Genomic DNA, 489,956 nt, shown 5'->3' with positions numbered 1-489,956 from the left:
TTTTGGCCACTGGCAGCCAGGTACAGTGTTTCTATAAGCATAGACTGGTTTGCCCCTGCACTTGTACCCATTGGCCCTGGCACTAAATTTTATCTGCTTCTGTGGTTTCTATGCCTTTCTGAAACCAAATTTTTTAGTAAACACTGAGTTGTAAACAATAGAGGTAGAATTTATAGTTTGTTTTGAAACATGCTAAAAAAAGCTAGTTCAGAGGTGCTCTAAAGGAAAAATATCTAGTATGTAAACATGATTAAAAAAATCTGAAGTAGCTTCAGAGTAATTCTTCAAGACTTAGAATAGTTCAGCTGGAAGGGACCTACAACCATCATCTAGTCTAACTGCAAACTCAGCTGTTGAAGACTGCTGTAGCATAACTTCTATTTCTCTTCTGAAATAATCTTTACATAGTTCACAACTGCAAAGATGATTTTTAAAATGTCCCTTAAAGTACTGGCAGGGATTTAAAAACTTAAGTTTTCCATTAAATGACACACCTGCACTAGGAAAGCTGACAGCTACATTCAGGAGAAAAGGATTTGATTTCAGTGGGATGGTTTCACTACTCATTCACCTACTTTGCTCCTGGAACAGCTTCTGTTAATACAGCAATCCGATTACAGGAAGACATCATTAGTGTTCTCTCCCCTTTCTCAATCTAATTTAAAAAAAAAAAGATGGTTTCAGATTATTCAATTCTAAAAGTAAAAATTCTGCATTCTTTAAATAAATACTTTTCAGTAAACTGCTATTAGCATGGATTTAGCTTAGAGCAATCCAAGGTACTCACCAGCCCTTCCAAGGTCTGTAACAGCTCAAAGATAAACAAAATGTACTCAAATAACCATCATTTCTACTACCTCACTGCCTTTCTTCCTTGTCACTGTTTTTGCTAACTGATGGTTTCTAAACCCCAGCAGCAATGGGACAAATCAAACTGCAGCTGCCAGAGCTCAGAGCTGACGTTGGGTGACACCACAATTTGCTCCCTATTCAACTCCCCAGCACCAGCCAGCATGGGGACATGGGCACCTTCCTGCGTTGGACACAGTAAGCATTAAGTCCCACGGCCACCCTGCTGCAGCCAAGATGAAAAACATCCCAAGATTAGAAGGGATTAAACTTCTACGCAAGTCCTTCACCTAAGTGGCTTAGAAAATCTGCAAGTCAGTGATTTATTACAGAATAATAATAATAAAAGTAAGGAAGGAGGAACTATCCCATTGCAGCTGAGCACTAGTGCCGTGTCCCTGCCCAGCTGGCACCTCATGCTCAGTCACGCTGCCCAGCCCATTTCTGCTCCACACCAAGTCCTTTAACTAAACTAACACTAAACCTGAGGCATTCACATTTCAATTTCAGCCCTCCCAATAAACATGTGAGAGAAATAACAGCACCAACAGAACTAACATTCACAGCATTTTAATAGCTGCAAGAGCCCTCAAACACTTTTCCCACATGCTTTCCTTGAAAAAGCCACAGGGCTACTTCCCAGGCAAGGCAAGCTCAGCTTTCAGGTCAGCCCCTCCACTTCTATTTCCTATTGCACACTCAAGATATTTGACAGGGATCTGACAATGCCAAAGCCCTCCTGACTCCTCATAACCTGCTAGACATCCACACCGCACAGGCTAACCGGGGCAGGAATGCCACATGGAAGAGAAGGCTGACAGAGGTCAGGAGACACAGCCATCTTCTTCCTCTGTACAGGTTACACGCAGCTGGCCCTGTCCTAGAGCCCTCCCCAGCAGAGAAGGACAACTGAAAGCAAGCTGCTCAACAGCAGGGTCACGCTTGACTAAAGCCCTAGGTTAGCTGGGGAGGTTAACAAGGTTAACAACCCGTGAGTGGCACATGACATGGAGGATGGAGTGAAGCTGAACAGGTGCACATTTAGGATTATCAGAAATCTGTTCCTACAATGCAAATAAAAAAAAGCCAGAAACACTATAAAGGATTTTTTAAAGTAGCAAATCAGCTGCACAAGAACAAAAAAAAAAAAGAGATGGGAGCAACAAAAGAAACATTTTCCAAATGTTAAGCTAGTTGTCAAGCAGCTGTCAGCCACCCCTCACTCCCTGAAGTCCTTTGATGTAGGCATGATACACCAGCTGTGACTGCTACTAATGTTCCCATGTGTGGCACCACACATCTACCCCCTTTCCAGCAGCAAAGTGCTGGGGAAGGTGCAAGCTGGGTGCGATCTGCTTCCTGCACCTGCCCTTCCTAAGACAGACTGCAAAGCACAGCGTTAAATAAGAGCCATTAAGAAGATGCCCAAAAGCACTGGAGGGATCTAAAGCAGAGCCCAAGTAAGGCCGATCCCCAGGCACACTGCCCTCAGGGCTGTGAAACAGCAAGTGCTAAAAAGAGCAAAACATGCCCAAGAACCTAAGGATGCCCTTGAGAACAAAAGGGTCTTTGGACAGTTCCCTTCTTCAACCCCAGTCTATGTGCACAAGAACTCAAGGCTTTTGCTTCTACAATACAGCAGCTCAGCCTTTGCTTTAACAAGTGTTTCAGAAGCACCTGAGGCAGAAGACAACTGGAGTCTCACACTACAGCTGCTGTTACAGCCCTGTCCTGCATCACCTCCAAGCTTTTGTTCTGGCAGAAGAGGAGGGAGGCTCCCCACTACCAACCTCCCCCTCTCCCTCCCTCACTCGAGAAGGAGCAGATCAGCAGCAAGACCACTCACCCTTTTCCACAAGGGCTTCAATTTCTTCAGCAAAGATCCCCGGGAGAGGTGTGCTGGGAGGTGAAGCCAGGAGCTCTGCAGAGCCGCGTGGGGCCACACCAGCCCAGGAGGTACCACCAGCACACCCCCACTGCGCCAGCGCAGGCAGCCCGCCCGCTGTGCCCGGGGGTGGGCACCCACAGCCACCCGGCCCGTGGGGCCTCCCTTGCCCCGATGGAGGGGCCAGACAGCTGCCACAGGTGGCAATACAGGGTGACAGTAACATTCTTTGCTTTCAAGAACTGAAAAAACAAGTTTCAAAGCCACTTGACACTGGCAGTAGTTTCCTAAAGATCACTGAATGAGGAGGACTGGGGCAGAGAAGTCCCATGGTCCCAGTTCCTCCTTCCTTTGCCCATGCACACACGCACACTCTCACACTACTCTAGCAGTGTTAGTTACTCACTAGCTTTTCAAGGAACAGCTGTGGCACTAAGCAACTGCTCCAGAAGGTTTGTGCTTCCTTTTGCTTTCCCACAGCAGGTAAGGAAGTGAGGGAAGGACAGAAAGCCTTTCTGCACGTGTCATCCCAGAGCTGAGAACAGGAACAGCAGAGAACTGCTTGCTTTCTTCCAAGATCCACAGGCTTTTCCCTCTTTCCTACACTGACATGTAAAAAAATTTAAAAGGGTTACAGCTACCTGCCATCCAAGTCCTGTTCTCACAAAATACCTAACTTCAGCATACAAGACCAAAAAAACAAGGTTAGAGAAGAATGCCTTTAAACAAAGGGGTAGGATATTGCTACTGTAGGAAAAACTACAGGAACCAAAGTGCTGGTTCAGAATTTTGCACTCTCCTCAAAGTTTTTGATCTGAACACAGTACTTAATAGTTTATCTATGAAACATGTCCTGTTGGTTTTTTTCCCGAGAAAAATACTTAAGAGTAAGAGCAAATTTCTTGCAAGTCCTAAGCCTTCCGTCCAAAGGGGTAGGAAAGGGAGACAAGAGAAATGACCACCAAAAAAATAATCTCAAATCCACTATTTGCAAAGGCTTATTTTGAGGTTTGGAGTCAAACATTTTGCTCCAACAAGCCATCACTACCAGCAAGAAAGCAACATTTAGTTTGTTGTTACCTTGCCAGTGCTGTGTTGCCGCAGAAACAGACACAGAGCTTCTCCTTGGAAGGCAGCCACCGTTTCAAGACTCAAACAGTAAGACATCCTACCCCAAGTCTGTTGGCTTTATTCTACTTGTTGATGCACCAGAGTCTGTAATGAGCTTCTCTGGGGATGACACGGCAATACTGATGTAAGTGGAAATACACAAAAGTACTCCAGTAATAACTTTGCAAATGTCTGAAAACATAGCAGCAGCAGACTTCAGAGAGCCACTAAAGACTGCAGATGTGCTCTAGATTACCCTATCCATTTTTAAATCCACTCCCTTAACACATCTTCTCAGCCTCATAGCAAAGGTGGATTGAGCTCTAAGCTAGAGGAGACAGATTTGTGTTGAAGACCATAGAAACTGAGTTTACTCTTAAGTTAGATGCCCTACAAAAATCATACTGAGTCAGACATCTCACCCAGTGACTGACTTAAGCTTGGCAAAAACATCCTTTTGGAAGATCTGCACTCAACCACCACTTTCAATACAGTTTACGATTAAAAAAGGTTCCATTAATTGCGTTTAAATCTGCTGTACTAATTCACATGACCAGAGCCTGCCAGAGCCTTCGGTTTACATAGTCCCATACCTCATAAATACAGAGTTCCCAAGAGCTTTCTGAGAGCAGAAGGCAATAGTTGAGTTGTAAATACCTTGTTCAGAAGCACCTGCTTGGTAACATATACTTAGATTTCCTTTTACTTTAACCTCAAATTTGTTTAAAAAGAAGCCACTCTGACTTATATTTCTCTTATCACACTGAGCATAAGTGGCTATACTAAGGTTTAGAAAGAACATTTTAGCATTTAGTTAAGAACCTAGGTCCTATAACAGACACTTTTAAAAGATGAGGGCATTGAAGAGGAAAGAGTATCCCCAAGAAATGCACCTTTGGATGCACTTCCTTCTCTGCCTTGAAAGAGGATCCTTGCTCTCTGCACACCCTCTGCATTCTTCTCTCTAAAGAGGAATTCCAGCAGTACTGGAGACACTCCAGGCAGCCCCAGGAAACTGCTGCATCCCAAAGGCGGAAGCTTTAGGTTTAAAGCTACATCATGCAGTAAGATTTCAACATTACCTAAAACAGAGAAAGCACTTAATTTATACAATGTTAAGTGCTGCATCCTCACCAGTACATTAAATTATTCATTTGGTATGTGACAGCATATTACTTGAAGTTTTTGTCTTTTTCATAAGAAGTTGTTCTCAAAGGGAACAGGGAAAGATTGTTCTATGACAAGTGGATTTAGCTTGTCAGATAAAAACAAAAGACAAAACCCCACAAAACCCAAAATACAGACCACATCACTCCCCCTCCCCAAACCCCACGTCACGTTTATACACAAAGTCACTAGTACTTATTACTAGACAGAAGGGTTTGCACTAATGCCATCAGGACAGGTATGAGGAGTCACAAAAAGGCAGCCCAGCTGTGAAGGGTTAACATCACAGGTTTTCATAGGAAAGTCCTGCTAGGCAAGGATAAGGCCTTATGCCAGGCTGTGACATTAAGACAACTCTCATGAAAGGTAAGAGATTCTGTCCTGAGCTCACACATGCTCTAGAAAGGTTTTCCTGAGCATGGAACAAAACTGTATTTAGCCATCCCTTCAGCCCCCTTCACATCCTGAACACACGTGCAGGCATGTATGCAGGCAGGCAGCGGCTTCCATTCCAGCCCCAGTCTTTGCTATGTGTCTGCAATATAGACAAACGGAGGGACAAGGGCTAGATCATGGTTTCTTTTTATTTTAAGATGTCACTATTAACACACATTAGTCAAGCTCTCCTAAGTAATCCCCTAGACACCTAGGGAATCTAAAATCCTCTAAGATTTTATTAGCTCAAGAGACCACCATTAAAAATTTTTAGTGTTTATGTAATAAAAGCCTAACAAGCTTTCACTCTGCCAGACTAATGTGCGCTTTAGTGACAATATCCATTTACAAATCAATAATACATCATAGATCATCCCCAGCTTTACCTCTGCAAAGTGCTAAATGGAGTCGATGAACCGTCTATTTACAATTTCAAATCCTAATATATTTACAATAGAAACCAAAAGTATTTAAAACCATTAAATATAGTGTTTAACTCTGCTATATTAGTTTACATGAACACAGCTTACCTCTGGCATCATATTTCCAATGCTAATATTTCTGCCAGTAATTTAAGATTTTTTAAAAAAATTGCTATTCCTGGAGGGAAAAAAATAAAAGCTTAAAAATCAACCCAAAACCTCCAGGCATTTCAGAGCCCTGAGGAATCACCCACCCTAGACAGTCTTCAGGTAGAAGTACTGCAGTGTTCAAGAGAGACTTCCAAACTCCAGGCAAGCCTTTAAAACCTAATGCATATGTAAAACATTAAGAGTCAGTAATCCCTTGAACAGGTTTACTGGAGTCACTGCTACCATTCGGTTTGTACTAATCCGTAGTCAAGAAGGAAACAGCTGCTTTGCTGTTTCTCCCTCCCTTACATTCCCTCCACCCACAGAAAGTGTTTTGTGCACCATCATCCAGAACAGCTAAGTTGGCATTGTCTTCTCTTCTTTGCTGAAAGGCTGAACGGAGCCTGGCTTCACCCATGACAGGCCGGAGACGTGCATGCTTTTGCAGTGTTGATCTTCTGGCTTCTTCTAGGTAGAAGAAAGTTGCAGTCAGAATTATTAGATAGTCCAAACCCTCTTAAGTCCCCATCCACTCTACCTTTGGCAAATCCAAGCATAAAAGGGGCCAGCATAGTTTCCTCTCCTCGAAGAACAGTAAAATGGCTATTGGTTTAATTTCTGGGAATGTGTCTAGGATCTGTAGAACCAACCTGACATTACAGGAGAGTTTTAACAACTTGGTTCATGTACTGCTACCCTGTCACGCCATGAAGATTACAAGAGACTCTTGGAATAGTACCTTTGCTTGGCACTACTGGCCAGCACTACCACATTGCTATTTGCCAGATCTCTTGGTTCTACAGACAGAAGCATCAATCCAAACCAGGACATTTCTGTCGTTAACCTGATGCTGTAACTGCAACACAGGACCTCGTGGTGTTGGGCATACAGTGGAGGAGCACTCCGCTCCACTGAAGGCTGCTGAACGTAAATTAACATGGCAAAAGTACCAACCTGTCCCTTCGCTAAACCATGGAGTTTCTTAGACTTTCCAGGGATGGTCCTTTCCTTCCCTTCCCTGAGCATTTATCACAGATAAATTCTTGAACAGTAACTATTTCTACCCAATGCAATGCAACAAGCATTTGAGACTATTGCAATTTAGAAGAAAAAGCTTCAAGTTGAGGGAGAAAGATGCAACTTTAAGCATCTGTAGATTTAAAGTAGTTTAAGAAGATTAGTATATTAGATACCTGCTCTAGCAGGTCAAAGAAAATGAATAGCTTCGAGGGGGTTTTTATGCATACCAGGAACTAGTCCTGCCTCCACACTGCTATAGGCTCATCAGATCACCTGCATGCCAACTACATCAGACCTGGAATGACACATCAGGTTCTAGAATGTGCTAATTACGTGAGTAGACTTCAAGTCTTTTGCCTGACAAAGTAAATTAAGTAGGCAAGCAAACTGAACCTGCACCACTTCTGTCCCTCCCCATATTTTATGTAAAAGGCAACGCTGCGTGACATCATTGCAGTAACACATCAGACAACAGCGAACAAGAGGGATTAGTTAAGGTTGATCCTGGCAGAGTAGCACCTGCCTCTCACATGCTGCACACAGAACATCATCTAGCAAATGCCATGTGCTCAGATGGGAACAGGGATGTCACAGCCTTTCCTGGGCTACAGTTCTAGAATGGCCTAGTGTTTCCCAAGACATAGGAACTACACAGGTAATAAACAAGGATCCAGGGTTGCAAAAGAAGGGAAAGACAGGATACAGGGTTAAGAATTTCCTTTTACAGGGAAAAGAATGTTCTCGGGTACACTGATATTTTGAAACAAGTCTCCTGAGGCACGGAAGCTGCATCACTCCTGCTATCAGCAAACCACTCGAGCAACTAAAGTACCACACATGCAATAGTTACTGAAGATGTTAGGTTTTGCTTAAAAAGAAATTAACATGCATCTCCCCTCCACCCCAAAAAAAAAAGTCACCATTTGCTACCAGTCTCAGACAAAAGTCACATCCCTTCCATTTCAGGCACCTCAACCCATTCTTTCTCTTTAGATCTTTAATTTAAAGGATAAGAAAAGAGGAGGTAGAGCATGAAGGTGAAGGGGCAGGGGGTAAAGAGTCAAAAGTATTTCTTAATTTTTTATAACAACATCAAGAATTCAGAATCTGATCAAAATATTTTCCTGTGTGCTCTAAGGCTGGAGAAAGGCCACCTTACCTCAGGCCCTGATGTGACTCTGGCAGTTGGGAACATCACTACACTGAGCTTACAGGCAGCAATATATTGTATTAAGATCAGTGTAAAAATCTCATTCATGCAAGAACATGAGTTAAAGCTGGCAGCAAGGAAGACTGAAGTTTGGACTGAAACTTTTCTTTTTTAATTGGGAAAAAAGCAGCAAACCACACCACAGCTCTAGCGCAAGGAGCCCAAGTCAGTTACTGAAACCTTCAGAGTGCATTTCCTTGCCAGTCCAGGAAAGATAAGCACCATTTCAGAATCCCCAGGCACTACAATTGGACTGACTTGTCATGCCACTGAGTGCAGACACAAATTCAGTCAGCTCTTGTCAAATGCAAAGAAATAATGAAAAAAAGCCCACAAAAAAAAAAAGATCAAGCCAACCCCTCTCCCCTCCAAAACAAAAGGTGTTGCTCAGGTGAAAGCTGTACATGGCAACACATTCTTGCTGTAACAGTACCAGTGCTTTGAGAGAAGTAACTCTAAGCACCCTTTGATTAGCTGACATCTTATTAGAAATGGTAGTGTTAAAAATGTGAGCAAAGTACTCTGCTTGCTGCTTCAAAAAGTTTGGAATGAGAAGAATGCCCTGCAGCTTTGACTTGGTAAGGAACAATCTCCCAACAGAAAAAAAAACCAAAGAAGTTGGGGACTGTCAGGTTATACAGAAGTGGTAATGGCCAGAGGCAGGACAAGCTAACAGGCAGTCAGCAAATATCTTCTTTCCTCGCCCTTCCATCCCCAAACAAAAAAACCTGCCTGGTGTGCCAACAGTTGTACTAACAAAGCTTTCTAGCTGGCTAAATGATTAATTGCTTAACACACTGAAGTTAGAACAGTGACATAAGTGCTTAGTTAGGAGACCGAATCAGTTTTGGCATGCCTGCTGATCCAAAGGAGGGTGAATAAGGTCTGTCTGGTACACTTTCAAAGACAGGGAACCTTTCTCCCTTTATCAGGCAATAAACCTTTACTACAGTGAGATTCTGGACTTTACACATACCTTCTGAGTCAACATCTTCTCTCTAGCTTCATCATGTATAGCTGGATTCCACGGAGAAAAACTACAGGGAAGGTAGAGTTATCTCTTACTTTGCATTTTTGCAAACTACAGCATAGACAGAGCAGAAAGCAGCAATTTTCCTTGGTTTAGTTTGGGGAATTTCAAGTAAATCACAAGTCTGGAGTTTTCAGTGTTAAAACATATAATTAAGAACTATATTCACACTGTCATGCATCTTTTCAACAAGAAATATTTAGGGTTTTTTTTTTGCAATGAGAACTGGCAATTCAGCAGGTGGCTACATGAAACACTACTCGTATTCACTACAGAGCTGACTGCTCCATCCCCCATGCAGCCAAGCTTGAGTATTTTAGAAGTATGACAAAAGCGACAGTCATGCAAACTGAGTTCAGGAAAGCCCCAAAGCAATGTTTACTTCATGGATATTTCTACTTGGAGGGAGGTGGGTTGTTTGGGGGGTTTTATTGATTTTTTTTAAGTCTTGGTTGCTTAGTGAAAAACACAGTAAACACAAGTGTCTGGTTACATTTAAGATTCACTCAACAGTAAACAGAAGGAAATGAGAGTAGGAATATTCAAACTATTGCTATAAAGGTAAGAAAATAAAGAGGTCAGTCAACTTGGCAGAAAAAGGCTTCAAATCAACAGCTACACCAAAATCTTTCTCAAAACATTTGGATACAGCAAACTTGCTCATGGTACTTACATGATTGCATAGGGATCCTCTATTTTGGGCTGATCAAATAAATGACTGCTGCACAGTTTGACACTGTCCACCACCTTACTTTTGAACAGCTGAATATCTTTTTCATACCTGCAAGAGAAAAGTAAGTAATATTAAGTAATTGCAAGGAGGCAGAGATTTGCTCTAGAAGCACAGACTTGGCAAAGCCTCAACTTTAGTTCCTAGTACAATCACCTCTGGAGGTAGAGACCATGAACTGAAACAATTTTACAAACTTCTTGCTTCTGCAAGTCTGTGCAAAAATCTCTTAAGAGACCATGTCTATACACACGGAAGATACTTACAGCACTGCAGCCTCAGGGTTCAGAGGACTAGTTGTATCAATCTTGTAGAAAACTCTGCGAGCATACATTAATACTTGCCATATGTGATTATGATTTCGCCTAAAAGAACAACACACAATGAGAAAGGAACAAACTTCTTTCAAATTATACATCAGTATGTTATCACTAACCTCCATTTTGCAAATGCTCTTTTCACATCCAGTTCACCAGATAAAGGATCTACTAGCGGATGGAAGACAGGCAGATCAAAAACCAAACGCTGCATTAGAAAAAAGAAATTCATTATGACAACTTCAATCCTAATATTAAAACCACCAGGTGAAGGTCAGTCAGATGTTGTTTCCACATACTAATTAATTGTTACTGTATTAAAAGCAAGCAACTTGAATGGATGCATACCAACGGATGCATAAAACTGTAACCCAGCACACCCATGCTACATGCAGGGTCTTGTCCCCTCTCACACACTTATCACCAAATCAGGAAACTAATCCAGCTAACTGCACAGGCACGAGTGCCAACACAGGCAAGAATATCAGATAAGATCAGATTGAAGGTGTTTTTCTGGTTTAGCTATTTGTGACTGAAAGCTTTTTACATACTTGAGCTACAATCAACACCTTCTTTTATCCTACACACTTTAAAGTAAACTCTGCAGTGACACCATGGTGTCTTCAGTTCTGTACAACTAGTTTCCTCCGGTGTTTGTGCATTTTTCCAAAAGAAAACTTAGTTTCAGTGGGAAGGTTTTAAAAGCCCTACGCTAGCAAAAGAACAATGGCTGCATGGGAGATACTGAAGTCTAATCTTTGAAAGAAACTGTTTCCTACTAGTTCTGTCCTTTTATAGGCAATAGCTTTACACAAAACTTGATACCCAGCAGACAGCTTCCTGACACAGCAACTTGTTCTCAGCTACAGCAGTTATATACACTTGTCCCCCAATCTTCCTCTAAAAGAAATCTACCCAAAGAGGGCCAGCTGCTCTGCTCTGGAGAGTCAGATTGCCACAAGATTACTTTTTTTTCATTGATGTAGTTACTTGGATACTTTTTCCTGAAGAGAAAAACAGATGAAACATAACACCGTATTATCTCCTCTTCCCTTTGTTTCACCAACATTCTCCTTACATTCTTTTAGTTCTTTGTTTCAATGTAATTTTAGGAGAGACAAGAAAACCCGCAGTACTACAGCAAGCACAGTACAAGCACCTGGATTTTATGTTCCAGTATATCACTATTCAGAACTCGGATACTTCTTTAAGTGTTTCAATGTTAACTACCTTGCTGAGGAAGTAGCAGATCAAGAGTTGAGGTAAAAACCTGTTCATTACTTAATACTCTAATGCATCTAACCTCAGGAATTTCACTCTACGTTAGCCTCAGTAATCAGAGTAACAGGATTCCTCCACAGATGTTAGGAAATATGTACAAGACACTGCAAATGAGGCCAGCCAGCTGAACAAAACTAGTTCAAGAAAATGAAAAGCTAATTGGTACATTATCTTTAACAGAAAGTCATACTTAAAACACCAGAACACAAGGAAAACCAAAGACACACACAACCACTTACCGGGCAGTCTCCATCTGGGTAATTATCAGGAATATAGACAGTAAATTTAAACACACCATCCTGGTAGAGCCCATGTCTTATGAATATTACACCAAACCACACTGCAAGTGAGAAAGTTTGCTTGAGTGAAAGAATTTTAAAATAAATATATATAAAAAACTTTGAAAGTTAAGTTTAAACTTACTTAATGCTGATCGGTAAGATGGCTGCACGTAGACACCTGGCAATTTCTGCTTTACAACCAAGGTACTGCAATAAGAATCAGTATTTAGAATAGCTCCACAACTACACTAAGTCTACAGCAAGCTGACAACAGTAAACCCAGAATGTCCTACCAATATCTCCGCAGGGGACTTCTGCAAATTTACACTCAATTCCCAAGTGCAGATTGCTCACAGGAGGAAGTGGCAGAGAACTAGTGAAAGCATATTCTTTCACTCTTGCTTTTCCTACCCCTCCACTTAGAGAGTTACTAATAGGAAACATTATTTCTCCTGAGAAAACTGTAAGTAGAGAAGTAGAAATTTGTCCCCCAGTAGATGCATTTAACGCATGTCAGTACTGCAATTTCTACTTTTCTACCAAATTCCCAGTTTCAAAGTACAGAAGAAAAAAGTAATTTTGAACACAGATTTGCAGTCAATTGTAGTTAATTCTGAAGTGTGACCAAACTTTTAACCTCATTATTAAAACAAGTAGTTTTTCAGTTCTAGATGAGACTATGCTACAGGTCAAAAATTACACTGGTAACTGAAAAAAGTAACAGCAAATAAAAAAGGACAGTCGAGGAGCAGGGCATGTTAGATCTGGAGCAAGTGATTCCAGACATCTCATCAACAGCATGGATGAAGTCATTTTCCTAAAAACTTGCACTTATTTGCTATTTCACCTCTTGCAATGATAACGCAGTAACAATCTTCAGTCATGAATGATCAGTGCATTATGAAAAGAGTTTCAACCACTCTGTTCGCCTTTTAGGAAAGTCCATTTGATAATCAACAGTACTACTGAGGCAAAATGCATGAAATGTTTTTCAAACCAAAGAGCACAAAAAGCTGCTAGTGAGTTTAACCAGCTGTAGTTGTATGATATGCAGATTCTCCTGGACACTATAAATGATAAACCAAATTATTCATTTCATCAATTTTCCAGTTACTTGACATATAGGTCCATTAAACCGAACTCCACATGCTTGCACAAATAAACAATAATCTTAAAGCAAAATATTAACAGTTTTCTGCTTACAATTTCCACAATATCCATTATTATTTCCCTAATAATGAATTTGTTAAACTGGAGGAGTTTACATTATGATATAAATGTATTTCTGCATAATGCAGAAATCTTTCTTCGATTAAGAAGTTAGGGTCAGTTCCCTAAAAAAATTATTAATGTTCTGAGAGTTTTCACTTTCAATGTAATGGTTAAATGCAAGAACTGAGACTTAGTGTTGCATAATGACTCCAGGGATTTCATTCCAAAAGGCACTACATACTTGAGAATCCAGTATGTCTATTACAGAGGAAGTCCCCTCAGCTTTGTGGCACAAAACAGTTTATGTAACTTTATATAACTAGGAAGGTTTGCAGACAAATAAGATATTTGTATGCTCCTGCAGCAGTCTACAAATCACTAGACTGGATCAAATGCAACTGATTCAAAGAAAGGTATTTAAAAAATCATCACACTAACTCCTCCCTCATAAGTTTCCTGTTAAATATCACTGACAGACAGGAAAGAATACAGTCTTCCTAATACCCATTTAGTGAGCCGTACCAGGCAACATTCAAGTGCTCTGTGTAACAACTGAAGGAAGCTCCCACATCCTAACTCCATTAAACATTACTATACATTCATAACCATATTCCCACTAGATATCTGCTTGCTTCTCTTTTAATACTTTTCTAAAAAATTTGGTATTTCTGACCAAAAAGCTATTAGGATAACTGGTCAGGATGCCTAAACCCAAGATGTGTTTACTTCAAGACTGAGAAACTGCATCTAAACACACCCCTTAAAAATCTCATCTCATTCTCCTCTCCCCTTCTACCTCAAGAGATTTAAACTGCTGTTCCAGAAAAAGAATTTAGTGGAACTTCAGTTTTACTGCCTTCTTCAAGGACTGTGGCAGAGACACTGCAAGAACTAGATCCCTGCATGTTCTTCTCCCATTGAAGCATAAGCACAGTGACCTGATAAAGACAAAAAAGTGAAAACCTACAATTCTGCAAGAAGAGAATACTCCAAGTAAAAAGGCCCATAAGAAGCATGTGTTCCATTTGTTGACTGGGATGCCGCAGCAGGTGAAGCAGGCTTAGTTATTGGCACAGCATTCTTTGGAATAGAAGGCAACTGTTTCTTTGTAGAGGCTCGTAGAGGACTGGTTCGCAGCTCTCCACTCAACGTTTTCTCTTCAGTGTCAGGTCTCTGTTAGATTAAAAGAGAAACACAAGATTACAGGCCATATTTCATAAACATTTAACATATGAATATATTTTAGGACAGGTTTAAGCCTGATCTTACAAGTTTGGCCAATGAAACATATCTTGGGTTTCAGTGTTCTTTTGCTTGGGGGTGGTGGGGTGGAGGTTGTGTCTCTTTGGGGTTTGTTTTAAATATGCTTTTATTCAGTCAAACCTGGCCTACAAGCACAGAAGTAATCAATGCTGGACAGGAAATCTGCAGATTAGGACAAATGCTTAAGAAGGCTTACATTTATTTAGAAAATGGAACCAGATAGTCTATAACATCAGCTTAGAAGTCAATCTATTTCTAGCACACAGTGCATCAAGATAAATCATTTCTAATGACAAGCATTCCCATATTCTAGACTTCAGAGAACCTTTAAAAGTAGTATAGTAAGCCCGAGATGCAAGAAGAACTTTCTACGGAAAAATTCATGTATTTCACATCCTGCCTGTGCTTAACACAGCAACATCCCACTTGGAACTGATTGTACAGCCCATTCCCACTGTGAAAGAATCACACTGACAGCAAGTTTAAATGGCTCTGCCATAGCAATCTTTTTATGCTTATGCTGTCTTTTATCAAAAAAGACAAAACCTTTTCTACTTAATTGGTTACTCCTACACTCCTAGTGAACACACTACGTACAGACCTCAGACTCATTCTACAGATCGCCAAGACAAACCTACAGGCTATAGACTTGTGATTAGACTAGCTGTGGTGACTAAAGCGCTTGAGATTTGGACTAGTAACAACAGCTATGTTACAAGCATCAAAGTTATATAATAGGTCCTAGCACTAAATTCCTGAGAAGTGACTAACCCTAGAACTATCATGCTTTTATCACTGCTACAATCTAAAGCAGCAATAGCATTATGGAGGCACAGTTTTGTCAACACTCACTGCACATGCAGTGCCTGGCTAATGTCTATATAAGACAGTAAACAAATGTCCTAAGAAACGAGTGTTTCAACCATTTGAACAAGTCTGTTTCATCTTTCCTACAATGCTTCAGGTAAGAAAAGTCAACAAGCTCTGGAGTAGACTTCATGCACAGGCACACTGCAGTTAATGAAGCTCAAAGCTAGCTTACACTTCTATTGCAGATGATCACAAACCTCAGGATAAAACACAGACTTCAACTGTATTTGTAGATTGCCCGATGGTCTTTTCCAGAACTACTACCACCCCTCAATGCATGCTGACACCTTATGGCATTCATTCATTAAGTACCTTGCGCACAGAACTCGTAGACATGCTCCAGAAAGGGTTCATAACGTGTATTCCAAACAAAGGACTGCAACTTCTTGGTGTCTTCAGAGTATCCTCAGGCCCCTCTGGTTTATACCCTAAAAATACACAGAATGAATATGCATTCTAAACAGGGCTCAATATATAAATAGGATTCAGATGTAATTCTGCAGCCAGCTTTATACTTCTATAACTTCAAAACAAAACTTCTTGTAGTTGAGTGAAAATAGTTAAAGTTGCCCAAGCTCTATTACATATTAGACTCCAGGACAGTAATATAGTTGTCTATGAAATATTTTTTACGCATGAATCCCTGCCTTATTTCTGCTAAAAACACATTCTAGATTCTACATTCCATGGTTTATCATGCCAACTGGAAAAAAAAGACCGTCTGTTGACTCAGCACAGTCAAGAAAGATCCTCTACACATGCAAATATTAAGAAGTTATCACTTCACCATTTCAGTCCAGCACCAGGCAGTACTTCAACAGCTAACTCTTGTAGCATGGTTAAGAGCTGTCCCTCACACACACTGATGACTTTGGATGTTTCTGAAGCGCTCCAGTTTGAAAAAATCTCTGCTATTCCTACTGAAAGAGATGATCCTCCCATTGAGTTTGCATCACGTCTGTGTCATTTTGTTTTCAACTGCATTGGAACATCACCAGGAACAGACAAAGCCACAGAACCCAGAAGTTCTTCGGTAGCTTATTTGCATTATGAGCACTAAGGCTTAATGCTCTGTAGATCAGCAGCTCAGCAACGAGGACCTCAGCAGTATTTGGAGTTTCAGTGTATCATCCATCTACTGCATATGTCCTTGGTTTTCTTTCTTTTTTTTAAGTTTTCCTATTATTTGTGCAAGAATTCTAATCTACAGCACCTCTTGTCTGGCACCACCTATTTCCTCCTCTTTTTCCTCCAGTTCTCCTAGTTTCCCTTCCTCTTCCCTCCCCTCCCCCCCTATTTCTGGCTCCACTAAGTAAGGTTTTGAGGCAATTCACTTTACTCAATTTCTTTAACAGGAAGTTGTATAACACCGACCAAGGCAATTCACAGGATGTGAGAGAAATAGAGAGAATGGCACAGGCTTCTACTGTGGTCAACGCTTTTTCTACAGTAAGCAAGGTACCACCTGTTCACCCATTGCTTTGATTATAGTTTATAGAGAAAATGGTAACATTATGATCAAAAGTCTTCCTAAAAGAAAAATTAATTTTAATCTTTTTTCTTTAACAAGAGCCAATTTATCCAAAGGAAGTCTAGCAATGGTAAATTTTAAAATAAACATTGATACCAAGTCACAGATATCCTTCTATAATATATAGCAGCCAAGTATTTGAAAAATGCAAGCACCATTCAGAAAAGTGATGATAACTGATTTCCCCACCCCAAAATCATCTCAAACATTCACATTCCAGTACACATGGTTCCTGCAGATATTATTTCTCTTCAGCAGCCAGAGTCTCACATCATTCTGAGCCACTGAAAACAGAAAGTCAAAGCATAACTACTGTGCTGGGGCATGCCCTGCAATAGCAGGGAGAAGATATTTTCACTTTCCCCCCCATGTCCTGTCTGAAAAGCAGAGCCACACCAGAGGGCAATGCCACAGGCCTTCTCTCCTCCATGAAACACCAGCCAGACTAAGACAGCAGGACACACTTTGGGTGTACCTTGTACCTAGGAAGGTACAAGACATCTCCTCAGGAAACTCCAGTGTAAGCAGAGGGTGGAGGAACTGACACCAAAGGGAGCACCTGAGTGCTACAGCTTTGACAAGAGAAAAAAGTGCTGGCACCTGAGGTGCAGGCTGGAAAACAATTAGCTGGAATCTGGAGGGATTATTGGGTTTGGGATTTTTTTTTTTCTTTCTTTGTTTTGGGCTGGTGTTTTTTTAAGACAAGGTAATATAAATTGCATTACTCCAGAGACAGGAGATACAGGAGTTAAGGAGGACAAAGAATGATGTACGTATATAAAAAATAGCCTGACCTACTACCAGCGAAACAGGGAACTGATCTAGAAGCTTGACAACTGGTGCTAGACAGACTTCAGTCACTGACTCCACCTTTCCAAAAGCCGCTGTGCATCTCAGTACACTTTCAGCTTTGTTAAAAAGCTTTTCATTATATAGAGATGACTACTTACAGGCTATTAAGAGCATTTTATATCTTCAAATAAAACATTATTTTAACTCTAGTTAAACTACAGAGTAACTTCCAGAGAGTCTCCCACACCAGTCTCATCTTTTATCCAGTTGCTTGCCAGTAATAAGTCATACATGGTGTTGTCCTAAACTTACTGTTAAACTGTCTCCAGTCTCATTCACCTGTTAAAATATCATTTATGATTGAGAACTAATAACCTCATAGTACCAGTTTCCTAGAGGAGGGTCATTTAAAAAGCCTTTTCAAGGCATTCAAGTTTGCTTATTTCTAATCACACCCACTCCTTCTAGCTAAGCCACACGGGTAGAGAACGTTGTCAGTACAAAAAAATTGATCTGCAACTGCTTATGCTCTCTAATGCCTTCACCTCACAGTTTACCACCCCACATTAATCACAAGAATAATTTTTAAAAATATTGAAAAAATAAGTAACAGCACATTTAAGTTAGACTATTTATCCTACTTGTTACTATGTCAGAGGTCTGCAGCAGACAAGGAGAGCCAACTCCCAGTACCATTAAGTGGAATGTCTAGGCAGTTTGGTCATCCAGTCTTACATGGTGCTACAGTGTCTATGACAAGATACCTGCCATTACAGTATCTTATGGTGCAACTACTGAAATCATGGACTTCCCAAAAACCCAATACACTCTCATTTTTATGAAAAAAAAACATTCAAAATCATCACTCACTCTCACACTGTCATCGTTCACAGTGCCTCATCTAAGAACAGGCTTAATAGCATGTTGCTCACTAATATGTTCTACTAATTTCTACTACTTCACGAATAGGAAGTAACAGCAACCCTCCTAAGTGGTCCTCCTCACATGGGCTTTTTATAGGTATTTATTTCACTACCGTTTTTCTTCTAGTACAACAGCAATTAAAAAACCCCACACAACACAAATCTGTGAAGAAACACTATTCCAAATGCTGCTTCTTGGAAAGGCCGCCTAGCTTCTGTGCAGCCTGGGCATACCAAGGTTCTGTCACAAGCGGACTACGAAAGCCACCTGCTGCCAGGCACAGCCTCATGCTGACGTTCACCAGCACCAAGGCACACAGTGCACGAGAGCAGTCAGAGAGAGGGTAAACTCAGGCAGTACTCCATCAGCACTCTAAAATACTTCAAAACCCAAAGTTATCACTAAGGAAAAACTAAATGTTAAGTGCTTTGTTTTTCACCTTTGCTTGCTCCACACTAGGTATTTTCATTAAAGATTACTTCTATTACTTACACCTACTGTCATACCACGTGTCGTATTTTTCCCCTGTCATCAGCAAACTCATTAGATTAGATACAACACTAAACCAATTTGACAAAAACTTCCATCTGCCTGGAATACAGCACTTTTCTAAAAACTGTCTGGAAACATAAATGATTCCTCTAGAAGAAAACAAATAACATATAGACAAACATACAATACAGATTTTTGTATATACGTTTTTACACATTTTATTTCATACCCCAAAGCGAACAGAACCACTCCTACACTTGAAAATAAGGAGCAGACTGGGCAGAGCACTAGAGAACAATACATGTTTGCCCAGCAACTGTAACCGTCAGTCTACACCAAATCTCATTTCTCCTCAGCACACCCACTCCTGGTCTTCTCAGGACCCAAGGGCTTCACTAGCCCACCCCTTAACCTACTGGCCAGCCCGGCAGCCGCTGGCTGGGTGCAGGCAGCGAACAGGAACGCTGACCAGCCAAGCCTGTTTACCAACCCTTCCTCCACGGGTGGGTTACACCTTGCACATCGACACCTGCTGCGGTGACTTCACTCCTCTAACACACTCCTGAAGGAGTCTACGCCATCGAAAGCAGCTCATATACAACAGCTAACAGCTAAAAGAGACAAGGGGGTGACCCGGCAGCACTGGCAGGAGAGTTGGGTTTCCGGAGGGGGCTGTCACCTGCAGGACGGGTGGGTCACAGGACGGAAAAAACCCAGTTCTGCCAAATGCCGGGAGCTGAGCGGCGCGAAGCCTCTCCTGTCAGTCCCCGGCGGCATTTCGCGGCCAGGCCAGGGCTGCGCCTGCCACCGCGGAGCGACGCCGTTCGCAGGGCCGTGGAGGGAGGCCCGCCGGGCTCCAGCCCCGCCGGCGGCCGCCCCGAGCGCCGGTGCCCACCCCCGTCGCCGCTCCCCGGAGGAAGGGGGCCGCGCGGGCCTCAGGCGGCGGGCGACCGGTCCCCCGGCAGGGACGGGGCTGTCCGGGCCGGCAGACGCGCTGCGCGGCGGTGGCAGCTACACACGGGAGAACGGGCGGACGCCGCCCGAGCCCCTCCTGGCGATAGGCGACGGCTCCGCGGGGCGCAGACAGGCGACCCGCGGCCGGAGCTGTCCGCCGCCCTCCCGTACCGGCGGGGACCGTCTCCCTGCGAGCGGCGCCACGCTCGGGAAGGCCCGGCCCGGCTGCCACACTCAAGCGCGCACGCTCACCCGCGCCAAGGGTCCCGCCGCTCCGCTGCACGCGCGGCCCAGGCCCCGCCAGCCGCCGCCACTCCCCCCTTACCCCCGCCGCTGCCCCATTTAAAGCCCGCCCCTCGGCATCGCACATCCGGGCCCGGCCTTCCTCTCGGCCAATCGCCGCACGGCTCTTCCGGGAAGGACCCGCGGGGCGGGGCGACGGGGACAAAGCCAGCCAATCGCAGCCGCGGTCCTCTCCGGGGCGCACCGAGGCCGGCCCCTCTCCTGTCACGGCGCGGGGCGGGCGGCGGCTGAGGATTCCGTCGTGGGGACGGGGACGGGGACTGGCCCGGCGGCCTGTCCGTCCTGGGGCGGGCGGACCAATGGGGCGGTGATGACGCACTTGTCACACTCTCAGCAGGAAGAAAGCGCTGGGGCTGGACCTTAGAGAAACGAACCCTCTCATTGGCCGGCGGCGGGAGCGGGGCGGCGTGCCATTGGCCGGCGGGCCGGGGCGGGCGCGGCCGTCCGCCGGCGGCAGGCGGGGCGGGGCGGGGCCGCGGCCCGGCGGGTCCGGAGGGCGCCGGCGCTGCTGCAGAGCCGCCGCCGAGCCCGCGGAGGGACGGGGCGCAGCCGCACCGGCAGGGCGCGGGCCGCGGCGTCTGTCCGCCTGCGTGCCTCTGTCCGGGCAGCACCTGGCAGCACCGGGGGCGAGGTGGCCGCGCTGTGCGGCGCCGCCGGGGAGGGGGGACTGCGGGACCGCCGCACGTGTGGCCTGAAAGGGACTTGAAAAAAGGCAGAGAAGGGCGTAACGCTGGGTGCGGGGGCAGCGGCTGCCTCCCGGGCCGGAGCGGGTACGGGCAGCTGCGGCTCGGGGCAGGGCGGGTGTGCGCTCGGGGCTGCGGGGCCCCACGCCCGGCCACGGCGCACCCGGCGGTGCGTGTGCGAGCCGAGAGCGCGAGCGGTGACTTCACCCCTCAGGCTTCTGCCGCTTTCTAGCAGCTTCTGAATATCGGCATTTTGCAGAACACGGTTTAGCTGGATTTTTTTCCTTACGGAAGTTAATAATACCAGCTTACAATACTATCGCTAAGCAGGTGTACGCACGCACACACAGGGTGTTAGTTTATAGTTAACTATACCTATACGTGTATATATACACAAAAGTTACCTCTAAAACCACTGAAGGAGAAAAATAAGAACAAAACTTCATTTGTAATTGGTCTTTTCTGAGCCATGTAGAGCAATTACCAAAATGCTATACTAAACTGGAATTTGTCAGCGTTTAGAAGATGACAACAAAATCCATGCTATCTCACGTATGAAAATTACAGACAAAATTAAAAATCAGTGAATACAGGGTGGATTTTCTTTGTTCCTAAGCTGAGCAAAACTACCATGCTATGATTATATTTTGTCTCAATGATTGTAACCTTCTCCTATCTTCTGTTCTCAAAATGCCACCTTAAAGTCTTCAGTCAGTTAATAATGTCATTATTCTGGCCTAACCACTGTCTCTAAAACCCTTCTGCAAACCCTTGTGTAATTTCCTGTTCCTTAGTGTTTCAAATGAAAGCTCTTTGCCCACACCCCTGAAATGCCGCACAACTTCATTTAGGTTCATATCCTAAATTATCTGCCTCCCACCGCTACATGCAGTAGCAGTCACCCATTACCTCCTTTTCTTTCCTGGTCTCTTGCCTGCTATACATATTTTATTTTTTCTGCTCTAAATCTTTTCCCACCGTCTCTCCTTTGAAGGTTACGTTTCTAGACATCTTTTTTACACGGTTACCTTCATCAGTGGTCTTCTCTGACCTAATCATTCCTTAAAGTGTCTTGCCCTTATCAGGTCCCGATCTTGCTAAAGAGTGCAAAACGCTCGTTAAATGCTCATTTACACTTTATGTAGATGTCATAGATCTTATACTGCAAAATTCCGTGTCTTGAACATTTTAGTGTTGAGTGTACATGTTCAGGATGTTGCAAAACTATATCACAACCCTAATGTGCATAATATTTTAACTTCGAGACCAAGGACTGAGAGGAATACTTTATTGAGCCATTGAACACAACACTGTTAATCTTCCAAACTCCACTATACTCCAAAATTTCCTATTTTACCAACTACAGAAAGAACAAAACAAGACAAGAAATAAACTATTTTTTGTCTAATACATTTTCTTAGTGCTCTTTTTCTGAACCACTAATAAGGAAAACCTTTCTTCTTCTGTTTTTACTAGAACCATCTGTAATTAATGTCCAGATCTTCAACACCATTTGTGTGAACCCAGAAACAGTATCTGTTTGCAATCTGGATGCAAGGTCATCACTTTAAATAGTGTCTCTGTGCTCAAATGATGCTAAAAGTTTTCCTAAAATATCAAAGCACTCTGGTTTAGGTCCCCAGGTTTTGTTGCACTGTTCTGTCCTGTGTATGATCAAGTGAGGAAATCTGAACACATGGCTTTCAATAAAATACGACAGTAAATCTTTCAGCGTGTGCATAAACCTCACTTAGCAGTACTGACTGTACAACTGCAGTGTAATAAAATTTATTCCCTCTTCTGAAACCCAAAGCCATATAGATGTCCTCAGGTGAGCTTTAGGTATCAGGAAAGTTAAACAAATACATAGTTTATCCACTGGTAAATCAGTAACACCGGAATAACTGAACTTAAATATAATGACTTCGAAGAGGAATGCTGAGAGTTGTCCTGCAAGCTGAGCTAAAATACAGAAGCCTCAAAAAATTACGTGGTAGTCTAGATTCCCTTCTTGGTCATACCAGATCTGAATGAATTCTACTTAAAAAAACCTTTGTATTTTGACCGGTAGAGGAGAATAATCCGGCCTAGAATGTTTTTTGTGTCTTGCTTACCTTACGAAGGTTTCTTTCCCTATGGCTTGGTACCTGTAGAAAATATTAGGAGCTTAATACAAGTTTAAACAACCTTTAGATACATTTTTCCCTACCTTTTGCTACTTTGTATCAGTTTCACCCCAAAGTAAGGAATTTCTTTTAAAACAATGTTTTTCGGCTAGCACAGGAAAAAAGTGCTGGCCAAGATTTTCCCCAGTAGGTATGCGCACACCGCAAAACCTTATCTGCTCGTAACCCGAACCGAAACTTGCCAAGACCCACCTGCATCTCCGTGGCAGAGGGCCGTGTGGCTCAAGGCGTGTTCGATGTTGAGCCTGCAAAGAGGCCGCCCAGCTCGGCCGGGCTCAGCTCGGCCGGGCTCAGCCCGGGCCCCCCCCGCCGGGCGGGCGCAGGCCGCGGCTCGGCCCCGCCGCCGCACCGGAAGTCAAGGCCGGCGCTGCCGGCGGCGTCAGGGGGCGCCCAGCGCCGACAGGGGGCGCCCCGCAGCTGCCGCAGCCGCTCGCTGCCCGCCAGCGGGCAGGGGGTCGGCCTGCGCCGCGGGGCGGCGGGCGGGACGGGCAGGGCTGCTGCCGCGCCGCGGGGCGGCGGGCGGGACGGGCGGCGCGGTGCTGCCGGCTGCCGACCCGGGCCTGTGCTCATGGCCCACTGAACCCCCCTGGGTCTGCAGGAGACCGAGAGCTGGATTTTGAAAAGTAACCTGCAGAACGACACCAAACATGACCTACCTGGTAACTACCCATGTTAACGTGACTTTTCCCTCTAAAAATGCGAAGGTGAACGGCGGTATTTTCTCTTTTTCAAAGCTAATAAGCAGAATTACAAACATGGTTAAAAACCTGAACTCTGCTCCTGAACATCTTTTTTTGTACTTTCAAGCACAATTCCTCTGTGTACCAGAAGAACATCCTACCAACACTTTATAGAACAATCTAAGTAAAAATAAAAGCTGTCAAGTAGTCAGTTTTGATTTTTTTTCCCCTTACCTCTGTGAGATGGTGTATTTTCTGATGCAGGGAGTATTTGAAATTTCTCCATGCTGGTCTCTATTTGTATGATTACTGAATGGCGAATGTGGATTTGCTGATAACAGGACATACCCTTCCAGTAAACCAAGAGAAATGATCAGACCCCTAAAATATGCTGATAAACATACAAGAATTTTTTTAAACGGTTGTTTTCATTTTAAATACATCCGTGACTCAGTGAATGAGGGAGGTTATTTTACAGGGCACAACGGCAGAAGTTGTCCATGAGGAGGAATACCTCATGTCGCAGTTCTCATCATTCTGAAGGACAGTAGCGCAAACAACTGCTGGGTAAATAAATGGGAATGGATGTTTTCTGGTAAGGCTGGAAACACTGAATGTCTCTGGCCCTTCTGGCTAGGTAATGCCGGCTCTGTGCCGAAGGGTGTTTGATTTGGGAAGGCCTCCCCGAAACGCTAGCTCCCGTACAGGCCTTCACAGCCTGACAGAAAAGGCTGCCCAGACTCGGTTCCCATAACACAAGCTGGAGTATGGGTCTCTTCAGCTGCTTTGGCACACTGCTCCAGGTGGGTTTGAAAGGAAGTGCCATTTTTCTCAGTTTCACCCAGATGTACCTTAGCACAAGACAATCCTGTTAACAAAGCGTAAGAAAGAAAAGATCAAAATCAGTAAAGCTGAATTAGTTGTTCAGAGGTTTTTTAGGAACAGGATTAGAAACAAATCGAATACAAACCCCCATTCTAGCTTACACTTAACAGTATGTTATTTCTCTAGTTTCTTAAACCAAGTATAAGCTGGAAACTCTTATAGTACTGTCAGTTAAAGATATATTTATTTTTCCTAATGTTTTTATTACAATGGAGTTTCTAGAATGGATGTAGCTATAGACACACCAACATAAAAATGCTTCCCTGAGGAAGATATAAGACAAAGCAGCACTAACTGCATCATCAAAAATTGTTATTTAGTTCTTGGAGTAGAATTGCAGGATCTAGTGTTGGTATCTGCTCAGTCAGCAGCAAGCTCACTATTATAACAGAGGGGCAGAAATATTATTCCCCATAGCAAGCCTCTTACCTACCTAGACTCCATATAAAAAAGAATGCATATGTATATAATATTGAGACACTTTTATGTTTGCATGGCTGTCAATGTATTTAACAACATGGGCTGTATTAATGGTTCCTGGATAGCAGAAGCTATCATAGATTAATTAAAGATCATGTCATAACCTTTAAACAACAGTTTCTTCAATGCCTCACACTGTAGAAAAAGTACATTAAACATTTAAATATGAATGTTTTAGATTCCTTGATTTATGAGCTAGAAGCCTTAGTTACTGTGAGTCCAACTGTGCAGAATTCAGAACCATGAAACTTCTAAAACTGACTTGCAATGCTTTTATTATTCCTTTTTTATTTGCTTACCTAGTAGCTCTTATTCGAATGTAGTTGAATGAGAATTGTAGTTCTAAGATGAATTTTGATTCTGCACAGTATGATTTTGGAAGTAATTCCCCATTTTGATGAGAGGAAGGACTATTTTATCAATATATTCTAAAAAAATGTGTAGACTTGAATCTGACTAGAGGCTTATAGTGTCAAAAAAAATCCCATTAAAGAAGACCTAGATCCCAATTGCACTGTTTCTCTACTTACAGGAATATCCCAGAAAAGATAAGTGGTTGAAAGGCACTAAATTTGTTTGTCAAATGTTCCGAAAATATGTTCTGTGATATGAAAATCATATGAAACCTCTGCCTTGTAAATGCTAACACATAAAATTAATCTAAAAACTACAAATCCGTACAATTTATTCATATATAGACATTTTCAGGAAAAGAGCCTGTATTTAATTCCTACCTACATACGTGCACTGATAAATTAAAATTCCTCATTTTGTATTTTTATAGCAATTCATTGATGATTTTTCACTTAGTGCTGTAATTACTGTTTCCTTATGAATAAGGTTTTATTTTTTTCCCCAATACCTTCCTTTCATGTAAAACATACTTTCAAACAAATATGTGTGTAATCTCACATTCTCAAGAATAACTAAGATTACAGAGTAATTAGATTAAAGAATCTTTTTGAAACATCAGTTTTTCAGAGAATAGTTATTAAAGCGCATCTGTATGAGACAACTTTGGCAAATCAGTGAACACAGTCCGTGTAAACAACCTTTGATCAGCAGTTTCCACAATATCATTATGAACTCCAGTTTTTGCTGTAATGGTATGATATGATGAGTGAAAGGCAGACCAAAATCAGTTCATAACTGTGATTTTCCATCTGAAAATTAATTCGTTGACTGAAAAATACCTACATAATTTCAGAGATGATAAGACATAATAAAGTAGGACTTTTTTTTCTCCACTCACACCTTAAGGTAGATTTCTACGCAAAAGTCACTTTCCTCCTTTCATCTTCTTATTACTTTCCTGGTAAAGTGACATATTAAGCAGGTATGTAAGTGGTTGGTAATTTTAAAAAGCTGCATATTTAAAAAACTTAGTGTACGACTGATCAAAGAACTGAATGTGGAGTAAAGACTGGAGAGAGAGGATGATTATGCAAAGGAAGCTATCACATTCAATGGGAAACAGCTATGAAAAGCTACCAAAGATTGTGTCTGCCTAACTCAACTAATACAGTTCCAAATAGAGATGATTTAGGGCTCTTTAGTCCAGAACACATCAGTAAGAATTATCAAGATCTGATACTTAGAGAGATAATGCAGAATGTCCTCTCTATGTGAGAAAGAATATCACATCAGACCGGTTAAATCTCACAGCTCAAATATGAGACTTCAGAAGTTTACACCCTCTAACTCTCTTCCACTAAAAACCCTAAACACATCTCATCCTTATGTAACAGCACTGGACTCCTTGCTCCAAAGACAGAAAGAAAAAGCAGGATATGAACATGCCATCTAGTAAACACCCATGCAGAAAGAAACGTGTTTAAATAAATGGCATGCCACTTAGCAGCTCCTTATATCCCATGCTTCCAGTCCATGCCATAGCATGCTGTCTGTCTTCTTCAGGGCTCGTCCAAAACCCCTCAGTGAGCCAATCTCGATTACTAGCTGCCCCGTCATGCTGTCTAATGTGAGGCTGGTGACCTCCATAGTGCAGTAAATGAAAAGTTTGTGAAAAAGATTGTTTCTCTTCCCTCCATCCCTCCAAATAGAAACTATAGCCAATGCTACCTACTCAGAGCTTCTACGTTTGCAAACATAAGGACTGAATGATAAGTCAGAAACGCCCCTCTAGCCCTCCAATTTTTGGGGGGCTCTATATTCTGCATATATATTTCTGATTGAAACTAAACAGAAATACTATAGACAGTATATAAAGAAAACAGTTACCACATTTAGTTCTTTCTAAAGCTAGACAACACAAAGAGAAGTAAAAGACTAACAGCCTGGCATCTTCCCACTGCCTGTGCATCCTGGCATTTGGGGTTGAAGCAGATGTGGCACAGCCATTCTTCACTGGAAACAGGTGTGTAGGAAGCTCCATGTCTCAGATTCGTTCTCAAATTTTTAACCAACACAAGCTGAGCTGATGGGTGGTGTGGGAAGACAGAGTAACATTACGGTTCCACTGCAAATGGATCCTTTGCAGTGAGCAAGAGAGAGGCAAGGAGAACACTGACTCGGGTGACTGACTGTCTTGGAAATGCAGCTGGATTCAGGATCTGGCTATCTTCAATTACAGCTGAAGAGGCCCAGAAAAATGAACATTGGTAGATGGAAAATCAAATATCTGCTTAGTAGGAAGCAATTTAAAGTCAAAGAAGGTTATTGTTAGCTTCTACTGCATCATGACCAAGATATAAAAACTTTAGTCTGCCTTCCAATTCTGACTATTCACAAACAAATTGACTAGTCACAAAATTCCTGTTAACGTCAACAAAATTCCAGTTGAGATACTTCATCTGTGAATAAGAATTTATGTTGGCAAAAAAATCTTCAGTAGAACATCTCTGTCCACATCTGTTTCAAGTGTTTTATTTTTTAGCTGAATTTTGGTAACATTTCTATGTCACCAGCAACCTTTTCTTTGTAAGTTAGTGCAAGTTTGTACCTCCCATTCAGTTCTTTCTGTTTCCTCAAGGTATGGTGATTCTCATTCAGTCCTATCTTCTATGCATTTGACAGTCACCAAAACCACAAGATGCTGGGAAGTTTCTTTTTTCTTCTTTTTTAAGGGACACAAGTAGTGTAGACATTAGAATATGACATTAGAATAGACATTTCAAAATGTGCTTGGCTGTTTGTGGTTTCCCTTTATTACATGGCATTTCATTCTCAAAAGCAAGAGTGTGAACTGAGATTAGATTTAAACTAAGTATTTCCAAACATCATGAGAATTCCTCTATCAAATAAAACTTTCACCTTAATTATTCTTAATAATTTCCACTTTGCAAATATAAGGTCCCTTAATGCCTTTGGAAAATGAAGATTATACTAACTATACAAAGATAATCACGTCTCATTTTGCAGAATTTTAAACACCTTCTTTCAGATCTTAAATCTAATGTTAATTAATAGCAGGGTATAATATTAGATTTCTCTCTCTTATGAAAATCCTGGATAGAATGTTCCCAGATGCAGTATTTTCTGTGTTATTTTATATATTAGTTCCAATTTATAGCAGAGCATATTGCTGAAAAATGTTAAGTAACTTATTCAATAGCCAAGCAAAGAGCTACTGTCACAATTGAATTACTTTTCATTATTTCAGTACAGACTGTGTAATAAAATAAATTAATTTTTCTTTTCAGTACCTCTGAAAATCCTGCTCACCAAAGTTTTGAACACAGGCAGGTGCTTTCAGTGTTTGGGCTGGAGGGAAATTCCCATTCTGTGTGTATGTGTATGCACAAGTCTCTGCTAATCCAAACACACCAATACCTTATTTAAGTAATTATGGCAGCTGCACTCCAAGCTAAGCACTGTGGTTTTAAATAAACTCACATTTTTATTTTTTGTAATACACAAGTCAATATCCTATCAACTTCTAAAAACAATCTGTCTGAAACTAAGATGACTCTACAAAAAATATAGGCAACAATTTCTTTTTAAGACTGTTTCTGCTTTCCATTGTAAACTGCATAAACATGCTTTTAAAAAGGAACATACAATGGATTGTATACAAAAAGGAAAAGTGAGGCAACATTAAAATAACAGTAACACAACAGCTGTACTTCTATATGAGAAAACTGTTAAGCATACAATAGTTAACGTTTCTTCCAAACACTCATTACATTTCATAAAGCCAAATCAGCCACCATGACAAAATAAGCATATGTAGAATTAAGATCTTTTTAATATTAGAGATTAAAAAGGATCAACTATTACCGTAAGAACAAGAAAATGAAACTCTCCTTCCTTCCTCTCCAAGTGTTTATGTGATTAATCCGAGTGAAGATTTTATTTCAAACAATCTTTAGGGCTTTGTGTTGAAGTTTTCTGTGTCTGGCCTCTTTAGAAATCTGGTTCAGAATTTATCTACCATTTAATTAGCAGAAAATATTTTGAATTGCTCCTACGGACTAAAATGGCATGGAATCATCAGGCCTAAAATTAGTTAAGTAGATCTGTATTTTTTAAAAACACCCCACCCCACTCCCGCAACCACACCAAACCGACAAAAAAAAACAAAAAACAAAAAACCAAGTGATCAGGCAAAATAAAGTTCTTCACAACTTGTAATGCAGATTAGGATTTTAATCTCACTATAAAACTATTCATTACCAAACTATGACAATAAATAGTACTATATCTTTACATTCTTTATATAAAGGGCTTTTATAAGTCATATGGCAATTCTGCATCTTTGAATTACAGAAAAGATGAGGTGGGAAGGGTCCTCTGGAGATTGTCTGGCCCAGCCCTCCTGCTCAGAGCAGGGTCAGCTGGAGCAGATTGCTCAGGACCACATCCAGCTGGGTTCTGAATATCTCCAAAGATGGAGAGACATCACAACCTTTCTGAGCAACCTGATCCACAGCTCGATACCCTCATAAGATCTCTGGTTTCATAATCTGTCTGCATAGGCTACTGTGGTGTAGTAGCAACAGTCTGTAATGAACAGCTATTTGGGTCCGTACGCAAAGCTAAATTATGGAAGAGAACAGAATGAGGAACTGTATTGTAAAGAAAAAAATGCCATGTAAGCTCTAACAGCCATGCAGACTGGTGAAAAGATCTTTAGTAGTCTAAAAACCTCTCATCTCTCTTTCCTACTCACTAGATCTCCATCTATGGGTGTTTAACTACCTGAAGGAAATGTATATGCTTTTATCAATTTCCTTTGATGATCATTTTGTTATTCAAAAGGATGATGAGAGTTCTGAGTTAGAATAAATCTGCACTGCTATGTGTAATGTGGAAGAGGAGTATCCAAGATCATTCATGAAGCAGAAGCAGCCTAGGCAAGTAACGTTGTGGCATCTAGCTAGAGGGTGCTTCTGATACCTCCCCCCCCACATTTCATGTTGGGGGGAAATACAGCATGTAGCCCAGCTGCACTCCATTGTACAGACTGTCAGATTTAGAATGCTTTATATCAGCACCTGTCTTAGTACAAGAGATCCCAGTACTGGGTTGATAACAGACCTAATACATTTTTCCCTAGGAAATAAAAGTTACAAACATACTTGGATAATACAAATGTTTGATCCATTCCACAGTGGTAAATAATGACCAAGATACATAGTCACAGGGTGGTCACAACTGCTTCATAGGTATGCTCATTCAAACAAAAATGCAAACTAAATACTAAATGATACAGCAAAGAAAAAAAGAAATGCAGTCCTTTCTTGTATTTAAAAAGAAATTACAGAACTAAAAAAGCTCAATATTAGCTGCCCATTACAACTGCTATGCCTCCTTGCACCCCAAAATAAAGATTAACGTTAGACCAAACACTGCTCAGATATCTGATGTCGATACTTGTGATGAAAACAAAGAGCCATGTACACATAAAAAGCTGGTGAAATGCCATGTTAAGGGATATGTTAATTTTGCTAAAAACTACTGAGAAAGAACTCAATTACAAGACGAAAGAAAACAGAGAGAAAATGCTGGAAGATAAATATCTTTTTCATCTAGTGCAAAAGGCCATAACAAGAACCAATTTCATTCAGTAAACATTTTAATAGGGATTAACCACTTTAACTACTGAAAGAAGTTATTTTGTATCTCTTGATTTCTTCAAAGTGGGGTTGAAAGTCTCACCCATATAAATTTGTTTTGGCTGGGTTCAATATCATATTGACTGGATGAAACATAACGGCCTACCACAAAGGCTCCAAGTGACTTAGTCCTTTTTTGGACTTCCGAGAGTTAATGGGCTCTTCTATTTAAACGTGGTCTTTCTGAATTCAGGCAGCTAGAGAAACTATCCCCAAGTTAAAATTATGAGTAATCACTCTCTATATCTGAATACTACTAGATGGAGTTTATACCAATGGGAAAGATGTCCTCCAGTTCAACTGCCTTAAAATATTAGTACTTCCTCTGACCTACCAGCAGAGTCCCAGTTAAGCTCAATGCAGGACTTTGAATAAAAAGAGGGAAAGTGAACATAGATGTATTCTCTCATAGGCAATTTTAGTCTGGTTTTTAATTTTCTTTAAAATAAACCATTAAGTACTCGCTGTTTGGAATACATTTAAAAATACAAATGTTTTAGTCTCCTAATGAGTATGGACTGAGATGGAATCACCCCCAAAATGTGGGATGATGACTGCTATCACATGGCAGTGACTGCTATATTAACTGTGCAGTGAAGGAGCCAAGGTTTGTGTTGCATGGATAGATTCCTCATTTTTACTTCCACCATCCATCATAGTAGAATCTACTGGAAAATGGAGTGCAAATCATTCACGAATTTACAACAGTAAGTTGAGCTAGTTCTGTGCTATATCATTTCCGCAAGTGAATGCCTTTGTTCTGTGCCCTAAGGGCTGCTCATATGCATAAATAGCCCCCTTTTTTTTCTGTTTCTGAATCACAGTGTCCAGCCAATACAAAAAAGATTATGGAGTATGAAAACTGCACATATCTCCACCACAGAACAATAACAAGATCTATACTTTGATTTCATGGGAAATAAAAATTGTAGCTATACTTCCTGTCAGCCCATTCCTTTGAACATGTTCTCTTCATAATTTGGATTTTGAATCAAGTTTAAATGGCAGTTAAAAATTGTATGTGGCAGTACACAATGAAATTTAGCTTGACAGCTTGGACATCAAAACTAAAAATAAATGACTTCACATCCAAATAATAAGTAATAACAATGTTAGCCTGCATAAGAATAGCAGGACTGGATTCAAATACAATATTAATTTTAGGGATATGAGTGACTAGGGAGAGACAGAGGCAAAGAAACAAATCCTTCATATAGCAATAGTCTCTTCTTATCCCCCAGGCAACTGGCTGCCTTTCACCTCAGCGGCAGAGCAATTATGTGGCATAATGACTGCAGTGCAAATAAGCAGAGAGATTTTATTAAACCAAATGAGCAAATCATCTGCGTATTATTGCGATTTGATTGACAGTGACAAGTGTCGAGCAGACACGGATGTGAATATGATAAAGAAGCTTGCAGGAAAGCTCTTGATAATGTTACTCTTGATAAAGTTGCTCGGCAAACCTCTCTAAGTAAATAAAGGGGAAAGAATATGATGCATATTAATTCGCATAGTTTGCAACCTGCCACAGGACTAGAGGAAAAGTTGCAATAGGTTCAGCACATGGCATTTCATATGAATTCTAAAATTGCATTTATGAGTCTCATAGACTTTACAATAATATATTAATATTAAAAGTAAAGGTCATTCCACATAACAGTTAAGCTGCCTGAGCTTCAACCTTTATATCAATAACAGGCTTGGGCTGGGGGCACGAGGAGGAGGAGGAGGAAAACAAGCGCAATGATCTCAGTGCTGTACAGTGTTATTCTGAAAGATTGCTGCCTTTTGCTGGGATGTCCATTGACACATTTGGACCTTCAGTGGACAATTACGTTTCTGACAGGCCTGCCATCTGAATGATTAAATCGATACCTTTCATATGGGAATGTGATTAATTGGCGTGGGCCTTCAGGCCTCTCTATAAGCCACTCTTACATTAATGACTCCCTTATGACATCATAGCTGCACAGATTCTGAAGTTTCACATCGTTGCAGTCAGCATGGAACTTAGCATAATTACTGTTGGCACATGGAATGAATTAACCGAGGTGACTGGGAAGATTTGACAGCAACAGCCATGGAAGAAAAGCAGCAGGGGTAAAATCACCTGTGCTGTAATGGCACTACCATCATGAATAAATTTGGGCTTACAAGTTGAAACTGTTTCAGTGGATAAACCATGTGATAAACAGTTCGTTTCCCTCCACCTCCTTTTTTTTTTTTTTTTTGTTGTTTTAAATTTGAATGTGAACAAGCAACAGCATTATGCCACACTTCAGTTACCATTCTTTTGCCATCAAGTGCCATCAAGTTGAAGATTTTCACTCTTTGAAAAGGAATTATATCTGAGAGGAAATGTTCTTGTCATATGAAGTACACTGTAAAATGTGGAAAGCATTTCTGATTTATGTTGTAATACTGATTTGAATATCTATTCGGACATTTTTCAAAGAGATGAGCTTTGCAAGGTTCTGCATACTCTGAGCTGATTCCTACAAATTTTGTGCTTAACTGTGCAAACTGGCTAACTATTCAAGTAAACTTCAGCAGAGGCATTCCAGAGATGACATGCTCACAGTAACTGAGGCTTGATAAAAAATACTTAATCCCGCTGTAATTTACATGAAAGATATCACAGATACATTTTCCACAGTGTGAGATTCCCAAACGCAAATGAGCACTCCAAGGGTATGAACTACGAAAAAAGAACACAATAGAATATTTAGTACAAAATCCATTTGTTATAACATGTGTTATAATTGGCTGAATAATTCATTCATTATAATAAAAACTGTACTTACACAAATATTTTAACATTTAAAAGCATGAGATGACAGTAATTTCACAAAAAGGATCTAGAGTAATTCAGTGAAATATCTTACTCTGCTAACCTGATCCGGTTGTTGGAAATTAATTAGTAATTTGTTGTTTATATGAAAATCTGAATGAAATTTCATACAGTTGCAGGTTTTTCACTGTCTTGGAGTAAAATGTAGCAAAAATATAGGCAAAACTATCTACACACCAGGGCAAAAATGTCAGCATAAGAATTTCCTATGCTTTTTGCATTGCTGTTTGTGTGTTTGGGGTTTTGTTAATACTTTGAATATAATTTTTAACTCTTTTTTTTTTTTTTTTTTTTTTTTTTCAAACAGGATTAAGAAATAGTACATCCTAGATGATTTTAGAGTACTTAATGTTCTTCAATGTTTGTTCAAGTTGATGCACTCTTGTCATTAAATATAGAAGTAAATACTCTTGTTACTAGATTTTGAGCATCTTCAAAACCTAATTACTGATATGCAGCATTTTTTACCACAGAGCAGTTAAACAAGTATCTAAATAAATCAATTGAAGTCCAAGCCATCTTATTCCCCAAAAAATTAATTTTCCTCTAGGAGAATGTCTGAAATTTTACAATTAAATTAATTTTTAGATTTTAAGATTTAAATATGAAGTAAACTATTTGATATTTAAACCAATTATTAACTACTTAAAACAGTTGTATGAGTTTTCTTAAAGTGCTTGTGAGCCTTCTGGTGTAAATTATAATCACATCATTACTGTCACTTCAAAAATAGTGTATGTTATGATCTAAAAGGCAAAATTTCTTTTAAGAGACAATTTAGAACTTATAGCCCTTAGAAACAAAAATATTAATCACATACTCAACTGACACAGTGAAGTTTTCTGAGAGTACAGAGACTAGATTTGAGAAAATATTGCTAATCTCTGTTCATTTTACTGAGATGCTGTTAATGGCATGCCAAAAAAATTACTTAAACTTATTACAGGAAATTAAAGAAGTATGGACATATATTAAAGCATCATACTAATACGTTCTCCTGTTAACGTCACTAATATGGAGAGATTTTAAGCTGGAGTACTAAACAGTTTCAAGACTTTGCCAATCGCTGTAAAAAAAAATTTAAAAGATTTTTTATTTTTGTGTTAAAATTATTGTCACTTCTGTCACTCTTAAAATAGAAATCAAAATAAATAATTCCTCTTCTTAAAAGAATCAAATGTATTAAGAGCGTTGAAGCACTACCTTCTACTTTTAGTGTATGGCTAGAACTTCCCATGTCCCTCCTTAACCTTCAGGCTCCTTTAACAATGTCAATGAAGTGGCAGGTGTGCATATCTTCAATTCAAGTTTTAAGTAATGTAGACCCACAAAGCTATTATTTTTCTGAAAATTTAAAATAGAAAAAAAATCCCGAAGTTTTTACAGTTGAGGAAATAGGACTGAGAAGATGAAGGAATGCTATGTAAGTCTTACTTCTCTGTAAAATTATGATGATCCACGTAAAAAAAAGAACAATGTCTGTGCTTATAGTGGAAATCTGAAAATTTTGCAGAAGACAACATGAATCTGTTCACTGTAAGGAAAAAATTCAATTTTATTTAAAAAACCCCCCATATTCTGTGCAGAATGAGTATGGATATGTGAGTGGGTAAGTTGAGCAAAAGCGGACATTAACCTGGTCATGATTGTCAGGCAGACTGAAAGGTTGACTCACTTTGTAAACCTACGTTTCAGGGTATGCAAATATTAGTTAGCCCTTTGGGGATACAATCTTCATTCCTTGCTTTTGTGGAATCAAAATTGATTCTAATGTGTAGTAAGGCTGGCCCTCCTGAAAGGAAAAAAAAGAAAAAAAAATTCAGTCAAACAAACGGAAGGCAGATTATAGACCCTAATCTGAGAGACACAGGTTCTTGTGATGAAGCGTGCAGCAAGCAGCATTTACTGACCCTACATTTTTGGTATCATTAAAATCTTATCTATGTTACTATTTTAACAGAATATTTATGAAGAATAAAAAATGGCTAGTTGTCCAGTACTAAAAAGAAATATTCCCAGAGCTAAAATATGAAAAGCATTTTACGTTTATTTTCTAAAAATTTTATTTCTTAATTATTTTCAGAGATCCTTTGAGGGAGATAACCAGATGTTATGATAAACACTATCATAATGTTTCTCTGAAATAATTCTTCAAAACAGAATTGCAACCTAACCAAAGTGTAAACAATCATGCCAAGCCTAATTAATTTTTTATTAGATGTCAAACAGCAAGCATCTTCAGATGCTCCATTTTTTTTCTGAAAAATTAAATGGATTTGCTTAAGAAGTATTAACAATTAGGGATTTACCTTAAGAAAACACTGACATCAATGTTAATTTTCACATTCAGTATTCCCACTTCTATTCAGTGACATATTTAAGCACGTATTGAAGAGTAAGCATATGTGAAGTGTTATTTCAAACTTCTGCTGATCTAGGAAATCTGGAGAATATGATCTCTTGAAAGCTAAACCAAAATGTGTTATGGGCTATATGTTTGTATAAATTAATTTATGGCTATAGAGACAAAAAGCGTGTATCACTGCACATCTCGGTAAACATGCAGCAAAAACCAACCACAACTTGCCAGTGCATCTAGCCCTAGATTCTTCAGCTTTTAATTACGCAAAAGCTTTCATTGTTCTGGAGTTCTTAGAAAGCTTATTGAGAATCTGCAGCAATCAATGCACTCTTATTGGCCTTTGTTATTGCTGTTAATATAACTGAGTACGATAGATAGGAGTCTTAGCACACTTCTTGATTCTCGTGTTATCTTTCAAAACCAGAAGATGATAATTAGATGTGAACTCAAGTCAGCAAGTTTACTCTTAAAGCCAAAAATATGAAAGATAACTGTTAAGAGTGTTTTGGTATACCATGCAATTTATACTGATATTAGATATTTAACTTGGGACCAACAATACCTCTTCTTCCACCCTAGAGATATCACTGCATCAGATATAACTTATTTTCTTACAAGCCCAGTTTTGTTGGTTCTTAAATACAGGTATCAAATGCCTGTTCAGCTAAATAGGTTGCATCCAGAATAACTTATTTTTAGTCAAAATATCTCGAAAAAAGTGTAGTGAGAAAAGATGTACTCAATTGTTGTTAGAGAAAACTACATGTTGAAATGGCCCTGGCCACTAAATCCTGGCCTGGATTTAGTTTCTTTGGTATTATCAAAGCAGTGCAGTATATAACATAGTTTTAACACTAGACAGAAGAACTTAAACCACCGTTATGTAGTTAAGATAGTTAGATACCAAAGTCATTTTCGAATGGGCTTCTTTCTTACCATGCAGGCTGAGGCTGTTCAACTCACAATTTGAGGACCAACCTTGGTCACAGGAAGATGGAAATATAAATACATTTCAAGTCATTTTTTTATCATACATTATATATGACAGTCCATCACATTACTATAGTCATTGAAAGAAGTATTATATCTATAATAAGTGCCAGAAAAATTTGCCATGTAAAAAAATAACATAGAAGCATTCAAACCAAATGGTTCCACTGCACTACAGAAAAAATGACACACTGCAGATAGAGGAGGCACTGATATGAATCCCTCTTTGGGGAGTATCACCGCATTTGTTAAACTAGGCAACATTTTAGAGTTAAGGAAAAAAAAATCAGTTAATTTACATGTTAGGCACATACTGTTCATCTGTTCTGTGAACTGTAGTTCTGTCTCAGCACCAGATAGTCCAGTAATATCTCTAATGATGAGAAGTCATGATTAGTTTGTATTTTACACAAAAAAATGAAAATCTGAAAGCAAAGTGCTAGGCCAGGGGTTCCCTGCTAGCTCAGAGGGTAAAATGATGCCTCCTTATGGGTATCCCATTCATAACTCATCTCACGTGACCTGTTAGCTTATGAACTCTGACAAGATGACTGCCCGAGGTAAGGTGGTATGGCTGGAGGCCATAACAAAATGTGTGAGCAGTACAGGCAATCCAGCTAGGCTACAAAATGCTCAATCATGTCCTTAAGAAAGAGCACCTTTCCGAAACAGTTAATAAGGCGGTCACAGACAGTTTGTAAACTTAATCAAATTGGAATGAATCCTGAAAAACACAGAACAGTTTGTAAAAACTAAAGGCATAAAACAGATCATCAGATTTTGTCTCAACCCTTTCACCCTTTCCAATTAAAAGCACCTTTAATGTAGGAATCATCATTTAAAAAAAAAAAAAAAAGTGAACCATACAAAAACACATCATTTATTTTGGTACATTCTGTGATACTGACACTCATGAACTTTAATAGAGATAAGAGGGTTTATTTTGGAAAATAAAATACAATGTTATTACACAGAACTTTTGAGAAAGTAGGAAAGCTAAGAACTCATTCTGCACAAAATAAAAACCGCAGCTATCTCTTTTTAAAATTAAGTTTTAAACATCTGGGGAAATGCTAGAGAAACAAAGGGATGAATATGTGTCTCAAAGTGGCATAAAAAAGTACATAGAGTCATAGAATTGATATTCATTATTAATATACTACCTTTAACAAAAAAGGGGGAATATTCTGAGATTGGAGAAAGCAAAATAGGTAAAACGACTGCATCCAGATCTCAGCACTACCCTTGTATCCAACTGAGACACAGGTAGGGTCCGTGCTACATCTCGCAGTCCCAGTAATACCCTCGCCCCACCCAATGCACTCCTTCCCAAATTGTCCAGAGCGCGGGATGATGCTCAGGCAAGTTAATTTTATTTAGATAATTTAATGTCAACATGTTAAGCTTGTGTTCTATACCAAAACCCTTAGCTATTACCAGTAATATCTCAAAAGAACTGAAGTAGGTGGTTGACAATAACAGTAAAACAGAATTTTTTTTCTTCCTTTAATTCAAGTACTCAGAGGGAGAAAAACATGCCTCTGAACCAATGAACATGCAATTCTACTAAACCCAGCATATGCTTAGCCAGTGGACGCATTTCTGTTGCTCAGGGTGGCACCAGAAGTTACATGTTATATTTTTCATTCTCTCCCGTGGCAATTTCTTGGTTATTTACCTCCTCAATAATAATGTTTAGCTGAGTAAAATAATGCTTTAGGCTTTAAGTCTTAAAGGTTCTTCCCCCTTTGCCCCCCTCAGTAGGATGACTGATTTCAGCCCTTTAGAAAAATAAGCTTACTTATAAGACATTAGTGGCATTATTGCCTCCTTTAATATTCGTGACAGTCTCCAGCAAATGTATCACAAGTTGGCATTTATTAGTGCTAGGCACAAGTAAGGGGCATGTTATTTGATTTGAATAACAGCTTGGAGCTACAGTTTGAGTCCAGAAATATATTAGTCAGAAACAATCTCATTTAATAACACAGAAACTAATAAAAGAAAAGTATTCCAACTGATTCAAAATTGAATTTATGAATATTGCTTAGCAGGATTAATGATCAAAAACTGAACCTGTTTGTCATGTTATAACAGACTTTTCGATTTAAATGCAAAACTAGAAGTCAATGAGTCCAATGGATTGTATATTGCTTTGAAGAAAACCAGTTCATTTTACACATAAGCTTTGAAATTGGCAATAAACTTTAATTACAGGGTCAGATAATCAAATTATAATCAAATAGCCTCACATAAAATCTATGTTTGAAATTAATGAGATACAATTCTACTAGTCTGTAATATTGTACCTCTGAAACTTACTAAAAGACATTTCATTTTCATTTAAAAGTCACCTTAAGGACTTTTCCCTCAATTTCTTCTGCATAGCTCAATTTTATTTGGAAATGTCTCATTTTTAGACCACACAGTTCTAAAGATTCTTGCATATGGAAAAATAATTTGTTATTCCACAGATATTTTTTTATTGATAATAAGAATTTTAATAACGCAATATTAGAAATCTTTCAAGTAGATGCATATTTATGCATTTTTAGAGTAAGCCACAGTTCAGATAATAAAGCTGTATAGTTGTTCAAATGGACATACTTATTACAATTTTCATTTAAGATGAAATTTTTGATGACTGATCTTAACTTGCAAGTGCAAACATATATGCTAAGGTACACTACTGCTTAATCTATTTCTTTTCTGGGGTATACAACCATGATCGTTTCCCCCTACATGTCTTACCTTATTTCGAAGAAATATGTTTAGAACAAAAGATAGAAAGAAGCCCGCTCTGGCTTTCTGAAAGATTTGCTGTGTGGCTTCAGGCAAGTCACACCGTATTTTATAGCAAGGCTTTCTCAAGTAAAATGGCAGTTACAGCTTGGTACAACTTCAGTACAACTTAATTTGGTTTATTATGGGACCTTATTAATCGTACTTTGATTATCAAAATGAAGATGCATCACTGTTGGATAGATAATGTCAGACTTCATTAAACATAAAACCCATAAAAATATAGAAAAAGTCAAATACTTATAAAGCTATCATACTACTCAATGGCAATATAAGTGCTTGATAGCACACAACATAATTTTTAAAGGCCTATGTCAAAATTAACAAATCTTATTCCAGAAGTACGAATGTAAAATTTTACTACTAAGCAAAATATGTGTACTTTTCTAAATCAAGTGATTCCAAGTTTTAAAATAACAATTGACAAAAAAACCCCAAAACTTAACACAACTAACCATCTACTTAGATGGACTACAACAAGGAAAATTAGATCTATTGCACAAGAAAATCACTACTCAGTAAACTTGGGTATGAACTTATAAGAGAGTAGTTACTTACCACACCTCAGTTAGGCCCCAGTAGGGCACTCTGGTCTCCCTAAACTAGAAAATCCATGGAGGGAGTGGCTCCTCCAGATCTCAGGGGAACGAGGTCTGGACCCGGGTCCCTATGCAAATACCTGTACTCCAGAGCAAACACAGTATCCTGAGTGGCATAAACCACATGTTTGTAAGGGACTCCTCCGGACAGGCACCTTGCTGAACGATGCACTCGGCAGCTGCAGCCCCACACCCGCACCCTCTCTCGTCATCCGCGGCCCATGCCCGCCAGCTCTCCTGTATCAGGGGAGGGCAGATGACCTCCTGTGTCTCACACACCGAGTTTAAAGCAGAAAGACAGCACTGCTGCGATGCAATCATATGAGCTGCAAAGGAAGCTGACTGACAGATCTATAGGTGTGGGGTAGCTTAAGTGCCTTTCGGTAAGTAACAAATTACTTCCATTTACCAAGAACTATTCTACTGCTTCTTAGTGTAGAGCAGCATCTATTCACAGGTCCGTGCCCTAAAACTCTCTTAATACTGACATTTTTTTTGGTGAGAACACAAACGAACCTTTAGAAAGTTAAGGGAATATTAATTCTTGTCGGTTCTTCCAATGTAAGAAGCAGCAAAATCCTATCATTCAAATCACAACAGAGATTTTTAAGAAGTAATTGTCACTAGTATAATTGCTCAAAATTGTTAATATCCGTGATTATTATGGGTCATAATGTGAAATATTAAGTACTGAGATGGAGTAGCAGCCTTTGTCATTCATAGTTCAGCCTCTTTGTCTCAGCTCATGCTTGAGAACATGCATCATATTTGGAATAGTTTTAAAAACTCTTCAGCAGTGGGAATTCTTTTTGTGAAATTAATCTACAACTTTACACATCTCACCTTGTCTTTCATTAGTGTGATCTACATTCTGTCAGTCTCATCACTTCATGGCAACATAAATAAACATAATCTTTGATGTTTACACAATTCAAGTTTTAGCTCCTTTCTAGTCTACCACATACAGCTATCATTTAGGCAAGTTATGCTGGCTAATACATTCAAACCAACCAAACAACAACCACAAAAAAAAAAAAAAAACAGAATACGTATTGTAACAGCAGAACTTTCTTCTGTTTGCTGATAAGCAAGGTTGAAAATATTCACATTTTACATGGTATCTCTGCTTGCCATGGATACAAATGTCTTACGGTTTCAGTCATAATAAACCTGTGGTTTGTCCCCTTTATTTTCTGTATATCTATTTAACCAGAAAAGATAAATTACAATTAAATTCTGTCTGTAATATATTTGACTGGAAAAGAGTGATAAGCACATATGCATGCTAAAATTATGCTTCCACTATGGTATCAATATAAATTCAAAGTTAAAATATCAAGCCCAAACATGCAACTGCTTTAATTCTGATTGAAGTCTGTACATCAAAACGCTTTCCACCACCCATCCACCCCTTAATGTTTTAAAGCTATATATGCTCCCCCATGTCTATCAGTTTCTGAATGTTTTATTTCCTTGCACAGGACAAAAGCCAGTAAGGACAAATATAACTTACCTAGTAAGCATCTAGAAAGCTGCAAAAAAACAACTTTAATTGATCTAGGTGTGATAGCAGTTTAAGGCAAGGGGTCATGAGAGTAGATGAAAGAGGAGACAAAGTCGAGGACTGACCTTGCTCATAAGACTTTTATGAATCCGTTTGTACAGCAGCAGTTTGCTGGGTGCTTTGCAGAGTGGAAAGTCCAGTCAAACACCTTACGTGTCGAGGCCTTAAGCATTCTCTTCAGATGGATGCTTTGCACTCTGATGGTGACAAGGTAGGTTGATTTGATTCATGTTGGTTAACGTGTGGATTTTCATGGTGATTAAAACCAACAAGATACCCCAAGGAATAGAAGTTTTCCTACTTTTTCAACTCCAACCTCTCAATTTTCAGTGAACATTAAAATCAACTAATTTGGTGACATAGTTTAGCATTAAAATCAGAGATGCCACAAGCAGAATATTAACAGTTTGGGGCATGTAGAATTTTCACAGAAATAAAGCTGAAGGAGAAAGGAGTTGTGAAGATCTCACCTGTATCATAGCAATCAGGTGAAACTGCAGCTCTATGCAGTGATTGTCCCGCAGTTTAAGAACAGCCTGGAGGTTACAGGTAACTCACTGTTTGCCAGTGGAAGCATACTGACATATTCATTTTGTACAAAATTTCTTTAGCTTTAAAGTTTTGAGGGTTTTTTTCCACCCCTTCTGACTTTTACAGAAAAACATATGTTTTGGATAGGAATCCAAATTCTTTCTCTATGAGCACAACACCAACCTGTTACTATTGGACATACTATTACCCCTTTTTTTACCTAAGTTTTAAAAAAGCAAACAAGCAAAAAACCCCACCAAAACTACTCCAACAGCCGAAAGCTTACTAACCTTCATTGTTTCCATTTGAAAAGAAACAGATGCTGATATCAGGTGTTTTTTTCCTTTAATCCTGTGTATCTATAAAGAATGCACAACATTTTTGAACAGATGGAAATTGTTTCTTTGCTTCTTGCTTCAAAGTCTTTGTTAGTCAGCACATCATACAGTCATTATATTGAGGCAATTTTACTGAAATCCTTGTTATCACATCGTCTATTCCTTATGAACAACTCTGAATAAAGTCTTGGGACACAATGTATTCCATTCGTTACTTCTTATATATGTATTATATTGGCTTTCTCAAAGGAGTTCAGCTTTTCTTTCTCTTAGGATTGTAAAATCATGCTTGGATACATTATAAAAAGTACAGCTAAGTGTCTTTACTTGCTTGAGTGTTTTCATTTTTTTCAGAAATAAACATGATTTTTATCTATAGGTTTTGTACATCATCCATATTTTATTTTTTTTTTTCCTTTTTAGGAACTTCATCCATGAGAACAGCATTTTTAAAATTTCACTATCAAACACAGTGTATTTACAAAGGTTGTGCTTAACCTATTGGTGTAAGCTCTCCCCATTTCTTCTCTCTGACAAGAAATGATTCAGTCCAAAAGGTGGTCCATTAAGGTTTGGTTAAATTCTTGATCTGAAACACTTTACAAACAACTTGTCTATTCTCTACACACTCGAGAGCTTGACAAACTCAGTAAAACAATTTAAAGACTTTAACCTCAGGCCACGTGCAGCCAGCTTCTCCTTGGTTTCTTACAGGCCATTTTGTGAAAATGTCCAGAGTTGCTAAACTGTGAGAACCTCACAATGTGCAAAATGCCAAGGTTCCTGCAGTGCAGTGGTTTAAAAATCATTATGTTGTCTCCATTTTCTCAAAAAATAAAGTAAAAACTGATATTACTGGTACCCATCACTGTAGAGGCCCAGCCTAATCAAAATGAGCCCACAGTTAGAGGGGCCAGATGCTGCTCATCTTTCCATGTCCTGTGATCTGACATATCAGTCACATTTATCTGTGCACACTAGTGCCCCAACCTTGCCATCCTCAACTGTCTTTCATCTCCTATGGAATACTTCATTTTTCACATTGTGAATAACAAGCTTTCACGGTGAGAGCTCAAAAAGATACTTTCTCAATAAGCAGTTTAAGCTTAAACTTAATTTAAGCTTAAAGTTTAAGCACAAATTTCAAGATTCTACTTTCAGTTTCAGCAATTCATAGGTCTAGAATAGTCTTTTTTTGTTGTTGTTTTTTTCTTTTTTTTACCAAGTTCACACATTGAGATGGAGATACTCGCAACTAGCAGTCGAATGCCATATGAATGCAACAGCAGCATTGCCATGATTGTGTTCAAGTCTGAGGCACAGTGTGGTAGATCTGTATCTGCTTGGCAAGTTTCCCTCAGAATACCTGAATCTATAGAATCATTGAATGAGATGCATGGTCTATCCTGCTCATAAATTTCCAACTAAGAAAATAGTCTTTAGCCATAGTCATGAGTTACTTTTGCAATAATTTGTGTTTGGAAAATTCCTACCCCCACACGTCCTCCCCCTGACCTCCCACCCTGGTAATAAGCTAGCAATATCTCAAACCCTTTGTGTTCCTGTGTCAACACTATCCCCAAACTGTAAGTGTTAGCAGCTGTGCACAATATGAAAGGGGTTTTGAAACACAGGGAGACTAAAACAGGAGCAATCACAAGAGCCTCTTTGACTCTCAAAATGCTAAATCACACACTGCTGATCACTGAAATGGTTTCCTTTCTGTACCCAACTTATGTAGTGGTTTGGCTGTTCTGGCCAACCTACAAATGAACTTTTTGTAATAGGAGGCCTAAAAACTCTGAACATATGTGAGCATCCAAAGAGTTGGCAAGTTTTGAACAGCCTTAGCTTTCTTTTCATTGTAACAATTTCTCCTCACTGATTGCATACTCAAAATAATTTACTTGTTTTAAAAACTACTTACATTTCTTTGGATCGAATTTTAAATTCATACTGTAAGGTTACTCTATTTATAAATGTATTGGCTCCTGCTCATCAAAACTTTGTATGCATCAAAATACATTTTAGGTAGTCTGGAAAAAAAAAAGAGTGCAACAGTGTTCTGTAAGCCTGTAAAACATGGTTATACAACAACACAAGACAAAAACCCCATCACTTTAAATGACCACAGACCCTGACCTTCTCTGTAAGTAAGCTCGCTCTTGTCTTCCCCAGTTTCTCCTATGTGTTGATATCTATTTTACAATCCACTCTAGGAGAACAGCAGAAACCTGCCACAGTGTTAATGGTATTATCTACTCATTATATAAAAAAAGCCACAAACCAAACCAAAACTCAACACACAAACCCTTCAAAATTATTTTACTGAACTTCCTATAGTTTGCCAAATGCATAGTACTGCAAGCTGTTTCTTTAGTTGAACCATGAGCACTTTTTATGCTTCTTTAAGAACTGTAAAGAAAATTCCTTTCCCTCTACTGGCAAATGGTGAGATAATGACACTAACAATTGTTTCTCCTGTATTTTAGAACTTGCATTAGCTCAGTCTTGTTGATTTGGAGTACTATTCCCAAATTTAACCAGATAGTTTCTTTAATAATTTTGCTGTTCCTCATTTAAGCGAGGAGCACTACAATGAAACTTGTCTAGAGAGACATTTTTTTGTGTCCACATTCAACTTTTCTTTACAATATTTTCCTATAGCACCATCTGCTAGAGCTGCTTGTTCTCATTTTGCAACTCATGTTTCTTTCCTTAATATTTCTTACTTCTCACAAACATTCAGGAAACAGACACACATCCATTCCAGTTTCAGATCCACAAGAACATTGGTATATAATAGTTCTGACATGGAGTTTACCAGAGGGTACCATCCCTGGCTCACAGTAATCATGTGTGCAATCTCTTACTGTACACGTACCCTCCAGTAAATAGGAAGGTAGTGTACCTCACTGCTCTGGAGGTACTGGAAGTAAGCAACTTAAATATACCCTTGGTAGACAGCTGTTGCTAAGACTTTTCCAACTCCGTGGGGGATTGCTGAAAAGGGATGCAGAGAAAGCATTCACTTTGTGTGAGTTTTATTTTAGAAGAAAATTGAGAACTGGAATTTTTTGTGTGCTGTTTATTAAAAAGTTATTAATGATTTTAAAACCCCCTAAATAGTTTTTTGTTTATCCATTATTTCAATCACTCAGTCTTCCATTTCTAAAGAGAAAGTTCAGTCTTCAACATTAGTTACTAGGCAGTTGTCACATTCTTTAATAACATTCTTTTTAGATTCTTACAAGTTTTTAACATGCTTGCTCATGCTCAAGCAAATGCCCACTATTCCATGAGTTTCTTAGCTACTATTACGCAGTCAGTAGCTAAACTCTCATTAGTACTGATTAGCAGTTTATATACAAAACCTGCAAGACTGATATTTGTACCTCTAAGCTTTGTCCTATCAACTTCATGCGTCTAGTCACTTAAGCGTGAGACTTTGAGTAAACCATGTCAGTGCTTTGTATTGTCCTATGTTTAGCCCTCCTTTTAATTGCCGGTTTTGATATTTAACTATTTACCCTAATTTACTACCTATTTCTACTTGGTTTGTAAGTGAAAGACAAAATTTGGGTATTTTTTGTTTGCTTGTTTTTACTTATATAAGGTAAATTATTTAATAGATTAGCATACAGGCAGTAGTAAAGAAAGAAACATACTTGCACTTACATATTGCTCAGCTTCCATGTTCCTCACAAGTGGTTGTTTTCTCTTCTGGATGACTGTTTCAAAGAAATGGGAGACCTAAGTCAAATGCCAGTTCAGATGTGGATGGCAAGAAGAACCAAATAAAAGAGCACTGTTTCAGTTATTTAGCTATGTTAAGTACTATAACTCTTTCTAAACATTATCTTAAATTGAGGGTGAGGATTACATCCAATCTATTTTAACTCAAGGTGGCTTAAAATCAAGAGGATACAAGAAGATACAAGACGACCATTAATACATTTAGATTGAAAGTACTGGAATGGTGCTTATCATCTGAGGAACAATGTTCTCTCAAACTGAAACAGTGAGGGCACAAAAATCCTAACAGCTTTAAAAATGGAACTTAATAATTGTGCCAGTGAAATTATATGGTAAAATTATCTGTGCGGGCTAAACTTCTGATAATAAAACTACTTGAAATTTAAGCCAGCCCTAACAGAATACTGGCATATAAAGAAATAGTCAGTATAACCTTATTTGCTGCTATACGGGAAATAATTAGAGATCAGACACTCACTGTGGCTGCAAATCAGCTTGAAGTATGCTGACCTGAATAAAAGGAGAGAGTTTATTATGTTAAACATGGTGAATGGGTGAAGCCTCAGAAGCAGAGATAGCTACCATCAATGGTAAGATTTTCCTCCTCATGACTGCAGATGGAGCCCTAACATAAGTAAATACCCTCTTGGCAGTACACGTTCAGGATTTTATAGAATATATTTAGAGGCTTTTCAGCATTTTTACATTATTGAGGTTTTAATTTTCAAGACAAACAATGTGAGAAGCCCACTGTTTTCCTCAATATGCCAAACTGATTCAGTTCTCCTCAAAAATTCATAAAGAAATAAAAACAGTTGTTCAACTTTTATTCTGTCCTGCAATTATCACCTCATCTAACCTTCTCTAACAATTTCTCTGCTTAAGGGCACCTCTAGGGCTGTCAGTCCAGCTGAATTGATTTAGAAAATGAAATCCAAACCTAAGTATTTGTATTCATCCCCTACACCCATTATTCCTTTCATAATCTTATGCTACTGTACTAAAAGGCAAGGCAACAGCACATTTTGTGGATTTTACTGTATTACATATAAAACATAATGCTGAAATATGGATTGTAGGAATCTTAGTGAGGAAGGAGGGACCTTAGCACCATCTGACTGAAAGATGTTAGATAAAAGAGGAGCTATTTATAGGAGTAAAATATGTCTACAGTTATCACTGTGGCTAACAATACAGGGTTCATGAGGATAATTAATCCTTTCCTTCCTACAACTCACTTATTCAAAAACCAAAGTATTTCTTGAGTCCTTACAGCAAAACAAACCCAAACCTCCACAAAACAAATAAGCAGAAATAGCAAAACAATACATTCTTTCATACTTCTCAAGACATTTTGTCTGTTTCAAACTCTTAAGAAACAAGTGGCATCACTAACGTTCTGGAAGTCAAAATATATGTATGCAGGGATTATTGGTATTGCATTGGTGTTTGAAGTCAGGGTCTGAACACGAAGAGCTGTAACAACCAGAAACACTTTTAGAAAACTACTAATATGTACAGTTGCTGTTGTTATTATTTTACAAAGTTAATGAAAACCCTACTTTTATATCACGGTTGGCAAATCTCTTTGGTTCTAAAAGCTGCATATGAAAGAGTTGCCAAAGGTCACTCTCAAGAGAGCCAGAGAGGTAAAAGGGAAGGAACAGCACAGTTTACAGGTAGAAAGTAGAAACAGGGACCCTGTACTGCACTGTGGGATGGGATTGGGTCACTTCAGTCCCTCTTGAAGTCCACAGTTTAAGGTAATTACAGGCCCATGTATTGCCTTCTGTATTCACATGACATAGCTTCTTGACCAACACTCAAATACATACGAACCACAAGTGATTTAAAAGACAGCAATTAATCACAAATATATTTATATGCCTTAATTTAGATGAAAAGAACAGATACGTGAGTCTATTTTGAGACCAAGGTTAACTTCTGGTAAACATCTGTGAAACTCAGTTTTACAAGCACTAATTGTCAAAAAATACTATTTTTTAGTACATGTTCATGAACATCAGTTTCTGATTGTACAGTAAAGTTGTACAGTTATCAGTTCATGTTGCATTACTTAATGATGGGACGGGTATCTCAGTTTGAACTAGCCATTGCTTCCAGGTTCAAAACATTTACACTGAATATAGACACAGAAGTTGAATATAAACTAGAATTCAAACTACTGCTTAGTTGGGTCAATTACACACCCTATGCGTTTCATATGAATTGTATATTTAATATCAGTAATTGCCATGAAGATGATTTTCAGATTGAAAATTATTTGCTGATTCAATTAACATGTTATGTTAATAATAAAAGCACTTGGGAATATCTAGGTTTATTGCATAGTAATGGATTCTCAGAAGAGAAATATGATATAAGCTATTTATTACAAATTGTTTCTTTCAGTTGGACTTGGACTATAAATGTACTTAAGGTTAAGAATATACTATACTGATTTGCAGCTTGGTTTTGCTCATTTTGGAATCAATTCTTTTGTAGTCATTTGTAAAATACAAAATTGTCTATGTAGAGATGCATTTTTTTAAACCAATGAGCTCACAGTTATCTGCTCATCACTCAGAACATTTCCCTAAATGACTGATAATAACCCTCTTCAGCTACTTTAATTTCTTTGTTCAGTCGTAAGACAGAGATATCTGATAATTTTACTTTTTTTTTTTTTTTTTAACTCAAGGAAAAGCAGTCTATACAGATGAATGACATTAAATTCAGTCTATCCAGATGCTGAAATGTTCTCCAAGTAATATTGTGTGAAATATCATAGATGTCTGTATGTTCTAGTTAAATAAAATGTTTCAGATTCTACCTAATTAAATTAAAATTAAGTTGCTTTTAAAAGCTAACCTGTCCAAAAGAATTCTTATGTGAGCTATTTATCATTTGAATCTGTAATCACTTATACAGTACTAATAGATGTAGATACTGTATAACATCAAGAAATCTATTTATCTCTTTTTATAAAGAAACAAGCAGAGAGAAAATGAAGAAAACAGGTCAGTTCTGTCCTACAGTGACAGAATCAATATATTTAAACCAGCACAACATGGTTCAGAGAACTCCCCTTAGAGCTCCAGTGTTTGAAAGCACTCATCTGAGCTTCTACCTCTTGACTTGGATCACATATGAAAAGTGAAGAAACTGCATTTAACTGCAGCATCTTTGGGTACCTGTTGAGCCACAGACTGATTCATATATCTGCAGCTGCTAAACCCTGGAGCAAATATGTTACATAATTAGGTGTAACAAGATAATCTCACATTTCAATAAATTCATTAGCCAAATAAAAGAATCCTTTAACTAAAACAGTTATAGCAATTCATTTTATTAAGATCAACACGTTACATTATTTATTTATTTCATAACTCTGCTAAGGCCTTTTTAATATATGACAGTAGAATTTGTTTTCTGGTGTTCTGGCTTACATTAGATAACCATTTTTGGATTTTATGCAAGACATATGGAAAAATTCATCACTGATTTACTGCACATTTCCACACACAGTCAAAGTAATATCTAATCAGTATTGAAGAAGCAAAGCCCTGCTTGGCAGTGAATACATAAGCAAATTTCCAAACACATGGATGTGTGCTGTTTTGTGCAAGAAAGCCTCTGATAGTCAAAATACAAACCAAGACGCTGCAGCATTTACTGAGAGAAGATAATGGAAAATTTAAATTAGGATTTATTTTCACTTCAGAAACTACTGCAACTGAAACAATTGCAATAAAATAAAATAAAAATATTGCAATATCTATCTCCAACACTTTGTATAATAGGTTTTGAGTTATATAATTTATCTATATGATGACACCTTGGGAACTTTTTGTTATTTTTAATAACTCAAGAAGATGGCAGGTTTGAATGTTAGTCATAAAGATGAATCTTTGGTTATCTATTAAATGTTTTTAATTCCATTCATTCTCTTTGGTGACAACTTGCAGTTATCCATACTACTGCTTTCAAGAATAAAAGGTGAATACCTTAGTATTGTTTTCAACTTTTTGTCCTAAACTGCTTTTTTGTGAATTTCGGTTAGGCCAACAAGGCTAGTTTTAGTATCGCCACAGTGGGTGGAATGATCTTCACCCCATTCCTCTTTTACAATGTGTTTTGTGAGACGTCCATTTTTTTCAGAGCCTGTTAGGAACATTATACTGCAGAAGTTAGTATCTTCTGAAAGTAACATTTAATTATATTCACATTACAGCCAAAGCTAATAATTAGAAGATGTCATTTCAGTTAATCAGATATTCATTCTCTGTTTAATGACTCGTGCATTTTTTTTTCCTTGGTAAAAAAAAAAAAGACGAAACAATACAGTGACCGCTAATCCTGATTTGGGAAGTATTTAACTGCAGGGCATGGTTCACAGATGTTTTTGCATCCTCAATAGCTTTACGGGCAACATAGTTAACTTTGATGATATGAAAATGTCAAGAAGAATTATCAGGGAGAAAAAACTCAGACAGTTTTCTGAGGTTAAATGGCAATAAGGAGCCATCTTTCTTCAAGAAGTAGAAGCAAGTATAACCCTTTTTTTGATGAGCAGATGGTCCCCTTGAACAAAAGGAGAAGGAGTCCACTGGAATAGAGTATTTGAAAAGCAAAATCATGCCTCTTGCTAGATATTTTCTGTCATGTGTACATAGTAGTTAAGCCATTTTTTAGCAAGATTAGCTGTCAGATTAACACATTATCCATGTGAGTCACTGTTAGTCTAAACCAAGGATGTGCCTGAAGAATGATGTGCACCCACATGAAGGAAGGTTTACAGAGGCTGACTTACAACACCACTGTGGAATGCAAACGCTGCTTTTCTTTTTTTCTTTTTTTTTTTGTTAATGCTGACCAGAGCTCTACAAACAGGCATTTTCAATTGCTGCATCATGCTGAGTTGATACAAGCCTTGATGTGGATTTGAACATCCATATGCAGGCCTTGCATCTGCCACACACATCCACGTATTAACTCCAGGGCATATATGCCTTTATTGTTCTGGACAATATATATTAAGGCATTAAAGAATATACTTACACAAAATGCTCTTTAAAAACAGTGCTTTTATCCATTCAAGAGCATTTGACTTATTCTTGAAAGCCAAGTTTAAGTAAATTAAATTTCATAATAGAACAATAGGATATTATCTGTGAACAGCATGTTTTCTTATCAACCAAGGGAACACAGATGGAAGTTTTCACAAGCAGCTGATAGGTGTCAATATCCCATTTAAAAAACACACCCTGAGAATATCTTATATCTCTCAGATACTGGGTAAAGAAATATAATAGAAATAATTTAAACTCAATTCAGTGATGGCCCATGTGGGATAACTTGCTTCTGAAGACACCATTTTATAAAAGATTGCACTATAACATGTGACTGCAGCTCAGAGTTAAAGACCTTTTCCCCACCAGGATTTTGTTTCACACCATTATTTTACTCTCCACTCTTCAGCAGGCCAACAAAGCCTCTTTTCTGCACAGCCTGTATCTGTATCTGTTTATAATCTTCCAGAGTTAATAACCAAGCTAAATGAAGGCAAAGCCCACTCTGAAACAAGCTTTGTTCCAATACATGGAGATTTGGCAAGAAAAGGAAGCCTGCCTATGGAAGCTTCTTAGAAGACAAGTCCCAGCCAAACATTCCAAGTGGTGTCTGAAGGATCTGAGGCTTTTGTGCATAGTCAATGTTTGCTATCTATAGGAGCAGCTACAAGTAAAGAAATAAGCTTTCATTTTCTTGCCTTTGGCTCTCTGTATTTAGTCATGAACTATCTAAACAGTCCTGGTTTATCTTGCAGGCACATGGGCCAGCTGGTCTCTATGGGCAACCCCACATATGCAACAGAGCATAGATCAGAATATGAATGTTATATGTTTATAATCTAAGGACACTCAACTGCCATTTGAGTATAGTTCACAGCTACTTGTAATTACAAAATCTGTGAAAGCCAGCAGATTTAACTCTAAAACCACCACCACAAAAAAAACCAACCCAAGACATTTTATGAACAACGGTATTAAGAAATTGAATTTACTCAGAAATGAGCAAGCAACAGATTTTAGACCAAAGAAATTAGACACATGATGATTTCATGCAGTCCTTGTGTCAAAACAAGCTTGTTTATCTACCAATTCAGGTCACAAAAGGTTCTAAAATTAATTTTTTTAAAAAATGAGGCAAATAGCATCTTAAATAGCAATTTGGAGAAGACAAGAGTATTTTTAAGTGACACATCTAGTCTTGCTTTTAAAGCCAAGGTCACCATATGAATGCAACATAACATATTCTTTGTCAAAGTAATACAATTTCTGATTGTGTGAGGGTTAGATTCAAGTCCTAAGTCTCTTCAATGTCATTTAAAAACATTATAGGAGAAAGCAAGGGAAATTTCAAACAAGTATTATTCCATTGATCCACATCCAGTGCACTGTAAGAAGGAAGGAGTGAGGTACCTGTCAGAGGCTGAGTACTTACAATCTTACTAATAATGGGTCATTCAGCATATTCAGCTATTTAATACAGATGTCCCACCTATTTCACATTCTCTCCAACTCTAAGTAACAACATCCCAGAGTTAATAAATTAAAAAGTAATAACAGAGGCAGCAAACAGGGACACAATTTGTGTTTGAAGATTTCCTGAATTCTCCAGGATACTAGAATTAAAATGTTAAAATCAAGCTGAGATCGAGCATTGCCCTGTAACTTATAATGTTCAAACTGACTGGTAGTTTCTGCAGCAAGCATTTATCTCCACAGAGAGAAACAATAACTACTAATTCTTTTCATTCTTTGTTCTAAAAATGAATTATTGACATAAATACTATCCCAGTACAAATGCTGATGTTATTTCATGTTGATAAATGAAAGTTGTTCCTGCCCCTTTATTTTATCTCCAAAGAACCAGTTTAGAGGTGGGGAATCATCTGATTTAATGTAGATGATAATGAAATAGTAGAACAACAGATGAGTAATGAAAACCGACAGGTTTTGTATGTATGTGAGGTAAGAGATTTTTTTTCCAGGGACTAGTAGAAACGTTGTTTGAATTGTTTCCCCTTATTTCATTTTACATTTCAAAACAACATTCTTTTCTAAGTAGACAACAGGAACCAAGGCAAGAAATTGCATTAAATAAATCTCTAAAAATCTTTCTAACAGGCTTCAGGGTATGCTGTAATTTTTCTTTCAAATATTTCCACGTAAAATCAGATGTTAACTCTCTGAGTGAACCCATGTGCAAACTCTTTATTCATCAGATTAATGGCTGTGGAGCAACAGGCAACTGAACACATTTCCACTCACATAAGGTATTCATGACTTTCCAGAAAACTTCACATTATTGCAACTACTTTTCAGTCAAATATGTTGCATCTAGTGAAGAAGGAAATAAATTGCAACAAGGTTTAATGAGAAACTACAGTAAATGTATTGACACAAGTAGGAATTTGTTTCTTTAAACAGGACCTTGCTATTAATTTGACAGATGGATTTTTGCCTTGCTATACACTTGAAAACAAAACAAAAATCAGGCTTTCCTGGGATACTTCAGATTGCCCAGTGAAATACCTCTCCTGGTTGTTCCTTTTATGCTGATCCAAGGCACAATCAATAGAAGAATTCAGTCAGTTTAGGAATATGTTAAAAGTGATAATCTATAGGGTGAAAATATAGAGGAATATACAAAAAGTCAATATTCTATATCACATTTGCATTTTTACTTCATATTATTACATGCTTTTAAGTTTATACAACATATTGTTTCAAATATACACAGCTATATACACGACTAATGGTAGGGTTTCACTTCTGGTCACTTTGATCAGCAGAAACATAGATATGGACAAGATAAAACATGCTGGTAATGATGCTTGTAACACAACTAGAGCAATGAACTCAGTTACATTTGATGCAAAGGTGACAATATAAAAGTGAAATTAAGGAGTGACTTGACATATATGATAAAATCCAAACTACAATAGAAAATGTCAAAAAGCAAAACACTGGAACTTCGGAAAAATGCCCTCTTCAAATATCTGGTCAACCTTTCTTTAAGCTTCTAGGATTAAAATCCTTCTATTTTTTTTCTTCTATTTCTGAGAAAGACATCTGTAATATTGCCAGATGCTTGCTTTTTAGGATAATCATTCTATATCCTTTCAGAAATACTGAATCAGATCTGTTACTTGGTCTGACCCTGTTTGAGAATGCTTACAAATAATTATGTTGTTCTTTTTGTTTTTAATTTAATGCAGATAAATTTACAGTGTATGTTTGGGTTACAGTGAAACCTTGTTAAACTGAACATTTTGGGACCACATCACAGTTCAGATGAGAGGAAGTTCAAACTTGTGCAACACAGTGGTTGCTTGTTCAAGTATGTATTTTCACATATACTAATGACTTCAAAGCATATGTACTAAACCCTAAATTCTTGAAATGATAATAGTGGCTGGAAGAACAGAGATAGTGGCAAGTCAGCAAGCCACAGAGTGAGAATTTGATTACTGGGTTACAGAATAGTTAAGCTCCACTGTGACCCCAAACTTAAAACTGTGTACAGTTCACAACCTCTGGCATGCAAGGAATTAAAGAAAAAAGAACCTGAGCAATTAGAATACATGACCTGCATTATGCTTTGGCTTTCATAATGTCAGTTCTTGATGACTTTTTTGTTCTTTTTCAGTTTAAAAAGCATCTGCCATATTGTTGTGTCCTGATCCAATGTCGGGGGAGGTTTCGATACAATCCCAAGAGTGAGATTAAGATACAAATGAGGTCAAATGCTGTACACCCAAAATAGTTTTTTACTATTAAAAAAGTGAAGAGGGGTAGCACTAGGACAGAATAGAAACCCAGCGGCATCCTGTTGGTCCTCAGTCCTCAGTTCTTCAGTGGTGGGTGCACACGGATCTGGCTTCGATGGTGGATGCACCAAGAGCAAGATTTTCTGCTGCCTTTTTAAGTTCATTGTACCAGCTGATCAGCATATCTGCTCACCTTTAGTTTTTTTCTCTGGTCCAACAGGTTTTGTTGCATCCAGCTTCAAGGGCAGGAACGTTTGCCTCTTATCAATTCATTAGCAATGCACGCATGGGGTCTGGCCTACACACTAGAGCCACAAACGGCTCTGGGATGGGGCCAGCTCAGTCCATGTCTGCCCCTTTGAGGCTTATGTAAAGAGTCTGGACAATGCAACTGCCAAGAAGTAGGGGGTGCATCTGCATCCTTCAGCACACTCCCGCTCCTCTGGGCAGCATCCCCCAGACCAATTCACTGGCCGCAGCAGCTTCTCTTGGAGGTTTGCACAGACACAAGCAAGCTTTGAGACAGCCATAGGACATTTCAGTCTCTCACATGCTGTCCCAAGCAGGACTATGCTGAGTGCAGTATACTGTTGAAGAGTTCTTCTGAGCAACAGATGAGAAAGCCTAACAACCAAGAGACTAACATATAAGGCTTAGTTTCATGTTCCAATATAAATGACTTAAAATTTGCATTGTGGAGTCAGAGAAAAGGTCCATCTAGCTGATTATACTGATTGCTGCAACATCTGAGTGCTTAAGTAGTAACAACAGGGAAAGATTCTATAACACATCTTCTTAACATTCTCCCACCCTCTACCTATTTTAATTTCTGAGCCACAAGTGGTGCCTAAATATTTAGTAAGCCTCCATGGATTTCTGTTCCTTAACTTGTCCTGTTGTCCCCCATAGGCATGCAAGGCATAACATTTAGAGCAACATCCAAGGAGAAGCTGCCACTCCTGGTTGGTATCTCCCCAGCAGTGCCAATGAATCCTCAAAAAGAGAAACAAGTCTTCTACAGAAATTAAGTAGTACAGACAGGAGCAACAGGTACTAGGACTGAGAGGAAAAGAATGTGTGTTGCCTTCAAAAATACACCACTATCCCTTGCAATCTCCGTCCCTGTACAATTGTGTTGCCGCTTTGCCAATGACACATCCTCAACTCCCACCAACTGCCTCCAAGCACTTTTTTTCCCATTGTAAAATGCTTTATGGATTCCTTGTTGGAAACTGCAAATGAAAGATTGGATTTGAAAAAACCTGTTATTTCATTTAAAAAATCCAACAAATATGGTATCTAAAATTTAATAATAACAACAATGTAATAAATCTTAGTAATATCAATGTGATATCAGTTGTCATCTGCTACAGTGTTATGTCTGGCATTTATTACCGAATCATTTAAGATCCTTACATGTAAATTGTTCTGACAGACATAATTTGAAAGCATAAACATTGGCAATTGCTTTGTTACCACTGTAGCTGTTTTCAAGTACTGTTTTTGCAGTATAAATAAGAATACATACTCACATTGTGACTAGGACAATACTTTACAAGCTTCCCAGAGTTTTGGCATTTGTAATTAATTTCTCCTCAATCTTTAATTTATTTATGCATGTAATCATTTTGAACTGCTAACTTGCATTGCTGACAAACCCTCAGAAAGCATCCATAGGTAGTTAAGCTGAACTATTATTACTATTTGATAAACAAAATGTTAATTTGCAGTATTCTGAAAAGGTGTGTTATAAAAAACTTTAAAAATTGCATATTTGTTTCTTTCTTAATGTCCTTAATGATTTGAACAAATCAAAAAGTTACTCAAATTAACTGTGTGTGATTGGTATATCATAGAAGGATAGTCTATGATTACTGCATAATTGAAATAAGAGGTCAGAAAGGGGTAGTCTGCAGCAACTAACTAGACACTGAAAATTAATATTTTAAACCAAATAACTTTAAAGGTTTGTAAACACCAGCATGAATACAGATTCCCATAAAATTACATTTTTATTAAACTCCAAGTCTTTTATATATATATGGAATGAAACACTGATCAATATCTCAGTAACATTTTTTTAGACTTTTATTTCCTTGTGTCTGTTATCGTTTTCCCCTCCTAAACCTGCTTTTCACCTTTTATCTAACATTGCATGCCTTTAATGGTAGAGTCACAATGTGTAGAAACCCATTAAATTTTCACTGCAATTTAGTATTTAATCTATTCAGTGCTACCTGTTGGCTTTCACTGGTGCACTGTTTGAGCTCATTTTCTTCCTGTAACATCTGATCTTCTATGTGCCACATGTCCATATGAAATTCTAAAATTTAGAATTAAAATATGTTCTTTAAAGAATCAGTAGACAAAATAATCTGAAATTTTGTGAATTACTATTCTGTATGCAAATGTCACATCAGACAGTAGGGGGCAACTTTCACCCACAAGTTGTTCGTTATTCATTTTGCTATATAATATAATGACATGAATCGGTACTTTTAGTACTTACCTAAGTTTATTGTGTGGTCTATATCAATTTTGTGAAATGGAAGGTTTCATTTTTAAACTCTCATTTTGTTCTCCAGGCAGTGTGCTGAGGAAATACCTGGTTTATATACTAGAAAAATGCTTCAAGGTAAAATAACAAACTATAATCTCAAAGCTGTTGAGAAATGAAGGAGAAGAACAATTATATTCCTCTAGTTTGCTGTCATAGGATTTGTGAGAAACCAATCTCAAAAAGATTATTTTGCCACACTTACATTTTGATAAATAATTCTTCCTTGAATAAGCAATGTACAAAAGCAGTTTAATTTAACACCCTAAAAATCAGAGCAGGGACTAATATAAAAGTTGATAGAAATATCAAAATATTAATTAATTATATTAACATGCATCACTAGTATATGTGTAACAATAAATCCATATTTAAGAACAACTTGGTGATCTATATTGTGTGTCGATTTTTCTATCACTTGAAAAAAGAAAGTTTTGCCATGAATTTCCCCTGACAGCAAATGTTAAAACCAGGCATGCCATCAAAGGAAAAAACCCATCAGACATAAAGTAGTATTTTTTCCAAGTGTGCTTAAATACATTACACAACTATGATATGTAGATTGAAAGATTATATAATTAATATGAAACTAACCGATTTCCCTTTAAAATTTATATTTAATTTTTTAAATTATCAGATTGCTGAAAGCAAAGAAGTAGGGTAGCACTGAAAGTATTTTCACACAAAACCTAGTCAAGTAGAACAATAATACTTGTAATAAACCCACAAAACAAGGACTAGTATTGCTATAGTCTTTCCAGAATGAAGTGGTTAGGCCTAGGGTGACTTTAGCAAATTTGGGTGGAAACATGATTTCAAGTGAAGGATGTTAAATACTGGGAACCAAATCATACAACACTTCATGCTCCATTTAAGCTTCAAACTTGAGAGTAAAATATACTGGATGTCAAACTGCAGCAACAGAGTGAGAAACTGACTGCAGACCTTTCTTCTAAAGTGTCCTGAGATCCTTCAATAATTCAGATAGGTAACAAATGCAACACCCTTTGTTAGGGGGACAGAATAAGTTATTATGAATGTCTCGTCTGGCTTTAAACCCAAAGAAAATGCACTATGTATTTGTTTTTCTCAGTGATGTAGCCAACAATTATTTCTCTAAACATAACCCCACCTTAAAATATAAATCTCCCATTTCAGTTAGTGCACTTCAACTGTATTTTACTTAATAGACAGAGCATAACATAAACAAGGATTACAAGATGTGAAAAACATCCACTCTCCAGCAATGTTCATTTTCATTCCTGAAATGAACTTGAAATTTTCATGTTAATACTCAAAGCATGGGTGTAACTGGTATCAATAGTACTACTTTACAAGCAAAATTAATCATAAAAAGCCTAGTAAAAAAAGGCAGATCAGACATTTTACCACATGATATTACTTGAGATTACCTCATGATCCCATAGTTTGTGCTGTTTTGGAAATTACTGGGGGGGGGGAGGTGTTTGTCATTTGGCTGCTTTTTTGGTCTTTTAACCTATGACTGAAAAGCATCATGCTGTTTTATTATGGTGTTTTGACAAGACTGAACTCCAGGTGAAACCTAACAGTTGATTTCTCTCTGTGATGATTTTCTCTCCGAGTGCCCTTTCATGAGTTGTGTGCCAAGACTCCCAGTTCATTTGCCTCCTCACTTGCATCCAGGGCTTGGTTTCATATGGACAGGAGATGTGGTTCCTCAGGCTGAGGAGGGTCATCCCGGAGGGATAGCCAATGGACTCTGAAGTTCAGTTGTGTCCTTTCGCTTCCCTTGGTACAAAATAACCTATACATGACAGACTTGTTTCTGTTAAAACCCTGGTAAGTGTGCCCCAAGGGCAAAAAAGCCACAGAGGTTTATGGAAATCTTTTTCCTACTGTGAAACCTTCAAGAAAATAGGCTTAGTACTAAAACAGGCAAATGAACAAAGACAAAACCAGAGTCACACCATTGCCTGCCTGCGAACAGCTGTGGTCCTCCCTCTCTGCCTCTGAAACCAGCCCTGGTTACACATGCTGAGAAGCAGTATGAAAGCTCACTTTGTACAGGACACCAACTTTACAACGTTTACTTCTCTATTTTCTTTTTAACTTCCTTATCATATTTTTTCTCCTTCCCTTTTTCCCAGGACATCTCCCATGTGTCTTTTTCTACCTCAGACCCACCTTTTCCCTTCATGTCCTCACTGACACACAGCAATCTCAAGGAGCCCATATTCCTTAGGCATTCAAAAATCACCACATCCTTTGCAGCCACTTAACTTACTCTAGGTAGGCATAACTCTTAAATCTCATAGGTCCTACCTCCACTTTCTTTTTTGCCATCTGCTAGCGTAGCAGCCAGGTTGCTGCCTGGTGCCGGTGAGGGCAGGGCAGAGCCGGGCAGCAGGCAGCAGTGGGGCAGCACCCGGCACCCCTCTGCTCAGAAAAGCTCCAGTTACGGGTTTTTTCCCCAAACAGCCTAAGCAGAAGCCAGAAAAGTTATGAAAGATTGCCAGTCCTTTCTACTTTCTCCAAGATGATGGGCACTGTAATGTAGAATTAGCTTAAATACAACAGAATGGTCACAAGTAGCTGTTTCTTTTCTCATTAATTGTAAAGCCTCATTTTCTCACATGGTAAGCATAAAGATAGAGGAGAAGCTTCTGGAAAACAGCTAATTAATTTAATCTCTTATTTGAATAAAAGCCTCTATTTCACCAATATCCCAAATGCTTTTATTTGGCATCTTTTCAAAGATTCTGTTGGGAGAAAAGAAAACTTTTGGGAAAATGGTGGGTTGGACAGGGTAACCTCCAGAGGTCCTCTCTAGCCTCAACCTTTCTGTCGTGCTGTGATTTTTGAGGCAGTAATCTCTTGTTACAAAGATATTTGAAGTCTGTTGAGAGTGCAACAGGAAAGAAATTCTGACAGACAATATCCACACTTACAACATGGAAATATCCCAATCTGTTGCCCTTTAAACTAATTCTATACCCCAAGAGCATCATCTCTTTGCTCTACATCTTTCTCTGTTCTGTATTTTTTCTGTCATCATTGCAACTTGCCAAATGTTCAATCAACCAAGTGCAAGAATTAAGGTCATAGGCCTGATAGAACGTGGACTTCCCACTTGCTGAAGTGCAAGTCAAACACAAAAAGTATTTTGATTTATAGCATCTAGGGAGTTCTTGTCAATTTTTCCCAAAGCCTTTCTATATGTTGATTTTAAAAACCAAACTCACCTTTAGTAGCAAACTCTTCCTTCCACTTATCTGCTGTAGGGGAGACTGTCCCCCAGAGAATGATGAAAATGGAGAAACGGCATGTCTCACACCCTACAGACTTCTTAACAGTCAACTTCTGTGCTCTCCCTACACAGGCCAACTCAAAAAGAAAAGATACTAAAGAAAAATTTAACAAAGCTACAGTAATCAGTGATTTCCACAACATATATATTTTTGTAAGATCCATTAATAGCTGTACAGGGGCTATGTCACAGGCCCCTATCCTATTTGTCTGATGTTGTGGATGGAAATGCAATCCCTCATTAGTCTCACAAACTTCTGTGAAAAGCTCTTACTAAAGACTTTGAGCAGACAACTGTAAATTCCATTCTAAAATAAATTACAGGTTACACTAGCTTGTTTGACTTAAATACAGATAGGCTATAAAAGCCCCCCACATATAATTTCTTGCTCAGGTTATATTTACTGTATGCTGATACACAACTGATACAGCTTTATAAATAGTTCCATTTTTGTGTATATCATCTAAGATATAAATTATACCATTGACATTACCAACCTATTGGAAAGTTTCCAAATGGGTCTGGTTTTGGTATACTACAATAAATGCTTATTACAGAGGAAAGAAGATTAAAGAATGTTTTCAAAATGTAAAAAGATTTTCTGTATGTTCTCGTCTTAAGTTTGCTGTGTTTTATTTACTATTCATGTACTGTGTGTCTGGAGTCAGATGCTGATTGTTCTTTCCTCCCTTTCATTTCTCTTGAGTTAGTTGCTCTATATATGGTAAAGCATCTTTGGTTTTTCATTAGCATTGAAGTCAAAAGCTATCAGCTACTGTAGCTATTTATAAGTAGGTAATAAGAATAATCACTGGTGGCATGATAGTTCTTCAAGCAAAAGAAACTTCACTTTACTGATTTTTTTTGCAGTAGAAAGAACACATTTTTCCAATGTTTTTTCAAGGAAAGTTCAGTTCTTGCAGCTTTAATTCATAAGGAAGTAATTTTGCATTCAACAAGAATGACAGTTTGTCTAAATAAAAAATAGATAATTTTCAAAATCCACAAAAATGTTAAACAAATCATTGTTAAATCATGTATAAGACCTGTCTTGCACTGTTGCAACTACTGATGTTGGACTACTGAAGTAAGATATACTTTGATACAGAGAACGGGTGTGGACAGAGGCTCCACGTTTATATCCCTGTTTCCCACAGTTCAGGGAACACCATTTCTTTGTAAATCTAAAATGTCTTAAGAGTTCATGAATGAAGGCCATGAAGGGTATAATTTCAATGTAAGCCTGGTCTTGTTTATCTGTTTGTTTTCTTACTCTTAAAATAATCTAAACCTAATATAACAAAACTAGGAATAATCCACAGTAAATTGGTTACTGCTGAAATCTACGGAAAATTATCTGAGCAAACCACATTGTTAACAATAACATAGCTATTTTTTGTCAATTGCTTCACAAAACTGGATGGAAATTTGATGGCATACTGCAAGGCAATAGGCATGAAAGTCAAAACTAAAATTTATTTGTATTTCTGTGCAAAATGTTACGTGGCTGAAACAAATGACAAACAAGGTCATGCTTATGCCATCCATAAAATAAAAAAATAAATAAATTAGGTGATTAGATGGCGTATTAAGTGCAAAAGCTGTTTTCATGTGCTCAGATTTAGATTTGGCTTCAGTTTATACTGAAGTAATGTGTAGAAATACATCTCCTTTTTTCACCACGAGGACAGTCAGACATTCAAACAGGTTGCTCAGGGAAGTTATGCAGTCTCCATCCTTGGAGTTTTTCAACAACAGATTGGATACAGCCCTGAGTAACATGGTCTAACACTATAGATATTCCTGCAGAAGGCTGGACTTGAGACCACCTGAGGTCCCTTCTAATCTGAATGATCCTATCCTGATATAGTATTGTGGCAGTACTACTATTAAGAACCTATAAGCATTTCTGTTTGAAGGTTCATAATCGCTTATTTTCTTACACAAAATATCCTATACTAGTATCTGATCATTTACAAGCTTTCATTTGAAATGACTTTGCTAGAACTGAGTTAGATGATCCCATGAAGTGTTGCGAGCTTTAAGTATGATTCAGCAAGGAGCTTCGAAATAAGAAAATACATCTAAAGCCGACAGATGCATGATTTAGAAAGAGCTTGGTGCTTATGAATTAAGACCTAAGTCTCTGTGTTATATGTGACTTTCAAGGTCGTGTCGTGTGAGTGCTAAGATTATACTATGATAAGAGACAAAACATAGATCAAATTCTTCCCCTGAGAAATTATTCAAATGAAATTAACTTCTTCAAAAGTTACCTTACCCATTTTAAAAGATGCAAAGAGAATAAAAATTTGTCAGCAATACCAAAAAAGGAGCTAACAAAAAGCACAGAGCAGTACACCTGTAGTATACTGTGCCTAAAGCAAATTTTTATCACATACATACAAAGGCATCAACTTGAATTTATATTCTGTAATTAATTTCATACAGGCAACATAATGCATTCAATTCAGTATTGGTTGAAGGATTGGGATCTAGTCCAACTATTGAGACCTATATCATAAACAGTAATGTTAAGAAAGTCTTATCAAAAATATTGTCTTGTGGAGTATCTCAAAAACCTGATGGATAAATCATTATTATAAACTGCAATAAGACCTGTCTATCTAACTGCAACACAAAATATTTCTCTGGCTCTGAAACATGCAGTAAAGTTTGTTGTATAATTTTAAGTCTGTATTTGAATTTATTTCTCAATTCTAATACAAAACAAGAAAACCAAGTTTAACAGATAATATTTAGTCTTAATATCTTTGGTGACTTCTTGAGTTATGATAATGTCTTACTACTCCTTGAAATAATAAAAAGCATTTAAAAATAATATTACTATTAAATACTCATCTTCAGTTGTAGTTCTGAGAGGCAAGTTAAAATTTTTTGTCCTATCTACTCATAAGCATATAATGAGATAAGCTGTGACTTACTCTAGAGCAAAACTGATTGAGTTCACACAGATGTTTCCTTGGTTCGTGATGTATTTGCTCTTATAACTTACATCCTCAGGTTAAGGTTATAACAAGTTTAAAGTAACAAAAAAAGAAAAGGTTTTTTGAGCTAAACTCAAGTTTCCATCTTGATAAATATACCTGGGACACCTGGAGAGCAGCAGCTATTATTTCACATAAGATGATATCACAGCAAAGCAAAAAGCTGTAATAATTAATGGGAAAAGATGTAAAATAACAAAACTGATCATCTGACCCCACCCAATTAATCTTATGCAGGACCACTGTTGTATCCAAGTCACACCATAGAAAAAAATCTCTATTCCACAAAAAATAATTTTAATTAAGTAAAATTTTAAAGTATGGTAGTACCCAACATTAAAGGCTTCTTTTCAAAATGCAAGGAGGATTATGTTTACTAACATATTGCACACAAAAAAGGTGTCTTAGAGTAAATTTAAGTTTTCTTCAAGTTATTCATAGCTCAAATCTGGACTAAATAGCACTAGATTACATTTTCCACTTTCCCTGCACAGTGCAGCATTTAGACTTAAGATTTAAGAGCATGTTGGAAATACAGACTACTTAATGCAAGAACAAAACTTTCTGGTAAGTTCGTATGTTTATGTTGCATAAGATAATACAATCCGTCTGTTGGAAAAATCCTCACTGAATATTATATCTGTCTTAGTAACAAACATGAATAGAAATCAAGATATTTTTTTTTTTAAAATCCCAAACTGAGTAATAGTGAGCCTTACAAAGAAATATGTTTAGGAACCTGAGGCAAATTATACATGTTAATGTTGGAGTCACTGAGAACAGTTAACAGAATGTAACCAAATGTCAACTGGAATATTTTGTAGTAACTTACCGAAGAGGTCTGCGTTTAATGAATATGTGAACGCTTGGTTTCTAAGTTTTCAACTTCAGATGGCGAAGATTAAGTGCTAAGGGTGTTACTGTAAACGTTTAAGTGAGATGAACATCACTGATTTTCTAATTTTACCACATGGTTTATTTCAGAAGAAAACAAGCACCAGTTACATAGTTCTCCTGCAAGTCAGTAAACAGTCACACATGAAAACTCTATACAATTTGCTTCTTTGTTTATGTGCAAGATATTTAGTTTGGTTTGCAAAGTATTAGAAGAATAATAAGAACCTCCTGACAGAATACCGCAACTAAATTTCTAAAAAGCCACTCAGTTAATCTCAGTGTTGAATCTAGCTGTTTCAAATTATTGTAATGTATAATAACAGTCTTATTGACAATATAGATGCACAGAGCCAAAAAAAGCTAGAAATAGTGGCCAAAATGATGAACTAAGCGCCAGCCCAAATGACAACAAACATATGGCCATTAACTGAAGAATGGAGGGGTTTAGGAATGCAGCTGTCTGTGGTCTCCTAAAAGTTCCAGAGGAATGAAATACTGTGAGGATTGGCAAAGTCTGGATGAGAAGTACTACTGAAGATGGTAGGTCCTAAAATGGAGTCAACCATCAGTTCATGTTGGAATTCAGAGATTTCTGTGGTCAGAATATATTCATTCCATTGGCCTCATAATGTACATCGACAAATTAATATTGTGTGGATGTCATTTCAAAGCCTACTGAAGACGAAGAGCCATTATTGAAGCCATTAGAGCACAGATGGTTCAAACTATATGCAGATATTCATACTTGCATTTCTGTATTATAGCTGGGGTTTTTTTCTGTTGAACTGTAATGAATTGTCTCATAATCTATTCCATCTTCTTGCCATTAGCAGGCTTTGAATGTTCACAAATAGGAGCAAAGAACTCATTTTCCAGAGCTTTAATCACACAAAGAGGGAATGCCTAATTCTCTAAATGAAATGGTCTGTGATCACTGAAGCAGAGATTTAATATATCACGGCAAATTAGGTAGATTTTAATAAATTACTTATCTCTCTGAATACTTTACATATGCTTATGAAGAAACATAGCCTGTTTGCAAACAGTGCAAATCCACAGCCTATAAAATCCTTTGAAGAAAATGACAAATAAAAAAGTAAATTAAAAAATGAAATGTATTATATCCTTGTTCTCAAGAGACAATCCTTTTGCAGCATTGATTCACAGCTCCATTAAAAATATCAATTAAATCCTTCACTGAGATTGGTTAAAAGCTGGAAAATTAACTTTCCAAGCTAGACACTGGTTATTCAGATACAACAATTAGTTGTATATGTTTGATGTAAGTTCTAGAAGTGACAAAAACCAAATGAAAACACAGTTGCCTGTCCCTACAGCTCAAACTAGTTGAAGCAAAATCTGATAATGTATGGTTTCTTTTTTGTGTTTTGACAGATGTTGGCTGAAAGTAAATCTTTTACTGTACAGAAAAGTGATTGTGCTTGCCCTCCCCCTACTTCAAATCATGATAATCATAAACAGCTGATTATAATGTTAGTAGAAGGGTAAAAGTTATTTAAAAAAAGGTTGCAGTAATTTAATAAGTCCTGCAACTAGCCTCATTTTTTATATTTAATTGATAGGAACTGCATGCATCAAAGAAAACACATACTGAGATTTAATGTGCATAAAATGGATATTAGCATTTTAAAGAGGCAGATTAACACATTAATCCAAGTAATTTTCATATATTGCTTTTAATAAAATCTTCACAGTATAAAATTCTTAATGAGGCTAATCACAGGCATTCCATTTAGTGGGGTGATTAGGGATAACATAAAAGTATTTTTAATCAGTTTTCTAAGGCTTATGGGTTTTTTTATTAAAAATTAAAATTTTGACTTGCATTTTTATTACTGTTTTATGTAGGAAAAAATCTTGAAAATGCAAATAAAGCACATCATTCAATCATGTAGGTATTAATTATTTACAAGACGTTGTCCATTGTGGAGAGATTCTTAGCCTTAGGGGGGAAATATAAAAACAAACAGACTGAAAAGTATACAAAACTTTACAACTACAAATCAAGCATCCTTTTCATATAAATTATACATTAAATATACTGTAAGAATTACAAAGATCCCATCTTTGAAGCACTATCAAGCATGTATTTACAGTGGGAGAAGGAACTTCTGTAGGCAAACTTCCCTTTCATGCCTCCTAGTCATCTCTGCATTCCTCATAGACTGAACGCAGTGCGTGGAGGGCTTCCACTGTTACTTTGAGCTTTCCAATTACTGCACTATCATCTTGTGAATCAAAAACTAGAAAGGAAACATCAGAAAACAGCATTAGCAATTTCATTTAAGATTTTGCTTTTGTTCTGGTAATTTTCCTTAGCATTTGGACAGATTAAAAGGCACCTAAGCATATGCTTAAAAAAAAAAAAAAAAAAGAAAAAAGAAATCTTCCAGTTCAGGCACTCAGCCTACTGGAAACTGAACACTCTAAGAACTAGAATGTACATCAAGAGAAGTATTACTGTTGGAATTAACTTTGGAATAAAGAAAATGATCTGTATGATAATTGCCTATATAAATTATTTTTCACAATAGGTAAATCTAAATGTTCCAAACTCTATGAAAAAACATGTATGCATAATTATAAATAGTTTTAAATAAAAAAATATACCAATTAATGCATTTCTTACACTGTGTGTATGACTGGTTCAAATCAGCTCAGACAGTTTTTAGTATTTAAATAGTGAATTGTTTTTTCCAGTTGGTGCAATGCAAAATTATTTTAATTCCAGGCTTCTATGTCTTGTAAAATAGTGAAGTGTAGACAAAGATGGTACTTCCCCTAGACTAAACTATTTAACAACCTTCATATCTGCCTATGTGGTTTTAAACTAGTACTTAAGATTTCTATTTTACAGAAATTAGCTAACATGATTTAAAATTGCACTCTTTTACAATATCTAAGTAAACCCAGAGGGCCACAATCTCTGCTGCCGTGATTAAAAACATGCAGCTAACAGTCAAAAATGAGGCTCTTTCCCAGCCCTGCACAAAAAGCAACGAGGCTGCCTAGCATGACTCTAGAAGGAATTAGAATAAAACCAAATAATCTTGACAGCACATCTTATCAAAGCAAATTATACATCAGATAAATGGCAAGGTTATGTATTTACTACATACACTAGGATAAGTATGCTGGGACATGCAATGATACTGCCTGCTACAACTTCTAGGCTGCTGGGACAGCTCAGAAGAGGTTTGGACAAGGAAAAACATGGGATAAACCTTCCATCACTTTGTCAATAGAGCTACTGTAGGACAGATTGGATGCTATTCTTAAGAGATCCAAACCATTTTGTATATCCTTGGACAAATCACTCCGTGAACTGTCAACTTAAACAGCAGACTTCAGGGGACATTATTCTTTTTACGTGTAAGAACTGCAGGATAACTAATTAATGATATCAGAAGATAGCATTAATTCTATTTTCTCAGTTTTAATACTATCATATTATCTCAGAGACATTTGGTTATATGTCTTGTCTATACATTTTTCATCCAGCCTCTTGCTTAGCCATTCACTTAAATGCTTCAAATTTCACACAGGCCACTGTCACACCATCAGCAATGAGTGGAACAAGATATGAAAAAGACATATGCTTGCAGTCCTCAAAAAGAATGAAGGAATTTTATGGTATCTAACTTATGTTATCTAACTTGTTAAATTTATGGTATCTAACTTAAGAATTCATGTGGTAGCATCCTATGAATTTCCACATGTCTAGGTTTATTATTTTTCCCTCAAACTAATATCCACCTCAGAGAATGTGTACAATGTTGTTTAGGAATTCTATTTATTGTGCCATTACATTTAACTGAAGTCTATGTCTAGATCTTAAGAACAGATCCTTTTACTATTTCTTCATCCAAGAAAACATACCAATACATTCTACTTTAGCCATGATCTGACATGCATTAACATAAAATTAATTTCAATTCTCTGAAAGGTCTAAATTTTCAGAAAATATGGTTATGGATGCAATAAAAAAAAATCTAAATGGTACAGCATCTGCAGGGAAAGGGAAAAGTGTGAGCAGGAATAAAAGTACATGTATCTATTACCATCACTTTCACAGATATAACGTACATAAAGCAAAAATTAGTTCAAATGTCTTATGATTACGGGAAGAAATGCTCCTCACAATATTCAAGTAGTTGCCATTGCATAATAATGGTTACCTTTTGACAGAACAACTAGTAACAAGAACCAGTCATTCCTATCATGATAATTATCTCAGATGACAATTAGGAGTTTTAAGAGTTCTGTGAAAAATGACTTTCAAGGGTACAAAACTATATCACTAATCAATCTTATCAAATGGGAATTATGACAATGGGAATTATGGCCATAAAATCCAGAACAAAAACAATTTTCCAGTGAGAGACTATGAAATACCTTTTTGGAGGAGATGTGCTTTCCTACAACTACTTGGAGAAAAACTATTGGTGGAGAAAAGATAAAGTGGTTCAGCCACAGTAAGAAGTGCATCAAATCTGTATATTATTTTTCCAGGGTATGGAAATTTGATTCCTCTTAGAATTTTCCTTATCATGTTCCTGCAACTTTGATGCATACTTTGAGTATTTTAGCTACAGCATGGATGCAAATTATGCATGATAATGGAAATGGATAAGAAAGCCTATTTCTTTTCCTTACTGCTCAGCTCCCCATCACTCAAGGTATGGTAATTAGAAACAGCAGTAGAAGTACCAAAGTCACATTAGCTTGGCATTCTGCTAGGGCTAACTAGAAGTCTTGCTATTGCAAAGAGGACCTTATGAACACGGGTGCACCGCATCTAGTAATCAAGATGGTTCACTTAACCATTATAGAAGAGTCACTGTTTATAACAGATATACTCTGAGCTTCTTCACTGAGCTTTACCACAATGGGGAAAGAAGATGGAGAGGAACAGGTAAAGAGGAAAATGCACCACTGATAACCATGTCCCTGCTACCTTGGGGAACAGGAAAGTCTAAGCAAGGAAATATATTCCTTCACTGTCTATGAAAGGACAGAGTAGCCTTCTGGAGTCTTCTTATCAGCATTATAAAAAAATGCTATAATAAGATTTCACACCTCCTACTCACCTCACCTTGCTTTAATGACTCACAGTGAAGTCTGTTACAGAAGGATGCTTACTCTAAACTGATACCTAACCAAAGCCACCAGTATTTCATATTGTCTCAGATAAAGGTTTCACACAGAGGACACAAGCTTCAGGTACTCTGGGGGTTATAACATAACCTCAAATAAGATATGGACATCAGCAGTACACAATTACTGACATAAATTTTAATAACAAAATATATATTTATAGTCTTACTAGTGTGAAGTATGTTGTACAAAATAGAGAATTATAGTAAGTGAACATGTCCTGAAAGTTCTTGGGTTTTATATACTAATACTATGAGCTGGGAATGCTGTTTTGTTGTGGTTTTTTTCTTTTTTTTTCTTTTTTTTTTAACAGATTTTAAGTAATAACCATAGTGCACAGTTTTTGCAGACTTTTGCAAAAAAAATGTGGAAGCCATTAGGTAATATTTAATAATTTCTTATTGAAACAACATCAAACAATTACTTGCACAATAAAGCTTGAAGAGAAAAGCAAAACCTCAACAAGTAATTTCTAGGTTACAAAAGATTTACAAGAAAGTAATCTCTAAAATTTACCATCAATATCTTGCTCAATAATATCTCTTTGCTTCTGGAATATCTCTCTCAAACTGACATAAGCGAAACCAATATCTTCACATTCAAGATCCCGTTCATCTTCTGGGGGATCACTGACGACTGTAAATTGTAGGCTAAGCAGAAAAAAAAAAACGAAGAAAGAAAAGGAAGAAAAAAAGAAAAAGATGTTACCTTCAAAAAGAGTTGAAAATTAACTCAAAAACCAGAAAAAAAGGCAAAACGCACACTTTAATTTATCACTTAAGGATAAGCCAGAACTCTTTATCAATTATATTCAACATTTTCCATGACAAGAATAGTCTGACACTCTCTCTTTTAAATCTGCCCTCCTTCTTTAGCGTTATTTAGCAGTATTAGAAGGACAAAGAGGTTGTAACCACAGATCTGCAGGCTTATAGAATTGTTTCATTTTTCTCCCCCCTCCCCAGCACCCTGTTCACATGGCAGTGACAGGCAGAGTATTCTAAGTATATTGAAGACTTTTTCACCTTTGAGACTTGTAAGTTTGTCTAGCTCAGCTGCTGAATCAACTATTCAAATCACTTATTTTCTTTATATTTATGCCCCAGAGGTAAAGATCAAGATTGTATCTATGTACTTTGAGCCCTTTATAAGAAAAACTCATTTATCTAAAAATATAGGTAGGAGGTTTTTTGGTAGGTTTTTTAGTTTGTGTTGCTTGTTTCTTTTTAAATTTTTAAAAAATTTTTACTGTGTTGATCATACCATGCAAATTATTTGATGTAAAGAAAGAAAAACAATTCATAAGCAATAATGGAAGGTTTAGATTAAATGCAATTATGTTTTGTTGGTTAAAACCTTTTAATATCGTAAGCTTGTTAAAAAGTTCAACCCCTTTAATTCAGTCAGGCCACATAAGATGAACCTGTACAATTATTCCAGCTTTGATGAGGGGATACTTATGCGGGAAAACTTTTCAGTTGTCTCCAGTTATGGTGCCTTATTTGCATAGTAGGCTTGGAACATATTAATTGGATTCCTGTTGGATTAAACTAAACTGAATATGTGCTCCAGGAGTACCTACCCCTAATCCATTCCACTACAACAGACATTCAATTAATAGGATCAACTTGTATTCTGAAGTCTCAAAATCATCCTGAAAATCTAAGTACTGTGCATATCAGGCCATCAGCAACAACTGCTTTGTGCCAGAGATTCTGTGGTCTGCACCACTTGATAATTTAGATCTAGCCTTAGTAAATTTTAAGCCATACATTTTCTTGGCTTTATACTGAGTGGTGTCAGAGACATGAGATAAATAATTGAGAAAGATAAACCATATCAAACATTTTCCTGATATCAGAAATACTAGCCATTTTCAGTGAAGCAAGTATTTCCAAACAGCAAGTGTAAAATATTTAGCTGAAAGTTATTGAGAATTTTCAAACCTCATTTAGATACGTGGAGAGCATATTCTAGCCAAGAACACATCCCACAAAAGTAACAGGAACCTAAAGGCAGTTCTCTCAAAATAGTATCTTTCTAATGTTGTCTGGTGTATTCATTAAAGTTGGACCTTACACAGCAATTTGTCCTGCACTTGTTCCCTCTAACCAATACATCTCATATTTTATCTTCATTATTCTGTTCCTGTTTTACACACAAAAATTAACCGTGAGTACAGCTTGAATACAAAGGCCTTTGAATATCTACCGTGCTGTCTAAACGCAGCCTGTTTGTCCATCCCAAACATCTAAGTCCAACAACTATACAAAATATTTGCATTTCTTCCGTGAACTTAAATTACACTCATTGCATCCAAGTATGGATTTTCTTTTAAACACATAATTCTAGTATTGTGGTGGAGCTGACTTGAGTTAGTGGCTTGTGTTGGGGCCAAAAATACTGAAACTGGCAAAATGACAGGAATTCAGAGCAAACTACTTTTTTGGTATGTTTTGGCAATGTTATTTAAACTGTGAATGCTTGTGAGCTTTACAGCCTAAAAATGTTACAGTAAGCATAATTCCAAATGAGTAACAATCAAGTTGCATACAATCAAGTAAAGGATATCTTAAACAAAACATGAACAAATCTTCCTAAAAGACTAAATGTAACAACAACTGCAATATTCTTTAATAGTAGTTCATTTTTGTGCTTGCTCTTATAGAAAATATACGTATAAATATTTGTTTGTCACTAAAAGCAGACACTTACTGAAAATACGTGTCTTCAAAAAAAGTTTCTGGAGGCAAAAAAGGAAAAATATCACAGCTATTTGCAACAGCAGGTGGATTGATTGAGTATAATGGATCTAATTTAAGATTTTAGCACAGACCTAAGCAGCAACAAAACTGCCAAAACTCAATTAAAAAAAGAGAAATACTTAGGTGTGTAAGATAAATATTAAATGGAATAAAAACAAATTAAAAGTTGCAAGAATAACTGATAAAATTGTTGGGTATTGGGAACAGATCTGTTTTGTTATGATTCAGTGTCAATGTTAAATCAAGTGGAGAAACCAATTAATCTGGTGGATTAATTTTTATCACTTAAGGATGCCAACTACTAAAATTTTCACTAAAGCATAAACTAAAAGTAGGCCTGGTAAAATTTGGAACAGTACCTTATAGCCAAAGTGGAGCCATTCATTCTGGTCCACTTTCTGGTTCAGATCATATGCAAGTATTTTACATAAATAGAGCAAGCTTCAACAAAACAGATCAAAAGAACTGCACCTCTGTAGTTCCAATATGCCTAAAAGATTGTAATACTGGATTAAATCTTTTCTGCTAATCAGGAAGCAGGAGATTTGGACTCTGGATCCCATGGGAAAACTCCAACTAGTAGACTGCAAGAATAGTACCACAATCACTTTGACTTTTGTATTTTTAAAAATTACAAATGCTTTAAGTTTAGAAAATATTTAAATACAATAAGCAGTATGCTTTAACTTGTTTTCTTCATTTACCAAAAAACTGCAAGTTTTCACATTGAACTGGCTAAAAAGAGACAGTTCACATTGCTTTGGAACATACTGCACATGAACAGACTCCTCAGTCGGCTTCAGCATTGAATGCACAAATGTGCAGCTAAGTGTCCCATCTTACCTTAACACTGCCACGCTTATCTAAGAGATTTTGGTGGAAGTTGGAATATCAAATTCATACTAGGATTTCTTACATAAAGCTATGTAGAGTGTTCCTCTCTCATATTTGTCTCTAAGATCCTAGACTTTGTCTCTAGCTCATCCACATATTTCTTTTATGTAACATGAGGTATCAGTACTCCCTTCCCTGCAGGAATCCCACGCCTGCTGACAGAATAAGAAGAAATCTTGACATCCTTTTAGAAATACTGTGTAGGAAGATATTTGCTAGCCACTGCAAGAAAGACTAGAGAACTAGATGAAACTTCTCTGCTAATAAAGGGCCAAAAGAAAAGTAGAAAAATAACTGCCTTAAGCTTAAAAAGTGCTTTACAATGAAGCAGAAAAAGTGGACAAATATTTATTATTGTTGTTATGATAACACTTAAAGGTGTTACCACCAGCAGGGAATTTAGAGTGCCTGGACAAAAGCTGTGATGTAGGCAATTCTTTATTCCAGAGATCAGTCATTTTTAGTCAGCAAGGAGAAAACCTTGTGTGTTAATATAGATATTAATGTAAAGCTAACACTGTACACATGCTCTGTACTCCTATAACATGGATGCATAGATTTTGTTACTTTGGAGAACAATGACTTCATATAGTCATTTTTTTGGAGTAACAATCATTTTCTCCTAGAAATGATACACCTGTCAGGATCATCCTGGAAACCTCTCGCATAAAGCTGTTCACTCTTGTTATCACAGCGGGGTGACTGTTAGAAGAATGGATTCCTCCATTCTTCACATATGTCTCTGTTGACACTTGTCAGAAGAGCATATACTCTACTGCCAGGTCTGCAAGCATTGCAAGTACAATCTGGCATAAGGAATCAGGGAAGTTTCTCTATATAAGACCCGAATTTCTACGCTCTTTAAAATGCTGAAAGGCAACAGGGGACTACAAACAGAATGAAGAATAAAAAATAACTATGACACAGTTACAGTAGGTTAAATGGACTGCCAGAAATGCCTCCTGCTAATAAGTGATTTAAAGACTTGAACATTTAAGGAAATAACTATGGGTTCAGATGATAAAATAAAATAAAAATGTTGTATCTTTTTTTGCAAAGTTTTAGAAATGTTAGTAAGTACGGCTTCCTAACATAAATAATGAATTGTAATTTGAATCCCTATTAAACAGAAGAAACAAAACAAAAAGACTACCCATGTCACACAGGACAGGTATAAGAAAAAACAAGTGTTCTGACAAAATTTCCATATTAATGATAGAGACACTGTCTGTCTGAAACCATAAAGACAAAGATGCTGGTAAAAAGAGAACCATCTTTAGATTTTTTATAATTTATTTCACAGCATATTTTCTTGAATAGTGAATATTCTTGCATTTTCTGTCACTAGAGCTATTTATTCAAATGTGGAACCAAAATCAATATTTGTAATAAACACAATGATTTCATATCAAGAAATGAAATTGAAAGAAAAATCAACTTTGTTTTGAAATTTCTTTTAATGAACAGTAAACCCCACTCCCAACAAATTTTAGATTGGGTATTAGGAAAAATTTCTTCACTGGAAGGACTGTCAAGGACTGGAACAGGCTGCCCAGGGAAGTAGTTGAGTCACCACCCTGGAGGTATTTAAAAAATGTGTAGATGTGGCATTTAGGAATATGGTTTAGTGGTGGACTTGGCAGTGTTAGGTTAATGGTTGAACTAAATGATCCTAAAGGTCTTTTCCAACTTGAACGATTCTATGATTCTATGACATAAACATAATTTCCCATATAAATGCCCCATCAATCTATGGGGGGTTTTTTATTTGTAAGTATAAACTAAGAGAGTACAAATCTGTGAAATGCATTATTTTCAGGGCCAAGTTGCCTCCTGTTTCAACTTTGGATTAGGCTATAGTTGCAGCTTTGGCTTAGCAGTAATTTTATGTATTATACTAATATATCTTTTAACACCTGAGAATATTTGTCTTTTACAAGTGACATTCATTAAAGTGACTTTCCATTTGGAAGACAAAACCAGCATGTGATGTATCTATTTATTTATGTTTTAATATAGACCCATCATTTTGAGTATCATTTCTAACAACATTTTTTGTAACAGGGAGAAAGTGCACCTGAAAACTTAATACACCACTTAATATACATAACACATAATCTATGCTTCTGTAATCTGGCACAGCACAAACACCAACAGTGTCAGGGTAAACCATGTGCAGTCAATTTTCAATGATATTTATATCCTTGATAATTTGGTTTCCTGAGCTTTAAAGGATTAGTTTAGTTCAGTTCCTGTTTCAGCTGAAAAAGCTCTGATATTAGTTTGTAAGGCTTGTGATAGAAAACATGTGTTGAAGATATAACTAGGCCAGGTTTAAAATGCATAGAGTTGAAAACATTTGGTGTATAGGCAGAATCTTTCCATAAATTTTGTTTCTTGGTGGTCCTCTTGCTAGGATAAAGTGGGGAACAGGACTACTAATGAACTTCCTGCCTTGCTCTTTAGTCAATGCAGAATTGAAATTTCACCACAGACCAAACTAGACACACCGATAAATGCAGGAAACAACCTGCCCCCTAACAGAGGACGGTACCATGATGGCACACGTAACATGAATACTTCTGTGGTGGGAAAAAGTTCATTGCTGTTATTTATTTTACCTTATTTTTACCTTAGGTTTGTTAAATATTTAGTATGGATATCTAAATACTCAGAGCCCACAGACTGGCTATTTTCCTTTGCTGAATTATCTGTCAAAGAATATTTTGTCCTCGGTGTCGTTAAATTCTTAGTAAAACATGTTACCTACTTTCCTAATCTATATATGGTAAAAAAAACGTCCTCTGCTTGCTTATTAAGTGAAGAATTTTTTAAAAAAAAAATCTCTGAACCTAACAATGTTCTGGTATGATATTTCCATCCCAGCAAGTCATCATTTCATGGTGTTCCATGTTCCATTCTCCTTTCCAGTAAAACCTGCTTCCTGGCCAAGACATGAAAATCAGCTTTAGAAGGGAAATGGAATGAAGAGAGATCATTCACTCTCTTACTGCAGAGTGAATCTGTGATTTGTGAATAAATAAGTAAAAGATTTACAAGTAACTCCTACACTTCAAATACAATCAGCAGGTATTCTATTCTTCTGCAAATTAAATGCATCTTTAAATTAATAATTGTTACATTTTAATGAAGATTGACCTTCAAGAGGAAACAATCAAAGGATGTCATTGATTCTCTCAAAGTAATGTGCATGCTATCTCAATCAAAAATTTGAATAAGAAAAAAATTATTATTACGAGCTTGGACAAGACTAATTTATACTTTCTCTCATATGAATTCATATAATAGCTGCCTGCTACATCTATGTGTGTGTATATATATATGGTTTCGGAAATTCTAGGGTGAGGGAACACTTTCTGAAGCTCTTACATCTCTTTTAGTACTCTGAATTCAGAAAGCAACAGATGTATTACTCTACCATCAGGCAGATATGTGCCTTTCAAATTCATTATTGATAGAATGTTGATGACAGAATCTCTCTTTTTCAAAACAGTTGTTGAAAAAAACCCAAAACCCATCACTAAAACAATATTAAGAGATGTTGCAATATTCCATGCTGCACAAACCTACTCAGGGAAGAAACGTAAATCAATTGCCACATCAGAATGTAGGTATCATTTCTAGATGCCACAAAATTTTCTCTAGTTATTTAAGTATTAACTTCTCAGGGATACCTCCTCAATAAAATCAAACAAGTCAAACCCTAAACATTATTTATGAAGATGTTTAATAGAGTTTTTCATCACTAATAAGTACCTGTCAGTATGTAGATCTGGCTTTAGAAGCATAGACTTGAGATACTCTCTTCTTGCGCCATTATTTGCCTTATCCACATGTATCACTGCAAAGCAAATTGTAATTAATATAATTAGTTATCAAGTGTTTTTCATCTTTTAGAAGAAAGAGCATGAGGAAAAGAACAAAGAAAAACAAACATATTTTTCCCTTGTCTTTCCTATGGAAAAGTAACAATGTTAGAATCAAATTTGAAAGGTCATGTGATCTAATGGCATGTCACTGGCAGGTTTATATGCACACTGTCAAAAAAGATACAAGCAGCATCTAAGCATGCCACATAGCTGTCATTTTCTGTTAATGGCAATAGCAGTCATGATTTTAAAAGCCAGTGGTCTTTATTGCTTTGTATTTGAAGTGATTTACTGCATTTTCTTCCACTGAGGAAGCTAGTGATAATGATAACGTATGGCAGAGTGCTTGTCCTTTTTGACAGCCTCAGTAATTTAATCCTCCTTTCCTGCCACAATATTTCAGTTAGAGAAACATCTAGACCAATGGACTGGACAAAATCCACAGCCTGGGGAGTGTGAGTGCTCTGAAAGCCTTTTATTGTTTTAATTTAAAATACAAACAAAAGGACCAGCTTTTAATTTTCGTACCATTAATATGACCTACAATGAAAAATAGCCTTGGTTTAGAAAAAAGAATAAAAGAATGAGAAACAGGATTTTAGGATATTCGTTAAGAAGTTTTGGGGCACCTTATATTAAGAAAGTAGCTGCTTTCTTGCAAATGGTATCAAACTATAAGTATCAGTAAAGTACTGTGAAAGATTATGAAAATTCAGGATGTGAAAATTGATAAACAGTGTTAAAAGGAATTATTTTTTTTCCCAAGTGAAAAATGCAGCTGCAAAAAAATTTTTATAGGACAGAACTAGAATGAATATAACCCTCAGAGAAAAAAACACAGCTCTTAGGAACATTTTTCGTTTGTTTTTGAGGGCAGGAGGAGGAGCTAGAACTTTGTCTGTCTTTAAATTCCAACATCTTTAATATTCACTCTCCTCTAGTTAACTCTGTCACTGTACTCTCACATCACATTAAGGTTTCCTTTTCCTATGTGCTGACAGAAATATTTAATGTATTTCACACTGCCTTCTACTATCCATAACAAACTTATTTGTATAAACAGAAATTACCAATTCTACAAAGGAGCACAGAGTATTGGAATACAGGAGTATGAAAGAGATAAGCAGGCTCAAATTAATTCCTGACAGAGGGATTTATTAAGGAATATATATGCCTACAGAAGTCTTTCTCAGAAGCACACCTTCCAGAGGTAATCTTTCTCCAATTTTTTCCAAAGCTGTTCCTCAGCTCTTACCTGGCCAGCAGAGTCACTATTAGAAATCAGCTACTTTTAGCAAACAGCCAGTACAATTGGTATATGAATCATTCAAAGGAATCTGCACTTTAATGCCTTTTTCACCACTAACAGAACTAAGAGCATTGTGTTCTGTCTTGGAATCCTTAGCTTCCACCGACAATAGTCTTACTTTCTTAGACAGGTTAAAAGAAGATGTTACTGACATCTGCTATTCTCTTGGGCATGTGGATGACTTTCCACATGTGCTACTCTCATGGCCAAGTGCTCCCGAGGCCACCACAGGAAGTGATGGGGAGGCAGCAGGGAGACAGATGGACAGCCAAAGAACTTCAAAGGAGCTGCCACATCAACAGATTCTTCTCTTTCCCATAAGCATCCCAAATGGAATTTCCTAAGTTTACTAATTCTGTATTTAAACAATTTTAAGTGGAAATTATTTACCAACCTCGAGTTCGAATTAATTTCACTAAATGGAAAATTCATCACAAGAAGTCCATTCAGGTCTGAGGAAAATGATTAACCATAGTGAAAAAGTATTTTTAGATCTTGATGAACAACATGCTTTCATATCACCCCTTAGCACTGCCTGAACTTAGAATTATAACATTGCTCCAAGGCACAGAACATCTCGTATTTCCATCCAATTAATTGAAAAACAATTCAAATTAACTTGTGACAGCTTACATCTAAAATGATAATTTTAAAGTTTTTCCTAAAACCTGAAGATTACAGTGACCCTGGGACCTTGTTAAAAATCACTGCAATTCCAAACATTAACATAACTGGGTCTGTTATAGCTTTTTTTTTTTTCAGAGTTCACTTTCTAACAAAATGAAATTACTGTGATAAAGCAGAGTTGCATCACAGTGATGAGCTTTAATGGAGAAAAGAAATAAACACAAGGAAGTATAACAATGTTTTCTGATGCAAGGCCTTAACATTTTCATTAGTTATACTGAGGAATCTACCTTTTAGAATATGGATCTTCAGAAGAATCTTTAAATAAAAAATAAACCCCACCATCTTTTTCCCACCTTCCCTTTCTTTGGTCTACTTACACTTGTACTTCAAGTTGTTCAAATAACCACCAGTTCACTCAAGAGAGAAAGTTTTCTGATTAAATGTTGTATAAAATATTGGCAAAATTTTGTAAACCTTTCTCTACTGCTGCTGTTTGTTCTCTAAAACCACTGTATACAGTGATAAGGACATATTTCAGACCATCTACCAATCCTTTTAGTAATTTTCTTGCCATCTCAGCATTTTCATAGTTAAGTCCTCATATTTAATAAAATATAAATGCTTTTTGTTAACATTTATGAACTAACCTGAGTTTTGTAATTTAAATAATTGTGGCCCTGACAAGAAAAATATTTATTTTACTGAAATTAAGAGTTAAGTATCAATCGATGCATTTATATATGAGGGAAACTGGGCTTTATTTGCTTGGAGAAATATATTTCCCTATATTTTTCTGACAGTGCCATTACATTCACTTAAAAGTATATATTGTGACATGACTGGAAATAAATAATTTCTGGCACACAATTTTAAACTGCATGTCCTGGTATGGTATGGTTTCCAGATGAAACCAGTACACTGCATTAAAAAGTTCAAATATGAATTCATTGCTTACTATGATCTGTAACATGCCCTGACATCAAAACCAAACCATACCAAAACAAACCCCATCAAAAAATCAAAATCCTTCCTTTCTACCAAATTATCCTGACAGACTCATGGTATAAGGACAAATTTGAAAGTTCCATTCTTCTTTGAATTTATGGTTTTGTACTGTTTGGAAGCATTCTTGGATATTCTCTTTCTATCACCAATGAACACAACAGCCCCTCTCCTCAGTCAGAATGGCCATCAGTAGATGTAAACAACGTCACGGCAAATCAAGAGTTACGCAGTATAACCCTAGAGGGTATAAACCTCCCATTCAAGTTTCTTTTCCAAGAAGAACTTGCAGGAAATAAAATGGTCTTCTAACCATTCCTAGTCAAAAAGTCATAGACAAAATAAACAATTAATGTCAAGTTAAATGCTCTAACCACTTGTGAAAAGGGAAATACATTTTTGTATGTCCAGATCAATGGAGTTCTACTATATTGTTTTCCAACATGATTCCATCAATCTTCTGGAATCTCTTACACGTCAAGCAATGACAGTGAAGGATGTGCAAAGGTATGGAAAAACTTCAAATGTTTTTTAAGCAACAAAGCTCATGGACCCTTCTGTATCAATTAAGAGGTTTTTAACAGTCAAACTGTTCCAGTCATAAAAAATGTAAAATGTTTTATTTATAAGAATTAATTTTTATTTTTAGATTACTTATGGACTTACCCTGATGTTCTCCACGCAAAAATCTAGAGTACTATTAGTTTCCTTCTAAGCTCAAAGTAAATTTCTTTCTACCCATGCAAATCTCATTTTTATTAAAGAAAATATTCAATTTACCTCAAATATTCAACATATTCAAGTCTAATTAGACATGACTAAGAGATACAGTAAAGCTATAGTAAACACACATGCAGATTTCATTACTATTAACTTACTGGCTTTCCAACTGACATTATCAAAAACCAGATTCATTAGGCTTTTTTCCCTCTATATGCAAAGCTCATCTTGAGTAGTAATTAGATGACCAATTATCTAAGCAAAACGCTGCAAATAACAACCATATTAGTATTATGCTGCAGAATACAGTCCGGAAGCAATTTAGACCAAAACTATCTTTTGATTTTGATTAATTAGGATATTTTAAACAGTTCTATATTTGATACTGAAGCAGCAAATAGAATAATCAAAGCCATGAAGCCAGGTTTTGACTAGCAGAAATAATATGATGCAGCAATACCACACTGGAAAGCCTTATGGATTACAGTCTCTACAAATCATGATACTATTTTCAAATATCACAGCTTGAAATATAGTTAAGTTTCATAACTGTCTTAAGAGTCTGAAATTTCATTCTGTATTTGTCACAGCTTTGCTGCATTTTGCTAGTTTAACTTTGCAGAGTCAATACTTAAAAAACTAATATGCTTAGACCATATCCAATATACACAGGAATCAGAATATTGTGTAAGAATTTTTATACCTTCTGAATGCTTCTTATGTTCAAAGCAGTAAGAATTCAAGAAGGAAGATAAATGAGAAGTGTTAAATAGCTTTTATTGGCTTGCGGTGTTATTTCAATGAGGTTTAAAAAAAATTTACTTCATTTTTGATTGCCTATCTAGAACATCTGGAAAAGTGTTTACAGCAGCTAGCAAGATGAATACTGTTCAGCTCATAAAAAGAGTTCTTACTTATCTGATACCACATTTAGTATATGCCAGAAATCTCATTTGTTTGAATGAAAGAGTTTGAAGTACTACTAATTTTTGTGGTGGGTTGTGTTTTTTTATTGTTTTGTTGGGTTTTTTTTCCCCTAAAGCCTTACAAAGATTACTGACTTCCTCAGAGTCACAGAAGTTAACACATTGTGCCCTGTCCTGTCCTCTATATTCTCTCTCAAATGGGCAGTACCACTATAGCGATGGTTGATGTGACATCTATGAGGGATTTCAGTCTTCAACTATGGGGTAATCCAATAGTTTATTAGGAGGATGTGAGTAAATTCTTTGGCAAATCTAAAATCAGGTTTCTAGATGGTAGCAATTTTAAAGATCTGACTGCGACACCACTTTTGCAAAGCCACTATTACAAAATTATTTTTAAAAGAATGCTTAATTTGAATGCCTGGATTAATGGTGTGTCGCAAATAACAAACTGATTCACCTGCTCCACAATACTCTCAGCTAAAAATGCAATACTTAAAGTCCAAGACAACATAAAGCACTCAGACTGAATCTTAAATGAAATAAGACTTTAATGGGAAAAAAAAGTTAATGAATAACTGAAATACTATGGAATAGCTGGGAAAGTAACAAGAGAATTATCAATTATTACAATAGATCTGTGTATGCTATTAGTGTACATAACATTGTGTACTGACATCAAGTATTTTCAAATGTTCATTTATTAGAGAAGAGCATATGGAACATGCAGGATTAAGTATTATGAAGTAAATAGCAATGTATTAGTATTAAATATGGCTGAATAATTTCCTATTTCAAAAAGTTCTTATTCAAGAAACACTGAGTATTCCCAAGTGATGATTGAGTACAATTACTTATCTTCTCTTTTTAACTGTATTTTAGTTGTACATGGTTACATGGAATATTTTTCTCTTCCTGTATCATCATGTACTGACAGAAAAATCAGTTCATCGTGTTCTTTTTAAAGGAATACATAAATTTTAGTTACGTATAGCCTAATTTTAAAATCTATGTGCTAGCAACATATTTAAATATATTATAATGTTACTATTTCATGCACAAGCCTACTTCAATAATTAATTTCCTACTTGATAATTGCATCTGTACCTCATTTCTTAAAAACCACCTCTAATATCTCCCCCAAACTTGGGAAATAGACAATCAGTGCACAGATAAATGCAACCATAATATGTAGAGGAAGAAGGCTTTATTAGCAGATATTTTCATAAGAGAGAATTTAATAGAAGAAACAAGCCTGATCAGGAATAGATCATACTTACCATTGCTATAGTTATAGTGAATCCTCTGACCACTTGTTGGTTTTGGAAGTGACAGTGGGGTCTCCTCTGTAAGAAAATTGTATAATCTCCATTCTACAAACAGCTGCTCTATTGTTTCATCTGATGCAATTCGTGACTCAGTAAGACCAAGTGATATAATTTCAATACGGATTTTTTCAGTTGCCTATTTAAATACAAAGCAAACACATAATACAAATTATTTTGTGTTTCTTGAAGTGTTTCACAAAACAAACATACATGTAAATCATTGGCTATTTTGTATGATTAACACTGATTGATTGATTTTGACATAGACACAATGAGATTCTAAAGCCCCAGGGTCTCTAGGTGAGAAGACTGATGCAACAGATACTGATTTACATTCAGTGTTAAAAATATTTTTGCAATAGTCGTACTCTGCTGGAGAAGATTAGGTTAAGGTTATCTTCATGTACAAATCATATCTGAACCTCAAATTTCAGTTGCCATTATTTTTAGCTACACAGCAAAGTGATTTGTATCTTGACCCTATAGCTGCTTGAAATAGTCTCAGTAATATTAGGTACCAAAGCTTTCCAAATGAAAGAGAATTGTTACTCAGTGCCTACTGCAGACTATACTACAAGTAGTTCAGTAAAAATCCATCAAGTCACAAAGTAGTTAGGCATGTAAAACAATGTATTTATATGGAATTCAACTTTGTATACTGAACTTTTCTAGTGAAATAAAATATACATTTAAAAGTTAAAATTAACAATCTGATAATAAAAGTAATATCCCAATTGCTCTTCACCAGAGCCTATTATTATCTCTAACTAAAAGTACATTTTTCTGTTGCTGTATGAAATTGTTTCATATTGCTTGGCAGAGTCTGTATTACTTGTGTACAGATAAATTTTAATAAGGTTTATGTATTTAAGTAGGAATGTCAGACTCCACAGAAAAAATCACAAATATTTCCCTAGGTAACTCTAGGGAAATAGGTAATTCAAAGAAAGAAAAGCCACTATGGTTTCAAAATTGGACGACATAGGTGAGTATTCAAAGAGCAAACAGAACACGCTGGAGTTCAGCAATGTAAAAAAAAATTTTACTTCTTTCCTTTCTTTTCAAGTTCATAACTTTTTAAAAAATATTTCACCTATATGAAATATTTCGACAATTTTTGATTGTAAACTTAAATCACTAAGTAATAAATGATACTAATAAGATTAGCTTTCTAGATTCAGTGTTAGAACTACAAGTCAATATTCTAATTTATTATGGAGATAGCTTATATTTTTTCCAAGCAAATTATATAATTAATCAAACTGAAAAGCAGGTGTATCCTATTGTAAAAATATCCATTATATAGAACAATTTCCCTTGCTGTCAAGCCCTTTCAATATTTGATGAAGTAATTTTACCCCCTCCTTTCAAAAGACATTTTCTTTTATTATGTATCCTAAGACACTTTAACTAAAAACCCAAATCTGAATATTTCAATAAGGTTGTTTTATTATTCAGTAGATTCATGGAAATTTTACTAGGATGACAGAGAAAATTCCACACCATTCTGTCTCCACTAATACAGGTACATGGCTTCAGCTGGCAATATTACTGGGATTAGCATAGAATGATGAAATATTTAAAGGAAATTTTTTTTTCTAAAATCTAATAAATCAAATGACTGCCAAATGTCATTAAAGTGATGGTCTTTGACTTGAATATGCTTTTCATATTCAAATTTGAAAAGAAAGAGATGAAAGCCTGGAAAGGTTACTCAGTTTCAACTAATAACCTCAAGCACTCTACATTCACATGCATAAAAAATGAAATTGGCTCTATTGTCTAATTTTACTTCAGAAACAACTCTTTTCTTCTTGCATTGAACAGATGTATTAGCATCTGTATTCAAAGTGATACGCTGAGTGGTTTTGTTCACCCCAAAGTATTTAGCAGCTATGTCAGACTAGTTTGTACACAGACAGTAGTTTATGAATCAGGTCCAAATACAATATCCTGTATTATAAAGTATTCCTTTTACATATCTTAAAATTTGTTTGACATATTTAACAGTTGTAATTGCATACTGTAGGCAAAGACTATTATAGTTTTTCAAGGACAGCAGGGTAAATCCAGGTCTTCTGCTTTCTATCTTACAAGGAAGCAAATAACTGATTCATACAATTAGAAAATCTCAAGAAAAAAAAAAACAACTTTAGAACTTAACAATCAAGAATATTTTAAGGCCTGGTTTTATTAATATTAAACAAGAGTACAGTATATACAAAGGAGAACAAAAGCTGATTAAAAAAAAGATATTTACAAATAAAAAATACAGAACTACTTAAGAACAGCATAGTTAGCATGTCATATTTCACTACCAGTACAAAACTGCTTGTATTATGTAGCCATGCTGAAAATATATGTAGCATCCAATATATGATAGGAATTAATTTTTAAACAGCCATTTATATTTCTATGATGCAGAGTGAAGTATGTTATTAAATATTTTCCTAAGTTGTTGGTTTTTTTAAGCCTTGGTCTCATTTATTAGACGTTATTCAAATGTAAAATGGATAGTTTGCCATGATCAATTACTTCCCCCAAATCATTCTACTTTGATGGCAATAAAATTAGTCTTTAAAATTAGTAGTTAAACCAAAATATAATATGAAATTTCCTCTAACAGAGAGGCTGGAAACAAGTATTTAAATAAAGAATAATAAAAGCTTTTAAAAATTGTCTCTGAGAAACCAGTTCAGTGTTTTTACTGCAAGTGAGGAAAAAAAAACATGGGCAAGATACTCAGTCTATGTCAATATCCTTTCTTTACAATTTGATATTGACTCTTTGTAATGAACACTACCCAGAGATTTGGAAGAATCACTGAACTCCTTTAACAAGCTTTAGAATTAGGTTAAGCAGTAAATGCATTGGACATTACATCAGAATTTGAAGTCTCAAAATAACTTTTCTCATCTTTCTGATTTCTGAGATTAAAAAGCCCTTTTTTTAATTCCATAAAATTATTGACTTCCATCTTCAAGAATCTGTAATTCTATATTTCAATTTCCTTTTTGGTGACAATAAAATTCTAAGATATGAAGGTGAATAATGAAATTTCAATTGACTCAAAAGGTCCACAATAGCATCCCACCGAATTAAGTGTTTTACAAAAAAAAAATATTTGTGCTTTCTGCACAGAACAGCAGCATTGAAAATGCCTTGCTTATAGGAACAATGTAAACAATATTCCTATTTTTTACATCCACAGTTTTACTAATATATTGCCCTTGAAAAACTCAAAATAAATGAAATTTTTTAACCTTAAAATCAACTTGGATCCTATCTTTACCAATGCTCAAACATATTTATGCTTTACTCTTTAATATTTTAAGGATTTATTTCCACAGTCTACTTACTTGTTCCCTTCTATTTCTAGCAGAGAGCCCATCAGATAAACTATATTGTTCAATAATCACAATTATACATTTGCTATCAATATGTTGATCACTATCAATATTACTTGACTGACAAATATATTGATTGAATGAGAAATTATCTTCTTCCTCTATTAAGTGCCAAATTCCTGTGATCATCTTATTAACGTTGCAAGAGAACTGCAAAGGAATGCTACTGTAGGAATCTCAACCTAATGTAACTATTCAGACACAGACATCACTCATTAAGTAATAATGATTAACAGGTCAACATCTTACATATACACATAAATATACATATTAAAAATAAATTATAGTCTTTAACTGTATGCAGTGACTCTTCATGTAATAAACAACATCTTTTATTTGTAGATTTTCCCCACAATGGTGTAGATGTGAGAACAGAGGGATACGGAAATGCTCCCTGTTCCTTCTCCAAACGGATAGGACTTACAAAAGTGCATGCAGAGAGATCTCTCCTTGTTCAATAGCTCTTTTGGAATCGGATTTACTGTGAAGGAGGTGAGGGCACATATAATCTTCCCCCAGCATCGTTGTTTTTGCCATGTCGTAGGAGGAGAATGCAATGACACAAGGTTAGCACCATAAAAAGGTTCAATGCAATCTCTTCAGCTCTGAACAAAACACACTGAACAAAAAACTTGTTCGGGTGAGCGGTGGGGGTTTTTTGGTAGCTACAGCAGTGGCCTCCTGTAAAAAGCTTCTCAAAGCTCCCCCAGCTCCAAGCCGGACCCACCTTTGCACCAAGGTTGGGCCAATTAGCTGCACCTCTGCAATAACGTATTTAAGAAGGGGAACCTGGGAGGAGTGGTAGGAGCTGTGAGGAGGAGTTGCAAGGAGAACTTCCGTGTGAACACCAAGGTTAGGGGAAGAACGGAGGAGAAGGGGGAGGTGGGCCAGAGCAGAGACTCCCCTGTATCCCGTGGTGAGACGGCAGGGCCGTCCCCCACCCATGGGGGCTACGGTGGAGCAGATACCGATTTGTGGCCCGTGGAGAACCCCACACCGACCCCAGTGGCTCGTCTGAAGGAGGCCAGGACCGCATGGGAAGAAGGCCCCGCTGTTGTAGTTCGGCACTGGGAGGATTGCAACTCGCAGGGGTGACCCACACACCTGTGGGGTGACTCATGTCGGAGTTGGTGTGTGGAGGGCTGACTCCTGTGAGAGGGGGACTGTGCTGGAACGGGGCAGGGGTGCCAGAAGTTCCTCCCCACCGCAAGGTAAAAGAAGTGGCAGGACTGACCACAGCCCCCATTCCCTGCCCCTGCGCTGCTGGGAGAAAGGAGATAGAGAAATGGGGAGCAAAGCTGGGCCCGGGAAGAAGGGAGGGGTGGGGGAAGGTGTTTTCAGGATGTGGTGATGCTGCTTATGGTCCTACTGTCTGTTATATGTTGTTGTTGTTAATGTCTGTATTAAATTTATGTTCCTTTTTTCTTCCCTTAACGAGTCTATCTTTTGCCTGTGACTTAAAGTATGAGATCATCCCTTCTTGTCCCTACCTCAAGTTTCCGGGTCTTTTGCTTCCCTCTTTCTCAGCACTGGGGGGAAGCATGGAGTGAGCAGCACCTTTGCTTATTTTCCCATTCACAGTGCTGGGAGGGGGAAGGGGGGAGTAAGCAGTTGCATGGTGCTCAGTTGCCCTCTGAGCTCAAACCATGACAGTGACAATGAGTATGTCCTTGGTTGGTGCCATTTTATCTACTGCAAAGTCCAAAATCACCATTTTCAGAGCATGAATTAATCTTTAATAACTTCAAAAGGCATGAACTACTTGCTGTAGACTGAGACAATTCAATGAATAGATATTGCCTCTACTATGCAAATCTGCAACATATCCATCAATGCAATGATTTTTTTTTTTTAGAGAAGACACTTTCTGACTCAGTATAAAACACCAAGCATTTTAGAAAATACTGAATCTTGAGGGATGCGAACCTTTCTCACCATGAGACGCAGCTATACATCTGTAGAGTCACATTTGCCCTTTGCTTATAATACAACTTTTAATCACTTGAATAATATAATTTCTTCCCTTCAAATGGCTTGCTTTCCCCAAGCTTTCTGAAGAATAAACATAAAGTTTAGTGTTTCTCCTGAAGTTGAACTGTTTTTAAAGATTTGGTTTTGCAAGTTGCCTGCGGCACTGCCTCAACTAAGAGCTTTTAAAGATAAACTGTTTCTAGGGATGGATAGATACGAAAAAGCAGATATATCTGGAGCTATTTGACTGGTGAGATACAAACTTCCTCAACTCTGACTTATTTTTTCCCCAAGAAGTGGGGAAGCCTACATAAGCAATATTGTTATAGTCCTGAACTAAGCTACACCCCTCTCTACTGCAGACTGTCTCAAAGAGGAGTATTAATTTCTTTTTAGGGTTTAAGACTCACCATTGATTATACCACTAGATAAAATAAAAAACAAATACCAACCTCATCAAATCTCAAAGCCAGTTAGCTACATCCGTAGCAACTAGTCACATAAGTAAATCAAATGCTCTGTACACTTTAAATTGCCTTTCAACATAAGTATGACCCTTAAATAAATAAGCATAAAAAATAATTTATTGATAAAAAGGTCTTACGCTGAACATTTTTAGTATGCTAATACACATCAATATTTAAGATACAGAAATAAGAGTAAATAAGTGCTGTATTACGTAAAAAACCAGAAAGACAAATATAATACGATTTCTGCTTTTGTATATATCTATGCATGTATTTTTCTATCTGTAGATCATAAGACTTCTTGTTTGATTTACAAAAATAAAATTTTAAAAAACTGTATTTGAAAGTTAATCCATTTAGAAAAAAACAAACCCTTTACTATGGGAAGATAGCATAAGTATCAGTATGGCATTTTCATTTGTTAAGAGTGCATCTGTAGCAAAAAAAAATAAAAATCAAATTACACAGTTGAAATACACCTGTTCTTTCTATTTAGAACTTTAGTATTTAATATTTGATACTGTGTTCTCCCCCCATTTTTATATTTTTGTTTGAGGATAATATAGACAGGCAAAAATGAATGGAATTTGATTCTTTCTCATATTACCCACAGTGTGAAAAAAATTATGCTTGATGACATATATTGCAGCTATTCAAAGCTCAAATTTAGTTTCAAATCCCATCCTTTGCTTTTTAGACCTCCAGTTAGAAAAATACTCCTTTCTACTTGTTAAGTCACCATAAGTTACTTCCATGTAAATGAGATCTGATAAATATATCAGAGTAAGCAACTGAGGAGCATTCATATTCATAACCAAAAATATATTACCAGGTAGGTTAAAAATGGCTCCTGTTGATACTTTTTCCTATGGGTTTATGCACTCAGCCTTAAATCTGACTTTCTGCTTTAAAACTCATTAGTCAGAATATTAAATTGTTACCTAAAAAGTAATGGGTTACTTAATGACTTAAGATTCTGTTGTTTTGAATAATTTTAAAAGCTGTTTTAACAAAAGGTCTTTGACTTTTTTTGGCATTATTTTCTCCTCTTCTTTCAGTTCTTCTATCAAGAAGAATGACTTGTAGTACACGCTTTTAATTATTACTTCAAATTATATTTGACAAGTGCTAGAAGTTGTAAATCCATCATTTCAGTGTACTGCCTATTCAAACTGCTGCCATCTCAAACTTTATCAGTGGCAAAAGACAACTTAAGTCTTTCCCGGATTCTTCAAATTTTCACTCTTTTGCTTCAGTTTCTGTCTAGTAGTGACCACAATAGTAAACAACCACCTCAAAGATGAAGAATGGCAAATGCTTCTTTCCAATCTTAGATCCATCAGTAATCTTTGAAAATACTGACTCTAAAAGCTTTAATAAGTTACTTTTATCTTACTCCGATAAGATGGTTCTGTTTCATGAATCTCGTTGCATTAAATATGCTGGGGCAGCACTTCCCCAATTTCTTATAGAAGAAAACCATAAAGGAGCTAAGGTTAGAGTCAGGCAAGACTAAGAGAATTCAAAGGATTAGTACTTCTGGCACAACTCAATCAGGCCAACTCAGCAACTCGGCAACACAGGATAATACTAAAACCCTAAAATTTTAGTTTCCTAAATTCAGATTAGATATTCACAGAACAAGCCAGTAAGAAAAGCACTGAGCACTCTGAAATCTCCCTGAAGTACACCAAAGGTACTCAAGCCATGCAGAAAACAGATGCAAAGAGAAACTGTCAGCCAGAATTTAACATTGCAATACAACGTCCAAATGATTTTCTCATTTTTCAATGAATGCGAATATGTCATAGGAGGAAGAGCACTATTTAAGTAATTCCAAGTACAAAAAAGACATAATAAAAGGAAAAGTATTTATTGCTTTGCTATACATAAGCTTTATGCTTTACATCTTCCCACCTATACATAAACATGATTCACTGACCAGCAGAATCACAGGGAATTGGTATTGCTTTTTAACGGTGTTTTAAGAGAGACTTTCATGTCAAAATTAATTAGACTCTGAGATCTTAATTTACAGGAACTGATAATGACAGTTTCTAATAAACTGCTATTAGCATTTATAATATACTATACTATAATATAATAATATTATATTATAATGCACTCACAGCATCTGCAACAAAAAGAAAGGGGTAAACACACGTATAGAAAAGAACAGGACCACCATAAAATAAATCGGTTTTGCCAGTGCCAGTAATTGCCTTATGGGCACATTTTAAGACAACTTGGAGGCTGACAGCAGTAAATTTTATTGTGATAATTGAACGCTATATTATGTGCTATAAGGATAAAGTGTAGACATGAGGGTGAAAGGGAGGAGGGGATGGAAAAGATTTTTTTAAATATATTTTTTTTAAATATAAAGACCATGCCAAAGAAAATGCAAATTCCCAGTTTTGATGTCTATTTTGAGGATCTGAAACAAGGCTTTTAATCAATGTATTATACATCAAATTGATAATGTTAAGTTCTGATTATTCAAATGTATGAAATATTCATAGAGAACTGTCCAAACTTTTACATTTCTCAGACTTCTTTTTCTCTATTAATTATCATGCCTGGAAGCTTTTTAGTAAAAGCAGCAGCCATCAGCCTGACTGAACCTGACAAGCTAGCAAGGCCCAATTACACTGGCACTCTGTGGCACTTTGATGTACTGGAAACGAAAAGAGATAGGGGCAAATTGTATAGCACATTATGTTAATGACTTGATTTAATCCAGCCACTAAACTTTATGTAGCCTGTTAAAAAAGATGCTAACACTAATTACGCCACTTTGGAAAGGAAAGAAGGGGACAAGCATTTCATACCGACAAAGTGAAGCTCATAAATGTTGTAAATGAAATGAAACAAAATGAAGTAATCTATGATTAATTATACATCATAGACAAGAAGAAAAGAGAAAGAAGCAAGTGGTACAGCTAAGTACTGGAAAAATCTGTTAGATACCCTTTATGATCAACATATCTAAGAAATAACCATGAACTGTCTAATTTGCAACATGCAAAAAAGAAACAGTATGATCTTAAATGGCTTAAACAGTTTGGCATACAACTCAGATTTATAGGATAATTAGCATAACGATCTCTAAAAATCACAAGTCTTATTTACAGTGTTTGACTACCAGCAGGATATTTATCTCAAAAGATAAAAGGCAGTGATTTTTAATCTTAAAAAAAATACAAATTCACAGTTTTCACATGATGTATTCTATAATTAACCCAAGATTTCAAACATACCGTTGCTTATTTTTAAAATCCAAGTTGTATCAAACAAGTTACCTTAATACTTTACAGCTTTTGTTATCTACCCTTCTTGAACATGCACTTTGTTACCAGAGGAACAGATCAATAGATAGAGGTAGAAATTAATGAACCTGAAATGAATCTACACTTAATATCCTCTCAGACATGTTCTTAAATAATTTTGATAAAATAAAACACAGGATGACTAGAAGAGTATAGATCAACTGTATTATAGTTTGACTTCCTGGTGATGAGTAGCAGTCATTTTAGTCCTCAAAATTACAGGCAAAACAATTTTTTAACATTTACATATAAGCAATGCAGTTCTGTCTTTAAAAGAACCTTCTGTATCTTTCTGCAGCATATATATGTGAGAGTATTCCTAAATCCCTTCTACAATTTTTTTTAAAAAAGAGAAATATTTCTTATATGAATCATTGCTTCTTATTGCTAGTTATTTGTAAAATGCCACACAGCCTTGAAAAAAAGGATTAAAAAAAAAAAATCATCAAACTACTTCTAGCTTATCACATTGCAGAACATTAAAAAAAGTTAAGACTGAAAGGATATAAAGGTACATCTCTGGTCCTTTAAAAGAAGGCTGACAGACCAAAGAACTACTGTTAGAAGTATTATGATCAACTTTAAGTGCTAATTTTATATTTTTTAAGGTTGTTCAGTCAATGTTAGACCTAAAAGTGTGAAATGTTCTTATTTTTTTAGAGAACTACTGTTCAAATCAAAGTTTCCAAATTTGCACTATGCAGTGGTATTTTATGTCTATGACTTTATGCTCATTAATTGCTGGTTTTAAGAATGAGCCAAGAGAATATCATTACCATACACATCCACAAATAACAACAGAAAAAGAAGTACACTGAAGTGATTTGGTACTGTATATGTACAAACTTTCTCGAAAACTGATGCTCAGTTCTAAAACTGGTTGGAAGTCAGGAACAGAAAAAGATATCTATGTGGATGAACTAGAACAATAATGCAAGGTTTGCATGTTATTAACTTACGTCAAGCTTACATAATTGTTATTTCAACAACATTCAATCAAATCAACAGACTGGGATGAAACACAGTGGGTAGCTAAGCACTATAGGTTTACTACAGGCCTTGCAAGTGAAATTATCCTCCTCTTCCTCAGAAAGCATTGGAAGAAGCAGAAAAGCACATTTTCCCCCATAAAGGCAACAGGTAGGACTGAACAATATGCCTAAGTTCATTAGACATTCACATTACAATAGTTATGTTTGATTAGGAAGATTTTCTGCAGGTCTAGAATTTGAATTCAGATTGGAACTAATTAGAAATGTCTACTTCTGAGTGTGTATGACATTAAGAGAAAAAAGTTATAACCAATTTCCCCATTAGAAAAACACCTATAAATCACATGCACAATATAGTCAGGTAACTTTTTTTTTTTTTCTTCTGTGGAACGGTGTTTATTTGAGCTGGAAACAGGAAAACATACATTCGTTGAAAATGCCTTAGAATCTGACCTTAGATATAGCAAAGCTACTCTTAGAGGACATTAGGCTTAAAATATTTTTCTTACAACTTACCAAATAATTGCCATACTCTGCCTCACCTTAATATTCCTGGATACTGGACTTGAAACAATACAGTCATCGCTGTCAGTTATTGATTCAATGGCATCATCTTTTTTTCTATCATCTTGATCTGAAAAAAAAAAATAATCCATGTAATTAAACCCCCCTGTATTTGTAGTCCATCTGAGACTTGCTGAGAAACCTGATAGCAATATATTTGCTTTTCTAATAAATAAAGTATAAGTGCCAGGTAAATCTCTTTCTTGCAGAAGATTAACACTGGCAAATCAATGACCTTTCAAGTAATCTAAACTGTATTTTTTTCTGATTTTCTAAAAAAAAAAAGTAATATTTCCTAGATGAAAGTTGATGTGGAATGATATAAGCCCTCCCCTGTGATGAACTGAAGTATGAATAACAGTGAGCTTTATATAAGAATACGGCCTGAATTTGTGGATTTCCTCTGACTACATTTAACACCATGCATATGTAAAGAAGATTTTCTTTTAAAGTAGTTCTGTATGCCAGTGCATTATTTTCTAAAGATTTCAGGTATTTTTTCTCTGAAGCAAATTACTTATAAACACAACAAGAGCTTCAACATCACGTTTTTCCAATTTTTTTAATGAATTCTTATGCAGAAGCTGCAAACAACTGCACATAAAATTTTAGCATCCTGCCTGTGCTTTTGCTTTAAACTTGGTATTGTGGACTTGGTTTATTTCAATGATAAACAGTTTAAACTTGGGGGTGGAATAGGATGACCTGGCTTCTATAATCTTTAAATAAATCTGCCTCTAACAACTTTATGTCACAGATGTGATAAGACATACTACCCTCTCACTGTCTGAAAGGATTTCCGATATCAGCATTGGCTGTTATCCGCAGACAAAAGGAGCATATTCATTAAAATAGTCTTTAGAACAGCATAGTTCTAAGGGAGAATATAAAGACATTTAAAATAGAAGCCAGGTTTCCTTTAATATTTTATGAATCTAGGTCAGATACCAGATTTTTGCATGCAATTACAATACAGTTTCCATTTGGGAAGAAAATAACACCACCATATCCACCACCCAGCTTCAGCTCTTAAGTACACCAGAATATGATTTCTGTCATGAAGCTTCTCATAATGAGGCAGCTCCCACTGCTCGTAAGAAATGCTTAAGAAAATGGAAAGAGACAGAGATTTATTAAGAAAATACAGTTACTTATTCAGAAAAATGAATACCTTCTGGTTCCAATTCTTCAGTTATTTCTGTCTCATCTCCAGAGGTAACTGAGCTTTGGTCGGCCAACTGCCCCTCTGACAGATGTGAGAGGTCTTCTTTTTCCTGTTGAATTTCTTTAGCCATCTCCTTCACCTTATCATCTGCTAGCCTTTCTTGTTTAACCTCATGCACCACACGCTATATATAAACAGATAAACTTGCAGTCTTTATAACACTCCTTGAACAGTCAAAGTTACTAAAATTCAAAACTTGAAGAGTTATGACTCACATTCATTATACGCAGCCTTTAAACAATTACATTGCTCATGCAGTGCAGGAAACAATGAGAAGCTGTCAAGTGCAGTAACAAATAATTGATACTGTAGAAAAGACAATTTCCTAACAATGTATATTTGTGAAAACATAACTATTATAATCATTTGGTACCTGTCAACATATATACAGCCTGTTAGATTTCCAGATTCATTTATATTTCAGCTCTTTCAGTTCTTCAAGACTCAGTTTAAAAAAAGCAAAACCAACAAACCACCACCACCTTACTCGGTTAGCAGTTTTATAACTTGAATTATACAATATTTTCTGCTTCAAAACCAAACTGATATAATATAAAAAAGCATCAGCTTTGCTACAAAATACAAACAATTTATCTAAGGTAAAATATCTTCAGTGCATAACTTTGAAGCAATATTAATCCCTCCTTTCTCTTTTGAGTACAATTATACAGAATAATACCTCATCAATGGATATAACATTACAGACATGGCATCTTCCATGGAAATCTGCTGGAGACCTATGCATTATTTATTATCCAACAATTCTTCCCTAGGACTGCATTTTCCACAGAGACACTGGTGCCTCACCTCCTACCCTCAGAATCTGTAAGATTCTTCAGGTCCAGTTTTGGAAAACCCAGGTGTTCTGTGGACAGCTGAAAGTTATTTCTATTCTAACACATTTGGAGCCACACAAAGCAAAGCAATATTAACAAATACTTAAGGGCCTTATTCTATAAATAAAGTTTATGCTTGAAGTTTTCAAGTCGTAGCAAACTGACTTTATGTCTATTATACTTCTCCTTGGCATAGATGATTTGTCATAACCACTGTGTTTTAGACAGTGTTTGGCTTGTTCTTTTTCATTTCTACAGTGACAGAGTTTGTATTTTGTTGATAAAATTTTCAGAGAGAATACTTTTTGATTATTCTACGTGACTAATCCCACCGGCTGTGGTGAAAAGGAGACAACTTCAAAAGATCATCTGGGGCTCTGATTGAAAGTAAAAAAGTGAAAGGAACATAAAAGCCAATGATTAAATGTTGTGTTACACCACTAGAAACTGTAGCTTGCCAATCTGCCACAACTTAATTTCACAACCAACTGGACCATTACAAATGACAATATTTAATACTTTTCTTCTCCTTGGAATGCTACATATTTAGAAATGTTCCAAAGCTACCCGATTTCTTCTTTTTTTCCCCCCTGCTCTATAATGGCAATTTTTAGAGGGAAGACAAAATAAACTTCATCCAAATATAGAAGGAAATAATTAGAGATATTCCTCCCTTTCTAGTGGCCAAAAAAAGACTGTCATCACAAGGAATCACTTTTTTCATATTTCCAAGAAGTTTTTGAGATCTTACTTTACCTGTCTTTTGATTTTTGATGCATGGCTCTGAAGAAATAACATACACATGGAATTCAAATGCAATATATTATATAAACCCACAAAACCTGATTAATTTCGTACCTTTGAAACACTTGGAGCTCTTGAAGCTTTCATCTGTGCAGGTTCCATGTCATTTTCAACAACAGAGTCCTAAGTTATGGGTAAAATAAGGGGAAGACTTTAACATATAGTAGACACTTAACACACAAAAGTAGATATAAATTTACTGGTGGAGAAGCATTTGGACATAACATTTGGAAATTACATTTTCCTTTGCTTCCCTGAATTAGCATTACTGCTTCTGTTCTCTGCTACAGCTTCTACCTATGAGGCTGGACAATTCCTACAAATGGTTTAGGCAAATGAAACCATTCATCCCACTTCTTAGAGTCCTCTTTTCTGAAAATAACTATTTGCTTTGGCATGTGTCACATCAATATCCAAGAACTATATTCTCTGCTATTCAGAAAACAAGCAGGAAAATGAAACAGACTGTTCCTGTGCAGTTTTAATCTGATCAACTTCTAATTGTCTTGCATGGACACTCTCTTGCCATTTCACCACAAGACTTAGACATCAGAGAAGCCCCAGGTATTTCATTATTTAGTTTTAACAGTACTTTTATCTTGAACCAGACCATGAGACTTGGATTTTTAAAACATCTAGGGGGGCTTCTCACCCAGTAATGAAGATTTCTGATGGAGACCAAGTAGCTTTCTCCTTTAGAATACCCTAGTTTGTGAAAAACTGTCAAACTTTGAGGAGTTACTGTTTGGACAGCTGAAGATATGTTGTGTGTGTCTAAGTATATGGCTAACATTTCAATTTTCCATATCTAAACTCTCAAAAGATTTGGTTTCACTAACATATGATTTTCTTTTTTAAAGTTAATAAATACAAGACATTGACTTCTTATTTCCAGTCTATACCGTATGGCTCAAAACAAAGTTCGAGTCATGGTAAACTAAATAGCAGAACCACCTGTGAATTGAAAACTGTTGTCAACATTTAAAAAAATAAATCCAATCAAGGCATTTACAAATGGAAAAAAATTATCACAGCTAGTTTTTATTAGTTAATAAATTAGTTGAAATAATAAATTAATTCTCATAACCTTTTCTATTAGCTGTTAAAGAATCTATCTGAACTTAATGGATTTAATTAAAAGAGTTCTCTGAAGGGAGATTATTTAAGATCAAATGAAAGTTTACACCATACAGGAGATATATTTGAGATCCATGCAGGCTCCCCTAGAGTCTGGAAGGATGTACACATTATGGTGGATCCCAAGTTCAGAATTGTAATTGTTTTCACAGTGTTTGTAATCTCAATTGATAGAGATGTGACTCTGAACTTGTCAACCTGTGTAGCACAACACTCAGTATCTGTTTGGATCAAGCTGGTTTCTGTAGAGTCATTATATGTCTGTGCAAGTGGTACACTGTACAAAGACACTTTAATTAATAACTCATTTAGCTGAGAAACACACTGAAGAGACAGTTAGTCCTGCAGAGACACTGGTACTGTTAGAATCTGCCCTAAATTTATGAAAGTTGAAGCTTGTAAAGCAACTCCAAGGGAGTCACACAAATATCCGTATTGTATCCCCCACCTATTTGCAGTGTTGTGCTATCATTGCCTGGGACATCCCAGTCTTGTGCTGCTAAAATAACTGAGTGTTCTCAATCAGTAGTTCTACAAATTGTCCATACTGAGACATAAGTAGCCTTTCTTGCTTCAACATGCATGAGCAAAACACTTAAAACTTACTGCCATCTTTATTGTTCTAAGATCCAGGAAAGATACTTTCTTGTCTGCCTGAGCAGCACGCTGCCTTGGTTTGGGGGTTGGTTTCTGTAATAAAACAAGTATAGTTAAAGACCATTTATTGCCATATTCTAACCATCTTAGTTTACAGTCAATTTTTCTCAAAGCCAAACCTAACTGCACTAAATTCAGTTCTAAACGGGAAAGATGATGTAGATGTTGTTTGAATAAACAACCCCCCCAGACAGAGATACCTTTCAGAAGTCAGCCAAAACCAGGTATAAAACTCTACAGAACAGCTATGGAATGCAATGTGAGTTTCAGGTGAGAAATAATTGTGGGACTGAAGTCAGTGCTCTCATATATGTGGCAGAATGATGATTTATTATTGTTTATGGAGTGGTTGATTTCTTTTCTTGTTCTGTAGGCTTACCGTATCTTTGACACCTTTCCTCATGCCATTCCCTTTGGAGAACTTTAACACAGAAACAGATGACTGGTAATAGTTGCAAAATTAACAAAATGGTCCAGAAAAATTTCTGTCGTGATGTTATAATACAAAAGACAAAAAATAATAAAGAAAAAGTGGTTCATTACTGTACATGATTTCTCTTTTGATGAATTTATTCTCCATTTCCACTGATTTTTATACACACAAAAAATTCCCTATGCTACTTTTAATTTACGAGTAATTTTTAAGAAGCTATTGGGTATCCTAGCACCATGGTCCGGGCACCAGAATAACAAATAGTGTAGTGCAGACACCTACGTATCTATACATATGGCTTGCGCCTGGCCACTTGAGAATTCTTTTGTCCCAAAGCTACTCCAACTGACTGAGTTCTGTCTGATTTTCTAAGAGACCACTGAAACAATATCTGATTTCATAACTGTCATAAATTTCAGCTGTAGCCCTGAAGTTGCGCAAGCTTCTGACTACATTTTGTGCAGGACATATACATTTGAAAGACAAGTAATAAGCACTAAATTTACAGGTAAAACATTTAATGCTTGTTATTTCTCCTCCCTTTACCTCCTGTCCTTTTAATAACTGGTTATCTACCATTATAATAGACTTAAAAGTTTTGGACACAAGAATGATTTCACTTCCCAAAGGAAGTTGAAGATGGTAGTTATATGAAGTGTTTGTACTACGCATTATGTTACAGCAAGGACAAATCCCGGTTATCAGGGAATAACTAAATGACCTACTGTAATAGGTCTTTTACATCTCTTAACTTCTGTGAGTTTGTTAAATTACTTACTGTCACTGATGAAGTAAAAGGAGACAGGGCTGGAGGCTGCGTTTTTTCCTCTGCTAATAATTTAGTTGCCACTGATTCCTCATTTTGAATGTAATTCATTAAGTCTGCTGCCACTGTTGATCCACTTAGTGGTATGTAGACAAACTTCCATTTTAATTCAACTGTGATGGTACCAGTAGCACATCTTTCAGAATCTGTTAGTTCAAAAGTACCTGAAAGCATAATGCAAATCTTGTCTAAATTATCTTATTCTATACATATTCAAGAAAATGCAATGCAAAACTGAATGGGATTCAGGAATTAAGCAATTCAATAGTTCTTCATTTTAGAAGCTAAACTGTGTCAAAATATTGTGTTCTGTAGGTCCAAATATAACACTGTGGGCATTCAAAAATACAGGATTTCGAATGGACTGGACTACTGTGTTCGTTCAAGATGTTCTGTAGGTTTTTCAGATGATTCAATACCAGATAACTAATTCTTACTGACATCTTTCAAAAGATCTAACTAAAACATTTCCATCTTTTACTAATATTAACTTTTGTTGAAGACAATATAAGGGTATTAAAAATGTGTGAGTTGCTAAAACTTTACTGAAGAAGAAACACCCTAAATTCACTTGCAAATTTTCTCCTATTGTCCATTTATATGGGATAATTATAGAATAATTTTTTAACATTTTCATGAATGTCTTCTAGTTGATGATGAAATAATGATTAAGCAGCTTTTATATTATAAACACCATAGTAAATTTGTAACTGATACCAACTTGCAGGCAGCAGTTGATACACTGAAGGCAGGGCTGCTATTCCCACAGTAGGAAAATGGGCTGACTGAAACCTCTTGAAGTTCAGTGAAAGCAAATGCAAGGTCCTGCACTGGCCCAGGAATAGCCCAGCCCCAACCAGCAGTACCAGCTGGGGGTTGACTGGCCACAAGCAGCCTTGCAGGAAAAGTGCTGGTCCTGTTTGACAAAAATAATATAAGCCAGCCAAGCTGTGTCTTTGCAGCAAAGAATGCCAACTGCACCCTGGCTTGTATTAGCAAGAATGAAGTCAAGCAGGTTCAGGGAAAGTTTCATATTTTCTCTATTCAAATACCATCAAATGGCATCTGGAATACTGTGTCCAGCTCTGGCTTCTCCAGCACAAGACAGACATTGACATTCTGGAGCAGGTACAATGGAGAGGTACAAAGAGCTTCAGGGCATAGGAGCACATGACAATAGAAGAGGCTGAAAGAAGTGATTTGTTCAAGCTTCAGAAGAGGAGGCTCAGAGGTGATCTTAGTGCCATTGAATAGGAGGATGCAGAAGAGACAGAACCACAGGTACACAACAGGACAACCAACAGACACAAGTTGGAACACGGGAAATCCCACCTCTGTAATGAAAAAGTTTTTATTATGAGGATGATACACACTGGAACAGGTTTACCAGACAGGTACTAGATATTTGTCCTTTGAGATATTAAAAATTTAACTTGGCAAAGTCCTGAACAACTTGCTCTAACTGGGTGAGAAGGCTGAACTAGATCATACCAGGAGTTCCAGTCAGCAATGATTCTAAGATTCCAAGTTTAGCTCTTGATCTGCTTTTTTCCCCCAAAGAGGCTGATTTCTCATGTCAATTTTCTAATTTAAGTGTATATTAGCCAAAACCAGAAAAGGAAACTAATGTAAAAAAACATGAAGCCATGCAAAGAAAGAAACTAGGTTTTAAATTAGCATATCAGTCCTGAAAAAAAGTAGCAGCAACACCAAAAGAAAAGGAGGTGGAAGAAAGTATGTATATGCCAGAAAACATTTTTTTATCATTAGAACATAAAAAAGGACCAGTAAAAGAAGATACCAAATATTTCCAGGTTACTGTTGAACCAGAGAGAAACACTTGTTTTTTTTCAAGAGCTATTTCAAGACATCTACTATTTTTGTTCCACAGGTACCTTGTCAGTTATGAAAGCAGTACATTTTGAAAGCCAGGTTGCAGCCACTCCTTCCCACCTGATGTTAAGACTAACAGGGACTTTCTACGTAATAATGATAGATATTCATAATATAGCAGTATGAGAAATAACTGGTAAATTTAGTAGGCTACTCAAAGCAAAAAGCAGTGGTAACAGACAGATGCAAACAGATTACTAAAATGCTAACAAAAGAAGAAAACATCAGTAATTGATTAGCAATTAAATTTAGTCAGTGCTGGAGTGACACATCATTTCAATCATAATTATTTATCAAATCATAATTATTCCATACCTGGGCCAGTATAGAGAACTAAAAAGAACTTAAAAGACTTTTCATCCTTGATATGACCATGATACATTAACATTTGGACACGAGGTTCCTCTATTTTTTTTTTACTTGTGGATTTTAAAGAAAAGATTTACCTCTTTCTCTTAAATCTCAGAAAATGTCATGAGGTGAAGAAATTCTACTACTACAATCCACCCCGTTAAGGTACAGGCATGCTGTTCAGATTCAGTGGAGTGACGGATAATCGCAAAAACATCACTTTAAAATTTGAGTTAAAATACAACAATGCTGGAACATTCTGTTAGTACTGTCCTAGTAAACAAAGAGATATTTGAAACTTTTTCTCTCCCTTACTCTTTTCTTTCTCTAATGTTTGAAGTTTGATGTTTATATTAAAAAATCATTCATCGGTTTCAAAACTCTGACACAGACTTTTCACTAGCTATGACTTAAGTAACACTGAGATGCAGAATTTCTTTCTAGGGTTTCATTGGGGTTTAAAATTCTGTCAGACAAGAACAGTAGATGAACGATATGGGTTTCTAGAATCATAGAATTGTTTAGGTAGGAAAAACCTTTAAGATCGATTCCAACCGTTAACCCAGCACTACCACGGCCCTGAGCACCACATCTACACATCTTTTAAATACCTCTAGGGATAGTGGCTCAACCACTTCCCTGGGCAGCCTGTTCCAGTGCTTGACGACCCTTTTGGTGAAGAAGTTTTTCCTAATATCCAATCTAAACCTGCTCTGGTGCAACCCATGGCCGTTTCCTCTCATCCTATCACTTGTTACTTGGGAGAAGAGATGGACACATGCATCCCTACAACCTCCTTTCAGGTAGCTGTAGGGAGCAGTAAGGTCTCCCCTAAGCCTCCTTTTTCTCCAGACTAAACAAAAATAGAGAAAACTCCAGTTGTCTCAGTGGCTCCTCACAGGACTTGTTCTCCAGACCATTCACCAGCTTTGTTGCCCTTCTTTGGACACGCTCCAGCACCTCAATGTCTTTCTTGTAGCGCTGGGCAGGTTTCCAGACACTCTTCCCCAAGTCTGCAGTGTTGCAGGGGGTTGTTGTGACCCAAGTGCAGGACCCAGCACTGAGCCTGGTTTAACCTCATATAGTTGGCTTTGGCCCATCCATTCAGCCTGCCCAGATCCCCATGAAAAGCCCTTCTCTAGCTTGATTCTTGAAGAGATTTAAAGAGATATAAAACAGGAACTTTAGTTTAAAGAGGTCTAATTCTTACCTGAGATAGATCGGTCATGTGCTAAAGAAATAAGAGGCACACTGGCTTTCCCTACATAAGCACTTTCTTCCGTTTCACCATCATCAAATACATAAAAGGTTAAAGATTCTGATTTTAGGTATCGGTCTAAATCTGCATTCATTGGCACTTGGAAACACATATGGTCATCTATTTGTGGGTTGTTGCTGCTAGGAATGATGGGAGTATCATGGTCTGCAAAATCAAAGAACTTGTAGACAACATAAGGATTTGGCTGAAGATGTTTTTTTCGAGATTGTAGATTGTTACAACATTTTATTGTAATGTGGAGTTCATTTATATTGCCATCTGTTGAAGTGCTGACATGGGCAGTTCTGAGTATCTGCTGCTTTAAATGAAAAAGAAGTTAAATTAAAAACATTAGAATTCTTATTTTGGTGAACTCTAAGAACTACATAAATAGAACAAATAACTGATTATTTCAATGACACTCCAACTACTATTTAATTTATATATCTAAATATTATTTACTCTATAAATTCAACGACATCTCTCTGGGGTTGTTGGTATAATGAAATAAGAGGTTAATCCTTTCAGGTCTGTGATTGTCTGCTTTATTCTTGTAAAGTTTTATGATATACTTGTCATTTGATTATCTACAAAGCAGTGAAGATTACAGTTTTAAGAGTGATTCATATCTAGTGCCACTTTAAAATTAAGGATTCTGATAGCTATCCTGTGTCAAGAAATTTTTATAACTGTAGTCCCTTTTACGTATGTACTTTTCAATGATTAAAATTGCACTGCAGATTCCTGGGTTTTTCTTCCTCCAAAACTTTACTTACATAAACAATTTACAAAAATTAGAAATCAGCATGTCAAGAGTAGTAATAAATGTTTGAAGTAAACTGAAAAACTCAATGATAGCACAAGTTTTTTTAATTACCTATCAGCATGGCTTGTACATACTGTGGAACTCACAGCTGACAAATTGGGAAACTCATTTTAATAAAAGTTAAAGAATAATAAGAAAACAAATAACATGACTATTTTAAATGAGTAATCCCCACCTATACTGATCTCAAAAGGTTCTATTTTTTTACTGTAATATGTCACAGCTATTTACAATAATTGTACATAATTATCTTGCTTGTGGAAGCCATAGTTCTGTCTTCTGGTATATGGGGAAACATGTATCAATTTGATTTTGTGTGATACAATCTTAAACATTTTGAATAAATAAGCCACACTGAAATAGTTAATGAGAAAACCAAAAATGACAGTTTAAGTCCTTAATATGCAACCTTCTGACTACTATTTCTGGCTACATACAGAACTGGGAAAAGAAAAATTTATAGCAGTTTATGTATGATTCATGTTTCTGTGATTTCTGCTACTATACAGGACAGAAAATTTTATATGTATGTTTAACTAGTGAAAACTTAAATTTTGGAATGCACAACTGAAGCTACTCTTGCAGTTGCAGATTGACAGAACCCTTAACATAATGTAACCATCTGCTATAGCTAACTGACTTTTAGTTTCTGCCATGAAACGTTTCCGAAAACTGCAGCGTTTCAAACAGCTCTGCAGAAGCTGTTCCTCATTTCTGCCATTTTCACTATTTTATTCTCTCCTATATATTCAGTATATTTCAGTTGCCATGTTTGAATTTGCAGTTTTACAGTAATTACAGCAAAATTCTGTCTCCCACATGATTGACCTTTCAATTGGGTTTGGATTGGTAACACAGCTAGTAATAACATAATCAAAAATATAGAAAACTAAACAACAGATTTTGGCATTTAGCAATGGCCAAATTCTGTGAGTTAATCAAAGGTATTTTTAACTCTTTTAAAAATAATATTTGAAGCAAATGTTACAATGTTATTAAACATGAAGTTATTCTGAAAATGCCTACATTGACCTTTAATAGAATTCATACACTAAACATACTTCTTGGATTACATCATCAAATCCACTGAGATTCTAGTATAATATAACTTTACATTATGGAATAATATAAAACATTAAAGTTACTTCAGACTTACAGCAATTTAAACAGCTGTAGATAAAAAAAATTGCCCATTGGAAACCAAAGTGTTTTAATTTATACATTTCAACCTGATTGGTTTTATTTCTTAAATAATTGTTAGAGATGTCTCAAAGTCCCTTCTTCTTCTATCTATGACCCGTATTTAAATGTGATTACACAGTGCATTATAGTATCAAAATTGTCTTAATTATCCAGGAAAAAAAAGAGCCAAACAAAAAACAATGGAAATGTGAAATAATCTCAATCTCGTAATACTCAAAGATAAAGAATTTTGAGACCATTCTGAATAACATCTTCACCTGTTATACTGATCTGACACCCAGCTGGTTTAACATTGTACTAGAATGAAACATTAACAAAGTAAGAAAATGAAATATAATAATTTTAAATATTCTAGTAGCAATTTCAGTAAAAATAAATAACTGAAGTTTAAGACTTTGTCTCTTCAGGAAAGCTATAATTCAACCGTTTTTTAATCTTGTTATATGAAAAACATGTCATTCAACTGCTAAAGATACTTTCCAGTTCAAGAACCTTTAACTTTGTTAACCTTGAACAAAGCAAAACTTGAAATAAACTATCTGAACTGAACAAGTAATTTTGACCAGCTTATTCTAACAAAACAATGAAGTACAAACCCAAACATACCTGGAATGGTTGTTCCTGTTCCCTGAAATTGGATGTTATGTATCCCCGAGCCTTTGACCTCTCTTTGTAGAGTCTAATAGCCTGATCCATAGGAACTCGCAACCTGATCCAGTATTCTACGGTACCATAATTTTGAATGTTTTCTTTGATTCCTAAGGAACAAATATATACAGAATTGTATTAATTTTCTTTTCAACATAAAAGTACTTAAATCAAAAGCCAAGAAATGCCACAAATTAAAAATTAGTTATCTTGCGACTATGCATTATGACAGTGATTGTGACACAAGACGCACAGTTCATGTTAGAAACAGAAACAACTACTCCTCTGGCTCTACAAGTATGATCCAAAACGTGACCATTTTTTCATATTGTAAGCTGTGATACTGTCTATGTGTCTATACAGTCACGTCAAGTTCATTATTCTAATCTCTTTAAGGCAAATAAAATTTAGGACAGTTTGGTATGTCAAAAGTTGGAAATGTCCCATGAAGTGGTATGCAGTTTAAATTACTGTCAAGAATACCACTTAATAATGGCTTATCAAACCAGATTTTTGACAACACTGGGCAGTTAGAGGTCTCTGAATATACTGATCTGACAAAATGCTTCTAAAAAAAAAAAAGTAAGCAGCACAAATTAAGTACTTCTTTAAAAAGGCTCATACACTAGTATAAGAAATATGAAATGTAATCACCAGCACTTGCATCTTTTTGATGCCTTACAACTGTTATATGAAGACCTCTAACTTAGCAGTTTAAATTAGAAACACTATAACCAATTCTTTATTTATTTATTGATAACCAATGAGGGATATATTGATGACATTTGGGCTAGATATAAAGCACTGATGTTTGATCGCCTTATAATGAAGAAATGTTTTTGGTTTTAATGGATATTCTGCCAAACAAAGAAACTGCATATGCAAAAGTAAAATAATTGAATTTCATTTAAATCTATTACAAGACTTCACTGAAATTACAGTATGTTTCACAGCTGAAGTAGAGCCCCTTGTATCACTAACAGTCTCAGAGAATGAAACTTGCATTGAACAACTAAAACCCAGTTAACAATATATAAAATAATAAAGCAAAATGAAAAAGAATATCAGTAATTTAAAAATATCTTCTCTATAGTATTCACAGAAAAATTCTAACATCTGAATAGCACTACAGGGCAATCAAGTAACCACTGTAGTTTTCTCCGTGTTGTTTTTGTATAATTCTGTTGAATAAGGTGATACTACCTTTTATTAAAATTATTTACGTGTGTAGTAGTATCACTTCATAAGTAACCTTTATACAAGACAAAGAATCACTTGCTATTTTCAGACAAGATTTTGTAATGCCATTTCTAGAATGTTACATACTTTTAATGTCACATGCTTCATTTCAGGATCACTATATTAACACCATCTTTGCCCTCAGCCACTATGGGCAAAATTGCACCTGTCAGACCTTTCCCGTAACTATTGTTGGAATCACCAGAACGTGCTGCACACCCAACAAGAAATATCATGTTGTATACACCCTTTTTTACATTTTAAAATAGCAATAAACAAACCTGTGGCCAAATATACATTACTTAATTGTCACAATACTGCATCAAACAGAATACTTTTTGATATGTTAATTACCAACTAAATTCGCTGTGCTGTAGATTTTCCCATTGTTTTCCAAGATTTCATGAAACTTCAGTTCACAGGCAGCAACTGTTTCATAATCTGTGCCGTATGCATGATGGACCTCAAGTGTGATACTGTTTCGCTCTATATAGTGCAAGAAGCAGTCATCAGCCTGCACAAGATACTGAGAAGTGAAGTCATATGATGGGGTACGCCCATAAACTACTGGGGTTGTCTGAAGTTCGAAGTCATAGAATGCATAAGTACAAAAAGTTGCAAGTTCATGGTCATCAAAAGCCTGCATAGCTCCAGAAGAGAAGATCACTTTGCTGATATGAATTTCAAAAAGGTTCTGTCCTCTTTCTAAATGTAAAGTTTCATCAAATTCATCTACTGGATCACCTGGCAATATTTCTGGTCTGGATTTATATGGTTTTGTACCGTAGGCAATATCTCTTAGTTGGGCTGCAACAAATAAAATAAAATAGTTACAATACAACTGTCCTGTTTAAAAATAAAATATAATTAATGACAGACTAGAAAGGAAAAAAGCATAACTCAATTACATTAACAACGTTACTTTCTTAAAGGCATAACCAAAAAAGAAATCACACATTTAAAATCACACATCTACTGCTCTCTGAGCATAGTGACAACAATCAAGAATACCTCCACAAAGGAGCTGCTTCAGTATACGTAAAAGACAGGCACAGGTCCCTACCAATTAAAAACACATTACAAGGGAGTTAACAAGTAAAAATTCAGAAGTCTTATGCAATGATCAAAGTAAGTATCACCATGTAAATGTATTAGAGACTTAAGATACACATTTTTGTAGGGTTGAACTAAATTTGCCAGGGAAAAAAAAGAATACATCGAACTTTTAACCCCTGTAATATCTTGAGTGGACAGAACTATCAGCAAAGACCTTTAACGTGCTGTCCAGCCTCACGGGGGGTAAATGGTGAACAAATCAAAATACATGCTTACAGAATTAGGACATAAAGCATCATGCAGCCCTTTAGAACAGGGGATGCAACTTGGAGACAAACATGAAAACTGTTATGACATTTGGGTTCGTAAGGTATCCTACTTCAGGCTTCCTACGCACCTTTCATGTGCTGAAACCATTAAAATAGCATTTTAAATTAATCATATTGAAATGAAATATTATACCATGATTTGATATTTTTAGCAACACATAAAGTGATTATGTAATGCTAGGACAGCAAAATAAAAGGTTGACCATAAATGTATGATTTCTTAAAAAACAGACGATATACCAAAGTCTGGTAGTTTTATTCTTATTCAGCAATAGCTGCAGCATAAACTGCTTTGTTGAATTTTGTTTGATTAAATAACCTTAATCATTTAAGTCAATGAAACAGCACACAGATAATTTTCCATGAAAGAACTGACCTTCCTACTAGTTTCAGCAATGGAGAAGTGTTTCAACTAAAGAACAAATTTACAGCAATAATTTGCAAGAGATATTAAAAAAAAATAAAGAATATACTTTAAAGATACCTTCTAATTTTCTGATGCGTGCAGCTCTAATATCAAGAAGGTGGACATACTGTTCTAGTTTTAACTCATAGTCTTTCTGTAGACTTTCCATCTTCTGTGTTACTGCTTCTACTTCGGTCTGAAAAAAAATTTGCATGTAAAAAGGACTTTTGAGGCTGGTCTGCACTGATGCTGCACGTGCTTTTGGCTACAAATTAAAATACAGTTAGATTTGAGGAAAGAGCATTTAGAGTACACAAAAATAGCAGCAATATTTAATTCAGCAATACAGCAATCAGTTTGAACTTCAGCTAAGTCTGAAAAGATTAAGAAAAACAGACTAGCTATTCTTTCGGGAGAATGGTTCTAATAGGTTTTTTAAAGATTTTGTTATTTTAAACTTAGAATAATTGAATGAAAAGTCAAAATATGATCTGCAAAATCCAGCACAAGAGCATAAAAGCGATGTTGTGGAAAAGGAAGCTTATTTGATAAGTACACTTAGTATTTTTCCTGTGACCACCGGATAAGCACGCAGAGATACTCCCAAGAAGGCATGGTTTGAGGGTTCTGATCAGGGTGAGTTAAAAAACTAAAGTTATAGTCATTTGGACCTCATGCTTTTTAAACAATATTTTCAACAACAGCATATTTTAGGCTAGGTTACCTATAAACAGAATGGCTTTGTTGCTGAATTTGCCAGTCTTTTAATTATGACCAGTTCTAGTGCTACAAATGCTTAAATGTTATTATCAGGTTATTTTTCACTGTGAGTAGAGTTTAGTACCTGGTAATCTTTGTTAATTTTGTGCTGCACAATTAACATATTCCTTGTCTTTTCAAGTTCCTGCACTGTTTCCGCATGTGTTAACTGCAGCTCTCGCATGGAGCGTTCTAAATCTTTATGGATATCATCATCTACTTTTTCCAAAAACACAAGGTCCCCATTCTCCTGCTGCTTTTGAGCCTGGAAAAAAATTGAAAAATCACTTGAAAAAACTTTTGCAAAGTCTTTGGATGTATTTGTGCATGGTTAAATGTAACACTGGGATATATTTTTGGAACAACAATAAGACAGCAAGCATAACTTTGCAAATTCTGAGCATGCGGTAACACAAAAAAAAAGAATGAGGTAGACCAGTAAGTGTCAGGGTTGTATTCAGTAATGTAATCTCGTGATTATCAGGAACCAATTAAAATGTATGAGAAATTCAGAAGCAATCACTCCTGTCTGTCCAAAAAAAATACAAAGCTCCTAATATATTTGCCTCTTATATAATTAATAATCCTGCTTTAGTGAATGTACAAAACCTAAATTGTTATTCTCAAGGTCTATGTTGCTTGTTATTAATACTAAGGTTTTAATTTTCATCTAGGTGGCTTGGTTTGGGTTTTTTGTCATTTTTCTTTATCATTACAGAATTAAGATTTGAATTTGGGTAGCAAAAAAAGATCCTGTTTACAGTAAACATTTCCTCAAGAAAATAAAACATCACTGGAACAGTGGAAACTTAATGCAAACTTGTTTTTTTTCAGTGATTTCTTCCCCCCACTTCATTTTCAATTTCACTGTAAACAATAAAACTACAGCTTATGTGCAAGAGAAAAAAATAGAATATTTAAGTTGATAAGCATTGCTGTACTGCATTTTAGAACTTCTAAGCTTATAGTATGCTCCCTTAAATTAGAGAATTCATAAATAAATTTTTTTTGAAATAAACATTACAGGAAGATGATGTGATAAGTCATTTAACTGAGAAAAAGTAATTTTTTTTTTTTAAAAATGTGAATCTGATTTAATTCACTTCTGATGTATTATCTACATAAATCTAGATTTTATCCTGGCTATTTTTTCATCTTCCTTTCTGCTTCATTGTAACTGAAAAATGACAAAAGCACTCAAAGCTTGAAGCATTAACTACTAAAAGATGCACATATAATTCAGCCCTTGAAAATCCCAGGCAATGTGTAGAAAACATGTAACGGTCAACCAAGTGTTTAAAAAAATATATGGAATCATAGAACTGTTTGGGTTGGAAGGGACCTTAAAGATCATCTAGTTCCAGACCCCCATATGCTCATTCTATGTAAGTTACCTTTAGAGGCAAGAAGCCTTCACAGAATTCTGCTGTATCAATATTACTTCACAGAAACAGAAATACTTAATGAAAAGGTGTTATCAGATGTGAATGAATATTGAAGAAATATATTCAGAACAACAAGATGCATTCTCAATAGACATGACATTTTGCTTGATATCACGAATAAACACGAATTACTTTACTTTCAAGAAGTATTAGCACTATGCATAAAACATGGAATAGGGTTTCTAAACAGAAATAGTTCACCTTCATCAAAAACTTAATGTGATTTTTCAGTTCATCTAGTTGTTGCTTATGTTCCAGGCAGCATAACTGCAGGTCTTTGTTCTCTTGCATCAGCTTTTCCTTTTGGTCTTAACACAGAAAAAGAACAAAATATTCTACTTAATTCAACATAATTATAAAAATTATAAACTTGTTTTTTCAAGTTCTTATGCATGAAAATTTAAAAATGTAGATATTAATTTATTTTGTATAGAGAAGTCTTTAGTATTAAAAAACAGAGAAGGATAGAAAACTACTCCTCTTTGATCTGGTATAGGTGTACAGATTAAAAAAAGCAAACCACTGCTATCATTAACAGGGAACCTACAGCTCTGTGTATTGACACTTTGTGTATTTCTAAATAGGAAGATATGCCCAACTCAGTACAGCTTTCTGTTTTGAGGGGAGGGAGGGAAGTGCGGAACAGACAGGACATAAAATTTGTTGTCCACCTGAATGGCTGAACACCATTCAACTTATCAGTAGAAGGTTACACAGATTTTACACAAACACCCACTAATACATAGCTACCTCCACAAGGATATCTCAATAAGATGTGAGAAAAATCTTTAGGATTAGGCAAAATAATTTAGTTATAACAACATCCCTTCCTTCACACTGAAAAGTTCTAAAAGCAAGCTTTTCTCAAAATCACTGAGGTCTCTAAGGAACAAAAGTACTCCCTCCTCCCCTGGACAAACTTCTTATTCTGTTGATAATGTATTTTCTCCTTCCATTTTTTTCTTGTTTTATTTCTGAAGGTCCCAAAGTTATATTCTTACACCGTGTACTTAAATACTATGAATGCATATTTTAGGTCAGAATGATACACATGTTAACTGTCAACCTGACGTGCAAGCATTAGCCTTTGTAATTCCCATCTGCACTCGTGGGAGCTGATCGGTAAAACATTACATACTTAGTTGAGAATATATTCTTACTGCTTTCAACAAAATAGTCCACAATATCTTTATAATGCTGGAATCTTTTCTGTTGACCCTCAGGGCATGATGCACAACTTAGCTATTTTTACAGCATGGCTTTTCAGTTTAGAGGCTTGAACTCAGCAGGAAACAGGTGGCTGAGATGCTAGTCTCAAGGGTTTTGAAATATTTCAAAAATTGACATCAGGTTAGTTTTAATTTTGTAGAGTTTATATATTAAATGACATCTCCACTAAAAATGAATCATGTGCAATGCCATTGCTCCTATACACAGTAGCCTGACTCATACACGTGTTGGGACTCCACAAGAGTCACTTTCAATTCAAACACATAATCACCAGTAAGGTTTTAATTCTCTGCAGTTATGAGGAAAATGTAACACATTTATGCAACTGAGAAGAAAATATAATTAGAAACACTAACTGCTAAAAATGAGAAAGCAAATAAGAGAACAATTAAAATAAATCTTGTGAATGGGCAGAGAAGGCAGGCCTCCATAAAAGATGGTGAAACACTTATCAGCAATTGAGTCTTCCAGACTCTGCCACTTAATATAGCCAGAAGACCTATATCTGTTGAAAAGGCTCCCACAGAGAAAAAGGGCCCCTCATGTTGTTTCTTTTCCCTACAATATAAACCAAGATTTGAATCGGCACTTTTTCCAGATATAAGGAGACAATATATCCCTCCTCAAGTACTTCCATCTCATTGTCATGCATTTTCTGACAAAAGCCACAAGCCCAGTCCTTTCTTTTTCTAATGTGTACCGCAGTGAAATTTTGGTACTAATTTTTAATATTCATTCACACTTGCTGCTTAGTAAGTTAACAAGAAAACTGTAAATGCTATATAGCAAGGAAGCAGCTTTTGTTCAAACGGAGACAATTTCAATAGCTTCTTGAAGCGAAATGGGCCAATCTGTCAATAGCACAGCTCAGTTTAACTTAGCATTGTCCATGTTGTCTCTCCAGATTCTCAACAGGCTGTTTCTATGATCCCAACCAATAAGAAAAATTCAAGACATGCACGGAAAGAGGCAGGAGGAAAGGGAATACCTCTGCAATAGCTTTTAGGGAACAGAAGTGACAGGAGGGTCCTGCCACTCAGTTTTCCCATATCCATATCCAAATACACTGTTTTTCATCAGGAGCCACTCAAACTCTCTATTGCTTGTTTCCACTTACAATACTATCAGCACTAATTGGAGCACACTTGGATTGGGGTTGGTGCTGCATGCTGGATGCTGTTTAGCTTGCTTCCCCTAATTTAACCCAAAACCTGCAACTGAAGGGGAAGAAGAAGGGGGAGAGAAGAGGCGATTCTCACACCATTGGCGACCACATCCCCCAAGAACACATAATCACAATATCAGGGTTTTCAGTAGTAAGGCTATGACAGTAACAGCACAAGAAAGAGAAAAACACTGCCCTGGAGGCTTTGGAAAACACTGCCACAGCAGTGTGAAAGGCTACAGAGCCACAAGTGGAAGTAGACTACGGAGTTGTAGATAGCCCTCTGTGTTGATAAGGGCCTTAAAAAACACTTAAGGGACCATGCAATGATGTTTTTCTCAGCTGTAATCAAAATATTGTGCCAATACTGTACAACATATTTTGCCGATATAAGCAATCCCATTCAAAATCAGAATTTGAAGAAACTTGCACTGGTGACTTCCACATTACATACATGTACATATTGACAAATGTGAAAACAATTAGAATCTTAATCAGAAAAATCCTCCACATTTGTTCACCTCCTACAAAAATTTACAGAAGGAGTTCTTATAGACCAACCAGTATCAAACAGGGGAGAAGAAAACCGTCACTGTCTTTCCCTGTAAATAGAAAGTACACGCTTCCAAGACAACTGACACCTATTTTGCTTACTATCCCATAATCTACCATCATGTAGAAGATCTATCCTCCCCCTCTTCCTTTCCAAACCATCTATTTGTCTAGGTCCCATTTCGGGCAACAGAACTGTCTTCTTTGTTAGCCCAAGGAATAAAACTGGAACTGTATTTATGCTGATTTTTTGGGGTAGCATTATGGACAGAAGAACAATATTTAGGGAGTGAAATGTATATTAATTTACTTGTATATTTAACAGGTCAGCTTTTCCTGACACAAAATAAATATTTGTCCATTAAGACAACTACAAAAACCCTGCAGTTAGTAAATAGCGTACTCTGTGTAAAACAGTACTAAAACCATGAACAACAAATGCAGCAAAGGCATGAGATTACATTAATGAAAAACAAAAATGATTTTGACATAAATATTACCAGGTAAAAACATACACTGTATGAATTTTTGAGATAAGTGACACCAATCCATGCTATATTAATTGCTTCAATTTAAGATTTTGTATTAGCTTATCTCAACCTTTTGAGACTTGCTTGAAACAACACCGTCAGGAAGATACAATGCACATGAACCAAACAGCTACTGCAATTTATGGCTGAGAATCTGGGAGATACTGAAAAGATGAGAAACAGAAGAATAAATGACTAAGGGAAATGGGGCAAGGGGAAGGGTGATAAAGCATCTGCAAATACCATGTTCTATAAAAAAAGGGCAAATGTACTCACAATGTGAAATAAATTAATCTGTTTTCCATCTAAATGTATTTAAGTATTACAAAACACATTTTGAAGTTATGGACAGAAGAATACTACTAAAAAGTTCATATCCAAATTATATAATCACTTTAAAAGAGAAATACTGAAGGAGGACATGGAAAAATGTAAGATTATGTTAATCTGTAGCATTAAAAATTTTCAAGACTTCATTTATTTTAACATTTATTAGTCCTGGGAAAGAAGTTCTGAAAAAACATTCATATGACAAACTAGAAAGGGTAAATGAGACACTATTTCTACAGTAGTTCCAGGCAGTAGGTTAAAACAAACAGTCCTTTAGTTCTCCTGCTGAACTTAAAAAATGGATGTGCAGCAAAGGCAGATAAAGTAAGTGACTGAAGAAAATCATACTACCAAAGTTTTGTCAAAGACAAGAGGCTGTAATGAAATCCTAGATACACAGTCCTTCGGTATTGTAACATAGGGTTTTGCAACATCTACTCAAGCTGCAGCAAGTTCAATTCAATAAAAACTGAAAGCATAGTAATCTGGTGATCCAGTGTAAGACTACAAGCAGCTATTAAGTACCAATATAGGGAAGGGGTGGTAAAGACTTGCCACTTAAACATAATGTCCATAGATAGGATAGAAGATGGAAGGTGTTGCCTGATTTTCCACATTCAACTTAACGAAATAATAGTACAATCTATAACATTTTCATGCTCTTAATACCACTTCACATTTTGCACTGCATAATCAAACTGTCATTAACAACTGCCTGTAACTGTCAATATGTCATAACTTCAACTGTAGCTCAAGGCACCTTATTTATTTTAATATCACTTAAGGCTAATTTTGTAAACACTTGCCATGGCCAAATAAAATGTTTAAATATTTAATCTTGTATTTGAAGTCAGTAGAGCTACTCAGAATCTTAATGGTAAGCACATGCCGAACTTGAGCCGTAATCATAAGAATTCACAACAAGTTGGCTCACTTCATTCCATTAGATTGTTTACAGAAAAATCTTTCAAAAATACACATTTGAAGAATCAACTCTAAAAAACTTTAGCTTCCTGACTGCCTGTGCTCTTGTTTTGTATACTTCATGTTGACACAGCAAATCGCACAGTATTGAGGTTAAAAAAAAGAGAAGACTGCAAAGTCTTAAAAGATTCACTGAGAATTTGTCCAGTATGAGAACTATGAAATAATTTGTTCAGTAGATTAGAAGAAAACTGTATTATTGTAAATGTGCATAGCTGTAAATTAGTGCATACTGAAAATATTAAAAAATTCTAAATTCACAAAGGACAATTAAGGACAATTAATCATCTTCAAGGGCCTATACAGGCTTCATGTAACTTTGTACAGTAAATAAAATTAGAATAGTGTTTTATAATTTGAGAGGGACTGTCAGATGGTCCTCTTTTCCATAAGAATTTTCAGTGTAGAGGACAGAAGTACAGAATAATAAGTAAATAGTAACACAACAGAAATGCAGCCAGAGTTATCTGATCCTCATTCAGCACATAACCTGTATTAGGTTTTGTACTTAATAACTAGTCATAACTTAAGCATATTGCTCAAATGTACACTTAAAAGGCAGCTCTGAAATCACCAGAAACTACACTTTTCTGGGCAATATACCTGAACTCCAACACAGGAGAATCTTGCATCATGAGAAAACTGTAGTTATTACAGAAATATACCTCTTTCTACTTTGATCTTGTCAAGGATTTCATTTTTGTATGCTAAATCAGATTCGATGGCAGCCTCTAGTTTAGAAATTTGCAGTTTCAGTTGCTGTTCCTTTAATTTCCATTGCTGTTCATGGGTCATACTGAAGACACTGCAATAAAACATGTGGCATGTGAAAAACTTTTAGAAATCAGCTTCAACAGAGGATAATAAAGAAAAAAGCTTTTAGTGGCACAGAGACCACTGTCATCATGTCTTAGGAATTAAGTAAACATATGCTGGTCTGCTGCTGTTGAAACCAAGGCGCCTTTCTCAGGCTGCGGTTAAAAAACATGAAAGAGTTTGTGGGATGAGCAAAGGAACTGGCCTTAATTTAGAGCTCCAAAGTCAGAAAAGTTGGCAGCATGCAACATTTGTGGGACTAGAAAAGGAATTCAGATGCATATCCCAGAGTAATCCACAACTCCAAACCTCAGCAACTGACAACTGACAAAACCATTCTTTCCGCATACAAAACCTCTTAATGTAGAGAACTGGGATCACCCACCTGATTTCTTTTAAATTTGTGAAACATACAGAGACTAAACTCAGTTGTCTGTTCAAAGAAATGTTGACCACAAAGTGACAGCAGTTTTCTCATACTGTAAAACAACAATTCTGATACTGATTAAGAAGCACATATAAAGTAATATTTCTCCTACTTTAAATAAAAAACAGTGGTGAGCACAGAAATTAGAATAACTATTTTGCCTGTAACACATCGTTTACTTGTAAACTACCAATCTACGTGCAATAAGAATTGCGTGGACACCACAAAAAAAAGTGTAACTCAAATTGAAACAAAAGTAAGTACGTTATATAATTAACAGTATAATTCCCAGTAGGTAAAAAGATAAAAAAATGCAATGTGCTTTTATGTAATTTAGACAGTGAGTACTATGGTCTTCATGTTATCATTATTCAATACTTGCATTCTTCTTGACTGGAAAAATGTCCTTTATCTTAACCAATCATAAACCAGTTTATTCACTTTTATATTCTGTGAAATATCAGAAAACGCAGGGTTTTTTTAAAAAAAGAGTCAGTTCCTCAACTCTTCATCTTGGTGAAGCTCACCAGTTAAAAAAAAGTTTCTACTTTACATATATAAATGTATAATAAAAAGATCTTCTGACAGCTATCTATTTATCAATCTATTTCTCCCAGAAATCTATATAAACAAAAGCCGTAACCAAAAAATACAAAATCTATATAAACAAAAGCCGTAACCAAAAAATACAAAGAAGAAATAAATATCACAGAAGGGACAGCCCATATAGCTTTGCAGACTGTACATGCCAACTGAAAGAGAACTGCCTGTTTTGATGGCTATGACTACATAAAGTGGTCCTGAGCACATTTAACTGCATTTATATTCAATACATTTGGAGAATGACCTTAAAATTAAAGAAAAAAATACTATAGCATCAATTGTAGACTCTAAAGTATATGGTGAGAGTTTATATTCTTGATTTGTGATCTTCATAAAAACAGTTCTCTCTCTGTATTTTATCTTTTTCTCATACTACATCTATCTCACCTATTTACACAATTCTCTAGGCATATACCATCTTTTAGTGTGATAGAGGATCTTCTACAGCATGCATGAACTTAAGCAGTGCTTCTAAGTCCTACAGTAATAGACACTTCACTCTGCTGTAATGCTGAAGATCATACGCAGCAAATATAAGGCACCAAATCCACAATCATTTCTGTAATACTGCATATGTACAGAAGGGACACAGCGTGTTCTACAACTGCTTAGACTTACCACTCCTCAAAGTCTGATTGGCTCCCATAAGGAAAGAATAAATCTTAGCAAGAAAAGATATCAAATAACCTTAGTTTTCAAACTTGTGAATATGTTTTCAAGTTTTAATGACTATGATACGTAGTTATCTTTAGGTACAATTACTTCATATGAAGATGTAGCTACACATTATTTCAGTTTTTCAAAAGACTATGCTGGCAGAAAAATCATCAACACATACTATGATGGTAATTCAGAATTTAGATGTTTCAAATGAAGAACATTTTAGAAGACAGGTTTTATCCAAGCCTACATAATGCTAATGTTTTTGTCAGTTTGAATTGAGTCCACTTCTGTCGCTTTCTTCTTTAGAATTTTAAGATTACTTTTACTTGAATTCATGTGGAATTTCTTTCACATTTACTGTATTTCACTGGAGTTGGAGCCATCTGGGTAACTATAAATGGTCAACCACATCTGGCACCATTTCCTTTGGAGAGAGTTTAAGCATTGCTAGATTTGCATTACAAGGTCATATGAAAACAATTCCTTCAAACCTTTTATTCAAATGAAATGTTTTCTTGGATACTGACTAAATAATAAGAGTCAACTGACAAATTCATACTTGTTCTTCATAAACTTTTCAGATCCAGTTCTGCAGTCTTGGCTTTGGCAAAATGCCCATCAACTTCAAATGGATTTCCAAAAAAATAACATTAGCATGTTATTTTGGGTTTATACTTCTGTTCCTCCATTAAAAACAGAAATAAATATTTCTTAATTACCTGGCACCTGTGGAAACTGGCTTATCCACTGCTACCAACAGGTAAGCTGTACTAACTGAAGTTGCATTGTTCAAAAGGCCAACAGGAAAAGCTGGTCATGAAACAGTAGTTATAATGAAATGATCCATTTATCTTTCTAATTTCTTGTTACCTAAATACTAACAAGGAATGATGAAACATGAATCAAAGTCTGAACGGGAGTACACGAAAAGACAGGTCATTTTAGGTAAAAGAAAAGCTGTAGATGACTGTGTTATGGGAGAACCATATGTAAATTTATCTAGTTAAACATCTTTTTAAGTTATCCCACTATGATTTAAATAGAATATAAAATTTCAAGCCAAGATTGTAAGCTGATTTGTTAGTAAAAGTTCTTTTACTAACTCCATAATGATAGTGGAGAAAAAAACCATAACAATCAGAAATATTTATAACAAGATCAGACTTTGGAGGAATCTACAACAGTGAACTTAAGCAACAGACGACCGACCAACTGCCTCTATACAAATAAATAATGTGATTATACAACTGTTACATCTCCTACGTAAAAGTGCTTTAAGCTATCGGTACTCACAGTTTTACTAATATAATTTTTAATTTCACTGTAGAAAGTACAAAAAGTATAATATTGTAAGAATACTAAACGTTTGATATCACTTGCATTGTGTTTAGTCATTGGTATTTTTTTGACAGACGCCACACTGACAAACTGAACAAACTTTAAGAGGAGAAATGATTTTGATATGAGGACAGAATTCGAGCATTTTACCAACTTTCTGAGGCAACTGTTAGCTTTAGGACATTTGTCTTCTTTTCTTACCTTCTTCAGTGTAAAAAAACCACATGGTTTCACAATAAATGAAAAGTTCATTTGAGGGTAATTTTTTCCTTTAATATGCTTGTGGCAATTGCTTATAATTACTTCTTTTCTGTACCAGAGCATTTCTGAATCATATCTGGCAATGTATTTTCATTTGCATTGTAAGCACTGCTGATACAATTTATACAACTATATATGTATAGGAACCTTAGTAATAACTCACATGAACCTATACAAAGCTTCAAGCAGAACTAGTACAAGTGAAATGGTAGCCATTACCAAAACAAACAAAACACCACTCAAAACTAAATATTGGAGAGGATGTCCAATATCAGACTTTATGTATATCCACTGAGAAGTGCTGGAAGAACTGACACCCTTTTTCCCCAAAACAAAATAAAATAAAATAAACCCAAAGGAATATATGTCTACCTAGATGTGTATTTCTTTCAATAGTAACCCTGAAAAAAAGTTATTAGAAATTCAAATAAGAACTTTTTGTGTTGAAGTTCAAAGTAATGGGACTTCTACTTATTTTTTAATAAGATTTTTTAAAAAGAAGTAATCTACTATTTCAAGAGTATCAGTACAAGTATGGAAGTTGCTCCATTTCAACAGAACAGATGGAATACAGACAGAACACCACAAAAGTTTCTATATATGCTTACTGATAAGACAAACTGTAGCATGAGTATAATTACATGTGTACACAAACACATAATATGCATATGAAGACCTATTAAACTGGACAAGAATCAAGTTTTTTATATAGAGAAACTACAACTTACCTGTTATATAGCTTATCATAGTTTTCCCTCAAGAGTTCCTTCTCTTTTTCTAGATCATTTATTCTTTCTTGTAACTAAAATGAAAAAGAAACTTTCAAGGAATGCACAACACAAAAGGAATGACAATGAATGTGTATAGACAGTTAATAATCTGTAGGCACTGGCAAGCTTTTATTTGTTCTTTTTATACAAGTCTCTTAGAAACTTCAAATTAACACTTTTTTTTTTCCCACATGAATTTATATTTGGCCCAGACAGTCCTTTTCATGATGTTTATATGAAGCTGAGGATTAGCTGTCCCAGTTGAATAGCAGTATCTAATCACATTGTCATGCAAAAATATAAAAAAAAAAGCTTTAAAAATTTTTATTTCCATGTTGAGAGTATTAGTACTGGCTAGTTAATGGCTCCTGTACAGTAAAGATTTTTTTTATTAACCATATAGAAAGAACAAGACCTTGCTTTCAAAATACTCACTAAACCAGGATATGGTTTTAAAGATATGAGATGCTTTGACCCAGAGATATACCCTACATGCATTAAGAATAGTTTAAAGGTTTGGAGGAAATATCTATGAGGTAAACTTGGTTCATGTAAAATCCATTCAAAATGGGTAACCAGGTGGTGAAACTAAATTTAAGTTGCTACAAAATTTAAGAAAAAACAAGTAAGGTTGCAGACTCTTACTCCTCATATGTTCAAGAGAATGAGGAATAAACCACTGGATTTTTAGCCCTGTATCTGGGTGACTGTTAATGATGACACTAGCCTCTGAGAGCCACTAGACATAGAAGCGACTGATCTGAACTGCTGAGTAAGATGCAATACTACACTGTAGTGTAATTAAATCAGCTTGAAATAATACTAAAAACCTAGCAATATGTGATCAATAAATCAGGTATGATTTTTTCTGGTTAACAATCCACTTTTTTAGTATCAGATTTGACATGAAATCCTGTGCTTTAACCTCAAATATTGTCCAAACACTGGTGCAGTGATTATGTGGCATGGGGACCAGGTGTGGTTCATGACTTTATGAAATGCAAGCAGCAGCCCTAGGTTTTTCTTTTTAATGGAATGAAAGTATATATATTACCAGGTCCATCTTCTAAATGTGTTTGAAAGGTCTATTCACACTTCCACAATTAAAAGGTATCCCATCATTAACTTTTCCCTTATCTATGTGTATTATCTGAGGCATATTCTAGCTCTCTTGAACATAATCTCACCTCCTCTGTCCTTCGGTTTGAAATAGTTACTGATTGCAATTCTTTTTCAAGATGAAGGCACTTTAATCGCTCCTCTCCAAGCTGTAGATTCAGTTCATCACTTTTTGCTATTAAAGCATCATGGCTGGTCTTCAAGTTCTTTTGGTTCTACGGAAAGGAAGGAAGGAAAATCCAGGAAAAAAAAAAAGAAAAATCATACAGTAGAATGTTACAACACTGCATATTCAACCAGTAGTGTCTCATGGCAGTATTTATTATATATTCTCAATGTGGTCAACAGGAGACACTCTTGAACTAAGTAACTGAAAGCAACTTTCATTACACATGGCCAGGAGAAGGTGGCATTCTTGTTGCTCTCATGAACATTAAACCCTCAGTTCAGTCATGATGAAAACGACCAAGAAATACATCTGTTAAGCAATTAAAAGATTTTGCTGTGGTTACAGTGGTTAGACATGCTGACCAAAAAACACTGCAGTAGCAAGCAAAAATGAATGCTGACCACAGTTATGTTAATCACAGAGCTTGCCACAGCTCTGTTAACCCTTAATTGTATATATGTAATTGTTTCATAATCCTAATGCACTCAGTTCTATTTCCCTGCTAGAAGCAATTTAACATGGGACCTATGATTTCTTTTACATTTTAATTTACTTCAGTGGATTATATTAAGGCACATTTAACCAATTTTAATATTAAATGGAGGATGCTGATAGAACCTCTATTTCCAGAATATTAGTTAATATTATACTGACTACATTCCACAATGCTTTAATAAGGCCTCATTCATTAAGAATTTCAATGTAAATCACATTCAAAGTATGACTTGAAACAAAACAGTCCAAAAACCAATCTCCTATTTAATAAAATGATTAAATGAAAATTCATGTCAAACACATGTGTGAGTATAGATAATGTTTAATGATAGTAGACAGAAAAAAGTTAGCTTCATTTTTTTCATATAATATTCGTACAAAGTAGATAAATGAAGAAGCTGAATGTGAATCCTGTAGAAATTGTTTAGGTTCACATGAAATCTATATGTCCTAGAAACAAAAACCCCACAGAAAACCCAATCACCAACCTGATTTTCAGCCATTCATCTCTCATTTCTCAGTATGAAAAACATCATGGAGAATAAATAATATTAGCAGTCAGTCTTATTTCAGAGGCATAATGAAGTATATTATTAATCAATTTGTAACAGTCTTTCTTCAGTGCTCCTGCTCCTCTTGCTCTGTCCTATTTCTGTGCACTGTATTTCAATAACTTTAAAAAATGACAACTTAAAAAAAAAACCCTTTTACACTCTTTCTCTCCAAATTTCTTTCCTTTCTCCTCAAAATCAGAATCCTTACAGTCTCTGACCTTTCCAACTATCTAAGTGAATTCATCTTCCCCTCTCTCAGCTTCAATTTTTTCCTCAAGTTCTCTTCCGTTTCCATATTGTGTCACTTCAAACCATGATATATGAAGAAAAAAATCCCAAAACATCACCTTGGCAAAGCTACCTTTCATAGACCATTTTACCTTCATCTCTTTCCTTTATTTCCAAAACAGTTGAAAAAAAATTCAACAATCACATTGATTCTACTGAACAATCTCATTAAAGCACTAGAAATATCCTCCTGAAAGATCTTGCTTCAACTTCATTCTAATCCTTCAGTGTCTCTGCTACTCTCCTCACAATTTTGGATTAACTATTCTCATTAACTTTAAGGGAACCATGACTTCACCCTCATTTTTATTTTTTTCCAAAATGCATTCCTTAGCTGGATATTCTTCCATATCTGAGTGTTCTGTCAGAACTTTTTTTCCATTATGCCCAAACTGTTTTCTATCCCGCTCTCCCTGGGGCATCCCAAGACTTGGGTTATGCCAACAACTGGGATGATGATTTTAGTTTAATTTTTCTAGTCTGGAATTTTATTTCTTTGGGAAACATGCCTTGATATTGTTGTCAGTTAGAAATAACTCATTTAAAAAACTGGATATATACCTCCCAGAAATATTACACAAATGAACACAGACTGCTCTCAATTATCGTTGTGAAATTGTTATACCAATTGTTTAAGAGAAGTAGCTCTCTATAGTATTTAACATTTTAGTAGCACTAGTTAGCATATTTCATATTACAAATTATGAAATCCTGAATGTTCAGTCTGTAACTAAAGCAAATATATATACCAAGGAGATCAAATATATAATCAAAACAGTTTCAGGGTCTTTTGTTCTTCTAAGCAGATTGCACAGTTCCTTCATTCAACTGGCTACATTAAAACTCTTTATCAACAAAGATGTTTTGTAAATGTTTGGTAGCAAGCTCATCTTCAGTATCACTAGATGGAGCAGGATTATAGGCTCTCATCATTCTGTGGCTTCACATTTTGGGCTGACTCAAGTTCAACGATGAACATGGAAGAATTATATGGGTTTCAATTGGTAGAAGCTGAAAGTAAATGATAACGAACTAAATAGGCATAAAAATCTTCAAGATAACCATAAAAAAAACCCACCCTAAAATGTGATCTGTTGATAAGTACTTTATGTGCCATCTACACTAGAAATTTTGGACTTTACAGTTATTCATATTTAGTAGACACGTTTCAAACGTTCAAATGATTGGAAATGGGAAAACCATTGTATCCATTATCGTCTATAAAAAAAGACAAAAACCACACTCATCCTTTTCAAAAATGCAGCTTTCACTGTGAATATTAGAAACAATGTCTTCAAATACCAGTCTGAATCCTAGGCATGTGTTTCTATTCAGCTGCTGCCAAGAAAGAGGCATAAGTACTTGACGTTTGCTGTAAATTACCAAGAAGTCGCATATGATTTAAAATGGAACAGTTTACTTATCGCTTTCTATTTAAGAACACAAAAAGCCATGTGAAACCTGTCTCTCCTGGAATTTATATTCTATGTAGCTTACCCTGTGAAAAGTTAGATTTGAGCTACTAAGAGAAAAGCTGCTTTGGCAGAGAAGATAGAGGCATTACACCAAACGGGTGGGGAGGGAAGCAAAGCAAAGAAAATGTAAAAGCAGAAAAAAATGGGAAACAAAGGATCTGAACTCTAATGGCACAAGTGTTATTTAGCATGCTAAAATAACAGGAAGCAGGCAGCAGTAAGTTTACAAGGATATCTAGTGCTTCTACCTGATAAGGCTAGGATACTTTACAAAGCCCCATTACATATAGAATTCCTACTCAAAGGAACACTCCCACTTCTGAGTTATTATCATACTACCGCTATCTGTATGCACATGCAGTTCTCCAAATACATATGGGAAGGATCAAAAAAAATGATGTATAACTAAAACCTACATGGAGTCTACCATGCAGTTGCATTCTCTGGTATTATTTTCATAAAACTGCTCTTTTTATAAATAAAATATATCTCTTGCAATAGCACTCAAACTATTTCCATGAACTTATGAATACAAGTTAAGTCCTAATGTCAGAACTCTAAACAGCCAAACCTCCCGAACATTATCAAAGACTGATAAAAGCAAGGGAGGTCTGGTACGCCTTCTTTGGTAAATCAGTACATTTAAGTCAAAGCCCTCTCTTTAAATGATCAGAAATCTCTTTCAACAGCCAGACAATCCAGTTCATTCTCCACAGTCTGCCTGGGATGGTTTTGCACATAAAATCTTTAAGACCTGCTAGACCTTTCTGAAAGAAAAATAATTTTAAGACTAAAAAGCCCTGCATATTTGGAGTGGCTTGGGTGCAATGTATGATGTGGTTCATTTTCATGTACTCAGCATTGACTCAGAATCAAAAACAGTGCATATTTATTTTCCATTTACACATGCTTATGCAAGAAGAGTAAAGGAATGTTACTAACCAAATTGCAATTACCTCTTGAAGCTGGAGAAATTTTCTTTCCATTGCTGAAAGAGCATTGCTTTTCTCAACCAGCTGTTTAAAGACCTTGATCATTTCCACATTGTCCCGAATGTTTAGCCTTCAAAATTGCATTAAAAAGAAATGCATCATGAGCTTAAAGATATTAAATGAATTACCTTATTATTTTTGTTTTGAAAAGTTGAAATCCTTTGCAAATCAGCTTTCTACAACATATTTTGGAGAAGATTTAGTATGTAATACCCAAATTAATTTCTTCTTCTATAATCCACATTATAGAATTTAGGTAAATAAACTTCTACCACATGATGACAAAGCAGCACCAGTCAATACATACACATCTGTTTATTGTATTAAACTGTATATGACAGGAAGAGAAATCAGTCCTATACTTAAAGTGATTATTTTCCATTCACTGCTTTTCCAATCTCCAAAGCATTTGTATGCCAGTAGACTACCATTTTACAAAGTTCAATTTCAGAGTTTGAACCTATCAAAAACAGCTAAGAAAAAGTGACTTTGCAATTTATACTATAACATCTTAAGGCTGGCATTCAAAAAAGCTGCAGGTATGTCTTAACTGCATAAAAATCACTTAATATTCACATAGATAGATGCTCTATGTTGTTACAATTCTAAGATTAATTTGAGAATGTACTGTTTAAGAGAAAGGATGTCTAAAATAATTCAAAATTTAAATAAATATTTTTTAGATGTTTTCCCTTACTTCAAACAGTAAAATTAAATACCATTATTTTCACAGCTTCTTCAAGTATGGGAAGAGAAACTAATTCTGATTTGTATTAATATAAAGTATGATAAAATCAGAATAAATCTTTAGCATTTGAAAAAATAATTTCTCTTCCAATATTTATCTATTTTAGACATATTGGACGAATTGTCACAATGCCATGCTGGAGCAAGAAAATGGACTACAAAGCTTACACATCTGTAAACCAGCTGAGTACATGAAATACTTTCCTTTTATTCTGTAAAATATCAAATCCTATTGTGTTTTGGCATTGCCCAGTTAATTGTCCTTACACAGAAGATAAACACACTCACAAAGCTGAGATCTTCCCCAAGAAACAGCCCTAACGCAATGTTAAAACTATCATATGTCTTAAACATGTTATCTACATAAATTAAAGTTGTGGTGACTATAGACAGCAGCACTGTCTCATGCCAGCTATTTAAAACCTAATGTAGTGGCACGTTTTTATTAATCTTGTTCCACACATCAAACAAAAGGCTCTGATGCCTTCAAAGGCTTTTTCTTGCCCCCCCCCCCCCTTTTTTTTTTTAAGCAGGGGGCTTTTTTTTTTCTTTTTAAGTAGAAAAAAGAGCAGATGATAGTGAAATTTATGATGTACAGATGTAAGCCCCATGGCTCCTGACAATCAACATTAACTATTTTTTCAACAGTGAAAGAAACAGCATTTGATTTAAACAGGTTTGGGGTACTGATACTATAAAGTAAATTATTCAAATTTGGAAGTGAAAAATTACTTTTTATTGGGATCATTTCAATTCTTACAAGAGTATATTTACCTCACAAAGTTTGTAACTACAGAAAGCATGTGCCATTAATTTCTCATTAGTACATTACATCAATCACAATCTCAGCTCTCATTACAGGCTAGAGCAACAAAATTTTTTGTCTACAGTAGTTCCACAATATTTTGTTTATTTAGTTACATAAAATATTTCTAAGAAATGTCCAGGGCATCTAGGCACATGACAAAGAGCTTGCTGTTGAAGAACAAAATCATTTCAGATTTTGTGGCCAAGGCAAGGTTAATCAAGGAAGATTCTGTTGAGAAAATTAATTTTCTATAAATGAAGTCACAAACCAGTAGAACAGAATAGAGACTGATTATCTACACAGCTTTCTCCCTCCCAGGTATTTGTATTCTTCTCCCAGAACATCTGCCCAGGTATTATAATGTAACTTAAAAATATGGGTTATATACAGATTTGATATAAAGGTCAATGCTAGCTTTCACTTAAATAGATAATATTTTGCTCAAAGAATAACAAAATAACATATAAGAATAAACCTGTACTAAGACAGCTCATTCTCTATTTTCTCTACTGCCCAAAAAGCCAAAAATTCTGCCACAGAACCTGAAGACATCGAGGTAGACCTGGAGCAAAAATTAGAAAAAGGGAGTAATAGCCCTTTTGAGCAATAGCCTGAATTAATGGCATACTGATTTAGCTCTAGCATGCCTTCTACCACAAGTGCAGAAATAAGGAACGTGAACTCTATCCTTTCACTCTAAACCTCATCTTAAAGCTGGATTAAAAAGTCTGAAACTGGAAATGAAGTTAGGAGAAAGTGACTTTAAAAAGCTAAGAATTATGTTTGGGGTTAATGTCTGAAGTACACCAAAGAGACAATCTTTTTTCCAGACCTCTTATCATTTGGATTAAAAGCATATAGAGTGGGGTCCCAATAACAGGCTGGGGACCAGCTGTGTGGGAACGGGGGACTGATAGCAAACTACACCAGAAGGAAATGATTAAAGAAAGGATCTTGACCTGCACTGTACAAATTTATGCCAGTAAATCCCAGATGGCTAAGCTAATAAAATTGAGGTCTAATTAAACCACATCCCTTGCATCTTGTCTTTGCTTCCATATGAGCAGGACATGGATACAATACTGAGACTACTCTTAGACAGTCCAGACTATTGTATCAGCTGGACTAGTGACTCACAAACTTTCCCCATTCACATTCAGAGCAAGAAAAACAATCAAGTAAAAAAGTACCACCACCATACTTCTGAGGACCACTTACCTTCTCTGTCTGGAAAGTAAACAAAAGGTTTATAGGGTAACAGTTCTCAGTCATAAATGCATCAATGCCCAAGATATATACACGGACTCCCAAGTAGAGAAGTAAAGACTAGAACATCAATATGCACTACTCTTCTCACTTTACAATGCTTAGAAACTAACAGGATTATATGCTGATACACATTATGTTCTTTCCTTTGCCTTTTATTTCTTATAGGAAGTCAGATATAAAGGGGGTAAAAATCACAAATTATTACCTTCTAGTAACACCTTTATGTTGTAATTGATAGCATATTTGCAATAAGCAAAACATTAACATGGCATCAATAGTTCTAGCATATTAGTTATTGAATTATTTAAACACAAATATAAAACTCTACATTTCTTTGCTGGCTAAAGAGCTATCTACAAATGAAAAAAAGTCATACACTCTAGGGAAACTGGTAAAATATGAAAAATCACATAAGGAAACGCAAATATAAGGGTGGTTTTTATATTAGACATGATTTAGCAAATTCATATACATGCTGTGTAGTCTCCCAAAAACCCTTTAGATAATGCATTGTGACTAACATATTCCACATTTCAATCTCAGTCTGCAATGCTATAATACACACATAGAAGTCATGAGTGTGTCAGACATGATAAATCCACACATTTGATAAGTTTAATTTCAAAGTTGTGTTGTAGCAAAAAATGCCCAAGGAATTAAAAACTGTCAAATTTAAGTTTTTTCATTAAACACAAACCCATAAAAAAAAAAAAAAAGCACAAATGTGCACATACCAAATACCTGTTTCACAAATGCATTTTGGGGTGGCTTTAAAAACGCTTATGGAAAGTAGCATGAGCAATTAAGTTATCTGAAACTAGCTTCTTGCAAAATGTGATTGTATAGACTTGTTTTAACTTGTGCACTGTGTAGTGCACATTGATAGACATCAAAATATGAGGTTATTATGGTTCTGGCCATCTTTAAAAACAGTCAAGGTAAATTCAGTTAAATTTTGTACTTTAGAAAATGTGTTTAGTCTAATAACCCACTGGCCAAGTTTTTCCCTTAAATCAGATTTAAGTCAGAGTTATATATTCCTGACACAATCCCCAAACAATCACTAATGAAATATTGAAAAAAAAATGACTGCAGCCTGTTACAATAATCATCTCAAGGAATACACTGCATATGAACAGAACTTTGCTATATAGCTCTTGTGTTGTTACAAAGAAACTGTAGTGAAGCTGCAAAGGCAGTTTTAAAATATTATTGGATTTCTTGTGGGTATAGACTCAAGATAAGTAGTATCTCCCTCTCTTACCACTGATGGATCAATGTTTATTAATTATGGCTGCTTCACTACTTGGAAATTACAGTTATTTCAATCACAATAATTTCTTAATTGTGTAATACAATAAAGAACGTTTTCCTACAGGTTGAAAGTAACCTAATTTTGTTAACACCAGGCTGAAGTCAAACAGCACTAAAACATGGTGGAAGCACATTTATTATGTCTTTTGAGGCACCATCCAGTTCCTAAAGAATTTCAACAGATTTAACTGTCTTTGGGTAGTATATGTAACTCGATGACAGCCAAGTATATTCCCGTAAAACAGAAGAAAAAGCTGTCAATTGTGCCATAAGACATTAAGCTACAAAGATAAAATAAAATTACTTTATCAGTCATCCAAATTTCTAGTTTTTCCTCCAAGATTCCAGTTTCTTCTCTGATGATGCAAAGATTAAAAATAAGAATTACACAGAACCTATAAATCTATTTGTGTAATAAAACAACAAATACAGACTGTTCTAGATAGCAGTTACAAGAATTCCAAGAAAGCAAGCTAATGAAAATCTCCTAAAGAGAATATGTATGGGTACCTATAGTTATTGTTAAACCTGGAGAGATTAGTATCCATTCAGCATAAAAGAAAAATAACTTGAAAAACATAGGGATTAACAGCCTTCCATAAAAGTATTCTAGTGGCAAAATTATAGAATACACACTATTCTAGATACGCCCTAGTGGACATTTTGCAATTTCTTAGTGTCTTCAGCCAAACACAGTAACTCTTAAATACTTAGCATAACTTTTATTGTGTTTCAATTAAAAATTAGACTATAAAGGATATATTTCCAGAACTTTAAACATAAATTTGCAGATTAGGTCAAGTATCATGGACTATATACAAGTAATTTGATAAACATAAATAAACAAGGGTCTGCACTACTTTTATAGCCTGACTTTATTTAAGGATTTTTTTAGTTGAATTTGGAATGTATCTTCACTTTAAAACTCTTTAGAAGTTTCACGGAAATATGGTAGCTGACATAAAATTTAGATGTATGTTCAGTTTTTGCCTGCCATACTTAAAGAACAGTGTTTATCTATAGAAAAAACAAGCAAAGAAGTTCTTTGAGATTTGTATCAGATTAATTTCAAATAATGAAAAAAAATCTTTTAAATAATTTCTCAGTCTATGCCTACAGTGAATTCAGAAAATATTTATGATAACAACTTCTTGAACCTATTTAAACTATAGAAAGGAAATTCTGAATAGGGGAGACTTATGAATTTGTAAATAATTTAATAGCAAACATTATGATGTATTATTTATGTAGTGCCACTGATGCACAAAAGAATGCTCACACATAATAACGGGGTCCCTCCCTTGAAAGGCGGTTACATATTTCTCATCCAAATAGAACCTTCACTGAAATCAAATGAAAAAGGAATGCAGGATCACGCCACATTAGATCCTTAATACAATTAAAAGTAACAAGCTGAAATTGAAACAGACAAGCAAAGTTATGTAATTTTGCATATATTTTTACAAAACTGAAGGAAGAAAGAGATTAAACTACTAGTGGCTTTATTGTGAAACACATTCTGCAATTAAGTTTGTTTAACTTTGTTTCACTCTACATCTATACCCTATATCTTCAGAAATTTGTTCAGCTACCCTTACAGAGCTATTATTTTTCTACTGTTTGTAGACTCCAAATTGTCAACGAGTATTAATGAACATTAAATTATCCGATATGAACCTATATCTAAAATTTTCTAATAATTATATTGAAGAAACAATAGATGATAAAAATTTAAGGAGTTCAACTTCAGTGGAATCTGAATCAGCTGGAAATGAATTCTCTAAAATGGTAATTATTAACTACTTTGTTTAGTCACAAAAAACCATCATAACCTATTATCATAACAATCTTCTTGCTTAGAATTATTCATGGCTATTTGGTAAAACATTTTATAACTCAGTTTCACCAAAAGGAAATAAAATGAATTACAAGCACCTATTTCTTAACAGAATATTTTTCACAGCTACATATAACCATTGTGGCATAGCTCTTCTAATGCTTCCACCATGAAGATTCCATTTTTCACAATACCTTTGGCTTGTTGTTTCTTGCTTTTTCAGCTGTAGTGTGGATTCTTCAATTTCCTTTCCTTTCCTCCTTAGCTGACTCAAAAGTGTCTCTCTGGCACATTCTAGTTCCTCAATGTGTTCCCTTTGGGACTCAATTACAGTCTCCCTGCAAGACAGCAAAAATTTTAAAAGTGTACAGCAGAATTTCTATTTCTTAGTGACATGCATCACAACAGAGGTTTAAGAGTTCAACCTACTACGAAAATAATTAAAGGTCACCACATGAAAAGATGGAATAGTACAATAAATAGATAAACAATTCAAACACATTATCAAACACAACACAAACTCTTAAAATAAATGTTTATATGGACTGAATAGTGTTTAGCAAACCTAGTTGAAAACATCATCCACAGTTTCTCACATTCTATAGTAAAAGTATCCTCCTCCTAATCCATTAGGACCAAGTGTTTTCTGAAAATGAAAACACCGTTACTAGCTATCAAAAGCATATGCGATCTTCAACGGATGAAGCAGTGGAAGTAATTTTTAAGCTTTTATTCTGACATAGATAATTTTACACACACACACACACACACACACACACAAAAAATCAGATGATGTGTCTTTAACAGTGGAATTTATCCAGTAAATGCAATAAAAAAAAAAGGCAGAAAACTACAGAGATCGGAGTCCAAATATTTTTAGTAGGCCACAACTTTGTGATTTTGATTTTTTTGACAAGTTAATCTCAGGTATCTTTTCCAATAACATTTTTTCTAATAAGAATAAGCAACAAGTAATCTACAAATGTTTCTCCACTCTAAAGCTTTTGATGCATCAGCTGTAGTTTTTCATTATTTCATAGACTTATCACACCTTGAGTTTTTTGGTCATGCATTTACTTTTGTGTCTGAGTGCACCATTCTGAGAAACTGTGGTTATTTTTTCCACCTTTATGAGAACAGAAATCCATGAAAAAAATGCTGGTTGAATATTTTCTGCATTATAACACAATGTTTTTGGTCAGTCTTAGGAGAAAAGCTATTGCAAACACCAAGATTCATGGCAGTCTTAATAAATAGTTCTTATTTTCAAAAGTGATAGGCATAGGAAATAGCCTTTTCTAGGCCCATCACTATAATTGCCTTTGGTTTTTTTTCATTAACAACATTCTGTAATCATGCAATTTTTTTGTTTTTTAGATTTTAACTGTTCAGCAAGGGTTAAATTCAGAGAGGATGTAGCAAGAGTGCAATTTAAACACTGTTAAATAATTTAAATTTATTTTTAAAAAGAATTTATAAGAATATGTCTGCAAAATTATTTCCTACGATGTCACTAAATCTTTGTGTTTACAGAATTTCAAGGACAAAATACATAATTGCACATTAACTCATGTATTTGTATACTTAGCTTGTCCATTTATTGAAAATTTAGCATTTATGGATATTGTAATAAATCTGATTTAGTAAATGATTACGCAAAGAAACACACATACTGAAAGTAGCTTTTAGAAAACCAGATGTCTAAAAAGTGTAAGAGGTTCTAACGTACTTTGAAAAAGAAAAATGGCCTAATCAGACCTCAGTATCTTTAAATTGGATGTTAACTACCTTTTCTCGTCCCTATATAACTTCTCTGTTCCTATGCAGTCTCTATATTAAGGATGTTATCAGGAGTTTCCTGAGATTCAATCTTAGCTAAAATGTGCAACTGGACTACAAACCAACTTTCAAAAGGCAGATGTGAATCAAAACCGTTTTACATTACTATCTCATACTGTGCTTTTTGCAACTTACCTGTGAAATCTGGCCACCTCTAGAAATGAAGCTTAAATGCGTCAGCGTAACGCATTCAATACAGTCATCACTTGCGTGGGTTATCACACACATTTTAGGAGTCATGCAATAACTCCTAAACTGCAATAACAAAATTAAGGTAATAATTTTGCCTCTAAGGTTCTTTCTGCTTTCGTTGGTTTTGTCAAGTAATAAGCTAAGCAGCACTGTATTCCAGCAAAAAGAGAGGCTCACCATTGAAGATCAATTTAAACTTTTAGCCAAATTCTTATGTACCTTCATTTTGCATTCTAAATCCCCGATTCTATGTTTTCCTTATAAAACACTTCTGCATTACCAGTGTTACTGTTTTCAGATTCAAAGACTTGACTTTAATTTCTGAAGTGAAAACTTCTGAAAAAAGTATTTCCTTCAAGAAACCCACAAGTTTTAACAATTATAATGCCAAAAATTAAGAAATATGAAAATCATACAAATTTCTTATTTCAGCCTTTGAATCCTCGAGCAGACTCTGTTCATATACTGGGAGCACAAAGTTAGGTGATCTCACTTCTGAATCCTGCAATCTCACTCCTGAAAAAAAGAAAAGATAAATTTTTGTCATGCCGCATGAAAAAGCATTTAACAAAACAACGATCTCTAAGCAGTACAAACACTTACAACTCCTATTAGATGCCATAAAAAGTATTTTTACACCGAATTCACATGGAAAGAGAAAATAAGAGTATCTACAACACAGCTGCTGTAAATTTTGAACTACAGGTAATACAGCATGCACTGTTAAAGTGAAGTGTTAAAAACATGTCTTGAAATGTTTTTCTTAGAAGATTTTACTTTTAAAGACAGAGAACAGAGATGGTGTCTTCAAAGAAGAATAATATCAATATCATTAAACAGGAACAAGGACTTGTAATCACTTTTTCTCTGACGGCACTTTCTTTACAAAGTCACGAGTGCCATTCACCTAGACAGAACCATTTTTAGCAGCAGAGCAAATTATTTCCTTCTGTTCTTTAGAAGCATACTAAGTCCCTGGTGAAGAAGAAAAGTGAGAAATTACTTAAGGAGCAAAAGCAGTGGTTTCTCCAAATCTCTTTGTCCTACTTCTCTTTCTTCAGCAAGAAGAAATTAAAGGAGTTCAGAGGTGGGACCAAACTATGCATTAAATTTCAAATACAGCATTAAGGCTGCCATCCCTCAGTCTCCAAAATTGAGTCATTTAGGTTCAAGGTACAATGATACCAGCAGGTTCACAAAATGATTGAAAAAAAATGTACCTACTTTGCATTTGTGCTGAGTTAACTTGATTTATATTTTTCTTTTTAAATTTTGATCTTTTAAGTATTATTTTAAGGTATTGGTAATTTTGCTATATACATATGTGTATATATATGCCTAGAGTATATATTTTAAATTTATTTTTATTCAAAACATGATTTATCCTTGATGGTTGTACTAAAAGAAAGCAATAAGAGAAACCAGTGAATATTCAGTGAATAGTCACACCTGACCACATCTTTTGGACTGACTTGCTACAGTATTTGTAAATCAGCCAAACACAAAGCAGATACAGTATGGTGCATTTATCACTTGTGCATTCTTCTTGTCTTGTCACATGCTGGAGACAGCTAAGGTCTCCGGAATTTTTCCAGTCATTTTATTTTTGGATAATTGTTCTGAATATTTTCTGATATGCGCTAAAAATGTTTTAACATTCAGCCTCATGGTTTCATAGAGCAATCTAGGAGTCCAGCAGTCTTTAAGGATAGGAGGCACATACCTGACACTAGACTGCTAGGTTTATCATCATTAATAAAAAGGCAGGATGAGAAAACACGCAAGAGAAAAACATGAAACATCCTACGCTAACGAATACGATAAAAAATGTTCTCTGACCTTCTGGAAGACAACACTATCATGTTCAAGTTCTGAGTAGTGGTTACTAGATTTTTAATAATAGTCTTCATCTTAGAAAAGTGTGTTTAAGAAACTGCATATTCATAGCACTCAAATTATGAGAACCCCTTCTAGTTTGGACAAGGTCTTACAACCGAAATAGGCACACTAGAACTTCTGTGAATTTTCTGAATGTGATTATCTGAACTGGATGTCCTGCAGACAATTTTTCTTTTTTTTCTTCCTCATGTTCTCTTCAGTTTAAAAACCACTGCCTCAATCAACATGGCCCCAGTCCTTGCTCTGCACAGGACATCTTTGATCTGGATCTATTCTTATATCGAGAGAAGGCCTCACAGCATGCCATATCAACATTTGATCTTTAATTCTTGAACCAAGTTGGCCCTTTTCTCTCTGCTAGTATAGGGCCTGAATAAATTTATTATATTTCTACCCAATTCTTGCAGTGTTAAAACAAACAAACAAAAATCTGACTTTGGAATAAAACTGTCTAATTCATGATATAAAGTGTGAAAATGTAGGTATATTTAAAATGTCAAAACTTGCACTATATCCAAATTTAAAAAAGTAAATTGGTAAATTGCTTTTTATTGCCTGTCTAAAAACATGAGAATTGTTTCTGTTTTCATATGCCTGAATAGACCATGTAACCAAAAGAAAGACCAGTGGGAGGGTAAGATGGAAAAAACCCACAATATAACTGGCCATCAGCCTGATCCATAGCTTGTAGAAGTTGAGACAATTCTACTGACTTAGTTTTGAATCAGGGCCATAGTTGTCTTTTTTTTTTTTTTTTTCTTAAAAAACACATTATCTGTCCAGTGAATAAGTTAACTGAGTACAACTACTTCTACAAATGTTCATATGAAAATAACAAGGTTTGAAAGTGTAATTTCCAAACGTAGCTACCATAAATAAAGAACTAAGAGTGAGACTGCCTTAAACAGTAAGTCTTGACAGTAAAAAGCATCATTAAAGATGGCTGTATTGTGGCATTTTCTTCAGAAAGTCCACACATGTAATAGATTTTTCAAGTATTCAGTGTTGTGCACACATGTATCAAGAGACTAGAACAAACCTTGAAATTAAAAAAGGAAAAACATGTGCAAACAAACTACAGATGTAAAACTTTGTTATAACATGATAACGCTAAACTTTTTCATATACTTCTTTTATAAGCCTTTAACATGGTAGGGAAGTTATACAAAGAAAGTCTCATTATTTTAACTATTAGAAAACTTGCTTGGTAACTACTTTATTTTCAAATCTGTACTTTTGTTTTAACCCTACCGTTGTAGATTCTCAAAATAAGGACTTCAAAGTAAAACATGTTGCTGTGACTGGTACAAATAAATATAGGAAAAAGGGGGAAGAACAATCTTTCTGCCTACAGGTACTATTGCCCACTGATGAACAGAAAAGTCTATGTACTTCCTACAGTGAAGTAATAATTAGCCATACCTATACAAACCGCTGGTATTAATAAATGTGAATTATACCTTTCTTTGCGTGCTCTGGCATGCCAGCAGCCTCACTCACTTTGAGGCCAGTGTTAATACGAGATTGAACATAGCTGTATGGGCAAGGCCTGTGGCCTTGAATCTGGAGCTGCTGTTTAGTTGAAATGAGTTTACTGCGAAGGCTTTCATTTTGTTTCTCAAGCTCACGAACTCTTTCTTGCAAATGCTCAATCATTTCTTCCAGCTCCACAGCCTGACCCAGCCGCTTGGGGCCGCCACCAACCTGGTCAGACCGTTTTTTATCATTAACAAGCCGTATTAACTTGGTGGCCATTCTGGAGAAAATAATAAAAAAAGATGAAAAAGAATGTGAAAAGTCAGCATAAAAAGCATTCTGTTGAAAGGAACATAATCACTGTGAAGACTTCAGCATAGAACCTGAATAATAAATTTCAGGTTTTGATATAACTATTACTGCCTGTGAAGAACTCTTTGAAGATAATTGAAACCACTGTGCAGCAATCTGCTTTATAGCACTGACAAATAACAGTTTCCTAAGGCTTATCATTTAAGGTTAGTAAAGGGAGGACACATATTTACTCCATATGCTGCTTAAATGTAATTTTTAACGCATGACCTTATATAGGAACCTCTGCATGCTGTTAAGTAAAGTTACAGATTTGGGATGCGGTGGGGCAAACTATAAAAGCTACAATTCCACAAAACATTCAACTATTGAAAGAATGCTAATAATATGCAACATTCCAATGATATAGCATTTCTAGTATTTTAGGATTTAAATATATATTTCAGTTCTAAAGTGGCTAAAATATATAGGTGGAGATATTTAAGAAGGCACTCCAGAAAAAGAGACTTAATAGTTCTCATTACCATACTCAATTTTATACTTGGTAAATGTTACCAACATGCTTCAGAGAAGGAACGGTTAGCTGAAGAATATAATTAGATGCAGAGGATATGGTTTTAATCTATCTTTAAAAGGACACAAATTTTGCTTTTGGCATCTCAAGAGTTGTACCTTTGATTTCCTTTAGTTTTGATAAACATTGGTAAGCTGGAACAAAAGGCAGAGAGGGCACATGGGGGTGATGTAATATGCAAGAACAGAAAACATACCCAGCAGCAAATGGAAAAAACTTGGCATATAAAGAAAGAAAAGGTGGCTTTGATGAGAAAGACAAGTTCAAGACTTTACAAAAGTGGTGGCACATCTTCAAGACCTGTATCTAGTTTACAGGAAACCTATTTTTGCAGGCCTAGAATGAAAACTTAAAAAAGGACACACTTCATTTGTTTAAAGGGGCTTGTTTTATTTTTGTATACTTGTGGACAGAAGCTTCTACTTAACAGAACAAAAGTGAAATAAAAAAAATCCATAATAACTTTAGGATGTCACAGAATGTTACTTGCCTGTAAGCAGGTTTTTTGTTTATTTGGGATTTTTCAATGTACTTCAACTGCAAATTCATTCCAAACTTTTAGTTATAAGGGCTTTGGCATGAGGGATGGTGGGAAAAAAATCAGCTTAAGAAGTTAAGATTTTTCTCTGGCAATCTAAACAAACATTGTATTTTATATTTTTTGTGCCTTAAAATACTATATCAGGTATTCCAATTTGGACATTCTGTGTAATTTTACTGAAGTGAATGTGAGCACATGTGATAAATCGTCTGACAGAAACACAGGAAATGCCATTTGGAATAAGCAAACAATTCATTTGTTCCACCAGCTTGTATTTGACAGCAGCCTGACAGAAAAAATGGAAGTTATGTCATGCTGGTCAATTTGATCCTGACTCACTGAGTACTGAGTCAAAAGGAAAGAACGTTTTGGACTTTAGAGAAGTATGAAATAGTCCCACTTGAGACATTATCTTCAGATGCCCTTTCATGAATCGGTTAGCTTCTCAACCAGAATCTAGCTTAGATGCAGCAAAATTTTATTAGCTTAAGTACAGCACAATGTGAACACAGAGTCACAGTGCTTCTGGATTCATTAGTCCTCCTGGAATATGGTAATACCATGATCAGTCCAGCACAGCACTAATAGTAATAATAATAATAATAATAATTAATAAAAAGCCTAAAGTTGTTTGCTTATGTTTGGGTACACTGGGAACTGTGCGCCCCATGCTACTTGGGGTGCCTTCAATAAAGTTATCTGAATAAAGGAGAGATGATCATAAAGATATTTCAGGGTTAACTAGATGATAAAAGGCTAGATGTTAGTTAACTCCATGGAGGACAGAGAAGGACAAAAAAGGGGCAGAATCTCTTTGTATAGGCCATTTTGATTCTAGGATGAAATCCCTGATGAATAATTAGGCTTCTATAGCCTCTTCATCAGTTCCCAGAATACCTGTTATATCTGTGTTCAGACAGCACAGCTATGAACCCAAGGTGCCAACTCAAAGTGGTGGATAGTGGTGAACCTCTCTACATGGAGACCTAATACTGCCAACCACAAAAAATGTCACTCACCCCACAGAGACAACCAGAAATCAGTACAAAAATGAATTCCAATGAGTGATTTTTGCTACTGCTTTAACAAGCACTCTAAGAGAAATCAGCATGATTTTTAAGCTGCCGATAATGCTTCAAAGGGCAAAAATGTTATTGTGACCTAAAATAAAAACATTAAAACACATACCTTTTAATTTTCTCCTCTTGCTTATTTGCATGCTGTTTGAGTAAGATGTTCTCATCTCGTAAACGAAGAAGTCTGTCTTCCAGTTCCTCTCGACTGATTCGTGACACACCTTGTCGAGCTTTTAAATTCTGTGCAGTTGATGATTCTACCCAAACCAAGACAACTTTAAATTACCTTCAATACATTCAACAACATGTAATACAAAGTCTAACTAATTTTGAAATACTGAAAAAAAAGAAGAGAAAGTTTTCAAGTAATTTAATGTTTTACACTTGTATGAGTCTGTTGATTAATTTTTTCAGATTTATTGTCATATAATCGCTTCCATTTTCCTCTCTCTTAGAGATAAAAAAGTAATTCAGGTGATACAGCAAAATGATTACCTTCTAAACAACACAAAGGAAATAGTTTAGCAAGTAACAAGGTACTGTCAAACATACTACTTAAAAAAATAAGATTATCATTAACACGGAGATGCTTTCTAATCTTTCAAAGTTAACAAACCCTCCTGAAGTTTGAAAAGATTAACTCATTCTGGAAATTCACTCTGCTACAAGACTAAGCCCAGTAGTTCCATTCTAACAGCAGCTGAGTAACATATCAGAATTGCATAGTACTTTTGGTTCTCATTTTGTTAAATGGGTCTGGCCTTGTCCTTAATTCAGCAAAAAACCCCCTTTTCTTCTGGAAGGATGAACTTTATAGCTCAATGAGATTTCCAGTTTTTAGCATCTCACAGCAACTGCCCTCCTATAAAAAGCACCATGAACACAGAATGGGTCATAGTATCTTTCAGAATTTAACCCAGATTTTCAATGGTATTTGAACTTAATTTTGTGAGTGGGAATGTCAGAAACATTTTTGAAAGAAACTAAAGAAGCCACTGATCAAAGTCTGTAACTGTAATAAATAGCAGCTGGTACAAACCTTGTAATCCTCCAATTCCAGCTAGAGTTAGACCTACATCTCTCACAGGCAGGTCCCCCACACTTTCATCAGCTGGAACAGACATGGTTTATCTACGGATAACAAAATTCAAATGAAAGTCTCCTCCATCTGTAACTTAAACTGTGAGACTAGAATGAACTGCAATACATCATATAAAATGAAGGAACAAGTAATGACAGATTCACTGAAATAACAGTCTTGTACATTACTGTAAATGCTCCAATCTCAATTGTATCACTCAGAGGACAATCTAAGCTTTCAAGTTTAATGTCATGCCAGTTTTAATCCATGCACAAAATATGGCTGCTTTGTTATACAATAGCTCCAGTTGTATTTAATGTATGCAGAATTAGCTTTTTTAAGTTCTAGCACTGTTGTCTTCAGCAACCTTTGGGCTAAGGCCATATTTCTAAGTGCATGTAGGAAAGAGACCTGTTGGGGGGGGTGTTTGCCTCTTTAATTGTTTGTTTGTTCATTTTAAGATAGGTCAAAGCTTAAGGCATCAACTGTTAGATGAGTAATGCCATCTTCCACATTTTGAATGGGACTCTTTGAAACAGAGGTGCTGGGGGTTATGAAGTCATTTCAGTGTTGCCTACCATTCTCTTAGTCTTCTTTCAATCACTGTCATAAGAGAAATTACTTTCTAAGATAGAGACTCTCTTATGAGCGATTCTCATAAATCCGAACACACTTCTTTCTTGAGGCAACAGAAAGCTTAGCTACATGACAAAGTGAGATTAAGAAAGTATTAATGTGAGAAAGTGCATTATTTGTTTCAGTGTAATATATGAAGATACTCATTAACTACTGTTTCTTTCTTCTCTTAGAGAGCAGAAAATTAGATGTTGTCCATAGAGTCAAATAAGGCTGAAATAGCATGAAGAGAGAGACATGAAGCCCTTCGGACAGTTGTCTTTGTGATATTCTTTAGGTGATATAAAACTTTAGTGAATACAGAAACATCTAGGAACGCAATTGAAAATTGACAGTGATGTTCACTGAAGACCTGCATCAGAGGACAGAAGGGACAATATAATCCACTGACATTCCATGAAGCATCTGTTAATTCTATCATAACCAAAACTGCTGCTAAAGATATGCCTTTCTTCTACCAATAAAGTCTTCTGTCATAAACAAGTCTCCTTATGGCTTTGTCCAAAGGAATGAAAAGGATTAATGGAACTCTGGTTTGCTATAAGTCAATCTTGTTTTCAATCTTTGTTTTTTTCATCACTAAAATTTAGGATAAAGTATTATTTCCAGTTTTCACTGTTTAAAACAACCTGAACACATCTTTCTTTTGTGTGGAACAAATGTTTTCTCGTCATGACTGTTGAAATGCCTGAACTGATCTACACTTGTAGATTAGCAATAAGGCTGCAGTTTCAATGCTGTCAGTCACAGAAGTGGAGAATAATACTTTGTGATGTTGAGGTCCATGGCACGCACCTGTTTAACCAATGGCACAATTCGAACGACAGATACATATCAACTGGCATCCAGTGTTCTTAGTTCTTTTCGTGTTATTCACACAAATCCCTCAAAACGTTTTTGTAATTTGTTGAATCAGCGTTATCTGCAGTCACTGACTTCACTCAGGTCTAGGTTCATTGTTGGGGTCATTATTACAGATCACTGTATCAATATCACTACAGCAACTGAGATTGAAGTGAAACAGAAACCTTTACTTCTAGATGATCAATCCAAATTTGGTTCATAATGGTAGCAAGAATAATGTGGTTGTCTTAGTCTTCACAAATCAGAAAATCACAGGATTTTCTGGTAAATTTCAGAGAGGCATGACTTCACAACGTTTGTAATCTATCAAATCAAGCTTCAAAAACCTCTATCACAATAATAGGCACAGGCAAACATCACTGCTTTTCAGTATTTGCTACTTGCTAAAGAAATTTTGCTATGGATATCTACCTGTTATTTTCAGTGTGAAAGAAATCCATTCATTTAAAAACCAAAACAACACATGCTTGCCCCTCAAAAAAACCCTTGTCCGTAGTAATCCATTACTGGCTGCAGCAAAAATACAGAAAAATTTAAGTTGTAAGCAAACAAACATAGCAGGGCTGTACGTGAAAGCCAGTTTTTACTGGCAACATGACATTACTTGAAGACGTGACAAAAAGCTGCTAAAAAGCTAAAGTCCCAAAAACTTCGGTGAAATCTTCAGAAGTAAAAGGAAGAATTAGTTGTTTAATCTTCATTACAAAGTGATGAAATTAAGTATTCAGCTTTCTTTTCTGTCCTGGGCCACAGGAAAATTTTTTTTAAAAAAAGTAACTGTTTATGAATGGTTTTAGGTAGAAATAGTATAAACCTGTCTCCTGGTTTTAGGGAGGAAAACATAATTACTGCTTTAGGATTTGGCTTGGCAATTTATTTGCTTCATTAGTAACAGAAGAACTAGTGTGTCTTTAATAACCACTAACAACCATCATTTATGCTTCTGGGAGACAGGACACTTCAAACAGCAAAATCACGTGTTACATATGTTACAGTGCCTTTCTGATTATTACCTCTGTGTCAATCACGAACACTGAAACAAAATTACTTTCCTTGCAGCCAACAGTGGCAGCACTATTTCTGAAGGCATATGAGATTTCTCCACAGAGTTTGTATTACTTCTTTGGAAAGCATTTCTAAAGCAATTAAATATGACAAAATTGTACAGCAACACTGCTGCAAAAGTGATTGTATTTAAAAGTCCAACATTTCCTAAAATAAAGCATCATAAAGCAAATGAGATATATATTTGTATTTGTGTCTGGACAGATCCACACGCCATGCTGAACTTCGACAACTTAAACATGGTTTTATTTCCAAGAAATGTTACCCTACAGTCACCTCAGCACTTCTTGTTCCTAAAAATAAGAAAAAAATCCTTCACATACAAAGAAAGTAACATTTTCCATATCTCTGGGATTAACCTATAAGAATTTCAAGTTTGGTATAAGCAAGAATTTTAGATATAGCTACTGATGGTAAACAAATGGTAACTTATATACTGCACTACTTACAAAACTGGTGCTGTTACCACCTGAATCTGACAAATTACTACAAAAAGCTGCATACAAGTTTGCAGTGCTATGCAAGACCACACAGTAATGAGCATGAATACTAAGTTAATTATCAAAGCTGATGCTTTAGGTCCAAATTTTTATATAACTCTCAGAAGCATACTGTTCTCCCATCATCATTCAAATGTAGAAAAACTGAGGAAGGATTACTTAAATTTCCAAGAGTTCTCAGCCAGTGAGGCTACAGTGAGTTTCTAGTGTCATAACTTAAAAAGTTATGACAGTTGTTCCAACATGGGATTAGAATTTCATGAGTTTGGCCATGGCCAAAGATGATGCTTTGCTTACAAAATCCTACCCCACTTCTCTGGTGGAGGGAAGAAGAAAGAAAGAAAGGAAGAAAGAAAAAATAAAAAGAATAAGGAAAAAAAAAACGGAGGAGACAGACCACCCATCTATTTTAGCCTATCACAAAGTACTTCCAGCCTACGTTCTTCCTCTATTGATCCTTTAAAGATAAACGTTTTCAGTCTGTTGGGTTTGTCATCTGAAATAATCTCATTTTCTACTTGGTAGGAGTACACACACATATCATCTCTCAAACATCATCTGTTGCAGTGTCCTGACTTTCAGGAGGTGGAAAGGAAAAAACCAGAGAAGATATGGAAGATATTAGGAAACCAGATCACAACATCCTGCTGCAGTCTGAGGGAAGAAACATCTCTCAGACCTGTAACACAGAAAAATCAAAAGAACCATGTCTTGGCCTCAACACTATTTTACAAGCCCTTTCTAAATTTTGCTTCAGCTCCGTCGGTTCTGACAATAAGTGACAGGGCTGAGGGGGCAGGGCGGGGCGGTGCGTTCGCCTCACGCAGGAACGCCCTGCGCACCCCGGGCTTTCCCGCCCTCGGGCGCGGGACCCCCCCCGCTGGAGTCCAGCAGCCTCTCTACATACCACAGGCCACAGCTGAGGAGAGCTATGGGGGCACTTCTAAAAAAGTGGTGAGGCACTCTGCCTTTTTCCCCGGGCACTAAACTGCGAGCGAGGGAGCCTCACGGGCCGGGAACAACCTCTTCAGGAGCGCAGCCGAGGGCCGGGAGAGACCGACCCGCCAGCCCCGCTCCTCAGCGACGCCGGCTCCGCGGGCTGGGACACGGCACCGCAGCGCCCTGAGTAGCTCCAGCACCGCTGTCCCCCCCGCGCCGTGCCCCAGAGGAGGAGACGCTTCCCCCGTACTCACAGCTCCCTGCCAGCCCTATGTCTTCTCTCAGCGCTCCGTTAGCAACTGCTCCCGTTGCCAACCGGGCCCTTCCGCTTCCGGGTCGCGGCGCGCCGCGGCCTGCCGGGAGCCGTAGTTCCGCCAGGGAACTGTCCCGGCGCGGGACACCGCCCGGTGCCGCCGCGGCCCCGGTGCCGCCGCGCCCCGCCTCCTGCCGCGGGGCCCGCCGGGGGCTGTAGTCGCCCGGGAAGCGGCGTGCCAGGCCGGTGCCGGCGGGAGCCGCTCGGAGCAGCGGGGGGCGGACGGCTGGCTGAGGCGGCACCATGAAGAGGAGAGCGGGGGAGCGGGAGAAAGAACTGAAGGTACCTCCCCTTTGCTTCCCGCTCCCCTTCGGCCCCGAGGAGCGCGCCCGCGCTCAGCCCGCCTTCCCGCCGCTGCTGCGCGGCTCGTGGGGCTGCGAGGGGCAGAGCGAGCCCGCCCGGGCTCCGGCGGCTCCGGGGCCGGAGCGGGAGCCCCGTGCAGGGACTGCGAGCCCGCCCTCAAGTTTGTTGTGAGAGGGAGGCGGCCCCAGCGCCGCGCTCCCTGCCGCGGTCGAGCGGCCGGGGGTGGCGGGCGCTGCCCTCCTGCGCCGCCGGGCAGCACCCGCGTAGTCCCCGGGTCTCCGCAGCAGCTGCGAGAGGCCGGCGGCAGCGCAGCCGGGGCCCGGGGCCCCGCAGGGGCGGGCCCTGCCCTGCCCTGCCCTGCCCTGCCCGCCCGACTCCGCCGCCGCGCCAGTCACGCGTGCCCGGCGTGGGAAGCCGTCCCCTCCGCCTGGGGGGCCGCGGCCGGCAGTAGGGGCGGCGGGTCGGGGCACCGGGGCGGGGGAGCCTCGGCGGGGCCCAGGTCGGTCTGTCCGCCCGCCTGGGGCCAGGCCGGTTTAGCAGTGATGCTCTAGTTAACTTGGAAACCTTAGATTCCCCTCTCCCTGTGAAGGGGGGAACCTAGTATGGCTTTAGCAGTAACTAGGAATCAAGATTTTTACCATCTGGGCAAGATACTTTATTTTAAAAGAGTTCTACGGTGTTATAGGAGAAAAATTATGCAAGTTACATATATTTGGTTTGGTCAAACCATTATCAGATGATGGATTATGTAACTGTGCTTTTTCTTCAAATTTAAAAGTAGTCTACACCCAGCCTAACCTAAATAAACGTTTTTAAGTCTCTTACAGCACCCTAGCTTTATAGTCTTTTTTCTTGATGATGTGGTTAGATGCGATGCTGTTACATGCTTACATTGAAGATGTAGCTACGTTGTATAAGCAAACAGCATTGCTGAATGTTTTGCTATTTCAGGTGCCTTTTGAAGGGCTTGTTTCTACCATGTTGTGCGATATTTGCCTGCAACTCTTGATGGCTGTTGTACCTCTGCTGATTTTGTTTACAAAGTAGTAGTACAGAGAAGCTATAAGTTACTTGTTTGAAAGCAAAATGCTGATTTTAGTGATGTTAATGAAAAGAAGGCTTTATATAATTTTTCCACTATAAATTTAGATAAAGGTTTCTAAATTGATAATCTGGTTCACCTGTCTTTGCATACAGTACATACTGGTTTTGATATTACTATTAATTTGCTCTTGAATTAAAAGTTATTTCACTATAGGGGCAGGGAAAAAGTCTGACTTAAATTTGCAATTAAATATTTTAATAGAAAAATAACTTTAAAGCCTGTTCACAGTAGTGAGATCCTTAACAACTCTTTAAGGACAACCTGGTCATTTTGTAAGTAGTCATTCTGCTATCCCTCATTGCTGAAGAACAGTAACTTCTGGTTTGATTGTGTTTTGCTCTTTCTATATATGTGAAACACATGCAGACGTAAAGTGTCCCATCAAACAAATGTAATTACATTGCAGAAGAAAAACCCTACCCATACCTTCTTTAGCCTGTGCATTTATGCTATACATCCAAGGGCTTTTGTCTTTGCAATGTATCTCAAACATATTTGGGAATCATTTGCATTAGGACAATAATTGCCATTGATAAGATAATCGTTCAAGGATATGTGTGAGGGAGTAAGATGGAACTGTGAACTACCATTGTAGGAGGACAAGGCGCTTGAAGAGCTATCAGAGAAGCAGTGTATAAGAAAAACTCAGGGAAGCTAGCTAGAGTGAAAGAGTACTGCCTTAGACACATCTAGATGCTGTAGGTGCACAAACAGAGAAGGATGAAAATTAGGAAGAGATCCTTATAGACAATTTAAAGGTGTGAATAGTTATAGAATGCCTTAGGGGGATGTTCTAAGTTGGGTACTACTTGAGAGAAGCTTTGGATATATTGAAACAAAAAGAGCCTGTAGAACATCTTAGAATAAAGGATGCCAAAGGAGAAGGCAGCAAGGGGAAGAGAACATCTTAGAATAAAAGATGCCAAAGGAGAAGGCAACAAGGGGAAGTTGAGGGGTTATACAAGAAGAAATGTATGCTTTCTTTTCATGAGAGCATCCTCATACTGGTATTTTATACAACTTAATTAACAATGTAATGATTGGGCTTCTGACGCTGTGCCAGTTCAGTCCCTAGGTTTAACCATTGTGTGCTAACGTTACTCACCTAAGAAATGCTGAAGGCAAAGGAAGTGTGTATTTATTGTAGTAGTTCTGCCAAGACTTCCATTTAGGTCCTGATCAAAATATTTCATAGCAAACCAAATATTAGTGAGGTTAACCCGACCTCTTCTGGAGAGTAAGATTTATGAGGCCTATTAATGAGAGGGAAGTGGTTGGATAGAGAAGCTGGTTTGGATTATGTATCTCCTGGCAATGTCTCCGTTCTGGAGAATTAAATCCTGAATAAAAGTTCTTGTTTTGCTATAATTGTGTACAGTTAAATGCTATCTATCAGAAGCCCAGTGATTGACTTTTGCGTTGTAATTACGCAGTATGTTTCTTATATGTGATAAGCAGTTCTCTCTGTCTCAAATTTTCATGTGTATAGCAAGTTTTGATTTATAGAAGAACATTCCTGTTCCAAGTACATATGGTAGAAATTCTTTAGGATGCAGTGCTGTCATACAGCAATTTCCACTTTGCAGATCACTCAATTGGATTGAGTAAGATTGAGTGTGTATCAGAAATGAAATTGTTTATGCTAGTATTTAGTGTTCCAAGCCCAAGAGCAGGAGGATGCAAATTCATTCCTGCGAAGAGGGTCTGAAAAAAGTTGGGAAACAATAGCCAGAAGTTAATTACATAGCTGTTTTAAACACCATGCTGGGGATGCTAGTGTGCTGTGGAATATTTCTCTGAGTTTTAAGTTGACAGCAAAACATGATTATGCCGAAGTTCCTAAAGACATCTTTGGAGATACTGCATGCCATCAGCTTCTCTGGTCTTCCCTATAGCAAGTACTACTTCTGTGCGTAAAACCTGAGCTGTTAGATTTTGCTCATTAGCTGGAAAAGAGTTGTAATGAAACAGCCTATTGGGGTGTGTTTTGTTTGTTTGTGCTTAACTTATAATTTAGTTTTAATTAGCAGAGTTTATAGTAATTTTGATTCTTTTTTTCTTGATGCTGTTGGTCAGAGTTTCAATCAGCTTGCAGTAAACTTTTTTTTTCTGGATGAAGGAAAGATACCACATAAAGTAAAACCAAATATAGACCTCTTATTTAGTGGTCTCTTAGACTATCTTCTCCTTTTAAACTTGGGAAGAAAGCTGTTTTGCTTTTTGGATGTTTATTATCTTGATTAATATTCACAGACTAGTTAAAAAAGTTAATCTTTAATGTAAGCCTTTTCTCAAGACTGATTTAGTCTTTTTTTTTTTTTTTTTAAAGTAAGTTTCAGTGTGACATATACCAAATTCTAGTAAGTACCTTTATTTGCTTCCTCTTGCCACTCTTTGCATATTAACACCTTGTGTCATTACGGTGTGAAAGATAAGATCCTCAACTAGTCTGGAGTATTTATTTTCTTTTACTTTAAAAGGATTACATTGATGGGTCTTTGGAATAGACCACTAAGCCCAGTTCACAATTACCTTATGTAGCTGTTTATGCTAATTCACATTACTGTGAAACCAGAACTGACTACGGAGAATGTATTCCACAGACATTACTGTTATGTTTGTACAGCTCCCAGCACAGCTGGGACCCCAATCCAATAAAGTTATTGCTATACAAATAATAAATGCATCAATATGCACATATCTGAATATTCACAAGGGCTTTTACAAAGATATTCATGCACAATTTCACATTTGTGAGACATGTTAGACAAAGTGGCAAGGAAATATAAAGCTTTAAATAACACAAAGCTTTGCATGTATTCTGTTTATAAGGAGGAAAAGGGAATACACAGTGTTTTGGCTAAGATTTCAATGAAAGTCTTATTTCTTGCATCTCCCTCATTTTTGCTGGCTGGAAAATAATATATATTTACGAGATAAAGTAGGTTGTTTCAATATATTAATACTCAGGGGAAAATAGGCACGTATTCTCAGAGCACTTAAGAGCAGAGAATGATTTTAGAATTAATACTGAAAAATGTTACCCATACCATGCAATGAAGTATATAAACTTTAACATTGTCTTACCATAGTTCGTTCAAATATTATGTTAGTCTCTTGTTTTTGTTATTGTTCTGCCTTGATGTAAAAACATACAAAATTTTCTATTTGAAAGATTAAATATATTCTTTTAGAAGTTGTATTTAGAAAAATTAATGAAACATCTTAGATGCAGTTAAATAAGCTTCTTGTCATGTCATATTTCTGCTTAGGTAAATGGTGTGCAGGTTTTAGCAGAATCAGCAGCCAATATGCCAGTAGCAATTTTTGTGGTAATCACATTATTGGCCCTTCCCATTATTAATGAGACAATAATTAAGAAATAGTGTTGATAGTCACATAACACATGATTTGTATATTGGAAATGGTCAGGTAGAAGCCTTGCATATGCAGAATAAAATACAAGAAAGAATGAGTGGCAAATGTTCCTTGCTTTTAAATTCATCACATTCCTGCTGCTTAAATTGCCTCAGCTGCTAATGCTGGAACCATTACAGTAATGGACTCAGCAAATGAAGGAGAACCAAGACATACACATTTTATTACTGGAGGGGTAATTTTCTCTTCATCTGTAATAGCAGCAGTGCCTGAGTATTGATCAGACCATCAAGATACTAATCCTCTATAAAATTACTTGTTATAACTGAAAATGTGTTAATCCAAATCATTCTGTGTCCTGACTTTTTACTTACTACTGAATACAGACTATTAGATGGTTTATTTTTTGTGATTTAAAGCCTTTATATTGATAACAGTAGGAGCTTCCTTTGCAAGAGCATGTGCTTAATCTTAGCTATGGCCCAGGGTTGTCTTTTTGTTTTAACTAGAACATCACCCATTTAATTAAGAAGTGCGTGTCTATCTTGCTGCTCTGAATTATATTGCTACTTTAGGCCCTGCAGATTTATTAAACATGTTGTTTTACATTCAGTCTCTTGTTTCTGCTGTAAATAAGAACAGATCTATGCTTCACATACTCGAATCTTCTAAGATCGTGGAGCTAAGGATGTGAGGAGCATGGATACTGGAAACGCTAATTCACGTTTTGTTGATTGTGACCCGTAAAGCTATTGTATATGAGAGTAATCTAAGAGAAGGCAAATGCCAGGGGTCTAAAGGTCTTCAGTTTACTTTGATCCTAGTGATTCACTACATCTGGTATGGGAGTTGTGCATATTCCATATCTGAATATGCACTCTTGGGAAGGCTTCTCCTTTTCCTCCCCTGCCCCACCATCTCATCTATTTTTTCATAGTCTTGTATGTTAAGATTATAAACTCATGTCTGTCCCTTGTATAGCCTCTAGCCAACTAAAAGTTTGGCTTGGTTGCATGCCACAAGTATAATAGCTGTTACGGGTACACAGTACCTTGTAGGACATGGCTGCATGAAATGGTTCCATTAACCCTGACCTTTGATTAGACTTATTAATATGGGATGCTACCACCTGACAGCCATTGATATCTTGCCAGTTTATGGGGGCAAGAAGTGTCCTAGAAGTGGGACAAGATGCAGAACTGGTTGCTTATTTTAAAGAATCTGGAAGTGTTCTATGTATTTTAGGATATTTCTGTTGATGTTGTTGTGTCAATTAGATTTTTGCTCTGGCAAAACAAACAGCATGTTTATTTACCTAATTACTCCCCTACTTTTTTTTCTCATAATTTAACTGATTCCACTTGTATCATTTAGAGACACTTTACATTTCCTAAAAAGTACTGGAGTACCAATACCTTTACAGGGATTTTAATTCCTTGTCTGCCTCAGAACACTAATTTTTTTCTCCCTTCTAATAAACAGTATGAACAGAGCGTATGTTGCTTAATTCAAATTTCCCTATTGAAAGCCCCTTTACTATAATTTTCAAGACATCAGACTAGAAATGCGTACAGGAAAGCATCTTGTGTGATGATGTGATTTGGAGTTCACTTATTCAGAAAGCTACACTGCCAAATGTAAGATGAACTTTGAAGTTTTCTGTTGCTTGGTAAAGTTGCAACCAGGCTGTTATTAAACATGAATATGTTCTCAAATAGCAACACCGAGACAAAGAAAACAATTTACAAATTCAGTGTTCAATGTGCAGTGACTAAATATGTGATGATAGTTGTTTACATTCTTTTTCAAATATTTCTGTAACTTGTGCCATTCAGGAAAATTAAATTTACCCCAAAAAACCCAAGGGAAAGTATGTTGTGGAAATCCTTCCTGTTTTCTGTAGAAAATAAAATATCATAAGTATTGAATTTCCGATTTTGAATTAACATCTTGCTGAAGAGAAGTCTTTTGGAAGTTGTTAGAAGGTGATTCAATTTCAGAAAGCCAGGTAGTCTCAAGGTAGGTCATTCAGACCCTGGTATCTTCTGATTCTGAACTTAGTTTATAATCTTAGAAGTTTTAGATGGAAATTGGCACTTTTGAAATGAAGCTATAGTGAAATGCCCCTGCTGGAGGTGCAGTACTGGACATACTTTCACTTTTTAAATCGATTTGGAAAATATTTAATGAATAATTATAATACTTTTCCCTTTTACAGCATGTAGGATTCAGTTTCATCTGACCCAGGTTGGTAAAAAATAGACAGGCCGAAGAGTGATTGCCTAAATCTTGTTTCAGTTCCCACTGCAACTGGTTATCAAACTTATGCAGCCTTCAGCTGAAACAGGATTGGACTCTCATGCTTTTAATAATTTATCCATTTCTTAACTTATTTAATTAACCTTTAATGACCAAGAACATCCAAAATATCAGATGATTGTCTTCCCTTCAGTTGAGACTAAAAAGCACTATAGTGTATTACTGTATTCTGTTAGGTTCACTAGTAAAGTGCAAAACATGGTTATGAATATTTGTTAACATTTAAAGTATGGGACAGATTAAACATATCTTTGAAGCCTTCTGGATATAAAATGGTAGTGCTGTAATTTCAAAACACTTTCTTTTAGTTATTGGAGTATTACTATGAGAGAAAACTCTCCCTTATTTAGCTCAACAGTTTTTTGCCTTTATACGCATGCTACACCACTTTCTAAAAGAATTGCATCTTTATCTCCTAGAACTTGTTCAGTTTCATTTTGTCCTTTTATCTGCTGCTTATCCCACCATTTTTATTTAAGACTGTAAAGTTACTTTAGTGTAACTGCTATTGTCACCTTTGCCCTCAGCTAGTCAAATAGTTTACCTTGAGGGAAGCATTTATCTCCCACTTTCATTATTATTATTTTCGTAGCTGTAAAGATATATATTTTATGTCTCCAGAAGGCTGTAACAGTGAAACGAGGTATTGATCTGCTGTATTTGGCAATTTCTTTCCACCTTGCCATCGATATCATGTCAGCCTCTGTCTGTACTGTGGTTGACCTCACAAATAGCTCTTTATGTTCCCATTGGATTCAAATGATATACTATGCTCAAAAGTAAATCAATGAATGATTATAAAGTTTTTAGTATTATTTCATAACCCCCAGGCAACTGATACTTCATGTGGTGAATACTTGAAAAGGTACCTGATTAAAATATGTTGCTGATTCTGTTCTAAGGTTTAAAATTGTATTGAGATCAAACATCCCAGAATACTAAATTCAAGGTCTGATTGGCTATTTCTGTACAGATACTAAAATTACCGAGATTTCTACCTGTAATTCACTGGAGAGACTCCAGTCTATGATGGTAAAGTTACCTTTACTTAAAGCAAAACCTCACACTTCTGCTGCATGCTGTGTCCTCTGTTTTGAGTGCAAAAATTTCATGGGCTGGATCTTGCCAGTGAAAGATCATAAATGTTACACTGTATATGCTTCTAGGGGAAAAAATGGAGGTGAAGATCAGATAAGGTTTTAATCTCCAAAAAGTGAGCAGTAGGATTAAGCCACTGTGGCACTGGAAAGCATTGTTATTACTGCTAGTAGAATCATATATCTTACGTATACTTCTAACAGTTTAACTGGTGAAATTAATGTTCAAATACACATTTAATAGATTTAAAAAAAACCCCAAACAACTCTGAATGGAAATAGGTAGGATTTTCACAAGCATTTAAAGGAATTTAGAAGCCCAATCCTGTTGATGTTGAATGTGTGCTCAAGTTGGGCAAGAAGCCTTTAAAAATCTGTTGTCTCAAAGCAGTAGACCTCTTGAAATGTACATCTATATTTGGAAAGGACTGACTGAAGATTGCATACAGAAAAATAGATTTATGCAAATTAATTAAACAGCAGCTTGTATATCTGGAAACGGTTTGGTTGTATTCTGATTTTCTTCTACATTTACTTCTAATGTAAATGATGTCATTGCAGCAAGTAATGATGCTCTTGTGCTTAAGGAAAATATTACATTGGTATCTAAATCATGTGATGGCAAACAATTGCAGATGGTAAAATATTGAACAGTGTGCTGTGGGGCACATGGGTTATGTACCTAATCACAGATTGAAAACAAGACAAATCATTTAATCCGAAGAAACTATGTAGGATAAAGTTATTTGGGGCCTTCATCATAAACAGTGCATATAAATAACAGTGAAATGACCATCCTTTTGCTTTGGAAAGCTTATTTAGAGTCAGAGTTTAGATAGAAATGTCTAATAAACCTTTTTAAAGAAAATGAACATTTGTCAAATGTAACACTTTTGCAAGACATTTACACAGAAGACTTGTGGAAAGGTGTTCCAATGAGATAGAGTATTTCAGTTATGTATTCTGAGACTATGCAAGTGACATATTTTAGTATGCAATATAAGACCACTGGAAATTATACCAAAGCTCTGATCAGTTTGAAACTGGTTTTGTAAACCTGGAGTTCTTCTGAAATGTTGAATAAAATTTTTTTAGGTACTGCAGCTATTATGAAATTAAAAAAAATCCACTTCTGTCTTCTATCCAGGCAGGAGCCAAAAGTTAATTTTTACTAAAGTTGTTATTTCAGATTTTGTATTTGATGAATATAATGGAACTGACTTGGTATGATGTAAGATCAAAAGGCAGTTCCATTCCCTGCTTTCCAGCCATTCCCTTGTCAATCCTTTAGAATAAGATGGGTTGAATCAGTTGTGTGGCTCCTTGCATCTTTGGTAATGGGGAAGAGAAACTATTTTGGTTTGGTTTCGTTTGGATTTTTTCCTGTGATGACTACTTTGGTGGGCATGGATGTTTGGTACTCTGTTTTTTGCCTCTGGCATGCAAAATGTAAGGGGTACTGTATTGGTGGGTTTGTTTCTTTTTGAAGTTCACGAAGATGATGGTAGTTGAAATTTTCAAGAGGAAAAGTATGGGAACAAATGTTAGTTTGAATAGACTTCTCCCATTCCTTAAAACAGAAGCTATTAAGCTTTGCATTGTCAAGTTTGGAAGCCTGCTGCTATGCGCTGTCCTGCATTTCTCCAACTTCTGTCACTGATATCTGAAAAAGTAGTCCTGTGATACAGTCATATGGACACTATCAATCTTGGTTCAGTGGCAAGTGTTTATGGAAAGCATTTATACATAGACAAAAATGAGATAAAAGCAGATTGTGAGTATTGCCAATGTTTTGATTTTCTAGCCTTATATTTCACTTCAAAAGACTTCAAAAGTCTTTTACTTGCATTGGTGAAAGCTTGTATTGCTGGGTGAGTGGTGCCTACCTCTTTAACCAATTTTGCTTTAATGTGTCATGGGGAATTTCTGCATATTTGGGAATAGAGCTATTTTGTATTGTGTGTTATATCTATCTGTATGATACCCTGCACACTCCTTAGATAACAGTTACTAACAGGTAATGAGCAGGAGACCTAACACGCAGTTTGGTTCTCCCGCTTTGTTTTATCTTTCCTGTGGCCAGTATTGCCTTCTCCCAATGTTTAAAAAAACCTTTGTTGTTCTGCGTTTCTTTGCATTATTAGTATTCCTATTAAGTTACTGCATGAATTTTTCTCCAGTATTGTTGCCAATAAGACTTTAAACTTGTATGAAATTTCCTGACACCAGGAACTGATACTCTGGAAAACTTCTCATAATCACTTGACTGTTGCAAGTTGTGGTGCTTGTTAATAGTGTCTAACAGAGTTCTTGGTGGTGTTCTAAACTCTTACAATAGACTGTAGATATTGGTCAGCCTTCCCTGAACCATTTTTAAAATGTCTTACATTATTGAAGTATTTGTATCATACAGTGTACTTACCTATGGTTCCTCTGTGTTTTCTCATCTCATATTATTTCATAGGTTTATCCTCACAAAACATCTCTGTAGTAGGACGGTATTTTTCCCTCTTATACAAATGGAAATTCAAGTGCAGAGGAACTTTTAACTTTCTCATTATGACAAGTAAATTGATAGCGTATGAAAGACATCAGATGCACTGCTTACATTCCTTGTGGCTGAGTGGTGGGTGTGCCGCAAGTCCAGTTCATCCAGAGAGGGGCTGACTGCCTGAAATTGTGTGTGTGTGTGCGCGCACTGTGCGGCTCATGGTGAATGAGTCAGGAAGTGCAGTATGTGTGCAGCAGCATTATGCGCTTCAGCAGTGAAGAGTGAAGTCAGGACACCCAGAATTTAATATCTGGAAATCTCAGACAAATACAGAAGTGCTTCTGAATTGATTTGGACCTTATTATAAGACAGAAAGAGGGAGCAACTGGGGAAAATACATGTGTGTTCAAGCAAATCTTCTAACAATTAAAGCATGCTTTTTTTTCTTCTCCCACCCTCACAAGTGTAAAAGACGTTGGTGAGCTTTCCCCAAATTTGTAACTTCTGCTATTGTAATCTCTTGCCTATGTAGAAAAGCCTTGAAATTTCTCATTCAGTCCAAAATAAATTGGATTATGACTTTATGCTTCTGGCTTCCTGAAAGCCATTCACTGTGATCAGGACAGTAGGTTGGTCGTTATCTATGATTTGAAAAGTGTTGATAAGATGACTTGTGCAATAGAACATATGAATATAGTTCATGCCTTGGAGAGTTTGTGCTGTGTGTGTATCTCTGTGTACGTGACAGACAAGGGGTTTTATGCTTCATGATCCAAATGTATTCCTCATAAATAATGACAATTCATTTTCTCTTCAGTTTGCAAAGCATAGTTTGTGAATAGGGTCTTTAATGTGTCGGTATCATGACAGAAATTGGTACAAAGCAGTAATGTCAGAAGCGGGATGATACCAGTGACCCAGCAAAAAGAAACAAGCGCTTTGCATGTCGATCTGTTTTGTTAAAGGGCAATATTTGGCCCTGTAAGTGCAGGAGAGATGGACTGTTCATGAAAAGGGCATAAAGAGCTAACCCATATGATCCTTTGTCAGCCTGATTAAATTTAGTGTCAAGCATTCATTCATGTGAAAGATGAGCGGCATCACTGTTTATCTAATAAAATAAAAGTATTTCTATTTTTCCTGAAGTCTTTTATATGTTAATAGAGGCAAACGTGAATATGATCACATAATTTAAATGTGTAAGTAAAAAATATACATCTTTACTGGCAATGGGTTAAAAGTAAGATGTATATGTTTTATGCAAAATAATGCAATTTCATTGTTAATCATGCTGTTCAAGCCATAACTCCACACAAAACAGTGCTTTTAAACAAATAGAAAATACTGTTATTGTACCATTTATAACAGAAATGCTTAGGATATTTAGAGACTGATGCAAAGTATTTATTTTTGCATGCTTTAATGTATGCTGCTATTGCAATATTAATATTAAAATGCAGACTTAAAATTCCAGGTGATTGTATTAGCCCTAATTGTAAGGTGTTAGGCTCTGCTTTTTAATGCTGGAAGAAACACCAGTATGTAGAAAAAGGGTACAACAGATGTAATTCTGGAAATAAATGCATGTCGTTACAGGAAAATAGAAGAATTTCTCATGAAATAATTGAACTTCTCTTAAATATTAAAAGAAAGAGAAGGGAGAAAGTTTAGATGTTTTTTTCCCTCACCCCTCCTACCCCACCAAATCTGGATTGCTTCAAACAACTGCTGGGAGTTCTGTCTAATGTTATACTTTGCATGCATTTGTGATCTGAAATAAAAAAAAAGTCAAATTTGAGAGAGACAGTTTGAATGGCATGCTGTCAGTTTGGCTCTTCATGAATTGGCAGTGGTCTCATTTAGGACCTTCAAATATGTGTCTGCCTGGACAGAATGAGAACATTTTGCATGTTCTTCAGAAGACAACCACTCCTTGCTGCCTCACAGTATTCACTGGTGCATGACAGTTGCCCTTCATTGCTGTCTTCTTCGAACTTAACCTTTGACCATCCACTTAGTTGCTGCGCAACGGTTGGAGCAGGCCAAGATGTTCATGAATGACGGGCATCGGCCTGCAACGTGCTTGTCATTATTTGACTGTCAAAAGTAGCCTGCCATTGGGCTCCATCAAGGTTTGAAACCTATGTGCAGCAGTCCATATTACTTAACTTCCAAGACTGTCAACAGAATGATCAAATGTGCATAAAAAATGTGTGTTGAATACATCTTTGATCATAATATAGGGAGATATTTTTCGTGTGTGCTAAATGTATTCATATGACTTTCAGAGGGCCAAGAGGTTGAATCTGCTGCCATGGTAAAAAGTGAACTGTTGTCTCCTGTGGTCTAAGTTTCAAATAGCACAATTTAGATTTGAACAGCTCTGCCAGTTAAACTCTCAGCTTGTCTTGCATATCCTATCAGCTTTTCAGCCAGCAGTGTAAGCAGCGAGATACTAGACCAGTGGTGCCTGAGGTTAGCTGTCAAACTGGAATGTTTTTTTGGATCTTGCTGTAATGTAATATTATAGGAAGAGGTCAGGCTGTGTGATTTGTAAAGCAGTTGTGTGAACTTAAAATGACTGAAATGTTGTTTATTTCAGGTACTGTTTTTTTTTCTCTTGAAAGAGTTGAAGAGAAGATAGAATTTATCATAAAAAAGTAAGAAACCTAAGGCTATGTAGAATGGTCATTTTCTCTCAAGTACAGATACAGTGCATAAAAGAGCACCAAAATTCAGTATGAAGAGTCAGTAAGGCTGAAATTCACTAAGCAACAGATACTTGACATTGAAAATATTTAACAGGCAGACGTATCTTCTGATAATGAATGCTGAAGATATCTGAGGCTGAACCTCATATTTCATTTAAAGATTGTACCCCTGGGTTAATTAGGAACATAAGTTTGCTGTGTAGGTAAATCACTTATGCAAACTATCATATATTACTGAATACTTTGAATTGCTTCACGCTTGTGATCCTGCTTTAGTGTAATATTCGTTACTCACTTGGGCAAAAGTCTTCTGTAACTGCAATTTATTTCCTCGAATTTCAAACATGTCTGTTTTCTTCTCTCAAAATATCCCAGGTCCTTTGCAATTGAAATGGTATATCAAAATTATGTCACAAAATACAAATATCAGCTTAAAGAAACGGAGATTCACTAGAGCTTGTTCATAATGACTTCTATCAAGCATAAACACAGCATTATCCTGCTAACTGGCTATAAAACTAGATTTTTCCTTCATATTTCAAAACATCTTCATGCTAATTTAGTAAAAACAATAAAATAATAGAAAGTGGTTAGTGGTTAGATTGCTTAGAAACAAAAAGTGTGTTATTTTCATAATATTTCTGCCCTCTGTATTTTCTGAATCAGGTTTTATTTTTTTTTTCCTGCTTGCAATGTCATTTGCAAGAGACCTCAGTTCAGATGCACTGATCTAAAAAATTAGATTGTGTCATGGAGATCTCTTAGTCTTTGGTGTTCTTGCTCTTAATCTTAAATGCTGTTGTTGCTTAATGATAGTCTAACTCTGACTTCAGTCTTTGTTAATGCATTAATACGTGCCTGGTCTGAAATGGAGTATGAAATGCATGCATACAGATGGGTGTGCATATAGGTATATATGCATGCCATAAAAGTGCAAAATTCTTTCATAAATAAAATGGTCTGCTATTAGATGGTAAAATCATGTTCTAAACACTTCATTCTGGTCAAAAAGTTGCTGTTACTAAGTTTTGATTTATGTTTTTCTTTTATTGACTAATGTATACCAATGCAAGATGTTTTGGTGAAGGACGACTGAATTTTGAAAGTGGTTATATGCAAACTTACAACCATTTAAGGTGTTTTAAGTATACAAATAAATAATGACCACTTTAATAATGAGCCATTGTGTTTGTTGATATTTTCTCTGAACTCAGAACTACTCTTTTGGCCTCTATGTTTTAAAACAATGTTAATGTTGTCAAAATGAATAGAAAAATTGACCAGACTCTTTTCACAAAATGAATGTTATTTTCCATTGCAGAAAGACATTGCTGTTTCTCTTACTGTACAAATAAAGGTTTAATTTCTAGTGGGAGTTAATAATACCATTTGTAGTTGTGTTCCTGAGGAAAAAAAGTTTAGAATCTTCAAGCACAAATCTATTATTTCACTTAAAGTGTGGAGTACCTGTTCTTCCTCTAACCAGAGGCTGCTTTTTTGCCCATTTTGAAGTAACATTTTACATTATGTGCAGAGGAAACGGGGCACCATTGTGGTGTTTGTTGCAAGTGTGTTCCTATCTTTATATTTTTCCAAACAAAAAAAGGCCTTTTGTGAATCCTGTCCCATCTGTGTAATAACTAAGCAGTTTCTGTTGATGTTCTTGCTCTTGCTCTGAAGATCTTTTAAACTTATCACTATTTTAAAAGGATGTGAAGAAACCAGTTTATTAACATAAAATGCAACAAAAAGTTCTCATGTACAGATAGTTATATATTAATAAGTAGCAGGTAGTGTCTTTTCCCACTGTCTTAAAAGATATAAGAAGCATTGCCATAAAAGTGGTTTCCAACTTTCTTTAGACTTTAGAATCCAGTGTCTGAAAGTAAAAAATCCAATGAATAAAGACAACAGGAGTGAAGTCTCATTATTTTGTTTTGTTTCTGTATTAAGTGTATCCTGACTGAAAGCAAAACGTTTTAATCAAGCAAAGAAACTTCTGAAGTTGTTTTAGGATGGCAGGAGGTGTACATGTACTTTTTATTTCAACTTTCAGAAGTGTTTGAAAACTGCACACGTGTACTTGAGAGGTTAAACATCCATGATCCTCTGTGGTGTTATAGGAGAAAAATAAATCCTATTACCCAAAATAAGAGAGGTGGATACCTTAAGGGAAGGGCTTTGTTGTCACCTATACTCTCTGCAGTACAAATATCAGCTTGTCACAAAGGTTGAGACCTTTGTAGTGCATTCTTTCAGGGTACAAATCTGTCTCTCTTCTGGCTTTAATGCAATAGCTGTGAAATATCTGTATTAGGTAAAATAGAGGTTAAGGCACCTTAAGGGCACTGAATTCTTATCTCTTTTTACTAGCAGTGGTGTCAACATGTACTAAAATGTGATGACCTACTTTCCTTTTTGATAAAAAGGAAAATGACCTGTCTACTGCGGATGGTGATAGAGTTGCCTGGGGCAGATTATATTGTCACCTTCTATAGTATTGGTGTGTAGAAAAATAAAAAAGGCCAGGATATTTCTGTTTACCATAGAAGTATTTGACATTTCTAGCTACTGATAAAATATACTCAGGGGTAGAAAGAAGAAACTGGTTTATGCTGCTAAACAAGGCTGTGAAGAAATGCAGAGATGCTTTATTGTGTGAGCCCTTGGTATCACAGAACATGTGATATGTATCGAGAGATTCCTTCTGACCACTTCAGACACTCAAGGTTCAAGTTCTGTATTTAACCCTGCTTTCTACTTGTCTGTGGCCTTTCGGTACACAAAAAGCTGACATCTCTGGAGTCATGTCTTGAAATTTTGATGTACCTGTGTACTGTTCAACTTGGAGAGTTTAATCATGCATTTGGGTAATACAAGCAACAATATTCCTTATATTCTGGAAATAATTGGTGTTCTATTCAAGACACCTTCTCTGTAGCATTCCAAAGCATTTATAGTTTTGTAACAACTAATTTAGCCGTCACTATCGTTAGTCATTTACTGAAACTGTGAGTGATGAATTATATAAATAACTTTGAGAGTTGATTTAAGCTGTAGAGCTGGAACATCTCAAACTATGTTAAATATATTTTATGCTATTGGTAATATTCCTATGGCATTCTGTACATTAAATGAGGCTCTTCATGCTAATCAAACTGTACTTAAGCATGAAGGAAAGATTTCTGTTCGTTCTTTATTAATATTTAAGAATAGGGAGTGTTTCAGCATTTGTTCACACTTTGCAAAATGTTGATGAAATGCGGAACATGCTTCTTGTAAGAGTTCCTGGCATAATAATTTTGTCTTTTGTTTGAAAGCTCAAAGATTTCCTTCTGAGATATGATGAAATAGGCCCCTAAGTTAGATTTGTTTACAGCATCCTCTTAGAAGATGAGTGCAGTATTTATACCAGTGCTTTACTGGGAGCTTTATTGGCCTTATGCCTGATTCAGACACGTTTATCTTTTATTCCTTATCAGTTAAAAAAGCCTGACAATGAATTAGTAGTTTGTTGAAGTAATGAAAATGTGCAAAGCTATCTTTATATAGTGTAACTTTTGAAAATTGAAAAATAAATGATGAATTTAAAATCTGGCTCCTCCAATGGGCTGACTTGATGCTTGCTGACTAGGTTCAAGGAAAAAAAAAAATATTACAGGAATGAGACTCCAGGGGATCAGAAATTGACTTCCTATTACCAAACTGATACCATTTTTTTTTCTCTTTTACACTAAAGTCTATGGCCAAAATGTGCATTTTCTTGATGAGTGAAGGGAAGCTACGATATCCATAAGAGAATGTGAAAAAGTTTCTTTAAAAAGCATGGAAGCCTTTTAAAGAAAGCATGAACTTTGGTCTAGTTTCTGCTCTTTGCAAATGGAACTACTTGTATCCTAAATCTGTAAGTATTCATAAAGAGGGAGAAATCTGTTGGTATTGTGTTGAATTACAGTAGAATAAGATGAATCTAGAAAGTCAACATGAACTCATTTAAATCAGGTCAATGAAGTGTGTCTTGTTAAACCCTGAAAATTCTGGTATTATGTTCTTCTGAAGCTTAAACAATTTAGTTGTTGTTTTTCCTAATTGTTTAGAAATTTTTTTTAAAGCATGGAAGAGAGGAGATAGCTGTCAGACCACCCTGAAAAAGGACTTTAAGCAGACGATTCTTTTCAAATTGTTGAGGACAATTTTACCTCAAAAGTCTGCAGTTGGTGCTATGCCATGGTATCAAGTGCTATAAAGTTGACTTCCTCTTGAAAGAATTTTGAGCTGATGAATTAAATAAAGTTTATTTTAAACAATTTGAAGTATAGCAATATCTGTGGAAATACCAGTTTAATCCTTATGTCTTTTAGTATGGTTATCAACTGATACATGCATTAAAAAGTGAAAGAACAGTTAAGAATTTGGATTTATCAAATGTTGTAGAATGTTTCTAATGATATCCTAGAAAGGTAGTAGCTAGATATAAAGTAAAAGTTTATTGCTTTACAGAGATTTTGTCTTTCAATTTTTGTGTATAGAATTCAGTATTACATTGGCTCATACTTGGCTGGCCCTCATTTTGCATGAGTTTATCATTTAAAGTGTTTAGAAGTATGCATTAACAAGCCCACTTATTTATCATTCTTTTTCTTTGTTTTGTATCATATGGTTTTTATTTTTTTTAATACTCTTATTCCAAGTAATTTAAGTCAATAAATGGAGATAATCCAGTTCTTAAGAAAAATAAATTAGAGAATGAAGTCAGTAGTGGAGGCAGGCAATGAGCAATGAAGGAACAAAATAAGAACTTGGCAAATAAGGACTTGCTGGAAGGTGGTAAAATATTAAGGCAATGCGATATTTTGGGGAGAAGATTAAATAAGAAGAGAAGCGACACAAAATTGAGTGATGGGGAATCAATAAAACATGAATTAAAAAGCCAGACAACTAGTGGATTCCACTGTAATATCCTAGCATTTATTTGATTGGAATATAATCAGTGACTGTTACATAAACTATACATAAATGAATTTACAGGTGTATTTTGCTGTTTAAAATACTTCCTGTCATTTCCTGAAAAGCAGCTATTACTGTAAGGACATGTGAAGGGCCGAGACTATCCAGCTCTCATACTAAATGACTGGAGAGAGTAGGCCATGCCAGAGTAGGAGGAACCAGTCTTTGCGAAACCTGATCAGGAGGGAGAACACTTTTGCTCCTTGTTTCTCTCAAGCGCTATTGTAGCTGAATTTTGGACAAAGAAGGTTGTGGTTATGCTATTTTTTATATTCAGATGAGGCTATTTGGCAAGGTAAGTGCGCCAAATTTTTTAAAGGGAAGTAATTTTTTTCACTCGGGCATCTGGTAATTCTTGTTTTATGAAAAGCAGTGGGTAAAAGTAACTAATTGACACTGGAAAAAAAAATGGAAGTTTTTTTCAGGCATGGAATGTTAACATAGCTGCAAATAAAAAAACACCAAAGTCCAGAAAAATAGCTGGGGGGAACATGCGGCCTGTTCGTGCAATAGTAGCTGCTGGGACTTGGCCCTTGAGTCCTTTAGAGAGGTACCTGGCTGAAAAAGTCTGAACTCTTCTCTCAGAGGACAGAATGTTTAGGAACTCTTCACTTATTTCAGAAAATCTGCTTTGCCTGTGGAATCTTCTCTGGTCTTGTGGCCCTGAGCCTAATCTTCTCTCCTTTCTAATTTAGTTTTGGAATTCTTTGCATAAGAATTCCAAATTTCATCTGCATGTGCAAAATGGCAGAAATTTGCATGCATAATAAAATCTCAGTGACTTCTTGACAGTGCCAGTGGCGTGATTAATTCCCATGCATAATATATTCAGTCATCTTGTGCATATGCAGTGACAATATAAGCAAAGGGGAATGAAGGATCCCCATGGATGATGTCTGGGAGAAAGCTCTTGTCTTGCTGTCAAATATGTTTGCCTCTCCCGATGTCCCCACAGATCTCTTTCTCCTTGGGCTCTATGCCAATTGCAGCATCTTCCCCATCTGGTCACTATTGGGAAGCTGGACCACACCTCAACCTCTTTTATCTCTAGCTGGCAAGTTAGTGTGACTTTTGGTAAAGAGACAAAAAATGCAAGATGGATGGCATTTTCCTGAGAAGCCTTTGTATAATAATCCCTAGTGTTTGCCACATCGAGTTTTTTCCTGTTAATAAATTAACACTGTTTATAGAAAATCATGCCTGGTGTTTTGACTGCAGTAATTTTGTATCAGATGACTTAGTGCCTCATATCCCTAATATTAGGGCTTTTATTATGATCACTCTTAGAAATGAGCCATACTTTTCATGGCTAACCTTATAGTGTACTCGGTTGTGTTTGTAGTGTGCCATGTAGTTTTTTGTGCTTCTCCAGGTCATTTCTAGGCATTATTGCATGTATAGTAGTAACAGTGTTAAGATATTGGAGGTAATTAAATGATTTTTAACTAAGACCACCAAAGTTCTCAAACTAGAAAATTACCTCAATCCCTTTTCTGACATGAGCAGTGGCTCTTGCAGGCTCTAAACTGGGATCACGTGGTGCCTGTAAATGTTAACAAGAAGCCTTAGAGAACTTCTACCGACAAGCCAATATAGCTTTATGACATTATGCTGGCAAAACTGTGTATGTCACATTTGTAGCTACATATGTGGAAAGGTATAGTACATTTTGCTAACTGTAGTTTTTAGGCAGGTATAGTGATGTGATGTCATGCTGCACGTATTTCTGTATCATAGTAAACAAAATATTTATTGTATCTATCTCATTAAATTAATAAGTCACGTAGGTTTTACAGCTGTGTTTTAGACAGTAACTGGATAAAGTATAATCTGAATTCTGGCTGGTTACCAATGTTTATCAGTGATGAAAAATTACAGATTAGTCTGTGTTCCTATAATCAGAACATTTACACAATGGATATATTGTTACAGTTGTCGTTTTAGTTCTGATTATTACTCAGTATGTCTATTGCAATTTTCTCATTTACAGCTGTTATTGAGCTCCATATGTAATAGATGGAATTACTTTGTCCACCATTTATTTTATGAATAGCCTACAGAAACATTAGTGTTAATAATATTATCCACTTAATGTACACAACAGTTTATAATATGGATAGATGAATAATGTGTTGCACTATTTAAATTTTATTGGAATGAGATAAATAGTTCTAGTGCATTTTTGTTGGTAAATGCAGTGTTAAAGTCATCTGGTGGATTTAAAGAAAGTCAGTTCTAAGCAAAGTGATTGCAACTGCTCTGCTGTCTAATATATGAATAAACTTAAAACTGTTTTGTTTTTTGTTTTTTTTGAAGTAAGAGAAAAATTTCCTGTATAAAAGAAAGAAGTGAGAGTATCAGCTGTTCAAGTTCTTTTTTAAAGGGGTGTATTCTGCTAATTAAAGGAACTAGGTGGCAAAACTTCAGCAATTTGGTTTCTTTGCCCCATGGCAAGGCAATGTACATGAGATGCATTTCTTATATTAAACATTGCTAAACTAAATTTACCACTTTGGTAAACATGACATACAGCTTCACTTAAATAGGAAAAATATCAGCCTGTATAGGAAGGAAAGTAAGACCTTGTCCAATGCACAGTCCCTTTTCAATTTAAGAATTTTGACAGTTTCTTACTTTTATCTAATTTTTCATACATATTGGACGAGCTTGCGCAGCAGTGCAGATTCTTTTTCGCAGTTCTTATGTTAACTCTAATTGTTTGCTTTTTTCCCCTACTGCTAATTCACGATATTAGGATTGTGTACTTCTTGATGAGAGACTGCACTGCTCCTCTAAAGCAACAGTTTAAGATTTCCATAGGGAAATATAGCAGACTGTAAAATTCTGTTTTATGCTTGGATTGTCTAGTTGCCATTATTACTAGAGGAAGATGCTAAATAAGCAGCTTTGGGACTCCTCCTGTTTACATGTAGGATTTGTCCATTTGCTTCCAGCCTTTGATTTGCCTTTTGTTTTGTTTTCTAAGAGTGAGAAACTTGAGTGTTATTGAAGCACAAGTTACTTCTGCTTCTGATGAATCTGTTGCATCAGAAGGTGGGAGTTAATCAAATTTTGGCTAAGTGGAAATGACTTTTAGGCAGTCAGCTTCCTAGCTCTTTTGTTCTTTACCTGCTCTTTCAGCTTAGATCAACATAGGAAGGATTAGTTTTGTAAGCCTAAAAATTTTTTTTTTTTTCTTTTCCAGTTTTTGGTAATTCTGATTGTATTAAGGAGAAACTCCTTAGTGTGTTTTGTCTGATTAAGTAGGGCTTATTTAGTTAACTTTAATATACTTTTATAATATACTTGTTTTGAGAATGGCATTGTATTATAAGCAGTAAGGATACATTCATGAAAATGCATTGGAATATTAATTCAGTACGTAGAGGGACCATAATTAATAACCATAATTGAGGTTTTCTTCAGTTTTATTTTTCAGGATAGATAGGCACTTAAACAGAAAATCTCCAATTAATGTTATGCAGAGGTGATTTTTGAATAGAGGTGCTGTTTGAGTCAGAGAAAATGAAGTTCAGGTTTCTGATGGTGGTATTTAAGTATGTAATGTAAGAATAGCAGTTCTGATATTTTCCTTGCTGTGTTAAGGCAAGTTTGATAGATAGAAGTAATATGTATTAGACCAGCTTGTAAGGTTATAAGTTAGACAAGTCTGAAGAAGGGCTTGTGTGTCTAATCTGATTTTGCCTACTGATTCCGGGAGATCTTGTAAAAGACATACCTACAGCTACTACTTTGGCTCCAACTGTCATAGCTACCGTAGCACAATGTACTTTGGGTTAGTTCCCTGCAACATGTACTTTATAACAGACAAGTTGTGCTATGCAGACCAGTTAATCTTTGTCACTGAAGTTACACAATTCATCTATTGTTTAAATCTTGTTGCAGATGAAATATTTGCAATGGTTATGATTTAATAGCAATTCAAGGTTTATTAATGGTCTGATGTGGATTAAAAGGTTGTATTTTGGCAGCACTTAATGATTGACCAATTTAAAGATTAACAAGGTGTTTTGGTAGAATGCTGTAGTTAAAACAACTTCATTACAGATTTGAGAAAGACAAGATTCACACTAACTTACTACAAGGTACCCTAAATCAAAGTATATATATGTATGTATAAACACAAAACATACACACAGAGACAGAAATATTTGGATCCAGTGAAGTATCTAGACACCACACTCGTGAAGGCAAATGTGTGTATTCAAACACATAGGTCTATAGAGAGGTGGATGGAAGAGGCTAGCCTACAGTTAAAATTCCCTCCTTCTCGAGTTTAGAGCAAATACAATGCATTACTGGGTGATCATTGAGCGTCAAGAAGTCTTGACTTCACCCTGGCCTTTAGTTGGCTTTGTCAGCAGATGATATTTAAAGCTTAAGAAGTCTGAGCCTGAGAGTCATCTCGGCTCAGGGGGGATGCTGGACACAGCCTGCTGCAATCCGTGAGAGCCCCAGGCGTCTCATTTAGGATCGCTATTTGTAGGGTCGGAGGTAATTGACTTTTGTCGGTACTTTTCCATTTCAGCCCAACTTGGATGATGGAATATTCTTGTACTTTCCACCAGTTGTGCAGGCCCAGAACTGGCTAAATGTTGAAGTTCTGGTATCATCCCCTTGGGTCACAACCCAAGGACAGATGTACTGGGCTGTCAGGAGGTGATTGATTGTCATTCCTGTTCCCAAGCAGTAAGGGAGGGGACAGGAGCCAGGTGCACTCAGGGGGTGCCCTAACACTGGTCCACTGCATTTCCCTATCCATCATGGGTTGATATGTGGCCCAGGATGAGAAATTGCACCAAGCTCTGAGCAGCCCAAGAGAAGGAAGGAGTTGCATGACTGCAGCTCCACAGGTCTCAAAACTCTGAGAGATGCTTGGCATATTCAGTCTTGAAATTTTAATGAATTTTTTAATATTTTTAACTATGTGATAAGTGGTTTAACTGACTGTGTACAGGAAACTGTTCATACACTTATGTTTATCTAGTGGATTCTTCTACTAAATAAAATACCTCCCCAGTCTTCCTGCCATAGAAGGTATGTCTTCCTAGTTGTGTATTTTCAAATTTCTTAACATTACCAATACTTTGTCATTTAAACTGTCAATTCTGAGCTACATTGTAGTGCAGAGATTCATAATGAGCAGTGATCTACTAGAATTTTAGGACCACCAGAAGACTGCAGAGAGATGTCTAGTATTTTGCCTGTAGTCCCCCAAAATACCTGATGTTTCAGTGAAAAGTAAAATGTGTGCACTGTATACACATGCTTTGCTTCCAGCCAGTTGTACAATATTGTCATTTTTTTTCTTAAGAGAACATGTTACCTGTTATTTGTATTTGGGGCCGTCTATAATTCTATGGCGAAGCAAATTTAATTTAGTTCTGGCTTTTATGTGACTGTTTCCTCAAAAATGTAGAGCTTTTTAGAAGTTATGTAACGTATAACCGTATAACAAATGAAGAATAGCACCAAACTGGTATTTTAGCAGAATAATTTTGGAATCTTCAATGTTTTCTCTGGTTACTCTAGCAGTTCTTTTCACAGTTGTTTGGCTTTTTTTTTTTTTTTTTTTTTGCTTACTACAGAAAAATTACATCAAATGCAGGATAACAGAACACTGTCAAACTAAGAAGGTTTTATATGGACAGCATTAGACAGGAGCAGAAAGATCCAGTGCACTAATAGGCACGCTCACATGAGCTACCTAGTCCATTGACAGTTTTTTCCTTTGTTCTCCCCCTCGACCCACTTTCTGCCAGTGATTTGTGACATATTTTGTAAGAGATCAAATAAGCCTTTGACACCTGATTGCAATGTAGTGCTTGTTTACAGTTGCATTTTTGAAGGACCTCTAGACAAGATGGAAGGTTTAACTTAAAGTAATTAAATTTGCATCTGCTCTGTGACAGGAATTTTCTTATGTATGCATCCTGTTGAGCAACTTTTACCGTAATTGGCCATGAAATACTAAAAGAAAGATGCAGGTAGACAAAATTATTGTTGCCTACTACTAAAATCTGTCATTGTATTTCATAAGGACTGGCTTGTACCTGGGTTTGTGCCTAGTTCTTTGAAATATAGGAATGCCCACTTTTATTTGGAAGGGGGAAGGGAGAGATTTCCAAAGCATTGGACCTTTCCCTGGGCCCTTTCACATTGCTTGAATGAGGCCAGATGTCTAAAATGCCTGTAGTTACATTAATCTCTTTCAGAATTATTTGTGTATTCCTGAACATTAGTTACTATTTGTTTTGTAGTTATCTGCCCTTTTTTTGGCATGTCTACCTTTGTCCTTGGGCAGATTCCTGAGCTGTTTGATAATTGTATAGCTAGGCACTGAACCTATTTCTTTCATCATCTTGATTGTCTTGATCATTAAAGGTAGATCTGATGTGGGGTGATGCAGCTGTGCTGAAGTCTCTGGCATTGTGCTCTCTTCAGTTGGATCCGAATGTAACCAGATATTATTACTGCTTCTTACATCTGCACATGTCATTATTTTACAACAGACCGCTTTTGTTTATTTGCTACTTTAGGGACAAAATTAATATTTGATTGATTTTTTTTTTTTTTAAGTCTTGAAACAATCTTGGAGAAGGATAGAGGACTGGAAAAATACGCCTTAGGAAAACTGATCAATTTATTCATAGTCAAGACAAAGTTAGGAATTTGGCACTGAAAATAGATTAAAAGGTTCTTCTGACCTCAGGTGTCTTCTAACTGCATATCCTAGTGGTTAGTACTTTATAATAATAGTAGCAATGAAACCCCTCCAAAAAAACCAAAAAAGCTGTAGTAAATCTTGGCTATCACTACAAAAATACAATGGAAAGTGTTTTTTTGTTTTGGGGAGTTATTTTGTTGGAGTTTCTTTTCCTCTTGCTCCAGCCATCTGTTACCAGTTCATTAAATGTTTAGTTGTCTTTTCAGAGATTTCAGTAGAAGATTTGTAATGGGCTTTGATAAGAATTGGCTATAACACTTAAGTGTGTAATTGGCTTACTAGTTGACCAGTAGATTAAAAAAAAAAGAAGCAGTGAAGTTTCAGTTAGTGTCCCACAGTATTCTTCATTTTATAGTAGCTCTTAGAGGCCCTAAGAGAGATATGAATCTCTGTTGTTCCACATACTATGCATGTGGTCTCTCCCAGTTATGTGTAAAATGTTGGTGTGATTAAATGTGACAGAATATTTGTTCACATTGCACAACCCAAAATTTCTGTGGTTTTTTTTTTCCCCTCCTTGTTATCACTTAGCTATTTAGTTCAGATGTGTAAGCACTAGGTTGCAATTAGTTGACAGAACTCTCAGGCAGTATTTAAATTCACTTTATTCTAGAACCATCTCCACATGAGTTATACTCAGTAGAATATATTTTTTTTAAACAAGCATTTTATTTGGCAAAATACTGGTTTTTTTTGTATCCAGCTCATCACAAATTTCCTAGTAACCTGGTTGTTGTCAGCAAGCTTTTCTTAACATGTCATTTTGAAGTAACTGTCTCCAGACAGTATTTAAAACTTTCATTGAGTTATAAAGTTTAATTTTTTTACTGAGCTGCTGTCTAGTAATGTGTGATTCTCAGGATCCTCATGTCCCCTACCGACACAAGAATCTTTTCTTCTTTTAATTTGATAAATGTCAGTGTTAATCCTTATATGTCAGAAGGCAACTAAGACTCACTAAGTAGACTGAAGTAAGGTTCTTTTCCTCCTGTATTGTTTTAAATGTGGACTCTGATTTGAAAGATAAATTAAACTGAACTTGATGAATAGCATTTTCTATTCACATTTTAAAGCTTAAGGAACTATTTTATAGTTGCTTTGAATTTACTGTGATTAATTCTTATCCATTCTTTGTGGTATATTATGACCAAATGCAGCTGATATGACGTAGCATAATGTACAACTGATATTGTTGAGATTCCTCCTGTCAGTGAGATTTGAAGTAACATGCCATGATGTTCACTTAATACCATCTGAAGTGGTTTTATGAGGACCAAGAATTATTTATGTCTTGCATGACCTGTCCTTATTGCTACTTTTGAGTACAACATAGGTTAGAAGAAGTAATTATTTTCAGCCTGCTGACTACAAGCGAGATTAATAGCTTTTGAAAGGGCTGTAATGAAAGGCTGACCCAACTGGCTTTTGTATTATACCTTGTTTATCCTACTCTCATCTCTATCACCTTTGGGCTACAACAAAATGTAATTTATGTTAGCAGTGCTTCATAGAAGGTGAAAGGTCATATTTTTAATGAGGGTAGCCCTGATTGGGATTCAGGTTTTAAAATGTTGTGTGGTAGAGTACAGTCAACAAAGTCCATGTAAACAAAGTGATTGTAGAAATGGGCAAGGAAACCTATTATTTGGCAGGTGATAAGACGCTTTCTTTTACTAGGCATTAGTAAAGTTCAATTAGCGAAGTTAAATAACCAGAAAAAGGGATTTAACAAAACACCAGCATTATGATGGTCAAGTCTAATAAACCTTTATAGTTTTGGTGGAGCATTGGGTTCTCTGTACTGAAGAAAGTATTTTGCAGATAATCAGTTTCCTCTTTCTTATTTTGATGCCATTTCCTAAATTATAACTTTTTCTCTCTCTCTTGTCTTTGACTTGAGCAGGGCAGAAATGAAATGACTGTGTGCGCTTGTTCCAGGGAGAAATATGCTGTATAGTGCAACTGAGCTTGTCCGTATGTGGAAAGGTTAACCATAATACTCATCCAGTTTTGAGCTTTCCCTTTGGAAGGAAAAGCTGCAGTATGTCTAAGTACAGTTTGTGAGATTGAGCAATGGTGTCTGTTAGTGGTGTATTCACTTTAGTAAAACTGTACTTTTGAGAGTGGTATGCTTTAGTGACAGACAGTGCTGCTGGATTTATTTGTTGAATGATGTTAGTATTAGAATTCACTATGTTACTTATATTTTTCACAGAACATGCTGCCTCATCGCAGAAGCCAAAATGTTTTGAAGCAGGTTATAACTTCAAAAGAATTCTATTTAGAAGAAGTTTAGCAGCTGCGGGGGGAAGTTTTAGGGTGTAAGAGAGGAAGATAAAGATTTCAAGTCTGAGTAGTCAAGAACTGATTTAAAAGAAGTTCTTGGATTTGAGTTTTCACCATTCAAATGCATACATACCCTGTGTGACTGCTGCTTCCCCTGTCTTGTCTTTCATTTGTCTACATTTTTTTGCAAGTGACAAATTGTTTCAGTTATGTTCCAGAAGGGAATGGGAAATACTTCAGAGATTTTGAATTTCATTACTGTTTGTGGCAACAACTTCTAACCTAAAAGTTTGCATAGAGAATGGTAGAGTGAGCCCCCTGTATTTACAGCCAAATTGCCGTTCATGGAGATACAACTTATCAAAATCTGAGCTTTTATATGTTGCTTTTTACCATGTAAAAGGTTCTGTGTTAGAATAGAGGATAATTGTTAGCTTTCCTGTGACAGCATGGTAGCTGATGGTAAGTGTAGACTGTGTAACAGTAACCACTCTGTGCAAAACCCTAAGGCACATAGGGTTCACTTTGTGTGGGATTTCATGACAAAGGTTTGAGAGGGCAGCAGTTTAGATTATGTAAAACTGCAAGATTTTGGAGGGGGTTTGTGCTGATGTCAGATGCTTTTTTCTCGTTTTTTCACTATTTTCTGTTTATGATGCTGCAACATAATTAAATATTGGACTGTGCCCCTATATGACATGAACTTTTTATTCCGTGGTGGTATGTGAAGCAATATATTGAGACCCTGTTCTAGCAGTTAGGAACACTGGGTTTCTTCTCCCCAGCGCTCCCCCACTCCTGCAGTTGTACTTGACTGCCTTTTTACCCAAAGTCATCCTTGCTATGTTGTCCTTCTCCACTGCCATTCCATGCTGCTGTCTCCCTTCTTCCCTACCACAGCACTCCCCTGTGTCTTTGGGCTCCTGCTGTCTGTTGGCAAGGAATAGAATCACACGTTACTTTAAAGCAACATAATGTTGGGATGCCCCTTCTTTTCTTCAATGTCAGTAGGTCTTGAACTATTAATGCAAATCTTCAAAATGTTTCTTTTAAATTTACACTTGTTTTACATTATTTTATAATTAAGTTTTAGTGTTTAAAGAGAAGAAAGGAATGGAAGTTTTTCAAGTGATTAAATATTAATTTTATTCACATTTAACCCTAATTTACATTAAGGATGTTAACTGAAAGGCAGATCGTTTGAATTCAACGTTTTCATTTCCTTCTAGCCTCATTGATGAATACCTGGATCTTGTAATTTCTTCTTAAAGGGTGATAGTCCACTGGGATAGAAGGAATAATTGTGCTGTCTTCCACTTTCTGGGATGGTCTGTTTGTGATGCTTACTGTTTCCTTAAAAAACAAAACCAAACCCAAACAATTCTTTTGTTTAAACTAAAAACTGGTATTTGAAAGAAAAACTTATTTCAGACCACTAGAGAGACTAGCCTATTTCTCATATAGCTAATTATTTTTCTTTTATTTCAACAACGTTTTCCTTAAAAGTTATTACAGTATTATATTTCAAGTATCTTCTTGTTAAAAGCTTCTCTTTTGTTGTTTTGAATGAGACTTTTATAAGCTCTCCCTACTTAGGTGCTTCTGTTTAAATCTTAAAAGATTGAACAAACCAGCCTTAAGCACCTTGAAAACCCAGTCACTCCTGCATTATCCTCATTTGACATTTTGTAGGCAGGTGAAATTAAACCTATAGATTATGAAATATTACTCTTCATTTTATATATTTATATATGCAGATTTCTCTGTTATGTACAAACTGAAAGATTGCTTTGAAGAGACCTGATTCAGTGCATATACTTGCACAAGTAAAATCCTAGTTTTACGTACTCTACAGTTAGGCATTTTTGCAAATGATACAGACCTTTGTGAAGAATTTAATAAATTATTGAACTTTGAAAAATCTTTGAGAAGTAGGGCCTGTATGAGACTGAGCAGTAGACATGAATAAATGTTATCCTCTAGTGTATCTAGCAGACAGTAATAGATGCTTGAACAGACAATATGAGCACTGAGTGAATGATGGTAATAACATTAAATATTTACATATAGCAAAAGCATCTTGACAGCAGAAAAGAGACTGTCTATACAGTAAGGTGCATAAAACCCAGTGTAATATAATATTCCTTTCTATAGGACAACTTTCTGTTAATAACTAGCAGCATTTCTCTGTAAGACACATTATAAAAGTAGTTGTTTGGGCCTCACAACTACTGTATTTCAGTGTACCTATTTTATATGACATTTAAAAATCTGTGAATCTTTACTGTCACACAAGACTTCATCGGTATGATCTCCTGCTGTTGATATCACTCCATACCTACTACAATCTAAAAATTATTACTAAGTTCAGGAATGAGAATTAATAATTGTATAATAATAAAATGTTTAATATGAACCAAAAGTACATTTTGAGCTGTATGTTACTAGAAGCTCAGAATTGCTCTGCTTTACCTTAGTTTTACATTGTTTTTTCTAACATAGGACCTGTCTTGAGAATTGTGTCCAGATGGAAGTTGTACTGTGGCTATACTCAAAAGAATTCTTGAAAGCAAGAAGCAAGATCCTTCTCCCTCCTGCCCTTTCCACTGCTGAGCAGTTTCATGGAAGTAAATCCATTTTATTCATGTCCAGAGTCCTTGAAGTGCATGACACTTGTTTATGTGCCCTTGTTTTGTTTTTTTGGGGGAACCAGCAAATTATGATTGTAGAGCAGTTGATATTGCTTGCACTGCACTTTTAAAAATGGGTCATGCTTTCCTTTCCACATAATTTAAAAATGAAATTACTGTGTCAGAAGCATAGGATAACCATTTAATTTTTATACTGAAGAGGAGATGAATTTTATTAGAGGTTCTTTTAATTTTTCATGCATTCTAAATAGTGTTCAGTTAAAGGAAAGAAATAAAACAAAGGTGATAGTAAATTGAGGGTTTTTTTTAAATACTCTGTGAAGTTCATATTACTATGGTGAACTTGTTTGCATTTAATGATCTGTCTTGTCATTTAATTAAAACAAATTCATATTGAAAATGAAGTGAAATGGAGTACTATCAAGCCACTTTTTCATATATTCATTTTCTTATAATGGCAAAAGAGACCATATACTACAATTCTAGAATTTGTTGCTTTAAGTCATCAGTGAGGTTGGGTTTTTTTGTTTTAGCATTTTGTGGCAAAGATAATTCCTTGGAAGTGGGTAACTGGAAACTTGATTTACTTGTTTGCTTCAAATTCTTCCCCTGCCTACTGCTTTTGTTGGAAAGATGCTTAGCAATTCATCTGAGAGATGGCTTCAGCATGGGTAACCATTCAATGTTTGTAAGTAATCAGCATCTTGGAGAATATGAAGGATTATGAATGTGGAATATCCAAGGCATATGAGCAGTTAAGCATTGGCCAGTCAAGTGTTTCTTGAGGTATAAGCGCGAATATGTTTTTCCAGCTTTTAAGGAAAGAATCTTAATCCTGTGAAGGAAGGGGTTGGTGTACTACTGCGAGGGGGAGAAATATTATCTTCCTGATATGTAAATGGTATGTTTTACAAAAGGAATGTGACAGAAATTTAATGTGACATGTTCTTCTCTTGGATGAGTTTTACTTTGAGGTAAAAAGTTTTGCAGGTGATAGCTGTTCTGAGAAGCATTCCTCTGTGGCTGTAAAATTGATGTGGCCTACAGAGCTAGAATGCTGATAACTTGATGCCAGTGGATGTGAGGAGAGATGTTTTGAATGGGAACTGAAATGAGTCCAACTGGGCTCATTCCATTGTCTAAAATTTACCCCATATTCCTTGTTTGCTTCTTGGATGTCCAGAATTGGAAATTATGCAGCATTTAACTTCAAGATTGCATCTGGAATCTAGTAAAGTAGCATACCCCTGGCTTTTAGAGGGCTACGTATCTTGGGATTCTTAAGAAAAGATACCTATTTTGGAGAAGAAGTTCTGCATGTATTTCTCAAGGTGACTAGTAGTTTAGGATCTTTTTGGATGAAAACTTCTAACATGCTGACCAGGATTTATTCTAGTTTAAATCCTCTTTCTTTCTAACACAACTGCTGTTAGAAAAAAAATGAAGTATTCTTTTAAAAGCAATAAAATATAACAGATTCTTAAAAGCTTGGACAACAATAATATAATTCTGTGATCATCAGGCTTTGAACTTTTTTTTATTGCTATGGTAAACAGGGAGTTACAGTTGCTTTTTTACTGTTAATACTGCCTTCTTTCTCTTGTGGACTTTACGGTTCCTTAACTATTAAACCATTGTTCATTGCTTTGTATCAGTGCATCTTTCCTCCAATCTCCCCATTTAAGCTTTCCAAGATGTGATAGCAGTGAAAGTACTCTAGGAAGTTCAAGTACTTCCTTTGAAACTGGAAGAGTAATTTGAGAAGCCACGACTAGAATTCTATATGACACTTAAGGAACAAGATTATTTTCCTTTTTTATTTGCTGTTTAAAGTAGGGACAAAACTGATTCTTGTGGCAGCAGTTAAGGTCCTAAGGCAGGGTACAGATGAAAACATCTAAAGTATATTTGCAGTAGAGGCTTCTAAACTTAGTTGCAGTGTGGTGCCCACTCACTGAGTGAAGCTTTTCCCAGTTGGATTTTGAAGGGCTTTTTTACATCATAACTGTTTGCCTAATACGGGAGAAGGATTAATCCACAAGGTTGTGTTGTCTTAATCTAACCACCAAGGTGAGAATTTTAACTTGAGAATCTTCTTTCATTGCACATAATTTCTGTGTTTTTTTGATGCTGATACATACATTAGGAAGATTCTTTGTTCATCATATAATCTTCAAGGTCCAGACTCTGTAATAGTCAGGATCTGAGCACAAGCAAAACCCTGCTAAAATCTTATATTTTGATTTCGCTGAGTTTGGGTTAGGGAAATTACATTAGACAAACTCTTTCTGCAAGTGTAATTCTGTTGCAGCCTGCGTAATATTTTCATGAGCTATGTTTCAAAAGCCATTAGTTCTCCTCTTCATTCTTCCCCCTCACACTTCTCCTTGCTGCTTCAGAATTTGGAGAAATATTTTTAAAGCAATCTCTTAAGCATCTTTCTTTAAATTTTGTGGTAGAAGTTATATGTCAGTCCTGTAAAAATCTTGTGAAATAAAAATGCAGAGACTAATGTTGGGGATTGTATTTGCAAATTTGTTCTGCAGTCTCTGCTTTTAACTTGATCTAAGCTTGTAATTTTTTTTTTCTTGCATTGGTAGACAGTTGTGCTGATATTCAGTACACACATTAATTTATATTCAGCATAAAATATATTTCAGCCTCTTCACAGCTTTTCTTAGTCTAGGTTGCACTGCAAAGTTTAGTTAGTTTGCATCAACCTAAACGTTCAACTGCAGTACTAATGGGCAGAAGTGCAACAGGATAACAGATGTGAAACGGCTGTAATTGTTTCACAACTCCATTGTAGTGATAATAAATACAGTGGCAGAAGTATACAAAGGGTCAGAATGCAAACAAGGAGTGAATGTGCAAAGTTTACCGTCTCTAAAACACTTCCTTAAGCTGTGAGAGCACTCCAGATAAAAATAACAACAAAAGCAATAACAATAAATAAAGTCCAGTCAAACAGGGGAAAGAAATAATTTTAGAAATTATTAAGTCGATGGAATATTTTCCTAAAATTAATTTCATAAAATATCCAAGCTATCTAAACCTGCCTGTGCACAGTATAGGCTTTAAAATATACCAGGTTTTGTCCTTTCCTGCAAGGCTTTTCTCCTTTTTTGACTGTAAGAGCAGACTGTAATAAAAACGTATGTAACGCTTTATCAGCTATTTAAGGAAGCGTATGTTTCAGTTATAAAGAAAGGGGAGGAGTTCGTCTCATTATGACCTCTCTTTGTCTGTCTTTTCTTGGCAAAGAGTGAAGCTTCTCTTCAGTACTGTGCGGACTCCACACTTGAGCTGAATTAGCTTTTGAACTTTTCATGTACTATAAATCTTAAGAGACAATAAAGTTAAAGTGCACGTCACTAGGTGGCACTGAAACATCGTTGTATGCCAAGTACAGTCTTGAGCTCTTCATCTGCGCTACTAGAGCTGCCTGGATTTGTAAGTGTCAGGGAAATTGTTTTATTGTTAAAGGGCATAGTGTAATATATTCATCTCCATCCAAGGCAGCCATTTAATGCCCTGAAACATGCCCTCTCACAGCTCTGGCCTGTTGACTATGCTTATTTGGTGTAATAATTAGCAGAATTTCTCACTAACAGTGGTACTTACTAACACCTCACATTTCCCTCTGTTTTTGTACGTGATGGATTGTGCATTCTATGAATAAAGTTAAGCGGGTCACAGCGTAAGCCCTGTACAACACATCTATTTTCTGCACAATAGTTTTGAATGGATATATATTAACTCCTTTTTAATCCCTGTGCTGTTTAATGCAAACAAATTTGAGTCTTTTTGTAATAGACTATTGAAAACTTGTAGGCACAGGACAGTTAACTTGTCAACTTAAAGAACAAAAGAAATTGAACGAGGAGCTATAGAAATTAAAGTTCGCTGTCTTTTCACAATGGCATGCTTTAGAAGCCCGTAGTAATGCTTTATGAAGATTGGTACAGATTGCTGTACTTTGTTCCAGAGGAACAATTCTTGTATGCATGTTAAAGGTGATCTTTCTCCTGTCCTGATGTTCAAACAGTTGCTCTGCCTAGTATGAAAATACAGGTGGGAAGCCTGAGTTAAACATCTCTTGCTTTTTTTTGCATTTTAGTAGCTGGAAATGAGTATGTTGAAAATTGTCCTGGTAGAAATTAAAAAAAAAAAAGTCCTTGAATAAATGCTGTGGGTAGGGATCCCTGTCATGGTTCTTTCCAAATGCAGTGACAAGGACAGATAGAGTTAAGAGTTACCAAAATTATTAGGATAGTATTTTTAACTTAAACTCCGATGTAAAAATCTAATTAAATTCCTATGTAATGAATTAATTCAAATACCAGTGGTTTTGAGGCATTTGTCATATAGAAGCTCAGCTCTGCATGGACACCATCAAACCTTTTCACTTCATGTTTAGATGGGAACTGCAGCATACATAGTGTTAAGTGTTGGTCATAAGCTCTTGCAGTTGTCTGATATTATTTAATTTTAAAATCTTCCCTTCTAATAATTTTATTTTTAAATTCTACGTTGTTCATTCTTTTTTCACCCAGCCCTTCTTGAGTTCTAGCTACCACTGAAGCAACTCCATTGTAGAAGGGGAAGTACTACAACATGTTAAGACAGCAAATAAGAACAAAGGTGGCTTTGACAGCTTTCTCTTAATGTCAGTTCCTTGCCCTCAGCCTCCCTTATTAATGCATCTGAGCTGCTGTCACTCAGATGGCTTTAACACAGACATGCATACTATGTATCAAAAAGGGCGGCCTAGATTTTTGAATTTTGAATTGTGAGAGTACCTCAACACTGTATCAAATTATAAAATAGTTAACTCCAGCCCATGTAGATATTCTGAAGGAAATGAAATTTATTTATTCTTGTCTTCAAGATACTGTCTAAGGAAGCAAGAGAGTTTAGAATTTTAAGGTGTCTGCAATATTTTCATTTGAACAGAGACTTGCCTGCATGCCTTTAATTTTATGATAGTTCAAAACATTCCTTCTCTTTGTCAAATTGTATTTCCATGTTAGGATTTTTTTTTTGGTGTGCATATCTTTTTATAAAGGGTTTTTACCTCTCCTGATCACCACTCTTCCTTCCCTTGTACTAATTTACTTGTGGGCTTTTTGATGATATACTTGTATAACGCATATAAATATTTACTTAAAAATGCAGTCAGAGACTATTTGGTGCTTTTTCTTTATTGGGTCATTTCATGGATTCATGGATTCTGAATGTTACCACACAGCTGATTAAACGTGTCTGCATTTTCCTATCAGCCTGGTACAGCTTTAGTATCTGTTATAGATCACTGTGGCTGCCTCTCTTCTTCCTTTGTTTAAACAGTGAATCCAAACCATTCTAGAATGCATTAGTACTCTTTGTAAGAATTGCTTGTTTATTAAATTTTGCATTAAGACTGTGCAGTAGTATAATTCTAGGTTATTTTTTAAGCAGAAGGGAGCAAATAGGACCAAGGAGAGCTGTGTTGAAATCTGGAGTGGTCTTCTCTTTGCCAGCCTCTTTTTCACCTTCGGAAGTCCAGCCTGTATTTGAGAATAGCATGGAGAAGGGAAGAGATGATTTTCAAAAAGACTTGTCACTACTGTACTACTTCATTCACAAAGTACAGACAGTGATAGCAGCAGAGTTATCTAGACTCTTAGACCAGTTGGGAATGTAAGTGTATGAGAAGAAAGGACAGGCAAAAGTTTCCCTGAACAAATGTACACAGAAAAATTAAGAAATAAGTTTTGTGCATGTCCATTTTAGTTGAGTAGTGCTACTCTGCAAAATTAGACTGATCATTGCAAGTGAGGAAAAAATTTAGCAAGAAATCAGGTCTGTATATGCAAGTAATAAAAATGAAAACTGGAAATTAGGTATTAGCCTTTGCAAGAGTTAGGATTGCTTTATTAAAACAGCATTATTTGAAAAAGTAACTATTCTTAAGTTTGCTCAACAAATGTATTCTTAAGCAAAATGTTGATTTGCATTATGTAATTTGCTTTGGTTTGCCACAAAGGAAATAGCTTAACAGATCTACTCCTTTCATAGCAGATTAGTGTTCTCTTGTATTTTACCTCTTAGTACACTCTAAGCTTATTCCTTAAATTATGCAGTCAGTTTAATAATAAAATATGAATGAAATAAAATTTTGTAGTCCTCTCTTTAGCTGTGATTCTTTAACCTTATGATAGAACTGTAAATGTTTCAGGTACTATGAAACAGGGATCCCGACAAACTCTTGTTAAGTTTATATGAGTTGTGAGGCAGAAGAGAATTTCTAACACCAGCTTTAGGACTTCAGTAAAATAGATTCTTACACAAGTAGACCACTGATTCACTGACCACTAGTGACTGGTGAAGGATGAATCAAAACCAAACTGAGGAATAAGATGCATCAAACTTTCAGTCAGTGAGGCTTTACCGCCACCAGATTATTTGGTTAGGCTGTATGTGCAGAAATTCTTAAGGAAATATGGATGATTCATTGTAGTCTACTGGTCTAAACAGTTTGGGAACCACTGAACTAAAATGTATCATTTAGTAAAACATTCAAACTTGACATAAAAAAGAATTCCCATGAGGGAGAATTCATCTCACACAGTGGTGCTCTCCAATGGTTAATTATACTTTCTTTTAAATTGTGCTCCCCATTTCTGGTCTGAACTTGCCCGACCTTCTTTCAGACCCTGAAATTTGCTAATGGTTGTCTGCCAACATAATGTTAGCTTTCTGTTCCCCATGTGGCTTATTCCAGAGGCTGTGAACAAAACAAAGCCTTAAAACTAAACAAAATTAATTAAGTTTGAAGTTTTTACTACATTTGCATTGTTCACTATGAGTTTTTTTTTCTTTAAATAGTTTTTGTTACAAAAAAATCCTCTTTCTACTTTCAGCAAATCCCATGTAGCAACATTGTCCTTGAATTTATATGCCAAAATTCAACAGTGTTTCATTAATAGTTGTCTTATTATGAAGTTGAGGCAACAACTGCAGTTTATAGGTTTTCTGAGGGCTGTTATTTGACCAGTGCTGTAGTTTATGCAAAATTAGGAAACTGCGTTATAAATACAAACCAATGTCTGTGCATTTATTACACAGGTTACTCTTATAAATGTATAAAATGTTACAAATTGCCTTTTTTGCCACTGAATACTCTTGTAAAAATATGAATACATATGTTTAATTTTATGTACATAATGTGATCTGTAATTTCTATGTCTTTGAAAATAATTTGTAAAAAATGATGCATTAACATTGTACTCCTGTGTAGCTTCAACAAGATCATCTCAATGGTTGTGCTGTTTTGGAACTATGTTGACAATTTGACGCCGAATTTGTTTGTAACCATGTTAAACAATCAGCGATGATCGCCTTTAAATTGTTTTGGGGAGAGGAGGGGGAATTGCAGAAATCTGCTACTCAGAGGCTCCTCTAGGGTGAGAAATGTTTGAAGGAAAATCTGTGTTTATCATGTCCTTGAAAAGGACAAATTACACAGACTGAAGAGCAGAGGCAGGAAGCATGGTGCTGCTTCTTCAGCTGAACCCCAGGGAAGCCTAGCATACCCCTTGCTTCTGTGTGTTCTGTCTGCAGTGATTTTCTAGTTGTGGCATGTACTCCCAAGAATTATCCTGTAAATACCTCCTTTAAAATACATCAGCTCTGTATCTGGTGAAACGTGACTAACACAAAAGTGTTCCTGGAATACATTTCCTTTTATCTTTTAAGGCTTTCAACCATCTTCCTGTCTTTTCATTCCAGAGTGAAGGATACAGTTAAATAATCAAATATATGATGTCTTGGAAGGCTGTAAATGTCTTAAAATTTCACCAAACTTATAAGTGCTTTTATACTTTCAAGGTGCTTATTGTGCTAACAAAACCTCTGGAAAATAATTTAGTTCTGTAAGCAATATCAAGAGCCAACAATTCTGTAATGGCCTACGAAGATGTTCGAATACTGTGTAATGGGCATGACAGTTACAGTATGTGAAATTTAATGCTCTAGCTCCTTATTGATCGTCCTTGTAGCTGACTGTGTGGACGAGCACTTGCACTTAGCACCTGCTCTTTCTACATTAATGCTATCTACTGCAGTGTTATCAAGAGGACTTTGAAACCACATTTGATGGTAAAAAGTATTTAAGGAATTTTTTTTTTCCTCAAGTATCCATTTTCTTTTCACTTTACTTTTGATTGCTGTTTCTTCTGGATGATGTTTTAACATTTCTTTTAAGTTCTTTTGCCCCCTTCTTTTAAGTATCCTTATTACACTTCGGACACTTCTACCATTACCTATCAAAATACATATAGACCACATATCCTGGAAGGCTCATTATTTTCTGGAAATGATGAAAAGCTGCAAGAAAATTAATTGCATCTTTGATCTTGCTGGTGGCTGTGAAAAACTGTATTAGTGGGACCTGCATGCGTGTGTGTTTGAAAATTTGTCTGTCTACATCTACTGAAGTTACAAGCCTGTCACAAAGGTTCTGAGTCTGCATTTCAAGCTGCGTCAGCCCTTGGTTTTCAGTCAGGAGATCCATGGTTCATTCTCTGGTTGTTGGTCAGTGTGTTTGCTCTTACTTTGCTACAGTAATTAGATATTACATCCCAGTGTAGGTTATACTATTCCACGTTGCAGATATGCAGTGCTTCCCAAAGTGTTGTGGTGATTCTTAATGTTTCTTGCTGTTTCCTTGGGCCATTCAAGGAGAAACAGCACCATGTCAGTATGTCATGGTTTAACGCCAGCTGGCAGCAAAGCACCACACAGCTGCTCGCTCACTCCCCTCACACGGGAAGGGAATTGGAAAAGTGAGAAAACTCACAGGTTGAGGTAAAGGCAGTTCAATAGCTAAAGCAAAATCCCTGTGTGCAAGAAGACCAAACAAGGAATTCACTTGCCACTTCCCAGGGGCAGGCAGGTGCTTAGCCATCCCCGGGAGAGCAGGGCTCTGTCACACATAGCAGTTACTTAGGAAAACAAATGCCATGACTCCGAATGTTCCCCCTTCCTCTTTCTTCCCCCAGCTTTATATGCTGAGCGTGATGCCATATGGTCTGGGATATCCCTGGGTCAGCTGGGGTCACCTGTTCCAGCTGTGTCCCCTCCTGAATTCTTGTGCACCCCCAGCCTCCTCGCTGGTGGAGTGGGGTGAGAGGCAGAAAAGGCCTTGGCTCTGTGTAAGCCCTGCCCAGCAATAATGAAAACATCCCTGTTATCAACACTGTTTTCAGCACAGATCCAAAACATAGCCCTGTGCTAGCTACTGTGAAGAAAATGATCTCTATCCCAGCCAAAACTGGTACGTGGTGTGTTTCCCATTCATAAACACAGCATGCAGCTCCTAAGGCTACACAGCTCTAGCATCCTATGGTTCTGGTGACAGACTTCGATAGAAGTTATGCAACATCAATAACTTCTTAGTGTCATTAGAACATGAGAGGTCTCCAGACAGCAATGCCAAATGTATCCATGTTTCAACATTAACCCCTTTTTTTTAATCCATGGTTTTATTTTACCTGGTTTTTATTTTTATTGAATCTTTTCTCTGTTAAAGGTTTGGTGTTTAGCATTTCACAACTGGTCAGAAGTCCTTTTCTTGGGACTTATTGTATAGGCGTATTTTTGGTACATCAAGCAGAATCAATTATTGGTGACAGTCACTAAGGTTTCTGTCCACTGATTCTTTGGAGGTGAGCTGGTTAACAACTGACAGTTTCTTTGCAACTATTGGCTATTTCTCAGTTGAAACTATGCAAAGTATGGCATGCAGAAATGGCCCAGTGTACTTATCTGTTCCTTGTGATTCACAAGCACGTTGATCTAAAAGTATCCACTGTTTTAAACGTTTCCTTAGGTACATGTGTTCTTGTGTCCATATGTATAAGAAGAAAACTGAACTGGACCTAACTGAAACTTGATTATTGTTTTCAAACAAAATTTGAATGGTCACTCTTCTCACCTAACACAGCTGATCCGTTTATCAACTGGTACCTGCTGGAAGAGGTACATAAGAAATGGATGATGGTGTCAAGATGCTTGAACTGGTGGTAGAAGTTTATTGACAGGTATCCTGAGGAGGCTTGGGATATTTTGTCAGCAAAAAGTGGCCGTGTTAGAACAATTTATCATTTCAAATTTTTATTATGACTACTTAAAGTGCTAATCCATGTGTGACAAATTACTCAGCTGAGTAAGAAAATTGCCAGTTCTGTTCCATTAACAGCCACTAGCCAAAGGAACAATGTTCCTGTAGGTTAAAACAACAATTAAGGGGCCCTTAACACATCAAGTTGGGGAGAGAGGGGATACTGGTAGCAAAGTGTTTTTCACACATTGCTAAGTTGCTTCAATGCATAAATTAACTCTTAGTTCAGTTACATCAGTCAAGTATGTTGTGCATAGGCATGACTGCTCTGTGTGTGTGTGTGTGAACCAAAAGCTGAGCCTGTTGATTTATGAGAAAGGGTAAGAGGTTGAAATTAGTAAGCAAAGCCAAGCACCACCTTTGCAGGAAGGAATATCAAACAGTCTTTCAGACAGCTGCTCAGTTACGAATACTGGTATTACACCTGAAGTCTTTGCATTACAGTAGATTGTTCATTATGCAATTTTTTTTCATGACCAAATTGCTCAAACTCCATCCTACTACTTCTGGAAAAGGAGTGGTTTGTACAGTGGGAGAGCAAGATGCACAATGGTTCCATTAAATAACCAGCATACTTTACTGTGGTATAGTTAGAAAATGGATTTATGGGCTATTAAATATTGTTAGTCATAGATAATTTTAATATGAGTTTTAATAGAATAATAATAATAATAATAATAATGATGCAAGGTTTTGTCCTTAATAGGAGAATGTTTTTGGCATATAGTATTGGGGGAGGGAGCTGTAGTATGCAGAGTGTGGTACAGTATGGTCAGATGCCTGCCAGTAGTTTTGACAGCCTGGATTATAGAAAGAATGTACCACAGACAGGGCTTTTGGTAAGTCGAGTGTAATGAAAGGTAACCTGGAAAAATAACTTTTTCATGTGAGTAAATGGTGCTGTAAAATTGGCCAGCCCCTTAAGATCTTTTAATGAGCAGAGTTTACAGAAATAATTTGAAAAAAAAAAATTCTGAAATCTAATATTTGTGATAATGGAGATATAAAAGCTGTAATAGTGCATTTAGAATGTATTTTTTATTACTCTACGTTCATTTCTGACATAACTGGTCTTAGTGAGCCACTTGAATGATCTTGGTTGCTGTTAAGTTTTAATAGCTAACACTTGGAAAGCCTTGTAGTTTAAACAAATGTCAACTTCAAAATCACATTCCTTCCTTAAGAAACTATCCCAAATTTGGTGTGTCTTTCTTTTTTTCTTTTTTTTTTTTTAAAAAAAAAGTGAAAGAATGTTAGGAGGCAAGGTTATGGAAGTTCCTCTAAAGTGGTGGCTTTTTTTTAGATGGGATCTTAGGATTGTGTCACAAAATTTTTACTATATAAAGTATTTCATCTTCCTCCTTTATAAAGCTGTTGAGCTCACTTCAGAGCACTAGCTCTTTTCTTCATGCATGACTTGAAAGAAATCCATGTTTTATTATAGTTGATTAAAAAAAAGGATGAAAGAGAAACATGGGCCTTAATGTACATTCTTATATGGGGAAAAAGCTAATAGAAAGGAGGGATTTTTGGAAAACCAGAGGTTTGAATCTGGACTTATGATTTAGATCTTTCTTTCATGACAATATGCATTCTCAGAGTGCCTTGGTAAACCTGATAACCTTTTGGAAAACAAAAGACTATTGGGAAAAGCAGTGTTGGATGTGGAGATGATAGGTTCTTATGCTATGAATAAAGGCGGGTTTTTTAGGAGCTGCCCCAGAAATGTCTGCAAACCCTTTGGGTTGCATTGAAAATAAAAAAGCTTGAGTGTTTTACTAGTTCTGGTCCCAAGTCAGGTAGTCTCAAAAATGTAAAAACTGCAGTGGACAGTTAGCAAAACTTTTTGGGATTAAAAAATTGGCCAATGTTTTAAGAACTTCTAATGAAAGGAATTAAGGCAGAAGGGCTTTTGTAGGCTGTGGGTTGAGATGGTGTTTCAAAGCTGCTAGGCCTGCCTTTTGCATTCTCACCTCTTAACATTATATTGTTCCCTACTTTAGCCTCAGTAAGGTTATTTGTCAGATCTAGACATGAGATAGATAAAATTCAGCCTAAATGAAATGTTCAGTTTTCTTTTACCTCTCCTTGATGTAAGATTGTTGAGGGTGGTGGGAAGTAAAAAGGAGCATTTTTAATCTTTCTTGATTTAAAAAAAAAATAAAAAATAAAAAAAAATTGACCTGATGAAATTAAGGCAACATTAGGTGGGACTTCATGTCACTGTAACTTGAGTCAGGTAGTGAATCAGAAAATTCAGTTCTTTTGCAGAGAAGAGTGTATATGAGTACACAGAATTGTTTTGCTGGTTGTGCAAGCACCAGCTTGCACCAGCTTGCCTGAAAGGTAGATTGGAGCATCCAGCCAATTCTCAGCCATCTGCAGACTATTAGGTTGTTCCCTAGTGTGATGTGTATATGAAATATTTCTAAATAATAAATATATAAGAATGGTTAAAAAGTAGAGAAATGCAACAGAGAGATATTCAGGTTTTGTTTGAATTGTCTTCTTTCATGTATCTTTTCCATAGCATGATTCATCTTTTGCTTCATTTTGCATAATGCTGATTTTAAGGTCAAAGTATGTAATCAATGACTGGAAAAAAGGTTGCCTGCATCCCCAAGAGATTGAGAATGTGCCTGTTAGAAGTTTCAAAATAACATCTTTTCTGAAAAAACATCTTTTTTAGGGAATAATGAGATGGGCTTTTCCAAAATAGTGAGTAACAGTCATGGGTTTTGACAGTCTACTAGTTTGAATAAAGTACATCTTTTAACTGCTCATCAGAGTGAGTTCTTATATAACTAAAACCTACCATCCTTAAATATTTCATAGGCACTGTTGTATCTGTCCATGTCTTGGAATTGTGTGACTGTCTTTTCACACCTGTATAGGATGCTGCTCCCCGTCCAGAGAGATTACTTGATGTAGTGAAGCTGACATTTTCCCTGAATTCAGGAGAAATGCAGGGCAGCAATCAGGGTTATTTTTTTGGAGGTGAATACTGCTTGCATTTCCTTATGTCTCCCTTGTGTTAACAAATGCAATTTCTTTAATAAATTCTTCAGTGAAGTATCGGGGGAAAAACCCCAGACTTTTGCTTGTTAATGTTTTCAGTGTTTTTATGTGTTAGAAATTATTGTGACATTGAATTTCAATAGTATTTCAACGTGATTTCAATAAAATTAGTTGTTATAATTGTTTCACCCAATACAATGATCTACAAATTGGAAAATAACTATTGTCTTCTGACTCGTTTGATGATGATGCTAAGTGGGAATTATATGTTTGAAACACTAAGGCCTTCACAAGCCTTTATAGCCTAGATATTGAACTTTTGTCGTACAATCAAGAGAAAAATTAAACCTTTTGAGAATGATAATGACACCCTGCATGGAAATATATCAGCTAGAAAAATTTTTACACTGTCATGCTTCATGGCCAGATAATGTCATGAAGTCCCATCTTTCCCATATGCCTCTTATTTTGAAAATAATAAACCGTGTGTGTAACATAACTGCATTTTGCTTGTGAGTTAGTGTATTAGCTGTGTTTCTATTACTTCTCCTGATCTGTAACATACTTCTTTTGCATTACTTCTATTGCCATGAAGAAACTTAGGGGGGAAAAAATTACATATAGTGATTGAGAGATTCTAATTATTACTGCTGCACTTACTGAATTTTACAACCAAACATCTCATTAATAAACCCGTTCATTACTAATAAATGAGCAGAGATTGGTAATGTCTGCAGGAAGTTCATCACACACTCTAAAACTGGGCATTAGTGCTTCTGGTAGTCATTCCAGTTATCAGTTGGACATAATAGATCCATTAACACTCACAGCAGCCTACACAATAAGATATTTGCAGAGATTTTCTCCTTTCTGAAGGCCCAAGTACAACACTTAACAAGGTTTCTTGAACAGTGCACAGTGCATTATTGTGTTACAGGGATGGTGCACATAGGATTGTCTTTCATCTATTGCCATCACTAATATAGATATAAAAATTGCATTGTTTTTAAAGTGCAAGAAACATAATACTGGTACCCGAATGAACTGTTGTGCTGTTAATAAATTTTAAAATGTAAAAAACAGATTTAGAAAAACGCTTTTTAAGATGCCTGATACCTTTACATAAAGGCAATTGTTTTTATTTAGAGGTTTATGTGTTGGAAGAACCTATAAGCAATGCTTATGTAACAGTTCTTAGACTTACACATCAGCCAGCTGGTATAGCCAGATCTTCAGGTTTTGTCTTTTTTTTTTTTTTAACTTTTTGGAGGTATTTGTGAGTAGCTTGATGTTTTTGACATCTGTGTGACAGCTTCTTGCATAAGAGATGAGCAATGTGTTATACCACCCAGCTGTGTGTATTAGTCTGTACATCAAGCTGAAGAGCGGCACTTAGCCAGATCTGACAATCAAATGTGAACTAGTACTACCTATACACAAGAGTGCATTTTAATGTTGTGTGCTTTTTGCCAAGAGGCTGGTACTTGACAAAGAAATTGTCAGGATCTCTCTTCTTCCCACCTCTTTTTTTTTTTTTTTCCCCACAGATGTGGGAAATGTCCATGTTGAAATACATGATTTTTTTCCTGCAGTTTAATATGATTTATCTTACAGATATCAAAGCCAATCTAATGTTTTCCGTGATTTCATGTAATAAAATTGTAGCAAGCTTTTTGTGATGGAGAAGTGTTATTGTTGTAGAATATGCAGCCAATTAGTGTGTCATTTTCTGCCAATTTAATTTGAAGTTACATTATGCTTGGTTTCACCAATGACTTCATGTCAACATACCAACAACCTGTCCCCAAAGAACACTAGGGATCTAGAGAAATTACATTGCTGGTTCAGAAATTTCAGTGCTGCTCTTCTCAGTCGAGTCAGTGATCAGCAGATCGTGAGTGTGGAGATGAGTAAGTGAGAGCTACCTGCTCTTATTTTAGTTTGACTGATCTGTTAGCTCTAAATCTTAAAATCTCATGATGTTAAGCCTCTGTCATCTTCCTTGATGCTTAAATTTGAATAAATTAGATTCACTGTCACAGAAGAGAATATACAGTAACACTCATCATAGTTCAGCTTTCCTTATTTATGTGTTTGCTATAAGCCAGGAGTTAGTTATTACATGCAGTATTTCTTCCTTCCTTTTTTAAATAGGTTTGCCAGAATAGGGAAGATCTGGTTTGTGCAACCCAAAAAGATTATGAAAAGGAGATTTTACAAGAAAAAAAAGAGAAATGTTTCTTTTAACAATGAATTCTCTTGTCTATGGATTAATCAATTTGCAGTGATATCTAGGTGATGAAATATGTAGTTGTTCCCGTATAACTTGGTTTTATCAAAGTGTTAGTGATACCCGTTTTTAACTTACTCTGCATTTTCCTTTGTTACACCCTTATCGTTCCTTTAAAAACTGTATTCCATTTCCATCTGGTCTTGCTCTTGCAACATAAAAGTATTGAGCTAGCTACAACTTCAATTATTTCTTGTAATAGTGTTTATGTAGTTGAAAATACTGCAGTAAAAATGAGAATTTCAATCCTGATATCTGAAATACTTAAGCATTATTGCAGATTTAGTTTTATGATCTTTGAGTTGCATTTTTATTAGTAAGTATTTGTTAACGATCAAAGTTTGTGAAGGAACCATCCTTGCAAGCTCAAAGGAAGAAGAAATAAAGGAAACAGTGTTTTACTTTTCTAGGCCAATACTTCTTTCACTGTTACAATTTTCACATTGTTGTTGATTTATACTTCTACCGTGTTGAGTTAGTGTTGCATTAGACTGTGGGCAGATAAATGTGAATGGACTTATCATGGATTGAATGTTTGAGTCCAAAAATCTGATGGCAAGTTTCAAATATCTCGTGCACTTTCCAAATCCTTAGCTGCACAATTTCTTGTATAATGCATACAAAAATCTTATTTTTGTTAATAAAAACCTGGAAAATGCAGTTCAGGGAAAATCAGGCATATATCTTAGCAGGTTTTGTTGACTAAACATTGGTGTAGAGGTACTCAGTCTAAAACAGAAGTAAAAAGGGAGTTAAGAGAACAAGAGGACAGAGAAAACCTGCTCTTTGCAGTCAGCTGGTTCTTAGTGCACTCCCAACATCAATCCAGATTTGTGGCTGGATGCTGGGGTAGCAGGTCTTGAGGATGACATTTTAAATATTGCCAAGTTGTAGGGGCTCTGGTGTGCAGCAGATAATGTTTTCTTTTTCCTTCGTATACCCATTTCAGGAAACATTGTAGGGTATGCCCAACATTGAGGCTCGTTGTTTTAATGAAGTGTATTAATGAGTCATTTAATGGAATATGAGCTTTGTACCCATTGGATCCACAAGTTGAAGTAGAAAATAAAATGAAAAAGAAATAAATTAGTATCTAGGTATAAAGTAGGCATCGTTCTGAAGAACATTAAACCAAGGTGGATCTTCATCAGTGTAATAGAGACTGATTATCTAAAAAAGAATTTAGGAGGAAGAATACTCACGTGCTCTGAAACTACCTAACCTGAATTACTGCTTTGTAAGTGGAAAAGCTCCACTGATTTTTTGCATAGAATTTTCCTTATTCAATTTTCCAGAACTGAAGGTAGCAGAATAAATAATTGAACATGTTTGTGTCTTTTTAATACAACTAATTTTATACTTGGCTGTTTATATCTGCTTTTTAGTCTAAATTTCTTTTTCAATTTTACCCTTCCAAAACAGAAAAAAAAGCTTCTTGAAGAACTTGGAGAGAATAGACTTCCATACATGACACCAGCCGATGCTGATTTCCATCATTTGGTAATGTATTTCTTTTACTGTACTTCTTTCAAACTAAAATGGCTGCTTGCACTGAACAACAAATAAATCTTTCTTGAAAGAGACACTCTGAAATCTGATACGAAAAAGGTATCTTGATGGCTGGTAATGCACTTCCAGGTGGTGCGAAATAAGACCTCTAAAATTGGGATATTCAAGAATGAAAACTTTGTGAACTTAATTTATTTTTAGGATTTTGCCCTGAGTATCAGTACCTAAGTACCAGTTAACATGTGTAACAATGTATCATGGTTTCTTATGCTTGATTAAAATAAAATACATGTCTCCATTCTTTTAAGGTTTTTTTTGTTTGCTTTTTGTCTGAGTTGTGAAGAGACCTATTCTTTGTAGGTCAGGTCTGACAAAACAGGGAAAATGTTAACATAGAAATTTGACATTTTTTGGCTTAATTCTACTTTCAAACAATAAGTAACCCTTAAGACTGCTTACAAAATGAACTGTGGAAACTGGAATGTATGCCTCAAATGAAACCAAATAAGAGTTAAAATAAGTCCAGTAGCCACATGAGTAGTAAACCAAATGAATGTATGGAAGAGCATCATGAAATTAATAGAATATTCTGCATCTATCTTGGATCTTTCTAGGTCAGCTACAAAACATATGGCAAGAATTGTAGGTTCAATTAAATTAAATTGGAACACGGTAAAAAGAAAAACATAAGAAAGAATCTTATAGTTTGAACAGCTACAGCAACCGTGCTTATATTACAGACATGTCACCTTTCTTGTTTTGATATATGGCTCAAAGATGTATATGGTAGCATAAAAATAGGTCTGACTTCTTGTGCAAGAATTAATTTCTCTTGTAGAATTCCAAGGCCAAGAAAAATTTAGCACATATCACACTATCAAAAAGGAAAGATGCATTTATGGGTCATGTAGTGGACTGTGACTCAGAAGCATGAAGTCAAACTCCAGCTTTTCCACAGGATTACAATTGTGATATTGAGCAATCTGTATACTTTCCTCACCTTTCTTGTTCGTTTGTGTTGTAGGATGCTTAGGGAAAGTATAGTTTTCTCCTTATTCTTAGTGCTGAACATAGTAGAAGTAAGCTTTTGACTGGGATCTTTAACATCTGTAGGGATAATAATATTAAAACATTATAGCTTGTTAACCATAAAAGCACTTCTGTGGGTAAGGGCAAGGAAAAGTTTAGAAGAGCTGGAAAAATGTAGGAGAACTTAACAGAATGATTTTTATTTTCTTTTCTTAAAAAACCCTCAAAACCAAAATACAGACACATGCTTTTCAGTCTTAAACTAATGTTCAAGAAAAAGCTCTTCCTCCTTCTGAGACGCAGGCAGCTTACTGTTTCATCTTTCCTAGTCCTACTACATCCCCTCCTGTTTGTTTTCTTACCTGTTGCTGCTAAGAGCTGCTGTATCCAGCATCTTTTTTGTCTTCCTATCTTTGTAAACCCACAGTCTTGTGGAGCTGACATGAAAAGAGATGAAGCCAAGTGGCATCTCATTTGCTCAGTATCAATAACCCATAATTATAGAGGATAATGGGAACAAGACAAGCAGTGAACTCAGACCTGTTCAAGCCTTAATAGGGTTTAGATACATTCTTTCTGCATCATATAGAATTATACTTTTTGTGTAGTGTTTGTGTGCATGCTAGGTATTTTTAAATATATGTGATAATCATAAACATTGCAAGCACTTTTGAAATTCTTATGGTGGTTATGACATGTTACTTTAATCACAGCTGGAGATATTACAAGTTCCATGATGCTTAAATGTACTACGGATGGAGGGGAAAGAAGGGTGAGAGCTTGAAGACAACAAATTGGCAAAATAAAAAATCATATACAGTTTAGTTTTATAGTCTGTCTTTCCTGGAGAGACATGCCTTGCTTCCTTAAGGATCCACCCCTTATAAAACAGTATTCTCTGAACATGTTGGAAGGGGGTGTTGGATTACATGAGATGCAAGTAAAAAACCTACAGTATTCTGTCAGGTATGGTAACGTGCACTCTGAACAAAACTAAGAAATTCCAAAACAAGTAAGACTTCACTGACATCCTCTTTCAATGCATCTTGCCTGATGGGACATTTTAGAAATTAATCCCAAAACAGAAGCTGAAACAATGTAATTTTAAAAGCCAGTTATGAACAAGAAAAAGTCTGGTTAACAAGGCAATTCACAACTATCTGTAGTACGAACTATCATTTTATGACATAAGTGGCAGTTTGTTTATCAAGGGTTCTTACTGCTGATCTCTAACATTATTTTATCACTTGGGTCATCCTGTAGGGTGATTCTCTGTGTTGAGTACCACCATTAGAAGTGAAAGCATGTGTATACTTAAAATCATGTGTGTAACATTCATGTGAAGAATTGAGCATCAGATGGCTTTTTCTTTCATCCTGTAGTTGCCAGTAATGTACCTACTTCTTTCCGAGCAAACAGTGCATTGACCTTTAATACTTGCTGTCAGAGTTACAACACAGAGTACATGATTACTCCCCCTTTCCCATCCCCCCCAAAACAACTAGGTGTCCAGTGTGAACCCAGCTTTCACCCTGTGTTCTGATCTCTTAATGCTTTCCTTATGTAGGACATAGCACAAAGACTCGTCGGAGATTTAAAGACAACCAAACTGTTTTCATGTGATGTGTCGAAAATGTGTTTCCACTTCCGGATTTATTCTGAGATATCAGTGTATTGTTTTGGGTTTTTTTTTAAAGTAGAATCCTAAGTATACTGTGTAAAACTTAATGATAAAATAGTTCTTAAGCATGTAATTTTAAAACACAACCCAAAGGTAACAGGCCTCTGACTTGGCTGGCAAAAAAATGTGGAAGACATTACCTCTGCAGTTCAGGAGTGGAATACAATGTTGTTACCTTTGTAAAATCTGTGCGCTTCCTTTCTAGTGCATGTTTTCAGGCATTTAGTTGTTTTACATCGTATTGTTATTTCCCTCCTTCAGGTTGTAATAATTGTTTGGAATTTCTTGTGTGTGATACATGTCAGAAATTCAGTATATTAAAAGGTTTAAAAATATTTAGTAATAATGGTTTTTCAAATATTCCATAATAGCATATGTAACGTGGTAATTGGTTAATCTGACCTGAGTATGTCCAATATACAGAATTAGTTAAAAAAATACTGGGATACTGCCATAGAACTGTTAGTGCTCTTTCTTTTACATATATCACTTGCATAATGAAACTAATCGTGCAGTCATAATCTTTATACGTCACAATTTATAATGCTCTGTCATTATTAACTATGATTGTGAAAGAATACTTACGATTCCCATCAACCTATACCACACAACTGACTGTAGCCTATAGCTGTAAATCCTTAAAATTTGCAGTTACTCATTTCAGTAGTTATTCTTTATAAGGATTTTTTTCACCGTGCTGTTCAAAAGCTACAGATACAAAGCCGTGATTGAAACAAAAGGGACAGTTCAGGACCTCTAAAGGAATCATTTCAGGCTTCTGGCAAGCTCAGGCAAATTGCGTTTATCAAGTTCATATTCAGTTCTTTTAATGAAAGCCGGGATCCAGTGTTCTGTCATGGGGATTGTAGAGGGATATTCAAACTGATCTGGGATCATATTCAAGCTTTGGTATTTAAAGTTAAGCATGTAAATACTTTTACCATAAATTATTATTATCTGTAGGTACTGTTACGTGGCCTTTTTTTCCCTCTCTCTAGGAAGCTAGGTTTTGGAAATCATAAGGATGTGTAAAGAAAGGGAGTTAGCGTCACAGTAAAAACTCACAAGAAATGGTGGCAGGGTTTATAGATAAACTAAGATTTATTATGTATAATCATAAAATTAGGATAGAGTTCCCCTTTTTAGTAGGAACAAATGATGCTATAAAGCCACATCTTCAGTGTTGTAGGATAACAATGCGTAATGATGCAAAAGTCTTAACCGTTTCCATGCAGTAGAAAATGCGTACTGACTTACTGCCTAGTTTGTGGTTTTTAAAGAAACCTTTTCTGGATTTTAAAATTAATTTCCTGAAAGGCAGGTTTAAATCTGACTTGGAAGTATATAGTGCTAGTAAAGTGGTTTTGAGTTGTACCAGAAGGAGCCTGCAGATGGATTGTTGGTCAGTGTGATGCTTTTGTGTTGGTGGCTTTTATTTGCTTTTTTTTTTTTCCTCACAACACGATCAGTATCTACCTTTCCACAGACTGGTGACTTAACTGCTTCACAAAAGGAAATAGGTATAGTGAGTCGTTTAGAGCTTCACACATGCTAATTGATACCTGATAGACTCACATTACAGCCTTTTCTTACTAAGGGCATTAGTTAGCATCTGGGTTTTTTTTCATTTATTAATTAATTTTAATGAATTACATAGGAATTTAGTCTATCTAAGAATTTATCCTCTAGCCTTTGTCCAGTTTGCCAAACAGTCTCAGCAGTAGTTAAAGCAGATTTACAGGCAACTAATAAAAGGTGTGATTATGTGATACTCACTTCCTTAGTGAGTATCCAAGCCTTCCTGGAGGGGGAAGCAGTATTTTGTATACAAAGCAAGATACTGCTGATTAACAGTGTTATAACTTGCTGGGAGTTGTTGCCTCCACACACTGCTGGATTCAGAACTCCAGCTGGTACCAGAGCTGGTGTGGTCAGAAGAGGATATGAGGAAAAAGATATTACAGGTGGGGAGATGGGGAGGAAAATAAGGTTGGAAATTTTCTTTTATCTAAAAGGGGAACTTTCCGATAAAATAGATGAGTTAATTGGCATGTATTGAGGAATGTGAAAATAGAAAGGAGCAGTATGTCAAGGACTTTTTTGTAGATAGAGGTGCAGTACAGCAGAATGTTGGCCTTTTTTTTAAAATTTATATTTTCATTTTGTTATTTTTTCCTGAAAAATGATTGTTATATAAAACTATTTCAGTTTATGGTGTAGCCCCCTAGAATTCTATACATCACTTTGGGACCAAATGGTCTTTGCAACCATTGGAAAAAGACGAGGCGCTTTCTTACTGCTTGATATTCTATTGTTTGTACACTTAAAGGTAGCATTATCTACAGATTCATCAGGGGAGTTTATACATTCTGTTGATTTCTGCCAGAATCCTCAGATCTATTTATTTATAGATTTGCCCTGTTGATATTCTCTGGTTACAGGCCACTAGTATGTATCCACAGTTAGTGCAATATACTGAAATATGAAAATAAAGTAACGAATACTGGCATCTATTTCTTCACTGTATTCTAGACTCATGCTTGATAACTTGTCAGTTTAGCCTTGTCTGTTTTTGAATATATTAAATACTTTGGTTTCTGTAAAAAAAAATAATTCTTTTGCTGTTTTTGTTGTTTGGTTGTCTTTTTTTCTCCTTCAGTGGAAGACGAAATATTCCAAGCTGATTTTCAGAAAATCTGATACAGTGCCTGAAGAGCTCCATCAAATGGTACAAGAAGGCTTTCTGACCTTGCAAAAACATGATTGTTTCTTTCAAGATCTTGTAAGGATCAAAGGAAAAGATTTTGTTACCCCAGTGTCTCGCATATTAATTGGAAATCCAGGATGCACTTACAAGTACTTGAACACAAGATTATTTACAGTTCCTTGGCCTATTGAAGGTTATGATATAAAATATTGCAGTCCTCAAATACATGATGCTTGTAAAGCATTAATCAGACTGAATGACTACTTGCATATTGAAGCAGCCAAGGCATTACAAGGACAAAATTTGTTGGAGACCAAAGAAAGTAAAGATACTACTGTAATAGATAGGGAGCAAAATTTTGCTACTTCTCTTATGGAGAAGGGGTCAGTTTCAAAGGATCAAAGCAGTTGTTGTGTTCCAGAGGATGACTATGTAAGTCTAAAGAACAGAACATCTTATAATGTGACTTTATTAAATTATATGGATCCACAACAAATGCTGTACTTGAAACAAGAACCTTATTTTGGAATGGGGAACATGGCAGTGAGCTGGCACCATGACGAGAATCTGGTTGAAAGGTCAACGGTTGCTGTGTACAGTTATAGCTGTGAAGGTGAGTAATGGGAGGTAGGAGTTGACTAATGATATAAATATATTAAATCCCTGAAGCTCTTTTATGTTGCCTTGTGTGTACGTACATAAGCACACCTGCATGCTAGTCTAGATTTGTTACGTGCTTCTGAATATATTGTGCTATTTTCTGTATTTAAGACCTATCTTTTTTTCTACTAAAACCTGTACAAAATACACCTGTGTTCACTGCAGTGGGTTTATCAGTTGTTCTCCAAGTAGATTTAAAAATTGGTATGATTAAAATCTTGACTAAGAGCCCAGAAATCAAAATCTGTCAAATACCTCTTTCAGGTTAACTCATGTGCATATTTTCTATTCTGTAAAATGCTTCGTTGTAGTTGAGATCACTGCCTTTATTGTATCATTCATCATATACAAACTCACTGCTGCTTTATGCTGATTTTACTACTCTTCTTTCTTTGGAAAGATCATTTTAGGTTGGTTTTGTATAAAAGTATTACTGTATTTACTTGGAAGTATATACATTTTGTCTAGGAGTGCTGTAGTGCTAATGCATGTTTTATGGAGGACTTGCCAACATTTCTGTAGTTGAGAAGGGTGGAAATTTTCCATTAAAAGACTTGTTGTCTGACAGGCTTTGCAGCTCTTAGTTATTTAAAAAACATTTAAATGCAGTATTAAGGGGAGAAAAATGTAGTTGAGGAGTCGTTAAATATTTCATTTTTAGTTTCAATTGCCTTTCTCATTTTTATCTTTATTTAAGAACAGATATGAGGATTTTATTTTTTTTTTCTAACAGTGTTTAAACAAAGCCTTGGATTATTTTTTAATGGCTTCCAGTTTTGCAAACATAAGATTAGAATTTAGGCACTTGAGTTGAATTTGCAAATACTCTGTTATGTTTCATAATTCACAACTGGTTTTTGGTCCTTTCAAAAATCCTTTGATGTTTGCTTCAAAACATGGGAAGAATTCACGTTGACTTCGGTAGGTTTTGGCTAAAGACCATGATGTAAAAATAATAGCTTATACTTTCATGTGCATTCTCTTGTTAGTTTTGTTATTAGTTTTGAAAAAATAGGTCACTTTGTTTCTTAAAAGTTCAGCTGAAATCATATTTACAGTTTCCTGGACATAAAACATCAACTGGTTTAGCAAACTGAATAGAAGAGATTCCCTGACCCGTAGAAGTGTCATTTTATTCATGAACTTTTTTCTGTCCTGTTTGCCAAAGACATTGGTATTTTATGTCCAGTAATTATTTTTTTCAGTAGTACTGCAGATAAATATTTTTTTCATTAGCATTTTAAGTTAAAGAAACATAAACATGAACTTGAAGTAGTAATACTGTGTGTGAGGATTTATTGTAATATGCTTTAACACTTTTTACTTTAACATGAAACTTCTTGTGGAGGGGAAAAAATGAGTCCCTTTAAGTTCAGAGAGCTGTAAATTAACAAAAAAGAAAGCTGCTATGTTTATTCAGATTTGTCACTTGATTTTGTTTCTTCAAGTTCAGCAAGTTAGATAGGTAACATTTATGCTGTTTTAAAACCACTGCGAATTCTATGGAAGATTTGATTGACAAGGGTAGGAAGAAAGATTTGATCTATTTAGACAAAAAATTATTTTGATATCTGTATGTACTTAATGTTTTTGCCACATACAAGATTTTTTCATGAATACACTTAAAAGTTCATATTTTTTTCCTGAAGGTTTTAAAGATAGACGTGAAAACTTTACAAAGCTAAGAACTTTCCAGTGAATGATCATTCTATCATTCACATTTACAAAAAAACCACCCAAAATTACTACTTCAAATTTTTGAATTTTTGCAGTGATTTTGAACTTTTGCAAAGTTTTTGGTCAAATTGAAATTTGATTATATATTTGGGGGATTTCTTGGCAGGAGGTGGTGATACTAAAACCTCACTGTAGCTGGAGATAATGTAGAAGATGGGTTTTTTGGAAGAAAATGATTTATGAAGTCAGATCTGAATCTGAACAAGATTGAATTCCACTTGATAGCTCTTGAGCATGGCTTAAGTTGATTTCATGAACTTCAGAGGGAGTTTAAGGTGCCTGGCATGGCTCCTGAGCATCACAAGGAACTGCCCGTAGTACACCTTTATGTAAAACCAGTTCACTCGCATCTGTCTGTGTTCAGGTTGTGGTTGTCACTGTAGATCCCTAAATGAAGCTGTGTTTATAATTGGCCAACTTACTAATAATTTGGAGGAAATGGAACCTGATTATAGTTTGTGAATATGGCATTGTAATTTAAGTGACAGTAAATACCTGTGTGTGTTGAAGTTTTCTACCCAGCACATCCAAGAGGAATAATTCACCTACTTGATTTTAGAAAACTAGATAGATTGTCTTTTGCACTTCTGATTTCCTGTTTATAGCTTTCAAATGCTGGTGTTTACAAATGTATCAGTGCTTATAGTTTTATTCATTCCAGTTCCATATCACTTTAATGTGTTGGTGGTTTCCACAGTTCACAAAGACTGTCAGTATTTTTTTACTGTATCTCTTACCAAGCTCTTCGTAACTGTGAAGCAAGAAGAGGTTCCACATCTTTTTAAAGACTATTTTTAAGTCTTTGTAGAAGCATATCTTGAGTCCTCTTCCCTTTTTTCATAAAGATATTTGCTTTTTACACCAGTATCTTTTATTACTTACTCCATGAATTCATTTAGTTCGTTTAGTAATGTGTTAGCATTGAATTCTCACTGTAGTGTATAACAACTATTACAGAATCGTTATAGAATACATAACAAAAAGAGTAGAGGTGCTCAGAATTTTTTTTATGGAACAATTTTTCCTTAGAATATGTCAATTAGATGGATTAATAATTTTCTGGGAGAAAACACTGATTCTGTGGGAAGTTCAAACATAAATTATTCATAATCATAAATGTTGATTTTTGTTAAACTAGCTTTTCTGCTAGGTCTTGCATGTGTTTTTTGTCAGCTCTCTATTCCTCAGATTCTTACTGATCTCTGTAGTACTCCACACACTGAGGATCTGTGGCAGCTCCGTGGCGTGGCGAAGCTAGGGCTTCCAGAGCTTCATGGCTAATACCAACCTGTCCTGCCACAAATCCAGGTTTTCAGATTCTGAATAGCAAGAGCCATAGGAGTCAAGCAATCTTACTGCATGCTGGCAGCTGTTTGTTAGACTGTTTAGACATGCATAACTCAGGTTACATGGTTTTCTTTTAAATTTAATTTGCATTTCTATATCATTATTTGTTTGGTACATACTTATTTGATTAAATAGTATTAAACCAGATACTACTGTAATTGAAACAACTTTATTTTCTTGTTCACTTGTTTGGTGTTTGATGCCATAATGAAAATTTAATGTTTGAAACTTTTGATCAGTATTAATTGGAGTAGAAGCAGTTTTTAATATGCCAGAAAAGAAATTTGAGAGCCAACATAAAGATATTGGAACAAGCCAATATTCTAATTAGTATCACTGTTAATTTTCTTGTTTCCAGTGTCAAACTGTTTCAAAGCAATTTCAAATAAGGTACATTTCTATCAACAAAATTAGACATTTTGCTTAATGTTTATGTGAATAATATTTGCTTTTATTTACATTAAAATGAAATGTATTACATTATACTAGATTAAAAGTATGTTATCAAGTGATAAGAATAGGCCATCGCAAAAATTTGGGAAATTTCCTTTTAATGTGTATACTGCGTTAAAGTGCATGAGTGGCAGTCATGTTGCATATGGAGAACTGAATACATTACAGAATGTGTGTTCAATTATGCTGTCAGTAACACTATTTGGAATTAATTTATTTTTCAGAATTTACCATGGAATAGGAATTCCAAATTTTGACCAATTTAGGATTTTTAATAACACAGTAGCTTACAAACATCATATCACATTGAGAGCATTAAGGTAAAAACTTGTTCAGGATTTTAATATTGTAAACTAATAGCCCTTTTTTATTTCCTTCTCTATTTATAAAGTAAATTGCAATCCAAATATTGGTGGTATAAGGGCATTTTCAAAAATTGGCTTTCCCTCCGGTCTTTGCAAGTTTTACTGCTTAGCAGAGAACTAGTTGGTTCTAAAGATGTTCTTTGAAGTAGAGACTTGTTTCGGTTACCAATTTAGAGATGGAAAATAATGTAGTCACTGAAAGTGTCCATGTTTCTTTTACCTGGGTTTCCCACAAACAATGTTTGAGGTTAGTTTTCTCTGGAATTCTATACAGTATCTTGTCTGTCCTCTTGCTTAAGACCTACTTGCTGTATAAATCTCTTTACGGAACAACTGGCTTAGTTCACTGACAAGGTAATGTTGAAAGGCTTAACAAATTTACAGTTAGTTGCATTAATGACTGATCTTGAAGGAGCTTTTATGCTTATTTCTTTTGTAAAATGCTGTTTGTATTTTTTCACAGTGTGATGTTAGATGCATTATCCTAGCATTAACTCTAAAGACAGCTATTTAATTTTTACAGCAATTGCGAATAAAAATAATTGAGATTCACTACAGATGTATGTTTCCTCACTAGGTTAAAAAAAAAATATCCTGAAACTACAAAAGTTGTTCAGCACTGAAGTCAGTGTAGATCTGTAGTTGACCAATAATCCTTTTTATATACTGCTTAATGGATAGAAGTCATGAAGTAGATGTTTGTACAGGATTAGAACAATTATATTAAATGGGTTTTAATGTCAATAGTGTAGTAGAAATATTGCTTGTTGAAGGACTAGAAATGGTAATGTAGAAAAATCTATATTGCTTTTTAAGAAATGAATATGTGAGCAAAATGGTCACATCTGTAACTTGTAGGTTCTGACAAGTTGGAATTATATTCTGAGAGAATCACAAATTTGCAATGATCTGATTATTCTTATAATAATAGGTTTGAATCCTTGTTTTCTAAAAAGAAATCATCGTTTGAATTAACTGCTGTTGTGGAGTTTTTTTAACCACGCTCTGACTGATTTGATAAAGTGTCCTTCAAGCATGAAGAGATGGCAGAATATTCTTTGTTCTTATTTTAGTGCTTTTGTTCTTGATGTATTTGGACACAGTGTTCCAAATATGAATTGATAAGAACAGCGTTGGCAAATCTGGTTTTTGTTTCTGTGAATGTCAGTTGCAAGCAAAAGCTAAAATGTTGGTACAGTTTAATTAACCTCTTATGCTATGGCTTCTCAGTAATAAGATAGAAGAAAAAACTCTGGGTGGGTACTCATTCTTTCCCACCAGCTCCTGAAAAGCAAAGTATGCTCTGCTTTTTTCACTTCTTGCATATAACACATATCAATTGCTATAGAAGACAGTAATAATGTATATATTTCATTAATCACTGAACAAGTGCCCAAATTCTTTTAAATTCGGGAATAAATCAATCAAACTATAATTATTTTTTTTTTTCTGTATCTGTCTAGCGATGGTCCTTTGGATTTAATGACAAACTAGATGTTTACGATCCTTCTTGTTTTTAGCAATGTGTTGGCAGTGATTCTGTTTAAGAAATCATGTTTGATTTAAGATTACATTTAGGATGTAGTTTGGCATTACAATTTGACTTGAATAGAGAACATTTAGGTTTCAGAGTGTCGGAAAACTCTCAAACTCTCCCTGAAGATTTTTGGTGCCAAATAGCAAAGAAATCTTTCAAGGCTTCTTTTGCTTTCTGTGCTGAGGAACAATGACCAAACTAGATCCAGGAAAACAAGTTTCTTGTTGTTCTGAACCTCACCATGACCCAGACCTGATAAGATCAGGTCTTAGACCTGCAACATCTCTGAAATTCAAGCCGACTAGTTAGAAGCATAATGTTGTGGCCAATTTTCTGCAGCTACATTCTCGCTTTCATGGTTTTACCTTAATTACAGGTTTGATGAGGTATTGTTGTTATGTTGTGGTAAGCTTGTTACCTGGTTGCATCATTTCAGCAGGGATGCAAGCGTAAAGGTTTCTTGCAGGCCAAATTCTATAAATCTTTAATGAACAGAATTCAAATTTGCAGATAAATTTTATTATATTTCCCTTAAATACTGCTACATTTGACCATTTCTATATAGTCTACTCCAAAATAAATACATGTTCTTAAGGTGCTGCATGTGTGGAAGATCCACGTGATTTACTTGTGAATACCTATGGTTTAGATGCATCCAAGTGTTTTTACTTTGGGAACTGTAATTACATCAATGAATATAGAGCATTCAGTCATACTTGAGGTGTGACATAAAGAATTTAAGAACAACTTCTTTTTAAAAGTTTGTCAGTGCTACCAAGAGCACGAATGTGAAGGTGTCTTTTTTTTTTTTTCTCTTGCTCTCACTGTCAGAATAGCTTGCATTTAAAAGCTAGTAGCAGCTTGCTTCCATTTGTTACCGAAATAACATGGTAGGAGCAATCAGTTTCAATTGCTGCTGATAATTATAAGGTGCGATAACTGTGAATATAGAGAAAAGGAGACTGTGAGCTACATTTGAACTCTGTACTTAAGCAATAAAAAATTTATCAAACTGCAAAAAATAAGTCATTTTAACGAGCACATTCCAAAGGTGCTGGATTTATGAGGAGACCCCAGGAAACTTTGATTGAAATTGCTGTCTCTGATTGTAGTTCTATATTTTATTGGTGCCATATTGTGAACAGTGCTGCTGCCAGAGTGAATGGGAAAGCAGCATAACAGAGAGAGTTAACCCAGAAAGGTTACCTCTCTTTATAATATCCATGATGTATTGCATTAAAAATGCCTTGAAAGCCACCCTATTTGCAGTTTTCAGAAAACATTTTTTCTTAAATTAAATTACGATTTATCTGAACAGGGCAGAAAATGTGAAAGCCCCTTGAAGACTTTAGTATTGATTTTTTCTAAGCATTTGCTAGCTCTTGTTTTCTCATTTCTGTGCTCCTCGATAGAAAGGCCTAGAGCTCCTGAGCCAAAGCTTCAGCTGAATGAGAACTGCAACAGCGAAGGGAGGGAATACGGGAACCGAATTTACAGTAGGAGTTCTAATGAAGAACTTTAGATTGGCTTTTTAAACGCTTTTGCCTGTCTGCTTCCTGAATTTAAGCAATATTTAGTTGATGTAGGAAACGAAGACAATTTATTAATTACTAAAGGGTGTTCCCAACTAAAGAAACACTGCAGTAACCATGCAAGATAAATGACTTGAATATTTTGAAAGTGTGAGTTCAAGGTCACTTCTTATGTATACTTGTTGTAATAAGAGTTATAAATCTTTAGTATTTTTATTCTAGAATTAAATGAAGACAAAAGTAAAAAAAATATTATATGAAAACCCATTTGAAATGGACAGTGAAATGGACACACACAGTTACTAATTTATAAGCAATAATTAGACATGCTACATAGTTGATGATTTCTAACTGTTCATTGCCATTCTGTGCCAACTGCTTATTAAAACTTCATCCTCCCTCTGTCAAAATGCTCTGTTACTTTAGCCATAAAACTGTTATACCGTAGCTCCCAAATACCTTGTTACAAATGCTGACTGTATCTTTCAGTTTGTACTGCAGTGAACTAAGCTTATGAAAATAGTTCTGAGGGATTAAGCTCTAAATACTATTTCTATGCAGTGGATTATTTTTTCCCCAAGCTCAACACATTCATGTTGCTTAATGATAAGAAAAATGTTGTGACAAATGCATTGAAGCTTCGTTGATTCTTGCACATGTTATCTAGGCATGTTTGACTAATAATTTTGAGAAAAGAATGACAGATATGATTTCAAGATTCACTCAACTTTGTTGGTCTAGATTGTGTTTTGTGCCCATTATTTCACCTTACTTTGCCTCAGTTTATGATTTGGTGAAATTGCAAGTATGTAAGCAAGTGAAATTGTTCATAAAATGTTTTGGCCGTTTATGAGTTGAAATTCTTTTAGAAGGTATCTATTTTTATGTCAGTGTTGCTGCATTATTTTGTTTTTTCTTCTATGCTTATACTTTTATCAATGTAAAAAAAAAAAAAAAAGGTCAAGATTAACTAAAACTCCTATTTCATGTACTTGAGAATTTCAGAAAAACTTGAGTCCATTACAAACTTTGCTTTGATTTTGACTATTAAGATTGTACCAATGTGGGATATCATTAAGTCTGTAGTATTCGACTGGATATTGTATTTTATGGTTCTCACCTTGTCTGTCATCTTTGTGGTGTTTTTTTTTCTCTCTCTCTCTCTCTCTTTAAAGGTTCAGCCATGGAAGAAAGTAATGAACAAAAACTGAGAGGAAGAGACCCAGCTGTTTGGCATGTAGGCTTGAAGGTAGCATGGGACATAGAGACACCTGGATTAGCAATGCCACTTCACCAAGGAGACTTCTACTTGATGCTTGGTAATTTTTCAGGGGCTAAGAAGGTGAACTTTCTGTTGAACACAGAGAAAATGACACTTATTTTAATATAAATTATCATATCTTCCTTTCAGTTAGGACTTTCCTCATTTAGAAAGATATGACATCTGACTAGTGTAAAATAAATTCCTCCTACCCTGCCCATTTCCAGTGTATTTTGGGGAACTTTTTTTCCCTAATGTTTCTTTCATTTCACAGCTAAGAAAGGAAGTATTCTTTTTGAGCCTTTTCTGTCTGTTGTGCAGTCAGAATTGCTAGTGCAAGTCAGGCTTCAGGCCATAAGCAGAATTTCCTCAGATCTTGTGAAAAGTTGAGCTGTATACGTCCCATCCTTGTATTTGTAGATGCTGATTCCTTTTTTTGTTCTACTATTTGTACCGAGTAACTGTGAGCATCTGCATCTGCTATGTTCAACAACAAAAAAATTCCTGTTTTTGAATTTGGCTTATAGAGTGGACACATATTATGTAAATTGTGACTGTAACAGTCTTAAAGTTTTCTGGTACCATGGTTCTTGAAGTTTCAAACATTATGCCAATTTATGGATGTTTTACTGGTCACCAATTTTAGACATGACATTAGTCTTGTGCTAAACTTTTCCATATGTATATTCAAACATACTGTTTTCTAGTAGTGTGATTATACTAAGATCATAAGGGACAGAGCTGTCATACTCCATGAGTGAGTCTCAATGTCTCAGGTGTAGAGGGATTAAAAGAAGAAAATTAAATTAAGTTCATTTATTTGAGCAGCTGAGCTCACACACTAAGGTTTTTTCATTGAAGAAAATGAAATAACTGTGGCTAAGGTTTCTTGACACAAAATCTGTTGTTTTCTCTTTTGGCTTGTGTTTCTCTTGGTTATCATTTTTGTTTAACCAAATTATTTATCACACAACTCAAAACATGGACAATGCTTCTGACATCATGTTTGCCTGTTTAGTGACTTGGCTTGGCAGATGTGAGTGAGAGCACTGCAGTGTTCCCTGTTCATGTGTTTGTAACTTGGAAGGTAGGCTCCATGGAATGTCCCTAGAATGACCTGTTGTGCTGCCAGCTTGTTGGGTTGAACAGTCTTTTCACTTTTACCTTTCGCTTTTATCTTCCAACAAATATGGAAACAAGTTTACTTACTACCAGTAATACATTTGTGGGAAATCTTAGAAAACATATAGCATGTTCTTAGTTACCTTGTCAAATCCTGTGCATTGTCATCAATGAGGTATCTTATGTGAAAGAACTGAACTGTCTCTGCTCTTACGTAAGTTCAGACATGAACAAAACAACTGTTAAGATGTGAGATCCTTTGGCACAGTGCTGTTTATGTGCCACCCTTTCGTATTTGTGAGGAAAGCCTGGAGGGAAACGGAGATACATATGAAAGTGAAGTTTAAGTGGCAGCTAAACATTCCTAGGAAGGGAATTATTAATCTATTTTTGAAGTTCAGGCATCAAGTAAACTTCTTATCTTATCCTTCCTGACTGGGAAGTTTTTGCATACACAGCTTTGCTGGGCAACAGATTAAGAAGACAATTAATAAAATAAGGGATCTAGCGTCAGTATTTTTATTCCAAAATACTGTAGATTGTAGTTGACTGAGTTGCCAGATCATAAGGACATTTTTTAATTCCCTGATGGAATTTATATATAGTAACTAAAGTATTACCAGGGTTGCTATATGAAGGGTGGGGCAGAAAGTTAGTTTGTTTAACACATAACATCATGATCATGTTTAGATGGAAACGAAGAATATATTAAACATTCTTTTGAAGATGATGTGTAAATCACTTTCTTATTAATACTTTGTGGAGAGCTACAGATTTGAGCTCTGTAGGCCAGGTGTTTGATAATCTCTTCTGTATTTCCATAGCCTTTGTATTTTTTTTACCCGCAATTACTTTAAAAAAATTACTATTTTATACAGTCTGAGAGAGTATTCTCAAACTGGCCCTTTTATTAGGTTTCTATGTACAGTAGAACTGCTTTTATCATTTTTGCTTGAAGTGAAAGACAATCTAAGTGGACATACACCATTTTAGTGTATTTTTTACTGTTCAGATTTTTTTGAACAGACTTCTAAGAGGAGGCATTTTGAGGATGCCATCTAAATGATAAAATATGAAAACTCTGTATAAAATGTAACCTGACAATAAAGAAGCCACTTTTAGATTCATTTATCATGTGCATTTATACATCATACATTCCGGAACCTCATTTCAGTAAGCAGAGTCTTCTTGCTGCTGTTATTTTAAAAGCAGTGGCGGCAGTATGCATGGTGTCTAGAAAATAGAACATTAAGGTGAGAGTACTGCAGCTAGTAGTAGCTGTTGATGTACAGGGTCAGATTGGTGGGACTGTGTACTTTTTCTGACTACCATTGACTCATCCAATTCTAGCAAAAAACTCAGCAACTCTGTAGGTCTGTTCTTCCAGTTACTGAAATGGTATAGTGCTAACTGCTTTATGTGAATGTTGTAAAATACTGAAATGTCAACTTCAGTGTGTTGCTTGTAGTTAAAAAGTCAGGTTCTATCAATTCCTGTACATGTAATACCACAACTATTTCATAATATTGTACATGCAGATCTTATCTAAGAAAATGTGGTAACTTGATATTTCTAATAGTAATGTGCAATTACAGTAACCTGGAAATTGTGATCAATGGGTATATCAAACGAAACAAAAAGATTGGGGAGTGTTAGCATTTCCAGTAGACATTTAGTAATGTTTATCTTCCTCTTTTCATTGGCTCTATAAAATGTTTTTTGTTATTCTAGGTAGAATTTTAGTAAAATGCAGTCTTAGAACATAAATTTACACCTGCATTCTCAGCAGTCCTCTTCAGATGAAATCATAAGCCATAATTTAAATGTATATTAGTACTAAACATGAGGTGATCAAATCCATTCTTCAAGTAAACTATTAAAATAATATAAATGTGTGGTTTTTTAAACAAAGCCAAACAAAATCCAGAATTACTTTCAGTAAGACAGATTTTTATTTTTTTTTATTTGGTAAAGCTTACTTTTCTTAATATGAAGAAAAAAATATCTGGTGAATGACTGCAAATCTGCTGCCTAAAAACTCAAATCTGAACTTTATATCACTCATGAAACGGAAACACTTTAGCTCAATTTAGAATAATATATTGGTCTGCAGAGGAAGTGCATACTGAACCCTGCTGTCTCAAGTACACAGTCAAGGGGTGTCTAATATGAAACGTGTTGGGTGCATGCAATAAATCCAAAACGCGTGGAGGTGAGCAAAGGGCCGCATCTGCTCTGTCCTAGAGCATGCTTAACTAGGGTTGTCATGGTCTTGCTATTAAATTGGAATCTTTCCCCTAATCTTTGAGTTAGACATGACCAGATTTGCAAGCAGATTTACAATTTTCACTAATTTTCCTACCGTGACTTCAAAACATACTTAACAAAAATACATTCTGGACTTTTTCAAAGGGAGATTTACTTTTCTGCAGCTGTTTCCCATAGATCAGGCTCTTGCTTGAAGGTTAGGGTTTTAAAACAGCATGAAGATGAACTTGGAATCCTATACCACTCCCCACTCCCAGCAAATTATAGTTCAAGAAGCATCAAAAAATTATTTTTGTAACCAACCAGAAGTAGGGTACACACATTGCAGAGGCTGGCTTGTGGTTAAAGATAAGTATTTAATGGAAACACTTCCACATGTATATAGTGGCTCATTAAACTATTTCTAGATATTTAATCTGCTTCTATTTCCACAAACTAACTTGAACCCTCTTTGCTCTCTAGCATCTTGAATGTGTTGGAGTTTTTTAACCTTTTTATTTCTTTTTTTCTTGAGTGCACATTTAATCCAAATGCTATACTCCTTGATTATTAAGACTTTGAGCCCCAGAAACATATTTGTTGTTACCAAACTTTGATCATGAAGTTTGGCAAATTCCAGACGTGTTTTGTTGTTGTTGTTGTTCAGCCTTTTAATTCATTCTGTGTTTTGTGCACACTTTTCTTGTTTAAAAACAAAAAATATTTCTTAATTAGGGACAGATAATCCCTCTAGCTTTCTGTTGTGAAAGTATTATTCCACTGACCCATAATTTCTTGGAGGAGACATACCTTCCTGGTGCTTTTTGTTGGCATACCTACAGTAAAATTAATTTGGTTGAAACATTGTATGCAGTTAGATGCAAGTAGAATTGGAAATGGTGGGAAAGCTTTTGAAAATTGCACTGTAATATAGTTAAAAAGAAAATTATTTGTTTATGGCAGTTAAGAAAACTAATAGCACAAGTGCATTTCAGTTTTCTGTGTAGATATTTTGGTGTTTAGAATATCAAAGCTTTTGCCAGTGCTTTAAACCCCAGTGTACCTTTTATCTGCATCATGAAATAGATGACAAAAAGATAACTGTCTAAAAAGTTCAGGAAGAAGACTTGAAAGAATATAGAAAAGACGATATAAACCCCTATTGTTAATTCTGAGAGCATTTCCATCGTGGTTTATGTTTTCCTGGGAAGTACTTTACCTAGAAGTGATAAGTTTTGGGCCTTTAGTCCCTACTCCTTTCAGTGAGGACTGGCTAAGAATTAATTTCCTTTCTTTCTACCTTGTATTGTTTATGTCTTAATGGTCTGCAGTCACATGGGTATACAGTCATTTTTTCTCTGAGTGCTTTGGCTCCTCACCTCACTCTAATAGCTAAGTATACATACGTTAGTTAAGCGTATATATTTACATACACATATCCATTATTCCATTCTTTTGACAAAGGCTATACAAGAACAGGGCTTTTAGTGTTTCTGCTGTTGTTGACCAGGTAATTCAGTTGTGTAGAAGAAAGCATATAGTGAGATGTGAACAGGAACCGAGAAGAACTACACGTGAGAGAAAAGAGAGGAACTGTTAATAGTTTCAAGCAGTGGAGAGAACTGTGCTGAGATTATGTGCTGCAAGGGATGTATCTGAGAAAAGAACAGGATGGCAGAAGTCTGTAGAGGGGAGGGACAGAAAGATCTATGACGTAAAATTGCTCCCGCAATTTAAAATAGAATATGCAACATCCAAATTCCAAAATGAATCTGCTGTAGATAGCAGGAAAATTGCCGAGAAGCTTGTCTGATAAGGGGGTCCACATAGAGAATAATAGTCTTCATCTGATAGTAGAAGGGTACTCAGGTGTTAAAACAATAGCATTAGTATTAGGAGCTGTAAACCTGCTTCTCTCACAGAATTTCCATGCAGACTTTGGCAAGTTCCTTAACCTCTCCTTACCGTTAGGTTTTTCTGTGTCAGTTACCAACTTTACAGATGCCTTACCTGGATAAATGTATTAAAGCGCCAAGTGTCTTAGATGGTTTTCTGGTTTTGGGGTTTTCCTGCAGGTGTGAGGAATAGGGATCTACATTAAATAAACCCTCCATTTTGTAACTATGTTTTACACAAAGTGTGTTACGTGAAGTTTCTGTAGCTGGAAATTCTGTGTGAAATAACTGTAAGCATTTGCAGCTAATCATCTGCTAAACATTCTTAGGACTTCCTAGTACTTCATCTGTAAAGTCAAAACCTGACCTCCAAATCATTTAACCAGACTTCAAGTTGATAACTTTGCTTTCCAAGGTGGCTTTGGCCACCTGTACACAATCATACATGTGATTAATTTCTTTTAATAAATCTTGTCTCAGCTATAGTAGACCTATAATGGGATCTGGCTCTAAGGTGGCATATGATTCATTGGGAAGTGGCAGGCAGAAAGTAGTAGGAATAAAAGAATAAAACAATCCATTTAAAAGAATACGGATTTTGCCATGTACGTGTATGCAGGAAATAGTCTCCTTGTTTCTTAGCTGCTCCACCTCAGGCAGAAAAATGAAGTTCTTTTTTCCAGCATTCAAACACCACGTGTCTGTTGCCAACAAAGGTGTGTTCCTTTGAACGCAAACAAGGCCTTTGCAATATTGTCAGTAGTTTGGGCTGATTTACGCATTATACTGCCTGAAGTGCAAGTAATCATCCACACTTTCACAGTGGCACAACGGTATCCTGTTAGTACAGGTAAATATGAACAACTTTAATGTCTGTGGTTAGGCTTTGATTGAGAAGATTCTCTTTGGTCGGGATAGCACTCTAACATGTGTTGGATTTCATTAGCTTTTCTTCATTGTTTTCTAGAATTACTATTTTAAATTTGGAAAATTTGTAGTGTTTTCAAATTTGTAAACAAGCAAAAAGCTGGATTAGTCTTCGAAAAATAGTCTATGCAAGTGACAGCATTTTTCATAGACATGGGAAAACTTTGGGAGAGGAACAGTCATGTAAGCAGAAAATTGTAGTCCAATTCTCAAAACTTGTTACCTAGCAGTTAGTTAATTGGCATATGCATCTCGTAAGCATCCATATGGAAGGCAAGACTTTTAAGAAAATGATGGGATTGTGAGACAGTTCTTGAAACTGTACTAAATACATTGCTAAGTTGATGTTAATGGTGGTTTAAAATAAAATAAAAAAAAAAAAGTCGGTTCTCATATGCATTATACAATTCACATAAGTTTTGTGGGGTTTTGTTTTTGTGATAGATATTGAAATGAGATGTGCCTGCCATGGTTGTCCTGAATTTGTGGCAAGTTAAGGGTCCACTGTTTCCTATCAGAAAAGATGCCATGTTGGCTCTTACCTCATCACAAATTCAGGAGAAATGTTTGACAAATACCTTGCCTGCATGCAGTTTTCCAAAACAGGACTGATATGTATATTCCTGCTTTTATATGCATATATTTTATGTGATGTGCAGTACTGGAGAGGCTGTGTTTTTGGTTTTCCAAACCTCATCGATCAGTGTTTAGTCATGTAAAACTGATGTTAACTCCATATGTATTGTATTTTACCTAAAACCATGAGAGCACTGTGGCGGTTCTGACATGGGTGTCCAAGGAAGGTAACAGTTTTGGTTTGGCTCTAAAATCAAAATAGTTATCTAGATGTAGTGTTTTGTATCTGAATAAAAGCTTTTCTTGCCAAATGGACAATGGCCAATTTAACAAAGAGTTCTTTTTCTTTTCAATTAATATATTTTTAGAAGAAAAAGTAAAGCAAATCTTTACTATAGTCTTTTAAGACCTAGAATGTATTTTACAAATATTCTTTGAGACATGCAGTCCATTAAGCTTCAAATATTTTTTGTACAATTACAGTTTTAGATGAATTATAAACTCTTAAATTAAAATTACAGGCTTCTTTCTAAGAGTCACGAAGGATTAGAGACAGTTGGAAGCAATTTCAAGGGGGAGTTCTACAATGAAAGATTTGCCAAGAGTTTGAGTAAAGGTGCAAATCAAACTGTAATACTAATGCTGTTTTTGCTACATAAAACACACCACACTGAATGGGGTCATGGAAGTGTTTATGTTTGTTTTCTATGAAAATTCTTCTTGAAAGTGATTGTGATATTTAAATATTGTAGTGTCCAGAGATGATAATGTTCTGTGGCACTTGCAAGACTTGGGTCTAAACAATTTAACCCTCATATATTTGTGTAGGAAATTGCTTTTTCCTGTGTTTTTTTGCTTGTTTTGGAGCATTTTTTTCCCAAGCTTTTCAACTTCATCTATCTGCAAACTTCATGCAAATAGAAAATAAGCTTACCTCCCATCTGAACTTTCTCACGGGGTATTCAGTCCTCTTTCATTACACTTGTCTGCCAATTTCTTAAATAAATTGCTTTTCTGTTTTTTTTTTTTTTTTTCCAAGTTTGTGATGCGGTCTTCTGTCTTGGGTATGAACTTCATTAATAGTTGCTTATAAAATGCCTAAAAAGATAACACTGTTCTTACAACTGGGATAAATTCAGTCATTTTTCTGAATTCTTATTCATTAGACTCCTCTCAGTTTTGAAGTTTTTGCAAGGTAAAGTAAATGTTTTAGAGCATATCTTTTCTCAGTAATAAAAAGAATACCATTAAACCTCACACACTGTGTTCTTTTCATTCTGATGGCCTGTTATTTTGGTTAGAAGGGCATTTTCCAAAATTAGTAGGAACTGGGGATATCAGGTTTCAAGTATGCAATTACTGATCTCTTAAAGAGAAATTATATTTATGTGATGGAAGGGTGAAGCTTTATAATGTCTCATCATGCTGTATTAAGATGACTGAAGCTAAATTCCCTGATAGAACAGATATTGTTGAAATACAGACTCCAACTGACATCCTGTAGGTCTTTATTCCTGGTCTCTTCTAATTTTGTCTATGAAGCTTTTTTGCTTGGTAACACTTCAGATCACTTAGTTTTGTATGGGTTTTTTTAGACTCTTTCTACTAACTTACAAAACTATAACCCAGGAGAGATTTCACAGAAATTTCTGAAAGATTTTGTTAAGATTTTCCTGAATGTCTTGTAAAGGTTGAGAGGGCAGCATAATTTTAACTCCAAAACTGTTTGAACTAGAAGTGCTTCATGAATGGTTCTCAATGTAACAGGGAGTGTTGCTACTAGATTTAGTCTGAACTTTTCTAGAGGAATATGTTTTCTCTAAAAGGTGCTAATTATTCAGAATTCAAGAATTCTTCAATTATAATAATTTTGATGAAACTCTGATGGCAAGCAAATAGGTTCCATCTACAGGGTTTGTGGGTCTGTTTTGTTTGCCAGTCTATGAACTCAAGTCCATGACAGCCCTCTGGCAAGCTACAAGAAAGTCACAAATGAAATGCTTTGGAGACAGGTCTTTGAACATGTTGTGCTTTCTGAGTTCCCAGTTTCTTGGCTCTGAGCTGAAGGGAGAACTTCAGATAAGTTTCAGATAAAAAGATGAAATAATATGTCTTTGTCTTTTTTTTTTCTCTGTTTCTTTTTTCAAGAAATGTCAACATTGTTCAGTGATTTTTGAGAAAAGAGATTGTAATTTCTGAGTAGTGTGTTGTTTATAGTGATCCTTGACTTTGAAAGAATTAATTTGTTTAGTTGAACTTTTCCCTTAAGAGGTGGGAAAATGCCACTTTTAAACCCTATAAACAGGGAGAAAATGAATATGAAGAGGTCAGCAAATAATTGTCACGCTTTGCTAAATATTAAAGCTCTGTGAAGATAGTACTATCTGACTGAATTCTTTATTTCTTCTCTTTAAATGCTTAATGTAGTGTCTTTAATTCATCGTCAGCCATAGTAAGTTTTATTAAGTATAATTTTTCCCTGTGCTTAAGGTTTTCTAATCTGTCCCTAGATGATCTTAATATGACACATCAGCACTGTGTTCTGGCTGGTTTTTCACCTCGATTCAGCTCAACTCACAGAGTGGCAGATGTAAGTATCAAAAACGGTTTGCTCTTTGGTCATTTGTAAAACTAATTTTTCTTGTTTTCTTGAACAACTGCTATTTGTTTATTTTTGAATTGAGGTACACTTGTTTCTGTATTGGTAGCTTGCCTAAATTCAAAGTTAAGCATATAAAATATGAATTAAGAATGTGCTACACCACACCTCATGGATTACTGATAAAATGTAGAAACAACTGTATTTTTACATGAAATGTTTTTAAACTTTTTTGTTGTGTTCATATCCTGGTCCTAGTTGAAAGGCAATATTCATGATGAGAGAGAAATACTCAAAATATATCAGCAATGTCCACTGGCAAAAATGGCCTTTAGGAGGTGAGAACAACTAAGAACAGTCATGAGTATGCTTTAAATTGGATCCTTTGGTGCATCTGAGGATTGAAGAAGCAGAAAAGTGACACAGAGTCCCCTTGTCTCAGCCTTTCTGAGATAACAAGGCTTCAGCCTGTTATTCTCAACTGCAAAGACGCTTTTTTTTTCCACACTAAACCTCTCCTCCCTATTCCTTTCCATGGTGATATCAGCAGTTTTGTTTATGTAGTATTCTAATAGGAAAGCATACAGAAAAATAAAAAGACTGTATGGCAAAAAAATATTTTTAAAAATTACAATTACCACTTTATTCTTTCAGCAAGGCAAAATATACTGCTATTCGAGCAAGAGAGATACATGTATCCATATACTTCTTTTTTCCCCATTGCTCTTCCTAATTTGTGCAGGAATGGAAATTAAGCAATAGCACCAAACATGGACACATAAACATATACTTGTAATATAAAAAAAATTGTATAGTATGGATTATTTTTTTTTACAAAGAATACAAGACCCATGAGGTCCTTATTCAAGATAATTCTTGGAAACTTAAATGAAGGTACAGATATTTAATTGAAAATAGTTAAACGATGTAGATGTGTTCTTTGTTTTGTTTCAAAAGGGTTTTTACAGATTTCCTTCTACAGATTTTCCTTCCTTTGAAGGAAATGTAATGAAGGCAAAACAAAAGGAGCAGAAGTGCAAAATTGTTCTGTTCATATTCTCTGTACCTCGTAAGCAAACAGGTCTCAGACTGGATATGGAACTCCATTTTAGTGTTACTAGGAACCCATACAACTGGGAAAATACAACTGATTCTGAAATACTGTCAAAAACCGACCATGTTTTTGTATGCCATATTTGTAAAATCAATTTTAAAAGAATTCTTTGCTTTCTCCTTTCAATCTATGCTGTACTGGTTGGGTAGATGGACTAGTCTTCTGCATAATTTATATCAGTAACTATAGACAATCCAGGAGGCTTTTGATTATAAGATCTTGAAATAAAATTACAGAAACACATCCCTTCTGCTCCTTCACTTTAATTATTTCAGAAGTAAATAGTTCAGTATATTTAAGAAATACATAGGTTCTGGAGTGACTGTATATAAATTTTTTATTGTATCTTTATAGTGTTCAAGAGGAACATTGGAATACATATTTGGACAATGTGAACTGGCACTCCGGAATTTACAGACTGATTCTGATTCAATGGCTTTATCTTTGAAATCACTGGAAACTGCAGTTGTAAAGCAAGTAGAAGAAATACATAATGAGGTGAGATGATCTGCACTGAAAATACTTCAGCCAGGTTCTGAGAGGTGAAGTCTGCTCTTGGAGTCAGTGGCAATTAAGTGTGTTCAGCTGCTCACAGGGCATTGCTCTGTATAAGTTTGAAGTGTGTTTTTTATGACTTTTACTTGGCTACAGTAATTGGGATTAACTTGGATTGGTTCTTTCACTTGCATGAAGTTTTCATTTTTCCTTCTTAAGATCCCTCTGCTGGTAGAATATAAGAGCAGTTTCAGAAATATTACATGAAATCTGTAGTGTGATGGACAAACCAAACTAGTGCTTCTTTAACAAAAAGGGAGAGAGAAAAAAATTAGAGGGAAAGAACAGGTAAAATTTTTCAGTTGTTCATCAGGTGTTGAACCAGGGTTTTACAGAGTGCCAGGTGTGACACTAGTGCTTGTGCTTTAAAGCATATTCTGAAGAAAGTACAGTGGAAATAATTGTGAGGGACATAGGTAAGGAGGTCATTCTGTGCTGCGAAGTATGCAAGTGTAACAATGCACTTGCACAGGATTCCACTGAAACTGGCAGTGCTTTCTTGCTTGAAACACAGGTCTGGCCTCTTAACAAACACACTGATTTGACAAATAAACTGAAAGTATCAGACAGTGTATGCACTTGCACAGGATTCCACTGAAACTGGCAGTGCTTTCTTGCTTGAAACACAGGTCTGGCCTCTTAACAAACACACTGATTTGACAAATAAACTGAAAGTATCAGACAGTGTTTTGGGAAACTGCAGAAACAGGTAACTTTTCCTGTGGTATAAAAGTAGGCAGTGTCACAAAAAAATGTAATTTGGCTTCTCTGTTAATGGATAGTCAGGAGTGTGACACAATGGACTGGATCTTCTTACAAAGGTAGTGTTTCTGAAGATGGTAAATTTAGTTCTTTTTTTTCTTTCTTTTTTGAAAGTTACAGAAAATGAAGTCAAGGCTATGTATTAGAGTTTAAAAAGACAGATTGTTTATCTACTCTGGAAAGCTGTCCTTCTACCTGAAACAAAGCTTTCAGCTCTTCCTAACTGTAAAGCACTGATGATCATTTCTTTTTAAAAACAGCTATAGCATCCAGTTAATAAAAACTTCTGAACCACGTTTTGCTTAAATGCTAGTGTTTTTTCACAGTACTCCTATATTCAGACATTTTGAAGGAGCTGTGCTATATTTCTAAGTTAACACACGATCACTATTAGAAGCTGTATAGTACATAGGTAATTTTCACACAAATTAGAATTTGTGTTAACTGTTTATAAATTGCTATCTGCTTAGAAATATAATGTGTATTTTTACCAAAACCTTCACAGAATATGTTTTTATCTATTGTGTTTACTGTTGAGCATAGTGATGGCAAAAGATCTGCACTCCTGACTGTTACCAAAACATCTCCTAGAGCAATTTAAAGAAGTCTGATGCATGCAAGGTTTTACAAAACATTAATCAGGCTCAGTCCATAAAACTACACGCATATGTGGTTTGCACAGCTAGGGCCACATGCACAGCTGGTGTAAATTTGCACGGGTCCTTTAACATCAAAGACATGTGCAGTTTACATCAGGTGAGAGACTAGCCCCTGGTGTTTGCAGTCACCTGAATAATTTTGCTATGTGACATACAGGGATGTTTCCTGTTACGCATATGGGATATACTGTAACAGAAATCATTGTTTAACTTGTACATATTGCACACTTAGACTTAGTAGACACACTGGATTTATATTTCTTTAGAAAAGAGAATACCTATTCACCTCTCTTTTTTAATTTTTTTTTTTTTGTTGTTCTAAGGTCACCTCTTCATTTGAAGAATAAATTCCATATGTTAAAGTGCTACTTAAATTTCATTTGCTTGCTGCACAAGTAGACAAAACTACTAGTGGCTTATCGCTGTGGTAAATGCACATCTCTTTCGAACATCACTGAAGTGAAAACATATGGATCTGTGAAGCTAATGCAACTTTTTTTGCATATAAAAGATTTCTACCTTCTTTTATTCACTGTACGATAAATCTTTGTATTTTCAGGCACTAATACAGGTTTTAGGTTCAGTTTTTCTCAGGCAGGTGAAGAACAAGCACATGTTTTGTTTCTCTAAAGAATCAGACTGTTTACTGATGAAGTTTTCATCTGATCATTGTGTCAGGATTTGGTCAATGTTTTGGGTTTTTTCTTAGTTTGTTAATATTTTTAAATACAAAAGAAAAAATTGCACAAAAAGACAAGCATAGAATTAATGAAGAACTGCCACGCAGTTTCGCCTCTGTATTTTGTCTGATACACAGTTCTCTGTGCTAGTCCTAAACCTCCTCGTTAATTTTTTTTCTGTTTCTCTCAACCAGAGATCATGAGCTTGAACTTCAGTAGTATTTAATCTCTAGAGGTTCTGATACAGTTGTATTTTACTTTAAAGTATTGTCATGACTGAAGTTCTTCACAGGGTTTAACTTGGATAACTAGATGCAGCCGTTGTTCTAAGTTGTTCTTCTTCCTGAAATGCTACGGGTTTGGTTTTTTACCCTCTTGCTGGCACCTTTGAAGTAGTCATCAGAGATTATTAACTGGAACAGAACCATCACAGTACCATCAGGCTAAGTGTGACTGAGCTAAAATATAGTACTTCAGCACAGAATCACAGTCTGTGCTGAAATTAACTGCTCTGCTAAATGAGGTCTAGATGAAGTATCTGTGTCTGCTAGAGGGAAAAAGCCTAAGAGAAAGTCTGAAACAATGTGGTGTGATTCTGTGCCTTCACTTACTTGTTCCTGGACAGGAAAATTGACTTGCTGTGCTGATAAAGTAGGCTTCAACTGAAGATCTGAAGCATAGGTGGAGACATAGTTTCCTCCATTTTTGTGGTGGGCAGAGAAACCTCTAAAAGAGGTATGCGTGAGTGTGTGGGGGATGTCTTTACTGATGTTAGATTTCCCAGAGTTCATTTGTCAGAGCCCTGTCTTGAATGTCTTGACAGAGATATTTCAGTCGAAAAAGATGCTAACCTGAGGAAGTTTTTAGCATCTCTGGTGGGCAGCCAGGTTGAAGTTTAATATTTCTTTAGACATAGCTTTGTTGTCATGGTCTCCCTCACTAAAACAGCCTTCAAAGGAATATCTGAGTAATTGCGAGGTATGTGCTGTTTGTTAGATGTGTGAGTCACTTCACTCCCAGTATGTACTTTGTAGTTGTAAGATAACCTTAATTAAGGGTGTTCACGTGCTGCTTGTCTCAGTAGCTTATGGGCTTGAAGTCTGAACAAATACTTCAATAGCAGGGTATCCGGTGAACAGAGAGAGTGTAGCAGGGTGAACACAAGTAATTACCTGGACAGCTGTGAAGTACAATAGGCTAACAATGCACACAGTGTTAAGAGATTGAAGTTACTCCTTCAAGCAATCAGATTGCTGTTTGGCCAGTAATAATTTATCCTGAAATAAATGACCTTGCAGAGTTCACTAAATGTGAACTTCTTGCCCCTACTGAATCACACTTGGCTTTCCAAAATATGTACAGCTTCTGGGTATGTCCTAAACAGAGCTGCAGGGGACCTGTTGAAACCCATTGGCAAATAAATGCTTTTTAAAGTAATAAAACACTGCTGGACAGATGATGTAAATGCTCATATATATAAAAATAAATCTGTAGAAAAGATCATCATCAGCCTATTCTTCACATTTCAAAGAACAATTGTTTTCCTTACTCTGAGTAATGGAAAACCTGGTAATAGTTCATGTTGTGTGAGGTAGTTTCAAGGCTTCTTTATTTGCCAGCATCAAACTAATAATTGGATATTCTCTGTGAAGTAAAACACTAGCAGAAGTTTTTTTAGCATCTGGGGATTGTGTTGAAAATGTAGCAGGTTTCAAAGTGCTCAAGTTTGAAAAGGTAGGGGTTTGCCCTCATCGGAGTTTTTGCACAGCCATGGTTATCAAATCCTGATTACTGTGATTGCCCTCATCAGAGTTTTTGCACAGCCATGGTTATCAAATCCCAATTACTGTGATTAAAACTTAGAGACTGAATTGGTTGCTCTGTTGCTTGTGAGGTACAGTCACTTTTGCCTTCAGCAAATCTATTTTTATGGCAGCAGTAGATAAATTTAAGTGTGGTAAATGCATAGGGATGTAGAAAAGCCTGAGCTAGCTAAGTTGAAGGTGTGTGGGGTTAGACACTGAGGCCACTGCTGAGGAAGGGTAGTGGTGTATGCAGGCAAAGGAAAGTTAATGTGTTTTAGCACATCACAATGACCTGACAGCATGGTTGGTGGCTGGCTAGTACAGCAGAGAGAAAATATGGATCATCTACATGTGTGGCATTTAATAACCAATAGTTTTAAATAATTGACTGAGGAGCACTGCCTCACAAAATGTCATATGTTACTGTTGGCCTTTCACTACCCAGTATTGACTAGAATCTAAAATTGGCCTTTAATCACTGTTTAAAGGACAACTTGAAAATATGTTGAGGTCAGACACAGAAGGCCTGATTCTGAACTTACTTGCACAAATGTAAGTCATAAGTGAAAACTAATTAGGAGATGAAAATTGTTCCTCAAATACTCAGCATATGTATTTTTAATTGTTAGTGTTTAAGGTTTGTCCTGTTCAGGCATGTGAACTGCTTTCCAACGATAACTAAAGTTTGCTCTGATATATGGGAGTCTCCCAATTAAAACTCTTTGACAAAATTATTGGTAAGAGCTGTTAACCTCAGAGTTTTGTCACAGAAGGTGAATATTCTGTAACTTCAGTTCCACTAAGGCTAGAATTGAGCTTTTTGTCTCTCTCCAGTATTTGTTGTTGTGTTTTACTTTTTCCTGGTAGAGCTCCTCCTGTTCATGGAAGGAGGCGAGCTGATAGGAGTGCCTTCGTGCTACAGGTAAAGATACTACTGAATAGAGTCCAATGAGAGCAAGAGGACATACAGCTTCTAAGAGAATTTGGAAAGCAGATAGCATCTGTTCTTGTTAAAACATGTACTTTGTAATGAATGTGGTGTAAAAGTGTTCATGTGTTAATTACAAATATCAAACTTAGCATAACTGGAATCTCTGGAGATTTTTTAAGTATGCTTGCATATGTCTAAAACAAGGATGGAGTGATAGAGAAATCATGTCATGATTGCCTCATCAAGCTGATTTTATTTTATTTTTTTCAGAATCAACAGTTATCTGTTCAGTGGTGATAGTTCAGAGCAGTCACTTGTCAGGCAGCTTGATAGTGAAGTTGGTGGATGAAACACTGTTTTTTTTCTCCCCAACCCCCATTTTATTAACTCAGTTTAGAACTAAATGGAGACATTGTGAGATGAATGTGGATCTGAGTTTGAGAACCCTAGTAAATGGTAGTCCACACTGTTAAACTACCACACATTGCAATTTGGTGCACTGACCTCTGATGAGACCAGCTAATTCTGGAGAAAATTAACTAGCCTGTTGCTAAACTTTACCTCTTGCACCTAAAAAGCAGCCCTTCTGTGTCAAGTTGTATCTTCTGTACAGGATTGAGATACATTTAAAATTTGACCAAGATGCCAGACTTGAATTAGACTGAAATTACATAGATTAATGTAACAAATCAATATGACTTGTCAAATATCAGATTGACTGAAATAGATTCTTGTCATCATGAGACATAGTGTAACATTGATTTTAAGTTTTTTAAAAAAAATTTTCATTGATTAATAGCCTCATGTGATTCATTTCATGAGACACGTTTGCCAGCCATCATGTGTTATAGCCCTTTCATGGTAGAGGTCAGCTAAACCAAAAAGAAGTGGGGGGAGAAAAACGTATTGAGTGTTTGATATACTCAACCTTCACAAAACTGTATACTGTTTTTTTAACAAACCATAACTTGATCCTCCATACCTCATTAATACTGGAAGCAAACTTTCCTTCAGTTTTTACAGAAAGGGTGCCATCAAACTTCTGTGCTAAAAAGTCACTAGGCTAGCAGTCAGTTTTTTAAGATCTATGTCTGCCTACTTGTTATATTTTACCAAAAAAGTTTTTTTAATATTGTTCTTATACACTTCAAGTTTAAGTATCTTTTATTGTACTCTTTAACATACATTGACCAATCATTTAGTTAACTGGAATACTTTCAGACTTCTGTGGCCATTCTGTTCATTCTTGCAGGTAAGAAAGTGTTAGGTGACAGCTTTGGGCAGTTTTCTTTATTCTTTCACCTTGACAGGCTGTCATTGTTTGCATCATCGGAGCTGGGCAGGGTAAACAAAAACCTCTTTGTGGTAGAAATAATGATTAAAACAGCTTTGAACTTGGTGTGAAACATAACTACCACAAGAAAGATAAATACAGATTTCTAAAGACCTGAAGTATGGATTGCAGTTAAAGGAAAAAAGGCTCACTGGAAATCAGGGTAGATGGAATTACTGTGCTTAAAGAATATTTGATGAGTTATACATTTATATTTTGTTTTACTAAGCTAATATTTCTCTTGTCTTTAAGTTGATGGGCTGTCTGTGCATGAAATTTAGAAATTTAGGTGGCCGCGGGGGGGCGGGGGGCGTGGCCGGGGGGCGTGGTCGCGGTGGGGGGCGTGGCATGCCGTCGGATCCAGCAGGGGCCCTTCCCCGCAGGCCGCCTGCCCGGAGCGCGCCGGGCCGGGGTCACGGCAGGTCACCGGCAGCTGCATTACTGCAGCAGGTATGAGAAACCATGTTTCCTTGTAGTGCGACTCTCCTTCCAGGGCAAGGGATGACTAGCCGTTTTATAACTGCAAGTTTTTTCCATTTTTTCTATGACTGAAATATTTTGAAACCTGCAATGTTAACCAGAATAACCAGAGCTTGTACACATTTGTCTGAACTGTGAGTAAACCTGGACTTTTAACGTTCATTCTACGTGTACCACATGTAAAGAAAAGAATTGGGTTTTGTACCTCTCCAGGTTTGAAGGGAGTAGCTCGGGTCATAAATTTATGTGGAATAGAAATAAAACAGCTGGGTGTAAGAGTGCCTTCAGAAACGAACACTTCAGTAGCCTTTTCCTTTTTATGGGAATGTTCAGGTATAGCTGGATTCATGCATTACCCCATTCCTGCCCCAAATAATGAACATAGGTGTTTATGCTACTGTGTGCTTTTATCTTGCAGGTTGAATTTGAGTGGCTTAGGCAGTTTTGGTTTCAAGGCAAGCGGTATTTGAAATGCACTGATTGGTGGCTTAAGCCTATGGCTAAATTGGAAGAATTTTGGAGAAAAATGGAGATTATGGTAAGTACTAGTTCTATAGTCTAAAGCCTCTAAAGCTTAATTCTGAGAGCACTCACAGTTATGTTTTTAATTGTACTGTAGTAACAGATTTTGAACTTTATTCAGAACATATGAAAAGTAGAATCAATAATAGCCTTCCCCTGTCTCCTCTTATTATTCTCCCCAGTAGCGAGAAACAATGGGAGCAAAGTAAGATCTAAAAACCCCAAGATTTTAGTTATTTTCTGACTTCGCTTGTTTTTAAAGTTTGACAGCTTCATAAGATGACAGTCATACATTACATCACAGCAATTGGTTCATGAAACTCTATTGTCAACCTTTCCATACAACACCAAGATAGACCGCTCTGCTAATGACAACAGTAATGAATGTGTCTGAGGAAAGTTGAGAGTAGAATCTGATGATCTGGAGGTACAACTATCTGTAGTCCACCTGCACACTTACACCATAACGAACCAACAAGATGAGATTAGTTTCTCGAAAAATTGTAGTAATATTGGTTCCTATATACCTGAAAGTACCTCCCTTCTTTCCTTGAAAATAGACTCAGTGTCAAGCACTATTAACCTGCTTGCTCATACTCGGGCTCAGTTGGGAGACTTTGCTAGTTGAAGTGTTTGATAGAGTTGCCAGTGTGCCTGCCTCTAGATGTGTATACAAAAAGAACTATATTGACAAACATGTCTTACTCATATCCTTATGTCTGCATTAGAAGCTGCTTCTTGGTCATTTCTGACGGTCATAGCATAAGCCTCAATTTCCTTGTAGTTGGAAGTTTGTAATGTAACCAAGGATGCCGAGTATAATTTGTAGTAGAGGTCTTTCTGAATCTGGAGGTATGGTGCAACAAGAATATGCCCTTGAGTTTTGAGGGAAACGCTGTGACTCACTAACCTGCTTAAATGTGTTGTAAGCTTTTCCAGCAATGGCTGATTTCAGACTTGGAAAATAAGGGTGGAAAAGTGGAACTTTTATTTGTAAAATCAGTTGCTACAAGGAATCAGTGAACATTAAACTTTCCTACAAAAGGAGAAAAATTATTTATAACTTCTTTATGTGGGTTTTTATTCCTCATTTTTGTGTTCTTATGTGCTCACATTCTTGAATTGACCTTTATAATTTAAAAAAAAAAATCTTTTGGTTTGTTTTTCTTTGAAATGACAACTTACTCTCTTGTAACACAGGCTTAGATGAGGTAGAGACAAGAATGTTTGATTGTTATTTTATATCCATTGTGTGTTGAGAACATGGAAAAACAGCAAACTCAGGAATTCTCAAGGGTTAGGTTTTCTGCCGTTGGTGTGACATTACCATGTGTCTCTAATTAGAAACATGGTGGCGTCAGTGTATCTCCTTTCAACAGGCCTCAGGATGATATTTATCAGTAAACTGAAGGTTGGGCCAAGACAGAAGCTGCTTCTAATTTAAATTTTAAAAATTGCTTTAATGTTTTATGACTTATAACATATTAATCACAATTAATTTCAGCTATTGAAGGAGACAGAAGAGAATGTTAATTGAGAATGTCTGTTTTGTTGAGTCTTTCAGTAAATTTGATGCTTACTGTATCTGGGGCTTGGAGGTAGAGTGGTTTTTTTTTAATTTAACCTACATTTTGTCCTTTAGAGTTTCACAAAATGACAGTAGGGGGCAATGTTGAGCCGCAGTTTTAATGCAACAACAGGCACTAACTTCGTAAAAATACATAGAAATGTAGCATTAACATCAAGAATTATCCCTGTTGCTTCAAGTTAGCTGTAATCTCTAAGATTCCATAACACAGGAAATCAATTGTGGGTTAACAAATTCAACAGCAATTTAACATAAAAAGTGTAGTGTTTTGGTGCATGCTTAGCTTCCACAGCATTAAGTTAAATCAAAAAGGTATTTCTGAATGTACCCAGTAGTCTATAGTCGATGTTTTTTCTCTAAACTTATAATTTTAGCTGGATGATTCTTTAAAAAAAAAAAAAAAAAAAAAGGTCAAAATGCTGAAAGTAAAAATGTCTTGGAATTGTTAATCTTGACTCAGAAAAAAACTGTTGCTTAAAAGGAATTATTTCTTATAAGAAAATACTAAAGCAATGTATTTTTCTCACTTTTGCATGTGAGATGAACAACTCCTGACTTATGTTTTTTTATATATATGTCTAGATTGATACAAAAGACAGTCTTGGGGTCCCTGCATGCCTCCTCCCCTGCCTTGTTTAGTAAAGCACTTATAAAAAAGAAAAGAAAGTTTCCAAAATAATTTCTGATTCTGCTAATTGTGATTACTCCAGCGTCACAGCAGAGTATGATACTGCAGGAAGTTTAACCCATTGTCTTCAAACCTTTAAGCTTTATTAAATATTTTTGTACATTATAGCAAGCACACAATTTTATCATAATGTTTATTCCTGGCATTTCTTTCCCTGAGGATAGTTTTACTTAGAGCTCGCTCTTGTGATGTAAATGTTAAACCTTTCATTTGAATGACATTCTGATAAAACATCACATTTCCCACAATATTACCTCATGAATTTATGAGCCATTAAATCCAAAGCAGTTTAACCAATCTTCTTCTCTTTTTTTCCCCCTCCCTTGAAAATATGAAGGCTATTCAAATGTTTGAGTTTTTTTTTTTTAAAAGTCATCCAAGATTAACACGTTATCGTCTGCAACATCAGGATAAATGCTTGCTGAATTCAAAGGGAGAGTTACCATTTGAAAAAAGACTGTACAAGCTTTGCTTTCTGGGTAAAGAGAAGTCTGAAAAGCTGAAATCTCATGTGATGTGAGGAAGTCTTGCTGTAGCTGTTCTGAGATTCAGTGGAGAGACAATTTGTCTCTCAGGGTCTGATATCATGCAAACCTTGAAATCTGACATTTATTTTAGCTATGAAAATCTTTTAACACCATGCCAAATCAGTAAGAACTGCAGAAGTCCTAAAGTATTTTTTTGTTTATTTCATTTTTAGGCTGATTCGCATTTGAATAAGTAAACTGTAAATCAATGAAATGGTTTTTGTTTGTGGAATGAAAAGCAAACCTATATGATTATACTTAAATATCGAACCTTTAAAGACTTTTTAAACATATCTAGCATTCCTTTTAAAAAAATAAGAAAATAACTGAAGACCCTAGTAGTGCTTTATGGTGTGAATTGTATTTCCTGCTTTGACAGTCCATTTAGCAATGTAGCAATGTATTTATATGGCAGTTGGCCTTAATAACCTTTATTGACTTTAGTGGGTAAGAGCCAAGACTGGGATTATTAAAATGTATCAGTTTCATTGCAGTATAAAATCACAACATATATAATTATGTTAGGTAGGCTAGGCTCCATTTAATCCCACCTATTTATGCAGGAATTTGGCAAGATGAAAAAAAATGTAGAACTAAAATGCAGAGAAAAGTATGACTGATTTGGAGTTATATTTAACAGCATAACCATTTGCCTACAATAAAGGCTCTACTTAAACGAATGAAACATAGACCTTGAAGAACTAATTTTTAATGCTATAACTGAAACACAAGTAATTGTTACACCATTTGTTTCACTTTTTGGCATCCTAAAATACAGCTAATGATAATGAAATGCAGCACACCTTTTAATTTGTAAATGTAGTGTAAAAGCAGAAGTGTGCACGCTGCGTAGTTATAATGACCAAAGTGTCATTTCATGCAAACTAGTACCTTTCTGCACAACTTTAATCTTGATTTGTAAAACTTTTTAAAACCTATATTTACTAGTCATATGATTACTGTTATTCTCAATGGCATGCTTTTATCAATTTATACAACTAAATTGAAATCAGAGAGCAAGATTGTTTTATTGTAAAAATATTTTGCTTTCTGTTTTGAGGTTTATTTCATTATTTGCTACTACTGCTACATATGAAGTATGTAATAATTTCAGATATAAGCCACTATTTCAGGGGCTTACAGCCCCACAGTTAGAATTGAGCCTAGGCTGTAACTTGAGCTACAAAATCTCAGCCCAGGGCTATAATATTTTTCTTCCCCCCCCCCCCCCCCCCTTAAAACAAGAGTTTAAATAGGTATTTTAAATCAGTATTTCAGTTTCAGAATAAACATGAAAAGCTATAAGACAAAATATGCTTTTTAAAGGAATCCACCTAGCTTTTGTAGACTTTGGCTCTTAAACAGCTAACCGTGTTTTTAAAAAATTAGGTAATGTGATCACAAACAGTTAGTTGTTTAGCTTTTTTCAGAAAATGCAGAGCAAGTTAACTGACATTTGAATTGGTTTGACCTTGTCAGCCAAATTTCAAGAAATTCTGAGGTATTATTTTCATTTCTTTTTTAGCTTTTCCTTTGTGCTTAGATATTGCAGTGTCATACTCCTTTATTGGAGGGCCATACGGTGATGGGTGATCCTATTTGCCTAATGAGCTGTGAAATGTAGGCACAACATGGCAGCTCAAAGACCCAAATTTTAGCCATATTTCTTATCTATTTGGGCTCTTATCTGCTTAGGACAGGCCCTTTAAATAAATGTATTTTTGGCAGGTTTTATTTTACGTACACTAGGAGTCAGATGTTTCTGGAAATGTACCTTTTATCTTCAACAACAACAACAAAACCTGATCCTGAAGACTTTTTTTTCTTTTTTTGGCACTAATTTCCTTGACCCCAATATTTTTAGCTGTCAGAGATGGGAGAAAAGGATTCAGCATTGTGTGCAGTTGAATCACTACCGATCCCCCCGCCCCCCAAAAAAAAAAAAAAAAAAAAAAGTAAAGATGTATTGCACATCTTTGAGAAAAAAAAATATTTACAATTCTGAGGGAATTCAGACTTAAGCTTCCAAAACAAAGTGTGTGCTGAAAGCACAAAGGACTGTGTTTATGATTCTCTTTGAAGTGTTTTTGCAACAGGATAAGGAAAATTTTAGAAACTGTCTGATAGTGTTCAGGGTAAATACTTAAACCCCTTTAGAGAATTTCACACACAGATACTGTGCAGCAGAAAAAAGGATACTTATGTTTCCTAAAGCTGCTACAGCCTACAGCTTTGTACTTAAAGACAGAGGTGTTGAATAGAATTCTACTGAGGATACATCCAGTGACAATATCTGCAGGAACATCAGAGCAAACCAGTGGATAGCACTTTCTATTTTTAACCCTTATGTGAGCTGGTTGAGATCTAAGCTGTGTTGATAAGAACCACTATAACATTTCTGTTATAAACTGGAATTGTTAAAAGGGCAGTCTTCCAATTCGTACAGCATACTGTGAGAATTACACTGAAAATATTAAGGTTATAATGTAAACTGGCATAAGCCAGGAAAAGTTTAGGACAATTTATGTCCTATGGGAAAGTGAGATGCGTTTCTGACAGCACAAATGGGAGGACCATGGGTGGCTTGTGCAGCTGTGCGTGTCGTGGCTGGTTGTGTGTGCTGCACCAGATGGTGCAGAGGAGGTGGGCAGGCTGTCCCATCTTTGTGTTCCCTTCTAGGTGGATTTGCACCTGAATTACAAGTTTGACGTTTGTAGGTGTTCTTGTGCACACAACTGTATCTTTGAGCTTCAGGTTTGGATTACTACAATTCTGTTGTCTTGTGCTTAACTCTTACGGTAATAGGGCTTCCTTCTGTTGTCTTCACCCTGTTTTTATGCTATCTGTATGATTGTGTGTAGTATATACATGTACGTCTATGTAAAATGTGATGAGCTCTGTGTTACTATTTAAAATATAAACACATATAACACACAGTCAGCAGAAATCAAGATTGTGCATATAGGTTATACCCCAGTCTGGTTTTTGAATTGTGTAAATGGAGCTCTGTGTCTGAACTGAGCACTGTGGCTTAAACAGGATCCTCTATCACATGTAAAAGTTTTCTCGTAGTGGATAGACCACCATAGCTGGTCCATAGTGTGACTGTAGATGTACATACATGCTTCTACACACAAATACATACACAGGTATATTGGGGTTTTTAACTGAGATAATCTTCTAATTCTTTATGTAACATCTCAGTCATATAAAGTTCTATTTAGAGAAAAAGTGTTTATAGGGACTGAGCACTGGGGGCAACTGCTTGCAGTTCTTGGCAGCAGGAGCAACCCAAGAAAACACTTTAGAGACTATTAGACTACAGTTGATAGTAGTGTGAGTCACCTGGGGTGTGGCAGAGAGGGAAAACCTCAGATCGTAGTTCCTGCTGCATCCTTGTAGATCCAGTGTCAGTCCTGGAAGGATAACTTATAACCTGGTGTTGCCCTTTTGTTAATAAAGTGGAGTCAGTGTGATGGGGCTACTGTGGATTGTATAAAATTGTGTGCTCTTTCCACCATTTTTACCCAGAATCTTGGATGGACATCTACTGGAATAACAAAAGATTTTTTTTATCAATGGTGTGTTTATTGAGGCTTCTTATTTGCTGTGGAAATAATGAAGAACTAGTGTTGTGCTATTGTTTTACTAGTCCAATTACTTTGCAAAGCCTTTTATGTTTTTAAAAATCCATTTTCTAGTAGAAAAAGTGAGTAAAAGACCATATTTGAACACTGAGAATAACATTTCTTGAAAAGAAATTATTCTCTATTTTTGAAAATTGTTATACATATAGATAGATACATGTTATACGAAACTTGATTAATTATTAACTATCATTGAAGTGGTTTCTAGTTCTCATTTATGCAACTGTAGAAGCGATCAGATATAGAGCTTATGCAATTGTACATTTTTGTATGTTGATGGACATGCTACATAGATACAAAAAAAAATTTGGTTTGGTGTTAAAACAGTGGTTTGGCAGGAATAATTTATTTTTATGATTGCTATAAACTAGGCCAAGTTGTGATTTTGAATGAAAGTGAAAGCAAATGGCAGTATGGCTGAAATGTCACCATCTACACTGCTGTACTTTTTTTTTTTTAGAGCACAACTAGTATTACTAAACATAGTTTTATTACTATTGTATTTTAGTGGCTATGTAACCACTATAAAATAGAATACAGCTGTTTTACTTTCCAATTGGCTTTTGTAAGCAAAGGAGGTGACGTCTTCTGAAAAGCTGCCATTGCTGCATTGATACTTTTTCTTCCCTATCTGATCATCAGTCTTTCTAATTCCTAACAAAATCATGGGTGAATAACATTTTTGCAATGTATTTTTTAACAGTTACTTAATCTTTGATCAAAATTACAGGTCTCATTTTATATATAAAGAAATAAAACTTGGCTTCAGTACTTGCCATGGAAAGCATTATGGTCTGATGGATTAGGTGCTGATTCTTTCACTACCCCTCTGTTTAACTTGTGAAAGTAACTTAAGTGTGGTTTTCAAAATCAGCGTGGAGATCAAAATGTTGAGGTCTTACTTTGGTTTTAGATTGCAGGCTTTCTGATCTTAAATTCCTCATCAATAGAATGAGGCTATGATTTTTACTGTAACTGAAAAGGAGTTTACTTACTGGTTATGTCCGAGGAAGAGAACATTCTGCAGTTGAAGGAACCCAACAAATTTCTGCCTCCCTCCTATCGTGATTGGAAATTGTAGAATTTAGGCCACATGTAAGACTTTTTAAATCTTTTTTTTTTTCAGATGGGCAAGTTCCGTCTGTTTAAGTATGACAGAAGGAGCTTACTGTGTTTTGGCTGACCCTGATTGTCTCCTGGCAGTTCCCAGTTCTAGCTCTCAGGAGCTTTTGAGTGAATCTTTTTTGCACTTTTCATTTCTTACTACACATGCTTCTGCTTAATAATCCTGAAGCTGTAGACACAATATAATGTTTACTGTTCTGCAATAAGAAGATAATTACTGGCTTTTCTCAAATGTCTCTAGTTAACATCAGGTTTTGGCAGTTCTCCTTGGATTGCTAGTGAGTCTGAACTCTATATAATTCTCACAGCAGAGGCTCTACTATAAAGTTTAGGGGTAGCAAATCTTGTAAATTATTCCTGTAAAATAATGTGATTGTTTATCACAATCAGACTAATGTAATCTCTTTTCATAGGACTCATTTTGAATTTCTGTAATATAATAGAATGATTAAGGGAATGGTGAGAACAGGCCAGATTCTTGCTTGTGAATTGGAATGGCATCAGTGGAGCTATGCTCAAGATGAATCTGACTTCAAAGTCCACTGTTAATAGCTGGGAATAGTGCATCAGTTCATGTCTAGCTGCCTAGGGATCAATATAATTGTGTAATAAACTGAACTGATTATTTTGTGTGTATATATGTATGCATATATACACTGCTAACAATTTTAGCTGGAACTTCAAGCTGTGTGCTACATACTAGCTAGCTAGGAGGTCAATTGTTTTGTCAATGTTGTGGTGGGACTCAGCTTGGATAAGTGAATTGTAAGTCTTACAATTCTGACACACGGCAGAGTAAGTTTTACTCGTCATCCTTTACTGATTGTTCTCATATTCTATCCAATGTCATGCTTCCATTTCATGAAACAGGAGTTTCTGTGCTGAAGTCATATACGGTAGTAGGACCACAGAATTCACTCCTTTGCTCAAAACGAATGATTGGTTATGTTGCTGATTAAGGATTTGGATAGAAATTATTTTAAGATTAGCCTGTACAAACCCATTTATGTTGATGCTGTGTAGTACCAAAGTACACAAAGGTTGTACTTCTCAGAATTGCTTGAGGTAATAGAGTATCTGAAAAATTTTCAGCAGCTAAGCTTTATATTTCTGTCTTCTCTCACAGGGAAGAGGAAGGAGCACCATGGTGTTAGGTGTACAATGGTAATACGTCTATCCCCAAGGAAACAGGGATGAAGTAAAATGAAACTAATTCTATATTGTGTTTATGTAGATGCTCAATGCAAAGGCCAATACAAGTCCTGGCTGTATTTTAGTCTGAAATGTTATGAAGCTTTTAAAAGGATTACAAATATACATAATTAGGATTATTACTATTTCTCGCTTTTACAGGTTTTCTCCTGTAGGTAGTATCTTCATTAATGAAACCTTACAGTGACTGACTTTGTCTCTCAGAGGAGTGACAGTAGGGAAAGGAGAGGTTACCGTGCAATTATAGTTTTCCAGTCAAGGCTTTTTAGACCATTATTCCATTACTGATCTTTCTTGGCTTTCATGTAGGACATACTTGATACACATGTTTATAAAACTGTATACATTTATGGGTCAATTCCACGGGTGGTCATTATGCTAAAGGAATTATGAATTTACAGTATCAAAACTTAGAAGTCTCCTGTGAAAGGGAGAAGATGTGTAAGACAACAGATGAATCAGTCTTGAAAATTCATAAAATTTGCAAAAATATTGAACAAAACAAAAGAACTCCCACTGGTTTCTTTAAGAAATCCTACCATTAAAACCCAGGATACAGGACTGTTTTCTTGACTTTTTTCTTTGCTTTTCATCTTTTACATTTTCCTGTTAAATGTAAAGTACTGTAATTGAATCACAGCATTAGCTGGCTTTTTCCAACAAAACATCAGATTTAGGCTCTTTGCTGCTGGTTTCAGAAGTAATATATATATATAGAGAGAGAGAGAGAGTGCAAAGACAAAAATTGAGCACATAGATGTATAATCCCAAAGGAATAAACTGACTTCTACTAGACAAGCTGAAAGCTGATTAAAATATTTCTCATCCTTTGGGTATGCAACAGCTTTTGATGATGGAGAGTGTATTAATATTCAGCTTAGCTGCTTGTCGACACTTCAGACAGGTCCCAGGAAAGACTCTGATACTGACCAGGTTTTCTCACACTGCCAGAAATCTTTGAGACACAGAGCAGCACCCTTGTACCAGCAAAAGCCAAGATAAGAATAATGCTATTTAGCTATGTCTTTATTTCAGAAATTGCATTTAGACATTTTGAAAGGATTGAAAATTTTAAAGAATTCTTTTAATGATATAAACTCACTTAGATATGACAGAGGATTAATCTTAATTGTTTTAAAATAAAGGCTACCATAATTATTAAATTTTAAATCCATTTGTCCAAGTTGTTTGTAAATATATGAAGATCCCAAGAATAATATCAGTGACCGAGATTTTCAGAGAGAGTGTTCCTGCTGTAATTATTTTATAACAGTCAGATCTGAGGTGTTAGGGTAATGTTCTCTTAACTTAATTTATTCCCTTGTAACATAATACCTACCTTCCAGACAAGAATGAGATGTAAACAGCTGCTTTATCAGCTGGTACTTTCTCTGTTCTTTTGTTGGCATGCTGACATATGGGGTGTTTGCTTTTTCCCCTTCCACAGTGACTGAATATATACAGTATCTCTGGAAAACATGTCATACTCTGTGTGAGGTGCCTTTAGGATGGCTCCAGGGCTGAATACTTCCTGTAATAGGTGAAAGAGCATGGCTTAATCAGCTTAGTTAACTTAATTAAGCTGTGCTTTTTCTCATGGTACAGCCTTAAAGTGTATTTCATTTAGAAACTGTATTTCATCGTTGTGGAATGACACAAGGTTGGTGAAATCCTGTGGGTTTTATAGTGGGCTTGAAAAAGGTGAAATTTGGCAGTTATTCTGCAATGTGAAGAAGTGAATTAAAGGAGCGTGTCTTTCTACTGAAGATTTAAAGGAGAAATTCTAATGTGGTTTAGATTGTAAAGGCTCCTCAAACTGAGGAAGTCTACTTTTCTTCCCCCAACCCCCCATCTAATTTTAACATTTTTATACATGTGAAGATCTGTCCATGCTGATCCCAACCTTGTCTTGCCTCATTCTGTGACACTACCTTCATATCATTCTTTCGGAGGCGGTAAACTACTGTGATTGTGAGTATGTGGATCTTTTCTCCCCTGATCTCTAGGTCTCAGCAGAAAATATGATTACAAATTAAAGTGCTTTGAACCGAGTTGTTCTTTGAGATGAGTTGTTCTTTATGTTCTTCATGAGGTACTCTACATTAAAGAAAAGGTCTGATTTTCCTCTTGGGTAAACACTGAGCTCCTGTTCCTAGGGGAACTCTCCTGTCTGGGAGTTAGAGGAGATTGATTAGCAAGGCACAGGCACAGCTGGAAACAGTAAGTGCTGAGCAAGTTCTACTTCCCATCTCATTTGGTTATTTAGGTGTGTGGGGAAAAAAGCAAGTGGGACCACAGGCTGCAGGTTGCAGTTGGCCAAGGAGAGAGTGGCAGCAGGTACTAGTAGCCAGTGAAAACATGGGAAAGAAGGGCTAGGAGCCCTTCTGTTGGCAGAGTAACAGGACCAAAGGCAATATGAGTGAGGACTCCTGGGACGGGTGTTTTGAAGTGCTGTAATGTTTGGAAAACTTGAAACTGGATATGTAGGTAGAATGGACCTTTGGGTACAGTGGGAATAAAAAACAAGCTTGGCAGACAAATCTTTGAAGATTGAAAAAGAGTAGGAAAGGATGGCAAAGGCTCTTGGGCACAAGGGAGTGGTGTGGTTTGAGAGAAAGTAGGGCAGGGGAAGCTTTGCAATGGGGGAAGTGGTTGTGGAGAAGATGGCAGAAGGTAAGGTACCTGTATGTCTCCTTCAAAGCAGCATATTGTGGGTAGCGATTTCTTTGATTTTTTTTTTTTTTTCATAACTTTAAAAAGTTTGTGTTTTGATAGAAATTTCTTCACTAATGCTTTTATGCAATAATAATACTACATTCAGTATGTTACTGGGTTATACTACAGAACCAAATAAGGGAGAAATAGTCCTTGTTTAAGCAAAAAATAATTACATCAAATGCAGAAACTTATTTAATGTTTGTTAAAAAGTATTTGATTTTAATGCAACAAACACACAAAATTACCCAGAAAAAAAAAATATTAGGGAGATTATATGGACATAGACTTTTAACAATTTTTAAAACACTTATAATGTTCAGAATGTGTGAATTACTTGTTTGTGTGTTTTTATGCATAAACGTGTGGCTGCATATATATGTGTGTGTATGCATAGAAGGAAAGAGATTTCTCTGTTTAAGTACTGTTTTCCATAATGCTTTAACTTGCAGAATCTTACTGAAGTGCTAAGGCTTGGACAGCCGGCCCCAGCCAGAGTTGACCTCTAGATGAATCCTGTATATTTTATAACTGATAACCATTGTGCTAGTGGGTATTGTAATAAGTTATAACAACCCACTTGTGCTGATGTAAAAAGTGCTAAAGCATTGAAATACTGCACCCTGAACAACAGGCCCCAAGCCAAAGCTGCTTACTTAGTCTGTAATCATTAACAAAGTATGTAAAGCTCACTAGCGAAAGATGCGGCCTAGAATATAATCAGTAGTGAGGACGAAATGCTGAGAGAAAGTATCCAACTTCCCTTGTTGAGCCTTGTTCAAGGCTGAGAACCCACGTATTTGGCCTTGTTAGAAACTCCCTTGGTTCCCCCCCCACCCCGAGCCCTGGCCAGGCTTTGGGTGGAATCCAACAGGAGGATGAAACCAGATATTTTCCGCTCAAAACAAAGGTGCCAGCTATCCTGGCTTCTCGATCTCTGGTATATAAGGCTGGACCCGCTCACAGCGACTTTGGCAGCCTCACCCATGGGTGGAGGCACCGCGTAGGATTTCCCACGTGCCGGGACAGGCTCTGCAAACCCTCGCTGTGACCGGGGCTGCCCAGCCACTGCGGGGCTGGGTGATGGTGACGTATGCAAGTGGTGAGGGATCTTTCTTAATCACTGTTCTCTCTCTCATGTAGTAATGATTTGATGCATTACTCTGTATTTTCCTGTTTGTTCCTTTAGGTACACTATTCTGCCTTTTCTTACTGCACGTCTTCCGTATTACACTGTAACGTTATTTGGTTATCACCAGTAAAATACACCTACTGTTTTCACTCTGGTGTCTGGGTTTAATTGGTATCCTTAATCAGCAAAATGTGAACTGATACAATATGTTAGTTTCTCATCTTAGTACCTCCCACTGCTTGGGCATAATTCTATGGTAGACGTCAGTGTTTCTTGATTATATGGGGTGTTATAATTTCCTGATGACTGGTTATGTTATTTATAATGCAGAGGGTGTTAATCCTTTGGTGATTAACACTCTATTTGAATTACCAAGGGTCAAAGGTACGTTCTTTTATTCGGGTTCTTTTTCAGTGTTTCTTCCTTTGATATATTTTTTTACCAAAGATTTTGTGTTCTCTGTTTTATCTGAAAATTACTTTGAGGTAGTGGGGGGGGGAGGAGCATCCTTGTTCCTTAGAGGCCCAAGTATGTTGAAGCTGTAGTCATTAGAACATAAATTCTCTTTGCAATGAATAGGTCCAGCAGAAATCCTCCATTTAATAATAGTGAAAATCTCTTAACTGAAAGAAGCTTAGTTAAAAGCACATGGAAGAAGGCATTCCCTACGTAGCGTCTGAAAGAGTAGATACCTACCTGTGTCTCATTTAAGCCATTTTGGGGGAATTTATTATAGAGAAGGTTATATATGTGTGTGTATATATATATGTATATGTAAAACTGTGTGTATGCGTACGTATAGACACACACACACTCTGTAAGGTATAAATATATATGGCTGTCATTTCAGGTGATGGGAAGATAGAGTTTCTTGTCCAGCTGCCAGCTGTCTCCCAATTACTGTGTTTTCAGAACTGAAGAGCTATATTAAAAGCTTTCAATTCCTACAAAGTTTGTGGCTGTGCAGAAGTTAGCCTTACCCTAATATTTCAATCCTTTTTCTAAATACCATGGTCTTTTTTGTGTTTTGCTGAGCTGTGTTCCTCATGGGGCTGGAGCTGGTAAGAGGGAAGCAGTGAAGGCTTCTTGCTGTTTTGTTTTTCACACAGTCCTAGGCTTGTGTAACCATTCATACATCTCTAAGAGAATTCAGTTATGTGTCCAGGTTTTCTGAGTTGCTGCGTCCAACTGCAAAGACTTTCCAGTGGTCTACAAGCAATTGTCAGGATTTACCAAAGTATGCTGTGACACTGGCTATGCTCCCTTCTATAAAGATGACCATTCCTTGCCTGCAAATGCTGAAGTAGATGTTCCACTTGGCAGTTTCTTCCTGCTGTGGGCGTTCCACCTACTCCAACTCTGGGAAAGTATGAGGATGGCAGAAGATGTGCAAGAGTTCCCTTACTGGCATTTTTCCACTCTAAAACCTCTCTGGTAGTACCTGAAACTGCTAGAACCCAGTTACAGGGGAATTGTGTTGATATATGGTAGCCCCCTGCAATGTTTAGAACTTGCATATTGGATATAAACAAAGGTGGTGGTCAAAGAGCGAGGAAGGAAACGTTAGGGAGCCAAAAATGAAAGGAGAGCAGCTGGTCTGGTGGGGTCAGTATTTCACACTTCAGACTGCGGTATGTTCTCAGCTCAGATGATGCTAATCTTGGAAACTGTAGAGGGATATGATAGCCTGCCTCTGTTTTTTCCAATAGAGGCATAACTGGTCTTGACTTGATGTTTTAAAAACCTCATCATCAGGCTAGGTGGATGGAGCGTTAACGATGTATCTCTTGCAGGGCTGGAACATGAATTCACTGGTTTATTAAATCTCTGTTTTAACTCAGTTACCAGCCATGGGCTTAATGCCTGAACTGCTGGATGAAGTCCTTCAATCTGTCAAAAACTTGAAACGTATTATAATAATCTACATTTAGTCTACGTACCAAATCTGTGGGTGTTGCTCTACAGCAGATAGGATGGTTATTAAATAAGTGGAAGCACGGAAGCAAGATGCTCCTGCCCAGCTACTCATTTGATGATTTTGTTGTACTGTCTGTTGCGTGCTAGCTTTCTCTACTTTTCTCTCTGGTGTTTTGCTCAGAGCTCTGTGAGGTGCTAAGATTAGTGCTGGTTTGCTTTTGTCGTAATCTTTCATGTTTGCTGTGACAGATAGGTGAAAAAGTAGTATTTGTTCTGCTCCAGCATGCAAGGAATCCAGCTCAGACACTGAGGACAATTAGTCCTATGTTGTGGGATAAAAAGCAGACATGCTAAAATTTTAGGGGGACTTTTTTCCTGTACATGCTCCAGGGGGAACGCTGCACATAGCACTGTGGCTTCCTACATGATTTTTCTGTTTAAGATTGTTTAACTGCTTTCTGCCATTCAATTGCTGGCCTGTGGTTAGCTTTATTTCTCTTGTACAAATACTAAGCACTACACTGGCTTCATTTTTTTTTTATTTTTTTTTTTTTTGTTCCTTTAGTGTTCCACTTATATTTTAATAGTTTCATTTACACTTGGAAATGTTTTTTCTACTTCTGCAGAGAGATTGTGAGTAGTCTGGCACCATAAAGTGTATGGAAATCATAAGAACTTGAAGGAGGGTCCAGTAGGAGGCAGAACTAAAGGCTAAGGTTGTTATGTGAATGGAACAGGGAGGAAATAAGTTGCAGTAAAGAGGGAGGAATAGCAAAGGGAAATAACTTAAGGGGGAAGATAGTATAACAAAGGGAAAGAAGGGTTAAAAAATAGAGAAAAATGGGAATAAAGACAATATGAAGAATCCTGGAAAAGCAAGAGAGAGTATAACAGAAAAGTGAATATTAATAAATTAGAAACCATCTCTACTTTTTAAACTTTATTTGTAGTCAGCATAATGAAGTTAATGTGAAAGTTGATGCCTCATCTTTCAACATTATTTTTTCTTTCCTTTCTGTTACTCCTTGAAGTTAGAAATACCACAGTAAGTGATAGAACAGGAAGGAGAAACTAGGCAGATATTTGCTTTCATGGATCAAAAGAACTGCAAGGTATTAATATGAAGATCTGAATTTTTATCTGTCAAAGTTGTTGGCTGCAGCATTTAATAGGGTCTTGCTCTGGGAAAATTCAATATGTGAACTATGAACAACTAATGATGCAACTAGTTAAAAATGCAACTATTGTATTATTTCACTTTATATGTCAAAAATAGTTTTTTGTCTACTGACATATTTCTGAATCAACTTTCTTGAAGGAGGAGTTGTATTATGGTCTTACTGTAGCAGAAAGTCTTCAGATATAACATTTGCAATACTGTGTATGTATGAAATTTTAAGTGATGAGCTGCCTGATCAAAACCAGAATATATTTTTTAGTAATACTTGTTATTGGTTTTCTGTAAATCCATTTTTACTACTACAAGGGGAAGTGGGGAGGGAAGAGAATTAGGGAGTAGCAAGAAAAGGCTGAAAGAACATACAACTGAAGGTGTAACTTAAAGTTATATAAATATCAGCACTTTAAATGTGAATAATAAGATCCAGCTTGGTAACTAAGACTTGCTTCAGGAAAGATGGAGCAAGTTGTTTGCTGATTTGGCTGGTATAACAAGAACAATGTACTTAGCAGTTTTTATATTGAAGATTCTGTTGTGTACAAATATATATTATAATTTTGCTAGTCCTGTTTCAAAGTCTGCTGAAATCTGCTTGACTCCTTTTTACACCTGTCACAGACAACTTTATTTTCTTGAGCTGAACCATAAATATTAGGTGAAGTATTGTAATCTTTTTTTCAAAACAGCCATTTGAAAAGTTTGGATAATGGACTTAGTTAAATAACATGACTCTCTTACTAGGGTTATGAATCTGTTACTTGTGATGCTCTTTTTTGGTGACTCTTTCCATAAGTGGAATTTATGCAATTAAATTAATTAAATTTGTTACTAGACATTCAAAGTATGCAATTTGAAATAAGCTAAGAGATGTACATCAGAAGTATTAAGTATTTGTATCTTGTTTTCATTTTGCTGTTACATCAGCTTGTATGCATGTATGAACCATGTCAACCTTTACTGTTTCAAGAACTAATTGCTTTTTTTCAAATATATTTTAATCAAAAAGCATTTTAGTGCTTATTTGCACAAATTCTAAATCTAAGACACTACTGGAGACAGAAGATTGTAGGTAGTCTATACAGTGTTTGAACTGGTACTCCAGTTCCTGGTTTCCTGAGGATAAATGTGATTGCTCCAATATAAATGTTTTAGATCTCAGTGACAGCTGTGGAAATTAAACATAGCCAGCAAAATCTATTTTCTGTCTAGCTAAGTAAAGGAGAGGACAGATGAAAAAATTCCCTGGGTGAATGAATTCTTATGAACAGCGATGAATCTTTTCCTTTTGCTATATTAATTTTATTTTATTCTAGAAAAATAAAAAGTTCAACTTGGGTTTCTTTATATGTTCTTCATAGCCAAGTTTATCATTCAAAGGTGAAAAATGTAGAATATCATTCCTAGGCCATGTTGTAGAATACATTGCAAACAATTCTCTATACACAGGCAAAATTTACCCTTCAGGATAGTTTCCAGACAGCTGCAATGGTCTGTGAATGAAATAGGCTTTAAAATTCCATAAAAATTTGGGGTTTGGAGAGAGGAGAAGGATTTCCAGTTTCCCGGGAAGTTTGTTTCTCCTACTTCATTATGAATGGTGTTCTGTTTTCAGAGGCTTATGTTGAGTCTTCTACAGAGAATTCTCTTTTTTAAACATAAGTTTTGATATCTGCTTCAGAAAAAGGCAGAATTTTCGCATATAGACTATGCAGCAGTTTTGCACCAAGAAAGAATAAATAGAGAGAAACTACTCTGCCAAAAGGTAAATCTTTGAGTCATGTTCGTCAGAATTTTATTTTTTCACTGAGGTATGTTCCTGGCTTCTGTAGTTCAGGAGGATTCATTTTCCCTTCTAGCATCTCCTCAGGCTCTACCTGCATCTTCACCAAACCTGCTCAGTCTTGACAACTGGTTGGAGTCCACTATTTGCAGAGGAGACTGAACGACTCTGCCTTTTCAGGTGGTTCTTTCAGTTAAAGCTTGGAGCACTTGAGCATGCAGTTGTTAATAAGCTTACACTACTCCTCTCCGGGCCAATTCTTTCTTGTTTCCACAGCAACTTTTAAAATAACTCCATCTAGCAAAGTATGCTTTGTAGCAATTCACTATTAGAAGTAATTTGATATTCTTTTTCATGAACTATACCAATCTCTGGGTATTTCTGTTTGGGTTGAAGACTCAAAATGAGCTATGGAGTGCTCAGTTGTTGCATCTATTGTGTTTTTTTTCTTTTTTTTTTCCCCAAGGTGGGGGAATTAATGTGGGTTGTAGCTCAGAAATAAGGCTATGTGATATTATTTGTGTATTTTTAAAAATCAGTATATTGTGATCCATAAGATATATAGACTTTTTTTTTTTTTCCTGGGGAAAAAAAAAGGCAAGCTGTCTTTAAAAAGTTTATTGCAAAGTAAATGGTTAAAATGGAGCTGCAGTTACTTGAAAGAGACAAATATACATTAATTATTTCCTGACTATGTTGTTTTTATGGGAAAGCAAAGGAAGCAATGGCTGCGTGTCATTAAGGAGTAGCTGGTGGAAAGCGGTGAAATGAGCAATGAGACTTGTAAAGTGTCATGAAAACTGAAACACCAGGCTACAAAGTACTGCTTATCCTCACAGATATGGATACCATATGGTAACATGAAGGGAAATGGAGAGTAGGAGACAAGAATCCTATTATTCCTCACACTTTTATTTGCTTGCTATTTGCTTTGGGCAAATGACTTAAGAAGTTGTGCATGAACCTTCTTCTGGTACAGTATTTATTGACAAGACACCTGTCTTCCCTGTCAGGCTTCTTGAAGTTTTCTTGGTGTCATTCCAGCTTTGGCACTTCTGATTATAATTTTATTGTTGTTTTTCTAATAGTTCTATAATAATCTTTTCTTGTCTGTTCCTGGGTTGAAATCTGTATTTATTTTCTGGCACTATAACCCTTTCTTCTCTTTACAGCATTTCACTTATTTTCCTTAAGAAAGATCTGCGATGACTGTGTTATTGCTGTCCCTGAGATCTATGACTTCTTGTTTTTACTTTACCTCCAAGTTACCATCTCTGGGCAACCTGCCACATCTCTCTTTTAAATATCTTTGGAATCAAATGGACTGATTGAGAGTTCTTTACTAGCAGATGTTGAAAGGATTTGGCTTCTGGAAGGACTGCTATGTCCATGTGCCTTTGAAATGACCCACAGGGGGAGAGCCTTTGTCAGCACTATAGGGGCTGCTACAGCTGTGAAGAGATTTTTGTCACATCCTCAGCTGCTTCCTCCTTCCCACCTCCTAAACTGCACACCTATCTACGGGCCAGAGTTTTTTTCACTTATAACTGGTTTTTATTAGTTTCATATTTCTCTGAAATTATCAGATTTTCTTTAAAAATTGCTAAACTAAGTCTACCAATATTCAGTAATCTTCACTGTAACAGGTGTTTAAAAAGGCAATTCTAGCATCTTTCACCTTTGCTCTTCTGACTTCAGTGTTTATGAAACTATACTTGAAAATTTCTTCTGATGATGTCCTTCAAACTTAATGGTTGGTTGTTAAGATGAAAGCAAGAGTGTTGTACAACATGTAAAACCAGAGAGAGTATGCTTACCCGCTGTCTTTTGTGGTTACTTATATTGAAACTTTCAGCTCTTTTGCGTCACAACATCTGAGGGGACCATTAGTGTATTTGGTTGTGCCCTCACCTAAGGTTGTGGAAATGAGCAGCTCTTTGTGTTACAGCAAGAAAATGGCTTTTAAGTGTAGGCCCTTTTGCCATAGCAATGGGTGCTATGCCAAGGGAGAACAAGAAAAGCTGCACAGAAAGCTTGTATGGGGAGGACAAGAAAATCGTGCAGTATTTAACAGAAGATGTTATAAAGGGAGCCCTTGATGCATAAGTTTTATGCTTTGTGTTCTGTAATTCTGAAAGTTAATGCTTCGTGTGTTATGTCAGGCTGTTGTGGACATGTAGTGGCAAAATTATGGACAATAAATTACTACTCTTCCTACTGAAGCTATATAACCTCCTAATTTTAGCATCACAAAGAAATGCAATTTAGTGGCTCTCTATGCTATGGAATTTAGTGCATATATCTGAACTTTCCTGCAGTCTAGGAAAGCTGGCATTTTAAGAAGTATTTCATAGTTACAAAGATTACCATTACACCCTATAATGTTTTTGCAGTGCATTGCTAAGTGGAACACTAGCCTGTTTGTGGGGAAAAACTGTCCAAAGAACATCCTAACTTCTGTTCTCTAAAGAAGTTCTCAATATGACACAGCATTAAGGGATAGAATCAACCCAATATATTCTCAATTTTAGAAACAGGAAAAAAACTGAAATATGAAGCTATTCCCACTAGAAATGTTGTAAATCTTACAAAATATATAAGCTTTCCTCTTCAACATACATCAAAGGCATAAAACTTGGGAGATTAAAATATGTTTTTAATCTTGGTTTGATGAGCAAAACTTTCACTGTAATATTTATTATGAGAGGCTCTACTTGTGTTGCCTCTTCCCTTTGTTCTGTTTATATATGACTTCCTTTCTTCCAAAAAAGTAGGAAGTATCGCTTTCACAAAGCTGAAGGATATTGCAATGGTTTGTTCATTTAAGCTGAATCGTAGGCCCACGTGGCAGACACAAACTTTTCTTTTATTGTCCTGGGTCCCAGAGGAAGAGCAATGCTTTCTGATGGCTTCCCATGAATGCCTTTCATTTGTGGAGGAGTTTTAGTGGCTTGTGCTGACTGTACAAAGATCAAACAGGCAGGAAAATTGTGGTTTTGAGAAACTTAGCCAAGATCTTTGTTATTTTCTCAGAAGTTTTTCTTCTCTAACCCTAGTTTTTAAGGACAATATTAGGACAATTAGTTATAGTGGTTGATGGAAAAAGGTCATTCTATCATTTTCTCTTTAGAATTTAAGTATTTTCTTCGCTATTAGAAAATTTGTAGTCATGTATAAAGAAAATACTAACCATAATTGCAGTCTGTCTTTATTGCATTTGGAATCAATGGTATCCAAAATTAAGCTTAAAAAAATGTTGTGGCTGCTTGGTCCTGCAATTTGATCTATACCGGGACACTGCGCCTGCAGAGTTTTGCTGAAATCACACAGGTTTTTTTGCTCGGGCACAAAGGTCTGACAAACAGATTTGATTAGGGATTTGACCTGCTGATGCCTCTTTTGTTTCAAGAACAGGTTTTTTTTTTTTCCAACAGATTTTCTTACCGTTCTTCATAAAGATTTCCTTTTTACTTCACTGTTAGTATACTGAAGTATTGGAAAGAGATGTGCAGACCACAACGTGTTTTTAACTGCAGCAATGGCATGTTTTGCCAGCAACATACAATTTTCATTGTGTTACTCATATAAAACCTCATGTTTGTCATACAAATTCAGCTTTTGTTGAAGGATTATTTTAATAAAACTAAAATGGCTTAAGTTTCTGAAGTAAAACACGTAGCATCTTTAGAGGTCAGATGTAGCTGAAACTTGAACAGCTGTACAACATGCATCCTAGATTGTTTTTAATTGTCTTCCCTTTCTCTAACAGCAGTAATTCTTGTTTATATTGTCAAGAACCTTTCCACTGAGCACAAGCGCACCATACTTTAAGGTCACATGCTTAACCCCACTGCACAGTTACAATGTAAATGGGTCCCCTTTGTTTTCATTAATGTGTGAGGGGTGGGTGCAAGGCGAGGCTGTTCACAAGGCTTAAATAACTTATTGTAAAAGTGTCTTAAAGAAAGCATATTTTGTCTCCATACCACAGTTGTTTAGCATTACTCTTGTGCATCCAACCGACAGCCAGTTTGGCAATGGATTTTTGTGTCATTTTGTTCTTTTGACCTGTGATACTTTTTTCTTTCTTTTTTTAACTGAACTAATGGATTCACCTCAAATAATACAAAACGAAGCAGCTTTTCCTCTTTCCTTTCCTGATATCCTAAAAGTAGCGAACAAAGCTGGAACTGCTCTTTTCCACCCAAAACCCTTTAGCAGTTCCTGTCCATGTGTGTTGATGCAGAGGTTTAAAATTAAGACTTGCTAAAAATGTCAAATTAAATTAGAATGCTCAGTACTTTTAATCAGTTTAAAAATGAACAAAGTATAGCCTTTTAAAACAGTTTCATGAGTTTTAAGTAACGCTTTTGGTTTTCTATCTGTAGTCACTGATATTTGGAGGTAAAATACTGTTGAAATCTTACGAGTTATTTTGGTTTTGATTATCTAGACTTGGCCCCGAGTCCCAAGATTTTAGGTGATTTCAAACCCAGTGCTGATTGTAATTTGTGGCTGGCATCTGTAGTTGTTTTTGTAGGCCAAAAAAGTTGAAGTCATGCTCTTAAGTAAGAGCTGTACTGTGTCAAAAATCAAGCTCTTTTTTTGGAATATGTCTGTTCCAGGTTGCTTGCTTTTTTTAATATTTGGTTATAATTTTGGACCATGAATACAATTTAATTCATGTCTGGTTTTGACACACAGCTTTATACCAGCACATGAAAAGAGTATATGCATGTGGCTGTGATCCATCCAATGTGATGAATTTGATCCAAGAGGGTTGTATGCAACAGTTTCTGTGTGTGTACTGAATGTATAAGCACTGAATGAACAAGGCAAGGGGAAACTATTATCTCTAGAAGATGAAGCAATAATACATGCTTATCAAATCAGAACACTGTTCTGAATACAGCAAGCTGTAGCTTAGTAGGAATAGTACTTTGTTGGTTTTCAAACTGTGTTACTCTAGGTAGGAAATTTTTTTTTGTTTGCCAGCTTGCAGCTGAGACAAAAATAGGGACTTTCCTGAGGTGAAAGCTCTTGAGTGTGAAGTTAAGTTTATAGTATTTGGTTGCTGTATTTTAAAACTGAAATGTTGTGACATGTTTTCATGAATGATTATCAGACTACTATTTTTCCTCATAATAACTGCTATGCTTTTAGTTTTGGGCAGAGAAATTTTGTCTTGAGTTTTAATTTTCTTACAATTCATCTAAACTTTCTCCTTTCTTTTTCATAGGTTTTATATAGAGCGCAACTTACTATATCTAGTGGCCTTTCCAGTATGAGAATAACTGATTTGACTTAGTCGTAGAAGTTTAAAAATAATGATATCTCCAACCTTGAAAGAAATTTTTTTTTTTAACACTCAAGAACATAATTATAGTTTGTATTAGAGTAGCTCTGTCTGTTAAACATTTAAGAAACATTTTTGTGAAACAGAAAAAAATAAATGTATGGCATTTAAGACTGTAAATAAGTAGTACAAAAAATGTAAGTCTTCCAGCATGCAGTCTTCTGGACAAGAATTGTTGATTAATATGAAAAAAATCAATCAAATTCAACAACCAGCTATTGTTAAAAGGCCATACATATGCTAATGGAAGTGGTGTTAGCTTATTTTTTTTTCCCTAAATGAATGTGAACTTATCCCTGACAATTGATTTGGTATTTGTGAAAAGATTCCATAACAACATTTTAAATAAAAGTTTTAAAAGAAAAACACTGCCCACTTAATCCAAATACTGAAGAGAGAGACCAGTTTTTTATCAAATGACATGTTTTGAACTTTAAGAAGAAAAATATTTATGTATACCACATTAATAGTTTGGATGATTGTTCATGTAGACTGTATCTCTCCTGTGTGGACTCTGAATGCTGTGAAGTGTGATTTGCCCTGTAGTGTCATGTTAAAGCAGAATGTGAAGTAGATAGATGGTAACATTACATGGAGATTTAGAGCTCTAGTATAGCTTGTCATGATGTATCTTTAAGGGTAGATGCCTTTGTATGAGAGAACACAGGTCAAACCCTCCTCCACAAACGGCTGCTTTTCCTTTCTGCCTCAACCCAGGAGATACGAAAGCTTTCTCAGGTTAGTGGAGAGCATCTCCATTGTGGCCTGTACTCACTACATGTCTGTGAAGGACGCTTGGCCAGTTGATGTTAATACATCCTTGGCATTGCTTTAATTTTTACTAGTGAATTAACTGATCCTTTTCGAAGAGTGCGGAGGTGATTAGGCAGCCACCTTTGACCTCTCTCTCTTAAGTTGGACTTTGCAGCTGAACTTGAGAACCCATATCTTATTTCACGTGCCTATAGACGGAAAAGTCAGTGAACGGCAAGGCAGGAGCTGTGAATGTTGCAGTGTAGTTTAACAGAACGTGTTGTTATGGGGTGTCACAGAGTAACAGTGTTTTCTGTTCTCCAACTTGTATTGTCATAGTGTGTGAGCACATCATGCAAATGTCGTATTTGTTGAATTGCCAGAATCTTCGGCATGTGACTTCAGTTTCAGAGAGTAATCGACGTGCATATGTTCACAGTGATATGTTGATCATGCTGTTTGTTTTCTTTGTTAGGCACATGAATCATATGATGAAAGATTATTTTCCCTGATTGATTGCTGTGTCATTAATGAAGATTGTCTATATAATGATTCCTGATATGGTGAAGTTTTCAAATAGTTGGCCATTCAAGCTTTAAATTCTTTCTCAAATATTCATCTCTAAATACTTGAATGTTCATGGAAAATGAATATGACAAATTGACAACATTTAGAACTTGATTAGACTCTAAATAAAAATCTTCCCAGGAGAAGTCTTTTTTTAATGCACTTGTAGGTGAGAGGAGGTAAATTTAAAAATTTTCTTAACTGATTTATTCTGTCCGTGAGCTACTTTCTGGATCTTTCCTTGTGTGTACTTTTAATTAATGGGTAAATTAGTTGATAATTTTCCTTTTAAGGTGAAAAATGAACCTTTTCTTTTTTCTGAGGAGATAAACTAATTACTGAGAATTTTATTGCTTCCTTCCTAAGAGTGTGAAACAAAGCAAAAATCCTTCCCCAATATCAAAATAAAGTGAAAACAAACCCATATGGGATATCAGAAATAGTAATGGAAGAAAAGTGGTACTTTGATAGCATGAACTATTAACATGTTGGTAGTTGTCATACCCATATAGCCATAACATTACATCTCTCTGATGAAAGGAAAACATGGGCAGAATCCAAATCTAAAGTCAAGGAAGTGTAGCGTCTAGTGTGGTCTTTTACTGGAACACAACTCTGTCACAATACAATAATCAATAACTGGCTATAGTTTGCATTAACAGGCTTATAAAGTGTAGGTTTTACAGATATATTGCATTCGGAAGAACAATAAATAGCAAGAGATATTACTGAGTTCCTGGCACGATGGAGGTAGGCAGCTGAGTGTCTCAAGAGAAGGAGAACCTCTGTGGAGAGTGTCGTGTCCTCGGAAGCGGGGGAGGTCTGCCTGCGTGTGCCATGAATTCATGATTCATGCTCCGACTCCGTGTTGGCATCCTGCAGTTAAGCAGGATGTGACAAAAACGGTGACTGCAGGTGTGCGATCTCTGTAATACCTTGGTCTGCGTACGGCTGTATAAAGCGTATATGGCATACACATGTGAGATTAGGCAGAGTTTACTTTGGTATTAATTTTCTCTAATTTAGGAGGAGTGTTTTGGGATTTTTTATTCTAGGAAAAAGTGTAGGTTTCTTTTGAGCCTACCTTTGGTAGGTTTGATCATTGACATATTAATTATAATGAAGCATTGCCTTATTTAGCGTGGTAGGTGTACCTGGACTGCTGACTGGGCTTTATTTTGCAATCGTCTTTTTTCTTGTAAGATTTGTGTTGCCTATATATATTAGTAAGATACATTCCCCTTTATCACTCATAATGGGAAATTAGTGTCCATATATAGGTGGCATGTATGTATTACAGGATTAAGTAGCTTTATGCTCTAACAGGTCAAGATGACATGCAAAGCTTTGTTCCTAAACATGTTTTGAATGCAGGAGAATTAAAAATAAGTAGTTGCCTGCCCTCTGTGGAGAAATCCGTATTTACTGTAAGTACTGCATCCAAAATAGTGACTGTACGTATTCTGGGCCACTGTTTGATGAGAGTTAAATCAGTAAACTTCTCTGTATGTTCTCCTTTTTTCAGTCCACCATTTTTAAAATTTGCTAGTACATTGCTTTTGTTTGTCCATTTTACACTGCACACCCTCAGTGGTGGGTCGTTACCATTTGCATGGCATATGTATGAAGTGTCTAGCACATGCTTTTGTGTAAAAAATATAGTTATGTACTGTAACAAAACTGGAGGAGGATAAAGCACTGAAATAGGTTTGCCTAGTTTTTGGTTCAGCAACAGGTATCATAGCTTGCAAAAGAGTGTATTTCCAAATGCTGTTGTCATGATCAACCTCTAGCAATGGGTAGTGGTGTCCTTGCTGCTTGACATTGTCATATTCCTCATACATTAAATACACATAGTATACCAGATTCTGTTTTGGTTTTGTTTCCTATGCTCTTCCCAGGAGTGCGCTCTAAATTCTTTTTCCATCCGTTTTGCCATGACAGCTAGTATTACTACCGCTCTTACATGATTATGAATTTTAAATCTTCATAGCCGTGTGCCATGGTGTCACTGTAATGAAGCTGTTACTTGAGCCAAATGTGACAAAACTTCATTTTTGAAACAACATGGTGAGAGTCCCATTCTCACAGGGATAGACCCGGTGCATTTAGTGCTGTGAGGATGATAAAGGCATTGAAACCCTTATGTCATTTGAAGATATGATTCAGCTGTATGTGGTTATCTTGCATATGTACTAAATTGCTATTCTGCTATGGCATGCGTCTTAGACAAAGCATGCCCACAAGCATTTCTGGACATGTGGCTTTCTATTTCATTCGATTGTGGCTCGCAGCTTCTTCATTCTGCAGTGTTTAACCCATTCTGTAACTTGGCTTTCTGCGTTTTAAATTATTTCAATAAAACTAATGACATTGGGAATATGTCCCAAATTTTTGCACAACTATATTTTTACTAGACATTGTGCTAGAAAGTGTTGTGGCTAAAGCAGTAAGTGGCTTGATGGCAGCAGGTAGTGGCTTCAGTGGTGGGAGGAAAATGTTGGTGTTCTAGACTTTTCCATTCTAAATAGATACTAAGATGTACTGTTTGAGGAAATCAGTAATATGACATGTAATTAAATGCTAAAAGATAGTTGCAAATAAAAATGCAATAATGAATTCAGAATTCAGTACTCACTGTTTTCCATCTTTCTTCATAGTTTGGGTATGTTTAAAAAGAATTTAAACATCCCCAAACATAATAATATTAAATTTAATGATTCCTGTTTGTATTTTGAGTGCTACAAGGACCACGTGTCTAGTTTGGAGCTTTTGGTACAAGGTTGCATCTGTAAATATTTTAAGAGAAGCTTGTATGTAGCTTAGCATATTGGGACTTCAGTATAAATTAGATGAATCAAAACAAAGCCTTGCTTACATGTAGAATTACTTCATTAGAATCAGTAAAATTACGAGTACTTAATTCAAACTAGAGTTCGCTTCATTGTTTGTGAGATGGCATTACCTACTTCTGACTTTGAAGCCCATCATTTTTTCCTCTTCTCCCTCCCATCCTAAATTATTCATAATAGCTGATGATGTTAATTTTGATATGCTAAGAAAATTATGGGGTACTATTTTGAGTTCTTTTGAACACATAAGATCATTTGTTTCATGATTCTTCAGTGCTTATTAGAACTGCACATAATTGTTGATGATGAAAATCCTGTCTGCTGGCAAAGTGAACGTGTGCAGGTTGTACTCAGCATGATTCAGTACTGCAAAATGTAAGCTGTCCAGAGTGCACATTAGTGAAGTGAGTCTTGTATTGCATCTTAGCTCAACTGATTTCAGCAATAGTAAATAGTCACTGAAGCATACTCTGCTGTGCAGTCCTTCAGAACTTAAGTGTTCAGCGTAACTACTGTTTGCATGTGACCAAAATGGGAAAAGGGAGGTGTACACAAAGGAGTGAATTATAACAAAGAACACTTTCTGCTTCAGTTCTTGTTCAGAAAACATATGTTCAGCCATGCAGGCAACAGTTGGGGTAAAGACACACTGTAGGTTTGGAAACAAAAGGCGTGTTCTTTTCTTGCATTCACAATGTTTTCAAACATATTCACTTGTTAGGGACTAGCCTGTCAGCTGGATCTCCTTGCAAGCGTGATTTCTTTTTCCTGACTTCTTTCAAAAGCTTCTTCCCCACAATGTTTTACACTTCATATAATCCACTATGCATGGTAGGCCTGCTTCAGTCTTTGTGCTATTGATGATTCAGAGGTGGAGGGGCCATGCTCTGGGAGAATCTGGCTAAAGGGTAACCTTTCACTCACCCATACATCTGAAGATGCTAAGCCACTCTTACTCCAAATATCTTGAGTGGTTCGGTTGCTCTCTCTTGGTGCAATGGGTTATACTTCACCTTTAGAACATCGCCAAACCAATTAGTGCAGCAAGAATATTTTGAAAGTGTTGTTCTTTATAACTAAGATCAACTTTTTCTTTGTAACTAATTATTGAAAGTCTTTCAGAGACCTATCATAACTGCATTGAATCATCCAGTAAATTTTTTGGGGTTTTTTCTCCACTGGAAATTCATTCAGTTTTGGCATGCCGGAGTAACGAGAGATTACTTGGTCATGACTTCAGTTTGGATTCCTTTTTCCTAAATATATAGTTCAAGACCCAGTATGAATACACTTATGTAGGCATAAAGGTAATGCTTATTTCCAAATAAGTTCTGCCTTGTTTAATTTATGACATTTAAACTCCTACAGCTAGAAAATGTACTGCTTTAGCTCCACAGGTATAGTTAAATGGTACAGCTTTCTAGTGTAGACAAGACCTAAATTTTCTTTGGAAATGTCTAAGTGATCTACTCTGTAGTTTTTTTCTAGGTCGAACTACTCATCTATCAAGTCAGATATTCATCCTTTGTTGTCAGCGGTGAATACCTCAAAGACAGGCAGGACTCCTTACATTTTAATGCTTGTAGACTTGTATGTAGAGCTTAAGCATATGTCTAACTTTAAGCATTCTACTCTACAATTGGGTTATGTACTTGCTCAGTTCAGATGTGCACTACTGAATATAATGGTAGGGGAGAATATATAATCTTTGTGGTGATGGTTTCACACCAGCAACTTAGGCCTCCATTCCTTTGACCCTACAAAAATACAAAAATTACATATCTCATAAAATTCTGTCTTTTATTTTATTTAAATACAGATATAATATTTGACTCAGACAAAAAGTTTTAATATTGGAAGTGCTCTGTCAATAACTAGAATGATTATGGAGTTTTCTGTTGGCTTGTGGATTATTCATGTATTCTTTCGGAGTATTAATAGTGTTAGCTGAATTCAGTAGCTGGGCAAATTACCACTGATATATGTCCAATGATTAGGATTTCTCACATAAGGCCCTTCAGACCATGAGGTTCATTTAGACAACTAGAAAATCCACAGACAAGAAAACCCCATGTAAATATTTTCTAATGGAAGGTGCCAACAACAAATACATCCTTGCCAACATATGTCAAAACTGCTAGAAGATCTGTGAGGATGGGGATTAACTTTTTAGCACTGTCATCTTAAGAGTCTTGACAGGGAAACATTATTTAAACGTTTTTCTTTGACTGCATATGACTGAAAAGATGTTAACGGTAGATAAAACTAATATAAAGCAGTTAATGATTCTGACATATATTCCAAGTCTGCACCTTTTTCTTTTCATTGAGCTCTGTGTCAGACATCCCTGAGAATACTAGAGCTTTAAAATAAATTGTCCTTCCTTCTCAAATGAAATTTGATGATTTGTCTCCAGTCTGATAAAAGAAAGCACACGCTAGTATATTGCTTCTTTTCAGGAATTTTTTGTTTTGTTTTATAGTCTCTTTAAAAGTAAATTATGTTTTAGATGTTGCAGTGACTTCTCTGACTCTCAAGAAGAAAACGGTTAATAATAATTTCTTTCCTTTCAGCTCCCATGAGCCTACCTTCACTGTACAGTTTGCATATAACAGCTAGTAAGAGTAGAATGTACTGAACCTTAAACAAATCTATTAGGATCACCATGGCAAGAAACTGGGAAAATGGCAGGAAAAACGAACAATGATTTTGTAAACCCTCCAAAGGTCAGAAAAAGGCTTTCAGTAAGTATGCAGAGGCTAGAAATCAAATCCCATTTCCTATCATAAGAAACCAGTTGTTTTAGCAGCAGTGGTTAATGTACTGTATGTGAAAGATTTAAGACTAGTTGGAAAGCTTTGCTTCTGTTTTATTAGGCTGCTATTGAAAAGCCAACAGCATAACTTCAACTAGGTGCTTTGAGATTTCTTAATGGGCTGTCAAGGGCAAGACACCAGGTCTGTGCTATACTAGCTCTTTCCTGTACATTAAAACAACAGGGGCCAAATGATCATATACAGAAGTATGAATTACTTGATGCTTTCTCTGTTCCATATGGTCAGCCATGTCTTTGGCAATTAATCATGTACAGAATCAGTTGAGTGCTCTCTGAAGCATTGAAGTCAACATTTAGTTGTACCTGTGCCAGTGGGGGCAGTGGGGGTTGCAAGCATAAAATAGCAGGATGAAGAGCTGCTGGCGCCGAAGCCAGAGCAGCTGGCTTCTATAAACAACACTTTTTTTTCTCTTTACCTTTTTTTGGTTTTGATTTTTTATTTTATTTTCTTTGACAAACATGAGCCATTTTTCAGTATCTTCCAAAACATGAGGGCTGCTGAGTGAAACTGTGATATCTGGCATAGTGGATTAATAAACAAAAGGCGGAGAATTGGGTTTAATGTGCCCAAATTACTGGGTGATAACTTAAACCATACTGACAGCTTCCATAGTATTAATGAAAATAGGTACATTTCCTCATATTTTAAGTAAAAAAATTTAAAAGTGAGTAAGGAATAGGCAGTGGTTTGTAAGCAATTACTAGCTTTTTTATCACATAGAAGTTATGACATGTGAAATTAATATGGCTTAATAGATTTCAGGTTCTTTCCCCTTCACCTCCCTGCAAAAGGCACAGTCTTTCAGTTTTACAGAATTTCATCAGGGTACTTTTTGCACCAAAAGCAAAATAAAGTCACAAAAATAACAAAGAGAATACAGAACAACATTTAAAACATTCATCCTGCTTACGTATTTTACACTTTGTTTTTCCTTTCTGTATAAGTTATTGATTATTGAGAGATGACTGCTATATTAAAGTACAAGTGGTTAGTAAAGATTCAGAAGCTTTTATTCTATTTGAACTGGTAGCAAGTAAATTAAATCCTAACTCAGAGTGAAAAATGTGATTTGTTGATCCAATAAAGTGGGACCAAGAGACAAACTGTCCTAAGTGCCACTTTAGTTCAGACTGAAGGCTAATTTGTTTGACAGAATACTAGGTTTCATGTCTCCAGCTCTACAATGTTTCCAACCTTAAGTCTGGCTCCTCAAGAGGTCTGTATTGAAGGACAGAAAATCTAGCTTTAAAAGACTAAAAATGTACCAGCGAGGGTTTTGTAGTGTTTAAGAGGTTGCTTTTTTTTCCGCTTGTTTGTAAGCATGTCATGGTGTTCACCCAAGATACTTACAGTTAAGCAGAGTAGTGGCCTATTGATGTTGAAACAGTTTCTTTGCTGTGTATCTAAGAAAAAAAACCCACTATTGTGATCCTGTTACAATAGCTAGGTTAGCTGTGTTAAGACTCATAAAAGGTATCTAATTTTCAGTGTGTATCCTGGGTGAATAGTAAGACTTGGTTATAACAGTTTCTGTCCAGTACCGTGTCACTGATCTCTTTTGTCAGCGGGAATGAGAAGAATATGATATTGGTCTCTTAATCTTATCCTGGTACCTTTCTTTCTTACCTAATAAGAGAAGATGTTCTGATGGCTGTTGCGTGATACATCAGTAGGGCACCAGATTTAGTTCTGCCTCTGCACCATGAGGAAGATAAAGTGTGCAATTTCCTAAATACTATCTTTAACATAAAAGGATTGGCAACAATATATGTATGCATATATAGCTTTGGGCTTTTTTGATAGGTAGGTTGTGTGTTTGTTTTTAAGACCATGCCGTTTGGGATTTATAAGGAAATGCCCTAAATACATTAATAGATCTTTAAGGAGAATTGGGGAAAATTTGCTGAAAATATTAACAGTGCTACTTATTAAAAAGACATGCTGGCCAGTGAGACAAGAAGTTGCTTCCCTCAAGTGATAAGCAGTTTGCGTAATCTCGTTGCTTAGGTTGTCCAGGATATGTTTTTGCCAGCTCAGGAAGCAGAAGAAAGAAAGTTTCAACAATTTGTAAACATTACCACCCTCAAGAGTCTCTGTGAACACAAGGATGAGATAAGACAGGCTGTAGGGCTGGTTACATTGTTTATTTATTCTACTGTCCTGCGGTCCCAAGTGTGCTGAAAAACACTGAGTCAGTGTTGAGTCCAGTTCAGAAATGTGAAGGCTTCACTCAACATTGGGCAAAAGGGGCCTCTGCAGACAATTATCTGTCATTAAAGAACATTAAAAGAATTGAGACACAAGATCAGATTTTCTTTGATGAGATGTGCAACTATAATGATGTTCAAAAGAAGGTCATTCCTGCCCTTTAGAGCAGGGGTGGTATCGGCTGGGTTTCTGATGGATTTTTATCAGTGTTGATGTGAGGAAATGGCTTTCCCAGCTGATAACATCTTTGACCAAGTTTCTTGAACCCTTGACCTTTATCAGTCAAGGTATATATTGAGTCCCCTTGTTAAAATTAAATCCCAAAACAAGTTACATGGAAAAGAAAACTTTAAAGGAATGTGTTCTATAATATTGTTTTAGCCAGAATGTTGCTTTATTTGTTACAATTTGGGAATTTTAGTGAGATGATAAGAATGAGAAGTTATTAAGAAATGCCTCTATAAAAGCTATATATCAAGCCCTGCACTCGCTTTCTGTGTAACCTTACTGCCCTCAGCATTCTTAGAAAACAAGTAAATCAGTTAAATTGCTATGTATTGTTGCTGTATGTTGCTTAATGGTACTATTTCACCCTCCAGGTAGCTGCAACTGTACTCACAAGGCTCAGTAAAGAAGCCTTTATGATGTCAGTGTCAAACTATGAGTTTGACTTGAACTTTATACATCACCATATAAATGAATGGTGTTAACAGAAGGCTGGAGCAATATAATTGTTCTCTCAGTAAAAATTAAATTATGTTCAGTTTCCAGAATTATGATGTTCCTGTAGATGGGGAGGACTTTAGATGGTGGAACTCATTTGCAATTTGGCCAGGCCATCAGAATTCATACAAAAGCCTTATGTGATTGTGAATACTTGGAGAAGTGATCACCTGTCTTCTCTCACTGATGGTATTCTAATCACATCATCTTTTCATCAGACTTTAAATTCTAAAATGCTATAGGAACTATCAGTTCTCCACACTCTACGCTTTGGGAATCGCTTATTTAGGGGATCTTGACATTTGTTCCCAGCAAATAACTATACCCTCAGCTTTGTGAGGCATTGAATCATTAAACTTGGGGCTTCTCTGCAGTCTTGCAGAGAAGTAGACTACCACTGGATTTCCCTATCCCATTGTGATTAATAAGGCCATCTAAGGTTTCTGAAAGGGAAATCTTGGTGTACTGTGACTTAGTTGTATGGCTACAGTCTGATCAGCCTATAATAAAGAGAAAAGCTTTAAGTATAGTGCTATGTCACGTCTTGCACATGGTAAATATAAAAGTTAAAGTCTTAATAGGTATATTTATTCTGAATGACAAGGAGTGTTAATTTACATATAATTTAATTGAAAATATAGTCAATTAAAGACTATACATCTCTTCATCTCATGTGAGTATGTATCAAACCCTGCTTTAAACTGTGCAGCTGCTGGAAGTGAGGCTGTAAGATCAGGATTGTTGAAGTTGGCGGATATTAGAGCTTGTGGAAAAGATGTTGTAGGTCAGTTCAAGGGAAACCCATGTCAGGGAATCCTTATCTGAAAATGCTCTCTGGCTTTTTGTTTGCTTTGTAATGTCAAAGCAGGGTCAAGAATGTGATCTGTATAGACAAAGTTTTGAACATTTTTGTTTTTTACAAGGAAATGTTCTTTTTGATGTGTAAGTCCCGTGTGATGGGGTAATGCCTTTTGGTAGGCTAACTGATAGAGCTGGGAAGTGGCAAGAAAGATGCTTTTTGCTCTTTGTCATCTGATGTTAGTGTAATAAAATCATTTTCTCTCTCTATGAACCCTGTCATGCTTGCCTCTTGGAGCCACCATGGTGGTAGCAATGTTACGACTATTTTACATAGCATTAAAAGTGTATGATCTGCGTATTATTATTTCTTGTGGAAAAAAAACCCCACCTTGTCAGACCAAGGGTAGATCTTCCTGTTTCCACAATCTGAAGATAATAACAACCATTTATCTCGCAGAATTCCCAGAGGAATTTTAGTGGGTGTACATTTGGCCAGAGCAGAATGTAATGTGTATGGTGTTGAGGAGGAGGCAATATGCCATGTCTTTTTGTCATGTTGATCCTATAAGAGAGGCCATACTGTGAGTAGGAATTGCATCTTTTGGTGATGTTTGTGCTGTGTTTTCAAAGTCACCTCCACAACTGCTCAAGTTAGAAATGTATCTTTTTGCCTCTTCTTCCGTGAAAAGAGTAGGTTTGTGCAAGTATTCTGTCCATTCAGTCATCCTTCCAAAAAGCATTTAGATACTTTGATACATTTACAGAATATGTGATTGAAGGTTAGACTAGCAAAAATAATTAAGTGAATATCAGTGGCTTGTTAAGGCAAGGAAGGCACATAGAATATCTTCACTGAAGGAAAAGACTGCAGCATCGACTCTAGATCTCTGTTGCGGTTGGACTGCTGTGCATCAAGTCAGCACGTGTGCACTGGTTGACATATGTGTTAGTCATGTGAGCATCAGCATATTCCATTTCTTCCCCAAGCTGGCAGACATGGGGAAGAGTAGGGGAAAGAAGAGGAGAAAATAGTGTGTGAATTAGCAGTTGAATGCAAAGATGGAGTGAGTAAATTGGAGTTAGCTTGCTGGGTGAATGGAGGATGATAAGATTTGCCGTTTCATTACATCGACATTGGCTGTTGACACAACATTTGGGAAGGCCAGTAATTTTTGGTCTCCAGAGGCTGTGTGTCATCCTACTCCACAAATTACTTAAATCCATTGCATATCTATAGATTTTAGCAATTTTTAATTAATTCCATAAATGAAAAATGGTAGAGTTTTACTATTTTTCTTGAAATATTTAATGATAAAGAGAACATAGGGACATCATCAGAATTCCTTTCAGAAGATGCAATACAAACAGGTATTTTCTTCTTTAGCTTCACCAAGGGTCAAAGGGGAGGGGGAAATCCCCCAATGCTGTATCAAGGGAAGCATTTTTGGTATCATTTGATACAAGAAAATATTGTAAAAACAAAATCATTATGTCTCAAGAAAATGAGAGCTAGAATGCACAATGTCTTGTTGTGTTACTTAAGGCAATGAGATTTTAAATTTTACCTTATGTGCCATGTATATTGATTAAATACCAAATATATGATGGCCATTTCTAACCATCATTTACTGTATTGATTTGTCAGCAGTGGAACTGTAATAAAAAAAGCTATTGATTTACTGTCCTTATTTGCTTATGGGCTTTTTATTAATTTTACACATTGTTTCCTGTTTCTAGATTATAATTTTTATGTGTTTTTTTCCTTTCAGACAGGCCTGGTCCTCTCTGAAGTTAGAAAGGAGGAACAAATTGAGAAACAAAGGAAGGAAACTATCAGCTGCTTCTTGCTAGTTCTTACTGAGCGACAAAAGCTGCGTAAAGAATGGACAGCAAGGTGAGAAATTTTTGAGAAATAGTAAGATAATGAAATTAGAAACAATTATATCAAATATACTCCTATAAAACCCCTTGGAGGGGGAGGGCAAGTTGACATTTAAAAAGAATTCAGAATTTTTACCATTCAAATTGTATTTTTCATTGACTGGAATAGTCAGTGTTTCTGCTTCTGACTTCAGAGTTACTTTGTGAGGTAGAATGCTCCCTTACTGTGCTTATATAGCAGTGTCTGCTGATAATAGCTTGATAGGCAGCATGTATATATTGGTATCACCTTAAATGCCCTTAAGTTTTTTCTTATATTGCTAACAATGTGAGCAATACTCCTTGCTGGCATGCCATGCTAATAGATACCCTTCTTGTCTGCTTTCTTCACGATCCTCACATTTTCTTGTGGTGTCCTGCTGGTGTTAAGTGTTGGGTGAGATTGGCATAAATGTACATTTTGTTAGAGTTCATATAATGTGACTGTTTTATTATACTTGAGTGTTTAAGTTGAACTCATTGCCGTGGTAATAAAACAGGTGATGCTGTTAGCCATTTTAAGAGGTTGTTTATGTTTTTATTTGAAAAAGTTTGTTACTAGAATGTAGTCAGATGAATGCATTTCAGAAGCTACAGATACATCACACTTCTAGTTCATTCAGAAATATGTGAATGCAAAAAAGAAAATTCCCACCATATGCCACCTTGTGTCCTTCTCTCTAGCTGCTAAATGAGTTGTCACCTTTTTTCACATCTATTTCTAACAGCTGTAGATTTATACTTATTTAATATATTTTTTTCTTACTTATGATATTTACTTTAAATATCTAAGTCCATAAATTTTTTCTACCAAACATACAACTTTCTTTTAAAGCCAGGAGATGCCCTGTGCTTGCGATTAAATGCAGTTTTTAGTCAAAAGTGTTCTTTTAATGAGATTTTGTTAATCAAAATTAGCACTTAATTGGCATAATTTTTTTACTTGCACTGATTGTTCCATTTAAGGGAGTTCTGTGTTTCGTTAGTGTATAATTTTGGAAAGTTCCTGAAAATTCTATGAGATTCACTTTGAAAAATTAATTGTAGTTACTGGATCTTACACTTGAGTGTGTTTGCTGTTCCCAATAACTACAGTGAGTGTACTTGAAACATTTTAGAAGCTTTAGTTAAAAACTAAACATTATTACATAGTAGCAAGTTTTATAGAAATGAGCGATTGAGTTTCATAAGCTTGTGCTCTTGTGAGCCCGGAATGGTTATTTGCATACTAATTAGTTAAGATCTCAGTGGAAAAGAGCTTAGTAAGGTGGGTCGACAGTAGTGCTTGTATTATCATGTGAGTTTTGTTTCTTCCTTTTTGAGGAATTTAAGGGGGGTGGATGTTGTTTGTCTTCCATCACCATGCTTACTAAATAATGCAGATGGTTTGGCTTCACTGGAAACAGAGGAAATCACTTAAGGCTTTTCCATGGGACAAGTGCATCTTTCTCCTGAACCAGAATAGAAGGCTTCTTAGAGATAAGAAAAGTCTAAACAATTCTAATGAGTGGAATATCTTTTCAGTGTTTGTTTAGTTTAACAATGATTTCCTTATATACAAAGTCATCAGGAATCATGGCAGTTGGGACTCATTTAAAAGTGATGTGGCTTACAGTGTTTCTGGCCTCTGCTCACTGCTTGCAGTGTAATCGGAGGCTGGAGCCAGTGTTGCAGTTGTAGACGTAGTCTAGTCTCAGACACAGAAATGCTGATGTTCTTGGGTGGGGGTGGGGAGAGGCACAAGCAGACAAAGTGCAGGCCTTCTTAAGACTAAACACCTGAAAGAAAATTTCAAGAGCATTGTGCCTTGACAGTTCGGAAAGAAAGTGTCCTTTGAGTATTAAATATCCGTAATCCTTTTTCTTTCCATTTGATGTTTCCCATTCCGGTGACCTATCTGAGAGTCTCATCCATATGATCTGCATAAACAGACTGTTACCATACACCTCACTTTACTTCATCAAAGCTTCAGCTAGATGTCTGGAATGAAGCACTGACTGTGGTAGCCATCAAGCATACGGTGGTGAAAGTTATAAAACGTCCGCCGTGGTACTAGCAGGGCTGCCCATGTTTTAGAGATCAGTCTATTGTGTACTTTGGAATTACATGAGAAAAATGTGTTTGGACAGGAAATAATTAGCACTTGTCAAAGGGCAGGCAATAGGTTACAGTATTTTACTTTCAACAGGCTATCAGGGGATCAGCTAGATTAGATAATAGAATTTTTTTTCCTCTGGAAGTTAAATACAGATTACTCTAATTACCTTACATTGTGCATTAGAGAGCACATTATGAACAGTACAACTGCAAGAAATTTAGGTCAGTGAAGGGAGGGCAGCTGGCAAAAACTTTACTCTGTACTTGGTCTTTGTACAGTAATGTAGGCATTCTGTTCTTTCATGGGTTTTATTTCTGTCATTGGCACCTTACATTAAAAAAAAAAAATACATGCTGCAAACTGTCAATACAAACTGATTTGACTTTTGGAAATTTAGCCTTTCTCAGAGAAAGGCATATGAACTGTTTTGATATGTATCTACTTGGTTAGAGCATACCCTTGCATTACTTAAGTTGTACCAGTGTTTCTGCATGTTAGCAAACTGAAATTACTCTTTAAGTTTTTATTTCAGTTCCACAGTCCAAAACACATGGTAGTGCACTTAGTGTTATGACTCACCTTTTCATATACTTTTGACTCAAAAGTCAGTATCTAAAGTGTCTGAGCAGGTCTTCTAGGGATCCAAGTTGTTCTGTGTTGAGTGGTAGTGATCCAAAATACTTCAGGTAGGACTCAGTGAACGTCCTCTAAGTGTTAACAGAAACGGTCCAGAGTTTCTAAAGCCCCAGATTTGTTTATACTGCCTGATAGTGCCTGATGGACAGGCTGTTATAGCTGTTAAAGAGCTGCTCTAGCCCTTTGAACTGACCTCTTCTTGACCTCTGCTTATAGAAGGTCACTGTTCGGCTTATAAAGTAGGGGAAACTTAGATTCTACTGTAACAAATAGAGGGTAAAAGGAACAGCTGTGAATTTTGGACTAACCATGCAAACTTGTATAGACTTTTTAGGGTCACTGTATCATAATGAAAATTGTTACCAAATTATATGGAAATTTAACAGCAATAGTGGGAAAGAGAGGGTGGAGTCTAATGCATTGGGTTTGATAAATGAAGTGTGAAGTTACCCATCTGGCTCTAGACAGCCCTCTTTTTCTCTACGAAAGGGAAACATTTAAAAATAACCATGGTACATCTAGAATCAATGACCCATACAGAGAGCTGGAATAGATCAAGAATTAATGGTGGCTGTGGAAGAAATTATCATTTGAAAAGTGAGACAAAGGATGAAAAAGTACAGTTCAATATCTGCACCTGATTCATTTTCAAAAAAAGGCCTTAATATTTTTGCCCCATTGATGATGCTATTGACATTTTTTATTTTAACTTTCAACTGGAACCAGAAAAATTGTTATATCATAAAGAAATAGTTCAGCCAAAAAAAAAAGTACTTGAATTCCAGAACAGAATATTGCACATTTCCTGATCAGTAAATGCTCAAGAGCACTTGGACTACAGTTCAATATAAATTGTATCTCTTATTTTTCCTAATAGAACTTGTATCATGTTATATTGTCTTTAATGTTTGTGTGACATACTGCACTTAATTGCTAGTAGTTTTTTACTATATTCTTCATATAGATACATTTACTATCAAACTAATTTGTCATCAATAAACCAACAATAGATTAATTTAAAGGATAATGTTTAACTGCATCAAAATTAACTGCTAGGAAAAAGCATCGTTGGTTGAACCATTACTATGCAAAATTTTTATTGGTCCAAAATGATTTTATTATGACACTGGTGTCCGTTTTGCTATTTCCCTGAGTGAAACTGCACTGTTTCTCTTAGGGGAAATTCAGCCAGGCAATGGAGGATGTAAAGTTTTGGAGAAAGATATAATGAAGTGGAAAGCTTGATAGAAAAAATAAAATTATTTCTGATGTTGGTATTTTCATAGTTGTGCTACTTAGCACATTTAAATGAAAATTTAAGTTCTCTCTAAGTCATCATGTAATGACTAATTGACATAATGTAAACAGAATAAGCATTCAATAAATAATTTGGACCAAAGTAAACACAAAATTCTTCTGGTTCATGAGATAAACAGCAGAAAAGTGTTAGTTATGTCTTGTAAGAATCAATAGATTAAAACCTTGCCTTACTGAAATAACCCAATGAAAAAAATCCATTTCATGAGGTCATTCTACAACCCATACCATTTTGTAGATCAGATCACTGTATTTTTGGAATTGTTATATTCTTCCATCTTTGCACAACACTTGAAGAAAGAACTTCTTACTCATCATAAATTGTATAAGTTTCAGGTTTCAAGTCAAACTTGAGCTATAATTTCTTAGCATTTTTGCCTTTATCAAACTCGCTTCTTAGATCTCACAATTTTGACATAACAATGTAAAGGTATGTATTTTTTTCTAGCTACAGTGAATCCTTACCATACTACTGAGATAGTCTTACCTCTCAGCAGTGAAATCTGGATTATTATGTGGACATTTATATAGGAATTTAATTATAAGTACATAGAGTGTCAACTGAGTACTAATGTGTGATAACACTGATTGATTCTATAATAAGAATGATGAAGAATATGAGTGGAATTCTAAAATAGTATGTATGATAAATGAGATCCAAAATTAATACTTTTATATATTTTATTTTTTGTTTTGAAGAAAAAGTTAATTTTTTTTTCTTATGCTTTACCACTTTAGATTTTGGAATTTTAGATCAGATTGAAAAAGGTAATTGAGGTAGATTTTACTCTTTTTTGGTCCAGTAGGAGAAAGTTGTGTTGATGTAAAGAAAGAACTTATTTCCTTCTGTGACAGAAGGAAAGTCCATGGGTTAAGAAGGTATCATGAGCTTTTTGAAAATTGGAGCAGGTTTTTTTCCCTTCTGTCACAGACTTTTTGTATTTTTCAGTCACTGACTAAATGCTAGTTTTTAAATGAAATGTAGTAATACCAGTTGAAAGACTGGTTGACAAATTCTGAAATTTTTTATACTCTCGCAGGCCTGCCAAGATGATATATGAAATATTGTGAACTCTTCAGAATCTACTGCAATGGGAGCTATACTAGTTCCAAAAATTTAACAGACAAATTGCGGAGGTATCAAAGTCTGACAGAGAGTAGGGGGAAATATTTGGATTGTTTAAAACTTTTGTGGTTGTTTTGTGTGACATTAGGATGACAGGTTTTTTTCATGTTGAGGAATCCAGTGTCCATGTTTCTGAAATTAGTAAGGATCTTAGTACACATAGCTGTGTGATCTCCAGTGGGGTTTTTGTAACAGTTGTCCTTTCTGGACAATACATGTGTCAGTTGGAATGGATACTCTGTAAGTCAACAACAAGCATAGACAAAAATTTTGATTCATCATTTTGGAAATCACAGGGAAAAAAACCCACAAAATTACATTTGGTTCTTTAATATTCATATTTTGTATGTGTGCATGTGTATGCTCTGTGAAAGAAGAAAATTAAACTATTCAGCACCTGGTATGTAACCTAAAACAGTTTTTCAGAAAGTAAATGTGCATTGTGACTTAGATGGTAATGCTGAATACTGTCTGGGATTTGGGAAGATGCCTTGAGGCAGAGTGAAAACCAACCTTGCAGCTTTCGCATGAATGGAGAAAACACTGTGACTTCGATGAAGTTGTCAGGTCTCCTGCCATAGTTGTGCTTAGACATCAGCTGCCTTGATTGACCTTTGACTTTTCTCCAGTTGCTTATTACCAGACTTCTTTTGCTTCTCGTGACCCTTCCTGTTTTCCGCGTCTGTCTTTCACCTGTGTCTCTTGTATTGAGGAGTCTTTGAAGCAGCCAAGCTTGGGATCAATAGGTACAAGTACTCTACAGGACAATGGAAATACTGCTTGATTAAATGCTGCTGTTTAACCACCACTATTATTTCCTTTGAAACTGTCTTGACCCTTTACCCTTGAAAAGACTTTATGTTTACAAGCTGTGGCTGCTTACAGAAAATGCTGCTTCTTACCTTGTGATGTCACTATATACACAGCAAATATGGTGAAAAAAATGTCATTTGGTGTAGGAACTTAAAACATATATGGTGTTATAGGGCAGTCTAGCAGAAGTCACAGGACTTCAGCTCTGTGTGTGGCTTTTGTGTGTGTCAGACTTGTTCATTAAGGCACTTTGTAGGGACTGTTTACTCTGAGGGTTTACTTTATCATTTTAGTTTAATGCTCCACTTCTGAAAACCACAGAGATGCATCAGCCCACACCTGAATAACTACTGAATCAAAATTGTATGACATATCCCTTTTTTGATTTCATGCTTTTCTTCTTGTTACGTTAGATGGATTTTTCAAAAGATGATTCAGTGACACTTCCAAAACTGACAACTGACACAAATGTAGTCTCTATTTATAATGCAATTAAATTTTCCAAAACAAAAAGTGGTATCCGAACGCTTTTGATGATTTTTAAAATGTTTTTTTTTTTTTTACTTTATTTCACCTGGACAGGCTTTTAATGTCAGCATAGGTGACATTTCCTTATTTATGTAAGCTTTCATGATTTCAGTTCAAGAAACATAGTATTCTTTTTCTGGTGGTTTGACAATGATTTGCTCACTACCACTGGGAGATCTGAATGCTGGAAAAGGAGATTGTTGCATTTCCAGGCTGCAGGATATTAGAGATTGAATAGATCACAGAGGTGACAAATTTATAATCTGTGGAGAAGAAGTGTTAGCCACATCATCAGTTGAACCACAAAGTAGCATTAGCATCAGCTGTCATCATTCCTGTAAGAGAATGGTGTCTGCCAGTGGCAGGGGAAAAGGAGAAAAGCTGGGAGAATTCAGTGTGTTGTACAGTGCTCTGTAGCTGCCCATATTAGCTAAAGACCTGGTGTTATAAACTAGGGATAAACTGTGACTGGTCCAGAGAATGAAAAATTGTCATAGATTTATTTTTCTTTATCTACTGAGGTTTCTTTCTTCTGCAATATCAATCCATACTTTCCTTTGCCTTCAGCATGATGTGCTAATGTCGTGGTATGTAACATGCCCATAAAACTACTTGCAAACTTCATATAAACTAAAACTTTGTGTAAAACTAGACATTTAAAATTAAATGAGTCTAAAGATAGAATTCTCTCTTCTGTAAGATAATAGAAGCCTTATCTGAACAGGACTTTAGTGTTGTTAGGACATTATTGTCACAGCTTTATCATAAAGCTGAATTAAATAAAGTTAATTTGGAGGATCTGTGTTAAATAATCTGTACACATTACCAATACAGAAAAAGCAGAGGGTAACATAGGTTTACGTAGCCAAATGGTGTGCTTATTATGTCATAACATGAGGCATGAGTGAGCAGATGTTTACATAAGTTCATGACTTAAGTCTTAAATGCTGTCAGCTTTGTTATTTAAGTTTTTCCACATATATAGAACTTGATGGCTCCAGGGATTGGTAATGAAATACAAAGCCTTTGGTTTTCAGGTCAGTGGTTCAAATATGGTTCAGGTAGATAGTGCCAAAGATTATTCCCATTGGGTATCTGTGTTTGATGGCCTATGTAAAATGCATTGGTTCTCCAACCCTAGTAGGCAGTTGTGTATATCACATAAAGCAACTGTTACAGATGACACTAATTGGTACCCTTGCTGGCATTTTCAGAGCAGCCAAAAATTAAATGGATGTAGAAATTGAGCAAGATGCTGTCAATGCTCTAAGCAGTCTAGACCATGGTTGTGAGGTAGGGATAAGCCGATGAATATCACGACTGACTGTGGGCAAAGAGAGGACGTCAGTCTGTTGGATTGCTCTATGGTTTGCTTGCACTAAAAGTTTTGGTAACATACACAGATAATCATACGCTGGTGAGAGAGATGTGGTAAATTACTGGACGATGTCAGCAGGGTTGGATGAGAGGGAAGTGCAATCCACTGGGAGGACGAAGAATAAGTTGGAGATGTATCAAATAATTAGAGAAACTAAGATGAACTGGAGAACAGAATTAGATTTACTTGCTTATTTTCCCTACTAATGAGATATTTTGGGCATTTTAACAGTTAAATTTGGCTATATTATTTGTAAATTTTCAATTCTTAATGTATCATTGCTGTGGAATTATTCCATTATAAACTGTGATGATGTTTAAAACAGCTAAAAAGGGAAGTTGACATTTCTTACGCTTAAGATGTTCTGTAAAAACAGAGAACTTGGAAACCTGTTACACGTGCATGCATTGTTTTCATATTCTTTGTCTTATTTTGGTAAATGACAGCAGCACCAAATGGGAATAGTGCTTAAAGCACATGTAATGCGAAACAGAAAAAAATTCCACTAGAACTTACTTGAGTAGTTTAGCCAATCGAAAACACTTCTAGAGGTATACAACACCCCAATTAACTGGTAATTCACAATACTCATATTTCCATATTGCTGTATTCTAGAGATTATCTAGCCAGGCTTGGTGGTGGAATGGATAGGACTCATGGGTGAGAAGGGTGTTAAAGTAACATCAGTGGACATCAGATATATAATTAGAAATTGAGAGGAAATAATTGAAACAAAATGGTATCTTGAGATGTATCAAAAAGATTAACTAAGAAACAGGCTGTCAAAATGCATGGTTGGTGGGAGAAGCTAAGAAAAGGCTACTGAGTATTAAAAGTAGTAATACTAGGAGAAAAGAATATCCTGCTGGAAAAGGAGCATTCCAGGAATTTTAAGAGCCACTAATAAGAGGGTGTTCCACTCTCTCTACAAGGGTAAGATGAATAGAGCCATCAGTTATGCCTGTGGATGCACTGGAGTTAGATTTAACTCCAAATTATGCTGGGAGACATTTTTTGAACGGGTTTAGCAATAGACTTAACATTTTTGACAGTTTATTTTAAGCAAATTGATATTTTCTCTTTTTTATTTTCTCATAGTTGGTAATGGCAACATTTGGTCTTTATGAGTTCTGAAAAATATTCTTACCAGAATTATTTTTGACCACCTAGTAAAGGTGGATTTGAACAAATGCTCAGGAGATGTAAGATAATCAGTGTACCCACTCCAGCATAGATAACTTGCTAGTGGTGCAGCATATTTATTGTAAGGCATAGTTTACTACATGTAAAATCTAATTTTTTTATATTAAGCCATTCTGAAAGCACTTTAGGTATTTGCCTTTCTTTTTATAGTTGGAGATATGTCCCAAAATCCAGATGTGTGTGTTAGGGATTGAGGGGGAGGTTGGAGGAGGGGAAAGGAAGGGAGGAAAGGGATTTGAGAGGTAAGAGGGTGCAAAGTTGGAGAAGGTTTTTAATGGTTTTGCTTGCCTGTAGATGCCACTGTTGCGTCATTTATCTGTACATTTTCACATATCTTGTCCAGGGACAAAAAAAAAAAAAAGTTTCATTAAAATAATCTGAGAGAGATTCAAATAAATACATTACACTAATGATTCCTTAAGCTTTGGCTAGAGAGTAAAGTCTTAGAAACAGGTAGATGAATTGCATGTTCTCCTTCACAAAGATGGCAGCAGTTTATAATATTATTTCTGATTAACTATCTCAGTTGCATTGCATCTTCAGTTCAGTATTCCCTTGGCAGGCAAGATGCTAAAAGGATTGCTCTGCATGTTTCGAAAGACTAATGTAATAAACCAAGATGATAATACACTGATGAAAAAATAAAAGAATCTTAATTTGCTGTTAAGTTATGGCAATATAAAGTTAAAATGTTTTTCTTCGCTCAAGTCATTTAAATTAATAATGTGTGCCATTAAGTGAAATCTCATAGAGGATTTTTTCTTCTTTGCCATTAAGTATGCTGGCTACAGAGAAAATGAAATATTCTGTGAGGCTTGAACAATCATCTATCTCTAAGCTACAGTGTGCCTGCTGCCAGATGTTCAGGTGCTGGTGCTGCTGCTTTGACATGTATATCTCTTCCAGGCAAAAAAACAATATATACATCAGTCCAGGTGCAAGGTGGCCTTGCCAGCAAACCTGCCTCCTCCTAGCTGTGACACTCATCCACTCCCCGTCAGAATGTGTACGTTAGAAGGGGATTGTAATTAACCCCTGGAAAGCATAGGTTTCACTAAAGTGATGTGCACAGTAATGATATTGTTAGCTTCCTTAATTTCCAGTTTCACCATCAATTATGCCATGTGTTTCATCCAGTTGGTGCTACCCTCCCAGTGTTAATTATAACCTACAAGACTGTTACAGTTAATTTTATGGCAAGCATATTGTCTCTTCAAGGCTCCACAGCAGCTCATAAATTATCTTGAAGGTAAAATGTAACTTGGGGAACTAGTTATGAAAATTCCATCCATCTCGCTTAGGAGGTGCAGCTGCTACTGTCAGCTGCCTCGCTGCTGCATTGTGAAGGAATTATGGTGGGTCAGGTTTAAGAGGCTAGGCCCAGGCTGTCACTGAGGAGAAAGGCTGTCCTGGCCCTGTCAGACAAGTACCTTCTGCCAATCCCTTGTGGTTTCACTTTGCAGGCAGTAAAAGGCAGGCAGTGCAGGTGGATAGTCCCCAAGCTGTCTCTATTCATTACTTTACAGAAACTTGTTTTAGGTAGGCAGGTACGGAGACCTTTTCACTGTTGTCATAATGTTAGGCATCATCTGCAAAGTGCAAGATAGATAACTCTATAAATAACTCGCTGTTCTGTTGGGCTGGGGTAGTGGAGAAAAGATGATTAGCACCATAGACGCACATGAAATAGCTCGCTGGTTTGTAAAATGACTGTTGGTTTAATTGTAGCAATAGCTTGGTTTGGAAGAGCACATCTGTTCGCTTTTATTTTGCATACACAATACAAGGAGGTGCAATTTCACTGCTAAGTAATTTGTGTTGGAGTTTCACATTAAATAAATTAGCATGGGTTTATATTGGAATTTATGACATCTGTGTGTGTGTGTGTCCTGTTTGGTTTTTTTTTTCTGAAGAAATTGCAAACACTCATTTTCCTTAAAAAGGGTGGGGGGAAGAAAAAGAAAACAACCCACTACTCAGAACAATGAGCTTGGCATTCAGTGCTATTTATATTTTTGTAGTATTCTTGTATTATTACTATAGTGCCTCATTCTGCTCTTTATAGTAATAATGCAAGACTACCATAAAAATATAACACCTTATTCTGCTGTCTCTTCCTTTAATATTTTGTATTTCAGTAGTTTTAAATGCTGTCAAGCTTTGGATGTTCCTTTAAGAATGAAATCAAAGTACAAATTAAATTTCCTGAGACGCTTTTTTTTTCCCCACTATTTTACCTTTCGAAAGGACTTCTGTGTTTACAGTGTTGTTTTCTAACCTCATTTACAGCTGGGAGGTCATATGAGAAGGAGCACTGAAAGCTGATACTTAACGCATTTCCATAGGCAACCGCCGTGCAGATGTGAATGTACAGAGCCATTGTGAATGACTAAATGTTGTGAATTCAATTGAGGAGAAAATGAACAAACACAATAATGAAAACCAGCACGGATAATGCGTCTAAATTTATATTGCTCATTTGCTTTGACAGTCTTCATTCGGTTTTAATTATTTTCGATCATTCATTATACAGGGAAGAAAAAAAATTCAAAATAATGCTGACTTTGTAAACTGGACATCTTATATGTTTGCAAAGTGAAGGTAAAAGGCTGTTTAGGGAGTGCAAATTAGTACACTTCTAATGTATGTTCATTATTGCTTTTCCCTTGTTTACAGTAAATGTACCTTGTGAGATCTTTTAGAGGTCCAGTCTTTTCCTGGAGTCAACAGTACACATTTCAGTGTATTTAGAGGAGAAACTCCTAAATTTCAACTGACCAGAATCCTGTATTTCTATTTGTTTAGTTTATTCAGAGGGAAGCTGTCCGTTATGCACAGCCTTGGGCAAAGTGAGGTGTAAAAATATCTCAAGAGTAGACCCAGAGACGTGGCTTCTCAGAAGTAGAGTTCCATCTTGGCTTTATCCTGTCCTTGTCTCTCACAGAAGAGATAGGGAAAAATTTGTAACTGGTGCTAGCGTATACCATGCAGGGTTGCTTCACCTGGTCATCTACGTCATCTTCTGCACTGTACGATGTCAATTACTATACACAGAGATTATCCATCAGTATTGCCAAAGAAATCCCTCCATTGTGGTGCACTTGTTAGGATTCTGCATCCTAACTGGGAGGTGTTTGCAATTGCTGTAGTATAATTCTCATTAAATTTTTGATGAATTTGCGTAGGTAACAGAAGTTAGGGACAGGGAGGAAGTCTGAGAATTTTTTGTGTCCCATACTAGTTTCTAAAGTGATAAGACAACTGCTGAATATCCAAAAATGTAACATTTACTTTGCTTAAAATCATGTGAAAGTATCTGGATTATCATTGTTGTCATCATCTTCTCTTCTCAGATTGATTTTACACCTTTGCAATCTTGCTGAGTCTACATATAAGGTAGCATAACTGAGAAAATAATCAGGGCACAGGTTCCTGTAAATATCCTTCACATTTTCTTGTGATGAAATCTCGGACTTTTGATGTGCCACTGCTACAGAAAGACACATCTGATTGGAAAAGTCTTTATGGCTTGTAATTTGGCATGTAAAATGGTCATTACCAAAATATAAAAAAATCTGTTCGTTTGCAATTGAATAAGAAAACCTTTTTTCAGAATAAAGTTCCTTTTTTTCTTGGCTCTTGGCCAATTTCAGTTGGAAATACTGCTTTTGGAAAGTGATCAAACTATGTAGTATTGCAAACTCATTTTTTAGGAAGATGGAATAAAATAGCTCTAAAATAATGGGAGAGAGGACAGTTGTCACAGGCAGATACATTTTAAAAAATGTGGCTGTTTCTTGCTTTACATGACTCAATATGCTCTTTTATATCATCAACCCAAGAAGAAAATGAAATTTCAAAATAGTCTCAGTATTAGATAGTCATTAGATTCCAAAAAGCATTTGGAAAAAAAAAAAGGGGTGATGGTGGTGATGTGTGCATTTAGAGTCTTATTTATGACACACAGAATTTAGAATTTTTTGTTTTAAAAGAAACGATTTAAAAGAACATAAACTCAAATGAAATATGTTTGCCAATTAAGTGCACTATCAGGCAAATTAATTTCTAAGAATAAAAATAATTTTGTAGCTCAAATATATATGATCTTGTTTTGATGGATTTGGACTATATTTAGGGATTTCTCTCTGTCGATGATGTCCTTCTGTAAAAGAAAATCCTTTTGGTCTATCTTCAGAGTGTTTTCAAACAAACAAACAAACAAAACTAAACCCCCAAACATGAACTTGATGATCTATCTACATTTATGAAATACGTACTTTTTTTTTTTCTTATTCAAACCTATAAGCATATCTGTTAGTATGCTAACATAGTTGCTGATCTTGAAAAGTGCTGACTGGCCTTTTCTGCTCACTCGTAATTGCTAACTGATATGGAAAATACTAATCCTTCATTTTTTACTAATTTTTATTTTCATCCTACAAAAAAAAACCCTGTAGGAAAACAACATACTGTCAAATATCAAAAGAAAAAAGGTTTAATTTTTACGTTAAAGTGTACAACTTTTAAAAATGTGTCAGTTAGTATGAGGTGCAGTTGGTGATAAATACGGAAAAATAATTTTGTTTGCCTACTTGGTTTTTCTGCTCAAAGCCTGACCTTTATTTAAGCATATTATTTTTCTGTGTCACACACAAAAAAACCCCAACAAGATTTATTGGCGTTTGTATGGAAAAAATGAAAGGATTTTCATGTTTTGTAAGAAACTTAATACACTCTCACAGATGGCTCTGCTCAGGTGTGATTTTAATTATGAGATAAAACAAAGCCCAACACAGTAGGAAGTAGTCTTAATAAACGGCCTGAAGCTTTTGTCTTCATGTGTCAAAAACCCTTCTTATTGCGTGATGAAATTTTTTTTTTTACTAGCTGTTTCTAAAAATGCTTGAAAAAAATACAAGGGCTTCCAAAGTTCAAGTGAATTATTTTGGTCAAGTGAAAAAAAGAGAATTTTTTTCCATTTCTTTTTTATTCCCAATAAGTTTAGACTTCTGCTGGCAAATGATAGAAAAAATGCTAAAGCTGCAAGAACACAAATGCTTTATTTACAAATAAAATAATTTTCTAATTAGATGTTGTCCTTGTTTGTTGATTTATTGCATTGCTCAGTAGTAACAAAACCTGAGAGTTTTTTAAGCCTGGCTTAAGCTTCACCATCAGAAACCAACATTAATTTAAACTCTGCTATAGTATTCAGCCCTCATTATTAAAACACTAATAGTATGATCCTGTTGTTAAATATTACTAATATATTATAATAATGTTGTACTGTCTTTCCCTTAGTGGGGAATTATGAGGACCTCATGTTAGGACCTCAGTGTCCTGACATAGTTAATTATCCATAGATAATGGTTTTCAGCAGTAGCTGTTCTGAACATCACAACCTCACTGTTAAGGGCTTAATAAATATTTGCAGACTCAGGTGCAGAGCACCTACGCACTCCTCTACAGAAGCAAACAGCTGTGGTTTCTTTCCTGTGCTATACATCACATAGAGCATCTCATTTGTTGTGGCAAACCTAATGGTGCAAATGGCAAGCTTTATGTCCTGCGTTATAGTGTGGTAATGTTTGTTGCAGATATGCTAACTCATTATTCATGAGTCATCTGTCTTTTCTAATACAGAAATATCTTGGCCTGAAACTTCTAGAGATCATTACTTGAATACTGTGTATATTGATAAAATTGTTTAAACTTCATTTTAGAGTGTATACTATCACCACTGATGCTGGAAGGTGGAAAACTATAACCAGATGGTTCACAATGGAATTCTGTAGCCATGAGCTTACTTTTAGGGGACAGTTATTTGTAATAATTATTTCAATTACAGGACAGCGAAGAGTGTGAGCGTAATGAGCTTTTACAAGTAATACAGGTTAGGGATTTTTTTTTTTTTTCTGCATGGTTGAATACATCTCATGGAAAGAAGTTCCTATAACCTTCAGGTTGCTGTGCATCACCTTAAATTGTGACTTGGAATATTGGGTGATTCTTATTTAACATCCCATCCTTAGTTGCTGTTGAGTAACAGTATGAAAGGAGGAAATGTATGTGGAACTAAGTCCCATGCAGTACGAGGCATTTTAGCAGTGGTATAACTTTTATGGTCTTTGATGATTATTAGTCAGTAAGCCTCTCTGTCTAACCAGTCACAATACTAGTAGTATTTGAAATGTTACTCAACAAATTATTTAGTATTCAGTCCAAAAAAACCCCACCCTTAACCTATTCTTATTTTTCCCTTAGACTTCAACGCTTTCAACAAAGACCTTAAGGGGAAGTACTTTTTTTCCAGAAATTTTTCATTGTCTGCTTTCTCCTTGTCATGCCATCCATGCGTTCTTGGTCCTAATCCTTTTCTATTTCTGGATTTTAGGGATTATATTGTATTAATGCATTTCTCTTCTAGTCGTATTCATCGTGTATTATAAGAAGGTATAATGGAAATAGTAATCTATAATAAATTAATAATGATGTATTTTAAGCTCTTGATTGCTTGCTGACTGTAGGAATGTTTGGAAGAATAGTGTATGGTCCCTATTCTATAGAATTTATAGTCCAGTTTAGGCAGGAAAATGATCCTTGTCTGTCTTGTCTTGTCCTGTCCGCATCATCCACTGTGATTCTGTGATGTAATGCCAAATGCTCTATCAATATCTCTTCTATGATTTCTAGGAAATCAGTTCTTGATGAGTAAAGGTAGCAATCATAACTGCCTTGATGGGTGCCTTGACTTGTCTCGATTGCTGTGAAGCATGAGTCCTCAGCCTGGATTTGTCTGATCTCTGAGAAACTTCTAACTGGTTTCTGGTTGTCAAACACACAAATTTTATTATACTCACCATCCAGCAAACCACGTAGTGACTGTAGGAAGCTTTGTATATCAGTGTTAATATTACTATGAGCATTATCTTTCAACTGAAGTTACGGTTATGATATTGCTTGTTCAGGTACCAGTTATGGCTTTGGTACAAACCTTGAGGAAGGAGTTTTCATTCTGATGTTCATCTTATGCGCAATAGATTATGTCTTTCTACTTGTTAATCCAATTCTGCTGATTGACTCAAACAAAAGCTGGCAATACTGGTCTGTTTTACTCTCACAGATGCTGCATTCTCCTCCCACACTGGATGTGAGTAGTGCTGATGGCTCACATGTCACTAACATGGCCTGGCTATCTGGCCAAGAAGTCATAAATGTCAGATAAAAAACCAAAGTAAACAAAGGGTGCTGGTTAGATGTTAGTCCTAAGCGTTAGGTCTCCCCATCTAACAGAAGACACAATGGCAGTGCTTGCTTCTCCTTAGTTTTAATGGTACAAACCTAAAACTTACTTGAAAAACACACAGATGACTTTAAGATTAAAATTCAGCATTAGATTCATTTAACTGCAATTATACACCTTTTGAATTGAGTGCACTTTAAATTTCTGCTGGTAACCATTCTGTTGGTAACCTATGCCCCTTTGAGTCATTAACAAAATGTAACTGATCTTCATCTGTTTTTTGGGGGTTGGGGGGTTAATCTTCAATATAATCAAGGCAAGAAGCTTTTGGCTCACAAAAGTAAATGTTTTCAATCCTTTGTTGTCAGATCCCACAATTTTCTCTACAGCAGACTTAGATGAAACAGAAAACTGATATACTGAGCCACTGGAATAGCAGTCTTGTAATTTAGAAATATCCATTTTATCCCTTATAATTTCTTCACTAAGATTCTTCAGTCTGAATCTGATATAGGTAGGAGCCAAGACAAACAGTAACCATTTATAGTCGTTCAGACCAGTTTGGATTTCACTAGAATGTAAAGCCAAAGAGTTCTTGGCTTTGTTTCATGTGTCTTACATGGATAGAAAGGGCATTTAAATTGTGGTACTCACTGTAGCTGCATGTTCTGTAACATCTGCCAGCTTTTATTTTCAACATTATATAGATGTGAAAATACTTGTGCAGTAAACTCTCTTAATTTACCAGCTGAAGGGCTTGATGGAAAGTCCTTTAACTTACTAGAAATAGTGTATACAAAAAGCTATCTCCAGTCCTTCAAGCAGGAGCTAGAATGCAATGATACCAGCGATGCCATACATGTGCCTATGTAAAGGATAGGGCAGGTGTGCATCTGTTCTTTGTGGGGCATTGCCCTTAGGGTGCTGACACGTATCAAGAGTTTTGATCGTTCAAAATGCTTCTGAATGCACAACTAACTTGCTTTGGTTTTTAAAAGCAAGTGCTGCAGCAGATAGTATTTGCAGGAGTGAGCCGTAAAATTGCTTTTGTAATTTAGTTCTTTACTTGTTCTAGAGGAATTTGCCAAATAGCTAGAATAGCTTATAGTGGGTGTTCCAGATACCTAGCACAAAAATGGTAAATATATTTATTTTGCTCCAGGAGTCTTAGTCCTAGAATTATAAAAGCTATCAAAATAGTCTCTTCCTCCCATTTTGGTACGTTATTGCCCTACCACCCAACATGCACATGCATGCATACCTGATTTCCTGGTATGTATACTGAATTGATTCCTTCTAGGAAGCAGTTTGCCAGAATATTATTCAAAATTTGTCTTGTCTTGCCCTGTGGTCCTGCATTATAAATAACTTGAGATGCAGAGAAATGGTGTAATTGCTCTGTATGTCCTGAAAGGTCTTTTTAGTATAGCTTAAAACATTTATTCTACCTTATAAAGTACTTTGAAATTCCTAGATCAAATTGCCACGGAATATATATCACAAAGAAAAAGAGAGAAGCCCCATGTTTGCAAAATCCATGCTGAAAAAACAGTATGGCAAAAACATTGTAGTACTGAGTTCTTTACAGTAGAAAGTTGTGAAAGAGTTTTGCATGTCATCTGTTGCTGAATACCTTATACCTTTGAAATATATGTATGTAATCTACAGAAAAATGCTGTGATAAATTGTGTAGAGAATGTGTCCCCCACCAGAAGGTATATATGAGGGTGGGACACTTCATGTTTGTAATTAGTTTTGAGTCAAAATAGATGAAATAACGATCAGTAACATCTAGTTTAAATGCATGTCACAAAAATACCCATTGCATATTTTTCTCTCTGTCAAAGACTGTATACTTACTCCTTTGTGCAGTAGATTGTTATCTAGTTTTCTCTCTTCTGCTTCTCATAAAGAAAATGTTTGCTATGAATTTCAACTTCCAATTGCTGAATGGAGTTCAAAGACCAAAATACTACTGACTTTCAGTACTTTAAAAATCACAGCAGTCCTATATCCATGTAAATGACATAGAGGACAGAGGTATTTTCCTCAGTAGAAAGATACCTTATGTGGAGGAAATTGCAAAACAGATATCCCATGAAATAGAATAAAAACTGGTAATTTTTTGAGAAAGCTATTAATAGCAGTTATTAAAGCAGACAGCCTAAAATGCACATTTTTAGAGTAAAGATAAAGCTGACGTTGGAATTTGTAGTCTATCAAAACCTGAAGTTTTCACAGTGTCACTGTCTAATGACTCTTAGCTTTTGGTCATTGGCGTGCTTGCTGCACTCCCATATTTAAAGGTAATATTGCCCATAAAATGGTATTGTTTGTTCTCTCTCTAAGGTTACCTCTGAGGAATGCAGCTAATCATGAAATAAACAGTTAGGTCCACAAAAATGCTCAGGGGCTGGAGCACCTCCCCTGTGAGGACAGGCTGAGAGAGTTGGGGGTGTTCAGCCTGGAGAAGAGAAGGCTCCGGGGAGACCTTAGAGCGGCCTCCCAGTACTGAAAGGGGCTGCAGGAAAGGTGGGGAGGGACTCTTGGTCAGGGTGTGCAGGGATAGGGTGAGGGGTAACAGTTGTAAACTGAAAGGGGTAGATTTGGGTTAGATCTAAGGAAGAAGTTCTTCCCTGTGAGGGCAGTGAGACACTGGCAGAGGTTTCCCAGAGCAGCTGTGGCTGCCCCCTCCCTGGCAGGGTTCAAGGCCAGGCTGGACGGGGCTGTGAGCAACCTGGGCTGGTGGAAGGTGTCCCTGCCCAGGGCAGGGGGGTGGGACTAGATCATCTTTAAGGTCCCTTCCAATCCAAACCATTCTATGATTTAATGGACTAGAGCAAATAACTGCGTTCTGGATAACTAAATTTGGAAATGGTTTCACAAAATCTGTCTAAATGAAAGAAAAAAAATATCAAAAATAGTTTTGAAGGAATATAGATATTTTCTTGGTTTGTTAACTTAGAGCACTCTATGTCAAAATAATCATTGTAAATTATAAACTAAAGAATTAATAAAGAGCCTTTTAGTTACTGTACACATTTGACTCTGGGGATAGATAACCTTAAGATGACCTTTCCACATCTGGGGTCAAGTGCTAGTAAAAGTTGTCTTATTCTTAGACTTCATCTGGGCTGGCGTTTCTGACAGACGTGTAAACAGATGCAAGCATTGTTGCTAATGACAGGTGATTATAAGTGGCATGGGTGCCAAGGTAATTAAACCATGCCTTGACAGGAACATTTGGTGAAATGGTATTTCAGCATTAGAAAAATTGTTGCAACACATTTTTTCCTGCTAGGCTATAGACCTGAATATCATTCATTTTGATTCTTTGGCCATAGTACTCCAAAATCTGCTCATTGCTTTAAGTATAGAAGTATTCAGTGTAGGGCAATGGGCAGAAATCGCTAGTTGAATAGAGCTGGTGCATATGAGTGGGGTTTTGGAGCTTTGAATTAAGGCATCTGCTTCTAAGAAGGCTTTTAGCATACAAATTCAGTACAGTAATCCACCTTGGAGGGATTGGAGGTGTATTATCTTACTTTATGACAAGATAACAGTTATTGTGCCAGATTTATTAATGGCTGAATTATTGTGCTGTTCTTCGTCATATATTTCTTATTAGACATCTTTACTGCTTTTACTGCTGCAAATTGTAGTTTCTAAATCTATTTAAGGTGGGTTTTTTGTGTGAATGTACTTCATAATGAAATACAGATTATTCTCAAAGTGAAAATAATGGTTGCTTTAGAAATAATGTACTTAATATTAGAAATTTTATGAACTTCAGGAAGTATATTCTCAGACCTTCATGAAGCAGTTTCATAGTTTGAGATGACTTTGTTTGCCGTTCAGATTTCTTTTGCTGACAGTGAATAATGCTAAAATTCCTTATTGATCTCAGAATTCCTAGCAACTCTTTATTTAAAATTAATCACTTGCACATTGCATGAGAGCTGTGGAAAAAAATGGTTTAATCCTACAAATTAATCAAAAGTAATTTGATAAAATGTGAGATATCTAGTTTAAGGATATTTTCCCATTATTCTGTGTGAAATTAATCATAATCCTAGGATGGAAGCTAACTGTTAACACTGTGGATGTTCCTTTGCTGTTTGCCTCAGCCTTGAAACTATGAGTTTTTAATATAATAATCTCAGCTAAAATTCTGGACTACCACCAGTTTGGGGAGAACAACTTAATCCTGATTATTTTTCATTCAGAGCACTCAGGATGCGAAGAAAATATTTTTCTCTGCTGGTTAGTCTGGACATCACTAAAGCAGTACAAGAAACTGCTACAAATAGTAGATTGTAGCTAATATTACAATCTTAATATTTGGACTGGCTACCTGGAAATGAGTCTTGGGAATCTAGGAACTTTTAATTTAAAGCTGGTTCTTAGAAATGAAATTGTAAATATAGTGAAATCAATTTTCACATCAGTTACTTGAAGAGATGCAGATAAATGACTTGTTAGATACCTTGCTTCCACATTCTTATGAAGATTGAGTTAAATCCATTAAGATCACAATGAAATTTTCAATATCTTTTGTTGCTTTCTCCCCCTAGCTCCCAGTCCAAGTCTCTCAGCTTTCCATCTGCTGTTTCTTCTAATGAATCTGCTAACAGAATGTTAATGTGCAATTAATACATTTGTAGAATTTTAAACCCCTGACTGAGACAGATTCTGGCAAAAATATGTATGGTCCAAGGAAGCTGACTACGATATCTAATGAAGTCGAGTGTGGTGGTGGTAAGTGGTGTGTCTGTCAAACACAGCAGAGGTGACCTAACAAATTGTAGTAATGCCTCTATGGAAAAAATAAATTAGGTATCACTTGTAAGGATTGTAAAGCTGAGAAGTGGGAGGATAACTGGCATTTTTGCATTTTGAATTTCAGTGTACAGGAGCTGATTCAGAGGTTTTAAAAACTCCAGGGTGTTTTCCCTTGTCTTGGTCATATCAGAGGGCATGCAGATTATGCTTCCTGTTACTCTTTGCAGCTTATAAGTAAAGAAACTGTAGAAGAAAGAAAATAATTTTGAAGACCTATGGTTAAGGGAGGTGTAATATTTGTAAAGCCTATTAGAAATAGAATCAGTATTATACTGATTTATTATTGACGAACACAGAATTAAGCGTGTGCGTTTATACACATAGTACATTATATAACTTTTTGTAAGGGTTTTAATGTTATGTGCAAGTAATCTTGGAGCTGCCAGTTTGTTTTATTTCTGATGTTGCCTGCTAGTCCCTGAAGCAGATAAACTATGGATTTTTTTTTTGATCTTCCATTTGCTAGACTTTCGTTGTATTGTGGTTACAGTCACAATGTCAGCACATAAAATGTTAAACATCGCTGGTCTGAAAGAAGCTTCCATTGTCTTCTACTTCTGGTGCCTGGGGATTCTTTCTAGTCTTGCAGTGGTGGTTCTGTCAGTGTAATATGTCATGAAGCATTTCTCAGTAATGACAGACATTGAATATGAGTGACAGGAACTCTGACCGAGTGAAATGGGTTCAATTACCAGAGATGTAGGGTTACCTGAGATAAAACCAAATGGTCCAATTGTGCTCGTTTTTGACCCTTTGACTCCCAACTACCCAGCAGCAAAGACAAATGGCTGATTAACCATCCTCTAACCCTCCTTTTCTGTGATAAACTTGTTTGGATTTCCTTGTCTGAATAAAAATCTGAGTGCGGCATGTTTCTAAAAGGAAATATGATAGGAAAACAATGGGTACTGGTGCTAGTCATTTTCTTCTCTTACCGACACAAAACAGAAAGCTGTCATTCTATCTTGGAATGTATCTAGGACATAGTGTCCAGAAATCAATACAAGATAAATGATTGCTCTCTTAACCTCACCTTTCTTCTGCTGCAGCGGTTATGTTGCTCCTGCTCACTTGTAGCCAACCTGACGCCAGAATAAATGAGAGAAACTGCCATGAAAAGTATCTTCTTGGGGTTTTTTTGTGTTGGAGGGTTTTTGTTGGTTGAGGGGGCAGGGGTTGCTAGTCAGTACTGAGTGCCGTTTTACACTTGTTCTAGTCCACTGCCTACAGCTCCCAGATAGAGTTATAGCAAGCTCCCTAATTAAACTGTCGCTGTCTGCCCTCACTTGACTGCCTTTACAAAGTCATTTAACTAACAGACATTCCTGACTATTAAAGCTAGGAGCAGCATGTCTCCAGTGCTGGAGATAAAATGAATGAAATTTGTTAATCTCCACTGACACTTGATCCTAGATGTTGAACTAATGCTGTTGCACCTGAACTTTTTCTTTATTGTAATTACTTCTTATGTTATTATTTCATATAATAAATTGGAAGAAAATTTCAACAGGTATTAAATTATTCAAGTTGATTTATGGATGCTGAGAGAATATGACATTCATCTTGTGCATTCTTCAAAAGCGCATTTCAGTGGATGTTCAGAGCTGGATTCACGGATTGTGCTAGTAAAATGCTATAGTAAGATGATGTATTTCCTTCAACTGAAAGGAATGCCATTTTTAATTAGTAATGAAGGTAAACGTTTCCTTTCTGATGTTAATCCACTCTTAATTTAAACAAATACTTCAAATGATAATTTAATAAATTTTCAAATAGCACATCAAAAAAATTGCATGCCATTGGTAAAATTAAGAGGGTTTAAATTACAGAGTGTAATTCAGTTCCATTTGAAGGAACAAACATTTTTAAAAAAGATTTGTACTATATTTTCCATCTCCTATATTTGTTCTGTGATTCATAGAATCATAGAGTTTAAGGCCAGAAGGGACCATTAGATCATCTAGTTTGACCTCCTGTATATCATAAGGCATTACATTTCACTTGGCTGTCCCTGTATTGAGTCCAGTGATTTGTCTTTGGGTTTAAATGCATCTTTCAGAATGGGGTCCAAGGACAATGGGAGATGGAGAATCTACCACTTCTTTGGAACTTAATTCAATTGTTAATCAGCCTCACAATTTAAAAGTTCTCTTTTCTATTTGATTGCTTGTCTTCAACATTCTTTTAGTCTCTAGTCTTTACTATAATTTTCTCTGCTGGACAGTAAAAAACTCATTAGTGTCCAGTACTTTCTGTCTACAGAAGTATGTATAAACAGCAGTCATTTAAGGTATCTCTCCTGTTTCTAAACAAGGGGGCAGACTGAGATCTATAAGGGTATTTACCTCGCATAATAAGGCTACATGCAGAGCTCCTGTCTTGGGTTCAATCACTAAATGTGATTTTTAGCTTAAGTAAGGCTCTGCACCACCTTCTGTTGCATACTATTAGGCCTGTACTTCCAGTATGGTGAAGTTTCTATGCAATGTTAGTGTTTATCATCTAAAAGTGAACAGCAAGGCAAAAAAAAAATAAAAAAATTCTTCTCTTCCTGCTCTTTAGGAACACTTGGATACCTAGTTATAAGGTTCATTTTAAAGGCTTATACTTAACGGATGATGATTATAAAGCTCATGATTCCTAGTGAACTTTTACAAGTTCACCGCCACCTTCATCACTAGGTTGTGCTCTATATTTTCAGGCCTGAGAGGTGTGTTTTGAACATTTCTGACTTTTCTGTATAGTGTACTAAAAAGCATATAAATACTAGCAGGCCCAATTTGACCCTAGGAGGTATATTTCAGCATAATTTTTCTCTCAGGGCTGGAAGGAAGATGTTTTCTTAAAACACCTAAACACTCTTTTCCTTCCACCCTAGAGATACTTTCTTTTAACTACTTCTGCTAAAAGCAAATAATAATGTCACTAGAGCCTGACACTGCAATTTGTTAAGCTAAATCAATGGATGCAGTTTCCGAACTTGAGACATTTGGGTGATAACTGGTTAATCATATGGTTAAAGACCATTTGTTTTCTGTGAAAAAGGTTTCTGAAAAAAGTTCAGCTGGGCTCCTTTCCGGATAGATCAGTAGTAGAAGTATTATTATGTTGTTTCTAAGTGCTACTTGAAAGCTGTAGTATAAACATCCTTATATAAATGAGTATTTTTAAGCTTGCTTTTAATGGCTTCTTGCATCTGCTGGATGAAACAGTACAGTGATTAATTTTTACTCCTGGAGGTAGTGGATAACCATGAATTACCTGATTCATATCTTTTCTGTATGACTATTAGTGTATCTGATGCAGTTTATTTTCCATTATAAATGTGTTTATTGTTTTTCCGTTTGCAAATACTACACTTAACACACAGAAACAGAGTTCTAGAGAACTTCTGCTGATTGCTAGGTGTTATCTGCCTTCTGTATTTAGGGTTTGTCCTTTACAGCTAACAGCAGCCAACAAAAATACTGTGATTTCTTTTTGAAATAGGATTTTGATCATATAGGATTTGATTTCTTAAAATACATGGGTAATGACCAATTTTAATTCTGTTTGTGCCAGAAAAAGCTTGCATATGGCTCTTTTTTTTCTGTTATATTTTTGCAAGAGAGATTAATATAGAACTTCAGAGAGACTTGTCAAAAAGCTATATGCTTTTCTATACAATATGCACAGGAGGCCTACATCTTCAGGAAGGTCTCAAAGTCTTTCAGCTTGTCATAATAGTTTCTTAATTGTTCAGATCTTTTAATGACTATGAATTTGCATCTCCACTGCAAGTTTTGTGTCCTCATTGTGCCCACAAAAGAAGTGGTCTTCCAGTTAAATTATGTGGGGCTGCAAAAATAAAGTGTAGTAAGTCTAGTAGAGTGTATTCAGAAATTTGTACTATTTATTATTCAAAAAAAACCCCTATCAGTTGGCTTTGTCTAGTTGGTGCAAAATCTGTCTTATGTTGTGTAGAATTTACTCTGTTTAAGCAGACAGTGTAGCCAGATCTTTAGGGCTATTCACAGAAATACAATGTTCTACAAATTAGTGTTGGCAGCACTAAATTACTGGACAGCAGTGGCAACAGCCAGAGACAGATGAAGGAGAAAAATACATGCATCCTTATTTACAAATCTAAAGAAAATATGTATTTGCATCACTGATAATCCAAATTTCTATGTGGTAAGCAATCTTTTCTAAAAACAAGAAATATTTAACTAGCATTCGAGTATGGAAGAGAGTGAACAGTTATCTGGCAGTCATAAATTTACATTTATTACTTTAATGTTAGTTCTGCGTTGTGATAATATTCCTACCACATCCTTCATTTGCCTTCCCTTTCCTATTTTGACCTTTTACTCATCTCATTATAATCTATCATTGTAATAAATTCTTTGAAAACTATTTCTTTGGTTCATATACATGCATTTTTACCCTCAAATTCCACAGCATTCAACATGTTTGACAAAATCTATATAAATATATAGTGAACTCCAGTCCCATGCTGTTTTTACCACTGTAGCTATCCAATAAAAATGCATTCCAGAACTGCTGGGATGAAACTTTGTGGTAAACCAGCCATTGCATCCCACTTGGAGCACTGTTTCCAGACTGCCCCCTCTGAGCCTGATGGGCCAAAGTGAACAGTGCGAGTGTTGATCAAAGGATAATACACAGTGCCATGCTTTGGTAGCACCTTATTCTAAGGCAAACTTTTCTTTGGCTCAGATCACAAATCATGCTCTATGCCATGACAAGTTTTGGGGAAAAAAAAACAGATATTTTGGTATTCAGAACATTTAAGTAGATTATGTGGGTTTAATTTTTTCACCCTGTTACGTAAAGAGCAGCAGGTGTGGAGATAAAAGTATGTGGCACCATGTTTTGAAAGAAAAGGAGTGGATGTTTCCAGTGGTATATTCTGAAGACATAAATACAGGCTAGCAAAACTTCTTCAGTTCCTTACATGTCAATTATTTTGAAAGTGTAGTTTGTGTATTGCAGTGTATTCACTATTTAGCTTTGGTAGTTTTTTAGCCTGTTGGTCTTCACTTTAATATTTGCAACAACTCTTGTATTAAGTTCAATGTTCTAAGGTAGCTGGAATCTGTTTCATGAGTATACAAATATGTATAGGGCAGGTTTTTCTCTCAGCTTTAAGGGGTTTGTATTTACAGCTAACCAAAACAAGCAAAAAACCAACCACCCTCCATTACTTCTTAAAGTACATTAAAGAAAATCATGCCAAAAGATCTGCAAAAGAAAGCACCGCTTAATGCAAGTGTCAGGAACACAGGGGATTTACTACATTACTGTAAAAGGGACAGTATATAGTCCCCTGTGTGGCTGCCTAAGTCTACTGTTCTTTGTGTGTGTCTCAGGAGAAAGAGGTGGAACTGTGGACTGAAATTTTTTTTTTTTAGATAGTTATTACACTGAAAAGCTGATTTTTTTTTTTTTTGCAGTCCTTGAAATGGCCATTTACCAACAAAGTTAGATGCCCTCTTGGGTCTTTCACTTCATTTTCCTGTAGAAAGGCTGCTGCAATCAGGACCATATGTTTGAAAACACAATTCACAAAAATATCAGAAAAGAATTCATTCACGTATTTTTTAGTTAAATAATAAGATACAAAAAAGAACATATGTGATGAGGAGAAGCAAGACTTAGGTAACAGATGATAGGGAAGTGAAAAAAAATCATGAAGGAAAATGCTTCCATATTTTGTGAGAGGGAGAACAAATCAGAAAAATCCTGAAGTAAAGCAAAAGTACAGAAAACTTACATAGGTAGGACTTGGATAGGAATGCAAATGCTTCTGGTTTGGAGGAGAGTTCTTTCACCTGTGAATTCATGCAAATAGTAACATTTCAGAATAAAATGAGGAGCTAACTGCATATATTTCCTTAATGTAGTCATACATCTTCACCCAAGAAACCCTGAACCCAGAATAACCTTAGAATGCAATAAATGAAACTATCTGAATTTAAATCTCTCATAAAGTAAGTACATTTCCAATGAGTTGCACTTGATTGTAAATACTTGCATTCAGTCTTTAGAACCATCTTCAGGACACCTGTTCTACACTATGGTTGCTGACAGGGCGAGGAGAACTTTTGGTGCTTTTATTAAGGCCCAAAAGGCCTTAATCAGCAGATCCAGGAGGAGGATTGCGTGCACATACATCCGTCTAAAGATATAGTTATAAATAACATTATTTCTTCACAGACTGCGTAGTAGTTTGATGTCATCTTAATCACAGCATAACCCTTCTTCCAGTTCTGGCTTTGGTTATGTTGCTGCCATAGTTTTTGCATGTGGAAAAGAGAATGCCAATACTTACCAATAAGTATATGCAACAGTTAGTAAATGCTTGTAATATTTACACGTAAACTTCAACAGCCATTTTTTGATTTTTTTGATTCTGCAAAGCATCAGATGCTAAACCTGTGTCTTAGTAGGCAAGTTGCATCCTATTTATTAGGTTTCAGGGCTGAGCATGAAAATGTAACAATAACAGGCACTTTTTTGGAGCTAAAACTGTATTGTTACAGTCTATCAAGAACAGTCTTCGGAATTCAGGTAACTTTTTCTACCTTTGAAGTATTAATGAAAATTGTCATGTGTTCTAAAGAATTTTCCTTAATAGGCTTATATTAAAAGATAGTAACTGTAATTTTTGGTTTAGATGTGGAGTAAACTATTCTGAAAATAATGTTAATTAACCCTTACTGAATGCCAGTGCATACGTAATAATTCTAGAAGGTAGTGGAAAATATTAAACTTTTGTGAAAAATAGTATGAAGTCCCTCTTTTGGAAGCTAACTGACATAATTTTGATATTCATATTCTTCTTTGAATTAATAGAAAATAATCTTTACATTTCCTTAGCACATTTAGTAAAAGTGAAGTTTCATTTCACAGACTGTAAAAAAGTCTTGTAGTCTTATTAAATGTGCTTTATTATCACTTCTGTAAAGTTGAATTAATTTTATTAAGAGAATAGAACTTTTTTTGCATTGTAAATATTTTCTGTATAATCATCAGGCTTGGATAGGACAGGTGAGTATTTTCCCTCACGAAGTCTTTGGTCTCCGTAGGTCTGCAACCTAAAACAGATCTCGGTGTAACTTTGTTCTGTGGGTATCCGCAAGCATACGCAATTCTGTTAATATTAAAATTCTGTTGCTTTAAATCTGCAGCGCTCGTATTTCATCTGTGTAAATAAAGCTCCTCCTGCAAGCCAGCCAGGAAAACATATGATACCATTTGCGATTGCAGAATGCGGCATGCTGTTCTTCTGTAATTATAATGGCCTGAGCAGTGAGGGGTTGGTTAGCCTTCCTTAACAATCATTAATCTATCGAGCCTTAGTTACAGTGGCCCATCTTGGAGAACAGCAGTCCTTGGCGTGAGGCACCTTGGGCTGTGAGTTTGTTTTGAGCAAGGGATAGCCTTGTTTGTTACATGCTGCTGCTCACTGGTCCCTCAGGAGGCTGCGAAGAGGTTTTTTCCCTGTCTTGATTGCTGCTTGCCCTCTTCCTCACTCTCTAGCTTGTCCCTTTATTTCTCCTTGTTGTGAAAGTTTCTTTCTGTGTGACTGGGAGTCTGTTTAGCAGACCATATTGCAAGTGAAGGTGCATCGTTTGTTGCCTGATTTTGGCAACGCTGGGCAGTCAGCTGGGATGTAATTAAGACTCTGAGAACAGGCTGTCTTCTCCACAGGAAGGGCATGTTAGATGTTGCTGGGATTTGGGGCTGTCAGTTTGGCCAAGGCTGGAAACTGAGAGCTAGGGACAGTGATCTTTTCTTTCATTTATAATCCCTTTATGTACAGTGTATGCACTTGGCAAAGTTTACATATAACCTAGTGGCTGGAGCTTACAAGCCAGTGCGGCTAAATTAGCATATGTTACATGTATATTTTAGTAATATTTTAAAGCAAGTGCAAATTTCCAAAGTGAATTATGCATGTATGACAGAAATAGGGTTGTGTTGCATTGGGTGTCAAATCCCACAACTTTTTGTCAAGACCATGGATTTTACATTAAAAAGGCAGAGAGACTAAACGAGGTAAAACAGTTTTAATTTTTAACAGTTTGGTCCAGCCCATGGAACTGCTCTCTGACAGTTATAACTGACATTTGAATAATTGGATTAATTCAGAGAGGGGCAAATCCTGTATTGATGGCTATGCTTGTTCTATATATTTTTTAACTTAGGCATGAAGCTGAATGGTTTAATTATTTAAAGGGCACTTCATGCAATATAAAATACTGCTGTTTTGAAACTTTGGTCTAAATTGAAGGAGGAAAAACATTTGCATTATTTCATTCTTTACATTTAAATGCTTAGGGGAAAAAAAATATGAAATTTATTGTTTTGTGCATTTAAGCCAATGTAAAGGAAACTGGGAGAGGTGGAAATTGTCATTTGTGGCCCAAAGCACCGGAAATGGAGATGAGCTTGATTTAGTCAACTAGATTCCAATCTTTTTAACAGAAGTGTAAACCCTCTAGTAATAATCACATTACGCTGCAATTGCAGAATATTCAATCAATGCTATTGCGAGAAGGATCTCTTCCAGTTTTCTTAAACCAATATTAAACTCTTATTGAGACTTTTTAATGAGAAATTTAATATTTGCAAAAGTAAATGGTTTTTCTGTGCTGAAAACCAAGCGTAGGAAGGCTAACTATTGTCAGAGTTTAGAACACGGGTTTGGTTCTGGCTGTTTACCCAGCAGGACATTAATAGTATTAACACTCAAGGAGAAAGTGTTGATTCACAGCTTACGATATTAACACCTTGTACGTGAGGTATGAAACATGCCTATGAAATGCCATGTGCATCTGTGGATGCAGGTATGATTTTAGACAAGTAGAAGTGCTTCTTTAAAGGATAATGAAGTCTGCTCTGGTTTTATTAGTTTATTGAAATGTTGTTACATTACAAAGGACAAGCAAATAACATCTTTCCTAAGCATTCCTGCCTGCCATACTGCATTCACATCTTACATCATCATAAATTCTTCTAACAGTTTTGTTTCCAAAAATCACAGATTTATATGTAAAGAACCAAGTGAAATTTGAAATTGTGTGAATGAATTCTAAATTTGTATGATTAAATAATGAGGACACATATTCTTTATGTTAATTTTGTACGTTGTCATCCTAAAGAGTTTCTGTACATTCCTGAAATGTTCTATCATTTGATTTGCAAACAAGTTCAGCTTTCCTGGATCCAGACTAGCATTCCTTTGGGAGTTCTCAAAGCCTTTTAAAATTGTGGGGGGCTTGGTGTTGGCTTTGTTTTGTTTTGTGGTGTTGGGGTTTTTTTCTGGGGCAGTCTAAGGAAGTCCCAGGAGTGAAGTTGCCATCTGTCCTCTATATTGAGAATCTTCTATATTATATACCTGATGTTCTTGTACCCGAGATAAATGTTAATAATTAAAAGGACAGCATTTGTTCTTTATTTTGAATAAAAATTGTTTCTTATGAACAGTTACAAAATTTACGAACATTTTTTGGGTTCTGTAAACTTCTGTTTTCTACTCTATGTCCCCCATTTTTATTTCATTCAAGAGTTTTGATAAGTATTGGCAAGTAAATTAAATAGTTTATTAATCTAACCATGTGCATGTATGATTTAAGGAAGCATGTATGATTTAGGGAAGGCTTCAGCAAGGCTGAATATGGTAGAGTTGCAGATAAATTGTTGTTATGGCTAAGTCTGTCTTGTGGTAGGGAGGAGGGAAGTCAACTGGTTGTGAATGAGAGATTTACTTCAGCCAGACACCTAATTTGGGGTTGTTTCCTCCATAAAAAAATGCAAGTTAGAGACTCAATCTTCGCCCTACTTTATTGTATGAGCTTACTTCCCCAACACACGTTTGCCCAGGAACAATTCTGCATCTTTGCACGTCAGCTGTAGCTCATTAGTGTCCATAGTTGCTCCCAGTGGTCCCTCCGTTCAGTGAGTATCATAGTGCATGCATGGTCTGAATACCAAGTACCTATATTCTGAATATCATATTTATGCGAGTCAAGATTAATAATTTGTAAGTAGTGTCCTTGTTTGTTTTAATACTATCTCCATTAGTGGTTTTAATACAACAATGAAAAGAAGAATGTGTGTATCAATAAAAAGAGTGGAAAAGAGTGCAGAGATATTGCTATAATAATCTATCGTGCTGCTCTCCCTTCTGCCATGGTAAGCAGCACCATGCCAGGTCAGACCAAAGTTCTTTCTAGCTTGGTGTCATACAATGCTGGACAACAGCAGATAGTGAAAGAAAAAAATTAGAACAAGGGAAATGGATAGTGATACTCTTCTCTGGATATTGATCTAACCCCAGTAATTTGTGGCTAACAGAATTCCTGATGCAACGGTGATATCTTTGCACTTAATGGTCCTGCATAGATACTTATTTTCAGTGAATTCATGCAATCATTTTTGACTTACGTAGACTTTTAGCAGCCTTGGTAGTCTGTTCTGAGCAGTTGCGCTATATATTAAAGATTATGACCAGAGCTCACGCCACCCCCCCAAAAAAAACCCAACTCAAACCAAAACACCCAGCAAACCCAGAAATCCCAGCAAACTAAAAATCCCATCTGCTTTTACTTGTTTCTTCTATTAACAAATAGTGAAAAGTAATTCCCTATGCAAGTTTGGGGTTGGGGTTTTTTTTTTTTTGTTCATAATTTTATTGAGTTACATTTCATCTCCCTTTTGTGATCACTTTTCTAAGCTGAACAGTCTTTCTCTAATCATTCTTCATATAGAGTCTTTTCCATGTTTGTCTTTCTTAATTGTAATGTATCTGTTTTGAGGATGGGAACCAAAATTGTTTAGTTCTTCATGCTTTGGCATCTAATCATATAGGAACATCACCATATTAATATAAATGTGTTCATTTTTCTTCCTAGTTTGAATGGTTTTTTACTTATAATTTGTCTAAAAGCCTGTGTATTTTTTGTGAATTGAGATGTAGGAACTGACATGCACATGATTAATAATTATTATTTTCACAGCACAGTAGATGTCTAGCATCTACTACTCTGATATAAAATTGTATCTTTATTTAATTGTGTGTATCATTAAACACACAAGGTGGAACTGAAGTCAGATCAGAGTTTATTTACATCCCTTAGGTAAAAGAATGAAGACATTGATGATATTTTTGGTAGGCAGAATACTGATGTTGAGATATCGGAGTGCATGTAAAGGAGCTTCACAAGTATCTGTTCTAAACTGAGTTTATATTCTGTTTGGAATACCTTGGATATAGAAAACTTATGTAGAAGTTAAATTCAGGAGCTGTGCTAGCAAGACTTCTCCTTATAAATATGCCATTGAAGAGGTATATAGGTCTTTATATTAATGTTTAGTTCAGAAGGCTTCTTTGCATACAGTGACTATAATTTCATTTTAATGCCAGACTATCAGTAATCAGTAGCTACGTGACTGTCAAAATCTTATCTCCTGTGCAGCAGTTCTATGTATTTCTGTCAGCTTTTCAATAGCAACTGTTAAGTTTTATCTCCTAAGATTCCCTTTCAGTAAATGTCTGGGATTTTTTTAATTATATACTTAAAAGGTTAGTGATTTGTAAGGCATGGAAATGTATTAACATTCATTGGTGCTTTCTTATTTGCTCTGATTGCCATATGTAGTCAGTTACTAAATTTTCAGTTAATCACTTTAGTTTCTATGAAGGCAAAATATTTTGCATGGTCCTTAATGGCATAACAATAGTCAAATGTATGCTGTGTATGGATCCAGCTATTCAAAAGGAAAGTGATTGACAAACAGCATGTTTAAAGTCCCATAGCCTGTGCCACCTAACAAAGAATGCAGAATAACACATGCCAGCCTGCACCTTCTTTAAATAGGTAAAGCGAGAAATAAGAAAACTAACTTAATCAAATTGCAGGGGAAGATGCATACACTGTGCAGCATAATTAAAGCTGGATGTTGGACAGGACATGGGGTTGTAAAAAGTTCCGTGGAATTTTTGAGGACCTTGGGATGTGATTTTTTTTTTTTTTTTTTTTTTTTGGTTAGGCCAAGTCTTTGGTCATTTGGGGAATCATAAGTGAAGGCTAGTCTGGTATGTGCCGTTGAATAGAAATGCCTTAAAATGACTCTGCATGTTTGCTATGACTTTTAAATCTGAATACTCTTCTCTGAAATTTTGAAAATCAAAGTTAGTTGATTGTATTAAGACACAAAGACCCTAGGTATGCAGTTCTAGGAATGTGGATCCATTCGTTCCATTCCATTTCAGGTGGGCATCTTCATTTATACATGTGTGTGCCCTCTGGTGGCACAGCACAGCTGTACATCCAGGGATGGGATAGGGGTGGCTCCACGGGCGGTACCCTGTCACCACCCAGGTCATGTTTAAGCCTTCGTAAAAGCCTTGATGGATCATTATAGGAGAAAAGGCAAGCATCTGTACACTGAGTTACTTTAGGGTTATTTCTAGATCCATCTCCACCACCTGTCCTTCAACTCAATAATGTCTAAATTAATCTTAGAAGCTCTTTGGAGATTGATTTTGAATATCCTACAATGGCATTCTGGCTCCCAGGAAGCAAAATTTATCAGTAATGGTCTTCCTTTTTTTTTTGCCTGAATTTGGTCTCATCTGTATGCACCTTCTCCCCCTCTGCTGCTAAGGAAAGGAATCAAGTCTTGAAAGAGGAAACGGAGCAGATTCTTAGGTCTCAGGTTAAAGAGGACATCACGATCAGGTCTTAATGTTTATGTAGATTTACCTGCAACTAAGAATTTTGAGATTACTTCCCTCCTCAGATATGGAAATTATAGGAGGGAAATAAGACAGTTGTGCAGAGAAAGTAAAGAGAACCTATAGGTAAAGTTTAAAAGCCATTGAAAAAAACCCAGTGTATTTATATGAAATTACATATAGCAGTTACTTTGTGGATGAAGACAAGTAACAAGGAGAAAAACTACCATTTAATAGAAAGATGTGTCTGACAGGTAGAATGTGTGTTTTAGAAGGTATTGCTAGCAATTGTATATAAATGTGATGAATTAACATATAGGACGCAACTATGGGATACAGTATAACACACCTGATAATTGATTCATTTCCATAAATGATTGCTGCTGAGCAATTTTGGGTGCAGGGAGTTTGCTGCTGATACTGCGCATACAAGAGGCATGTATTAGGTACTGATAAGTGGATTATTTCAAATGTTATTCTTCAACTTTTTAAGAGTTGCTTGTTCAATTTCTTATACCAAGTTGCTACTGTATGTAAGGAAACAATCCCTGATGATGAATGACTTTCCAGAGCATATACAGAATTGTTAGTCTCTTTCTTCTTAAAATCATCTTTTGCAAATTTTCTTTTATACAATATTCATCGATCTGATACTATAATCTGCCTGATTATAGAAAACTTAATTAAAAAAAAAAAAATCCCATTCCCCAATAGCTACTAATGCACTAGGTTTTGTTGCCTTAACAATTTACTTTCATTAATATTGATTAAACTGTAGAGGGTTTCATTGCTGTTAATAGGGGGCACATTTTAAATTTTAGATCACTAACATTTAAATAGATTTTAATTGTTAAATTTAACAAATTTATGCAGGTAAAGATTGAATTTCTTCAATTAATTTACATTTACACGTTCAGAGATCTTGCGCTAAGGCTATTCTCATAAAACTTTAAGGGTCCCAGAAGGATCTCTCTATACTTTTATTCTTTTCATTTTATCCCTGCTACTCTCTCCATAGTACATCTTTGAAATTGCTAGGCTTTTTTCCATGTGCTGTTTAATAAAATAACATTTATTTTAGGCTTTTAGTCAGGGGTTTGTTCCAACAGATTTATATATAAAATGAACCAAGTGAAACTTAAGTGTGTGACTGAATTCCAAATTTGTTTTACAAGTTTGGGAATTGATCATCTTCTCCGTTATGCATACATGGGAAAAATAAGTATCTGCTTGTTTGATGCAACATGCAAATCAATCAGAGAAACAATTCCTGGGAGTACCTTTCTATCCCTACAGGTTCCAGAACCCAAATGTAAATAGGTAAAGTTACTTTGGTATTTTATCTCACGCTCCAGAGAAAGATTCAGAAAGTTTGTATTTTTATGTATTCCTTGATCTGGTCTGGCATTTCTGTAAAAGTATATTATCTTGGATGTAGTCACATTATATCTACAGAGCATATGAATATATAGGGTAAGTTCCTAACAGCTCAGTAAAAAGTTACATGTTTTACTTTATCAAGCTAAGAAGTTAGTATTAACTTGCATGATGTCAAGATAAAGCAGTATAGAGCAAGAACAATGAACATGAGGAACATCTCTGAATCTTATGAACAAAAATATGTCTTGCAATATTAAATTTCACAAATAAGGGAGACAGATGTCTTCATTTCTTTTGAAACAGCCTGACTAGCTTATGATTGCATTTGTATGCTCTCAAATAAATTACCAGTAAAGATGTAACACATTTTATGTTACTGTATGTTCATTTTGTGCCATGAAGTAATTTTCTGAATTCCTTAAACCAACATCCAAAAAACAGGGGCTCAAGGGATTGTAGAAGATGGAGCAGTCATTTAAAAATTTTAATTTGATAAGAAATTCACAAAGAGATGTCAGGGACATGAAGCAAGCTTGACAGTAGGGTCAAATCAATAGACAGTAAAGAGTTTAGTATGTTGGGAAGGATAAGTTCATAAACTCTCTGTGAAGAAACTGGTCATTTGAAGAGATGAGTGGATGAAGAATGGCTTGTGGGAGAAGAAAGACCTGCTAGAGGCATGTGGGAGGGAATATCAAATTAATCTTAAATGCTCAGACACAAAGAGATTTTAAGGTTTGTGGGCACAACAAGATTAAGGGCAATAAAGATGTAAAGGAGAATGCAAATGGGAAAGGCTCTAAAAATTTTCAAGGAAAGTATTACAACATTTAGTGGAAGTGATTTCTGTGAACAAAAGGTGGACCAAGCTGAGGTGATCAGAAAGGAAGTTGAGAGGAACTTGAAACAATGGTAGTAAACTGACATTCAATACATAGAGGAGAAATAAGAATTGAAATAAGAATTGAAGTAAAGATTGAAGAGGAAGTTGAGATCTATGATACCAGGAGGGTTTTCTCACGATGATGAACATCACTGTTTTGGGACATCAGTGTTTTACTTGCCAGTAAGGAGGAAGAAGATGAGCGAGAGAAAAGAGAAGGAAAGATGGGGGGAAAAGGGGCATGAGCATGAAGGGGGAAGTTAGTAGTTAGCTGACACAAAGTATGATCAAAAAGACACACTACTGGAGTATACTACCATTAAGGAGCAAAAGTGTATACATATCTTGAGGGTAACTTGACTTGTTCTCATGAAAGGCAGCTTGTGTTAGGAGGTGAAGTGCTTTTCTTGGTACTGATTTATCCGGTCAGACAGTATTGATTTTAATTGTGTAAAAGGTATTACAGAAAAAAATGGCAGCTCTACTACGCTGGCACTTACCAATTCATAGTTAACAGATTTCTGTGCAGAACTGTTGGCTTGAGTTCTGACAGCATTCAGAAGTATAAGCATTGTTTGTGAGGGGAGAAAGTAATTTGAAAGTGTGATGACTTGGTAATTAAAAAAAAAAAAAATCTTTACTGCATCAGTTTTTTAACTTTCTGATAATCAGAGTCTTCTATATGACCCACTCAAAAAACCCCAAAAGTTACAGAGCTATATATAATTGAGGAAAAAGAGCTAAGTTGGAAAGTGATGTAAATTATCGCAAAACATAAAAACAATTCAAGACAAAGGATATTTCCCTCACAGACAAGAATATAAAGAAGTGTTTCTTCAGCATTTCAGTGAAGAATTTGCATTTCCATGTTTATGATTCTACATCTGTCCATCACCAAATGCACACATGATTTTATGCCTTTGATTCTGAGTTTAAGACAGTAGGAGATGATCTGATTTCCAAGGAGGACAGTCTTTCATATTAGAGCATCATGTTAGTCTTATGCTTCTGCTAATGTAAGAATAAGAATACTTACTGCTGAGGGACTGAGATCTACACATAAAATATCTATGAAGGAAATAAATATTTTAAAATGCAAGCACTAAAGTTGTACTGACACTTCAAAATAGGGTCAGAGGCTGGTTCTTCCTTTAGAAGTGTCAGTGTTGTAATGGGTATTACTGCATACGCTGAACCTTTCATGATAAAGTAACTAGTGTTGCTTTTTTCCTATGGAAAAACCACACAGAATTCTTTTTATTACAAAAGATCACAAGATTTCTATCAATAGTAATATAGGGCTTCAGTATTATGCGAAAATGGAAGTTTTCAGAAAGACGATTTATTCTATCCAGACTGCACAGAAGAGACCACCTAAATAACATCTGCCTGGCAAGTTAATTCATGTTTCTTTTAATGAAGCTAATTTCTTTAAAATGAGCAAAGGAAAAGCCATGCGGCTGTAAGATAAATGTAGCTTTTTTTCCAGTCGATCCATGTCTAATACCAAAAACATGTAAAAATGTACTTCAGTCTATACGTACTTAGACTTAGTGCACAAAAGGAGAGGCGTGCAACATTATGTATTTGAAAGCCAGGAATTTCTGCAATCACAGCAGCCTGCTGTCATCAGCTCAGACTCCTGTTTGTTCTAGGTAACGTAAAGGATGCAGAAGGATACCAAACCTTTGCTTCAAAACTTTCTTGCACCTAATATTTTTGATGTTATTTGATCTAACTTTTTAAGACAGATTAATAGGACTTTCCAGTAGTCCTATTTCCTTCTGATGTACACTGGCAACAGGGAGTACTCAGATCTATCTCCTGACTTTGCATATTCCCTCAAACTGGTTTGTGCTTTGATGGCAGAATATGTTTTAGTTTCCTCTTTTGGTTTAAGGTCAGATTTTTGTACAGAATCAAAGTGTATATTATGCATTAAGTAATTGTCTGGAAATATTAAATCTCTGGTACTGACATCTGGATGCGTAAAAGCAAAGGGTAGACTGTTAATAAAATTAAGTAATGTACAATTTGAGGACCCTAAATGGGAATTTCACTTGGGTCCTGAGCTCAACACATACTGAGTACCTGTAATTAAATAGTGAGAAATATGAACTTCTGTTGACCTGGTTGGGAGCTGAAGTTGTTTCAAATGTGTCTCCTATCACTTTAACAACCCCCAAGTTTCCATTGCAAATTAGGTATGGTTTTGTGTAAGTGGAAGGTTAAATAACTTGTGCTACTTAACTCGTTCTCCTGTCTACAGACTGCTAGTAGTTGAAACATGTGCCCAACCATGCTATTCCTTAGAATTTGCTACAGTTCAAGATTAAAGTTCCAAGACCAATAATGAGAGGACAAGAGGTGTGATTTGTCAAGGAGTGGCCACCTCAAGTCAAACTGGAATCTGTTTGGACTGCTGCTGCTTGCAGTGTCAACAAAGCAATCTCATAGAAAAAAAAAAAAACAATTCCTAGATGGAATTTGGATATTTGTTGATATTCTTTTTAAGCAGATAACTTCAGAGAACATATGTATATGCATATGCAAAACAAACTGTGGGTTGCAAAAATTTCCTACTAAAAGTTTTAAGGGGATTTGTTAGTGTCTGCCAGATTAGGGGAAAACAGAATCATAAATTCAGGTGTTTTATAACTAATTATCTATAAGGCAACTAAATAAAATTAAGGTCTTGGGAAGAGTCAAAATAATGTGAATTTGAACATTTAAAGTTCCTTGGTGCCAAAGAGCTGCTACCTCTGTCACTTCATTGTGCAGAAGTCATGTGTGTGAGTGTCATTGACTTGACTTTTTTTAACAAAGCAACAAGCACACATCATTCTTGCCCCAATGGGTTTCTAAAGAGGACAAAAGTTTAATTGAAGTCAACCAGTAACAAGTGGCCTACAGGTACTGAAGGCATCAATTTAACTTGAAAGTTTACACTGCCATTGTTCTGAAATAATGTTTAATAATATTCTTAACTGTTTATTTAAAATAAAAATAATTTGTTAGAAAAGATTGACATGCTTTTGCCTGTTCCTACAAAGCTCTGCTTATCAGTTTGTTGAGCCTTCATCAGTCATATGCAACCTAACAAGTAAATGGAAATAATAGGATACAAAGAACAGTCTCTAGCTAAGTGTAGATGTACACGCACAACCTACGTAATAGCTGCTTCATGACAGTAGATATAAATTTCACTTATATCCACCTGTACAATTGTACAAAAGTCTGTACAATTGGCTTGAAAGACAAGCATGCAGAAGGAGAACTCTATAAAATACAAAGTGTGAACAAATAAATATTAAAAGATAGGATTTATTGCAGATGAAAATGTGTGATTGCTCTTTTCCTAAAGTGGTACTCTACTAGAAGCCACAGATATCTGCATGTATGGAAATATATTAATACAGAATGTTACCACTATCTTAAGTTCCTGAGAACGACAGTAGGAATAGAATCCTGCATTTGTACTTCCTTTTCATGGCTATTGCACATACACTTATATGTGCCTTACTAGTGCAAGTTACCATTTTGTATTTGTGTCCAGGCTTTGAAATTTTAGCCCTTTCTGGTAAATATGCTTGAATGAATATTAGATTTATTTTCCCTTCTTTAAAGACCAAGGGGAGTTGATTCCAGTCTTTCCACTGTACTCACTATATTTTGATTAGTCCTCCAAATTTAGCTCTAGTGAATATATGTTTGCATAGAGAGAAATAGAAATAAATACGTTATCTCTTCTGAAGAGTGCAGTTCTCTGCTAAAAATAAAAACAAAAGCACACTCTGATTGCACTGTTAGGACATGATTTCTGAGTCCAGCCAGTTCAGACAGGTCTGCCTAAAACTATAATCAAGTTGATTGTATTGCATTGGCATTCTAATTTCCAATTTGGGATTTTGCTACATAATCTCTAGTAGAGTATGTCTAATCTTCGGGACCCATAGTCTTTGTATAAACTCTCTGAATTTTCCTCCATGTGTCTCTGCTAAACTGAGATGTGTCTTCTGGCTGAATTGTAGAGACATTGAATTACTGAGTAAATAAATACAGCACTGTTATGTCACTGTATCTTTTTCAAAGACCGGCTCAAATTTTGTATGCTGTAGCTTTGATCCCTTTCATTTAATTCTAAGTACACTTGTTATTATAGTAACTGTTGTTTGTATGTTATTTTAGCTTTTTACTTAAGTAGCTATTTAGCAATTTAAATGAAAATGTAATTAGGTTACATCTGTTTTACATGCATGTAATACCACGCAGATGTAAACTTATATTAAAGCCATATTTTTTTTTGGCAAAAAGACATAAGAATAGAATTGTAGCAATCATGCAATACTTTTTTTTTTTTTTTTTAATAGTGTACACAAGATGTATTCCAGTGTTTACGTTGTGATGGTAACAACCCTTTCTGTTTTTATGAGAGACAGCACAGGGAGCTAACTGGTATAGCTTTTTATTTTAGTTGTACAAGGACAAGTACAAGTACACTGTTATGCTGGTGTAAATCCAAAGGAACTCTGCTGAAGATAGTTAAAATTCCTTCCTGAATTCATCAGTTTCAGTAACTGACTCTTTCCAGAGCCATATTCTGCTCTAAGGATCTCCACTGAAATAAAGAATCTTTGTGGGTTTACACCATTATGAATGACAGTGATATTTGGCTTTCAATAGCTTTATTTTAAAGCAAGATGAACTTCTTGCTGGGTTGATCTTACACAGGGCTGTATGCCCTCAGCTATTGTTGACTTTGATAGGGGGGTTTTCTGTGCTCTGGAAAAAGAGATAAGAGGTATGGATTCAATTCCAGCTTTCTCTTGGTCTTTGTGTAGGTACTTAGGGAAGGTACTTGATGTCTCTGTACTACTATAATCATAACACAGAATTCTTCCTGCCTTATTTGTCCTTTTCTTTCCTTGACTGTAGGCTCTTTGTGCCTGATTAGTGCTAGACACCATATAAATAAAGAGTAGTACTTACAATCAGGATTGTAAGTGTCCACTGATACACGTATATCTCAAGTCCTAAGTGAAATACATAAATGAATTAGGGTACTTGGCAGTTCCTAAAGATCACTTGTATCTTTTAAGACTTTGGAATTTCTTTGGAATAGCTAATTTGTCTGGCAGTAAAATATTAATCATTAATATGTTTATTCTGTGGTGTAGCACAGAACACAACTTCTTGATAAAGTAATGCCTTGAAATGTGCACTAATAAGGTAAGACTTCTTACTTGTTTAGTTTTACTTATATAAACATAAGTTCAGAATGAACTATTTATATTTTACTTGGAGCAAGGGTATATTTCAGAAGACTTTTTTCCAATATATATTTCTGTTCAATAACTCTGCCTTTTTAGAGGACAGTTATGAAGGACACATAAGAAAACTGTTGCATGTTTTTCTTCTTACTTTTTTCATACGAACATTTAAGGTCCTGATTCTACAACTGAGCATAAGCATATGAGACTATATGGAGGCAGAATCAGAATATAAATTTAAATTTATTTCATTTCCTCGTTATTGAATACTTTAAAGCTAAATCTTGCTGCTATTAAGTGTGAATTTGTCCCAAATAAGGACGTCAAGAATGTCTCTGAAGAGTATTTGAACAGGCAATTTAATGCAAAGATGGTAGGAAGCCACGGAGAGTCTGTATTATGCTATTGTTTTTCACTTGTGCCTGATAGCTCTGCAACAGTTTACGTTTGGTACCAGGTTTGTATTTCAGGAGTGTGTAAATTATTCTGAATGATCCGTAATGACCCACTCTAAACAGTTTTCTCCAAATTCATAATTTATTTATTTTCCCTCATTTATTTAAATTGACTAAGACTGGGACTTACCCATGAAAAATCCACAATGCAAGTCTTGGTTAAAAATTATTACTAAGTAGTTTTGTAAATACTGACAAATCTTAATATTTTTCTAAGCATATAGAGTATTTTAAACATCTAGTTTTAAAGTACTTTTTCCACATGTACTGTGCAATTCCAAGCTCCGTCATTTAATGGAATTTATCTTTTCCTTTTGTGTTAACCAACCAAGACTGAAAGCTGGGGTATTACACATATTTCCCCCTCCACTTCCATTCTGAGTGAAAATAATTTTTTTTCTTTTGGGAAATCAGTGTCATTCTCCTTTCCTGTGGACTGGGCTGTGAAGTACTTGCCCTCAAGTTGAGATAATGATTTATAGAGACAGAGAGATGTATATATAGAGATATATAAATACATATATAGAGAGGTGTATATATACATATTTAAAACCTCTTGAGTTTTAAGAATCTTTGTGTGGCCTAAAGCCATGCACTCCATACTTTAAGAACTGTCTTGATTTCCAGACGGCTGGTGCCAAGAACACCTCAGCTGCCACTGCTGAGTATAACTCAGCTTTCTGCACCTCTCTTGGTATTCACAGATTGTGTGGGTAAACTTTGCAGAGAATGATTCAGTGTTAACTTACACGGCAACTGGCTGTATGATTTATGGTGACTTGAGGTAGGAACATACTGTGTACAGTGGATTCTTTCTGTCTCCTTCTGGACAACCATATCTCCATTCATTACATGTAAAATTTAACTGCCTGCGGTTGGCAAGGAAAGTCATCTCAGAGATGTGGTGCTGAGGCTTATAACTCTTAAGTACTTTGTCCTGAATCCACAGCTGGTCCAACCCTGCTACTCAAGTGTTCCTTCCTCTCTTGGCAATGCAATGGAACATGCTGTTCGTTGTCCCTAACCTGCCCTTTTATGCCACTATGATGTAATGCTTGTGCTAAATAAAATCATTGTAGTTGAGTTATGACTCAACATTAACTTTGATTATTGACACCTAATTGACGAAGATCTGTGATTATTAGTATTTTAATGGCTTTTAAATAGTCTTACAAACTAAATATACTGAATATATTTTAAATTCAAAATATTGTGTGAAGCAGGAGAACATAGTTACATGATTAATAACAATTATTAAAGCACTTGATGTAGCGTGTAACATCTTTCCCTATGTTATGGCAGCTTTCTTCATGGAAGAGGGAAAAGAGTGTCAGTTATGACTGCCAGAGTGAGAAAAGAGGACTGAAACCTGGACTCAGTATCAGATCATGTTTCACTAACAGAACAAGATTGATTTACTGTGTTACATCAGGGTTAGATGGACCCAGTACTGCTTCACCACATGGTATTTCATTCCCTTGTCTACTAAGTATGCAAGTACAAACAGCTTTAACACAATTCTTTACCTAGAAACAAGCCTGAGGCTTCATCCAAATACTTTTAACATGTGAAAATTGAGCTGCTTTGAACTTGTATGTTTTTGATAACTGCTTGGTATGCTTCCTGGAGGATCACCTGTAGGCTTTTCTTTCCAAATCCTAATCCCTTTGATTAAGTGCCAGGACAGATAGCTCTCATTGAATAACTCCAGTCTCATAATTCTTCCTTCATTCAGAGTTGAAAGGGAGCTGCTCAAGCTTCAATAGGTAAATCCTCAGATTTACTTAAAGTAATTCAGACACTTAGAAACTGAAATTGTTTTGTTCTGAAACAGGGTTCAGATGGGCTACTGAACATTTACATACCACTTGCTGCCAGAAGCTGTAGGATGAAAAAACAAAACAAATTTTTTAGCAAGAAGGATTAAGAGTAGGAAAACTTTGAGAACTAGACATTAAAAGACAACCTGGCATGGAAATTTAGACCCAGAAATAGGAACATAGTTACTTTGCTTGACTGCTCTTGTTTTCTTTTTCTGCAAGATCAGACTGTGGTGCTGGGCTAAACATTCCATTCCTTCCTTAGCCCTTCTTCTCATTAATAACTACCAAAATAGGGAGTAAGCATGGGGGAAAAGAAGAAAAAAAATCTTATTCTTTTTATCTTTACAACTATGCCTGCTGGGAACAAACCCGAGCCAGTTCAAGATTCTTCTATTTAAAAGTGTTTGTGGCATGTGGGTATGATGGGGAATTAGAAATAAACCTGTCAGCTGCTGATATCTTGGGGTAATAGAGATATCTATTGCACATACATTTTTGCACACGTCATTTTGCATATGTGCATAATAAAAACCGTTTTCTCTGTGGAGGACTTACTGTTCACCTAAGAAATAAGAATATTTCTACATGAATAATTTGCCTTGGTTAATTCTAGTACAACTAGAAATGGAGCAGAACAGTTAAAGAAACTACACTCAGTTCATGTGATACTGATTTACATAGCTCCTTCAGTCTGAGAATTTGTTATCTTTAGGAGAATGCAATCTGCCAAAACAGTACATAAAACTGAGCATTGTAGCATCGTACTAAAGAACAGCCCATTCTGTGAACAAGATGGTGCTTCCATGGCTATAACCACAGTTTCTAGTTAGACTTGAGCAAAAGCCATTGGGTGACTGTGCACCTTGCCAGCATTAAAACTCAGTCAAGTCATTTTGCTACCAGATTGTTCCAAAGTATTAATGTACACTTAATCTTAGAATCACAGAATCATTCCGGTTGGAAAAGACCCTTGGGATCATCGAGTCCAACCATCAGTCCTACTCTACAATGTTCTCCCCTGCACCATATCCCCCAGTATCTCATCTAAATGACCCTTAAATACATCCAGGGATGATGAATCTTGTAGAAAAACTTTCACTTTTTTTTTTTTTTTTTTTTTTACCCCCCCGTCTCCCATATTTGTTGTTGTCAGGGTAGGCAATAGTGTTATTTCTGCAGCTCTTTGGTAGGTAAACCATGCTAGCCAGTTGAAGATATGGCTTTACCATTAAAATAAAACACCCTTGGAATTAATTATAGACCTCAAAAACTTCAAGAGTAGACTAAAAATTAAGAAAAATATAAAGAAAGCCAGCCCCTACAAGTTCTGACTGTTCAGATCACTTTCCACTGTGACAATGAAGTTTAATTTGATTTTTTTCTTTTAAGAAGGCTGTTCTTTCAAATCATATCATCAGTATCAAGAACCTTGTAATTGAGTTGCAGCTCAGCTACATCAATACAATTAAATTTGGAAATAAAATGGAATGGTATCCAGCTGCAACTAATAAGAAAAAGCAAGTAGGCAAAATGGCATAAATGAGCTAGAAGTTTTAAGGACACAAGTGCTAACTTCTTTGATCTAGAAAATATTTATGTATGTTAAATGATTAGGATTGCAGTCTCTTCTGAGCGATCTTGCAAACACCATAGCAACACCTATTGTCTTGAATCAGCACTAACTCAGTATTACATACAGGTGAGTCACCTCTGTCTAATAATTGTGAGGTTTTATAAGTTCTTAGCTCTAACTAGTTATTTGATTCCTTAACTAATTTGATAAATGAATCCAGGTCTTCGAATTATTATTAAGTCAATGACAACTTGACAGTTCTGGTTAATAAGATAATAACAAAAGTAGTTTGGTTAAATAAACTTTGAAGCAGAAAGCCTGAAGGCCTCTTGTTATTACCTCATTAACAAGAAATGCCATTATTATTATTATCCTGTAATGGTTCTCCTTATCACTCTTGCATTTTGATCAGCAAGGTTATTTAATGAAATAGTAATAAATTTTAAGAAATTACATGTACCCAGGCAAGACTATAAACTAAAAATGAAAACAGAAATGTTTAACATTTGAACATATGCTTTCAAAATCGAGAAAGATTCTGCGTGTTCTTACGACAAAGCTTTGGAACGAAAGCAAAAGTTTATGACACATTTTATTACACCTGTAAATCTGAAAGCTTAGCTGTAGTTTTTAATTTTTATTTTGCCTCTATAACTATTTTTATACCCCTTTTATAGTTGACTGGTCCAAGGTTTAAAATAAGTTCTGCTGGGAGTCTATGCCCCATTAGTCTTCTATAATAAAATGTGAACCTGGCTAAAATAAAACATGATGCCTTAAGAGCAATTAATGGTCTTTTGTAGATAACTGTAACATGAAATACAATCACTGTTTTTATTAATGGATTTGGGAAAAGCAGCTCAATGATTTATAGCAGAAGAGTGGGTTATTTTACATTTTTATTTCTTTTATTTTATGTCTCACTCTTCAAAAAACCTTTTAAGACCCCTGAAATAATCAAATTCTGTGTTTCAAATGTTTATCATGTTAATGTGAACCTCAGGATCCGTTTTATTTAGATAGTGCTATGATGTCAGCTAAGAAGGTGTCCTTTTTTTTCCTGTTACTCCAATCAAAAAAAAAAAAGTGTTATTTTTGAAAGAAAATCTTGTTGAATGTTTTATAAGAGTGATAAAATGTAAAAGCTGTGCTTTGTACTTTATAATGGCAGGATTTGTAGGGCACAGACATAATCTACTGGGCATTGTCTGAACACAAAGCATAGCATCTCATTAACGCATAGTTTCTTAAAAAGTATAAGCACAGTTGACAGATGTTTCTCTAACAGTATAATAATAGTTTCTTTGTGATTATTAGGTTAAGCTTCTAATAACTTGAAGTCTTGAAGATCCGTGTTTAATATGGCAGGAAGTGGAATCTCTACTGTTAAACTTGGAGAGGTTGTAGTTGTTATACTTGAAACATTTAGAAAGACTTCAAGGACAACTCTTTCCTATTTGGATTTTAATTGTACTTAATACGCTGCTTGGAAGCAAAAAGTGTAATTTTGCTGTCATTATTAATGAGGAGAGAAGGACAGAGAAGTGAAAGAAAATGCTAAAATGACCAATATATCTTCTCATCTCCTTGAGACTGTAAATACTGTCAGTACTTTGTGGGGTATGTCCTCCTTTGTAGGCCCTGTTTTCCAAAAGGCCTGAAACCACCTTCTGGGTTTCTGCTGACAAATCAGTTAGCAAGAGGGGTCTTATGCACATGCCATTTACATCTCAACATCTGCCTGTGGCGACTCACAAAATCTTGAGGCAGCACAATCTTGGTTACACAAATTTAAAAGCATGTTTTCCCAACTTTGTACTAGTATATTTATATCTTAAGTAAGAAATTGATCAGTATGTGCTAGTAAGTGTGAGAAAATGTTTGAATAAAGGTAGCTTATTGTGTCTTTCAAACCTATTTTTCCACAGCAGAGCTGTGTGTAACTTGAAAATCCTGTAGCATGTAAAGAGTAGGACCACAGCAATATTCCACACTGGATGACTGCTGGCGTTCAGCACAAGCAGGATTAAGGTAGACAGAATGTGTGCCCTGTAAATGGCAGTTTACTCTTCTCTAGGCTAGGCAAGTTGGCAAGCCTAAGTTCTAACAGATAAAACTGAACTAAAATTCATGCTCTATATCAACATATGGAAAAGCAATTAAAATCACATGAGGTAAGCTCATCTTAAACTATATATATATATATAATATTTATGTACATATGTGTGGATGTATATGTACTTCATATATATATGAGGGAAGGGGGTATTGTAGTGTAGAAGAGGCTATTTATGCTTCTGAAGGGTAGTATGAGTATTGTCACTGGCCTCATTTTGCTTTTTGTTTCACCTGCCAGGAGAAAAAGTGAGTTTAAGAATAAGTTTTTTCTACAGGAAATACTGCTTCCACAACTGTGTGAAAATATACAATAAAAATCAGTAGCCTAGTGCTTCTGCACTTACAGTAAAGTGTAGTTGCAAGTTAATCAATTTACTTCATTTGTAAGCACATTTGCAAATAATTGTTTTGACAGTCTTCTAGTTTACAACACAAATTCTGTGGTAGCAGTGAATTCTGGGGTTAAACCTTCTGGCCCAAAACCAAGGCCTGGTCTTAACTGTCTTTGAATACTTGGCCCTAAGTAGTATTTGGTAGAGACAAATAGTAGCTGGCATACACTGTGCTGGTAATATCCTCTGTCAGCTGTAACCAAATCCTTCCCTAGCCAGTGCAGTGCCCTGTTTTTGGAATGTGCTGGCTGGCAGTACAAAAGGGGCACTTAGTCATCTTGAATTCCACCTGCTTGACTTTCAGTCCCCAGGGACTTGGCTCCAGCTCAGTGCTAGCCTCTGTTGGCATAGTTCCTTGAGTTGGTCAAAATTTTGGTCGTTCTTCAAGATAAGATCTGAAGTAAATCCTCCTTTTGAAAACTTACATGGTTGCCATAAGAATTCAGCCTTCTTTTAAAATCAGCAGCATATCAGTCACCTGTGTCTTTCAGAAAACATTATATGTGTCTTTATCTGGAGGTTCATAGTCTAGAGAATGAGGAACTAGGTCATGGATTTCCTTAGCTTAGCCTACTTCAGAAATGTAGCAAAGAAATGTTGAAGACTAAGTCATGAAGTTTCAAAGGTGTGGGGGAGAATCTAGTGTGTAGATTCTCTTTATAAATGATAGAATTTGTGCTCTGAAGTCATCTAGTACAGCTCTGAAATGTACCACGGAAAGTCTACCAGGGCTGAAGGGTAAAGTAGCCTGAGGAAAAAAGACTGTATTGAGAGACTCAACAATACACCTGTGAAAATCCATATACCCCAAAGCCACCTCCAGAAGAGACAAATAAAAATCAGAATGGCTAAAAGGTATTCTGTAAACTTCCAGAAATGTCCTTCTGCTCTCTGGAATAGTTCTGTAGGAACAAAGGGCTTGTCATATTGTGTTGCATGACCTATTTAGCAATGAAGAACTCAGTTCTGTCTCTAGCAAATCTAAATATAATGGCATTAATCTAGATGATATACACAGAATGATCCCCACCAAATTCACGCAAATATAAAATTTAAGGAAAAATGTTTACTTTGGCATCGTACTACAGGAGCATGAATTTACTATGTTACTGGTTTACAAAAGTTGATTGTTAGATGTTTTTCTTCTCTCTGTATGGCTCTGATAATAATTCAAATTAATGATAATTGTCTTTTTGCTATAGCAGTTTATCTTGCATTAACTTAATATTTTAGTCAGCTTTCACTGCTAGTATCAACATGACCAATTTCACAGAATAATCTAGGTTGGAAAAAACCTTGAAGATTGTCTAGTCTGACCATTAACCTAATACTGACCATTCCCAACTACACCAGATCCCTCAGCGCTATGTCATCCCGACTCTTCAACCCTCCAGGGATGGGGACGCCATCACCTCCCTGGGCAGCCCATTCCAACGCCCAACAACCCCTTCTGTAAAGAAATGCTTCCTAATATCCAGTCTAAACCTGCCCTGGCACAGCTTGAGGCCATTCCCTCTTGTCCTATTGCTTATTACTTGGTTAAAGAGACTCATCCCCCCCTCTCTGCACCCTCCTTTCAGGGAGCTGTAGAGGGCGATGAGGTCTCCCCTCAGCCTCCTCTTCTCCAGACTAAACCCCCCCAGTTCCCTCAGCCGCTCCCCGTACGACCTGTGCTCCAGACCCTGCACCAGCTCCGTTGCCCTTCTCTGGACACGCTCGAGTCACTCAATGTCCTTTTTGTAGTGAGGGGCCCAAAACTGAACCCAGGAATCGAGGTGCGGCCTCACCAGTGCCGAGTACAGGGGTGAGATCCCTTCCCTGTCCCTGCTGGCCACGCTATTGCTGACACAAGCCAGGATGCCATTGGCCTTCTTGGCCCCCTGGGCACACTGCTGGCTCCTGTCCAGTCGGCTGTCAATCACCCCCCCAGGTCCCTCTCTGACTGGCAGCTCTCCAGCCACTCCTCCCCAAGCCTGTAGCGCTGCTGGGGGTTGTTGTAGCCCAAGGGCAGCCCCCGGCATTTGGCCTCATTGAAACTCCTCCAGCTGGCCTCAGCCCATGGCTCCAGCCTGTCCAGGTCTCTCTGCAGAGCCTCCCTACCCTCGAGCAGATCAACACTCCCACCCAACTGGGTGTCATCTGCAAACTGACTGAGGGTGCAGTGCGAGACGAGGATCCCCTCGTCTAGGTCATCAATAAAGATGTTAAACAGGAGTGGCCTCAACACCGAGCCCTGGGGGACACCGCTCATGACCGGCCACCAACCGGATTTAACTCCATTCACCACAACCCTTTGGGCCCGGCCATCCAGCCAGTTTTTTACCCAAGGGTTTGTTCATGGTTTACTATATGCTGTGAAAGTGTACTTTCATGTGATGTTTCTCTTACTGAAACTGTCAACACAGTTGGGAGATCTGCATGATAATTTAATTATCACTGTTTTTTTCACATTAAAGCAATTAAAAGCAACTTGCAGAACATGTTGAACAGTTAACCATGCTCATACAGGCTAAAAAGAATTCTCAGAGACAAATAGTTCATATATTGGAGAATAGAGTGGCTGTAGTTGAAGGGAGTACACCATGATTACTGGTCATCACAGATGACCACTTTTTTTCTTTTTCTGTATTTTCCTCTTTGCTAAGGTAGTTTTTAAATAGTTTTTATAAATGCAATAATTATTCTTTTTTTAGATCTTAGAATTTTAAAACACTTCAGACATTCTTGAAGAACAGTATGCGGTGGAAATATGGTGTATTGTATTAAACAAAATGGATAGCTTGGTGTCTTATTACTACTATTGTCCTGAGAGTGAATAATAATGAGATTAAAGATATACAAACCCATTCCAAGCCTTTGGCTGAGAATTTGCGTTTCTGTGTTTCCCCATATAGTTTCTTCACTCTCTCTAGCTGCTACTCAGCCTTTTATCTTCAAAACAGGCAATATGGTTCAGAGAATAGCCCTGTATTTTAGTCTTCAATGGAACTTGCCATTTTTATTCATGTTTTGCATCATTTAAATTTCCTAATATGCAGAAATTTAGGGTCACACTGATGTCTGTGAGAACATTGCTATTAACTACAGCAGATTCAGGATCTCACCCAGGAATTTCACATAGATTTTGCTCATTTCAAGTGCAGAACTACAAATACTGTCTATGATCGTGTATCACATTTCAGAGGAAGTGACCTAATAGTCTTATGGAAAATTAGATGCATGCTAGAGATTAATTATGTAGAAATGGATGTTGGTACTGTTCAGATTTAGAATTAAAATTCTAGATGCTTGGTTTCATTGTTTTCTCTTCATGTATATGGCTAGCCAACACCAGCTATTAACTGTTCATGTCGTGATTTGTAAGGTGGCTTTTCACAAGCCTGTCAATAAAAACTGTTATCACTGCAATGCATTCCTGGCATTTCTGTTGACATTTATATTCTTTCTATATATTTTGTTTGTGATGAGTAAGCATTTATTATGGTATCCCAGAATATTTATTATGGTATGCCAGGTAAGAAAACAAAATAGAGTAGCATGGGAAGAAATAACATTACTATTTGGAATCAGTAAACATATTTTTATTTTCATTGAGTTTAGTTATATTTTTAATTTTTTTGCTATGAGATATTCTGTAATGAAAAAACTTTTTTTATATATTCCTTATAAATAGACAGTAGGTAAGTAAAGCTTAGTTTGACTTTGATTTGCTAGGCTCATCATTGACACTCATCACTCATGCACAGTAACACATGCCTACAGCTCCCTCTTCATGTAAAGTAGATCTCCAATTAACACTGCTCGTTTGCACATCTACAACAGTATTATCTTCAGCCTACTGCATTACCACTCAACTCTATATACAACTGTTGCATGTGGTGGGATGCATACTGTTTTAAATATTTGCAAGTATAGAGTGTCTGAGGTAAAGCTGAATTAAAATCCCTATGGTAAAATGGTTCATAAAGGACCTATACTTTCATATAGAAAACTGAAAATATACATTTTCCTATACACTTAGTTGTTGAGTATAAGTAGCACAAAAATAATTTTTAAAAAACTTCTTTCAAGTGTTTGCATTCTCTGCTAGGAAATCCTTCTGCTTCTTCATAGTTTTTAGACGTTACCTTGTGCTTGTATATGCCAAGGTAGGTGACAGTCAGTTCGGCGCCGATTGTACTGAGACGCCTAATGTTGTTCATGTTTTCCTCTTAAACACCATATGTGATATGAAATATGTACAAAGGAGTTCCACAGAGAGAGAAATCTTCTTTAAAATTCAGTTTACACAGTTTGGGGACAAAATAGAGTGGTTGCTGAGATCGCATAGACAGACAGTTGTGCTTTCTGCAATTTTTAATTGTTTTTTAAACTACAGACTAGAAGCTGTTCGATGTATTGGAGAAGGCTGAATCTTTCTGTGGTTCCTGCTCTGGTCTGGGGGCTCTGTCTGCAATTCTGTACTCCTTTCAGGAGTTCCCTCAGTGAGTTTGGATGTCTCTTCGTGAAATGTGAGAAAGCATTAGTTAGCTAACGGCAAAGAGCAGCTTATACAGACGGGAGAATAGATGTCTCCAGCCTCCACGCATAAGGTATATTTAAAATCACATTTACTCACAAGTTTAATGATATGGTTGCACTACACTCGCATATTATGTTTAAAGGATACTAGGAACAACACCAATAATCAAAAGATTTTTAGTGAAATGTGTTGGTGCACTGAGGCTGAGTTAAGATGCTTTGTTATGAAGGTCCTTTCAGCAGGAGGTATTAAACTTGTGTTCCTTCTTTTAAGGACAAATGTCAGATTATCTTTCAGTAAAGCTAGATAATTTTTTTTTTTCAATAGAGCAAATAATGTTGTGACAGTGTTTCAATGCTGTTAATTTTTCCCATTACATAATGAATGAAAACATTTCAAAGGCATAAACTGTTTACTATAGAGGTGTATTTACTACAATAGGTATGTTAGGTGTGTTTATATTTTTTCTATATTTAGGTGTGTTTACCTAAACAAAAAAAGGTACCATGTTAGGACAGAAGAGGGAAAAATGCCAAGCATGTCAGTTAGGTAATGAATAGAAATCCTTATGTCATTTCTGATAAAAAAACCCAGCTCTATATATTTTATACCATATTAATAGTGTGGCACACTGAAGGGTTTTCTGCACAACGATTAATTTAATCTTTGTGTTTTGCTGGACACTGCCTGCACGGGTTTTGAAAACTGGTTTTGGAGAGTATAATTGCTTGAAGTCAGATGAAAAGGGTACTAAAAATGCAATAATTGGTAAAATAGAGTTATTGGGAACACTGCATTATTCCTGCTTGTGAACTTTTAATATTTTGATTTTCTGTCAGAATAAACAAGGGATGAAAGATTACTAGTTCCTGCTGATTATTTGCAAACTTTATTACTTAGCTATTACCATCTGAAGTCTTCTGTAAACAGTTGTACTGCAAAGGACACTCTAAATTGCAAGGTTGTCCTACCACAGAAGAGAGTGAAGATTGACTGCAAGTCAATCTTTGTCATCTCGTGTTAGAACAGACCCAGTCCCTGTGTTAGGTCACACATTAGAGATACATCTCTCTTCTAAATCAGATTAAGTTTTTTCTGGGCATCTGCTTTTTATACCAAAATTTCTAAACTGCTAATGCTCATTACCATGAACAGAGAAAGTTGTCTTACTGGAGCACTAAGTAACAGCATATGGGGTTTATAGGTTTATGGATATGCTTCTATGCTGTATCTATGTGGCTTTGAGGAAGGAGGCATTTTGTTGATCTACTTAGGCTCATGTTTGTATAATTACTGCAGATGCTTTTAAGAAGTAGAAATTGCTTCTGATGTCCCTTAAATTTTGAAGTTATGGAGACTTCTTTGTCCCGGTTGTAAAATTTACTGCAAGGTCTACCTGCTAAAAGTGCTGAGAAGGACTGGCAGACAAGGCTACAAGAAAACATAGTTTTGTCTGTTCTCCTCAGACCCTGTGGAAAAGCTATCGGAAAAGAATTTATATAGTGAAGTAAAGGTCCGTGTTCTTAAGAAATATAAAGGCAAGTTTAAATATGTTATATAAAAGTTAAAGTAGAATTAAAAAAACAGTGTAAGGAAATTAATAAAAACTGAGGTTTATATTTGAATCATTCTAGTTTAAAATAAATATGTAAAAATAAACATGACAGTGCAGACTTCTTGAGATCGACGAAACCCATTTGTATTACAACAATAATCAGGCAGCACACTTGTTTAGAGCTGAAGTTTTAAAGTCAAATAACTGAAAGAGTTAAACACCTGGAGCAAGTCTGCTAAAATGCTAAGCTGGCTTTTGGCAGCAATAGTAGCATGCAGAGAGAGTTTTTTCTTCATTATGGTTCTGTTCAGTGACTAATTCATTCAAAGCTGAGAAACCAATTGAAATTTGAAAATGCAGGAAAGATTATTTTCCTATTAACATTTAAGTACATTGATATATAGGATGATTTGCCCTACAAGCTTAAATGCTTGCTGGACATTTAAAACAAAAGCAAAATATTTTTTTTTTTCTTGTAATATATCCCATGCACTAACTGTGGTTTTATTTTTATTTAAAAAAAACCTATTCAGAAAACTATCATCTGCACATTTTCAGTTCTTTTCCAGAGGTAGACCTAAATCACACTTGTTGTCATTTTTATAAATATTTTAAAAATTAGTAATTCCTTCCAAAGTACTAAAATCTATAGAATAGCTAAATAGATAAACATAATATAGAATTGACAAAAATATGTCTATCGAGTGTTGTAGTTACTGTAGTGGGTTTCAAAAAACTGAGTTGTAAAACTTTTAAAAATTGTAATTAGTCAATTAGCAATTATTTTTGTAAGAAAACAAATGAAAGATATAATTAGTACTTCTCAGCTTCTTCTAAAGAATCCCTTCCTTTCATGGTTCCCCTTCTGATTACTTAGTTGATGTTCCTCTGAGCTAAAACTATTCTTCCATAACAAAATATAAGGTTCATGTGTCGGATCTTGGGCACTTACAGATAGCAATAACTGATCTATAAAAGTATCTCAGGTTTGCCTATATGAAAATAACTTCTTTAAAAGGCTAGAGGTCATATATGTTTTGATAAAATATATTCTTTAACCAGATCTTTTGTATTTTTTCCTATACTTGTAAAGGCAAGTTTAGACAAGGAAGAAGTCCTGTGTATATTCTGAAAATAAACATAATATAAGACCATTTCCTAATTTGTTGAATAATTTTGGAAAGTTTGGAACAGAGGTTTAGGTAAACAGATGGACTTAGAGAGAATTGAATTACAGGAAATACTCAGTTTGAAATTTTAGTTTTACTTTGTCCTCCCCTTTTGATTCTGGAAGTCAAAAGTTAGATTATTTTTAATCTATTCTCCGTTGTTGGCCATGATTTTATAGCTACCTAAATAAAGTCTTAAAGCAGTGTCCACAAGAACACATCAAGTACTGGTTGAATAAAATTTCAAAAGATTTTTTTTTTTTTTTTTTTAGAGAATTGCCATTATAGATAAATTTTTCTAATTTATTAAGCTCTATTTCATCCCCCTATAATTTGAAGTTTTATAACCTTTTCCCTCTTATTTCAAGAGATATTTTGAATATGGAAATATCATGTCAAAACTTAGCTCCACCCTTCATCAAGCTTTTTAAAACCTAAGTTAGAATTCTGTTTCTAAGATAAACAGATTTGGATCAGAAAGATTTTCAATTAGCTCGTATTCATTTTGGCTGAGAGTTCAACCAATATCTTTAATCATATTTTTGTTGATTATTTATTAGTTTCTGTGGGAAATCAAAGGACAGACAACCTAAAATATGTCTTCCATAAAATACATCATGAATCAGAAGCTGTATCAAAGAATTTCTAGAAAGTGTCTTTCATGTACCAATATGAACTGATTGAGAGATAAAATATACATCTTTAGTGTGTGTATAACATGCAAATGATGACTGACCCAAAAATGGAAGTCTCCACTATCTGGCTGGAGTAGATTTGTATTGCATAGCTAAAGGAAGATCTGTTGTGAGAGAAGAGAGTATGCCTGTTCTGTGTCATCTGAATGACGATGGTTACAACTAATTCAAAACATAAAAGAAAGTTGGCATAAATGTGCATGTTAAGAATGCTCTGGCTGCCTTAGGAAACTGCAAAATATGCGTTTCCACATGTACTTGTATGGCATGTGTTTGTATGGGGTAGTAATAAAATTTGCTGTCACCCAAATATAGCTATGAAACCCCAATGGATTTTTAGCAATCACAGTATATGCTGTTGAATGGTGATAACCAAAGACTAGCTTTGATACTGATGCTAACTGGAAGGAAATAGAGTCTTATTTAGGAAGGTAAATTATGCTGTTCATTTTATTGCAGAAATCAGGAGTAGAAAAAACCCCACTACTTATTTGAAAATTCTGGATTTTGAATCTTCTGCTGGAGAAATACCATTCTAAGACCTTTACAACTTCAGTAATCCGCGTTTCATTCAGGAAGCTCTGTAGCCAGTGAGAAGCACCATTATTTGACATTAGGAATAAGAAACATTTAGCTGGTTTCTAGCTGACAGTTCATGTCTCTGAGTGAGCTTTTCTAGCTTATTCAATTTGCAGGGAATTTCCATCTGCTTCTCCCTTCATCCCTTTCCCCAGTCCTTCTGCATGCATATTATCTAGGTTTTTTACTTCCCTAGGAATGGGATATCTGTCATCAGCAATGTAAATTTTTACTGCAATAATTTGTTCATATGAACTGAGCAGACAGAATGTCCATCATCAGATGCTATGGCAGGGTGCTGCTGGCTGCCTACAGAAGGATGAAAATACCAAGGAAGTGACACACCCTGCCCCCCCCCCCCCCCCAGAATACTAGAAGAAAAATAAACTGGCAAGCAGATTCATGCCAAATTTTCTAGTGGCATTTGAATTTTCTTATAAAATGTACTGTCAGTTTAATAAAAGCAACTTAAGTATTGAATTTAATCATTAAAACCAGTTATTTTCAGCTTCCCATTTTGAATGGCAAGTACGTTTTTCTTTATGTATGTTGGTATGGGAGTAGAAATAGTTCTATTCTTTTTTTTTTTTTCTCCCAGAAGACCAAAAGACAAATATAACACTTTTATAAATAAAAATAACATGTTCTTTATTTTAGCTTGCAAAGCAATCAACTATCTTGTAAGAAGAATGTCTTTCTTCTGTAAAATATATTGAGGTTTTTTTAAAAACAGCATTGTATATAGGGGAAAAAGTAATGATTTCATTTAATTCTTTAGCACTTCTTTTTGAAGATTTTTGAAGGGCAGAGTCTGCTGGAGTATTGAAACAGAGGTTTAGTTCTGTATTTGGAACTGGGTGGTATCTGGCAGTCTAACTATCAGTGCTGCCAAATCTAATATGATTCACACACCACTAATAGTTTCTACTTAGCCATATGTGAGATTTTGTAAATGTCTATGGAAATTGAGCAATACTCATTTTTTGGAGATGATCTAAATATGCAAACACAAACTGTGTCCTCATTCTGTATCCTAAGGCAAGATATCTGAATAAGAGCAAGTACAAGCTACTAACCAAAATACAGCATAGTTCTTATTTTGAGAACCAGTATCATCTTCATCATAGTTCTGTCTATCCAAACAGTGAACTTCATTACCTTGTGCTCCATTTTCACCCAATGAGTCAAATGCTTGAGGAAAGCTTCAACTGTTTATCATTGTCTTTTCTAGAAATAAATTAGATGCAGATTTTCAAATTAGTTTCTTCACGCAGCCCTAGGTTTGCATGCCTTTGTTAAGAAAGCCAGAGATGTTACTGCAGTTTATGTCATTTTGTATCTCAAAATTAGAGCAAATCCTGTTGCGTTTCCCCCAGCTTTTTCATAAATACTTTTTTTCTTTATTGAAGTTGTGATTTAAGGACACTTACGTGCAAGGACTTTTTTTTTTTTTTTTTTTTTTTGAATAATCATTATTTAGTTTCTAGATGTATTGGTGAAGAAACAAAGATTACCTTGTTCATAAGGGAATTGGTGCCCCAGGTTAATGTCCAGGTGTTCTTTCAACTGATGTCTGAGACTAATTTCTTCCTGGCCCTCTGGTAACCAGCTGAAGCAGGAGACCAGCTGGTATATCTTCACTCTTGCATACCAACATCTTTCACTGATTCATAGATTTCCTTATATCCTCAGTACTTCCTCTACTGCTTAACAATCTTTGGAACAGTAGTTTGGAGATAACTGCTGTTGTGCTTTGCAATGGCTGCATCTGAATCAAGGAATGAATGATTTAAAAAAATTTAAAATCTCATCATGATCCTTACAAGCTCCATTTGTCAAAAGGTCATAAATTTGAGAATACATCAAAGGTTTGCTTAAGAAGTGCTTAACACAATATTATCTGGTTTGAATCTTATGAGTTTGGATGGCATTTCAGCAAGTAATACTACAGAGTTTCTAATATATTTAATTTAAAGATTCAGTTTCTTACATTCTCACACAAACACCTGCTGACACCTGGCGAAGTTCACAATTTCAGCTACTTCTTGCCTGGTACACATTGACATCAACTATCAGTCTAAAAATACACTGAGCAAGAGAGGCATCTGATGTTTCTTTGGTGTATTCTGAACTTCATGATGCCTATATTGTTTATTTTTTAAGCTTCCATGCAAGGTTTACAGACCTTTTGTATTTGCTATTTGGTGTATGAACCATTTAAACGAGGTAGTAAACATAAGATGGAAGCAGGTGAGGGGACAGCAAAGGGGCAGCGATCAATCTCAGCTGCATCTTAGTAAAGCATTTACTTACCCTGAGGGCACACCAAAAGTGGAAGCTTGAGAATTGGAGTTTCTTGTAGGAAAAGATGACAAAGTGATCTTTGCAGGTGCTGTTGACCTGTGCAGTAGAAAGAAAGCAGGTTCACTATGTATGTGGTGGAAAATGTTAGGTGGGAAAAAAAGCATAGAGAAGAAGAAATTTAACCTCATATCGTAAACACCAGTTTGAGGAAACAGACCCTGAAGATCATTGTCAGGGAAAACCAGTGGAGTTGTGAGGGATTCAGACTTAAGTCTGAAGTAAAATAGCTTCAGACTTTTCATATAAGCCTGTATAAAACTTCACAGGTCAGAATGCTTTTCATTACTACCATAGATGGATTGGCATGATGTAACTTGTTTGTATGTAACTGAATCATACTGTGAGAAAATAAGTTAGGTATATTTGGACATTTAGACCAAATAGTTGAATTCAGAGCAAATAACACATAACTGCATCAGTTGTGAAGGACTGGTAATTGTGATGTGGAAAGAGAAGGAAGTCCTTATTCACCAGAATGTCCATATAAATCCATGTCTGCTTTCATTGCAGTTGCTCAGACTTTTCTGTCCCTGTCAGCACTGCAAACATTTAAATCACTATTAGCAACTGTGGAAGAAGGAAGATGGAAGTTACTTATAATGTTTTGTATAAAGGTTTGTCATTTGAACAACTCTTTTAAGAAAACCTCTGATGCCTTTGGTATTGTCTGTAAAAACTAAAGTGGAGATCGCTGAGTTGTGTTAATTATCTCATGCATGTGTTCAGTATCTTCTGGGGTTTCTTCAGTTCCACAAGGACCTTCACAGCATAACTGAGTGTTCTAAAAAGCCACACATTTACACCACTTATGTCATTAAGGATAATTGCACTTACTATGTGAATGTGCCATGATAGAGCAAAAATTACTCTGAGAAAAATGATACAACAGAATCTTAATTAAAAGACCATTAAGTATGTAAGACATGCTTTACCAAAATATAGTATATACTAAAGGCTAAAAACTCCTCTGACGCACTAGTGTTTGCAAAGTCTTGGTGTTTTCTTATGCATACACTCCTGAGACCTTTGCCTTAATTTCCATTCAGGTGCAATTTTTGTTGTGTATATTAAACTCCTCTAATGTCTGTGCTACATAGAAATGATACTAGTAGCTCAGAACTGTAGTTCTGGATGTAATCAGATAAACCTTTATATAGAGTTCCACCATGATATTTAGCTAAGGAAGTATGAACAAAATGATAGTTTTACAGTAATGCATTACAGGAAAATTTGGTGCTGAGTTCGTGTGCGTCATCAGTCCATAGGTAGCACCCTTCTTTGTCCCTGATGCAGCATTATCAGTGGCAAGGTGTTTGCATGAAACCTAGGACATTGGTGGGAAAGTATTTTGAATGAGACAAAGTTCTGTCTTTGAGGTATGGTGAAAACTCCTAGCATGTACTCTACCCAAGCACTGTAGTGAGGAGCAGGGCCTTTGTCCAAATGGCCATGCAGATAGCCATATTCTGACTCAGTTCCCTGTAGTAGTTCATCTGGACTCTGATTTATCTTTCTTAAACTGTTGATCTGTGTTAAACAGCTGCTGCCTTTTATTCAGACCTGGCTGGAGTTCAGTGATTTATCTTAAGTTGTGAAGCTAGTCTAAGACAACTCATCAAAGGCTCAGCAAAAACGTTTTCTTAATGGGAAGTAATTTTCCAATCAACATATAACAGAACTGTAGGAATACATTGGAGTATCCTTTGATGTAGCTTAAGACATACAGTCGCCTAATAAGAATGCCTAATTGTATAGGGTTCATTGTATCTATCTGACTAGCTTCTAAGGTGTTATGAGATACTTTTGACTGAAATTTAAATTCAAGATGGTATCATATAATGAAAATGGAGACATGCTTCATTAGCATAATTATATCTCTCTAGTTGTAAATATTTATATAACAATACTCCAAAGACCAAATATAGTTATGTGCTTTTATTCCAATTGGTCCAAACATTCAAGAAAAACTAGTTCTACAGCAGTTCTAGGAATAAAGTTTTACATAATTTTTTACTGGATTTAAGTTCACCTTTCTAACATAGTTTGTTTTTTTCTTACTTATTCTCTTCAGATATTTCACTTTTTTTTTTTTTTATACTATCCCATGAAATTTCTTGTACTTCTGAGAAGTAAAAAGAAAAAAAAACACTTTTATGTGAAAGTTTCTCTTGGAAAAATGTGGTTTTAAAACTCACCTGTACCTTTCTTTAAAATTAAAGGCCTGGGGAAGAGACATTGTCTGCTAGGTATCTCTCTTAACATATGGGCTGAATTACTCAACAAAGAATTGAACCACACTGTTTCAGATTGGTTACGGTGGTAAAAACTGCCTCGCATGGCTCTGCAGAAGAGGGATGGATAAAATGCTCTTTGAACAGTCAAGATTTTTTAAAAATGTCAGTGCAGAGGGCTTGCATTTGTATTTGGCTTTCTAGACCTGCCTCTTGACCTTCTAATTACTTGATTTGAAACAGCACTGAGGGTATAATAAAACTGGAGGTTGTCTCTCGTTTGCTTTATCATAAATTAAAGCTGTTAGTTTGGTGAGGTGAAAGTAGAGGCAAAGTGTTCATTACTGCTCAAGTGACGGCTTGTCAATAGCACTGCCTTTTAGTTTGTTCTAGTCAGCACTTGCTGTGCATTTTGTTGGACCACTGGGAAATAAATACAACAAGATTATACATTTGGAATACCACAAGAGTTCATGAAGGGGGGAAAAAAAAAAAAAAACAACAAACCCAAATGATAAATTATACACTTGGTAGAAAGTGACATGATATCTTGTGCTATTAACAACCAGAGATAATTGCAGCGAATTGTAATTGCAGTTTGCAACTTACAGTACAGTGCGTCCAACATCAATCTTAATAGTGAATAAAGCAATTTATATTAAAAGTTAATTCACTTGGTAACTTTCAGCTGTATACAAGGGAGCTAACAGATGTAGCTTTTCAGAAAGTTCAAAGGCATGGAGGAAAATGCTAATGTAGTAAGCCTTAGAGAAATATTGCGTTACTACTTGTAATGAAAACAAATGTATCCCATTATATCCCAGTTTGTGTTTATTTAATAAACTATGCAGTTTTGTACATTGAAGAAATTGTGTTTCTGAATGTAGCAAAACCAGATTTTTACTCATAGATTACACAAGAATCGCAATTATATATGTATTGAGTAAATGGGATCTAGATTTCCATGTATTTGAGTCTATATTTAATTTTAACTTAATCCTTTTATGAGACAGTACTAAAATGAGGGTGTGTGTGTTTATATATATGTATTATTGGAATTTTAAAATCTGGACCTTTATTCTGGAATTGTTTGCTACTGCCCAGGGTATTTTGCTAGGTTGTCTGGTTATAATTATTCTAGATTTTTAGCGATATCTTTAATCTGGTTTAATTTAAATGAAACTTTATTTTGTGAAAGCCTAACACCCCTTGTAATGGAGACGATAATCCTACTTTCACTGCCCACCAAGTGGTGCCCTAATGTCTGGAAGAGATTCTGCATGCCACTGACTTCTGTTCTGTGGGCTACATCGCTTCAATTTACTTTAACGAGTATTACCATTTTCTCAGTGTTGTGATCAGTTCTTGGTGCTCATTAAATGACAGAGAATTCCTTGAACTGCATGTCATGTTCTAAACACTGTTCTGCTGTGGGACTGACTGCGCATCTGTGGGTGACCATTGATACAGTTTGAAAATGCAGGGTGAAGTGCTGCCTTTTTGGATAGTTATTTGTCAAAGTACAAAAATCTCCATATGAAAACATACTTAGATTTGCCTAGTTGAATATTTGCTACCTTTTTTAGCACGGGGAAAAGATTGAAGGGGAAGGGCGTTGAGGAGGAGAAGGAGGAGGTTTTACTTACTGTATCACCTTACGTATCCAGACCTCATTCAGAGGATTCATCCAGCACAGAAAGGAGTATCAGTCTTCATTTTGTACCACCATGCTTTTTCATAAATATCTTATCCTTACACAGGAGCAGAGTTAGTTTATCTGTAAACCTTGGGTAGATTTTCACTTAGTGTGAACTACTGTAGTTCTACTGAATTCAGTGGAACAAAGAAATTTAACACTAGCTAATGATTGGTTCTTACAGGAGTTTGGGGAGTAGCTGAAAAGCTGGACTCAGGCTATTTTTCTTCTTTATGACACAGTTTTTACTGGGTGGGTAAGAATGTGCATTTCAGAACCAACAAACTTGCTGAAATGTATGACATGGATCTTTACTTGTCCCTGCTGAAGGAGATCCAAAGTTGCACTAAACTTCATATCTCTGAAGTGAGTGCTTCATATCTCATGAAGCACATATACCCAATGTGCTTCAGCCAGAATTTTGATGTAGGCTTCAGTACAGATTTATCCTATTAAAAAGTATAATCTTAAATTGTTTGATGATTAGTGTTATAATGTGAAGGTAAACTAGCAGTATTTAGTGTCAGGCTTTAAAATTTGGTGGCAAATACTTGGCTGGAATCTTTATAAGGGAATATAGAAGATAAAAAGCATTCACTTTTTTTCTGGTAATGAATTTTCTCCCATAAATTTGCAGAAAAGGTAATTTGAGAAACTCAGTTTAGAAATGTTACGTATAGTTTTCCATTTGTTTTAGAAAAAGCCATCTATAAATCTAAGGGGTATTTTGACAGCCAGTCATTCTTGATGTTAGCTTTTCATAGGTAAAAGTGGAATTATTAAAAATTTATAATGTTATCTTATATTTTACTTGTTTTTATCAGGAGCAGGCCTCTCTGCATATCAATATACTGACTAATATGATTTATTTTACAGAGAAGGGCACATGGTGCTTCCTGTACATTTTTATTTTATATGTCATAATAGGAATTGAGTTCTTTCCCTGTTTTTCTCCTTAGCTTTGTGACAATTAGTGCATGTTCCATGCATTACTCTGTTAACAGAACACTTATCCAAAAAACTCCAAACCAGATTAATCCTAAAATGTAACCCGTTTTACACTGCCACAGAAGAATAGGGACAGTTGGACACGGTGATGCGTAGCATCACTGCTCCTGGCAGTGGGGAGCATCTGCCTTTCAGAGACGGTTAGGGTGATACGGAGATAAAGACAGGAGTAGGGGTGTTAGTGTCAGACCAAGGGTCCATCAAACTCTACCTGCTCTGTCTTCAAGAGTGGCCACATGCAGATACCTAGGGAATAAGAGAAGGGCAGGTATAAACTTCACTCAGCCACCAATATGAATGAAGGGGATTCTTACCTGTTACGCCAAGTGCCCTGATGTGTGCAGTGCTGTATCTGTGCTGAAGTAGCCTTGTAAGGCTTGACTCTTGGCCTGGGGTGGCGTGGAGATATGGCTGGAAGGTGGCTTGCTTTTGCTCTCCTCAAACAGCACTAGCGATATAGCAGTGGTGCATGAAGCTGAGTAGCAGTGTCAGTCTGGTGTGGAGTAAGATTGTCCTGCAGGAGAAAGAACGGGAAAATATAAAGTTTCGCATTTTTTAAAAGCTCAGCAATTAGCACCTTCCACTTAACGATCTCATTAAAGGAGACAGGTTTTCACAGGAGTTCAAGTACCATGTATACATTTACTCTGCTTATATATACATTCCATAAAAAGGTGTACCTATCTTTTTCTCCAGGCACTCTAGAGAAATGTCAAAAGTGCAATTATACAGATAGACTACTTGGGACCCTCTGTTCACCCAGTAATTAACATAAATCATAATCTGGCAACAAACCTTATTCCTAGTCTTTATCGCCTCCCACCAGAACAGTTAAATGGACAGACATCCAAATTACTGCACTGTTAGTACCTCTCTACCTGAAACGGGACTTTTTTGGTTTTTTACACACGCATATCTATAGAAGGAAAATTTCTGAATACTAGTCTCATGAATCGGATGTGGCTTAGTATTACCCTTTATGTAAAAGATGTCACTTTGTCAGTTAATGAGCATGTTTAGTTAATGTAGTATGTTTAGCACCTACTACAGAGAAAAAGTTGCAAAGAATTAACAAAAGAAAGCTAGTCAGGAATTCATTAATAATAAAAATGAGCAATATTAAAAAAGCATGAAGAATTCTACCAGATACTGTAATGGATCATACCATGAAATACCTCTTGTATTTCCTAATGTATCTTACCTAATGTAATTGGAATTGAAATAATTTACAGTATACCTGAAATAGAAAAATGTAAGTAACAGAAGGATCCGGTATGATATCCTCAGGACTTCTTCAAAACTGAAATATATTAGGGATAAGGAGAGGAACAGAAAGAAGACATATAACAAAGGTTAAATTGAAGACTTATAGAAAAGGGACAAAGGTCATAAAACACACATGCGGGATGATCTAGTTCTAGGAAACAAGACTACAGAAAGAAAGGCTTTAAAAAGATCTTTGTACAAAAGAAATGTTTATAAAACTGTAAAGCCACTGATGAGAAAAGGGTAAGAATCTAAGGAATTTTACATTCATCAACATGTTTTGAAAAATCCCTTAATCCTTTACATTTTTTCCTTATTTCCTAACAGAGCCACAGTAAAACTATATGTTAAATGACTGTGAGACATCACTTGAATCACACACTCAAAAACTCGAACATGTGAAAATAATCAGATCTGGATGACATGAATTTTGTAATTGGGAAGGATTTGACTAGCAACTCCTTTTTCAGTATTAGGGTACTAGAGCTAGACGAACTGATTTACAAGTGTAGTTTGGAAATAAAAGGAGTAAGTCTAAATAGTTATAAAATTCTAAGTTCGTGTTATTTCTTGCAAAATTCAAGGAATTTGTGTGCATTCAGGGAAATAGTTTTACATTTTGGTACAAGTTCAGTACCTTCTAAAATAGAGTTTCATATTTGTATTTTGTGTTCACTAATACAAACATCATTATGTTAGTCCTTCTGTAGTACTTTTTGGCAGCAGATCTCTGAATAATTTACAAAGAGGTAAATAATATTATCCTTTAGGAAACTGATGAACAGAGAAATGCAATAACTTATTCAAAGGACTTTGAGGTATCGTGGTGTGTTATTATATTTAAATTATTCTTTTAAACAGTAAAACCAATGGCCTGATAATTGAAACAAGTTTACAGAAATCATTGTCTGCAAACAATTTGCCCAAAGCATTTAAGTCATTCTTGCAAAATAAGGATGCAGTAAAAAAAAATTAGATTCCTGTAAAGAATTTTAATAAGTTCCTAAATCTTGGGATCAGGGAAGAAGAGAATGAAAATCTGTTTGTGTTGGCTAATTTATTTTATTTTAGTGAAATAATTGTTGAAGCTGTATTTCCAGTTCTTAGGGCTTTCGGTGGGGAGAACAAGTCTAGCTCTGGTTACATCAAGACAAATGAAAGCAGGCTGGAAAACCCAGTTCCTCCACCACTATAGTTTGTGAAAACAAGATCCAGCGTGATACTTGGTGTGGTGTCTGTGCTAGGAAGAAGCATGAACAATTCTGGTAAAGTAGTGAAAATAAGAATTTTGGTTTGTGGTGTTGTGAAATATGTGAAACTGGTGAAGTTATTGAGAGCTGGGTATTAACTGCAGTGCATTTGTTTTTCAGGGTTGTGAGTAGCTCTCTGATTTCAGACATTATAAAAGAGATGTCAATGGGGATTTTTTTCAGAGTAAACACAGAAGTAGCAGGATTAAATGAAGAAGAGTTTAGGTTATTAAATAAAGTTCCTACACTTCTTACTTGTTCAAAATATTTGCAGCAAGTTCCATGAAGTAGAAAATGAAGGGAATGTGCCATGCAATTTTTCTTTAGCCTTTTTGCAATGCAACAGGGCAATCGATACAAATCTTTGCAGTAATCATATATTGATTTTCCTAGAATATAACTCCATTTAAAGCATTTTTATCCCCAGGAGTGAAAGCATTGGAGGCTATCAAAGGAGGAAGTAGCTTTCCTTGACCCCATCTGCAGTTCACATTGATTAACAGAGGCTAGGTAAAATAAATAAATATGTGTGAGAGAGAAGAAAGAAAAAAGAGTCACAGAAAGGTTAATACTGGCTGGGGAGAAACATAATTATAGTGCATTAGGGGTTTTGTAAAATTATTAGGTCAGGATAAGCTAACAAGTGACCCGGAGAAGGCGGACTCTTCATTAAGTCTCAGCCAAATATTACCATACCTATTTTTCATTGACTGTGCTGCAAATTCAGGTAGTGGGGAGCTTTCCAATGATCTGTTGATGTGCACATGCAGGTATCAGGATATCCAAACTGAGTTGAAACTGGTAGGTTTTCACTTTACCCTGTAAAGGAAGGTCTGTTATATTATACTGAGTCTGGGATGTGAGTGCTCAGAGGTGGCATTGAAAGAAGTTTGAGGATTCCATGACACTGCATTTTCATTCACTATAAAAATGCCTGGTTGTAGATAGGGGGTTTTTGTAAGCTGCAGAAGCATGAGATTTGGTTTATTTCCTACTGAATTGTATGACAAATTATACACAATGCAAGATATTATTTTAATATTATTTTAGTAACACTGAAGTTAAGTCCCTTCTAGTGTAATGTATTAAGGACAATTTTCAGTTTTTAACCATTTGTTTCATTCACTGGAAGTGCAAAGTAGATGATATCACATCATCCAAGTGTTATGTTCTGTATGTATTACTCCTACATGAGACAGTAAAACCAAGGTGATGACAGATGTCATAATTTTGGAATCAGATTTTTCCTCAAAGCCAGGGATATTTGGATTTCCTGATTCATCCTAGAAGCCCTGAAAGTCCCTACAGCCCACTCGGTGCGGCTTTCAGCTCTGTACTTTCAGTCTGGCAGTTTTAACTCCTGCCATTTGCTCCTGTGATTTCCTGGCTCTCATCCTCCATTTCCAATGTTTCTGTGGCTAAAGCTAGGTTCTCATAGATCAGCCTTTATTAAATTAAAAGGTGCATGTAGCCTCATTATCCTTTTCTGTGCATTGTAGTTGATACTGTTTATTTTACCAGCAACTTCAGAGCTTTTTTGCTTTAGGCAAAGCAACTACTACACATTGTCAGATAAAGTACCTTATCTGTCAGCAGCACTCTTGTGAATTAATCATAATTCAATAGGTTTACTAATCAAGATTTGAGATGAATGTTTTGATAGAGCAATCAGATTTGTCTAATCTATCATTACTTGACAGTTGCTTTAGGCAGAGTGCTAACTTGGCATTAGTACCTGGTTTTGATCAGTTTGGCATGGTCCCACCAGTCAGTAGCATCAGTTATTGCAGCAATGGACTTCTGCATAGATGCTAATTATAGTTCTTTTTCAGTTTCAAGAGGGACTGGAGTGAAGCTGTGATCAGGCAGCTCCCACCTATCCTGTAACATATTATCAAAAAATTTTTGAGCCAGAAGTTCACTCTGTAATTTTCACAAATAACAAAAGTACTCATAGCTTGCTGACAAATCTGAGACATGATTTATGGTAGCAGATGCAAACATTGCTCAGAACTGAAAGGGTCACTGGAATAGAAAGGAGATAAACTTAATATATTGTTAAATGTTACTAATTATGAATCCAGTCACGTCTGATGTCACTAAAATTTGTTCCCTATTTTGTCCAGTTAAACATTCTTGGGGGTAATTTACAACATAGCTTGCAGCAGTTTGCTCAATTTGAAAGCATAAATGAAAGCTTTCATTGTATATTGACATATTTTTCTTGTTAAGCAATGTTTAAAGTACTGATACAAGGTGCTGTAATAGTGGGTTAGACTGCAAGTGCAAGTTTGGTACATTGTAGTCAATAATGCATTAGTGTGGGAAAATGAAGGAGAGAATTGATGGTTTTTTGGTTTTGTTTTGTTTTTTTAACATGGGTGGAGTCTTGTCTCCAAGTAGAAGAAAAAACCTTCAAGCATCAATGTCTAAATATAGCCCATTATTCCCATTTAATTTAATTTTAGGGTGTCAGTAATATGAACACAATATATGTGTTGACTTATGGTTTCATCATCAACTCAACATATATTCTTTTTCATGCTAATCTTGTGGTGCTTGTGATTTTTGGGATCAGATAGCATTTACATGCTAATGTGATGAGAAGTCCACTGTGGACTGTCCTCTGTACAGACAGTGGTTATTGGTGATGCTTGTTCTTGTGCAGCAGGCTACCCTGAGAATTATGTACCATTTAAATTCTGTTGAAGCCCTTCACACAATTTTAAAATCAATCCCCAACCAGCAGGATGTAAATCTTCTGCCTAGGTACAGTTTATCTCTTAATCACTTGAAAATTTGAAATACATTAGGTAAAAGAAGAAGTCAAAAAGTACCAGTTCTCATATAGATGTTCACCCCTAAGCCCAGAAAATGTGCAGCTGTAACATTTTAGATAGCAGAAATTGGTGTCCAAATGCCTTTACTGTTCCAGTTATGAAGGAATTTAGTACAGTGTGGTGGCAACTTGCAGTGCTAATACTCTGGTAACAAGAAGACGGGATAGGAAATAGGTTATCATTTAGTGATGAGCTCAGAAGATCATGGTATAAATACTTGTATACACTTGAGGTTATATAAGCAATCATAATGCTAGATTTTTGTGGCCATGCTTTAGTTGCCATCCTGCAACTCCAGTTGTCTATGAGCTCAAAAGCTCACTAACTTACCAGTATGTCTGAACAGATGCTTTCTAAATTCCTAGTGCAAATACTTCTGGAAACCTGCTTTGGAGGAAGGATGCCAGTAGCACTAGCCACTCAAGAGTATCAACAGGCGAACTGAGTCAGAATTTAGTGCTCACCCAATCTTTATTGAATCTATTGCAGACAGTGAGGACAATAACTCGTTTTGGTAATGATCACTGGGATACTTTCCTGGTTAACTTCAAGTGAAATGCCTTCAGCATCTGCTGCACGTCAGAGAGAACTTTCTTGTGCCATCCTGTAATGCAACACTGACTAGTAAAAAAAAAAAGAAGACACTCAAGTGCAAGGAAAAATGTACTTCTAATTTTACCTTTTTTATTTTTTAGCATAGCCTGGCAAATTATAAGAAAAAGAAAACCCCAAACCTACCACCTTTTTATTCCTTTTGTTTTAAAAAGAATTTTTGTATTTTTGCCAGTCATTGCTAAAAGCCAAAGTGAATATTATTTGTACTCACTGCTCATAAAATACCATAGGCCTGTTTCTATGGAGTGATGAGAATTACATTGACTTTACCACCACAGGATTCCTTCTAATATCCTGTCAACAGTCTTATGCCCTGCATTTACTGCTGTGCTCAAATCCCATCTCTCCATAACATTTAAAAGGAATAATGAAAGCTCATCCTTTCCAATATCAAACTATTGTTTCATTTGTGCACTGAACTGCTGTTGATTACTTTGCAAGTTCCCTCTACCTGGTAAACTGGGCAAGATTGTTTTCTATACAAATTTAGATAAGGAAAGCTGTCTGATGATCAATGAAGTACGGTGTATGTAAAGTGGTTGATTAAATTTCCTTGCTTCCTCCATCAAATTCTGTAAGTTAAAAATCCCGTTCTGAGGTTCTCCACTCACTCAAAACCCTGCTGCCTTGACAGCCACCTTTGACTTCATTTTCTTCTTGATAAAATCTATCATGACATGCAAGAGTGCCTCGCTCATGTGAGATGAATGATGGTCCTGCATCCGTACTACAATAACATGAGATTAACATAGATCAAAGATTTTCTAGACTTATTAAGAGTAAGCAGCCTCCACATACTTAATCCATCTGAATTTTTTCCCTTTTGCTAGTTAACATATCAAACTAATAAATAGCAATGAGTCATTCTGGTTTTTTTCTTTAGAGTGCTAATAAATGTATTTGAGTTGACAGTTTTATAATGGTGAGGAGATAAAAAATGTTCTTGGTAAAAAGATGCTCCGTGTGAATACTTGTATGCATTTCTGTTCACATGGTCATATATATAACACCTGTGTGATCCCTCAGGCAATTCAGTCAGTCATTTTTCCTGCCAATTTGCTTGCTTCATTTTGATCTATGTTTGCTATCATTTGTCAACTGACAACTTTAGCATGTTTTCACACCAGTTGTTTTGAGAACATGAACACTAATAATTACATCAGTAATGCCCTATTGCAGAAGTATAGACTAGACAGTCACCTGGGACTGTTTTTTAACAATTATTTAACAGTTATTAATTTCTGATTTTCATGTGTTGCAACATTGCTGGTTGCTTGTCAGTTTTTCTCATTGCAGATTTGTAGGCAGTAACTAGAACTCCTTCATTGAGTGCATGTCCTCATGGCTTCATATTGGAGCTTGGTTGTTGGGTGTTTTCCCCAGTTGTGTATGTCTTGCCTTCTCTCATATAGATGTCAGAGACCTAAAGAATAGTCTTAGGTTTCCTGTGCCTCAGTTATTCTCAACTTACCTTAGAACAGAAATCCCTGCAATTGATGCATGAACATCACCACCATCTCTGCATTAGCAAATTTCCATGACACCAGTCTACCTTTATCAAGACTTATGAGATTCCTTAAGGGCTTCATGCAAATATTCTTTATAGTGTCAAGCATTCCTTATAATTTCTCCCTCTTTCTCCTTACCACGATAGTTCCATCATCTGGATCCAGCTGCTGGTTGTTCTTCCTTTTTGTGAGGGCAGTCTTCTTTCTGGCACTTTCTAGTTTTTATAAAGGTGCGCAGGTGAGATCTAGACAGTAATTTGTTGCTCCCATTCATATATGGCTTTGCACAAACAAGGCATCCCAGAAGACTCTTTGCCAAAATTAATTTTCAGTCAGCTGATTCACCTAGTTTTCTTCCCCAAACCTCATGCTTTGAGAATGGAAGCATTTGATGCAAGGAGTAACTTGTCTTTCTGTGTACATGGAACTAAACATTTGACCCAACTGTTGTCTTTCTATTTAGAAAAAGATCTAAAGGCAACATGAAATAAGCCAGAAACTCATTGAAACAGAATCATGTCACCTTAACAGAAACACATTTAATTTCTGTAACCAGTAGGTGAAGCTCCGTAACACAAGTCTTAAATAAAACAAGAATTGTTTCAGTAGTGTTAAACAGTGCTACTGCTTTAAAAGAGTCTTATCCCAAAGGGCTTATTACCACAATTTTCCAAGTCTTTAATTTATTACGTGCTCCATGTTTTACTACCTTTCCCAGATTTTAGTTATCTCAGCCCCACTTTTGAGTGCTGAAAGGTCAAAAGGTGCACTGCAAAGGCTGTGAGCGTAAAGGCACGTCAAATGTTAAAAAGTTTAGACTATTTGAAATCAAGGAGTAAAATATAAAGCTGTTTATTACTGAAGTGCTTGTGCATATTTTAGAATCCAACATCAAACCTCTTTAAACATTATAGTGCATAATTAACATTTACCTTTTTATCTATGCATTTTTTCATAAATGTCTAGAACAGGATTTACTGGGATTTCAGTATGGGTGTTATAGCAAAAGATCTGTCAGGTTTTCAGCCTAAATATGGGGGGGTGGGGGGGTGGTGTTGGTTTTATTCTTTATTATTTTTTTTAGTGTGTCTCCCACAAGGAGACAAAGTGATAAGATATTCACAGCAACAAAAATGCGGCTTCTTGTGCAGTCTGCAAACATATAAATGTATGTGTTTTAAGGGAGACATAATAATGTTATTTAAAAATATACCTCTTACATTTACGTAGCACCTTTTATCCCCAAGGATCCCAAAGTACTTTAGAAAACTCTTAACATATGTTGGATCATCTAGCATACCACTAGAGTATTGGCACCTGTGGTACAGAACACAGTGGCCATTTAAAGAAGTAAAATTATTTTTAAAAATATAGATACAAAAGACACTAAGCATCCAGGTCAGCTGCCACTAAAGTCTTTCCATTGATTTTGATAGGAGGTACACAAGAAAAAGTCAGGAAATGTGACTGTTTTGTTTGGCAGATTAAAAAAAAAAAAAGCATTTTCCTTTTTTCCCCTCCCCAAAAAAGTCTGTAGTTTTACAGATTCATTTGTATACTGCATATGATTTCAGATCCTAAAGAGTCTTTTTAAGCCATTTGAGTTTAACTTCATCTGCATGTACCTAAACTCAGGAGTATTTTCTATTGTAAATGAGTAGGACTTTAGTTAGTGAAGAAACTGGAATTTGACTAGGAGTAGCATGGATGCTGTTATTTTGAAGAAAAACATGAACTATAATTCTAAGATCCAATCTTGCTTGCAATGGCAATGAAGTGAAATTATGCTGGTGACTTTGACAGGCTTTGAATAAATAAAGACAATTTACATATGTTAAAATACACTGTTTATCTGACTACCTGTCTTTCTCTGTATAGATGTAGTTCATGGTGCTTCCAAGATTTGTAGAGGGAAAGAAAGTGGAGATGGTTTTTCATATTAACCTATGTAGGCAGTTTCCTTATTTCACTTCTGTGTGTGAAGGGTCCTGGACAGGTCCTAGTTAGACTTTATTTTTTTCCCTTTTGTTGCTCTTTTTGGATTGATCTAACTTTCAAAAAGACAGATGCCCAAGGCTATACCCCTGAACGCACATGAAAACTATTGTAGCAAGGTGTATGCATCTAAAATTCACCTGTATGACGTAACAGCTGCTGATTTTCATCTGAAAGCCCAGTTGCCTGATGTTGTTAGTGCAGCCAGGGAAAACGGACAGTCTCAGTTGCAAGTCGTGCCATTTCACAGGTAAATTGCTCAGAAACCAAACTGTGGGCTTTTAAAAAGATCTGCCCTTCAAAGTTTTTGTTTAGGCTGGCCAGCTCCTGGCTCTGGGTAAGAGCTGGACGCTCCCGGATTGTGTTAGAGGTGCTGTTGGCACAGGGGCATCAAGGGGAGCTGCTGCTGTTGCTGGTTCCTCCTGCCATCACCCCAGGGGCTGAACTGAAATGGCAGCACTGACCTTGTCCTGACAGGGAAGTGGTTGGCTATGGCTTAAAGCCACCAGTACCTGTTTTACCCTGCCAGTAGTGGCTGGGCTTCAGTTAGGAGCATGAGTAAGACTGGCGTGGTTTTGTCTTTCTTACGGGTATTCTGTGCCACCTTAGGCACTAGTGCAGTCTGACAGACCCTGCTAAACTGGGAATGGTACCAACACCAGTGAATGGTTTGGGTGATTTTTGTTTAGTATAATGAATATTTGCTGTCATGGTTTCTTTCTGTGTGTAAAATATTTCATAATTCTGTGAGTCATAATAAGCACTGGAATGTGTTCGTGGTAGATCAAAATATCATCCTTAACATTATCACTCAATGGTAATACAAGCAGTGTTAACTCTTCTCTAGAAAAAATGTGCTTGTATGCTTTATCAAGAACATATAATCTTGATGAAGACCTTTGATAACATACAGTACATTATAATTCTTAAAAACATATTTCACTTTAATTATTTATCATAATAACCATTTGTTGGAAGAGACCTGAAAAATACTCTTCTCAAAGTCTGGTGGATTTATCTTAGCTTTGAGAAACTTGATACACAGCAACAGTAGCCAGCCCATGCACATTTTAGCTCCTGAGAAACATCTCGGTGAAAGAGCTTTTTAATTTCTGATGTAAAGTTTTTGGTTAAGAAGCATCGAGGGTTTTTTGGCAGTTGCATGAATGAGTTTAATTTTTATAATTAAAATACTTTAATTTGTTTCATTTGACTACAAGTGTCAACAATTTAGACCTTTTTCAGTCTAAAGCGGTAAATATTTTTGTAAATGATTCATCTGTTGTTAAGTGCACATACAAATGTTAAAGAAAGCAGAGTTAATTTGTTTCATACCCCATTGACCCAATTCATCATCATTTTGTAGTGTGAATCACAAAGTATCTAGGAACTTTTAAGTCTGGATAATCATGTTGGAGTCTAATATGATCTTTTTTAATAAGTATTCAGCTTGGGAATGTTTCTCAGCTTCCATGCCCAATGTCCCTTCTTCAAAATGTCCTCCAAAGAGAAATATTAAATCATGATTAGTTTTTATGGTTTGACGTGTTTTAGTTGCCTTTGCAGTCTCTGGATTTTTTAGTAGGGTGGGGTGGAAGTGGCATGATTACTTAATGTTATTATTTAGAATTTAAAGAATCAGACTAGAAAAAGTTGTGATTCTTTTTTGCTAAATCCTACTCTTACAAAAGCAGAGGAGGAAAAAGTAAGAGAGCCATTGCTGTGGTAAATAATTTGAGAAATATCTATATTTATGCTCTATCCATTTCATTGATTTAAGGTAAACTAATGGCTTTAGTGTGTATGTTTTTAGTAAGACTGAATGGGTCTCATAAGAAATTAATATGCTTTGCAAGATGTCCAAAACTTAGATTTTTTTTTTAATGCTAGCTAATAAATATTCTATAGTTAAGATAGGTAGCAGCTGAGTGTTGATTAGAGTAGGATAAATCAGAGCGAATATGAACTTGCTTGTGTTCTGCATGGGCAAAATTACAAGTCAATAATAAAATATTGTTAATCAGTGGATTGATTTGCTCATAAAGCAGTTGTGTATTGATGCAACTGAAGCATTAAATTTGAACATTGTCATCTCTGGGTGTGTCAGATCTGAAGGCAACATTGCGAGCTGTGAATTCCCTAGTATTGATAGTAATCAGAGAAGGGGATTTTTAAAGGAGCTATCCACCCTCTACAAAATGGAAAGGGTAAAAAGTTCTCTAATGAATATGATGCGAGATGATCAAAGCAGATCATCAAAGTATGCAGTAGCTACTGTACCAGCCTTATCTCTCCTAATGGCTCTTGCTGTCTGCCTGTCACTGAACTGTAGAGAGAGGGAGGGGAGAAGTAGTTCAGAGGACAAAGTAACATGTTGGGGAAATTATTTTCCCAGACACATTCATGATATTTGAGTCCCTGAGTCACATTTGAAACCGTAGGTTGGAGTATTATGCTGTAATTTTAGATGTGTGGCTTTTACTGAGCTGGAAGTTGTAGTCGAGGAGGTACACTGAGGTCCAGGTTTAATTCTCCAGGAGGTACTACTTGGCATAATGTTTGGTGCATTGATATTAGCCGTACATTGATTCAGAACCAAAGGCTTTGCCAGTCGTTGTGAACAGCTGATCTTTTCCTCCTAGCAGTGGATTTTCATCAAGTGATCTTTTATGATGAAGAAATTGAACTGAGATTAGAGGACTACTTTTTAATTTCAAAATAAAAACACATTTGAGTTGGGGCACAAGGGAAAATGTCTTCTCTTTGCCTCTTTAGCACCTCTCAAATTCATTGGAATATGTTTATTAGTTCTCTGAAGACGGAAAAGGCTTTGAATTGTCAGTGGCACATGTACTCACACACAGAAATCTGAGAGAAGCTGAAACTTTTTTTTGTTTTGACTGGCACTTGCAAGACATCAGCTAAGTAAAATGCAGTATGTAATGCAGTATGTAGCTGTGAACAGTATCCTCCTTTTTTGTGTTCATATTTTATTTACTATATCTTGCTCTCAGTGCTCCAAATAATCTTAAAATAAGATCCTATTTGATAAGAAGACCAACAGTTTCTTCCCTTCTTCTCTCTTCCAATCAAATCAAATACCTTATCAACCTAAAATAATCAGAGCAAGTCTCTTGAGAATTTTCCACAGCCGTTACTTGACTTTGCCCAGAATGCTTCCTCAGCTCTTAGGGAGAAGTGAATGCCAGGGAAGAGAAAAAATGCCAATAATCTGGTTTCAAAGAAAGAGATCTCACTCACTCAATAGTGCTGCTTCTCTTAGACATTTCTTCTATGTACAGTTGCAGCAGTTGCTACTGTCAGCAGATGAAAAAGAGAGAAAGGGCATTTAGATGGGTAATTTCCCCCAATTTTAGAAATTTACAGGACAAACTGGATTTTTAAATGTGCTTAGAAAACAGTAAATAGATATTTCCATTGCGAAGCTTTGCAATGTTTAGAGAACCATCACTTAGCAAACAAATTGTGCACTGGCTGCTGTTTCCAAATAGACTACTTATAGATATGAAACGTTATGGAACTGTCATTGCCATGTTTTCTATGGTAAATGAAGTAATCATTCAACAGAAAACAAAACCAAACAAAAGCAGGTGGTGTGGTGTCCGTTGCTAGCTAGGAAACAATTATGAAGCATGCCAGAGCAGCTTCGATAAGCAGAAAAGTTCTGTGATATCTTAACCCAGTAACGTTGTATTGCATGGTTACACATCTCAAATGAAGTCAGAACAATTAAAGATTGAAAGACTGGTTTTAAATATATATTTTTTTATATATCTGTGCGCATTATAATAACATACAGAACTCCATCTCTAATTGGGGTAACATTGTGTATGGTGATTGAACAGATGCCTAAGTGCCTGAAATTAAATGAAATGAATGGCCCTTCTGTAGCCACAAACCGTAAAGAAAAGAGACACAGACTTACTCAAGGCCATATAGTGAGTTCCTGGCAATGCCAAGGTGAAGTGTTACCATCTTGGGAATCTCAACCCAGAACTGTGTGCTAGAGTTCACTGCCTACCTGGGTGTAGAGATGCTTCAGTTTCCTGCAGGCCAGCACTTTGATTTATGAGCTCTGAACGTATTTGACTGGTACTGTAGATGTAGGATGTAAATGCTTACATTTTTACTTATTAAAATATAACTCACTGAAAGATGTGAACTGAATGTGAAAACTAGCCATTTTAGTCATGAGTGCTTATTTCCTGTTTTGGGCTCAGTAAAAACAACAGTGAGGGCCAAGTGATTTGATTACCATTAAGTGTAGTAATTTGTCTGAAATTATTTTCTCATTGTGATTCTGAAAACATGACAGAATAGGAAGAGGGGACAATTTACACCTGCTTTTAATAATTCATTTTAACACTGACATGTAAAAGAAAATCTCCATTTGAGCTCAGAGGTTGAAAGCTATTTCATAGCAAAAGGAAGCGACTTGTTTGCATTGGTTTCTTACTACAGAATGTTTAAAGCAGCAGAAACTAAATTAAAACTGCATGAAGTAAATACACATGTACTGGAGGGATTTGGGAGATGCAGTCTGTGAATGAGTCAGATGAGGACAGACATGAGACCTGTAGTGTTCGGGTAGAAATTGTTCCTTAGGCTGCAAGCTGCTTTTAGGTCCATATGCTTCTCTCATCCATGTATACAAAGAAGTCTGCACAGGAGAGGAGAGGAGAGGAATGTGGCCCTTCATGATTAGTGAATTGAGAGCTTGAGTACACATAAACACTGTGCTATTAGCACAGCCCAAGACCAAAGGTATTGCTAATTAATTGAGCAAAAAAATTTGTGTACAGTTGGCATGTCTGTTCTTACATGAATCAGGAGGAAGAGTTGGGCAGAGATCCTTTTAGGAAGAAAAGAAAAACATATGTTAGTTATTGTATTGAGAGGATGTTTTTATGAGAATGGGGGATGCTGCTTCATTAATAACTCTGACATGTCACACCAGTTCTGGTAGGTCTGATAGATTAAACATGAACCTCTCATTATTCAAGCAGCTGAAATGTATTGGCTGCTTTACCCACCTAATATTTATTCCTTGCACAGTATAGCTACAAAATTGACATCTTCTTTTAAAATTGTTTGGCTGTAATAAATATAAAACTTTCACCACTGATGTAAAGCATTGCTAGCTGGCATCATTTCCTATCCCTTTTTAATTATTCTTGACACTGTGGAGAAACATCTAATATAAATCTGTAATGTGCTCTGATGACAAACTACACGGTTGGAAGACCATGTAATCTCTCCACAATTAATTAAAGTGCACAGAGCTGCTTTTTTTCCCCCCTCTTTTTTTTTTTTCCTTTTTTTTTTTTTCTTTTTTTCCCACCCCCCCCCAGCAACCAGATGCCACTGACTGGCTCAAATAACATTGCTGTCAACTGTAAAAAATTAAGATCCAAACCCTAAGAAAGGTACTTAAATAAAGAAACCAGATGCCAGGTTATTTTTTGATATTATGACATACATCTTGGTGGAAGGCACTATTGTTCAACATCTGTAGCTTTACATACTTAATTACTCACATAACTTAGCAAATCTGTTGGCAGTTTATTTCCACAAGTATCTGTCACTTCAGTAAATCCTTTATTGAAAATAGAATGATGCCAGTCAGTGTGAACAGTTCACCAGCACTCCTAGAGCAACTAAATTAAGGATTTGGCTGCTGTTTGTTCAATGGCCATATCCTTTTGGTTTTGGATGGATGTGAATCTGCTTCCTTCAGCTCCGTGCTAGAAACAGCAATGCTGTTAGGCTCATAGGACACATGGAGTCAATAAATACAAATTAATAACAATTTTTAGGCAACAGAAGAATGTTGTTGGAACATTTACTGAGTGAAATAATTGTGTGGATGGAAGACAGGTTAATAAAAGGTGTTTATTAAATATTACTGTACCACCATATGACTTCTGGTGTTGAAGTCTATAGCTACACGAAGCTGCAGGTGTGGGTTAATTTGCAAGATAGCAGAAAAAGTTCAGATACTATTAATTAAAGTTAATAAAAAATTGCATAAGCACACTCTAATTTTGGATTGACATTACAGTATTAAAAAAACACCTAAATGTTATTATGTATTATGGATAGTTTTATAGAAATGCTTAAAATACGTTAATGTATTTTCAGCTGTTTCTTTAAAAATAGAATAGAAAGGAGGGTATGCCAGCGTCAGTGGCTTTGCTACTCACCTAGCAAGTGTATTTAGATCCATAAAAGTAAAATGTTTGGGGGTTACAGTTATTTGGAAAAACTCCACTATGCTTCATTATTTCTCAGTTAGAATTGTTTTATTACTTTAAAAGAGTTTTTCAAGCATCATAAAGTAAATCATTGTTGTTGTTAGTGGGGCTTTTGCGGGTGGAATGGTGCAACTGTTGTGACAAGCAGAGAATGAGTTTCCTGTGTCCTACACATCTGCTGCATGCAGTGTGGACTTGCTTTGTGCTGCTCTATGCACAGTACCAACTGCAGGGCAGAAGTCCTAACAATTGATCTCTTCAGGATTGGGAGCTCTCTGTAATAAATATTTAGTTATGGAAATAACAATAAAGACATAACTATGTTAGCTGGTCAGGTAGTACTGATGGTTTAGGATGCAGTGGAAGATCTGTGGTTCTATCATGTTTTGGAGAGATTTCTTTTTATGAAATAACATTAGTGTTTGTAAACTGTTCTCTAATTCACTAACTTCCCAGTTCACATTTCACTTTATGCAACCATTCACTCACTGCTCACAAATAATATAAATCAATCCGTTTACAGTACATTTCCCTGCTGCATTGTGTATTTCTTAAAGGAAATTTGCTACTATTGCTAGAGATGGTGGATTTTTATTTTTTTTTCTCCTGCTACTAGACAGTTGGCACAACTAGAACCTAAACCACGTTGTACTTGTTAATGCTCTGGGAGAGAAAACTCCTTTTTAGGAAGAAGTACTGACTCATCAGCTTTGTAAGCATTCTGATAGAGTGCACAGTGTTTCCACTGAAACAATTTTAAAATAGAGCAGTCAGAACTACAGAGCAGTTCATAAATGGGGAATGTGGATGCAATGTGGCGGTTTAAATCCATATAAAACTGATACAAACAATGCATAAGCTTTTCTGTGCTGATTATTTTTGCTGTGTTTTTTAACATACTTTGTGTTCTGTCAAGAGGTTTAGTGTATTCTCAATGATTACATTTTTTGCATCATTTTCTTTGGGGTTATATACAACATAATCATGTTATTTATACTTGCATTATAGTTGAGGGATTTGAAACTGTGTTACAAACTATAGATCAAGTTTCACTATCAAGTACCTCCAAGAAATCCCATTAGTTTCACCCATTTTAATGGGCTGTAACTGAGAGTGCATGTAGAGATCCATATGAATGCATTTACATGCAAGACACTTCTTGAAACCATTTGCACGGCAGCCACTCCCATGGCAGAACATAGCAAGGTTGCAGTGGGCTGGCTCAGCGCTGCACGGCGTAGAGCAGGCGGGGGAGTTCTCTCTACAGAAATAAGGAATAAAGCTAGGTGGCATAAAACTTGTGCATTAAAAACATTCCAGTTTGGGCAAAATCAACATTCTAAGGGTACAGTAAGCGCCAGGGGATTTTAGTGACCACAAATGGTTAGAAACTTGGTTTTACATCTCATCTGACCAATAGTTTATGACACGCTGTGGTTTTTGCTTTTCTGTAACAACATGTTTCTTGGATCGTTTAAAGTATTTGGCTTGCAACACCTCCGAGGCATGGGTTAGCTCACAGTAATGCATACTTTGATGTCTCTTATTGTTAAATTATATAGTGCATACAATATTTCATTTTATTTAATACAAATCATTTTTATTTACTTAAAAGGAGCAAGCTGTCTTATTATATGTGTTTGGCTTAGAAACAAAGGAATTATATTCTTTTAAGAGGTGTTTTATGTTTTATGGTTACTGAGAGAATAAATGGCCTTTTAATAGGCATTTATATAAGTGGGATCCATGTCTCCACTCTATTATATATTTTCAAATAATTAAAAGTGCTATACAAAGGCCATATGATAGCCTTACAAAAAAGTGGGAAAACCGATGTGGTTTAAGATGTCAGGAAAAAAAATCCTGTTTCTTGGGGAGGGAAGGAGGCAGGAAGGTTTATTAGGGTAATTTAATTTCTACTGATGCTACAAACATGCATGGGATGAGGATGTGGGAGTTCAAGTGTAGACGCTGCTTGTACTGTTCCCTATAGTGACCTGTTCTTCATTGAGACAGTCAATTGACACAGACGCCAGTGCATTTATTACTGAGTCTACTGTAAATGAGACTTTCAGTCTTGCCAGCAATAGATATTTTTCCTGTGTTCACCACTATCACACATCACGTTTGAGGAAGGGGGGGAAAAGGAACTTTTAAAACAATAATATCAAACAACTTGGAAAAAAATGTTAAATATTACCATATGAAGAACTGATTAAATTTGTATGGCTTTCTTTCAGTAAAAATTGATATGTGATGAAACACAGTGCAGCTGGATAACTTGTTTTGGCTAACGTTCCAGTGTTCTCTGATCTCTTTACCCAACTATATATAAAAAAAGAAACCGTATCAGCATTCATGTTCCTATTGTACAAGCTCTGACATAAATGTCCCCTTTTCGTTTACCCCTTACCATCTGGACTGTAAAAATGTAACATGAGTTTGCCAGTGCTAGTTTATCTACATATCTTCTTCATATTCAGACCTACTCTCAAATATCATTTCTGTAAGTCTACTCATCACAGTTTTCATGCATTTAATTTGAAAAACTACTGTACTTGGGTATTTCCAGTTCAGCAGTGCTAGGGACCCAATGAGCAGACGCTGCTCATGTTTCCTTTTTGGTGTAGCCCAGAGACAAGTATGTTCTGATAGCTGGGAACCGAAGACTAGGTCTCATATTTAGAAGTTGTCTTCTGTCCTTCAGACTGCATGGGGTCAGTCATACGTGGTCATTAATTAGTGAAAAGGCCACAATGTTTAGGTACATCTTCCTGTGTTATTGCAAGACTATATTTTTCCGTTGCTGTTTGCGTATATACTGGATTTACGATCGTGGTATTTTTAGTGTGTTGAAGAAATTCAGGAACAGTTCTTCCATGAGGATAACAATTTCAATCAACTCGTTTTTAAAAATAAGCATAAAAGCTCTGTCAAAGTCATAAACTTCTGCTTGTCATTATCAGAGTTGATTTTAAAATTCATATTCCTTAGGACTATTCCTCAGTACCTAAAATGCAGGAGTATGAATTTAGGATAGTTTGCTTACTTTAAATTCCTTTCTTCAGCCAAATGTCCTTATATTGCAGGCTTTTTGGCTGGCACAGGAAGATCAGACTTCCTGCTCATTGATTTAGATAGAATTTTTCTTTTATTTTGGGAGTGGCAGGGGGTTGCTACAAAGTTTAATTTTCCATTTTGTTAACTAAGAACATATGCCAAGGGTCTTGGACTCTCTGAAGTACTGACTGACATAAAATATAATGGCAATTCAGCATGGGCTGGGGCTGGAGAATCTTGGATATTGTCCCACTAGATACTGGGAGACTGCAGATTTTTTTTAACTGGGATAGATAGCATGGGTAATTTGCTCTTCACTTTGGCACACTCTGTTTAATTGCAGCTACAGCAGAGCAAAACCATCTGGTAAAGTGATCAAGGTCGGAGTTTTTGAGTTATGAACGTTAGAGAAAGTCATAGATACAGTTCTTCTTGTCATTTCTTGTGGTGGAACCCCATGGAGATATACCTCATCCTTGGTATATAATGGTTGTCTCTATTGTTTGATAAGTGCCAACCATGTGTTCCGTCCTACTGCCAGTCCTGTCCTACTGCAGCTGCTAGCACACTGTGCTGCTGCTGCTTGCTCTGTTCGTCACTGTTGTTCCTAACTCTTCTATATTTTTCAAGGGTGTTTGGTGCAACACTGTGTTGGAAAAAAGGGAAAAAACTAAGGAAAGCTTCATAACCATTCTAGGCTCTAGTTAGGGACTGCACAAACTGGAACATCTAGAGCTATGAGGTTTTCCATACTTTGTAACAACAAAGCTGTATTTTAGCCATTTTAGACAGATTTTCTGCTTTTGCTGCTATCAGATAGAACATTTTTTTCCTCTGAAAAGTTTGTGTGTGTGGAATCTTTGGCCCACCAGTGACAACTTCAAAAGGAATGATTCCTCTATTCTTGTGTTTGCCACTAGGCATCACTACGTGATGACTTCCAAACTGTTCTTCATTCTCAAACATAAGCTTGCTCTGCAAACATCTCCACAGATTGATCTTTTCCTATTAAGAATACTACACTTTTATGGAAAAGAACACAACTTCCCTAAAAAAAAAAAAATCCAAATCTGTAAACCCCCCAACAGAGAATGAAATAAGAATAGGGATTTATATCCATCCCTGCAAGAATTATCTAGATTTAAAAGGAAATATCTGCAGTTAATATACTGTCAATACTCTAATTATACAGCAGCCTTTCCATTCCTAGTAAGTTAATTCTCAGTAAATTCTAATGAACTATTATATTGAAATGGATAATTTTTCTGCGTCACGTGTGGAGGGGTTGTTATTGTTTATTGAATGGCAGGACAGAAAATATTGCAATGTACATTTATGCCCAAATCACTAACAGAATTCTGATGTTCTGATTATATTCTCATTATATTTAGCCTTCCTGAACGTGATTGTTATATAAGAATATTATACTTCCTTTTGTCACTGCTAGCACTGCACAATTATACATGTATGGATTTTTTATGGTCAGAGTTCATACTGTGTAACTCAGAAGTATTATAGAACCTACCTTTCTTGTCCATACCCTTAACAGTGGAAATGAAGGCTGATATTCTAAAAGAAGACACAGTCAGTAACAACTTCTACTCTTTGAACAAATTTCTAATACAATTTAGGTTTTTTCTGTACACATGAAGAAAGATCATGGCCTTTAATGCCCTTTAAAACTTGCTTGTTTCGTTTTTCTATCTTATCACTGCTACCACGGCTCTCTTTCTGTTCATATCAGGTACTGTCACATTTGTGTTACCAACTTAACTTTCTACGGTAAAGAATATCTTAGTCATAAGAATATAAAAGCTGCTATGAAAGTTCAGGTGAAAGGTTTGCCTAATTCAGTAATCCAATCTGAACTGTGCCCAGTTTTGAAAGCACAGAGAAAGAATGGAGAGAGAAAGAGAGAATTCTGGAAAATAAAAACTGTTTTTCCACATCTCAGCCGTACTAGACATTTATGTGAACATCATCTGGTGTAACTAAGTGGGAGTTAAATTTGTTGAAATACAGTAGAACATTGTAACTTAAAAATTCATGTACAATTTTGTGCCCATAATTTAATTCACATGTGCATGTATTAATGCTGATTTCAGCATTGCATGATGTATGTGCTAAGTTCCGACTGACAGCCTAAAATTAGAATTTCAGTTTGTACAAATAAAAACAAATTATTTAATACAAGTACAGAATTCAGTAAGCAATTATGTAAGTTCTTTGATACCTTTGTTCACATAAGAGGAATGCTATATCCTCTTCTCTATAGTAAGGTTCACTTTTTAGATTTATAGGCTAAGTAATGGACTTTATAAAGTCAGTAATTTTTGTAAGGCTCAATAGCTTCTTTCTGTAAAAGCATTGTCTCTTCCGTAAATAGTAGATTGTAAAAGAACAAAAAAATCCTCATAATTTCTGCCACCCCCAAAAATACATGCTGTTGCCCTAAAACCGAGCCAAGCAAAGTACTGTATGCATGTTTGTATGGGGTGATATGTTTTCATTGGAGAAGAAAAAGCGTTACATTTTTAGACAATTTTGCAATACCTTTTACATTTTTTTCTTTAAATAAAATCAGTCCATAAGTATAACTCATTGGAAGAAACGTATTTGAAAATGGTGTATATGTGGTGCCTAACTTCTGAGAAGTGGATACTGCCTGAGCTTTGTGGCTGCTACCTTTTTTTTATTCTGAAATACTGATTCTGACATGGTACAGAGACAGCAGAAATGACCCAGAGAAGGTATGAATCATCTAAAACAAAGGAAAGCAAGTGCAAGGAAACAGTAAAAGAAGTTTTCTTCTATCAGTTCTTGTCCATCTGCTCTTAATTTATCATCATGCAGAGGTTGGATCTTTCACTCCTGTTAGGCCACACAATGAATCAAATCCTGTTTCCTAATTTCCACCATTCTAAGTTATGGTCCTAGGAAATGGAATTCTGCAGTTTCTTGCCTCTCTCCATGACAGCTGGAGGAAAGGAATGAGGTGAAGAGAGGAAGATGGCAGTGCAGACCTTTCACTTGGACCCTACCTAGGTCCCTAACTACAGCTTGCAAAAGCATTGACTTTTTATATGTCTTTCACAGCCTTTAGGTAAGGACTGTGGCCATTGTGTACTGTCTTTATTTGTACATAACTGTGAAGCATTTTTCTTATTTTTCCTAGATGGCCTCCAATATTTTAGTGGTATTTCATAGATATTAAGGTGAAAATGTTCTATGGCTGAATAAAAAATAAAACCCAGATGGCTTGCTTCATGCATTTCTTAGCTTCCCTCTTACAACAAAGTCAATGTTATATGACAGCCTCAGAGTATTCCTGCTTAGATTTTATTTGATGATTTCAATATGCCTGATTTCTTTATTTAGATGTTGTTGAATTAAAAATTTATACAGTTGGGTAGGAATTTAAAATAAAGTTTGGGTTCAAAAAGTCTTCAAATCAAGTTCACAGATCTGCTTGAAAATGAACTGCTTGCTGTAGGATGTGAGATGAGTTTGGTACGCAAGTCTGGGTGTTAGGCCCATTCTAAAGGTAAGGAGCCCAATTCACTGCTTTGTTGTGTTCTCCAACTGTCTGTGTATCAGGATATCAACTGCTGCAAAATTAGAGCCTCACACTTTACATGTGCTGACTAGGCAATGTTCAAATAAAATAATGCAGACTTAAGGTATTTCTGGGATGGCAGAGCAAGGGAGGTTTTGGCAGATGGTATTCAGGTCTGGTAGCAGTGCCTGTGTATGGTATGTGATTCCATGAAGAGTTTGTGATGCTTGTTTGGTTTCAGCCTCTAATTACTCGATGAGGTGAATATCTGGTATTTTTAGTTCCAACAACTGTGTTTTAAAATATAGATGGCTTGATGGGCCAAATTGTGAACCCCACAATGCAATCCCATTTGAAGGAGAATAAAGGCTGAACAACAAGGAAATAATTTGACCCTTTGTGTGATGTATTGCAGTAAAGTATCAGCTATTATGAAATTATCTTAATTTATTGTGTTGCATGTCTGTAGCAGACTTCCCTTCCCAAAATCCATGTTGAGAAGATACAGTTGTCTCAACTCTCAGAAGAGCTTTCCAAATTAATTTTTAAAATTTAAGTAATTAATTTCCTTCTTACATTAAATTTATGTAAGATGTTAAATGTAAATGCTTCACTTTCAAGAGGAACCTAAATCATTTGTGTATGATATGGTGTAATCCTTTTCTATTCGAATCAGAAGAGTTTACCAGGAGGCATGGCTTTCTCCCACACAGAGTCAGTATGCAGCCCCTTTTCTAACACATCCTGGTGTGGGTTTTTCCATGAACACTTTTTGCTCTTTAGTTATTTGTTGTAATTATCAAGTTCATTTTTCTCTAATAGATGTGATTAAGTATATTTAGCACTGTGTAATGAGTTTTCTGCCTGGTTGCATTCTGGCTAATAAGGAATTCCTCAGAGTCTCTTCTGACAGCTGCTGTGGATCCCAGGTTTGTGCTGCCACAAGAGACCTCTTCCATGAATTGCTAACATTAGAGAAATTAACTCGGTTAGACTAACCATAAAATCTGGGCTGAAATTTGATTACTAATAGATCTTGTGTTAGCTTTCAGCAGCACAGATATTATGGTGTTCTCATGCACAGAAAGACCCACAAAAAATTGTCAGAATTCAAAAATACTTTTGCATTCACACACAGTTAATGTGTAAAGTTCTTCACGGAGGCTGTGCTGATTAAAAAAATTAAAAAATATTGAAAATAATACTAGCAATAATTGTTCAGTGTTATTGTTAGAGTAGTCCCTTTTTTTAGTTCTTACGATCTATCTGCTAACTTAGTGCTCTATGTATAATACTTCTGTTATCCATACCACTTACTGTTATTATACCAACTCCCAAATTTGTGAGGCTGAAAATGATGGGAAAAATCTGTAATTGGTGATGCAGTGCTGTGGTATAGTTGCTTAGCAACAGTCACTGCAGCCTCTTCACTGAGTCTCCGGAAGGGGGATACAGAGACAGGAAGATGAAATAAATACAGTTTCAGTGTGTTTGACTTTGTAAAAGAATGATAAAGGTTGTAAGTTATTTTTCCGCTAACTGCCAGTGACTGTGGGAAAAGTCTTCTGTAAACAGATCCTGTGAAAAAGGGGGAAAAAAAATGGAAACTGGTCACTTGACTTTCTGAATTACTAGAATGGAATGAAAATACAGCAGTAAATATGTTTTCTTGCTAACTGTGAGCCTGCGTTATATTATGAGGCATTTTCTTCTTTGGTGCATAATCGTTACAGAAAATGCGTAATCATAACCATGTGTCTTCTATTTATCACTACAATTGAGTACCAAATTCATGGAGAATAAGGATTGAAAATTAATGCCAAGTACCTCTTAAATTCCCTGCTGGTATGTTAATTACATAAAGACTGTTCATAATAGGGTTAGTGGTAATGTAATAAATATGGATGGGTCTACAATTTTAAATTCTTTTGAGATCTGAACAGCTCTATGTTTAGGATCACACGGTATTAATTGCTAGGAACTCTATTTCAATCCTGTTCTGTTTCATCCAGTGAAATATTTTATAAAGACTCATGTGATTACTAAAGTATCACGGTGTTATTTTCAGTACCGTATATCCCACACCCCAAAGCCTTTGGAAATCTGCTGTGCTTGAAGCCTCTCTGTAGCATGAGGTATCACACTGTACTACATTATTTAGTACAAAATCTCAGCCTTTAGAAGGCATAAAATGTGAAAGGGAGTAGGAAGAAAGTTGATGCAGATATATCCAACTTTGTTAAGAGGCTCTTATCTGCAGTAACCAGCAACACGCGGGGTTTTTCCAAGTGGTAGTTATTGCTGTTAGACAGTGCTGCTTTGCAATTAGTGTTGGAGCACCTAGATAAGGTGGATATATAGGAACTAAGAAGAGATAACATAAATGCAAACAAAGAAATGTAAACCTTTTGACCTCCTTTGTATTTGTTTATTTCTGAACTGATTCTTAAACAAAAGAGCAAAAATATGTTGCATTTCAGTATGGTTCCTTTTGGGGAAAAATATGTTTCAAAATTTAGAAGGAAAGACCTAATTATGGAAGAGTTTGTATTGCTTCACTTTTACATTGATGTATTTTGCAAATGATGCTGCACTCATCATAATCTTGGTCCTAAATTTCATCATAAATAAGACACTGCATATCATAAAAGCAAAGAGGATTTGATCTAAGTGGGAGTCTGCTGGTTCATTTTTAGAAGGTCAGATTGATAGACAATATCTCACAGTCTAGATAGTGACTCTATCAAACTAATTCTTAAACACATAGCAGTACAATGAATTATTCCTGTCTTGGAAGTATGGTTTATGACCTTTCTGCCCCGGGTATTATTGCTGATTATTATCTGAGAATGGGTAGTTGCATGCTTTTTGTTTCGTTGGTTTTTTTGTGTTGAGTTGTGGGTTTTTTAATTTTAACTTAAGCTGTTTTTTAAGCAAAGATGTTTTATGAACCATTTAATACAGCAGATTTCTGATAAAATATATCTTCCTTACAGCACGGTAATAAAGAACGGCTCTTCACCTTTCTTTTCTCCTAGAGGTTATTGTTTAAACTAATATCTCAGGTTGTGCAGATAAGTATTTCTGTGACCTTTTGTTTTCTGCGTTTTTCACACTGATTTGCGGAAAAGTGTGAGCATTTTAGAATATTTTATTTTATTTTGCAAAAATCTGCACTTGGTAATTGCCAGCTTTTCAAAAACAAAATGGTAGAATTCTTCATATGAGGCTGCATAAAAGATGGACCTATTTTGTATATAGAATATTGCCTGTCCTTTAGATCTATGTGTTTTGCTTATGGAATAAACCAAAGTAGGAGAGATAAACTAATATTTTGTATAAGCTCAGCCAGACAATACACATGATAAAGATGTTTCATCTTCTTATGTATGCAGAAAATATGAAAAATTGTAGTTTACACATATTTTCTCAATTCAAGTGTAAAATTGGGCCCCCAGATTGCCCTGGGCCACAGTGGTTGTGTTAAAGAAGCACTATTTACCTAGCAGCTGAGTGAAAAATGATCAGAATATTAGACTCATCTAGGCCACATTAAGGAGCCATTGCATTTCCCGACAATTTTATGCTATCTCAATATGAAAACAGAGCAATTTCAGCTCATATCAGGTTATGATCGGCAATTACAGTTGCATAATTCACCTAGTCGTCTCTTTTCAGGGCCTTTATTTTCCCTCTTGGTGACATTCCTGAGAAAGTGCCTGATAAAAATGTCATATATCATCCTGGCTTTAAAACTCGTAAGGGGGTAATCTGCTATGCCTTGCTGAGCCTATATTCATCACTAGATTTTTGACTTGGAGGGGTCATGACACTCATAATTTCCTTTTTGATATTGTCCTCACTAGATATGACAAGGGGCTGTAAAAGCTCAGTTGTGTGCTGTGGTTAAGAGCCATTCCAGTGGGGCTCATCACTAGCAATAACAGTGCATTACTGTGGATTGTGCAGTAGTTGGCTGTTTCGAAGATAATTAGATTTGATGTCAACATTTCTTTATCACCTGCATCCTTTTGTGCATCTGCGTGTCAAGTTGTTATTTCCGGATTTATTAGCACCCTCAGAGCTACTATCTATCTGTCAGCCTGTGTGGTGTTTGTGTTGACAGTTGTAAAGTTAATTACTAGTACTAATGAGCATCGGGCTTTTGGTGGACATGGCATTTTGGGCATTTAAAACTGTAATTAGATTTTTTTTCCTTTGTGTACAGCCACAGAAAAAATACAGAAAAAGAAAAAGAAACCCAAACCAAGCACCCTGACCTCAAATCTCTATCTCCAATTTGACATTGTTTACAGTATCTCTAATTCAAAAGACTCAAAAAGGCAGCTTTGTTTGCTTTTTACTATTTTTTCTCCTCATCATTAACTCCATGAGTATTTGTTTTATCATGGCATTCAAAGATCTTAAAAAAAAAGTTTTATTTTCAGATGACTTTTTAAAAAGCATGTCCAGATAGCATATGTATCAGTCGTTCCCTCTTCAGTGAAAGTATTCAATGTATTGTGTTTAAAAATAAATTTGTAAGGACAGCAAAATTAGCACATCTCCTGATACCTCTCATTTTAATATAATAATATATTAAACCCAGTGAACAGAGACACTTATTGTTTACTATACAACTGTAAATCCAGCGTAATTTCAGTGAAGCGGGATTAACACGGATGTAACAGAAGAAGAATTTTGATACTTATTTGCCTTGCATACATGTTAAATTCCCTATCCTGTAAATCATATTACCAGATCTTTTATGTGATGTTCCAAGTAACATATAACTCATAGGATTTAGAATAATGGCACTTACATGTGACATATACTTTATGTAAGTATATTGTTTATTCTCCTGCTACAAGTAAGAACCACTCCCTTGCTGCTGTTTCTATTTACTTTCTATTTATCATTATCTGCCATTTTGTTAAACAACTACCCTTCCCAGACATAAATCATCTGTAAAAATACTCTGGCTCAGAGAAAATTTCACCCTGGCACTGAAATGATGAGATAACCATTTTCATCTCTTGTTGAAGCATTGAGATTTATTGGGCTTTGATGGGCTACAGACCAGACATCATTCTCTGCTAAACAGACTCCCACTTGCATTTATTCTTATTGCATTTAGCAATTCAAAATGGAGCTCCCTAAGTCCCTGCAGAGCCCCTTCCCAGCTTAGGTGGGGCACAGCACGTCAGTGTTATTACTTTATATTAGATAAGGAAGGGACACACACTGAAGCATGTGGTGATTCAGATGATTTTTTATTTCCGTTTAGCAGTGATGACAGAATGTCATAGTGAAATGACTTCAAAAGTCATTTTTCCCTCTGCCCTGGTTCTGCAGCCTTGTCCCTCGAGGGCACTTCCATTGTACAGTTATATTAATTCTGCTAACTTTCAGACTTCATTGCTGACAATAGGCCTTTTGGCTTTCTCAGACTATTACATTAAATTTCCCATCAAACCATGTCAGCCTCTGAGGTCAGAGATTCTAGGAGAAGCTTTAGATATTTTGCCTTTTGACTTCATGGGCAGGTATTTCTAAATTGCTTTTAGGTTTGTTTTTCCAGTGTCAGAAATCATACTGAACCTATCTGAAAACTCAGACAATGAATGCTCATCAGGTGAAGGACGAATGGTCTGAGGGGTGGGGAGGGTGTGCATGGACACCCAAACACATGTTCGCTGGAACACTTCTGTCCTCAGTCGTGCTGGTGTTAACGAGGATCAGCCACCCTTAGTCCAGCTGCATTTCTCAAGGTAGCGGAGTTTGACTGTACATTTCACACACACACACACACACACGGTCATTCTTTAAAGGTTCATCTTCCAAACAAAAGGCATTTATCTCAGTGTACATTTATTGATACCTAGGTTTACTACTGTTCAGTTTGTTCGGCATCTTTATAAGAAAGTAGGTATAACATTCTTCAGCTCACAGTTAGGGAAACTGAGGCACGAAGAGGTGAGCTGTTTTAGCAAGGTGTTGGAAGCACAAGAACAGTGGGGACTCTCCTTCATGAAGTCCTGTCAGCTGGCATTGTCTGGAGACACTTACCTTGAAGACATTTCAAAGAATTGAAGTACGGTGGACTTAAACAAAGCAAAATTTATTTACATAAAACATGGTTCATGTAAGAATCATCAAAACCCTAGATTGTACTATATGACCATGAAATAGTTTTTAGATTATTGAGCAAGCTTTGCTGATGAAGATTTCTTTTTTTATATATTCATCAAGATTCTGAGCCTTCTCCAGATAACATATAAATTGTTTTAACTTGATAGATTTTTTCCTCCTTGGAATGATTTCCGGGGGGGGGGGGGGGGGGGGGGAAGTATTTAAACAAGCTCTTGCTGAATAAGATATTTAATTTATTGTAGATTCGTGCCCAGCATTGAACTGGAGAAAATGTTATTTTTAAAAAGGTGTTAGTGCATGCAGAATACAATTTAGTAAAAAACGCAGTAAAATTATAGGAAGAAAAAAACAGGCTTTGCATGATAGAAACACATCTAGAAACCAAGAACTTGGGTGGCATATAGAATTCAACAAAATTTATTACAGCTATCTTAGCCACTATTTTGAATGTGTAATCATGTTTTTTTGTATTTAGAAAACAGGAATTCTGCAATATTTTCTTCCCCCAAAACTCTATTATTCAAAAATAGGCAGAGGAACAGACTTTTCAGATAAAATAGTTTGCCCTGAAAACAACCTCTGCTGATTTTTCTTGGTAATTTTAAAGGACCAAAATCAGAATTGTCTTAATTCTTAACTGATAATTACATACGTATAGGGAAATGTGTGCATGTGTGTACAGAATAACGGGCGAGTGGCAGGACTTGAGAAAGATGAGCTTAGAAAGGCAGTGTCGATGTGTTACTACCTGCTTGCAGCCATAAGGCTGGGGAATCATTTGTGACACTCTGGGGACAATTTTGTCACCCTGACAGTAATGCTGTTATGCACCAACTTGACACACAGGAAGAATCCATAAAGACAGATAAGTAACTGTGAAAGTGGCTGGGGATCAGCCTGAGTGCTACCACTCACCTGCAGTGACAAATAGATAGTCATGAAGGATTGAAAATCCTGCCCAACACAGAGATATGTCAGTCCAAAGCTAGAATACTGCGTGGTTACACGAAGGCTGTAGTAAAAATACACATAAGGCATGTGCACAGAAGAGCCCCCAGGCATAAGTATGAGAAGGTTAACTTCAAAGTATATTAGTTCTTCTTTGTAGCATTTTTTTTAGAAGAATACTTGATTTCTTCCACAAATGGGCCAAATCCTTATATTAATTATATTTGATTGGGCCGATTCCTGTGATTTTAATTGAAATCATTACAGGTTAACATTGACATAATGAAAGTAAGAATTTGGCCAATGTGATATTCATGGGAGCCAACGGGTCTGTTTCAAGGTGTCATTTTTTTAGTAATTGTTTTATACCAATAGAGGTCCCCATCTGCAAATCAAATGAAGAAACTTGTGACTTAACATGTTCTGGTTTTGAAAATATTGCAGTTTAGCTGTTGCAGTCAACCATAGGTGCTAAAAATCAGTACCAAACCCTTTGCTGTTTATTATGTTCAAGAATGTGTTAATTTCTACTGCAAATGCATTTCTTTTTGTATAAGAAAAAGTGATGTGCAGTTTTTAAAATATTCTTTAGAAACTTAATGATAGTTTTAGTGGGGTTTTTTTATTTAAGACAAAGGGATGTTACCTAACCTTGAAGACCAATTCTGAATTCAGTCACTCTTCATTACCATCTTTTCATTATTCGTATTTGATAATTTGAAGTTTACTGCTCAGGAAGAAATTAGTTACAGCCAACGGCAGATGATGTGCTTGGGTTTTTATTTTATTTAGTTTAGAATCTCTATTTTTCCCCTTTCTTCTCAGTGTGGCCACTGGCTTTCACTTTTAAGAAACTGTCCTTTGGAGGCAACCTCTGAAGTCATTTTGATCCCTGGAATAGAGAGCAAAAAGAACTGCCACCCTTATATTTCCTCACATCACATGCACTCAGGATTATTTTTTCCATTATTTTTTCCTTTTTCTTCCAAACTAGAAGTTCATTGTTGTGTCTTCAATTCCCTTCCACACCACCAGCTTCTGAATAACTTCTGCAATATGCTAAAACACTAGCTATTCCCTTCGCTCAAGTACCTTGACCTAGGTGGAAAGCAAGTGGGGTGCGATGGGCCTGATGCTCAGCCCCAAGTGCCAATCCCGAATTCCTTACTGAGAACTTAAACAGGGTTTGTATGTGATGTATATAAGTATTAACTTCATACTCTACTAGTTTCTTTTTTATTCTTTGCCATTTTGGCATAGTGTTGGGCACAGGTTTTCTGGATGATTTGTGCAAGGTGGGACATGGTGGAACTTTTGGCCTCCTCCCCACATGATCTGTGCTGACCTTCCTCCAGTCACCATCTCCCTGAGCTGCAGTGGCATGAGGATGCCCTCCCCTGAGGGCCTGAAAAATATGAGTTTGGGTTACCTCAGGAACCAGTCCCAGTAATGACAAGCCACATAATGATCTTTTATGCAGTAAGATACACTGGTCATCAATACCATCACTTTCAAACTATTTAGAACTATTTAGCAAATGTCTAGCTTGCTTCTCCGTTGCCATATCTTGTCTGAAGCACAGAGTAAACCCTAATAAAGAGATTTTGAAACCTTATTTCTGCCTTGCCACTCCCTGTCTTAAGTTCCTCATCACAGAATGCTTTCTAGGCTTAAGTCAAAATATCTGTACCCCTCAGGATCTTCCCCCTTATGTTTCTGAACTCCTTTAGCCTTTTCTGTTGGTTTTGTTCTTTTTGTTCTCTCTTTTTTTTTTTTCTTTTTCCTATCCCTTGCAGTAGAGACCCCATCCCGACAAGCCTTCCATTGACCACAGGTCTTTTGTTGCTATCTACCAATGTATGAGTGGGTTCTTTTTCTTGCTCTTGCTTCTCCTTGTCCAAGGCTATAACAAGTTTTGCCTTTGTCAAGAACCATTTGTAGCCATTTTAATCTAGTATAAGGATTTTTTTCTGATTCTTTCTGATTGTTACAGTACTTCATGGAGTATTTAGAGAACAGTTTCACAGTAAAAAGAAAAGTCTCAGGAGAAAAAAAAAAAAAGTTATTTATAAATTCACATTAAATATATACCAGTTTATTTCACAAGTGTTAAAGGTGATGCTCCCGCAATAATTATTAACATACATTTTTAGATTCTAAAAGACCATTTCTAATGTATTTTCAGCTTCTATTTTTGAGCAGGTAGGGTTTGTGTTTCTGTTGCAATCTTGAACAGGAAAGCATTTTTAAAGCAGAGGTTAAGATTCATGTGTTATTCAAATCTAAGAATTTCTTATTTAATAAAGGTGCAGCAAATACTGTGAAATTTTTATAAGTGATAAAAATTAGCCTGAATCTTCCCATTTTGTCATATTTTTATTGAGTTACAATTATTTGAGCTAATGAAAATTAAGGTCAAATGCTTTTTCACCAGAAAGTGCAATTTTTACAAAGCTAAAGCTTTCCATGGTAAATATCTCTGTTTTATTAAAATAAATTTCTGTTTAATTTTGTATGAGTTTGATTTGAAGTATAATAGTTCAGGTTTCTGATTATTCAAAAACATTTCATTTTATGCAATTTGAAATTGTCTTCTAGAAGTGTAGATTAAACTGCCATTTTGTTCTATTTGTTCAGCTTCTTGGCAAAAATAGTATATCTCCAATGTATTTTGAACTTCGCAAGTTAAAGCCATGTTGTGGCCTGTAGGAGTTGAATGACTGCTGAATAAATTATAGGAAATGTAGTCTCCCGTAAGGGATGTCGACTGTAGTGTGAATGTGAGCAGCAGGCTCACCTGCCACAACTCCCATCAAGTATATGGTCACCATGAAAAATACAGTTCAGTATTTTACTGACTGAAAACCAAGTGTTTCAGCTCAGTTCAACAAATCAGAGTGAACATTGCAATTTGGAGTTATTGGGGCATTATTTGATTTTAAAAAAATGCAATATTTAAAAAAGTAATGGAAATTTCAAAATTTCCTCTGGCACAGAGATTTATGCTTTCACTCAGCTTATATGCAATATGCCATTGGCAAAGCAGTTCTCTTCTGTAGTCAATTGCTCTTGTTGGTTGAACTGAATGCTAATGGAGGAGCTTTTATCTCATTCAAAACGTATTAGTCAGAACCCAGAGAGCAAGAGGATACTGCCAAAAGGTATCTTGTGTTGACAGCAAAACTTCTAGCTCTGGAGCTCATCTCTCCCATTTCCATTCTAATCTTGGCTCTGAGTTGGGGAAGGAAAATACAGTTATTTCCTGTCACCGCTTAGAAATATTTAGAAAAATAAATGTTTGCTTCCCATTTTCCTTCTCTTTTTGTAGTGCCTTTACCCAGAAGATACATAATGACTGCAATTCTTGTGCTTTGAATGGTGCTAACGCAGTAGTTGTGCTTTACTGCCTCATGGATTTGCAAAGGGAATTGGAAGATATTTTTTATACTTTTATACTCTCTTCTATACACTCATGAAAAAACTGAATGTAATGATTCAACATATTAGAAACATTATAATACACTTTAGAAAACTGGTAATGGGATATCTGTGTTTCTAATGCTCACATTTCTTTAGATCATGTTCATTTTGCCTAGGTGTTCTGAATTTTTTTAGTCTACATGCTCATACCTTTCCCACGAAAAGAATTTTGAAGCTATGTTGATCTGTCCCCTGCCTGACGCATAATCTATGCATATATAAAATTTGTGCATGATATACAAGATAAACATTGATAATAATGAATTACCTGTGTTTTTAAATGTATGTTGTCTTTGTGCACACTGGTGTAATAGAAACTTTTTAAAGACTTTAGGAGTTGTGTTCTTGAACTGATCTTGGTTAACACTAATGATTTTGCTAGGAAATATATTTTACATTCAAGACTTACATTTTTTGCCTGAGTGTTTGGTGATGCAAAGCTAAGGCCATAGTCTGACCGAACCTGCTTCTGCAATCTGAGATCCAGCACTATTTTATAGCCTACAAAATTAATATTTAGCCAAGATCTCTTTATTAATGAAGTGTGTATCTCACAGTGAATACCTCTTCAGATTGGTCTGGAAATAAATAGAATTATGGGGTCGTTTGTCATCAGGAGACTGAAAATGATAGGTTTAGATAACCTAAAATTGAGTGTGTGGTGGTTACTCACTTTGTTAACCATGATCATCATGCATTTTCTTGGTGATTGCAAGCAGATTACATCTAGTTTTGTTATATTTTCTTATTTTTTTTAAAAAAGGTGTATCTGCTCCTTTTTAGAGAAGGCCCATGCTAAACTCATAGATCCAGTGCTCTGGCTGATACACATTCTTCAGGCAAAGTGTAAATTGGGCTGATGGGAAAACTGAGTACAGTCCAGGAAAATAATTTCATCTTTAACTGACTTGATCCCACCTAGTGATTGATTACTGTGTTCCACTGACTGCCATGCCACTGTGTGAAATTTTGTTATTTTACTGTCACTTTTGAGGTTACTACAAAACCTAAAAAAAAAAAAATAATTTTGATTTACACACACACACCAAAAAGACAACGTATTAGTAATTTTGTGGCAGGACACTTACGAGGCTAGATAATTTTTCATAACACTCCACTTTTTTTTCTTTATACATAACGAAATAATATGAGCTGTTATACTTAGTCATCTGTTGTGAAGCTCAGTATCCAAATTTTTTACTGGGCATTCCAACCTAGTGTTCTCCCAAAGAAAGGGAAGAAACATAGGTTGGAATCAGGAATTCTGGATTATATGTATTCCTAAACTTGTGATCATTTGATAGCGTAAGCTTCTGCATCAACCATCTTATTAAAAATTTTCTGATAGACACTTCAAATCATAATTTCTTAGTTAGGTAGGGCTGTAGTCATTGTCTCCAGAAAGTACTAATGGGGTCACATGTGGCAAATGTAGCAGCCTTTTTTGTAAAAACAGGCTAATTTGATATGTCAGTTATTGTAGGCCTTTGTGGTAATAGTTCATGATTTGTAAAGTAGTTATCTGCAGAAAGTTTCTAATAAGAATGCCCGTGGAGAGCCAGTACTTGTAATTGTATTATGTCTGGGTATGACACTTCAATAAGTCAAGCGTTTCTGCATCAGGATGATGGCAAATTAAAATATTTTTTCACTGCACAGAAGTATTATAGAGACACATGCAAAGGAGGTATAAGGATCCATCTGGCTGAGATACCTCTCCAGGAGTGACCACAAGCAGATGTGTAGGGGAGAGTAATATAGGACAGTAATTTATTATATTTATTATATCATTTATGATTATTTATTCCCACAAATATCCTCTCTAATAATTGTACAGTTACATTCTTCCCTTTCCTACAAATCTTCAGCCTGGTACACCATATACTGTACTCTTTACTGGACTATTACTCCAACTGAGGCCTTTGCTCTGTTAGAATCATAGACATGTACATGGGGGGGTTGGGGTGTGTGCAGACATGGCCCTTATCATGAGATGGTGAAGTGGAAATTCTCTGAGAAGCATCGAAGCAACAACGAGCAACTTAGATAAAGGGGAAGAATGGGAAATTCTGGAATAGGGCCACCCAGCTGAAAACCCTGGTTAAAGTTAAAATAGAGTCATCTTTCAGTAAATTAATTGCTGGAAAGAAATGGGCTCTTCCATCCCCAGTCACAAGAGGTTGAGTGTTCCTTTTCAAAACCTGTGACATGTCTCCTCGTTTATGGTACTGAGACAAACCTGGGGAATGCCTGCTGTGGCATATCTGTGAGCCTTTCAGCTGAGCCCCAGTAAGGCATGCTTTGGCCTGCTCAAGGACTTAGGCCCATGGCATTATCTCTGTTTGCCTTTTGAAGGTTCTAGAAAGGGCAAAATCCCTCTCTGTTTTTTAGGAGTGACAATATTGAGTGTCTGCATAATACCTAAGCCAAGACTGATTTTGTCCGAGGGGAGGGAACGGAAAGAAAACTGGCTTTGTGGGTGTTGGTTTAGAGAGACCCGCAACGTTACCATGTCCGGTTAGAACATGGGGTGGCTGAAAATTCAGGAAAAGTGCTTTCCACTGAATAAGCAGTGTGGACACAAGAAATTGTTTTGCAGGAATTATTAATAGGAATTGAAGTAACAAGACACCATATGTATTCTTCTACAGAGAAACCTTGGGAGGTGCACAAGGAGGAAAGTCACAGAGTTAGTAGAAGGGCTCACAGCGGTCAGCCCTCAATTACAAACTGAATAGATTGTAAATAATACACATAGGTCACAGACATATCTCTTTTTCCTATGATTAATTATGCAAATCTGGTATTCTATCTCAGGTCAGATCTGTGACCATATAGTGTGTGCCTTTTTTCTGGAAAATTTTTGTGTTCTACTCCATCCTCCCAAAAAGGAGCTACTAGTAGAGTTTCAGAACTTCCAAACCACGTTTCTTGCTAATTTATTTCAAGCAAAGTGCATTTTATGGGCTTATCTACTAATTCTTTTGATTAAAACACAAGCAAAACTCAACCAACTTGAACGGGTAGAATGCCACATCTGTGCAGAAGATATCAGCACACTTATTTATGGCTCAAAGAAACAGAGTCTAAATTAAAGCAGCTATTGCTATAGAGTGGATAAGCGGCCATTATGAATTATCCTTAATTATAGCGATTTCCTAAACTAATAAACCTGCTAAATCTTTATTGCAAAGGTTAGTTTACACAGTGCATATAAAATCCGCATGTGCTACGCATCAACCACCAGCTGTCTGACAGTGTGTTGCTATTGCAGTGAGTGTTCACATAAATTTTATGTTGGTTATATTAACAGTCAGTCCATATCACTACCCACAGATGCCAGTAGACATAAAAATTGCTCTCCAGTGAGCCTAAATATCCCTAGAAGCTAGTTGTGTCTAATGTTCCATGTAGTATTTGTACGTGAAAGCAGCAGATTGAAAAGTTATTTACAGATGAATATTTCAATCCAGTTAGTTCATATTGGCCTACTTAGGCTTCTTTGCTGGTTTATTTGTATGCTAAATAATTCACTAAAGGTTCTTGTTTACTTTCAAAAGTAGTTTCTATGAAATGCAAACAACAGAACCAACTTTAGGTGCTCAAAAGGCTAAACAGCCCTGTTTTAAATGCAGGTCAGAGCTACAGCCAGCATCTTGCAGATGGGCTGTCACTCACAGTTTTCCCCTTTTAGTTGCTGGGTTTTTTAAGAATTTACTGAGATTTGTTGTTTTTATATACATTTTTGGCAAAAATGTGTTATTTTTTTCTTAATCTATCCTTTTTCACAGACAAATGTGAAGTCCTTCAGGGTCTTCCCATTAAGCAGACAGTGCTGGCAGCATGCAGCACGTTGTGGGCTATTAGATGGATTCTTGACGGTGCACAGGACTAGCAGGTGCAGTAGATATGTGATTCTTCCTGCTGTAAGACATAAATAGGTTTTTGTATGAGTTTCTGTGGTATGTTTGCATACCATTTGTTGTATACTTTGGTTTCTTGATTAATCAGAGCACTGGACAAATTCAGCCACTGTCTGTTCCTTTACTGTGATCCCAGAACTTAGGAACACTCTTAACACAGCACTGTCTAGATCACAGAGTTCATCTATGTGCTAACTTTTTATTTTATAATATTGATTTTATCATTTTTACTGTTTGTAGTAGGAGTTGCTTTATTGATATTTACTCAACCCCTCTTTGTGCAAATGCTGTAGAATACTTTGTTGCAAGTATTGACATACATCTGCTGGTTGCCTCACCATCATCAGCTTATTTCATCCAAATGCTATTCAGATGCTGTAATTGTTTCTTGCTATTGATTTTAGATTGAGTTTATAACATGCTTCCGAAGACCACAGCACACATACTGTGTCTGGCTAGAGTTTCAAGTCAACCTTTTCAACAAGAATATGAATCACACACATTAAAATTGCAACAGCATGATATTTGCTTTGCAAAGATCTCTCAAGAAAGATTGAGACCAGTCAGTTCTTGAGAGATCGTGAAGGAGTATCTTAACACTTCCTGAAGAATAGTTGGTTATTTTTGCAGGCATTCTGAGCTATTAGTGAATATTCTAGCATAATTCTAGGGATGCTGTACTGTCAATGGTGACCTATTTTTGTACAGATATGTAGTTCCTCAGGCTTAGGTTCACAAAGACATTTAAGAGCCAGTTATTTCATTGCCTGCATGTCTGACCATTTGTAAAACAAGGACTTTGGGGCAAATTTCATCTTCAACAATTGCTAGAGATGAGTGTATAGTGCAAAATACCTTCTGCAAGCATTTCTTTAAAGAATGAATGATTTAACTTGGTTAATGCTCAAGTCCCATTCAGTCTTTCCACAGAAATTTTTATTAATAACTTAACCTGCCAGAGTGCAATGGAAGCCCATGCCTTTAGTGGCATCCCCCAGAGAATGAAAACTCTGAATGTAAGATTAGAATACTTGCAGTAGGAAATACCCAAGGATGAGTAGAAGCCTATGATATTACCTAGTAAAATTAACCAGTAGAACATGTATAACGTATCTATTGACTTTTATCAATTAGATTTTTATTTATTTTTTTTTAGCCAACAGTAGTAATCTTTATTCTCAGTTTACATAACATTAGGAAACCTTGACATAGCCTTCCAAAAAATCTGAGTAAAGTAGGTGCTATAAAATATAGGAACATTTCTTTTCTTGTGCCACTAAGATGTGAGTTAACTGCTGAATTATAACTTACTTAACTGGTGGTACATTTTTCACAGCAAGTGCTGTTTACCATGCTGGTTATAGAAACCAATTATCTATAGAAGATATATCTTTGAAGAACAGTAGTTTTTAAAATATTTTGCATGCTTATTTTTGAAAAATGAGTTGCATTCTGTTTAATAAAAGGGGGGTGGTAAATTAAAAGAGTTAAATGCAGAATCCCTAGGAAGGTTAATGGGGGGTTGCACCAAAAGTATTTGGGCAGTTTTGAAAATTTCACTTGCATTAAGAAAAATAAAAGTTCGAATATTCCATAAACATGAAAGAGTGTATGTTTATGTGGAGGGCAACTTCATTCCACAGGGAATTAGTTTTCCCAAAAGGAGCCAAGTTGAACATTGTTAGAATTAAAATACAAAACCCAACTACATTTGCCAAAGTATCAGCAATCAAATTCAGTCCTCAAGTGACTGCATCAAATAGAAAACTTGGCCTCACAGTGTTAGCTGTGAGTAAAGACAAATCAGCAGTACTTCTACAACAGACAGGCAAAGAAAAACAGCCATTATGAAATATTAGTGTACATGTTGTGAGAAATCAGTATTTTGCAGAAGCTGCCCTGTTTGTCAGTGCTGCCCTACTTGCTCTAGAATACACATATTTAAGGATATTTTTCTGTGTCATTTTTATATGTGAAAAAAATCTGAATTAATTTGAACTCATGAGCAAAACTGAGAAACACAAAGGTTATGAAAGGAGTTAAATTACATGCTTTGTATTTTGATAAGAGACTGTAAACGTTTTGCAAGTCTGCTAAATATTCAGAATGCATCATTTTACAATGGAGAAATCGTGGCATCTTCAGACTGATTCTCAGCTTCCTGAGGACTTTTCCTGAATTCAGGGGAGATTTTCTCTGTGCGAGGAGCTCAGGACTGGGCTCCGTCATCATCAGTTAATTGGGCAGAAATCTGGCAATGGGAACGTTTGAAAGCAGTATATGAATGAAGGCAGACAGGCATCCTGCAACAACTAATTCACCCACATAGCACATCTTTGAACTGTCTAAGGCATACCTAACTGTTTACATGCTACCAACAAGAGTAAATACTCTGAACAGAAGGAAGAGACAGAGTTGCTGTGAATAAAGAAAAAGATTACAAGACAGCCCATCTGCTTGAGAGTACCTGTCACCTCTAGTTACAAGCCAGAAGCAGCCCTACCTCGTAGCAACTAGAGAGACCAGTTTATTATTCAAACAGGAGAGAGGAAGAAGCTAACTTAGACCTCGACTTTCTGTCTGATATGGTGTCAAAACATCAGTTTCAGGGACTCTTGTGGACAGAATAGTGGGGCTAAGTTGAGTCTAAACACTAACAAGAAAATAGCTAAAAAATATACAGCTTCAGCAAAACTAAAATGCTGTCCTTGCTACTAGCTGTGAAAGGGATTCAACACACTGGCTGTCGGGTGTAGACAAGAATTCTGCCAAGGAAAGTACTACTTGCAATGGGGACGAGAATTAGATTAATAGCTAAAGTAATCTTGTTATCCTTAAGAATCCTGAATATAGTAATTTAAAAACCAACAACCTGTTTGTCATTGTACTTTAAGGCCAACAAAGGCACTTTTAGAGGGCCTTGAATTAAGCCACTTCATTTTCTTTTCTCTTTGGAATACCTACTGTTTATACTTATAATAGTAGGTATTAGACTACCTATTGTCTTTGGAAACCTATTGTTTATGCCTACAGCCAGGTCAAGTTTCACTCCTTCCGTTAACATCTTCAAGGTCAGGTAGAGTGGTCACAGTCAGTTTTCACTGCTCTTATAATGTTTTTGTTTTATCTAGTATCCCTTGGAGAACAGACAAATTGGGTGCATACATGTAGCAGGCCATCCTGACATTGATTTTTGAAGGTTCATTAGATAAATGCTGACATCATAGATTGATGTCTCTTTAAAACAGTGCCTAGCACAGAACCATTGGGGGAATCAAAAATATTGACTTACCATGTTTGTGCAGAAGGCCCACTGGAGATCTCCTGCATTAATGGGTCCATCAATTTAGGTGTTCTTTAATTATTCTAATTGTACACCTTGCAGCTGGAAACTGACTTTATTAGGACTTCTGGCTAGATAGTCACACCTTTCGTGGAGAAGAAATAGCAGTGGATAGTAGTGACTTTCATCTACTTTGTCATCACATCGTGAATTGTTTGGTTATTTTTTTTAATTTTTTTTTTTATTATTATGGGCTAATTTGCCTCTGTAACATGATGGTAAAAATGGATAGGAATGCAGTGATGGGCCACTGCAGAGGCCAAGAAGCTATATGGTACTTCAGAGAAATACATGCTGGTAAAATAAAGTTGATGGTTTTGTTCGTGTTTAACCCCTCACCCTGGTACCATCAATAGATTGAAGACATCATTTGTATCTGCAAGTGTTTGTTTAATTAAGACCTCCTAAAAATCTTTGCTATTGATTCATTCCATTATCTTATTGATTAACTGCACTGGATCATGTACTTGCTCTTTAGTGGAAGGCAACAGTTTCAGCCTGCTGTCATTTACCCACAGATGTGAACAGTAAGCAATGTTCAGCATCCATGTCTGCCAAAGTGTCTTGTGTTTTAATGAAGTACTGGCTGCAATTCCCTGTATTACATGAGAAAAGCCAGTTGTCTCCTGCTGGTGGTGTGACCAAGCATAAAGGTTTTCTTCCAGTTATTCATAAAGCAGCTGCTTACCAGGGAATGTTAGGAAGTTGTGCTTTGTATTTCTATGTTAAAATCTAGAGGTTGGAGTCAGAGCAGCAAATTAACACAGATGACCTGCATACTTAATTTCTGCGCTTTTGTATTTTCTTTTTTCCATACTGGAAAATAATGTAAACCAGGATTTTTTTAATAATATGATGTCGTATTTGTAACTTGCTGCTTCACCCTGTGGTGTTTGCTGCATGACCTAGTATTAATATATGTGTATATCTGATAAAAGCATCCCACCCCTGCCTCTCTGAAGATTTTTCTCAGGAAAATAATTCAGTAACAACATCCTGACTGCTCAAGAATTGGACTGTCTGGCTACATTTGTGCAGCCACATGTGCCCTTGTTTGTCATCTCTTTGTCATCTTTTTTGTAGAGAAAAGTCCCTTCCTTATACCAGTGTGATAGCAATGTGGCATGTAGTAGCTTATTTTACAATTCCAGAAATGAGTTTCTGTGTTGGAAGTGGGAATCTGACAACTCAGACCTGCGGGGACCAGCTTCCACAAGGTCACACAAGTGTACTCTACCCATCCGCTTGCCCACCCCTAGGCAGACCGAGTGCTGGTTTTAAAAATGCTTATGCTACCTCTCAGATTTTTAGGGGCTACCATTAGTAACAAGAAAAAGATGGTGACTGACAGTAAAATTATGGGAAAGTTTAAAGCAAAGGAAAAAACCTCATCTGGCGTATTCTACTTCTATCCTGACATTTGAGTGACAATCCAGATTGGTCCAGAGTAACTGCCAATATTTCTGTGGAAAATTTTTAAATATTATGCATGCCATATTGAAGTGTTTCATAGGAAATAGGGCGTATATTTTTTATTTTCACATGCAGCTTGCTCTTGACATTTTCAATATACTATATGTGCTGTGGGTGGTCTCCTAGTGAATGCCAGCAAGTTCTTTGTTGCCATTGTGAAGGGAGGGCTCAGAAACTCCCCCCATGACAAAATCACTACTTTTTTCCTCCCTTTTTTTAATATAAAATGAAAACTTGTTCACTTGGGCTGTTTTAAAATTCTAGCTCAGTTGAGACTTTTGTGTTTAGTTAAGTTTATATATCTGCTGGCATGCTTTGTTAATTTAAGCCAAACCCTCAACTTTACCTTGGCAGAGACACTGATTTTGTTGGGTTCCCTGCACCCTGTTAAATGAGCTAGTACCAAAACAACATCCAAAGGACAAATGACTGTGTTCTGATTACTTTTCAGGGTCTTTGGTGGCAGCAGTAAGTCCTGACTCAGCCTTTATGCTACCTTACCATGGCAGTTTTGAATGCCTCAGGTTATTTGTAACTGTATAAATGCTAAAATTAAATCACAAAGTTCTTTTGGTTCTTGTTGTTTAAGCCATCTCTGAAAACTTATTATACAACTTGGGGTTTTTTCACAATCCATTCATGTGCCAACAGTTGTGTGTTCTGTTGGCTATCCTCAGTAATTGTAATATTTATGATACAGATATGTATCATATATGGGAAGTTACTGATCAAATTCTGGAATTGTGCAGGACAAGGTAGAAAGGACTACCTTGGTGGAGGAATTACCTTTGCTTCCCTTCTTGTCCAAAATCATTTCTTCTGTTTATTTAAACCTAAATGACTGCATCACTTTTGGGGTGGCTGTTTTGGGCAATCCTGGGAATTTCTCAGGTGGCTGGTAATATCCTAGAAGGGTTTGTCTCAGAACAGACCTAGAACTGAATTTCGTATTTGGTGGGGGGATCAGAGTAGGAACAGAAATATTTATCTGACAGGTCCATAGAAGACTGAATGACTGAGGTGGCAGAATGCTATAGGTTTTAGCAACAGACTCGGGGGGTGGGACAGGATGGGACTTGTTCCTTAGTTTGATAGGGCTTTCTCAATTACACAGTCTTGGCATCTATGCGATATTCTTTCTGTTCCATGTCTGGCTTGGATTTTTTGCTTAGCTTCAGTCTGCTCCTTTTCTTAGGTTCTGAGCACTTACTGTGATTAGAGAACAGGGCAAATACTGAGCCAGAATGGGTTTTGTCTAGTTCTTTACCAGTAATTGAAATGATGGGAGAAAAGCTCTATGCGTCCCTTCTTATTTCATCTACAGATGGGCTGACTGGACCCACTGTACATTATGGTGCGGTGTGGTAAATTCACTTTAGATAGTCATACCCTAGACGGCTTTAAATTAACTGCAGTTGGGTACTGATGGAGCATAGATGGACAGTGTTGGTCACCTTGTTGAGGTCACAGGTTACTTTGCAAGATCAAAGACATATACTATATACTGCTCACTGTTAGCTAAACTGTTAATTGTACCCTGGCTAACTCAGGGATGCTTAGAGGAATGGGATCACACCTTTGGATTGTGAATTAGGCTTTATTAGTTTATATTCATGGAAGTAAAGAACAATACAGTTTCAGCATTTTTCTAGAAAACAGACTGTTTCTCACTGTTCTAAAATCCAATTAATTTGTAATCTTAAGTAATTCACCTGTGCTTCTACAGGAAAATGTAGATCGTAGTAATCAATAGTGATATATATAGGGCAGATGTGAGTCTCAGGGAAAATGTCGACGTTTCAGATATTTTCTGTAAGGACAAAGAGACAAATTCTTAGAAATTTACTCTAACCTTCAATTCAAAAGACACTTTAGCACAGGCTTGTGAAAGTATTTTGTATTCCCAAAACATATATGAGTTTTGAGAGGTCTTTTGGATATATTTAGCTGAAATTTCCAAATGGATCTTACTTGGTTTGAATATGTTAAAATGAGATTTTTTTACAGTTTGGAAATGTCTTTCCAATGTATCTTTGAAATATTTAATAAATTGAAACTGACCTTTTCCACCAACTTTTATGGTTTCAAGAAATTAGGATTTTCTGGGGAAAACATGTTTCATTGAAAAGATCCCAGCTAAATCTATTGAAGATTTATTATTTATCGTGGACCAAATCTTGCTCTCTGTACCTACATAAATAGTTAATGAAAGTGCTCCCAAGCATAAAGCATGAACTATTTGGACCAATGTTATAAAGTGCTTTGAGCTGGGAGAAATAGAAGCTGGAACATGGAAGTTACATTATAAGCAGAGTTATTTTTGTTCTGTAAAAAAAACTTTTAATTGTCAAAGACTTTAAAAGAAAAGTCTTTTTCTTTTCCTTTTGAATCCTAGAAGAGTTAACTTCAACACACATTACTAGTATTTTATTGCAGTTCTCAAAAATGTAATGCTACTGTTTTGATTACTGAGATATAGGCAGAGATCAGTGAACAATTAAAACCTGCAGATAGAATTTCATGAATTGTCAAACTGAGCATGAGCTCCCAGTGGAAATGACTTATTTTTAAATATGAAATTTTGGTGCATAATGTCTTTACCAGTTTACGGCTTTGCTGACCTGAGTATACAAAAGTATTTCACAAAGCATAACATCCTGGTCTTTTATGGATGGTGAATTTACTATATTATATAGTAGATATCTGAACTCATGTATCATTATGTAACATCAACTAAAATAGGTCATTTTACTGGTCTACATTAAAAAGCTGTGGTTCTCCAATATTTTGTGGAAAAAATGTATAGGGTTAATCTTGGTAGCATATTAATATAATTTCTAAAAAAAATTTCTGTTTCCCTTTGGAGAGACATTAATTCTGAGCATGCTTCCTATATATAATACTGAATACTATATTAAAGTGAATTGGATTCTTGTCTGAATAAGAGTGTGTACATTAACATGAGGCATTGCAAACTGAAAGTATAGAATCATAGAATGGTTTGAGTCGGAAGGGACCTTAAAGATGATCTAGTCCCACCCCCCTGCCATGGGCAGGGACACCTCCCACCAGCCCAGGTTGCTCACAGCCCCGTCCAGCCTGGCCTTGAACACTGCCAGGGAGGGGGCAGCCACAGCTGCTCTGGGAAACCTCTGCCAGTGTCTCACTGCCCTCACAGGGAAGAATGTCTTCCTTAGATCTAACCCAAATCTACCCTCTTTCAGTTTAAAACTGTTATCCCTTGTCCTATCACTGCAATCCCAGATCACGAGTCCCTCCCCACCTTTCCTGCAGCCCCTTTCAGCCCTGGGAGGCCGCTCTAAGGTTTCCCTGGAGCCTTCTCTTCTCTGGGCTGAACACCCCCAACTCTCTCAGCCTGTCCTCACAGGGGAGGTGCTCCAGCCCCTGAGCATCCTCATGGCCTCCTCTGGATCCGCTCCAACAGCTCCATGTCATTCTTATGCTGGGGGCCCACAAGCTGGACACAGCACTGCAGGTGGGGTATCATGAGAGCAGAGTAGAGGGGGAGAATCCCCTCCCTCGCCCTGCTGGCCACACTGCTCTTGATGCAGCCCAGGACACGGTTGGCTTTCTGGGCTACAAGCACACATTGCTGGCTCACTGTCAGTTTTCCATCCACTCATACCCCCAAGCCCTTCTCCACAGGGCTCCTCCCAATCAACTCATTGCCCAGCCTTTATCTGCGCTTGGGATTGTTCCAGCCCATGTACAGGACGTTGCACTTGGCCTTGCTGTACCCCATGATGTTTGCACGGGCCCACCTCTCCAGCCTGTCCCTCTGGATGACACATCCGTTCCCCCCAGCGTGTCGACTGCAACACACTGCTTGGTGTCATCGGCAAACTTGCTGAGGGGGTCCCCTGTCCATGTCGCCAACAAAGATAAACAGCGCCGGTCCCAACACCAACCCCTGATGAACAGCACTTGTCCATGCTCTCAGCTCAGACATCGAGCCATTGACCACAACTCTTTGAGTACAACCATCCAGCCAATTCCTTATCCACCAAGTGGTATATCCATCAAATCCACGTCTCTCCAATTTAGAGACAAGGGTGTTGTGCGGGACAGTGTCAAATGCTTTGCACAAGTCCAGGTAAATGATGTCAGTAGTGTTTGGAAAAAGTAAACTAAAGCTTCATGAAACTCTCTTGTTAAGTATATGTAGCGGAAACATATACAAGACAGCTTTCTCAACAGATGAGGACTGCTGGTTATAAATGTAATTAGACAAAAAGTGTCTAAGAAGCTATGTACTTGGGAAGTAATCCTACACTGAGCCCTTGGCTGCTTATTAGCAATTAGCAATTTCCAGGTTAATTTTCATGTGGAATACTGCAGAATAGAACTATCCTAAAATACTTCATATCCACTCATTTCTTGACTTCCTATATAACCTGTACAGTTCAAATGCAAGCTATGACTACCCTTATCTCTAGCATGTTAGCCAAAAAATGACATAGAAAACTTTTCTGCAGATAAGATTGTCAGAATTTTCACTGATGTGAGTAGATTTTTGTTATTTGTTTATACTATTGGTGAACTTGGTTTTCCAGCAGAGAGTTTGATACATCATTCCACACCAATGAGGAAAAAAGCGCACAATATTGTGATCTAAAACCTGTATGGAATTTCTGCTCTGTCAAACTTTGTCTTGTAAAGATTTCTTTTTAGCTTCTTTCTTTTGCCCTCCATCTAAGCCTGGATATATGCCTATTAGGATTTCTTGGAGGCTGTAGTAGGCTGAAACAATCCCTGCTGCGATTGCTGGTACACACATGTTGGTTCTGTCCCATTTGTCCTACAGACAGTAATGTAGATTTTTCTGAGTCTTTTGCCAGGGCTACCCCAGCAGCCTTCTGTAAATGGGAGATACTTACTCTGGAAGAAGGATCCAAAGGTGTGGAAATGCATGTTGATTTTCACTAACCCCAGAAGACTGGACTATATTTTCCCCTTGCAATTACTCCATCTCTCTGTAGGTAGGCAGTTATCTTTTCACCTGGAAATGAAACAATGAGCAAACTTGTATGAATTGCTTTTGTTTCCTGACCACTTATTGCTAAAACACTGAAGTTTACTTTTAATCTTGTCTACACTTTTACAAAATCCCTCGGGAAAAGGAGCTGATTTATGTACAGCTTAGCCTGAAGCACTTGCGTCACTGTACAATTTTGTATTGCTTGCTTAATAGACCACAAAAGTCAACATCTCTCTGGAAGAACAATTTGTGCTTAAAGTAGTCACAAATTCCAGGAGATCCTGTTAAGGCAGGATGTTGTGAGAAACCCAGAATTGGAACAAAAACTCTTGTTTCCTAATTATAATGTTAATACTTGGGAAACCTTAAGCCACTCTGTCTTGGTTTATGTCCATAAAGGTTTGGTTTTTCGTCTTTCTTGCCTATCCTGCTTTGGGAAATTGGAAGTAAATCAACACTTTTATCTGCAACATTAGAAAGTTTCAGCTGTCTGTTATTATGGAAGCAGATGCAAGATTACATCTCTGAAAAGAGACAGACAATCTGCATTTAAAATATCTTTAATGAAACTTTAGTTCATAAGTTCCTAGAATAAGTGAATTTGGAAGGGATTTCAGGAGTTCTCTAGGACAACCTGCTGTATTATAATCGATGAGGTCAGATCAGGGTGCTCAGAGCTTTAACCAGTTGGAGCTTGAAAACCTTCAAGGATGAAGAGTGTGAAAGTTCTTTGGGCAACCCGTTCCACTACTTGGCTGTCCTGGTGGGAAAAAAGTTTTTTCTTATATCTGGTCAGAATCTCTCTTGTTTCAGTTTATATCTGTTCCCTCTTGTCCTCCTCCTCCAGCACTCTGAACAGCCTGGCTCTGACGTTTTCTTGCCAACTTCCTCATGGATATTAGAAGGTACTTGACTGCCATCAAGTCCCCTTAAAGCTGCTACTTCTCCAGGCTGAACAAGCCCCATGCTCTCACCCTCTTCTCACAGGGCAAGTGCTCCAGCCTCCAACCATCTTAGCAACCCTCTGTTGAACTTGCTTCAGTTGGTCAACATTTGTCTTGTATTGGAAGATCTCAAACTGGACACAGTATCTAGATGTGATATAAAATTGTTGAGTAGAGGGGGAAGATTACTTCCCTTGATCTGCTGGCCATGCTTCCTTTAATACTGTTGGTCATCTTTGCTGCCAAGAGAAACTGCTGGCTTATGTGTAGTTTGCTGTCCAAGACCTTCAGGTCTCTTTCAGCAGAGCTATACCCCAGACATTCCTGTATCATTATTCCTTCCCACATGCAGGACTTTGCATTTTGCTGTGTTGAATTTCATAAGGCTCCTGTTGACCCATTTCCTCCAGTCTGTATGGGAGCCCTGCCCTTGAGCATGTTGACTAGTAGTCATGTCCTCCCACAGTTTGATGTCATCTACCAACTTGATGAGTATGCAGTCCCTTACCTGCTCCAGATCATTGATGAAGCCATTAAACAAGAGGTCCTACTATAAACCTCTATGGTGCTTTGCTTGCTTACTCACATCCAGGTGGACTTCAAACCATTAACCACTATTCTCTGAGCCAGCAATCATCAAAGCAAATTTTTCTTTACTTTTCTAGGTGTTCATTCAACCTGGAATGATGTTTTATCCTGCAGTGGTTGTTTATAGGTGTCTATATTAGCCAAATGCTGTATTTGGTCACATGCACAAAACATTTGGTTGTTCAGTGTCTTAATTAGGTTCTGTGTAGGTGAAATGCAATTAGATCATTAGTCTTACAAGAGCATAAAATCATATATGGCTGTATTCATGCCAAGTTTTAACTAGCATTTTAAAGTCTTCATATTTGAAAGATTAAAATAATAGCAATTCTACATTGCATCCGTGTAGTTTGCAGCATGAGCTTGCTTACAGTAATCACTATTAAGAGCTTGCCAATCTGTATTTTACATTAGTCTAGATTCAGTGTTCCACAGACCTGGAGTAGGAATTTTGCTAGGTTCAGTCTGAACGGGTTTATTTAATATGAGGCATGAAACTTTTTTTTTCCTTAAAATTGACATTAGTTACACAAAAGGGGTATGGTATAACATTGCTCATCTTGATCACTTTATTCATGTTAACTTCAGTAATTTTCATAGAATATGTCATGTAGGATACATTTACACAGTAAATTAAGCACTGAGGCTAATATAAGATTGATGAGAAAAAGCTCATTGTCAGCATGTCATTGTGTTACAAGCTGTATCAGATTCATGTGTCCAGCATTAGGTTTAGAGGAAGTGCATGAAAACCAATGTATGGTTGCCTGGTTTCTTCTTGAACTATCAAATACAAAGCCACACATGAGCAATTTTGAGAGATGAATATAAGCCCCCTGATGATATCAAACTCTTGAGTTCTTCTGACAGCCACTGGTAAAGCCAGCTGATTTGTAGCATAACACATTGTCCATTCCTTCAGACAACTGAAATTACTCTCCTCACCTGGTCATATTGAAATGATTTAATTTTACTTCAGGAAGATCCATTTCTAATAGCATATAAATTTTTAGCAGTTTCAGTTGCAGTGGGTAATTTTACTGATTTCAGACATTAACTAGAGCTTCTAGCCTTCTGCTGTAGAAGTCACAAATTGTTCTGTGTACATTCATGTCACTATGACATATGTGTTTCATTCCACAGATTGCTAAACATTCCAGCTCTACTTATGCAGGCTATATGGACCTCTGTATAAGAGAATTGGTAATCCTGTTGGGACCCATGTCTGAAGATGAGTGCAAGTTGAATGACTTTATTGAGTTAGAACCAGAGTATACATAATTTTGTGGGATTGAGTCAAAGGTTTATTGAGGTGCAGGGTCGATAAATTACTTAAGTATGCCTAAGTAAAATGTCTTGGTTGTATTTTAATCTTGAATTTTCCATCAAAAGATCTTTCTGTAATTGTGCTTTCACAGTTTCTGAAGGTGAAAAGAAATACCAGCCTTTAAAAGATGGCATGGCCAGGTGTCCTAATGTATAGGTATTCATGGTCTAGGCAGTTTGTCTGTTCACCTGTTTGTTGTGGAAAATCTACATGTTGCCATCTTCCTAGAAGATAGCAATCTGAACTGTAGCTAATCTGCTTGGTTTTTGCTGTAATCGATATTACTATTGTGTCTTGAAATGATAAGTAGTGTATGGTTGATCTGATTGACATTAACCCCCTTCTGCACATGCATAATCCCTTTTGATTATTCTTAATGTGAATATATAAGGTTCTTCGCAAGCATACTGTATATTTGATGAAAATATGTTTTTAAAACTGCCTTGTTTCTGTTGGCTTTGCATTGTTTCTCTTCTGTATCAGCTTCACCATCATACAGGTTAATTTGAACATCCTACTTTGGAAGGCTATCATGTATCAGTTTAACTTCTTCATTAAATTGATACCATACTTCATTTGCTCATTCTTTAGCAGAATGTATATTTTTATGCATTTAGTGCTCTGATGTTTTCTTTCTATTCCTAAATAGCAAATTTGTTTACTGGGGGTTACAAACCTAGTAATTGCTGAGTATAGTGTCACTTACCATTTCCTACCTTGGAGTCTCTCCTCCACTGTAAAAGAGAGATATGCTCATAGTGTCCCGTTTCCCAGCCATTTTGTCTCTTGCAAGACAGTGATGTTTGGGAGTAACACTGCTCTCATCATTCTCTCAGTTTAGCAAGGATGTCTGATCAGCACAAGCTCAAGAGTATGTAGTGTTTCCAGTCCTCCTTTCTTGGTGAAAGTGAAGTGCTGAATGAAACAGATGCAAAATAAACTGTTTGATGGATATAAAGTACAGACAAGAACACTGGCTAGCCAATCAAGAGCAGGTTTGAGGTATGAAAATTATTGAGAGAAGGTTAAGAAGAGTGAGTGGTAGATAACCACAGATAAAAACAGGTAAAAATAATAACTGCAACAATGAAGAACAAAACATGGCAGTGTTTGTGTACAGTGCAAAAGCATGAAGACAGAAACCTTAATTGTAGAAGTTATAGCTAAACTCTAGTTATAAAAAGACAGAAATGGTGCTTTAATGAGTTGCCTGATGCTGAGATTATTGCGGATGACAAAACCTCTGACATTTTTTAGAAAACTAAGCAAATCACAAAGAAATTGAAGGGGCAGTGAAAGTGCTCAGGTACGACAAGGCACCAAGTGTTGAAAATGTTTCTGCTCAATTATTAAAAGTAGCAAAGGGTAAGTTTTGTTTGAAGACTTTAGGTGAAGATATCAAGAGTTTTAACAGTATAATTTGGAGATCCAAAATTAGTTTAAACAGGTGAAAGTTGGGTTGTAACTGAAAAAAGGTGTATGTAGAGTACCACTGCATCTCAGTGCTTATTATAGCCTGTAGGATTCTCTCTTTGATACTAATCTAGAAGCTTGCTTACCATTTGGCAGATACAGTAAGAAAATATCGGCAAGCCTATTAAAAAAAAAAAAAGCATGTCCACTATGAATAAAGTCTTTCTGTTATTTCAAATCAGCGTGAGGCTTGGAAAAATCATACACAAATGAAGTCCGCCAGCTTTTGGACATCTTATAATGTTATTATTTTAAAGAAACAAAGGCAGGTGAAAATGGCAAGAAAAATGTCATCCAGATCAGTAAAAATGAAACTAGTTTTATCATGGAAGGCAACATAAACACCCAGACGAGCTTACAAACAGTTCATAATGATAATCATGCTACATAGTTTATGCACTATATAGTGCATAACTCAATTACTAATAATGACTTAAGGAGAAGAAAATAAGGCACAATCCAAGCAACAATGTGTGTTTGCCTCTCACTTTTATCTTTTGAGAAGTTTTGTTTCAATTACTGAGGTAAAACAAGCTGAAAATATGCAAAGGTAATTAAAAAGAAAACAAAAAGGCTGTTGTTTTACATCTGTTTGAGGCCTTAATACTTATGGTAAAGGAAATTGAGCAATCCTTTGAAATAAAATATTATAGCACATTTTTTGGGTGGACCAGACAATGATTGATGTACTAAAATGTAATAAGGAGCTGTGGGAGGTAGTAAAGAAGCAAGTGTGTGAACATGAAACCAAGCATATTTGAGGCCAGAAGAAGTAGCAAAAAGGTCAAAGAGAGCAGTTAAGTGTCTTTTGGAAAGCTCATTCTTTTGGGGCTTGATCTTATGCCAACCAAAGAGAAGAGGTAGCAATAGTAATTGAATGAGTCCTAAGATAATTAATATGAATTACAGTAATGGGCAAAAGATACTGCTGACATAAACCAGAGCAAATTATGAGTACAGCTGAGGACCTTTAAGGTTCATAGGGCCTAGCAGATTTTTTTTATTTCTGGTAATTCCTATAACAACAAGCAAAAATTTTATTATGGATCATATATAGTAACTGTTTTTTTCACCAGCAATGAATTACATCCATTATCTACATTATTACAGGATACTGGAAGGGGGGAATTTATAGAGGACTTTATAGCAGATATGACTTATTTGGTCATTCCAAGAATCTGGTATCAAATTTGCGAGCAGTATCCTGCTCAAATTTCTCTTCTAGGCTGCTGTGCTCTAGCCCCTTGAAAGCCGCCTGTTATTTCCTACCCATTTGTTACAGTATCCTGTTCTTGGCAATATTCCTACTATTTAAGGTTACTTTCATTAATCAGCCATAAGTTAATTTCTTTGCAGGCAGAATTTCTGATCTCATTATGTTGTCTTTAAAACTGAAGGCCTCGGTTGTTTTGGTTTGATTTGGGTTTTTTTTACTTTGATATCACTATAAAAAGATATTCTTAAGTTAAAGGATTGAGTCTCTGAGGAGTCATTTGGTAGTCTTTGAAAAAGTGTCAGTTTCGCCAATTGTAAAGCAATATTCACTTTTTTCTTTAAAGGTTACGAAATTCAGTGACTGATGCAGCTGTGGAATGTGGATCATGTCCTTAAAATAACCTGTGCTCCATGGATTGCTTGCAATTGTACATAGAAGAATTACTCTCACAGGGTGCCTGGTCTTAGGGCTAAACACACAATCAAGTCAGTGATAACATGACAAAATAATTTTTCCTGCCCTGTGACATGCAGTTCTTTTTCTAGGGGTTATGTGCATATTTTAGCTAATAGCTATGACTCTCCTTGTACTTCTTTCTGATTTTTTTTTTTTTATAGCAGCCAACATATTTAAAAGTTTATAGAGAGAAGCACGACTCCTGTGTAGTAATTTGTGCTTTGAGACGTTTCTTTTCAGAACAGACTGATCACTTTTTCTCTTTTTTCCTTTTTCTTTTCTTTTTTTTTAAGATAGATGGCCATTACCAGTACATGGGAACAACAGTCAAACTTGATATGTTGCATATACTATGAGTTTAATGTTTTTTCCATTGCGCTTCATCTCCCTAATGCTACCTGAGGTATTTCAAGACACATGCATCCCTGTCTTCTGTCTTTCAGAGTTAACTTCAACTTGAGCAATAAAATCTGGGTGCTTTTTAGAGCATTAAATCTGGCGAGTGGAAATTTGTCGTGATGTCTTTCAGGACCACCAGGTGTATGTCAGAGAGTGGGAAAGTCACTCCACAGGTAACTCAAATCTCTGAGAGCAAGCCTAGTACATGAAGAAGCCATTTGTATCCCACTGAGTCCCACAATCTATGCAACTGATAAGATGGCTGCAGCAGGGTAGCAACCATATGACCTGAATCACTGTTTCTCATGCCTCAGAGGCTATGGCACTAGTGGGGTTTTTGGTTTTTTATTTGTTTTGGTTTTAGCTGGGTCAAAGCTACCGTGAAGGGTGCATTTTATTAAACTAGGCAGCTGGAAAGTGGTTAGGTGGAAGAGCTCATGAAAGGAAGCCACGCTGCCTCTTGGGTATGGAGTGGAAAATACTGGGTCAAAGGTAGTATATTGGCAAAGGTCCTGAATGTCTGTTTCTGTATCTTACTTAGGGTTGCCCCAGTGCTTTTAGACAGAATTGTTGTCAATGGTATTGATTGGGTGTTCTGATAATCTAGCAAGCTTCCTGATGTGTTAAATTTCCTTCTTTCATGTGGCATTAAGTGTGGAAGAAGTAACTCTCAGTGGACACCACGAAAGTATGACTGCTTGCCATCAATTGTGCTGCACGTGCCAATTCTAATTAGTCATTTTCCGGTCACTTTAAACACTTTCTAGCAATTCTGTGTCACCCTGTGAATATACTGTGTACTTCTAGAGTTTACGTTTTAATCAGAAGAAGGTACACAAAAGTTTCTTCATCAGATGTAAAATAATGTCTGAATTAAATTTCTGCTTCACTTACATGTAACCTTAAAAGTGTATATTCAAACTCACAGTGGGCAAAAAAAATATGGACTCCATGATAGTAAAATTCTGTGTTCAAAGCAATTTGTCAGAACAGGAGCAAATTAACATTTGAACTTAGAAATTAAAATTTGAAATGCATCTTGAAAGAAACTTCACTTAACCCGATTTCTGTTGCATAGTTGTTTGGTAGTTGTTTTATGAACAAATTCTTACTATGGAAAATATTATCAAGTTTTCAGTCTACTTTAGCTTGTGCTTTGAAGCAGTTACAATGTGAGGAGAAGGGTGTGATTTTCAAGACCTCTTCCTTTTTATTGGTATGCATGCATGTACAGTAACAACTTCCAGATTTATCCATTTTCCATCACCGGAAGCACAGAATAGCTGTTACAGCAGAAGAGATCATACGTCATCACTAGTTTTGTCTAAAGGGTCTTGTGTGATGTCCCACCTAATCAACTACTCCTCCCTGGCTGCAGGAATGGAGAACAGGGGTAGGGCAGCCTGTGAGTCTTGTTGTAGCCCATGAGATGGCATGCGAAATTCCCATCGTTCAAAATAAGACCTATTACACCAAGAAATGGGTTAATGATTGTATCTCTACTTCAGCAAAAAAATGCACAATAAAGAGGTAGATTAGTAGGGATGAAAAATATATTGCAAAACTGCCACAGTGTTATGAAAAACAAAATTATTTCACTGGGTAGTAGTTCTGTTACCATAATCCCAACGATAAACTCTGTTACAATAATAATAGGAGAAAAACTAATTGCAGCAAGGACAGGACAAATCTTTTTTAATCCTCATTGTCATTTCAACTAAATCCAAACCTATTTGTATTAACCTTTACTGACAGAGTCACATGATGGACATAATTTCTTGTAATTTACCAGCAGTAGATCTAACCTTTCTTCATCAAATATTCATAAAGGCATGATTCTCAATGATTTTCTGTCTCTTTTCATATTTACAGCTTGTTGTCTTCTTCCTTTTTACTATAATTTGAACACAATTGAAGTCAAATGGAATTAAAGTTAAATTGCTTTAGTGGCTACAGTACCTGAAAGCAAAGAATAACTAATTAAAATTTCTTATAAGTAGAGATCATGCTGTACTCTGATGTGACTGCGTTAAACAGCCCAAATGTCTTTGCCTTTTGAGGGGGAAAAAACCAACCAGATTAAATGGCATCAGTTCTTGTCACTTGCATAACTGTTTAAAGTGTGTGCGTGTCATGTATCTCCATAAAAACACACATGGAATGTCTGGTTTTCCCGGATCCTTGGACAATGTATTTGAGTCATGAAAAGAAATGCTGTGGGCTTGATTCCCTATTTAGGTGTAAATAAGAATAACCATTGAACTCAATTTAATTATACTAGTGTGAAACTGATATCAAAGGTTGAAGATAAATCAATTTGATTATGGCAGTGCAGAACTGGTATGAGACTTGGACTATCCATCTTTTTTCATGTAAGAAGTTTAAATCTGAAATATAATTGTATACTAGGTGTAGAATGACAATACTTCACAGTGGATTTTTTGTAATGAGGAAATAAGACTTTTTATGCAAATATAAGATATAATGGCAAATTAAACAGAAATTCATATACTTAAAATACTACAATGTGAGAAATTTTCAGAAATACTTCAGACAGATATATTTGAATTTAAGGTGACTAGGTAATGGTTGTAAACACTTTGCATCATGCTGTGAACAAACTGCCTGCGAGTAGCTATAATAGACAATTTGGTATCACCGTGCTCATTCTCTCAGAATAGATTGTGGATAAGTGGAAACAATATAAGCGATTTAAAATAAGTGTAGCTTTAAAATGCAATGCTTTTTAAGTAAGCACAATATACATGGGTGCTTTTTTTCATTAAATGTGATGCTTACTTTGTCTTCATCACTTTGTTGTCCAGTTCTGGGTGCATGCCAGCCAGTAACTGAGCTGTTAAGACCTTGCTTAACATTTTTCAGGTATGACTGTCATTCTTTCTGTGAACAATGCCTACTGTCTAATGCCTTGAGCTGCTGAGAGCCGTCAACTCCCATTTTCATCACTGAGAACTGAATGTTCAGCACCTTCTAGCATTAAATCTCTAGAGAACAGAGGGTTCTAGAAGCTCCCTAAGTAGTGAGATACTGTTGCAAATTAATGAAGAAGACATCTTAAAGATACATTTGTCATAACAGTTATTTTTGTGGAAAAGTAGAAAGGGTTCTGCTGTTTGTGCCAGGTTCCTGCGTGGTGATTAGATGAGGATTACTGATAAAAAACATTTGTTTCTTTCCTCAAACTAGTTGTCATCTATGAAGGAGTGGATTAAGAGGCATTAACAGACAGAGTACTTGCTGAACTTTGAAGGAAGTGTTTCATGACAGAATTACATTTCTGGAATTTTTGCAGATACGCTAAATGCACCTGTAATCTGTATTTCCTTTCTCTTTCCAGCATGATTTTTCTTTGCTTAAGGCATCCTTTGTTGGATTCTGATTAGAAACTGCATGACCTGTTATTGCCAAATTAAGAGATAATTGAGTAGTGAGAAGAAGCAGTAGTAGGCTGATGGGAAGGAAGCTTGTCCAGTGTACTAGGCACTATCCTAAAATTAGTGAAGTTAATTCAGTTCTTGACTAGGTCAAGAACTGATTTACCATATGTTGAGAGCACACTGTTGTGACAGCAGAAGGGAAGCATGAGGTGTTTGGATGTAGCAGTGATGAGGGCATAGAATGTAGTTAAATATGCATTAGAAACAGATGAGCTTACAGGTAAATACTATATGTTGTAGCAGTTGATATGTTTTTATTACAACATGAAAACTTTGTTTTAAATTTGGTATATTTAAAATTAGATGTGGAGGTTTTAAATAATTTCTTAATTGAAACCAAATTAAATGCCATGGGGGAAAATGCAAGAAAGGCATCTTGGAAATAGAACAAGTTATTAAAAAGGCATAGAGAATTAAAGAATGCTGTTGCTTCATTTCACCTTTGCAGAGAATTAGAGGAAATAGTCTGTATGACTTCAGTTATTCTAGCCTTTCTCAAAGAAAAGCACTTTCTATATCCATAGTAATAATGAAATTATGGGGAATTATTCCAAATAATGAAATATAGGCATATTTGAAGATTCATATTATCATTATTAATTCAGAGAACTAAAATTTAATAATTACCAAAATGAAAAGCTGTCTAAATTCTCCACTGTTTTAGGATAATGCTGAGTTAAGTGCACTTATTTGTACACAGAAGTTTAAATTAATTGTATAGGGCTTTAAATAAAACAATTTCATAGTAATTTGTAAAACTACATTTCCTTTCAGGTGACAGCTTTAAGCATTACAGAGAAAATGTTTCTAAACTCCATAAATAGTATAAATGGCATTTTCAGGTCTCTCCTCATATTGGTTCTTGTTGTCTGAACTCACAGCTCGGTTATCTTTAGAGTTGTATCCAACTGAACATTTTAAAGTAGAGACAGCTTTAAAAAACAGAAGGACAATTAAACATCCTCTCATCAAGTTTGGTATGGAACTATTTTTTATTCTTTACAGCTCAGAACACAGAAGCCACATAAAGTTAGATGAGATGCCCCAGGTCATACTCAAATCTGGGGACAGATTCAGGAGTTACACAGAAAGCTCATTAAAGGGTCTGTGCTCTCTCACCATTATTCCAAATTTGTTTCTTTCTCACAAATAAAAAAAAGAAAAAACATAAAATAAAACACACCAATTTATTAATTGAGTCTGTCCATATTTGCAGAATTCTACTGAGAAAATGATGGTAAAAATACTGTATTTTTACTATGACCAGCCTAGGAGGAAAATCACAGGATTTTTCATAGATTCATGACAAACAAACATAATATCTTCAAAGGGCTTATGGCAGATACAGAACGCACCTAGTCCTGTTCATTCACTAGTACATGGGATGTAATAAAGAGAATCTGAAACCAAATATTTATGTGTGGAAGAAATGGTTACAACCCAGAGATTTTTTTTTTTCTCCCCTTTTCCATAACACCTTATTTTATGAGGTTCCCCCAGTATACAAGTTTAATATAACCTGTCATTGATGCAGTGAAATGTTCTCCAGCGTACTAATGTAGCTGGTTACTCAAACATAATAAAGAAGGAAACTGCACTGGGTTCTCACACATTTCGTATTATATATGTAATTTGTTTATTGTAGTGAGCTGGTTATGTTTTAATAGGTCAAACTGCTTGCTCTTATGGGAATATGATGGAGGATTCTGTACAGAGAAAATACAGAGTTCATAATTCATGCGCATATTAAAAGCATGGTTTTAGTCTGTTTGTATTCTAAAAGTGTCTGGCATGTGATTGCACATTATTTCCAAGAAAACTTACTTCCTGGTGATGTATTCCTATCACCTGATTTAGGTATCAAAAGGAACAAGACAAAAGTTACTATGCCCAATTTACACTCTTTTTTAGCAGACATGAGTCTTGACATAAACTTCAAGTTTAGACTGTATTTAGAGAATTTGTGATTATCAACATAATTCTAACGCTCATGGAAATTCCAATAGATAGTGAACACTGTAAAGTAATTGAATCTAAGTGCTTCAGATGAATCTCAGACACTTTAGCTCGTATAAACGTGCATTTAAAAAATGTGGACACCAAGTTAGCAGTCTGCTGAAAAGCTTGATTTTCCATCAGTCCCTTGGCAAGGGCAGGAGGTTATTGGGATAATCAAGTTGGTCTTGTGGGTAGCCAGTGAGGCCTTACAGTTTCCCAGGTGACCTTGGTCCTGTAATGCACCATAAAGAACTGACTTTCTCCATTAATAGTTTGTTTCTGAGAGCTGGAAAGGTGACTTGTAATACAGTTGCTTTTTCCTGATTTTTCCGTAATGACATTCTGGACAAGCAGATGATGTCCTTTGATTCAGTGTGACCTTGTATGTTTCAGTGATTCTAGGATGCTTTAAGAGAAACTAAATGAAATTAGAAACATCCTGTGTACTTACATTTTCATATCTTATATATGTTTCATAAATCACATGACAAATTCTAATATTAATTAAATATACATGTGGGTACGTATCTTTTGGTCATTTCTCTTTTCAGTTAAACCTATGTATGTTAAAAAGTTAGACTTACACCTGCCTATAACAAGTGCAAGAGAATGGAGAATATGGATGCTTCTAAAGGTTTTTATTCCCTAAATTAGGGTTTTTCTCTCCATAGTGGCATTGGGCTCAAATGCTAAGCTTGCTGTATTTGGGACTTTAACAATAGAAGTCTTATGTCTTCTTGCATTCTCCTGGCATATCCATTCCAATTAGAATGTATAATTTTACAGCAAGATGTATTACGAGGAATTTTTAAAGTCTTACTCAAAGTAAGCTTGTTAAAGCATGGTTGTGTGAAGTTTGAACATCATTATATTTAGGATTTTTGTGTCAGCTGTTTTGACTTCTATCAGAAGTTACTAAATTTTATCCTTTTATCCCTCTGCTAGCTGTGTAACTGCATGGTTTCCAGGCAGGAATCTTTTCTTGATTTGAAGATGTCAGAAATGAAGAATATTCTGTTCCTTTAATAGTTTATCCCAGTGTGTGATTGACTTCATTGTAAAAAACAAGCATATTTGAATTTCTCTGGGTTCTGTTTCAAATTCCAGCTTCCTCTGCTAGACAAGAGAGCTCTTTCATACAAGATAGGTTCCTTCAATCTATCAGTTTTAAATCTGATAAGTGAAGCAAATTAAGTTAATCATTATCACGTATCACCTCTGTCCACAGTCTCTTTGCTCTCTTCAGTGTACTACTAAAAAGCTAGAAACAAGGTTATTCCATGTTACTCTCATATTTGTCTACCTACTGAAATACAAAAGGATTAGGTACTGTACTGGGAATTCATTTTGAGTTGTCTGGGATAATATCTACATTGTTTTCAGATGCAGTGATTTTGAGCACAAACTCATCAATTCTCCAGTCATCCTTCTCCCTGTTATTGCATATAGTTCCGTAACACATTTGGTCCTGATCATTAAGTGACCTAGCAGGGCTCAATCCTGTCCACATGGTTTTTAACCATATTTGTCTCTGTGCTATCTGCAGAAATTGTCAAGCAGCTGATCACTGCTGATGAAAATGTGACTAATACTGGCCACTGTATTGGTCTCTAGAGGAATCCCTTATGGGGGTCACCATTCAGGAGTGATTCCCCATTGATGTTTATCATTATATTGCTTGATAGCTATTACTGACTTGTGGTGTATGTTCTGTTGATATTCAGTGCTACTTGGGAAAAAAAAAAATCATTCACTAGCTAGCATAAATCAATTTATCCTATTCCTCCATAGTTTATTCTAGTAACTGAACTTTTCATCTTGAAGGGTTTCTCCAACAAGATTTGTTTTCCAGAAAAAAACATACTGATTGGCATGATTTATACATTCATATTATCTGTCAAATGAATCCGGTACCAGCTTTTCTATTGCCTAACAATATGCTACAGGTACTGTAGATACCTGGATCACTCCGTTTCCTTTGTCATGATAGAGGCACTCTAACAGTCTATATAATTTCCAGAATTCACATCAATATGTTTAGGCCACAGAGTTCTTCAGTCTGTCATAAGTTAACAACACAGCATAGTGCCAGACATTAACATCTCTAAGAGGACTAGCTTTATGCAAGGATGGATACTGGTACTGTCTGTGTGCGTCTGGGAGTGAGTTGAGAAAAAAATGGGTCTGAACACTGCTAAAAGCTTCCTGGACAGGCCTAGATGACTTCTACCAAGAAGGTTTTTTACTCTGGTAGAAGATTATTTGATTCCTAAAATCCAGAGGTGCAGAGAATAACACTCTTCATTGTTTCTGAGTAAAAAATACCAAAGGCAAACTGGAAAACAAGATTTTTTTAAGCCCCAAAGTTTTCATAATACAAAGATGTTCTCTTGAATGTATTCTGAACCTTCCAATTAGAAAGGTCACAGATATCTCTAGAAGATTGGTACCTGGTTTAAATTAGGAGACAAGTGGAAATGAAGAGTATTTTTCTAATGTCAGGAGAAAAAAAAAGGGGAAGTGCATGGAGCAGTCCCCAGGGATTTGAAAAGAGCCTGCGGTTGAGTGTGATTTCACCAGTATTTCACTCTGGCTAGACAAACAAGCCAACATTAAGCAAACTGACCCTGGTAAAGTAGTTGAGGCTTGGAAAAGGGCGATCAAATTGATATCTGTTAGCAGAAAGTAGCTAATGTGGGTCTATTACTGTTTGGGAAGGCAGCAGTGTTCTGCATGTCCAGTCATAGAATCATAGAATGGTTTGGATTGGAAGAGACCTTAAAGATGATCTAGTCCCACCCCCCTGCCATGGGCAGGGACACCTTCCACCAGCCCAGGTTGCTCACAGCCCCGTCCAACCTGGCCTTGAACCCTGCCAGGGAGGGGGCAGCCACAGCTGCTCTGGGAAACCTCTGCCAGTGCCTCACCACCCTCACAGGGAAGAATGTCTTCCTTAGATCTCATCTAAATCTTCCTTCTTTCAGTTTAAAAGAGTTACCCCTCATCCTATCCCTACATTCCCTGATCACGAGTCCCTCCCCCCCCTTTTCTGCAGCCCCTTTCAGTACTGGGAGGCCGCTCTAAGGTCTCCCCGGAGCCTTCTCTTCTCCGGGCTGAACACCCCCAACTCTCTCAGCCTGTCCTCACAGGGGAGGTGCTCCAGCCCCTGAGCATCTTCATGGCCTCCTCTACCCACTCAAGCAGGTCCGTGTCCTTCTGATGTTGGTGCCCCCAGAGCTGGACACAGCACTGCAGGAGGGGTCTCACCAGAGTAGAGGGGGAGGATCCCCTTCCTCGCCCTGCTGGCCACACTGCTCTCAGTGCAGCCCAGGACATGGTTGGCTTTCTGGGCTGGAAGTGCACATTGCTGGCTCACAGTCAGTTTTCCATCCACTTATACCCCCAAGTCCTTCTCCGCAGGGCTGCTCTCAATACACTCATTACTCAGCCTGTATCTGCTTGGGTACCAATCTGAGCTTGTCCCAACTCATGTGCAGGGCCTTGCACTTGGCCTTGTTGAACTTCATGAGGTTTTTGGTGAAATGCTAGAAAAGCTAAAGTGAAGGTGGAAAGGACAAACTCTGTAGGAGAAGGTCTGAGGAAATGGGGGTTTTGTCTTGCTGAGGAATGACATTAACTTTCCTAGATGCTCTTACTGGCACTTCAATAAACAGGAGAGCATGTGAAATTTCCCTGTAGAACTGCACATATCAAAGAAATAGAAACTACAAATTAATAATTCCTCAGGAGTACTAAACAATGGAAGGAAGAAGAAAGGACACCTCCTGTTTGCACCAAAAAGAGGAGGATTATGTAGCTATTGCCAAAACCCCTAAAGTTTACATTAATTTCTTGGGATTAAGGCAGATTGAAGTAATAGCGTTTCAGCAAAGAAAAAGATGTTTCAATATTATTTGAAAAGGCAAACTAAGTAGGAGGGATATTAGGTCTGTTGCATGCTCAGGAAAGTAGTGTCTCTTGTAACACAGAAAGAGAAGAAATTTCATCAACAGTTCATTGAAAGGAATGACTAATGTAACTCAGTTGACAAGCAATAAATTAGGAAGGAGTCTGAAATATAACGTTCACAGACAAAATAAAATGTATGGAAAGATGTCATGGTTTCAGCCCAGCCAGCAACAAAGCACCACGTGGCCACTCATTCACTCCTCCCCCACAGTGCAATGAGGAGGAGAATCAGAAGAAAAAGTTAAATCCTCATGGGTTGAGATAAAGAGATTTTAATAGGACAACACAAGCAGAGAAGAAACATTAATGATAATACTAATAAAAGAATATGTAAAGCGAGTGATGCACAAAGCAGTTGTTCACCCCCCGGAACCCAACACTCAGCCCCTTTCCAAGCCATGATCCACGGTCCCCCCAGCCAGCACCCCCAGCTATGAGCATGACACCATATGTTATCAAATACCCCCTTAGCTAGTTCGAGTCAGCTGTCCTGGCTGTAGCCCCTTCCAGTTTCTTGTGAAAATTAACTCTATCCCAGCTGAACCCCGGACAGAGGCCAAGACCATCCACTTTTCATAAAGTTTAAATAACTGTTCTTTAGCAAACATAGAACAAAAGAAGACAAAACAGTAAGTGTCTATATATATACACATAATGGGCACTTTTCATTATGTATATCTTGATTTCCCATGAATCTGCATAAAGTACAGAGCAATGGACAGCTTATGGCACCCAACAAGAGAGATTTCTGTTTCCCTGGGCTCAGAAAATTACACCATTATCCACAGAATTTGAACCTGACAGTGTGACTACTATGTAGATTACTTGACAGAAAGCACTGAAAAGTGCTGCTAGTACATTGTTGTAGTGCTGCATTACTTCAGATAACACATGGAAGATTCATGCCCATTGCATAATGAATTAGAGGGAACAGGTCAGTGCAGTACAGGGACTAGAGACTAAATGCAAGGATAGGGACTGGGGTAGGGATAGGATGGCTATTTCAAGTTCTTAAGAAAAGTTGCAGTTAGTCAGGTATAGGTTTATGGCTGTGTGTTGAGCAGTGATGTTGATATGATCTCTAGGGACCCTACGCAGTGAAGCTTTTAAGCCTGGGCTGAACTTGAAATATATTTGAAAGTTCCACTGCCTAAATGAGATTTAAATATGTGACTATGCATTTTGCTCAAACCTGATAGAAGATTGAGTCAGGTCCTTAATTAACTAATGTAAAAGGTCTTTGGAATTCTGATGTGATGTTTTAAGAGGAATTATATGGCAGAACAACGTGAGAGTAGCGTTGCAGGTCAATCAGCACAGCAGATGCCAGCTTCTCTCATTAACAAACTTCAGGTTTTATAGCCATTTTATAATAAAGAATTAGTCAAGAGAAAGCACATAAATTTTTGAGAATGAATTTGAATTGTGCCTTGCAAATACTAGCAAAATAACCCATCTGAACTGCTCTTAAGACATTGGCACCATATACTTTATTATCATTAGAGTGTTTCTTATGGCAATAACTTCATCCAGGAAGAATTTCAAGAGTAGTTGCGTTATCTATTGAAAAGCAATTTTTTACTTTCTATTGAGGCAGGATAGTTTTACGGATAACTCTGAAGTTTACTCAGAAGGCTATTTCAATCGTCCGTAGATCTTATGATATTATGTTACCTACTTTCATTTCAAATTCACAGCATAAGAAAGAAAAAGAATGACATAAATTGGATGTTAGAATAGTTCTGAAGATAGACATCAGAAGAATTCAAGAGTAAGAAGAGAACTCAGCATTATTTGTTATTTTCCATCCTAAAGTAAAAAGAGAACAAAGCATCAAAAGCATCAGTAGTGAGAGAGAGCTCAAAGCCAGGACTATATATCATAGCATATAAAACAAGTGAGTTGGCACCACCAAAAGGTCTAAAGTCTTAGTCTGTGGTTTAAAGTCATTGATATTGCAGTCAGAAAGATTCTTTACACTATGGAAAATAAGATGAAGAGCTATATGCATTTGTTGTAATAGACATTTTAGGTTTTACCTACTAGTAGCATTTTGGTACTCACTTGGGTGAATACATCTTCATGATGCTGAGAGAATTCAAGTCCTCTGATAGAATGTTATAGTTTGGGATCTTGCACTTTTTTTAAGCACTCGTGGAAATAAAGTCTGTGAAAGTAGGGTAGGATCAGATGCATGTAGTTTATCATCATGTGTTTAAATTGATTGAATGCAATCATATTCCATGAAGGAAAGTGTGTTCCGGTCTAATAACTTTAAATCATCATTCAGTCTGTAATGGAATTTTATTTGGTATTATGCAGAATTACATTAATTGCAAAATTTTGAGGTATAGTGAAGCTAAGCTTTCATACAGAATTTCTTCCCTTAATGCAGTGGAAAATAAGTAAATGCATTTATTCACATTGTATTTGGGCGATGGTAATTATTTACAAGTTAAAGTACAAAAGGATATTTAACACTTCTATATAATGGTTCCAGTTATTTGAAATTTAAAGGGTAAATAGAAAAAATTCTGAGGTCTCATTTGGTAGTCAAAAAGATTTACTCCACTTATAGAAGTAGAGAAAAAGCATATTGAGCATATTGTTGCCATATGATTTTCATTTGCACCTGGATGTACTGTAGCATTTCCTGGGATATCAAATCTGTTTCTCTGCCAGCTCTAGAATTTTATTTGGTGGCATATTTTTATAGTTATTTATCCATAAAATATCACTGAATAAATCAGCAGCCATGGTGAAATTCTGCAGTGATTGAAATGTGATTAGTTACATGAGGATTTCTTTTTTTATTCCTAAACTTATTTTTCCTCTTTTTGAGTCTCTGCCTTTCTTGTATCTGTTTTCTTATTTCCCTATTATTTGTTCCCTCCTGCTTCTGTTTGACCTCATGTTGACCTAAAGGAAACTGTGTTTTAGTCCATAGGATTTCATTGCTCTTATAGTATTAGTTCCAAGATATGTTATAAACATTCTGGTTGCAGGCTACAGCCGAGGTGCACAACACAGGGAAGACAGCGTAGTTCTGTAGCACAATAAACACTTTTTTTTTTTCTTCCCTAAACCACATAGGAGTTTGAGGCCATATCTCTTGATATAAAATGTAGTGTAACCTCCTCTTATATATGTGTGTGAGTATATATGTATCTGTGTATACAGAGAGAGTTGTATATAGGTACACATACGTATTTATATCACAAGTTATAATGATAAGTAAGATCTTAATTTCAGTCTGCAAATGGAGAGTTAGTCTTGTGGTTGTTTGGTTTTCCCATATGGTGCTTGCTATCAGTCTATCATAGTTCCCTTTTGGCTAACGAAACATGCAATTTCACTGAAATGGACCAAAGCTAGTGAAAGCTGCATTTTAGTAAGAGCCTGAGAGCAGCTAGACAACATTGTTCCTGGGGCAGATTCCCCATTTGGTGTCACTCTCCCTAATAAACTTACATCAACAAAGGACTGTTCTGTGTAAAATCATATGTGGAGTCCTTTTTGCGCAGTAGTTACTACAGGTATCTAAGGTCTGTGGTTCCATTCTGATCCCAAGTGCTGCCCCTTCGGTGTCACTCCTGCTTTGGTCCTGTTGGAAGTTGTGGGATTTTGGAGAAGGGTTGTGTTGGCAAGTTGCAGGAGTGATGCAGGAAACACTTCAGGCTGAAAGGATTACGTAGCTTTGCTGAAAAGATAGAGTTTCTGTCCAGTCTGATTTAAGGATCAAGTAATACTCTTAGCTGCACTCAGTCTTGTTTCTTTTGATCTTACTTTCCACATATAACATACAGAGATTTGTCATATAGCAGTTGATTTTTATTAATGTGAAAAGTTGTCTTACAGAAAAATACATGCTCAAGCTTTCTTGCAGTAGGGCAGAGCATGCAAACCCTGAAGTTGTTTGGAAAATGAAATTGCTTACTTTAAAGGAGGGAGCATTAGGTGGAAGGGCCATTCTCCTGCAGTGTCATCTAAAACCACCCTGTGTTTACATTTTTCCTTGGTTATATGACATCCACATAAAAGGAGTACAAAAGATAAAGTGGAACAGTGAATGATGCTGGAAGGATCATTAACTTTTCAGGTGGTATTCTTTTGTTAAATACAGCGTCTTTCGAAAAATGTGCCATATGCATGGCTCAGCCCCAAATCTTCCAGCAGTCTAATACTGGCAAGGGAGGGCATCTGTAGCCCCATGGGAAGCAGGCTGTGGAGATTTCCTTTTCTCCTCTTTGTTGGTTTTTATTTCCATTTCCTTTTCCTCTCTTTTCCTCGGTCATTTAACGCCATTCTACACAACAGAGGGGAGCATCTGGCCCCAAGTAAACACCCAATAAAATAAGTGGGGGAAGTTCACAGCTCCCTTGGTGCTATTGCGTCTGTCTGTCTGGTTGTGGACTCAACAAGATAACCATGCATCAATTTACATTGTCCAGGCTATCTTCACAACCAGAAGTGCTTGAAACCTTATTTTAATAGAAGCTTAGATTCTGGAGAATACTGTAAAATCTCTCCAAAGGCTCCAAATCAGCAATTCCATCTGTGTTTCTGCAAATGTAGAGGAACAATGCCCCAGCTGATTATGCAAACAGAATGAAAATAGTTATTTTAAAAGTGCATAAAATCAATACTTTGGGGAAAACAAGTCAGCTGTGTTTATACTCAGCATATAGCAGACATTTTGTTTCTTTGTCTGAAAAAATCATAGGAAAGCAAGAATCGCAAGTGAAATAAAACAGCCGATTATACAGTGCAGCAGAGGGGACTGGAACATCAGATGCCTCAGCAAAGGCTTAGAGCATTTTAGGTTCCTTTTGAGAGAATATAAATTATATTGAGGTTGATATATTTCTACGTTGTTTGAAGTCAAAGCCAAATATTCTCAGCACAGAGGGAATAACTCACATCCCATTGCTGATCATGGAAAGTATATAACTAAATCCATGTCTGTGGTGCTGAAAATTTCCTCCTAAATGCTGTCTCTTTTGGACTGATGGGATTTTTTGCAAGTATTGGTATGAAGGGGTGTGTATATAAATATATATAAACGCGCTTCTCGTACAGTCAGGATATATTGCTTGTATACTTATTATTCTAAAAACAGGAAACAAAAGCATCTGTGAAACAGGGCTGAAAGGGAACAATTTGTAGGCCTACAGGTTAAATTGGATTAAACTTCATCTTTCAGTAAATGCCATGTTATTTATTCAGTGTTTCTCTGGGGAATTTCCCTACCCCCTACACTTTATAGAGAGTAGTGATGTTTCTTAATTAAAAAATCAAACAAACATGGAATAGAGACTGCCCCACACAGCCGTTCTCTTGTGGGAATAGGAGGCACACTGATTTTCTCAGACAGTTTCTAGGCCTGTTGGACAGAGGCCACAAAGGAGAGGAAAAGCTCTCTCTGGGGAAGTCAAGTGTACATCACGCAACGATGCCAGGACTCTTCTCTGTGGCATTACAGTTGCTTCAGTGCCATCTACTAGCTACTCCTCTTTGGTAGGGTGGAGTTCCTGGACATGGTGAGGAAGGTCATTGATCATCTCATCAGAAGTATCTTTTGGGTAGATTTCTGTTTATTAATTCACCCATGAATATATCAGAGAAAGAAGTTTCTTGTGTCCTCTTTTTTTCCATTCTTTCCACCCAGAGCTGGAAAATTTCTGAGGTTCTGCAGCTTTATTTTACTGTAGCTGAGGATACTGTGCAGCAAATCTTTATCCTTTCCCATGGCTTGTCAGCTAAATAGTTTAGAAAGACTTAAATATATTTCTACATCTTTAAATTAATATTGTAGCCCAAAAATGTTGAAAATTTATTTTGATTTCTCTACAGTTAAGGCAAAGCAAAACATTTCTTAAAAATAATTTTGTGAGTTTTTCATATATTTCTACAAATACATGTGAAACATGTTGGTGCACTACTTGAAAACTCTTTGCGGTTGGACTCCACCAGTGCTTTGGTTGCTGTTATTTCATTTGGAAGGTATTAACAATTTTAATTTTTCTCATACTTACCTGATTTACAGTTTGAGTAATAATAGAAACTCTGGCATGTTCAAGTTCATGCAACTGTCACTTAAATCTCTTCAGTGTCAGGTTCATTGCTCTCTCTCTTACTTCTCTGTGGAACAGCAAAATGTACTCTGGAGGCCATTGTTAAAAAATGGATTCTGCTATAGATTCACTTTGTAGAAGTACACACAAGGATAATGCTGGCTGTTTTCAGACTATCCTACTACGTCACCAGTGATTCCTCAGGATATTTTAGCAGCATCCTCATTTCCAGTGGATGACTGACTTTGGAGCCATAAAGCTCTTGGGTCAGTGACTGTAAACTTTGGTTCTGTAGCAGGGGCCAAATGCATCAGTGACACAAGTCATTAGCAACATTTGAAAGAAGCAGATAGGAAAGTTCCTTCTAACATGCCATTGTGTGTATTTGTACTTGCATATTTGTGCAGTTGATACATGGTTTTCTCCTGGCTTAAAATTAACTGATATTGTCTCCATCCCTTCCTAAATATAGCATTCTCTTCTCAAGTGTCTTGTCTGGAAAAAACCTCATTTTGTCTCTTTTTAAAATGCAGTCTTGGTCTCAGCCATTACTTATGGCTGGGCACACTCTAGTTAGAGCACGTGAAAGAACATCAGCAGTGACAATGTAAATGGGACAGACTCCTTGGGAATACACTGGGGATTAGATGTTCAAAAGAATGAAGCACTGCTCTCTTCCCATCTGGCCACTTCATATTACTGCCTGTTTGGGACCAGTACTTGTGAAATATGGTTTGCAAAATCAAGTATTAATGTAATTTGTTTTGTTCATAACAGCTAGAGTAAACCTGGAAAGGTTTTAGTTGTGCAGAGTCACAGTAGGAACAAGCATGGAATGACTGAGAGAAACACTCTCTGCCAAGGTTGACAACTTTCTGATTGGTTAGTTTTAAAAAGCTAAGAAAATCTAATCTAAGGTTTAGATTGAACTCAATAACTTTCAAAATTCCAGTTCTGGCATGAAAAAGTAGAATTTTATTGGTGATAGAGCATTTACAGCAATATGAAAACATCTTTCATATTGTTATATTTCAATATATTTACATTTTCTCCATCCTTTGTATTTTCAGTAAACAGTTTTTAGGGTACAGATTATGCAGGTTAATCATAATACCAAGTGAAGGATTTGTAAATTACTGGTTTGATTATGTTTTACAGAGCTAAAACAAGGAGATCAGTAAACATTCCACCCTAACCCTGTGTCATGATGGGGCATTAACTAATTCCCATTATCCACCCTGCAATTTTGGTGAAGTTCCAGCTGAACTACTGATTTTGAATACGTTATTTCCTCTAAAAGAAGCCAAACCAGAAGTCAAGATTTCAACATTTTTAGCTATAAACAAGTTTAACTCCAGCTCCCTATGTAAATCTCATGTCTTGGATTAGGTCTCCAGAAAAGGTACTCTCAGGAGAGCCTAGCAATGGTTTCCCTCTGGTGTAGCTGATCCAGGCTGGAGCTCTGTCCATGCAGGGTGACGACACCAGTGATGTAATGGCTGTTGCATGTTTTGTTCCCGATGGAAGAGATGCTGTTTCTTCAACTGTGCTTGTTTTCATTGTTCTTTCAGAAAAATGTGTCCATTCTCCCAAATGGCAAGGAAAGCTACCTTATACCTCTGTGAAACCAGGCACCTTTTGTTTTGTACCGTTCTCCAGTTGCCTCAGCTTTGTGCTGAGCTCTGGAATTCCATTGTGGGTACACTAAAGCTCTAGCGGGGTTGCCCAAGATACGGCATACTTAATCACCCTCACCATTTATCGCCCGTATTGTTCCGTGTGGCCAGGTAGGAGCAATGCAGGCTTCAGGTGCCCCGCTCCAGTGACTGTCAGAGGTCAGCAGCTCCTAACTGGTCAGCTGGCAGAATGTCCCATTCGTCACCACTGGTATGTAATGGACATGCTGACAAATAGATCTAGGTATAAAATTGTTCTCAGCAGTCAACCTGCTGGCCTTAAACCTTAATCAATGGTCGGAAGTTTTCACTTCTACCAGCTACCACCAAACAGGTGCCTGGAGTAGAAAAAAAACTTAAAATTAGGCATACTGTAATTTCTGAAATTGCTAGTGCTGGAATGGGCACCCAGCTGGAAAGCAGCTGCTTCTCAGATTTCTCACCCCCATTCCATTTTATCATGAATTATATTTATCCCTTCCACCTTCTGATTTTAATGAAGACAAATAAAAGTTCAGTTCTTCAAATAACAGGGGGGACTTTTTCAATCCTTTTTAGGGACTTCATCCCAATAGCCTATCCATGTCCAGAGGTGAAGGAGAATATGTATTTATAGCATCAATTTGAGTTTTTACTTTAGTTTTTCTGTGCAATTCAGTTTGATAAAACAGATATTTTTTATTTCTGTGGCAACTTTGAAGTTACAGAACATCACATCCTGTTACTCCACACTGTATTAACTGACTTACAATGACAGTAATTTAACCACCATTGTAAATGGATAAAAAATTTTAATTAAGTATCCCTTGCTAAATTTTCATTTGAGAAACTATATTCAGCCTATTTCATTCCTTCTGTATTTTCTTTTAGATTTTTTTTTTATTATTATGCTTACTAGCTCATGTCTATTGTGAACACTTTCTGGAAAAGCATTTACATTGAAGTCTTGGCCTTAGTGAAATCACTGGACGTTTCAACTTTGACTTAAGTGGTATCAGGTTTTAATTGTGATGCATTCAGCAACAGAAGAAAATTTGTTGTACCTGTCAATGAGATACACTACTTAGAAAAATCAAGGTTAACTTATTTGAGTAATTGTTCTCATGTATGTAATCTCATATTTTCTCTATTAGGCTTTGCATAACAATTCAGATAGCTGAGAACACACTGTAATTTCTTGTATATGCTCTGACAGCTAAGAATGTCAGCTTGAAATGACATGGGATAATCCTAACGCTGAGATTAGAGCAACTACACATAGTTTGCATAATCATTTCCAGACAGAGGAAAGGTTTGAAGGACAAGGATGAAAAAATCCAAACCTACAAGCAAAACTCTGTGTTTCAGGTACCTGTACTATTAGGATTTGTGTTCATGCAGCAGAGCTCTGTGTCAGAACAGTAATAACACGTGTTTGATCAGACCCAAATTTTGCAAACTCATTGTAAATCTTAAGAATGGGAGATGCTGTCTAAAGGAGCTACTACTGTTACTTTTACTCAGGACAGCATCCATGCTAGCAATGTTGGATCATTTTAACCAATGGGTTGAATGAACGCATGTCTTAGTAACATGATCGAACACTGTTTTTACCTGGGCTGTTGTTTTAAAAGATACTCTGAACTTCTGAATAATAGCTCAAACACCTTTATTCTAGCATGAATAGATGGAGGAAATAACTCCCATATAAACCAACAATTTTGTGAATGCTGGAGTAAGCATATGTGGGTCAGTGTGTACTGTTTATTGTACATGCAAAGCAAATATCCTGTCCTCCCTTTCTGACCATATCAGTGCATGGGGAAGATGGCTATGAATTATGAATTTCCATGTGATGCCCATTGGTCTTCGAACTGCCAGGCATAGGCACCATCTAGGAGACAGGACTATTCATATCATCTTGTCACTCTTAACACACCCGTGCAGTCTGAACCACAAACTGACCCCTGTTGATGTGATTTGGCTACACTTCTGTGGAGTAGACAAACAGTGCAATGGAATCCAGGGACCCTGATTTACAGTACTTTCTTTAAGTTCCTAGTTAATCATTCTTATTTACATTAATCACATTCATCGGCAGAACCCAAGGTTGCCTCCTGGCTTATATGCATTCCTGTTCCTGACAACAGAACAAAAAAGTATCTGCTCTGAAAAAATAATGTTTTAAGTATGTTGATACTTAATACAAATAGTTGCAAAACTTGACTGTTAGAATGAAAACTGTTTTTCAAATCAATGGCTCACGCATTACTGTAAAATATATTGATTAAAAACAAAGCATAATGTTAGTCATTTAGTCAGTAGAGTGATGCAATACTGAAATAAATTTATCCTTTGACTTTTGCATTAACCTTTTATTGACTGCTTGCATACTCATAATTAACACACACTTTAGCTAGCTTGGTTAATTTTAGCATCATGATCAGTGTCCTCTAATGTAGCTGACACCCTGATCATCAAAATGTCAGTGCAGCCCGGGGGGCCATAGCCAGGCAACTGTCTGTCTCAGTGAATGTACACCTGCCCATGGTGAAATTAGCCACCATCCAAGGGAAAGTGTCCTGTGTTGTCATACAAATAGTCATACAGTCATACAAATGTTTGTCATGTCTTAGTTGAACTTATATTAAATATTCAGCTCCTGGTAAATATTAATGAGCAAAGTCCACTTGGAAAAAATAGGCAAAAAGGGGATCAAAAACCTGTGAAGTTTACAGGGGAGGGGTAGTGAGAATGTGCACTGCAAGAGTGACTAAGTGTTCCTTAAAAATGGGCTTTTTGAATTGAAAATGGCACAAGATTGTTTTAACAAGAAAGTAGGGACTGTTGAGTTTTGTGCATTCTGCACATCTTTAGACAAATCATCCTTTTTATAATATGTTGGTGAACATGTATTATCAAGGTGTTGGAGCTGAATTGCTCTGAAATATATCATGGCAGATTTTCTGTTCTCCTGCTGCACATAAAGTATGAAAGGTGCTTCTTGATTTGTCATCTGTTCCGTATCTCTGAGCATGTGTTATTTCCACTCTTAACACATCTCGTGCATAAAATATACACAGATTAGATCGACTCTCTTTTGGAGATTTGACTTTATTAACTCAAATAATAGGTTTTAATTGATATATAATATTTTAATTATAATACTATAAATCTTGGTAGTTTCCCATTGCCACCGTACTTTGGTGATTGCAGTGTTCCCCAGACGGAGCCTCGTAAATTCTTTTGTAGCTGGGAAAATACAGAATTTCTGTTTATCCTGAGTTATCATTGCTAACTAATGTTAGCTATCTTTTCCCAAATACAAAGAATTTTAAATAATTCTGTGCAATTCTTTAAGTGTCTTCACTTGTTTTACTTCAGTTAAAAATGTTGCTATCCTTTTGCAGGATCTTCAGGTCTGTTACTCTGCTACAAATTAATTAGGAACAATTTTTCCCACAGAAATTCAGTAAAATCAATAGTAATATACTCATCTGGAAAGGACTGTTCTTGCACCCTAACTCTGGGTCAGAAGGTACATATTTGGATGACTGCATTCAAGCTTGTGGATGCCAGTCGGGTGAATTGCTTGGTGGACTGCGGGGCACAGCAATGACTGCTTAAAGCCTGGGCCCATAGCTTTACATATGAGCAACTTGGCTTGACTTTGATGTCAGCGGATCCAGCGCAGGGATTGTACCTTTGGTCAAAATAGGTGACTCGTAAACTGTAAAAAAGTAATGTTCACTGCTGTTCTTGCTCGTGATAAAAAGTAAATGTGGTGGTTTAGGCCCTGCCGGGACCTGAGACCACGTTGACGTTGTCCCTCCCCCACCTTCGGACACAAGTAGGGCACAAACCCCGGGTTAAAATAAGAAGAAATTTAATACAACAGTGTGATAAACAATCTGAACAACAACAGTAGCGATAACAACAATAAACAGTAATAACAGTAAACAAGACAAAAGATATACAGAGAAATACCGCAATGGTTACAGACAGCCCCGTGCTCCCCATCACCAAAGCCACAAAGGAAAAAGTTCCTGCGCTGCTGCGCCAGACCTGACTGAATAACCCAGCTGGAGATCCCTTCCCCCTCTCTGCGGGGGAAACTTAACCCTATCCTAGCTGAACCGGAACAGTAAAGCAATAGAAATCCTGGCCAGAAAGGCAAAGGAGCTGTGAGATTGCGGAACTTGGATGGTTACAGCATTACTTTCCTCTTTTTTATACTTTTGCAGTACCCTGATGCATTTCTGTCATCAGACTTGCACAGGAAGTCCAAGGACCTGACACACTGTCATTCCCCGAATCTCTCGCATGGAATATGATATGGCTAAACCGGGTGCATGATTGCCTGGAACTTAAGGCACATGCTTAGCTGTGGGGTGACCTTTCAGAGATGGCTCTGCTGGTAAGAAAAAGAGAGAAGGGAAAGTAGCAACTGGAATAGTTGCTCATGGGCTGCCCAGTCACTGTGCCTGCTGCACATTTACAGCAACACAAATGCCGAGACCCCAAATGTGAGGGAAAAGTCAGTCAATCCATTTGTGTGCAAGAGCAAGGGAAAAAAAGACATGAAAAAAAGGGCTCTGAAATGGTGAAGAAGCTAAAAGTTGCTATGTTTTTTCTCTCGGTGAAAACCATGTTGTTAATAGCAGATGTGTGAGAGAGAGAATGTTTATTATTATAAGTTGAGACTTGCAGACCACATAACATGTCTGCAGTATTTACTGGCTGAGCTTCTTGATTTGTCATCTGCAATAATCTCTACATGGTTAATTTATCCACTTCTAGATTGAAATGCTTAAACTGGAATATCTTATACTACCCAGCAAATTGAGCGTATTATTTTGTGCCAAGACAGAAAATAAAGCAAGATTTTAAAAGCCTCATAGAGTTATGCTGTAATTAGTTTCAGCTTCTCCTGCATATTAATTTTCTCCTGTTCTTTTATATAATTTGGGAAATATCTTCAGAACACGATGGCACAATCAGTTAAGTACCTCTCAGAACTCATACACTAAACTGCATTTGCTCTAACAACTATTATAAAGCAGGCGGCAAAACAAATCCTCTGTTATTCTGTACAGTGCAGCTTATCAATGCAAACAGTTTAATATTTATGCTAAGAGGATTGTCACAAGTAGCTTCTGTTCCTTTAATTCTTGTTTTAAATAAATAATGAGAACATTTAAACACATTACTCTTCCCAGGGCCCTGAGGTCGGCTAATCTTATTATTTATGAAGTGATGTGCTACATAATAGTACTTAGTGCATGTTAACAGATGCTATTATCAGGGGCTGATGTGGAGAGCTGAAGATATATTGGAATGTTATGTGTTAATACTGTCCTTGTAGTGTAATGTACGATGGATTGAGTGCCCAGGATGCTGGTGCGGCAATTAACCACACACCAACATGGGTGTAAAGCTGAAGTATGTTTTCTTATGGGGATTACACTGCCATTAATAATTCCCAAGAGAAGAAGACATCTTTCATTTGGAAACAGTCTCTTCCAGAAGGCTGACGGTGTAGACAAGGAAGCTGCATGTGTCAGTATTTTCAGAGTTCATTTTACAGAGATAAAAGACACATATATGTTTAAAAGATCTTTAAAATTGTTACAACAATTATGTGCTTTATCAAACATGAATTTTTAAAAATGTCTTACAAGAGATAAAAGTGTATTTCTAAAATTTGCTTGTTATCTCTTTGAAGAACTACGTAGACCTGCAGCATATACCAAAATTGTAGTCATGCTTAGCATTTTCATTGTCTTTCCCCATTGGAAACATTAGCTAATTAATCAGCAACATGCAAATTGTTTGAGGGGAGGAGAAAAGAGAGGGGGAGAAATCCTCCTTAAACTGTGACAATTTTTTTGATGCAGCATGTTGTATTACAGCCTAATCTTAAGAGATGCGATGGTTGCCACTTATAAAACTTTCCTCTGAGGGCTGCAGTTCAGTTGAATATTATAATTAGACTTCACTAGTATTGATGAATAATCCATTTAATAAAAAACACTGTAATTTAAACGTTTTCTCTGGGGACTAACATACACTAACCTCTTAATTTAATTTTATTGAAGTTTTGCCCACCTATTCATCATTGGAAGTTGTTATTAACCTTCATTTCCATTTATCTTTATAGAATTTTCTCTTTTTATATTGCCTTTTTTAGAGCTAAGCAGGTTGATACACTTGTAAATCTTCAGATTCTACAAAGGTAGTCCAGCTTCTTTAATATTGTTTAATCTATCCCCCCTGACCTTAATGCAGTAAATTCAATTTAATCTTTCTCAATAATCTAGTAATACATTGGAAACTGGCAAACATTTAAATCTGATAATGGTTTAATCACATACTTTAAATAACAGCTGAGATAATGAAAAAATAATTCACCATATAAAGGTACACTAACTGAGTTTTCTCTGTGATTGGCTTTTTGAGAAATCCCTGTAGAAAATACAAAGCCTACAACAGAAGTCAACTTCACTGGAAATGAGCAATCCATTTGGTCAGAAGATGTGGTATTTCTTTTTTATTATAATCTTTCCTTTAAATTAATGCACAAATGTGTCCTCACTGAGTATTCAGTTTCTTGATACAGTTTTAGTTAAGTAGTTCATCTACTTACCTTTCTTTTCAGATGCCAGTCAGAAGCAGCGGAGAGCTTGCCAGAAGACCAGAAACCAGAATGCCATCCCTTCTGGACAGATGATGAATGTAGTATGCCTCTGCCATATGATCTTGAAGAAGTAATTGCTAATCTACAAAATCTTGTTCAGTGGGTAGAATAACAAGTGACCTTCTAGCCTAGAATTATTGATGCCCATCATTTGGAGAGAAGCCTGTTAGTTTAACATAAATCTTTTCAGCTTTATGATCCCTTGATCATGTGTTATTTTATGTGTCAATGCAGATTTTACTGGTCTTCACACGGTACCCTTGTTACTGTCTCAAATTAAAAAAGACAAGGCCCCAAATCTACAGAAACAGGTGGCTTTTAAGACCTGAAGGCCGGAATACCAGCCTCAGTTCTTTCCTCCTCCACTCTAATTCCCACTAACCCTACAGCCCATGAATAACTGTGTTTTCACAAGCTCCCTTGACATCTAAATTTCAGTTTCCGTGAGTGCCTAGAACTACCTCTGCCTTGGCAGGTCTGAGCAACATCAGGCCTAGCTCACACCTGTGACAAAGCAGAATCCATGATCAGGGCATCCTAAGGAGAGGCCAGCTTGGGGTGAGTCTGATGGATATGTTTAGAGTGTAGCTGTGACTTCATCCACTAGGCAGGAGATAGTGTAGAAAGTCCTTAATGTAATGGCTCCTCGTTAGAGCATTTGTTAGATGAGGAACTCTGAAGGAGCATCCTGACATAGATCCCAAGACTTCTTGCTGTTTCTCATCACGGCAGTTGAGTAGAACTGGGAGAGATACATGGTGTGAATCCTATTCTGATGCCAGGTTTCCCAGTGCATTGTCTAAAGAGCTGATGAACCTAAGGGTTTCCATTTAGGGGTCATGTTGCTGGCAGATTAGATTTAGCTTGTGTGATACTTGGCGTTGCAGCATCTGTGTTGATCTACTGAGGTCTATGAGAACAAAACCTGAAAACTATGAGAAATGAAGCTGTTTGTGATCTGTTTTGTAGTAACATGCTATAAAAAGAACGACTCTATGTTGGACAACACAGGGGTCTCTTGAATAAGAGAGAGATTTTTCATTTGGTTAAGTTGCTATTTTAACTTGAGCTGGTGTACACCTTTTCCTTTGCCATAAAAAGCAGAAGAAAATCATATTCTGGTGCAACAGCACTTAAGTCTGTATTACCACTACAGAAGAAATCAGTAAGACTCAGAGCTTGACATTGCCACCAAGAAATGAATATACCTCCTGTGTTAATCTTCTGTTTAAAGTCACTGTGGAGGCCAGGCTTACCCAGAGCAACTGTACTGGCAAAGCACTCTGAGTGCGGGTGAGGCTTGTACTGCTGAAAATTGTACTTTTGACAGTATAACATATGCCAGACCTCCCTGGAGCTAAAGAAACTGTGCCAGCAAAAATTCAGTTTTAGTGGTATAGAACTGTGTCCACACCTACCAACGTTTGCCAGGACAATTATACCAAGTAGAGATTGTACCTCTTAACACCTTTGACATAGCTATGCCAGCAAAAGTATAAAGACCTGCATCAAGCATTTTCACTGTGGTCCTGGAGTTCTGCAAAAACTGTTAGCCACCCTGTATACTGTAAAGACTCTCTAAATTATTATTTAAAGTAAGTTTGATTATATTATAACCTTGACCCATACAGTTACCGATTGTCTCTTGTGCCACAGATTTCTTAACATTTGGAAATACTCTGTTATGAGCATAGCTTTTTCTTTCCTGCACTAGCTAAAGCTGGCTTTACCAGTGGGCAAATAGGATATGTTTGGATTAATACCACACTAAATACTGTTTGCTTTAGAGATCACTTAAAGAAAAGCTACCTGAAGATGTGGGAATTCTGCTTTTGAAAAGGCAGTTCTCACAGGAACAGATATTACTTTGGAAATGAGCAAGATTAATTCAAACAAGCTAATGATGTAACACTGTTAACAGCATTTGAGTGGGTGGTTTGTTTATGCTGTTACTTTATGATTATTTTGTGTTTAATTAAGCACTGCTAGAAACCATGGAGATCACAGTATTGAAATGACTCTGACAGCCATAAAAAGTAGAGCAGGCACATCAATGTTGTAGTTCATAGCTGAAGTGGAGACATAGCTATTAAAAAAATGATTGGCAAATAATTATTTCCAGCAGTAGTAAAAAAACCCCACTGGGTTCACTCTTGTATTAGGAGAGTGCTGGCAGCAATAATAGAATTTTTAAAAACACATGATTCTAGGGCTTGTCTATGCTGAAGATTTAGACTAGGGAATTAGCTGAAGTAGTACTAGCTTCAGTGCCGTCAGAGAGCACTCATTTAATCTGTGGATGGCAATGACATAGATAAATGAACACCTTTGGAATGGGTAAGACCTAGGATTCACTGGCAAAATACAAATAATCAAGTGGTTAAAGAGGATTAATGCTCTGTGTTGCAATCCAGTCTCACATCATCTAAATCGGTGTAACTTGGTTGAGTTCAGTTGAAATACAGAAGTATAAGAAGATTTCGTATCTCCAAAGCCCCCAGGATTTGTTAGCAAAGACATGAGTAAGGTGGTTGGAACTGTTTGAAGCATGTAGTAATACCAAATGGAACCCCAAAAGGAGAATGTGTTTAAAGGTAAATATCTATTAAAAAACTGAGATATCAAGTGTAAATTATTGTTGTGTTTGGATTACATACTAGAAGTAGACAAATACTTAAATGTTTATTTTATTCAAATAGTTATGATTTAGTTATGTTGCAATGATACTTTAGCAATCCACTTCTATTCCAGCATCAGACAAACTGTTTCCCTTTAGGATGAGCTGAAAGACACAGCCTCTAATGGATGTTCTGTGTATAGCAACTATTTGCCAAGTCTGGATGCTCCAGAGGCATGAGGACCAAGGTCAGGGGTTTTTTCAGGAAAGAGGTGAGAGCATAAATTAGCTTCTAACATTAGATTCAGTGATTCTTTTTAAATGGTGAAGTTCACGACTTTGCTTACATTTACTTTTCATCAGCCACGAAAGAATTAAGGTAAAATGGTTCCCTTGCACATGTGCATCAGGCTAAATGGATTACAGAAGATACAGATCTGTTTGCCTGTCTGCACTTGCCTTTAGACAATATTCATCAATTTTACAAAAGCTACTGACTAAACATGGAACCAATACAAATTAAACGCTCGAGGCAAGGGCTTTCTTTGAAAAATCTGATACAGGGTTGGTTTTACACTGATAGAAGGAAAACGTTGGCAGAAAATGAAAAACTTATTGTTTCTGTAATTTGGGGGATGAAAGGTAAAGGCCTTTTCTAAGTATTTGATAGGAAACTGCTGTGTTATGCAATGTAATTAGAAATGTTTTTATAATGCTTTATTCATATCTCCATGTATGAAAATATTTTATCCTGTAGGTCCTTTCTTCTTTTTAAAAGGTTATGTAAATAAAAAATATTAACCTCAATGCAGTAAATTTTAAAGGCTTCATGCTTATGCTCCAACATACGACATTGTGATGGTCTAAAATGTACATAAGAATGCCATGGGTAATCACCGACTGGAAACTGTCCAGGATGGGTAACATGCAACATAATAAATATCCAAATCAGTTTTCTTATCATCCAGATACAGTTTTAGTTTCACTGGTAACGATGCAAGATGCGCTTTAAAATCATGCTGGACTTCTTAATGCTGTGGGACAGATTCAGGAATTCCAGTGCCATAACAAAAAAAAAAAAGAAATCAAAAGAATACTAAAATCTATCATGAAAGATAGCTAAAATATTGTAGTGTGTTGAGTGGGCATTGCTCCTTTCTCAGTTATTGTAGTGCCACTCCATTAGTCCTGTGTCATGCAGTGGAATTTGGGCTAATGCGACAGAGATTAAACTAGCCCAGGAGCTGATGTCTAAGCTGGGATGAGAGGAGGGGAATAGAGATGAGAGGAGATGAAATGCACATGAGATGCAAGGGATGTGCTTTCTGAAGGCCACAACTTTAGTCACTGAACTCATATGGGAGTCATTGAGCAGTAACTCGTACAGTGCAGGTTAGGATTTCTGCCTTAATTGTTGCCACGTGGTGTGTAGTTAATGTTGGCTCCTAACCCCCCCTCATGCCTCCAACAGCTGGACCTCAGCTTTTTGCTTGGAGCTGACCACTGTTGTCTTGCACCAAGGTTACAGGGTTGGGAGGTGTGGTTGTTCCGCTGTAGCAACAGGCATGAGAAACCCTGATCTCCAGCTTCAACCTCCACCTCTGTCCTACTACACCTCCACAGACTGAGTACCTCCACTCCACATCAGTTTCCCATTTGAGATGCAAGTTGCTGCAGCTTATCTTCTGAACAATCCCACTGGGATGGTGAACTGCTATGGGGAAGGGCCAGAGAAACAAACAGAACACTGTTCGCAATGACATTCCTTGTCCAAAAAAAGACAACCACTACACTCCCCACAGCAGGGTGAAAAGCTCAGCCCTACACTAACCTAGCATTAGAGAGTGGGATCTGTTAGGCAGTGATGAAAGACTCGGGCAAAACCAGCACCATTCAGTGTTTCTGAGGACTGAGGACTCCCCACCTGCCCGCTTCTGGCTGTCACCTCACCCCACCTGAAAGGGCAGAGGCAATCCTGAATAGAACCACTGTTCTCTTCTTTTTCCATTCCAAACTGAGACTCATCACCTTCAGTGTGGCTGGGCTTGCATCTTAATTTCCATTCATCTGTCCTCTTCACCTTAGCCTGGGGGCATTCATTGAACAAGAGAAGATAATTTATACAATTGCAAGAAGACTACTTAGTAAGGCTGGAGAACTGGCTGAATAACATGTCAAATAAAAGTCAACAAATAACTGATAAAATTAGCACATTAAAATGCTGATGTTTGGGTGTGAGCCCTTCACACACAAAATGAAAACTGTGGTTTATCTTCTTGTTACTTTGGAGATAGCATTTGAATTCACATGATAGAAAAGGACGTACTATGCTGTGGTTTACATCCTTTATTACCCCACTGGTTTTACAGTGCTTGTCCGTGATGAATCAGAATTTGGTCACAAAAGTTGTTCTCCTCCCCCCTCTGTATCGTCAAATATTTGCTTTCATGCCAACACATCTTGGTTTGATTAGCTCCCTTGATTAGAGGCTAAAGTAAAAAGTCAGGTGTATAGGATTCCCATTATCCTTTATTTCACTGCTTCTAAGAACAGGTCAGATAGAGTTATTTCAGTGAAAATGTGAACAATCAACTTCTGTTTACCATTAACCTTCAGTTTTCTTTTCTTAAAATCAAATCAGGGCTTGGTAGGTAGTTATTTTCATACATGTCCCTTGATCAGTGGTACAATCTGTCAAAAGCCATTAAAGCCTTTATTAGGTTGAATTGCATTCAAAGCTAAACTATCCAATCATTTAAAGGGCTGTGATGATTGTTTTTAATATAGTATACATTGATTTCTCTCTCTGAGTAGTAACATAACTTTGAAACTAAGCATGTATGACCAGGGCTTTTTGCTATCCGGCATGTCCTGAGGAGCCTGGTTTTGTGTCGAAGATAATACCTACATAACAAAGGAAGAGACGTATGCAGTGAAATCATCTGTATGTTCTCAGAGGCTTCTCCTCCATTTTTTCCTATTTCATTGCATCCGTTGAGGTGCAATGTATATGGAATGGGAAGAAATTTTCCAAGGTCCTTTGCTCAAAAGCTTCGCTGAAAAATTTAACATCTAATTGTAGTAATATTTTAAAGTGGCTTTTTATATTAAGATCTGAGGATGCTTTACACAGAGAAACTGAGGCAGAGGTCAAAAGTGCTGCTGTGTTCTGACCACTAATGCTGGAGCCAAGCATACGTAATCTTCCATTGCTGGTATGTCTCAATTACTTGCAGTTAATCAACTCGGTTTACAGATTAAAAATAGAACTTTTTTTTTCCAAAGATATATCTGAAAATGGAGCTGGAATCTGTCTTCCTCACGTCACATTTAACATATTATTTAATTGCATTACGTACAATAATACATCTCATGTAATAGAGATCTTTCAAGCCTCCTAATGTTTGATTAAACATTCCAGTGAATCTTTTAGTTAAATTCCAAATCCCTGAGCTCTCAATGGGAAAGATATATTTTATTGGAACTATTAAATTATTCCATGGAGAATATGCAGATATGAAATATATAATACAATGTAACATAATCCACACTCTTAGCTCTATTTTAAGTATGTCCACTGCACACCCCACAGAGGTGGTGTAACTGCTGTACTAGGAAACTTCAGAAAATACCCTATGGGTATTTGGGTGCTGTTTGTCCAGGTGAAGATGTATAGCTGAAACAAACTGGAATGCTGATTATGCACCTGTTAGCACTTTTGTCTGGTACCTATTTGGTAGTCTGGTAGTACTTTTCTGAGAGCACTATTCTAGTTATCTTGATGAACATCCTAATAATTTATTACCCTAACATTATCAAAGCATTCCACAATTCTGTCATTGCTGTTCTTTCTCTTCTATCCACTGATGCACTTTCTTTCACTTTTGTGTCAGTATTACCAGTAATGTTATTAACAAGTTCCTTGTTAGGCTGACATGACTTCAAAGTGAGAAAACTTAAAAACTATGTATCGGATAACATTCTCTCGAGTACATTTATTTTCAAACCAATTTAATAGAATATTTTTGCTCCTCATTTATTTGGTACAGCTACATGTAATTTTTATTAAGGACTATTTATATAAACTGCAAGATATATGGTGATATTGAAATTTGTATAATGTGTTTGCTAATTTACTGACATTTGTAAAATAAACCATTCAAAGAACCCGTTTGTCTCATTTGTCCTTCAGAAGGTGTTAGGTCTTGTCTTCAATACGTCGTTGTTGCAGTGCGTGGATTGTATTTTTTGCACCATCTTACTTCAGGTGCCTACATGAGGAAATTAATTACTGTAAGCTTTCTATATGCTGCATACAGAAGTGAGAAGTAGGCTTGTTCAAAGCAGGAAACTAAAAGACGCTCTGAATCTGCTCTGCAGTGGGACATCTCTTTCTACCTGAACTGCATTGCAAGTCCGAGTTAGATGGCATAGTTATCCTCTTATTATATTAATTATGCTGACAATTTAATAATGGTAAATAGATGAAAGCAATAAAGGGGAATTTGTTGTGGTTTTTTATATTAATAGAATTAAATTCTGGTTATATTGCAAATCTTCTAGTAAGAAAGGCAGATTAATTTCTGTTACTTTGGTAAGACTCATAATGTGAATGGACATGACTGACTCCTACCCCCTGTAATAGTGTTTCCTTCAGCAAAAATTTATGGCTCTACTACTGGTTTAGAATATATTCTTCTGGCAACTTCACACTTAACGATATTTGATACAAACTCTTACATTATGTGAGTAGTAGGAACAGCATCAACCTGTTTGAGTATATAAACTGTTTGTTCTATGTTGCAATAGAGTTTACAATTTAAAATATATGTAGTCATGTTAAACGAGGCAATATCAAAGAAATGTGTCTTTAAGTGTACTTAGAGTAAAAGGTAGTGAGGTTTGTGATATCTGTTGTTTCTAGGGAACTTCATTTTACAGTTCTATCTCCCACTTACAGCAGATTTTGTGCAGGGTTCTACTGTGTCAAAGAAATAGTTATCATCAGTCATCTACATCTGAGAGCTATGGGTAGCCTAAAGTCCAAGCTACCCCAGCTTTGGTCACAGAGCAAGGCAAGGACCAATACTGCAAATTTCCTTTGACACTCTGGAGAGTACCACCGTAGAGCAGGGCAGTGCAGTTTGATGTGTGCACGCCCATGTGGCTGAGGTGCACTGCAGGGTTCTCTATTGCTTGGAGTTCCCTTCATGCCAAAGGCTGTGTGCCCAAGTTATTCTGCATTACTAGATTCCAGCCAAGAGGTGACAAAAGCGTGAATAACAGAGGCCAGGTCATTCTCTGCCAGGATGGAATGGAGTCTCCAAGCCAAAAAGAGCTGACAGAGAACATTATTCACAGATACTCCAGCTTAGAGTCAGCAAGGAATCCAAGAGGTAAGAAATATGATTTCTTAGCCCAGAACATTCTTTCCTTGGCTTTAGAAAAAGTTTAACTGATTTAACCAAAAGTCAGCAAACAGGCAACTGGATGGAGACCCGTTTCTGAAAGTCTTACTCTCAAACTTTTATTGCAATTCATTGTAACATATATTACATGTGTCTAGAAAGATCACGATGAGCATCCCTAGGATCTAGAGTCCCTTAAACTGTACCTTTATTTCTGGTTTGCTCAGAGCCAAAGATTCCCTAGATTTTCCTGTTCCTGTTTTACTCACTTTTCATAAAAATGTGTAAAACACATGGCAGTAGTGACCTTTCAAAAACAGATGTAACCATCAGAGGGCCTTTTCTTGGAGGGATACAAGCACCAGGAGATGTCACTTCACCCAAGAGTAGGCATTTTCTGGGGGGAGGGGGGGTCGGGTAAGGCACTCTGCCAGTCTCTGCACTCAAGGGCAGCTTGTCTTAAATGAGGCAGAGACTAATCAGGGTGCGTTTCGTGTTGAATTTTGAATTTTACTCTAATTCATCTTTTCTATAGAAAATCTGTCATGAGAATCTAAATCCTCTTTGAGGACAGGGACTTGTAGTTGTCCTTTCAACATAAAGACTAGCACCCTGTTACATACAGTTATCACCCTGCAAATAAGAGTTTCGCAAAGGTCATACACCCTGCTACAGCTAAAATATATTCTCCTTTCCTTTTGGTGATAAGACTTTTGTTTCTGAAATAAAAGGTCTCAAGTTATATTGCTGAAGTTGCAGGTGTGCAATTTATCTGTCAGTCAGGTTGTCTTTATTTTGTAGTCATACAGTCATAACTGGAAGTAGTTTTTACTAAACATTTTCTAAAGTGTTGTTTTTTGTGCCAAGATCATTCAGATTGAAGAACCATCATCTCAAAACAGAAAACCACACTGAGTTTGTAAATAGGTAAAAAGAAGTAGGGACAGTTTGTATCACTCAGAATACTTGCTTTTTCAGTGAGTGAAGGGTACAGTTTTAGAGTCTGGAACCGAATCATCTTTTCTACTAAAGACAGCATACATGCAAGTTTTTGTCTAATCTAAATGATATCCTCTTTGCACACTTATATTGCATTTCAGCAGGTATGTGTGAAACTTGTTGCATAAGTATCACAAAGATTTGGGAACTAATGGCAATTCATACACTAGGCTTCTGCTATTATGCTGTTCCTAGCTGCATCTTAATTATTAGGGTGAAAATAAAGAATGCTCTTTTATAAGCCTTCATAGTTTCTCTTTACAAGGATTTTACTAACATCTAATAAATGTAATAACCTCTAATAACAAGAGGAAGTGAAATCCTACTTAGCAAATTCGTAATTTTTCAATGTATCTTCTGGCTTTATGGCATTTCAAACTGTAGGTATGTAAAAGCTGTTTAAGGAGCTGTTGCTGAATTCAGCTAGCTGCAGAAACTGTTATTTTTGTTTCTCTTTTATTGCTTAACATCTGGGGCCTAACTCTCGGCTACCTGATAAAGCAGTCGTTCAGGAACTTTAAACCATACAGGCTTTGACTTGATAGACATAGAACAATGTCTTGTATTAAACTTACATTTTAAAAACATAATTTCAAATCTGGAAATTGATTGTGGCTTGACCTACTTATTTTGAAGAGCTCACTGTTCCTTACTTTCTTTGCTTTACTGATATTATTAGATCTGTTGTTCTTTTACCAGAACTCCCAGCTGATAGAAGAAAAAATCAATGTAGTGCAAAGCTTGTTGGGCAACAGCACTTTCATTAGAGTCAGGGCCACAATTAACTAACTAAGACTAAGTTATGACATTTCTACTTCTAAAGGTTACAAACGCTTGTATTATGCAGCTTCTGGTATTCTCAGAGGGCCAGAATCAAGCATGCATGAAGTAAGCTGAGAACAGAGCACTCTTTTAAAAAAAAATACCATATTACACACTTTTAGTATATGCCAACATGAGAATTATAAATCATGCAGAATTTCTTTCCAGTGCTGATTTTTAAACAAAGTGTATGTCCATAGTAACACTTCTCATGATTTTTTATTTATCTACATACCCTCACGTTCACTCATTTCAGTCACCTGACGGTCATACTGATCTCTCAGCCGCCTACTGCAGTGTGCATTTGGCACTTGCCTTCATGGTACAGAGCAGAATGCAAAGGGATCTCTGAGGATGCATCCCTTCTAGACACCATAGCCTGAGCTAGCTCATCTTGGATTGAGGATGCTCGGGGGTCTGGAGTTCAAACACACATCTGCCCAGCTAATGGGGTCAAAACATCTTCTTCCAATAATGGATTGGTTCTCTCTTGGGTAAAGTGCCTCTAAGAGAAATTGAGAGGAGATCCACCCTTAAATAAGACTTGATGCAGCCCAGGAGAATGATAACTGCATCTTTTACTAATGCTATTCCTAAGGCAAAGTCATGCTTTGTAGGAAACAGGATGATGGAGTTCTCAGGGAGCCTTTTTAGTGTAGTGACTAGTAGATAGGTCCATGCTATGGAAAAGTTTTGCGAGAGAGAAAATGAAGCTCATGTAAGTGGCTCTTCTGTTGGAGACTGAGAAGCATCCCGGTGTGGGTCACCTACGTAAAGTCTGAGTTATTTTCTTCTGCTAACTGCAGCTGCTGATGGCAACAGATATTTTTATCCAACATATGAAAAACACAAGAGCCACCCCTGGGGTTAAAGATCAGGGAGGCAGCTGAGGTGTACAGTAAAAGAAGTGCTCAGAAGGGGCTGCCAAAATCAAGTTAGAACTGCAACTAGAATTCACACCTGAGCAGTCCTTTGCTGGGGCTTGGTGTGTCCCATAGCATAAGTCCCAGCTGACGGGCCAGGATAGGACTGGGCACAGGTGGTTACAGGGGAGACAGTGGGCCCCATCACCACTTGAACTTTACCTCTCTCATAGGCATTATTTCCCCCTGCACTGTGCAGAGACCATGCACATGGAAGAAGCAAATCTGCCTCACAACTCACCAGCACAGGGAAAACACCATTGCTGGGCAGGAGCCCTCAGTGGCAGGGAAGGGAAATCCCCCCATTAGAGCCACCACTGAGCTCACGTCTATCTGAGCAAAAGCAGGGTTGGTTTGCTTGTCCATCTGAGGTTACTGATTCCCAGAAAGTCCAAGGCAACCTGGAATTTTCACCCATTATTCTGGAATTCAAATTGTGGTTTCCATGGCAGGTCAGTGGTTGAAATAAGAATTGGAGATGTGGGCAGTAGTTGAGACCTTGCCTATCTCTGACCACTTAATTCTCAATTTTATAATTCCACAGCCTTCTGCACATGCTGGTTTTGGATGCAAGATGTAACAGTAGGCTCTCCAGTCATCACTCCTGGCTTAAGTAACATCAGTCATCCATTCTGGATACCAAGGACACTTGCATAATGCTTCTGGCCCAGATCCCTACATTACCACTAGTTTGTCAGAAGATCAAGTTGCACAGTGGCACCACAGCCCCTTCAGAAAAGTGCCTGCAGCCCTCTTGCTTTCACCCTCCTGCTGTCACCCTGTGTGGGAGATGGCACAGTCCCGCTTTTTGCCCTCTTTGTCTCTCTCCCTGGTTTTTCATACGTACTTGCACTGGTGAGTGTCTCTTCCCTTGAAGAAACATAGCTGCATGCTCTTTGCACTTACTGTGACAGCATCTTTTGATTAGACTCGCCTCCCTCTTCCACTCACACCTTGCAGTCCAAATTGTCCCTGAACGTACTCTGTGTAATACCTACTGACTTCAGGTGTGGTGGGCTTTTGCCCTGGTTCAGTGCATTTTTCACCTAAAGCCCAGCACGTGGGTATGGTGGAAGCAAAGGGGTGGGTGTGGGGGCAGAGGCTGCTGGGCATGGGCAGCCACGGTGCTGTTGCTGGCATGTTCCCTTTACCTCGGTTCAGCTCTTGGCTGGGGCTAGGTATAAAAAGACATCTCAATGTCAGGGCTGTCTTTGTGAAATGAGCAAACAGGTAGCTCCTTATTAATGGCTAGCGAACATGAAGAGAAAAATTTTTCCAGTTATACATGTGAAAGTCTGCATTCTGCGGCTAAGGAAGGGGTTAAATGTACAGTGATCTAATGTAAGCATAAAATGGTTACGAAGAGCTGCATAAGCAGATGAATGTGTATGTGGCTCTTTCCCCCCTCAGAAACCCCAAACAGAACAAAAAGGGGCTGATCTGAAAACAATTACAGGCTGGGATTTTAACCTACCTGTAGAGTACCTGCCCTGCCTCTGCCAGTCTGCCATTGCCTCTGCCACTTCTGTTTAATGGTTCTGTAATGTAAATCCTCTGTTCCCTTTAGTATTGCTGGGAGTAAATAGTACTGAAGAAATAGTGTTTACTTACCCAGGGCAACCCTCCAACTTCCCCCAGTAACCACCTGAGCAGTGTATGGTGACTACTGAAATGGCTGTGTCATTCCTTCTTATTTACTGTACATACCTTCCCGTGCCTCACAGGGTAAAAGATAAAAGAATACAAGCTCCTGTAGTGTAAATATATCCCAGTATTAAGGAACAATGAATATACATTTCCTGAAATGTACTGCACTATTTTTTATTATTTAGAAACACTGTACATCATTATTTTATGAAGTAAAACCATTTCTGTACAGTTCTTTTCTAAAGCTAACACAGAAGCTTTTTTTCCTTTTTTTAAAGCAACCATTTAATAAAGTCTGACACTTAGCAATGTTTTGAAATAATTTTTGCTGCTCTGCCAGCAGTTGGCTTTGCTGTGAATCTCTAAAGACAAATCCATCTACAGTGAATCTAGCAAAATTCAGCTCCGTGTTGTATGTCAGGGTTGAGGACTGCTTGTCAGCTCTGGCACTGTCAGATTTTATCTTTAAATATGACAGGCAATTTGTTCAGGGAACACTTCTGAATGACAAGATATAGTGGTGTTGTAAAACATGGCACCTGTGTGGTATGCCCTGCCTTTGTGGACATCAGAGGCTATTGTTTCCTTTGCTATTAGACAGCCACAGTCACACAATAAGGTGTGTAAAATGTTCACAGAAACCTTTTAAATAGAGTAGCAGGAAAGTAGATACCCTCCGGTCATTTAAGTCAGGCCATTTATCATTTTATCTTATAAAACACAACATTCACTAAAATGTGATGTAAAGAGAAAACCAAATGCTCTGCTGAGCAACTTTGGTGCAAGTCGAGGGTTTGAACCACATGTAATAAAAGGGTTTTATCTTTAAAGTGCCATGCAATAGAAAAATTAGGATTTTAACTCCTTCACAATCACACAGGTAGCAAGAGCCATTCAGAGGGGCTGTTGCTGACATCTGGGATGAATAAGGTCCCACTGAAATATCCACTGTTTGCTGCAGTGGGGCTTCCTGTAATGGGACAGTAAGAACAGATGATGAAACATTAATACACCTAATATGTTTGGTTCAAAAATAAATAAACAGAGGGTCATAGGGGATAATGTTCTTATAATATAAAACAGATCAAACTAGCAAAATTAAACTGGAGACATACTGTGGGTATGCCACTGCTGAAATCAATGGAGTGTTTTTCCACACTGCAAGAGCCATTTTTTTCATGGGAGTAGTAGGTGGTTTTCTTCAGAATATTAGTGTAAAAGTGAGTAAATCCAAAAAAATCTGATACTACGAAGACACTACATGCAAGCATATCCCAGTATGTCTGTCCTTGAGCAATGCTGATGCTTTTGCCCTGCTGACAGGGAGTGGTGGCCATATTCTGGAGGATGCTGGGGAGGGCCAACCAATTATTTTAAAATTTAAAAAAAAATCCCTTTAGAATGGTTTTGGTGTGTTTCTGTTACCTAGGAAGCGGCCAAGATATTGCTGACTGAATGCCTTCTGCTCCTGCAGGTGTGTGCCAGCAAGGACCGTGCTGTGCCTGCCAGTGGAGCCGCCGTCCTGCTTGTAGCCACTGCACAGGTGAACCAGCCCGATCCTGTGCCCACTCCTTCCAAACCTGAACCCCTCGCCGTCCTTGTTTGTCTCTATACAAGTGAAACTGCTTTGAAGGCAGGGCAAGAAGGTACAGGTCTGCTCTTACAGATGGAAGAACATATTTAATCTGTGATGTGCATTGCAGTTGCCTTTAGTGGTCCAGGCAGAGATCAAAGGTTCTGGTATTATAGATCTGTGTCATGGGAAGTCTGGATTAAGGCCATTCTGTGTAGATTTTCTAAATCCATGAACAAGGAAAGTATCAAAAAGTAGAGGTTTGATTTGCAGTAACACTGTGATCAAATCATATTAGTGTCCCATTGCCAGTTGGAAGACATGCAATATTTGGTGTTTTACTTAAACTCTCAAGTCCTGGAAATGAGCAATTTTGTAAGAACATTGTCTTAGCTTTCATATAAGAAGCAAGTATGTAGACTTTCTGTTCACAGCTGAATGGAATAGAAGTGAATTCCACAAACTCAGACACTAGGTGGCAAATACAGAGATACCAGTTAAAGACGTATATTAGTAGCCAAACTACAATCTCCGTTGTTGCGGCCTGACCCATTAATAGCACTTAGTGGTGGTAGTACTGGGTGTGCATGTAACTTTGGCGTGGCAGCCTGAACAAAACCAAATGTAATACAAGCTGATGGGTGATAGGATGGGACTGGTGGTTAAAAAGATGCAGCATATGTGCAGTTGGACCCCTCATTGGAAGAATTTGGCATAGTTTAATACATTTTTATTTCTCATTCTGAATAGAAACTAAGTACTGTCCTCTCACCTAGGTGTAACTACTTTAAAGGAAATTCTGCAGATGAAAAAGAGAGGTAGCCTGTGCTATTTCTTTTGTGAGAGACAAAACTATTTGTCATGTTCACTCTTATTATGATTTCCCCATCTTCAGTAGAAGAATACGATACATTTGTTTTTAAAATAGCATAATTGTGTTCAGATATTTATGAATTCCCCCTCATTTTTATCTGTTTCTTTTTTACATACAAGGTTGCCATAACTTTAGAACTACTGGGAAAACTGTACATTCATCTTACCTAAGCAAAGATCTTTTGATGATTAGGTCCATATTCTAAGATAGTTTCCATGAATGAAAAGGAAGAAGCAGCTCCAGAGGGTTAATCTTTACATCTGGTTTTAGTATTTATTTCAGGTTAGGATGAACTGTCTCTGAAGAAGCCTACCTCTTCCCTCCAGTTCTAGGGAGAGCTGAGGTAACTTGCTTGTCTAACTTCCAGGTAGCTAAATTTGGCTGAGGAAAGTCACCTTTAGTCATCTAAGTCCCTTGATAGATCGTAAAGGTTTACTTGAAGAATGTTTGCCTACTCTGTGTTCACAAGCACTTGACCATCTGTGGTATAACTTCATAATGGATTCTAATTCAAAGGGCTTTTAAAAACAAGGAGAAAGATTTTATTGTAACTAATAGTGATGGATGATTGGTATGGTCACACAGAGCAACATAAATCTTTGTGCCATGCCCAGTGCTAAAAAGCAGACAAACTCAATAGCTCAGAGAACTCATGTACTCAAGCATAGGAAAGCCATACAGGGAAAGGTTTTTAGACCTTACGTCCATTAAGAGGGCATATAAACACCCAGTGAAGTAATTTTGTCTACCAAATAATGTACTCTGAAATGAAGTGCTACACTGCAGTTCTACCCTCCTCAAACAAATGGCCCTACCAGCAGTTTTAGAGAACAGAAAACCCCTCAAACACTAATGAGGAACCACACATATTAAGTGCCCCAATAATAGAAGCAGCTGTGTATAAGTATCAGTTATCTACCAGCTGATTTTCATTAGCAATTAGATATAAAACGTTCAACCACCACAAACTTTCAAAGGTTGTGTGTTTCTTGGTGTCTCTTGTAGAACTATATAAAAAGCACTAGTATCAAGGACTAGGAAGGACTTTTTTATTTTAAAGGTGGAAATTGAAACTCTGGGATAGAAGTGAACTGATCAGCAGTGAAAGATGACAAAGGTCCATCTCACAAACTGTGCATCAGTGTATAACCTTTTGCTGTTATAGCAGCTGCTCTCTTAAATACTCTGTTTTGAATACTTCTATTACAGGAAAACTGAAATATGCTAGCAAGGAAGGAGTAGCTCATATTATATACTCTATGGATGTAATGCACTGCTGAGTATGCTTTAGGAGTTTCTTCTATAGAAAGTTCACAGATATTATTTAATGCTATCTGCAGTAAAAGTATTTTGTGTGGTTTTAGTAGAAATAGTAGGTTTTTGTTTAGTGGGCATCTTGTGTCCTCAGTTTGCCTTGTGTGAGCTATGAGGGTGGTTACCATGTAAGTATGGGCCTATATAAGAATCAAAATAGTGGCACCAAATACAGAGGCATGGCTTCCTTGGGTGGGGGAAAATTGCAGTTCATTGACATACAAGATGCCACCCCGCTATGGGCCTGAAACCTGACAGATGTGATTATCCACAGCTGTATGAGTCTGAGAGGACAGGAGATGGAAGCACATATGCATAAGCCCCATTTACTTTCCTAGCTGCCCAGGAGAAAGTCTTGAGTCTGTAGCAATGGAGTGATCTAGAAATGTGATGGGAAGGAACTCAAGGAGACTGGAAGAAAGTGGCAGACATGCTTGAAGGCAGAAAAGCAGGTGGGAGCGTTCTGAGTTTACTTTGGTATTTTACTTACGAAAGTAGTGCTTTTGTGAGGGTAAATAAGGTAACATGTTCTGTGATTAATAAAGGAAGCAAATTCAGGCATGGAAGTTTTTCAGTATGACTCTTCCATCTATAGGATCAAGGCTTTGGTACCCCTGTGGACCAAGCTTGCCCTGGGAAGACAGGATGTGTTCTTTTAAACTTTCTTCCAAATGGGCAGAAGCCTCTAACAATGCATTTTCATCACATGTTCCTCTCTGTGTTGTCCTAAAGACTTTAAAATTTATGGACAACTTTAATCAAATATGAAATAAAAATTCAAGTCTCGGAGATTAAAGTTCCAAAATTTTTGTGAAGTCTGGATGGTGACCAAGGAAGAGGGATGTATAGCAGTGTCTCTTTCCAAGAAGGAATTAGCAGAACGTGACCATCACTGTCCCTTTGCAGCAGCCAGCTGGTCGGTCAGTCACAGCAAGGTCTGTGTCCTGGGTTGAGGAAATACTAAACATGGAGAGAGCGGGTCTATTGTGGTGAGGGGATAGGGGTAGGATTTTGGTGGCAAAGAATTTGAACCCATGGGCAGTTAGGCTTCATTAGTTCTTCTGCTCATAAAACTTCTTTCTGGTAACCCTGGGAGGGTTTTCTCTGGTTTACACTTGTAAATCAAAGGTAATGTTATTTAAAGTGCTTTGGTTATATAAAAGCTAACATTTTTCAAGCTTCCAAGAATTCTTCACAATGGACACACATTCTCTAACTCACGTTTACTTGTAACAGTCGGTGTGACACTTTGAGCAAAATCAGGCTGGGTCTTGAGCTTTTCAGCCCCAAACCAGCAAAGCACTTGGGCATATGTTTAGATTTAAGTTGCATGAGTTTCAACTGAGAAAACATTTAAGTGTTTTGCTGGATCCAGGCTGGTGCTTTGCGCCTCAATTTTCTAACTTTTTAAGTAGAGGTTACTTCAGAAAAAGAAAAAATAATTTAACCTGGTTTCCTAAAGGAGTGTGATGTTTGCAGTTGCGCTATATGCTCAGACACATATGTCTGTTAGTTCTGTGCCCGAATGAACCAAGGACCTATTTAAACCAAATCGAATTGAAAGTGAGGGTAATTTTCTGAAGGTTTCATGAAAATAGAATAGAGGCATTCTTAATACCAGTAAAGAGGAGGCTGTTTTGAGAACTTGGTTCTAGCAGAAATCGGCTAACGTACATAGGTGTGAAATCATGAGACAGAGCTCCATAGCAAGTGAGAACTCACTGGTCATATGGGTCAGGGAGCTACCTGTGTTTTTTACTGTGATAAAGTTTTAAAAGCAAGCACCGTATTCAAAACAACTGTTCAGAATTTCTAACCCGAAGTGGTGATCTTTCTCCTGCTAAGGGACACGTGTGGCAGGCTGCACGTTAATGCAGACCTTAGCGCTATCCTGAAGCAACACAAGCCTTCTCCATGGATGTGCGGATGTGGGGAGGCTCAGCTGCCATCTGGCCACAGGCTCCCTCCCCTCTTCACCTTCCTAAACTCACAGAAGGGGAACATTGAAAAGAAAGGTAGCCCAGACATACTAATCTGAGTCCTAGGATGAAGAACAAATACCTTGTCAAATTGCAGTATTATGTGAGATAATATTTCTGTTATTACTACAAAGAGATGGCAATTACATTACAGCTTCATTTTGTTTTGCTTTTCTTTAAAATCAACTGAATATCAATCTACAATCAATAAAGAAAGTTGCCTATAGGCAGTTCTATCTTCAGATCTACTTCATGGATCAGCTGCTCATAATTTATACACAGTCAATAAGACACATTTCAAAAGTGAGCTTTTTCTCCCAAAAGGCAAAACTGCTCACATTTACAGCGGGATATGAACTGGGCAAACATACACCTGGAGTAAATGTAATTTCTAATTTACAAGAAACTGCAGTGAAAGATTAGATCTGATCTACTCTCCATGCAAGTAATCTATGGATATTTATATTATGATAACTGGAGAGCATAAATTGCTTTTGGTTTTCCTTTTGGGTATCTTTTTCATTTGTTTGTTTAGCAAAACCTGCAGGGGAAACTAGAACAACTATAATTACAGTCACAGTTACAAGTTGTGGGGTCTGTAGATAATAAGCTACAAGGCATTTTTATTGTGCTTTTTTATTATTATTTAGTTAAAGAATGCTTTTTTCCCAAGACAATCCATCTGTATTTTGTAGGAAGGAGAATCAAAGCAATAGCTGTCAAATATCAGTGAGATAGCAGATTTACAAATTAATCCCATTGCTTGGTATTTCCACAAAGGTTGAAATCCATAATTGGTGCTAGAAACTATAATTAACTTATTAGAAGCACTCAGGCAGCTAGATGTGCAAAATGACAGCAGGTGTGTAATATCGTTAGAAATACTCTGTATAAAAAGCACCTCTGAGTTTTATCCCTTTAGTTTCCTGCTACCAGCTGCCAATTTGATTGGTTAAGTAGTTTTGGGCCATGCAATACTCTTTCTTTTGGATTGATGTGTTTATTACTTTTTATGACAGGGGATCCCAAGGCAGATGTTCAATAAAGAAACAACCTGCTATAGACCAGAGTAAAGAGATAGGTGGTGTAGATGCAGGAAATTGGGAAAGTTATCATATGCGCTAAGTTGTTATTGAAGATTTTGCTCCCAGCATTTGTAGCAGTTGTGTTATATACTCTTCCACAGACAGTAATCTAACAGGGAATTATTGAAAGCCAAGTGCCAAGATTTCAAATTGCACTATGTGATCTGGAGCTGCTACTCAAACAGGGAGCTGGAGCTTTGAAATTATAAAGACATGGCCATGACATTTTTAGGAGAACTGTGTGTGAGTGGTTAGAGCTGCTTTGCTCATGCAGAGCCTTTTCTCACCGAGATGCACAGCTGAAGATCTGCTTTTCCTTTGCACCTTATGCAGTCATTTACATTAGTATGAAGTGAGTGAAAATCTTTGCTTGGGAAGGAATATAGTTCAGAATTTGGATAAAGGGAGAACAAGTTGTAGTTGTATAGATCTGATTTATGGATGAGGCAAAGCCAAATTCTGCTCTGTCTTCACCAGCAAAAATGCAGGATCATCACATTTAAGTGGATGGGAACATGCAGATGAACACATGGGGAAAGCCAAGGAACAAGGCAGGGTTTTTTAAATTCTTTTAACTGTTCACAGCTTCGTTTGTGTTTTGCTTAGTCTTAAAGGAGAGAGAAAACACAAGTTTTATTGCTTTCAAAAACTTTTCAACACTCCTGTATAGAAAGCAAATATTTTCTAGAAAGGCTTCTTGGCATAAACCAGCATTTCTTTTTAAGTGTTTTAAAAGGAAGCAATAGGATGTGATTGACATAAAAATCTCCTTTTTAATTTATTTAGTATATTTTGCTGGTTTTGTGACTTTAATGTATTACAACCAGACATGAGGAAAGCTAATAGTTCATGAAAGAGTTGTTATTTTCTAATTAGATTTTTATGAATGCCCCTAAAACTTCTGCTCAGAAGCAGAAGCTGGCTAACAAATTTGAACTATATTGGAAGCAAACTTCTGCTCCATCCATGATCTTTGATCCTCTGCTTTCCTTCAGTTTCTTGGTGGCAAGTATTAGTGTCATCCCCAAAATAGTATTCTTCCCTATGTTTTGAAGGGATGGGTATCTCATTCTGCCTTTCATCACCTCTGAAATGGTTCCTGTCTTACCTCTGTAATCTCTTCTGACCTTTCTGAGACTCAGCTGTTCAAACTCCACTGGGAAGAGAGTGCTGCCCTGCCTTTCTCTTGCAAACAAGAAGGTGTAACTATGCCATCTCAAGTTTTCCCACTCCTATGTGTGTTGACAGTCACTTGAAACCTCCCTTCTTTGCTTATAAGACTGTGGGCAGACTTGTTCCAGCCTGCCTCATAGGCAGTGTCTTTCTGTACCCTCTGCCTTTTCCTGCTTATTTGTAAATGATCACATGGGCTGCAAGGGAACAAAAGGAAATGCCCAAGGGTCTCTTGCTGTCTGCAGGGGGAAATGCTGTTCAAATTCAAACAGTCCTGAGGGCTGCAGGACTTCTCATGGTCTGGAATGGTGGATTTCATGGGCTGGGACAAGTATTCCAGGTCACTTCGCAGCTCTTCCATTCTCCTCTGACAGCTACTGAAGCCTGGAGGGTGAAAGAAAAAGCTCAAAAGTTATCTGATTTAGGCTGATTATTAGACTATCAGACCAGGCTAGCCAAAAAATTGTATATGCTACTTAGAATTTCTGTTGATTGAAGTTCAGTTGGCACTAGACACAGAGACAGGTCAGTGAAGGCTAAGGCTGTGTGGAAACAATCAAGAGAAATGCCAAGAATGCGTTAAACATAGAAGGCAGAAAAGAGCTATGACAACAAAGTTTTGTTAGAGCAAGGAGCAAACATAAAACTCGAGAGCACTTTCAGTAACAGGATGTGTTTCATCAGTGCATCTCAAAGCACAAAGGCAGTTGGAAGAGAAAGTACAGACCTCAGGAGCTGAGGAGCAGAGGAACAGGGGAGAGGAGAATCATGCTAAAAAGCAATATAAGCAGTTGTGGGAAGTGACGTTTTTAAAGCAAACCACTGTGGTTGCTGCATTGTACAAACCTAATAAGACATAGTGAAAAATATTGGATTTATTTTTACAAGTTAAAAGTGACCTTGTTGGCCTTATGAATGGATTCACTTCTCACAGTACCTCTTAAGGGCATTAGGGTTATGACTAACTCATAAAAATAAATCCAATATTTTCCCCTTGGCCATGTCATATCCAGTGTTGGAATTCAGTTGTGAGAACTGGTGGGGCTTCGACTTTCATTTAGTTTGACCTCCCATTATGAGAAGTACCTAGCTCTCAATCCTGGTGGGCTGCAGCATAATTCCAGCAGCAGTCATCACATACCAAGTGGAAATGGAGGAAAAAATCCAAGAAGGCCTAGAAAATAGAGGGTCGTGCAACACAGTATGTAACTGAAAACAACATATGAAAGGAATAAGTGTTTCAAATACTGATAGGGTTTTTTCCTTCCCTGTTTTTCATTTGACCTGCATAACAGATCAAGGCAAGACTGTCAGTTTAGTCATATATTGTATATGGGGGAAAAAGAATCTAAGCTGATGACTTAGCTCATACAGTTGTTCATTTCTGTTGGAGTCAAAGGAACTTAAAAAAAAATCCGGTCAAGAATACAACCAGAGAACAAGTGGTTTTAAAATGTAGTTGAGGGCTTTAAAGGTGATAGACACATCTCTCTAGTATTTGTGATAGCATAAGACCTCTACTGAACAATAACCTAGTCCGAAGCAGTAGGAAAAAGTAGTAAAAACTATTTTCAACACCCATGGATGTCTGCAGCTACAAATCTGAAGCTTTGTTCCTGTACCTTATTGGTCTCTGTTGATCACTGAGGGCCTATATTGTCCATGCATACAGGTGACTTCAGTCTAAGGTAGACAAGCTGCAGTCACTGTCATGTGTGGATGAGGAAAAAGTTCATTATAAGTGTATGCCAGATGTGCTCTTTTTATAATCCATGTATTCTGCACATCTGCTCTGCTTGATAACCCATTCCCTTTCTAACAGACTCATCTGAGTTCATCCTTTTAGCTGAATAACTTTTAAAGGTCCTGTATATGCATCTGGGCATGTTCTTAGGCAACCAGCTCCTGGTGGCCCTGCTTGAGAAGGGGGGTTGGACCAGATAATGTCCAGAGGTCCCTTCCAACCTCAACCATTCAGTGATACTATTATCTTAATTCCAAGCTGTAACATCACAGACATCTGTATAGGTTAATTTACCCTGTCAAGAAATGTAAAGTGGGTAGGAAAACGATGACATTGAAGTGATAGTGCTATGGGGTTAACAAGAAGGTTTGCCAGTTACAATAAATTAGGCCAAGCTAATATAGAAGCAGCATGAGATTAAAGATTTCCTGCATTGTGACTGTCCTTGCAGGGGTAAACCCTTAACTAGTAAATTTGGGTCAAACACAAACTCCAGTACAAAGAATGTATAAATACATTTATCTGAAGCCAAGTTGGATTCCAGCCTTGGTTACTGCAAGGTTAATTTCGCCATTGTTCAGTGTTGCCCTTTGTAACCACAGATTTTCTCCCAACAACTTGATCAGCATACCGAATTAAAACTGTAGAAAATCATGAATAACGTGCATGTGGTGTAGACATTTTTGAGGTTGCAGGGTTAACAGTAAATATTCACACATAAGATATTGAATTTAGGTTCATATGCCATGGAAAAGTTGAGTACCTTCCTTGCTTTGTTTCCTCTGCCTCTGCTTTTCCCATGATTCTTTTATTACACTGAACAAGTTCCGTATCTGTAACATCCAGAAGTTGATGAGTTCTCGTATTGCATTTCCTTATTTTCTCTGAAAGTTTCAATGAGTATTATTTTACCTGCATCATTTTGGTGTCTAAAGTATTTCCATAGTCAGATCAATCATGGGAAAATTTTCATTTCCCAGAAACATACAGGATCCAGAGATATGGGGTTCCCTAACTCTGTGAGATTTCAGCCCTGCTCCATGCTGTGCTGTTCTGATCTGTACAGATGAACCGTTGACTTTCCTGTGGAACAGCCCATGCACCTTAGAGCTAACTTCACACCCCCAGGCCAGGCAAATGCCATGTTCCAACCATCATAGTGACTTCTGCAATAGCTACTGCACGCTAAAAAGATGTGTTGGCAAATCAACCACAACCACACATTTAGCTTTGTTTTATGAGACAGCTTTGTCAGGATTTAAAGGTGTGTTTTCCTAAATGTGACAAATAGGCCTGCTGAAGCAGCTAAGAAATTTTATTTATATAAAATGGCTCTGATGTTACCTTGTGTAAAATATGTTTAATTTTAACCAATGCATATTTGAGTTATAGTTTCCATAAATATTTGTGAATACATTATGATAAAATCTAAAACCTTGGCAACAGTTAAGAGAAGAGAATTTGCAGATAAAAATCAATATTGCCTGCAGTATCCCAGGAGATCATACTGCTAGTGAAGTTTAAATTAGCTTTGCCTTGAAATCTAAGACATTCCTGCAGCACGCTTTAAAGCATCTTAAAGTGTGAAGGAGTTAAGCTAATTACTGTCACATCTGAAGACAAGACATTTGTAAAATTAATGAGCTAAAGTCTTCAGTCTTTCATTCAGCAAAAATTCCTGCTGCAATTGTGTGTTTATTATGGAAGAGCTGAAGAACTTGATCCCCTGCTTTTAAACAGTGGCATCTATCAAGAAAATATCCCTAATACTGAGGTGTTTTTTTGTGATTTCTGTTTGCATAGTGAAAAGAGGGGTAAGTTGGACCACTTAGCTTCAAGCTTCACTCAATGTTATGTGTCCGTGATAGCAGGACCTCATCCCAGTTCCCCGCAGAGCCGCTACCTTGCACCTCTCCTGCTAGGCAGATTTGGCTTCTTGACCAGTTGTGTTTGTCCTTGGTTATCTCTGGGTCCACAAGGCCAAGCCTACATAAGCAAGTCATGCAGCCCAGTTGGAGCAGCTCTGTAAAGTAAAATGTGCTGCTAGAGACCCAAAGGCCACACTGTGGGTGTTTCAGGGAAGTATACTGCAAATTACCTGGGGTCTGCTCCCACACGCTGAGTGCTTGCCTGTGGCTGGAGAACGTTAGGTTTAGATTCACCTGAGAGGATCCCAGTTAGACAATGGCTTTCTGCTCTGCAGTGTAAACCAAAGCACGGGAAGTGGTGATGACTGGGAGATTCACCTCAAAAGTGTGCTCATCGTCTGTACACACTGTGGTAGACATGTTCTGATAAACTAAGGACACATGCGGTAGCTGTGACTCCCACTGGCACTGGGTAGTGTGGCTGCACTGCAGAAATGCTCCTAAGGGTACAGCATTGCCTACTTAAGAGTGCAGTGAAAGTAATAGGATCCCAGAGTCTGCTACTTCACCTTTCCATGGGAATCTGTTGAGATATGATGTCTGTATCCTGCATGGAAATGAGACCAGTAAAGCCCTTTGGCAGGGACATTGCTGCAAAGCTGCTCAGCCTCTCTTCACACAGGAGAGACGAGCAGAACTAGCTGGTCTGAGGACAGGAATGATGTTTACCTGAGAGACACAAAGCTCCGTGTTTGGTTTAGACACGAGCTCTGTTCAGCAGCTTTATTCTTGCACAGTGTTCAGGTTCTCACACAGGCACATGGCTACAAAACATAGAGAGGGATTTGGTTAACAGTTTCCTTTTTGAAGTGTTAGAAAGATGCAACCCTCTGTTAAAGTATTTATAGGACAAACCAGTGGTCCACTGCAAATTGTTGGCACTATTCACTGTAAGAAGCACTGATCTCTGAGCTCAGGCTTAAGAAGGCAAGTCGTTTGCTATTCAGGTTGATCCCAGCCTGTTTCTCCCCTAAAGCAGTCAAAGTCAGTAGTGCAATTACAGAGAAGATCGAAACAACTTGTGCTGCCCCCTTAACGACTAGTAGCCTTGCTCCTTCCAGGCTGCAGAGACATTTCTTCCACATCTGTTTTTTAGCTAAAGATTTTTACAAGCCATTCACAAATGTGAAAAAAAATTAGCATATTATGTGAACATTTGCCCAGCTGCATCTTGCCAGGCTTTATTTTGGCTATGGAATCTGCTGGCTGGAAAAGGGTCAGTATAACTATAACAGACTTCTTGGTTCTTGTTTGACTGAGAGACTCCAGACTTCGCTCACCTTAAAAAAAGCTTTGCTTTGGTTTCCTGAGGTAGGACTCAGTTAATGGAAATTAACAGTTGGTTTGAGATTGAGGGTGAGTGGCTGGGTGGGGGAGAAAATTGCTGCTTGAGAATTTACAGCACTGCCTCTCTGTTGGAAAATGCTAAGGTACGGTTCAAATTTTTATCTAAAGATAATTGCATTACTGAGTGTTGGCCAGATGAAAAGAAACAGTGCACCAGGTGCAATTTATACACATACACACACACATATATATATGTGTGTATTTCTCTGCCTTTGATCTTTATAGAAAAATATTGTCCTTCCAGTAGATTCATTTTCAGATGAGTTTGCTTGTCTTTTTCCAATTCAAAGATGTAGTCAATAATGGGAGTTAGGCTGGCAGATATGGTACAGAAAATTGTTCAGACTCGTAGGAGAAGTACAATAATGGCCCCTTTTATAGCTATCATCCTGTGCAATTCAGTTTCACTGGACTAGCAACTGTTAGTATTTAGTTTCTTCCCTACTGCTATTGGAGGTTTTTAAAAATAAAATTTTCTAAGTGTTCCTTAGCCTTTTGCAATGTTCTTAGAGTTCACTGCAATTTCCGAAGTAACAAGGCTGTATTATCGCAACACCTACATTAGAAATGCTTATGTAGTAGCTATACAGCTCATGAGCTTTTTGCAGGGCATCTTCTGTGCCTGCACACTTGGAAATTTATTGATTTGAACCACATTCTGATTCTTCCTTTGCTTTAAATTCTTTTAGCATTTCTTGATGCATCATTGACCTGTGATTCTTTTACCTTTTTTGCTGCAGCTGCTCAGTGTCTCAAGCACCTTTTTGGCATGTACTAGGAGCCTTCAAACTTCTTCCTTTAGATGCTTGTCTGTAAGCTGGTAATAGCAAAGTATTGCGAGCCCCAAGCCCTGGCAGGCAGGGCTTTCCTGTTCATCCCCAGCAGCTGCCCCTTCAGAGCAGGCTGGAGAGCTTGCAGTCTCCTTGACAGACTCCAGTGTCCGTTCTGAATTGTTTCTTCCCTAGGGCAATCTGAAGGAATATACCTCAGATGACCGCATTCAAGCAAATCTCACCCTTGCGTTTCACTTTAGTCAATTTAAATCTCACACTTTATGCTTTAGCCAAGGCCATTAGCCCGTGTCATCCTTCACTGTAATACAGATCTGCTCCTATCTCATTACAACGTGCTTAGCTCTACCACAGGGTCTGATATACACATACAGAACTATACTGAATTATTAAGGTTTTCAGTTAAACCAGCAAGACTTGGGAAGTTTTGAAACTGTCTTTAGTGTGACCTGTAAGGTAGGTTTAAGTACTCAGGGTGTCTCTCAGCGGTTGATGTTTTTAATACACTCTGCGCAGCACTTGAGAACTGTAAAATTACATGGATTTCAAAATAGATATATGTATTCTGACTTTGGACAACTCTGGCTCTGTTGCAGCTTGGCTGCAACAAAAAACTAAAGACCTGTTCTTGTGTACATAAACAATGAAATCCTTAAATCTTCCTTGTCAGAGGAAAGCCTCAGCATTCCATAATAATATTTTTCATGTGCCTTACAGTAGGAATTATTTTGAGTGTTCAACTTTGCCTTAGTAGGTCAGAGATTATATTCTTTTTATACAGATCTTTAATATAAGCAATATTCTCTCTCACCCCTGACTCAAAATACATCAGTTTTCCTTCAAAGCGTAAATTAAAGTGAAGCCACAAAAGGGTCATTAATGGACTTAGCAGAGTCAATACTGAGGGTATCATGTACCGCCTGTTTAATATTAAAAGCAAAGTCAGTGGAAGTATGGCCTTAATATATGTGGGCTTTGTAAATACCAAGACAGTGCAGAAAGTTTAAGCTTAGGAGTGTACAGAGAGATGAAACAGCTTGCAGTGAAGCATAATGTTGGGGTTCATTCCTGGAAACCTTGGAAAATATATGCCTGCAGCTAAAGGTCAGAAACTATTAGTGAGAATTAGGATGGTGTCATCCACTGTATTTTATATGTGGAATTTTCAAAAATTCTAATAGAGGGACAAGATTTGTAATTCCAGAGCCACCATTTAAAGAGTAATATCCAAATCATTGGCTAAGCTTTTTCTTCAAAGTAATGAATGAAAAGGCCACAATGCCAGAGCAAAATCCGCTACAGGACATACTTTGTGAGAGAATTAATAAGACACACAGTATAACTTTATTCCACTTACAGAATGCAAGACTTTTAGAGGACCAATTAAAAGAGACTTAAAGTGCAATTAAAGTAGAAATCACTTGGCAACAAGGCATTAGCTATCTCTCCAATCAGCACTGCATTAGAAAGCCTTTAGCAAGAGATTTGCTGGTGGATAAAATCTTTGTGAAGCATAACAGTGGGGCTGAGCTAAAGCAACTGATAGGAGGTTAGAGTGAAACTGGCCTCCAGGGAATGGCCTGAGACTGCCTGTTCTTGCTGTGCCACGATGTAAATGGTGGCAAGTGATGGGAAAGAAAAGCAGCTTCTGAGAGATGGCTGCAGTGGTGAACAGAGGGCACAATCTGCGGGAGCTCTTTCACCCTTCTGATAAATGGTACTGCAGCAGGGAGCCCATCTGTTTCTCTGACTGACAGTGAAGATTTCTTTTTAATACTGATCTCTCTTTCCTTGGAAGGAGACAGGCAGTATTGCCATGACTCAGTTTTCTCTCAGTGGATTCCTCACCAAAGGTGCAGAGGAACAGCCAGGTACAGAGATGCATCAATGGACCACGGGCCAGCACGTGACTGGCTCTTATTCTTGAAGTGCACCTTTGTATTGGGACAAGGTGATATTTCTGATATTACTTAAAGTTTCTGTTATGTTGGAATCTGAGCCTGGAAGCCATAAAATAGAAAATTCTGCAGAAAGTAAGAAGAGCTGCTTGTACTAAGAAAATGCCAATGGCAGAAGAAAGATTTATATTTTTTTAAGGAACAAATCAGTAAGTAGCAGGTTTGTGTGTGTAAATCCAGAAAAAAAAGAACTTTCTGTGAAATTCACTGTGTGAAGTTAAGAATTGCAGCCACAGGGTTGAGTTTAAGACCTGGAGACCTGATCCAGACAAGCAGTCCTTGCCTGTGGGAGCGACTACTGGCACAGGGCCTTACACTAAATTATGTCTAATATTCTCATTAAGATTAGGTGATGAATGCCACAAATGCAGCTATATCAATAAATGAGAAATGTCAGTTTTAAAATGTGCATGCTGCTTGGGCACTTGAAGATGCTTTCGGGTTCCCTATCTGCATCCGAGCATGTGGGCTGCCTTGTTGGGTCAGAGGTACTGCTCTGCTTGCGCAGCCCTGGGCCATACCTGTCTCTGCACAATGCAAAAATAGTTTTAATTGTCTGTAATGTATGGCAACAAGCCATGACAGCAAACTGCTTCCAACTGTCTCATGCCAGAGCTGATCCCTGAACAGTTAGAACTGACCATACTTCCTCCAGGTCGTGGAATAACAAACCCCGATGAGTGGTAGCAGTGCCCGTGACCAGATTCAAGTGAAAACAATCAAGCCATGAATTGCAAAGCTCAGGAACTGTTCCATGTTACGTGCAAGAAGGAGTCTTAGGCAATCCCAGGATTTTTTCACCTTCTTTCTCCCTGTTAAGTAGCTGTTAGCCACATGCTACTAATAATAATTTGCAGAAATTAACATTTTTCCTTTTCCACTGCTGATTACATTTCAGACACAACTTGGTCATTTCTTAGCAAAATGGTTCCAGATTTGCATAATTACATCTGTGATGCATTTTCAAATTTTAATAGTGGATAATTCGATTATTTTTTTTAATGGAGGGAAATACCTTAACAGAAGGCAAAGCAGAAGCTTGGCCATTTTATTTTAAGTCACATTGCATGGGCAATAAAGAATAATTAAATCATCCACACCTTATCTAAAATGAAAGAAAGAATGTTTACTATTGCCTGCCCCTCAACCTGAAAGGCCACTTGTTTAACCAAAGGACTGCAGACCCCAAGCTGCGAAGCCTCACCATGAAGCATGGGGCTGACATTCCGATTTAGAAGCATCACGTAAAATCTTAATCAGTGCAACCAAATTAGCAGAGGGAAGCTTTTACACCATGTTCATTGTTTACGCTTATCATTTTAAATAAATTTTAAATGCTTTTACAGGTGTGGAAGTAGGCCTATTACCAAGATAATTTTCTTAATCATAGACATCTTAGATTGAGATGTGACATTCACCATAGTTCCCTTGCCCTATCTCGTAGCTTTCTGAGAGCTGTCTAGGTTTGCAACACCATCTCTGTGGTAGAAGTGGTCTCTTGACTGACGTATCTCCAAATAAGCCTTTGAATAGTTTTCCATATTGGCCTTGAAGTAATTCAGATGTCAAATTACCTCTTGCCAGACTTCCTGACTCCACCAGGCCCCCTGAATATGTTTTTTAAAGTATTTAAGGGGAAAATATTAAATTTTTCTAAGCTGGGTCAGGGTTCATAGCATTTGCTAATAAAGAGGCAGGCAAGGAAGATATTTACTTGGCGAAGGCTTTGAGTGTATTTTGTGCAACAGCTGCAGGTTGAGACAGCTTTTAGTTTGTGTTTCTGAGTTTGCATACCTCCAAGCTTTTGGCATCTTTGTATTTTTTTCTCCTGTTTTCCTTTCAAGACAAATGAGGAAACAATTTTAGTCTTTTCACACCAAGCCTTTTAGCAAGGTCTACATATTCAAACTTCAGGTTGAACCACATCTCAGTTCGATAAGGAATATACTCCAGCCTCGCATTTTGTTCTCTTTAAAATGCCCTTGCAGCTGAAATGCACTGAGAAGCATAGAGCCCCACTGTCCCTATGACACTGGTAGGCTTCCATCAGCTGCGTGCCAGCAGCATTGCAGCTCTTCAGCAGTGGCTCTTCATAATGTTTGTGTGATGGAGCTGACCGGGAGAAATGATTCTGTTGCTTTGGTGTGCAGAGGCAGCTCTGTCTCCCAAAGCTGCTGGACAATTTTTTGTTTAAAGACTAATGACTGGTTTGTCTCTCTCACTGGACATTGTTATTAATTCCTTATTAACATTGTTCTGCCTGAGGGCCAAATTGTAATAGTGTACTACCCAAGAGCCAAATTTTGACCTCCAGCAAAATTCCCATGTATATTTTTGGAGCACTTAGTGGTGATGGAAAATGGCCTTTGCTTTTTTCTTTCGAGTATTAATGCAGTAGCTCCTCAGTTGCTCATGCTGCTCATAGCCTGCTGCAAGGGCTCTTTGTGGAGTTAACTTTGTGCATCCCCATCAGTTGATAACATTAGATTAGTAAGGAATGGGGGCTAACTGGCTGCTTCTTGCTGTATTAAGAGCTACCTCCAGAGAAAGATGCATCGAAATAAAAACTTTTTCACACTCGTCCTTCTGGATGGCCTCGCTGTGGTCAGTTCCCTTCCAAATCCAGCACAGGCACAAGGGTTTTCTGATGAAAGGCTTGGTGGAAAGCAGGTCTTTCCCTCAAAATCACTCGGTAAGGTGTCTCAAAATGCTCCATCCTTTTGGATTTTGTTGTTCTTACGCAAGAATAAGACACGCAAGTTAGTTTGTTCCCCACCTTAGTGGTGTCACTGCTGAAACCTTGCAAGTGAGCATGCAAACCAGGATGTAGAAAATGCAAATAAAATTAAAACCCTGGTTTCATCTAAGTTCATGAGATTACAGGTACTAGCAAATAAAACCTTATCATAAGCTTAATTATCTAGAATGAACCTTCTCCAGGGAGATGTCAACAAGGTTGCTAGTTGATTAAGTATTTAAAATCTGGAAAGAAGCTTAAATCTCCAAAATTTTTATCCCTGTAACATGGGACTGAGCAATGCTATACTCAGATAGAAGTTGCTGCTATTTTTAATAAAATGAAAATAAAGTATCTGCAGTGCATTTTCTTCAAATAATGCACTAAGGATGTGAAAGGGAAATAAAGGTAACATTGAGTTAATTGTGATGTATAGTAAAAAAAATTTTTTTCAAAATTGCCCTGATTTTAATAATCTGCAGTGTAATTATACATGTGGAAGGCAAAGTGCTTATTTGCTATCTATGTTATTAAATTGGGTATCCCCTTAATCTAGCCCTCTATCTAGTTTGACCTGTGTGTTTCACTTCTACTGGTTGTTTCATATGCCAGAACCACTTGAAAAAGTGGTTAGTTGCAGCTTATCACTATTAAGAACATGTTTGCTGCAAGCATGTGATATTTGTCAGGTGGTACAGAATTTGTTGCAGAATCGTTGACCTAAAATGCCCACAAGTTTGTTTCCTTCAAAATAATTTCCTAGCTTTAGCCTTATCTTACAATGTAGACTCAAGTAATCTGAAAGGTAAATAATCAAAGTTATTACCCAAGACTGCTTACAGTGCTTTTAAAGCCAAATCTCTTTGCAATGTTAAAGATGCTATAGTTAATTTTAGAAACAAGCATGTGACAATAGTTACACACTATCAAAAATTTGGCGGTTATAATCAAAAAGTAATTATACACTGCATTCAAAAGAGACAGTTCAGTGCGTCTCAGAGATCAGTTACAACCAAAATCTCTGAACAGAAGCAGTGAGCTTGTATGACTGTCACGCAAAGCCTTACCAAATTACTATTCACTTCGATTAACTTTCAGTGACCGTGTCTATAGGCTGCTTGGTTAATGGTTTTCTGTCAATACTGTAAAAATGCTAACCTGTCTTTACATCTAATCAATTTTGAAATGGCTCTTTACATAAATGGTCTATTCCTTTTCTTCATTAAAAAAAAGCAATCAAATAGGATTGAACTGAACAAGCAGTTGTAAAAAAAAAATACAATAATTAATTTTGAGTCTGTGTATTTTGAAGTAGTTGTCCTTGAGTATTTTCTTCATCACCATTTCTTAAAGGGCATTGAAAATCAATGTTTCACTTTACTATCATCCATCTTTATATAGTAATAAATTAAGTGGAAAGCATTGATATTTTTGACTGAGCTTTTAAAATTTACATACTAATGACAATTGTACCCTTGTGACTTTTGATTTCTGTTGCTGTTTACTGACACTGACTAGAGGGAAATTTCAGTCATCTGGGAACTACATTTCCTCTGAAGGAATAAGACAGTGTCATATCTCCGGTAATATTATGCTTGAGATCTTAGCCGTAGTATCTCTTGCTGGACTTCTTTTCAAAAAACAGCATAGGCGGTGAAAATGGTTGAAATGCTTATCATGTCGGTCTGTCTTTGTGTGTTCCAGCTAGAGCGATATACACTGAAAATACAGCTAATGGACCCGCAGGATAAGCCGTGAGTGCAGTGGGTAACCGCAAATAAAAATGCTGATGACAAAGTAGTGATGCCTCAGCGTGCCCTCAGTAGTGCAGCTAGCCTTAGGATCACATCCTGGCATGCATTTGGAAGGGGGATTGATGAATATGAAGCTAGGACTGTCAATCCAATCTCATCCTTTCTGGCTATTTCTTCTGTGTATGCTAGTCTCATAAGCAATGTCTGGGTTGTATGATAGCTAAAAAACCCCTAAATCCAACATATAAAGAAAGGAAATATTTGTGGATTCTATGATACTTTTAAAATTTATTATTTAGAATATAACCCACTGTTACAGCAGGAAGTTAAGAGGGGTTGTTTTTAGTGGTGTGTGAATACTTGAAAAAATTATTTGTTATTTTAAATGAAAGTTAGAAGTGATTTTGACAGTGTTTGCTCCATCTTCATTCACTTCCTGGAAACAATATGAGCTCTCTTCTGTGCATGAAAATACTTGCAGAAAGAACTCGTGACTGTAAATTGCTGGTGCCAAAAGGAGACAGTTGTCTTGCGCGTTCCTTGGCTGGCATGGTGCAGCTGGGAGAGGGAAAATGCCATGTGACTTAGGTGAGGAAGTGCTGAGCACCAGTATTTGATAGCACAAAGATCGTATATTCAAAGTAATAGTTGTGGTAAAAACCTGCCAGTAAAGCACTGGCAGCAGTTTGCTGACATGACCCATTCTCTGAGTAATTCTAAATAGCAAATAAATACACAAGCTCGCTCTCTATTTGCAGATAATTTGAAAACAAGGAAAAGGAGTTACAGTTGTTGAATAACTTGTTCCTTGCATGTATCTCAGTAGTAGTTATTGTCTATTGTTTATCCTTTACAAAATAAATTCTTATTTTTTTGTGCTTACCACATGATTTGTTTAGGCAGGCAATATTTATTTTCACTTTTGAACACCTTATTAACATGATGACTATCAATGCTTAGTTTATTGACTACTAATGTCATTACTGTGTTAGTGCTCCCCTTTAATAACATGCAGGTGGAAAACAAACTACTTTGCACTGGGCGATAAAACCAAATATTGACAGGGCAGCCTTGTTGGATTTTCTGCATGCAGCAATATGTAAGTAGGTATGTTCATGTAAGAGTGTATGAATACTGTACTGGAATATGTTCAGTGAGTGACAAATAGTATGCCAGAGGCCGGATTCTGAAGTGTTTTACAGGCATCTTATTCCAAAAATCTGTAAAAGGCTTTCCTGTGAGTAACTCAGCAAGGGTTCGTAATCTGGGTTGGAAGGGGTCTCAGGAGGTCTCTTGTCCAAACTCCTACTGAAAGCAGAGTCAGCTGTGGTTTTGAAGTGTTTGTTCAGGGCTTTTTCTTGTTGAATCTTGAAAACCTCCAAGAATGGAGACTGCACAACCTCTGTGGGCAAACCTGTGCCCCTGCTTGGCTGGCCTCAGGGTGAAGTTTCTCCTCATCTCCAACCTGTGCCTCCCTTGTGTCACCTTTTGCCCATGGCATCTCATCCTCCCACCATGTACTGCTGTGAAGAGCCTGGATCTGGCTCCATCTCCTTGCTAACCCCCTCACAGGTTCTGGGGGCTGCTGTCAGGTCCCCCAAAGCCTTCTCTCCTCAAGGCTGGACAAAGTGCCACTCCCTGAGCCTGTCCTTGCAGGGCACACGCTCCAACCCCAACCATCTTGCTGGACCTCCTCTCTAGCTCATCAGGGCTTGGGCAGCCTGACGGGGCAGAAGCAGGGACCTACTACGCCTGCTTCTTTGGGGCTGTATCAAGCACCAAAAGCACCCATGGAACCCTCCTGATGGAGGCAGCAACACCCCTACCCACCCGCTTGCTTGGCTGTGAGCAAGCTCCTCCAGCTGAGAGGACGGGAACAGACTCCAGTGCAAAAACCTGAAAAATTCATTCTGGGTCGTTCATAGTGCTGAGCAGCTTCCCGACTCTGGGGGCACACCTCCCTCGCGTAGGTGCTAAAATCTCTGGAAAAGAACCCCAGGACACAAATTAAATTGCAATGTGCTCACAGCAGCAATTTTTAGGAGCACTGGTACTCACGCCAGCTTTTTTTTTTTTTTTTTTTTTCCTGTGAGTAAACAGTAGTTCAGTCATAAAGGCTAATTTGCACAGTAATATTGATTGCCTGCAACACGCTCAATTCTAGTTTAGATTCCACAGGATAAAGACGCAGCAGCACTGATGTGTTTTTCCCTTTGGAACTTGAAGGGTGCTGGAAAAGACAAATACAAAAGAAATTGTGCACCAAGTTACCGGCAAACGTTAGCGCAGCTCTCCCCAGGGCAGGGTGTTAAGTTTTGTTTACATTTTGCCAAGACAGCAATAAATTGCTTGTTTACAGATGACAGGAAGAAATGGGATGTTCTTAAAAGCAAGCTATGCACGGGGATGCAAACAGCACACCGGCAGATGCACATCTTTGAGCAAAGTAGAATTAATGCCCCCTTTCTGGACAGCCCCCCACCTCCCTTCCTTTTTTGGGGTTAGCCAATCCTGGGGGTCATTATCCAGGATTATAAAAATATTAAGGCTGATGAAAGTTTGCCTTCTCCAGTTTCCAACCGAATGGTGTATTACGCTATTAGATCCAACTGACCAGGATGTGCCTCGCAGCCCTGTCTATGTGCAGAGGACAGAAAATATGAGAGGTGTGGAGAAGGACTCACTTTCATCAAAGTATCAGTTTCCAGGATAGTTTGGAAGCCCACAGCATTATTGTATTACACATTGCACAGAAGCGTGCCTTGTTCATTTTTTTTAGTGTTTTAGAAATAAAAGACTTTTCTTCCAAATTGCGCTGGGAGGCAAATTCTTCAACAGTGTAATAGAAAATGTTAGACAATATTCCTTACTGGAGCTATTGACATTTTTGGTAGTCGTGACACTTTGATTTTTCTCAAAACACATGGATCAAGCCTGAGTGTGTTATTGGACAGGAAGACCTGATGAAAGGCCTTCCTTTATCTTTCTTTGTATTTTTTTTCCTCTCTGTTTGTTCATGGCTTTCTCTCTGAATATAATCGCGGTTTTCTTATGCTGCCCAGGGAGTCGTTATTGCCTTACTAAATATTTTATAGTGCACAGTGCACCATACCTGCCAACTGGTTATTATTTGTTATATAAAAAATAAAGGGGTAACATGTGAAAAGGAGTGTGTGTTAAAATTTCAAAACTACACACAGAATAATTTTAAAACCTTAAATTAGATGTCAGACTGGTTTTGGTTCTTGGATTTTATTTTTTTTATTTTCTTGAAAAAGGTCTGTTTATAGTTTGGGGTTTTTTTTTCCCCTTTCTTTTTGGTATATGTTCCTCTCTATGATTCCAAGCACTTGTTTCCTCACAGTTTCGCTTCCTATTTGTTCAAAAGGGAAAAGTTCAAAGCCACTCTGGCAGCTGAGGGAAAAGCTTGCTGAATACTAACCCTCAAGTGTCTGTCTCGTCCTGACCTTGAGAAAGTAGCAGTAAACTGTTCTATTGCAAACACCACATGTGTGTTTTGTTAGACCAGGTTAGGAGGGGTCAGAGCTCACCTGAGGCTTGGACTGCAGATTTAGACTGCTTTTCAGCAGCATAATGTATTTTTAAAAAGGGACATTCTCGCCTTTGTATGGGCCTAATATAGGCTCTGTTTAAAAACCTGTCAAAATCCCAAGCACACACTCCATAAAATATAAATAAGTACTTACTGTTTGCAGATGTTGCTTGTTTTTCATAATGTTTGTATTTGAAGTCCCGAATCCCCACTTCCTGTCAGAGCCAGCCCTGTTGCTTTAGTCCATTTATTTCTGAAGGAACGGGAAGAACTTCAAAATGCAATTTCTCAATGAAGACACTTTCTGTCAAACCTGTCAGCGTTCGCAGCACAATTACCTTTTTTCAGACTAAGGCTTGCGTTTATGGCTTTGACTGCATGCACACCCTCTCTTCCCCCCAGCTCAGCTAAAGCAGTTGCTGCTTTTTAAAAGACTCCCACTTGCCATAAATTGTGGCTTTAGGTTCTTTCAAAGCAACAGGGTAACTTAACAGACGTTTCTCCTATTTGCATGCTTTAATTCATTTGATAATGGTTACAAAGTATATTGTAGGGAACAATTCTGTCCTGGGAAAAGGGATAGATCAGATTTTTTCACGTGCAATCTATCAAGCATCTCCCTTGGTAAGGTGAGCTCTGTCGAGCCATTTCTCAAAAGAGGAGAGAAAAGACAGGGAAAAAGAATTGTTTCAGAAACACAGCTACCAGCTCGCTTCAAAAAGCCAGCAGCTTTTTCGGACCTACTGTCTATCTGAAGAGTAGATATAGATCATTTTTGGGGGACCATCGGAATTCCACTTAATCTGAAGGGAATTTTCTCAGATTTGGATTGAGCTTCTGTTCTGTCCACATTATAAGAAATAGCACCTTTGATGGATCGCTTATCTGAGGTTATTTAAGGTATTTTTTTGAGTGTTCTCATACCAAAAAAATGAAATCATCTGAACGAAGGACCTCACAAATACTTCTTAAACCTTTTTTGTGTGGGGGAAAGTGTTTTCCACGTGCGATGTCATGTGTGGGCTGGTAAGAACAACACTGCAGGTAATTCCCGAGCATCTCACTGCAGACTGAAACCACGCACTGCTCAGCCCCCCTCCATAACCCTGGGCCACTAGAAGTGTCTTATTCACAATATGCATTTCCCTGTTAGGCGAGGAAGCCTTACCTCCATGTGCATGCTTTAGTCGCCATCTTTTAGATTAAGTTTCTTTGCTCTAACTCCCTCCTCTAACAGTTTAACCTCTCCACTAACAGCAGGCTTTTTAGTGTGCAATGCCACCTCACTGCTGGCAAGGAGAGGGGAAGAAGAAAAGCCTCTCCTTTGTATTACAAATTCAAAGGGTCATTATTCCATCATTCCCTATGGACGAATGTGTGAAGATTATTGTGGGAAGTTAGTATTTATTCTGAAGCCCTAATATGATCCTCTTGAACATTTTAATAATGCATTCTCTGGGGTCCGTGCTGCAAGTGTTTAAAAGGAAGCAATATGCGTTAGCACTGGATGGCTGCTGCTTTGCTGAAATAGTCTAAGTTATGGGGTTGCTTTTGATCAGTCCCTGCTTTAAAAAAAAAAAAAGCAAAAGTCCCTTTGCCCCCTTCCTCACCAGCCTAGAGTTCTTTTATCAGTTACATTGATCTAGAAGCAAGGACAAGGCCGCAGTATTATATGTCCACATTTGTTACGCTGATTTACGAGTTTCTTAATTCTAAACCCCTTACCTTATCAATGGCCTCAGGAAGTCCTAAATCCTTGATATTAAGCAGAGAAAGAAAACATTTAGACCCAAAATAGGTGGGGTTTTTTGTTGGAGACGAATACAGGATAAACAACGTTCACTTGTAATTTGCTGCCTTCCCTGTAATTGTAAAGCTTCCCTAAGCGTGTGTTGTTTCTGTAGGGTCTGATTATAAACATATGCGTGGGACAATGCACATACATGCTCGGATCAGGTCAGTGGAGTTGTGCTTCATCTTTAAAGCTCAAAAACCATAAATCAAGATGAAAATACTCCAGCCAAGAGCTTTACCAATTGATACAATTTTAAAATAGGCCACTGCTAAGGCTTGGGGGAAAGCTGACATGATGACTTTTATAATAGCAGAACGTTTAAGGTTATAGAAATAAAAGGAAGAGGATGAAATCAGTCGCGTTGATCTTAGCCTGCAGGCTCTCTCAGCTAACTCGAAGCTCCAGCAATTATTTCTGCTCTGGCTTTTCCCCCTTTTTTCCAGCAGTCTGTTTGAAATGAAGCAGAACCAGGCATGGCAAGCTTATCAGTGTCGTTAGCTGACAGGGAGCACATCACACCTGCTTTTACTTGCTAGTTTTTCAGGCACTTTATGCCACAGAAGAATGTTGATTTTGTTCTTATAATGTGTAAAGATTCATTTATTTCACCTTTTGAACTTGGCAGAGCCACTCAATTTTGATGGGAGTTTGTTTTCATCCTGGCATTTGGAAAACGCTGGCAATTACTGGACTGTGGCCCAAGGCTACCCTGATGAAACGTAGAGATGATCAAACTCAACAGACTATGGATCTGGCCCAGCTAAAAAACCCAGCCTGCTGAAACCCCAGGGGACTCAGGCAGTCTTGGGGGTGGCTGGGACTCAGATGTACCGGTGTCGCCTTGGTCACTGTAGGACTGTTCTCAGAGACAAGTGTCCCACAGATACTCACCAGAGCATCAGGCAGCAGTCTGGGTTTGCAGCCCTGTGGTACCACTGGAAGAGCCCTGGGGAGAAACAATAGCAAGGATAGGTCCAGAAAGCTTCTCTTCATACTCACCTGCCACCTTTGGAGGTTTTAGTCATACCTGAGATTTCTAATTTCTCCTTGGAGAAGCCATGAGTGTTGCAGTTATTGCCTGATGTGCAGTTATTTTAGCAGCTCCTGCCCACCTTGCTATATAATTATGTAAGATTAGGAGGATCAAAATCCATAATAAGAGGTCTAACCCATCTTTTCCAAAAACCTGTTCCCATCCGTGGTACAGATAGGTCATTCTTTCCATGCCTTCCAGCCAGGCCCATCTAATCACACTGCTCAAGGAGCAAAGGAATTCATTCACCCAGAGGGTCCCATTACGAGATATTCTGTCATCTCCATTTTAAACCTGTGAAAGCCTTATTTTGAGTACTGCTGCCAAATGTGATAACAGGAGTCTTGCACAGCCGACGAGAGCTCAAGTATCTGGATCTGTGCTATGTAATTGTTCTTATACAGACCTACTTTCAGTTGCACAATGATGCTTGCAGGATTTGAGCTTGTAGCAGTGAAAACAGTAGGATCCTCTTTGCTGACTTTTAATGAGAACAGCTCAGACCTTCACTAAAGCAGGCACTCGGACAAAAGATTTCAAATGTTTCTTGCAGCTATTGTTATCTTCTAGCCAAACAACCTACCAGTGACAGTTTTGTAACTATCAAATACTTGCAGACCACTGGCTAATAGACAGACATGTCATGTCTCAATTCCAGGTGCTCTTACAAAGCTAGTACCGTATCAGAGCTCTGCTTTCCAGGCGCAGATGATCAGGTTTGAATATATCCTTACTGATGTGTTCCTTTTACATTTGGTCTTTGGGTGTGATTCTCACAGAAGAAATTCAAAACCTAGACCATGAACCTATAATATGAACGTACCCAATTACACTCTCTAGCTTTTGAAAAATAAAAGCCAATGAAAGTGCCAGTTGTAGAAACATTTCTAGTAATTGCTTATAGAGAGAACAGCTAAATGTTAATATACATATTAATTTGGTGCACCAGAGATGGGATCCTTGGCACAATATATGCTATTTTAATGAATTCTTGCAATCAAATCTAAATTACAAGCCAAAGCACTCGGGTTATTCCTAGAAGTGAGGGGAACTGATCAAGGGCTGGACTGTGCCATTACCTGACAACCTTGTGTCACCCTTGGAGCAGACAGGGGGGAGCCTGGCTCCCTAAATCACTTTTTCCTTCCTACACGTTACTGGAGGTGTAGGCTGCAATAGACCCTGTCACAAGGTATGTTTTCAAGTGCCCTATAGGGCTATAGGGGGAAGAGGGAGAAGCCTGAAGCTATAGGTACCCCTTGAACACCATCAAGGCTTTTTGCCATTTGCATGTGAACCCTGTCCTCTGGGCAAGGATGGTGAGAAAAGGAAGGCTTAGGCTTTTCTTTTGAGCTAGGTTTGTGGGATCATAGAAAATAGGGCTAGGAATGACCTCAGAGAGTTGTCTATTGGAAGACCTCAGCTCCAGTGTGGGATGCTGTATGTCTGTGTGGGCAGGATTTGACCCTTGGTCTTAGTTTCAGGAGTGCCTGTGACTCCACCTAATGTTTATTTTCCTGAACCCAGTGATAAATATCTCACACAATGGTATGACAGACACACGGCAGAAACAATTTAAGTGCTGCTTAGAGTATCATGAAACAAAACTAGATTCTCTACAAGCTGTTTCCTTTATCAGCTGTTCCAGGAGGATTTTCCTATGTTTTGAAACACAGTCCTGTTTGTTAAAGTGCCATACAAGCATTTTTAATGACCTGGATAATTTACTGGTTTATTTGGTTAATTGTCATGATCAGGTGATCATTCAACAGTATTACTGAATGAATTGTTTCTCTGTTTGTGAGGTGTTTTAAAGCGATTCAATCTGAAACAGTTAATCCAAGAATATTTGAAATTGCACCATTAAAGAAGTGATTATGGATGAAACATGAAGTTTGAAAATGGGAATTTCAAGGTTGCTTGTTTTCTGGGGCTTTGACCGTCCTCTTTAGACAATGCCCTGAGAAAAGGACTGAGTTGGAAAATGCACAATATTTACCCCCTCCTTCCACCACAATGTGTAAGGATTCAGATTTTCTAGACTATGTGTAAAGGATATAGAAATTGTGTGCAAGAAAGCTTTATAAGGCTGCTACTATTCCACAATCAGCTGTAACTGTCCAGCATATGTGACACACAGGCATAAAATATGCTCCTATGTGCCTTTATGGATTATGTGTTGATGAATATTTATCGTATCTCATTATTGCAAAATGTTCATGCGAAAGCATCTGATTGACAATTATTTTATTGCTGTTTATTTGTCATCATTTTTGCTTTGGCAAGGTCTTAAAAATTGACATGCATTTTCCTATCTATATTTGGCTTTAGAAAGCTTCTGAAAATTGGTTGAAAATGTATAAATTAAAAAATTACCCAAAGCAAAGTAATATTTATTTGACCTTAGGTTATGTTTTGTGGTATCCTAATACCACCTCCATTATTCTCTTTGGTCTTTAGTTTATACTAATGGGCTGATATTATGCTAGGCAACTTTAATTAGGGTGTCTATTGCTTAGTAGGCAGCATTTTTGCTTTCAGGCAAGTATGACATGCTGTACAGTAGAGACTTAATTCCTGTTTAGGGAAAAAGCGTAATACATCTCAGTTGCCAAGTGCATAGTGAGCAACCACTCTTAGGAAAAAAAAAAAAAAAAAAGAAAAAAAGGTATTCTCTCCTAGATACAAAACAGCCATAATCCCATTAATGTAAATGAGTGATTACACATGTGCATATCACTGGGAGAATACATTGTCAGGAGATGCCAGAATTTTAGATGAGATAGAAATAGCACATAGTATATCATTTAATGAAGACCCCAAATATTCTTGTGAAGGAAGTTCCGTGTTACCATCAAGTCTGAATCTCTGGATTTTTATTTTTAGTGTCTCATTAGAATTATAGGAAAAGTAATCTCTAAGGCTCTATTGCTATATTAATAATTTTTTTACCTTCAGCATTCGTTTCATAGCTTTTTTAATTTGCCTTGCAAATGCAGGCTCAGATTTACTCTAGATGACTTTAATGAAAGGTGAGTTTGTTAGATGACATTGTGGGTGCACATATATTTCTGGAGATATTTTGTTGAAATGTTACAGTCCCTAGGATACATCATACAATTCAATATCAGTGTTACTGACATATCTGTGAAAACAATCACAAAGATAAAGAAGGTGCTCCATCATGTGTTCATTTCCATCAAATTAATAATACATGAAGTTCATATAGTACAAAATGTCAATTATTTATTTTTTGTATATGTAAAAAACAAGAACAACTGTGCAGGAAAAATTCACAATATTAGAAAATGAGAATATGAATTTAAAAGATCCCTGGTAATTGTTCCGTTTTAAAATAATGATTATTATTTTTACAACACAGTAGAAGATACTATAAAAATATTATTTATACTACACTCAGTTGGACATTTGTGGAAGCAGACTGAGAGTTATACTTTAGTCCTTTAAAAATGTACATTATAAAAAATTAAGGTATACATTACCTATTCCTAACCTTAGTATGAAAAGAATAAAGTTGAAATACTTCAGTAAAACCAACCAGCTATTTTTAAGTTATAGTAAGACATTAAGACTGGGAAAACTCAGGTGGAAAGAAGAACACTGTAAACATAATGAAGTTATTGATTTTAATTTTCTGGCTCTCTCATTGAAGAATGAAGCATCTGTACAGGATAGCTGATACAAAAAAGTGAAGGAATTGGAAATCTAGATCAGATCCAGCAGAGTTTTTTTTCAATAGCCTTAAAATAAATACATTCAATTTTTTCATATGCTTGACTGGGAACAAAAACCCAACACAGAGATAGCATTAACATTGTTGTATTCCCACAAGTGTGTATGTTTGAACATATTTCTCACTGGTATTCAAGCATATATATATGTTGGTCTGTTTAGCCTGTTAACCAGTGAAAATGAGTTCTTCTGAAAATCCAGACTCCCTTCCCCAGTCACAAATGAAAGCAACCACACATAAGCTCACACCTATGGAAAGTTGAGGTTTGGGGGAAATTCAGTGACCGTGCCCTAGACTCCTATCTGATCCTAATCTCACAAGTTATTTTATACCTTTATGCCAATAAAATAAAAAAAAAAAATTCTTACCTATAAGTAATTAGACTCGTTGTAAAGGTAGTTTTACTGAAGAAGCCATTATTTTTTACAATAAAGTCTTACACAAAATCTTATTTTGATTTGGTAGCTGCGTTGTCAAAACCAGAATTAGTCAAAATTGTTATATGGAAAATGCTGACTGTAACAGTTTCTTTTGGATTGTAATAGGATTTTCTGTGAAAGTTTACTATTCTGTGCAACTGAAAGTAAAAAGGCTTTTATAACACTTAAAATTTTCAGTTCTGATATATTAAAAAAACTACAAAAACCTTAGATGACATATCAAAACAAAAAGCCTGAGCTGCAATGCAGACATAAGAACATAGAGGAAATGGAAATTCTGCGGTGTTTTTTAATCTTTTTTGCTGTGTCTCTGACTTAAACAGAGATTTGCTTTATCTCTGTGCTTTCGTCTTCTATCTCTACAATAGTGCTGTGAAGATTAATCCATTAATGATTGTAAAGTGCTCGTATTAGTAGTGGTGTAGTTGTGATAGTCTTAGAATAAAAGTGAGGCAAGATATTTAAGAAGATTCAGTATCTCTTATTAGTTATAGGCATTATAGACATATTAGACATAATTATGGAGAAACAGATAAGTATTTGGGCACACATGCCCATTTTTCAGGTCTGAAATACAATCAGCAACCTTGATGCATTCAGATAAAATGTTCTGAAATTCATTTACCTCCCACCCATCCATCCAGCTCCTAACCCAGCTTTCAGCCATGTAGGACAGGGCTGCTGTGAAAAGCTGTGGGAATACACAGCATTGCTACTACCAGAAAGTTCACAAACCCTGGTGTAGCAGTCTAAGTAGCATATGAGCAAGAAAAAGACAGCGGGGGCCACATTAGGGGTCTTGTGCTACAGATTCCCACTGTAGTGAGAAGATAGAGACCCACTCACTAGGGATAGTCAGTGGAAGATATAACTGGAGGTAGCTACTATTGCTGTATGAAGGAGGTTTTGCTGCCAGTGCTGACAAATACTGAAAACAATTGCCAGCAAAAAAGGATGACTGTGTTAAGTCAAAATGTATGTACATTCGCAGTTGTGTGGGAATCTTCGCTGTCAGACTCGATGTTTTGAGAAATATTCTAAACTGGGATGCCCATAAGTAGGAAGAGAATATCCTCAAATGAAGATCACTTCTCTTAAAATAAAGGAATGATATTAGTGACTCTCTGGCAAAAGAGATTAAGGCAAGTTGTTGTATCGTATTTACAGTATTCTAGTGTCAAGGAGCTGTAGTTATGGACTAAAATGCTTCATTGGACTCAGGAACCTCATCGTGTTGGCGCTGTACAAAGACATGGCAAAAGGCAGGTTAGTCCTATGAGCAAAGAAAACAGAGAGATGCAGATGGTGCCAAGTGATGATCAGGCCACTGATGAGCTGTCACATTCCGTACGGGTGTGATGGCAAAGAGCATCTTGGAGAAGGAATTTGATGGAGAACTCTGTTGTCTTATTCTTCTGAAGGCAAGCTGGGTGCTGTGTGGGTGAGGAATTTTTGTGAGTGCCTGGTAATGAGTGATTGATGAGGTGCATCTGAGGTGGGGAGTTGCACATCAGGGCCTGATGACAAAGGTACAGCATGTGCGGTGACAGGAGAGGGAGGACACACTGCAGCAGCACAGCTGGCAAGCCTAGGGCAGGGAGGAAGCCACCTATGGACACTGCCTCCATCTTCTCTGCCAGGTTGTGTTCTGGCTCTGGAGGCCTAAGGACCTGATTCTATAGAAAAGTGATGGTCCTCTGGGTACCAAAGAAGCTAAAATAACTCCTGGTTATTCATAGTTTATTCTAGAGTACAGCCATGGGATCTAATCCTGTAATCTCTCCTTGCACAATTAATCAGGGCTCTGTCCAGTGGATTCGCAATTGTGATCAGGACTGCAGCCTGGCTACTCACTAGTTGGTTGAACACTTGGTGTTTTTCATCAAGTTTTCTGTGTGAAAGAGCATGGCACAGTAACTTCAGGGCTTTGCAATGCAGAGGGAGATAGATAGCACCAGGGTCACTGGTCCTGCCCAGCTTCTTTGAGGCTAGACAGCTTGGAAGTCTGTGAGTCACTCTGAAAGTAGGAGTCATGAAGTCGTGATAGCATTTGAGGTGATTGAAAAGTTTTCTGTTGCCAGCTCTTGTGTACAGACAGTGAGCATAATACATTAGTGATGTGGAACTGCTTTTTCTTAATGAAACAACTTCGTGGTAGGACGCAGCAATGTGGCTTGGGGTAGGTGTTGCAAAGGGCAGAGCTGGTGGGTAAAGCAGAGCCCTCTTGCAGCACCTACACTAACTGTCATTAGTGAAATATTATTTCAGTAAGATATACAACAGTCCATGAGACTTATTTCATTATACAGTGAGTCTCATTTCCCTTCTGAAATACTTTAACTTGGCTGGAGCTTGATAACTGTGCTGTGGTTGAGGGAGGCCCAGGCTTAATTCCTTACTCCAGTCATGATGGATTTTCCACCCACTCATACTGTTCTTATACCAGTGTGTCACCCAGTGAGTTTCTTCTGATTTGTACCACTGGAAAAAGAGAAACAAATCTATAAACCGATACATCTGAAACAATTTTAAGAAACATCTCTTCTATAAAGATTATATGTATATATTCAGAAAAATTGTGTTCCTAGATTTTCAAATTGACCTAAATTAGAATGTGTAAAATGTTTACACTTCTAGTTATTTTACTTTTATAAAAAAAAACTCTTTTCACAAATATAATTTTCACTTCTTATAGTCATTTGCATGGAACTATGGGACTGAGAAAAATACCGTTGTTTTTTTCTGAATAAGTTACAATTTTTGTATGTCATGTTTCAGGGTTGGGGTTTTTTTCTGCTCCCTTTCCTTGATACTTGACACAAATTATTGGGGTGCATGATCTCTGACCATGCTGATTCAATCCAAACCACACAGTATTTGAACCACTGTAGTAGGCTGGTGCAGAGACAACCCGATGGGTGGCTGGAACAGACCCTCCAGCCCTTTGGGAGTGGACCTCAGGCACTCACTGTGACAAACAGCTCCAGCACAAGCGCTTGTGATCATTTGCTACAGTCTGCATCTAGGAAAATCTTTTGTACAGCAATTATTATTAACACTTCAGCTCCACAAAAAAACACATTTAAAATCTCATTTTAAAATCAAGGTTCCATCCACATAAGATTGCCCAATTTGTCAGCAGGATATGGACTTTCAAAGCTATCAGTAATTTTGACTTATGAGTGGTTTAAAAATTATTAACAAGGAAAAAAAAATATTATGGATTCTTTTTATATACCTATGCTTTTGAAGTCTTTAAGGTCACATTTGCAAGCTCTTTATTCTTCGTGTTTGGACAAGCTATAATCTGGAGTCAGATCATCAGATAATTTACATTTTCTCAGTTGCACAGTTCTAAACTGAAAACCCTTTTCTTAAATGGAAAGTTACAATTCTCGTACAATCCTGTGACTCCAAAAGTTCAGCTACAAGAACCATAAACATTGCAAGACACTTGATAAAATGATAACATATGCCATATCAGTTTTACCTCTTTATTTTAAAACATAACCTGCCTTGGTTGTTCAGAGTAGTATATATTCTCCAGACCCTGAGCTTTGCTGGAGACAATGGCAAAGCAGCCCACCGTAGCTCAGCAAGACCTGGTAAAGTTGGGGTACTGATGAGAAGGCAGCTGCCATCTGGACCATGCCTGCTGATGCAGGGGGAGGGCAGCAGTGAGCTCAGGTAGTCCTATATATGGAAATATATGTTCATGTGTAGCACAGATGGTCTATGCATTTGCAGCAGATCTATGGCACATGAGACCTACAGCACATGTCTTGTAGAGTTGGTGGGTGTTCATGCTGTACAGTTGATCTGTACTTGCTTGGGAGCCATTTGTGTGGCTTTTCTGGACATCAATCAGTTTGGCAGTAGTTACTGCTCTGACTGGATTGCCAGAAATCCTGGAACAAGGTCCAGAATCTTTAAATTCAGCCCAGGCAAAATTTCCAGGACAGGTCCATGACATAAAATCTTCTAACACCTGGCAATACTGGTTCGTACTTTTAATATATTATTAGTTTTATGGTGGAAAAAAAAAAAAAACCACAGTGAATTTTTCAAAGGTAACCTCCTATGCAAAAGAAAAACTGCTTCTTATTCTGAAGTGACCATGTAGAGTAATTGTATTTGTGCATTACCTGCTCTCAAGGGACAGCGTGCCTGGCTCTGGTGCACTCTTCACTCTAAGCATAGCTCTAGCAGTGATTTGGGGCTTCTTACTCGAGAAATTATTTGTTCTCTTTTTTTCCCTAAAAAAAAGGGTTTCCTTGTAATCTTGAGAGGATCTTTTCAATCCAGAATGAACGGGTGTTTCTGTAATACCACTAAATTGCCTCTGAGTGTCTCTATAGTTCATCTCCTCCTAGAAAGCAGCCAAGCAGGAATAATGTAAGAGAAATGAGTCCCTGAAATTTATTGGTGTCAGCTTTGGTTTTGTATTCCTAACATCTTTCACTGTTATTTTTAAGGATATTGCAGATTGAAACAAGGGAGGATCAAGTGTCCCAGTTGTGTTTAAAGGAAGTAAATCTTTAAGAAATTATTGTGGAACAGATGTTAAATAAATGATTTTGAGTTAAGCTCTGTGACAGACCAGTGTACCTAGGGAGAGTCTTTAATAGCAAAAATCTTACTGTGCCTTAGACCTATGGCTGATAAAGGGAAATTGGAGGTTTTTTATTGTTATAACTGCATAACACTGTAATTTAACACAAAAGTACAAAAATGGATTGTCAAGTCTCCAACATGAATATGATTTTAAGTTAATGATCACTTATTTTAAGAGAGCATCCTACTATCTATCAGGACTGTCAGGTGAAGAGGTACAGTAAGGGTTTCAGTGGCTTTTGGTGGGGTGTGTGTGTGTGTAACTGGGAATTGTGTGTACCTTTATGAGTGGAAAACAAACTTTGAGAACAAATATCCTATTTGCTATCTGACTGTTGATGAGACTTTAATTCACACAGTATCTATGCAAAAAAGAAAATATTGTGCACGTGGAATTTATAGGAGTGACCTACACATATGATGGCACAGACTAACAATGGAAGCAAACAGCCTAATGAATAACCAAACTCCTTTTTACAGGGAAAGAAACCCAAACACATTAAGCAGGTGAGGCATACTAGTTTTTGTCTGAGTTGCACTAGTTCTTGTTAATTCTAGTCCATAATACATATATCCACATACATGTAAGTGTCCACAGCTTTGAAACTGGAGTCTTACTGGTTTTCAGTGTTATATAGAAAGCTTATCAGGAAGATATTTCATGACCCTCCTGCTTCAGGGCAGTTCAGTACTAGGCAACACCTACTCTGTGAGCCTTACACATACCTTACACCTTACAACTGAGGTGGCCATTCACAGACATAACAGCAAATCTTTTGTTTGTAAAGGCAACCGAAGTATTAACAAAATGGAATTTCTTTTTATTGAAATGTTTTGTTGGTGCTGCATTACTATTGACTCACCTTTGTGTCATAATTTGTATGCAAAGATCACTATGGAGAAAAATGAAAGCTGAATTTGTGCTCCTTGGTCCCATATTTACCATAGAAATATTTCCCAACCTCAAATGCGAAGCCTCTCATGATCACAAAGAAGAATTAATGCATTCATTCAAACCTGGAGATTGTAAATATTTTTGTTGTTAAAGCTAAATGAATAGTGTTATACTGTAAAGGGAAATACAAATCTGGAATAGTTTACCTTTCACATGGTAGTAATATTGGATACAGTATATACAAAAAAAGAAAGGAGAAAAGATGTAGCTTGTTTCACTCTGATAATGAAGGTTCAGGACTTTCAGATTATATGACAGGATAGCAAATAATTTTAAAAGAAAAAAACTACATATTCCTTCCTTCTAAGGAGACTTACATATTCTTCAGTGAAGGAAGTAATTTAGCCTGTAGTCTATAAAAAGATACCTTGTTCTGCTATCTTTGAAAGATCATTTGTGTTCATTACTTGAGGCAGGGATATGTTCCTTCCATTGATAATAAATACTATGCATTGATAATAAATATTATAAGGTTAGACTCATGCTAACAGTTTTACATAACTCCTAACAGTTGGTCATAATGAGAACAACAATATGGCCGAAGAACATGGGATTTTAGAATCCAAGATCTCAGGAAATTATTTTGGTTTGCCCCTATCCTGCACTCAGTGCATCCCTGCATGTATGAGAACTTTGTGGTGTTCTCAGTGATCACAGAGTTTTGCCTGTGGATATCAAAATAGAAGATTTTCCTGTATTAGAGCTATATCCCATCACATTGGACAACTGTTTACTCCACCAGATCTCTCCTCTCGGGGAACTCACCCAAGGCAGTAGGCATGGTTGGCATAGCCTCCTTCCTCTGATGTCTCACAGAGAAACTGCTGCAGGTCATCGGTGCTAGGGGAGAGAATATCCTGAGGGATTGAACTTGTTACTTTTGCTTGTATAAACACATCCATCCTGGCGATGGTCTCTCTTTCTGTCCACAGCATACATTACTTGTGCCTGGAGAAGAAGATCCTGAGACCAGAACGGCAGCTCTGCAGCAGGCTTCTTGCAAGTGCAATTTGTGTAAATGCCCATCTCACTGCTGAGGTGTTCCTGTGTATTTTCTGTGGCTGGTGAAGTCCTTCATCCTGATCAGAACTGGGCTGGCTGTCTGATAAGGAGTGATACCTCTCCATCACTGCTACTGAAGTAGAGCTAGGCAAAATTTTACTTGCCCTGGGAAGCGCTCCCTGTTTCTGCAGGGACTGCAGAAACAACCAGGGCCATACCGCAGCCTGGCAGATGTGTATGGTGACGTGCAGAACAGAGGGAAACTTCAGCATGAATCCACTGGAAGTATCATATGACAGCACAGCAAAAATTAGTGTTGTAATATTGTGTGCATTTGAACCTTTCCAAATGTACTTTTGTGTATTGAAACAGTAGCCCGCACGCATGCTTTTCAGTGCAATTTGCAAACTGCAAACGTCGTTTGCAGATGACCAATCTCAGTTACCTGTGCTGTGAAAAGAGTGGTGCATGTACTTTCAGGTTGTGTAATGCATGTATGAAACATCATGACTCAGATATGGACTTGAAAAGGAGAAAAGAGAATTAAAAGTATCTGCCAGATGATAACTGCTTGTATGTGCCTATTTGAAAAGCCTTCCCCATGTTTTCAGAAGCCACCAGCTGTTGATCAACTCTGCTTAAAATCTATGCTAAGCATTTCTGAGACATATTTGTAGAAGTCCTGAGCACTAAGCTCTCCTACTGGAGTTGAAAACCATTCTTTCATTCATTCTTTTGTGGGAAATCTTCATGTGTGCAAATATGGGCATTTAAGTTTATGAGCAGTATTTGTGAGAACCGAGTGGCAAGTTAGAAGGCACAACTCCTTGATACGTACATGTGACCCAATGGCCCTTGTCCTGCACAGAGCTTTCACATCCCAGCTTGAATGGCTGTTGAAAGCAATGGGAAATGTAATGGATAAGGGCTTTGGCACTTCAAAACAGGACGTCTAATTGTGCGCACAATGGCAGTCATCCAAAAATTGAGCAAACATGTCAGAGATAAAATTTGCAAGATGCAAATTTTAAAACTGGAGAAAGAATTTCCAAAAGCACTCATATATTCTACAAAGAAAAAAAATAAAAAGGAAATTGAGACACAGACTAAAAAATTTATGACATAATATTTATATTCTACTACATTATGATGCAATCTATCTTTTTTTAAAAATGCAAAAAATACATATAAAATAAATTTGCAGAAGATTTAATTATTTGAATTAATTACTTGCCAAATTTCAGGTTTCAAACACAAATAATTTGATTACAAAAGAGCACTTGAAGCCACTGATGTGTCTTATTTGCTTTACCTTTGCGTAATTTAAGAACCCAATTGACATTTCTTAATTTTGTTAAATTATTTTATGAAATTCCCTCCAGGGCCAAGCACTTTCTTTCCAGATTTGCTCCAAGTAGAAATTTTTCTATGGCAAAGTTCTAAGCTCTTGACACAAGTTTAACAATAGCAATACAAATATGTTATTATAGGAATCCCATTTCCTTTAATTTTTCCTTTTTATCACGTTGCAAGAACAGACAGAAAACAGGAGCCTCTCCATATGGAATTTTAAAGAGGAAAAGGTGGAATCACATCAGAAGAGATGCTGCTGAGGGCTGAGCCACCAGGAAATCTTGGGGCAAGCATGTGCCACAGCTGTTTTGAGAAGGCATTTTAGGCCTATAAATTTAAAGTTTTGATTTTGTTGCTCAAATTTCCCCTTCAGATTTGAGCAAAAGGTGACTAGACAGAAGGAACAGGTAATCACAGTGTGATCATATGAAGAAATAGTGTCATTCTTTGTAGCAATATTGCAACTGTCATTGGGATATTCTTATTTATTTGGTCCTTGTAGTTGTGGAGCAAGACCTCTTGTTATGGGTTTGCCTAAACACAGGAAAAAAAAGAAAGTTCCTAAAACTGAGACTTAGGAACGAGTGAGCCACTTTTTGCAAGATTACCTGGAGCTGGCACTGCTACTGCTATTTTTCATCATTTAATGTTTTGTCGCCATCTTAGCTGAAATTGGTATGCAAGAAAAGATGCATCAAAGTCAGTAATTAAAGTGACTTCATCTAACTTGTTCAGACAGTTGAAGTAGCCATGTTTGATTTTGCTTAGGAAATCATTAGCACCTTAACAGAAGGCAGGAAACTTTGATCAAGATGTGATAGATGCAGATCAATATAATGTGTAAAGATTTTATTTGTCTGTGGTATTGACACCTGGTAAAAGCACTGGTTTATGGCCAGTTCTCTCAGAAAGTTTGCATAATTGTTCAATACTAGCCTAGTGTATTACATGGGAAATAACACAACAGCATTCAGGTTATGTTTTTTTGGGTTTTTGTTTGGTTTTTTTTTCCCCCTGCAAAGACTGTTTATCTGTATTTCAAGTGATTATTTATGAGTAAGTACATAACCAGATCCAGTCAGTTGGATATCCCAGTGAGCATAGAACTGACCAGGGACATCTGGTTTAGGAAGATGGAAACAGACAAGTTGTGAAATTCAGGGGACACAGCTGGGCAGAGCCAGCTGTGCCATCCTGCCTGAGCTGAGCAGGGTTAGAAGGTTCAGGAGCTTCACACACACTCACCTTACTAAAGGTCAGTGTCTGTCATATCTCCTGACGCAACAGTGCACATTTCTTAGTTGTATTTTGTCAGGATTATCTGGTTCTATTTAAACACTTTTTATTTTCCTATATCAATGGCTTTGAGAGAGCAGATGATGGAGCAGCCTGAGGGCTCCATGGAGGTGAGCAGCACAGGGGAGACACCCATTACCTCATAACCTCTCTCACTTGCAGCCAGTGACTAGACATTAAAGGCCCTTTTATTTCTAACAAAGTTCAGTTGCTTTGCAATGCCATAGCAAATTAAATTCACATCCTACCTTAATCCAGAATTAATTCCTTACTTATCTTCCTTAGTTATTTTCAGGTTTGAACGCTAGACCATGGATGGCATTGCCTGGCTAAAGGATGTGTTCAAAATTTCCATCTCTTGTTATAAAATGAGCACAGACTATTCCCAGTGGAAGTATATAGCTTATTTCCTTTCCTCTGGTCTGCAGAAGGAAAGATTGGGGGCTGTTATAGCTGGGATAAAAGGGATGGTGCTGTCAGGGCCCTGAGGGCACTCAGAGGTCTTGATGGCCCTGACCAGCCCCATCTGGGTTCTCTCCAGACCCCCAGTCCAGGTGCCCTGGTTCAGCTCAGCCTTGGGCGGTCAGTCCTGCTGGAGCTTTGCTGCAGGAGTGCTGGACTCTAGCTCAGCTGTGCCCCTGACTGGCCATGGGCTGCTGATCAGAACCCAACTACTCAGCTGATCTCCTGGCCTGGCCATGGCTCCACCTTGTCACCTTGTACCATGGGATGAGCTTTGCCCTGCCAGCTGTGTGACCCCCATCCCTCGGGGGGGTGTTGGCCTGCACCCTCCACAATAGGCACATTGAGATGGCCCCTTCTTTTGGCCTGGATGACAGGCAGACATACTGCATGAGGACACTGTTGGGGAAGGAGCTTCCTTTTTGAAATGATCTGTAAGTAGCCTTGGGGTAATAAGCAGCAATTTTCTTTGTTTCAGGCTGGAATGTCTCTGTGTTGATTTGATTTGGGGTGCAGAGGATGGCCTGGATGAATATCTGACCAGTGGGTCTGCACTCAGTGGCAGGAAGCCCAGCTACCTATCTACACCCAGACATGTATTTTTAATTCTACACACCCAACTTTTCTTTTACCCTTCTGATGGAGCAGCTAAAGCAAGTATTCTGGTGGATATAAAGGGATTCTGCTGTCTCTAGTGTGCTAGTAGGAGTCTCCATCACAAAAATGTTGTAGGCTACATTCATAACTTTGTTGTCCTTTGGTGACTTTAGCTTTATCTGTTCTACTGCCTGAAGCTGGGAGCAGTTTTGAAAGATCCTACAGCACTACCTTATTCCTTAAACCTTTGGCTGGGGACCTTACTTATGTGGTACATCCATACCAAAATGCTGAAAGTGTTAGTTCATCATGAGGGAAATAAAGAGAATTTTCTTTTTTAAATGCACTTTAGAATATTTTAGGATGTTTAAGGAGGGACAGAGGACTCTTGAATACCTTCTTATTTTGTCCTATCTGTATTGCTTTAAGCTGTTCTCTTTTGTCAGGATCCTGTTAATGTAGTTCCCTCGCTGCACTGGATCTGTACAGCATTTCCTTTGGAAGACAAGCATTTGCAATTCTTTATTTAACTTAAAGATTTGGTCACGTAAGAGTGTTTAGTGTTCTCAAGGGAAAGAAAGCTTAAAAGGAGGATAGGTTTAGGTGAATAAGCAGGTTGGCATGAATAACTATGGTATTTAATAGAAGAGAAACTTTAAACACCTTAGCAAATGTGTCACTGTGTGAAGTTATACAGTAGTTTGATGACTTGTTCAGTTTTGAATTTACATTAGGCTCAGCTCTGCAGAGCATTGCAAGGGAGTGAAATTCTGGGCTCACTGCAGTCAGCAGGAGTCAGACAGCACTGCCTGGCTCAGTAGTACACACATCCCTTTCTGGTTTTAGCCCATTCCCACTACATGAAGATAATACTATTTACTCAGGTGGATATTGCAGTGATTACTTAACATTTACAATGCGCTTTTAGGATGAAGATTCCAGCTTTGCCAACTTCCATGAGTTTCCCTGTGTCTTATATCTGGTGGTTTTCTTGAACCTCAGCTTTAAGATTTCATTTAAAATACACACACAGAAATTTGTAGCCTACCTGGTTAGGGAGAAAATGGTAAAATAATTTGTGTAACAAAGTTAGCATCGGACAAAAGGGGAAAAAAAATCCAGATTGACTTTATTTTTTCGGAAAGTTTTTATGGCGATGATTAAAGGGAGGATAGTGGAGTTGCAATCAACAGAACTCAGATAGTGCAACGAGTATTGCTTAATATAGGGAATCCATACCTGCATATGCTTAAAGACTAGCTAGCACCTGTTTTGAAAGCATGCTCAAAGGAGCACAAAAGCTCAATAATTCAGTAAGCCTGACACCTCAAAGAGGCTAGGAGTAGGCTGAATCCTTCTGTAGTAACTAAAGGAGGGCTTATATGCATATATACTGCATCTTTTTAAAGCATTTTACAACGCAGCTATGATGTGAGCAGCCTGACCCCTGAAGAGAGGATAAGGATACACCCACACCTCCTACTGGTAATGCATCCTCTCCTGATGCCCAAAAGAGGGAGGCTTTCAAAGCCTGAGAAGAGAGCCCCAAGTTACCCCAAATACGGTGTCCTAATAATGAGAGTTAACTGTCACTTGGAGTGAGAATAGTCCAATCACTTCTGAGTCTGTGTGCGTTGGCTTTTCAACCTGAGTAAATCCAAGACTCAGATGGAATGAGTTGGAGAATGAAAGAAAGACCAGAGGTACATGAATTACCCTCCCCAGTTTTTCTCCCATTCCTGATTCACAACCTTTGAAGTATTGCACTTTTTCTCCCTTCTCAGAAAAAGCACTGGGGGCAGAGGAAGAGCACTAAAACATTTCCAAATAAGACCTCACAGCCAAAATTAATAAATATTTCATATTTTTAGTTATTTATGTTTTGTATGTTCACAAATAACATTTGATTTCTTCCTTTCTTCCCCCCTCTAGTTTCAATTAAGTTTCATCCCTTGCCTGTCAAACTTCGGTGCCTCCTTTGTAACAGCTTGCTTCCAGGTGAGTTTTCCTCAGCTAATTCAGCCCTTGCTCTGTGTTTTAAGAGATTCTTGGTAAGATTCCCTCTGTAGTCTAGCTCTGATAAAGTGATTAACAAGGAATTTCCACTTAGTGCTTCTCCCTGGCTCACAAAAATTGAGCTGGTACAGAATAAAGTAAAATAAATAAGAAGCAAGCCAAGTAATTCAGAAGAGGGATCTCAGTTTGTATTAAGTGTCATCTGCCTTGTATCTGCTATGAAAATGGTAGGTGTAAATTCCAGCTTTAATGTGCAGGCTTCCCACACACTGATTTTTATTCTTTTGTCACACATCTGTTATTTGGCAACAGGTTCATCTGGAGTGCTGAACCTACTCCTCGAGCTGGAGCTGCGTATGATCAGCATCTCCCCAGCTGGTCGGAGCTCTTGTGGCTCAGGGTCCACCCAATTCCTCTGCTACCTCTGGAAACTTCCCACCCTTCATTATAGAGGAAGTTTGGATTTGCAGTTCTTGGGTGGTAGATGGTACAAGTCAATAATCTGTACTCAGCTCAGAATATTAAGTTAACTGTATATCAGAAAGCACTGAAGAAAAAGAAAACTGAATTTTTGCCCTGTATATTCCACAGTGGAGGCCCAAACTTTTCTTATACAGTAGCTACTCCCATTGGCTTGGTATCTCCATGGAATGTCTTTGGAGTCAGGTCCTCGATGGTGTCAGTGTGTTCTCAGCAGTAGGACAGATATAACTGTACGTGTGAAATATAGGGCTTTGAACTAGAGTTGTCAGATACTTCCACAGGGAAAAATTGCTATATATAAAAATACAGCAGCTTGTACTGTAATTGTACTCCAATTCAAAATCTTTCTTTAGTACTAGGTTGGACAGACCTGTTTCACATTGTTTCTACCCAGCCTGCTTGCTGTGCTCCAGCACACTGACACTGTGCAACCTCATCCTTGCTATGTTTTATAAGCTTTTTAAAATACATATCAGACAATTCAGATCTGATAGGGTTAGGTCTTAATTTGTGATCCCACAGGTGTGTGAGGGGAGTGAGAGCAGGGGAAAAACATAAGGATGGAAATTGTTGACTAAAATTCTTTTTGTCTTACATCTCCATGCTTCAACCAACTGGGGTCCAGAAATTCCCCTTGTTCAGAGCCAATGTTGGTCATAGTCTCTTCTTAATAAATCTGTGTCACAAGTGGCTCTTGGAGGTAAAAGCTGATACAAACAGGCTGACTTGCATCTTTTCCATACTCTCTTTCTTCATTCTTCCTTGGATGTTGCTGCAAGTAACAGTCTAATAAAGTGAACATATCTGTCACTCAAATATATTTTTCTCAAATATAGAGTCAGTTTTACAACTCATGTTTTGAACAGGCCTGTCCAGAGTGAAAAAGCGTGTAGTGCTAGGTCAAAAAAGGGGCAATCCATGATGGGCTAGACTGTAGATTTGTAAGTAGGTAGTATTATTTATGACTGACTGTTCTATATTGTGCCATATGCTACATTACACATTAAGACTTCTTCGTATCTTTTTGTTGAAAATACCCCCAGTATTTTTTCCTGATTAAGAGCTGCTGCTCTTCACTGCAAGTTCTTTGTACCTCTAATAAAGCCTGCTTTCTCCCAGGCAATCTCGAGGCATGCTGGGACCATGCAGACGGCTGTGTCCTCTCACTCCAGCGCTGGCCTATGACCTTACAAGTAGGGTCAGTCAACATGCTACAAAGCTTTCCTTGCCGTTTATCAAATAACAAAGCAAACCAAATTACATAGTTTCTATAGCAGGCCACTACAGTATGTAAACTGCAGAGAGGGCTTACACCGCTTGTTCATTCTGTGGTGCCGACAACATGAAAGGCCCTTTCGTTCCAGTGCCCAAAGCCCATATTTGCCTATCTCACCTATTACCAGGCAACAAAGGGACTGCAGAGGTTGAGCAAGCAAATGGAAAATGAAAATGGAAGAAAAACAATTGTCTGGCTTCGAAGAAATGTTTGTCTAAAATGTATGCAGACATGTCTTGGGCAGTTTATAGGTGCTGAGGGCCCCTTTCTCCAGCTGGGAGCTGCTCTCCCTCTGCAGTAATAGAGTCAAAGAAAGGTTGAAGAAGTGTCTCCTTTTACTGTATAATGTATTTATCCTCCTAACTGGTGAAACGCTCAATAGCTGTCATGATTAATCATTTCTATTAGTATTTCATCTCAGGCAGTCCCAGTCATGCATGTCACTACAGATGTATTTTCAGAGATGTGCAGCAGTATTGCCAGTGCTGCCAAACTCAGCTTTCCTGGCTTGGGGGCAATGAGAACATATCATCAGGTGAAGTTGGTCACTATTCAGAAAGTCTGCTCAAAATAACTGATGAGTTAACTTGTGGAGAGAACTCCTCTTCACAATCTAGCTGCTTCGCTGAAAGAAGCTACTGCTCCCAGGTGTGGGTTCCCATTCCCTGTCCATTCCCAGGCATTACCACCTTTGCTGGTCTGCCAGGAGGCTTGGTGCATGTCACGTGAGCATAGCTGGATTGGCGTAGACCAGCCATGTAAACTGTGTAAGCAAGTCCTGCTCATTTTGCCTGAGCTCTATCAAGTGTCTGCATCCTCTTCTAGGGAAGTGGTCACAGGCAGTTAGGGTTAGTCATCTGTCTGCTAATGGAGCTGGACTTGGAAGGAATGTGTCCTCACAGTCTAGGACTCAAGTGGTGGGCTGGTTTTTGTGAAGGATAAACTTTTTTCTCAGGTAGTGGTAAGGACTTGTGTTCCCCTTCTGCTCAGCAGTGGCAAGACCACATCTGGAGTGCTATGTCCAGTTCTGGGCACAGAAGTAGTAGTAGTACAAGAGACATGGGCATTTTGGAGTAAGTCCAGAAAGAGGCTACAAAGATGATGAAGAGTTTGGAGCATTTGTCATATGAGGAGAGGCTGAGAGAGGTGGGATTTTTCAGCCTTGAGAAGAGAAGGCTCAGGAGGACCTCATCAGTGTGAATAAATACCTGATGACATGGGGAGTAAAGAAGATGGAGAGCCAGGCTCTTCATAGTGGTGTCCAGTGAAAAGACAAGATACAATGGGCATAGACTGAAATACAGGACATTCTATTTAAACATAAGGAAACCTTTTTTACCAAAAGCATGACTGAACACTGGAACAGGTTGCCCAGCAAGGTTGTGGACTCTCCACCCTTGGAGATATTCAAAAGCTGACTGGAGATAGTCCTGGGCACCCAGCTCCAGCTGATCCTGCTTGAACAGGGCAGGTTGGACTAGATTTTCAGAGGTTCCTTCCTACTCCATCTGTTCTGGGTGATTCTGTGATTCAGCAGTTGCAAAGGGACATGTGGTGAGAATGGAATTTCCTCTAAATCTGAATTTCAGTGCTGTTGAAGAGCTTCCAAGGATGGAAGAGATGGAGCGTACATGTGGAGGGCAAACATATCCTCCCTTTGAAAAGGAGCTAGTATGTAGTGATATGAGAATATCTGCATACATCCACAGAGAAACTTTTCTGACCTTTTTTTTTTTTTTTTTTTGAATCAGCAAAGCAGTTTTAATGGAAGGAGCTTATCTAGGCAGAAAGAAGGGAATCCTTCCCAAGGAAACAGAAGCAAGGGATGAGTGCAGCAGGATGAATGGTGATTGCACAAGAGTTGGCAAATGCAACTGTTTCCAAATATAATGGCATTAAGTGTTCATTGTGAAATTAGATCAGCTTTTTAAGAGCTGCAGGGTGAAAAAACACAGTATTCAGCTAATTAGACAAAGTTAAGAGATAATGTTAAACACTTTTCCTTCAAAAAGTATTTGTCTGCACTACCATGCATTTTAAAATAGAACTGCTTGAGATGGCAGTGTTATCAAGTGATCTGCCATTAAAGGAATTAGAATTCAGGTCTTTTTAATTCCCTATTGTGGAAATCTTTAAATTAGAACATATCTAAACTGTACAAATCTGTAGTTCTCCTAGAACAATGCTGACACAGTTCTCTGATGTTCATTAAAAATTGTTATGCCTTGATTTCTATATAAAGGAACGTGAGGAAATTTAACTATACTTATTGGGTTTTGTGCCCAATTGAGCTAATTACTAAAGCATCTGCACAACTTTAAACATGTAAGTAGTTCAATCAAAGTTGGTAAGACTACTGACATGCTTAGATGAACTAAAACTTTAGTTGCCATTCTTCATTTTGAGTGTTATGAGTCAAAGGCTATTGTTCTCAGGAATACAAGTCAAGTATTCAAGAATGCAAGCCAAGAAGTCATCAAAAGTATATCAAGTTGAGAATATTAAAACTGACAGCAAATGAATGGTTACATTTAATAATTTACCTCTGTGCATTTAAAACCAGGCCTTAGTCTTGTATATGCTTATTGGCTTTTAAAAGTGCATCGCTCAGCAACTTTAAGGTTCTTTAATAGACTCTAGCAACAAGAAAGCTTGGTGATGAACCTTCTTTATAATTAAAAAACCACTCCTATTAATCATAGGAAAAAATGTTCTGTTCTTTCAATAGGTATTTTACCTTTCACTACCAAAGCAATTTTAATATGATTTTTTTCTTGAGCCAAAGGAAGGTAATATTAACTACTGTAAGACAAAGAATGTTACTGGAGTATATACTTCCATGTCTGTGGCTTTTAACCTTTGTTTTTCTTTTTCTGCTAAAGCTCTTTGAATGAATTGGTACAGGACTGGGGCATAATTTGAGGGCATTTGCCTAGTATTGGAAGTTTATCGTCTAGAGGATTTTTAGTTTGGATGAGATTCGCTGTCCTTCTAAAGATAGCATGTATCCAAATTATTTATTTTGGTCTTATCCCAGATTCTGGTTATACAAAAAAATCTAGGCATGTGCTTATTCTTAAGCATATCCTTACATACACCCTTCTGTAAGGATGTAAGTGTATACTGGTGTAGCTTCTTAAATTAAGGGCCAGAAGCATATAGTAATTTGATTATAAAATGTACTTGTCTATCCCTGGGGACCAAGGACATGCTTTCAGTACTTAGTATAATATTTTCAGTATTTGCTACAAACATAACCACCACAAAACAAATCTGAAAATAATTCCACAACTCATGCCACCTGTCTGCAATTCCACATGTAATCTGTGCATGGGGAAGCAATGAGCTGCTCCTCTCAGGCCTTCTAGCACGGTAGTGTTCAACCTTGGGGACAAATCTTTCTGTGATCAGGGTCACCCCATGGTCAGGGCTTTGAAGAAGGTGCCTAACTATCCTGCAATCTGTGTACCATAAGGAGCTACTAAGATGCATTTGTTCAGATAATTAAAAGTGTATTTCAAGCAGTTATTGTGAGGTCATGCACTACCATTCATATATTTGATTTCATATCATTAAACAGTGTGTTACTGTTCCTTACAAGCACAGTCTTTGTTAAGAATTTTATCTTATTGCTTTTATTTTGGACATATCTGGATAATATTGTGGCTGGCATGGAAGTTAGTTACTATCTTACTGGAACTTTTTTTTTTCAGAGTTATAAGGGGATTTTCTTAGCCTGTCTCAAATTAACAGAGTGCTCACAGTTCTGTCTTTGTCTGCTGATGGAAAGACTCCCACAAGCTTCTGTAGAAGCTAGTCTTGGTGTAGAGATGAAAGATATGTTGCTAATGCTGTGGAAAACCTTGCATATATGGAAAAAAATGAAGAACTGTCTTTGAGAAGGATCTGCCCAATGAACTCCTGACTAAATTGTTCCACACAGAAGTAATATTACTAGTCAACTACATCCCAGACCAAGTGTTTGTCAATAGTTTTGCATTATTTTCTATCTCAGAACAACTGCACAGTGATTTTCCAATCTGTTTGCATATCAGAAAAAAAAAGGATGGAATATAAAGCTTTCTTTATGATTTTTTTTTAATATTTATCGGATATAATTTTTTAGGGCATTATACAGTGTTTTCTCAAGGAAAAAAAAAATGTCCCAGACAAATAGTACTTGCTTTGGGACTGGTTTTGTTGTTATTAAAATAACAAGTAAATAGAATCAGTGTTCTGTAAAGTCTAAGTTGGAAACTAAATAAATTGTAAGAATTGGCCTTTATACTAAGGTGAGATTCTACTAAACTGGAAATGTTTTCTGATAATGTGAAAACAACATAATGCAAACTTGCAGAGTGTGTAAATAAGACTTTAGTGATAAGTTCCCTTTTTCCTTTTTAAAGTATCTCATTTTGGACAGAAGGGCAAATTCTACCTTTCACCTTTGCATCATATGGATGTAATTTAATGTAGCCCTAGGTGGTGTTCTTGTGCTATTTATTTAAAGTATTTGTACAAGAATAAAAGCCATTGAGATGAAACATCACATATCTAGAGTAGCCCGTCCGCTGTGAGAATATTGATTGCTATGGCAGAAAACTGTGATGCCAGGTCACCTTCCAGCCATTGATTGTTGATTGTCTTCTTCCAGCCTGCCAGTGATGACTGCATTAATTGTGCTGCTGAACTGAGCAATTTCTTATGTTTTTGCTATTTTACCTCCATCCATATTCTTAAAATGATTGAAATGCAATAGCCATAAAAAAGGCTTGAAATAGGAGCTAGAGGAGTTTAAAAGAAAAATGTTTTTTAAACACTGATCAACAACATTAAATAAAATCAGTGTCATTACATTTCCCTTGGCAAGACTTACCCAAGTTTGAGAACATGGACAGAACTAAACAGAAAGAAATGTAATGGGCTGCCAGGGAAAGATTCCTGGAACATGGCAAAAAAAGAGGAGTTGGTCTGCAGCCCTATATTACATGTTTTATTTTGGCAGTTTATTTCAGTTAAAGTAGGGTTTGTTGACATTTTTTCTGTCTTTATTGCAGAAGTACTTACAGGCTTACACACCTACTCAATTTTATCTGTTTTTCTTTACATGTATACACATGTGTAGTTGTACACCTACATACAATGGATAACACCATCACAATCTGTGACAGATGATTTTTTTTTCAGTTTCTGAAATAATAAAGATAAATGAAAGACTATATATTCTTTCACAGTTTGCAACAAAACAATTTACAGCTGGGAGATATGGCCGGGGTTTTCAGAATCTGACTGTAGCCAAACATTTGCTAGTATTTCTTTAAAACACGTATTAAAGAATAAGGCTTTTCAGATTCCCAAATCTTAGATCCTGTTATGGGTTTTAAGTTTGGGAATTGTTTTCCAATGAAGTGTGATGAAGGTCTCCCAGATCTTTCTCAAGGTTTGTTTAAATCCACTGCCCAGCTATCAGAGTACTTGTGCCCTGTCATCAAACCTTTCTCACCACGTGGAATTGCAGAACGCTACTTCAAGGTTAGGAGTGATTTTTAGTCACATGTAGCACAGGCCACACTTGGCAGTATTTGTTTTCTAATGAAACATAAATGTTCTGTAAGAAGACATCTACTCCTCTGATGTGAGAGCACACATTAGCAAAATTGAAACGAAAGCAATTTGAATGCATCTGAATGTCTGTTCAATAAATGGACAGAATCCTCTTTCAGAAAGATTTCTTGTACCACCATCCTTCACGTAGCACAACATAGCACAAAATATGGGACCTGGATTTGCAAATGTCCTTGTAACTCTTCTATGTCTGCTCAGTGCTGTGGCGATGGAGGACATGGCACAGTTTGTCTCCGGGAATGAGTACATGTTATGCTTCTTTCCTAGTGATGGAAACCCTCATTCTTACGCAAGGGTTATGCAACATAACCCATCTTGTCCAAAAATACTTTCTAACTTGGATTGTGCAGAAACTGGCCTGGTATATCTGAAGCAGATAAAAAGGAAGAGAAGAATATAAAGAGTCATAATTTTAAATAGTGGGCAACAGTAGTCCTAGGAGAGAGGGTAAATGAGATAATTTATACCCAAGCATTTTCTTTTGAGCTCTATGTTCTTAGTTCTCTTTAGAATTGATTTACTTCAATGTGTATGGGGACAGAGAAGGATTTCATGGGGTGATTAGATGGAAACACTTAAATGGACAAGGCTTTGCAAAGCTCTGTTACCGAAAGATTTGTTTCTACTTACTTGTATTAATTGCCGCAATTCATGCTTAATAGAGGTGACAACAAAATGGATGCTAAGTAAAAACTTTGCAAGCATTTACCTTTGCTTTCTGAAAACAGTTGCAACAGTGCAATGAATAAAACAGCGACAGCACACCTGGCCTTTGTGAGGGACTGGATGCTCCATGAGCATTTCAAAAAGAAGGGCAGGCATTGCAAAATAATTTAATACTTACAAAGCAACAGGCTAAAGAGTTACAGGGAGGTATGAGACTTGCAGGCTGAGACACTCAGTGAGCTGTTCCTCAGTAACAGAAAGGATGGTATTTTCACTGACCTGGTAACTCCTGGGTGCTTTACCATGACCTGGGTGGTTCACTGCAGCCACAGCCAGTGTGGTTGCAACTCTCTTGCTTCTAATGCTGAACAGTAGTGACCCTGGAATTCTGCTATGTCAGAGGATCTGAGTGATCAGATCCCTCATGAGAGCGAGTTTTAACTGGGCACATTGCTATGGTAAATGTAGCAATTTCCAGAAGATGCGAGTTGAGCTTTCTTGTACATGTTTGCTTGTTTGTGGGGTTTTCTTGAGCATCTAGTGAGTGATTTAGAGCAACCTTCTCATTTCCAAGCTTAAGAATTTAATCAATAGAATCATTAGATACTCTGTAGAAAATTGTCAAGGTTCTGGTTGCTGTTTTGCTATATTTTTTTTTTAAATTTATTTTTTTTTTACTTTTAAAGCCCAGTTTAAGATACAATGGGCAACTGCAATTATGGGCAAAAAGAAAGGAAAAGGATACAGAACTGTTTTCAGCAGTATAGCCCATGGATTGTGCACAGATCTTTACAAAGACAGGTGTGGATTGTACGTGTGGATAGCACTGCAGAACAGAAACCTCTCCTCAAACTGGAGGAGTACCATGGAGGAAAGGCTTTGAGTTTCAAGAATGAAAAACTGGAATACAACAAGGCTCCAGGAGATAGCAGAAAAGGTTTGTTCGCTCTTACCTTGCCATTCTTAGTCCTGGCAGTTTATATGCTCAAATTAAGTTGTTTGTCTGGGTCTGTGCTTTTAAAGCCTGAATCAAGTCCCGAACAAGCCGGTTTTAGCTGGTAGTTGGTTTATAGCCACTTTCTGCTCCCCTTCTTCAGCTCACCTGTAGCACTGCACTTGTTCCACTGTCCTCAAATGAACATCACATCCCCAAACAGATTTGGAAATTAGACCTTTGTCTGTCTTTATTCCCCTTTCAAATTCTCAGCTGATTTCAGCTGTGATAAAAGCTGGTTCCCAAACCACAAGTACTGTTAAACAGCAGCAACATTGACAAAGTGTCTCATTTGAAAAAAATTGAGACATTAATTATTCCATGCAGCAAAATAAAATCCTGAATTTCTTTAGCTATTGTTTTGTTGAATTATGTACAATATAATATTGATGTTGCTGGTTACTTAGTTTCTTAATGTAGGAGCATTCAACATACATTTTTAATACTAAATGTATTTATATGTTCATTTGATTCGTAATATATCTAATGGTTTGCAAAATAAGAAAGATAGAAAATATTAATTTTTCTTTTATATATGCTCTTATATAGAGGCCAGGGAAGATTTCAAACAGTTTTCTATGCTAGTAGCATAAGTCCAGGCACCTTGTACATGCCAGAAAAAGGCCATCTGTAAATGTTGTTACAGGGAGATAGATGTACCATGAAGTTTCGAAGGCCTGGAGAGGCATGTGGAAACTGCCTCTGATAATATACAGCCAACAAATTCACAGTTTCTGGCATGAGGATCTTTTAGAAGGCTTTCCTTTTTAGTTTCTTTTTTTTTTTTTTTTTTTTTTTAGTAGAAGTCCGACTACATGGATGTGGACATGTGGAAAAAGTAGAGTTAAAGAGCTGATAATTCAGGCTGTTGAAATAACGGTTCCAATATCCAATTTGAAAGGCCACCTCCCCCTTAAATGGCTTGAAATGCAATACCTTTCTTAAATATAATGGGGAAAAAGCAACTCTCCTCAGCCCTCCCTTTGATGACTAGGTGGAATATTCCTTAGGGAAATTTGTCTAGTGAGGCTGGTTTCCAGGTTGGTGCTATAGACCAGATAGATCTGGTATACTTTTCCATTGTCTTTTCTACACTGATCATAAACCACGTTAGTGCCTTTGTATCCATCCTTCCTACAGACAGCTGAGCTTTGGTATGGTGTCTTGTTTAGGTACAGTAAAAGCTGCCCAAGCATCACAATTTGCCTATTCCTTCAAATTATACACACTCTACTCAGAAACGATTCTTTTCTTTATTTTGACAGAGGATTTATTAAATAAAAATGAGGACAGTAGTATTGTTATCTGAGAAGATCAAATGTGTCATGTAAGCTGTAGAGTCGGGCACCTGCATCCATCAAATATTTAAGACAACATCTTAGGATAAAATGTAGCACAATTTTTTAATTTTAAAATCCCTTCCTACAGTACAAAACTCATCCTCATAGATACTTAGTCTCTAAAGTTTAAGAAGACTTAAAATGACATTTGATAATCAAATTTCTCCATCTCTCCTGAGTCCCATATATTTAAAAATAAGAAAGAATATTTTTCCCCAAATTTCAATAGATTTCTTATGTTTATAAGATTTTTTTTTCAACACAACTCAACCTCTATCTATATTCCTTGAATCTTTTACAGCCAACAATTTTGTACATGGATAAAGTATTAAAGAAGTGTCATTATAGTGTTATACCTAGTGCTCTACGGAAGCATAAATTCAGAATTAACATCATGCTCAAGAGTACCTGAATGCATTTTAATAAATGTCCTAAATGACTTCAGTGTCTGGTAGACAGATAGAAACAAAAAGCATACACATTACAAGATATTGTGAACGTTTCTACCAAAAGTAATAAATGGAGTTGTTTGTTAAGGTGGTTAGTTTACATTTTTTACTCAGAAAACTGCGAAACAGATTAGACCTGGGAGAAAATTATTCAGTAGTCCTGTTCAATAATGTCTATCTACTAATTGCAGTCAGTTAGGAAGAAGTAAAAGATCCAGCTCTGTTTCATCTGATTTTGTAAAAGAAGAAAAAGTGGTGCATGATTTTGATATAGAAGGACATCTGTAAATGACGAGGGGTTTACTGAAGTATTTAATTTCAGTAGCAGTAAAAAGAGCCTACTGCTCAAACCATTAACTGGCTAAAAATCTAGCATTCTTTTCAAAGTCTTCATGACTTTACATTAAGCATGCTTTCAGTTGTCAGGCTCCTGTTGTGACATATTGTTTGAGTCAGACTTCATCAATCTACAAAGCATAACTTGAGGTCTGATGGCATGTGCGTACACCCAGTATACTATGTACAAATGGAAGTGATACAGGATTCTCTAATTACTACATTTCTTTTTAACTCATAAATATTTGGTGCATTAAATTTCTGCCCTGAATTTTTCAGAAAGCAATTAGTTGGTTGCCTTATCTGCACAAAGTAGATAAAATATCACGGTATTGATATTTCATGTGCAGATGTTTTGCTTTTAGCACATCTGTATGCAGTAAATCAGTAAATCTATTTTCTGTGTAGGAATGCTATTTTATTACATGATTTAATATGGAATCTTGAATAAATAATTTAAATTCTTTCTTTGGGAGCACCCCATAATTATTTGCAATAGCTGAGCATACCGCATATATCCTTTTTTGCACATAAATACATTAACCAATTGCTTTAAAAAAGCAACAGCTTTACTAATATTACTTTACACATGAATGGATAAATGTAGAAAATGTAGATAAAAGTAGTCTGTCTGAATTTTAGTTGTTTCTCATGTTTCTCTTATTATAGATGTGCTAGTCTAGCAGATTGGGTTTGCAGTTTATGGCATTGACTGTAAGGAATAGAAATGATGGTGCACAGAGGGAAGAGGGAGAATGTTGTCTTCCTTCTGTCTGTCTATCTTCTGTCAGTCATCTGTGAGCTGGGGCAGGAGTGGGGCAAAGCAAAGCTTCCTATATTGTAAAACCTATGTAAATTAGTCTCTAAGGACAGATTTTGTACATTTGCCTATATGTGCATTTCTGTAGAGTGGAGCAAGTGGTGTTTGCTCCCCAGGCAGAACATTGGATTAATGAGAAAGTGGTTAATCCACAGCCTGATAGTTCACCTGCAAGTAACCAAGAATGGGTTTTGATTAGTTCTTCACTGTAATTATAAGTACCAGTGTGATTAAATCATTAGGCTGTTGCAAGAGGTGAAGGATATGAGGGCAGCGTGGTCCCTGGGGCAGCGCAGGAAGACACTGTGTCCTATTCCCCTGTAGGGTCTCACTTCACAGAAGGTCTGGGAGAATGTAACTCCTGCAATCTTTTCAGTTCAGCTTCCAGAGCCGTTACTCAAGTGATGCTAAAGCAGTCACGAGGGGCCTTCCTCAGCAGCAAAATCACAGGGTCCCTTATCTAACTCTGCTCATTGAAAAGAGAACCACCCTTTCTGGCGAGAGAATCTGTTTGTAACGATGGATTCACATGTAAGAAGATACCTCTCCTCTGCCAGTCCTTGCAGTTCTCTTCATGGGAAAGCAAGATAGGCAAACAGCAAGTATTTTCTTCAGTGATTTGTTTTCCATTTTAAATAGCTAAATGGACAATGTGGCTTTTTTTGCGATATCCATGGTCAGTGGACAACAAACTGTTTCCTGGCCACATGACCATCCAGCAGGTAGCTCCGTGACTGTTGTGCTGGGGTTTTTTTGTTGGTTTTTTTTTTTTTCAGTAGTCAGCTGCCAAATCTCAGCAGCCAAATAGTTACCTTTATTACCAAACAGAGCACTTTTGTATGAGTACTTCAGAGGTTTGGCACTTGTTTTCTCCACTGGTCCATCTGAATTTGAAGATTATTGGGCAACAGTACAAAGGTTTTCTATCCTTTATCTGTTTGTCTTTGAGGGGTCATTGTTGGTTGTCTACATATTTAAATATATGTATGTAGATAAACAAATCTGTTCAGAGAAGAAACAAATCTATTCAGAGCTGTTTGTTTGCTGGGAGTTTATTTCTGTTGATACTGCGGTCAGGTGTTTTCTAAAATATTTTATACAGTGTCTTTGTCCTGGTGCAGCCATATTGAGCATATATTATATATTGTGAATACCTATTTCTAGGCACTATTCAAATTTTTTAAGTAATGCCCTAAACTCTTGTAAACTGATCTCTGGTAATATATTCAGCAGTAATCCTAGGCATCAAAAGTTGGTGGTTTTTTTTTAAGTATTGATGGTTTAAAACAGAAACCTGTGCTGCTTTACAAGTGTATGGTGTTACCTAGTGCTATCAACATGACCATTCTGGCTTTTATTCTGTATGGCATAAGTCTCTGTATCCATGTGTATATACTGCCTAGCCTGAAAAGTGCTGTCTCTGAATCTGACCACTTCCTCAGCTGAGACACAGTAAAAAGCAAGTGATATTTTTGGTCATGGCCAAATGATGCTACATTATGGTCAGTGCAGCATGTCTCAGGGCCAGAGCACAGAAATCATCAGTACCAGTCATGCTTCCAGCCTTGAAACCTGGGGGTTTTGTGGGGCTTGGTGGTTTGAGGTGGGGGTTTTTTTTTTCATTCTATCTTCAATCTTTGACCCTATTATCAGTCTGGGACTGGGCAATAGCAACTGAGAATCAAGGGGTTAAGAACCTTCGTGTGTTACGCAGCAGGAGTAATGTGTGTCCTGGCACCATTGAGGTCTTCTGACTTGTGATTCCAGACTTAGAAGGAAACTTCACTGGGTTTGCAGGACATTGCATTTGCTAATATCAAGTGCAAGAGAAGCTTTAAACTGTTTTAAGAGAGATATAATGGTCTAGTAGTTAAGGAGCAAGGTAAGTCAGCATTCTTGGGTTTTATCCCTGGCTCTGCCAGCTGCTTGTTGTGTGACCTTGGGTGAAAGACTTATTCTCTTGGTGTCTCAGTTTACGCATTAGTGAAATGAGAGTAATGATACTTACCTATCTCGCTGGGGCTTTTTGAGGCTTAATTAATTGATGTTTGTAAATCACTTTGCGATCCTCTAGTGAAAGTTGTTAGAGAACTGCCAAGTATTTATCCTCTCTGGTTTTTTTTCCTCCTGCTAGTCTGCACTCATCCATCTAATATCTAAAAGCATGCTCACAGCTAGCAACAGATACTAGCCAAATTGCTCTTAACAGGAGATGTATGGAAGCTTTTACAAAATTACTTTTGCAAATTACCATACTTTTTGAAGTATCGTGCAAGGATGCAATGAAACACAGTTCAGACAAGTGTCTGTGCTACTCCCTGAACTGGCTGTCGTTGTGATTTCTCATGTAATATCTTTCAATGAATACAAACACGTAGGACTGTTTCGAATTTCAAATGTGCCTGTCTTTTAATTGATTTGTCTTTGGAAAATTCTTTGGGCTCCTAAAATTTTTTCCTACATTTTTGATTTCACATAGACTTATCAGTAATTGGAATGTAAGTCTTGTAGATTAGGACAGCAGACAAGCATACAGATTTATTACTATTATTTATTTTGCGGTTTCCTCTCAATCTGGGAGGGGCTTACATGCTGTGTCCTGTAGGAGGCTTAAGTTGGGCAGACCCTTCAAGTGTTATAAAGCCTTGTGGAAATATAAGGCTGCATCCTTATACATACAGCATCATCCTAAATGTTCTGGCAAAGCAAATGAGGATTTGGAAAGGAATAACCTCCCCCCACTCCCATTTGCCTTTTCAGAAGCAGGAGCATTTCTGCACTGCTGTTCTGATTGGGTTGCACTGTGCCTGGAGAGCTGACAGAGCACAGGTCTGAGCACAAGGGCAGGAGGTGATTGCTGGATGTGAGAAACTACTGCTCAGAGTGATGGCACTGGGCATCAGAAAGTAAATGAGCCTTCAAGGAATTTGAATATTAGATGTTGCTATAAGATGTGAATTGACCCGATTTAAACATAAACTAAACTTCTCAGCCTTTGTATTTCTTGTAGACACTAGTACCAGTGTTAAGGGAGGATATAATTTTTGCCTCTAGAAATACTGTGCCTGTTTAGCAAAAGAAAATGTATGCATTATGTTGATAACATATGTTCTCATATGGAAGTGTAAGGACAGGCTCTGTCAGGAGTGAGGAGGCAAGGCCCTGCTCTGCCCTCACACCAGATGGCCTGAGGATGACTGTAGGCCAGGGTTTCGTGGCTCCAGTCCCCTTCCTGCGCTCCCCCTTTTGCCCTAGCCCACTTCATGGTGCTGGTATAGCTCTCCATTTCTTCTTTAGCTCATGAGGTCTTGTTGTGGAGCCAGGCCTTGGAGAGAACTTGGACTGCAGTATCTGGGCTGTGAACAGTGCCCACGTTCATGGAGTGAGGGCAGGAAGAGTACAGAGCTCCTGACACTCCAGTCATACCAGTACAAATGCCTGCCTACCCATGAGTGTGAACAGAAGGGAGCTGTCCCGGGGTTAACCATCTCACCATACTGCGCGTTTATGCCTGTTTAGCTCAGCACATGCTCGTATTATGAGGGGGAAAAGCTCAACAACACTGAAACAGGAAAACCTGTAAAAATGGACAAAAGCATCATCCCCAAAGCTCTGAGCATGGGCCAGACCTTTATGAGCCTGCTAAGCCTCTGAAACCTTCTTTTCCCAGTGGTACAGCTCATCTCCTGGTGGTTTTCATTTTCAGTAGCTATAGCTGGAGGAAACAGGAACATGCTAAGGGGTTTAATTCTTGCTGGAATTAAATGTAGAGATTTTGACATTTCATGTTAGAAATAATTTTAGAGAAAGATGATCAATACAACTTTCCCAAAATGAATGGGACTGCTCAGCCACCCCAGCTTCAAGTCACTTCTTGGTCTTCCTGTGGCTGCAGGAATCCCCTAGCTCACGGCTGCCTTTGGGGCATGTATTTACTGAATTTGAGGCATCTGAGGGCTGAACACTTTAACAGATATCCTTGAGACCTGTATCTTGCACATGGCATTGAGTAAGAGCCCAAAATTTCACGTTCCCTACTCTCTCTGAGGCCTTCCCACCTACCATGTCATATGGGTGGGTGGAGAGCTGTCCTGGAGCAAGGAAGTCCTTGGAGCCATGCCTCAGAGCACACCACATGGCCTGTGGTGGACCCAGAAAGTTTGGTGTCCTTTTAGTTTAAAATCTATATGGTTCCACAGAACACTTCTTTTTCTACCAGTTGGTGTTTTCTCATGAAAGACATCTCACTGGAAAAGTCTCAGCCAGCAGTGGCACAGGGTCTGTCACTCCACTCTTTCCTTTCTTGTGTTTCAGGGGCATCTCTGCACTTATCAGCTGAAAATCAGCCCTAATTCCTAGCAGTATTAAAGATGCTCATTACAGCCAATATATAGGAAGGAACGCAGAGAAGCCTAGCAGGGGATTATTGCTGCTTGTATTCATTATTCAGCACTAGGTACAATAGCAGTTCTGGTTACAATATGGAAGTATAGATGGTCTTTATTTTTGTTACAGGTAAGTATGGTGAGTCTGAGAATTAAACCAATCTGATTTTACTTAAAACTGCATCAAATTCTAGGGTCAGTGGCGTTCTTGTAAATTACATTTATTATCTTATAGTATATATGCTGTCCTGTCCTTACTCCTTTCTGTTCTTTCACTTTTCTTTTGTATAGTTGCTTCAAGTTTCCTTCCCTTCCTGCTTCGAATCCCCTTTACACAGGAGTGTGTTCATAGAGCTCCATCTTGCTGTCACCTGCATGTGCCAGCTGAGCACCTTGCACGTGGATCTCTTCAGAAAACCTGACCATCACTGATCATCAGCTGGTGACATCACCACTGCTGATGTTACCAACGCATGTAGGGTGTCACTGTGTTTCCTCTGGTGGTGAAATGCTTGGTTTTTAACTTGAATCATTTCAGTGATGCAGCTTTGGCCTCAGCACCATGTATGGATGAGTTTTGTAAATGAGCTGTTGCCCAGGATGGGAGAGATCAGCTTGGGGGTGATGGGAAACCGTTAAGTTGGCTTTTCTGTTGCTGGAAATACATTTTGCGATTACTCTCTTGGAAAACTGTACAAAGAATTAAGTACTGCTATCAACAACTGGGCTGTCAGAAGCTTTCTTTTTTTTTTTTTTTTTTTTCTTTTTAACCACTGCTGGTAGTGCACTGTATAGACTGGAGACTGGAATATGCAGGAAAGGCCTAGTTTTATCCAGTGGATGGATTAATTTTTAATATTTCTATAGTTTGGGCAATATCTTCCAATGACTGTTAACAACAATGGGAAGAGCACAAAAGCCACTCAGATAATACAGCATAGTAAGAATGTTATTATCTGTTGTGTATTAATACTACTGTATATGTTGGTTGCACCAAAATATAGTGCAAGTTGGAAGAGTTCCTAAGGAAGTCTAGAGAAGGTAAACCATGTGCAATATTTCAATTTTCCGATGCTAAACAAATGGCCTTCAGATGAGTGAACACAAATGTAAATAGCAATCTGGTAACAATTTGGTGATTGATTTTTTAACTTTGACTCTAAGCACACACTTTTGGAAATTTATGCTTTATTTTTATGAAAGTCTTTTATGGTAGGTGCAGTTTATTGGCTGCCTTAATGGTGGCTGGTTTCATGACAGAGAAGAAACAAAAGAAAAACAGACTTTGACTGCTCTGGAAAATAACTGGAAGGTATGAACGGACAAGAGAAGAGAAGTCCTCAGATCCTAAATAAATGTTAATGCGTGCATCACTGAACTATTACTTCCATTTAGACAGAGACAGAATGCAGCACATTTGGAACAAGCCCTCCAAAACTGAGCGCTCTGAGGTACATTCAAAGCTCAGACTGCAAATGTGTGAAACACCCATGTCTCCTACCCTGGTTTATAGGTAGTTCTGCTGATTTCAGTTGCTTTAGTTGTCTGGTTTATGGTGACTTTTGTCACATGGTCCAATGAACAGAGTATACCCTCATTTTATCTTTCCTGTGTCTTATTTCTTCAGTAATAGACTTGTTACATACTGCTTGTTTCACCATTAGTCATATTTGTAGATGATGTTTTGTTGAATTTTTTTAGTTGGTGGGAAGATGGTAATGAAGAATGCTTGGGATAGGATGCTAGACTGAAAATAAGAGCTCCCTTCATCGTCCATTTATGTCAATGGAGAACTCCCAATCAATTGATTAACCATTTCCTGGTTACTCTCCTCTGGAGATGCTCATATCCTGTGTTGGAACTGGACCTTTATGCATCCAAGTGAAATTTCCATACTTCACAAAGGACAATGTTTTGTGCATGCATGTGTACAAAACTTTCCACAAAAATCTCAGAGAGGACATCCCAAAGTATCTCATGTTATGGCAGTGTTTTACACCAGGCTGGATTGTCAGGAGATGCCTATGAGGGAAAGGCAAGGATAAATGGATTCAGTGAATTAGGCTTAGACATAGATAGACCATGGACAATTGCACAAATAAAAAACCCCCGCACTTGAGGTTGCTTTTCCCCAAGTATTTCTGCATCTTGATACCCTTTGCTTACAGAAAAGTCATGGGGGGCATTTGAGATCATGAACCTGACCGCAAGATTGAAGCCCAGTCTTGACTAAGGCCAGTCCAGGTACTCAGCAAATATCTGTTGTTGTCCTATCTAGCCCAGCATCTAGTTATAACATATTAAAAATAAACATTCTGTGAGAAATGAAACAGGATCTTTATCTGTTGAAATTTATGAAGCAAATAGTCCGTGTGTGTGAGTGCATGCAGGCTTCCCCGAAGAGTGTTACTTAAATGACTGTTTACCAAGTTGGATAGCTATCAGGAATTCATTTGGAAGTAGGCTTAAAATACAATTACCTTGCTATGCAAAAAAACATCATAATAGCTTTGACACTTCCTTATTGATAGAGATTGCAGGGGTAGTAGTGAAATTATAAAATAAATCTACAAGCCAACTATGAGTGTTTATTTAAAAGGGGATAGTCTGCCACAGTTCCAAAATCAGTCGTGGTATACACCACTGAAATATTTGGGCTATAATTAGTGGGGTCCTAAATGAGATAAGCATGGCAATTTAACTATCAGATAACTTTAGCATATGCTCAAAAGGATTCCAACTTGATAAGAATTGTGATAATGTTTTCTAGTCGGTGAAAATATCAACATCTAAATATTTAATATAGTCACAGGAAATTTAAATGAAGTAAATTTTCAGAGAAAAATGACGTGAACTGCTTCCCACAGTAATATGGTTGAGACAGGGTTTCCTTTTAATTTTTGATGAGTATTTGTTCTTCTGAGGGTTATATAAGTGATATCACAAAATTCTAAGCCTTTTTTTTTTCCCCTTCCTCTGAGGTACAACTAAAGTCACATTTAGCTTGCGTGTTAATTCAGAATTGTGCCTAGCTGATAGCTCTACTTAACAAAACGGTGCTGCAGCTTCATGATGTGAACTAATCTTTGAGCTGAGTATCCTCTATTCATTTTGCTCATGAAATCCAGCCGTACTTTATACAAGAATGCAGAGAAGAAAGACAAATGGTTTATCCTCTAAGCCACCCAGCATCCTGTTCTTGATATTTCAGTAACATATGCTAACATATGCTTTCCTCAAGAACTTCAAAAACATGCTTTTAGCAGCAATGAAAATAGTACCATACATCGAATTCAACTTTAAACCTCATAGTTTACCTCTAATACCATTACCTCATGTATAGAAGAAAATGTAAATCTAAAATATGCTGGTGATTATAACCTTTCTTCCTGACAGACACTGCAATATAAATGCACATAAATTGAATTTCTTCTTTAAAGAAATTTGAATACCTTTGGAGCATTTTAGCAAATCATCTCCAGCCCTTATGGCACAACTTCAATGGACTGTGGAAAAGTGCTCTCCCTATGGCATGACTCCTGCAATAGAAGGACATAGCAAGGCAGAGACATGCCAAGAAAAATAGAATGTACTCCATTGATATTCAAAATTTATTTTATTAAACTTTCACAAAAGACTGAAAAACTGGAAGCTGGTTTTATTAGAAAAGACATTCAAATATTAACTCTATGATTGCTGTTTAGATTGCTTGTCTGGAAAAAATAGCAATTGAAGAGATACAGTTTGACTTTGCTCCCTAGGAGAGTTGTTTGATTCCTTGTGTTAACCATTAAATCAGAAACTGTGAGAGTGGGTAAGTGGTAAGTAGGAGACCCTGATGCATCAGATGAGAATTCTTCAGAGGGATTCTCCCTTGGGGGAGAAATGAGTGTATTTGAACAATCTTGTGCTAATTAGTAAATATGCCAACTGGTGGATAACAGCAATATTTCAGAATTCCATTTCTGAGGGAATATATGGCAATGTTCCTGAATACCATCAGCTGTCAGTGTTTATCTTAGAATAGGGATGGGAAATGAAGATGCCAACAAAAGTATTTTTCAGAGCAGCAAATACTAATATTTCCATAATATGTTGGAAGGATAAACTAACTGAAGTTTTGTAAGTGTTTGGCTGAGTGGAGAGTGGCCAAGTTTGCTCTAAATTGGTTGGATCACTTTCCTGTTAATCAAAACAAGGCAGGTGTTTACTTTAGCAAGGTGAGATGCTTCAGCGTATTAAAGATTTTAACCTCCATCTGCATAGTGCAATGTATATAATTTATGGTAATCTTGGGGATTGAAAGAACTACTCATTGATGTAGACTTGCCACATGATATATATTTTAAGATGATCTACTGCCAGGTAACTTCATGGGTTAAGAAAGTTACCTCAGTGCTGAAATATTGCCCTTAGCCTTTGGCTCCACATATGGTACAGGCTTTCCAACTTCAGAACTTTAGGAATTGGTAAATGCTGTAACTTGTCAATAAATATGATATGTGTGTGTATGTGTCAACACTGCCCCAGTCTGCCATTACAGTTAATGGTCTGGATGTGGTTTTATTCCTACTATAACCACCTATTTTCAGAACATTATAATTTATGCATAAACATTTCCTCATGACAAAGATCTGGGATGTGACGTAAGCCAAAAAAATATTTAAAAAATAAAAAAAATTTCAACATGAAGTTTACAAGTAGAAATGTATTATTTATATTCTGAAGAATTAACTTTTCATATAAAAGTTATGAATAAGGACTTCATTTATTCATTTTTCTGAGTGACAATGCATAGGCTTCTGAGATGTATGTGAAGCAGGACTATAGTGCTGGAAAATCCCAGTGTTCCTCTAGACTCCTGCCCCATTAAAGCAGGATCTAATTTTTCGTTATAAAGTATGTCACCATCCTCACCGTTTCTCCATTCCAGTTAGAAGAGGGAGTACGTAAAAGTTTCAAAACTTCTCAGTGGCTTAGGGGCAGATGAGAGTTAAGACTAAATGGCTTTTAAAATCTGTCCTTTAGACTCATTCTCAATAAAGCTATGAGGACGTAAGAGCCTGACTCCCCCTGAGAGTCACTGGGATTTAGAATCCTCTACACCAAAATTAGAGTGGCTAAAGATTCAAATAGTCACTTTGTTTTTCGAATTAATGTAGACATTTTCCTGCTCTTTCAGACACCTGACAGCACTTGGGAGTCTGGCCCTGAGACATGTCTGAATGTCCTTTGCTGAAAATGTGAGCTGATACCACGCCAAGTCAGCTGGAGCAATGCATTGGTCTATGCTAGCAATTTAAAGTAAAACTTGAGTTTTGGATGTGGCTATTTAAATCTAAATTATTCCCCGTCCAAACTATAGCAAAGATGGAAGAGATCAAGCACAAATGCTTCAAGCCAATGAAGCTGCAAGGAAATTTCTGGTGAAGATGCAGCAGTGGTGCTGCTGTAATTGTGGGCCTTCAATGCAGTCAGGGAACTGCAACAGATGAAATCATGGAATCATTATATCACCCTGCTCTGGCCAGGACAGCAGGGATCAGGGATGCTTGGGGCTGTGGGCAGTCTGCAATGCCAGGACCGTGGGAGAGACTAGCACAGAACTCAGCTGGGCAAACCTTGCCTGGAGGACTTTCTTGGGTTTCCTGAGGCCTCTGCATCAATCTGTGGTTGAAGCCAAAGACAGCCCACTGCTGATAATCCATAGTCTACGGCCCAACAATTGCTCTAATCTAATAAAGTTCAGCAGCCATTGCAGGGCCAGGGGGACAACAAGCTATAGAGAGCTCCAGGTCTGCACTGAAAGTGCCACATCTCAAGTCGTACTGGCCCAGAAGAAAGCACAGCCAGCCAGCCAGGAGTGCTTGTGGAAAGAAAATCGTGGTGTTTGGAAATACAGATTAGAAATTGTTTGATTAAATGGTTACTTCTGTTCTTCTGACAGGTATAAAACCCCACAGTATAACCTAGAAAATAGTATAATACAGGGCTGGCAACTTTCTTGACTTTATCATGACTCTCACTTATGTAGGTCTATCTCCCGGGTTCAAAGGATGGCGTATTCTTTAGTTAGTAAATGTATAGCTCATTCGATGGCCAAGAAAAGCTTGATGAAGTTCATAGCTTCAAAAAAATGGAAAGAACATAAATGATCTCTAAATTTGTAATCTTTAGGTCCCATGATTTTTAAGGCAAGCTTCTAATTTTGGGTCTCAGGACATGATATGTGAATGTTTGGGGTTGGTGGTAACATAAAGAATGATAAAGTCATTTGAGCACCTGCCTGTCAATTCTCACATTTGAAAGATCAATTTTTCCTGGAAGAATACTTGTTCCCTTCCAGTATTGATGTATTGATTAGACTGCTGTGTCTTTGGCAGCTTATTGTTTCTTTTGGAAATCTGAAATATGTTTTAAAAGTAAATACATAATCACTCCTATTCCTGACCCCTGTAGAGATGGTCATCTGGAGATAATCTTTAATTACAACTCTAGGCTCTGAAACTGGGGTTTACAATAGAAATGCCAACAAAATTTTAACTGTGCCATAATACGTTATGTAAATGCAGTACATAATTTACTTAATATGCTAATCTCTGAATATCAGGAAGCAAAACCTCACTGGAGCAGAACTCAGCTATGGCCTAACAGCCTTTTGCTTGCAGAAAAAAGAGAATGAATTGCAAAGCCTGTAAGTGCAAGATGCTTCTTCTGGTTAGCCCTGGCATTTCTGGGAGAATGAACAGAACTTCTTAATTTTCACTTCAACCACTAGCTGATTTTTTTTATGGTATGTCCTGCCAGTTAGGCTTGATTCTGCCTTGTTTTTGATGATTTATTTTTGTTTGACAATAATGTAAAATACAAACCATCTGATGCTAGGTTTTAGCTCCATTAGCTGGGAACCACAAACCTATGCCATGTCACTTTTTCTTTTTATAGTGCTGTTTCAAACTTACTGGCATAATTGATCGATCTTTTTCCTTGTCTGGATTAAATGATGGTTTTGGCCAGAGTTTCATAGGAAGATGCCAAATTTTCTTACTCTTATGGCTCCCATCTCCGTGTTGCACAGGACTAACTATATAATATTCAAATGCCTCATTTGTAAACACACAATTATGTACACAAAACGTGCTTCTTAATGTTTCTCCAATTTGGCTCTGCTGTTACACTAGTGATGGCTGCTGGCATGCAGACCAACTAATTTGCACCATGCCAGCACTCCAAAAGCTGAATTAAATTGAGCCTGGATAATGTACAAATACTGAAACCTAATGTTTTTAAAAAGTCAGTCCCTAAAGAGCACACATACAGATGGGTTTCTGTTAAATATGTATATCTATGCATGCACCTCTCATGCCAATATATGGATTTTAGCAAGGATCCAGTTAACAGAGATATGTTGGCACATTATTCCTGATGTGGTTCTTCCATTATGTAATGGAGCTCCCTAGACATAACCAAAACAGCCCTCCTCAAACTTGTTGGATGAAGGGATCACAGCCAACCTTTACTCTCTCCTGTAGGCTGCTGCATGGAGGGAAAAGGAAGAACAGCCTGGTCTGTGCAGCGGACCCATGTCCTGCCCACAGAGTCACCCCTTGAGATGGAGCCACAGAAAGATGGAGCCACGGACAGATGCTTTGCAAGAGGCCAGGAGCCAAGGCAGGCTGGAGGAGACAGGGGCCATGAACAGGGCTGGAGCCACTCTATAAATACAGGTTTGCAAACCTGCACCTTTTGGCTGCAGCAGTCAATTTGTTTATCATTGAAGGTAAAGAGGCAATTTCAGCAGCTGTGAAAATAGTATTTCTTACCTTGACACAGGTGGTTTCTCATATCCTTTTTTGAAAGACAGTAACACGTTTGACCCTATGTGAACCTTAATATACATGTCTCATCAGCCACATGTAATAGCCACTTCACACTCCAGAGTGTGAAGCATTGATAAGTCACAGTGGGTCAGTAAGAGTTTCTTGGGTAATCAGTGCCCTCAATCCACCAGAATATATCATGCAACAGAAAACACTTATAATCTTTCTGGAAATAATTTTGTCACTAAGTCTGTTGTTTAACACGCCCACATGTTTCAGCCTGGCTCCCTTCAAAACACAGAAGAGGTATCAGAGGGGGGTCTGTCTTTCCAACTGTCTTAGTCCAGTGCTTATTCAAGTTTTTTGGATCCATGCACTCAAATACTCTCTGTAGGAATGAAACAGAGTGGGAAAATAAAAGATCTTAGTGCACAGCAGAAGGAAATAGAATGAAATTGGACTGTGAAAAACCTTTTTCATGTTTTAAACCTTCTCTTCACATGTGTGGTCTGTTCAGATGAGTTAATCACAAGTCAACTAATATTTTCTGCTGTGGAAACTAATAGGACAGATAAAAGATCTGGAGGGGATGAGGAATGACGTAGACCTGATTATTTTAAACTTGCCAGGTTTCTGAAGAGAGTTTTTGAGAGGGGAGGCACTGGAGGCAGTTGCCATTGCTAAGTGCTCAGGGGAAGGAGAGCTGCTGCTGTTTCCCTGTGGAGAATGTGGTAAGATGGTTCAGTTTATGCAGGGCTGCAGATTTTGGCTAATTCACAAAGCAAAATGTAAAATCAAAAGGAAATATCATTTCCTCAACTACAAGGTATTAATATCCTGTTCAATTTAATTTCTGCCTTCTGTTATTGTGAACCCTTTAATATGTAGTGTCAGCTTGGCAAGGATTTTCTGACAGTATCAAAGGAGAATTTACCCCTGAAATATTGTCACAGGAATTGCTGCAGCTCTCAATAATGTCGTCTCCCAAGAAGCAGCAATGGAGATGGCTGCTGCAAGGAGAACAAATTCCCCTTGGGCAAGATACTGCCCCACAGTCCCCAGCACTCTAATAATAATTTCTAAGGAGACAAATTAATACAAGACGGATGCTGCAAGTTCCTAGTCGTGTGGATATAGAGCCCAGGTATGAGGCAGACCAGCAGGAGCACAGGGAGGGGTCAGACCTGGGCTGGGCTGGTTTCAGGCTGCAGAACCCACAAACACAAACGTGCAGAGGTACCCTGGCCTTGGGCAAGAAAGCACAACTGCTACGCAAGGAGGCTGCTTATCCAATGCATAAATACACCTCTTTGTACTGGGAGGTGAAGCAGCTACGTATTAGTAAACCAGAAGCGCTCTGTAAGAATCTCATTATTATTTAAAAGATAAATATTCTCCCTGTTCAACTTATATTGATTTTTATGATTAAGGAAAAAGGCCATTTTCACAAAGATACTTCCTGCCTTTAAAATATCATAGATTTCATGTTAAATTTCCCAGCACTTTTTTCATGAAACGATACTGTTACTGCGTGTTTGCTCCTGCTCAGATGAACCACAGATGGAATTTGCCTACTTTCAGTCTTACATTAGTCATAAAACCACCAAAAAGATTTATTAAACTGGGGTTTGAAAACAGAGCTGAATTCCCCTTTTCTACAGTTTTTAGATTCCAAGTTTTGAATTGTTGCTGGTTTAATTGCAGGATGCTGGAGCCTGCAGAATTTGCCACCTTCTCAGGAATTACCCATGAGGACAAATGATAAGACATCTCAGTGCTTATTAGTATTATTTTCATTAGCAATTTCTAAATTGTTGTCCCAGTGTCAAAAAGTGGGATAAAACAAGGAGAAACTGAGGATACAAAATGTTGATAATTCTTATCTCTTTCACAAATCCATTTGGCTCAGGTATGAGATTTATCTTTCCATTTGAATCCTGGAGAACGAACTAAATCAGTGTTCCACAACAGCCTTTTTTTTCCTACTATATTATGACATTTCCACACAGTGGTCCTTTTTCCTTATATCGTTAACATATTTCCTTTGGAATTAACTCAACGTCAGAGATGACCTGTGGCCTCAAGTCACCAATTATATGACTTCAGCAGTACCTTAACTCCACTGAATAGCAGCTGAGATATGACGTACCTTTTTTCTTTACCAATATGCATGGCTCAGGTATTTAATGTTGAATGAACAGCATGACTGACTTCCCTCCATTCTCCATGTGCCCCTTTTTTTTAAAAAAAAAAAACCTTAATTAGATGGTCTCCGTCATTGCAGTAGCCAACTACTTTTAGTATCTGCTGTTGTTTCCCTGCAATGAGTTTACAGGATGTTGCAAAATATTATGAAGATGCAGCTTACAGAGCTCTGGTTTCATGCTGTACGTGAATAGTGTTATACAAGTCATGTGGCAGCTCAGACATGTGTTTTGAGGTTTTTGGTGTGTCACTCAAGCCCCTTGGCCCTGTGTCCTTTGTATGGCTGGATGATGAATTTTATACTGGCAGAATATGCTGTTTGTGGAAAATAGATTTTTGTGTGGAGGAGCTGCCAACATATTTCCTCAGACTGACATCAAAATACAACAAATGCTGTCAGGGAAGCCTTGTTCTACAATGTGTGCCTTTGTGCATGAGTGTTTGTGTGTATCTGTGTATGTATGCAGGGCTTTTCTAAAATTTAATAATAATAAACTACTAGACATATGTATTTGTAACTCAGCACTCCCTCTTTGCCCCATCTATAGCCATCACCTTGAGATCTTTTATCTCCAGCTAATGACAGTCATGCCTTCAGCAGTCAAGAGTCCCTGACAAATTCCTGGAGTTGGCCAAGAAGACACAAACCAGAACTCCTAGAAATATCCAATATTGTTCTGACTTTTGGCATTATCATCACAAAAATTGTTTGTTTTAAATTCTGTTTGACATCTCTGAGAGCTTATGATCATATGACAGGATCAGGTTCAGCGTGAGCATTCTCTTTAATTTCAAAACCATCCAGTTTGCAGGCAGTTTCACATTTTAAACCTCAAAACAAATACATAACCTCGCTGATTCTCATCTGCCATGTGACTGTACAGCAGCTTCTTTAATTGTTTTCTGCCTAAACTTAACTGTAGATAAAAAAGAGATAGTAAAGTTTGCATATAATGAAAGTGATTCATTTTTAAGCACTTTGAGCTGAAAAATGTTACCTTAACTACTTCACTCTCCTTCAATATTTTATAATTTAAAAATATAAAATTGGCCCTACAGTTTATACTAGTGACTCTGGAAAGTAGAAAATCAGTGCCCTCTCTGTTTTCTGACTTTTATTAGCCTAAGAGTGGGAATGTATAACATTTAAAAATACATGTGACCTATTTTTGTCTTTGGGCTGTTGAGAAAGCTTGGCTTTGCTTTTGCTCAGAGACATGAGAAGCAGTGATGGATAGTCAGAGAGGGCAACCCATCTCTTTTATTCCCACTGTGCTCTATAATTTGTACTCCTTATTGTGTCTGAAGCTAAATCTGAGGCATTCCAGAGCCTAGATACTGTGTGCAGCGAGGTCCAGTCGACAGTGGGCTGGGAGGCAAAAGACCTGGTGCCAAAGGTCAGGGACTGGGCAGGGAGTAGGAACCCAGGGATCAGTCCTCTGTGGTTCTGGAGCTTGTGCAGAGCTCTGCACCAAAAGCAATAGACTATAAAATGCTGCCAAGGCAGAGCAAAAGCCTCTTGCTTTCATTTTGCACTGTTAAGAATTGCTGCAAGAGGCAGCAGTCAAACCCTTCTCGTTGTGACCATGCAGTCGTTCCCCTGCACTGTTTCCCCAGCAGACAGGTATGGATAATAATGCTTTTCCATGCCCAAGATCTGTGGCTAAAAGTTTAAGTGACTTGTTAGTGATGTTTCTCAGCTTTTGGATCCTATATAAATAATATATTGAAAATGGTTCGTTACTTTGCTTTGGTTTCATTTCAAGCATTGTCAACTGTTGTTCTAAAGTACATTAAAATGCAGAAGGAATATTTTGCAGTCAGGTATGGCTCTGTTAGAGGGATGTAATAGGAAGAAACAAGCTTCAACAGATAGGCAGGCAGTCATCTTGATTGTACATATGTTTTAACTTGTGGAAAGACAAAAATAGTCTTCATGCCAGAAATGTCTTAAAACTCACTGACTTGTCATCTCGATAAACTATCAGTCAGGACCTTTGTCATTTTGTTGTTGTCTCTTGTGCAGCTTTATTCACCTCTCCCTGCACTTTATTGTAGGGGAAGTCAAAAAAGTTCTAGGTTCCTTTTATTTTATTTTATTTTATTTTGTTTTATTTCCACAGAGCCTTAATCTGTTTTACATCTGTGTGTGACTGAAGAAAGGCAAGAAAGGGTAAAAATGGATCAATCCACAGTAAAGCAGTGGGAGAGCTATTTAGTACTGTTGAAATAACTTCTGTCCTATCCTGACAGATCTCAGCACTAGAGCTTCAAAACCACTAGCAATCCTACATAGTTGGTTTTTTTAAGTGAAGTACTAATATTCCCTTTCGGTATATTTCTGAAACTGTACATATGTAGGTTTGCTAGAAATATTTAGGAGAAACAGCTGGATGTTACAAGAAAGCTGTCTTTTATACTTAATCTTTTTATATGACCCAGTTCATATTCATAACATATTTTCCTTCAGCTTTCCTCCTTCTAGTCCCCATCTCATTCTTCTGTATTTTGCATTTGTGTCTAAATATATTTTCACATGAGAGGTCAGAAAATATTAAGTGCAGAATTTTATTAGTGCTAAGGGCCTGATTCTGCACTCCTGACTGATAGTCAGGAGTTTAATAATCAAAACTATTAAGAGACTCCCTGTTGCCTGGGTGAAGAATCATCTAGAATCACCGCTCTGGGAGAAACCCTCAGGACTCCCACCCTGACATTTTATACTCCCATTTACATAGATAAAATATGAAGACTTGTGGCTGCCTCATTTGTATCCACAAATGTGTTTGCAGCCGTCTTCAAATTACCTCTTTTGCAGCATTACTGAATGCCTACTATGAATAGCCTCCTTTAGGATAAAGTTACTAGTACAACATGGCTTGGTCCAACAGGACATCAGTGAAACGCCATGTTACCTCTGAGTCACTTAGCTGGGCTCAGAGTAGATAAACAAATATCCCCAAAGTCACTGCTGTTATTAGATCATTGTCTGGCCAATGCATGGAGAATATGGAGAGTCCTAGGAGGATTTCTTTTCCCCTTATTCTGTGTTTCAATATATGGGGCTGAACAGTTGATTCTAGGCTTGGACTGAACTGAGCATTTCAATAACTTGTATCTTAATCAAAATCAGATGGGTACGTGTGTGTATTTTCCTGCAACCAGCCCAGAAGATTTTTCTTTAGGGTATTTTGAAATCATTACGCTTAACGGGTTATGTGATGCCTTCTGATATTCTGAGACAATATTTATCTTCATTACAACAAAATTATGTCAGCATTGCTGTCCTCTAAACCATATAAACTAATCAAGTAATGGGTTCCTACAGAAAAGCTGTTAGGAGTATCAAGACTGTAAGTATAATAAATGTCCATATTTTATTGAAGAAAATGTGTACAATAAAAACCAATCCCACGACTCACTCTCCTTCATAAGAATTCACATTCTCCCTCGGCCCCTGAAGTTACTGTTTTCTTCTGAAGAACAGGCTGCTGAAACTTGTTCATCCAAGCCTAAGCACTTAATATTTGGTATATGCTTGAGCATGAAAATTGTGTCACTGTCTTCTGTGATGACTATAGCTATAGGTGTGACATGATGAGACAAAATGAATTGCCTTTTGCTAAGCAACTTTTTCAAATGGGGCTGACCTAACCCTATCAAGTCAAGGGATCAGCATCTGAGGGTATCATTCCCCTTTCACTATGATACAGAAAGTCTTGGGCTTTCTGAGAGGGAAGGCACTCAGCCCAGCTGGTTGGGACCTACCAGTCACAAGGCTGCAGCTTAATTAACAAGTCTCTAGTTCAGGGCAGTCTGAGGAGCGCATCAGTGTGATATGCTCTCTTTTGCTTCTCTGGGTTAGAAGATGAAAGTGTATTTTCCTGGTGAATGTGTTACACGGTCCAGGTTACAATAATTCAACCCAAAGATACTGAAGACATGAATGTGGGGTTGTTATCCCAGCAAGAGAATCCAGAGAGCTTCTGCTCCAGTGCTCAGCATCAAAGATGGATTCAGTAAGACCCAAAAGCAGCATAATATTTTAACTGTCCTGGAGAAAGAGCCCTGCAAATGAAGGTGAGCTTGTGTACTGCTTCATTCTTCCAGTGTTTTCTCCTTTTAGCCAGTATTGGCTTGTCAGGGTATGTTTTAAGCCAGCTGTTCTTCATCCAGATTCCAGCCTCCCTCATGCACTAAGAGGTCTGGAAGACAGTGCTGGCTGTACGGGATGAAAAAGATACGTCTTGGCATATTGCTGGGCTATTAGTCCGTATCACTGCACAGTTATCCCGAGAGATGGCAAATGACAAATAGACTGGACAGTAGTTAGCAAGTTAGAGCAAACTCAGACTAGTTGGTAGCTAGGGAGGTCCTTGGCACATAAGGCAGATTTCCTGAGGATGAACCAGGCTACCTTGGTCGCAGAGCTTGCATACTCACCTTCCCAACCTCCTGTTCCAAATCAAATAGATTTTTTTCCTCTTTTCTGGGATAAATAAATCATACAATTAGAAAAAGAATCAAGCTGCATATAAATTCCATGAGCTAACCAAGTGGAAAAATCTGACAGAGAAACATATCTATTTGCTTTTTGTTTTTAAGAGTCGCAGGATTTTCCCTCACAAATTCAGTTAACCCACTGGTCTTCAGCTTTTCAAAACAGAAAACTTCTGATGTGTCTGTCTTAAGATGAGGTGGCAAAAAGATTTATTCTGTTCCCTTTGCCTGCTGATGTTGAAGCGCACCACAGCAGGCTTTGCATGGCTGTGCAGAAGTTGCTTGAGAATCTTCCTCTGCCACAACCCCCACCTGAAGCTGTACAGAATACCTCCCAGGAGTGGGATGGAGACACACACTTCTGCTAAGAGGACAATGTCTCTGCATTACAGGTTGTAGATGCAAAGGTGAGATTTGGAAGGATTAATGCCAGAATAGATTGTCTGTTGACATCTCTAACCTGCCTGGAACAGGAGAAGGCCAGACTGGCCTCTTTGAAGCTCCCTCTCCCAAGTATGCCTCCTGGAGCTCTCTGCTTGACACTTATCCCGCTAGACTGGGTGGTGGCACAAATGCCACAGGTTAGCTCTTGGATAACATATAGCTTGTGTCTAAGCCACTATTAGATTTAGAAAACAGAATCATTTCCCAAAGCCCAGAGGGAGCAGAAGGGGAAGCAAAAGAGAATGGTTCTTAAAAAGTCTTATGTTTCTCTTTGGAAGAAAATTACCATCATCTATCTTTCCTTTCTTGCAAGCTCCTGGAACCTAGTAGCAGTGCCCTGCTGCTGGATTTTCAAACTTCTATTTTGCTGAAGAATATCTCTCTGATGCAGGTGCCAGTGTCATTTATCAGAGGATGATGTCAACATTCCTGTGTCATACATGACAAATGACAGCAGAAAGGAGTGCCCCTTGAATTCTCTTACTTTCACAAGGCTCTTTCCTCTTTCCACTTAAATGACATTTTATTTCCTACAGTGTTTCAGTTTAGACTTCTGTGGCCTCTAGAGAGGGGTATGTTCAAATTGACTCATTCTGAGTGATTAGCACCAGGCATTGAGCTCCAAATTCAGTATTAGTGTAAATACAATCGCATGGCAATAGATGTAAACTTAGTTTTCATGCTTTTGGGGCAAATTCTGCCTCATCTTATACCTCAGAAAATGCCAGAGACTTTCTCTGATATATTCCAAAGGGCAGAGCTGGATGGATGTGAGAGCATCTTCTCCCCCAGTTTCTAATGCTTTTAAAGAGATGACAGATTTTGAGTTGATGACAACCACTGTATTCAGAAGTGTTTGCTTTGCAAAACATTTGCCTGTTCCTGTACCAGTGGGCACTTGGCAGCAGAAATCCATGCTTTGACCCTGTTCTATATGTGGGCCTGATGTGAAAGGTAATCTAGAAATTAATTGGGACAGCATCCAGTGGCACACTCGTTAAGTGGAGTAAAGCAAAA

General features: G+C 36.8%; 3 protein-coding genes across 8 annotated transcripts; 1 reads left to right on the top strand and 2 right to left on the bottom strand.

The window, feature by feature from the left end:
• Positions 1-5,585: 5,585 nt before the first annotated feature.
• On the bottom strand, positions 5,586-23,427 carry AKTIP (AKT interacting protein). 3 transcript variants are annotated; one of them, XM_074913507.1, is made up of 11 exons: positions 23,290-23,427; positions 23,026-23,058; positions 15,545-15,660; positions 14,067-14,272; positions 12,030-12,094; positions 11,846-11,946; positions 10,445-10,533; positions 10,275-10,373; positions 9,952-10,059; positions 9,225-9,285; positions 5,586-6,486 (listed from the first exon to the last, which is right to left on the bottom strand). In XM_074913507.1, exons 3-11 carry the CDS (start codon positions 15,584-15,586, stop codon positions 6,376-6,378), a joined length of 882 nt encoding a protein of 293 aa, XP_074769608.1. In that variant the 5' UTR covers positions 15,587-15,660; positions 23,026-23,058; positions 23,290-23,427; the 3' UTR covers positions 5,586-6,375. The 3 variants fall into 3 exon arrangements, with proteins under 3 accessions (XP_074769608.1, XP_074769607.1, XP_074769610.1); XM_074913506.1 differs by lacking the exons at positions 23,026-23,058; positions 23,290-23,427 and adding an exon at positions 20,178-20,267; XM_074913509.1 differs by lacking the exons at positions 23,026-23,058; positions 23,290-23,427 and adding an exon at positions 20,178-20,267 and having other exon boundaries at positions 5,586-6,483.
• Positions 23,428-65,664: 42,237 nt separating this feature from the next.
• On the bottom strand, positions 65,665-146,397 carry RPGRIP1L (RPGRIP1 like). 3 transcript variants are annotated; one of them, XM_074913405.1, is made up of 25 exons: positions 146,290-146,397; positions 141,990-142,081; positions 141,063-141,207; positions 138,432-138,727; positions 135,489-135,588; positions 133,236-133,379; positions 127,031-127,136; positions 123,162-123,308; positions 121,933-122,006; positions 117,762-117,901; positions 112,507-112,613; positions 110,946-111,125; positions 110,180-110,297; positions 108,665-109,117; positions 107,030-107,181; positions 104,347-104,713; positions 100,845-101,056; positions 99,583-99,666; positions 97,894-97,962; positions 96,146-96,323; positions 94,953-95,044; positions 84,197-84,380; positions 78,217-78,301; positions 71,297-71,430; positions 65,665-67,866 (listed from the first exon to the last, which is right to left on the bottom strand). In XM_074913405.1, exons 2-25 carry the CDS (start codon positions 142,072-142,074, stop codon positions 67,763-67,765), a joined length of 3,756 nt encoding a protein of 1,251 aa, XP_074769506.1. In that variant the 5' UTR covers positions 142,075-142,081; positions 146,290-146,397; the 3' UTR covers positions 65,665-67,762. The 3 variants fall into 3 exon arrangements, with proteins under 3 accessions (XP_074769506.1, XP_074769507.1, XP_074769508.1); XM_074913406.1 differs by having other exon boundaries at positions 104,347-104,710; XM_074913407.1 differs by lacking the exons at positions 65,665-67,866; positions 71,297-71,430; positions 78,217-78,301; ... (9 more) ...; positions 110,180-110,297; positions 110,946-111,125 and having other exon boundaries at positions 112,550-112,613; positions 117,700-117,901.
• Positions 146,398-146,450: 53 nt separating this feature from the next.
• FTO (FTO alpha-ketoglutarate dependent dioxygenase) lies at positions 146,451-405,671 on the top strand. Of its 2 annotated transcripts, none has more exons than XM_074913378.1 (9): positions 146,451-146,630; positions 193,340-193,417; positions 198,796-199,456; positions 207,650-207,793; positions 217,013-217,092; positions 218,570-218,713; positions 225,839-225,958; positions 261,320-261,444; positions 402,015-405,671. In XM_074913378.1, the coding sequence occupies exons 1-9, from the start codon at positions 146,592-146,594 to the stop codon at positions 402,163-402,165; spliced, it is 1,542 nt and encodes a 513-aa protein (XP_074769479.1). In that variant the 5' UTR covers positions 146,451-146,591; the 3' UTR covers positions 402,166-405,671. The 2 variants fall into 2 exon arrangements, with proteins under 2 accessions (XP_074769479.1, XP_074769480.1); XM_074913379.1 differs by lacking the exon at positions 402,015-405,671 and adding an exon at positions 374,475-374,611.
• Positions 405,672-489,956: the final 84,285 nt, after the last annotated feature.

Source organism: Athene noctua, chromosome 9 (assembly GCF_965140245.1).
Source record: "Athene noctua chromosome 9, bAthNoc1.hap1.1, whole genome shotgun sequence".
In the NCBI taxonomy this organism is placed as follows: Eukaryota; Metazoa; Chordata; class Aves; order Strigiformes; family Strigidae; genus Athene; species Athene noctua.
Note: the sequence above shows the minus strand (reverse complement) of the source record. Positions and strands in the feature narration are given on the sequence as shown.

What these genes read in the sequence shown, in the direction of transcription:
- FTO (XM_074913378.1), top strand. Translation starts at nt 146,592, where the DNA reads ATGAAGAGGAGAGCGGGGGAGCGGGAGAAAGAACTGAAG. An exon ending in AGCGGGAGAAAGAACTGAAG is followed by an intron (nt 146,631 to 193,339) that starts GTACCTCCCCTT and finishes CTTCCAAAACAG; the next exon opens with AAAAAAAAGCTTCTTGAAGA. An exon ending in CAACTCACAGAGTGGCAGAT is followed by an intron (nt 217,093 to 218,569) that starts GTAAGTATCAAA and finishes GTATCTTTATAG; the next exon opens with TGTTCAAGAGGAACATTGGA.
- AKTIP (XM_074913507.1), bottom strand. Translation starts at nt 15,586, where the DNA reads ATGAACCCTTTCTGGAGCATGTCTACGAGTTCTGTGCGCAAG. An exon ending in ACCCAGATGGAGACTGCCCG is followed by an intron (nt 10,534 to 11,845) that starts GTAAGTGGTTGT and finishes TTTCTAATGCAG; the next exon opens with CGTTTGGTTTTTGATCTGCC. An exon ending in GAGGATCCCTATGCAATCAT is followed by an intron (nt 9,286 to 9,951) that starts GTAAGTACCATG and finishes CCTTCCCTGTAG; the next exon opens with TTTTTCTCCGTGGAATCCAG.
- RPGRIP1L (XM_074913405.1), bottom strand. Translation starts at nt 142,074, where the DNA reads ATGTCTGTTCCAGCTGATGAAAGTGTGGGGGACCTGCCTGTGAGAGAT. An exon ending in AAGGCTGAAATAAGAAATTT is followed by an intron (nt 133,380 to 135,488) that starts GTATGATTTTCA and finishes GCTGTCTTGCAG; the next exon opens with GGAGACTGTAATTGAGTCCC. An exon ending in CAGCACAGCGAATTTAGTTG is followed by an intron (nt 107,182 to 108,664) that starts GTAATTAACATA and finishes TTTGTTCCTTAG; the next exon opens with GAATCAAAGAAAACATTCAA.